The sequence below is a fragment of the Rhamphochromis longiceps genome, linkage group LG17, assembly GCF_057381845.1.
Source record: "Rhamphochromis longiceps isolate RC_006_pf linkage group LG17, R_longiceps_female_GT1.1, whole genome shotgun sequence".
Lineage (NCBI taxonomy): Eukaryota > Metazoa > Chordata > Actinopteri > Cichliformes > Cichlidae > Rhamphochromis > Rhamphochromis longiceps.
In genome coordinates this window covers 22,480,106-22,967,692 of record NC_140573.1, presented here as the reverse complement: position 1 = coordinate 22,967,692, position 487,587 = coordinate 22,480,106, and the positions used below count along the sequence as shown (strand labels likewise).

Below are 487,587 nucleotides of genomic sequence, written 5' to 3'. Positions count from 1 at the left end.
ATATGTTTTTTTCATTTCAGGCTATAACGATATCTATCACGATATAAGCCAAATAACTATATTTGTAAGATTTAAATGTGCCGTTGCTCACAAGAAAAATGTGAAATAATCAGCAGCTTGTTTTTATTTAAATATTGGCACTTGTGCTGTACGTAACAAGTCACGTGACGTGACGCTGCGGCTGTGATTGGTTCGGCTCTGCGCTACTTAATTTGGATTGGCTGGGTTTATTTTGTTTTTTTTTTTGTTTTTTTTTTTAGAGGACAAGAGCAGCGAGGTCTATCGCGATAGTTTAATTTTTCTATCGAGAAAAAGTTATATCGCGATACATATCGTTATCGTTCTATCGCCCAGCTCTACCGTAGAGGTTTTCCCATTTTATTCAAACTTAATCTTGTATACTTTAGGATGAAATTCACCCCACATCCACAGTTTCCAGACTTCAGAAAGTGGTCAGAAAAGGTGCCCAAAGCAGCTGCACTTCCAAAAAAGAGCAGAGTACCAAAAAGGACATATTTGGGAATGCCTCATTTTCATGCTCATTCTTCAAAAAAATCCCAAAATCTGAAGCCTTCATTTCTTGTGCGGCACGTTTTTCCTTCAGTCCTTACATGATGAAATTAAAATTTGTGGCACATTGAAGCCAAATACAGAAACAACAAGGTCCGAGGAGTACACCAACGTACATCCCAGGTACAATTAAAAAAATAACTCTGATTTCACACAACTTTCATCTGTAATCACATCGCGCCATTTCACATCTCTCCTCGCAATCTTTTTTGAGATGCCAAGCAGAAGTACGCCATGTAGGTGTAGTAGATATCAACACTTTAGTTTCCACCACTCCGGGTGTACGTTAACACTTTCCTCACCCCTCCAGACGTCCCATAACTCCTCCCCCTTTAGTCCTTCCTTTGGATCCACCGACCAATCCCCTCACCCCTGCCAAATACTTCAGTCATTACATGATTAAACATTCAGTGGAGTCCGTGAGCTCGCCATCCTTTGAGTCCTTGTGTTGAAAACAAAATCCTGTATTTTAGCATCCATAAGCTCCTCCCCCCGAACCCTCCTCGAGGTCTGGCGTCAAAGGTCGGTGACCTTATTCTCTAGGGCGGCAGCGACCTGTTGAAGGCGAAGGGTGAGCTGTTTGTTCTGGGCTGCTGGGTCCTCGTCCAGCGACTGGATTATCTGAAAGAAAAAAAAATTAAAACTGAGGCATATTTACGTCAATATGTGTAAAAGGTTTTATAGTTAATACAAAAAAATCCTCTGAGTAACTATAACCAGACGGAAAATCTTTCTTGTGCCGCCATCTAGTGGCTGTTTTATCCCAGCATTAAAAAAAAAATGCAACGCTATATTAGAGGCAGATATATTAGATTTACTGGTTTACGCCTAAACTTAAAATTGAAAGCACTCTGTGGTACTCTCTTCGAACAGAAATCGAACAGAAAAAACAATATTTGGCAAATATGAGAGAAAAATCTGTTGCTTTTTAGGCTTATTAAACTTAATGCATCTTGATCACTCACTGAAGTTTTTACCAACACTGGAAAAGTTTGTTATGAAAATAGTCGATATCAGTCCAGTGAAATAATAATCTGGATTTCTGTACAACTTATTTTAAGCTTAAATAACAATGATAACAGCTCTCTTCCCCCTTGTAGCTCATGGATTCAGCACACACAACAGCACAAAGGTAGATAAATTGAAGACAGCAGCTCTCACCACATCGTAGTACTTGCTGGCAAACTGGTACAGTTGATTTAAGGCCACCTGGGTGTTCAGCTTGTCTGTGTGTTGCTACAAAGGAGAGAGTATGAGCACAGTTCAGACAGGTGCTGCATCTACTTTCAAGTCTTAAGAAACATTTTTGAAGCTTTGCACACTTTTGATACTCAGAGGTTAATTAAAATAAAAATAAATGGATCCAAGTCTTAACTGGATGGAGCTGCTCAGGATTCAACCAATGTTGAATGTGTAGTTTAGCAAATAGTTAAAATTGACTTGCTGCATTTTATATTCCATACTGATGCTCTACACCGAAAGCCACTTCATTAGGTACACCTGTTCAACTGCTCATTAAGGCAAGTCTCTAAATCAGCCAATCACATGGGAGTATCTCAGAGCCTGTAGGCATGTGGATGTGGTCAAGATGAACTGCTGAAGTTCAAGCTGATTATCAGAATGAGGAAGGTGATTGAAGTGACTTTGAACATAGCCAGAAGAGTCTGAATATTTCAGAAATTAATGATCTGATAGGACTTTGTCACACAATCATCTCTAGAGTTCACAGAAAAATAGTCAGAAAAAGAGAAAATGTCCAGGAAGCGGCAGTTCTCTGCCCGTTGAGGTCAGAGGAGAATCACCAGAAGCCTTCCAGCTGATAGGAAGACAACAGTGACTCAAACAACCACTCGTTACAACCACAGTGTGCAGAAAAGCATCTCTTAACATGTTAATCCTTAAAGCAGATGGGCTACAGCAGCAGAAGACTACACCGGGTGGTGCCGCTCCTCTTGGTAAAGAACAGGAAGCTGAAGCAGCCGACAAATCTGCAGCGGCTGTGCGATGCCATTGTGTCAATGTAGACGAGTATCTCTGAGGACAGTTTGCAGCACCTTGTCGAATCTGTGCCACAACGAATTAATGCAGATTGAAGGCAAATAGAAGATTCAACCCAGGACTGTCAAGGTATACTGTATAATCTTGTATAATCTTCACCTGTTAGTTACTATAAGTAGTAACTACTTGCACATGCACTGCAGAGGGATGAAACATGCAACAAAGCACAAACAGAGGTGGGTTCATACCCTGGACACCTCAGCGAGGTGCGTGTTCATGTCCTGGTCACTGACTGGAACCATCTGCCTGATGCCCCTGTAGTAACTGTGGAAAGAGAAACAGTCAAAACAAACTATCAGGTGGTTTCTGTGAGTTCAATCACGCAGTGGATCATCAGACGGCTGTCCTGATTAACCACTGAGGGTAATTGAACCCCGTAAAACATCACCTTCAGGATGTTTTACGGGGTTTTTCAAACAGCCTCCAAGCTCAGCAGCCGTGATTTCACCAAATATTAGAAAATCCAAAAGGACTGAAGCAAACATCTGTCAAACCACACCGACAAGAGCCATCAGTACAAAAGAAATGGTTAGTGATGCATGAAAAGACATTTGAGAGCTCACATTTTTACATTCAAACACACTGCCATTTTTTTAAATTTCACTCTGCTGTTCAGCCAAAACACCATTTCATATACACACACGTTTCCTCTCTGAGGATATTTAGAAGTTTAAACTCACTCGTCGACCATCTTCTTGTACGTGGAAATCTCTTTTGCATAGAGTAGCTTGTTGCTGGGAGACTCCTGCAGCCAGAGAGAGAAAATAGATGAGCATGTTTGTATGAACACGACAAAAAAAAAAAAAAAAGGTGGTAAATCTGCCTCCTCGTCATCAAAAAGTGTGAAAATGTAGCTTTCAGTTCAAGAAAAACACTCAAATAACAGGAGATTTCCCTCTACCTCTCAAAACGTTCCTGTCACAATGTCAGTGTGCACAGAAAGCAGGTTTTTGTAAATACCAACCAAAAACTACACTGCACTTAAAATGCCACCTCTGGCTGTAAACACAGAAGTCCCGCCCACCCGCAGTTCAAATCTTATGTTAACGAGGGGCAGCCAATCAGAAGAAAGCTAGTTAAAAAGGAAAGTGGCTTTAAAAGTCTAAACAGTCTTTACTGCGATTACAAGACAGAGAGCTGACTTTCACTTCAGCGTCCTCTCTGTTGTTGATTTGACAACCATAAATTGCCTGAAAGAATCTCTGGTTGCTTCAGCAATCACAGAAATCCACCGAGCATAACCAAATATCTACTTTAATACATTTTAAATGACGGCAAAAAGTGGACATCATCTGACTCTCTGGGGCTCTGAGGTTCTTCTCTTGTGTCCAAAACAGAAATTTACTGAGCTGATAAATAAATGGATCGCATATTTGGTTTAAAATAGCAGGAAATTGCTGAAATCAGAGAAATTGCAGCGGGTAGTTGTGGTTGTAATTGAAAAATGGCCCAGATCGCTTCTCTCTCAGAGACATTCACAGGGTTACAAACATGGCGCTCTTTGAACGGACTGATTCTCACTCTGCTCAGCTTGTGCTCCGTCTTGGTGCAGGCGTCCATGAAGGTCTGTGCGATGACGTGCAGCGAAGCATCCACCACCTCCGTCACGTGGACGTCGAAGATGAAGTGAGGGTTCCTCAGGATGTTCACCCAGAACCGCATAGGCAGGCTGAGGACACACAAAGACATCTGCTGCTTAAAGTCACGACTCTGGAATATTTTTCTTATTTGTTGTTGACCTGTTCGTGGCAATCATATTTCATTTCGGTTGTTTTGGATGTCAGTACTGTAATTTTGTTCGTCTTTAGTTTTGGATGTCTATTGCCATTTTGTGTCTCTTTTTAAGAATTTTGTGGTCAGTTTATTTGTCTTTAAGTTGGTTTTGACCTGTTCGTAGATGATACAAGTCTTATTTGGGTATTTTTGTGTCTCTTTGTGGTCCTTTGGTCCTCTGTTTTCTTGAGTCCTTCTGGATGTGTTTGTGGTTAGTATGTGTTTTACTTTGGTTATTTTGGATTTCATGAAGGTAATTTTACTTTACATTGTTTTGGATCTCTGGAACCAATTCATGTTTCATTTAATACGTTAGTTTCTCTCTGTGTTTATCTTCAAACTTTTGTGTTTAATTTTAGTCATTTTGCATCTTTTTGTGGCCGTTCTTTATCTTTAAAGTGAGCATTTGGTTCCATTTTTGTGGTTTTTGCCACATTAGTATTTTTCTTCTTTTCGAGACCAACTTGCATCTCATTTTTGTTGGGTCATGGTTCTTTGCAGCTCTTTCCGGATCACTTTGTAAGTCCATTCAGCAATAGTTGGCCAAAAAACAAGAATTCTGTTTTTGTGATAAACCAAAAAATAAAATTTGCCAGAGTACGAGCTGAAAATGTGAAGCGATGGATCCGAAAGCTCGGCAGGTGGAGCAATGCTTACTAGGGATGGGTATCGTTTAGGTTTTATCTGATACCAGTACCAAACCGGTACTTTTGAAATGGTGCCGGTGCTTAAACGGTGCTCGAACCGGTGCTCGAACCAGTGCTTAAAGAATGGAGAACACACACTTTGTCCAAAAACTTCTCATGTTTAGCTGTTTTCCACTTTTTCTTTGGTCATTTCAGCCTTTTTGGCCAGGGTGAAGGGAGTATCTGCCATCAAACAAGAAGACAGCCGCATGTAGCTATGATGATGTTTGCTAGTTCACCTTACATGCATTAATGTAATAACGTGGTCAGCTTACTCAATGTAAACTACACATGAACAGCAATAAGCTACTCACGCAGAGAAGAACGGCTGCTGCTGCCATCATCATCTGTCATCATTTCTGCTACACTGGCAGGGCTAGGGGCCAAGACTGTACTCTTTGGGTTCTTGGGGGATGTTGCTAACTCCGGGTCCGATAACAGGCACCACACCCGCAGTAGATGTGCACGGTGTGAGGTCTCGCAGCAAGCTATCAAATACGGCGCATTTCTCGGCTTTTAAAAAAATGCTATGCGTCGCCAGGTGTTGCACAGTATCAGCTTAAAGCACTTGTTGCAGGCTGCTGAGTTTGCATCTTTTGCTGTGAAGTACAGCCAGACTTTGACTTCACTTTGGGAAATTTTAATCTGTAGCTCTGCTCTAAAAGAACGTACGTGCCTGGGCCCGCCTTGCAAAGGTAAAATGATTGGCTAGAATTCAAAGTGTATGACATCTCAGGGGGAAAAAAAGCACCGAAATGTGCGCTGCTTTTCGGTCTGGTTACTACAGTTTATGTCAGAACCGGTGCCATTACCGGTACCCATCCCTAATGCTTACTGTAGTAGATGCTCAGTTTCAGACTTCAGGATGTAGCCGACGCTCCATTTCCCTTTACTCCTCCTTCTCTCCTTTCATCCCCCCACCCTCACTGCCTCCCCAGACCATAACCCCCATCAATAATTCACCAGAACTGATAAATATTTCATTTACCAACTTGTTCAGATGTGTGTGTATGTGTGCCTCTGATGATTGACAGGCTTAGCTCAAGGCCAGTTTGAAAACAGAGAAGTTTGGACTTAAAAAAAAAGAGGAAGGGAAAAAAAAAAAAAAGCAATCTCCCCATCTCTCTCAGTTTCTCTATCCTTCTCCGTTGTCTCTGCTCCGTCATCGTTTATCTGCCCTGATAACAGCCTGTCAATTAAATCAGGCTTTTATGTGGTCCACGGCCCGGTTCAGAAGTGACGAGGACATAATTACTCCCTCCTTTGGCTGATGAAGTATCTCACACACAGACACACACAGAGCAGTGAAGCAACATAATTATTTCTCTTAGCTGGTTTTCTTTGCAGGTTGTATCTCACGCCGGGATTCTCAGCAGCTTTGAAGATGAGCTGAATCAGCTCATCTTCTGAGGCCTTTACTGACAGCATGATCCACATGAAGCCGTTAGAACAGTTTCAGGCCCACAGATCACTCATTCAGACGTTTCTTGTCGCCAGCATTTAAATCTCACAGTACACGATATCATCCTAGACCCAAAACAGCGGTGTCAGACTCAAAATCTGATCAAGTGGGCCAAGTTGACAAACAAACAAACACCTCTCTAAATGTTAACCTTTCTTATGTTACCGTCAAATGAGGGAAAACAGAGGTCGGAGACTGCAGCAAGACCTAATGATGGTCCCTCTGTGCATTGAAGTCGGGAACCAGGTCTGCGAACCTCTAAGTTATCGTCTTCAAAGCATCAAAATGGCAATAAACGCAAATACCGATGCAATAACACTGCTCGGCAACCTTATATAGGAATAACACCAGAATACAATCAGCTGGCAACCAGTTGAGTCGAGTTCCCTTTTGCACAGAGCTGTTTCACAGATGAATTTTAGGTTACCTGGATAGCATACTTGGTGTTTTTGGTGAGTCTTTGTACCTGTTGGTCTTCCAGATGTGCAGCGTCTCCTCGTCTACATTGTCGTGTCTCTGCGCCTGCTCGTCCAAGAAATCGAAGAAGTATTTGACGGCCGGAGGGACGACGGAACTCGAGCACAGCACGCTGCGGAAGAAATTATCCACAAACTGCTGCAAAGTGCCCTGTAACACAAAGACACACAGTGTTTTAAATGTATCTATTTAATATAGAAAAAAGGACCCTTCAGATTAAAAACATCTAAAAATTTAAATAAGAGTGTCCTGACAGTGCAATCAACAGAATTGCATCTGCTAATAACAAATACAAGCAGAAAAAACCCACAAATTAAGAAATATGAGAACTTCGTCATGTCTGCGAGTTTCAGCAGCAGAAACTCGCAGACATGACGGAAACATCTGCAGTGAAACTGCACAGCTGTACCTTAACAGACAGAAGCCTCGTCAGGTAGATCTCTGTGATTGCTTTGGTCATCGCTTTGTCCTTCATGCTGCCTCGCTTCGACTTCACCTCGTCAATTTCATCTGGCTGTCTCACCAGGTGGAAAGTGTTATCGTCCTCCAGCAGGGCATTTTCTGCAGGTGAGACAGGACTGCATGAAGTTGATGTGTTTTTTTCACTCATGTGCATTTAAAAGTTGCAGAAAAAGTGTGTGTGTGTGTGTGTGTGTGTGTGTGTGTGTGTGTGTGTGTGTGTGCGTGTGGACGTACTCTCTTCATGGCTGTCTTGGTGCTGGTGGAAAGACTGTGTGTGCAAAACTCTGGACAGCACCAACGTGGCGTTGTCTCGAACCTGTAAGACAGGAAATCGGTTAGAAATTGAGGGAAGTGATGATTTTCTGTCTCACTGCAGCGTTCTCAATAAACAAATTTTCCTTAAATGTCAGAAGGGAGAGTGGACTGGACTGGCGTTTTAATTCCTGCTGGTCTTCGCCATTTCTCTACGCTTCCACTTGTTGGTGATTTTGGTGCAGAAGTAAAGAGCTCAGCTCAACACAGAGAAACAGACATGATTAAAAACACCCAGAGAGCGCAGAGGGAACACCGACTTGCTCAGGACCCCAACATTCCTATGGAAGAGGTGAGGGTGTACTTAGTTTTTCACATGACTTTAGTTTACATGTGAAAAAGAAAATCAATAACTGCACTGGTGCTGAACGGCACTAATCTACATTAAAATTGCTGTGCAAAAACATTTTGACCAAAATAAAAACAGACAAGTCCAAGAAGGAAACAACAAAATAGATACATTTAGGATAGATGAGGAAAAGTTAATTGATTGCATGTTCTCTCCTTCCACAGTCCACATGTGCATTAAAGTAACTGGTGATTCTACACTGTGCTGAACGTGAGTGTGAATGGTTGTGTTTCTCTGAGTTAGCCCTGGCGACCTATCCACGATGTAACCTGACTCTCACCCAGTGAAAGCTGAGTTGGGCTCCAGCCCCACCGGATAAGCGCTTAAGAAACAGATGGATAAAACACGATAAAAGGTTAACGTCTGAACTGATTTAGGAGAAGATCCTTTTTCTGTGAGTCTCGTCTGCAGGCGTCCTGCATTGGATGGGCAGTAACACACTAATAATATTATTCATCTAATAATATAAAAAAATGTTTTTTAAATGATGCCACATTAACACTTTTACCCAGGATTACCAAAGCATTCATGACCTCTGAGGAATGTTAATTGATTGGCTGAGGATCTAAATCTCTTTTATGCCCGTTTTGATAGGGAGAACACCGACCCTGTCCTGTCCCCTCTCCCCTCAACCGATCCTGCTCCAGTCCTGAGCACTCATGAGCTGAGGCGTGTGTTCCGGAGCATTAACACCAGGAAAGCGGCCGGGCCAGATGGAGTGCTGGGCCGGGTGCTAAAAGACTGTGCTGCGGACCTGGCGGACGTCTTCACCTCTATATATAACACCTCGTTGTCCTGTTCACTGGTACCATCCTGTTTCAAAGCAGCAACCATCGTTCCCATCCCAAAACAGTCAAATGTCACATGTCTGAACGATTTCAGACCTGTGGCACTCACCCCCATTCCCGCCAAATGCCTGGAGAGACTGGTCATTAAACACATCAGAGCTGCTTTTCCACCATCCCTGGACTCGCACCAGTTTGCATACAGGGAGAACCGGTCAACCGAGGATGCGATCGCCACAGTGCTGCACACATTACTGAAGCACTTGGAACACAGGAACACCTATGCACGGCTCCTCTTTGTAGACTACAGCTCGGCTTTTAATACCATCCGGCCATACAAACTCCGTCCCAAACTCCACCAACTGGGACTTAACTCCTCTCTGTGCAACTGGATTGTGGACTTCCTCACTAACCGTAGACAGAGTGTCAGAGTGGGTAAGAACACCTCTTCCACCCTTGTGGTCAACACCGGTGCCCCTCAGGGGTGTGTTCTGAGCCCTCTGCTATACACTCTCTTCACCCATGACTGTATTTCCTCCTGCGCGTCCAATCTCATTGTTAAGTTTGCAGATGACACTACAGTGCTCGGACTTATATCCAACAATGATGAGACAAACTATAGGACAGAGGTGCAACAACTAGAGTCATGGTGCCACGACAATAACTTGGTCTTAAACACCAAAAAGACCAAGGAGATCATTGTAGATTTCCGGAAGAGGGGCCATAACAACCATCTGCCTCTCTTCATTGGCAGTGAGGCGGTGGAGAGGGTGAGTAGTTTTAAATTCTTGGGGGTAACTGTGACCGAGGACCTGTCCTGGGGCAACCATATCACCTCAGTTGCACGGAAGGCCCAACAGCGCCTCTACTACCTGAGGCGACTGCGGAGCGCACACATTCCCAGATCTCTGATGTTGAACTTCTACAACTGTGCCATCAGCAGCGTTCTGACGTATGGATTTCTAGTGTGGTTCCCCAGCTGCACCAAGGCCGATCAGCAAGCACTCCAGCGGGTGGTGAAAGAAGCTGGCAGAATTATTGGAACAAGTCTGCCAGAGATCAGTAATATCTTCCCCACTCGCTGTCTGAGGAGGGTGCACAGTATCCTGCGGGACCAACATCACCCTGCGCGCCACCTTTTCCATCTGCTGCCCTCAGGGAGAAGGTACAGGTCTATACAGGCCAGAACATCCAGACTGGCCAACAGCCTGTATCCACAGGCTGTGAGGCTCCTGAACTCTCTGCCCCCCTCTCACGGACAATAACCATATCCAACTTCTTAATAGCAATGAACTGGTCTGCATTGGTGCATCATATCTTTATTCTCTTCCCCCTCCTGCCCCCCCCCCTCTTTCTTAAATAGATAACTATCATATCTGATATCATATCTCACAGTACAATAATATTGAATGGGTTGCATTGTTGTATTTTGTCATGTTTCTCAGGTCTTTGTCTGAATTTCTACGAACATTATTGCTAAGGATTGTCTTATTGCATTGGAGTCACACTGGGTTAAATATGTACACTTGGGTTTTAAGGGGTATTTATTATTTTCTTCTTTTTTTGGGTTGTATGGAAGCCCCAAACGCAATTTCATTGTTCTTGACAATGACATTAAATAAATACTATACTATACTATACTCAGTGCATGTGATGAGTGTAAATCTTCATCTTGATGAGTAAAGACTTCAGTTCAGGGATTTCTGGGACAGTTTTCTCTTATTTGACGGCCTCATGAGACAAACAGGTAATTCTTGAGTGATGTTGGACTTTTTAAACCGCTCCACTGCATGTAGGACAGTTTCAGTCCACGGAGATGCATTTAACCTTGTTTGTACAGGATCACAGCAGCAGCGGTGGGAGGTGTGGCATCGCTGTGCTTGCTTGCAATTGACCTCATCTTTAACAAACAGCAGTTTAACCATCAGGAAATGACAGGAAGTGTTTGGTAATAAGACACTCAGCAGGATGAAGGAAAAGGGGAAACGACACAGGGCAGAAATAGGCATGTGCAGCAGGTGGAACTCACGTTGTAATGAGCCAGTGTGTTGAGTCTCTTCCAGCGTCCTTCCTTCTGGGATGTGAGGTCGAGGTCAGAAAGGATCTGACCCGTGGAGCCGGGACGCCACTCTGCAGGGACAAGCAGAAGGAAATTAACATGTAATTTAGCACAAAAGTGATGGTGTGCCAACCTGATCCATGTGTGTGAATCATTGTAGGTACAGTGGGATATGCTCCTACCATCACTCCTCTCAACACTTATTGTGTTCAATAGGTTGCCCAGTATTGGATATTTCTGATACGGGATGGGATAGGTCCAAAGTACCTGGGCTTAAATCTACACCTTGCGGATGATTCAGATGGTTTCTTACACACAGCTAAGAAAAAGGAAGTTATGCCCATAAAAATCTTGATTGGATGATCCATCAGTCAGACTGATCGACAAACCAAAGTGACCACAGGGCAGCCTGGCCGTGATAGATTCCCATGTTAGCAACATAAGACTAAATACTCCACAGAGAAAGAGGCAGACTGATGCCAGTTTATCTTGTTACCTTGGAAATGGTCACTTTGAAAATGGCTTTGGTCTCACAATCAGTTGTCGTCTTCAAAGCAACGTTGGCGCACCAAGATGGCGATAAAGTGGTATCAAGACTGAGGCAGCCTGCTAACAGTCTGCTATGGGTTTGTGAATGAATGCACTCAAATCGGCAATTACATGCAGTTCATTTGTGATAATAGAGTTATTTATTGTGATAAACAATCGTGGCTCAAGAGTTGGGAGTTCGCCTTGTAATCGGAAGGTTGCCGGTTCGAGCCCCGGCTTGGACAGTCTCGGTCGTTGTGTCCTTGGGCAAGACACTTCACCCGTTGCCTACTGGTGGTGGTCAGAGGGCCCGGTGGCGCCAGTGTCCGGCAGCCTCGCCTCTGTCAGTGCGCCCCAGGGTGGCTGTGGCTACAATGTAGCTGCCATCACCAGTGTGTGAATGTGTGCGTGAATGGGTGGATGACTGGATATGTAAAGCGCTTTGGGGTCCTTAAGGACTAGTAAAGCGCTATACAAATACAGGCCATTTATTTTTACCATAAACTGGCACTTTTAACTAAAACGTTCAGAGTCAAATTATTCTACAAATAGTCACGGTGACGAAGAATGGCCATCCAACTACAAAATGACACAGGCAACCAGTCCAGTTCCCTTTTGCAAAGAGACATGTCCCAGACGAGTTGTGCTCATAGACCGATTCAGATAGTTTGCAACATGTCGGCAACCTGGATGGGTGAGGGTGAGGCACACTTAACTGCCAATCACCAGAATTACTTGTAATCGCTCGCTAACAGCAAAAAATTAAAAAAACAGCAACAAAAACACCCAAAACTTTAATCAACAGAAAGTAGAAGGCCCAAACACTAATGTACTAAGAACTAATGAAATCAAAGACCCGCTGAGTCGGTACAATCTTAATTCAGACATTTTTGTAAACATATTCAGGTTGCCTGTCAGCAGCAAACAAGCAATAAACAACAGAGTCCACAACCGACCCATTTGGCTCCCAAATGACCTTTTGAAAAGCCCACAGCGTCATCAATTACCTGACAGCAAAACAATCAATAAAAGCAGAATGCAGCGCCCATCAGGCCGACCCAATCTAGCACCAGCTTAGGAACAAGTCAGCGATAGTTAACATGTGGTTAGGCGACTTTTGCCATCTTTGAAAAGTTTGTGGATGAAAAACTCTGGCAGGTACTCACATTCAAAAAAGCACTTAGCAGGAGATCAAATGATTATCATCAGTCTGTCATCACACCTCTATAGCAGCAGCATTACAACCTACTAAAGTCCGGGGAGAAGAAAATGGATTCTGTTTTGAATCTTGTGAGATTCCAGCTGTTTGCCGGATAAAAACTCTGCTGCAGTGGATGGAAATGCAGCCGTAGAAAGGACACATGCTGCTGAATATTACATCTTAAAACTTCCTGTTTGAAGTGGTGAATTATTCCTGTACTTTCATACCCAGCAATAACTGTTTGAAAGTTTACACGGCGGCACACACTAGAATGGCTGTTATATGTGATTCAGCTGCAGTGGGAATTCTCTGTGGGATTAATGAAATTCTCTGTCTCAGGATGCTACGGGGTATTTAAGGTCAACCCTGAAATCCAGCTAATCCTTATTCACAGCACGTCTCACTTCCCTTATAGAAGCCTTGTAGTCTTTTAGTGGCCTGACAGACCTGTTTAAACATCACTGCAGCTTCATGCTTAATCTTTACAATCAAGTTAAAACATCTGGGTGTGTGGTATCTGGAGGGAGGGACTATTAAAGGGAAAGAAACACTTTTTTCCAAAACCTACATCTGTGTGAGGCTAATCTGATGTAGAGGATGACCTGTTTTCTCCTTGCAGTACTTAAACTGTCAGTGAAATGCAAACGTGAATCATTAACTGGCGATGAGTCGTTCACATTCTTTACAGAATTCTTTTATTTCTGCCACATTAGAGGGTTTTCCAGCATGAACGGCCTGCTGGACTAACATAGATTAGACCCTTTAAATTTTATTTATTTTTTAACCATTCAGAGATGCTCTTGCTGGTATGTTTCAGATCATAGCTCAGCAGGCCACAAACTGATGGCCAGAGATTCTCCTTCAGGATTTTCTGGTAGAGAGCAGGATTCATGTTTCCATCAACTACGGCAAGTCGTCCTGAAGCAGTGAAGAAGCCCCAGACCATCACACTACCACCACCATGTTTAGCTGCTGCTATGATGTTCTTTTTATGAAATGCTGTATTAGGTTTAATCCAACTCAAATTTCATAAAGAAAGTTCAGCTTTTGTCTCGCCAATCCACAAAGTTTTTCCCCCCAAACTTTTGGGGATCATCCAGATGTTTTTTGGTAAATATGAGACGAGCCTTTCTGTTCTTTTTGGTCAGCAGTGCTTTTCTCCTTGAACTCTCCCATTGTTGCCATTTTGCACAGTTTCTTTCTTATTGTTGAATCCTGAACTCTGACCTTAACTGAGAGGCCTGCAGTTCTTTAGATGTTGTTCTGGGTTCATTTGTGACTTCTTGGATGAGTCATGGATGAGCTCTTGGAGTAATTTTGGTCGGCCAGTCACTCCCGGGACTTTTCTTCATTTGTGGATAATGGTGCCGTGGATAGACTTTCCCATCAGTTTCTTAACATTGTGGCATGATCATGTCACTTTTTGTTATGTTTTAGTCTACTTCACCTTGTAAAACAGGTTCTAGTTTAGTGATTACTGGATTCACTCATAGTAATCTGATCTGTAGACTGACAGCTGTTCGAGGTGTGCAGCTCAGGAAAGGACACACGTGAGGAAAACAGGACTTATTTAGGTGACATTATAGTTTTAAGGTCTATCTAAAGGTCAAAAAAGCTAAATATTCTTTATATACTCCACCCCCACCACCACAAATATTGTTGTAACCCGGGAGTTTAAGATGCTGAACGCTGGGTGTAATAATCAATAATTTGTATTTTTCCTAGCTGCTTAATGATTGTTTTTGTTTCTTACCCAGTGCAACGCTCTCCACCTTTGGTCTCTGAGAATACGGCAGATTTCTGTACACCTGATCGATGATCTTCTCTTTCACCTGCAGAGCACAAAATTACAAATTCACCTGCCATAATGTCAACTCAAAAGACAGACAATGATATCTCATTCACATTTATTAGCTGCAGAATATCGACAGACAGAAGTTTTGCAACTACCTCAAACTATTCTAGACATTCGATCAGTTTTAAGGACAAAGTGCAGGGTGGCAGGGAAAGATACGGCAAAGCTTCTCTTCGTTTTTAAACTCAGCCAGAGATCAAACAGTCCTGACGACAACGACCAAAAAAAAATTTAACTCTGAAAATAGAAGAAGATTCTCACCTGGGAGATTGTGTCACAGTTCAACACCTTCACCGGAGTCACATCTGGTCCCTCCCCATGCACCAACACCTGCAAAGTCTGACAGCACAAACACACCGGGAAGATGCAAGAAGGTAAAAGTGGAGCCACAGTGAAGGCTTGTTTTCATTATGCAACCAACGACCCAAAGCATGACTCATTCTGGAGCTGGGGGTCCGCTCTGATGGACAACTGACACACCTCCCTCTCCCTGGCTGCTGCTGCTATCAAACCGGTGAGATACATAATCTCTCCAACTTAACGTGTGTGTGAAGGAAGACTGCACACTGCGGTGCTTTTGTTCATACTGACCAGCACAGAGTACTCGACGTCATCTCCCAGCAGTCCCGTGTCGTTCAGCGTGTATTTGGCCTTCTTCATCTTGGCATCCACGGGACCCTTCTCAATCTGGTGCTTCAAGGCCTTGAACAGTTTGTACAGAGGCTCTCCTGCCGTGTCCTGAAACAGAGACATCAACGTCTTAAAAAAAAGAGTTAAGGTCTCATAAAAATCTAGTATCGTTCTTTTATAAATAAGCCATAACTCTCATCTGCGCTATTTACTATGGATTACCAAAGATTTCTAGTAGTAAAAACCCAGCAGTCCACTGACCCTAACATGACCATTGAATTTGTGTTTAAAATGTTTTTTGATTGATGTATACTAAGAACAATGGAAAAGTCCAATGAATCCAGTGAACATGAGAGAAAGACAATTGGCAGATTTACACAAAGTTTCTTGGAGCCAAGTCTTAATAACTGCAGATTCCAAGATGATCAGTTAAAAACAACTTTCCGGAAGTACAAGTTACACAGATGTGTCACTACTTTGCCAAGGTCTCAAAGAAGATCCAAACTGCCACTCTCGGATGATACGAAACTGGTTAGGATGCTGAGAAATAGCCCTGCTGGACAACAGCGTCACTGCCCACAGGAAAAGAGTTTTACATTACCGTGTGCTGAGAGAAAAATCTGAGCTGCCCTGAAATCGACACCTTCAAGGTCGACTGAAATTTTGTAGCTGCACACACGGATGATCTAAATGTCTTTGAGAAAAGTTTTATGTTTCGCCACAATGATGAGATGTATGTTTGAACACTGTTCCAACTGTCAAGGATGGTGGTGTAGCACCACGCTCTGGGTTGGTACACTGCACAAAGTCCAAAATCACCACTCATGCCCATGAGGAGTAGCTGTAAACTTCTGATCACAACTGTACGGGCCTTTAATTACTGATTCAATATTGACTGTTTGTGTTTGTGTGCTAGCCCTATGACAGACTGGGGAATTGACCACCCACTGACAGCTGGTAAAAGCTCCAGCATTCCCAACAACCCTGAGTTGGATAACTGGTTAAGAAAATATATCTATGTATATTTATTAATAACAAGTGTAACTGTTTACTAAAGTTAAATATCAATTTATACTGTATTTTTATTAACTGTGTTCATCATAATAGTAGAATTTAAGGTTTATTAAATATAAAAAGGAGACAAAGAAGGTTGTTTTCTCACTATTGAAATTATTAAAGTACTTATATTTTATAATTTGTCAGTTTTCTCTGACAAATTATGCCAAACTGCCCCCCCCTCCAAAAAAAAGAAAAAGAAAAAGAAAACAAAAAAACCCCATTACATACAGAATGAAAGACAAACAAAAGAGTTTTGAAAAAGGACTGCAGACCCTTTTGTATTATGTGGAAGCTTTGGATCTGTCAGGGTGTCAGTCACAAGTCGTTTCTTTATTTTAGTTGTTAGTTGCAGGTTTTTTCTGCTTTTTGAACTGCTGAACAGATCTTTTTTCTTTATGTGAATTTTCACATTTTGTTTTCTTTGTGAAAAGTGAGAGGCAGTTTGTTATTCTTTTTTTGTCTTGTGGGTTTCCTGTTGTTCAGATTTAGTATCCTGCTGTTTGAATTTGAACTCTCTGGATATGTTCAACTTTTTAGTTTGGGTCATAAATACATTCACAGCACAACTGCTGGTCTCTATGAAAACATAAAGCATGTCCGTGGTGTAAACTTTCTCTGGAGCTGAAGCATGAACTGTGTTTATTATGAGTGGGTTAAATTATAGAAACTAATGCACAGCGTATCTGCAGCTGCTGTCAGAGTAAACAGCAAAAAATCCCAAATTGGTCAAAACAAAACACACACCAAGCACAAAATACAGGTTTAAGATCTGCTTTCAGTAGGAAAGAAAGTTTATTAGAGTCAATTATAACTGAGGAACAAAGAGGAGAGGCAGAAAAAAGCAGGAAAGAGAAACAGATCGAAGAGACAAGGACATAAAAACAAATCGAAGGAAAGGAATGTGTGACACGGAGTAAGTGAAAAAGAAAATCAGTGTTACCCTGAGGAACTGATAGAGGCAGATGGACATCCAATTACAAAGCATCCTTTCCACCACTGTCTCTGACCTAGATACACAAACAGAGGGAGACATTAGATCACTTTTCCATCACTACGACATTCACAGAATAAACCACCGAGTCTCTGTCCTGTCTTCACCTCCTGAGCATGAGTTTGGGGTTTTTGTTCTGCACATGCTCGTCCATCAGCTCCAGCAGCAGCGTCCTCATGATGTCCGTGTAATACTCCAGTTTGCCGTGCAGCGCCACCGTCAACAGAGAGGCGAAATAACCCCGAGACCGGGCGTTAAAGTCTGGACGTCTCTCCAGCGTGTGGATAAACTACACATATGACAGTAAATTTAATGATAATAACTACATGAATAGAAATAGATACAAAGACAGAAAAATAAGCAGGAAAATAAAATAAAAAACTGAGCTGGAAGAATAATAATAATAATAATAATGGATTGGATTTATATAGTGCTTTTCAAGGCACCCAAAGCGCTTTACAATACCACTATTCATTCACTCTCACATTCACACACTGGTGGAGGCAAGCTACAATTGTAGCCACAGCTGCCCTGGGGCAGACTGACAGAAGCGAGGCTGCCATATCGCGCCATCGGCCCCTCTGGCCAACACCAGTAGGCGGTAGGGTAAAGTGTCTTGCCCAAGGACACAACGACCAGGACAGAGAGCCCGGGGATCGAACCGGCGACCTTCCGGTTACAGATACGCTTCCCAACCCCCTGAGCCACGGTCGCCCATAAGAGAAAGAGGAAAATCCACTTCAAATCTTCAAACTCACATTTATGAGAAACGTTTTGCTGTTCAGCAGGTTGGAGAACTGGTTGAGTGCCTGAGCCACAGTGGCCCTGCGGGCTTCTGGGATTTGTAGTTTTCCCGTGATCATGGGGTCATTGGCGCCGTCCTTGGAGGGCAGGAAGAAATTTCGGTTGGTATAGGTTTTGTAGTCCAGGAAGGGGATGCGACCTTCGCTCAGGTCACTGGTGTGGTCTTCCATTTCAATCATGAGATCTGATAGAGACAAAAAGGAAAACCATCAGAAAATGTGTGAAAACATGTTAAAACAAGAAGTAGTGCAGGAAATTAAAGCAGAAGGAATATTCTTTTCTTAATTTCTTCTTCTGCTGTATGTATATATTCATATATACTGCGACAATAATGTTTAGATCACACATTTCCAATAATCTGTTTATGTACTGCTCTAGTTACAGAGTTCCAGGCAGCTTTTCCACTCTTGGCTCTGTATGATGTCAATAAGAGTTGATATTGCTGACATCGCAGGTCAGAAGAAAACTGGCTTAAATAGAAAGGAGCCACCACAAACTGAAGGCTTCACTGAGGGTCAGGACAAGATAAAGAAGCATTATTTTGAACTGAGGATCATGCTAAGCTACTCTAGTGAAGTCCACACACTTGACTGTTTAAGAAGGGACCAGTGCATCTTGAATTTTTTCTCTTTATTTAAAATTTATTTGATTTACATTTTCAAAAGCTTTTCATGAGGCGTTCAGAGAACTTTGGTAATGTAGGCCCATGTCTCCATGCTTTCATATCTTGTAAATATGCAGAGCATTCACTTCATTAGAATGAAATCCTAATTTCATTTTATTTGAACCTCAAGATGCAATGGCACTCATGTAGAGAGACTTTGATTTCCAGCGTTGGTGCATCAAATGCAAATGGTTTGGTCTTATTGGACACTCAAAGCATGTGACACAAATTCCAATGCATTTTTCCAGCAGTCCCAATTATAACTTCAAGGAAGCGACGTCCTCAGACTACACAAATCGAGGTGGCTGCTATTTAAAATGTGTATAAAGTGGTCTTCAATTTGCTGTGGAGGACATGGCCGTGAAAATCTTTGGCTCAGAGACACGACAGGGCTTTTAAAACTATCAAAAGAACAGGGGCTTACATTTATGGGGAAACTACTGTTAAGTTTTATGACTGCTTGTTATTTGGAATTTAGAATGAGCGGATTTAATTGGATGGAGCAGAAACATACTTGGGTCCATGACTTAATTGGCTCTGCTTACCGCTGGATTCTTAGATCATTAGAAAATCCCTGCCTGATAAATAAGGCCAGAGCTTAAGGACAAAAACAATCCTGATTATTCTCAGCTGCAGACAACTTTAGTCAGACTGTACTCACTTTTCCAGCTAAAGGAAAGGCTTTGAAAGACTGGAAGAGATCAATAAGTTAGAGGTTATAGTCATAGGAGAGAACTTGTAAGTGGTATTGTGTGTAGGAAAATTCAGGAAAATTATAGGAACATTTCATGGTAGGTAACAGTCACCCTGAGTGCTTTATGTTTGTTTTTTCGCTTTGTTATTGCACCTTTTGTCACCATGAAAATCATTAGTGCGTCTCTCCCATCTCTGATGGTAAACCAATGTGAAGACTCCCATTAATCAGCATGAGCTAATTAAGCAGCTCTCACATATAAACAAGAAAAAACAAGCTGTAACTGTAATTAAGAAGCGTAACATAAACAAATGGAATAGCCAAACTTCTTTATAGTTTCCACGATGTTCAAAATGCAGATATTTAGAAGTTAACAAACTCAAATGGCAGCAGATACGGTATGCACCAACACCACAGTGGTGTACCAAGAATGGGAAAAGATTATAGGCGTATTCACACTGGAGAAACGCCTCGCCTCTGTACGTACTGGAAGAAGACTGAGCCTCCCATGGGCTTCAAAGCTTCATCAGAGCACTCATATTTTTATGATTTTCTTGAACCAGTCCATTAATTAAAGTGTGTTTATTTGTCTCCATCTTTATAAATATGGACACCTGACTGACACCTGCTTTCAGGGCCTGCTGACCTAAACAGAGTTCCTTGTCAGGCGTCAGATGAAGCCAAAAAAGCTCCACCGAAGGCCTGAAGGGAAATATTCTGATGTTTGAGCCAAAGCGCTGCACGATCTGCTGACCTCCGCTGGCAGAGGTTCACAGAGTGCCAAAGTGGTGATGTGCTCCAATCTGTGAACCCAACGGGTGACGAGATGCAGACAAAATTCAGCTTTGTACATGGAAGTACACAGAGTTTACAGCCGGGTTCAGTCTTTAAGAGAGTCAGTGTCAATACTGTAAGTTAATTGATGAATGTCTTCTTTTAATGTTAATGCTTTTAGAATGTCCATTGCTTCTTTTAAACCTTTTAAAGCTCCACCGCCATCACTTCTTCCAGAGATAAGAACAGACTTGTACAGTTCTGAAAATGCTGAGACACTTCCATCAAAACCAAACAATAATTCATAACAGACATGTACACGGCTTCAGTGATCACTCTCGCCACAAACACCAGACCTGTGACTTCACAGCTTTCAGGTGAGGCTCAGTACCTGTGAACTCTTTCTTGCAGCGATCTCGGACACTCTCCTCCAGATTCTCCAGCTGGTGCTTCACCTTCTCGTATTCCCGTTCTGCCTGCTGACTCTTCCTCCTGTTTGTTTACAGACCCAAAAAGCAAAAGGGAGCGTGTTTATTGGCACACGCAACAATTAATTTGTCTATTTGACCTCATATTCTTCTAACCTGTAGCAGTAGACTGACACGGCGATGAACAGCAGCATCGGTATGATCACCGCCGGGATGATTATAGCCAGAGGAATGTCGTCTTTTCTTGAGTAGTAGACCGAACCCACAACCCACTCGCCGTGGCCAAATTTCACCTGGAGACAGACAACATGCTGCTGAACCTGAAAGCTCTCCTCTCTCTGTTTTATATCTTCATTGTTGTAAACATTTTCTTCCATATGAGACTCAGTGGATCTGCTTCTTAAACTCTGATGTAGTCTTGTCCTACTGAAGGCTTAACACAAACCATATTCTTTCACTGCTGAGCGTTAACATGGAAAGTAAGTGAAAAGCTTGAGATAAAAAACTCTTTTGCAAGCACGTCCTGTGCCAAGATCAGCAGGGTTAACCCAGCATGTTATTTGATATGAAGAGAACCCGCGTGGTAACATCAGACCAAAGAGCCCGGTGTGCGTTTGCTGTGAAGCAACAGTGCTGTTCTTTTACAGGATCTGAAAGACTAGCGTAAGAAGCTCTGTACTTTCCCTATGTCCTTCAGTAGCATCATTCCTGGCTGCCAAAGTGCTTAAAACGTCACATGCTCACCACCAGCTCCAGCAGGTCGTTGACTGTGTCTCTGCGCTGACGTTTAGATCTGGCTCTGGGCTGGGATGAAGGCGCCTCCAGTATCAGCTTATCATCCTGTACCGGGCCCACAGGAATGAAGAGTCACACAGGTGAACTAAACACATGCTTAGTGGAGCATCACTAAATATAATACACAGATTCTGATAAATGTTCACAGTTTTTTGGAGTCACAATAACAAAACAGTTTGTTTGGAACATATTTGATCAGCTGGTCTCTGAATGCTATTGACACCCTTTTCTCAACGAGAAGTCTGGGCTCGGGAGAGCCCGAGTGCCCTGGAGGGACTTTCCCTGCCGGATACACGATGGACGGGTGGCAGACATGGAGGATCGTGTGCCTGGCGGGACTGTCGATCGAGGACGCTGAAGATATCTACCTATTCGGAACCATGATAACAGGGTTCTTGCTGATCGGAGCTGGCTTGGCCCTGGCTTATCAGAGAATTAAGAAAGCAGAACTGGCTGTTCAAACACCCCCAAGGCTGCCCGCTGGGATTGAAACGATGGGACGAGGTGCGACTTCTCAGAATGGGCTCACTGAATGCAGCATGGTTAAGAGCTTGGAGGCGCTAACGGCTGCAGTGAAGGCTCAGAATAACACCTCTGAGCGTATATTGGATTACACCAGGGAAGAATCCACTCGGAACAATACCTCTGGGCGGAAGCTGGATTACATCGCGGATCAGTTGGCTGCTCTCAGAATCTGCTCTGTGAGCAAAAGAGTGAAAAGACCACGGAATTGAAGGTAAATAACATCACGGAGAAACTTGCAGGTATCCAACGGGAGATTGAGAGACCAGTGTCGGTGTCGGAGTGTTAAAAACAGCATGAAATTCTCATGAGTTGTTTGTAAAAGAAAAATCACCATTATAATGCGGATACCCCTTCGGCGCCAGCTGTGGGCTCAAGGCCGGAGCTGAACAAAACACCCTGATAACGACTGTGTTGAGTCTGTTCCTTCCCATTCCCTACAAGGCCACCTGGGTTGGCTGGAAGACTGTTTACTTAGCCTGGCAGGGCGAAGGACACCGTCTCAGCTGAACTCTGGACACGCACACACATACATATACTGATACTGATAAGCACTCACTGACGCATCACCCTCCCTACCCCGGATCCAGCGCCACCTCCAACGCTTACCTCCCCTCTGATGTGGACATCGGGTCAGTTGGAGGCACAGTGGAAAGATTGCAGATCAGATGTACACACTGGAACTCTTTCCCATGTTGCTGTCTGTGTTTATTGTGCTATGGTGTGTTGATATCTGTGCATTCCTGTATTATCCTTCTGTGTTACACATTTCGATGTTTTTTTTCCTCGCTACATGGCCTGACCTGTCTCCCCAATGTGATGTTTGTGTATTGTATGTACGATTGGCAAGGTCTGTCATCTCGGTTGTGGGCAAAAGACCTGCAACTGACAAATAAAGGCTATCTCATCTCTCATCTCATTTCCCCTCTTTTTTCCTTACCTGATAATTTTGCAGCCCCTCAGATTGATCTTGGTATTCAAAAAACAAAATCTATAAACCAGCACGTTTCATTCACTTTATCAATTTAAAGTGCAAGAGAAGGGAACAGAAAGGGAGGTAGCAACAGCTGCGATTAGCACAATAATTTCTGTTGGTTTAATCGTTTTACACCCACTGCAGTCAATTAACTGCCTGTATGCTGCTTCTGTTCTCAAGTACAAGAAGAAACACTTTCATAAAAATTAAAGGGGACCTATTAGTTTCACTTATCTTCTGTACTAATGCAAAAGTCTTGAGTCATCCTTCATTTCTTAGCAAACAAATACAAATACAAGGCCAAAATTCAACTGTAGTGAGCCTGAAATTCTTTATTCTTCAACACGGCTTGAGTTTTCTAAAACCGACTGAAGTAAATGAAGTAGTCTTTAGGAATAGTTCTCCAGGCTTCTTGAAGGACATTCAAAGCTCTTCTTTGATGGTTCTGCCGTTTGTTCTGTTCCCTCTCAAGATGATTCCACACTGCTTCAACAACGCTGTGGTCTGTGGTCTGGTATGCTTTTACTGCATTAAGAGTGTGTTTGAGATCATTCTCATACTGAAGAATGGTACGTTTCCTTAAGAACGGCTTCTTGACAGCTGCCCTTCCACTGAGAACATTTCTGATGAGGCTTCAGTAAACAGCAGATGGATCATCTGAAGGTCAAGATGTTTCTCTCAGGTCCTACATCACGTGTTTGCTCATTTTTTTTTCCTGTTTCTTAAGGACACAACTTTCAGATGTGGATCACATGCTGTAGATGGGTTTTTTTTTTAAGGCTCACTATCTCTTCTTTTGTCAAATATATCAAGATACACTTGACACCATCTTGAAATATGGCAGGTTTCAAGCCAATAGTTCTTTGGGAATCACTTAGTTAGTGGAAGAATATTTTATGTCTGTCGAATGGTGTCAAATTGAGAATTTTTTTAGTGATTTAACTGAAGAAATGGGAACAAATTACGTATTTTGCAACAGCCTGCTAGTAACGATTTGATTCTTTGCTAACAACATTGGTTCATCCCACGAGTTAGGTGCCTTTTTATGCTTGAGTGATTCACAGGTCAGAGTTAAGGTGCTGTGACCAACAAGCATTCTGTTGTGATATTTTGATACCACGGTTAGCATTTACAGGATATTGTTTTATACAGGAAAACTGTTACTCAATAAGGCCCATCTACTAGTTGTTTTTCTCTTTCTCTCTGACCCAAGAATTAATGTGTAAGACTCACAAGCTGGTACCCCAAGGTCGAAAATACCACAGAGACGAGACCACTTCCTTACTCCCATCCTCCCTTTTTCTTTATCTCTTAGAAAAAGGCTCGTTAAAGGCCAGGTGGTTTGTTTCAGAATTCACTAATGAAAGAACTCTGTATTCTATGTCTAGGAGTGTATTTTGCTGGGATGATCATAAATTGTAGCTGAAGAGAGAAACTACACACAGGATACTTCTTTGCTCACAAGGCAGGAAGACGTTTCCTTATTTGGTCTGTACCGGTTTGAACTGGGAAAGCTGACACACGAACCTTTTTTTCCTCTATATAAGCTGTTATGTACTAAATAAACCTTTGAGTCGATTGGGAAGGCAACCTAAAGCAGTCTCTGTTTTCTTGTTCTCCCAAGCTGCTCCCGAGCTCGTACTAACACGCTGAATGGCATACCTGAGTGTTACTTTGAATAATTAGGAATCTTATAAGGAAAGGACAGAACTCTGCTTATCGCTCGTGCCTTGGAGGGAAAACCGGGATGGACATTTTTTCCTTCAATTTGGTGTCAGAAGTGGGATGGACTGACAGAAGGTAAATATGCGTCTTTCATATTTATATAAAGACCGTATTATACCTCTCTCAGTGATCGATCCATAAAAAAAACGGGATATGCTGACGAAGTTTCACTTAGTGATCCAGAGAGATACACTGACGACTTCCTCAGTCCCCGAATAAAGTAAATTAACCCTTGTGTGGTGTTGGTGGACACAGGAAGTTGCCTGTTGTCTTGAAACGTACGTTAAAAAGTGAGAAGTTGCTCACTCAGAAAAAGTGACACAGGAAGTTGCCTGTTGTCTTGAATATTTCTCGTTAAGTGAGAAGTTGCTCACCAAAAAGTGACACAGGAAGTTGCCTGTTGTCTTGAAAAAGTGAGAAGTTGCTCACTCAGAGAAAGCTAGCAAATAATTAAATTTAATTTTGTTAAAAAAAAAAAAAAAACGAAAGAAAAGAAAACTGAACACGGGTCTCACAGACCCGATTACCATACAAGGGTTAAAAGCAGTAAATTAAAAGCAGAAAGACACAGGAAGTTGCCTGTTGTTTTACGAGAAGTTGCTCGTTAAGCGAGAAGTTGCTCGCTATGTGAGAGTTGCTCACCCAAACAAAAAATTGCTAGCAATAAATTTAAAGTGACCTCAGCTGTGCCGCAGCGAAAATACTAACCTAAATCCTCCTAGCGTGTAAACCCCTCTGGAAGTCACTGAACATGGGTCAGAATTATTCAAAGACCACAGACAGGTCCGATAAAAAAATCTAAAGTACCTGTAAAACCAAAAATTAATAAAATACAAAATAAAGTCTCAAATAACGGCTCAGTACAACTCCCATTTCCGGTTACGTGTAACCTACGTCCACGAATCGGCGAAGACTTCCATGATTACGTATCCAGAACATGCGGAAGTGCTTATGTGACTGACTTTGTTTACAACTTACGGACTGTAAGTTCAATGCATTCTAATTTCTTTTCGGAGCCCTATCCCGAACGATTATCGCCAGAAAACAGGTCAGTAGAAATGTTGAATATCATTTGTGATAAGAAAAGTAGTCTGCTTAAAAAGTCCTGTAGAAAATATATGATAGAATGCCGCGACGTGATACATCAAATGTTACCACTATGGAAAAAGGGACCGGAACCAGGTGTAGATGCTTTAACATCAAATAAAACTAGTGCAGGCTCTAGCAAAGAACATAAACCTACCGCAGGAAAAGCTAGTCTTGCATGTTCAGCCGTTCAGCCTACAGCCCCACACCCTTACGATGAGACCGAATTAATAGTCGCTGTAGCAGCTGCACGTAAACAATGTCAGCATTCTGATCCAACCAGCTCAAAAGAAAGCGACGAAAAATCTGAATCACATGCAACGGATCTTAGACACCTAATTGAACAAGATCAGGAAAAACAATATATACGCCGCAAGGAAGAATTAGCAGAACATAGAAAAAGAGAAAAACTTTTGAAAGAAGAATGTGAGGAACTTATGAGAAAAAATTCAGACGACTATGAAGAAAAACTTTTGCATCAGGCAGTGTCCACGATAGACACCCACATGAAACGCCACGATATCGTAGCTAGAGGTTTAGAGGTAGCTAAAGAAATACCTGTTACCCGAACTTTAATAAAGACTTATCTAAAAGGAAAAAAGGAAAAACAAAGCCAGCATGACAAAGGTCCTTACGCCAACACTCGCGGTAGTAAACAAACAGAACCAAAATCTAGTGACGTCAATGACACTTACCCCTTTATGATAATAGGAGATCAGTGTTGTATTCAGCCCCCTAAAATCTCAGAATTAGTGACAACTATTAAAGAGCTTCCTGATCCTCTTAAAAATCCTACAGCCTTTGTCTCTGCACTACAGAGAAGTACCAGATATCACCATTTGGGTGGTCCGGATTACAGGTACATATTGTGTCAATGCATTCCTGGAGTAACCGAGTCACAACTCATAAGAGAGATAGGTGAATTAGACCCAAAGCATGATAAAGCATCCACAACTGCAGAGTTTTTGTGGGTAAATAATGACAAAATCACCGATTTCTTTAAGAATCTAAAGAAATTCCTGCTAACAATGTCCAGAGACAAAATTGACTTAAATGCAGTAACTATGTGTAAACGGAAGCCTGATGAATCTATCCTAGTATTCATAAAACGCTTTATGCACTGTTGGACAAGCTAGAGGTGCAAATTTAGCTCAGTTTTCCAGCAGCCGCAGACACCCAGAGTAAAAATGAATTTGTGTATTTCATTTAACATAAAGGGTGAAATGTTTGCTGACACTGATAACAGCTTATGTTTTCTCTGCCCTATGTATCGACATGATGGAGAAGGAACATCCTCTGTGTCAGCTGGATCCTTTTTGTCCGGTACTCTATGTCACACACTGTGCCAAAAAAACGTGTACAGACGCCACTACCAGGTAATCCCATGACTGGGAGCCACACTTTTGTTTCTCTAAGGTCAAACAGTGATTTTGTCACATAACTCAGACATAGGTTACGAAATATGTCGACACATAGATGTAACCTACCTTATATTGACTTTATACCTTAAATACAACAAGCCAGTATATGTCAAGCAATGTCCCATTTCCACGGAAAAAGCCGCAGCTCTAGATGTCATCATAGGAGATTTAGAGACTACAGGAGTAATAAAGCCTACAGTATCTCCATATAATACTCCTGTCAATCCTGTGCCAAAGCCTAACAAACCTGGCGTATGGCGTTTCATACAAGACTTAAGGCAAATTAATGCAGTCAACATTTCTCTGCCACCTCTCGTTTCAGATGTTCACAGCATATTGACATGCATTGCATACACATTTTACCGTGGTGGATTTATGCTCTGCCTTTTTCTCAGTGCCTGTGCATGAAGACACACAGCCGTTATTTGCATTCACACATAGAAATAAGCAGTACACTTGGACTCGTTTGCCCCAAGGCATGATAGACAGCTCTGCTGCTTTCTCAATGGTGCTTCACTCCTCCAGGGCTGCAACCTGATCCACATGTGGATGACCTCCTCCTCTGTGCTGAAAGTGAAAAACTATGTCAAACTGCTACACACATGCTTCTCCAGCACCTCCAAAAGACTGGCCACAAAGCATCTGCAAAGAAAATGCAGTACTGTCAGACTTCTGTTCAATATTTGGGATTCACACTGTCTCACGGAAAACGTTCCATGACTGCAGACAGGGTCAAAGCTGTGACCTCCGTCCCTCGTCCCACTACACAGAAGGAAATGTTGTCCTTCCTGGGCATGGTGAACTATTGCAGACAGTGGATACCAGACTGTTCTTTTCATGACCACATTCTGCGTGACTGTTGTAAAAAAAGAGAAGCCTCCTCGAATACTGTGGTCCACAGAAATGACTGCCTCTTTCAATGCATTACAGGGAGTGCTGACCTCCGCCACTCAAAGGTGCTGCCTGAATTGTTCAGGAATGCCGGCCTGCCTGAGGGCAGTAGCAGCTTGCTCTATCATGATAAGGGACTGCGAGAAGCTCACACTCTCACATGACACTATTCTACACACCAATCACCAGGTCACGACCATTCTAGCAAACATAACTACACAACATATGCAAATCTCACTATAAAAGCGAGCAGCACACCTGATTCGCCAGCGCATTTATTGATCCTATGCTGTGTTCTTCTGACCGACAGGATGGCTCAGACAGGCTTGACGATCATGACTGCATGACACGTATACAGGAATCCACAGCACCACGTCCAGATTTAGAGCAAACACCTATCCCAGACTCAGCCACGGTTTATGTGGACGGGTCCTGTTCAAGGCCGAGTGACAACTCATTTCTTTGTGGCTATTCAGTGGTGACATTGCCTGACATCATACTAGAGGCTCACTCATTACCATTTCACTCAGCACAAAAAGCAGAGCTCATGGCTTTAATACGCGCCTGTGAGCTACATTTGGATAAGCATGTGACGATTTACGCAGACAGCCGCTATGCATTTGGCGTTGTGCATGACTTTGGCACATTGTGGAGACAAAGAGGATTTAGATCTGCTGATGGAAAATAAATTGCTAAATTCTGATTTTGTTCAAAGACTTTTGCAGGCTATACAGCTGCCATCGGCCGTTGCAGTTGTAAAAACGAAAGGACACAGTACAGCTGACACAGACGAAGCAACAGGTAATGCCTTAGCAGACGTGACAGCCAAGGCTGCAGCTGCGTCGCAGCTCCCACCTCCACAGGAAGTATTATCTGTGCCCCTACAGCTGCCACTTGTTACACTCCCAGACTATTTAGACACAAATGTTGATTTAAAATTCATAAAAGAGCAAGCCTCTGCATGTGATTACACCTATTGGGAGAATAATGGCTGTACCTTAGATGACAGAGATGGCTTATACAAAATCTTAAGGGTTTGATTGCCCTCCCATATTCCCTGATGCCAGTCCTTGCCCGACATTTTCACTGTGTGAGTCATGTCGGACAAAGAGGGGTAATAGGGGCAATAAAATCAAGATTTGTAATTGAAAAAAACATCACATGCAGTAAAAAGCATATTAGCAACCTGTCTAACATGTGCGCGAACTAATGTAGGTAGCTCAAAAGCAAAACATCAGCATTTACCACAACCAGATTTTCCATTTCATACATTACAAATTGATTTCACACATATGCCAGCACAAGGAAGCATCAAGTACTTACTGGTAATAGTGGATCAATTTAGTAAATGGGTAGAAGCTTATCCAACCTCAAAAGAAACTGCACAAGTAGTCTATCAAGTGTTGAGCAATGAAATAATACCCAGATTCGGAATACCTCACCAGATTAACAGTGATAGAGGATCTTCATTCACATTAGAAGTAATTCAAAAGTGTGCTAAAACTTTAATGACCTGGGTCAAATTACTTCCTCAAGTCCTCTGTGAGATTAGAATGACTCCATCTGCAGTAACCAAATTATCTCCATTTGAAATAAGACTATTTCCAACACCATGGTCAGCTTCCAGAGGGGCACCGCTAGTAGAAGGTGATGTAGATATTGCATTGTCCGACTATGTCTACAATTTGGTAGAAAAACTGAATAATAACTATCAGAAAGTTTGTCTCTCTCAGCCTTTCCCCTCCACAGTTCCACCAGTGGAGACAAGGAGATGCGTGTTGGAGAAGTTGCTAAAACCAAGGACACTCTGGGAGGCCGCGTTTTCCAGCCCCCAGGCTGTACTGGCAGTGACGAAGAACCAGCATCCTCACAGACGGACAACCTCAGTGGATTCATGCCAGCAGGGTTAAGACCAGCCCAATCGGACCATCTCAGGCGTCGGATCAAGCAGATGACATCTCCGGCGGGCCAACGCCCGGAACCAGAGCAAATAAACACACGGGTAGATGACATCTCAGGCGAGCCAGCGCCCGGATCCAATGTACATACACACACACAATCACTGATTAACACACAACGCCTGAAAGAGCCAAGACTCAGAGAGCTCTTTGATGCTTCACCTGAACAACAACAAGGTACTCAAACATCCAGCAGGAACAGAAAGCCAAAAGTACCACATGATGTCTAACCTGATAAAGCCAGACTCATTTCATCCTGATAATGGAGAAAATGAAATGCCCATTGTCATCATACGACCCTTATTCTGTGTCTCTCGAACCTGGGACCAGGCCAGGAGACGACTGAAGAACTGTTTTTCTTATATATTTAGGTTATTTATCATATCTATCGCATTAACTTTAGGATTTTTCTTTGCTATTTTGTATTGTAAACTGCAACCATGTTCACATTTCTGCAGGTCATATTTTGCTGACTATACCTCATGCTCTATTTTGCAAGACACCTACTTAATGCACTCATTACGTTCCCTAAAATCAGTAAATAGCAACATAGACGCCACTAATAAACCATCTTATGCACCCTCTAGAACAGGAGTCAACTCCTGGTATGAAAATGCCAGAACAGCCGCTCGTGATTTAGGAAACAGTAACTGTTATGTCTGTTCAAAGGCTAATCCAGAACAGGTAATAGTAGGATACCCCATATCCGGTTTCCCCCTGACTGAGGGACTAGAGAAAATCGGCGGAGATAATGCTCTCCTTAAAGACACTTTACAGTTGACTCTGAGCCCTCTCGACTGCCTACTTAGACACACACACACACCAACTAACCCTGAGACTCCATTAGGCGAATTATTGAAGTTATCTAATGACACCGCAGGGACCTGCGCCCCAATGAAACGCCCTAAGAATAGGTTAAAACCCTCACTGCCCTTAGGACAGATCCCTTTCCATTTTAATACTAGTATGATATGTCTGCGCAGACTAAAGTTAACTGGCCCAGACACACACATAGATTATACAAAGGATAACTATACATTTTTCTCTGACTCCCCAGGTGCACGCTGTAATGAGACATGGCTAGCTGTCTCTATGGCTGAAGTTTTATCATATCTGGAGGAACACACACACAGTTCAAGTTCGAGCAGAGACTCGATCATTGTTCCCCCAGACGGTGTATTAAATGATACTGACTGGGGGGAGTTAGTTAAATCACACATGGTCACGCGCCTAACTACACCAATCCCACATGCTTATTGGATGTGCAATAATACCCTTAGATTAGCTTTACCTGTTAATTGGACCGGTACCTGTGGTCTAGTAACCGTTGATGTTTGTTGTACTTTCATTCCCAATAACACCGCCCCTAACAGTTCATTCACACAAGCTATGAATAAACTTGAAGCATTGAAGATAGAACTAATTGCCAATACAGGTCACGGTCAGTGGCTACATAAGTGGCTACAGGACACGTTTGGAAAATGGAGGGAACTAATTGTAGCCTTTGTAACCGTTGCAGCATGTTTTCGATGATTATTGTCTGTTGTGTGATACCATGTATACGCTCTCAGAATTTTTGATATTAAGCTTGCTCGAAGGACCAGTTACAGTTATGATTTGTTTTATGTTTATGATTTGTCTTTATATTATGTTATTACATTCTGTCTTTATACTATGTTATCATTTCATGATAAAAGGAGAGAACTGTTGTGATATTTTGATACCACGGTTAGCATTTACAGGATATTGTTTTATACAGGAAAACTGTTACTCAATAAGGCCCATCTACTAGTTGTTTTTCTCTTTCTCTCTGACCCAAGAATTAATGTGTAAGACTCACAAGCTGGTACCCCAAGGTCGAAAATACCACAGAGACGAGACCACTTCCTTACTCCCATCCTCCCTTTTTCTTTATCTCTTAGAAAAAGGCTCGTTAAAGGCCAGGTGGTTTGTTTCAGAATTCACTAATGAAAGAACTCTGTATTCTATGTCTAGGAGTGTATTTTGCTGGGATGATCATAAATTGTAGCTGAAGAGAGAAACTACACACAGGATACTTCTTTGCTCACAAGGCAGGAAGACGTTTCCTTATTTGGTCTGTACCGGTTTGAACTGGGAAAGCTGACACACGAACCTTTTTTTCCTCTATATAAGCTGTTATGTACTAAATAAACCTTTGAGTCGATTGGGAAGGCAACCTAAAGCAGTCTCTGTTTTCTTGTTCTCCCAAGCTGCTCCCGAGCTCGTACTAACACGCTGAATGGCATACCTGAGTGTTACTTTAAATAATTAGGAATCTTATAAGGAAAGGACAGAACTCTGCTTATCGCTCGTGCCTTGGAGGGAAAACCGGGATGGACATTTTTTCCTTCACATTCGTCTGAAAATGGGCAGGTACAAGACCTGGATTGAAAGTGAGTAAAAAAAGCAGCCGATGCTCCGCCCAAAAAACAAAAAAGGTGAAAGATCTTCATAAAGTCTGGAGAACAAGAAAACCAGGACCATTTTAAAATAACAAGAAGTTCTGGCTCCTTGGAAGCAACATAAAGAGGTTTTTGCTCAGTATCCAAATAGATATTTATAACAGAGTGGCCAAAATGTCAACCAATCAGATCAAAACATTCTTAGAAATATTGATTTCTGTTTTTGGAAGCCAGCAGAGGGGCAAGAGGGAGCCCACGCAGGTCTTAAAGAAAAACAGGCTAAAACGGCTTGTTTTAGATGAGTGAGGATTTTTTCTCTTTAATCTGTATGATGCAAAAACTAAAATCCAAGTAGAGTCCAAAAATATAAGGAGCTGGAATGTGACACAACACGCTGCATTAACTAAAAGGAAATTGTGGTGTTTGTTTTGCTCATACAACAAAAGCAGATAAACCGGGAGGAAATATGTTTTAGCTGTATTTTCACATGGTGCATCAGAACTAAAGATTTGGAAGATGTTTTGTTTTTGTCATCGTAACATCTTTGCAGTCTACTCATCAAGAGACGGCGCCTTCACTGAATTGTTTCCAAAGGAGAGATCAAGCGTTGAGTGTGTCCTAATGCTGCATTTTTAGAAGCCTGTATGTCTGTGGGAAGACAGACGTGGCAGACTCATACTCATACTCTCAGTTTAGCCAACAGCCACGCAGTGTTAGACATGGATAACACGACCGTCTCATATCTCCACATTTCATAAAATGTGAACATCAGCTCCATGTTTACAGTGTAAACTTATTATAAAGCCATTATAAACTTTCCTCAAACAGACAGTGTTTACCTGCAGTATGTTTACGTGACACGAGGCATCTCCAACAAACGCCTGGGCCTCTTTGGCTGTCATCGCCTTGGAGAAACCCCAACCCTGGCAAAAGTGAGAAAATGAGAGTGAGCTCCATTTACAGAAAAATAGTCAAAGAGGGGATTTTAAGAGCATCTCTAGCAATCAGTGCTCACAGTCACGATGATAATGCCGGTCTCTGTGATGACGTTCCTGGCGAGCTCGTTGAAGGTGGGGTTGGGGTGATAGTTGAAGCTCTTCAGCTCCTCGATCACATTGTCCAGCTGGAGGTAAATCCTGAGAGACTGAGAGAGGGTTTCGTAGCTGGAGTTCACTATCGGGGAGTAAAACTGGAGGACTGTGTCGTTCTTGCTCAGAGCCTCCTGCACAAACTAGACAAATAAAAGAAAAAGAGTGAAATTATTCAGAGTGAGAACAGCTGAAGCATGAGCCAGGCGTGTGTAAAGCTCAAAGAATCGGCTTTCTGTAAAAATCTTCTACACCAGACCTAAAACTTTCCCCGGCTTTGGTTGCTTCAAAAACAAAAACACATCTGTCAGCTGATTTAAAAAAAAAAAAAAAGACTTTATAATGATGTTTTTACTGTGGAGCATTTAGCTTCTATAAAGCCAAAAGTTCCCTGAGAAGGCGGTGGAGACCAAAATAGGAGCTACAAGGATACAAGGAGATACCTAGTAGATAACAGGGCTGTCAGATAATTCCTGGCTGTACAACCAAACAATCAGAGTCAGGTATATAGGTTGTTTCAACCTCCAAGTGTCCCAGCGAGTAATGGCAGGTGTTCAATATATAACGTATTTAATTATTTTGTTTGTTTTCAGTAGCTGGTGAACACTGAGTGTGTGGAGACCAAAAACAGAGCTTAAAAAAGTGAAAAGGAGGCTGGCCTCTCTGAGCTCTGTGCTTTTGTTGGATTGTTGGATTTCTATTCATTACAAGTCTTTAGCTTAGAGTTTAAAGTGTCAAGAGATGACTACCATACATGGACAAAAACAAGGAACCCAAAAAGAGTTTTTATTCTTCATTAAATATGAAGTCTAGCTTGCCAAAATTCATTATTGAAATGGTGTCAGATTGACAGCAGAATGTCCAATAAAATCTACATATTCAAATACAGAAAACAGCCTCTTTTCTGCTGCCCTCGAGTGGACAAAAAATCTATTATTGTCAGATTAAATTCAGCTTTTTCTATTTTAACCTGCAGACAGTTTGATGGCAGTGAATCACAGCGCAGGTTTAACTTTTTCTTCATATTTCCTCCTCCTCTGTCTCTTTCCCATACTCCTTTTTCTCCCCCATCTCTGCCTCCCCACTGAGTCTCCCTCTCTTTCTTCCCGGTTCAGACAGCAGCTTTTGATGAAGTGACAATAAAACGACTTCACCTCCTCTCCCCTGCAGTGAATCTTTCCTAAGAGTCTCTGTCACTCAAAGCTATTCAGCAGTGAAATAGCAGCGTTGCTCTGTTCCCTCAGTCTCAGGCTTTTGGCTCGGCGAGAACAAGCGGCAGATGAGGCTGCAGACTGACGTACATCAAGCTGACACTCTGCATTTATTAAAAACATCCTCACAGTCACACTGACTGCACATTTCGCCCCAAGTAATTCTAAAGAAACATGGTCTTACCATCTCTCGCGATGGATGTTTTCTCACAAAGATCAAAATATAAGACGAAAACGGTGAATACTTGGCTATTTTTAGCAATTATTTGTTCATTTAAATTGTACAACACTGCGCTGTCAGTAAAACTGGCCACATATTGTAATGCCTTACTAGTTATAATAAAGACACACTCTACGTATGCCCCTTTTGAGTCACAATTTACCCAGACACTACGGATCTAAATGAGCAGTTTTGCTGATGTCCACTAACATACAATGTTCCAGATTCACACAAATACAATGACACATGTATTTTAACCCATTCAATATGACATTTTTAAATGAAAGCAAATACAATTTTCTAAAGAACACACAACAGCAGCGTTAATTTTTACGGAAATTTAAAGAAAAGATTAATTAAGGGTAATTGGTCATTTATCTTTTCTTGTGGAAAATGAAGTTGAATCGGTTTTGCAAATTCTTATTCTTCGATTTGACACTCCTTTATTTCACTATTAAGTGCTTAAGCTACTGTATTGTTATGCCTGTGTTGGTACACTGATACACTTCATCATGTTGACAAAAAAACAAAACAAACACAAGAAGCAGAATAATCAGATACCATTTAGCACTTTGCTAGGTGCTTATTAGGTATATTACTACTTATGAGAGCTTAATAATACATCACACATAATTCCACTGTAGTAGATATAAATCAGTTACACATTCAGGCAACTCGTCTCCAAACATCTGCAGGAATCACAGACATTTTTGCAAAGGTTTCTTAATAACTGCAATGTCATTTATAAACCAACTGCAAACATATTGCAATTAAATGAGTCTGTTTGTGCCAATGAGCACAGCTCGTCTGCAACAAGTCTCTTTGCAGAAAAGGGATCTTAACTCAACTATAATACTGATTGTATGAAGCTATATTCCTGTATGAAAGCAGGGTTTGCTGAGTGCTTTCGTCATTTGTCATCAATGTAACTATTTGTGGAAGATTTCTGAATTTCCGTTTCAAATTTTTTGAGGTATTGGCTGTCTGGATGTAAGTAGTTAATGAGAAATTATCTGCATGCTGCTGATCTGTCAGTTAATGTCCATATTACCACAAATACACTGCCAAATTTTACCCCATTTAATTGCAAACTGACTGCTTTCTAGCGATTTTATTGCCACTTTGATGCCTCAGTGACAGTAACTGACAGTGAGTGGCCACAGACCTGATCCCCGTCTTCAAAGCAACCATTTCAAAGGCAACAAGGCTACAAGTTCATTTAGGTTGCAAGGCTGTCTCCAACCACTGCTTTTTCGTAGTGTGATGACACCAGCTCTTACCTCTTCAGGCGGTGAATTGTGTGAAAACTCGTCAGGGGAGGGCTGGACTTTCATCATGGCTCTCTGGATGAGATCAAACCCGCTTCCAGACACCACAATCTTTCGACCACCGCTACACAAAAATAATAAAGAATAAGCTTATAAACAATTTTAAGGACTTGGATTTACATCTGGGCGAGGTTTTAGCTTCACTCCATCTCTTTATTTTCTCAAATGCTTAATAACAGCAAATTTAAATGTAAGTGAGACAACTTTATTACATCCTTTAACCTCAACACAAAAATGCCTCACATGGAGTACTTTATGTTTCTGGCTTTGTTGTTTTCTTTTTACCATTACAGAGTTTTTAGTCGAATAAGGCTGTAGACTGATGGTGTACCAGTCAAAGGCTTAGAGAGCAGTTGGCAACCAGCTGGAAAACTCCCTGCAGTTAATGTTGCTAGGTGAAAATGGTCACAGAGGTATTGTTAAACCAAAAACCTCTGTGGCAGAATCCTGCAGCCACCCACAGTTTGCAAGATGCCGACTTGTATCCAAACACTCACTAGCTATTCACTAAAGGTTTGAGGCTAACTGGAAATAAAGACGATTCACCTTCAAAGTAAAAATGGTGCCTTTCAAATGTGTTGATTACAGTGGTAAGGCATAACTTTCTACTTTGAAGGTGAACAGTTTCCATCCTCCTCCTGTTTGTATTGCTCTTTTTCAAGTTGCACTACCGATTGGTTATTAGTTAGCAAGTATTTGCAACATGGCGTGCTCCATGAAAACTATAGGTGACTGCGCCAATCTGCTGCTCTGGGTCACTTCCAGTGCTGCTTGTAGTTTTAGATCCATCTCTGGAATCCCAGATATAACCACTTACATGTGTCTGTAATTTGAATACACGCCTCATCCAACTTCCATTCCAAACTCAAAAACCCAAATTTTATTTTGAGAGACTGATTTCAAAGCAGCAGTGGTCAAGCAACGCACAAGGTGATGACCTTTAAAGATACACAGATCAAATTTACAATTTACAATTTACAAGTTTACAGTTTTCTTGAATTCATCATCTACATCTGTGTCAGGCGTCCTTTTGAGGGCTGTTACTCACTCAAACAAGCAAAACTGTGCGTGTGATGTGTTCACACTCACCATATGAAGCTGGCTTTGGGGTTATATTCCGTGATCTTGGGGTTTTCCGAGTACTGATAGGCTCCGTGGATGTCTTTGGTGGTGTTCGTCCCGTATTTCACAGTCACTGTTAAGCGGTCCGATGGGACCTTCTGCCCACGATACCTGCCAGTCTTACAGGTAATCTCTGTGCCGAATGAAAGGCTGAAGAGGAGGAAGGAAGAGTAAGAACATAGGCTGACTCGAGAAACAAGAAAAGCAATATGATCCCTAAATGGATGGAAAAAGTTCATGAACTCTGTGAAACTGTGCGACTGACTCATTTTCTATGTTGTATTTACTGATCTTGAAGAACCAAAAGAAAATATTTATGAATATAAATGGGTTTCAGGTCCATCTATTCTCTTTATTTTTTTGTTTCTGGTACCATTTGCATTTTCCTTTACCAGGTGCCACTTACACTTCACAGGGAACTCCTCCCACTGTCACAGCAACGTCCTCTTTAGTCGCCGTGTCCAGGTCTTTGCCTCCGATCGTGATCACCGTCCCTCCAGCTGCTGGACCCCTCTCTGGCATGACTGTTCTCGGTTCGGGGTCCTGCACAGAGAACAGGGAGAAAATGACCAAACTCAGTAACTTTAATGGGAATATGCTGCAATTTTCATACAATATGTGGACACTTTCTATTACAGAGGCTACTATGCATGTACATACATTTCATATATTCATTTAATCATATTTGTGTCTTTTTACGTTTCTACATTTTGTACATTTACTTTAGCAGTTTGAAAAAAAAAAGTTCAGATCACGTTTGACTGAATAGGTAAGGAAATTATTTGCCTTCTTTTCTACTTGATATAATGACGAAAATACTGACTTTAGGACGGATCACATAAGAGCAGCGGTCCCCAACCCCCGGGCCGAGTCGTTTGGTACCGGGCCGCGAGAGTTGAGGCTTGGGTGTGAAATGTATGGTTTTCAGGATTTTTATCGGTTTTTAGCGTTATTTTATGATTTTTATCGTTAACTCTGTTTTCCTGGGTCTTTTCATGTGTGTTATGAATAAATCTTATTTTTTCGGTACTGATACTATTTTTTTTGTTGTATTTATCCGCGACACCTTAAAGGCCAGTCTGTGAAAATATTGTTGGGCATAAACCGGCCCGTGGCGCAAAATAGGTTGGAGACCGCTGCATAAGAGTGTATATGTAATAAATGTTAATAAACTCTACAGCTGGAACACAAGCACGGACGTCCGCTGTGTTTGTGTTTTATTTCATCATTTTTTCCTTTGATTAAAAACGTTAAGCACATTAGAGTAATCATGTTTTAATTTAACTGTAATAAAAGCAAACAAGTGAATCTATTCTACTAATGAACAACAAAATCAGCCCATTTGTTTACCAACTGAAGGTTTTACTGAAGGATCAAACAGTTAGAGGACAATTTACATCTGTTGATAAGAACGCTGCGTTTATAAAAACCTCTCAACAGGCTAAGTCTATAGGAGGCTACTCCAGATGGCTGCTACTTAAATGCCGGCACCATAAACATATGCTGCACCACCTGGCTGTAAGAGCAAAGCAGCAGGTTCAGGTACACCATGTACAAAACCACACTTTAGCTTGTTAACATTATGAAACCAACAGAGTGATCGGCTGCAGTCAGAACTGCTTCATTATAGCGAAACCATGTACCTGTGTTACTGTAATTACTGAATTTATGTGATAAAAACCTTAAAAACTGGACAATTTGCCAAATCTTTATACGTATTCTTCAAGTTAAGAATGATTCAAGTAATTTGTATTTTGTGGGGGATTTTTAAATCAATTTGAAATTTTAATTTTACACTTTTTGTGGAAATATGTTGCAAAAAAATACATTTTATTTTTCAAAATACATTTTACAAAATGACTCTTCAAACTTATGTTTGATTTAGAACTCGCTGCCTGGGGGCCACTTGTAGCCCACATCACCCCTACTTGCAGTCCGTATATGGACATGAAGAAATGTAATACAATTTGGCCCTTGAAGTAACTTTTTTGTTAGGGAGGATTTATTTGTTGTTGAATGCAATGTTAAAATAAGCTCTTTAAAAAGCAAAAAGTTATTTAATATGAAGACAATATAAGCAGGGAGTACAAACATGTTGAGGGTTTGGTAGTTCAGTGAGAGAGTTATTTGTAAAGAAAACAATTTTCACTAGCAGTCAAAAACTAACGCGTACACTTATGTTTGCATTTTTATTTTGTTAAATACGAACAAAACAGAAGTGTTGCCACGTGTCTGACCAGACAGAGAGTACCAATTTGTTTATTTGGTAGTTCAATGAAAAGCTTTAGTTAGTTAAGAGTGAGAAAAAAAATTGCCCACACGTTTTCAGTTTGGTCTTGTTATGCAATATTTGAAAGTTTAAAAAAACAAACAAAACACTAAAATGGTAAATGGCCTGTATTTATATAGCGCTTTACTAGTCCCTAAGGACCCCAAAACGCTTTACACATCCAGTCATCCACCCATTCACACACTGGTGATGGCAAGCTACATTGTAGCCACAGCCACCCTGGGGCGCACTGACAGAGGCGAGGCTGCCGGACACTGGCGCCACCGGGCCCTCTGACCACCACCAGTAGGCAACGGGTGAAGTGTCTTGCCCAAGGACACAACGACCGAGACTGTCCAAGCCGGGGCTCGAACCGGCAACCTTCCGATCACTAAAGCGGCACTCCATTAAGATGATGATGCCAGCAGTGGCCCACAGCTCATTTCAGTTTGAGACCTCTGGATTAGAGCATCATATTCATTTCAATTTTAGTCTAATGATGGCGCTACATGACAGCAGAACTGCTGTAGAAGTTAAAATCAGCAGGTGTAACAAACTTCCTGGAAATGGACACATAACACACATATTCATAAGGAAGCAAGTAAGTCAAGAAATGTGAGCAGGAATAAGGCGAGGCTGGCCTTCTACAAAATCATCTTATATGATAACTGGAGTAGAAACTTTTACTATTTTAGGTTCATATGCAGCCCTGTGCCTGAATAAAGATGCATCATGTGACACGGCATCAATTTGTATCAAATAAGTGAAACAGTGAAAAAATATCCTTCATTAAAAGTTATGAACCTACTTAAGTTACAGTGCAAAAGCTTGAGCAACAATACAGGGAGTGCAGAATTATTAGGCAAGTTGTATTGAGGAATAATTTTATTATTGAACAACAACCATGTTCTCAATGAACCCAAAAAACTCATTAATATCAAAGCTGAATGTTTTTGGAAGTAGTTTCTAGTTTGTTTTTAGTTTTAGCTATTTTAGGGGGATATCTGTGTGTGCAGGTGACTATTACTGTGCATAATTATTAGGCAACTTAACAAAAAACAAATATATACCCATTTCAATTATTTATTTTTACCAGTGAAACCAATATAACATCTCCACATTCACAAATATACATTTCTGACATTCAAAAACAAAACAAAAACAAATCAGCGACCAATATAGCCACCTTTCTTTGCAAGGACACTCAAAAGCCTGCCATCCATGGATTCTGTCAGTGTTTTGATCTGTTCACCATCAACATTGCGTGCAGCAGCAACCACAGCCTCCCAGACACTGTTCAGAGAGGTGTACTGTTTTCCCTCCTTGTAAATCTCACATTTGATGATGGACCACAGGTTCTCAATGGGGTTCAGATCAGGTGAACAAGGAGGCCATGTCATTAGTTTTTCTTCTTTTATACCCTTTCTTGCCAGCCACGCTGTGGAGTACTTGGACGCGTGTGATGGAGCATTGTCCTGCATGAAAATCATGTTTTTCTTGAAGGATGCAGACTTCTTCCTGTACCACTGCTTGAAGAAGGTGTCTTCCAGAAACTGGCAGTAGGACTGGGAGTTGAGCTTGACTCCATCCTCAACCCGAAAAGGCCCCACAAGCTCATCTTTGATGATACCAGCCCAAACCAGTACTCCACCTTGCTGGCGTCTGAGTCGGACTGGAGCTCTCTGCCCTTTACCAATCCAGCCACGGGCCCATCCATCTGGCCCATCAAGACTCACTCTCATTTCATCAGTCCATAAAACCTTAGAAAAATCAGTCTTGAGATATTTCTTGGCCCAGTCTTGACGTTTCAGCTTGTGTGTCTTGTTCAGTGGTGGTCGTCTTTCAGCCTTTCTTACCTTGGCCATGTCTCTGAGTATTGCACACCTTGTGCTTTTGGGCACTCCAGTGATGTTGCAGCTCTGAAATATGGCCAAACTGGTGGCAAGTGGCATCTTGGCAGCTGCACGCTTGACTTTTCTCAGTTCATGGGCAGTTATTTTGCACCTTGGTTTTTCCACACACTTCTTGCGACCCTGTTGACTATTTTGAATGAAACGCTTGATTGTTCGATGATCACGCTTCAGAAGCTTTGCAATTTTGAGACTGCTGCATCCCTCTGCAAGATATCTCACTATTTTTGGCTTTTCTGAGCCTGTCAAGTCCTTCTTTTGACCCATTTTGCCAAAGGAAAGGAAGTTGCCTAATAATTATGCACACCTGATATAGGGTGTTGATGTCATTAGACCACACCCCTTCTCATTACAGAGATGCACATCACCTAATATGCTTAATTGGTAGTAGGCTTTCGAGCCTATACAGCTTGGAGTAAGACAACATGCATGAAGACGATGATGTGGACAAAATACTCATTTGCCTAATAATTCTGCACTCCCTGTATACTTAAAGTACTTAAAACTAATGATTCATTAAGTATTATCACTTTAATGCTGCAACTATACCGTCACTTCCGTCTCACCAAAACAATATTTTCCAGTGACAGAAATCATAAAATCCAAACTAAAGAGTTATGAGGCTGTGGCTATTTTATATAAATAATCTATAATGGTACTAACATAAAGGAAGAGAGAGTCTCCTTTACAGGTTGACTCCTTTGAGTATGTCTCCATGCCTCTGGGAGAATTTCAGAAGGACCGATGTTTGTATTTAACTCTTAAATCAAGTTTTCAAACTGCAAACACTTTTTTAAAGCTTCTGGAGAGTAAAATAACAATAATAATATTTATGATGATAAAAACAAAAGCTCCCAGATCTGTCAAACCGAGCAGCAGAGAGAGAGAAGAATAAAAATGAGAAGTGAAGAGAAAACTTTAACCGTGTAGACTTCATTATGTTCCAGCTGCTGTCCTGCAGGTACAAACGCTTTGATCTCGAACTCACACAGATCGTAAATTTTATGCAGCTCAATAACTCGACCCTGTGGTATTTAGGCAGCAGAACAACTAAGAACAACAACTAAAAGAAAGAAAATAAAAATCCGTGTCATGGCCGAGCTTCACTGTCAGGCACGTTTTCTACTTCTGTGCTGTGCGGGTCAGCTGGAGGGGTTTCTGTTATACTGGAAGGTTCTGTACAGTCCTGACAGGACAACCAAACCAAGAGCAAATATTATGCCTGGTTTACACCCCAGCACAAAGAGCCTTCAAAATGATCAAGTTAAGTCGTCTTTCTTTAGATGCAAGAAGAATCTTATATAAATAAAAAAGTATAAAAATGAATCCAAAGCAAAGAAGAACTATGATATCATTTAAATGAGCGTAGCACATGTGCAGCTGCTGAGACGCACTTAAGCATTCGGCTCGTTGCTGTTGCAGATTTGTTCTCGTTGTTCTGGCAGACAGCGCTGCAAGCACAAAAATAAATATCCCCAACGACAGGCAAACTCATAACAACTCTGCCTGGTTGGAAGTTGAACACACAGAGAAAACAGCAGTGCAGGAGGCAGCAGCAACTGAAGTGTATTCGGTGGGAGAGACAAAGGGAATGCAGACAGTTCTTCACGTTAAAAGGAAACAAACTCCAACCCAGAGACACTCACTAGGGGAGTTGCAGCAGATGGAAATCTGAACAAATCGATGTGGAATTCAAATGAGGCAGCATCAGGCTCATTCACATCAAAGGTCAGCATTTGTCAGCTGCAGTAATTAGTCATTTGTACATCAATTATAACCCAGACGAGCTTATTAGTCTGTCCTCGTGACACACAGAAACTTTAAAGCTTAGGCTGAACAGCTCCAACCATTCAGGAACATTTAACTGTCTTTATAGTCATCTGAAGGCGTTTACTCTAATGTAACTGAGGAGTAAAGGAAGAAAGCCTGTTTGTAATTTTTTTTTAAAAAGCACAGGTTTCTGAATCCTCCGTGATGGTTCTGTCACTTTACACCACAATGAAAGCTGAACATGAAAACTCCAAATGGACACTGGAAAGCACCTGGTGCCAAAAAAACAAAAAACAAAATAAAAACAAAACTCAGACTCGGACACAAAGACTGAATTGTCTTGCTTAAAAACCACCGGGGACAGAAGTATTTGCCCCCAATGAAAATGACTGCTTTTTTTTTTTTTTTTTTAAAGCGCTTCACGAGAGCCTCCAGATTTAAAGGCCTTCCAGTATGAACCTTGGTCTTCTGTTTACCACACAGATCTTTAACGGGATTCAAGTCGCGGCTTTATGCAGGCTGGCGAGTAATGTTACTCCTTCACCAGGAGTGATGCATGTTTTGGGTCCCAGTTTAGCTGCTGACAGCTTGAGGTTTTCTTTAACCTCCTAGGACCTGGCGTCCACATATGTGGACGTCACATTTTGGGTTATTTAGACCAAAATACTGAATTTTGCTCTACAAGGGCCTGATATCCACTTACTACTGCTACTGTTCTATCAAAACTTTAAACGAATATCCTCATATGTGGCTCTCATTTTTCACAGCACAATACTCCCACCACCGTGTTTCACTGTAGAAACGCTGATCTTTAGGTTGTAGCCTTCTTTCTAAGCACCATCGCTGTGATCAAAGAGCTCCAGTTTAGTCTAGTTTAGCTTCCAGTGTGAATAATTGTCACTTTCAGTCTGGATTAAGAACATCTTCTTCTGCAGTATTATTCTTGGTCTGCGACCTCACAGTCCATTTCTGTAGAGAGTTTGAGTTTTTACTTTTTTATACTACAATTCCTGACTTGGCTAAGTCGTTAATGGGTGTCAGTCAGGTGGCAGTTGTGTTGGGGTCTTTGGACACATCTCTTACTAGAGTCTTTGTAATCTTTAATTTCCTTCCTCTGCCAGGCTGGTTTTGTACTGTGTGGCTTTTTGACATTCTTGATCATACTTTTCACTCCAATTCCTGACACCTGTGAACTTCAACAATTCATTTCCTTTTGTTTTTGGTATGGTATATTCTCAAGGGACAGTTCAAACCTTTAGTTAAGTTTTTATAGTATTATTTATTTATTTATTTTTTATTTTCTAAAGAACATTTTATTGTCATCTCTATATTTTTAAAAGGTGAGTAGATAGTGGCTCAGGGGGTTGGGAATCGCATCTGTAACCGGAAGGTCGCCGGTTCGATCCCTGGGCTCTCTGTCCTGGTCGTTGTGTCCCTGGGCAAGACACTTTACCCTACTTGCCTACTGGTGTTGGCCAGAGGGGCCGATGGCGCGATATGGCAGCCTCGCTTCTGTCAGTCTGCCCCAGGGCAGCTGTGGCTACAACTGTAGCTGCCTCCACCAGTGTATGAATGTGAGAGTGAATGAATAGTGGCATTGTAAAGCGCTTTGGGTGCCTTGAAAAGCGCTATATAAATCCAATCCATTATTATTATTATTATTATTATTATTAAGTACTGTATAAAGTATGTTTTCTTTCTCTTCATCTTGGTGAATCATTGGCCAGTGGATATCTTGTGGGCATTATGAAAGCTCTGCCTGTAGTTTGGACTTTCTGTTCATGAGCAGCAAAGAAAGTTAAAACAGCTTGACCCATGCAGGATTGACTGAGAGGCAGCACCAGTGCCGACTAAACTATAAATCCGGATTATTCTGAACTGTGAATCATGCAAAGCTACCCTAGAGTGCAGGTATATAAATACAGCGACAGTTTAAAGCTGTGGAAGTATTCTTTGTTTTCATGATTCAGCAACACGTATTGCTGCAGTTTTTGTGTTTTTTTCTGAGGGCAACTGCACATGTGTGTTTTTTGTGATTTGTGACTTTTCATTAATCGACCTACCTGTTCAAAAAATGTCTGTAAAATACTCAAAATGCTCCTTGTAATCATAATGTTATCCAATTTCACCTCTAACACGCCGAAATTCATCACATTTGAGAAGCTAAAAGGAGTGAAAACATTTGGATTTTGAATATTTTTGAAACACGATGTGTTCTTGTTCATGAAAAGCCCAACATCGTGGTCAGCATGTTTATTAGTTTCATATTTCTGCGTAGACACTGAGACAAATCAGCAATGTAGTAATCTGAAGTTTCAACCCTGAGCTGAGTCGCAGCATTTAAAGGCAGTGACGCACTGCTGATGAACTAAATTAGTCATTTTGGTCTCAGCAGTTTGCTTTAATTAGCTTTTTGTCAGTTCAATAGAAACAAACAAGAAATATGAATGTGAACAGCGATATTCAAATTAAGCAACTGAGCCGAGTTCAAGAAACAAAACAGAACAGCAGGTGAAGCACATTTATTTTGATCATGTTTGTTTCTCCTCTTGTGCTATGCGAGGGTGGGGGGGATGACTGGAAACTGAATGGACTTTGGTGCGGCGGTGGTGAATTTGTATGCGAGGAGTATTTTCACGCACTGTCGCTTCTTTAGGGAGACCGTTTCCTTGCATCGCACCAGAGAAGAGCCGCATGCTTTTACTTTGTTAGAAACCTTTTAATGTTTCTGGGATTTGATCTCCGGGGTTTGAAGCACTTGTGTCAAACAATGCTCGGTGTTGCCTCAGAGACTTTGAGAAGGTTTGCATGCAGTGTCTGCAGGTTTAACTACACCAGACTGAACAGTTTTTTTAAAGCTTCCTGAAGTTGAACTAAGATGCTTTAAGACAGAAGATCAGGAGACATTTCTACAGCATTTCTAATAGCAAACTAGTGTACAGATAAGACACATGTTAGCTGTTAACATATGTGGGGTCTGATGCTCATTATGCTATGAAGCCTGAGCTGTATGTAAAGGAGCCTCTGGTGTTTTCAGGGGGATTTATCAGTTTATTACTGATCTTCGTTAATCGTCACTGTCTTAAATTATAAGTTGAATCAAAAAGCCTGAAACAAGCTACAGAAACATCTTTCGCTTTAGTCTGCTGGCGTGTGAATAACACAAGCAAGGTCAGGCGTCTATCTACTGACTTATTTCTTTTTATCCATACCCACGATTACCCATAATTACCTTACTAGTAGACAAACCCCACACTCTTATTTTGAAAGTGCTGATGAGCACCTGCTACTTTCATGCGTTTCCTGACCGTGTGTTAGAGGAAGGTCTTGACGTACCCTGTAGGTAAAATAGACCTGAGATGTCCCCGATCGTTCTCCTTCAACTGTTATCTCCACTGGTCCGCTGTTGGTCCTTTCAAACGGGAGGTCCTGCGGTGGGTTTCGCTTCGCCGGGCCAATCTCACACACCACGCTGCCGACAGAAAACAACAGAGGCCGCGGTTCAGAAAACAGATGGAGGCCCAGAATTCAAATAACTCAGTGCCCCCTCTTGAATCAACCCCTTAATTGTACATTACATATGGAGATTACTTGCAAGTATGTAAGCAATCAAGTTTTGGGTCAGGCTAATAGATCAAAGCCTTCACCTGCGGGGCAGTGCCTGGTACAATCAACCAAAAAAAACAAAATGACGTGCAGAAACACTAAGCTTTTATAGATTTTTATCTTTAGCTAATAATTCATGTCAGCACACTGCTACAGGTGCATGTGAAAGAGCTTCAGCTTAATGTGTAAAAGCAACAGGTGTGCTTCTATCTGCATGTTAACGAGGCCGTCGCTCCTGTTAGAGTACCTGGTTGAGACAGAGTATCTGTCCTCCTGGTGAATGCAGTCCACTCCAGCCACTGTGATCTTTTTGATGTCATCCTTCTTTATTCCCATGTTGGAGCCTTTGATGGTCACTGAGATCCGGCCATTCAGAGGGCCGTACCGAGGGCTGATCTGGAGAAGGAAAGAAAAGACTGTTTGATATCACAGATCATAGCAGGAGAGCTGAAATTCCAAAACCTGCAATAATACCAAAGTTACTTTTTCTGTCAATCAGTCACACAAGCTGTGGGTAGAAACAGGTTTGAAAGGTCCTTACAGAATACTGCACAACAATCAAATATTAACAATTTTGGCTTCCTACAATTAAGCAAACGCTACCGAGTGATAATGAAGATGTAAAGCATTCCCCAAATCACAGAATGATGGGACGCCTGCATGCGCCACTCACAGCTCACCAGTTTCTGCTTGGCCAAAGTGTCCAACAAATGAAGGCTTCAGGGATGCTTCAGGTGAAGCTGAATGCTAATTAGAGTGTAGCACAGTGTAAAGGTGAAAACAGCGCCGTGCTGCTTTTATTTGAATGATAAGTGACCTACCGACCAATGAATACGTCCATTTTCTAAAACAAATATTCCATTAATTGCACTTTGTAATATTTAAAAACAATATTTTTTTCAAATATTTCAGATTTTATAAAGAAAATATTTTTATAATTCTGTGCTTTTTGGGGGTTTTCTCTCTGTACTACGACTTTATGAATTAAAGGGAAAAATCTGAAAATGGGAAAAAATCTAAAGAAAGATAAAAAAACAAATTGTAAATATTTCTGCTTCCAATGTTATGACATTAATGTATAAATATTCATAAAGATGTTGAAGTACAGCCTGTGAAAACACATCTTCTGAAGCAAAGGCTCGGCATATCTGCTTCAATTTGGGCCATCTCATCTTCAATTTGACGTGACTGCACGACGTATAAGATCAAATTCATCTTGTATATATTCACCTCCCTGTCATCCTCAGCAAAGTCTGCTGTGGAAATAACTAACTTCTTCTGGCATAATCAGCCGCAGCCCAGAGGAAATCAAGACGGGGCCTGAAACAAATGACTGATGTTCCAGAGAAAATAGGAAACATACTGAAGCAGTTCAGCCAAGGAGGAGAGAAACAGCGAATACAATATGGGAAGGAAAAAAAATTAGCTCAGTGACAAAAAGAGAAGAGATGAATTTGTGGAAAGATGTGGATTTCTAAGACCGTCCACACAGATGTAGGTGAGGGTTCGTGGATTCTTTGCTTTGTTTAATTTGATGTACAACTAAAAGAAAAAAATCCTGAAGAACAAAATGTGTTTGATACTGAACAAAATGAACAAAAAAACCAAACAAAATTCAGTTTAATAAATTAGGACGGGGGTGTCCAAGTCCAGGCCTAAAGGGTCGTTGTCCTGCAGGTTTTAGATGTGTCCTTGATCCAACACTGCTCATTTAAATGACTAAATTACCTCTTCAACGTGTCTTGAAGTTCTCCAGAGGCCTGGCAATGAACTAATCATTTGATTCAGGGGTGTTGACCCAGGTTGATATCTAAAACCTGCAGGACACCGGCCCTTGAGGCTTCAGGTTAGACACCTGTGGTTTAGGAAGATGATCGACTGCCATCTCAGACAGATTGGTGAAAGGTTGCAAAGAATTGCTGTCTAATTTCTAAACCACGCAGATTGGTTGCAATGTGCTGGCAATCAACCCTTTGCAAAAAGGGAGTCGACTCAGCTGGATGCCAACTAGGTATTGGTTATTCCTCCTAAGTAAAAGCAATCCTACCAAACGCCTATTTTCCAGTTAAACTGGTACTTAATGTAAGTAGTAGCAGAATTTCTATGTATGTAGCTGCAAACAGATTTGAAGTTTTGGCCAATTTATCACAGTTAATGGATGTATTAACCCAAACAGACTGCATGTGATTGCCAGATTGGCCCCATTCAACGGCAAACTGAGAGCAGACCGACTGTCTGATTGCTGTTTTATCGCCATCTTGATGTGGCAAAGCTGCTTTGAGCTGAATCTGAGTGGCCGCAGATTCGATCCCCATCTTTGAAGTAACTATTTCAAAGGCAACGAGGTGGCAACTTCATAATTCTGGTTGTGCTGCTTTAGTGTGACTGTAATGCATCTCACCCATTTAAACTGCAGTAAAGATAAAAATGTGTATTATTAATAGTGTGGCTAACTTGAATGACCTCAATTAATTCAAGTGATTGGAGTCGACATAATGATCGTGGAGTGAAGTTAAATGCTGCCAATTAATTAATCTTTACTTCCAGCTTTAGTGTCTTATTTAATACTAATTAGCAGGTGTTTGCTTCTTTGTGTTGCACAAATATAGTCTGTGGATCCAGCTTGCTAACTAGGCGAGCCAGGGTTAGCTGATAACGTCACACTCTGTTTCTTTAAAGATGATGGCCATCAGGTTAAAAGTGAGAAACTTTTAGGCTTTGCACCAAAAACTTGGATGCTAACCAAGTAAGAGCACTTACAAAAATATGTTGGTGAGCAAATCAGGTTGTGCAAAGTGACAAAAATCAAACAGATCCATGTAAAATCATTCTTGTCCTCTGTCATCCATATGATTGCTTTCTATGTATGTTTTTTTTTTCTGCAGCCGCAGCACATTTCAGAGCTGGTTGCAGTTTTCCCACTGCACTCTTTTCTACAAAGGACAACTTCACATGAACGACGGTGTGATTTATGTCAGTAGGTTTTCTCGTCTTCTGTTACGATGAGAAGGGAAAATGCAATACTGGCTCTATTAAAGGTGCTACTCACAGATCTTCTCCTGGATTTCTGCTTCTGTTAAATGACACAGCCACATCACAGCTCTGCGGTTTAATCTCTGAAATGCTGTGAGGTCACTCTCTGGTTCAGTGCAGATTATAAATGGAACATGCTGCAGTTTTTGTTCAAGTCTTTGTGGTTGTTATATTTGTGTGAAACTGAAGAATAAGACATTCTTGGTGCAGATCTTTTACTTAGTCCCAGGAATTCTCACCCAAAACTGGGATATCTGAACATGATAAAGCTCTCTTATTAGAACTTTTTACCTGTGATTTTGCTGAATGATGATGAGTTGGGTTTTCCTTTTTTTACATATGAACAGGACGTCAATGTGAGGAAGATCTGTTTGAGAATCATGTTTCAGATTTTTGTGTGGACGACACGATTGCTGAGTTGGGGGAGAGCTGGTGCCCAAAGCAAAGGAGTTTAGCGAGAAGTGGACCAGAAGAGGGAAATTGCGGATACCAATGGCAGAAACTAGCTTCATCTGTTGGGTGTCTGGACTTTTAGAGCGCTCAGATATCTGGAGGAGCCTCAGAGTATGGTTGCAGGCTTTTCACATAAAAAGAAGCTGGGTGAGGTGAAAACATCTGAAGTAAATGATCCTGTTTATCCTGCTGCAACCTGCTTCCAAATAGGATAAACAAAAGTAAATGGATGGAAGGATAGATGAATCTCACTGCCATAGTCTTACAGAGGGTAAAAGTTACCGCACATACATTTCACTCATTCAAACCCGTCAGGCTCCCAAACATAGAACCAATCCTGTCCATAAAGAAGTTCCAACAGTGTTTCCTACCGACATGTCAGAGGTCATGGCTCTGTGTTTTTATGACTCACATCAGTGATTTCTGGGTTGGGGCACTGCGCTGGCTGCGGTGAACGGCAGAGTTCCCGGTAAACGCAGCTGTGTGAGGCGGCGCACCAAACACACTGGTACTTGGAGTCGGCATGTTTACACAGGCTGCAGTCCTCTCTTCCCACTGAGCAGCTATACAGTACGACTGTTGGGGAGACAGCGGCAAGAAGAGGAGAGGAAGATGAAGAAGAAGATTGAGAAGAGAGGGTGAGGCTAATTATCATAATGCAGCTGGAAGTGAATTTGAAATGAGCGAAGGTGACACTAAAAACAGCGTGATAACTGCACTTTCACACTTTATCCTGATTTATGTGCGATTGTGAAGTGTCTGTGTTGGTGAAATACCAACCTGTCAGGGTGCTGTCAATCTTCCTCTCAGTGTCTCTGTCCTTGATGTGGAAGGATACGTTCACCTCCTGCTGCTCGTCGTATTCAAACTGCACACACAGACACACGGCCATGTTTCCATCACTTCAGAGGACATTTCATTAACTAAAAAATATGTTTCTGGAGACCAAAACCACTGCCCATCTTATCCAAACCGTAATCATAGTTTTAACTAAAAAAAAATTAATGACTTATAATAAGAGAATCTAAAGTCCCAGTGGTGTTGTGGTGGTTGTGTCTTGGAAGGACATACACTGCAGCTTTAACCTAATACAACTACCTCATGGACTGAGTATATAAAGGATGGACTTGGATACCACGGCGACGTTCTACATTTGGTTTGTGGAGAGTTTCGAAGCCAATTTGGTTGTTACCCTCTTTGATTTTGAACCTGGCTCATACATTCGCAGCTTGTCAATTACAAGCTAGCCAAACCCTAAAATATACAGTACAGTGCTGTGCAGAAGTCCTGAGCCTCCCTTCATTTCTTTACATGTTGCTAGAAAAATGGGACACGGGTGGAGCGATTTATTGAAACATGCAAATAAAACAGAGTTTACACAATTCTAACAAGTTTAATAGTCAATATTTGGTGTGACCACTTTTATTCTGCAGCACAGTCTGAACTCTGTCAGGCGGCTTTCTGCAATTTGTTTTTAAATAGTCTTCAGGAATAGTTCAACAGGCTTCCTGAAGGACATTCAAAGCTCTTCTTTGGTTGTTTCTGCACGCACGCACGCACGCACGCACGCACGCACGCACGCACGCACGCACACACACAGCTTCAATAATATTGAGGCCAAGCCATGACTCATAGTGTTCCACTGTGTGTTAGCTGCCCAGGTAAGCTTTCTCTGCATCAGCAGTGTGTTTGGGATCATCGGTATGTTGCAAAACGAAGCTGTTACCACTCAGATGTTTTCCAGATGGTGGATTAAAATCTGATGGTGCTTTTCTGTGTTCATAACACCATCAATTTTGACAAGATCCCCAACACCACTGGCTAAAATAAAGCCCCAAACCACAACAGAGCCTCCACTGTGTTTTACTGAAGAAGCTCACTGTTGTACCTCTCTCCTGACCCTCTAACAAAAAATATAAAATTTCTGTTGATTATTTTTTGTGTGATCTGGCATACCTCAGCCTTTTCTCCTTGTTTCACATCTACAACCGCTCTTCCACTGAGACCATTCTGATGAGGCTTCAATGAACAACATATGGATCATCTGAAGGTCCAGATGTTTCTCTCAGGCCCTGTCAGGACTGCGTGATTTTTACTCACCAGTTTCTAAAGAACATGTCTTTCAGATATGATTCATCTGATGTAGAAAGCTTCTGCTTCACCAGTTCTTTGGGAAGTTGGTGCAGAAATATAAATATGTATCTAATAAACTGTTATCTTCGGCATTTTTCATAAATTCAACCAAAGAAATAGGAAGAAATGATTGTTACTAGCAGCAGGTACAATTACTGGACTAAAAATGAGTGAAAAAGCAGCCAGCACCCTTCAAAAGGCCTGGAAAACTAATGCTCGAGACAACTTCAAGAATCAAGAAAAACTGGCTCCTTGAAATAACAATATAAAGAAATGACGGGTGCCTAAGACTTCTGCACAGCACTTTCCTGTTTTATTCAAAATATATGGATAATAATTTATGAAATAAACACAATGACACATGATGTTTATTGGGGTCCAAGATATTCAGTTCTTTTCTCTCACACTGCCGTACAACCAAAGAGCAGAGCAGTCGCCTCCTGCTGGCTGTTAGAAAGAATGCAGGCTCAAGATACTGGTCCAGTTGTTTCATTTTTCAGGCCTGGCAGCTACATCCATCTCTGATATAGTCTGATTCCACATCTGCTTTAATAACATAGGAAACACAGCACTAACAGACAAGCGTCTGATTTAAGAGACATTTTAAAGACATTTTGCTGACATTTAAAATGAAAAACTCACGTACAAAGGAACACTTTTGTATTGCACAGTAAGTGCTTTCTTCACCACTTATCAAAATTCCCCACTGACATTATGCAAAAAGCAGTGTGACACTGTTATCCAATGTTATGTCCATTGCATCATCTCCTGGAGCTTCCACTTCCTCTACCATGCAGAACACTTTAGTACTGCTTTACAGAAGGCGGCGAAGTTTTATATTTACGTGACGCCTACAAGTCCTTAAATGACAAACTATCAGGCAATTGTTCCCAGAGTTTGTCCTCAATGCGGTTTGATCAGGTTACTTATAACACCAGGAAGACGGTGCTGCCTACATGTTAAACTCAGGGAACAGAGATTAAATGAAAGACTACAGCATGAGTGACTGGAGCCCGACACACACACACACACACACACACACACACACACACACACACACACACACACACACACACACACACACACACACACACACACACACACACACACACACACACCACTGTAGCCATAAATCAAGACAAGTTTTCTTCAGGATATGTGAAAAAAAAAAAAAGTGGGGAAAAAACTAAAAGAAGAGGAAAAAAAAAAGTATCATGTAGAGACAAATACCAGAGATAATGAGAGGAAAACCTGCAGTGACACACACAAACATGAAAGCACACCCCCACACAGACACACACACTCTTTAACTGCATATTGGCAGACTTGGACTCAGCGTGAGGCAAGGATCAATGGAGGCAGAAAAGAGGAAAAACTGGGGGGTGTACGAGAGGGATGCGAGCAAAACGTCACTGAAACAAACACACACGCACACACCTGCGGTTCAGTGAATCAGGGAAAATAATTATCCATCTCTATAGTCCATAAGGGGGCGCCATTGCACACATCCGTTTGACAGCACAATCAGTGTGTGCTCAACAAAACTGAAAACAGCTGACGAAACACATAAAACTAAACACAAGCACAAGATTTCAGAAGCAATGAACTTAGAGCTGCGCTCGAAACACTTTCTGACTCCCAATCATGTTCATTTACTCACAAATTAACTGCTAACGATGCACTAATTGTCTAATTATCATTAATGATGCACTCCCTGATTTTTCTATAGCTTTCGGCAGCGACGGCGAGCTTGAAAACATAAACAGAAAGCCGAGAAGCGGAGAGAGATTTCATTCTTTCTGGAGGCTGCTAATGGACGCAGCACAAGAATCAGAGTGGGGTTTTTTTTTAAGTGGGTTTTAATTTGTGTACGTTAGTAAAGACACAGAAAAAGCAGCATTACTGTTCACATTCAGAGACTGCGTTCTGTTTTTATCTTGTCAGCTGATTCTTTCCTGTTCAACACTCCTTTTTAGCTTTTATTCCTTTGCCCTTTTTAAAGGCTTTCAGTGGTTTCATAGTAGAGACTTTACTAAGTATTTGGATTATTTACAGCACTGTGCAAAAGTCTTAACCTACGCCCTTCGATTTGTAAGAAGTCAGACCTTTCTTGGAATGTTCTGAAGTGGTCCAATAGTTCCCCATGCTTTCTAAGGGTCATTTAGACATTGGCTGCTTTTTTACTCATTATTAATCCGGTCCTTGTACTTGACCATTTTCAGAGGAATATTTTGGTTTGTTAAGCCTCTTTGCAGTGACCTGTCAATCACTCAAGCATTAAAAATTTACCCAACTCATGCAGCCTGTCTAAACTATTAGGCGAAAATTTCTGAGGAGAGTGGACAAGTGGAGGACAGTGGCAGGCCTAAAAAACTAGCAGATCTGAAGAATCCAGCACAGCCTGACAGAGGTCCTGTCAAATGTCTGCACCCAGGATTATTTCCAGTTCTACATTTTTATTCAGGGACTCTACCTGTGTGAATTTATGTGATTCATATTTCTAAAAAATGCACCTTGTTGCCGACCTTCTGTCTTTTTCTAGTCACATTTCTTCAGGAAATGATGCTGAGTGTTGCTGCCGTAATGTTTTGTGCTGTAAATGTTATAAATACAGACAAGCGGGTGGAAAATATCACTATGTCAACTAAGGTTAAAAACAGAACAGAGCTTTGCAGTCACGAGGGTGAAATGACATGGCTGCATTAAGAAATGCTGTTCACCCTGCTCTCCGCTCAACATGTTCTCTTGATCCACTTTAACTCTTCCTTTATTAAAGCTTTCCGCATCTCTGAAGTCAAATTTAATTAAAGATAATCCTGAAAGATGGAAATACAGCACGCCAAAACGAGGACAGCGTCAGTGCAACCCGAGTTACACTGCAACATTCACTCCACTCCAAAAGTAGCACTGCTGTATGATTAACTAATCTTAGCATATCTGCATGTTAGCAGTGATGATCTCTGTTCAGTCATGCTGACCTCCTGATGGAGCGTTCCTTTGAATCGTGGGATGCCATCTTCTCCTTTTCTTTCAGGGAGGATCCTTCAGTGTATCCTGTGCTAAAGGAGGTAAATAAAGGAAGCCCTGAGGCACCTGTCCTTAGTGTTCAGAGAATCAAACCAGCTCGTATTACGGCTTAAGCACAGATCAGTGTCTGTGCATGTTCATCCAAGTCTTCTTTCAGATGTTTCACTTTCCACCCAAGAGCAGTCTTCATGAGTAAAAGAGGCCATCTACGTCGACGTGGACCGACCATCAGAGAACCGTAATGGCCTATTACACCAACTATCAGCCACCTTGACACCCCTTGAGATTCAGATGCTCAGACTCAAATGAGGACAGGGTGGGTCAATGAGTCTCAGGACCTCCTCTGAGGTGACAGCCTGACTGGGGTTCAACATCTGGTAACCTTTTAGAACTGAAGTCGTCTTCGGGATAAGAGGTGACATGTCACAAACCTTCAATTTGCCTCCAACTGGTAGTTTCAGTGATTAAGAAACCCTGATGAAAACTCTGACAACCTATAACGTCACATTTACTCTAATTAGATGACTTTGTGTGCTTACATTCACAGCTGTGTGTCTGAGATGACCACATTGGATGGAGCGGTCTGAAGTCTGTGATTGGATCACAGAGATTACTTGCACATACACTGACCTCATTATGACCCCCAACCTGTCACGATGACTGCCATTCCCTGAGCCTGGTTCTACTGGAGGCATCCTCCTGTTAAAAGGGAGTTTCTCCTTCCCACTATCACCAAGTGCTTGCGCTCAGGGGGTCGTCCGGTTGTTGGGGATTTCTCATTATTATTATTATTATATGTGCTAAGATATGCTAAGGGTCTTCATCTTACAATACAAAGCACTCAGAGGAGATGAGTGCTGTAATATGGCACTATTTAAATAAAACTGAATTGAACTGAACTGAAAACCTTGGTCTTGTTTAACATGAACATGAGTTAACAGGTCTGCTTTAAGTATGAAAATCTGCACTGAAACCAGAATATTTGTCTTTTTTGAGCTCAAAGTATTTAATCTTTATCACAAATTTTAACAAGGTTGTCCCCTCTTCCTCCTCGTTATACTGACCTTATATCCTCTGAATCTGAACTTTGATGTCTCCTCCTCCTTTGCCACCTCCTGCTCGCTGTGCTTCATCAGCTCAGTCCCGATCAAAAATGTCCGGTCCTGGAGAGACACACACACACACACACACACACAACTGAGAGAAATGATCACACAGATGATGTTGACGACAATATTTGGATGTTTATGAAGCAGTAAGTCAGCAGCTCTGACTGATCTCACCATGTAGCTGTCCAGGTTTCTTCCCTGGAAGCTGATGGGGATCTGGTAGCCCACAGGGATCAACGCCGGCTCCGGAGACTCAAACTGAGGACAATTGTCGGACTACATCACAGAAAGAGAAGCAGGAGCAGAAATATTAAGCTCAACAGCTAACAGCACAGTTCACACCTTCAAATACAATGTAAGTACTCATGGGGAAACAAAACACTTCAGGCAATGCTGTGAATTATCCATCCTCGAATCAAATCATCATAGCTCACTATGAAACACTTCAGACACTTAACAACTCATCAATATAAACAGAGAAACATTCAATTTCCTTGTTAATATTTGATGTTAATGATGAGCTTCGGCCACTCCATACTCTTTCGTCCCCATTACTAGGTAGACTTCATATGCAAGTTAGAGCAAATATCCTATCAGCTAATTATAGTGGTAAAACTGAGTACACCTGCTGGGATTTTCCCCACACAACCACCTCTGGAGTTTACAGAGAATTATCCAAAAAAGAGAAATTATCCAGTGAGCGGCTTTTCCTCTTTAAGAGGAAAAGTCCATGTTGAGGAGAATGGCCAGACTGCCTCGTGCTGATAGGAAAGGCAAAAGTGCTCAACTGACCACTTGTTACAACCAAGGTATGCAGAAGAGCATCTCTGAATGCACAACACATTGAACCATGAAGATGATGGCCTGCAGCTGCAGAAGACCACACTGCTTTCCAATCTGTTAGCTAAGAACAAGAAACTGAGGCTACAGTTTGCACATGCTCACCAAAATTGTACAACAGAAGTCTGGGAAAACGTTGCCTGGTCTTATCGATCTCAATTCAGACAGCAGGGTAACACGAGCTGCTCCATCCTGGCTTCTATTAACTGTTCAGGCTGCAGGTGGTGTGATAGTATTTGCTTGGTACACTTTGGGCCCCTTTATTACCAACTAAGCATCATCTAAACACCACAACCTACCCTGTCTGTCCCTTCAGATGGACGGACATGTGCACGCCATCTACTAAAGGCTGCTTCTATGTACCATGTCACAAAACTCAGATCACCTCAAACTCTCTCTGAGGAGTGTTTCTAGCTCCTTGATGAATCTGTGCTTGAAGAATTAAAGCAGTTCTAAAAGGCAAAAGCTGCAGATTATTATTTTATTACCTGTTGGGGTTTGATTATGTAATCTCCATTCACATTATGGTCGTCGTCACTGCAGCTGTGAGTCTGAGCGTCCCACTGACAGCCCCACTTACTGGTCACACACACTATACACCTGAAAACAACGAGAAGTGCGTGCCATCACACGTCTGCTTTAAGTATGTAAAGCGGACGTGTGATACACACATATATACATGCGTGTATACTTTTTCGGTATACACGCACATATATATGAGGGAGGGGAGGTTACATTATCCATCTTACGGTGTATTTTGGTTCTTCCTGACGGTGGCAGCACAGTTGTAGAAGTCATACTTTCCTGACGTCACCTCGATTGAATTCACCACAATCCTCATGGGAACTGACACAAAGTCTACACACACACACACACACATTAAAATCAAGGTTTTGTTGGTGTTGTTTTTCCTATTAACTGTTAAAGGAGCAATTTACCGAAAGTCAAACAAAGTAAGTTTCCATGATGCAACCCACTAACAGCCGGCTAACTTAGCTTAGCATCAAGACTGCAAAGCTAAAGGCGGGAGGAGGCAGGATATGACTAACTTTGGTCAACAGTAATAAAATTCCAGCGCCTATCAACTCTGAAACAAGGTGTTTATCAGTTTATATATCAGACGTTATTTTATTATACACATGTGAGAGTAGCATATGCTAATATTTATATCTTTATATTCTTCACATTTCAAAAGTGTGCAATAAAAAAATTACACTAGCACTGTATTCACCAATTTGTTGTATTTTGATACAAAATGTAAAAACATTGGCTTTACTGTTAATATACTTTTTTCCTGTTAATTATTTCTCCATTTATTTCTGTTATACTACATTAATAAATGGCCTAATAACCTTAACCAGGTTACCACTAATACGTGGCACAAAATAAGGGTCAATGTGAGGAGGCAATGTCTTTTAAAAGGGCAAACTGCAACACCTACATTTAATATTTAAAGGGTTTTTAAAACACAGCTCACTTTCTTGCTCCTGGAGCACACAGCTGATACCCTCTTTTTAATATAAAAACAGACAGAACTTATTGTACACCTGAGTAAAAACACAATAGGATTTTAAAATAGTTAGGTTGAGGTAGCTCCAGTCTCGCTGAGAGGAAGCCAAATACATTTACACTGCACCTTTCATCAACAAGGCAGTTAAAAGTCATTAAAATGCATGAGTATGAGATGTAAACAAACAGTAGGTAATAGAAAAGGAGATACACAGTGTGCTATTAGGATTTAAGACGAGCCAAATAAAAAAAAAGAAGAAAAACAATAAGAAAAATACATCAAACCGGAGAATAAAGATAACAGTCCAGCTCAAAATATGAATGAATATTCCCAAATCTAATTAAATAACAGGAGGAGTTGGAGAGCATGTTCCATGTTTGTGGACCTGGATCATGATCCAGCTTTGGATAGATTGAGTAAATGATGCAATGACTCAAACTTAGCACTAATTAGCAGATATCAGTGTGTCTGTTCACTTTACACATGCCGCTTTCTAACCAAGGTAATACCATAGCTTTTCCACATTCTCAACGGGTTCTTTTAGGATATTAACATGATTGTGGATTCTAGTTTATGCTTATATGTGTTTTTATGATGTGTAATTGAGTGACAGTCCACTCCAATCCAATCCAATCCAAAGTCCATATACTGAAAACAAACTATCTGTGCATCCTTCATCTGTTCACATACCCTGCTGGTCAGGAGTGGCTGGGATTTCCACAGGGTCGGGCAGCGAACAAGTAACCTGCCCGCCATGTTTCACGGCTCCAGTAAAGAAAGAGCCAAAAACGCACTGCAAGTCATCAGACGGCCTCAGTGCGGGGAGAGCAGGTATGCTGATGTCCACCTGGAGACAGAGTGCACAAATTAAAGGAGTTATGAGGCACAATAAGGGAGAAAGAGAGAGGAGAGTTAGAGATGAACCCGAGAAGGAAAATGAAAGCAGAGAAGTAATTATATTTCACCTCACACCTCAACTGGCTACGGGGAGATAAAGAAACACGAGAGGTGTGAGCCACTGGTAGACAGAGAAAAGGGAGTGTGCTTTCTGTGTACGAGTATGAATTACAGAATAAGACGGGGTGTGACAGAGTAATTAAGATAGGAGCCACAGTATGCATGCACTGTGCAAAGGTTTGAGGCAGTTTCAGGCATCATCACGCAGAGGACTGACCTGATGAATTCACTGTATTATTAACAGCAGCGCTTGCAGAAGTAACACTAAGTCTTATATCTTTTTAAGTTTCTCCTCTAGGAAATGGTGGCAATGCATTTTTATAAAGTTATACATGACATTGTAATATTGTTGTCATATTTTTATTACACCTGGACATTCACCTGTTTTATTAAAAAAAACAACAACAACAAACAAACAAACCCAGTCGTAATATTTATTTTTGTTAGTTTGGCTAATCGACATTGAACACATTGAGCAGACAGATTAATATGATGGTATAGATAATCCGGTTCAGAGATGCACTACTGCTCAACAACTAAGAAAAACATGCACAACACAGCAACAGTTTGGTAACCCGGAGACCACCCGGGGCTGCCCCTCTGATCTGCAAAGCACCAGAGCCCTACAGCTCCTGCTGCGCGTGGTGAGCCCACAGGAGGGCAGCGTCTGCAGTCGCTGATTACTTCTGGATCTGCGTTCCTAATCCCACCTAAGGCTATGAGCTACGGGTAGCTACTGAAAGAGTAAGATGGTGGATGCAAGAGGCTGAAATGAGCTTCATCCAAAGGAAAGGAAGTCCAACCAGGGCAGAGCCAGGAAGGAGACTCTGGAGGGATGAAGTCTCTTTGCTTGCTTTAAAATTTCAGTATAGCCTCCACAAATGAAGTGGTGGAGGAGACCGCTGCTGCCCTTGCGACCAGGACCTGGTCAGGGCCATTAATTACACTTGGCTGGATACTCAACTCCATGGAAGAGTTCAACTCAGGATTCTTTAAGTGCCACACCTCTCTCTTATAGTGTCTCAAAGACTTAAAGACCTTGAACTGTAATTTCATACTTTGAAATCCAGGTTTTTCTATATTTGGTCATGAAATCCTCAGAAACTTATAACAGGGACTCATTCTGGATGACCTCCAGCATTAATATGGTCTGAGAGAGACTGACATTGATGAAGTCTCTTGGATTAGTGACTAAATGTTTTTCCCACAGAAATCGCTACGTCCAGATGAACAGAATCAACTTTTTGGGGATTTCCTTACCTGGATGATTGAGAATGCATCAAGACACATTCTAAGCTTGTGATTCCTTATTATCAGGTTGTTCTTAAAGCCTTCAGTGTATCCAAAACACTGCAGCAGGACTGCAAACAGGAAAAGAGAGAGCCTATTTCTCCCATATTAGCTTCTCTTCATTGTCTTCCTGTTAAGCCCAGAGTTGTATTTCAAATCGTTTTCCCTGCCAAACTGTAAAGAGCTGATCTTATCATATTATCCCAGCTAGACGGAGCACGTCACTCTCACTCTCATGTCAGTCTTCATAAACATCCATCTACTGCCAGTTTGTGTTCAGGTGACAAACTCGTGGCTTCAAACAGTGCTTTTCCACCTCTTTGGGATGCTGCTATAGCCTCAGGGCATCATGGACTTCACCCTTTCATTTATCCATGCTTTTATATACCACTAAAGGCACTTTCAGCTCTTCCTTCATTTACCAAAGTGTTGCCACACAGGATTTGATTTGGCACAGATTTTACACCAGATGCAGCCCTCCCATTTATCCAGGTTTGGTACCTGTTCTGAGAGAACACCAGCTTGTGACCCTTAAAAGTCCGGGTTTCAAAGAGGGAAACTTTCACCTGTAAGTCATGTGTGTGTTAACCATGTTACCATTTATATTCCATAATTACCCATTTACTACTCTCTGCTGTAGATTGGGCTCTGTATGCTTTTGTAGGCACCCTTGGCAGGTCTCTGGAGCTGCTTACTGGTCCCATACAGCTGTGAGGTGTTTGTTACATCCCAGTAACACCAGCAGAAACTTTGCCATTCAGCTGAATTTGTGTTTGTGCCCATCTGATTAGCCTAAGTCCATCTCAACAGACACCTAACCTCGAGATTCTGGTTGTGCTGGAAGTTTCTTCCTGTTAAAAGGGGGTTCTTCCTCCCCACTGTTGTCAAGTGCTTGCTCAAACGGATCGTTGGGTTTCTCTAATACTGTGCAGTCTTGTCCTTACTATGCACTCCCATCCTCTTAATTAAATATTTTTTCTAATTAATATTTCAATAATAATTTCATTCAGTACAGCGCAATTAGCTCAGCGGGTATGTGACTGCAACAATGTTTGGGTATATTTTTTGTCTTATTCTCTTCCACACTGAGAAAGAGAATAAGAGACCGTGACGTGTCTGACTCTCTGTGCATTCACATGTGAGTTTTTGTGTGGGAGAGTTGCGGTGATAATTGCTATTCATTGGCACTGTTCAAACATCAGCTCCTCATTACTCTGTGCTGACCTCAACCGATTTAAATTTTGCTGCTGAAGTTTTAATTTCAAAGTTTTTGATCTTAGCGAAACTATCGGACCAGAGAAGCCCCTGGACGAAGTCACCTGGGACGCTTTCTTCTTTTTAAGTATGTAAAACCTCGAGAAGAAAGTTTTTCCTTCTTTTAAAGCTAAAATCCAATTGTCTTATCAGGTTCAAATCACAAACTAGGGGCTGCAACGGAGGCGATGGCACCAAATTTCCCAATTAAGATGCAACAGATTTATCTGTCTGGTCTCAGAAGATTGTATGTTAAACCCCAGCAAACAGAGTCTTCTGATCAGAGGAATATGAGCTCAGCTCCTTTCCACCAGAAACTCACGTCACCTCAAAAGGATTCTGACATTCAAATTAAAATACTGAAGCAAAGAGCAACGTTTGACACCTTTTCAATTTGCAGATCAGAGTTTCTGATTGTATGTGCGACTTTACGAGATTACAGCAGCGCTATCTGAAGCACATGATTAATTAAAATCAGATACAGGCAGGGCTGCAGACGTGACCTGAACTTGACTGCAGACCTAACTCTCCAAAGACTTAATACTTAATGAAAAAAATTACAGACCTGAAAAACAGAAAAAGATAACAGCTTAGAGTAGAAACACATGTTTAGGAAGCTCAAACTGTTATTGCGCCATCATCTTCTTGCTCCATAATCACCTTTGCTGGTTTGATAATCCCAAAATTGACTATTTCTAAAAAGGCCTTAACTGTAATACTTAAAACCCCAACCTTCTTATAGCATCTAAGTCAGAAGGGGCATTTAAGTAAGCCTTAAGACACTTAGTCTAACCTCCTTCCTGTGATTTGTTTGCAGTATAAAGATGTCGCACATCCTTGATTGGAGCAAATGTTGCCAATGAACACAATCAGGGCAGCAATTACTTCCCCCCCAAAACATATTCAACAAAGGAAATCAGATGAATATAAACATAGTTTGAAGTGTGGCGCTCGTATTAATTAGGCGCTGACAAGACTGGGTTTAACTTTTGTTTAACTCTTTTTGGGAGGGGTTACTTTTTAGCTACACAACTTCCTCAGTTAAATTGCTTGTGTCCTGTCTTTCTTGAGTTAGTTACTACAGGTTGAAGATTTGTTCTGTTTGTACCCCTGTTATAAAGAAAGTTTCAAGGACTTGTGAGAAAAGTACACCCTTACTGCTTTCACAGAAATTATGAGGATGAGCACCATCGGGTGCTGCGAATCTTTTGTAGGTTTTGTCGTTTCCTGAGCTCCCTCTCAGACTCTACAGGCTTCAGATGTTAAACATTACAGATCATTAGTTAAAATTATAAAAAGACTCAACAAGTATGGCTTGTTTGGAAGGCAAAAGTTTGGCCATAATGGACAGCACAATGCTGGGAGAAAACTAAACACAACATATTAGCACAAATGCCTCATACCAGCTGTCAGCATGATGATGCTGATGTTAAGAAAGCTGCGAATAACAAATGCCCACAAATCTTAATGAACTAAAGCAATGCTGAAAGGGGGAGCGGGCCAAAATTCCTCCGCTATGATGTGATAAACTCATAAAGTCACACAGAAAACCACTGCTTCAAGTTATTGCTGTAAAAGGTAGCTCTATTACGCTACCGCTACTCATGGAGGGTCCTTAGCTTTTCACAGGACTGCAGAGCTCCATGATAAATAATACAAAAAAGATCAAACAGCTTAAAAAGAAAAAAACTTGGTACATTTAATGTTTGACTTTAAGACTTTTAACTCTCCCGCTGCCCTGAAGGACAACATCTGCTTTTATACTTTGGACTTATCTTGATTAACTTGTAACTTTGCCTCAAACAAACAAATAGACAAATCTAAAAACTGGTTTGAAAGTTTCTGTATTTACGACTGCCACCTACTCGTATTTGCATAGCGTTTATCATAGCCTCACCTGATTGCATTATCACGCAGCCATAATGTTGTTTTGTCGTCTCATCACATCTGATGAGAACAGTGAGGACTATGGTGCCAAAATAAACAATCACCAATGTTATAATCTACATACAAAACATTTTTACCCTCACAGCAACTTCAGTCGTTTCATGTCATTCAAACTTGCGACTGCTGAAACTCTTGGAGCTGAATTTTAGTCCCTAAGAATGCATAATGAACTAGATTTTATGCAAGCCGTCTGCGTCTGCTGGATAACACCTGAGGTTTGGAGTAGAAATATCACGATGTGGGGACGACGTCGGTGGACAGCGTGGTGCTGCACGCGTTGAAGGACGACGCGTCTTTCTGGCAGATCAGCTCTTTGATCAATCCCTCATTAATTCAGAGAGTGAAGCCGTCATGTTAAGATGTATTGACGCAGCGCAGCATTCTCTGCTGGTGTTTGGTGTACTCCATAAAATTGCTGCTACAGCATTTCGATTTTGAATTTTATAGCGTTACATAAATTAGCTGCTCAGTGTTACTTTAATGCTGTTGGCCAGGATCATTTTTGCCTCCTTGAAAGTACAAGATAAAGTTTTATTAAGGCGTCTGGTACATAATGACAACACCTACTCAAAGACAGAAACTTTTAAGTTTTAGGCGTTTTAAAAATGCCACGTAGGAGCTACGAGTTCGTACCATGTTATTAAAGGGTTTAGATGTTGGCGTCTCCTGTTTGAAACTAATTTTTATCTTTAAAATCTAAAACACGAGCAAAAGTATCAGTCTGAGAGTAAAAACCCTCCTATTTGTTTTTATACTGCTACTACTTCCATTTGAAGTTTGCTTTGAGGACACTTTCTGTGCCTGCAGTAAATCCATGTCTACCACTATGCTGTAGCGGGTACACACAGTAAAGTGTTTGTAAATGCACGTATATAGACATCCTTGCATACACCCTCTAATACATGCTTGCAGTGGCTAAGGACCAGACTGGAACTGTGTGTTTGTCTCTTCTAATGAAAGCTGCTAATAGCAGCTGATCCCCTGCAATTACAGCTGAGCATTACTTACAAAAGCCATTATTACCTAACTTTATGCATTAACAGGTTAAACAGCCACAACATTTTCACCACTGTGTGGAAGCCTGGTCAGTTCAGACTAACATTAACCGCTCAATGAGTTAAGAATTAATTCAACATAACACCATTAATGTTATAAGTTTTCTGTATTAGAGTATTCAGATAAATGTGACTTTCAAAGTCAATATTTTTTGTTGACCTGCTGTTTACTGATAAAAAAAACAAAAAACAAAACAAAATGTGATACTGGTGCTATATTCCTATTATGTGGGAGGAAAACTAAAGATGGTATACTTTATGATTGCTGTTGAACACTTTAACCATACTGACAAAAGACTGTGAAATTGGGATCTGATGATAGAATCCATAAGACGACGATATGTATCCTCACTGATGGTAAGGACAATGCCAGCTAAGGCCTCAGTCCCCTTGGCTGCTAGGGGAAAATGTATATTCCCAATGGGTTGCCAAGTGGTTTTTGGAAGTCGCTGGCTGTTGCTAGGTGAAGTTGGTTGCAAAGAGGGTGCTGCACCAAAAACCCCCTTGTGCTTGACTGCTAGTAGACTACCACAGTCACCTGTAGTTTGCATGGATGACACAGACTTGTCTGCAAACACTTGCTAATTGAGCACAGTCTTTCAGAGTGTCTGTCAGTATCAAATTATCAAATAAGAGTACAGAATGAAATCTGAAAAAGTGCAACGAAAACCAGAAATGGAGACCTTAGGAACTAGCTGGCAAGTGTTTGCAGACAAGTAGGCATCTACCATGGAAACTACGGGCAACTGTGACAGTCTGCTAGTGGCTAAAGCAATCACCTAGCCTCAGCAAGCAAAACCCAGCAATCTCTCGCCAACTGGTCGGGGGAGTATACGTTGTTCTGGAACCATCGATGTATTTACTTTATTAGTAAAACTAGTTCCAGACGTTTAATGTCAAATAAACTGCGACTGACTCACTATATCACATTTGTTTTTATGTGCTCAAAATCGGAATTTTAAAATTGAGGGTACAAATCAGCCATTCCTGCTATGTGAACCTTTTTGTAACCATAAACTTGAATATTTGCCATGAGCGAACATGAGGCTGGAAGATTAGCGGACAGAATTAATTGACAGCAAGTTACAACAAGAAAAAAACAATCCACAGCTTATTACGGTAACATGGAAATGTTTTTAGGATGGTTAACCGCAACAAACCGTGTTGGCTGATCTTTTCATAGATCAATCTGTGTCGCTGTTGGTGCTGCTCCAACATGATTTTCCGAAACTAGACACCATCAGCAGTTTCTGGGTGTGATGCAACATTTCCAAGAAGCACATTTTTCACTTTCTGAGTTTCATCAGCCTGAAAACTACAGAGCTGTTTTCAAAGGAGCTGTCAGCACAAACAACGATGCAATATACATCTGGCTCGCATAGAGGAATTGTAAATTATAATGTTGCTGTGGATCAAAAAATGTCTTTATCTCTCTGTAGCTCCCCTGAGGGGCCCTGAAGATCCATGTACCAGAGGTTAGAAAGAAGTTTGAAATGCTGCTGACAGAACAGACAAAGAGCCCTCCACCTCTGCCAGAGTTTCAGCTTTAAGTGGTTTAAATTAAGCAGAGCTCAGCAAGAACTGATCTTAGCTCAGGGGGGTTCCAGCACACAGAGGAAAAGATTCACAGCAATATGCATGCTCTTGTATAGCTTCCTCATACCTGGTCTGTCTTCTTGCAGCTGAGGTTCGGCGGGTTGAAACCCTGGATCTGCACACACTTTCCATCTGGTGACCACAGCCAGGTGTTCAGCTCTGATGACCTACCGCAGTCCTGCTTCCTGGTGCACCTGTGAACCGAGCAGATGTTAAAGAAAGAACAAGTGAAAAAATGAATATGAGCTTGGCTTTATAAGGTGGTAATATTAAGCTGGTGTTTCCTGAGTCATACAGAGTTAGCTTTACATAAATGTGCACAAACAAACCGATGGAGGTGGCTAGCACTGACACAGCCTTTGTTCTTCAAACCTTAAGGCACCATAACTAGTATGCTTGTTTGTTTGTTTTCTACACTCGTTTTTTGGGGGGGGGGTAGCTGGTCTACAAGCTGCTCATGTGCGACTCACTTTCCCTCCAGGACACACCAGCCACAGTACGGGTCCTTCAAACCGATGCAGGAGTGGCAGCTCGTCTCCTGCTGGCAGGCTTGGACTGGAACCTTGGTGATCTGCACACATGTGACAGGCTTTTATTGTGAAAGTTCCGTTCTATTAAACAACATACAGGAGATGAGGGAAGAGGAAAAATCTGATAAAAACTAAACAAAACAAAAACACAACTATCAACCAGGGAAAAATATTTTCAAATGATGGTAAAAATAAATCTGATATTAGCTCAGCTTGGAGTGTACACACTATGATTATCACTTAGCAGTTAATGAGCATCATTTCATAAACCCCATTTCAGTTACTTCTACAGCACTGATTGCCTCGTGTTTTTGTGAGCTAACTTGTGCTCTTATTTAAAACCTGTGAGATGGGGCATCTTTATAAAAGTTTAACACTGGCAACGGGGGGGAGCAAGAGCCCGAGAAATGCTCCGTGCTCTTCTGGTGAGAAATACGTTTGGGTCCCCTTTTAGCAGTTATGTGTTTACATTTTGGGAAACTTAGATCTATTAATGAGGTCAGCATATATGCAAGCACTCCATGTGAGCCAAATTTTCAAGCTTCAGACTGTAAACAGTCTGATTCAGATACTTTCTGTCTATTCTCGGCTCTTGTTGTTATTATTGAGAGTGGATATTCCTAATATGGTCTTATAATGCACTTAAATCTGACTTTGAGCACTCACCTATAGCTCATAACTTCTGCTCACAAGAGGCAGCCAATCAGAAAGACTATGGCTTTGAGGTCGAGGAGCTAAAATGGCCCATTTGAGAAAAAAAGCATGAACTATGGGGGCACAGCTAGGTTCAGCATAAGATTAACAAAGCTTTATCTGGAATAAATAAAGTGAATAAAGAATTTGAAATGAGAACAATCACTCCACTTTATGATATCTGATACTGAATAAATCTTCAAATTAAGACCAGTCCAGTTAATGGATCTGGTGAGATTGAGGCAAATGAAAAAGGATGATGAGGAGGAAGAGCAATAGTAATAAAAGAGTCCACAAAGAAAGACCAGCACGAGGATTTGAACCCAGAAACGTCTTGCCATGAGGTGACGGTGCTAACCAGTCCACAAATGTTCCACCCATTTTTAGAGGCAGGACTCGGGATTTAATAACATATCATAAAACATTACAAAACTGAATTATGAAATTAATACATTTACATATTATTAGAACAGATTAATACTGTAACAATGTAACAGCTTAAAGTTAAATTCAATACCACCAGCAGCAAAATTAAAGTACCGTGAAGTATCCTTTTACAGTGATTTACAAGCAGGTTTATGGCATTTATTTGTGACATTTGAGAAAATGATATCCTCCCGAAGTCTATATCACTCCAGATACCTTCAATATTTGTTTAACGTCTGTAATTTCATGTCTGGCTCACTCATGACTCCCAGCAGGAGTGTAAAGTTCTTCTCTGGCTTTGTCCCACTGGATGTCCATGAGTATTACACACATCCTTTCATTTTCTGATGGCTAAATGTCATCAGGCTCGATCAATTAAATTACTGAAGAGCACAGTCAATATTTAATTCCCCACCAATCGCTGTAATGCTAATGGAGTCACAATGGGACGTGAGCTTGAAAAGCAGGCACAGGTCCTACACCAGAGTCCAGAGGACACCTGATGATCAGCCTTTATGATTGTTTCTGTTTAGTAAATTAGGATGTAGGTCTTCTGACTGATTGAATTTTTACTCTTACAGCTTCACTTTCAGGGATTGGTTTAATGGCTTACACTCAAGTGATTCATGTGACTGATGTTTTACGGTTCTAACAGATCTGGATCATTTGACATGGAGCATAAATAATCTTTTACGCAGACCGCCTATTAGTATTTTCGATTTTCCTTTACTGAGCAGTATTTTCTTGTAATTGAAAAGCTTGCATTGACGGTATTTCAGTGGAGAACTTTTTCCAACCAGCAGTGGAAATAATTTTCCTCTCTGACATGAAGAGGGCGGCCTAATAAATTTAAATGAGCAGATGGAACAAGCTCGGGTATCGTCACTTGACTTGATCAAAGTAAATTGCCCTCCTGAAGTGCTTTCTAATTAATTCATTTCTAAATCAATAACATCTTTTTCACTTCGCGGAGAGTGATGGCGACCGAAAGATGAAAGGACAACAGAAAGAAAGACAGATGAAGAGAAAAAGCCGAGTGGAAAACAAAGGGAGCCGTGGAGAAAGGGAATGAGTGAATAAATCAATGGCTGACTTCTGTGTGGTAATGTAGACGGATGTATTGGTGTTATTCGAACGGATGAATAAATGATCAAATGAGACAGACAGAATAAATGAAAGACTCATTAAGTCTCCGGCCTGATGGATGAAATGGAAAAAAGCAGGAGTAAGCACACGACAGAGTCCCTGACCTTCGGTTTGAGGTGACACAGAGGCGTTGGATGAATGGAAGGAGAGAGAAATGGATTTAGTAAAAATGAATAATCAATCAGCCCCACGTCGGAGTGAGCGAGTCTGACCTTTTTCTCGGTGGTGATGTACAGGTGTTCGAGGCTCGAATCGAACAGCAGGTTCTTGTTGACCTTGTCTCCAGAGACTTTGCCAGCAGCTCGCCCATACACCTCAGGATGGGCTGACAAATGCACCTTCAGCACCTGCAGAAACACAGAAAGTGCATTAACACATCCAAAACCCACACCCAATCCACTTTTTCAAAATAATATCACAGAGTGTCGTCTCAAGCCTCAAGCGAGGGAAGATGGATTGCCCTGTGAGTCTACAGTGATGAAGAGGGACCTGAGCATGAAGGTAAAACTGTTGACTGAAAGGTCGAGCTATGGCTGCCACAACTCTGGGCTGTGACTGGATGAACAGGATCGAGGATACAAGCAGTCGAAGCAGCTTCCTCTGGAGGGCATCTGGGCTCACCCTTACAGATATAATGAGGGACTCATTATGTCTGTGAGAGGTTCAGGTGGTGTTTAGAGCAGAGCTGCTCAACCTCTGCATTGAAAGGAGTCAGTTAAGATGGTTCTGGCATCTGATAAGGATGCCTCCTTCATCCCTTCCAGATGAAGTGTTTCAGGAATATCCAATTGGGAGGAAACCTTGGGGCAGATCCAGGACCCTCCAGAGAAATTAGATCTCTCGGCCAGCTTGGGAACACCTCTGTGTCATCCCTGAAGAACTGGCCTCTCTGCTTAGACCGCTGCCCCCTGACCCGGATCAGGATAAGCAGCAGAGAAAAAGATGTTGGATCCATTTAACTTGCTACTCTCTATCCAGCTATCCACCAGCATGAAGGTAAAACTGTTGATTTAATGGCCTACCTATATTCCTACCCTTACCTATTGCCATGAGCTATGGGTGGTGATCAAAAGCGTAACCAAGCAGTCAAAATGAGCTTAGCCCAAATGGTGTCTGGCCTAAGTCTTAGAGGCAGGGGGAAGCACTCTTGGGATTTGGTATGAGACTCAAAGCACAGAAAGTACATCTGCTGCTCCCCAACACTGTAAGGTGCCAGATGAGAATGCCTTAAGGGTGGGGTGCTTTGTGCACGTCTAACTGAGAGCCTGGGGAGGACCAAGGGCATTCTGGGGAGAAGCAGTCTCTTAACTGTGCAAAAGTTCTGGGCATCGCTGCTAGGACTGTTTTCCTAATAACCCAGAAAAGTGGCAAAAATGGATGAGTTGATGGCAACTTTAACATAATAATGTCAGAGTTACAGTCAGACATAATTTTCCAGCATTCAGGGAATAAAAACAGAAAATGGCGTTCCTGTCTTTAAAAACCTCACTGAAAATATAGCACTCACTGGTTTTATGTACCTGAACCAAAGAAAGAAAAGACAACCTAAAAAAGAATAAATAAAGGCGAGGAGGGAACGAATAATCTAGAAGTGACAGGATAGTGAAAAACATTTGTTACCTCTCCAGTGGCGGTGCCCACAAACGCCACAGCATGTCCCATTTCCTCTGCCACAGCGACGGCGGTCAAGTGAGCCTTATGGGTCAACGAGGGCTCGGCTGTTAGGGCGAACTCAGCCTTACTAGCCAGTGGGGAGGGCAGGAACTCTGCTCCACACTTGTACCTGTGAGCCATGTCATTCTAATGGAGTGGAAATATATTACTTTATAACCTTTCATCTACTGCTGTAGCCATGCTTTATTTTTGACACAGACCGATGTTCTCACCTGATTGTTGCTGAGGCACAGCTCGTCAGATTTGGAGGAATAAGGTGAATAAACAGCAGGTTTATGGTCAATGATGCCGCTGTTGCTGTAACAGGCTCCTATTATCTGTACCAGCTTATCATTAATTGCCTTCAGAGGGTACATGCCTACAAACAGGAGCAAACACATCATGTCGACAATAACCTCATTATTAATATTCACAAGTTGTGATAGACGAGGACACTTTTCTCTTTTCTCAGACCAAAATAATTGATTTTTAATCCCACTTCAAAAAGCAGTCATTTATCCCAGTGCCCAGTATCAAACTGGATTCTGGGATAGGCTAATGCTAGCAAAGGAGATTCTTCCATCTATCTGAACTGCTGCTTTAACAGTCATTAAATACACTTTGGCAAAATGCTGCTGTATTTAACATTTTTACGCACACCGGAAGATTAATATCAGATGTGATTAATGGCTACACAAGTCTTGGTCATGGAATTCTTTCGCTAGCTAAACTTTAATCTTAACCTGTTGGCTGCACAAATACTGGAAACCACATCACATGTCTGTGATGTCAAAGAAAACCCACAGTTTTCATGCTTGACAAAGAAAAGAAATTCACAATAACAATAGCATTTGCTGGTTTTTCCCTTAAACAGGCATCGATTTTTTACAGTGTTTAACCAAAAACAGTATGTAGCTGTACAAAACTTCCTGTTTTTAACACAGGAGTTTGTTAAACTATACTTGCATAGTATAGGTTGTTTTAGTGGTAACACATTTGTCCTTTGCTGTCCTACATTACTGTCCAAAAGTCCTGAGCCACCCCCCATTTCTTTCTAAAATAAAAAAAATGGAAACAGGTGCAGTGATTTATTGAAACATGCAAACCTACAAGTAAAGCATATATGGCAAAACATTTATACAATACTAAGGAGTTGAAAGTCACTGTTTGTTTAATTTTTATATATTTATTCATCAGCACAGCCTGAACTTTTAGGAAAACTTTCTTGAAATTTAAAAATGAAGCTCATGCCAGTGAGATGCTTTCAAGATGGAAGACATGCAGCTCCAATCCATACCAGGGCCTCTTTGTCTCCATGTGAACCAGCTTGTTGGTGGGAAACTACTACTTTATGTCTGTCAAACTGTTACATCTTTAGGATTTTTTCCAACTTAAAACCTTTTCTTTGCAGAGTTGTCTGTTGTGCGTAGACACAACACTAGTTTATCCTTTGAATTTGGTATCTCTTTTATGCATGAATGACTCATAGGTCGGCGTTTAGTGGCTTAAACACGAAACATTCCTCTGGTTCAATCGAGTAAAAGCCATCGGTTATATTCCAGAATCAAATTTGCCCAGCTGTTATTGTCAGAGTACTTTAAAAGCTTACAGTTGAGGTTTCATGCCAAGAATGTAGTTTGATCTTTAAACATTTTAGCTGATAAAGATCATCTGATATAGTAAATAAAAATCCAGAGCTATGCTTGTATTGTTCAGGTGCTGTCTCACTTTGCAAAGATCTGCTGGAAAGAATCTTTATAAAGTTTAGTTCCAAGCTGACACTCACACATGGCTGAAGTGGACGGGTCTTCATCAGAAGTAAAGGTGACAAAGAGCACCTTGTCAGAGGCTGAAACTGTTCCGTACTGGCTAGAGCTGGTCATACTCTGAGCCAAAGCTTTCCCCGGAGTTGCTACATAAGCAGCCTGGAAGAAGAGGAAAAGATAAAAATGCTGAATGTTTGGTGCTTTGTCTAAAAATATGTGTTTATCTGCGATACAGAGAAAGTGAACGCTGCATAAATGGAATCTACTTCCAGTGCAAGAGCATGTTAAATGTTTTTTTTTTAATTTTTAGAGGTCAGGACCGAGACACTCCTGAGAAGGATTCAATTCAAAGCAAACTCATCCAAACATAAAATGCGTTTTTCTGAGTCACTGCTGAGAGTTATACTGAATTGCTGGCAGCTTATTTCTGTGTCTGCAAAGTGCACAATCATTACCTGAACTTTGTTGTACTTGTTGGTAGCGCTACAGTTCAGCTGTAGCTCAGTGTAGGAGTAATAAAAGTGATCGTTCTCGCACATCCTGGAGATGAAGGTGAAGTTCTTGGTGTCCTGCACCCCGAGCGTACGGGAGAACAGGAAGTACACAAAGCCGCGGTCTTTGAAGGCAAAGCGGAAGTCGTGCAGGTACAACAGGACGAAGGGATTCGCCTGGACCGCAGAGGCCTCAATGATGCTGTCAAAAACCACCCAATCGCGATGGTCATGGAGGATTCGCGTGGAGATCAGCTTGGTGCTGTCGTGGCTGCCGTACCCTTTGGCAACCTGAGATAAAAGAGGTGACAGATTCATTTAGGGTTTCGTTGCATAGGTCTTGAGACCAGTTGGCAACTGCCTGGCAACCACTGGTAGCTAAGTAAAAATGAGTTATCCCAACCAGTTGCTTGAAGTGACACTGATACAGTATCTAAAGCCCCATTCATGCAGGCTTAGAGACCAGTCTCCACCAAAAACCAACAGTCTTGACCTTTCAGTCGAGAGGTTGCTGAAGGTTGCTAGCAAGAAAATTGGTCATAAACAGGGTCCTGTTCGAAAACTGTTGTTATTACTTTGGTTCCAAACACCTGGAAGTTGGCATGGAAGACTGGACTGCAAACCTCACCAGCTACTCGCCAAGCAGTAGTAAAACAGTGAAACATTCAATGCACACCAGAATCCCCTGTGAAGTAAAAGTTAACCGTTATGAACTGTGTTAGTGTTGCTGTAAGACAACTTTTACCTTGACACGCTGTCCCTTTCTGGTTTGCATTTTAAGCTTCACTACAGCTCAGAGAGTAAATGGCGAGTGTTTGCATACATGGTGGCATCTTCCATGCAAATCACACGCAACCACAGCAATCTGCTAACCACCAAAGCAATCCTAAGTATAACTCTTTATGACCAATTTTACCCAGTGGCAGGCAGCAACCTTTGGAAAACACATTTTTCCCTAGCAGCTGGAGGTTGTCAACCGGTCTCTAGGCCAGTATGAAAACATCTCACTTCACTACTTTGCTGAATTTAAGAAATTCCAACATGGCAGCCCCCACCACTCATTTTTAAAATTAGTTTTTCTTAATGTATCCAGATTTATGCCTGGAACATATAATGAACCATCCATTTACAGAACAGATGGTGAAGAGCCTGAAATATCTTAAGAAAAATAAGCCCAGTTTCAAAAAACATGTATTTTCTTCACATTCCACAAAAAAATGCTACATTCATAAATCAAAGAAAGGCATCGGCGTGGCTCCTCGCTTTAACCATCTTCATGCTGGTGTGACATGGCCCATAAATTCATGCAGTGAAGGAAATAAAAGGCGCAGGAAACATTAAGCGGTTGATTTATTTGCATTTTTACTTACAGTTTGCTCTTTGTGACTCTGAGAACCCGCACTTAACAGTAGATTTACCTTAACAATGGATCAAGCAGCTGGCTCGTGAGGAGGATGGAGCAACAAGAAGCCAAAGAAAGTGAATACCAGACCTATATACATCAAGTGGAGAGTATTTGAATGCACTTCTTTGTTTGTGTCCACTGGATGTGCACATCAACCACACATTCATCTTTATAGGATGAAAATATATTGCTAAATGCATTTAAAGTGCATCCTTCTGCTGAGAAATACAACCCATTCTCCTCTCACTCCAGCAAACAGAGCCATCGAGAGGGGAAAAATATATTTGATTTGATTAGAAGAACCATTAAAAGCGTCTATATGCATGTTTGGAATAGAGGGGAAAACTCAGTGGAAGACATAACATCATAAACCATCTTTTAAAGGCCAATTCTCCGACGCTGTATAAATAAAACGAAAAACACTTAAAGATAACTGACAAGAGAGCTCATTTCCCATATGGCTGCCAATTAAATTTCTCTACAAATTGCAGTTTTATTGTGTTTGCTCACACAGTATCACAGATGGTGAAGATCATCTGAATTATTATTTTTTATTTACTGCAGGAAATAATTTGAACTTTCCATTTGTGTGCGCGAATGTGTGTTTTTCCGTCCTCACCAGAAACACTGTCAAGTTGTCTTTCTCCTCTGTGAAATACGACATCACTCCCACCACAGAGACGCCCTCCTCGGCGCTCGCCACGTATGACTTCTCCCCTTTGTTGTCGCTGAAGTACAGCTGGTGGTCCACCTTGCTCAGGTTGCGCAGCGAGCAGATGCCTCTGAAGAGGCTGCCGCACACCACCAGCACGTCTTTGGTCCCGTGCACCAGCAGCAGCTTGTTGTGGTTGTTGGTTTCCACGGCCTCCTCGCAGGCGTCGTTGACAGGCGGCGTGCACTGCCGGTTGTCCTTCTTCGGGCCCGTTTTGGCTTGGAACTCGAGGTTAAGGTCAGAGTTCAGCTGGTATATTGCGTTAACGGCGCCGACGTACAGACGGCCCGTGTGGGGATCAGCCACCACGTTGTTTATCAAAGTTTCGGATGAGAACACTGCGTTCTCACCGTGGGAGGGCCTGTAGCAAAGAGCTGCCACGAAGACTAGGGCAAAACACCACCCCCACCACCGCTCCATCGTGTCTGGGACAAAAACAGGAGACAAAACATTTATTTCAAATGGTCATTTTTCCTGATTTTTTTTAGCTTAAATTCATAAAGGAAATATTGGCAGCCAAGTTTTAAAGGGTCCAACAACAATTTATATATTTTTATACTTAAATCACAACACTCTGATCAACAAACACCTCATAGATGATTCTTTTGACCTGGCTTTTAACGCTCTCACTAAAATGTCACAGGTAAGCCAAAAGCGCTGGACAAAGAGGCAGGGTTAAAAGTCCAAAATAAAATCTTTAATCAATGCTGGGGTCAAACACAGAAAGGTGAAGGCAAGAAGCAGGCAAATGGTAAAATCCAAAAAACACTCGAAAATGTGTGGAGGACACAATGAAATGCCTGGAAGGACTGATGAGTGATAACAAGACAGCCTGGCAGCAAACAAAGAGAAACCTTTTCACACTTCTGCCCTCAGGTAAGCACTACACAAGTCTGAAATCAAGCACAAAAAACCCTCACAAATAGCTTCTACCCACAAGCCGTCAGACTCCTGAATAGGGCAATTAGCACTGCCCCCCACTCACTCCATCACTCCTCCTGACTGCTGCTTCTCCATCTCCATTATTATCAACTGCATGCAATATTTACACCAGGCAAAAGCAGCTTTTTTTTTAACCCAGATTTTACCTGCACACTGATTTTTCATTATAGTTTCATGTTTTTACATGGAGAGCCAAGTTATAATCACGGCTTAAACTAGCGTGCATGTCTTTGGACTGTGGTGATGGTCGCGGTGCCCAGGGAGCTCATGCGTGCACAGGGGTGGGGGAAACATGCAGGCTCTACATGGCCGATGGATTCAAACACAGGACCTTGACCTCAGTGTTAGGACTGGAACTGAATTGAGCCGATAGTCAGCCGACTGATAACCAGTGAATTGGCAATTTTCCATTTATTTATGGAATATCTTTGGACATGGATGTTTATCTGAACAAAAATATATCAAGATTTTTCATTATTGTGATATCGTGGCTCAAGAGTTGGGAGTTTGCCTTGTAATCGGAAGGTTGCTGGTTCGAGCCCCGGCTTGGACAGTCTCGGTCGTTGTGTCCTTGGGCAAGACACTTCACCCGTTGCCTACTGGTGGTGGTCAGAGGGCCCGGTGGCGCCAGTGTCCAGCAGCCTCGCCTCTGTCAGTGCGCCCCAGGGTGGCTGTGGCTACAATGTAGCTTGCCATCACCAGTGTGTGAATGGGTGGATGACTGGATGTGTAAAGTGCTTTGGGGTCCTTAGGGACTAGTAAAGCGCTATACAAATACAGGCCATTTACCATTTATATTAAATATTATTTAAGACCGCTTCATAAAAGCCCTGTTCAACTGTCTTTCTCCAACAAACATTGCTGACAACGAACCCAGTGAACTTGAAACCGTGGAAACACTGGGAATAGTGCTTGTCCTCTAAACAAAGCAGAGTCTTTAACGGCACTCTGACATTGCAGAGCAGCACCAACAGCAGCACAAACTCAAGGAGAAAAGAATGAACGCTGAGAGCAAAGAGAGACGCAAAGAAATAATGAGGAGCTTCTCATTAAACCCAGAACATCCTTTACTGGAGGAAGAGGAGAGGGGTGGGGGAGCTGGGGGAGGAGGAGGAGGAGATGGTGGAGGTAACGAACTCAAAGTGAGAGTTGCTGAGCCAGATTAGATTAGCAAAGACAAAAGAAGTGTGTGTGTGTGTGTGTGTGTGTGTGTGTGTGTGTGTGTGTGTGTGAGAAAGAGAGACTGAGTGTAGCAATTAGTTGTCTGACACACTGAGATTCTCCTTCCATTAGTCTAGATGGGTGTGTTTAATTATAGCTGTGGCCTGTGGCTGTAAAACAAGGCTCTAGTTTTCAGCAACACCACACTCACTGTAATGTCTTTCTGCTCTAACCCTGTGCAGATGTCCAGAGGTGCAACTTCAGGTTCTCCACAACTGCTTCACATCAGCTGAAATCATTTTCATCACTTTCTTCCTTCTGAATGTTAGCGGGCACCTCACGAAAATCTTTCTAATTAACGAGGCCTCGTCTCTGCCTCCCCGCTCACATAAATCAAAACGCTTAGTGTCGCATCATGGTTATTTATTTTTTGCTTTCATTATCTGGTATTTTACTGGCCAACTGCTGCTTTTACAGCAGGAATCAGATAGTTCTGATTGGTGTTCAATTGACTGGTGCATCCCCTGTGTTTCTGCTCCCTGCTAATTGAATTCACTTCAGGTCGGTTCACTGCAAAGGGATTTATTAGCGTGAAAAGACTTATCTCGCTACCCACCTGCTCTCCCAAATTACCCGTCCTCAGATATCAAGAGTCAGGTAGTCTAATGGCTGCAGTGCAGAGTTTAGAGAAGTGCTAGAGAGGAGAAAACGCTGGGAACACACACACACACACACACACACACACACACACAGAGCTACTCAAGAACAGTGCTTACCAAAGGTTTGAAACCCTGTTTTTTGGAAAATGTGAATATTTCAACAAGTCCTCAAACTAAATCATCATATCTGGGTTTGGAGAGGGAGGCGAGGGTGGCACAGGCATTTACTCTCACTTGCTCTGGTTCAGGTGCTAAAAATAAAGGGATAGTGTTAAGAAAAGTAAAGATTTGGCTTAAAATACTCAGTTTTTCTGTGTTTCCAGGGTAACGCAAGTTCCTCCACCACAAGATGTTGACACCCTCAGACCACATGCACTTCTTCAGATGGCCACTAAGGGCCATTAAACGTTAAAATGACATATAGTAACTATAGTAGCCATAGTAGTCGGAAGGTCCTCCCGTTTCCTTTTGCATCCGGGCTTTTCACAGTCCTGGTAATCAACCAGAGCTAACCCACAGTAAGAAGTTGGCAAGCGTCTGCAGACAAGTCGCTATCGTCTATGCAGATTCTGAATACGCACAGTAACCTTAGTAATTTACTGCCTCTTAATAATCAAATAACTGATACTGAAAATACCTGTCATTGGCCAAAGTCAGGGAAATGTAAGAAAACAGCCACATGGAAGTATTCAAAACCAGAGTCCTGTACCCTGGATGCATGAAGTCTCCCGTTGTTCTTTTACCAAAACAAACATAAGGAGTAGAAGAAAAAAGGCTCAGAAAAAGAAGCCCAAAGTTTGGTTGAGCTTTATAAAGGTTGTTTGTTAAAATGAAAAGATTGCACTGCCGCCTGACTGGCAGATTTAATTTGGCTGGACATCATTATTCTCAGTTTTCACACATTTAAAGAGATGCAAACTTAAGGGCTGATTATTATGCAGCACTTTCAGCTCTACAATAGTCAAAAGGTTAAATTCTATAGTGAACTATAAACAAGCTTCTTATCCCTCCTACTTCTGCTTTGAGCCTTTAAAATGTGCTTGTTAGCGAATGTGGTTAAACTGCCAAATGAGGGTGCGGGTCAACACCTACTCCTCTGTGTTTTTACCACCTTTTGCTCCCACGTTAACGCTGCCTCTGTGTCGCTGTCATGTGGCCGCCTCACTCATTAAATTTCACATCTCCAAGGTGCCCAGCTCTGTAAGAAGGGATAAAGACGACAGGTATATTCACCTTCTCCTCTCGCTCAGAAGGCCTGTTATGGATGTGTGCATCCGCCACATCAAAGGAGAAAAAAAAATCATCTCTGGCTCCACTCAGGAGCTGACTCTGTGCTCTGCCAGCCATCTTGCCCCTTTCTTTTCTCTCTGCAGTATTTCCTCTCTTTCATCCTCCTGCTCTGGTTCTTTAACCCTGACTGGTGTCAGCTCAGGAATAAACTGGGTGTGTGTGTTTCTGTGCGTCTGCTCTTGTTCTTGTGAGAACCAGCTTGACTTTTAGATGTGTAGTTGTCTTGGGTGAAAAGCTTCTCTTTGCATTTAAAGCGGACCACAATAAAAACACATATTCATAAAGATCAGCGTTGACAGCTTATTTTTAAAGATGTTTTAAAGCATGGTTACTGTTGAACGGAGGGAACTGACAAAGCTGAAAACTGAAAAGGATGCTCACTGCTTCCTCATTCCTACTGAATGATTCAGTAAAAATTGTGTAAACGAGACAAAAGCTGGTAGGCAAATGAGCAGTTTTTACTTTTGCTACCACTCGGCGACGTTCATACAAACTATGAGTGACCACAGCAGTCTGCTAGCAGCCACAGCAATTGGCAAGAAGGAGGTTAATGGGGTCGCACCCTTGTTAAAACTGATTTCACTCAGCGACAGCCAGCAACCACTCGCCAACCAGTCTGAGGGTGAGGAAGTATCTCTGTACCTAGTGACCACAGGAGATTTGAGACAAAGAGGGCTTAGAGTGCGGAAACAGACAACTCACTTAACTCACAGTGAAAATATTACCTGAAGAAATAACTCAATGGCATCATATAAATTAGCTTACATGTTGCAGATTATCTGATATCATGCACAGCATGTGTCACAGATGAAATGCACCCCTGACAGACTCGACTTTATCTCATTCCTGGCCCTGTGGGACGGACAGAGGCGGATGGGTTCAAGGCCTCAGGCCACATTTTGCCCAACACAGCTCAACGCACTCATTCAATTAAATTCAGTTGTATTTTATATACATACACCTGTGTCTGTGGTTAGTCATCTTTAGGAACTAATGACTTATTTGTTTAAGGTTATGAATTTTTAACATTGAAAAATTGAGCTTAAAAGAACCCAGTGAGTTTAAATACGACACAAATGGGTTTACATCATATTTAAACACAAAGAAATAAAATAGGAGCGAGACGTGGCGTTTGACACATCACGTGTGTACTTCACTGAATAAACAGCAATACCTGGGAATGATAATAGTCAGATTACGCTCATGTGGCTGACAGTTTCATCCAGTATACCATGAAGAAGTCATCATATCTGCCCTGAATACACTGAATTTTGGACTCTGTGATCATCTTTGTTGTCTTTGACATTCAGCTTATTACTTTAAATGTTTCTGCATATGACATCCAGTGAACCTGGTCTCCAAGGCAACAGACATGCTAAAAAAGACAAATATTACAACATGGGCCGTCTTAAAACTCAATTTTTGGTCTTGACCAACTGCTGAGGAAAATATCTGGCTCTTTAGATGCCAAATATTCCACTGTATGCACATGGTAGCCAAAAATGATCCTGATTAGAGCGATGACACATTTAGGTTGCAGGCAAAGAAACTGCAAAATGAGCTAAAAGACACTAAAATTACACATTTGGCAATAAACTTGTGTGGGCTAATCACAATCAGGGGACATACAGTGATTAGGTCCATTGTTTAGATAAGTAATACTGACCCCAGCAGTAATTTTTCATATCAAATCTGGTTTCACCAACTTCCCCCTTCTGTCTAATCACCACTGTAAAAGAACCTGAACACAGCACCTTGGGTCTCGGTAACTTCAAGCATTTAAAGCCATTCTTTTAATGTGTTATAGACAATGATTAACTGAGAAAATAATCACCCAGTTAATTGAGGATGAAAACCATTGTTAGATGCAGCCCTTGTGAGAAGGATGCTAACTGGCTGATTGTTTTATACCTGTGCAAAAGCATCAGCCCTCCTCACGTTCCTCCACTCATTTATTTCCATCTGTAGCACGCCTGTATCCATCTGTTGGGAGTCAGATTATAGGTTTGACATATCTGGGTTAACAGAATTCAGGAATTAATGTATTCAGTAAAAGGTCTGCTTAAATTTAGTATTACAACTGCCTCCGTTGTAGTACCAGCACTGCATTAGAGTGAAAACTGGAATTACCAACAATGGGATTAAATGCAAATGCAGTGATAAAAATCGAAGACCAGGACACACACATACACACTAATAGGCAAGTGAACAGCAGTATGTGACTCATTAAAATCCTGGGTGCATACTTTGTAAAAGTCTTGAGCACTGACCCCTCTGCTAAAAAGTTTGGAGTGAAACTAAATCCAGGAATGTCTGCCGAAGCTCCAGCCAGGGGAATAAAGCCTGACTGATTTTCTCCTTCTGTCTAACCTCTCTAAGCTTTTCTCTTTCTAGCTGCTCTTTATAATTCACATTGTTTCGCTCTCCCGCTCTCTGTCTTTACATCTTTACCCGCGGGAACAAGTTCAAACAAAACCGGTGTTCTGACACACGAGATCCCGAGGGATTAACCTGGTCTGAAACGCCATCTATGGCTCTGTCTGTCAGTTTGTCTTTCTCACTGAGTGTTTGTACTTTAACCTGCCTGTCTGTCCACATGTGGTTTGTGCCTGGCTAACATTTCACCTCAAAAAACATTTAATATGTGACAGTCTGGTTTCCATTAAGTTTGTGATCCAAGAACATTGTATAACATTCTTGGAGAGACACCCGATCGTCCAGTCTTAGGTTTTATTTTAGGTTTTTCTCTGAAATGTTGCAATGCTGCAAAAGTTCTATTAAACAGTGTAAAGGCAATTTAAGCAGAGCTAATTGTACTCAGTGCAAGATGACAAAGCAGCTGAAAGAAGGCTCATTTTTTTGTAAATCTGGCAAAATAATCTGAAGCACCCAAGCCACCAGCACTGCTAAAATAAAAGTGAAGAAAAAGGGCTGCAAACCTGTGGCTGATGAGCCAAAACATGGCCCCTTTTTCCTGTCTCTGGTGGTGCTCTGTGGCTTTGACAAGAATCCTAGATGACTCGAGTTATTTTCAGTAAAAGACCAGTCGTGCTTAGGTATGTAATAACTTCCTGAAAGACCGTTTATGAGTTAGGACACTTAATTGTCCCATTTTTATTTATTTTATTATTTATTTTTTTACAAATCATCCACAAGAATTTAGAAATTAAATTGTCAAAGTCACCAAAAAATCATAAATAGCTTATTGCCGGTTGCGCCACCTTCTTTATAAGGCTTAAATGTGTTTTGTGGCTCCTTAAAAACTTTAGTTCAGAAATTGTTAAAGAATTTGATCTTCATCACAGGGTTGCTTTTAAACTATACCATCTGTGTATATTACAGGGTTCTGCATTATTTTGGAGACATCCCAAGTCTTAAGTTATGTTCAGACAAGCCAGTTCTAGAGTTGCCCTGACTGCCCACAAACCAAGCTGGTATAATTGAGAGGGCTGCCAAGCTGAAAATGTTTAAATCTGCTGCTTGGCCTAATGAATCTGACTTGCCCGGGAGCTAAGGTGAAGATAAGAAACAAGTGTTAAGTTTAGCTACAGGTTGAGAAAAACCCACAGAGAAACAGTCCATGAAGTCATCGCTAGCTAGCTTGGAGCTAAAGACTGTAAAGTAAGTACAATGATTGCTTGGGGCAATAAACCATAGACATTTTGACAAGGTCAAAAATCGGCTTCACTGTCTGAAAATGATCAAACTCTCTCCAGAAGAATTATATAACTGTTTTCATAAGCTAAGAGGTTCAACTGATCCTGATGGGTTGTGTTGATGGAATATCACTGAAAATGCCAGGAATTTCCAGAGAATGTAAAAATAACTCATTTTAGATGAAGTTATCCACCTTTAAGTCCCGTATAAATGTGCAGAAATCCAAACCAACATTGGCTGAGCTCTTGTAATATTTTACAGATGTTGGATCTCTGAGTCAGAGCCCAGTTTGGATGGAAACCTTTTCAAATATGCTGCACCTTTCTCCAGGAATAGAAGAATCTCAGATTCCCAGAACTGTTTATCAAGTCAGCTGTAAAAGAGCTGAAAAATAGCACTGTTATTCAGTGTATGTATTTTGCACATATCATGATACCCAGTCACTATTTCCTCTTGTTAATATACATTAGGTAATTCCAGAAAAGCAGCAATTTATCACCTTTTCTACCTGCATTAGTGGATCCCTGCTACTGTACCGAGATCCATCCTTCAGTCTATTTGCTCCTCAGGTGTGGGGCTGACATTTAGACATTGCTCTTAACTTGGCTGGATATCTGCAGTATCAAATGACACCTTATCTTTTTCCATCTTACTTTCACATTAGTGTGCTGGAAAGTTATGGTACCAGCAGAATCGTTTTCTTGTTTATGAGAGGAATCTTCTCCGATTTCAAAACACCCCAATGTGGTCTCATTTACATTCATGCCCACTGCTGGGCGACATTAGCCATTCATGACATCGGGCCGCAGGAACATTGGAGCTGATTGGCCGGGCCTAGAGGGGATATGAGTGCTATGATTGGCGGAGCCCGGGGGAAATGGAGTTCTTATTGGTGGTAATGAAGAAGCCTGAAGGAGAGCATGGCTGAGACAAAGTAAGCATAAAACTAAAAGACCGAAGAGGATAGAACACACACAGTCGCTATACCTCATCTATCACACACACACACACACACACACACACACACACACACACACACACACACACACACACACACACACACACACAATCTCCTTTACCATTCCCAGAGTCCACAGCTACATCATACAATTTATACTGCAGAGATACAAACAGAGACCGAGAGGATGCAGAGGTATCAGAGTTGCTTTTGAAGAGGCTCTTGAGGAGGCGCCAGGTGTACTGAAAGCAATGGAGACTATTGCTGTATTAGCACCACATATGCTGCCTAGACGTCCGAGTCATCCCAGAAAGATGGGTTTGAAAAAGAAAATATGCCACTATACCAGAGGGAAACTTATAGACACGACATAAAATGTGCAGTAAATATAAACAAACACTGAAGGGAGAGCTCACTTCCAGCTAACCTTCAAAACACTGGTAGGCTTTAACTAAATGACTGTTTCGCTTCATAGTCACTATATTTTACCCCAACTTATACCTGTATATAAAAGATCGATGTAGCCACCCACTGGTTTTGGACACCACATTTTGCAGCCGTTTGCTTGACGCCATGTGAGTTTTTTGGATTCCTATTTGGAGGAGAGGATTGAGTGCTGAGTCATCACCTAATGCTAGCAAGCTCCATTCATAAACTGTACAGGAGATACAAAGATACAAATATCTGCTAACTAGTGCCCAGTAAGAAACTTGGGTAGAAAAGCTTCAACCATGATAGAAAGGTCGAAATAAGCTCCAGATCCCCGTGTCTGCACACCATCAAATATTCAGCCATTGTACAGTTCTTATAAAGTGGAAACTATCCCTACAGACCAAAAGCGTTTTTTTGTAGCAGGCTGCACAGAGTCTATGAGGATGGATTGTCTTTTGGAGCCACCCTCAAGTGGCCATAAGAGGAAGTGCAATTTGTAGCACTTTCATTTTCGCATCATTTTTCAGCCTTGAAGGTTTCCACTTGATGCAGACCAAAATCAAAAGTTAAAAGAGAGTGAAGTACATTTTTTTAAACCAAAACTTTGAAAATCTAAAAGGCATTACTTTGTTCCAGACTCTTGTGTCTGCAGACATTCTTTGCCCTTTTTTATTGCAAGAAAACCCCCAAAACAGAACACTTTTGAGGGAAGGAGGTTAAAAACTTTTTGCATGTGTCTTATAAACGTTCAAATTGCAGCTTTGCTGTTAAACATGAGATACAAGTGGAATTGCTAGGTTCTTGTCCATAAACACTCAATAAAACCCCTTGACAACAGCAACCTCCATATGTCCACAAAATTGCAAGGAAAGGTTACTAAAGCTTATCTAAAAATAATAACAGTCTCTGGAAAAATCTAGTTTTAGCATTTTCATGTCTAACATTTTAATCTATGACAGTTTGATGAAATGTATCAGCAAAACTAAATAAGCATGCAATGTTGCACACGTTTCCTGCAAACTGAACAATATGTTAACTCTGGTGCTAAGGTAAGTGCTGCTTATCTATGGGATGCACAAAGACACGTTCGAAATGTTTTTAAAAGCATTTGAAGAGGCAAAACTGTTAAATATTCATTCCAAAAGAGAAACCTCCAACACATTGTCAGTGATGAACTGACCAAAGGATACAATTGGTGGGGAATAAAAAAAAAAAAAAAAAGGACACTGGGAAAATAATCTGCTCAGCAACAAAATGAGTTAATTAAAGCTTCGAGGATGCATATTAAACTACTGCCCGTGTTCTATATTAATCTTAAAGTGGACATTATAGCATGACAGGATAACACCCTCTAATGACGTGACCTTTGAGAGGAGGATTAGTCTTATGATGGAAGGTCGGAGGGGTCAGCAGTTATTAAGCAGGCTGAGTGTGTTAGTGTTAGTCTGTGTAGTACCACTTGGTAACATCTCAGCAGGGCAGTGACACAGACAGCAGAAACAAACAGTGTCGGGGCAGAGACAAAAGACAGACTGTCAGAGGAGTGATAAAAGACACAGACGACCGACTGTGAGGCCACAAAAATGATAGGCAGTCAGATACAGGAAAGCGAGCCTCACGAATGAGCACGCCTCTATTAACTGGTTCACTGCAAAGAAAAACACTCAGTACTGACACATACTGAAATATCTTATTGCTTAAATGACAAAGATGACAACAGGAAGAAGTGTAGTCAATGCACTGTAACGATTATTCGTCTATCATATTATTGTTTAGAATCTCTTGTAGTTCAGCTCTGTTTCTAGTTTGTAGTCTAGTTTGTAGTCTAAGCTTTTCTCTTCTCTCTCCCTCATCTTCCAGCTCATTACAGAAAATGGCCGACCCTTCCCAAGTTTGGTTCTGTTAAAAGGGAGCTTTTCCTTCCAGCCAATACCTTGTTCATATTGGACAATTGTTGGGTCTGTGTTTCCACATGTCCCGCTTAGAGACTTATTATCAGAATGACAGCCTACACTCACTACAGATAAATGGCAGCCAGAGCTGTTTGTCTTACAGCGGCCAGCCTAGCAAGGTTTATTCATTTAAATTGTGAAGGATAAGAAAACAGGACTCAACTAAATGCAGTCTGCAATCCACTGACATTTAACACCGACATACACAGTGTAACTTTAAATAATAATTGAACAGATTTAGGGAACCATTCAAAGCTGACATATTCTTACTTAAGCTAAACTAAGCTAGCTATGCTAGCTGGCCACTTCAAAAACTCCAACTTTTGGTTCAGAGTGTCCAATTTATTTTGCATTGCATCAACAGATATACAAGTTAGATCTTTTCAAACATATCTGACGTTACTGTCTTTACTAATATGGTAAAGAAGTTGCAGTACAACCACCGCACAAACTTGTGAACGTCTAAACCCCCCCAAAAAGCATGCTGTTGATCATGCTCCCAATCTGAAGGACCATCTTCAACCTTGGGACCTTTGGACTCCTGGAGCTGCTGTCGGGTTTCTGGGTTGAAGCTGGTGACACGTTAATCAACAGTAATGATGATCAAAAGCTGGGTCAGTTAGACGTGGTTAAATTGCACCAGTTTGAGGAGGCAGAGCCAGATTTTCACAGATTTCCTTAAAAGGAAAATAAGGGGGAGCAGGAAGTTGCTTGTTATCCAAATCTACTTTTGGCGTTTTAATTTCAGCCTTTCTTGGTAACTCTTGAACAAATCACGTGCATTTGAATGCACCTCAGTGACATCTCTAATTCACCAGGAAAACACAAGTTTAATGAAAAATAAAAGCAAAGAAACATCCTCCCAGATGCGTTACCAATGTAAAGAAAGTTTCAAGTCAAATCTATTTTCACAGCACTCTCAAAAAATGAAGAGAACTCCTTGGACTGCATGGAAGGAAGGAAATCAATCTCCTTAAATAAATATGACTTCACATCAATGCATTGAAAGCTGTTTGCTATAGACAGAAGTGAGAGAAAAAAGCATGTGATCCCATTTCATGGCAGTAAACGCACGTACAGATTTAATTCTGTGTTATGCAAATGTAATTTAGTGGCTGTGTCCTCTGCATTGGAGTGAGCGATTAACAACCACTTTCTATCCCAGTACACTCCCATTAACCTGACAATGACACACACTGATGAGACCACGTGTGTCCTTGTGTGCGTTTTCGCTGCATACCAACGGGCACATCTCCTGCTTTAATTATCCCTAAGCGGCGCTTCCAGCGACTTTAAAAATCAACACACTGCTTTGTCCTGTCAGAGTTTCTGTCAAAGCAATTAAAGGATGTTCGTGTCGTACAGCGCAGAGGACTTATTCAGTGCACCTCATCCTGTTTGGTGTAAAGTTGCATTGGGCTCACATGGGAATAACTGTCAGAGCACCCAGACAGCTCTCAGCAACTCATTTCTAAGTCCTTAAGATGTAATGATTGAAGTTCTCTGTAGACTCCAGAGCGTGATGATGTTGCTTTAAAGGCACAGTTAACATGAAGAAAAGAAATCGGCCTTGGATCAAAAACCTGCCAGGTGCTCTGTCACTGTGGTTTTAGCTGAAATGACATGAATCCCCACTGACATAACTCCCAGCTTTTGTTTAAATACAAATAATGTCATCCGCTGAAGGATGAGCCAGCACCATTCTTTATTAAGGTTCTCTCTTTGTCAACAAATCCTCTACAAAGACCAAACAACTATGCGTTTTATTTTCTGATTTCCCTGCTGAAGATCTTAAATATCTGATATATGCAGGTGTTTTTTTCTTTTTCCAAAAGAAGACCAGTGACTAAATCAAACAACTTGCAATAGAAGATTACTCCACATTTGGTGACAGACGTGCTAGAAAACCTATAATTGAAAACAAAACAAAAATCCATTTGTGTCTCTAAAGGTAGTTTAGCCCGACAAAGCAACTACAAAGGATATGATTTTGTTTAAATAGCTCATCATCTGGATTTTGTTCAGGTTAAAATGAGGGCCACGGCGCTTTGACTGAGAGGCCGGTTGTCGATACTGTCTCACTGACTCAGAGAATTATGAAATAAATTTCTACTGCCGATTGATTACATTAGAGTGGACTAGAGTAAAACCCTATGATACACAGTTTGAAAAACAAAATCCTTTACTTTATTCTGTGCCTCAGTCAAATTTTATTTATATAGCACCAAATCACAACAGTTCCCTCGAGGCACCTGATATTGTTAGGTAAAGACCCTCCAATAATGGAGAAAAGCACAACAGTCAGACAATCCCCTATATGAGCAAGCAGATGTCAACAGTAGGAAAGAAAAACTCCCTTTTAAAAGGAAGAAGAAGAAGGTAAAGGTCAAAAACCTTCTGACTGGCTGCCATGTTTAAAACGGGGCATCCAAAATTGGAACAGTATATAAAAAAGCCATCCATCCACCCCAACCTCCTCCTCAGTGGAGATCTGCACCAATCTTGATAGCCCACATTATATAATAAAAAGGTGACTTTTATGTGGTCATATTTCTTGAAAGGTAATCAGACATTAAGTGTTTTTACTGCACTAAATGAAGGGAGAATAATTCCAAAATTGGTACTACCAGTAATGAAGATTTGGCTAATTGTCATTCATTGTTCTCTTCGCCTGCACTCATGCTGCAAATGCAGCTACCTGAATTCACAAACACGACTTAATGACGGGTGTAGGTTTAAAGAGTTCTGGATGGGTAAAGGAGAAAAAGAAATAAATGCAGCATTGCTCAGGTCTGTGCTCATTACTCAGAGTGACCACATTATGAGCTAATTCAAACAACAAGCTGATAATTGCCATGTGATGAAAAGATTTATTTAATAGTCCAACTTCCTGAATGGAAATTAAAACCCATTGATATAATCTCTTCAAGAAAACCAGGAGGTATTTGGAGAATTGGATTATAAATCACCTTGTAATCAGACTAATCAGCAGCATGGCTCAACAGCAGCTTATTTATGGAGGATGGAGACATTAATAAAACAGGTAGAAAAAAAAAGGTGCAAGGGGCAAGTTTCATTTGGAAGAGCTTTTTTATCAGATATAATATTAATAAACCCACAGGTTTAACTTGAGAGGAAAAATGGAAAAGGATAGGTTGTTGATTTTAATGTATGGTCACACAGTATATGTGTACAGCTGAACACAGAGGTGGGCAGCCTCCGTGACTGCAGCTCCTGCTGTCGAGTCATTATGTCTGGACCAAATCCCACAGATTTACTGCTTCTCCCCACATGCTGAAAATTAAACGTCTTTCTCGTCCGTGGAGAGCGAAAGAGGGAGAAATCGAGCGAAAACTGGGCGCAAAAGCACTTTATTAAAAATGTCTTGTCTCTCCAAAGTCGTATAAAAAAAAAATAATTAGTACTGACTGCACACACGGAGCTATGCCAAAGCCTCAGATGAGGTTCGAATGCGTTTCTGCTCATGCGTGTGAACCCTGTCCAAGCACCATCTCAACTTCTTAAAAGAACTTTTAGAGGCTTTCTTAAATACTCTTTTGTACTCCTGCTCCTCAGCTCCTGCTAACCTTTGCTCACCTACATGTACATAAACAAAAAGAAAGGGTGAGAGTGAGGAGAGGCAGCTCTGCCGGCTCTCCATTAACAAGGCAGGCTCTGTTTCAGCAGTGGTTTGGTGAAAATGTGTGCGAGTGAAAGGCAGACAGAGAGAGAGAAGGAGAGATTGTTCTGAGCAGCCAGAAGACAGAGATATAGCCCTCATTCCTACTCAGATTAAAGGATTTAGAGCAAGGAGCCTTATTACAGACCCAGAGAAAGAGAAAGAGGAAGAGCTTTCCCTCCTTCTCCCTCTGTTCTGTGCTGATTAAAACACAGATAACTCTCCCTCCCAGGTTGAGAGCTGCTGGAAGCCAGCCACACACACACACACACACACTCATTAAAATCCAGACGTAACAATGGTTGCTCTGAATTTCTAAGGATTTCAACCTGTTGGACAACCAGCCGCCTTATGCACGGCGCCCAAGCTCGCTCTGTTATCATTGCAGCACTCAGAGACCTCCTGGAGTCAGTGTGTCTCTGTGTGTGTTTCTGGACATGTCTCGTAAATGTCACGCCATCTGCAGATGTGAGTAACACAAGACTTCTTAAGACCATTTAATGCTACATGGAACTCAGTTCCAGACCTCCTTAAATATTGAGAATGGAGAAACGGAGCAGTCAAAAATGTCCTCATATTTACTTTTGGACTTGAATATGTGGGTGAGTGTGGAACAAAAAGATAAAAAAAAGGCAAAAATTATAAGAATAAAGGACATGTTCATTCCCATCAGTCAAGGCTTTCACCAAGTCCTCTTCTACCTTCATTACTCTTTTTAACAGACTCCACAATGAGCACAATTTAAACAGTAGGAGGAAATGTCTACTGTTTCTCCCACGCAGTTCTTTTAACACAGCTTTAACCTGTATTGTAGTTAATTTGCATGAAGTTTCAACAGGTTTTTTTGTTTTTTTTAAACAAAAACGTTGTTTGGTTGTCTGGGAACACAACGAATATGACTGCACATTTACGCCGACATCATCCTAGTGCAAAGACAAGTGGAAGCAGACAAAAACAACAAGCACGCATGCTACAAACTACCTGACTCATTTAGACAGCCGTTAGCACATGATTCTCCTTATGGGGACCTGATATGTTTAATATGCTGCTGAGAATATAGCCCAGAAGATGCGTATAGTATAGCTTTTATTTTGGAAAGAGACATTTCTCTGTAATAAACTCTCTTTTCCAAAGATGAGTGATTTCTCGATCAGATTGATTTTTTATTCTTATTATTTTGTTGTTTCTGTAATATTACATTTAAAAACTGTACTTTTGAGTTAAAATATATATTTATAATTTTAATAAATGACAAATTAAAAAAGCATGAACATTTTTTGTATCGAAAAAATATCGAACCGTGACACCAAAGTATCGAACCGAACCGAAAATTTTGTGTATCGTTGCACCCCTAGTAATTACTTAACTTACCCCCAATCACAGACTTCAAAGCAGTCATCAACAAGATGCCGAGTTCATCGCACACAGTTGCAATAATAATTCTGGCCGTGCTGTGACCTCCAACCACCAATGTCACTGTAGCATGTAAGCGGACACAGGATTGTCTCTACCCAATCAACTCAAGGCCAACATTCGCTCTCTTGTATCTCTGCTTTATGTCCACCAGCTCCTGAGAAGAATATGATCATGTTTAACTGCCAAACTGCAACTTTCACCAAGTTTCCTATTCCAGGTTTTGGGTCTGATAATTGATGTGGGATGGGCCTGGTGTCATGATATGGTTCATCATGATACCATGCCATTTTGCCTTCACAATTTTATTTATTATCACAATGCCTTTTTTGCATTTTGCTTTTTGCATGCCACTTTAAAAAAGCACATCCAAGCCTTGAAATGAAACACTATTTAAACTGCTATTATTAGTGTGCAAAACGTGACCAGGTGGAGGACATGTATTACAGAAGAAACTGTAATACATGTTCAAATGTGTAACAGAGGTTGAATTCCAGATTGTTTATCATAAAAAAGTGGATTTGCAGCCTAATATAATTAAGGCATCTAATTTTAAATGACCATATGAAACTTTATGAAGAAATGGAGCACGATGAAAAGAGGAAAACATTAACATTCATGCAACGGAACAAAATGTTGGAAAAATATACACATTTTTTAATGGGTTTGGCTGATACAGCACATAACTTCTAGTGTCCTTCCAGTGTTCTTTAATTTCCCCACAGGAAGCCCCTTTTAAGCACACCAGTCTTAAAGTGCTGGTATGCTGTCAGATCTTTCAACTACATTTGATGATTTAATAAGTATTTGTTTGGTGGGCTGTAGGCTGTATGTGGTCACGGTGTTGGAGCAGAATTGGCTGTTCTTTTCATAAGAGGGCATAGTTTTATTATACTAGAAAAAAATACATTTGTAATAAATACTTTCATTTCTCACTAAATGAAATAGCACAGCTGGGTCATGCCTGTATTTTTATAATTCTTTGTTTCAGTAACAAAGCTGCATCAGCTCCACTCAATGGGACCTATTCTATGTGGACTGTAGCTTGTAACTGTGAGTCTTTCAAAGGCTCTTTCCGAGCACACTGCAGCCTTTATGCTCAATTGCAAACTGCTGATCACATGTTTTTTTTCCTGGGTGACTGTTCATATCTATTTTAGGCTGTAAACCATATCCAACACCTACACGAACTGACTGAGACGTCAGGCAGAGAAACAAGAAAAGACATCACATGCAGATTTGTTTTCAGCTCAGTCTGGCTTACAGGGTGCTCTCAGTGAGTTGTGGCTGTACAGCAGAGTCTGTCTGTTTTTTTGGGATAGGGGGAAGGATGAAAATGACAGCGGGGGTGAAGGAATATACTGCACGATACATACAATCCCCCTACCACCCCCCTTCAGAAAAAAAAACAAACCCTCAGGGATATGTTAAAGAAATGTTCTTATCATGAAAGCCTGGTTCAATTTAAACCTGACCACAGCTGCTATTTGCTGTTGCTTAACAAGCCCTAAACCATAAATAGACGTCTTTAAAGGTTATACTAAATCCAAAAGATGGGTGGAGTATCACTTCAGCTTCTCCCATTCAATGCACTTTTTAATTATGAAGAGCAAATGGCGAAGGAAGCGCTATATAGACAGCATACACAACAAAAACAGCCAAGACATGAATTATGGAGCAGGAAATTTAACTCAGTGTGACGCAGATGTGCCTGATGTTCAGTCCACTCAGTGCACAGCTGGTCGTGTCTGAGGGTGTCCGACTGAAAGGCTGCGGAGCTTCGCGGCAGCGAGGACGGGAATGAGTGAGCCAGAAGAGCGTTCTACGTTTATACTGCGCGGCTTTCCATCCGTACAAACTGCCTTATCGACACATAAAACACAGGGCACGGTGTGAAACGGCACTGCGACTGGCCTGCCACACTATATTCTGTCAAAACAAAGGGTATAGAATATGAAGCAGCACAGGAGATTTCTAGTTTAAAGTAAGAGAGACCAAAACCTGACATTAGTGTCTTTTCAAACCCGAGGCAAAAAATTAGCAACTACCAGATTATAATAATGCTGCTGCTGCTTGTGGCTACCAGATATGGACTCATAATTATTTTAGTGACCTCGCTGTCCTTTCCTCCACCAGAAATTTAAATTCAGTTTTCAATTTGATTTATACAGCAACTAATAACAACAGCGGTCTCCTGAAAACACTTTATAATCTAAGATAAAGACCCTACCATTATACAGAGGAAATTCCAAAACTCCAAACCAACCCCTTATGACCAAGCACCCTGTGACAGTACAAAGGAAAAACTCTCTTTTAATCGGAAGAAACCTCAGGCAGCAGAATCAGGCTCAGGGAGGAGCAGACATCTGCTAACTGGTTGGGTGTGAATTTGAATTGTAAGACTGGAGTAACACCAACCTCTGCTATGTAAAAATGTGTATTCTGCAACTGGTTGGGTGGGTGGTTGCTGTCGTTAGCCAAAAATGGGTATAAAAGATTTATGCAAAAACCATGCAACTGCTTTGGCTGCTAGCAAGTTGCCGTGGTTGCTTGTAGTATGGATAGAAGATATCAACTTGTCTGCAAACACTAGCCAACTACTCTTGAAGAAGCACTGAAACTGTGAAAAGTGCCATGTAACCTGGGAATGGAGGCTGACCTCTTGTGGCCAATGTCACGCTAGCGACAGCCAGCAAGCACATTTTTCTATAGCGACTGGTGGTTGCTATTTTTTTGCTAACCAGACTTGTATGACTGAAGCCTAACTGGGAGTGTGGTTAACTTTACTAACAGAAATCTGCGCTTCAGGTTTGAGTCTAAAGATTATGGATTCACCTCACTAACCAAATAACCAAACTTACCAGCTCTACCTGACAACTTCACTGCACTGGCTAATCTAAACATGTATTTTAGTCTAATACTGGTAAATTAGAATGGTGAAAAGATAAAGGTGAAGTGGGATCAATCACAAACTAGTAGATGACATCATGCTGGCTACGCCCACCTTTTATATACAAACCATCATCTCTTCGCATTGACTCTTTCACTCCTAAGTTCTTTGCAGTATTCAACAGTTAGTTGCTGATTCTGTTTGTTACTTGGTCATAAATGGGAGATACTAATGGACAACCAAAGCACTATATTGTTATAAAACCACAACATCAATTGGAAATGCTCAAACACACCATTGAGCTGAGCATAGAGAGGTCTCTGTGGGTTTGTCACAAACATCTGCTCGTCTTTGAATATCTGAAGGATATTTTACATGGAAACAAAAAAAATGCAACTTATTTAGAATCCACGGCTCCTTCTACAGAGTGGCCTCCTTTACACCATTAACAGGATAAATGTTAGGACATTTTAAATCACATTACAGGTATGGCCAAGTAGGCGATGCAGTCTTTTAAGTGTTATTATCAGCTTAGCCTCTAGATGGGCTTACTAGGCTTTACACTTTCTCTTCCCCCCCGTAAATAAAATATGGTCATTTACCTCATGCTGAGTTATTCAAGTGAGCCAACAAATGATTAATTTAACTGGAGACAACAGCATCCATGTGCCTGATCTCAAGCTGCGATGAAGAGAATCAGGGCTAGAGATGATAAACAGATAATCTATGGAAGCTCATGAACCCTCCAGTGTTTCATCTTACAAACTGTACATAATAAACTGAAGCGTCTACCTCGAGGCCAACACACACACACACACACACACACACACACACACACACACACACACACACACACACACACACACACACAGTAAGCCGTGTGTGTGTGTTTGTGCAAGAAGACAGAGTGGATATTCGGGGACGATAACAAAGAGGTGAAGCGCAGCTTGCTTGCTCAAGGTGCGCTTATGAGCTGCTGGGAGATTAAAGGGGAAGAAATGAAGAGTCAGTGAAAGAGGAAGATCACGCTGCCGCTAAGTTGCCGTGTTAAAGTAGTGAAGGGTGCATTCTGGGACATGTCAGAAAATAAGCCCTAATGATACCTAGCCTAGAAAGTTGGCCTTTATACCTCCTAACAAGAGCTTGAGAGAGTTTGACTGAAGGAGACCCAGCTCTCATTAGACACCTCTGAGTCCTCTCTCCCTGAAGACCCACTGAGGAACTTTTTTGATTTTAATGTGGAATCAAATGACTCTTGATATCACTGCAGATTCCACTGGGAGTCTCGAATTGTAGCTATGAGCAACATTCAGGTTTATTTGTTTTAATATCAGCAGCTCTAAGCTCACAATACAACACAGTGACTTCCGTTCGCACACTTTAATATAATCTTAAACTTCAGATTAGTTATTTTCATTTGAGTACTGCAGTTTGAGTTTTTGTAGGTTTTTAATCAGTTTGAACCGCCTGAACCCACGTAAAGAAACCATGGAAACGCTGATTAATCAATAGAAAGCAGTAGGAGGACAATACTGGCAAAAAAGCCCAGACATCTCAAATGGAAATCAGGTAAATCAGTGGAAGAAACTGAGATATTTTAAATGTAGTTTGTCTTGTGGATGTTAAGACTATGTGCAGTATTAAATAGGGGGGGGGGGGGGAAGCATCAACAAAGAAAAATTATCAGCTTCAAAATGCTTTGCGACAAGTCAGATCAAAATCAAAGCAAACTGGTGTGTGTGCGAATGTACAGCATATGCCATTGAGGAGGTCTGAAATCCCTAAAGCTGTGAGGATGTGTGTTTCTGGTTGCTAGTGTTTGTGTGTAATTATATTCAGACTGGAAAACAAATGTTTAAAATCAAGCTGCAGCAAGCTCAGGGCTTTCAACAGTATTCCAGAATCTCTTTAACAAAGATGGAAAGTACCCGCAGAGATACAATAGCTACATTAATGAGATATATACTAGGTCTGTGGACACTGCACGCTCATACAGTATAATGACTTGCCAGTCACAATGTAGTCTACATTGCTTTATTATCTAGTTTAATCTAAATGGGGCCATAAATTACTGAAAGTACACTATGCTGGTCCAATGCTTGAAGCTAGTGAATGAAGCAGGAGGACCATTTTCTTACACTTCTGTACAAGCAGCCGCCCTCTTTGAGATTTAAAGGATGGAGGTAGCCACAGTGAACTTAAGTTATCAGCTAAGGCTCGCATGCTTCGATAGGAATGCTGCAAATCATCCATTCGCTTCCGCTTATCCTTTTCAGGGTGGCGGGGGGGCGCTGGAGCCTATCCCAGCTGTCATAGGGGGAGAGGCGGGGTACACCCTGGACAGGTCGTCAGTCTGTCGCAGGGCTAAATACCGCATCCATAAACTGTAAAAGGTGCAACACAGATATTTCATTTCATCAAACTAACTCGAACAATTTCAGGAACCAAAACTTGAGCACAGACGTCCGGGACAAACAGTTAGGAGAATTAACGGCAGAGTGAGCAGTCATAAAAAAAATACACCAAAAGGCACCAAAAGCACAAACAAACGTCTGTTTGAGTAACTGGAATAGGCATCTAGCTTTAAGAGATAAGATAGAACTTTATTAATCCCTCGGGTGGGTTCCTCTGGGAAATTCGACTTCCAAAAAGCACAGCACCGACAGAAGTTTCAGAGTTACAGAATTGTTATATATATATATATACATACATATATACACACACACACACACACACACACACACACACACACACACACACATATATATAAATACAGAGACAAATATAAATAAAATATACAAAGGGGATAAATAGAATAAATAGGAATAAAAAATAAAAATACAAGTGAATTGCACATTTCAAGTATTGAGTCTATTGCACTGTTGACTATTTACAAAAAGTATTGCACAAGGTATTGTACAGTGAGGAGAAAAGGCACTACAGCTTAGTTGTTCCCCCCTCCTTTGTCCTCCTGTTTTAACGACACTTTCAGCTTTTGTTAAAGAAATTGGAAATTTGGTTATTTTAACATTGGAGTCTATGGGGATTGACTTAACTTTGGAGCCAGCCTCTGGTGGCCATCAGAGGAACAGCAGTATTTAGCACTCCCACAAGCAGATCTTCCCCCTGCTGGCCACTAGAAGGATTACAGGTTTAAGAGATTTCGTTATGTCTCACTGGCTTTACTTCTCAGAGGTGCGTCAACATTCATCTTTTATACATAGTCTAGAGCAGGGGTGTCAAACTCAATTACACAGTGGGCCAAAATTCAAAACTAGAACAAGGTCGCGGGCTAACGTTAATATTTATTGAAAAATATCTTCCTCCAGATTTAAGAATGAATCTCTTCTTATGGACTCAAACAAGTTTTGCTGAAAAACTGAATGTGGAACAAGCAAAGCTTAATACTAAACAATGTATATATTAGCTGTATAATACCAGTAGGGCAGCTCTAATAGTAATTTGGTATGGCTTCGCGGGCCAAATGTAATTAGGCTGCGGGCCAAATTTGGCCCGCGGGCCAGAGTTTGACACCTATGGTCTAGAGCATGACTTAGCTCCTTAGTACAGACAACAAAAACTCAACCTTTTTTTTCTCGTCTTATCAAACCTAATTTCCACAGCAGAGCTTCACTCGGCTCACTGGTACAGTCACAGTGGAAATGATAGCAGTTTCAACAGTTACAGCAGCAAAAATAATCCGAGGTACGATAACACAAACCCACAAAGGCAGAAATGCACAAGCATGCCTTTGTACTGAGGAAAACCGGTTAGGCTTTGATTTCAACATAATAGGACGAGTCAAAACTATTGGGGTCAATGGGGAGATAGCTGAGCAATAGGAGGCGCAGGTGCAGGCAAACACACACACACACACACACACACACACACACACACACACACACACACACACACACACACACACACACACACACAGGCACTAGAGAAAACGTGTGACCCAGGTTTAGAGCTGGGAAAATTGAGAGGATTAGAGGGTATTAAAAGTTACACACTCTCTCTTTCTCTCTCTCTCACACACGCACGCACGCACACCTGTACAGTGAGTTCAAGCAAGCATGAGCCCATGGACAGGTGTATCCACACACACACACGCGAGAAGTGTGTGTGACCCATAAGAGGGTGTTAGCAGGGAAATCCACAATAATAGTATGCAGTTTGAATTTAGAGGCTATTAGCAGTTAAATGCTCCTCAGCCAGACTATGAGCACATAGATGTGAGAGCGTAAAGGGATTTTTCTTCTTCTTCTTAAACAAATGTGCCCCATGTTTGTAGATGGAACAGCAGAGAAAGAGTGTGTGTGTTTTAAATGAAAAAGAACAAGCTACCATAAGCTTCTGTTAATGCAGCCTGCGTTGTGTAACAGAGCGTACGTATTACTGTGTGTGTTTTTGTGCGTAAAGCAGCAGCAGCACTTGTTACAGTATCAGCCGGTGACAGGCAGCTGCTCGACAGTGACAGAGAGACCTTCAGTTTACATCTCTCTCTCTCTCTCTCTCTCAGCCCTGAGGATGTGTGCGTTAATACTCAGTGTGTGCCCTATATAAACAGCTACGAGGAAACAATTACAGCACTGCAGAACACCCAGAACATTCCTCGTCTGCAAATGCACGCAAACACTGACAAACGCAAAAGCATCCAGGGAAAACTGCGCGCCCTCTTAACTTTGCGTTTTGGGGAAAAATTAGTGACTTACTTCTAATGTTTACGGGAAGAAGTCGAATGACTTGTGCTGCATGAAGCTGTTTTTAAACTTCATGTGACTGAGTGGGATCGTCTAGAAGTCCACTCTGTCTTTATACGTGCTGCTGTGATATTTCTAATCACATAAATGCCTTGTAGTTTAGGTCCTTAAAAGTATTCATGTTAAGTACAAAAAAGCACGTTGGTTTATTAGGTTTTTTAATATTTACTTTATTGATCTTGAGGCAGAGATCAGGTTTCGGGTGAAAACCTCGTCACAGCTGCTCTTCGACAAATCGAAGCAGCAGGTCCTGCTCACTAATGCCATCACCAGGTGCACAGAAGCAGGAGAACACCTTGTATGTAAATGAGCCACGCCAGTGGCTTCAACAAAAACGGCACTAATTGACACCCGAGGGATGAGAGCGGGCTGGGAAATCAGCTTCATTTAATCCTCAACCCTCAGCAGATAACCAACTGCACCTCAGCTGCTACATTTAAACAATATAAAATCATGAAGCTATTTTTTTTTCTTTTTAAGTAGAAGAAGGAACCGTCGAATAAGACCAACTCTGAAAGATAAGCAGTAAGAGCTGAAGAACAGAATGATTTCATCATGCACTGAGCCTGGCTGAGGGGGGACCGAGGTCAGCGCAGGGAGGTTAGCGCAGGGTATCATTACGCCTCCTTCAGGTGAAGCTGTGCTGGTAATCACGGAAGAGCTGCTGAGGACTCTGATAATATGAGAGAAGACAACAATTATGGAGAGGCTCATCACAGGGGCTGCAGGTAGCACTTTTCTGTATTATAGTGTGTGTGTGTGTGTGTGTGTGTGTGTGTGTGCGTGTGTTTCACCCAGGCTGTGCTATCTGACGGGGCAGATTGTGATTTTTAGCTGAGCAGCTCTAATCTCTTGTTACAATATGAGGTGCTGATTACACCTCTGCACAGTGTGGGAACGAGAGAGGCTGTGTGAGTGTGTGTGTGTGTGTGTGTGTGTGTGTGAGAGAGAGAGAGAGAGAGAGAGAGAGAAAAAAAAGAGAAAGAGAGTGAGCATATAAAAGGGCAGATAAGACGACAAGGTGAGGATGGGAGTCAGAATTATAGTTCAGAAAAGGAAGAGAGGTGTCTAAGTGTGTTAGAGGTGAGATGAGGTTATGGTGCATTATCTGCACACACACACAGCTGACAGAACAGCATGTACAGTAGGGATGTTATGACTAGGACCTGGCTCTGCACTGTCCTGTTATGCTTGGCCAGAGCTATTATACCCACTCTCTGGCTGTGTGTGTGTGTGTGTGTGTGTGTGTGTGTGGCTGTGTGTGTGTGTGTGTGTGTGGCTGTGTGTGTGTGTGTAATGTAGCGATAACACTAAAAATCTAAGCTGGAGGAAGCACAGGGGCCTAGACAGGAAAACTCTCCATGAATGGTTGACACACAAAATAAACAGTGCTAACTCACACTGCTGTTGATGAATTAACGTCCAGCTTAAAATCTCATTTGTGACCAAAGAAGCAGTTCCTGCAACACACTGAGAATCAGGGGATGAAAAATACATAAATAAAATAAAACCTCAAAGGATTTGTCACTGAGTAAATGACTGAAAGGTTAGTGTTTCCGAGGGGTCTTTGGTCCTGTTGCTAGGTAAAAAAAAATTCAGAGACTTTCCAGACAGGAAGAACTCCTACTCAGGAGACTGCAAAAATCTTTGCATTTCTTCTGCACCAGTTAATTTAAACTGTACTTCACACTGAGCAGCAACACCAGGAGCTACAAAATTAAGCCGAAAACTGCAGTTTCATTCATGGCCACTTGAGGGTGGCTCCAAAACTGAATCAGTGCCCACCCATAGACGATTGTTACACTGTTCAACTTTACAGCTTGGTACAAAGAAGGTTTTGGTCTCTATGGAGACTGAGATTATCTTGCAATTAATATTGTTTGCCGTGTGGTTCAGCCCACCCAAAATGCAAAGACAAACTGACATTGGATGATTTCAGCTTTGCTCTCCACTGACCCAACCCAGATTCTCCCACAGATTTTTTCCTGTTTGTTTTTTTGACACCACTGAATGGAAGAAGCTTCCTGTTCGGTTCCTGAACAGCAAGTTGAACAGCAAGCCTGAACATCCGAGTGAGTCTGACTTTTAAATGACGATCTTCAACCTCGAGAAGAACAAGGAGTCCTGAAACAGATGGACGACCCCCACAGAGCCCCGATCAACATTATGGAGTCAGTCTGGAATTACACGAGGCAACAGACGGCAGAGAGCGCCTCAACCCTCACAAGCACTCACACTGATGAAGACAAACTGTCTTTTTACATACAACAGAGGTTGTTTTACTGGTAAACAGATGAGGAATTCTTGGTTATGTGCTGCAAAATATCTCAATTTGTGACTGAATAAAAACTTAAATTATTCAGACACAAACAAATCCTTTAATCCGCTAATCCATCTAATTTTATTCTCACCAAACAAAATTCCCTTCTGTTCATATCAAAGTAGCAGTTGTGGGTTTTGGCGATGGTCACGGCTCCATCTTTCCACCACATGTTTATCACCGTGACGTCTGTTTTCTTATTCAAATGTCACTGTGGATGTTAGTGTCCATTTTTATTGCTTTATCCCAGCAGAGAAGGGAAGCCTCTTTGACCACCAAGGAGTTCATTTCTGCTATTCAGTTTTCATTTTCACACACCTGAGCTTTTCATTTTGAGTTCAGAATCTATTATGTTTCAAACTGTGATGTTTTTGACTGATAACAACTCAGATCCATTGATCCATTCTTCTCTTTTTGAAGAAGACCTGGAAGAAAAACTCCTGAATAGCTATTAAATGTCCTGCATGCGCATGATGCTAGCGGTGCCATGATGACACACACACACACACACACACACACACACACACACACACACACACACACACACACACACACACACACACACACACACACACCCCACCATGTGTGCACGTTTATCTCTGGCAGGGATCACAAAAGAACTCGTAATTCATAAGTATATTTTCTGGAAGCAAAAAAAAAAACTGTCATTGTCTGTTGTTGCCTCACTTAGAAAAGTCTTCCTCAGGCCTCAGTTACACAGGTCTACGGACTGCACAGCAACCTCCAACAACTACACCCACCAACATCAGCTGCTATGTGAGTGGTTGCTGGAGGCTGACAGGTGAAACGGGGTCACAAAAGAAGGGCCCTGCTCTAAAAACCTCCCAGAAGTGACTGTTCTTTCTGTGGAAGACACCAACTTATCAGCAAACATTCAGATTACTCAACAAGCAGTAATGAAAACTTTCAATTTTCATTACCGAATGGAGATGTCCCATGTTGCCTTCAGAGGTCTCTGTTTCCACCTAGAGACTGCCTTACCTAAAGTAATCAGTCCAAGAATGTACATTTTTCCCTAGCAACCAGTGATGGTCAGGGAGTCGCCAACCAGTCTTTACAGGTCAGTGTGACTGGGATCTAATAAATACCCATGCTTCTTTCAAATTAGTTCCTAGCATTTGAAGTAGCTTCAGTACTCCCTTAAATCTACACCTATGGTGACATGTTTCAGAACAAGCTGAGCCATGAAGGATCCTCTGAATCATATCCCATTACTGACATCCTGACTCTGGGACATTGTGACTGTAGAAGGCTGCTAGTTAGACTCCCAGGTCCTCCTGTGCGGTTGTTAAACTATTTTTGGGCAGATACTAAACCCCAAATCCCCACCGATGCATCCACTGGAGTACGAGTGTGTGGGTGGGATGGCTGGAAAGAGCTTAGAGGCATGGAATAAAAAAAATAAATGTTAAAATTTTACTTACAACTCCAAAGAAAAAGCAGCTTTTGTGTTGCTGCAACAAATCAGGCTTCAAGAGTGTAATGTTAAAAGCTCTGCAGCAAACAACCACACGCATGTGTTTTTCTGCTTTTCCAGGAAGCCATTCATTTAGATCCATTCACACCGAGTCTTGGTTTTCAAGCTAAACAAGAACTTTTTCATAAGCTCACTAAGAGAAACATTACTGAAAGGCTAGAACTACCAGATGGATTACCAGGAAATTTAGTGCAGGCTTTCATGTTTGCCTCAGAATTACAATTAGCCGAGTCATTTTTATTCACACTTGTGGATGCCACCTTCTTAGATACAAATATTTTCTGTCTCTCTCTGTTTTACACAATTTTACATTAAATATATTCCAGTTTTGGACTCCAAATAAAATAAATTAAGCATTCCGAGCATGTCGCTGTTCCCACAAAACAAAGAAAAATCCTCTATTTGAGTCAATTAATATGATATACAAGTGGTTGTTAATTGCATCCCGGTGGAGCCTTCTTTATCCTTGTGCTTGCTTAGTTAAAGCCCCCCAGTACAACACTGTCTCTGGATGTTTTTCTGTTTGTGAAATGCAATCAGTTATTTTTCTCTCAAACTATTTTACTTAAAAAAAAAAAAAAAAAAAAAAAAAAAAAGAGTCTCTCAATTGATTCATCTATTCCTTTGTGTACATACACAACCACAGACACACACACACACACGATGTCCCAGGGAGATGTCAGATAGTTTTCACATTTCTCAGAAGCCTAGAGAAGGGAGAGAAGGAAGAGAGCGAGGTCAATGAAGACCTTTCATTTATTGGTGAAAGAAGAGGGGAGAGGAAGACCAGCTGGGAGCAAACGGAGAGCATAGGAGGAGAGGGTCAGTGCAGAGTTTTCTTTGAAGACCTCTGCTCCAGAGACGGAGGGTGGGGGGGGGTCCCCATCATGAAAAGTGCAAGAAAAGATAGGGGAGATGACAAGTAAGTGGGAAGAGTGTGAAAACAGCACAGTGACCGCTGTGTAGGAGGCAGACAGAAAAACACGCTCGATGAAGAATGAATAAAATATGAAACCATGTGGGACTTTCTTTGGTATGTGCAGAGCCTCAGAGGTTACACAAGAAGAGCTGCAAAAAATATATATATTTTTTTTTTTTAAAAAGTCAGTGTGGCCATCCTGTGGGTGGAAAAAAAACAAGCAAAGATGGTCTCGATGCTTTCTAAATTTAAATCGGGCTTGTGTCCCTCTTGTCCTCCTCTGCGTATTTATTACCTTTCATTTTATGTGCAACTTAGCAGAAACAAGAAATGGATAAAAACGAATCGTCCCGATTGTGTTCCTATCATCTGATCCATGTAAGTGTTTCACAGAAAAAAGCAAAACAAAAAAAAACAAAACAAAAAAAACAAGGTTTGCTACTTTGTAGGAGGAAAGCGCTGAAGTGTTAAGACCGAACAGTTTGGCGGGATATAGCTGATTTATCAGAGCAGCTGGGATAGATCAAATTTAATTGTCCTTCAGCACTGATGTTGTGTTGCACACTATGTCATTTGGACACTTTAAAATTGCCCCCAGCACATGTTGCTCTCCGACTGGACAGACTTCCAGAGTTGGGTAGTGCTTTCACTGCGCTGTAGTGTTGATGCGATTATTCATTGCTCATTGTTTAATCAGCAAGTTAATGCTGCAATTACTTCACCTGATTTGTCATCTATAATTTATCTACAGTAGGTCATTCTATTCGAACCACAATAAATGGCTCCAACCTAATACCAGAATATCAATTAAATGCAGTCAAAATAATTGAATTTGCATAATTTAGCAATATATGTTATGCTTAATCAATTATTTACTGTGTTTCTCCATTTCTAGTTCTAATCTACGAGGCTCTGGCTGGACTAAATGTCCAAAGCAAATTTCTGGATTTGGAGACAGCAACAGATTTGCGATTTTCACCAATTTATCACAGTTAATTGTTTTATTATTGCAAACAGATTGAATGGGGTCAAGCTGGCAATTACCTGCAATCTTAAACTGGTAGCAGACTGACTCCGTCTCACTGACACTTTATCACTGTGTTGGCAGTCCAAAGTCACTTCAAAGACCTGGTTCCAGTCTTCAAAGCTGCCATTTCGAGGGCAACACCATCGCAGACCCATTGCACATGGTCACCCCTGTGACTGTGGAATGTTCACCAACATTATCCTTCTGCCATTTGGTGTTTGGGAGTTATAATCTAAATTATTGTTGGAGCTTTTTCACTGTAATCTTCTGCTCTGTGTTACTGGAATCACGAAGCAAACTTTAAAAAGTGAGAGGTGGAAGAGCCGCAGGTGGGTGATTATCATTGGTTTTGTTTGAACATCAGCTGCAGTGATGCGTGTGTGAGATTAACACACAGCAATGACTAAACTGCTTGATTACTTCGATTTGTTTAAGTTTTGAGTTTATTTTATAATTTTGAAGTTTTACATTTTGTGAGTTCCCACGACAAAAAAAGCAAGAAGGAAACTTCTCTTTAATAAGCAGAAGTCAAAGTTGCCTTATTGAGACAATTTCAGTTGGAATATGAAGTGGGAGAGACACAAAGCGCCACAGGGTCTTTTAATATAAAGTTTCTCCTTCATTTCTCCTCCACAACTTGGCAGGCGATAACAGCTGGATATTAGTTTCCTGCTGAGGATTTCATATACTATATCATTACTGCACTTTGTTATCCAAGTATTATCTTCAATATGGACTATTACATTATATCTAATGCAGGAACACACTCTAGTAAGAACGGCTTTCTCATTTCTCTCTTTATCCTGATCTCTGCAGCAGTTCAGCACAGTCTGAAAACCAAGCTCGTTGAAAGTCAAAGTCTTCTTTTGCACCTGAGATGGTTTTGGACTGAAATCCCAGATGTTTAAATCTTTTTTTTTTCTTAAGAAAAAGAACATCAGAGTTATTTCACAGAGTTCTCTGCAGCCTAGTTGTTATGGAAAACTGACTCCACAGTGAAATGTAGGCACTGGAAATTACAATCTTCGGAGGCAGAGGAAACCAGATGCTACTTTCAACTGAATAGATTTTCATTCAGAGTGTAAATACTACATATATCCTCAGTTCCTACCAGATGGTCTCTCACAATTTCAATGTGGGTTTGTTAGTTGAGTAATCCACCACTTTGCTTTGCATGATCTGTAGTAATGTTGGTGATACAAAGACTATTTAGCACCACAAACAAATGGACACTTGAACTTATTTGTGTGCACCAAGCTATCTGGACTGCAACAACATTGGAAACATTAAGGTTTCGGCACAAAAACATGCTCATGTTGTACCAGTGAGACAGGAATATATCCCAATATACACATTAATGGGTTTTCTGTCACCTGATGACCAATGGCTGTACTAATATTGGCGCAGACCTCTTTCCAAAATGACTGAATAATAGCACATTCTCACAAGCAGTGGAATCTAGTGCCCACTCTGACCTTACACTTGAGACAGTTTGGAGATATTCCCATATTATACTTACTATAAATATACGGAGAAATATACACATTGTGCAAAATTTTGTACTGCAGTTCTTTAAATCGGTTACAAACAGAGATTTTGGATGGAAGGAGCAAAATTTTGTCCCATGCCTGTATATCTATTTCACATTTAAGCAGCGTCCCCCAAGATTTTCTCAACCATGCCAGTTTATCCACAATTAGGGCATAAATCTCGGAATAAAACTTTGATACAAAATGTTTATGCTCCCTATTATCCAGAAAAAATTTCTCCAACCGAAAAGAGGCAGTTGAGATTTGTAATGATTTAGCATTTTTTAACACATAATTTCTCAATTGCAAATACTTATAAAACTCAGTCTTTGACATAGAATACTGTGACTTCAAGGATTCAAATGATTTAAACTGACCATGTTTAAAGAGGTCATAAAACCTCTTTACACCTACTTTATGCCATCCCACAAAGCTTGACCCTATGTTTTGCGGCAGAAGGTCTGGATTATTTATAAACGTTGACAAGATATTAAACGGAAGACTACTGTTAAAAAATTTTTCTCAGTTTTCCCCACGTCCACATAGCATTATATATCAGTGGGTTATGCTTTATTACGTGAGGTAAGTCATTTAGACGTTTCCCTAAGAAGTTAACAGGTGAGGATGGTTTACATAATACTTCCTCAATATTTAGCCATGGCAGATCAGAATGTTCATGTATCCAGGAAGAAAGAATCCTCGCTTGTATTGAGAGGACATAATTTTCTATGTTTGGCACTCCCCACCCGCCCAGATCTTTCGGTAACTGTAGTGTCTCCAATTTAATTTTGGGTTTTCTTCCTGCCCAAATGAAATCCACCATAGCTTTGTTAATTACTTTAATATCTTCTGATTTCAAAATTGCAAACAACATGCCTGTGGGATATAATATTTTCGGTAGGATTACCATTTTAATGAGATTTATTCTTCCCAAAAATGATATCGGAAGTGACCTCCATCTTGTCAGCATCTCCCGAAGATCTTGAACCATTCCATTAATATTTTCTCTATATAAGTGACCAACATTTGGTGTAACTTTAACTCCCAAATATACAAAACCTGATGGTGCCCAATGAAAAGGTTTAACATATAAAGGTTCATTATCCCCTCCACTAAACAAAGTCATTATAACAGATTTATCAAAATTTACTTTGTATCCAGATATAAGACCAAAGTCCTTGATACACCTAATAAGAACGGGTAAAGAGTTAACCGGGTCAGTCAGTGTCAGAAGAATATCGTCTGCATAAAGCAGAATTTTATGTTGTCTATCCCCAATTTTAACTCCAAGAACACTTGGATTTTGTCTAATGGCCATGGCCAAAGGCTCGATGGCCAAAGCAAATAATAGTGGTGACAATGGGCTACCTTGTGCTGTACCTCTGCTCAGTGAAAATGGGGAAGATAACAAGCCGTTAGTTAACACAGATGCTATTGGTGATTTGTATATAATTTTGATTCACCCCAGAAAGTTTTTTCCAAACCCAAATCTTCTCATTATTTCAAACATATATTCCCATTCAATTCTATCGAATGCCTTTTCGGCATCCATAGAAACAACAACCCCAGGGATCTGATGAAAATTTAAAAAATGAATAATATTAAATAGGCGTCGAGTATTATTATAAGAATTCCTCCCCTTAATAAAGCCTGCCTGATCAGCATGCACGATAGAGCACATTACTTTTTCTAGCCTAAGAGCCAGTATCTTTGAAAGTATCTTATTATCAGCACCAAGAAGGCTAATAGGCCTGTAAGATGAGCATGACTCTGGATTTTTATCTTTTTTAGCTATCAATGTTATATTAGCCTGGTACATAGATTCTGGGAGTTTCGATTCTTCAAATGCTTTATTAAAAACCCTTAATAATAAACTATTTAACTTCATTTTCATTACCTTAAAAAATTCTACTGGGAAACCATCTGCCCCAGGACATTTCCCTGACTGGAGTGCAGATATAGCTTTATCCACCTCTATCATTGTTATGGGTGACTCCAGCAGGCTTACCTGATCTTCAGAAAGCTGAGGGAATACTAAGTCGTTTAGGAAGAAGCCTGAGTTAAGCCTTGTTATGTCCATCTCAGATTGATATAAGTTTGTATAGAATTCTCTGAAGGACTCATTAATCTGATGGTTTCCTACTTGTCTTTCACCATTCACATCCACAATAGCTGTGATAAAGGAACTTGATGGAGTATTCCTTGCAAGACGAGCCAGAAAGCGGTTAGGCTTACTAGCTGATTCAAAAAGTCTTTTTGTCTGGCAAGAAGGACATCTCTTTCAGCCTTTCGCATTATCAAATTACACAAAGATGTCCTGGTAATATTAAGCTCACTTAATGTTTCAGCTGATTTTGTTACATAGTATTGTTTCTCCAGCTTTTTTATATTATTCTCGATCTCTAACTGCCTTATTAATCGTTGCTTCCTGTTATGACTTGTGTATGAAATAATCATCCCTCTCATGTAAGCCTTATAGCTATCCCATAAAGTTCTCGTGTCTATCTCCTCTTTATCATTTATTTCTAAAAATACTGTTGTTTGCTCTGTTATGAAATGTATAAATTTCTCATCCAAAAGAGACAGTGTGCTCATCTTCCAAGACCTAGAGCGCTCAATATGTTTCATGGGTTGAATGGTTAAGACAACAGGAGCATGGTCAGAGAGACCTATATGACCAATATTTACCTGCTGAACTAACTGACTGATACACTTGGACATAAAAATATAATCTATACGAGATGCTGACAAGTGAGGGTTAGAATGGAAAGTGTACTCCTTAGATAGTGGATTATAGTGTCGCCAGACATCTATAAGGTCAAGCTCATTTATAATTTGCCAAAGGGCTTTGGAATTTTTGGTCAAAATAGATTGTGGGGGAAGTTTATCCATTTTAGGGCATAAAACACAGTTAAAGTCACCCGCTAATATTATATTAGCACAGTCCATGTCCACTAATTGACTAAATAATACCGTATAAAATTCGCCATCCTGTGCATTCGGCGCATATATATTACCTAGGAGAACAGTTTCCCCATGCAACATCCCTTTAACCAATATATATCTTCCTTCATTGTCCTTGTGAGTGGCTGTAACATTGAAGGGAAGATTTTTGTGTATAAGGGTAATAACCCCCCTTTTATTTGTGTAGGATGAGAAAAAAATTTGACCAACCCATTCTCTACAGTATTTTCTGTGTTCATCATCTGTCAAATGGGTTTCTTGCAAAAAAGCAATGTGAGTGAAATCTTCCCATACGGAAAAGAAATAGTAAAAACTTATATGTGATTACTCGTGAAAGTGGCCACTTTCATGAGTAAATCATACAAGGCTTACATGATTTACTCATGAAAGTGGCCACTTTCGCATTACTTTCATACATTGTTTTAGTAAGTATCCAAAACATACAAGTTTCATTATATAATTTTTCAAGAGATCTTATATCTGTTTTATCTCTTATATGCTTTTCATACAAGTTTCACACAAGACAGATACAAACTTTATAAGATTTATATATATCTTTTCCATATGGGTTTCTTCAGAGAATTTAAAATGGACTTTTTTTTCCACCACATTGTTGGACCCTTTAACATTCCAAGTACTTATCTTAACTGACATATAGGAAAAGTAATATATATATATATATATTGTGCTGTTTACATATTTAACCAAATCTACATTTGACCAGTCTGAGCCTATTAACCAAAATAATTGAGCATAAAACAAGAACACTGGTTCCCAGCAAAACCTGAACATAAAGCCTGGAAACCTCAACCCTCCCCAACACAAATAACACAAAATAACAAAAAATAAATTACACATCTAGATGTACCCTACTCTAAAGTACAGCTGTGGGGGGCCACAAACGCGTAACATCCCTGCACTGGAGCGTATGTCAAAAATCAAAGTATACTCTATAGCTTAGCTCGTTATCAATACTATAATGCTGTAAGCCTTGAGTTTGTAACTTACGTTACAATGACACTGTCGTGCACCAACAGTTTATTTAGGTCTTGGCAATTTGCTCACATAGTCCTTGACGTCCTGGGTGGTCGCGAGGGAGATGCTGGTGCCATCGGGGTTAAATATTTTAATGATGGCTGGATAAAGGAAGGAATATTTGATCCCCGCCTCTCGGAGAGCTTTACGCGCATTCGCCGACTCCTTTCTCTTTCGAGCCACCTCGGCGGAGAAATCCTGATAGAAGGATACTTTTCCTGCCTCTGTGTTTACGGTACCTTTAGCCCTGGCAGCCTGGAGAATCCTCTGTGTATCGGTGTAGTAATGAAGCCGGACCAGTACTGCACGCGGTCCCTCCGTGCCGGTAAGCCTCATAGGTGGTCCAGTGCGATGGGCTCTGTCGACTGTAATGGCACCCTGTTGAAGGCCCAGGACTTCTGGTATCCATTTTTTTAAAAAGTCCACTGGTGCTCTGCCCTCCGCGCCTTCCTTTAACCCGACAATCCTCACGTTCTGCCGCCGGCTCTGATTCTCAAAGCTTTCCAGACACTCCATGGCCTTCTTAAGCTGGGTCTCGAGAGCGGCAATACGTGGCTCATTTGTAGCCGTGACATCTTCCAAGTCCGAGACCCGCTGCTCCACTGTTTCCATTCTTTCTATCAGATTGTCGAATTTCTCGGTGAGCTCGTTTATTGGCTTTATGACTTCGGATATCTTGATATCCATATACTTGGATATGTTAGAAGTCACCTTGTCCACAATCACGTCATCCCGCAGTGTACTTAGTGCATCCTCAGCGTCGCACATGGTCTCCTTTTCGGGGGAATTGCTAGCTACCAGGTCACTGCTAGCTTTCGCTTTGACTCCTCGTTTGCCCATTTCTCTCTTTTGCTTGATCCAGGGTGTGCGAAAAACTCGTCTAGAGACATTATATAGATATTCCAGGCAACTTGTTGGCAAAAATGAGCTAAAATACCAATATTTTACAGCTGTCCAGTGCAGAGCTCATAAACTCCCGTCTGCTCAGCTCGACGCATCACGTGACCCCTCAGTCATTTTTAATGATCGTTGAAAGCCCAGATCGTAATCGTGATTAAAATTCGATTAATTGAGCAGCCCTAGGCACCGGTATCAGATAAAACCTAAACGATACCCATCCCTAGTCATCAGTGGTCTCTGGTTTCAACCCTCTGAACCTGTGTTGCAAAGACTAGCAGATTGCCTCAGTCACCCATAGTTTGTGTGAAAAATGCCCTCTCCAAGCACTCACCTACTAGTCACTAAGTGATTGTTAAAGTGTGATGAGTATAACGAAAGGTAAGTGAATATACATATTTTCTTAGTAACCGCTGCTTGCAGGATGATTGGTTACCAGTCACTGAGCCAGTACGACCAAAGCTTTAAATCATCTGTCCATTAGCATTTAGCTAAAAGCACTTCTATGCCTCACAGAGCAGCTGCTGTGGCTCAGTCAGACTTGTGACTCAGTTTCCTTCTCATTTTTTCCCCCCAGCTGTTCAAAAGCTCTAAGAATGTTGAGTTATTGAGCCAAAAGCCTAGAACACTTACATCTACCACGCCTTTGTCGATTTTCTGTCAGTGATCTTTTTAACTCATTAAATAAACCATGTGAACAAAAACTTCCAACCTAGTCAAAGTAAGGATTCACTAAATAAGATGACTCAAATGTATTCATTAGATTAGAAAAAAAGCTTTTTAGAGTTGCAAAGGTGAACATCTTTCTGGCCTCCTTGTGCAACAATGACTAATTACTGGAATTTTCTGGTTTATTTCAGCTTCAGTGAAGCACATACAGTAATTAAAACACCAGCTCAATGAATTGAGTAGATGAAGAAGACTCGACAAAGATAACAGGATACACATTTAACCTCACAAACTCTTTTGTTGCTAATGCTGTTTTTGCAGCAGTGAGCAGATTACAACAGCTTTCCAAAAACGAAACAGCTAAAGATTAAAAAGGCCCCTGAGTGCACGTCTTCACCGAGACTGCAATATTACTAAGAAGTTTGTGTTTTTATCATCTAAAACGTGTGTGTGTGTTACTAACGCTGAAGTAAGAGGAGTGGTTCATAAAAGAATAGTCAAACGTGCTCAAAATGTCCTACTTTCAAAACAATCTGGGACCTGCACCAGAAATGAATCACTACTTTCTTTGGCCCAGAGCCACCAGACTTCATTAAAGTTTTGAGATACTCTGCTAATTAGCATCAGACAATGAAAGACACAATATGGAGAGGGGTGGAAGTGATTTTGTGCACAAATTAGTTTCCTGGAGTCTTAATAAAGGCTAATATCAGCAATCAAATGTATTCTTATCCCTACTTGTTTACCTTTCTGTCCACTGTCCCCTCGCCTTTTTCTTCTTCTCTACCATCTGCCATTTTCACTCCTATCGCACCATTTCCATTCTGAACTTTCCTGATAACAAACCAGGATTTTTTTTCCCCTTTTCCACTTCAGTGGACCAGGGCTGCAGTCCTTCCAAATTCAGCGTTATCTGTTGGTTAACTTATATTTTTTTTCTTGTCTCTGCTCGCTTCAGTCAGTGCCTTTATCTCTGATAGAGTAAGCCCAGGTTTCCCTCCAACAGTCTCACAGATTCAGACAATCCTTAGACATTTCTCTAAAACTAAATGTCAGATTGGCTCTTTGATGTTGCAGAGACTGATCTAGAGTGCTACCTGTTCTTACTTGTGAAGACAAAACTGAAACACTGATAGTGTAATAAGTGCTGAGCTTTTTAAAAATTTGAGAAATGCAATTCTTGCCACTGATTTATTTGAAATCAAGTGATCACAGGGTCATCTGTGCATACATTATCTGAAGGCAGACATGAAAAGAAGCTCTACTCATAACTTTCTTATTGGAAATAAGAGGAAGAGATTTGTGAGTAAGACAAAAGTAGAAACAGGAAGCAAATATCTTCAAGATGTTCTAGCATCTTGTTCAGTATAATCTGGAAATCTCTGAGTTTCTGCACTGATATCAATTTCTGTGATATCACAGCAACTGACTTATGTCTTCATCGTTATTTTATACAAAATCGGTGGGAATTTGTGTCAGTGGATGTAATGTCAGCTTTGTTTTTTGACAACAATGTTGGGTGTAACACAAGCTTTGACACCGTGACAGAGCAGAACAGGGTTATGGTCACCCCCAGGACAACAGACTCAATGGAAAGGCAGAAGAATGACATCGAGGACAGCCACAGCAGCGATCTGATTGCCTTCACATAGGAAAGCCAAAAGGTAACAGCTTTAGAGGGACTGAGCTTTAGACTTCAACAAGACTATATTAAGCTGCTTTATCCATCTAACCTCATTTAAACATTTGTACTTCAGTCCTCTAAAGCTCAACAGTGGGGCCTACATCTTCTTATCTTCAAGCCCATGAAACAATGAAGTCCAAAGAACGAAGCAAAGGAAAACATCCAAACATGAGAGGATAAAGTCCAAGTGGGGGGAGGTCGGAGTAAATGGATGGATTACTCAAACACTGCATTTGTTCCATGGTCAGTTTCTCCCACATGTCCCACAGTTTTTAAATAATAAACGTTATCATTTCACATTCTTAACTGAGTGTTTATTCTATGGACTATTCAAATGCAGGTGATCTGATCTTATTAAAGCAGACATTTAAAACAAAACCAAAATCCTTCTCTAAACATATTTTCTCTTCATCTGTAAACCTTCAAGGAAAACGTTCATATATTTATCTTGTTTCTAAACTCTGCTTCAAACTAAAAGTCTTGCATTGGTTTATTTAAAAATAGTCAAGTGTGAACCACTTAACTGAATATACATCATTCTGTGAAGTAAAGCTCAACAAATCCCAAAAAGCAACACAGGAAAACAATTAAGAGGAGCGGGCCATCAGTCATTTTTGTCATCATCATTCGTGCTTCAAGCCTCTCAGATATGCCTTCTTTCTCATTTATCTTTGTAAACCAAATACATTTATGAAGCAGCCTGGCAATCAGACAACAAGCACATTTAAAGATGGAACTTTTAAGAGAAATTTTCACCATTTTCTGACAAACTTGAATGATTAACTGAAGCCGTAGTCAAGAGTACAAAAGAAAAAAGTGGGTACTGTGGTTATTTTTTAAACTTCTCCATTAGTATAAATCTCTCATTTGATCCCATCTTTCAGTGAAAGACATTAGGCACTTTTAATGACTTAGAAACTTTAAAGAAAGTGTATCCACGAAACAGCACCGAACACTGAAAATGCAAAGCACAAAAAAAAAAAACACTCCCAGAAAACAAAATCCAATGGCAGAGAGTTTATTGAACAAAGCTGATTCATTTTCCTTCACAGACCAAACAGAATAGTAAATTTATAAAATCCATATCACGTAGCCGCTTTGTAATTATAAAAACACAAAGGCTATAAATAACACAGTGCCTATCGACTATATATGTGAGAGAGAGATTGCTATGAACTTTTCAACTGTGTAACAGTGTGAGTGTTGACTAGCCCATTGGGAGAACGAGAGAAGAATTGGTCATTTTCTCCGGCCTCTATCTGATCCATCGTCTTGAGAGGTGAAACTGGAGTTGCCTCACACACACACGCATGCACATGGAGCACAAAGTCAAAATCCAATTATTGAAGTAGCTGGAGGAAAAGGTTACTCCACTCTTTCTCCGTCTTTCTCTCATTTGCCACAATTCTGACTTTCCTTTAACTCCTTTCACACGTGTAGCTGTCTCATAACTCCTGTTAAAGACTTGCTAAGTCAGATCTATTTACCTTTTCTCAGTACCTTTAACATTACAAAGTAGTTATGTAGGATGTTGAAGGTGAGGGTCCCAGGCAATCACAACATCCCAGGAAGTGACGGGTGTCCAATTCAGAGTCAGCAAACGTAACAGTTCATCATTATTAAAACCTTTTTAGAGCTTGCTGTCTTCATAAATATTACCAGATACATCAGATAGAATAACCAGGATGTAACATAAGACGGCATCTTAGGAGCCCTTACTCACCTGTACACACCCATGTTTGACCAGCTATGTTTGACACACCTTTAAATTGTTGTGACTAAAATGAACAGTCTCAGCTTCATGGCTTTGACAAAATCTGTCTACACTCAGACGTAAACACATGCAGGTTCATGAGCACCCAAAGCGACCTTTGAGGTTCATCCAGGAAAATAATTTGCCATCCATTCATCTTCTTCCGCTTTATCCGGGGCCGGGTCGCAGGGGCAGATGCCTAAGCAGAGAAGCCCAGACCTCCCTCTCCCCAGCCACCTCCTCTAGCTTATCCGGGGGAACACCAAGGCGTTCCTAGGCCAGCCGAGAGATATAATCTCTCCAGCATGTCATAGGTCTGCCCCGGGGCCTCCCCCCGGTGGGACATGCCCGGAACACCTCACCCAGGAGGCGCCCAGGAGGCATCCTTGTCAGATGCCCGAACCACCTCAGCTGGCTCCTTTCGATGTGGAGGAGCAGCGGCTCTACTCTGAGCCCCTCCCGGATGGCCGAACTTCTCACCCTATCTCTAAGGGAGAGGCCATGTGAGCCATATACAGACATAAAGACCAAATGACTAGGTGAAAACAAAACTGTAACAGTAATAGCCATTGTGGCTAATTCTGAAGTAATATGAAATAAACTTAGATCCACCGATGCATTGATCCCACATCAGATCCATCTAGCCTTAGATTAGGGCTGTTCGATATAACGATATATATATCGGATGACGATTTAAAAATGTCTATCGTTTCATTTTACGCTATCGTTTGTTTCGTGGTGTTGAAAAAATAAACTGTTTACGGCAATATTTTTTCATCGTTTTGATGGTCACTATAGTGGCTATATTAATTTCTTTAAGTTCTCACTTTCTCTTATATTTTATATAACCACACTACGGACAGACAAGCGTTTGTTTTTATGCGTTGTCGTTAGCAACAACGACAGTAAAACCACTGCGTGTCCGCTTGTTCCACATAAACCTTTCACAATAAAGCTCAAGATCCTGTTGAGACTTTTCAAAATAAACTGAATCACGTGAAAGAGTATGCAGAGTGTTTACGGATGAGAAGCAAAAAAGAGCCGTCAGGTGCTAAAAAAATAAACCTTAGACTTAAACGTTAGAACAGGCTTTTCCTCGCAGCACGCCGTGTAATAAATACTTACAAAGAAAACGGCTGCTGCCCAGCTGGAAACACTTCACGCAAGTCGAGCTGCCCGAGATTCACAGAATTTACAGAAAATGTTACATTTTTGTGATTTATATCGTTATCGGACGATAGATGTCTTAATATTGGGATATGCGATTTTGGTCATATCGCACAGCCCTACCTTAGATCCATCCATTGAGCCACCTGTCTCTCCACCCATCCGAAGAGCTGTCCATCCATCTTTTTAACCATCCTCAGCTTATATCTAGAATAACCCCGCATCCATATAATACAATTTGTTTGGTGCTACAAAAATAAAAGACGCACCTAAACAGAGCTCTAGAGCCTATAAAGCATTGGGATTTATGACCGTCTTTACAAAGCCAGTGAAGACCTTTCACTTTTTTTAAACCATATCTGACACATTTTATGCACCAATTAGATTTCTCTACATTCATCTTACAGCCCAGATCCCCTCTGTTTTCTAACATCCCATTTCAGAAGCTATTTAGATCAAATCTGACCACCTACTATCTAATAATGCCTTTTATTACAAACATGCACCTTGCCCATGATTACTGGCGTCACCTGAACTGTCAAATTACATAGTGGTCTGAAAACTGGATCGGGACCCTAGTTCAGAGACTTTAGAGTGCATTTTCCAAACGTAGGCCACCCACCCCAAACAAAGTCAAAACATTTTATCAAACCAGAGGCTGCAATCTTATCTTTAACAAGGCTCACCAATAGAAAAAGAAGGACTGCCTCCAGAACCAAATTCCAGCCATTACTCCTCTGGAGGTCTGTGAAAAGACTTTAAATGGCACCAACATGCCTACAGCTTTCTGCTTTGCACATCATCTTCATCACCTGCAGGTCAATACAGAAGGTGGCGTGCTTATGATAAAGATCCCCAGGAAACTTGACTTGACTTTCAGATGTGATCTACAAGAGCAAAAGCTTGAATTTTCAAATTGTAGATAATTTGGCAGCTCCTCAGTGCAGCACAGAAGAAACCAACCATCAGCCTAATCCAAAGAGCTGATGTTGGTCCACGTGAAATTTATGACTTCATGAGGCCTACTTTTATTTTAAGAGCTATATTTTTCTCACTACAAAAATGGCCAGAAATCCATTTGCGACTGACCGAGAGAAAAGAAATAATGGGATTCGGCCATTTGTAGTGAAGTGCCATCTCATATGAAAGCGCCGAGGTGGACCTGGACCATACTGACGAAATCAAATAAGCGCAGACAAGCAGTGCACCACAGAACAATTCTACAATAACTTTCCAATCAATCAAACTGGATCATTCGTCGTATCAGAGGTGGGCAGCACGTGAGATTTTTAATAAAAGTATAAAACCAGCTCTGTGCATCGGTTTCATCTCACATCCCAAAGGTGTTCTGATTTAATTTACTTTCCATCACCTTTCTCTTCTTCACCCTCTACTTACCCTTTCTCGGCCTGCAACCTTATCTTTCCGTCTAATATACTCCCATTCTCTTCGCCGTTTTCTCTCCTTTCCACCCGGTCGAACTATCATACGTATTCACTCTGGGTTTAATTTCGGCTCGTCTCGTACCTGTCCTTGCCCTTTCTTTCCATCTCACCCCTTTTCACTATCGCTCACCATCTTTCCCACTCGCTTTCTGAATCTCATTCCAACCACTCCTTCCCCTCCCTCATCCTTTCCCTGCTCAGTATGAAACATGGCGAGGCATGGTGATAGGGATGGGTGATAAGAAGGTGATAGACAAGTCAGATGGAAAGATAAGGAGGAGGAGAAGAAGAAGGTGGAGGAGATTGTTTTTCTGTGTTAGTATCAGGAAAGGATCAGGACAAGAGACAACCACTCCTTATGTTACGCCACATAAACTGTTCTGGACTCATATACACTATTTTTCAACTCTTCAGCCATTATATACCGTGTCCAGAGGCTTTAATATGCAAATTATACATTCATATTTGTCTGCTTTGGTAATGCTCATTGTTTTTAAAGCAGGCCTGCAAATATTATCAGCAGTGTACAACTTCAAGAAGAGCATTTTTCTGTTTTTATAAACTTCCATGAAAGCATTTCCAGTAAGAACCGGGACACCACCAAATTACTCCATTCTAATCTCAGTCTACGACACTTTCTTCTAACATCCAAACCAACATTGAGCATGCTCAGTGATGTTTTCCCCCTCCTCCCACAAATGCTGGAGCACAGTTCACAAATCCTCTTACAGTAAGAGGAAAACAAATTACCACACTGGCCGTGTTAACGTGTCTGAAAAGCCATTTCACATCATCAAGGACCACTTTAAAAAGCTAATTCTTTATTGATCAGTGCGAGACTGAGGTTTGGCAAAGATTTGTACCTTTCGCTACAAATTAGTTAGATTATCTCTTGTGCTTCAGAGTTGCCCCTCATTTGCTGGAGGCTGTTTTTGTATATAATATTTCATCTACACCCACCAGCCACTTTGTTAGGTATGCCTGTTCAACTGCTGATTAACACAAATATGGCAGCAGGAACTTATTCAGGGATGTAGACACTGTCAAGATGACCTGCCAAAGTTCACACCAAGAACCAGAATGGAGAAGAATGGCGATTTAAGTGTCCTTGAACACAGCATGGTTGTTGGCGTAGTGACAGCTGGTCTGAATATTTCAAAAATTGCTGATCTGCTGGGATTTTCCCACAAACCATCTCTATGGTTTACAGAGAATGCTCAGAAAAAGAGAAAATATACATTGTGTCGTAATTTTAATAATGACCAGCAATTCAATTAACCACTGATTATGGCTAAGGTATGTAGAAGAGCATCTCGCCAGGTGCCCCCCCTGTCAGCTTACAGCAGGAAACTGCTACAGTTCCCACAAGCTCACCAAAATATGACAGCAGAAGACTGGAAAGACGTTGCCTCGTCTGATGAGTCTCAATTTCTTTTGCGACATTCTGACGTTACGATCAAAAATGTCGTGAAAGCATGGAAGCGTCCTGCCTTGTATCAACAGTGGTGGTGTAATTATGAAGAGGATTGTTTTCTTGCCAAAATTTGGATGCTTTAGCATCAACTCGCTATTGTTTAAATGCCACAGCCTACCTGAGAACTGTTGCTGATCATGTCCATACCTTTATGAGGACAGTGTATCTTCTGAAGGCAGGTTCCAGCAGGATAACGCTACACATCACAAAACTTAAATCATTTCAAACTGGTTTCTTGAACGTGACAATGAGTTCACTGTGCCCAGACAGTGCCATCTGCCAAAACTTCCTACTTTGTTCTGGGGTTTTGACCTCCTCGAAGATTTCCTAACCTCAGGAAGACAGAATGTGACTCACACTGCCCATAACAACACTACTTTTATAGGCCTGGCGCGACAATAAAGTGTTTTTAATGTGCATACCACAGCCTCAATACATGAATCCCACTTCTCCTGAAGTGGTTGAGTCCTGCAGACCTAACCAGAAGATCTGCTATTATGACATCTAAAAGACTTAATTACATCTGTAAACGCAATCCAAAACACCAGATCCTATTTTTCCACACCATTCATAAATACATGTTCCTGCGTGCTGCAGAAGGAGTGAATTAACATATTTTTGTACCATCTGCAGCTGCAATTGTATGAAATCAACAGCTAATCAGATTAAAGGCTGTGCAAGAATAAATAAATGCCTTTCTGAAAGACATTCAACAGATGAATATTTATCATGTAAAGCTCTTGTTTTAATTATTTTACTTTTTTTTTTTTTTTACTCTTTTTGGATGAGCACACATGTTGTGTAATAGCAGTATTCCCATGGGGTTTCCAGGAGATTACAGATCATTACAGGAGATGCAGGTGACACATATTGTTCTGTGTAACAAACATAGTCATTTTTTCTGATTAACAGTAAACCGGTTACAGAGCCAGAGGCAGGAATAGCTAATGTGGAAACCCTGTTTTTATCACTTTAATTCAAAAACCGGCTTATGTAACTGCTGCCTCTGTCGATTTTATGGGTATGTTTTGATGCCAACATTTCAATAAAGGAATCGTGTTGACCTTGATGAGATTACTCGATTTTTATTTACCATCCAAATTAAATTCAAGTTAATGTCACCTTGTTCTTCCTCAGAAGCCCCTTTTAACACATATTTTGTCCTGTTGCGTTGGTTCCATTTGACCTTTTATTATTACATGAAGAGAAGCACTTCGAACCTCTTTGATCCAAACACTTGTTTGGAGGATTTTATTTTTCTGCGTCTCTCTGGCACATCACAAGCCTAAAATCAGAAGATACAAGCGGAGATGTAAAACGCAATGAATAATCACAAAGAGCATTTTGATCTCACCTAAAGTTTATCCTCACATTGTTAAGCTACTCTAGAGACAAATTTAACAAAAATTACTTCAGAATATAGGACATTCAAAGCAGAGCTGCAGTTCCTCAAATGGCCACTTGAGGCTGGCTCCCTTTTTAAAATTGACCAACTTTATAGCAGAATAAATAAATATTATTGCAACCTGTTACAAAAAAAACCCCAAGACGCTATGGCCAACACGCTCCTTAATAACAACGAGTTGTGATTTAAGCTGTTCAAAACTCCCCAGCTCACATTGCTTTAATGCTTTGATCAGCACGTGTAAACACAGGCTGGTGCAGTGACCTTTTTATGATTGCTTTGCTTGCTAACAGATTGCTACTGGTTGCATGGGGGACAGAGACTTGTCTGCAAACACTGGGGCGCTACTCAGCGATCCAGTCAGTTAAAATTTTGCCTCATTGATGCAAGAAAGCGTTTTAAAAAGGCACAACTTTCATTTTGTAGGTGAACGGTCTGCAGTTGGCGTTGCACTTTTCACAGTTTCACTTCTGCTCAGCAAAATAGCAAGTGTTTGCGGACACTTTACTTGTTGCCCATACTTCCATGCAAACTATGGGCAACCGCTGCAATCTGCTAGCGATCAGTTTCACCTAATCACTGTAAGAAACCACTTGCCAACCAGTTGGGGAAGATGCATTTTAGGCCTAGCTGACGACTAAGCACTTCTCAAAACAAGATTTAGAGAAGCAGCGGTTGATTGATGCCGCCCTCAGCACCAAACATTGGACACAAATGTTCACCAAACAGGCAGTGCCCCCGCCCCCATGGTGACAGTGACCAACTATGGCTAAGAGTGGAATTAAATGCATCAGGTGGCCAGAAAAACAGCTCGAAAGCTCTTCATGTTTGACGGATGTGCAGAGAGTTAACTGCCATTCGATGCAAACACAAAAGCCAGAGAAAAGGTCCGTGCTGTTCGCGGTAGCTTTTATTCGTTGGGTTAATGACTGAAGGATGTTTCTTTTCAGTTCAGATGGAAGTTAGAAGTGCAACGAGGAGACTGGGTCAGGGGGAAAAAATTCGAGCTCAATATGTCAATGTGAGAAAAATAAAGCCGCAACAGATGGTGTCAACAAGCAGAGCGCTGCCACATTGACTCAACTAAAAGATGATTTGTGGAAATTCAAAGCACGATGTGCTTCAAATGAGATAATCAGAAAAAACAAAAACAAATATGCACTCAGAGCCAAGCTATTTATTATTTTTCCTTGATGACAAGAATATCTGGTTTCATTGATAATAGCGTAGAAATATTCTTGTTATGCTGCAATGCAGATTAGATCTTTCCTTTCTCTGACTTCCATTAAACTTGCTCTGTGGGGATTCATCTCACTCAATTGATTTGAGTTGATGGGTGAGCTTTTTGAATGTAAAAACAAAAGAAAAGAAAGATAATCTCCCCCCACCTCCCCCCTTCGCATCAAAATATGCAACTTGGGTCTCTGCACCGCTGAACTGCAACGTAACTAAAAAAAGAAGTTGGTATTAATTTTGCTTTTGGATGGCAGAGAGATTGAGGTTATGAACTCAATTGAGGTTATGGGCAGAGGGGAGCCGGCTGTTCCTGTGATGTAGTTAAGTTTGTTTAGTTGAGTTTGTTTCCACTCATGAAAAGCTCTCAATGTGAGAGTTCAGAGGTTACAGCTCGCTTTACAGAGCCTGTCTAGGACCCAGCGGGGACCTTGGCTCTTCACTAAACTGCTGTTTGAAATATCTGACATCAAGAATGTCTCTGTTGTGACTGTTTTGTCTCTCCGTCTTCATTTCTTCCTCGCTGTCCGTCAGTTCAGAGTGTGCACGCATGTGATGGAGCGCTACGGGGATGAAAATGACGATGACACAATGACAGCCGGAGCCGACAGCCCTGCCAACCGCACACTCGAATGTGCAGACTTGAAGCCACGCGTGCACACACAGGCACGGTCTTTTCTTCTGATACGGCTGCCATTTCTTATCATTTAAGTCATCTGACAGCCGAAGAGAAGGAGACAGATTGAAGGAAAAATGGGAAGGAATAAATACTGACATGTAGGAAGAGACCATGATGGACAGGAAAAAAATAAAAGACTGATTGGTGAACAAATGTCAAGAGAAGGTAGACAGTAAACCCTCCAAAGATTGGTTTGTCACAGTGCTTTATCTGTCAGATATTAGAGAACTAAAGATGGGAGTTCAAACAGGCCATTACAAGGCATGGAAGGGAAAAAAAAAAATCATCCATAAGGGGGCGCGGGACAGACTGAAAGCTGCTGAGCGAGGTGATTCACTTGGGATAAATATAATAAGACAGAGTGATTTACAGCCCCTTTAAGCCTCCCTGAGTTGGCTTTGAGAGAGAAAAATTCACCTGAGAATAATCACGAGTTTTCATCTCCTCCCTGTAGAGACATAAACCTGCTCTGAATCTCACTGAGCTGATGCTGCATGGAGCCAAACACCTTTCAGGCTTCCACAGACAAGAATAAACTTCTAATGTCCCAATTATATTTGCAATTAATGCCCCATTAGATGCCAGAAAAGATTTAGAAAAGCCCATCAAAATATCCTTAAGCACAATTTGGTGTGATCAGAGAGCTTGTTTGGTCTGACAAAGCCAGACAAATGGCGCTCATAAGAAAGCTTCAGTTTTATATCCGGGCATCATGCTGGCAAGGTGACTGCAGACAGAGCGGGAGTGCAGCGTGATCACAGACAGATGCATTCATCAACACAAGGTTTTAGCACTGGAATCAGCAGGGGGCTAATTACTTCACAGCTCCTCCTTATTGAAGTAATGTGTCCAAAACCCCCCCAAAAAAAAAAAAACAACCAAGGAAGCTTTTCTTAAAGTCCTCTTAGAACAACTATTGGCTCTCTGTTGTTGGGCTGATCTGAAGAGGAGCTTTTATTCTTTCTCCCAATCAGGGTCACTGTGCTGGCAAGTTTGGGTTCAGGTTCCTGCCCCAGCGCTTCAAAGTGTCAGCGGTAACCACCCACAGCGAGCATGACCTCAGCTAAAAGCTCGCCAGTCCCATTTCCCCTAAAGAAACTCCATATTTACCTACAGAGCTGTAAACAGCTGCTCAGTAAGTGCAGTAAACTTTATCTGACAATGTCAAAGACTGAGTTTATATAAAAGATACTTTCAAGTGTCAGCATGGGGCAACTCTGCTGGTTTTTTTCTCCATTTATATTTGCGCTGTAATTTCTTTTTTTCTCTTTTCCTACTTCTTATTTTTTGTGTGCAAAAGATTTAAATGTTTAAATTCAGTTGTGTTTGTCCATAAATGTTTTTTCTTCTTCTTTGGATTCTTTTCCAGTTTTGTGGAGGTTATTGTGATAAAAGTTCAGATAGTTTTAAGCATTTTCATGTCTGTTTCTGATCAGCTTTCTTGTCTTTGTGCATACTTCTGTTTTTTTCGTGTCTGTGTTTGATTTTTACTTTATTTTGGTTGTTTTGTAAATTATTTCAGTTTTTTCCCTGCCCTCTGTGTGTTTGCTTACCTTCTCATTTTGGCTACTCTGAATTTTTGTGTGTAGAGTTTATTTTGTGTTTGAGATTGTTTTCTCTCCCTGCCACCGTTTTGCACGTTGTTAGGGTTCATTTTGAGCACCGTGTGACATTTTTACTGCTTTCTTTCTCTTTTTGGTCAGTTTTCATCTCTTTGCAGATGTTTCTGGTTTCTTTTTGGTAACTTTGTCTCTCTTTGTGTTTGCTTTGAATCTTGTTTTGGTCGTTTTGGATTTCTGTGTCTACGAGTTTGTTTGTTTTCTGTCTTTGTCATCTTTTGGGGGTTTACGTGGAATTTTGTTTATGTTCAGTGACATTTTTACGTTTTGGTTCTCTTTTTTGTCATTTTGTTTCTGGTTGTTTTTGTTATTTTTCAGATATTTCTGTTTGTTAAATCTGTTTATATTGTTGCTTTAATATTGCTTGGCTGATATTTTAGGTTTTTCATTTGGTAATTTTATGTCTGCATGTGTTTGTTTTTGGGTGCTTCAGATTTTGACCGTGCGTGTCATATTTCCACAATTTTTTACTCTTAGTTTTGGTCAGTTTGCAGTCGTTTGTCAATGCTGGTTAATTTGCTCTTTGTATTTCTTTTTTTTTTTTTGCAACTTGAAATTTTCCTTTCATAGCATTTTAGTCTTTGTATGCATTTAAGGTTGTTTAAGGGGTAATTTCGAAAGAGAATTTCACTGTTTTTGTTCATATTTTGAAAGCCTTCTGTACTTTTGCTTTTTGGATAAGTCTTCAATGCTGTTTCAAGAAATCTCTACAATAACAATTATTTTATATTAATTTAACTTATTAAAAGTGCAAAAACACAGCACAATTTAAAGTCATTGAATATATATTTTAATATCTACTATAAGAGACCAGCCCTGTGTGCAATGACTGAAACAACTGAGGAAGCATAGGTCCACACACACTCACACTCTTCTGTTAAAAATAGCCAAATGTAACGTCTGTTCTTCAGCAATGTCAAGTATCATCCTGGCACCACAGACGCTCCAGCGTTCCCTCTCCACCTCGGAGCGCTCACTTCCAAATATGGAGAAGGGCCATTTACACTCAGGGAACTGTACAGCGCGATCAGCAGCGAGGAAACCGCACACCCAGAGGCAGCGTTTATCACAGCCGGAGACTTTAATAAGGGAAACCTGAAGAAAGTCTCACCAAAACTCCACCAACACATCCTTTTCAACACACGTGGAAACCGGCAACTCGACCACTGTTACACCTCTTTCCGGGATGCGTACAAAGCCCTCCCCCGCGCCCCATTCGGCCAATCAGATCACTGCTCCATCCTGCTCCTGCCCGCCTACAGGCAGAAGCTGAAACAGGAAGCTCCAACCCGGAGGGCGGTGCACTGTTGGACGGACCAATCGGAGTCTGCGCTGCGGGACTGTTTTGATCACGCGGACTGGGAAATGTTTCACGTGGCCGCCAGAGACATTGATGAATACACAGACTCAGTCTGTGGATTTATCAGGAAATGCGTGGAAGATGTCGTCCCATCCAGAACAGTCAAATCCTTCCCAAATCAAAAACCCTGGATTAACGGAGATGTTCGCGCGGCACGGAACACCGCCTTTGCCTCCGCGAACACATCGGACTACAAACACGCACATTACCAACTCCGGAAGACGATCAAAGCAGCCAAACGTGAGTACAGGGACAGGGTGGAACAACAGTTTGACAACCCTCGGAGTATGTGGCAGGGACTAAACACGATCACAGACTTTAGAGGGAAAACCAGCACACCGCAGACCACGGCCTCTCTGTGTGAGGATCTAAACGTATTCTACGCTAGATTCGACACAGCGAACACCATGAGACCGGACAGTGTGCGCACCGCGGATGACGTCAGTGCGCACACTGTGTCTGAGGAGGATGTGCGGAGGTGCTTCAGGAAGGTGAACGCACGCAAAGCTACTGGTCCGGACGGGATTCCCGGCCGCGTCCTCAGGTCATGCGCGGCTCAGCTGGCTGGAGTGTTCACGCACATCTTCAACCTTTCCCTCTCTCTGTCTGTAGTCCCAGCCTGCTTCAAAATGGCCACCATCGTCCCTGTACCCAAATCCTCCACCATCTCCTCATTGAACGACTGGCGACCTGTAGCCCTGACCCCCATCATAAGCAAATGCTTCGATGGGGGTCTTCATCTGCTCTGCACTACCCGACTCACTGGACCCTCTACAGTTTGCATACCGCCACAACAGGTCCACTGATGATGCCATAGCCCTGACACTACATACTGCCCTGTCACACCTGGAGAAGAGAGACACGTATGTGAGGATGCTGTTTGTAGATTACAGCTCAGCATTCAATACCATCGTTCCCTCGAAGCTGGACAGGAAACTGCAGGATCTAGGACTGAGCAGCTCCCTCTGCAGCTGGATCCTTAGCTTCCTGTCTGACAGACGCCAGGTGGTCAGCATCACACTGAACACTGGTGCTCCACAGGGGTGTGTACTGAGCCCTCTCCTGTACTCACTCTACACTTACGACTGCACGGCCACTAACAGCTCCAACATCATTGTGAAGTTTGCGGACGACACTACAGTGGTGGGTCTTATCACCAACGGTGATGAGACGGCTTACAGGGAGGAGGTCAGCGCCCTGACCCACTGGTGTCAAGACAACCATCTCACCCTCAACGTCGCAAAGACAAAGGAGTTGATAGTGGACTTCCGGAGGTGCAGAGAAGTACACACCCCCATCACCATCAGCGGCGCTGCTGTGGAGAGAGTGAGCAGCTTCCGGTTCCTTGGCGTACACCTGGCTGAGGATCTTACGTGGTCAGTACACACAAACAAAACAGTGAAGAAGGCGCAGCAGCGCCTCTTCTTTCTCAGGAGACTGAAAAGATTCGGCATGAGCCCCCGCATCCTCAGGACCTTCTATCGCTGTGCCATTGAGAGCATCCTCACTGGATGCATCACCACCTGGTATGGCAACAGCACCGCCTACAACTGCAAAGCTCTCCAGCGAGTAGTGCGATGCTCTGAACGGATAATTGGAGGTGAGCTTCCCTCCCTCCAAGACATCTACAGGAAGCGGTGCCTGAGGAAAGCGGGGAGGATCATCAAGGACTCCAGTCACCCCAGCCATAAACTGTTCAGACTGCTTCCATCAGGAAGGAGGTTCTGCAGCATCCGGTCCCGTACCAGCAGACTGAGAGACAGCTTTTTCCATCAGGCCATCAGACTGCTGAACACGTCATAGACACCTCAGCTTCACTACTGGAACTTCAACATTATGCACTCCATACTGTATATAAATGCCACTTGTTTTGCACATATTCAACTCTGTATATTTTATATATTTTATTATTATTATTATTATTATTATTATTATATTTTTTTACTATTTAATTTGTAAAAATGTGTATACACACACACACACACACACACACACACACACAGGAAAATATTTAGTATACACATCCAGAAATGCATACACTATTATATATTGTACATATATTTATTAGTTTCAGGTTGGCCATTCTTGTATTTTGCTCGTTTGTGTTGTTGTGTTTGCACATCTCTGTTGCTTGTGGGGCTCGCACACAAGAATTTCACTCGCATGTGCTGTGCCAGTGTGCCTGCACATGTGATGTGACAATAAAAAAAAAAGTGATTTGATTTATTACTGGCAACGTGTGGTGTGAATATGCTCTATGTTTCATCAAACAGCCGAGACAGCGTGGTGAAAATGGCACCCGGCGATTCTCTCCTTTGCACAAAAGCCCGATTTTTTACACCAAAATACTGTTTCTACTGATATCGATTCAAGTGAGAAGACAGCACGTGGAATTTCCCCCCCCCCTCTTACATTTGCCAGATTTTCAGGCCTCCACAGGAATACTTCTACTCTGTCACTTTTCTGATAAAGTTCAAGGGAAAGTTTTCCTTTTTCCGATGCCCTTATTTCCCTCCAGTTTCCCCACTTAACAGCCGATGAGCGCGTGTGTGTGCGTGCGCACATGTGTGTGTGTGTTTGGGCAGTTTCCTGGCCCCCATAAGGGCTCCTAATGACCAATTTACATAATTAACACACTGAGGCATGGCAGGCTGCCTCTGCCTCAGTGACACACAAACACAGTCGGGTTCAGTGTTAGTGAAGTTGAATGAAAGCCAAAAACTCTTTCCTCCATTCTTGGCTTTCATTCCTCCATTCACTCAGAGCTTTCTCTCTCTCTCTCTCTCTCTCTCTCTCTCTTGCTGCAAATATTTAATAGCACGCTGCGCTCGTGTTGGTCCTGAGGTGCACGTTTAGTGTTTAAAAGCAGGAAAATAAAGTCTTTTTAACTCTGTCACCGACTGTGAAAGAAACATGGCAAAAAACAAGCCGTTTTAAGCCAGTGAAAGGAAATAAAGCAGACGTTATAATTAGCAGGATGAGGTCTGAATAAAAAATTTTAAAAAAGGAAAACATTTTAATTAACAAAACACTATGTTTTAAAAATTGACTCTTACACATTAATATACAGTATATTTATCTTTTATTGAAACACCAAAAATCTCAGTGGCTTAGATTCCTCAGAAAACCAAACTGACTCTGGCACACTTATTGAAATAAAAAGAGGCGACAGCATTTAGCGAAAGCAGAAAAAACAGCTTTAGCTGAAGAACTTTGACTTCACTGTATTAAAACACACTTTAAATTTATTTGTGGTTATTAGTTAAGCTGTGGGTTTCCAGTAAACTCTCTGTGGCCTTGTCACCACATGATGATTCATAGAAATGGGGGCGTGTCTCCTTTTAATCTAGCACTCATATCATCGTATCTTCAAACATTTCATACCAACAGCCAATCAGAAAGTTTGCACCTGACCTTCTTACAGTGATGTCACAACACTAATCAGTGCAGTGTTTTGATCAAGTTTTCATGTCAGCCTTTTAACAAATAAAATTAAGTTTTTGTCCGGTGCATGCAATCACGTTCAAAGACCCATCCATCCACCTCAATCTCCTCCCTCCTTTGTAGCACCGCAGTGATGTTACCTTCAATCCTGCTTCGAGCATCATTACTGCATCTGAAAATGGGTGGACATTTTTATGGAGGACCGTTTCGTGCACAGGTGAAACTGTCACATATCACAAAAACAAAAAACCTCTTACAAGGATCAAAAATGCTGCTGCAAGACAAAAACTATAGTTTAGCTAAAATCCATTGAGGTTTCAATGTTTGTTTATTGCTTTTTAAAATATGTCTTTGTTTTTGGACATGAATTTTCTCAGAAATTAAACACCCAGCAGCCACTTTGTTAGGTACACTTGGTTAACTGGGGGTAAAGAGTGGAAATATATTGAGCTAAAGAATCCTGCGCACATCCACCCTCTCCTCATCAGCTCTGTGCATATTTAAATGCCACCATGCCAGGCAGACTAAATCAAACAGGATTAGATGGGACAAGACTTATTAATCCACCCCAGACAGTGAAAGGCTAAATCCATAATAAAGATTAGTTATAAAAACCTCATCTACACAACCCGATCAGTCCGAGAAGCAAATAAATGCGGTTTCCAGACTAAAAGTGAATATTTAGAAAACTGTTCCCGCTGTCTGTGATTAAGCACTGTTAGTTTTGGAGGCAAGTTTTCCACTGCTTGCAGGAATGAAGTGTTTCATATTTATTTGGCAACATCATTGAGTCATTATGGTTCCTTGCCGTCGAGCTTTGTGTCAAATCTAAGGATAGAATCACAAGATCCAGGCAGCATCACCACCACAGCTGGTAGACTGAAATCTGACAATGAAGTTTTCTGGCACAAAGTCTTTCTGGTCCTGAGGGCAAACTGTTTCCACTCGAGTATAAATAGCAGAGTAGTGGCTAACTGTGAACCCAGACAGTGCCTCTTAGACATAGCTCCTGGCTGTGTTGACGTTAGCAGGCCTGATAAGTGGGAGAAAAACAAAAAAAAATTGTGCATATCCAAGATTTATTTCTCTGCAGTGGCAGTAAATACTAAGCAGGCCCGCTGATAACTATGCTCCATTCAGAGCTTAACAAGATATTTAGGGCTGAAGAACAGCAGCATTTGCCATGATGAACAGCAGGGCAGCTTTTGACTCTTGCACGGACACACAGACCCTCGCACAGAGGAGCTGGGGCTCAAGTACCCACACAGGGCCACTCTCAAAGGGCCAAAAATGCTCTTTCATGATGGAAAAAGCTTCACAACATGCTCGACCTTTCCAGGACAGACACACAGAGTGAAAGAAAAGTCTCGTGATTTTTAGCTCCGACTCCAGTTTCATTCAGAATCAACCTCTTATAAGCTCATTAAGCACTCATCAAACAATGACACTCAGAAAACTGACATTTTAGGCACGCACTGATCATTACTGCATCATCACAGAGCCGTTCAGTCATGCAAAGGTGATTTTTGCAACAGTACAACGTATGCCATTGCATTTCAGGGGATAAATCCAAATGCATGCATTAGGTACGGAAGACAGTTTATGTCAGCGTTTAAACGTTACATGGATCATCCAAACATGTGTCAGGTCTTTGCTGGATTTTGTTTTTCTATTTCTTAACCCTTTAAGACCTACCATAGAACCAAGTCCGCCAGAGCTTATATTATATTTTTACATGCTGTGTAGCCATTTTTGGGAGCATTTCAAGTTGCTATACATCAATACAACCATTATAGCCCAAACTTTAATAATATGTCTGCATTAGGTGCATAGTAATTACATAAATTGCAAAAAAGTGCAATAAACTACAAAAAAATTGAAAATCGGTTTTGTTTTTTTAACATATATTTCTAGTTAGAGAAATTTAAGAGGCTCATCCCTCAAAACTGTAAATACAAAAAAGTTGCACAAACTAGTTTCCCACCACAGGAAATTTATTTTGAGTGTCTTCATAGTTTTATTTTTGAAATACACCAATTTTTATATACTGCAGGAAAAACGAAAATAAATATTATAGTGCAAATTTGCAAAATAACAGCATATGCATCAAAATAAACTATTTCCAGCAGTGCAATATGAGTCCTAAGCATCCCAGAAACGACACAGAAAGTCATAAACTCAAACATAACTTTTTAAAACACAAGTATAGGCTCATAAGGCCCCGATCGTAAAAAAACTACATTTCCGCAAAATGACGTCACTTCCGGTTTCGGGCAGGTCATGTGGTCATGTGATAGTTCGCGCTGATGGACATAGGAAGTATTACAAACAGCTGATCGGATCGGCGAAGCGTGTTTCTGGAATATCATGTTTTTGTTGCTGCAAGTGATTTTTATGCAGTTTTTGCAAAGCTATATGTGGAAGGAAACTGTGACCTAGGACAAGCTGATGGCATAAGATGTAAGTACAACTCCTCCAGTTTCATATGCAAAAAAAATTATTGCGCTAGCTTACGTGGTTGCAGTGCTACCGGGATTTAAAAATAGTTACGCAAAATGGAGCGTGCCCGCTCCGATCGGCTGTAAAGGGTTAAGGGCATGACTTCCAAATACCACTTTAAACATACCACTTATTTTTTTGTCCTCCACTTGTCCAGTTTCCTCAAACTCTTTAAGGACACACTGCACGCTGATCCTGAAGATTTTCGCTAATAGCTCTTTGGGAATTAAGCTTTCAGCTTTGCCAATTTTCACAGATTCAACGAAAGATACTATTTAAACATTTTCTTTGCAATGTTGTTTGTTGTGTGCAGACAACCCTAGTTCATCCCTTGACATTCTCATGCATGGATTGATTCATAGGCTAGTATTTATAGCATAAACAAAAAAAGAGAACTGGACTGAAAATAAGTGAAAAAGCAGCCAATGTCCAGGGAAGAGGTTTGAAAGACCTTTACAAAGCCTGGAGAACTACTGCTCAAGACCAAACATTTAAATAAAATCTGGCTGTTTGAATGCAAAATATAAAAGGTATCTGGGGGTGGCTGCAGACCTTTGCACAGTACTGTAAATCTGGAATGGTAATATTCCAGACATGTGCAACATGACTAAGTCACAGAGCACACTGCACATTCATCAACAACATATCAATCACAGAGACGCCCTACAGTAAAACCTGCTTCACTGTCCTTTTTTGACCCTCATTGGGGCCGTAATTCAAAAAATGATCATGTTGGATTCAACAACATGCAACTGAGACCATGTCTACTGAGGCAGCAGGTTGAGCAGGTTGAGCTCTACTGAGCTCAGAGATCCTTTTCCATAGACTTCTAGAATAGTTGCCCCCTACTGGTCATTAAAAAGAATTCATCTAAAAGGCCTTCACTTAAACGTTCATACTTAGAAGTTAAATCCATGTTTTGCAAAAGTTTGGTCAAAAGAAAAAGAGAGAACTCACAATATGTTTGCCCTCTAGTAGCCAAAATACATCCATGAGAGGTCACAAAGCAGCACCAGTGCCTAAAAATATTCGGTGAGGCTGCGTTTAGACAATAACATCTTTCAAAATAGCGACACATGCACACGCTGACAGCTGTTGTTATACGGGCACAATGCTGAATGTCTACCCGCAACAGTTATTTTAATTATTATCCCCCCAATACCTCAATTAAAGACCTGCATTTTATCTCCCTCGTCATTTTTCAAAACCTAATCACGACTTTCATCTACTGCTTCAACTCCATTTTGTTTTTGTTCTTCCTTTGCATTCAGATCAGGCCTCCATAATTTCCTCAGACTGATAGTTTATGAAAAGAGAAACTGCACCGAGGCGCCGCCAATGCAAATACAATTTAATGTGAAGAAAAGAGGGAATGCTAATTCACCTGGGAGGATTGAGAGGTTGTGTCTTTCTGTGTGCCTGTGCGTGCTTGTGTGTGTGTTTGTCTGTCTGTGAGAGACTCTCACAGTGAGGGGTGTGTCTGGTGTTGTATTTCCTATCTGTATTCTGAATAGCAAGTCCAACAACACTTTTGACTCCAGTAATGAGGTACTTTCAGTACTGTGTGTGTGTGTGTGTGTGTGTGTGTGTGTGTGTGTGTGTGTGTGTGTGTGTGTGTGTGTGTGTGTGTGTGTAAACAGACTGAACCCAGAGTGGAGTGAAAGAATGAATAAAGAAAAAAAAGATAAAAGTAAGAAAAAAAACTCCAGAGTGTTGAAAGAGGAACAAGAATCCCTGGAGTTCCTCCCTCCCTTTTCTCCCTTTTATTCCTCCTCTCTCGCCTGTACAAACATGCTCCCGCCCTCCTTCCTCTCCTCGTCTTCCCCTCCACCCCCTTTTCCAACTGCCCTCTTTATCTCCTTTCTTCCTCCTCATCTTTCTCTCCGCTGAAACACAAAACCCTTGTAATCCCCATGATCCAGGTCTGTCCGGAGGGCAAGGGAAGAGGCACGAGCGCGAGAGTTTGAAGGGAGAAGGGAGAGGATGAGGGGGAAATGAATGAGAGTGAAGTGAAAAAGGATGAGGAAAGAAAGCGTGAGTAATCTGTAAAATATCATCGCTAGTTTAGCTTCCATTTATTTAGAAGGAAAACCTGAAATTATTTTAATAAACAGGAAATAGTTCTGTAGAGGTAAGTGCTGTCTATTTACCATTTCCTACTGAAGCTGTTTGGTCCTGACTGGTTGACATTTTTGATTTCAGCAGATACAACTCTTGGTAATTTGGCCACAGACTGTATATAAAAGATGGGTGTAGGTACTATTACTTTACCTGTTGGTTCATGGACTACTGTTTTGGAGCCTTGAGTTTGTAGTCTTCACTTTATTATAAGCAATCTCCTCTTCCCCACTTGAGAAGCCAGAAAAAAAAAAAACCCTCCTTGCCTACTGCCCCAGTTTCCATGTTCAGTTTTACCAAAATAACCATAAGCACGACAGCATCAACAAACTCATTTTTGTCCATTTTCTTTTCATAAATCCTATTTACTCCATCTGAAATAGACATATAGTTTATAAACCACTGGATGACGGTGTGTTATCAGCTACGATAGCTATCTGCAATTCACTATCGCAAAAACCACGGTGTTAATTTTAGCTGCTAAAAATTCTCCAAGGAAATTACAAAATTCTTATTGTGCCTTTTAATACACCCAAATGTGAAGAAAGATATTCTTAGATGACACAACAAAACACAACTTCAGTACCAGTGGAGTTACTTAATAATAACAATAATAGGATGAGTCGCCCCCTGTTGGCCATTAGGAATAATGCAGGCTAAAGATATTTCAGCTTTGACTTGAGTTTTTGGTTCATGACTGTAGCTGTATTTTCACGAGCATTCTAAGAGTTTCATCACTTCCTGTATGTTCCCTGAATGACATTAGCAACTGTATACAGCTTTTAGGGTAGACGGATCAAAAGAATAGAAAATTGATTAAAACAGTTGCATTTCCATTGTGAATGCAAAAGCATTTTAAAACTACTCAAACCTTCCTGACATGGAGCTTCAAGTTACAAATCCACAAATCTAAACTTGAGGAAGAAGAAGGGCATGTGTTTGAAATTATGATAATGTTGAAAACAAAAACAAGTGTATGGTCATAACAGCAGGAAGTGTAACAGATCAACTGCTTGGTGACATTTAGTTTGAGGAAAAGTGTGTTTAAACTATGGAAGGTTCTGTCTTTTATCCATACCGAATTCCCATCCTTCTTTTGACCTGGTGACATCAGTGTTGGCCAAACTATGAGCGCTCCAGCAGAGGGCTCATAGGATAAAAGATTTATAAATGCTCTATTGAACCATTTTGAAATTTTTGGACAAACGAGTGCTAGTTTTAAACGTAAGGGAATGCGGTGTAGAAGATCGAAAACGTAACTTTCAGGACCTGATGTGAAGTAGAACTCTTTTATTCACATTTAGACTCCTAAATAACATATTTCATGTGCACGGAGTGAAATTTAGGGAAGTTTGCTGAAAGTAGAGGGATTTTCACTATATTGCAGCAGCAGAGCAGTCAGATGCATCATTTATCAGAGGATCAGTGGTTTTTTGATGGTGAACTACTGACAGGTACCAAAACATTTCAGGGTTCAGGGCCACCTGTGGCCCCGGGAGAAATAATAAAAGACTCAAGTTTCCGTGTTGAGCTGCAAACTTGTCAACTGTCAAAGCAAACTCAGTTTTGAAACAGGTTCAGGCCTCTTATGCAACCAGTGACACACTGTTCATCTTTAATGGAGGTCCTGCTGATGAGCTGTGATACAGAGAAGCGCTGCATGAGAACAAAGGCTTCTCTTCTCTACGAGGTTTGGTTTACGTCAGAGGAGCCCGAGAGACTTTGAACAGCAAGACGTCGAGGAGACGGCGAATGAAGTCCACCTCCTTTACTCTGCAATTTATTTCAAGGGGAAAGTGTACGGGTATTTGGCGACAGACAAAAACCCATCAGAGCTTAGCTATCAGGTGGCTTCAGGACACACACACACACGGCCATCTACTCGGGTTGCTGATAATAAGAGTCTGTTAGCGCTCCCTTTCCAAATCCAATCATGGCAAGATTTAAAGGCAGCAAAGCGTCTCTGGCGACTAAAACTATTTACATCACATTTTCCCCCGATTTCGCCGCCTGCTGCCTGCGTTCAGAGCACTGCTGGTGTGTTTTCTACACGGCCGAGCAGTCACCTCCAGGCATCACAGCTCTGGTAGCAAAGTGATTGTAAGACCAACATCTCACACTGAGCAAAATATTTTCTCCTGCTGAAGGAGAACAAATCCCACTTCTGGCAGCTTACTTGTTTTTAAAAGAGAGAGAGAGAGAGAGAGAGAGAGAGAGAGAGAGAGAGAGAGAGAGAGAGAGAGAGAGAATAAATGTTTTTTTTTCCTTTTTTCTTTTTAAAAAAGGGCAGCAAATGGAAAAAAAAAATGCTCGAATGTAGTAAAACAACGTTGTGCTCAGAGAGACAGGGCTGTAGAAAAATAAAATATGAAGCAAACATTACAATGAATTATTAGCAACTTCAAATTTCATCTTATATACGTGTACAGTAGCTTTTACACCCTGAACTTTTTCCATTCTTGACTATTTCACAGCAGCAGTGGGAAATAAATAATATTCCTTCGTGAATATGGGGCCTGGTCGGCACAGCCCGAAAAAACGAGTCCCCAGGAGAGACTTAAGCGTCAACGTGAGTGTGGCTGGTTATTGTAGTCCTGGGTGTACCCAGCCTCTCACCTCTTGGCAGCTTCAGTTCAATAAGCCGATGGAGATTGGTTGATGGATAGCACCAAATAAGAACAGTTTATATTGTAAGGTACAGACTGTATACAGAGAAAACACTAACAACCAGACAACCCACTATAATTAAGCGCTTGGCGACAGTGGGAAGGAAAACCTCCCTTTTCAACAGGAAGAAACCTCTATCAAACCATTCTCTGAGTGACCAAAGGCTGACAAATTGGATTTGGTGACTACTTTTGGCATTTTTACCTTTTCAATGAATTGATTGATTAAACAGAAGACAATCCCCTGGCTTTTATTTTGAAAGCTCAGTTGCGTCGTCCCAGTCTTTGCCCACCTCATGTCGTCTTTTCAGGAGGCTGACCGGCTGCTGTTGTGGCAGTCTTTGATATCATTCAGCTGCCTTTCCAGAGAGTCTCTTGTAGTTCAGTCTCCCCCTCTGCAGTTTTAAACAGAAGTATTTGTTCTGCTGCACTTGGCTTACTGAGGCTGCACAGCAGAATGAAGATCATCCCTGCCGACAGCTCACCAGCACAATAAAGTTGAAATAAGACAGGATGAGAGACTCATCGGCAGCTGATTATTGCTCTGTTGATTATTTGTCACAAGGTAGACCTACTTATATTTGCAGAGTGTTGTTATATAGTGTAACTGACTGTATTCAAAGGCCACACTGTATCTCAATGTGAATTGCTGAAGGAGGCATTCCAACATCTGAAACTGGACTACAAATTTTATTAACTGCTTGTTAATGTGGCCTAAACTAGAAAAAGAAATCAGGGACTACTTCACAAAAGCACAAAAATAAGCCAGATCCACTGTTATACGCACTTTATTATTGGAAAACAGACTTTAGGACCAAAAACACTCTACTTTAACCTTGTTAAAGCTCTTTAACAGTCTCGAGCCAGTTGTTAAAGCCATTTTAAGACTTTTCCAGGGTCTACAAACAGCCCGATGAACTAAACACAAAGGAAAGCACTTTCAGTGGGAAAATAATTGTTTTCAGTTGCACAATGCTGGCAAATGGAGTGGAGGGGAAAGAAAAAACCCTGAAGAGGAACGCAGACACAGCAGATGAGCAGCAAAATGGTTTAATTCGAAATGATGACAGTGAGTGATTCAGGAGATCAAAATGATCCAGGAGATTAAAAATGCAGCCTGTAGCAATACGGGGGTGAAGAGAAGGAGATAGTAGGATAGGAGCGAGGGGGGAATATCTAGGAAAGTAGCTCCATTATCTTACTCAATCCCTGCTGAAGCTTTTGGAAATGTCTGAATATTTGAATGGGAGAAGAACACTCTTGTTCACATGTGCACATGCACACACACACGGATGTATAGCTCTAAGCGAAGATAATCTTGAGAGAATAATTTTATTCTTTCATTAAATCCTCGCAGATGCTTCCGAAGAATATCTGAATGAGAAGAAAACACACACACGTATAATCATGAACACACACATGTGCAAAAACCCTGCAGGAGTTGGGTAGGAATCTGGGAGAAGTGCTTACAGACAGACGTGTGTGTTTGTAATCATCTTTTTCATGTCATTTTGCTTGATTTGTCTATGCGCTTTCATTACACGGGTCTGTGTGCACGTGCAAGAGTGTGCGAGCTGTACGTGTGCACCCCTGCTCTCTGTGTTTGCTGTGACATCGTAATTCATTAATTTTGACGGTGTGTGTGTGCGCGCAAAGTATCACTGTACTAAACAGTTAACATAAAAGGCACACTTTACCAAGAGTCACCGTGCAGTGTTTTCACATGAACATGTCTGCTGTTTAATGTCTGCATGTCATGTCATGTGATCACGTCTGCTGAAGCTGACTTCAGTATGTTTTGTCATGCAGCGTTTATGCCAGCAAAAACAAAGCCAAACCCAGCCAGATGGCGGGCGTCTCCTGTAAGTCTCCTTACGCCGTCCAATATACAAAGGTCATCCAATCTCTGAAGTCTAATGAGCTAATTAATGACCCGTCAGTCAAACATCAAAGGCGCCACGAAGGAGAGATGAGCGGTCCATATTTGGAAACCTTCCAAACTACATGACCATGGATAAACAGGCTGCGGATGATGTGCAAAAAATAGACTCGATGGACTCTGAATGGACCAAATATTGGATATTGTTGTATAAAACACAGCTCTGTCCTTTCATTCATCATTTACCAGCTCAGATTTTAACCTTGGAAACAGGCCACATTGAAAAAAAACCCTCTATTCTCCGAGGACAGATATATTTGCTTACGATGGACAAGAATGCAAGTAATGTTTAACAGCGTGTGCCCAGAACATTCTTAAACTCACTGCCCTTATCAGACATGTAGCTACTGAAATTGCTTTCATTATAATGCTCAGTTATAAGCTCACCTTGTAGCCTACAAAGAATATTTAATAAAAATCTAATTTTTAGATCCAGTAAGGTTATAAATATGAACAAACACTGAAATCTCACAAACAATCAGAAAAAATGTCACCCCAACGTTATCAGGACAGAAAAATGAGGATTATAAGTCATTATCATCGCCATAAATGTGGCCAACTTTAAGCATCTTTTTTCAAAGTGTTGGAGCTTTGCGAGACTGGAACCGTATCAAGTAGATATCAGTAGCACGTACAAACAAAGTGAAATGACAGTCTTGTGATTTATGCCACTGCCACTCATTTATTTAAGTGGATTTTGCTGCTCCTTCAAAGAGGACCATTGCCTCTTACCAATATTGCCTCTTGCACTCTGTGTGCTAAGGTGCAAATACAGAAAGACACCTTGTCCTTGAGCAAATTTGCACCTTGACAAAATGTATTTGATGCCCTGAGATGAGAAGTGCAAGAGGTCCTTCTGGAGCTTTCTAGTGATCAGTGCTGGGGTTAATAAAACGTCTTCTGGCTTACTTTCAGATAAAGAGCCCGTCTATTAGCCTTGATGATAGTATAAGAGTGATTAAAACTCACAATGGACATTCGGTAGGTAACTAAATTGAGTTTGCAAGGTTTTTCTGCCTTCCACGCTGACAGCGAAATCAGTGAAACTTAAGTGAAACAATGTGTCCGTGTGTTTATTGTGAGAGAGAAAAAACGCTACTGTATATTTGGAGATAAAAGTGACATACCGCCTGATTAGTGTTTTGTATGCAGAGAGCCACGAGTATTACCGGGATTTAACATTTAGATTACTTGTCAGGAGGTGGAGATGATGGATGGAACAATGCTGTGCCTCATTTCGGTTGACTCAAATCTGGCAGAGTTGTGGATTGGAAATGTTTGAAAAGGTTCAACAGCATCATTGTTATAAATTTAGATTTATGTTTAGGGGATGGCAAAAACACTTTTTCATAGAATTTTTCTAATTTAACTTATGGCAAGTGATGGTGTTATGCAGACTTACTGCATTTTAAAAAAATGAACATGTCCCTTATCCACAGAGCCCAAGGCTGTTTATTCTGCCCTTAAGGTTGTGCAGCTTCTACAGATTGAATCTGGGTATGTTTTTTCAGGCGGAAATTCAAAAATAATAGCCGAGGGCTTAAGGGGTTAAGGTTGTTTAAAAGTTCCTGCTGCACTATGGATGGCAGTGCAATAGTGCAATATACATCATGATTCAATCCCATGAAGACTAAAGGCACAAATATTAGTTTGTTATTTTTTTATTCAAAAAATAAATAAAAGAGTATTTCGCTGTGAGCAGGAGAGGATTTTTCTTGTTTACAGTGATGACTCAGTGAAGCTCCGCAGAACTCCCTATGTGAAAGACATTAAACCTGAACCTGTTGCGACGGAGCCAGATTTCACTTTGGCAGTTGAAAATGAAGAGAATAATAGAGAAAGAGGCTGTGGAGAAGAGTGAGGTAAGCTGTTAAAGCCATCAGAGGCAGGGAGGGTCCCTGCTGTTGTCCATAAAAGCTTAAATGTAGCCGGCAGCTTAGAAAGTCTGCTTCAGTACTTCCTTGCACTCTCCTCCTCTTCGTCTCTTTACTTCTCACTTCTTCCTTCTCTGTCCCCAGCATTTCAAAGACCACGTATAATAAAAATGAGCTGCAGGTATCCCTGATTCAGCTACCTTTTGTATTCAAACGGGAATCAAAAGAACGGCAAGTCGATACTTGGTGGGTAACAACAAAGCTCTGCTGTGGACGGCGCACAAGTCGGCAATAAATATATTCATTGACATCCAAAAACTGACACCTCTGGGTGCACAGGCATGGGCGAGGGGCAGCGCTCAACATAAAACAAAAGAAAATAAGCAACTGCTAAAATACATTTATATGCTAACAGCAGTGCACAAGCTCCACTTCTGCACAACACTGGCCTATACTAGTACCTATATTAGTGTCAAACGACACATGAGGAATGATAATAACTAATAATGGGTTCTTAACCATCCTCTTTAGTTTCTCATTATAAAAAGTGTGACACTAATTGATCTCTATGGGTCAAATATGAGCCAGATAACAGTGGCTGGCTCAACCCGCCACAAACAGCAAACAACAGATAGTTCAGATGTTTCGTTTTATGGGAAGAAATAGAAACATCCTATGGCAAACTGGAAGGGGTAACATTTGTATTTCAACGTTCTCTGAAATCATTTGTGATAAATATGCACAGAGATGAGGAAGCATCTCTGTTCTTTCTGCTTCATTAACTTGATGGAAAAGTACTCAAAGATGCTTAAACGCTCAAAGAAAACTGCATTCGGGGACAGTAGAGAGAATATTTAATACACATTTACAGGCTCTCTATTTTGGCATATCTTTCCATGAATAACATTTGAAAAAATTAAAGTTACTATCCCTTTAACAACGACTCTGTTAACAGTGTGCCTGTTCCTGAAGCTGGCCATTTAGGCTCCTTAGAGCTGCTCTTGTAATTAGCTCACTCTGTTCTGTTGACTGACCTCAGGAGTGTTTTGGTTTACAGTAATGTTCCCTGTACTGTAATTTATTACAAACTCTGTATAAAAAGCATTGCTTTATGGTAATTCAACACAAAAAAAATCTACTATATAAATGTACATCCATGCACATTTATATCATATATACGTTAGTGTACAATAAAGTTTGTAATATTGTACGTGTGTAGAACCATCATCAATCAAAACCTCAGAATAAAACCAAATTCTCAGGTCAGTAGTTCCAGTAAATACATTAAATGCATTGAACTGAACTTTACTGTAATTTAACATGGAAATTTGTTACATTGTAAATATGTAGTTTTACTGCAAGGTAACTAGGATATTTGTCAAACTATAACACGTTAAACTAATACTTTTCTGTAATTTAACATGGATTTCCTTTACACTGTAAATGCATAGGACAGCACTTTGTTGTAATTTAATAGAAAATCTGTTACATGATAAATATGTCGGCCAGCAATTTGCTACAACTTAAGAATATTTGTTACACCGTAAAAATACAGCACAGTACAGCACTATAAAACATGAAACTGGTTTTTCTCCCCATCTGTCAGGGAAATGTAACAGATCTCTTTGCTGGACACAATGTCACAGACCAGAAACTTTCCATAATGTATAACATGACATTAACACCATGAACACAAATCAAGTGTAGGACACTTTACAGCAGAGCAAAGTATCTCATGGATGACACAAAGCTACAACCAGATGTTCAACTAACAAAGGAGGAGCAGGAAAGGAACTTGAGGGGGTAAAGTCAAACGTGGAAAAGAATCAGTACAACAAACACTATTTTTCAGTTAATGTGTTGACGAAACAAATGGCTGAGCAACTTTTCTTCTTCTCTGGACTAATCCCAGAGAAACTTGGAGTGACTAAAAGAAAGAGTATAAAGCTTTCCACCATGCTGAGGAGACTAAAGCCACACTCTGCTGGCTTACACAGAAAAGAAAACACAAAAACCACACATGGGGATCCATTCATCCACACCCTCCAAACACACACACACATGCACACACACATGCAAACACACACACACACTGAACACGCTAAAACACTGGCAGCAAACCTGAAACTATTCAATCACACCACACACATAAACACACCACAGCACCAGTTGGCAGCTGATAAAAGTCTGCTCCAAGTCATCAACTTTGCCTTCTGAGTCTCTTTAGCGTTCACTCTCCCCGAGTCAACTTTTTTCTCCTGTTTTTCCATTCCTGTTCTTTTCTGCCCTTTCTTTTGCAGCTTTCATCTATCTTGGCGTTCTTCCATCAGTCTCAAGTTTTCCTTTCTCTCTCTGTCCGTTCTTGTAGTGTTCCTCCACATCAGTCTTTTCTCCCTCCCTTGTTTCCTTAGTTCCTTCCTCACATCCTCCCCAGTCTCTCTATATCATTAAGGCTTTGAATTAATGAGCTGATTAAGGGGAAATAATGAAAAAGACGGACACACACTGAGCGCTGGCAGAGGTGGAGTGATTCGTGTGTGTGTGTGTGTGTGTGTGTGTGTGTGTGTGTGTGTGTGTGTGTGTGTGTGTGTGTGTGTGTGTGTGTGTAAAAACAAAAAAAACAAAAAAAAACCCCGAGCCCGGTCCAACTCGCACACCTCAAATTTCACGCAGAGCAACAATTCTGGGACTAAACCCAAATACAACAGTCGGTCAGACACACAAACACACAAACTGCCTGAATCACATCTAAAACTCCAGCAGAAGACGTGATGAAGTAAGTGATGAAGCGATGAAGATGATTAATAGCAGCGAGAAAAAGAGAAGAGTCGCTGAAAGCTTTTTCTGATTTCCACAAGTCACAGTTTTGTTGCACACACACACAAAATTGTGTTTCCAGCGACGCTCGGGGGACATTAATCATTGAGGTGTTTGATGTGGCATCAGGTAGGTCAGTATTGGAAGATTTTTTTGCCTTAATCTACTAACTCATCGTGTGTCTATTAAAGATGCCACTGATATGAACAGTGTTGCTCAATGGGTGAATAATTGGTCAGTTTTACTCAATAAAAACATAAAGAGATGCTTTTTTTCTCGCATGGATCCAGTAATGAGAAGTAGAATGTTTTTATATAATGATTTCCTTGATTGTGTATGGTCATTAGCGGCATCACTGGACTCATTCAGACACGAAGCAGACAAGTCTACGTGCTGTCAGTTCAATAGAGAGGAGTGCCCGTCTAAAAGGGGCTTGAGTCACTGCTGTAATGCTAGCCAAATAATTCCTGCTGCTGCTTCACACTGAAAGCATTCGACTGGCAAAACAAAGGCTGGCCTTTATATTCGGCTAATCGCAGGAAAGGCATTCATCTAAAATAAGCAAAACAAGACAATTAACCCCTTGAGGTCGAAACCACATTTTCAATTATCAGTTTGCCTGTGCTCGTTTGTTTGCATAAATCAACAAGAAGTTGATTTAACACAAGAAAATGTGTAAATACAATTGCAGATACTGAAGACCTTTAGTATGGGTTATATGATGATGGATTTATTGTCTTTGACTCATGGCTGGACAACAGAGCTTCTGAAGCTATTATAATTGTGTCTGAATGGTGCATTACATTTATCTAAGCCTTTATTATATTTTGCTGTTGATGTCATGGTAAATTCAATTCAATATCTTTTATAAAGCGCTAAATCACAAAAACAGCTGCCTCAGGACGCTTTATATGGTAAGGCAACAATAGAACACAATAATAAAGAGCAAAGACCATCAATGAGCAAGAACTTGGTGACAACAGGAAGGAAAAACTCCTGTTTGCCAGGAAGAAACCTCCAGCAGACCTGAGCTCAGGGAGGGGCTGTGACCGGGTATGTCAGCTTTGATTTCAGAGCAGGTTAACTTTAAATGTCATAATGTGGCAAAAAAGCAAACAAAATGATGCACAACTCTTTCCACTGTGGAAAACCATCCACACCATGTGCACCCTCAAATCAGATCCCAGGTCAGTTATTAAAACCGAGCTCTGAATTCTGTTGTCTAAACTGAAGCCAGTCTGGATGATAACTTTAGGATTAAAGTGCCACTCAGTACTTACAACACCGCCCCGTCTCCCTTCCCTCACCCCCAACTGGACACGGCAGACAGCGTCCCCTCCCTGAGCCTGGTTCTGCAGGAGGTTTCTTCTGTTTAAAAGGGAGTTTTTCCTCCCCACTGCCGCCCACGTGCTTGCTCATAGGGGCTCATCTGCTTGTTGGGGCTTTCTCTGTTTTCTTTATATTAGTGTAGCATCTTTACCTTACAGTATTAAGCACCTTGAGTCAACTGTTGTTGTGAAAAAAATAAACTGAACTGATCATATGAGAAAGAAATACTTCTTATTGACCACATTTAAGACGCAAAAGTAAAACCAACAAGTGTATATTTTGGTTCTCTTCTTCCTTGACAATATTGATATTTTCTAATGTCTCGAGGTTTGGCACCAGTATCCTAGACAGCAGACACATCCGAGTCTAATCTGGACTACTTTTGGCACTGAGGTCTCACTTGCAGCGCTGCCAAATTTTTCATGGGCCAAATGTCACAACACAGCTGACATCTGGCCCATACAAGGTGTGACTGAGACCCAGTGTGGCACATGAGGTCCAAATGTTCAGCGCTATCAGGGATGCTCTGAGATTTAAAAAAAAAAAAAAAAAACATTCACTGAAGCTCATGAAAATCCTTGTCAGAAACAATCAACTCTATTATTAGCAACTGTGTTCTTGTCAAAGAAAAAACAAAACAAAACCACACAAATATTTGAAGATCATTAGTTATTTAAGACTCAAGTCTCATGTTGCAGAGCTAGCTGACAGCTGACTGGCAAAATCATGTAATTATAACTTGATTCAAAGCTGAAATGAAAATGGCAACAACAAGATAAATATTTGATCCATTTAGGTTTTGTTTAAAGTTTTTGAAATGTTGACACATTTAGTTGGTTAAAATTCCTTCTTACTTACACACTTTTGTTAAATTGCCACTGCAGACTCATTTCAATTTAACTGCCTTACTTTTCCATTCATATGCACTTAGTATAAGAACCCGTCTTACATGTGTGTAATCTCTGTTTCCAACAAACTTCCAGCTGAGGTGGATTTCATTTCATGATGCTTTATGGTTGCGACACGGGGCCTCTGTGACGCACCCCAAGGCCCTAGTGACCTCAGCTAAGACGGGGTCCTCGCCTCGACTTGCACCCCACTGTTCGAACCATCTGCTGGGTCTTTTCTGTGGCAGCCGGCCTCAGGAAACACACTGCAGCAGGGGGTTGATGGGAAAAGATGCTGTGAGTTTTACTGTTGCTCAAGAGTGTGTCTGTTTGGGTGCATTTGAAAAAAAAAAAAGTTTTAAAAGTTGAGACAGAGTCACTGAGCCAACACCTCGCAAAGTTTTAATGGCCTAAAATAAATGAAAGTTTAACCTTAACTCTCTGTAAACTCTTACTAACAAGACTTCCAAGTCTATGCTTATTGGTCAAACTTTTGTTTTTCCCTCAGGAAACTGAAGTTAGAACAGATTCAGCCAAATAGAAGAATTAGAAATTCAGTAGAAATGTTGAGAATCTTGTTGGGTGTAATAATCTGACATCATATGGCTATTTTATGAAAAAAAGGACATTAAGTTTTATTTTTATTTTTTTAAACCACACGCACCCATTCTTCTGATAGACAAAACTGAACTAAATATGCTTTAAACAGGTCTGAGCAGCTCCACTCGGCTAACCACATCAAGCAAAATGAGTAAATGCTCTGCAGCATTCAGGTAAACTATGAACGATAGCTGTAACTCGATCCTGCTGATATGTCACTGTCACATAACCCTCCTGGTTTGCCTCTGTTTACATTCATTCCCTGACTGGATGGTTTACAGTGCCCTGAATGCCTGCTGCACTCGGCAATGTCACTGTTTGCATTTCTACTTGTGCACTCATGTGTCTGCTGTGCTGTGCCATCATTTGCGATATTGAGCCGTTCACGCTGAGCCTAACAAATCCTGATAGCAGTTTCAGTGAAACGCAGGAAGGAGTTTCAGTCTGTACTCTTACTGCCCGAGCTATGAAATACAAGTGTTACTGCAACACTAGAAGACAGAACAACAATTTGAAACCATGAACGTTTGCAGTGTCTGATCTCAGGTAAAGCACAGTTACATACCTGATCAGGAGAGATTATTTTAAGTGAAAAAAGCCTTTTTCATGTAGCATCAGCATTTGTACCCCTTTACTAGATGAGTGTCTGCACTGTTATAACAGCTGGCCGCAGGACTGGGAATGATTTTCTAAACTCTATGAACATGTTCATTTTTAACACTTTTAGAATGAGGACAGACTCACAAGAGCGACAACAAACTGCAAAGGCTAAAACTGCCGGCTTATTTTTATTGTTTTCATCGCTCCAGTGCTTACTAGATTACAAGAAGTGTAAGGGAACAGGTTACCAATCCAAAAACCTGAATAAACACGTCTTTAAACGCTATAAAAGTTTTCGTTTTTTTCCCCTGGTGGATTGTGACTCGTACGGAAACGTATTAATAATGCACCAAGTTTTGTACTCATATCTGAGGTTGCAAATAACTGCAGTTTGAACAAAAGCAAAGGGTAAAATAAATAAACCTAAACAGTGCACGGCTGATCGGCTCACTGGGGTCACATCAGATAATAACTTGACCATGAGAAGCTGATATTTTTAAAAGTCAGCCAAACATGGTTCCTTGTATTTGCTTTTCTTCAAGATCTCAGAGAGTGACAAGGAACAAGCCGCTGTGGACGGCTGGGAAAATGGAGCTGTTTATGGGAACAAGAACTACTTTAAAAAACACAGTGGATAACACCGAGGGAATGAGAGACTGAGAACATGGAGGCAAGAGGAAAACGGTGATGGATGGAAGACAGAAGGGGAAGCGGAGGAGAGGCAGACACACACACACACTCAGGCACGCTATAATATGAGTTGGCAGACTGCGAGCGAACAGAAGCAGATCATAGAAAGCAGTCATTCAGATCAGACGACCATTTAAATCAACCGGTCACACCGAGAGGTTTCATTTCAGTCCAGCATGGGTTTCTGAAGCCCACCCCAGCAACGTATCTGGACCGAGAGAGCTGATAAATGATTTCACTAATTGATATATTTAAACTCTTACATCAAACTATTTTAAAAACATTCAGTATTTTATCAGCATACGGTCCACTCATTCTCCGCAGGGTGCAAAAAGCCTCTGAAACAATCAGTTGAATCAGGTCCAGATGAGCCGCCATCAAGAGGACATAATTATATAAACAGAGAAAGGCTGTTAGTGTGCTGATGTAAAAATATGCTAAACACCTCACTCTTAAAATAGAGCGGCCTGTAGCTGCTGCACATGCAGCCGAACCCCATCGACACGACCAACACGGCTGACTCTCGGACAAAAAGCAGCGCTGTTAAACGCGACCGCCTTGCTACCGAATCTGACGGCAGAAATTTTAAATCTCCACAAAGCCATCCTTTAAAGTTTCCAAAGATGTCAAACATAATAAGCTTTCAGAATATTTAAAGCCCCGTGTTAAATGATCTCCCCCTCAGTGGAGACATCTCAAAGTAAACAGCTTCTCTGGGAAGCCATCGAAGCTGTGCTGGCTTATCCTCTGGGGACAATAGTCAGCTTTTTGGCGCGCTAGCAAGATGCTATGCAAAGGAGTTGCATGTTAGTAATTGTTTCTCTCAAATATGATTACTCGTGTAAACGGAAACTGAAAAGTCCCATCTCTTACCTACAGATTCTGCACTTTTATTTGCAGATATCTCGCTTAGCACTTTAGGCATAGTCTGATAAATTTTAGGTGATGCCAGGTTCTCTTATACCGTGTGAGATATTGGCTGTACTCACAGCTTCAAAAGGCTTTTACCTTTCAGGGCCAATGAAGCCACATTTTCCTCTTTTCAAAAATCTAGTCAGGACTTTCCATTTAATAGGAAACAAAAACAGCAAAAATGCACGAATACACTACAAAAGATCCAACAAAAGCAATCTCTGTTCCAGAATGAGCCGTTTATTCACATTTAACTCTGGGCAGCTCTACAAGTAAATCTAAAAACAAAAAACAAAAAAACAAAACGGGTAAGACAGCCATCATCGAGCCAAAATGCAAAACCCTAAGTACACAAACTTGTTGTCGCCATCATCTTGTTAGCACCTTCTGTTTGGAACTGGCCACAGTGTAAATAACACTGAACTGAACTGGGGGAAAACTAATGTTCTTGGGGCCTCTGGGGTCCAATTTGAAACTGGAGAGGAGCGGTCGAGAACTATGCTGGATGCCACCCAGAATGAAAAGTAGAGCTGAGATTGGTTCATGTCGGGACATGTGGCTGAGGTCCGCTCCGATCAACCCAAAAAACCTATAACAAGCTTGTCCGGTTGACATCTAAACAAATCCTCATCCTTCATGCCCGAGACCCAGAGAGGAGGAATCAGAGTTTTAGAGCTGGAAATGAGGAGACTTTCAGAAAGTGGAAAACTTTTGTTGAGTCATGTTCAAAAGGTTAAAGATTAAAGATTGAGCTCATGAGGGCGCTCATAAGGAAAGTCTTTCACCTAAAACTCACCAAGTTCTTGAGGCCCTAACCTCTCAGAATTTAGTGGAGAATTAGAATACTAATGTTCTGATGTTTTTCACTTTTCAGATCCTGGACAGCTGGGAAACTCAGAAAATAGATGGAGAAAGCAGATTATAGAAAGCAGTCCCATAACCAGAGCCAGAGAAAGGTGTGTGTAGAGTGTCAGTAATTGGCTGATATATGAGAAGAGTGCTTGTTTGAGGGGCAGTGGGGTCTCAGCAGGAATTCATTTCTTAAAAACATCCCGAAGCCTTCAATTAACCCCGTTAGCCCCCTCCCACCAACGCCACAAACACATGAGCAGCTGAATCTGCCAAAATAAACAGCCAATGGCATTCCTGAAAACCCCCAGCAGAGGAAGAGGGGTGAAGGGGAGCTTGAGAAATGAGCAGAAATAGGAATGGATGGGAATGAATAAAAGAGCAGGAGTAGTTTCTAAAAACTGGCAACACAATAAATGGAAAGGGCTTTCAAAATAAAAGGCAGCAGCAGTTGTAGCTCTTACTTATTCAGTGTTCAGGCCTGTTGATCCCTGGTGACATCAATCACCTCAGTCTCCTGAAAGAAGCACAAAAAACATGACTCGAGTTATATATAAAAAACCTGTTTGGGTAAAGAGCAGAGGCCATTAGTCATCTGATATCTCACAGCACAGCTTGGATTTGCTGAAAACTGAAGGAATGAATGGCTGGCCTGAGGGTTGCACTAGGATTACAGGTCAAATCCAGGTGACATATTTGTTCCTGATTAAACCTGAGGACTGCAGGGACTGCATCGTGTTTCTTTTGTCGATTCTATCTGAGGAGCTTAAGGGCAACAATCCAGACTTTTCCTTACAAATCCTCCCCATTATTTTTTTTTCTTTTAGTACTTTGTCTATATTTACCCTGATCATCTCCCTCGTGTGGAGTTATTAATGACTCTATGCTGGCATCATAGTTTGTAGCTATCTGACTAACCATGCAACATGGGCTGGTGTGAATATTTCAGAAACTCCTGATCTGCTCAGATTCTCCCACACGGCCATCTCTTGTTTTTGCAGAGAATGGCCCAAAAAAGAGAAAATATCCAGTGAGCGGCAGTTCACGGGGTTAAAATGTCTTCTCGATGTCAGAGTTTAGAGGAGAACGCCCTTTGGCTGCTTTAAGCAGATACAAAGGAGACAGTGACTCAAATAGCCACTCATTACAACCAAAAGAGAACGCAGAAGAGCATCTCTGATTGCACAACACATCGTACCTTGAAGCAGAAGACCACACCGGGTGTCACTCAAGTCATCCAAGGACAGGAAAACCAACCCATCGTTCACACCGGCTCACCAAAATAAGACAGAAGACTGGAAAACATTGCCTGGTCTGATAAGTTTCAATAGCCGAGGCACAATTTGGTATGAATACCATGAAAACATTGCTCCATCCTGCCTTGTATCAACGGTTCAGGCTAAGCTCAAATCTCAAATCATCTCAAACTGGTTTCTTGAGCATGATAACTAGTCCATGTGTTCTGGACTCTGTCCCTAGTCTTAACGTTATCAATTAAAAGTGTTATAAACACTTAAATCTCTGATTATGAGTTATTATGTACTAAAGGCATGTGCCATCAGAACACAGCAACACCACAAATCATCAAATACTTCATGATTTTTGTAGACCGAGCCTCATGTCCAGCTATGAATTAGCTGGACTTCATTTGTTGGTTATTGTCACATTTTCCATACAAAGTCTGGGTACCTCAGCCTGCTCCGTGCACAAAAACAGAAATGAAGTGTGTCCTGAGAGCTGCAGAGCCTGCTACACAACGAGCGTGGAGATCACAGCGAAGCCAGTGATGGCATTTTTAATTAAACCTAGTTCATTCACAGCAAGAGCCAGAAATATTATACTATCTATTAGAGAAAAGACATATTACTGCCTGGACTAATAACAAAAAGCTGGAGCTGTGCCCGAGCTTAAACAGAGCCCTTCACTGGGGCATACATTAAACTAAAGGCATTTTAATTTGTGATAATACAGAGAGAGGGTCTCAGTTTTCCCTCTCATACTGATAGCATTAAGGCTTATAGGCACACCAGGTAAAACAAAAGGACTTTTTAAACTAAAAAGATAAAAAGAAAAGAAAAATCAATTTGGGGACTAATCTTCATAATGAGACAACCAAGCAGACAAAAAGCTACAGACGCTGAGAACATTTAATGAACAAAGCCCAGCTGAGGTGTAAATGTTGCTGAATAAGCCTGCAGTAATACGGTTCACAGGTATCTTCAATTTCATTTCACACTGCGATGAGGACGCTGCTCGCCTCTGCTCCAGAAACAAGAATTAAGGTCGTCCGTGCCTCCGTTCGCATCACACTGAAACCAGCAGAAAAAGAAGCTAGTGAGGCGAGACTGTGTGTGTGTGTTTGTGTGGTGAAGTTTGTTTGGCAGCACTTCTAACAATGTCGAGGCCCTCGGTGCTATCCAACAGAATAGCCCAGTCTGTCTCGACTATCTCAAAGAACCATATGCTTCTGGATCCCAGCGCCCAGTCGCGTGTGTGTCTGTGTGCATCTGTGTGTGTGTCCATATGTTCTAGCATCTAAACATCCAGCATCTAAAAGATCCAGATGGCGAAGCATCAGTCGACACAATGTTTCCTTCCATCAGCAGGAAGTAACTTGAAAACCGTAAAGACAACAAACATTCATCATCCGGGCTTTAGGAGCCGACCACACCGCTCACTTGACAATTATAGAGTAGTTATCATATTACGATAAGTATAACACACACACACACACACAAAAAAAGTGCTTTTTATTTCTAAAGCGCACAGAGCCGCGAGATGACGTGGAGAATAAGGAAACCTGGCGTCTGAATAACCCAAAGCGACGGATTAAATCTTGAAGGAACGACAGCAACTGAGGTTTAGCTACAAATCAGACAAATTCTGTTTTTTAAAATGTTTTTATTTGGAGGCTTTTGTTCGACACGTGTGTGTGGATGATGATAAATCCTGCAGCAGTCCAACAGAAGATACAGCCTCTTCCCCAAGAAACAGACACACAACAGAGTGACTCACATTTCCAAGTTCATGTTATTCCCAAACGGCAATCTACACTTCCTATGACCAAAAACCATTCAAGGGGCTGAAACTGAGATGCTCTATGAATCCTCATATTTTTAAAACTCACGTGGACAGGCTTATACGATAAACAGTGATTAAATAGTTACTGTGATGCATTCAAGGTAAAAACAAACCCCAAAACGTTTGTTTTTACCTTTTACTTTTTGTTTACTCCTGTGAATTTTGGCTCTTTAATAAAATTTTGGCTCATTTATAAATGCAGGTAAATGTAGATATGTTTCAGGAATGAACATTAAAGTGTGACTTTGATTATTTAGTGTATTCTAAACATTGTGTTAGTTCAGGGAGACCATGAAGTCAACCTCAGTCACAATCCCGGTACATTTAGGTCCACACTAATGTGTTTTCGTTTGAAAACGCAACGTTTTCTCTTCGTTTTGGCCTTCCGTCCACACTGAGACGGCGTTTTCGGTCGCGTTGTAGTGTGGACAGCGAAACCGGAGCCTTTTCAAAAACAATGACACATTTTAGTTATGTGATGCAGTCATGTGACCAATTAAACTAAGATAGCGGAGGGCATTACACAGCAGTTGTTTTGTATCAGTCTGCTTGCTCAGATAGCTTTTCTTCAAATTTTTTAATTCTCTTTTGCAACTTTGTATTTTTGTGTTACTCGCAGCAACAGCTCCACCTCATTGTTAGTCCATTTAAAAAACTCGGTGCTTTTCCTCAACATTTTGCCGCGACGTTTCAAAGAGCCGAAAATTTAAAAAGTGGCAGACAGATATGAGGCAGGTCGAATTTTTTCAGCCGTTTCAATGTGGATGAAGAACTCTGAAAACGTCTGAAAACGATAGTGTGGATGCGAAGCGTTTTCAGACGTACATGTTTTCAAATTTATGTGTGGACGTAGCATTAATCCCAATGCCAGCTCAGCAATATTTAGGTTGCTTTACACCTATTGTGCATCTGCAAACCACTTTGCTATAGCTCAGGTGGCAGAGCAGGTCAGCCACTAATCAGAAGGTCGGTGGTTCGATCCCAGGCTGCCTCCTGACTGCATGCCAAATATCCTTGGGCAAGATACTAACCCCATGTTTGCCTACTGGTGGTGGTCAGAGGGCCCGGTGGCGCCTGTGTCCGGCAGCCTCGCCTCTGTCAGTGCGCCCCAGGGCAGCTGTGGCTACAATGTAGCTTGCTATCGCCAGTGTGTGAATGTGTGTGTGAATGGGTGGATGACTGAATGTAGTGTAAAGCGCTTTGGGGTCCTATGGACTAGAAAAGCGCTATACAAATGCAGGCCATTTGCTACCCATCTCCACCATTGCACCACATCATATCTGCATGAACACCTCATACCAGCTGCCAGCATGGTGGAAGGGTGATGATTTGGGCATTTTGGAGTCACCAAGACAACCAAAAGCTCCTTCCTCTGTATACAAAAGTAACCTCGAGGCTTGGCCCTAACCTGGGTGATGTGACAGGACAATGATCCCAGTCACAGCAGTACATCTACAACAGAATAAATGAACAAGAGAAGAATCGAGCTGCTGCAGTGGCCCAGTAAAAGTGGGACTTTAAGAGAGCTGTGCAGGGAGGAATAAGTGCAAAACTCAGTGAACTGAAGCAACATCGCAAAGAAGAGTGAGCAAACATTCCTCCACTTATTTACTGATGGAGTCTCACTGCCAAATATATATATGACTACAGACAGAAATCTCTTTTTTTGGACTACAGCAATCCTAAAATGGAATCCACTTTGTCAGTCGGGCTACTGCAGAACACTTAAATGACTTAAAACACACTATAAATAATATGAAAGTTTAAAGTTCAACCGCTGTTAGAGACTGTGGTAGTCAATCCAAAAAGCATGCATTATAATTAAAATACTTTTAAATATTGTAATACAATTTTCTTATGACTAGCAAAAGGTCAGTTAATCACAAGCCCATTGTCTCATAATGACAAGATAGTAAATCAAAATTAGTAGCTCTGAAAATGATAATTGGAAGAAAACGGCATGTATTCTTCTCTGCTGAGATCATTTTAAGTAAAATAAAGGAATACCTCGACCTGCGGTGCGTGCACTATGTGCAGAGATAAAAATGGTAAACTTTCTTTTTCCTTAATTGGAGCCCTGACAGGTACAGAAACACAAGAATCTGAAAATATCTGAAACATTTCCGTGAGTTTTATTAAATTTTCAGAAGGCTATTGTGCATTCTTCTCTTCAGCTCACCCTGCACTGACCTCCTCTCCGCCTCTTTCATTTGCACTATGCTTCTTCTATTGAACGGGATTCAAAAACGGGCTCTGCTGTCAGTCAGCAAATGGTAGGAAAAAGCTAAACGGACCTGGGCTGCATTTTATTTTGATTTAAAACTTTCTTCAGCACTTTTTTTTTTTTACATATATAGTGTGATGGTGATGTGAACTGAATGCATTACCACATTGCAATGATTTATATTAGGGGGCAGAAATATAAATCCTGATTTGCTTTCCATTTTTGGCTCTGCTGGAATACAAATGAGGCAGACGGAGGATGGAGTGTCACCCAGCAGGTCCAGATTGGAGGCAGGGATGCCACTCTGCTCATGCTCTGACCTCTGTGCCAGAAAAACACACATACACAGCGCGAGCCAAGAGAGACAGTCAAAACAGAGGCTGCCCCAAACACACCTTGCACTTTCCCCTAAATAAAAAACTGCAGCAGCTGCTTCCAATGACCGAGCTCGTGCAAAATTCGAGTGCGCTACCTGCCCGTCACCAGGCAGCAGCAGATGGACAAAGTCTAAGACAAACCGAGGACGAAAGGGGAGTGTGCAGCAGCTACATGGCTTCGTATTCTGCTCATGAATTGGTGTGAATAATCTTCAGGTGGACACAAACATGCCCGCTAATCAACGCTAATGTCTGCAGGTGCTAATACATTAGCCGCAGCGTCTTAAGGAGGATGCACAGAAATCAGGGAGGCAAAACAGAAAGGGGGGGAATGTGTGTGCAAGCACTGTGAAAAAAATAAATTAGCTATTTTGTCAAAAAGGATAATGAATGTTAAAACTATGCAAATGCTAAGAGCATCTGCATAAGTCCTTTTTAAACATGGGATTTCCAAATGTGTATGTGTGCGTGTGCGTGCAGGCTTATTTGTGTGGGACTTTAAGCAATTAGGACAGGAAGCAGAGGCGCGCTGTTGCTTTGGCTTCCCAGTGGAATTAAGTTATGCACCATCAACACACACACACACACAAAAGACCAAATTCCCATACTGACCAACAACCCGGTCTCAGCTGTAAAGCATCACATGTACACACACTTTAAGAAAAAAAAGAAAAAAAAAACAAACAAAAAAAACACACCCTCAACTTCCTCTTGACCCACTTCCCAAACAACACGCCACCTCTCTCGTTCCATCCATCTCTCCATCCCTTCATCCCGCAGGAAAGCAAAGCAGGACACTTCTGCGCTGTGTCACCAGATCACTCACACACACACACACACACACACACACACACACACACACACACACACACACACACACACACACACACACACACACTGTTTATGAGGCCAAAGGCATGCAGGGAGAAATCTTCATCCAAACTGTGCTGTACTGAGTCTTTATGCAACTGTGCTGCTCTTTTTCAGAGTTCAAAAATGTAATGAGGCCTCTGAACAGGACTGATACACAGACCTCTGCATTATTACTATAATGCACACTGGAGCCAAAACACGCAAATCCTCTCTGCATCAATAACACAGCGGGACCACGGTGGTCTTTATCGATGTAATGGCCAGAGCCAGAGCAGGATCGCAAAGTTCTTCATCTTGGGTCATGATCAACGTTAATGTTACAGTCTGGTGTTACGTCGTCTTCTCATGGACGTGGCGCTCACGGTTTGTGCACATGTTTCTTGGCACGTTAGCTTGTAGAACCTGAGGAGGAGCAGAGATGTGACATGAATATTGGATAGAAACGACCCTTAATTTAGAATAGTTCCCATGTCTTTCCAAGGGGAGCAGCATAGACGGAGATCCTCCTCACTAACATCTGATGCAAACCCAGTCATTTGTTCTATAAGCAGACATGAAGCAGTGCCAGTGGAGTCAGTAGGTTTACACATTTGCCGATGCTGCAGATTAAACAAAAGACTTGGGTATGGAGAAAAGAATCTTATATGCAAAATTTTTTATTGTTTGGTTACCCACTTGGGGTGTTGGTGGCGTGTCAGCAGCAATCCACACACTGTTTCGGCCTGCTGTGGTGAAGAGAGGTGAGCGTGAAAGCGAAGCTGCTGATTTACCAGTCGATCTACATTCCTACTCTCACCTTTGGGTAGTGACCAAAACATTAAGATTGCTAACAGAAGCAGCTCAGAGTAGAGCCGTTACTCCTCCACATCGAAAGGAGTCAGCTGAGGCAGTTCAGGCATCCGACTAGGATGACTCCTGGACACCGACTAGGTGAGGTGTTTCGGCACTGTCTTCCCAGCACAAACCCAGGACCCGTTGGAAAGATTAAATCTGTAGGCTGGCTTGGGAATGTCTTGATGCCTCCCACAGAAGAGCTGAATGAGGTCTCCCAGGAGAGGTACTCCTGCTCCCGTAACCCAGATAAGCATCAAAACACGTCTGGATGGTTTGGTTCTAATTTAGTCATCAAAACTTGTGTTGGTGACAACATGTCTGAATAGGCCAAACATGTTTACACGTCGCAACACAAAAGCTCACCTACGTTACTACGACTGTTTCAACCCCCTTTAAACACCAACCATTATCCTTTGTGGTGAGACTGGGCTGTAGGATGAAGGCCAATTTGACACATTCCAATACGTAATCACAAAGTGGTTTACATTAAGCAACAGCTTTGTGTAAAGCAGGAAATTTGTCACAAAAATAGGAGAAACTACACCCCCCACAAATGTTTAAGCTCAAGGAGAAGAAAAAGAGGAGGCAGAAAGTCTGAACCGAGGGAGGGAAGAGATAAAGGTTGGCAAGCTGAACAGAGCCGCAGCAGTTTGTTTAACAGTCCGACAGGAGCTGTTGAATCTGGCTCTATCAGTACGCTGTGATCAGGGCCGCTGAGACAGCCCGGCTCCGAAATGAAGTGGAAAGCTAAACGGATCCATGTTGGTGGAGGAATTTCTTTGTTTACAGAGATATGTTTGGAGAGTGGTAAAGAGCAGGAAATGAGAAAAAGACAGAGGTCAGACAAATCTTAGATGCACCAACCAAAAACCAATATGTGCAAACAGTAAAGAAAAAAAAAAAAAAAAAAAAGGATCTTTCTGCCTCTCTTCAACTCTTTTTTTCCATCTGAATATCTCACCTCCTCCCACCTCAATTTATCTCTCAATGAAAACTTATTTCCAAAGATTTACAAGGGAACATTATCCTGCAACAAACGTTGGCAATATTCCTTTATTTCCCCCGAGAAGGCCGACTGCACACCCTCCTCCTCCACATTCATTTACTTCCATACATTTATAAACCTGAGCTTCTTAACATAACCACAGTGACTCGGTCACTTAAAGTCTAACTTCGAAACATTTAAAAGATACAAGTTAAGAGTCTGTAAAATGACATGCACATGTCTCCATAGAACAAGATGACATCTTTTTTTCTCAGAGTGAAAAACCTGTGAGCAGACCTGTTAGAATCCTGTTGTGTTTGAAGCACAACAAAGTGCCTGCTAGGCTATAATCACACACTGCAGGAAACTTTGAACAGTCACCACTGTCTCTGGACTATTCCTGGAATATAAGAGAAAGTTATGAAATGAGCCGCCATGTTGGGTTGGATGCTAAAATCCGTGCGCAGACAGCCCCCAGAGGGCGCCGGTCCAGGCAGCTGAAGGTCAGTCTATGCAGGATTGTAGGAGGCTGTAGTTGACGGCGCGTCCTTATGAATTACTGTGTAACGGATCTTGTCTCATGGATCAATGATGGGAGGCAAAAATATAAGGATGCCTCAAAAATGACCTTGTTTAAAGTATCAGAAGATCATCGATCAGCTTGATTTGAATGCCTCAAAATTAAAATCACTTTTTACACTAAACGTATTTAAAATTAACCTTTTTTGTAACTGCATGATCACATGACTGATCAATGTCCCATCATCACCTATATAAGAGGCATCTGCCTATGAAAGTAGAAAGTGCACCTGATATCTTCACTTAGTGCAGTTCGAGCAAATGAAAAGAAACTACTGGGTTTATTTTCGTTACCACTTTGTGCATTTCTCTCTCATATCATCTCATTCTCTCTGAAACAGCAATAAGCCATACCAAGTGTTGATATATTTCAATTTGACTACTTAAGACGTCATCTTACTTCCTGTGACTGGTCCATAAATATAGAAAGCCAGAATCTAAACAATGTTTTCACACCTCAAAGGTTTCACATCTGTAATTTTAGTTTAAAATAGTGGCAGAGGATGCTTAAATAACCAGTATGAGCAAGAGTGGCGTTTACAACATTAAACCCATCATTTCAAGGTTGCATTCAAATTTAAAATTGCTACATTTTGAGGCCAAATCAATTTATTTTAACTGACTGGCAACAATTTAGAGAAATCTCTTTTCAAAACTGATGTAATTATTGTGATCATTAGCAACCGCTGTACAAACAGCACACTGGCATTGTGCCCTGGAGTGTGAAAAGCAGGAAAGTTACTCACTTATAAGTGTAAGACATGTCTTTAAAATAAACTGCACCAGCTGTTGGTGTTATGAATAATGGATAAGCAAATTAGTTAGCACATGTATGAAGTTGTTCATCAGATATCCCACACTTGACCATCTCACATTTACCTTCTCAAAAACATTAATTTCATGTAAAAACTAGGTGAGCGAGCTCCTTATAGGTTAAATATCTGATTCTACAGGTCTATGAAATGTAGTTCAAGCTAACACAGAATGATGGATGCTTCAAGCCCATAAAGTATTTGAGCACCTGTAGAAACTGCTGTTATGTGATTAGGTGGACTGATATTTAATTTACACCTTCGCATGTACAAGGCACACAATGTACTTAAAAGCAGGTGAATGGTTTCACACATTAAAGCGTGAATGTGATAAAAACGCAACACATTCTCAGCTTCAGTGTGACATTCCTTAGGTATGACACCACATAACATATCCAAATGAACATTTAATAAAGAGCAGTTTTCTATTATTAATATTATTTATAATTTATGATGGTGTTCTTGCATACTTCCCAATCAATAAATGGATAAATCCAATGCTTTTTTGATATTTGGTCTAAATTTTACCCAGTGCCTGTCATTTTACTGCATGAGATAACAGTAGTTGACTTTTTCAGCTTTCTGCTATGACTAATGACAGCATTAAAAATAAATAAATAAATAAACACCTTTGTTTAAAAACAAAACAAAAAACAAAAAAAAAAAAACCCCACACAATCTAAACTTCCTCCTACTTTTTAAAAAAAGTCTCAAGTTTAAAACTACACTAGGACATCAGTGTGATTGGGAAACTGATGGGCTCCTGAACATTCGTATCGTTCTTTTAGTGGTGAAATAAAGTAGCTGAAAGAAATTACAAAAAAAAAAAAGTGAGAAATTCACAGAATTCTCACATTAATCTTTAAAAATCTTCAAAGTGGATAAAAACGGAAGAGATGGATGGCTGGAAAGGTGGGGGTGAACACATCTGGTTCTACTCAACGTGACTGACATTCCTCAGGGATAAAGGGAGACACAGAGAGCAGGCTTGATGGCAGCGGAATGGACTTTTACACAATATCAGTCTCTCCCGACGGGTATCTGCACAGATCAGAAGCATGTGGTGTTTGCCGAGTAAACAAAAATCCCACGACTTCCAATCTGAAGCAACTAGAAGGGTGTGGAAACCGAGCAGATGCTGTGGACTTTAAATGTATGACTTTTCCCACTGCTGTCCATTACTTTCAGCTTTAGTGACTTCAGTGGATAAAAATGTTCTTTCCTAGTTTATTATGGTCATGTTTCAATGTGCTGAACACATTTGAAATTTCCAAGTATGACTTCAAACTATTAAACTATTTTAACTATAAACTATTTTCCAAATTTCCTTGTGTCTATATTTCAACGTCATCTTTTTATGACATTCCAAGAATACCATGACAAATTCTGGGGGCGAGAGGAAGACGGACCATTTTGAAAACCTTAATTTCAGTGCTAGAAAAAAATAAAACAAAAACAAATAAACAATTTGTCCTTTAGGATGAAAGAATTTGACTCCTATTATATGATGTCATAAGTTTAATTTGCTTCATGAATGAGACAGATTTCTCTATTTCAGGCCTAAGGCTGTGTTTGAGCTCAGCATTAGCACTGCATGCCTCTCCTTTTATTTCAGGGAGACTGACAGCAATAATTCAGCAAAAGAAAAAAGTGAGTTGAAACACCCTTTATATAAAAGCCTTTATATAAAAGATGGATGTAGCTTCGATTTGAGGTCCAAGTTAATGCAGAAATGCCTTAAATCTGCAGTCTTTCTAATGGCCAGCAGGGGGAGACTCCTCTAGTCAAAAAAAAAAAAAAAAAAAGGTTACAAGTAAGTCTACTGGAAAACAGCTCTAGGCTTCCTTGTCCTTTGACCTCAAGGAACACAATCAATAGCAGGTTCCAAGGTTTCGGGTCTTTATAAATCATAGTCACCATTTGTGTCCAGAAATGTCGAGGTGACAGACGGGGTAAAACCCTACTGACATCCACGTCCATCGACACCATCCTCACAGATTTGTTCTTCACTGACATCGACATTCAAACCACGTCCATGCGACAGCTTAAGATTTTTGGACACACTAGAGCAGCGGTCCTCAACCTTTTTTTGCGCCACGGACCGGTTTATGCCCGACTGGCCTTTAAGGTGTCGCGGATAAATACAACAAAATCAAACTAGTACCTGTACCGGAAAAAAAGGAGATTTATTCATAACACACGTGAAAAGACCCAGGAAAACAGAGTTAACGATAAAAACGATAAAAAAACAAAACAAAACACTGAAAACCGATAAAAACCCTGAAAACCATACATTTCACACCTGAGCCTCAACTCTCGCGGTCCGGTACCAAACGACTCACGGACCGGTACCGGTCCGAGGCCCGGGGGTTGGGGACAGAGCGCTCCTGTGAAAATAAAACTTTACACCGCTCGTTTACAGAAACAGCAGCTCCGGAAAGAAAGTGAAAAGAAACTCTTTTTTCTAAGATAAAGTCAGTTGGGGACCGGGCAGTCTGTGTTACTGAAGCCTTAAACATAATTTTTAATGTTTTGTTGGCTCTGTTAAGGCTTTTTTGTTTTCTCCCTGTGCAGCATGATCAGTCTTAACTTCCATCTTTGGTTTGTGGGGTTAAAAAAATAAATAAACGGAATTCCTCGTCCTACATAAAGCACATCATATCACCTTGCAGCTGATCTCCTGTCATTACGAACATCACTGATTCGATTTACCACCCTCTCATATCAGTCTCTGCTCTCACTGGTAGTCGCTTCAATTGCTTCGCTGAAAGTTGGGAAAACTCAGGACCCAGCACAGATTATTTTACTCCATACTTTGTTGCTGAATGTCACCAAGTTTCTGTGGTGTGGTTGATACTTCCTGCCAATTGTTTCCTGTGCTGATGCCCGTAAATACAGAAAATAAATCACCGACAAATTCTAAAATGCAGGAGCGAGACTCTGCCGGCAGGTCCACGGCACTTCACTGCGTATGGATAAGACAAATGTTAGACAACCAACTACAGTAGCTTGCTGGTGGAAATACAAACGGTATCAGGCTACAGTCAACTATTTACTTTTCTGATTTTTAATTAAGCTTTCCAGCTGTTGGTGCACTGATAACCACCTATCTGGGAAATATATCTGAACATCATGACTGATCACAGCAGCATAAATTACATGAAATCTACCAAGCTCCATGAGCTACAGGCTGGCATTTAGTCTCAAACATCTGCCGCTTCAGTTTGATTTCCATTAATCGTAGACGTCTATTTTTAGGCGTAAATACAACCTCTCGTGCCCCACATCCCTGTCTGCGCGGCGTTTAATCGAGCAGAAATGCAATATAAAAACTAATATTCCAAACACACGATCGAACCCCGGCCCAGAGACGCGGCACACACCCAAAGCAGCGGTGGTGAAAATCTGAACTTGTCTCTCTGTCTGCAATAGAAAATGAAATGCCAAGCCTGGCTAAGGACATAATGAAAAAGCTATTATCAGCATAAGCTTTCATCAGCACTGCATTCAGCCATGTTCAATACAAACTGATTCTCTCATCTCACGCTGTACCCATCTGAATGCTGGGATATAATAAAGGACGCAAGATAAGAGAGTGAGAGAGATCACTTCTTTCTTTTTTTTAAAAGTAGTTTTTAAATCGTGCATCAGCACATTTACAGCGAGACGAAGTTTTCATCAGCACACACACGGATAAGTTGGCCCTTGCGGACGCCGCGATAATCAGCCCGTGATTGTCAGAGTCCGATCAAGTCGGTTCATTAGTGACGAACGTACACGTCTTTGTCCACTCCTGCTTATATCTGCATCCATTCATGAGCCTTTTCATTTTCCCGCTTTGTTGTGACTAATTATTGGGGAACTTATTCTTTCCGTGAGACTCCGTCTGTCACCTCCAGCATCACCATCCCTGAATTCAAATACAGCCTCCTCATACAAAATTCAGCACAACTTTAAATTATACATATTACGATACAATATTAAAGCTATATCCAGCATATATTAAGCAATAATGAGGAGGGGCTCGAGTCAGGCCTGTCAAGTACAGAGTCAAATTGCAAAGAAAAATGTGACTGTGAATCAGCCTTCTTTTCCCCCTCTCTTGTATAAAAGCTGTGCAGAAATGTCAGGTCATTTACCGAAATCCAAGCCACCTTTACACAGAGAGCCAAATTGAGTCCATCAGGGCAGAGGTAGGTGGCACCAGCAGGTATATGAGGTAATTTATGCCATCAACTATTGGCGTTTTCTGAGCTAAAATACAATATTACCCGTCTCTAGCAGTGGGTGTGAAAATACTGTCCCTTGGATTTCACTCTGGTTGGATCTTTCGTAACAAAATACCATCTGCAGGCCAAATTGCCCCTCGGGGACATTAAAGCTCTGTTCCAATCTAGTCTACTCTACAATGTTATTACCAATAACAGTAATGGCAAATGCAGAGGGGGGGCATGAGGGAGTGGAAAGGGTAGCACAGTGAGAGAGAAAGAGAGAGTCAGATGAAGAAGATAAAGTGTAAAAGAACAACTGAAAGTTGGTTTAGCTGGTGATTTGCGGATTTTTATTTTGCTCTGTCCAGTATAGCTTATTTTCTCCATGAACAGTTGTATGTTCTTTATCTATTATCAATAAATGCAGAGAAATCTTCTTAGAGAGATAAAGAAACCAATGCTGATGTGCCAAAAATTGCAGTTCCTCAGACGTCCACATGAGGCTGACTCCAAAAGCGAGTCAGCCTCCACAAACTCCCACGTTAAGATTCCCAACTTTACAGCAGGAATAAAGATGCCACAAAAAAACCTTCCAGAACCAGTTTTTAGTTAATCTTACAGGACATCTAATAACTATTTTTATGTTATTCTCCTGAATAAAAGATAGTGATGGTAAATGCACAAATTAATGCATTACTGTACCGTTTAACTTTTATATAGTCGTGTGAAAAACCATGTACAGCCTCACCTCTTTCATAAGAGTTAATAAAGACAGCAGCAGCCAGGTGGTGCTAATCAAATGCTCAACAATCAGTTGAGCATTTGATTAGCCACCTCAATAAAAGCAGACGTTTTGACAGTTTGCTGGTCTGTAGTGTTCAGCAATGTGTTAACACAATATCACAGTCTTCCCTGGACTGGAACTCACAGCAAATTCACTGCAAAGTGATACAGGGCAACTCAGAGGAACCGCAAAAACCCACAAGTTACATCTCTGACTCTACAGGCCTCAGTTAGCATGTTAATTAAAAAAAAACAATTAAAAAAAAAATTAAAACATGGCAGTATGGCTTAGCTTTCCAAAGTTGCTTCTGAACCAACCAAGCAAGACTTCAACCAAGACTTCTGGAACAACGTCCTTTTTATTTGGGCTTGTTTTACAGCCACAGGGCTGGGAACCATGAACTCTTCTGTACACCAAACTATTCTAGAGTCAAATGACGTGGTCCACCTTGTAGCTAAAGCTGGACTAAAAGTCGTTTATGGGGTAGGACAATGATCCCAAGAATGGCAGCAGATCTCTGACAGAATGACTGAAAAACAAACGACACAGAATTCCAGTCAATGTTCAGACCCGACTAAAATGCTGCGGAGGCGAATGTGCATAAATAAATGCCCACAAACCTCAATGAACCTGTATCCACATTGCTATTGAAATTGGTTCTGCAAGCTACCAAATCATGGAGTTTACTTCAGCATCAAATCAACCAGGTGTTGACTGTCTGTGATAGGAACACTTAAAGGACCTGCTAATATATTTGGCACATTTAACTGTGTCCATTTATAAAAATGTGAACTAACAAACAAGAAAGTCTCTGGAGCTGTAGCCCGCCACTAAGTGCAGCTGTCTACCATAGCAAACCTTATTTTTTTCTCTCCATTAAATGTTAAAGTCAAACACTGCACTTTGAATTCCAAGCCACACCTAATGTTGTGTGTCTAACCAGGAAATAAATCTCTTTCATCCATCCACTGCTTGTTGCATCCTTTTCACCGCGCTCACACGTAGGCGTTCAGTCCCTGTATGCACAATTGCTTCCTCCTGACAGTCATTCTCACTGCCAGAGAACCTTTTCTGCAGGGCAAATTTGAAGAAGGAACTCGGAAATCTTTTTGTTAATAGAGGCCTGTGCAATCACGGAAGCTCTGTGATATAATAAAGGAGAAGCGGTGCAATACAAAAAGGTATACGTGAGCATGTTGGTACTGTATCCGAGTGGCTGCTTTTTGTGTCGGACATAAATCCTGTTTGATCAAATTCATTGCAGAGTGAATGCATCTGGAAAGAAACTGCAGCTGATGCTCTTCTATGCATGCACTATATGTGCAATAATTCAGCGCAGATATTGCTGGAGCTAGTAAGGGAGCTGCTGGACTTGTTAACAGTAACGATGACAGTCTCTGTCCTCTCCAGCGCGAGTGGAGTTTACAGTATGGAGCCAGGCCTCGCAGCTGTGGCTCCCCTCCGAGACGCACAAACACCCACACTGAAATGAAGACGCAGACACACTGAACTTCCTCCTGCAAAACAAACCAGCGCTTTCCTGTGCAGCTCCCAGAGGAGCGTGGGTGTGCGTGTGCAGGAAAAAGCATGTGAACTAATATAAATACATAAACACAGATATTTACACACATAAATTAAAAAAAAAGAAAAATAAGCTGTTTACAATTACATTTATAAGCTTTATGACCTGACATATGTTTTGGAGTTTTACAGAAAATTATGATGCAATTTTTATCTTTTAATGGCTTCTTTTTAAACAGCCTTACTGCACTGCTGACTTTTCCAGACATTACTCAATAATGCACAGTCAGAACTTTAACTTGTATCATATCTGTATGACGGGCCAGCTGAGCGCTCTACATCCAGGCAGCACCCTTGCCTAAAGCAAAGGAGTAAACTAAGATTATTCCCGATAGTAGGAACATGTTTGTGCAAGATGGAAGCATGAATGACCTGAGAACAATCCAATTCTCCTGAAATCTTCTTGAGTTCTTGGTGAAAACACGACTACTCAGCCATAGCCCTTCAGAGAGAAGGATTTGGGATCAGTAGGTTTAAAGCCTCTGGGGTAAATGAAGAGTTAAAGTTAAGGTTTTGTTTTGGAGAGTTTGTTGGGTCATCTTTGTTTAGAAGGCTTCGCTGCTGAACATTTGGTACTTGTCGCAGTCACTAGCATTACAGCCAGCCCATTGCAACCCTTGAACAATTCCTTGAACTAGCTGTGTATACAACCCAAAAACCGCAATTTACAAAAACCAGCAAGAAAATTACAACACTTCACTCAACAGGATCTAAAGTGTATTTAAAAACACCACAAACTGCACGTGTGCATTTCAACAAACAGTGTTCGTCTCAACCGTTGTCTATGAACAGAAGTTCTTGGAGTTCCCGTCTCAGTGGTCTGAAATTTGAGCCTCCACATTTGGTCAAGAGGCTCCTGGGAATATACGGCCGGGATGATGAGAGGGTGGGTGAATACTGGATGTGGAGAAGCGTGTCTTCCTAACACAGGCTGGATCAGAGAAAGAGAATATGGATAATGCACTACCTGGGGTCAACAGAGGTCTTCCCTGTGTGTATAAATTTTAAGTATGAACAGCACTGCTTTTGAATTTTAACTATAGGGCTGGACATCTGTCGATCGCTACCATCGCTACAGTCTGATGATAGCTGAATGCACACTTTGAAATGTGTAAGTATTGGTGACAGTTTTATGTATTTACACTCAGAAGTGATCACTTGATGTCACGAGTCTGATGTTTAGTTCTAATTAATGGAAAAATCTGGAAATCTATGTTAGATGCAGCTAATTGATGCATTTTTATTTGGTCATCTGTGAAAGCCAGTTTCAAATTGCTCACATTACCCCAATGCACACTTTTATGTTACCCATCTGCCCATGTTCATTTCATTTCCAGTCCACTGCAAAACCACACGTTACCTGATGTGTTTAGTTCTCTGTTGACCTCTTTTATAAGGCCAATCATTCACTTTCGGTTTTCTATATTTTCTGCATTTTGTGGTGGACCTAAGCTCCTGTTCCCCCTTTTCATCACTATTTGGTCTCAATTATTGTCCGTCACTCACTCACGACCCTGTGTTTATTACCTTATTTGTTAGTCTGATCAACAAATATAAAAACATGTAAGCACTGTTTGACAAACTTAACTTAAAGTCCATTTAATGGGTGTTTTCCAGAGCTTTCAACCACAGAAATCGACCCATGTGCACACCGGTTACAGTTTAAAGTCCCACACCAGCCTACAAACCTTCAATCTGAGACTGACTGCTGTCAGTCCCGAGTGGGATCACAATTGTTCAGAGATGGATCGCCTCCAAACAGCACTAACCATGGCTCGGTTACAATTGTGAGCCTCACATTAAGGTCCTGCATTTGAATCCAGGCTGGGGCCTCTTAATACAAATCTTCTAGCAAACAGCAATTCCCTCCCCCCCCCCAGTTGCAAAGAATTTGGATCCTGTGAGTGAGCCCTAATAATCTCACACTATTCCACTGATGTTCAGGTGGCAGAATTGCAAAAATAGCAAAAGACAGGAAAGAAGATTATAACATGGATGCACCAAGCTTTGATTTTCAGTTCAAACTGGGCATCAGCGGGAGCTCTTCTGATTTAAGGTGAAACAGCCGAGTGGAAATGTTCCACTTCAAAGGATTTACCACCTGATATGATCTCGACTCTGTTCAATACACACTGTTAAATACTAACAGACAGTCTTTTGTTGTACTTAAGACTGTTTATGATAATCATCAGCACAGCTCCACAACTGTTTCATTACTGCAGAACTACTTCCTGTGTTGGACGCGTTATCAGACGCCCCTTCCTGTGCTCTCTCCATCACCCTGACAGCCTCCCGTGTGTGTTGCAGAAATACTGCATGTGTCTGTGTCCATTGTGAGGCTAAATAATAAGAAGGCACTTAAGCAAAAGGTATGTGTTGACACAGCAACTTCACTTTAATGAAGCGACTTTGAGAATTTTATATGATATAGCCCACAGAAAGAAAAGCAGTAGGTCTTTGTCTGAGTGGAGGAATTTATCAATAAAATACCACAGCGCTCTTACACTGTACCCCGTGAGGGTGTAATACTCATTATACAACAGAAAGCTACGAGTAAAAACTTGTTGGACTGATGAAAAGCAGAACCAGCATTTTTACATTCTTACCACTAACTGCAGAAAATCTCTGTGGCCATTTTTGAAACAGTGTTTTCCAATCCCATGCAAAGCAGACCTACTCCAGGCCACAGGTGGGACCCCAATTGGCCACCCCTACCAACATCATTGTACTAGAGTACGGTCTTGCAGTGGCCAACAACACTGGATGAGAGCACGGACAGGACCAGCAGCAACATAACTTCATGCATTTACTGACGTGTAATGCAACTTTCTGCTTCTACTCCACTAAATATTATATTTTATACTCTACACCGTTACTTTAAATTACTTTAAAGCTTTAAAAAGTCAGCTTTTACAGTCATTCATTTACAGATATGTTGCATTATTACATAAAAAGCAAAGTAGAAACATAATTTTCTATAATTGCTATTTGATTTTCAAAGTGCATGTATTCTCATTATACATCTTCTGGATTTATAAGCTACTGAAGTAAGTAAACATTCAAATGTACCTAAGTAAAAAATCTGAATAATCTTTATTTACCACTTTGCAAACTGGTGAATGTATCACAGCATTGTGTTTAAACAGTTTTTCAAGCAATGAACAAACAACAGGATGCACAACAAGATCTGTTCACCTTTAAGTTTTCATGGTTTGTGTCTTCATCAGTGTCAGTGAAGCCCACTACAGCCGAATCAATGACTGTGCTCTGACCTGTCAGTAGGGCTGCCACAAACGATTATTTTGATAGTCGACTAGTCACCGATTATTTATGCGATTAGTCGACTAATCAGATCATCATCCACTGGACGTAAAACTACAGCTTATTGCACCAGCAGCATCTGCTCTTATATAACTATCATTAGCTTACAGCTTTAAGCTTTTAAGGTGCTAACTAAAAATAAAGACAAGATGATAGTTTATTCAATTTTAATGAAATTTGCAGATTGTTTCGGTAAAGTTTAATAAACTCCTTGCTATCTAAAATATAACAGGACAACGGAGTATATTCTCCAGCATCTCACACTTCTGATAATCAGCTGTCTGCTTGACGTTTATTCAGCTGTGTAAAAACTATAACTTTAATCTCAGCCAAACCGATTTACTCAGGAACAAATAAAATACTAAAAAAAACAAAAAAACAACAACATTTTTAATTTATCTAAGTGACTCATATATATTTAACCTGAGTCGCGAAAGACAGCGGTGGGTTTGAAAACAATTTGCTGGGAGTCCGGTGTTCTCACGGCGCTAGTGACCTAGCCCCCGGCTAGCTATCGAGCTAGTGGGTAACAGACGTCTCCGAAAACGTCGGAGCGCTTTTGAAAATATGTGGTGTCCTGATAAACTGAGCCGATATTTGAGGTTTACACAGCTACATTCTCGCATGAAAATATGTTAAACGTTTATTTTGTGACCCAGAAAGAATAATAAGAGTAATATTAAAACTAACTAGCTACCGCCATTGTTGGAAACTAAGCTGGGCCGCGCTATGAATTCTGGGACACAGCTGCTTCTTCTTCTTCGGGGTTTAACGGCAGCTGGCATCCTTGTACATGCAGTGCTGCCATCTTCTGTTTCAGTCCGTTATTACACTCTTAAATCCTGCTATTATTCCTGCGTCTTTTGCGATCTTACAAAGCTTCAAACGACACGTCGACTATTAAATCAGTCGTCGACGATTTTGATAGTCGACGTAATCGTGACTAGTCGACAAATCGTGGCAGCCCTACCTGTCAGTCATGTTTTTATCATCGGTGTAAAAAGCTAACAGCCAAAATCAATGTTCAGCTGACAGGAAACTTAATTCAGAGTTAACTCCAGTGTTTGACCTGCTGTTTGCACCACATAAAAGGTCAGGTGGAGATAAGAGTCCCAGGGATTCATCTTCTGTCTCACAATTCCTCAATCACTGATCCGTTTACCAGTTCTGAGTCATAGTTTGCTCCGATATATTAAAAAGCTACAAAAGCCAAAATTTGATTTCTTTAAATAAAAGTTTTAAACTTAGGTTTAAAATGAATTTGTATATTAAAATGGTGACCCCTTTCTGCAGCTGATTTTACCACTGCTTTCCAAAACAGGCCATAAGAAGTACTGATAAGTAGGGCTGGGCCTTATTATAAAGTTCACGGTAATACCGGTATAATGTTAGGCAACGATAGGAAAATGAAATATCGCAATAGAATGTGAGTAAAACGCGCGTGCGCAGTGCCTTTGTTTTCATACGCACATGGCCGATTCTTGAGTGAAACAGATGAACCAGAATTGGTTTGTAAAAACGGTGCAACTTCAGTGATGTGTAACTGGTTTGGTGTTTGTCCGTCAGATACACGACAAAGCACATTTTTTTGCAGAACATGCAAGCGGCCGTCGCTATTGTCGTATTTGTCGGACTAAGATGCTCTTAAATCTGGGAGTAATCTGGGTCCTAAACTCCGTATACTTCAGGTCAAACAACACTGCAGCATCACTGAGGGTTAAAAACTGTCTAAATTCTTTCATCTTCAATAAAACGATCAGCATTGCTGCTTTACCAGGTGTAACTATGAAGTTTAACTTCCAGGCATCCATGAAAACAAAATTTATTACATTTAACGGAGTTAGAAGTTAGCAGGAAGCTAGCGGAAGTTAGCTCGCTAGTTTTGCTAGTTACCTAAGCATGATATAGCATGTTCTGACGGAGAGATTTCTGAAAAAAATCAAACGTACAGCTCTGCTATCACTTCCAACATAAATGAAGACAGGAAACTAAACAGCAGTGACGTTTGTAGGGTTACTGAAGTTGGGCTAGCTGGTATATAATGATGTGCTACGTGATCGCTAGCGACACAGCTATGTTAGCATAACATAAACAGTGAAGCTGGACGACGAACACTAACACTTTTCCACTTATAAAAGTTAACGTGAAGGTTCCTCATGGTTAGAGACAAATGCAATCGCATGGCAGGATGCTGTAAACGGACCGAACTTCAGTGAGGAGAACAACTGAGATAATCCATCCACAATACAAGGTTAGTCATTAATATACTGCAACAACATGGGAATAGAGCAGCTACCAGAGAATTCAACATTAATGAATCAATGGTACAAAAGTGGAGGAAGCAAGAAGAATGAGTTTAATAAAGTTTGATTTATCTGACTGCTTTGTTTCGCTTAATGTGCCTTATAATCCCGTGCACCTTATGGTCTGAAAAATGCGTACTGCACAATGCAGTTTAATGTTGCAAAGCACCTCTTTTTAACTTCAGTGGATATTATACATGGTTATGCTCAGGATATGTCAGCCCATTTCTACTGGAAATGCCTTTTGGTTAAACTTTCAGCAAGGAATTTGCATTTGCACTGTTACATTTTTATAAAGCTTTAATGTACATAAAAACCAGCTTCTTGTTTAAGTGAAAATAAATGGAAGGTTGTCTTTTTGCGCTAGTAATGTTGTGGAGTTGTATTTTGTCTCGCATCAATTATATCGTCAGTTATATCGTTATAGCAAATTTTCAAATATATATCGTGATAAATATTTTTGGCCATATCGCCCTGCTCTACTGATAAGTATAACAGAAGTGAAGGGAGGTTCTTGGAAGGGAAGTTTACAGTTTAATGCTGCTTTAGGCTTAGATTGCTGTCGGACTTCCCACAATGCACTGAGGACTTCTCCTTGTGCCATTTACATGACACTGTGCATGTTTTCTCTTTCATGTAGTTTGTTTTTTGTCCTTTTTCTGTTCTCCAAGATGTTTGCCCCTCCTTGAGCCCATTTCTGTAGGAGCTCCCTTCCTGCTTGAAGGGAGTTTTTCCTCTCCACTGTCATTAAGTGCATGTCCAAAGGGGAACGCCTAATTGTTGGGGTTCCCCATCTAATATTGCAGGGTCTTTATCTAAGCACCTTGGAACAACTGTTGCTGTGAACTCGAGTTGTTTAAATAAGATTTGAATTAAACTGACGCTCGCATCCAAACACTTCTGAATAGAGTAAAATATGTTAAAATTAGAGATGGACCGATCCGATATTACGTATCGGTATCGGTCCGATACTGACCTAAATGACTGGATCGGATATCGGAGAAAAATAAAAAATGTAATCCGATCCATTAAATATCACGAAAGCACCTCACAAAACTTGCAACACGCCGTAACTCACCTCAGAACGTTAGCACGTCGGAGCAGTATGCATCACGTGATAGAGCGGCTGTGGCATGCGGGACCTGTCGGTGGTCTGGATAGCATTTGGAGCTTCGCTAGCAACCTGGCATTTCATCTCCGACAAAGTTATCCCCGAGAGAAGTAAAGCAAGTGTGTAAGTCCATCTCTGAATGTTTGTAAAGCATTCCTGCGTTAAGCTTAACGAGCGACTGCCTCTCGCTCTCCGGCTGCTACTTCAATCGTGAAACTGCTTAAATGATCAGCTGATCGGCTTTTCTGTCGCGAGTCCGTCTTTGTTTTTGGCCCACTTTGCACCAGAAAGAGGAAACCAGCGGCTGAACAACAGCAGCACGTTTAAGCTTGATAAGCTGTTGTTAGAATTTATTTATTATTACTTTCTACTCGAGGATCTTTTTCTACGTAGCTGACGCTGGTAACTGTGCAGGGGCGGATCTAGCAAAGTTTAGCCAGGGGGGCCGATAGGGCATTAACTGGGAAAAGGGGGCACAAAGACATACTTTTCTTTCTTAATCTCATTTAAAATGTCTAGCTTTTAATAAATAATTATCTGACACACAAAGTTTTAATTTGATGTAAAATGAATAGAAGTCAATTACTGTATATAGTGACTATTAAGTCTAATATATATACCCTAGTAAGCTATAGTACTTTTTCCTTTGGGAAGGTACCATCTGTGCAGTCTGCAATTTTGTTGAAGAAAGATGTTGAATCTATTTAATATTTCTTGAAAAATAATTGATTTCTGTGCATTTTTTTTCCACACTGCATCAAATTAAGGTTGATTACGTCGATTAAGCATCATGAGGTGGAGCGTGAGGGGTGGTTCCTTATTTTTTATTTATTTATTTTTGTTGTTGCTGGGAGTTGGAACCCTATTAGTTAGGTTGCTTAATATTTACGCTAAGTACTCTTTAAAATACCAGAATAGGGAGGATGGTGTAGGTCTAAGTTTATTAGATTGATCAGTATTGCTGAACTATGAAATATTTTTTTTGTATACAGGTATAACAGAATAGCTTTAGTGTAGTTGTTGTTTTAAACTTGAGTATGAACTTGCAGACTTGCAAAATGCAGCAAGATATTTTAAAAAACAGTTTTGTTGATTAAAAAACACTATATCGGATTCATATCGGTATCGGCAGATATCCAAATTTATGATATCGGTATCGGTATCGGACATAAAAAAGTGGTATCGTGCCATCTCTAGTTAAAATGTATCTCCCAGTGCTCCCAGAGGTATACAGATGTTTTAAATCTTAGAAAATGTGAGGACCTACATGAAGCAATCAGATGAAAGACTGCTAGCACCCTCAGGATGAACAAAAAGGTGGGGTTCAGTTGAGTTCTCAAGCAGGCAGTCCACCAAATCATCAAAAAAAAAAAAAAAAAAAAATCAATATTTTCCTTCAATCACAAGTCTACCACTGAGGTCGTCATTGAAATAACATCGTCAGGTGGCTGAAAGCAGGTCCTGAGTGAAGCTCTGATTAGAGATCTTAGAAGGCAAAGAGGGAAGATTAGGGTGGAGGTGATCAAATCTTACCTGTTCAGTGATGAAGCCTGTTGAACCCTGATGACATGAAGAACCTCTCTCTCCTCACCTACGAAAGACACAAGAGTTGAGTTTGTTATTTCCTTTAGTTATACTTGGTAAACTTATTGATCAAAGCTTCGAACATAAATGCATATTTTTGGGTTCGATGGTTTAAACATTCAAAAACATTGCTGCTGTGTGAACGCGGCCCGGCGAATCACTCGTAGCTTTAAATCTGAACTCGCTAATTAACTCTCCCACGGAGTTCGACTTGAAACACACAAATTAACAAAATTGAAGCGATGAGGTTTACGCCACCATTTGATAGAAGGTTAATTATGCTCAGAAACAGCTGAAAAACAGGAGAAAGAAGCAGCCAGGAAGTAAACTTCAGAGGAGACGACACCCCCACACACCAACGCTGCTCATATACACACACATGCTAATTACGCCTAATGCAGGAATCACTCAGCCTCCAACTTTTTTGTGACTCAGCTCAATCAGACTTTAGTAGTCCATGTGATCTGGACCAAACTAATCAACCACCTACACTACCAATCAGCCACGAGTCAGAACACTTAACTCCACAGCCTGGCAGGGTGACCAAGCTGAGATTAACGCAGTCTTCAGTACTTCACAGTTACCCCTGATTAAAGTGATTTCATGCCATTCATGACACGGCGCCCCGATCCCGGCTCTTAACATGCAGGAATTTCCATCGCACTTCACACAAAGGGAACTTTTAAAAAACGCTTAACATGAATCTCATAGAAAATGCATTAAATGCACCATTAGCTCAATTTAAAAGCTCAAAGGCAACAGAGTTGTTCATATAAGCCAAATGTCTGAAAAATATGGACGAACCAACTGAAACTCTACACACTAAAGTCCACGGAAAGACTCCATCTGATAATCTGTCCTTCAGAAAGAAAAGATTTGACTGATCAGAGTTATGAGTTATAAAGATGAACCTGTTTTTCCTTCTATGGACAAACAGTTCAGTTTTCTCAAGTTCTCTTCTGCACAAGCTTTTTTGGTGTCAGTGCCAGTAAACAGAGTTTCTGACAATGTGTGCAGCATAAACGTTATAAAAACGGCACATTTTAACCGAAACCGCAATCTTTCACTGAATCTAACCAAAGGGTTTTATGCAGGACATGAAGCTCCCAAAGCAGCTCCCGATGAATCGGTGATTCCTCAAACGCTACCCCTCCTCCAGCCTCCCAGTGTGGACACCTGTGGCTTATCTGTGAGGCATCAGAGAGGATTTTTAAACCTCTACTTAGCCATGAAATGAAAATCTTTAGATTTGGAATATGCTCTGTGAGGTGTGCCGTGGGCAGAAATAAGCAGCGCCCCTGGAGCAAACAGCACACAGAAGAGGTTCACCTGGGTTCAGAAAGGAAACCTGTTGCCAGACCTGAGCTGTGGAGCGCTCCGCCTGCTCCTCTGAGGTCTGCTGAGTCTGTGGACTTACTCCACTTTTAGTTCTGTAGTATTTTACCTCCAATGAGTGTAAATGTCATTTTTGTATTTTGTACATTTTGTTCTTTTATATTCTTTCATCCGCTGTCCCCTTTTTGAAAAGATTTTGCACCATCTTAGATCAGTTTTGTAAAGTGCTTTGTCTTGGAAAAGCACCGCATAAATAAATAAATATGGTTTGCTCCCTCTCGCTGTGAGGCAGCAGCGCCAACAACCGCGCCACGCTGCAGCCCGTTTGATTCCTGAAGATGAGAATGATTTGTAAATGCTGTAAAACGTTTTGTGTGCACATGCTGACATCAATAATCGGCTCTTCCCTTGAAGTGGATTACGTGACGCTTCTCTGTGTCGCTGAAGTTTAGGTGCCTGTCAGGTGTCCATCTGCGAGCAGCGTGCTTATGATCAGCATTTTTAACAATCTGCCAAATCAAACATGCGGAGCTACCCAGTGTGGCGACTCCTTGTGATTAAGGCAGCGTCTGAAAGATTTTGGATGCGTGTGAAGACTTCAATGAATCAAAGCAACAAGTCAAAGACATGGTAACATCTATTAATATCTACAGGTCTTAAAAAGTAGTGGTTAACGGCTACGATTTCAGTTAAGTCTGTTTTCAGTTCTTTTAAAAATAAAAAAAGATAATTCGTATTAGCTTTGATATTCCTCAGAGTGTACCCCTGGGAAGTTGTTGCTGGTGATTAGTGCCGATCCTATAAATACACACGATACAAACTCTGCTGGGTAAACATGCATCCAGCTGCCGAGTGTCAAACGATTAGCCTCTGTTTGACCTGCAGCCCAGCGATAAGTTATTTCCTCTAACATTCACACGCCCGACTTGGCTGTTTGTTCTGGAGGAAAAAACCCAGAGGGCCTGCTCAAATTTGCTGCATTGTTTAGCTGAAAGATGGCAGTTTAACGACTGAATTCCTCGTTAAATACGTTGCTTATTAATCCTTCATCTTGTGAGGCGTCATTGAAAATTTTGAGGCCTTCTGAAATCGGCTTGCCTGCGTCTCAGTTCAGGCGTTGTAGCTGGAAATTCTCCATCTAAACTTATAACTTTATAATAACTTTGGTTATCTTTCTACAAACATTTCCTTCTCTCTGTGGAGCACTGAGTGCTGAAATATAAATGAATGATTCTGTTAACTCTAACTGGAGGTCAAACCAGTGATTATTTTCATTATGGATTCATCTTCTAATTACTACCTTATAAAATCCACCAGGCCTTTAGTCTCAGGCTAAAGATATTTAAATTTAAGGTTTCATAAAAGACAAATAAGCAAAATCCTGACACCGTATGAGCTGGAAAAGAGAAAATAGTTACTGATTAATTTTCTTTCCTTTTGCTTTTTCGTTTTGCTCCTCTGCATTAGAGCACGGTGACTAAAAAGGCCAGATTCTTTAGAAGTATATCTGCTGGTGATCCCATTTGTTTAACGGAAAGAACTGAAGCTAAATTAAACTTTATTTGAAAGGAAATGCAAGATTTAGTTGAAAATGACAAAGAAAAAAGCGACTTAAAAAGATAAGAAAGCTGTCAGTTAATATTTTCTATTGCTTGATCCTCAGTCCATTCATAATGCATGACAGGAGATAATTTTAACGCTCTCAGGACTCTGATGTTGGAGGTGATCTGGACCTTTTCCCCATTTCATGCATGAAATAAAAAGCTGCTTTGATCAAATTTGAAAAAAACCACGCGCTTTAATGAAAGCTGAATCAAAGCGTTCCTGAATCCAATTCTGTCTTATCGTCAGTTTACCTGTATCGCTTTTATTTGAACTGCAGTGTGAGCAAGAAGTCAGAGTAGTTCCAGGTGGATACTGGAATCCATTGGGGGCTCCTTTTGTTACAGATTCATAACTTATTATGGAACGAATTTCAAGTCAAAGCCGACGTGCGTCTGACTCTGTAGTCTCAAGGTTGCATTTAGCATTTTGCAGGTGATGTGGTGCCTCTGGTTTCATGACTCTTTGCAGACTAGAGAAAAGCATATTGGGGTTTTGTTCATGAGAGGGGAAAGGAGAAGTCAAAAGTCACAGCTCCTATTTCCCTGCCCTGATCTATGGCCACGAACTGAGAAAAAGAAGAAAGAACAAGATAGCAGATTCCCTCAAAAGCCAAAAGCGACACCACAGCCGACGCGAGTCTCAATGAGAGCTGAAGCTACTGTTGACCAACTTATGAGTAGATAGTAAACACATCAGATCTTACTAGGAATACAATAATGCTGGATATCTGCACTGATATGGACTTGGTTACATGTTAGGAATGAAAGAATGCCACATCGTTTGACCGAAATGAAAATCATCAACCTACAGAGGGCTGAATTCAAAACCATCCTGAAAACCAAAGAGCAGAGCATTTTGCCAAAACGTCACTGCAGCAACTCAAAACAGTAATAGTAGTTTGTACGCTCCCACATGCTTGCATACAAGCTCCTAATGAAATAACGAATGGTGTCCTGGGGGATCTCCTCTTGGATCAGGACCATCACTGAACTCCTGGACAGTGTGAGGTGCAACCTAGCAGCGTTGGATGGATCAAAACATAATGTCGATGAGGTGTTCTATTGGATTTTGTTCAGGTGAGCATTAGGGCCAGTCAGTGGTATGGACTGCCTTCATCCTCCAGGAACTACTTGCATAATCTCACCACATGAGTCAGGGCATTGTCGTCTACTAGGAGGAACCCAGGGCCCACTGCACCAGTCTGACAGTGGGTCCAAGGATTTCACCCAGATACCTGATGGCTGTCAGAGCATTGTTGTAAACTGTGTAGAAGTCTGTGCCCTCAAATGTTATGCTTCTCCAGACCATCACTGACCCACCATGGAACCTGTCATGCTCAACAATGTTAGAGGCAGCATAACTGGTGTAAAACCAACGGTCAGTTATGTTTCTCTATAAATGTGGAGAGAGCTTTCAGGTAAGGCGAGGAGCTCGGTTATTTGACAGCAGAAAAAGAATCTTAACACTTTCACTTTTTAATCAACTGGATATTTTGCATTCCTTCAACATTCTGTCAATCGATCATGCATGTACCACGGGGTAAATACAACCTTCTGTACTGCAGCACAGCATCCTTGAGACTTAAGCAGTCTATTATTCAAAGGGAGTGGGTGTTCATGTTTCTGTGTCTCGCTTGTTCTCCATAGTGGGACGGTCTTATATACACCGCTATGTATTTTCTGAAAAGACACAGACACATATGTGGAAGTTGAGTTTTTCCACTTAGAATTGAATCAAAGAAAAAATCTGTCACAATGAGACAGTAACACTGACAGTTTCTTTTATTAAACACTCTGTAACAGAGGACAGGTTGACAGCATGATTACCTCTTTACTGTTTTTATTGTATTTAAGGCAACACTTGTGTCATCCACTTTCTTAGTGCACCTTATAAAAATCATACCCAGGCTTTCCAACCCCACAGAACAGCTTGAGGTGTCTGCACACTATTTTCAGCACAGATTTCAAGGTGTTGTGTTGCTTTATATGCCTTTAACCCTTGGAGGGTCCTTAAAAAGACATCCACCTTTAGGCCTAAGGACAATAAATGTCCTTAAGACCCTCCAATTAATATCAAGTTAGATAGACAACGGAGAACATCAAGAAAACTGGATAGAGTTCCCTCCTCAAACCCCATCTGAACTCAATTATGCAAGGCGTGATGAAAAAAGTTCCAGAAATCAGCCCATTAAAATAAATAAAAACATATTTTACCACATATCCTCTCAAAACTCCTCTTCACATGCACCTTTTTCAGTACAGCCGTTACTTTTCAACATCCTCTCATTAAGTTCTGCTCACTGCAATCCTCAGCATCAAGTCTGTGTCATACTGACCTGGCTTTTATCGACTATCGACAGGATCGTGTGATGACAGCTAGGTCGTTTTGTGGTCGTTAGCAACTTTCAGTGGGAGAATTTTTTATTTTTTAAGACCAAAGCTCTAAGGTCCAGTCATGAATAGAATCAGGAGCATGCAAATGCTTTTTCCAATGCTCACAGAGACCACAGACACATAAGTTTACTACGACAACTAAAGGAGTTTTTTTGGCCATTCCTTTCCTAATAGCAAGATTTAGCTCCCCGGGAAATCTGTCCACTTTCTTTCTGCCATCCATCCATCACTCATTATTCACACAGCACTCTAAGAAGAGAATCACAGACTTTCCTCTTCCAGGCCACCTCCTGTGGCTCTACTGAGGGGCACTGAGGCGTTCCCAAGCCAGCAGGGAGGTAATCTCCTTAGCATGGCCTTGATCTTCTCCGGGACCTCCTCCTGGAAGGACTCCCCCAAAACTCATCCTTTAGGAGACATCCAGGAGGCACCCACGAGGCATCCAAGTTGCCCAAACCTCTAAAACTTTCTCCTTTTAATGGCGAGAGGTAGCCGTTCTACTCCAAGTGCCTGACTCAGAAAAACCCAACTCCTCCTCATATCTAGAAGGCTTAATCAAGACATCATTTAATTTTCCACTCTTGTATCTGCAGTCTTATTCTTCCAGTTACTACCCAAAGCTTGTGACCATAAATGAAGGTTGGAGGGTAGATTGACCAGTAAATCCACACCTTTCCTTTTAAGCTGAGCTCTCTTCATCACAACAGACTGGCACAGCATCCATATCACTGTAGATGTTGCACCAATCCCACTCCATTCTCCCCTGACTCATAAATAACACCAAAAGATACTTAAACTCCTCCACATGGGCAAAAGTTCACCAGCGACCTGGAGTGGGCACTCCAGCCGATTCCAACTGAGAACAAAGGCCTCAGACTTGGAGCTCATTCACAGCATAACCACTTCACATTTGGCTGCAGACAGTCACAGTGCAAGCAAGGCTCAATGAAGCCAATAGAACCACATGATCTGCAAAAAGCAGATGATGAAAAACTGAACACCACACCCTCCACCCTTTGATTGCACCAACTACTGTCCAACTACACAGGACTAAGAACAGGACTGTCACCAAGTGATCTCCAACTAACAGTTCTGTTCGAATCTGTTCAAACATGCACAAGAAAGGGACCCTGAAGAGGAGACTGGCCACATTTAATTATAGTAGCTATGGTTTTTAATTTTTGTCAGCCGACACCTAGAACTATTTCTAACTGATAGTTTCAGGAGGAACTTTGCTCCCGAAGGTAGACACAGAGGCTGGTTTTAGAACTTAATGATGAAGCCATTTCCCTCTAAAGCTTGTGGAGACAAAAACAAAGATAAAACAGAACAAATTTTGTGTTTGAAAATGTGTTTCAACAAAAGAAAAAAGTCAAGTTGAATGTCCTGTAGTGGTTGAAAGCACAGTTAACCTCTGCCATGTACACTCAGATCACTGCTGGTTCTGAGTTTAAAGTCAGTGCCAATGTAAAGAACACTTTCCAGCTTGGTGTTAAGTTACTCATAGCATAGATATTAAGGAAGGCCCTGGTGGCTGGAAATCCAATAAAGGGAGTTAACGCTTGCTTTCTTGGAATTTCCCTCCCCTATAACACTGAAACCATATCAAATGACTGGTGCTGACAGCAAAAGCGAGAAGATAAGTATGAGTGTGTCAAGACACAGGAGTGAGGTAAACATATACACACAACGAGACGCAGAAAGTGCAGAGAAAACATAAAAAAAACAAGCTGAACAAAAAAGCCACAAGAGGACGAGGAAGACAGAGATTTAGGTTCAACATGTGCAAAATGAAACCTGCATGAGTGTACTGTAAACACACACTGCTGCTGCAGCTGCATGACAGATGGAGAACAAGTGCTGAATGCTGTGATGTGATTTACAGGTTGATGTGCTTTTCCTCGCAGAGATTGTCACGATAGTTTATTATACTTTAAGTCTTCTAAATCAACACACACACACGCACACACACACACACACCGAGTGGAGAGGAGTCTTGTAAATCAGTTTTGCTAGCTGGTTTTTATCCGAGAAATGCGAGCTATGAGAGCAGGGCGGTACAGCGAGCTCAAAGCTGTGCAGCCGAGCCGTCTTCCCCCTTCAATGACTCACACGCAGGCGCTGCCTCGCTGAACAGCAGGAAGGAGGCGAGCGGCTGCCAGGTTGAGGTAAGAACAGCATCATGCTGCGCAATTAATGATGAAACATGATGAAAATACACTGTATGCCTTACTAATGTCTGAACACCATCATATCCACACATAACCGACTCAGCTGCTGCTAAACTAGTTAGATGGGGTAATTTCAGACCAGTCCAGACAGCTTTTGCAATCACCCAAAAATCTAGATGGTGCTGAAATGATCTTTTTTTTTTCCTTTTTTTTTTTAAGCTCTCAAGTGCATCCCGTCTCAAGTTGCCTTTATACAAGCGACACAGGTGTTCTTTAGGCCACAGTCAGTGACAACCACCCTCCGGAACCCCAGTTTACAAAGGGAAACATAAAATCACACTGAAAATGCTCAAAAGAGCAAATAACAACCTAAACATGGTTAAAAGGTTGAATTCAGTGGTGTTGTGGAAATCTATCCTACCTCACAAACCATCCAACCTGTTGTTTCTGCGCATATGCACAACACAAAACCCTAATTTACTTCATTGTTTTGAACCCATTGTAAATATTTGTTATGGTTATGGTGAGGATTAGGGTTAGGTTTAGTCAGAAGTCACCATCAAATTATAATACGGGTAGGACGATTTGCCAAAGTAGGACGGTTTCTCAGAACAGTGGCTCAAGTCAGTAGCCAGCAGCCACATCCCCAATTAAAGACAGCTTAAGGCCTCACTTAAACGAGTGATTTATAACAATACCAACTGCTTGTAGAGTCATCGTGAAAGGTGAAATGAACCATATTTCATATCAGGATGTAAATTGGACGTAAAGTTGGACATTTTAACATAACCTATTGGGACTGACAAGCATTTAGAGCCTCAAGTGGACATGAGAGGAACTGCAGTTGCGCTTGACTGCCTGCAAGCAATGCATTAACCAGCCACTACTTATATCTAAAGTACTTTTCAGTGCTTTAATTACTGATCGTAGGGCGACCGTGGTTCAGGGGGTTGGAAATCGCATCTGTAACCGGAAGGTCGCCGGTTCGATCCCTGGACTCTCTGTCCTGGTCGTTGTGTCCTTGGGCAAGACACTTTACCCTACTTGCCTACTGGTGTTGGCCAGAGGGGCCGATGGCGCGATATGGCAGCCTCGCTTCTGTCAGTCTGCCCCAGGGCAGCTGTGGCTACAACTGTAGCTGCCTCCACCAGTGTGTGAATGTGAGAGTGAATGAATAGTGGTATTGTAAAGCGCTTTGGGTGCCTTGAAAAGCGCTATATAAATCCAATCCATTATTATGATTGCCCATAGAGAGCGTGTCTCAGCTCATTTAGTTTTAAACTCCACCTACAGTCCAATTTGATTTTGAGTGGGCTGAACCAATAAAACCATCGTGTGTCAAGAAGTACAACCTTTTTCTTCTTCTCAACCTCTTTAATGTACAGCTGAGAGAGGTTATAAAAAAAACAAAAAAAACAAACACCTGTAATTTTAAGAGCAGATCCAAGTTCTTCCACATTTTCTCATTCTGACATTACACCCACAATATAATGCAACAGTGGCTCTTTAAAGGCACAAGCCTTCACATGCTGGACACTCAAACTAAACACGGAAAGTCTTTTACTTTTTTATAAAATAGTAGTGCACTTTATTGAAAAACTTTAATTATTAATGACTTTACTGCAATTTTCTCACTTTGTAAAGCCGTCCGGCGGCCCAGACTGGAGCCTCTGATGGGCTGTAAGTTTGACACCTCGGCCCTTCAAAGGTGAGCTTGCACTTTAAGTCTTTGTGAAATGTGACAGCCACAGCCAGCAATATAGAGCCGAAACCATTTTCGATTACTGGCTTAGTCCACTACAGAAACTTAATTGCCACTATTCTTATAATCATTTTAAATCCCTTTTCAAGCATAAAACATCCCCAAGAGTTTCGGCTTTTGTCTCTTGATGTTTCAGACCACTGTGCATGGAAATGGTAAATGGCCTGTATTTACTAGCCTAAGTACCCCAAAGCGCTTTACACATCCAGTCATTCACCCATTCACACACTGGTAATGGCAAGCAACATTGTAGCCACAGCCACCCTGGGGCGCACTGACAGAGGCGAGGCTGCTGGACACTGGCGCCACCGGGCCCTCTGACCACCACCAGTAGGCAACGGGTGAAGTGTCTTGCCCAAGGTCACAACGACCAAGCCGGGGCTCAAACCGACAACCTTCCGATTACAAGGCGAACTCCCAACTCTTGAGCCACGATCGTCCACACGATCAAGTTATGCAAAGATGTTAACTGTGCTCTATTTTTATATATTCTGACAGTGACAGACTGTTGTTTTTACAATCTGTCAAAGCAGAGCATTGATAGAATTCCCTGCAGCACGACCCGCCTCTTCACTGTTAGTCTGAATGTCAGGTTTGGTCCACAATGGGCGAGACCCTCTTCATACCAGCATAGCTTATTGGCCAATTTTATATTTAGTCCTTCATTGCGGGTGTTTTGTAACTTGTGCCTTTAAGATTTACTGTGGCATGTTCCTCTAACAACAAATTACCAACTGCTCTCAGAGAGGGAACAAAAAGTGGTTATTATTAGTCCTAAAAAGCCTCTGTTTGTGTTTCTGAAAGGAACACCTCATCTTTAACACGTATTGCAGCTCACAACTTGTGTGTGTGTTCTCTTCTTGTGTTTTTAAATAAGAGATTAGTGTAAAAAGTGGCGGTGTTTTTGAAAAAACACCATTTATCCATCAGCCTTAACCTCCCTTTCACTTCCTTTTTGCCTCTCATTGGCTCACACTCTGTTTTCTCTCCGAATCCTTCACAGCCTCACTGTTACTGCTCAAACTGTGTGGTTAATCCACTGTGGCATGGTAAAGGCTTCACACTCACACACACACACAGTTCTGTGCCTGTAGTGGAAGCCTTGCAGACATGGGATTTCCTTTCACATCCAATTGAGACCAAAGAAACTTGGTGAGAAGAGCATGGAAAAGATAAGCTGCTGGTGCACACTCACACACAAACATCTGTGCAAATATTACACCAGCATCGCACACAAACATCAGCAGCCTCAAACACAATGTTAATGTGATATAACATGCAGCTTATAAGGCCCCCTCCCCACTCGTCAAAGACTGTACACATCAACTGTACACCAAAAAAAAAAAAAACCCCAAACAAACCAACACACATCTTTCCTTTGTAGGAGTGTGCAGACAGGAATTTGTTGAGACATAATTACAATGTGAAGTCTGAACAGCATCCGATTACGATCCGGAGGTTTTATGGCAGGCCTTTGAAGAGCTCCGAGTGCAGCAGCTCAGCTCGGTTCACAAAACCAGCCTGCCACAGACTAAAGCCAAGTATGGGGCTGAAAATCAAACAGATTTCCAGCGCACATAAATGTGATTTCATCAGGAAAATCTGAGCTGACACACAGCATATGAAGACAAATAAAGTCAGTAGAGGCTCCTTTAAAGTCTCCAGAATAACACGAAGGGCCAGTCACACACTGCAGCAACACTTTCTGTGCTGTGAGGGTTCGAATAGCTCAGAGCAGAGGAGGACACGGAGAAAAATGGAGGGAGCATACAGATGATATTCGACGTAGATACCAGATCGTATCAGGAGAAAGGATATTGTGACGGCGTGGACTCAGCCAGAGGCCGTCGGTTTTACATCCCAGTGTTACAATCAGCAGAATCTCTGCTGCAATGCTCCGAGGGACACGAAACTCCTAAATTAAACTAACCAATTAGTTTCCCATAAACAACAGCTCAAATGGCAGCGAGGGATGCGGTGATTGTGAAAGTCTGGGCTGACTCTGAAATGTTTCAAACTGTAATCATTTACTAAACCAGATCTCATGCACCTAAAGAGATATGAAAACATGATGTAATTCAACTGCATTTACACTTACAATCCTTGAGCACTGCAGACGTTATTTGATTATGTTATGGTATATATAAAAAAAAAAAACCTTGGATTCACTCGACTTTTATGTTAAAACTGTGCAATCCAAGTAAATCTGAAACTGCTTAAGGAATTAAAAACACGCAATATTTAATCATACTTTTTTTTGCCTGCAATAGGTTTATTAGAGGTGGGGAAGTATGTTAAAAGTGTCCTTTTTTCCTTATCATTGTAGGGTCTTCACCTTACAATACAAGTTAAAAGTTCATGGCTGGGCCACAAATGTTTCCAAAAGACGCTGCAGAACAAGCCAAAACCGAAAGTTTCCCAACAAGCTCAGTAAGTTTCCCAGTGGGAGAAGTAAGGGGGATCAGTTTTACCTTAGTTGGATTTAAATATGTTGAACTCATCTGACTTCCTACATAAAGGAGAAAGTTTTTAACTTTTCAAAGCCTGAAGAACATCAGGTTCTCATAGAGAACTGTTAGCGTCCTCGAGCACCCCGCTGCTCAGCAGGTTGGCCATAATTGCAGGCCTGTTTGCGCCATCCCCGGCCCCTCCGTGAACTCTGTGCGACAGAGCACAAACACAAAGCATCAGGAGGGAAGCTGGCCCCATCAGATTGTAATTCACAGACTCACACACACACAAACACACAGTTTGTCCAGTCACACGATCGTGGCTCAAGAGTTGGAAGTTCTTCTTGTAATTGGAAGGTTGCCGGTGCGAGCCCCGGCTCAGACAGTCTCGGCCGTTGTGTCCTTGGGCAAGACACTTCACCCTACTGGTGGTGGTCAGAGGGCCCGGTGGCGCCAGTGTCCGGCAGCCTCGCCTCTGCCAGTGCGCCCCAGGGCAGCTGTGGCTACAATGTAGCTTGCCATCACCCGTGTGTGAATGTGTGTGTGAATGGGTGAATGACTGAATGTAGTGTAAAGCGCTTTGGGGTCCATAGGGACTAAGTAAAGCGCTATACAAATACAGGCCATATACCATTTTCTTGCACTACCCTAATGTCAATCACCACCAACACTTGAGCTTACCTCGGCTGTACAAGGGGAGTTTTAGCCTCCCTCAGCTCAGTGTTTTGGTTTTACTTGTTCACTCTTATCTTGTGTCTGATAACGACACTGAAACAGTCGTCACGCATCACACTTGATTTGAACCACAGTTTAGAGGAAACATGGCACACAGGGTGAATTCATAAGATTGCAGCCCTGGTTTGTCTCAGCTGACTGTAGCTTTATGGCTAAATGCATTTCCTGTTCCACTGTTTTATGGCTCTTAGCATTTTTTGGCAGGTGGTAAAAGGCTCCTGATACCTATGACTGCAACTGTGTCTAATGCTGGTTTCTGTCAGCCTCAGCAGGGTGTAGCAGTGTTCAGGCTTTACACAATCATCACTCAACCCAAAGTCCTTTCTCACCATCACTACAATGTCTCCAGTCATAAAATTATAAACGAGTACTTGTGCCTTCTTCCTGCATTCTCACCACCTGCATCCAAACAACACGAGGCCCTCAGTAAAGCTTGTGCTACGGCCACGTCGGGTAACAGCATACAACAACGCTGAGCTTTATTGGTTTATCACACATAACGTCTCATGTTCACATGAAGATGGAGGGGAGTGCACGGGCAGTAAACAAATGTAATTATCCGAGTCGAGAACTTTCCAGCAGGCGCTATTGATTTTGTGTGGCGCTCAAAAGTTTATGCTCAGAGAGGCAGGAGGAAAAGATGAATGTAGGAATAAATCCAGCATCACTTCCAAACACTCTGTAGTCATTCAGGGCTGTTATGACTCCGTTTGATGGATTACATTCATTTGGGTTTGAGATTATTAATGCTAACCTAGTTTCGCCACGGGAACTGATTCACAGAGTCACTTTAACAAGATGTAATGGATGCGTTTTCTAAGATGTTTTAATAACCAGAACAGAAACACATGAAATATCTCTGATTTGTTTTCCATTAGCGGCATCTTTGACTGCAGCTGTTAGTTTAACACTCAAAGGCTCAAATCGAAAGTAGTTTCTGGCAAAGCGAAGCAATTTTATTTAAACTCTGCTTCACACACAGACGGAGATTCAAGGTGTTGCAGAGGGGGAAAAAAAAGAAAGGAATGAAAACGAGACAGAATACATGCCTGCGAATGAGAGGGAGGTGGGTGTAACAGCCAAGCTGCAGGAGGCTGAAGCAGTGAAGGTGGATGAGTTTAAATACCTGGGGTCAACCATCAAAAGCAACAGACAAGAGAGGTGAAGAGGAGAGCGCAAGCAGGCTGGAGAGGGTGGAGTCCAGAAGGTTTACGAGATGGTAGTGAGAAGTGTTTTCATGTAAGACACTGACACTCACACTGTGGTGAAGAAGCCAAAAGAGGAAATCCGTTAAAACCGGGTTAAGAGTTCAAACAGCACAGACCAGATTAGGAAACACGAATCAAATGGTTCAGATTTCAGAGCTGCTCTAACACTAGATCAGAACAACTGCTTTTAAAGTTAATGGGTGAGGAAGACGCTGGGAGAGCGTTCCTCTCTGAATCAAATGCTCGTGGTCCATCGACCCTTTTAAGATAGATCTCAACCCTGTACAGCCTGAACTATGAAATCATGGCCACATTATATTATTTTTGGAAAATGAAGTGAACCTTCTGACATTGTTAAAGGAAATTAATTATAAATTTGCTTAATGTGTTCATTTCTATCGTTTTTCCTCCACCCAACATTTTTGTGCAATTTCTTTTTTTTTTTAGGAAAAAAGAAAATCAAAAACACCCTGATGATGTAGACTTCCCAAAAACAAATGGAATAAATATGATACACACAGCATCACAGGCTTAAGATGTATCAGTGTTCTGTGGGTTTTGATTTCTTCTTACTGTCATACTATTTTTGAGTCAAGATTCATTTTATTTTTCACTTTAATAATCAATCAAATAAACCTGATATACTGTTTCTGTTTCATTTTGTTTTGTTGCACAATTCTGATACTGACACACTTGGTTCATTGTGCTATAAGGACACATTTGATTTCATAAAACCAAATAAAGCAGAAAAAGATCAATCAGCCTTTGACCTGCCCGTCACCCTCAGTATATTCAGATTCTGCAGCCTCACACTGATGCAGAAACAAAACATCTAAACCACAACAACCCTGATTGTTCTGTTTGTTAGCAGCTTTCCAGCACACACAGTTAAAATAGTAGTTTATATAATAATGCAGCAGTGTATCCACTCTATCCATTCCCTGTTATCTTGGAGTGTTTTTATTTGGAAAGTCTTCTTACCTATATACAAGGTCAACATTGTGTGATGAAGAGAAATTGAAATTTGTGTTACACACAAGTCAAATGAGTTTAATAAGTAAGTGGTTAAATAAGCTCAGCAGCAAAGCAAATTACAATCATCAAGCCAGACTTGGGATATTTCAGGAGCATCATGCAGATGACTAATAACTAAAAGAAGCGTCCCATTGTTGTGTTTCTGCCCAGGGCACCTCCCAGTGATGAAGAGGTTTTGCAGGGTCATGCTTGCTTGGCCATATTGGTAATGTGTTTATCAGCAGCCAGTGGCAACAGGTCCAGAGACTGGCTCTGGTTTACTCAGGATTCCCACAGATCAACTGTGGATCATATTTGAACTCTTTTGTATAAAGTATTAATTCTTGATATTAAAAAAATAATCTTGTTTTGTCCTCTGAATTTGCCATTACAGTGATAAAATGTTTGCTTTTGTTGGTATTTTTTCAGCTAATTCGGAAATCATTTGGAAACTGATGATTTCTGGAGCTGTGATCGTGTTATTGGATGTAAGGGATCTGTGTATTCTGTTCTATTTTAGTGTAAAGCTTTGTTTTAAATCTGCTACAGAAATACAATTTAATAACTTAACTACAAGCTTTTACATCACGTTAGCATATTGTGAAAAACACACAGATACTTTGTCATTACAGGATTGCATGTCAGCGTCTTTCACTGCAAATTACAGTGACCCACACACACACACACACACACACACACACACACACACACACACACACACACACACACACACACACACACACACACACACACACACACACGACTTAGTAAAATAGTGATGAAGAATATCTGACATATTGTAATGTAGCAGCCACAGTTTGGAAAACCACTGCTCTAAATTCCACAGCATGGATCAACAGTCTTCTGAATTACCATTCAGAAGACATTCACTCAGGGGTCAAGCTACAAAACAAGGATAGAAAAATAATCGTTCAACCTTGAAATCAAACTCTGAAAGGGGAAAAAAAAAATCAAAAAACATCCAGCATCATGAATGCACATTGTGCTCTTCTGAGGACTCCAATTGGACGGATGGAATCAGGTCATCAATAAAACTTGGCAACTCAGATAACGGAATTTTACTTCCTGAGTATTAGATTTGCTCCTTGACACCCACTCAGAGTTTACAGACTCCTATCAACACATTAATACGCGCTTTGTTCCGACCTTGAAGTTTTACGGTGGATTTACAAGTTTTCCTAAGTCAGTCTGATAGAATTACAAGACAATTCAGGGACTCGCAGGAGCCTTTTCCAGCCCCGTAAACACTGGCTACATCGTCTTCCACTGTAATGGCCCGAATACAAGAATCTAACTCTAAAAATGCATCACTGCAGGTATACCATGATACAGGAGCAATTCTGATGTTTGGTAGATCATTAAAGTACTGCATTGAATGTTACGATGGCAAACTTTGATCTCACCAGAAAGACGATAACAGTGGTTGATTTTTAAAAATAACACTTACATTAGTGAAGTAAATAGTTCAGTTTGGAGAACTTTGCTTTCTAACATGAGGTTACCCTTGCTGCCATTTTAATCTAAATCATCGTGATTTCCTAAAACTAACCAGGTAGGTTTGGCGTGTGACAACCATCCTGCTTTGGCCAGCCGTGGTGTATGGTTAGCCCTCTGTCTTGCCTCGCAGGTTCCTAATGATTGCAACTGAGATCACCCTGGCCACTCTCCCCAATCCACTCAGCGTCATGCTTTCTGTTTGGTTTGGACCTTATTTTAGCCTTATTACTTTTACCTGTTCACTTACTCCACCCAGTATACAAATAGGTGACATCATTCTCTGCAGTGTGTGAATGATGCAGAACCATAATTTGGTGCATTGTTGCTGTTATAGGCTGTGAAATGGAAAGTAAACACCCATCCTCACCCAATGTGTGAGCACATAGGCCAACACAACTGTGCTGTTCTCTCTGGGGCTTATATTTAACATCTATTAAAAGTGACAGCACTTAATCCCTTCAGTGCAACATTAAATTCCACCCTATGGTTAAAGGTGCTGGAGTTAGAAACTTTACTGGCAAAACAAATAAAAACAAGGGCTGTCCATAAAAGTAATAATCCGAAAGAAAACCCAGAATAACACCTGAAATAAGTCTAAAAACAGTGCTTAATACTCCCACACGGAGTAGCTAACCCAGGGCTTCTGGTTGAAGCTCGTACCACCACCGTGCCCTCTACTTCGACCTTTGAACTTCATCAGCCTTTTTCTACCTCAACGAGAGCACTACAGGCACTAGAGGCAAATGGAGAAACATTCAGATGTTGTTTTAGGAGTTAGACAATCGACAGGGGATAGATAGAGCTCTTTGCTTTCTGAACAGGTCAAGGGTGAATTCTTCACAGGCGTAGTCTTTAAAGAAAGAACTCAAAAGGCTTCAATATCAATACAGAAGCTCTGTGTGGTTGCTTTCCATAGAGGAGATCACCAACAATCCACATCAGATCAATGGTAAACTCATGGAAGGACTGCTCGTCTTTGATGCTAAAGAACGCATGAAAACATGCCCCTGAACTGTCCTCCTCTGTGGTAGCCACTGGTAAACAGCTGCATGCCAATAGGAAAACAAAGGCTTTTTTGTCTTTCATGCAACACAAAAAAAAAAGGGCACCATTAAAATTGACTCAGTCACATCGCCTGGGGAAAAAAAAGAAAAGGATTTCTAAAAGCAAACACGATTCTCTTTCATACATGACATGAAAGCAGAAATGTTGATCCCGGAACGAGCAGGAGAGTGATGTCCGAGTACGCCGATGCATTTCAGCGTATGGTGCAAATTTAAAGCTTCTGACCGAGTTATGTAACATCAAGTCCACTGAGAAATGAGCAAATCCCATAATCCTCGGACAGAAAAGGCAGTGAACAAAGACACAGAGCGAGCAGAGGGCAGAAATGAGTCAGCAGAGGTTAGGCGCTGTAACGTGGCAAAGACAGAAATGCAAACACCAGCTCTGTGTTGGTTTCTTTACATCCTTATGGCATTTTAAATACTCTCAATGGAAAATAAAAAAATCATACCGGAGGTAGATCTGGACCAGACTCTGTAATGATCTTTTTAAACTTTGGGCATACTTTCGCATCCAAAAACCAAGAAGCTTAACAAATTATCTTCCAATATAGCTTAGAAATTCATTAAGAACACAGTGGCATACAAACCTGAGGGTAATTTACATGGTTTCAAGCTATAACTAAAATATGCAAAGCCAGAAACGCATGGGGAGCTAGTATTAACGACAGCCTGAAAACATTTGCGGTATCGTTACTGTTTTTATTGGCTGGCTTTCGAGTATTACACCCATAAAGTTAATTCACAGAGGGCTGTTTCCAGAATTTGCAGAGGGCCTGTCAAACACTGAGACCTAATGAGGAGTGAAGCTCTGGCTCATGCAGATATTTGACAGGACTGGGGAAACAATGCAGAAAAAATGCAACAAAAAAAAATCTAACCATCAGGGGGCAGCATTTTACCAGTGCATGCTGCTAGAAAAATTGCGTATTCCGCGATAATTGGCGAGAGCTTGCTGAAGCTTGCTCTGAAATCTCACAGGCCTATATGCACATGCTTCAACCAGTTGCCAATTGGTTGCTGGTTGTTGCTGGGTGAGACTTTTTGCACAGGGTTATAAAATGCTCCTGAAAAACTCCTTGTTAGCTTTAGTCACTAGCAGATCACAGCAGTCGCTCATAGTTTGCATGCGAGACAAAAACTCAACAAGGTGCTTTGAAACTATGAGGACATTGCTGCAAAATTGATCTATGCCAGACCCTAGCATAGATATTTTTGGACACAAAGTAAAAGAAGCCATTTCCTTACATTTTGTTGAAAGCTTTAGCTAAATCAGCTGGTATTAAATCATTTTAAACACTTAGATTTTCAACTACACTATTCTGTCTTTTATTCCCCTTAAAAATTAGTTTCACACTTAGTATCAACCTGTAGCAGATCAACAATATCTAGACTGATATTCAAAACCTTTGGCTGCACCATCGGTTCATATAAATATTAAATAATTATGGCTCATTATGATTGATTGCTCTAGGGTCTCGTCGTCATCTTATTGGCCGTTATAACGTTGGACTCATCAACGCAATGGGTGCAATTGGAGAACAATAAAGTCTAATTTTTATATAATACACACTTGAATTCGTGATTAGAGGGACATAATATGTTGGCAGCAATTTTATCCTTGGCCTTATTTTCAATTTCCACTAAACATTTCATTAAACCAAGTATTTGTTTACAAATTGCTGGACAATGTGAAGAGAAGAAGGCCTAGAAAAATACGGTCAAGACAGAATCACACACTGAATTTCCATTAGTACTGATAAGATAAAGTACCGTACAGCCATGAGCAGCTTCCTGTTTAAAAAAAATTGAAGGCTTGCATGGGAAAGTGCACAGAATCACTGAATCACTTGCAGAGGTCATTTGTCCTCGTGCTGCAGTACGTCTGTTCTTAATTACCTCCTGCTATGTCACACCACAGCACGCCAGTATTCCTCAGAGAGCTCCAAAGGGGCTTTCCCCTTTTCCCATGTACAGGGGCAGGACTCTGCTTTGGGAGTGGACATGCAGAGAACACCAAAACCCAACATGAAGAAATTAGGTTGGGAAAGAACCGAGCAAACCTCAGCTTCCAAACAACTCCACCACAACAATAGACTAAAGATAGAAACTTTAAATAAGCCTGAAATAGATGACATCCTTAACTGCTGGACCTCCTAGCAGACGAGTAGATTTTGGGACAGTTTTGATCCAGCAGTTTAACCTCACAAAACAGCATCTTATTTCAGGTTGTTTAAATACACAGAGTCCAGTCAACAGTGTAAACATTGTTCTTGTGTTCAGTCTTTCTAGGATTCAACTAACAATTCAAAAATACTGATTCTGATGTAAGATACCGATGTGGCGTATGCCTCAAAAACACCAAACTGACTATTTTTGTCTCTTTGATAGGCAGGTCTGCTTGTTCCTATTGAAAGCACAAATCCCTAAACCTTGGTGCACAAGTTTGCTGCCACACGAACCTCTGTTCACTTTACTCAAAATAACTTCCACTAAGAAAAGAAAAACAAACAAAAAACAAAACTGGTATTCACACAGCACCACAAAGTTACTGGGAAGGGTGGATATGGAAGGAGTTGCCCCAAGAAATTCACCAATGATTGGAAGATGCAGCCCACAGATCAGACAACAACCCAACCTCTGCTGGTCAGACTAAGGATTGCTCCTCAAACCCATTTAAATGTGGTTGCGTCTAAAACAGCAGCGAGGAGGAGCCAACTGTGCACCAACACCGGCACCTTTTATATATGGAACACTCCGAACCCCTTACTTTACTCATTTAACAACTAAACAAGTATTAGCAACGGCTTTATAACAACCAGACACACTCCGACAACGTCAGTATGATAACAGCTCTTTTTCAAAGCAATAAAAAAAAAGAGCAACAAAGCATTAATTAACTCTATGCTTTGTTCTGGTGGACAAAGAGCACCATGGAGAGATCTGTCAGCACGTCCAACTTCAGAATTCATGACTTGGCACAGCGACTCGTCTATACAAGGGTATACGTCTGAGCGTTATCTAGAAGACAAAGCTGTGGCAGGGAAAAGCTTTCAGGGATCTGTCAGGGTCGCACGAGGGTCATGACCTCAAGATCAAACAATGAAGTGTCCAACTACTGAGGCAGAGGTCAAAGGTTGCATGAGTGCCTGCGATAAAGCAGGAGCCTCTGCCTGAAGACTCGTTGTTATCATTCTGTCAGTGCTTTACAAGTAAGAAATATTATTACCAACAAACTTTCACTTTACCCATACAGCTATTTCACAAGGTCAAGTTAAATGTTAAAATGATGAGGAAGAATGCCAAATATCTGAATTGATGTTTCTCTCTTTATTTTATTTTATTTAGAAAAAGTGTTTGATTTTAATATTAGTTCAACTAAACGACACATTCAAAGAGTCGGCTTTAGCTCTGGGAACCTGCAAACGCACATTTGCTGTCACGACTTTTCCCCCCACATAAAAAAACCCCAACTGATTAAAGAATAATATAATGGAGATTAATGCATAATTATATTATTTTCACTGATTAAAAATCACAATATCAAAAATATTCAAACTTGATTATTTGGCTTCCTCACAAGTTTCTGTGCATGAATATTCATAAACTTCTATTTGTTCCCATTTGTTGTCTGTCTGGGCTTAGATGAGACAAAGTATTACCATGCTATGGAGGTATAAAACAAAAACTGGTGGTTCACATTAGCACTATAATACGTTTAAAGTTACTGTGTCAACAGGTACATAATTCCCTAGTTCAAAAAGCCTCAGTATGCTCACATTCACTAACTAACACGAAATGCTAATTCAGAGCATATCAAATGCATTTAATATTGGCTGCAGAGGTGAATGTCTGCTTGCTTTATGGGGTTTGAATTCAGTCTTTCTATGTGGAGTGCATTTTCTGCCAGGTACTCGTGTGTCTTTCCACTGGCTAAAAACATGCATGGGGTTAGGTTAACTGGTGATCCCACATTGACCATAGGTGTGATGGTGAATGTCTGTATGACAGACTGGCGACCTGTCCAGGATGTACCCAGCTGGGATGGGCTCCAGACTTCATGACACAGACAAACCCCTCAATTGGGTAAGTGGAAGAAAATGGAGAGATGGTTAAATATTTGAACAGTAAACAATAGTTCTGCACTCTTTGATTCATTGCTTGTTACTAAGATGGATGCACCTCCTTGTGTTAGCCGGCTTGTAACCAGTCTTGAGTCTTCAGGCCACCTCCGCAGTTACGACTGTTGCTTTTACAGAGGTGGCCAGGCTCTGACTTCCACTGGGATGGTCACAGAAACTAATATCATGCTAATTATTCTTCTTTTTGGCAAATCTCCCCAGGCTAGAGTACATCTTTTCAGCCATTATTTGCTCATCCACGCATGACTATCATGTAGAAGTGACAGCGAAGGCTCTCGTTTAAATAACCCACAACTGAAGATTAGAACGGCTGTGGAAGCTAATCTTTTTAAAACATTAACAAGATAATTTACAAATGAAATGCTGTTAAATGATACACCCCTGACAAATAGTTCTGCAAGAACCTCCTGCAAATAAAATAATAGTTACTGGTTTATCTCCAGTTCGAGAAGTATGTGTGTGCAACACCAACACTGGTGGTGAAGGGTTCCCAGCAACTTTATGGTGGTTAGGTCCACACCTTAGCTCAGCTACTGATCATAACATTGCATGAACTCTCTTTATGGTTAAAGGTTACAGGAGTGACTTAAACAAGACAAATTTTCTTAAGAGCAATCCCAGTTTAACACTAGGAAGGCCCAGGCTTCTACCTTTCTACCTTTAAAACCCGCCACCAGCCAAATGGCTGGTAGGCTTTTAGCTAAGCTTTAGCTTCAGGCAAGTGGAAGCTAAATTGGCTAGTCATTCATATGTAAATTGGGTTGTTACCTGGGAATTCTGGAGGGAGGGGAGTGGGGGTGTGTGGATGAGGGGGTGGGGGAGCTGCTAAAAGCGGTGAGCTTCCTTTTGTTTCATCTTGATGCATTCTCAATCATCCAGGGAAACAAATCTCCAAAAGTCACCAACTTGGAGTGTTTCAGTTTGCCATCTTAGGGAGAAATCAACACACATGGGTGTATGTCCTTTGTTGCTGAGATTTATTGATAAAAACAGTACAAAAAATCAACCATTTGTACACATTTTTACAAATAATTATAAAAAGTGAGTGAGTACATTTCAACATTTTCAGCAATCACTCACAATCCTGGCACTGCCATGGTATCTGTAGTCTGCATTTACCTTGGCTTGGCTTCCTGATCAATTGTCCACTACCAAAAGGAAGCCAAGCCCTGTGATCACACCTTGTTTTGTTGTAAAGGGTGGCAGGGCTTGGCTTCCTTTTGGTAGTGGAGCATTGATCAGTCGTCCATTGTGGCATCAATGTGATCACACCTTGTTTTGTTGTAAAGGGTGGCAGGGCTTGGCTTCCTTTTGGTAGTGGAGCATTGATCAGTCGTCCATTGTGGCATCAATGTGATCACACCTTGTTTTGTTGTAAAGGGTGGCAGGGCTTGGCTTCCTTTTGGTAGTGGAGCATTGATCAGTCGTCCATTGTGGCATCAATGTGATCACACCTTGTTTTGTTGTAAAGGGTGGCAGGGCTTGGCTTCCTTTTGGTAGTGGAGCATTGATCAGTCGTCCATTGTGGCATCAATGTGATCACACCTTGTTTTGTTGTAAAGGGTGGCAGGGCTTGGCTTCCTTTTGGTAGTGGAGCATTGATCAGTCGTCCATTGTGGCATCAATGTGATCACACCTTGTTTTGTTGTAAAGGGTGGCAGGGCTTGGCTTCCTTTTGGTAGTGGAGCATTGATCAGTCGTCCATTGTGGCATCAATGTGATCACACCTTGTTTTGTTGTAAAGGGTGGCAGGGCTTGGCTTCCTTTTGGTAGTGAAGCATTGATCAGTCGTCCATTGTGGCATCAATGTGATCACACCTTGTTTTGTTGTAAAGGGTGGCAGGGCTTGGCTTCCTTTTGGTAGTGGAGCATTGATCAGGAAGCCAAGCCCTATATATAGGATACAATCTCACTACACTTAGCCTAATCCTTCATTGCCCTGAAGAATTCTGTGGTGTACGGACCTCCTCTCCAAGGAAAGAAAATGCAGAGAAGACTCACCACTCAGCAGGCCTTGGAAATGATCCTGAGGGAAGTCGACCCTTGTGACTCGGATGGAGAAGACCTACAAGTTCAGCCGGATTCGGACTCAGAGCTGTCTGATCAGTCTTCCGGTTAGTTGCATTTCATGTTATTTCCTATTTCATTTCAAATAAGTAAGTGGATGTAGTTTGTAAGTAAGATATTTCAGACATTATTCTGATACAGAGGAGGAGATACTGGACCTTCCCATTGCTCACAATTTGAATTTGTTCACACTGCAGATGAGGAGACTGCTTCTGCACCTAAAAAGAGAGCTTGTTTGGGGACTGAGACAGCGAAAGATGGCACAGTGTGGCGTGAAGAACAGGTGGGGACCTCCCGCCATGTGTCAGGTCAAACACAATTGCAAGAACAATCATGCCACTGTGCGATGTGTTCACTGCAACAGATACACATGTGGTAAATGCAGACTACAGATACCATGGCAGTGCCAGGATTGTGAGTGATTGCTGAAAATGTTGAAATGTACTCACTCACTTTTTATAATTATTTGTAAAAATGTGTACAAATGGTTGATTTTTTGTACTGTTTTTATCAATAAATCTCAGCAACAAAGGACATACACCCATGTGTGTTGATTTCTCCCTAAGATGGCAAACTGAAACACTCCAAGTTGGTGACTTTTGGAGATTTGTTTCCCTGGATGATTGAGAATGCATCAAGATGAAACAAAAGGAAGCTCACCGCTTTTAGCAGCTCCCCCACCCCCTCATCCACACACCCCCACTCCCCTCCCTCCAGAATTCCCAGGTAACAACCCAATTTACATATGAATGACTAGCCAATTTAGCTTCCACTTGCCTGAAGCTAAAGCTTAGCTAAAAGCCTACCAGCCATTTGGCTGCTCTCCGGGTTTTAAAGGTAGAAAAGCCAAATGGCTGGGCTCTGGGCCTTCCTAGTGTTAACTCTGAACCATAATAAGCTGCGAGACAAGAGACCTACAGCTTCAGCCAAAAAAAAAAACTAAACGACTTCCACAAATAACTGGGGAAAAAAAAATGTAAACAAGGATGTCCTCTGCACCTTCTCTCTGTGGAAGACTTATTTGTTTTCATCAAGCTATAAAATCCTGACATTCAACATATGTTACAGAAGCTCTACTCCACAGTACCCGGCCCTGCACTGTTCACGACTTAATCTCTTTCCAGCCTCAGTCATCAGCTGGAGACACACACAGGGACAAACACAAATGCAGCCAAGCAATCAGAAATGTAGCATATTTCCATAATGAGGTTCAGAAGGTGAAACAAAGTTCTGCCCGCCTGCTCTTCATCTCTTCCCATTTCTCTGTGGGTGGTCTTATTAAATCCTCTCCATCGCCACGACCTCCTCTTTCCTCTGGCCGTTCAGAAACTCATTAGACTGCTGGAAGATGCTCATATCCAGGCTATTTAATCCATCTCTCAGGGCTGTCAATCTGTCTCTTGAGGTTATTTTTTACCTTAATCTCAAATAATCAAACTTGATCTATTGGGAGTACTGAGGAAGCTGTTGAGGTCTGGAGCATATTATGAAATCTGGCTCAAGCGAGGGAAATGCAGGATAAATATTAATATGTGTAAATCTCTCTTTTGAGTGCTACCTGTCCACTTATGTAACTGTGAGCTCTTAAATCAAGCTTCTTTACTATCATCTTGAGGACCGTTTCATCTTTTCATCTGGTAAATCCTAATTTGTCTAGACAAAATTTAAGTAGTTGAAATGGGTGGCATAATGACAAAGGGTTTATTATCACTCTTGCGGTTTTGGAGGCCTGTGTTTGGACCGAATCAGGAATACTGAAGGGTCTGGCTCAAAAAAGTTGCTCAATTTCTCTTACTCAAGCTGTGCTTTGTTCAAAATGTTAATTTTACGACTGAGCAGTTTACAGACATGGAGACAGGGACCCATCATATTTCATTAATGCCTGTCATCTATACTTTAGGAGGTCAATAACAAATATTTCTACTGGTGCCCAAAGCAGAAAAATGACCACAATATATCTGCTGAAGTTGATAGGGTTGTTGATCAATACCAGTGACTCGACCATTACTCTGTCTCTGTGATAAGATTTTTGGCTTTCAACGCTTCCATTTCAAGCCCTTCTGTTGCTGAGCTAAGAACGGGGAAAAAAAGATCCACTGGACTTTAGGGAAACTCCCGAAAGTCATAAATTATTTGGCACCTTTAGTCGCAGAAGAGCTGCACTTTGCACATTCATTTTGGTTTTAGGGCAGGAAATGGATAAGAGTTCAGTGTACAGCAGGAGCCAGTGGACAAATATATCCGGGATATTAGTCAGACCACTGCAGCAGTGCTTGCTTCTCAGAATTCAAAAGCATTCTTAGTATTCTATTAGTTCAGCTGATTGGATCTAAATCCAGACAAGTGAAAAGCCTAAAGTGGAAGCAGCCTACAAATGTACATAAAAAGCATCTTAACATCACAAAGCAACAGATCTGAAAAGAAAAGCTCCTTTTATTTTACTTCTAGAGCAGCAACAGCTGTTAACACAAACTCTGCATATTAAAAGGTTTTTAGCATTAATTTGGAGTCATGTCTCGGACCGGCAAATGCGTTAAAAGCATTTTTCCTCACATGTAATACAGTTTTTGATTTTGACAGGACAGTGAGGATAAGAAAGGAAAGAAAACGCATGGGTAGATTCAAACCGTGGCTTCTGCCATAGCTTGAAGAAACATGGATTGCTTGTGATACCCAGTGAGATATACCAGCACCTAAGGTTCATTCATCTTTTAGCTCCATCTTTGGTCTCAACCACTTCCTGCAACAAAATCATCCAACTCTGTAGCCTCTAAATGGTTGCCTTTCTTCAGAACTACCTGCTGCTGGAGACGAGATGGGCTTACAGTTGTCGTCCTTGAGCTGCACACAGACAGCTGGAGACACACCGGCTGATAAGCTATCCCTGTTATAATTCATTGAAGTCCACTTGAAGTCCAATCCAGCAGCAGTGATGGTTTCCATTGAGTGTTGAGTTGACATCTTCCATGCAAATACACGCAAATGCAATAACCAAGCAATGACCAACGTGCTACACCAAAATTGCAACTCCAGTGAAACGAATGAGAGAAGTTGGCATAAATATAAAACTAATAAACATGAGTTTAGCTGCAAAGTAGCTTTATTAACCTATAAAGAGTGAGAGTTTATTGCTAATCCTGGAATAGCTTTAATATTGGCTACTTGCACACAACACGAACACTAAACAAACTGGCATGATAAACTTGCTTACAGTGACTTCACTTTATGGGGGCAGTCTGAGAAAGCTACAAGGGTTTTTTTCCCACCCCGACCACAAGTGAAATCGCAAAATTCAAATAAAAGTACTCATAATGTAATTTGAATTAAGAATTAGTCCTGGATGTTAACTTTTAAGTGAGATCTGAACTCCTGCAAAGGTTCATTAGATGTACGAGCCACCCAAGACGTAATATTATCCTCAATCACATCATTAGAACTAGAACCAGCAGACATCTGGGCCTTTTAGGAATGCGATCAAAGACCACTCCAACCATCCAGGGATGGTTTAATTGCTACATTCAAATCTTATTATTTCTCTTCTTTTATGTCCAGGAAGTTGTATTTTAGACCTGTGGTCCACCTCATGAACTGCAGATGCCATCTGAGCTGATTTTCAAAACTGTACAGGGACAAACCCGCCTCTTAGTGTCCTTATAGTTCAGCAAAAGGCCCGTATTTGTGACTCACCCCCTCCCATCAACTTATGACTTCTGTTGAGGAAAAGACTGCGATGCAGAGCCCGTACTGCCAATAAAGCCTCAGTAAAAAGGACAGAAATTGAAGTTCCTCTGTTGGTAATTTAGCTGCTCGGTGTATATTTCGATCATATTGCTGCTCTTTTGAGACCTCTAACTCGGCAGTTTCAAAACAATTAGACCAGAAAAAGAGCACAGAGACAGATGCAGCGTAGCAAAACAACCATAATAGCAATTATGCTAACTGTTCTTCCATCTCTGCAGTTTACTGCCGAATGCTCCCGAGGTTTGTGGAACTAATTCGATGAATCAGGTGTGACTGGAGGTGTCCAGTTTTTAGTTTTAATCTCACGCCTGCAGCTCATTTCTTAAACAAAGGATCTGGATCCAACACAAACAGCAGATTATTTCACAAAGCTGTTTAGTGTTGTCGTGAAAGAGTTTTAAGGTTGTTGACAGAACTTCTTTGCCGACTCCCCACTAGCAGTCAGACCACGTCTCCTTTCCCTCTGCAAACAGCTGACATCTTGCTTTGGATGTGCCGGATGTGTCACTGATAAGGACCAGCAGTGTGGTCTGTATTCAGAGCTTCCTGCTGGTATCAATCACTGTCAGGATGCTTCAAACCCACTAAGCTCCTGTTCTCATGGGTTCTAGAGATCACAAGCTGCAAGTCATCTAAGAACAGGATGTGACTGTTAAAGGGCTTTACTGCCTGCTTCCATTCACACACACATTCCTGGGTTGTGCGTTGCGAGTTATGATGTGGCTTTTATGAAAGCTGACACATTTACATAGTGATAATATCCTGTGACAGTTATTTAAAGTTTCTTGCAGGTCTTAATTCATGGCAGGACATTAACTTGTTCAGTGGCTTTGCTCCTCTAAGGAGCAAGGATGTGCCCGAGCAACCATCCAGATGTTTAAAATTTCCCTGGCCTCACTCGTCAATCACGGAAATACCAATCAGCTAAACTAACTAGTCATATCTGATTTGTGCACATAGTTGGTTCAAATGTGTCCATCCCAAAATAGTTAACACTGCACCTTTGTGGTGAGAATGTTTAAACAAGCAAGAGGAAAACACGTGCACCACGAAGTTCTGCAGTTCTTTGTTTTTCCACTTCAAACATCTGTATGTCAGCTGTGTGACTACTGAGTACCAAATCAATCAGTGGCAAATTTCAGTCCCAGAGCCTCAGAGAAAGACCATGTGACATCACTTCTGCAATGTGTTGAAGAACAAGCAACACACAAACAGGGTGTGGTTACAGGTGTGGTTACACTTTTCAAAACTCAATGGAGACAATGTCCAAAATACAAAGGTGTCCATGGCAACAACTAATCTGAGGAACCACCTGGTCAAACACAAAATACAACAAAAAGATGAAGAGAGTCCCACATTTGATATTCTAGTTCAAAGTCACCAAAGGACCTGCAGCTGACTTCAGCACGTCTGTTAACAACGTGTAAGAAGCAAATGATGATGAGCTTCTGAGACATTAACAGCTTCATCGGGATCGTCTTCAGGAATTCAGATAGCTGGTTAAGCTATTCTTAGAAAAAAGGGACTTTTCACAATGACATTAATCCACTCGACCCCACTGCTCAGGTGTGCAGGCTTTACCTGCAAGGAAAGAAGGCTGCTGCTAACATTAATCAGTCTAATATAACTATGGGTGCGTTCAATGTCACTCACAGCACAAACATATTTCACTGATCTTTAAAATCAATGCATACACTAGTCCATTTGTTCATGTTTTTGTGGAAAGGAATTCAATTCTGCTTTTTCTGTGCAGGTTTAAGGAAATCTAAGCCATGAGTGAAGACCGACCAATCACAGACCTTTCCAGACCAGATCACTTGAATTATATTAAGTGGAATAAAGAGGGGGGAAAGTAACTGCAATTGGCTAAGAAGAGGACTTTAGAGAGTGGGGTTTGAAACCAGCAATTAGTTATTTTTCTTAATTTGTGAGGCAACTTCACCGTGGTTCATTTTAGGCCTTTTCTGGAATATTAACTACTGCAGATTTAACCAAACTCATTGGAGCTACAGCTACCAGATTTTTAATGTGTGGAAGCATCATTGTATTACTGTTTAAGAAATCATTTTATGGTTGCACTTTTAGTTTGAGTCTTTACTGTAACCTCACAAATTAAGAAACCAACACTCTACTCCCCTCCATCCACTTTAGATAAAAAAATAAATAAAAATGTATCAACCTTCTGCAAACATTTTCAAGTCCACTCCACTGAAAAACAGAAGCACAGCAGTTTAATACCCCTGCACCAAAGCCATCGCTTTCTCAATCACATCACTTTAAAAAAAAAGCCATCAGTATTTGAAAACAGTACCAGTCAAAAGAGTGTCCAAACATGTGAAAATTAACTATGTATGAGTACACAAGTATAATCAGACTTGCTTCGGGCTGATTAGAGGCATGAGGAAGCATGCTAGTCTGAGTCCAAATGTGTGCACCCTGCTGCTGGGAGCCGCTGTTTTTATCTTCCGTGCCATCGTGCTGTGTCCTCTCCTGAATGCCGAATGGATTCGGGGGAAATCACTGTGGAAATCGCACTAACCGAGATGACACAGAACATTAAGAAACTGCCAGGCTGCAGGCTGCATCTCAACCCATCACTCCTCCTTCACTCATATTTACTCAGTTTCACAACCGTAGGCTGACTACGGGGAACCCATGGGTTCAGACCGTCTTACACTTCTTGACATTTTCTCCTCACATTTTCATCTCCTCTTCTATTTGCCTTCCTTCTCCCAATAATCATTTTTCTCCCTTAATACACTTCTGGTTTGGCATCGCTCCGACTGCTGAACATCATATTTGCTCCTCCTTAATGCCAGCCGTCTATTTTCCATCTTCCCTCTACAAATCCTTCTCTCGGATGTGGTTCTTGCATATTCCTCGATCAGTGTATCCAAAGTGTGTGGCCTCTATTTGAAACTTCAAATAATGAGTATAGCACTTCTGATATCCTTGAAAATGTATTGTTCATTTAGATTTAATCAAAGCCTTGCAAAAAACTAAGTGTGGTAGATTTATCTGAGTACTTAACTCTTTTTTTCACATAAAAAAGACAGTTTATAAAGTTCACCCTGTGATTCAGGAGCTTGTAGAACTTTTCTAAAAGACTGTATCAGTCTAACCCACACTTATTTACAGCTTTGCTTCAGTTCAATATTTCAATGCATATTCTTGCAATCATGATACATAACAAAGGAAAATATAACACTGACTACTCTGTTGGGAACGAGCATTCACTTTGTACCTTATGTGATATGCGGTCCACATTATAGAAGAATTCATGGACATGCTTAGATTAGTCCTCCAAAACGCGAGAGGATGGATACACACCACTGAGCAGGAGACACGGGAGGGAAAGCACACACACCGAGTGCAACCTAATCTCCTCTTACTGGCTGAAGCTTCTGCTTTATTCAATAAGCTATGAGCTGCTGTATGATGGCACTCAGCTGGACTGAGGCCAACATGACGAAAGTACATGTGATGCAAGAGAAAGAGTGAGAGGAGTAGTTACTGAGATATTGCTAAATGTATCCAGTCGAATGCCACTTATTACTTATTGGGGCAAAAGTGAAACAACGAGTGACCGATCACTGCACTTCCATCTATCATCGACACTCTCCTATCATACAGGCTCTCGGCGGGATTAGAAACTATTAGGGCTGTCAATTACATGCTAAAATCAGATTTACAGCCCATATAGTGTCCTAGAAACTATACTAGCTCACATGGAGCAAAAGAGAGGGGTGTGTGCACTGATCTGCTCTGCAGTCTATCACAGGGTGAACACAGACAATTATTCAAATTCAAATTCAAATTTTACTCATAATATACTGAAATATGAATATGGCGGATGTTAATTACTAATTTGGAAACGCTGAGGCAGACGTGCCACGAACTGCAGTTCCTCTAATGGCCACTCGAGGCAACCTCCCCACAGACTCCCACGTTAAAATTTCTAGCTTTACAACAGAAACATACATATTTACAACATGCTGCAAAAACTTGTTCTTCTGTTAAAACTTTTATGACAACTTGCCTGATGATGCTTTGATGAACGTGCTTATTGAGACTGACATATGTCCGCCATGCAATAATAGTTAAAAATTAGAAGCTAAGACATGGCGGTCGTTTCCATCTTTTATCTACAGCAGGGGTCTCGAGGGCCGGTGTCCTGCAGTTTTTAGATGTGTCCGTGATCCAACACAAATGATTCAAATGGCTAAATGACCTCCTCAACATGTCTTGAAGTTCTCCAGAGGCCTGGTGATGAACTAATCACTTGATTCAGGTGTGCTGACCAGGGTGAGATCTAAAAGCTCAGACTCACCTCTTCCGTTTTCCTTGCCCTTTCAGCTCAGATTGCACTACATATAAACAGAGCAATTTATACCAAAACAACCATGTTTGTTTTGGTATAAAACATGGAAAAATTAGCATTCCTCTGGGATTCACGGAGTCCTCTACCACCAGGACGTGCGTTCTTTACTGACCAGTTTTTTTACTGGGTTTATAAAGACTAGAAGCGTAAATGAAAACTTCTGACTGTGGGCAGAAGCTGGAACTGATTTGAGCCCAGGCCGTCTTTTCTGGATTACACCATTTTTATTTCATCTGTTCAGCCCTTAAAGAACGCAAACCTGCCTGTTACATGTGTTGTTCTCCGCTGATCACTCTGTGGGGGAGCGAGAGAGCGAGAAAAAAAAGACACATGTCCAAATGAGCCAGAAATGAGTTTCCAACGCTCCCACGAACACTTCTTTGTTGTCTGATAAACGACTAATACTGGAGGTTAATAGGAATTCACCAAACAACTCGTTCTGGAGGTTAATGGGAATTTGCCAAAATGACTAAGCCTCAAGGTTAATGGGGATTCCAGTTCAGGGCTGCAAACAGCTGAGAGGATAAATTGGCAAATTTGCTACGGAGGAAATTACAGTTCCAAAGGCGCTGAACCGAAGCGTTTTTTAATATCACCTGGGAATGAATTTTAAGAGCAACATAACAACGTAAATAATGAAAACAAAGCTGCTCCATCAGCCGGCTGTTTATAAGTAACGACAGATTTTAAACTGCAGCTACAACCGTTAGGATATTGGCTGTTTGTAAAAGCAGAGGGGATGCACATTTGTTCTGCCATCTTTGCTTTTTATTAGAGCATTTAAAGCACTTTAAACTTAATTTGATTTAAATCATTTTCTGAAAGCTACTTAGTGAAGATGGGAAATTGCACCAATAAACACACAAAGCAGCTTTACTGGATGGCTGACGCACACTCATCTGCACTTGGAAGTGCCAAATGCTTCCTCCTGCTCTCAGTTTAACTCATCAGATGTGAAGAATTCCAGACGAGAAACACAGATAAAATGCCACGGCACACACAAACATATTTGCACACATGCACGCATGAAGCACAGACCACCTCGGGAGGGCTTCTCATCACCGCTCAATCTGTCAGCCTGACAGAGAGACGCATAGTTTGTCTCTGTAATGCCAGTACAGAGACAAACTGGTGTCTAGAGGGAGTCCTACAACAGGTAGACAGATGAGTGATGCATAAAGCACAAACAATCTTATCTAAAACTTTAAACTGATCATTGTTCAAGCTGGAAAATATGAGAGATGGGATAATTCAATCATCTAATGCAAGTTTCAGTCCAACAAAAGGCACTTCTCAATACTCTATTTTGCTAACAAACAGCTGTTTTGCTGTGTTTTTCCTTCGTGTTGTTTGTGTCATAAGCAGTGAGTCAGTGATTTGCAGCTTAAGATTTCAGGTTTAGTGGAACCGAAGGCTAAACAGCACTTCAGTGGACCTGCAGTCTGGACTATATTTAGGACGTCTAGACATCTTTTTACCTGCAAATCACCAAATGAATGCTTTCAACTGAATTATTTCATGTGTTCACACCAAGTGGGAAAAACAGCTCCACATCCTCAATTTAACTTAAAATACAAACTTCGGGTTAAAAACACCTGGACTCGAGTTTCATCAAGCTGCGAGAACAGGGACAAAAATGAGATGCCTCCAAACTGCTTTTTCACTTTTCAGAGGATTGAATGAAACTGATAAGAGTTCAGTTCAGGCCTTGAAAAAGAAAAAAAGAAAAAAGAACACAACCTTTACCTGGTTTACTTCATTCATTTTAGATCTTCTCTTTTTACCTTTTCATCCATTAACAACCTCCTCGCTCTTATTGTGAAAGTTCAGTTGCTGTTAACAGCCATCCCCGACGAACACCATGTCATGGCCAGGTCACTGCTGTGCTTTGACCTGGTCATGGAAAGCATTTAGCTGCTTTCCAAAAATACCGTCCCATTCTGTTGTGGACTACAGCTGGAAACAGTAGCTCTTGTTCTCTTCTGTAAAGGAGCAGGCTCACACCACAGGCTGTTGTGTGGAGAGAAAGGAAATTACTGTTCTCTCAATGAAAATGCTTTGCTGATGCCAGGGGTCAGAGAAGAAGTGTCAGGCTTCTTGAAGCTGATCAGAAAGCAACAGTAACTCGAACAACCAGTCATCCCAAGTATGCAGAAGAGCATCTCTGAATGCACAACAGGTTGAACTTTGAAGCAGATGGGTGACAGCAGCAGAAGACCACACCAAGTGCCACTTGTGTCAGCTAAAAACAGGAAACTGAGGCTACAATTCACACAACACAACTACCCAAACAACACAACTACCCAAAATTGGAAAATGGAAAAGTGGATGATAACACACCATGTCACAAAGCTCACATCATCTCAAACAGTTGCCTTTAACATGCAGATGACTTTGCTATACTCCAATGGCCTCCACAGACAAAAATCTCAGTCCAACAGAGCACCTTTGGATTTTGGTGGAACGGGAGATTCACATCACAGAGGCGCAGTCGAAAAATCTGCAGCAGCTGTGTGATGCCGTCATGTCAACATGGATCAAATCTCTGAGGACTGTTTCCAGCACCTTGGTGAAGACTTAGGGCAGCTCTGAACACAGTATTGTGAACGGCCAAATAGATAATGATCATTACCATCTATGATGCACCAACTGGCACATCTTTACCAAATAATCAGTATCAACTCCTTGCTCTGGCTTTTTTGCTTCAGACTGATCACTTGCATACATCACAGAACCTAATCTAGTTTCTGAGAATCATCAGCACTTTTACTGATGCTGGAAATCCAGTAACAAATCTTTCCACGGTCTTCTTTTCTGTGCCCGACTCTCGACGTCTTTCCAACAGGCTACGCGTCAAGTAATTAACATCAATGACTTATCTGTCAGAGGCACACGTGGGCATGAGACACTGACTGTCAGGAAGACAACAGAGAGAGACAGAAAGACAGAGAGAAATAAAGAGAAAACAAGGCTCCATCAGCTCCATCCTTAAACTACTGATAGTGGTTCTGTAGATAAGACTATAGTTAAAACCAGCAAGCTGCGACAAACTATGTCTTTAAAACTGTGTGTGTGTGTGTGTGTGTGTGTGTGTGTGTGTGTGTGTGTGTGTGTGTGTGTGTGTGTGTGTGTGTGTGTGTGTGTGTGTGTGTGTAGGTCTCTGAAAGGAATTTCATTTCCAATACACAGTCTGTTGAGGGTCCAATTTCCTGAGCAGTGTAGCGGAGCGCTGTATCTGGAGTGTGTGTGTCTGTGTGTGTCTGTGTGTGTCGCAGCAAGCCAGAGTCCGAACCTCAGCAGCAGCAACCAAGCAAGTGATGAGCATTGCTGGGAAGAGGAGACAGAGAAGCAGAAAAAGTGAGATGCCGAGGGAGGCAGGAGAAGGAAGAGGCAAGAGACAGCGGAGAGTACAGAGATGGGGAGCAGGCTGAGGTGACTAAAGAGCAAAAAATGAGGACAGTGTGTTTAATGGGAGTGACAGACCAGAGCCTCTACACCTACCAATCACTGCGCGCACACACACAGCAGGTGAATCGTGTTTTAGTGAGCTGAATAGCAGCCAGACAGCTTTTCTCCAGCATCAGAAGCTTCTCTTATCTGCACGACAGACGCTCTTTTCTGCCGTCCTCTTAACTACAGCTGCACTCGTGCACACAGCTCGTACTGTCCTTCTGTTGCACAAGAACTAATTATCAAATCAGGCAGCGGCTGTGTCATTTACTGCTGATATGATTAATATAAAAGCTGCGCATGTGGATTAGTCAATACTACGCTTCTCTGCATTAGTTTTATTAAACTCGGGGCTATTTGTTAGTGCTGTGTTGCTTATTATGTGCTTTTAAATGCTGCTCTAATGCATTTCTCTGCATTATTAAAAGCACTTTGATTCGCCCATGTGTTTGAAAGCTTGTACACACTTAAACTTGCCCCGAATTACACCAGCAGTTCAAGTGAAGACCCAGAACAAGCTTTCGTCTCCGCTTTTTCCTCGTTTGGTAAATTTGCTCCTTTTTTTAGGTGACAGATGAGAACAAATTAATGCTGACTCATGAAAAGCATCTCTAAAGACTAATCTAAAGATAATAGGCGAGCAGCCACAGGCTTGTTTTTGTAATCCAAAAATCATCATTGAAAAAGAAGAAAAATGAACTCGCTGTGCATTTTCAACACATTCTTCCCAGTGCTCTACTCTAAAATAAAGTTATTCTGACCTGAAGTTAAAGTTAAGCAACCCTGCTGTCTCAGAGGCACGCACCAGAATGATACACAACATAACAAGCTATAGTACAGTCTAAGGTGCACCTCTGAAAATATTTTAACTGGAAAGTACTCAGAGGTAAATAATAGAGCAGTCTCTTCTCAGCAGAGCACTACATGCTGCATAATTTCATTAGAGTGGTCCTCCAGATCTCTAACACCAAGACCTGCAGTCCAAAACGGTAAAGTTTGAGTTTATACCACCAAAGAATGAGTCTCACTGGAGAGGACAGAAGGGGTGGGACTAAACATAGGATAAAAAGTCTGAAAGTTTGTGTTTCTTTGAATTCTTTGTGGTAACAATGTTTCTTGGCTATAAATCTCATACTGTTGGAAAGTTTATCTCCTCTTAAATGGCACCAAAAATGCCTTTTTGTAGTTGAGCATGTAGGTTGCACTAATATAAAACTTGCCAAATCTTCTCTGCCAATGCCAAACAGCTTCTTCTGTTATTTATTGGACTGGATGATTGAAGTCTGTAGAAACTATTTATTCATTGAACAGACAGGGACTTCGGTAGGATGTGGAAGAACCTGCAGCCTGGCACCTCCTCATGCTGGTCAACACCTTGGTCATACACTGCTGAGGGATGGTCTCATTCTTCGACCAGCATTTGTCACAAGCCAGTCAGTCTGGTTATGTTGTTTACAGAATAAGCCGTTTGCCATAAGCAGCGAAGATTTGGCAAGTTGTTCATGGACGCAACCCACAACTGCATTTCCCCACAACAAAGAAATAATCGACCAAACACAGATTTCTTTACTTTCTGTGCTAAGTTTAGATGTTTAGCAGTGACTGAACATTTTTAGCAGACAATCAACTGCAGATTGCGTAAAACCTGCTAAAATAAGTTGCCAACCACTTGAATTATGGCACTTTAGATGTTAGTTTGTGGCTGGGAATACGCCCCCTTGTAGAAATGCACATGAACAAGCAGATAGGCATTTGCTCCTGTTATACTGTTTAACCTTCACTTGGAGTCTGCCTAGTTGGTGCACTGTAGTTTAGTGCCCTGTCTGCTCCTAACAAAAATAATAAAACAAAGAAACAGGCAAACTGGCAGGCGCTCAGATGTCGGCATAGAGTCTTGTGTTCACATTCTGATGAAAAAAATGTACATCACTCAGATCAAAGCAGACTTTCTCATACTGGCAGAAGTTTAATCTCCAACACTGATGTAACTCTGACCAAAATGGGAGAAAAAGAAATTAAACAGTGAAATTGAAAATCCAGTCTGCTGGTAGACGGGGCACGCTGACAAACGCCATGTACATGGGTTACAGAACTGAAGTAAAACACACCAATCATATCACCATTTGGCTCTGAGACTTGTTGGTATTCGCACAGTGCTTTAGCTCTAATAGTCGTGCTGATACTTGTTTACATCGCTTACATCCAACTGCCGCCTTCTGCACCGCCAACCACTGGACGGACTGAACTCCATGAGGTCTCAGATGATGACCCCCAACCCTGTTTGTCAGAGAAAAGCAAAAACGCACAGTTTTTGATGTGTGGCAGTCAAAATATATTTACCTTTTTCCCCTCTTACTGCCAAGACTTTGGGGAATACATTTGGAAAAAAAAGCAAAAATTTGCATGTTCTGAGAGCAGATGGTTGGGGGCGGAGGTATCACCACCAACATGTGACGTCATTGTGGCCATTTCCATCTTTTACACCATCTATGTAAAAGGCTGAGAAAAAGATGAATGGAGATTATTTGAAACTGTGGATCATACAAAGCTATTAGTTGAAAATAATAGGTCCCTTCCGAGGATTAAAAGCGGGGCAAAGCCTTCATACGTCCCACTGTGGTCCAAATCCTGATGAAGAATCATTTGCGGTCTGCAGACACATGGTAGAAATGTAAAGACATGAAAATGACGGGAGAACTGCCAGCATCGGCCTCAAAAGCCTTTTATCAATCAAGAATCCCACTTTTAAACTCCTCGCTCTAACCTCCTCTGATTCCGCACTCCTGTCTGTTTCACTTTCGTCATGCCTTCGCCCTACCCTGAACATTTCTTTCTCCTGACACAACTCTTTCCTCCATGACTGCTCTGATCTGTTTGCTGCAAAGTTTGGCATTAACAACAGCTGAGTGCACATCAAATATTCGATGGAAATCCATGAAACGCCTGGAGATCTATCAGTGTCTGTGTCTGGAAAGATAAATCAAAGTAGAATCGAGCACATATGGGCTTCTGGAGGCAGATAACAATAGTTTTATCTCTGCAGTTGAAGCACACAGAAAATACATTGTTAGAGAAGTTTAACCACTTTAATCCATTACCAAAAAACATTTTCCAACAAAAAAGTACAAAACACAGAATTTAAAACTGAAACATGCTCAGAAGTAGAGCACAGAAGATTAACACAATTGTGTCATTTCCAGAAAACTCTTAGTATCATCATAAGAATTGTTTTTATTAACACCATTCAAATGCTAACAACTATGCAGCTATGTGCACTTTTAATTGTAATGCTAAAATCAGAATGCTAACTAGCTTGTAATACGAAAAGCTTCTGATATTCCAGATTCAAACTCATCCATCAGAGGAAATGATGCCATTTTGCGATGTCAATGATATAGCGACGTCTTGTGTTGACATTCTCTGGGTTGTGCAACAACACAAGACCAGAAAGAGAGCAGCGTGTCTGCCTCTGATGACGATTTAGTACTTTAAAAAGCTACTTTGAGGAAGTTCACCAAAGAACAAAACTTCTGTCTTGCAAAATATGCAAAGAAAAGTTTTCCCAGCTCAGCTGACCACTTAAAGCAAAAATATAACTCCATCAACTGCACCCGAGTATAGAAACCAGCTCAACTTTGACAAATCAACCACAAATCTAACCAGCCCTGTCAGCACCATTTAGTGCAACATCCCAGATTTTACTGTATGATGGGAATTTGTGCAGCTCCTGAAGAGTTACAGGGTTAAGTTTAATAATAATGATTAAAGTAAGCAGTTAATCTCTACTTCTATTGAAAAGTTCCATGAAAATGCCACCTAGACTACTTTTTTTCCTTGGCTAAATGCAAATTTCTTTAAATGTCATGATGCAATGTTGAGGCTATGCCACTCACCCCAGCAAACAACCCTCCCTGGAGGGCGTAGAAAGAAAGCCAAGCACACATCACGATAACGCAATAAAGTTGAAGGGGGAGATCAAACTTTCACACATTTATTCATTTAAGTCTTGGCAAGAAGGCTACTTAAACATATCAAAATGACAATTTCAAACATGAATACCATCGCAAATATGTTTTCATCTGCATCTAAAGCAGTTCTGCTCAAACCCTCACTCATCCTGCTACGTTGCTCCTAATTCTTCAACCGTGATCTAATTTAAACCCAGAGGCGTTTGTTTGGGAGATTTCTGTAGCTGAAATGGATAGAAAACAGACATTTGCCTAAGAGGTGGAGCTTGTTTTGGTAATATGCAGGAAACCTCACACTGATATGAGACAGACTCACCCACGAGCACACCCAGACAGCGGTGTGTACGTCTGTGTCCTTGAGAAATAACCCTGAAGCAAATCTGTGTGTTTATCAGTTGCTGGCATTGATGTCCTCCTGTTTGGCAGCTCCCTATCCCTCACACTCACTCACACACACACACTAATGAAATGCAGCTTTAGTATGCCATGTCTGCCTCCCGTGGAGTCACACACATGCTATTTCCCCATCTACATCACTCACACATTTCCATTTCAAACCCCGTAACATTGACACGACCTTGAACTCGAGCCATTCACACCATCCTGAATTGCTTCCCTCTGATTATTTTTATGCCAATCAGCTTTCAAATTCAGCTAAATATTGTTGCCGCATTAATGCAAGATTCCAGCTGCTCCACACTTTGGTTTAACAGGAGGAGCAGATGATGGAGGGGAAAGGACCATATGCATCAATATGCTGTTAGAGTAACTTATCACTCAACCCATTTTTTATGCTATATGTCCTCGGATACAAATTCATTTTCTGAATATGTAATGGAGATATTTTTAAGCTAAAACTCGCCGCTTCCCAGGTTCCACCTCCTCTGAAGTCAGTTTGAGAACACGTATCAGGACAGGACAGCTTTTCCTCAGTGTTAGTAATGTAATAGACCAGATCAGCTATAAAATTGCTTGGAAACACCGAGTCCTGGCATTCATGTAGACCTTACTCCACACACTGCCCACTAAACTTGGTAGCAGCACTCCCCAATGGCAGCGGCCTCCCAAGTCGGACCACAAACCTGTCAAACTCTCTCAGCAGCATCTCGAGGAGCAACAGAGAGCTCAAGGTGTTGACCGTGCCTTCAAAACTCCTACTTCTCTCTTCAAACAGCGATTCTCAGGATGGACCCGCTCCAAACATCCTGATGCCAGAAACCACAGGACGCCATTAAGAGGTCCTTTTGTCCTTGAGCCCACAGGTCACAGCTGTTTTGATGGCATGATCTACAAAATTTTAAGCAATTGGTTTTATTGTTGTGGCTAATCAGATCTGCTAAATACAACTATTAGGCAGGCATCGTGTGTGTTTTTAGGGGTGTAACTGTTCTCCAGATGCACAGATTTGATGGTTCTCTTGGCGAAGGGAACGAGTATGTAATCGTCTGTTTGTTAGCAAACAGACGATTACAGTTTTCAAGATGGCACTGTAAAATGTTGTGTGATGGTAGATGTCAATAACAGTTCGAGTGGATTTAATTTTAGTGAAAAATAAAAAAAAAATCAGTTCAAGGTTGAGGTCACACCAAACATGAAAAATCTGTAAAAACCTTCTAGACAATTCATAAAAAATTTGTAGCTAATAAACAGCAGAATAATAGACTAGGCCTTGGGGGACCTTGACCTTCATAGTTAACACTCAAGGTCACAGTTCACCTTGAAAATAAAAATTTCAAGAAACCACATTGAGTATTATGTCATATGAAAGGGGGTGGAGAGAGCGGTACAACGCGCTTTATTTTTTTCCTGAGGGTGCTTGTTTGGATTTTGTTACCTTTTCCAAACTTTCACACAGAACCAGCAGCTCAGGGTTTGAGCAATTCACAAGAATTGTGAATTGCTCAAACCCTGCTCACTGAAGTATCTTTTTCCACATTTTTAATCAGTCTTCAGAACATCTTCCAGCACAAGACTGCAACATGAAACCAGTGAAAGTCATTTAAGCGTAAGGTTTAACAAGAAACTGAGAAAATTATGATTTCTCGTGGGAGTAACAGTTAAAACAAACAAACAAAAAAAAAAAAAGCCCCAAAAAAACTGGAGAATGAAAAATGAACAGCCGCAAGGTGGGATTGGACAATTAATCAAAAGGACTTCAGTTTTGAAAACCAGACATTACAAAATAAATAAATAAAAATAAAATACACTAAGGCATATCAGCTCACACCTCCTTGCGCCAGTACATGCTCGGTGTACTTTTAAGACCACGTCCTTCTTTCTTTGTCATTTTTCCATTTATCGTTTTCTCCATCACCTTTTCGTCATGCTGGCAGGATGAAAGTTCCAGCAGGCCTCAATGTCATTCAGCTGCCTCCCAATGGAGCCTTTTGCAACTTCGCCGTCGTTCAGAACCAGAAACGAGGCCAAATTAGAAACCTTGGCATCAAGAAAACCTCCAAGAAATGCACAAGGCAGGAAGGGCATGACCAGCCGGTTATCAGCAACTGAACTTTCAGAATAAAAGTACGCGATTGCCCAGCAGTTCATCCACGACAGCTGGTGTTTATCTCTCAGATAGATTTAAGAAATAATTATTGAATGTACTCGTGTGGCCATAAAAACTTTGTGTGGGAAATGCTAAATTTCACATCTCATCTCTATTCTGACAGCAAACAACACGCGTGTGTTCAGCTCATAAGCGCCCAGCGGTTTTTCCACAGTAGTTCAGTCGCTCATTTACATCCCACACAGTCTAAAAATATTCATCTTCCTTTCCAGTTCCACTTATGCAGCTAAAATGTTCATTTAAATACAAAAGAGCTGCATACATTGTTCATCATTTATCATATTTACTTGAAGGAAGCGGCTTAGTTTTCATCGTATTGGATGTAATTCTGTTGAGCTTGTCTTGTGTTTTTAAAGAGGCTCTCTAAGCTCTTGTACACTTTGGATTTACATATGTGATTTATGCTAATAAAGAATATTGAGAACATCTGTGAAAAAAACTAAACAAAACAAACCATTTACCTGCCACCCATGGAGGCAGGTGAAGATTTTTGTTTTAGCTGGTTTACTCTGAGCAGGCTGGGATGGCGCCGGTGTTTTAGTAAGTCTGGCTGTTTCTGCTGTGAATGACCCGTAAACCCGTCATCCAGTGCTGACATGACCGAGACGTCCTCGCATTCCTCCACAATCAGACCTGCAGCCACGAAATGTCAACACTCAGCCGCCCGCTGCCTCTCTCCCTCTGTGTTTATCGCTCTTCCCAACCAAACGCCTCTCTAATTGACACAACATTAGGCTTGCTCAAGAGCAAGATGCATGTAGAATATTTATCAGAGCGGACACAGTCAGCCAACCTGGAACAAAAGTCAACAACCACTCGGATTTTTTTCTGGTAAACTATCACTCAAAATGTCACTCATGGGAGTCTTAATTAAATGCAGTATATATGCTGCCAGATTTTGGGGTTTTGAAATCTTTTGGTGAAATGCTCCTTTCCTTTCTGGTTCTAAGCATGCTTTCTTTATTAGCTGGGTGGAGTAGACCTAGTTCGTCATCCACTATGAAGAGAGGAGGGTGGGCTGCATTAGAGAGGCTGGAGAGATGAGGAAATAGAAGATGACAAGGGGGGGGAGGAAAAAGTGCTGAGGAGAACGGGTGGGAGGTTAAACGAGGAATGAGAAGAATTTAAAGGGATGATGAAAGGGAATAAAATGAGAGCAAATGGATGAAATAAAAAGAACGACGGAGAATAAACGCAGAGAAAAGTGAGGAGGAGAACCAAGGTGGGGAGCTGACAGAGGGGCGTTTCTGGCAGTGAGCACTTTCCATTACAGGCAAAATAAAGTGATACCATATGACTAATCACCTCATAACTGGAGCAGGACACACACACACACACACACACACACACACACACACACACACACACACACACACACACACACACACACACACACACACACACACACACACACACACACACACACACACACACACACACACACACACACACACACACACAGAAACAGAGGGGGGTGAAGTACAAGAGGAGGAGGAGAAAAAGAACAGAAAGTTGAGATGGAGCAAGAGTGAAAGAGGGGAAAGGGTGGAGGAGTGGGCTCATTCGCGGCAGACAAGCAGACCTGCAGGAAATACCAACTGATGTGAGGAATCACAATAACACACAACAGGAAATAACAACCGAAACAGAGCAATAAAAACAGCTTTTCTGGAGACTGCACGGATAACAAACCAGAGGAGCACGCAGAAATCTGTAATTAGCTTTGGCAAAAATATACTCTGTGCTAATTGTGTTTACTACAGCTGTAAAAGGTCAGCACGTGTGTGTGTGCGCACATTTCTGGTTCATCTGCAATCAGCTGAAGACCTGAAACAGTCCACTAATTATAACTAATACGCCAATCAGCAGAGGATTAATCATGAGCTGTTTTCACAACTGAATAATTGAAATAAGGAACTAGTTGCTCCCTCCAGTCCATCACATGTGGTGGAGCCGCTACAAAATTTCTGAACCAAAGCAGCTCTCGAATCAGAAACTGCAAAGTGCCTCAAAGTTATCCAAACCCATCAGCTGGCTGAGAAATCTTTAAAATTATATTGAATTTTAAAAAACAAAAACAAACGAACAAACCAGACAACAAGAGTTTTCTGATACTTAATGGTTATCTATAAGAAAACAAGAGTAATTAAGTGATTTTTCTGTTACCTCAGAGTCCGTGTCAGTAAGAATGTTGATAACTGAATCATTGAGACCTCATACAGGCCTACAGATACAGACGTGTTGAAACCCAACTGGAGACTAATGATCGAAAGGTTATTTAAAAAAATAAAAATAAATAAAACAACAACAACAACAACTCTGTGGGTTGTGAGTGGCTGCTACAGGTCAGTGACCCCCCTGTAACACTACTTGTTGAATGCTGTCATTAGCTACAATTGGTTGCGAGGGCATATCGGTGGTGCACTGAAAATCCTCCTCACGATCGCGTCCATCTCCTGCAGACTGCTGCGGACGTCCATGGTTATCATGTATGATCCCAGCTTGTCAGCAAACACTCACCAGCTACTCGCTAAGCCGTTGTGAAACTTGAAAAGGTGCCTTCACAGCACAAGTGGGAGCGTTTGAAGCACTTTTACTTTAAAGGTGAACATTTGTATTACACCTTATCAGGTTTTACTGAACATTCTGGTTATTTTAAGAACCACATTTTATCTCAATGCCACAGTAATGAACGGAGATGCTCTTAGAAAAATGGGAGGGAGCAGAGTAATATCCAGCCATATATGTGGTTGAAGTTTCCCGTCACGTGTTGCCTCAGATCTTTGGATTCCTGCCACTTCCATGTTCCTTGTGTGTTTGTTGGAATTTCAGATACAGATCTGGAGCGGATGTTTGTCCAGGCAGACATGCTCCGTTTCAGATCTTACCCGGTGATACACTACCAAATGAAATGCACGACCAACTATTCAACCCACACATGACATGCGGCTATTTACTGCTTACGACATTCAAATGGAGGTTAATACAAAGGGGCAGCAACACTGTAACAAACAAGAAGCAATTACAGGAAAACAGACACACAAACGCACACAGAGATGGATGAGAGACAAATGTCCTGACCTTCCCACAACCTTCCTGCCTCCTTCCCCACCAACACTAATTACCACTGAGATGCTAAAATGACCTAATGCGCAAAAACACTCCAAAAAAACAGAAATAAAACAAACTGTCCAACTCAATCTGCAGAGCTCTACACATGAAAGCAGATTTATTGGAGAGCTTCACATGCAGACCGAGCCAGTCGTGTTCAGTGTGGTGCATGTGTTCAGTGAAGTAAAATCTAACATGTGGTTTCATTTAGTCGTAACAATGTGACTGACTGCAAATGGGTAGAGCTCCTTTATTTCCACTGCTGTGTGCGAGACAGAGATGTAAACGGACAAAAGAGACAAAATGAAAAATGGAGAAACAACAACAAAAAAGACACACGCACAACAAATGGGGCTTTGTCCTGAGAGCCAGTTCTATTTTAGTCGCACTTTTCAGCTGCTAAAATACTCGGATTTGACCCGTTCTGCTTCTCCTTATTTCCTCTTGTATTTATTCTGTTACGACAATGTATGCTCATATTAAAAAGCTTTAAATAATGAGCTCAGAGTATATGCAAGTAGTCCCTGTGAGTCAAAAGCTAATCCCCCACATATGAAGATTTCCTCTCTACAGCTTTGATCGTCACCAAATTGCCCAGAGTTTGTTGCACGGAGGACCCCAACTTGTCTGCAAACACTTGCTAAACTTAAACTTAAAACTCAAAGTCAAACTTAAAAAGTGGGACTTGACAAATCGAAATCAGAGACCGTCTGCCCTCAAATCAAAGGTTATGCGCCTAACTGCTACAACCCACCAGCTCTTCAAGCTTACAGTTTGTCAGGGCCAACCAATCACAAAAATTCCTCTTACAAGGGAACAAACTAAAAGCTCTTTTTTCACACAACGATGAGGGACTTTAAGTTTCTTGTTAATAGAATAACAAACACCTAAACAACAAATAAATGACCTTTAGTTGTTATTAATCGTGCACAGCTTTAGTTGCTTTGCTGCTCGTAATAAATGACAGTTGACGTGAAGTTAGATAGTAACATCCAAATTCAGCAGGACATCTATCTACGTAACTACAACTACGTACTAACGCCACATATCTACGGTTGGACGTCTGAGTCTCCCCCTGCTGGCCATTAGAAAGAACGCATGCTTCACTTCTTAAGCTACATCCATGTTGTTCACGGTTTAACAAACATATTGACAAATTGAACATATATTTTAGAATTTTGTTTTGCATTTTTTAAGTATTTTAATATACTTATTTCTGACTTAAACACTTTTAAGAGGCTCTTTTTAAAAAAACCAAAAAAAAAAACCCAAAAACACTTTGTGAGATTTAATGCAAATGTTTCCAGGAAGAAGCAAATAAATCCAAGGAGAGAAGGAAAGGAAAGTAAGACTGATGCCAAGAACCGAAAAGAAAAAGAGCAAGGCACGGAGCCAACTCATGCAGGGTCAAAAGCACAGGAAATGAAACACACACACACGCACACGCACACGCACACACGCACACACACACACACACACTTTATGTGACCCTGATGCCTTCAGCATGACTCAGAAACCGAGAACAAGGTTTCTGCAAGTAATCAGGCTCTGAGCTCACCCCCTCCAGAAGCTTGGAAGAAGCTCCAGAAGAACTTCATAATGAGAGTATTAGATGACAGACAAGCCCACATAACAATGTAGGGAAACAGTTGAAGTTAAAGATGATGCTTTACCTTAACACCGATTCCTAACTGAAAACATATTCACATTTCTCTGATCAGATGAAGGCAAAACACAAATTTGTGTAATAAAGTGGTATTAACAGATCTCCTGGCCAACAGGGGGCAGATGTCAGACATTCACTGTAACTTAGCTCTGCTTTGGTCTTCACTGAAATATTTTTAGGACTCAAAAACATAACAACAGTTTTCTTTTGCCTTTTTCATAGCAATGCAACCTCAAACTCCCCCAGCAGGCACCAACATAACGCAGACTATATATATATAAAAGATGGATGTAGCTACAGTGAAGTCACCAAATTGTTTTGTAGCCAGAAGTTACCACATTTGGAAATACAACAGGTCCCATTATCTGTCAGTAACCCCATTAAAATGCTTCAAAAGGCACCAAGAGACAGAGGGCCAAAGCATTTTTATAACAGGCTGTAAACACATTTATCCCACCTGTAGTTAGACTTTTAAACAATGGAGCCTACGGGACTGACTCACTTTTGGAGCCAGCCTGAAGCGGATTCAGGCTGAGTCTTGAAGTGGCTTCATTTCTCGGCCCTGGTGGTCGTCAGAGGATGATGGGGATGAAGGTGAGAGGGTAGTCTTACTAAGCCATGAGTTGTTGTTTTTTATCCAATAATGTTGGAGAGCTGAATGAACCACCAACGAACTACTAATGGAGTTAACTTGGCATCCAGTGATAGGATGTGAGAAAAATATGACATCAAAGGAAATTGTAGGATTACCTAGTTAGCAGTAATTGTGTTTTCATAAGAAAATACAGGAGAAACTGGATAATTCATAATCATCCTGAACTTGATTCATTCTTATAAAAAAAAAAAAAAAAAAAAAAAAAAAAAAGCAAACATAATGTCACAGAGCTCTGTCCACACTGGGAAGAGCTCTCCTTAAATAACCAACACACACAGGCACCGGGATATTGGAAATGGGAGCCTCGGCAGCAGAGAGCATGTCTTAAAATTATACAGCAGTCCCGGTTTTCAGGCCTTTTGGCCTCCGTTTCGGAAATGAATCCGGTGCCTTTGATCAGAAGCTGGTAGTGGGGAGCATGGCTAATCAGATTTTCAGGTATCCACCACTGCGACAGATGTAAACAGGCTCCTTTCGCTTAAACCAGAGAGAAGTCTCGCAGCTGCATAATCGTTTTGTATTCACAACACAGGTCATGAACTCGGCAGCAGACTACCTGGCAGAGAAAAGGACAGACAAACAAAATGTGGAAGGTGGGTGTTGGAAGTGTTTGGTCTGAACAAAGTGGGTGATCCACAGTGAAAAGGAGAAAGGTTAAGAAGAGGCCAGAAAGCCAGGAAAACTCAAGAGAGCTGAACAGATGCTCACCCAGCAGGTTAAACGTAGGACCACACAGACACACACAATCACAAAGCCACATCTTACAGCTGCAGCAACTCCGCTAAACTGCGTTAAACCTTTATTCAAGGGTAACGCTGCGTCAGAGCCACTGGAAAGTACTGACAGCCTCTGATTAGTGTGTATGTTTTCTCCCCACTTCCTGCCCTCCTGCAGCTAAATGGGAATCATTCGACAAACATTACTGTAGTCTTCTAGGGGGAAGGAGCTGTTGACCTTTATTTGGCTCAGAAAGTGCCTGTCCTGTTACCCTGTTAACATCGATTTAACCTGGTTAGACTTGAAGAATCAGGCTGTACTTCAGGGCTAGATTTAAAGAAAAAAAAATCAAGTTATAAAGAAATGCAGGAGAAACGCAGCTCAAGGAAAAAGCAGCCAAAAGCCACGCTAGTGAATCTGCGAATGTCAGTATTGCTATGCTAACATGCCGGTTATAATTCACAATCTTAATACGTTCCCCATGTAACACTTCAGAAAAAGACAGAGGGGGCACCTAAGTCAGCAGGGACTCGTCTTCTGCTAACCATAAATGTTGTGTGCAATGTTGTTTATTTCTGCTGAAAACTAAAGCCCTTTAACATGGGAGTGTATGGGGACTGACTTGCTTTTAGAGTCAGCCTCAAGTGGGCACTAGAGGAACTGCGGTTTTTGGTCACCAATCTTACAGTCAGTTTACTAACTTGGTTTTCACTCCATGTAGTTTATGTGACCCCATGGACCTGAGAAGGATGGAAACACGAGAAAACAACCCACAAGTTAACAGCAATAAAAACAAAAAAGCCTATAATTTTTATTTTCCACACTACCGGGCATAATTTTACCTGACAAAGTCCTAACAAAGTCAAGGAAAGGTCTGCCAAATCCAAAGGACAGAAGAAAAATGAACAGTGAAAGTAAAATGAAAAAAAAAAAAAAAAAAAAAAAAAAAAAAAAAAACACAACAATAAAGAACTTGCTGATTCAATTTAAAATGTGCATGCTTCATCTGTAATCAGCAGTGTGTGTGTTCATCATGATTACCATCACTGCATGAACAGTGGCATGGTGATTGCATGATAAGGACAACAAATAGTGCTTCCACTTACTAAGCAGGAGACTCGCAGCTTTTCATACTAATTCATGCAAAAAAACACACACAGAAGGCTGGAAGCTAAACACGAAGATAAGATTTACACAGAGAAATGAAGTCAAAGCAAAGCAATCCAGGCGTGTGGGACAGTGCTGGAGTTAGACACTCAGATGTTGAAAAAGACAAAATAGTGGAGGAAAGGACAGCGGTTTGAGGTTTCCTTTGGTGGAGACTAGAGGTCAAACTGCAGCCATGAGAACACACATCCACACATCCTTCAGCTCCAGCCACACTGCATTCAGGAGACAACTGTGTGTGCAACCTCCACCACCTGGCTTTTCACATGTGTTAGAAGAGGTGAAAAAACATAACACTTCAGACCGCATGAGAGCGGGCCGCCTCCCACCTAACCCACAGTCTCATGGCACCATGCAGGCCTGAAGCAGGAGTAAGTGCTTGTGTCTTTCACACCGTGTTTTATGTCTGATTGTCACACACACGCACACGCACACACACACCTCAGCTAACAGCCAGCAGTATCAATGAGATGCCAAAGGAGCCTGCAGACAGGGGGTTTGGGGTGCGATCGCACTGATAGATCAACATGGACGCTGCCACACATTCAGCTGAAAATGCAGCTCCGTCCTCACTTTGACTGTTTCCAAGAGTTTGTGGAATAAAAGCTACAATTGTTAAGTTGTTAATACAACTTATTAGTCTACTCTTCGTGTGCAGCCATTATTACACATAATAAAGTGCTAACAAACTATGAGGACGTTGTGAAGGCGATTAAAGACAGCTGACATCTGTCCATCTATGGGCACTAGGTAAAGGTAAAGTGAGGGTGAATCATTCATCCACACAGGAGATAACAGAGCTGACTACATGCAGTAATAGTACATAAATGCAAATTGAGGTCTGTAGAAGAGCGCCAAGTAGTAAGTAGAATACAGTTTAGGGAAATGTGTCCACTGTGTTTAGCAAAATAGGCAAATGTCCATTATTTTGTAAACAGTAAACGCTCCGTCTTTTATACAACCCCTTTTCTGCTCTTATCGACCACTTGGAGCGCTTTTCTCCAACCACAATCCCACAGCACTTTATTCTACAGTGACTTAAAGTGGATCCATTTGACTTGATTTCAGAGTGTAACAGTGCAGTTAGTTTCCCCACTTTGAAATAATCCTTTTTTATCTCTCACCGGGAATTTTTGCAGCTTCTCACTTCACACTGTGTGAAACACTGTTTTGGCTCCTCGACCCATCCCCTTCAAGCCGGTGGTTGTCAGACTTTCCCTGCCACACGACAGTCATTACCAACAAAAAAACATTCAAAACCAGTTTGCAGTATTTGCATAGACTTGTCTCCATGCAAACTACAGCCGAATGCAGGAATCTGCCGGAGCAACCGGCAATCACAGGGACGTTTTTAGTGCAGCACGTTCTTTGTGTGACCTAACAGCCAGCAACCTCCAGCAAACCCCTCACCAACCAATGAGGTACGGCTGGGTATCAATTTTGGGATTTTTAGAGTACCAACCAAACTACATCTGCACTTAAAAGCAGCGATTCACACTAAAATCAGTCAGCGCCACATTTCAGTATCTGAGCTTTGCCAGTGTTGCTCTTGCTAACAGCTGCAGGCACATACTGACCATTCAAGCTAAACACACTGAAAACTTCAGACTAGGTAGAGCTCTTTTACACTTTGGTATGAAAGTTAATGTAACTCATCCTCAAAGATACCTTTAGGTAACGTCAACTTATCAAATTTTACAACCGCTTACCTATCACATGCACACACTCACTCACTTACTTTCAGGGCCATCTTCCATACTGCTTGACACTCAACTCGACACTCCCTGTGTGGGAGCAACTTTCAGAAGAGGACGCGTGGTTTTAATTACAGCCCACACAGGAAGACCCTCTCACCTCTAAAATACTCAGAGCACCAGAAGTCTGTTGACCTGAATTGCTTCACTTGCATTTATAAGAACAGTTCTCAGACATGTTTGCACATTTGACACAAAATAGGACTGCGCTGTATTCTCAGGCATCAGGTGTTTGTGGGTTTCTCGTTACGAGTCACAGATTTAAACACCGATACAAGGTTTCAGTTAGATAGTGAGATAGACTAAAGTAAAACATGGTAAAGTCCCACAGCCAGAGAGCACATATCTTACACCATCACCCTCAACTAAAAAACAAATCCCCCGTGGAGTGATGAAAACTAAAAGTGCAACATATACCAACAGGATTAGTGATTAAAACACATCTTATGAGGAAAAGCTCCTATAAAGAGCTTTATTCATCAACCATTTTTAACTGATTTTATTCTTTTTCGTGGATGAATTTGTTGTTTGGATTATGAAATGGTCCCAGCGCAGCATCTTCAGTTTCACAGCAGATGAAGAAAAATACAAAAGCTTCACCTTTGAGAGTATTTGTTTAAATACCTGCCTATACACACGTTTCTGTGCACAGACAGAACAAAGCCACACAGAGAGGCAGTCTTGACCGATTTATGCAAACTCTATTTACTTGGGATTTTGATAAATGGCAATTGCTTTTAACAACTCAGTTGAATAGATTAATCCCTTTTATGCATATAAGGAGGATTTTTTTTACTTTCTACAAGATGTAGGTTGAATCGCTGGCATCATTTGTCCTTTGGTCCAAAAAAAAAAAAAAAAAAAAAAAGTACCTAGGCATTTTTATTAAGCTTGGTGGAGAGGTGGCGTGTGAGTAATGGAAGAAGAATCTTGAGGTCAGTTTATGCTTTACTCCATATCATCTTGCATTTGGTCTAGCCCATTTGAATTCCACCCTTAAACGTCCTTCTGATTGGCTGACATAATCATAAAACATGCTGACTGCATTTAAGGACATCCGCGCTCAGTGACATCATACAGAGACCAGAGTTCAGAGTGTTGAGACAAGAAAAGAAATTTAAACATTTTGTTTTGCATCACAGAAAATGTTTAAAAGTAGTAACTTATTCTATCAGCAAGCAAAAATCTAAATTTAAAAAATCCTCATAGAAAAGAAACTTCATGTATAGATAAATTACAGCATTTTTACTTTTAGAGAACTCACAAAAACATCAGTGGCGTGGACTGAACTAAAAAACTGGATCCTACATTTTCCAGAGTGCAATGCAACAGCCACGTAATGCTCACTTTATGGTAACCTCATACATCTAGTTTGTACTGCAGGAGTACAGTTACAGCCAGAGACACAGCTTCTCTGAAACAAGTTGAGGGATGCCCACATAAATCGCTGGTAAAGAATAACTCAGACCTAACTTGGTAATAACTCAGCGTACCTGTAACGAACCTGATGTAAACCGGTATAAAGAGAGAGTAAAGAGGACTGTAAAAAGTTTCACAGCTCTGCTTTTATCATCTTAACCCATCTGAACAAACAGAAAGCAGTCAAGGACAACACACACATACCTGCTACTCTTTGTACAACAAACACAACCTTCAGCCTTCAAGCTTCAACCTGGAAGCATGTTACACAAAGGCACTGTAACCCAAAGGCAACACAAATACACGCGCACGTAATCAGCCTCTAAATGCTGTCCCATGTGACCTGACCTGACAGCAGTAACAACCATAAACTACTGACATAAACTACTGCCAGACATTCTTGCAACTAACTCTCATTTATTATTTTTCTAAAAAATAAAAGAAAATATTTAAACATCTTCATTATTTTTCATCTAAATCTAAAATCTAGAAAATGGGGCTTTGGCTCACAGACATTATTCTTACTTTGCTGTTTGGAACATTGGTCAACTTTAATGTCTTTTTTCTTCTGCTGCTCCCTTCAGGGGTCGGCACAGCGGATCATCTGCCTTCATCTCACCCTCCCCTGGCGTCCTCCTCTGTCACACCAACCCTCGCTTCATCTCTCGTACACGGTCCGTTGCTTTGGATGTTGGTCAAGTTTAATTTAAGTGCCCATTATTATAACAACATATGACAGAAAATAAGAAAAAGCAGAGCAGAATCCAATTAATTCATCAAAGACTTGTTTTGGCACCAAATTATCTTTGCTTACCATTTCATCAGGTTCTGGTTATCTGAATCTCAACTGAGGACGAACATGTGGCTCAGTCATCGATAAATTAACTCCTATCATATTTCCTGTATGCCGGATGCTCCTTTTATCTACATTTCTTTTGGAGACAAAACAAAGCAGACGCACTGCAGTGATGCAACATCAACGTAAGCAGCGGTAATTCCCAGCTCATAATGATTTTATACAAAGTATTCCCGTCCTCTGGCTGATGCCCGCGGCATGTAGGTTTTTGTTAAATTTGGTAGCTGATTGCATTAGATGCAGGGACTTTGCTGTGGCTTAGAGATCTGATTCTCTTTTAAATGGGAAGCATGGTCTAAAGATTTTTTCTAAATAGACACTGGTCTTGTTTTGATACGGATAACCTTGGAGATTAGTTTTTAGCACGTTTCAGGCCTTATAAGACCTTCTCAGTGGATTTGTACAATAAACCCAGTAACTCCACGTAGTTCAGACATCAATACGCTATCAAAATCAGTTGCTCAACATGGGTGCTGCATTAAAACGGAACATGCCCATGCTGGTTTCCATTAAAGCGCCTTAATTTGAGTTTTAATGGTGTTAATGTCTCCAAATGATTTGTGAATGAGGAGGAAATGGGGCAGAGGTGAGCAGCGAGTGAGAGACAAGGAAAGGGCAAGAAGAGGAGGAGACAGCGCTGCTGCTTCATAATCGGATCAAGCAGAGGCCGTGAATGGAAACAGCGTTGGATGACCGTCACAGTCTCAATGCAGAAGCAAAAGCAGGAGCAACACACCAGCAACATTACGGCTCCGTCGGTGTTTACACAGGATGCGTTCAGCCTGGTGCTGAGCTGCGAGGAGGCGGCGCTCACAGAGGAGAAACAGGATGAAGCGACAACTTTTTAGCCTACTGTAAAGAAGACCTTCTCAATAGGTGTAAATAAAGTGGTCGGCGATCATCACAACATCTGAAGGCAGCAAAGGCAGTCTTGGCAGCAGCTGAACCTCCTCCAGGCGATTCATAATGTCAGGTAAAGGCCCAGAAACCCAATATAAACTAAATGACAAAGCAACCCTATAGGAACAGACTAAACTGAATAATAGTTATAGATTTATAACAGATGTGTAAATGCAGACACACAACGGTCAGAAGGAAGCTTTTAGCTCCATGGAGGAAAAATTCAAGAACTACAGCAAATGAAGCAATCGGACGTCAGATGCTGTGCAAGCTCTAAAGATTTACTGGTACATTTGACTCCAAAGTCCAGTTTGCCTAATCTAAGTGATCACTGTGCAGCGTGCACAGTTCAACAGCTGTCTCTCTGTAAGTCACTATGCAAGGCCAAAAAAAAAAAAAAAACCCAGAAAAGGAAAAAAGTCACCATTTTCAGTATCACCCAAGTACCTTACAGGCTGCCTGGCAATCAGGGCCCAGCCAACTACTGGATGACCCCGTCTCCCTCCAAAATAATAAAAATAATTGTGTTAAATAAACAAGATTCAAATTTTTTACCAAGACCAAAATAAATGTGATTTCTGCCTCAGTCAAGCGGCCCAAGAATAAGCTTTATGAAAGCAGATTTTATGGTGGAGCTGCTGTAATGGACTGCATTAGACTGCGCAGGTGCTCCCAATAAAGTGGTTGCCGAGCACATGTGTCCTCCATGAATATTAGCCTGAGGATAGAGGCTTGTTTTACAAGCAAAACTATAATTACTAAGAGTTACAAACACAGGTGTGTTTTGGTGGGTTAAGAACTGAATTTTAATGTTCCACTGTTTAAAAATTTAAACCTTTTGCCAAACAGAAGAGCCACAAGACTGCCACAAGACACAAGACTGAACGCAGAAAATCAAAAATCTCGTTCAACTTCTCATGAAAGAAGGAAAAAAAGCAAAACTACTCAACACCAAAAAGAAAGATTTAGAAGTGCATCAATCTTTCTAGTATAATGAACCTCCTGCTCCTCCTGTAATAGGCCCGTACAATAGACGTTAGCAACTAGAATAGCAAGTAATTAAAGGCATTGTATGAAATTAAATGGAGATAAAGAAATGCTGGCTGGAATCATTAGACTGAGGGGCATTGTAGCTCTCCTCCCTCAGTCCTTTTTTTTGTCTTTTCATGTTTTCTATTCTTTACCAAGCAGGCAGCAACCCTTTATTCATTTAATCATTACTCTGCTCTGAGTTTGACGCTTCACATCTCCGAGCACGCTGACTGACGTGACCCTGAATTAACAGAGAGAGACATAGACAGCCGGCAATACCCAGGTCGTTAAATGGCCCTCTACGCTTCCCACTCTTCATTCCGCAGGCAAATATCTATCATCATAAACTGCCGTGTGTGAGACAGAGATACAGAGTATGTGTGTACGTGTAAGCAGTCATGATGATGAAGTTAAAGGGCAGCTGGGGTGAAATAAATGGCGCCCGATGGTGCAGCGGCCTTCGTGCACGGCACTCCTGGGAGTTCTGCAAAAGCGTGATGCTGACAAAACAGACTTACAAATTGTTCAATCAACGAGACAATGCGATCTGACTTGATGGGATCCATTTTCCCCCTCCATCTCCCTCCCTCGCTCTCTCTCTCGGGGCTCCCCCTTCCTGGGTTTTTGTGATGTGGAGGACAGAATGGAGAAACAACGGGAACAATTTGCCAAATGTGTGTGTCGCACACAAAGCTCCCCTTGTGCCATTTGGGTTTCTTCTCCACGAGAAATTGCCTGGAATGTGTACGTGCTTTGCAGTATTGAAATTTCCTTGAGAAACACTCAGACAAATCAAGTCTCATCATCACTAAGTGTCCACAAACACAGACTTTTGAAATACTTTTACCGGCAACTGTCAGCCCAACTAAAGCATAGCTATAGAGCAGTAACATGGTCAGACAGTGGATAGTTCAGATAACACTGGGCAAAAGAAAGCTTTGATAAGACTTCCTGTGAATAGGTGAGCAGAAACTCAGCTAATAAAAGCAATCGATAATCTTTCGGCTTCTAAGTGAACAAAACGAGGAGAATGTATGCTATCATAACCAGAACATAGAAATAAAACACACGTTTCTAGCTTTCTACAAAGATATACTCACTACTCATAAGAGTTCCTTCATTATTATAAGGTCACCCTCTCTACTTTTAAGTTTAGACTTAAAACTTTACTTTTTCATAAAGCCTTTAGTTATGGCTGGATCAGGTGACGCTGAATCCTCCTTCGGTTACACAGCAATACGTCTAGGCTGCTGGGGCATTCCCTTGGTGCACTGAGTGTTTCTTCTACCCTGTGTTTGTACACCACTCTGCATCTAATCATAAATTATTATTATTATTATTATTATTATTATTATTATTATTCTTTGCCTGTCTTCCACAATGTGTCTTTGTCCCGTCTTCCTTCCCTCACCTCCCTTTCTTCCTGTTAAAAGGGAGTTTTTCTGTCTCGCCGTTGCCAAGTGCTTATTCACAGGGGATCAACAAATTGTTGGAGTTTGTCTCTGTTATTGTAGGATCTCTTTTTTTACTTTATAAAACACCTTGAAGCGACTGTTGTTGGGATTTGGTGCTCAAGTCAACTCAATGCAACAGAGACTGTCATTGTTTCTGTATACAACTCTTCACCCACTCAACACAGATTATTACAGGGCCATTTGTAGAGTTCAAATTTTAATGACCATAAAATTGTCAGACATCTAAACCAGCAAAAACAAAAAGATAAAGATGACTCCAAACCTCATATGCAACACTAATTTAAACTTGTCAAGCCAAGCATCAATAAAATCTATTTTCCTCACCTGGCAGGACGAGCATAGAAACAGACTTTTGTCTTCCGCTGAGGATCAACAATGCTTCAGATGAAACTTAGTTTGACACGTTTCCTCTTGAGCTCACAAATGAATTTATCACTGGAGGAACTGTCAAAATGATTGAGCGACACAGTAATTGTTTGCTGCAGTTCCACTTTGCAGTTCACACCCGTTCGTAGCACGAGCTGGCACGGGGGGCAGCAAGGGTTCATGTACAGTTCAAGACATTCAATTAACACACGCTCAGTTCTCTTGTATTCTTTTGAGAGGCTGTCATGTTTCGCTTCTAAAAGGCAGACGCCATTCAATGTGAACTGAACCTTGAGAAACTCGATGTCAGCACTTACTGTGGTTCTGAAGTCAGCACCCGCTAACCCATTAGTACCAGCACAATATGATAGTGTACATAAGATAGTTAATGCAAATGACCTAAAGGCAATCATACCCGTCCAGTCTGATTAGCTGCAGAAATGTAGACCAGTATTATTTTTTGACGCCAAAGACGTGGAAGAATAATTTCAAATCAAACAGCTGACCAGCTCATCAGTGGTCTCCAGCTTCTAACCCATAATGCCATCAATAAAATGTTGAATTTTCAACGATGGAAAACCAAAACTTTAAAAGAAGATATGGAAGAGCAAGTTAAGGAAAACCAAATGCCAATAAGCAAACTGGCTCGCAAAAAGCATCAAGATTAAGCAGGTTAAATACTAGTGCTGTGCAATACTGCGATCGATCCAGTACAAAGTAAATACAGGGACAGTACTGCAGATACTAATACTGATCGTTTTGACAGTGCATGTTTGAGCACAGTTCAGCGAGCTGCAAACTGAACTCAGACTGCACTAGCATCGAACCAATAACAATGACCCTTGCTGAACAGCCATTGCACGCACTGGAATCAAAGGACGGCAGCTAGTGGCGGTTATCGCTGCTTTATTTATTTGAGTCTTATACTGATAATGGCTTTAAACTGCAGCACAAGCTGACCTGTACAAGTCGTGCACGTGTAAACGCTTTAAACATTTACACATGCACGGCCACAGAGAACAAGAGGACTAGAGCACAGGTCGGTAATCAGTCAGGCTGGCTTCTTAAATCACCGCTCTCCACTCGGAGGCTCCCTGACAACAGCAGCATAATGAGAACGGCACATTAACAGCTGGACAAACAAAACACAGAAAAGCTCGTCCGCGTACACGCCAGCCTCAATCAGTGGCTCCAGACACACAATCCAAGAGGCAGGCTTGTTTTAGCCTCCATGAGAGCATTTCAGGGCTTAAAATGCACTCAGAACAACCGCTCCGCAGTTAGAAAGTTGATCATTTAGCATCGTTTTCTGCGACCGAATCAATTTAGGCCTGCTTTCCCCCACACCTGCCTGGTAGAGGCGTTTACAGAAATCAAAAATGATTCTGCTTAAAAGTGCTTCTAAAACCATAAGAGGACATGAAAGGAACTGAAGACCGGGAAGTTATCATTTATGGACTCATTATTTTATCAGAGATGCACATGCTCCAAGCACAGTATAAATTCACATTCACATAAATAAATAAAATAAATGTCTGTTTCACAACTGCTGAATTATGATGAGAGGCTCTACCTTTTTTCTATTGTGAACACCTAGCGACAGACGGCTGAATCCCTCATAGAAAACCCTCCTCAGAGCAAAAAAAAAAAGTCAACTTTTTGATGTTTCTGGAAGCAGGATTTCTTAAATACACTGACAAGACTAAAAAATATTCAGAGATGAAAAGAGGGAAAGACGAACAGAGAGCACGCAGCTCTTTATCTTTAAGCCTGCTACAGTTTGCTGTTGTTTATTACCAACAGGCTGCATGACTGAGCGCGCTCATTATAATGTAAAGGAAGTGTGAGACAAACGGAGCAGCAATGAGCATATATCAAAGGTGTCGGCATAGTGCTGGTGGTGCGGGTGGTGCAGGCGGTTGGAAATAAGATGAGGAATCTCATGGATGATCGCTTTAAGAGGCTCCACATGAAAACAGCTATACGTTATAAATAAAGTGTAGTCTCTGAGTGGAGGCTCAGAAACACGGGAAAAACTGAGTCTAGACAGACTTTACACCAGTAAGCACAGACTGAAAACAAAAGATGGTCACTGTGACATCACCCGCCAGTTTGAGACCTCCTGTTCCCAAGCGTCAAATTTAGCAACATGAACATCATTATCTTGGTTTTGTGCAAACAGGCCATATTTGGATGGAGTTCTATTCATCAGCTGACACAAGCAAGCCTCATTAACAAGATGCATTTATCTGATACGCCGCATGTATCAAAAATGCTTCAAAAGGCACCGAACCCCACAAACACAGGACAGGCCCAGCTCAACTCCCAGCATACAGGCAATAATGTATAGTCAACATTCACAACTCCAAACGTTAGAGTTTAAATGTGTGAGCTGTAAAAGATTTATTGCCTGTGCATCTCTCGCTCACTTCTTAAATTAGCTAAAGAGATCGAAACTTTTTTGTAGCAGGTTGCAAACGTGTTTATTTCTGCTGGACATTTAAAGATGGCAGGCTATGGGGACAGACTCACTTTTGGAGCCCACCCCAAGTAGCCATTAGAGGCAATACAATGTGTGGCATTTGGCTCATTGATTATCTAATCATTTGATTCATAATAACTATTAAATGACAGAAGAAATACATGGAAAAAAAAAAAGCATTTTCCAGAAGACAAAGTGACTAACTGAATATTATTAGTATATTTTTATGCCTACTGAAAATTATTCAGCTCAAGTAAATTAATTCCACCTTTTTCCAAGTCTAAACCCTTTGTCATGTTAATATTATTGGAATAAACATCCTTGCTAGAACTGCAACTAATTAAACACTGAGCAACCCACTGGCTGACGGCCTGGACCCTCATTCCTCCTCCTTTTTTTATGTTATTATTTTTAAATCCCTAACACTTCCTGTTCATCTCTGCTCTAATAAAGCATGCGGTTTGAATGCATTACCTTCCACTGTCTGAAACCTCACAAGCATTTCTAAGTGTTTAGTAACATTGCAGAAACCTTGGAGACATAAGGCTACATTACTGCACAGAAACAGGACTGGTTACAGATCTGCAGCTACATTTCATTTCACTGTTTTAAAATAAGGAACTTTTTAAAATATTTCATGGAATGGCAAGAGTCAAGTTCAACCCATGACATACCAGGAAGGACGATGTTGTGAGGTGATCAAAGGCCAAAAGCAACTAGACAAGTGAACAAAGAAAAGTCTAGCTGAAACTATTACCTATTACCGTGAGTCATCCAACAGGTTTACTTCCTGTGAAGTTATGCACACACACATACACTTGCTTAGCCTCGACTAGCCAATCAGAGGAGGGCTGAATGTCAACTTGACCTGCTGTTAGCGCAAGTGGGAGGGGGAGGTGTGTTAGTTTGTCCATGTTTTGGGTTATATTTTTTATCAGATTTTTCATCTTTTTTGTCTTTATTCCCATTTGTAATGCTGTTATTGTAAAACCTTTACATTCCCCACAAATCTTTATGGCAAATATTCAAACTCAGCAACAATCTGCTAGGCTCTGGGGCACATGAGCACCTGGGTTGGCTACAAATTTGACCTTGACCTCCATTGTTAGCACCCAAGGTCAAAGTTAAAAAAGGTTAAAAATGATTTTTTAAAGAAACGATATCAAGTAACATATCATGCGAAAGGGCGTGAGGAGAGCTTTGCAAAAAACATTTATTGTTGTAATATGACACCCTATGACATCACAATGACATCGTAACAGGCAGATGTCAACATGATGGAATAAAAACAGCGTGAAATATTGGTACAGCCTTTGCGCCCATACTGCCCTGTCTTATTTCTCCAAATATATTTTGAAAGCATCTCCGTGCCCAGCACTCATCTCGCAGTCTGAAAGCGGTTATATAAACTATGTTTCTTTATCTAGGAGCCATTAACTGCTAAACAACAACAACTGATCAAGAAGTGCAAAACAATATCTTCTGCCAAGGGTTTACACACACACACACACACACACACACACACACACACACACACACACACACACACACACACACACACACACACACACACACACACACACACACACACACACACACACACACACACACACACACACCTAAAAAGTTGCTGTCTGACCTCTGACCTTTGCCACTCTCTCCCTGTGATAAATGACTGCAGCACAGAGAAAGCATGTCTCAGTCTTCCGTTGCTCTCTCTGCCAAGTTGTGAAACATAATTTTGGTCCATGCTTCGAATTTAAGAGAGCGGAGACATTTTTTTTGCGTTTCAACAGCAGCTACTGCTGCTCAGCACTGAAAACCACGGACAGGCTGACAGGCTAGAAAATGCATTAAAAAATAAAAAAATAAATAAAAATGAAGATGAAGATGTCTAGAAAGCTTTCAGAAGGTTTTACGCAAATATGAAAAAGATGTTGAAAAAGAAGCCAACAAATACTACAAGGAGCTCTCCTATGAAGCTGCTCAGATTTTTAAAAAGTGAAGTTTCTAGTTGCAGAATCACTCAACACATGCTGCAGAACGTCTGCGCAGCACCCAGCAGACAATCAGCACAGGAAGCATTGCACCCATCTGTTAGAGACAGTTTGATCTCCAACATTTTGTTCAATTTCACAGCTTATAAATACAGATTAAAACCAGCCTCTGCCATTTTCTGCAACTACAGAAACAGTCTGTTCCACATACGGCTGTAAGAACCCAAAGCAAACCTGAAACAGGATGTTCGCCTGAATTTAAAAAGTAATTTCAACCAACAGTCGCTCTTTGCAAAGCTAAACTTTAACATACTTAAACACCAAAAACAGAGAGTGAAACTTTTCACTGCATATTAGTTACATTTAAATTATCACATCAGCATGTACTTGGACAGTATAGTTATAATAATCAGGAGATTTATTGATTCATTTATTAATAAATAAATAAAAATCTATACAAACATCCCGGGTTCAATATAAGGATTGATTAACCAGCTTGTCTCCATCAATCAATTCAGCTCTGAAGCAAACTGTGTGAAATTATTAATTAGTCATTGTTTCTTCAGTCAGTGTTTTCACAATAAAATACCAATAAATCACCTTTTTTGAAGATTTAAAAAAATGAAAAAAACTTTCTTTTAAGCTGCCGCATCCACCAACCTCATTAAGAAGAATGAAAGCTGCTTGCATGCAGATTAAACTGCTGGTTGTTCACATTTGGCAGATTTCTTGTAAACCTTGCCGCAGGCCCACAACAACCTCTCTCTTTCAAGCAGTGATACCTGCAGTGGTGAGTCTACAGAGGTGCACAGGATTTACTATTAATTTTAAAGCTTTACTTACCAATTATCTTTTCTGATACATATTTACAACAAGAATATGTTCTTGAAGATTAATTACATCATGCTAGCTTAAATTGACCTTTCTGGTGGCCACTAAAAGTAGACAAGAGGCCAAGCTACACACTGTTGAACACTAATGGGTGATACATAAATCAATGCACAGTTTCAATAATTACTTAGAATTGCTCATATACAGTACTTGCGTTCAATTTGGAGGCATTTCATAGAGCTTAATTAACAAACTGGCAGACCAATATTCATCACAAACAATGATTATTCCCTATACTCCCAGGACTGTGTGCAGCACATGCAGCAGAGTAGCATCACAGCTTAGCAGACAGTGGCACGGTCACAGCCTATGGAGTACGATGCACTACTGCTAATTAAATTATACAGGCTTGTGCAAAATGCTACACAGCCTGGGATTCATGCAAAGTCCCTGAGCTAATAACATGATGAGGCTGCAACACCACCTGCAAAACCATCTTTTTTTTCCCTTTTTAATACCACACACATAAACCGTAAGAAATTGGGGACTTAACAATTTAGTGCTTCAAAAAGCATTATTTTACATAATAATTACTTTTACAGAGTAGTTGTGTATTTCATTGTAGCACTGTATTGTTGTAAATTCTTCCTCTGGATTAAATAATTATTTTTTATGTTTTTAGAACAAATTCTTCTAATTTTTTTTTTAAACCACAGCTTGCTAATAACCATCAGTTTTGGTTTGAAAGCAGAAGTAGAAATTAAACACACCAACACTATCTGCTTGTGCTTCTATCTAGCACAGAAATCCAATTACAGCCTACTATCATTGTGTACTGTATATAAGCAGTAGCATAACTTCCTGTTTAAGCAGAGTATTGAATGTGGTGCTGTTACTCAACCACCAAATTGCATTCCACTTAAACAGGTTTCTTACAGTCAAGCGGTGGAAGTGCAAAGGTGACACTAATGTATAGTTAAGCCCTCAGACTGACTGGGCTTCTGATGGATGAGAGCTTTACCAACATAAAAACACAATACTTGTTCAGTTGGTTACACAGTGCAGGGTGGGGCCAGAGCTGCTCTTTTTAATACACAAACACATGAGAGACAAAAAAAATCAAGCTCTTAGCAGAGGTGAGAGCAACAGCAGGTTCAGGATATAAAAAAAAAAGTAAAGAAGAAGCCGAGCTGGAAGGACGCTGCATGCAGGCTCGGTAACATCTCAAAGTGGATAGCCAATCTGCTTGTTAAGTGGAGACCTACCGATCCTGTTTCTGGGCCCAAACATCTGCTGCTGCTTTGGATGAGCCTCTTGTCTTTTTAAAAAACACGCTGCAATACTCTGTCTCTCTTTTTACTGAAAAGAAGCCCCTTAAAACTACTCAGTCACCATTCGCAGCATCGCCAGCTTTTTATCAGCACCATTCATACGCGGCATGTCCTTAGGTTTTTAAAAACTCAGAGCATGTACTACAGTTCATGGTTTCCGTGACTGCTGTGGATGGGTTCATCACAGATATTGCTTTGGTGGAGCTTTGGTTTTCAGAGTCTCTTTGAACATCACGGACCACAACATGGGCTTTTCAGGAGAACAGTTTAACTCCCATCCTTTATCTTTATTAGCCGAACCATAGCCATAGCCTGTACTTAGTAACCAGGTAACACATCCTCTTGTCAACTTCTTCAAAGTTTTCCAACCTAGTTTAAATCCAAACTTAAAGCAGTGCTCATATTTTTTCTTAAATTACTTTGAGATGTCTAGCAGCAAGCTATATTTACTGCCAACTCCTCTAAACCTTAGAAATCCCCTTTTTCATGAGTATTGACTTAAATATCTTGTAGGACATTCATATTAATCATTTCTGTCACTGAAAGAATTTGGAGTCTTTAATTTTCTGCACCACGTCAGTGCAGAAAATTAAAGACTCCAAATTCTTTCAGTCTTTAAGTGAAAACGTGTTTGGGCCTGGAAATGGCTAACGACATCAAACTTACATAATAGATATCGCCACGCTGGAAAAATACCAGCCGTTATCAATGATAATTCCTCTTTTTCCTTTGTTCCATGTCGTAGCTTGTTTAGGCAGCGCTGGCATTTTCCATTAGATGTTAAATCAGCCAATAATTGAATGAGGAGTTGGGAAACTGCCCGAGCAAGCTAGCTTGCTACCGTACTTTATTGCGTAGAAACCTTACTCTTTTGTTTGAATCCATACAACAAGGTTAAATGAATCTGGATGGTATAAAGCAGTTAATTAGCTATACTTGATTCCTCACCTTTAGACTAGCTGTCTCTGAGAGACTTTGACAATATCCCCTTTTTTTTGTTACAGATCATTCACTATGTAATGTAATTATTTATTACATTTACAATGTAATAAATACTTTGAAATGAACAGTTTATGAATTAGTGAGCGTTCGAGGTACATTTTGTTTCATTTTAGACACAGTCTAGAGACAGTCCTGTGAAAAACTAAACACACCACATGATTAATTTGACAATAACACGATAGCTTTATTTTGCGGGGAATTGTAGCTCATCCCATCTTACAAAATTGCTTTAATTCATTGAGATTTGCAGGCATTCAGTTACACACAGCTCTGAAGTATTATCCACAGCATTTCAATCAGATGGACCGTTTTAGATTTGTTGCTGTGCTTGGGGATCATTTTCCTGTTGCATGACCCAGTTTGGGCCAAGCTTTAGCTCTGGACAGATGACCTCTCATTTGACTCCAGAATACTTAGTACACACTATACTTTTGTATACTGAGGGATACATGGTTGACTCTGTGACTACAGGGAACCCAAATCATCACCCCTCCACCTCCATGCTTGACAGTTGGCATGTGGTGTTGTGCATTGTCCAAATATTGCCACTGTGGTCTCATCTGTCCAAAGAACCTTGTTTCAGAAATTTTGTAGTTGGTTCAGATGTAATTTTGCAAACCTAAGGTGTGCTGCCATGTTCCTTATCCTTTCCAAACAAGCCATACTTGTTCAGTCTTTTTCTAACTGTCATGAACTTCAACCTTTAAAATGCTAACTGAGGGCTGTGCAGTCTGAGTCGGACCTCTTGGGTATTTTGCAATTTCTCTCAGCATTACAATCTGACCTTGACACACCTGAATGCTCCAGACCAGGAAGTTACCAAAGCTTCCACTTTTATAGAGTTGGCCAAACTAATTGATGTTAAGTTAATCATGATTAGCAGCAACTGGTTGCCATTTACCTCATTAATTTCTATACAAGGGCTGAGGGTGTACTTTGTTTTTTACCAAGAGTGTAGCCATCTCCCACACATTTCCACTCTGAGCTAACCGCGCAGTAATATCACAGTTACAAACTAAGCATGTGGCTAAAAGGTGCATAAGTGCACTTCCCAAACACATTAAACTACTCCTTTAAATTGTGTTGTTCTTTAAAACCAGCAAAAGGCAAAGGGTGCCAAATTTAACAACTTAAATTATCAGCTCAGCCCACATCATTTCCTGTTTCATCTGGGTTTTGTCTTGTTTTTTTAAACTGTACAAGTAGCGAATATTACTTACTGCCAGTTCTGATTTGGCCGAGCCTTCAGACCAGGGTAAAGCCTATTTAAGCAAATAGAAAAGAGAAAGGTAACCTCAAGGATCCAAAAGCTCTGTTGCCAAATGCAAAATGTCTCTAGAAGTTACCCAAAAAACACACAGTTAACCTGCTGACCTTCCAAAATGTTAAATGTCATAGTAATAAGTGAAAAAGGAGGCATTGCCCTTTTATTTTCCTTTCTCTTAGTTCTCCATTTCTACGTAACCGAGCTGAAAGTCAGCCGTCCTGCTGAATCAACCCAGTGAGCAGCCAGTGAAATTCCCTTTACCTGCACTGTCTGCATCTAAGGCTTTTTCAATGTAAAGCTCAGCTGACGAGTCACTTCACTAAACAGAAGACAGGGTTTGTATTGTGCTGTCCGTAGCATTGTGTGCAGATGAGTTAAAACTGCCTATTAAATAGCATGGCTTCTAGGAAAACATTTAAAAAAGGGGATTTACTGAAGAGCTTATTCAGACTAACACGGTGCTTTTGAACCATCGATTGCTTTAAGAACACATTAGAGATGCGATTTCATTGAGAACATTGCTTGAACAAGCACCAGCAATGACTTTTAGGAGACATTTCCATCACTCATACTGACACAGTAAGCACAACCCGGTAATTGGCTGCAAATTTCATGTTAAAAAAAAGAAGGAAAAAAAGGTAGGAGTTATAAAGTTTCTGGACACATCTGATCGACTCCCGCTCATCCAAACTTCCCCCCCAGTGGCTGCAGTAGCTCAAACATGACAATGAACTGCTCAAGAAGCCTTGAAACTGCACGCTCGGCTGATTGGAGTGTCCTGTTAGCCCTAATAACATCAAACAACCTGAATCTAAACAGAGCTACGTCGCTGCAGCTATAATAGTTTTATGGCTCCAGAGCCCAAGGTGCAGTGTGGAGGCTATTCTAATCCATTAACTCACACCATGGGCAATTACCTCCCCATCATGTACAGCAGTTCTCTGAAGCAGATGGCCAGCAGCACACTTTCCAAGATTCATAGTTCCTCGCATGAGATGGGGACCAATGTGTTTTAATGACCTTTGGAGCCAAAGATTTGACTAAGTACAACCATTATCTGGCTGCTGTTGTAATGGTTTAGGCACTTATGATCAATAATGCCTTCAAAAAACATCTGCTTCAACCACATTACATTAACTACAATGTTAGGGATATCTAACTGATGTTGAGTTACAGCTCAGTCTTTTAAAAAAGCCCCTCTCATTGAGATCGGTATGGAATTAATGGGCAGAATCAATAAAAGATAATGGGTTCCTACAGCTGTTGTAAATTCCAATATGTGGAGTTGACACTGGAGGAAGTCGGTCTGGAATATATTATTGTCACCGACTCAACAGGATCAGCCCACTGGCTGAGGCTCCAGATGTTCTGAGTATTGATGGGTCCCAGCACATTCCGCTGTCTCCCATATGCCAGACTTCGTTTAGGAACCTTTAAATTAAATGTATTCTAACCCATTAGCAATATGCAAGACTCTAACATTCTGCAGCCAATCATTACAGCCGAGACTCCATATCAGCTGGACACTTTTAAAACTTTGGCAACTTAAAGTTTTAGTGTTCCTCAGTGGCAGCTGATTACACGGATGAAATCATGTCCACAAGTTGTTGTTTTTTCTAAAGAAAACGCAGTGATTGGAATATGGCTTTAATGCCGAATATCAACTACCTTCCATGCTAAGTATAAAACACCACTTAATCACAATGGTGACCGTTCAAATCGCTAATAACCGATGTTTGTTTTTAAACCTGAACTTTTGTAAGCGGAGTTTGGTGTAGCGTTCTCCAAACAAGGCATCGAGGGGAATTCACGCGTTGATAAGGAATCACGAGTGCTCTGGAGATCTTTAAAATCCTCCTTAAAGGCTTTTCTGCTGTGAAGGGCTTTGGGAGACTGCGCTTGAGGACGAACAATAGTTTTGTTTCTGCGTTAAGTATTCATAAAAGGTGCGGTTAAAAAGTAACAAGCAAGCAGCCAAAACGCCGCTCAACGTACCTCTGGATCCGCCGCTGGCGTCCCTCTGCGACAGACTACCGACAGTATTCCCCAATTAAATCAAATGTTAGCTGATAAAACTCGTCCTGCGTGTCCTCGGTCCTTCAAAAAGTTGCCCAAATTACATCCTGATGTTGGGAAGAGGGAGGAAAAGAGTGCCGACCGGACCGGAGCGCAGCGCACGTCTGCCCGAGCCGCTGCGGGGAAGTTTAGTTTAACAACATTCCCACGGCAAACAAGTGGACACGCTGCCTTCTATGTGCTTTACACGCCCAGGAATTGCACACCCGGCTCAGGTGTGATTCATATGGCAAGCCAACACGCACTCAGACACGCGCGCCCGCTCACACGCGTATACTTCCAGCTTTTAAAGGAAGGAGCGCGTGCTTTCCGTATCCAGAGCCGACGCGAGCTGCACACATCCAGCAGGATCTACTGCCACGAGCTCCACTGGAAACGGCGCGAGATGCAACAAAACTGAGGAATATCAGGGTGAAGGCTTTTCCTCCTCCTCCTAACACTAACCCCCAATGCCTGTTGGCGTATATGCTCCGTCAGGTTTGCAGCGTCAAACACAAAAAGCATGCACAAGCTTCCTTTCAAAATAAAAACTTATAGAAGGTTTAACCTTAAAAATCTTATGTGCAAGAATTTCCTTGTTCAGGATAGATAGGAGATGAGTCAAATGCACAAAAATAAGAGTGAAAAGCAAGCTTCAAAGCTAAGGAAACTTACATCAAAGTAAGTCATTGTAAAACAAGGGCAGTAACGATGAGGGGAAATATCTGGTCACTTAAAATGACCATAAAATCTTGAGAGACACCAGCTCTCTGAAATGTATTTGATTTTGCAGCTGATTCAGACAAATTCGAACCTCCTTTATTCTACATTCAGTACAGACTTTAGGGACCAATAGAAAGAATAAGTCCTATAAGTAAACCAAAGAAAATGGGATAAGACCAAAAATACATAATAAATAAAGGCTGCTGGGTTTACGAAACAACATAGCAGACCATCCAACCTGAGCAGGCAATGACATGCGATGGTTGGTAAGAGGATTAGGACCTACGGTTACTTTCAGTGCTGCATTACAGCGTCTAGAGTGTCTAAGCACTGCAAAGTCATGTGCATATAAATAACATTACCATTAGAGTGACATGTAAGTGGAGACAACAAATTTCTTCTTTTGCCTCAAAGGAAAGGCAGGGTTTTATTCTAAAACACTGAAAACAAGAAAACCAAGGGAGACATTAGAAAAGTTTTAAGATCAATAAGGTAACATTTCTGGAAAGCTTGAGGAAATATCTGGGCACATTTGACAGCAGGAAGCTGAAGCTCCATGTAAGACGCTGTAAATTTTAGTTATGAAGCAGCTTTACATTGCAACCCCATCATATAAGGCTTATATGATTTACTCATGAAAGTGGCCACTTTCTCATTACTTTCATATATTGTTTTAGGAAGTATCCAAAACATACACGTTTCATTTAAATAATTTTTCAAGGGATCTTATATCTGTTTTCACTCTTGTATGCTTTTCATACAAGTTTCACACCAGACAGATACAAACTTCATAAGATTTATATATATCTTTTCCATATGGGAACAGTCAGGTGCTTTGGCACTTGGCAACAGTAAGAAAGAAGAACTCCCTAAAGAAACAAGAATGAGTCTTATGAGTCTTTTCTATATCTCTGCATGCATTTGAGGCTTTTCAAATTCTAATTCTGAGCTCTAAACACTTAAAACATCAACTGTTTCCTTTCCATGTCTAACTGAACTTTCTTCAGACAAAGCAGCAGAGAAGGAGCAGAGAGCCTTTGTATGTGATTAAAACAGCATGCATCATTTCCTGCAGCAGCTGCTCCGTGCATGTGTTAATGTGCAGAAGGTATACAAAGTGTACAAATTAGCACATTAATGGCACCTTGGTGCATTGTAATTATTGTCCTCGCAATTACTTAATGTTTAGCAACGATTTGTGTTTCAACAGAGATCATTTTCTGTTAATTAAAAGTAAATACAAGCTTAAAATAAACGATAAGAACCTACTTATTCTTTTAACCCATAAAACAAGTTCCCTAAAGGGGATTTTATTTTGAAAATCTCATCCGGAAAAGGTGTGCTTCATTGTCACCAAATTGCCGCCTTCGCAGTAAACTCAGTCCCAAATAAATAAATAGATTGATAAATAGAAAACAAATAGAAGGCAATTAAAGATAGCAAAAACCCCTCCTTTAAATTTGGCGCGATTTAAGAGAAATGATGAACAGCACAGAAAACTCATTGAAATCAAGAAACAAGCCAACAGGCAGCAAGCAGAAGCTCCCAAAGGTGATGTTAGCCATGCTTTAGATTAAAGTTTAGTTAACATATTATGAACATGTTAATTTTTATTTATCATCATCTATTTAAACTCCTCAGAGACACTGATTTCATTTCTTTTTCCTGTTTTCTACAGATGCTTCAAAGCCTGCGAGAGTGGTGGTGCTGCCTGTCAAGCCCTGTTAAATGTGCGGTTGCTCCCGCTGTTAATTTGAGAGCTTGGTGGGCCACAATGGAGGCTTTGTTGTTGGAGAATTTGTCTAAGAAGTAATCCTTGACATTGGGCCATTCAGAGGCCTAACCTTTTGTTTCATAAGTCTCCTGAATGTTACAGTAGGCATCAGTGCTTTAGGATAACTTGGAGTGGTGGGAATTATTTTGTGTTGAGTTGAATAAGCTGCCAGTGAGAATGTATGTATGTGGGAAAGGTCAAGGGTCATGGGTGTAGAGTTATCGTATATTTTAGGGCTATAACTTATAGTTTAAAGTTTGTGTCTGTTTGCTAGATACCATATCTTGTTTTTCTAAGAGTGAACACATATCAGGTACTATCGTGGTTTAAAAAAAATGAAAATGACAAAAATGCCACTTATTAGTTTGTGAAGTTCCAAAGCTTTGTGTTGAACTTTTTACTGTCACCATCTTGGCTTTGTGCAGATGTCACGTGTGGGCTGATGATGTGACCCTGACTTGTTGATCACTAGGTAGCCAACCTCTATGGCATAACATGCTTTGTTGTTTTTTAATGTAAATTGGACCATAAGTTCTTTTTTTTATTTTATTTTATTTTTTTTAAAGTTTTGATAAGATTTACTTCATTTTGTTAGATTATTATCAGAATACAAATGGAAATCTGGCTCCTTTATTGTTGTTGTTGTATAATTGAGTTCTTGACTGCCTTGTACTCTGTGGTTGAGGTCTTTTTTTCACCACAATACAGGCAGACTGGGCTACATTTCAAAATACTGACCACAAACTTTTTCTTTTCTTTTTTTTTTTTTCTTTTTTTTTTTGCCTGTCCCGTTTGGCTCTTTTGCCATCAGAATTGTTGTCTAAAGGCAAAGAAAGATGCCCAACGGATTTACTTTACCAAACTGACCATCCCAGCCTTGCCGTAATGGTCCATTTGATTCACCTTTTATTGTTTATTTTATTTTCACTTACTGAATACGGGACAGACTTGACTGGGGGAAAGAAGGGGAGAAAGAAAGAGGGAAAGAGAAACAGCTGAGAAGAGGGACGGGGGAGAAGGGCAAAAAACAAAAACCAACAGAATGAGCAGAAAAAGAAAAAAAAAAGAAATAAAAAATGCATATATCAATCACCTGGATCACCTGCTGAGAAAGAAAAAAGAAAACAAGCAGAAGAGAACAAGAGTAATAGAATACACAACATCACAATGATATATGGGAATATGACAGTAAATACTAAATATTAAACATTATTGTGCAGCACATAAGATCAACAGAACACAGTGTGCTTTGAGGTAGGAGCCAAAAAGGGTGTAGTTTGTGGGTGTGATCACCCGTGTGTACACCTGTGAGCATGGACGCGCTTGTTTTTTGTTTTTTAAAAGGTTCCTTCATGTAATGATCTGCTAGAGGGTGTGGGGGGGCCACAGCCCCGTCCTCCAGGGCATGAAGCAGGTGTGGAGGAGATCAAAACTCCAGACATCCAGAGGCCCCCAGAACACAAGAGACCAAGGAAGACCAACAGAGGGGCAGCCGCGCCACTGTCCCAGAAAGAGCTGAGGAGAGTCCCAGATGAGGGCTCACTCAGCAGCCGCGGAGCAGAAGCCAGGGGGAGTTGCAGTGAAGCGCCCGTGAGCTCCGCCGGCAGCCAGCCGTGCCTGAGTGACCGAGCCCCAGGCCGAGAGGCCGGGGGCACCCCACCTCCGAAGTGGCCCGAGCGAGCCCCAGGCTCCAGGCCCCGACAAGCGGCCGCCAAGGAGTGAGCCGGTGTGTACCTGGACGCCCACCCCCGGACACAAAGAACCACCAACGCACCGACACCTGAGGGAGTCCGCCACTGGCAGGGGAAGTGGTGGTAGGGGGAGATAGGCCTCCAAACCTTGGAGGACCATAAGTTCTTAAATGAACAGCGTGATGTAAATGGAAAGACATCAAGCTAAATATTTATAAACAGTGTAACAGTGTAGCAGCAGTGTAACAAAACTGCATACTGCATCTGAAAACATACATGGAAATTCAGGACATAAGGCAGAAACAGAGTTTAAGCATTTCTAACAAGCTTGAAATATTTGGAATGAGCACTTTAACCAAAGTTTAACATATCCTGAATTGTCTGAGCCAGCTGTCTGTAATTTCTTTAAGTATCTTCAGGAATAGTTCTTCAGCATTCTCAAAGATAGAGTCAGAGCTCTTCTGTTAGTTTTTCTGTCACCCACCACCATCACCACCAACACCACCACCCCACACCCCCCACTGCTTCAAGGACAGGGCTCTGAGGAGGCCAGTCCATGACTGACAGTGTTTGATGGTGTTTCATGATGTGTTTGTCTATCCAGGGATGATTTAATTGCACTGGCAGTGTGTTTGGGGTCACTGATGTACTGAAAAATGGAGCATTATCAAACAAATCTTTTCCAGATGGTATTGCATGGGGAATAAAAAAATCTAGTATTTTTCACCATGTTTTACATATGGCTGCAGATACTCACTACAGGAGAGAGTTGTAGCTCCAAGCACTTGACACTGAAGGGCCAGATCCATCTCTGACGTCCTATATGAGGTATTTGTTGTATTTTCTCCTATGTATTCGGGCATATGTCACAGACTTTGAGTTGGCCGATAAAGGTTTGTTTTTTTGTTGCTTAAACATGTCTACTAGTCCTGCGTTTGGGTCCTCACTTCTGAACAGTCACTTCTGGCTCCAAAAATGAACAAGGCGGTAGCCAAAATTGAGGCTTCAAAACCAACGTGCAACTTCACAGTGGGTATGTCCATCCTAACAGACTGTCTGCCCCCTTGGGGATAAATAAAGTTATCAGAATCAGAATGCATCTATGGAAGCTATCATTCTTTCTTATAATCTGTGGTATTACTCAAGAATTATAACTTTAGTGAGCTCTTGCAGCGCTCCTATAGAATCATTGGAGATGTAATTATGATTGATGCCTCAGCAGGAATCACTGACATTGACATAAATAACAGCCTAAATCACTAGCTGTCTGACAAACTTTTGAGATGACTGGTCAATTATCAGTCTGGCATTTGAAGTGTCTGATCATACGCATCGCTAACAGTGTTTTTGGGCTGCAAGGCTGACTGGTTGACTAACTGAGCTGTTAAATGTAGTGTTGGAATGACAACCAAGCTCTGTGTGTGTGTTTACACTGTCTCCTCAAACAAAGCCCATGTAAATACGGACACACAGTCTTGCGTACACATGCTTTCATGTGTTTCACAGACACCCTAAAGCTTGTCAATACACTTTACTTAGACTTGGGTCAGCACATAGAGACAAACACAATCATACGCACCGCCTGCCACATTATTCCTTGTGGCTTGTTTGCTGTCTCTGGTCATGCTCTGACTCATCCACTCAGTCACCAGACAAGAGCATTTCATATTGAAAACTCTGCAAAACCCCGTATTTCAGTCAGTGATAGCACTAAGTATATCTCTGCACTGCAAATAAATCATGAGTAAAATAATGGTAGGAAATATAGTCTGGCCTTTGGCCTTTAATGTAGACAGCATTAAAGATTGCACAGGACATATTTATTCAATTTGACAATATACAGGGTGGGCCATTTATATGGATACACCGTAATAACATGGGAATGGTTGGTGATATTAAAGTCCTGTTTGTGGCACATTAGTATATGTGAGGGGCAAACTCCTCAAGATGGGTGGTGACCATGGTGGCCATTTAGAAGTCGGCCATCTTGGATAGAACTTTTGTTTTTTCAATAGGAAGAGGGCCATGTGACACATCACACTTATTGGTAATGTCACAAGAAAAACAATGGTGTGCTTGGTTTCAACGTAACTTTATTCTTTCATGAGTTATTTACAAGTTTCTCTTTGTTCACAGCCATTGGCATGTTGAAGAGGTTAACACGTGAGGAGCGGATCGAAATTGTGTTGATATCTGGTGAACGCAGTAACCGGGTCATTGCAGCAGATTTCAATGCAAGACACCCTACGAGACCACCCATCACCCATGCTACAGTTAGCAAACTGCTTGCTAAGTTTCGTGAAAGTGGTTCAGTGTTGGATTTGCCAAAATGTGGCTGTAAGAAAACTGTCACTAATGAAGAAACATCAGTGGCTGTCCTAGCTTCATTCAGCAAGAGCCCACAGCGTAGCACTCTCCGCATGTCACTGGAGAGTGGAATTAGTCGAACATCCCTTCGGTGGATATTAGCTACTCACAAATGGCACACTTACAAACTCCAGCTACTGCAGCATCTCAACGAGGATGACCCAGATCGGCGCACAGAATTTGTAGGATGGGCAAAACAAAAATTGGAACAGGACCCTCAGAAGATTTTGTTCAGTGATGAGGCAAACTTTTATGTGAATGGTGAAGTTGACAAACAAAACCACCGCTATTGGTCTGACACTAACCCACATTGGATGGATCCCTCCAAGACTGTTGGAACAACAAAAGTGATGGTTTGGTGTGGTATATGGGCTACAACGATAGTGGGTCCATTCTTCATCAATGGAAACCTCAAGGCCACTGGATATTTGAAATTACTACATAATGATGTGTTTCCCACTTTATGCACTGAAGCTGGCACGTTCCCTGAGTTTTTCCAGCAAGATGGTGCACCACCACATCATGGGTGCCAGGTCCGAGCATTCCTAGATGAACAGTTTCCTGGAAAGTGGATTGGTCGTCGTGGGCCAGTTGAATGGCCCCCAAGGTCTCCCGATCTGACCCCTTAGACTTTTATCTTTGGGGTCATCTGAAGGCAATTGTTTATGGTGTGAAGATGTGAGATGTGCAGCACCTGAAACTACGGATACTGGATGCCTGTGCTGGCATTTCTCCTGCGGTGTTGCTATCAGTGTGTGAAGAGTGGGAGAAGAGGGTTGCATTGACAATCCAACACAATGGGCAGCACATTGAACACATTTTATAAGTGGTCAGAAACTTGTAAATAACTCATGAAAGAATAAAGTTACGTTGAAACCAAGCACACCATTGTTTTCTTTGTGACATTACCAATAAGTGTGATGTGTCACATGGCCCTCTTCCTATTGAAAAAACAAAAGTTCTATCCAAGATGGCCGACTTCTAAATGGCCACCATGGTCACCACCCATCTTGAGGAGTTTGCCCCCTCAAATATACTAATGTGCCACAAACAGGACTTTAATATCACCAACCATTCCCATTTTATTACGGTGCATCCATATAAATGGCCCACCCTGTGTATTAAATTCAAAGAGGACAGAGAATGAATCAGAAAAAAGGAGACAGATCTATATAGAATTTAATGGACATTTTATAGAAACTATGGATTTTCCTTGTTTAATAATTTTTCTCTTATAGCAGTGCCAATCATGCAACCTTGAAAGACTTCAATATTTCAACAGCTATTAAAAATGTTGTACAGACACTCATGGTCCCGAGCTGATGTATGCTCCTGTATTTGGAGAATTTCAGAGTATTTTCCATAGCACCACCAGCAGCCTGGCCAAGTTTTTATGCCTCTGTGCCAAAGACAAAGAATGGGATAGATGTCTAATCTTGTGAAGGTGACATCTCCTTCAAGGCCACATTTCAACATTAAAGTCGGGAACAACTTGTAGATTGTAAATGTATTTTACATCTGATCACTTGACTATTTGCTTGTTAATTTCTGGTTCCAAACGCTTCTGCAAAATCAAGCAAACTCTAAGGCACAAATTCTACCAGGGTTATGCAATTCAGCATGCACGTTAAGCAAACTTGTAGGACCACATTTAGTTATTCTCTTGCACACTTTACAACCTTTCACCTCACATTCAATATCTTAAATAATCAGGCCTTTGTTATATGTTAAAGACCTCATAGTGCCTTATCATCTCTCAGACTCAATCAGCACAGTATGCGCTTAGATTGGAAACAGAGTTGATATGTTATCACTTAACTAAGGTAGATCAGGAGCCCAGCTGTTTAATTCATGTAGTTTTCACTATATATTTTCCACAAGTATGGACTGACGGTAATGTAAAGTGCAACTAAACATACTGCCTGTTCGAGGTAATGCTAGTGCCTGATACAATGTTTCTTTAAAGCAGGTAATTAGTTCTGTTAAAAGTTAATTCTCAGGCTTTCCAGGATTAAAATCACTTCGTTTAAAAAGCTGCTTTTTCGAGAGTGGGATTTGAACACACACCTCCATATGGAGACCATAAGACCCTTATGCTTGAGTTTGGTGCCTTAAACCACTCGGCCATCCTGACAGTTGAGAGCAGTGCTCACTTTTGAACACCTTGTGGGTAATTTTATTCAGATTTGCCACAAATGTTTTCTTTGACCTAATAAAGTCCTTTCAAGTTCTGTATATACACCAGAATTTGAGCTTTAGGTTGAAGGATACTGACACAGAGTGGTAAGTCTAGTTCTTCATCTAGCCCTTAGTCCAGTATTTCAGGCTATGTTGCATTAAAGGAACTTTTTGTAATTATCCTCTGTAGACTTTAACAGAAACTCTCAAAAACAGAAGGCAGCATTTTACAGGTGAGGATGTTAAAACGTCTTTTCAAAACATAGGCCTCAAATGTAGGTCAGCTGACAACGCTCAGATGATTTGAACATAGAGTCATAGCAGCAGTTACTTCATATTCTGTGAAGTAGGGAGGTTTTAAACATAAAGCAGGTATTTCAAACGTGTGGTTTCATATGATTTCAGACTATAGGCCCACTTCCTTTGGCTGATCATATTAGTTCTTGACATTTCACAGATGTTTAACAGCCTCACACTGTCACATTTTTTTAAACCCTGCCTGAAATTGCCACCAAATGTTCACAAATGCAGTATCTCGTGAATGCCTTAGGGAGTTGATGTTTTATATCCAGAACCCTTAGAATTGAATAATTTAATTCCTTCAAAGTTTTCCCATTATGTTCTTCATAGTTAATGAAGAACTGCTGGTTAAAGAAGGTGTCTGGAAATCTGTTAATTTTTAACCTGACGGCTGTTGGAAGAAGGCAAGTTTAAGTGTGAGTCTCTTAACTGATTCTGAGAGACCATAAACTGACCTTCAGTTAAAAAAAAAAAGCTTCAGTGATGTTTGACAGAGAAACTTTTAATTTAGCCACTATTTCATTTACAGAAATGATTTCTAGTCATGTTAAATGAAAGTCAAAACTTGTCAGGACTGGACTTTGAACCCAGGCCTCTATAACTGCAGAGGCTTAATAAATCACTTCCAACTCTGTAATCAGATGTCATCTAAAGAGACCAACTGTCCAGTTGAAAGTAGATTTCAGATCTATTCACTGCCAAGAAGAGAGCAATGTGTGGGAAAAGGTGTGTCAGGAGTGGGATTTGAACCCACGCCTCCATTTATAGACCAGATGTCCCCTTGCTGAGGAAGTGCCTAACACTTGAGTCTACAACAAAATAAAACTAGTACCTGTACCGAAAAAAAGAAGATTTGTTCATAACACACGTGAAAAGACCCAGGAAAACCGAGTTAACGATAACAAAATAACGCTGAAAACCCTGAATTTCACACCTGAGCCTCAACTCTCGCGGTCCCCAACCCCAAACGACTCACGGACTGGTACCGGTCCGAGGCCCGGGGGTTGGGGACCGCTGCATTAGACCACTCGGACATCCTGACATCCGCACAGCACAACTCACTGACTCAAACAAGAGCCCTGATAAATTCCCTCCAAGCATTCACTGCATATATGAGTGTTCATTGTGCAAACTGTACCTTGACTGGTTGGCAGGGGCATGCACCCACAAGTTGGTAATTCAATTTCTAATGAAGTGTGTCATGAATAGTGGCAACTACTCATTTGGTTAAGACAGCAAAGACTTTACTCTCCCCTACAAACCCAGCGTTAGACACCTGACAGTGAACTATGACCTCTGATACCCACACGTCTGGTCAGCTGTCCTTGGATAGTGTATTCCTACCAGCTGCCTGTTTGTCTGCTTGTCACTGTCATGTTTGAATGGAAGCGGGCTGAAACAACACAAACAAACAACACAACAGAGGAAAAATTTCAAGTGCTGAAATCAGAACTGCGAAGGCAGCTGGAGACTGCTGAGTGGAAACACTTCATGCACTTTATTTTGATTTCAAATCAGTCCTGAAGCATCTAATCACACTCCAGTGATTGGTCACAAAAAATGTTAACCCCTCAAGACTTTTAAAAATCCTCTCGAGAAAAGAAGATCACAAGATCTGTGCAATCTAAACAACAAGTTTTATATTTATTTTAGATGAGAGCACTCGGTTGAAGTGAGGCACAGTCCATATCCCCAAAAACATCATTATATGTTTAATTGCCGCAGTTGAGAGTTGCAGAAGAATACGGTTAAATTAGAGTATTTCGGCTACATGAACCTCTCAGCTGCTGCTTCGTGACAAATTTATTTTAGGCAGCTGGCTATTATTCAAATTTATGGACATTTATTTTAAAACGAAGCAACAAAACTCCCAAAGTATCCAACAACACATTCAAGTTGAATTTTGCTGTAATACAGTGCAATCCAGAGTTACTGTGAGCTGACTTGAGTGCTAAGTTCAGGAAGCTGTGGCGTACAGAGTAAGATATCCTTCCCTTTATGACCAAAGCAGGATAACGGTCCATGTTACAAAGTTCCAATCAAACCGGCTTGGTGAGAATGACAATGAGTTTACTGTACACAAATTTCCTCCACAGTCTCCAGATATCAATCCGGTAGAGCAAGTTTGGGATCATGCTGTCATGTCAACACTGACCATAATCTCTGAGGAATACTTCCAGCGAGCCAAGAGGAACGACAGCAGCTTTGAAGGCAAACCTGGTTTGGAGAAACATTAGGATACTCGTTAAAATGACTCCCTCATTAAAGTTAGCGCAAGTTTGCTGTCACAGTTAAACTGCCAGAAACTTTAATAAAGTTCAGCTAACAAGCGAGGTGAGAGTTATGGAAAACTGATGCCGGCTACTGGGAGTAAACAGGAAACAAACAGGGCTGCGTGACGTCACAGTGCGACATTTTATTGACCCATTAATTCAGCCCATCCATGGACATGTGGGCTATTTTTGTTTGAGCTGAAAGAGGTATTCAAACACCTCATTATTACAACGCCCACAGGTGTATGTGTGTGTGCGAGAGAGATGTTGGATGGGAATGATTTATGAGTATGCAAATTAGATTGTTGAACTGCTGAAGGACAGTGAAGAGAGAGACAGCACACACACACACACACACACACACACACACACACACACACACACACACACACACACACACACACACACACACACACACACAATATTGTGCTCTGTCAAAGCTGCCAATCTAAACCTCTGTTTATTCTCTGTTTTAAATTTGCAATAAACATTAGCTCTGTTTTGCAGCCAATAAAAGTTCTCATAATCTAAATGAAATGTTTACATTACAGAGGCAAACCAGACCAAAGCTGCATGTAAATGGAGTCATTTCTGGAAAACAATGACTTTGCAGCAGCACCATCAGTATTATGGCTACATTCAACACACATTACTGCAAAAACAGAGATGAAAACTACAACGGGAATTTCAAAGACTGATGTAAAGATATTCAGCGTGTGTGAAAACGATCACTCATGTCCAAACTAATGCAGATTTTCTTAACATGCTGGGAAGTAGTTTTTTTGCAGGGAAAATGAAAGGCTCAATGCTCCTGCTTTTAAATGCAAAAGTTATTCATCAAATGCTTTGGATCCAGGCTGGAGTAGAAGTTGTTTTACTTGCTATGCCAGAAGAATATCCCCAATTACACCAAGGGGTCGTCTGTAAGTCTTATGTCTCTCAGGTCCTGCGTGTTAGCACATTGGTAGACTGTGTGCTACTCAGAGCCTTGCATACTATCAGTTTAAAAATACATAAAAAAAATCAACAATGTGGGATAATCCTGTTCATATTTGTCCTGTTCTTGGTTCCTGTTGTGGAGCGGACAGAAGTCATAATAGACAAAGGACTGCTTTGTGGCGAGTGAAACAAAAACAGTTTAATCTCTCCACTGAAGCCTCAGTGTGTAAGAGTGCATCTCTTATACACTTTTTTTTTCTTTTTTTAAATCTTTGATTTTTTTTAAAGCTTCTTCCTCTTTGTGGTGAACTCAGCTGTGGCTTATTTTCCTTCCGAAGCCAACTTTTCAGCCAATCACCATTCGACCTATGCATAAGCACAGAGGGATGCGACCAAGCCTCTCTCTTGGTTTTATTCCTACAGTTTTCTTATTCTTATGTGTGTTTTGTAGATGCTTAACTGAATTAAAATCAGGGGAGTTTGGAAACCAGGACATTTCTTTTTATGTAGCTGAGCAGTTTTTACCTTAAACCTTTAACATATGTTTTCTATAAGCTCTACAAGTACTACAGGCTCTATGAGCTATGAGAACTCATAAAAATCATGTTTAATGCAGAACATTGCAGTGAAAAGGGAAGGGTGACCAAATTGTTTCTTTTGACTCATAGAGCGGATATAAAAAAAAAGATGTCACCTCACTGTGAGGTACAAACTGAGATTTTACAGTTGGCCTCTCTCTTCTTTTTTGAGTTTTGAAACCAGACTTGGTGAGAGCAGGGTGGGTCAGACTGAAAACAAGAAAAGAACTTGCCATTAACAAGTCGTCATCAGTGAGAGGCGTTGTCATTACTATGCTGTGAAACCAGCAAACTTATAAAGCCACTGGCAAAGTGTTCATGAGATTACATAGCAAGAGTTGTTTCACCATAGACTTCTATGGTTTAGTAACCAGAGAGCGCCCCCTGTTGGCCATGTGCCAGGTGCTGATTTGGAAGGACAGCCTTCATGGTTGATGATGGAACACCTGTCTTGTAGACAAACTTGTCTTCCAGCCCTGCTTAATAGCCTGATAAAAGTGAAGAATACACTATATGGCAGAAATCCTGTAATTCAAAATTCAATTAAGGTCTGGAACCAACTATTGGGCACAGTAAAGGCTCCTAAAATGTATCTGGATGCTCCAATATGTAACAATCATGCCTTCAGACCTGGGCTGGAGGACATCACGTTTGTGACATGGCAAGGAAGAGGGATTTGTTCTCTCAAAGATATTTACATTGATGGACATTTTCCATCTTTTCAGCAATTGAGGGTGAAATCTGTGAATCTTCCTAATTCACATTTTTTCAGATTTTTACAGTTGAGACATTTCATCAATGCATCTATTTCACAATATGATTTGATTCCTCAAAACTCAGTGCTTGACAACTTCGTGTCAGTTGAGCCCTACACTAGAGGTGCTGTGTCTCGCTTTTACAGGGCCTTACTAGATATATACAGTCCTTCATCTGATACTTGTAGGGAGCAGTGGCAGGAAGAACTGGGGGTGGATGTTACTGATGATGTTTGGCAAGAGTGCATTAAGAATATATATTGTAGTTCTATAAATGCTTGATATAGTCTGATCCAATTTAAGGTTGTGTATAGGTTGCATGTTTCTCCCACTAAAGTGGAAAAAATACAGAAGAACGTTTCAGCCTTCTGTGTTAAGTGTTCAAGTGATCGAGGAACTTTATCTCACCTTTTCTTTCTATGCCAAAAACTACAGCTTTTTTGGAATCATCTGTTTGATTTTCTGACCAAAGCCATTGGCAGGGAGGTCCCATGTACCCCCTTTGCAGCATTGTTCGGGGTGTCTGAACCGGGATGGGCAAGGGACAAGACAGAGACGCAGGTTGTGTCAATGACTACACTTGTGGCTAGAAAGCTGATACTTCTGTTGGAAGTCTGATAAACCTCCTACCTTCAAAATGTGGTTGAGAGAATTTGGAAATGTACTCCACCTAGAGAAAATCAGGTTTACCTTGTCTAACCGAGAGAGAGTGTTTTATAAGATTTGGCAACCAGTCATTAGCCTGATGGATAAACTTAAGTGAAATGTACTCTGTTTTAACATTTATGTAAATGGCAATGGTAAATGGCCTGCATTTGTATAGCGCTTTTCTAGTCCATAGGACCCCAAAGCACTTTACACTACATTCAGTCATTCACCCATTCACACACTGGCGATAGCAAGCTACATTGTAGCCACAGCTGCCCTGGGGCGCACTGACAGAGGCGAGGCTGCCGGACCCTCTGACCACCACCAGTAGGCAAACATGGGGTTAGTATCTTGCCCAAGGATATTTGGCATGCAGCGAGGATGCAGCCTGGGATCGAACCACCGACCTTCTGATTAGTGGCTGACCTGCTCTGCCACCTGAGCTACAACCACCTCATGTATGTTGTATTACCACCTTGTTGACTTGCCGTCCACCTTCTATTGTGTTCTTTTGAAGGTGATTGTTGTATGCTGCTCAATCATAAAATCAATAAAAATATATTGAAAAAAAAAGGCTAAACATGGTTAAATTAACCAGTTTAATGACACCTCTTAGCAGAGGTGAGGCTCTTGTCCTTCGAGATGAGTTAACCCCCCCCCCCCACACACACACACACACAAAAAACCCCAAAAACCCCCAAAACATTAAGGTGAAAACTAACCATCTGTTGCACCAGGTTCTAAATATGCTTTTTGAGTCTTTAAAGTATTTTAATGGAAGAATCTGTTGGCAAATGGCAGTTTTTGGCACTTCTACATTGACTTGCCCCTTATTGGAGACTCGGGTACTCCACAAATACATCGTGAACATATGTGAATGTGTATGTGTAGCAGAAGCATTCCACTCAAAACACATTTTCCACAGTCATGCTAGCAGACTTTTGAGTCTGTGCTGGTTGAAGAGAAAAGCTAATATCATTTTGCGCATGCTGCTTTCAGATCACAGGCATTCTTATCAGCATGTTTCCCAGTGAAAGAAATACACAAGCATAAAATAATGGTTTGATTGAGGTCCGTAAATGCCTTGTTTCCAGCATGGACTGACTGCGACCCCTTGATTAAATCAGATTTTCATACTTGTTTCTCAAAAGAAACACACTGTGCTCCTTAAAACACTTCCAACACTGGGAGCAAAAGATAATCATCCTTTTGTAATTTGAAGACATTGTTTTTTATGAAAATAAAACAAAAGAACAAAAAATACAAGAAAAAAACACCCGGCCATTATAACACAGGCTGACTAAATTTTAAGGCCAAATATTGTCCCCATAGATCAGCCCATCGATCTAACTGTAGCATGTGTCACACAGAGACATGAAATAAAAAAGGACAGGCATAACATCAGGCAGTGGGATGTAAATTGAATAGCATGAGAGAGCGGGACAGCACAATGAACCAAGGTGCATTTAGGATGTTATTTAAAAACCTCATTCACTCCCTCCCCGTGTAATGAAACCATTTTTTTTCAGCAGCACACCCACTCCCCACACTTCATTTCTCTCCGTGTAAAAACCTTTTCTCTCGTAGTCTCTGTAATGAAGCCTTTGAAGAGACAGAATAACAGTGTTTTGTATTTCATAGAAAGAATGAGGGAGGCAATGATCCAGCACACCAGCTACTGAAGGAAGAAAGCCTTCATCTACTCCCAAAATATGGAAAATCAGTCTTATTTTTCAACCGTAACTGCTCTAATAGATTTAAAAATAACTGTATTCAAAGTAGATTTGCCTTGAAATTGAAATTAGAATAAATAAGCAGAGTGAGATGTATGGAACAAAGGGTTAGTTAAAGCCTCTGCAAACTAAATCCGCTGACGCACCAATTATGTTCCTCTCTGACAGGATACAGGAGTAGAAAGTGAATATTGATCGGAGGGAATCATACAGAACTGGTTTCATCTTCTCTTCAATTATGGAAGAAACAAATTGAGCAATTCCTCAAGTCCATTAAGGTACAAATGGCATATCTCACTTACATCAATACAGGACTTGTTAACAACCTGGACAATGCGCTGGGTAAGATTAATTGCCCCCTACTTTAAATGCCTCGTACCACATAATTTATTCCTCCAAAGCTGCCAACTGTTTCAGAGGAGCAGTCCCACTAATCATACATTTCAGCTGAGAATTTAACATCATACAACAAACTTAAGTGGCTATACAGGTGTATAGTGGTAGTAGTAGAAGAATTAACATCCTAGGACCTGGCGTCCACATATGTGGACATCACATTTTGGCTTGTCTAGACCACAGTATAAAATTTTGCTCTACAAGGGCCTGATATCCTCTACAACAGGTGAAAAGATATTTCTTTGTTTTTACATTCATCAGGTCCCAATCAGCCCAAATAGCAAAGAGAAATTAAAAATGCATGCCATGAAAGAGTTCGGGTCTTAGGAGGTTAATTGCAGTGATTGCAGTAACCTGGCTTGAGTGGATGGTTTAAGGATTCGGTGAAATTCTGGGGGCGATTAACACCTGTAAAGCTTTTCTGAAGCGCAGACGTCTTGTTCAGTGTCGGTACAATTAATCACATTCAAGACTTTCTTATTAAATTATCCAAAATGCGTCAACAGCACAAACACTGATAAAAGGTCCAGCTGTGTGATTGGCTTAGTCGGAACTCATTGGCACACTCCCGTTAATGCCCAACCTCAAAGCCAATTACATTTTAAAAGCTTCAGCTATATTAAGAATTCAACCCTACTGCAGTTTTTATGAAGGGGGGAAGTTAACTATAGAAACCAAAACAGGTTTTTGGATCAGGCTGCAAACATGTTTATTTATGCTGTAATTTTGAGATTTTAACATAGGAGTCTATAGAGATTCACTCACTTTTGGAGTAAGCCTCAAGTGGACATTAATGGTACTGCAGGTTTTTACACTCAAAAGTAGACTTTTCATGTTTCAAACAGTGTAAAATTTATTGAACATGAGCTCTTTGGTGACTTTTTGGGGGTCAACCTTGATGTTTCCTGGATCTTGGTCTGGAGCTAGATCTATCTTCCAACAAGCCGATGACCCAAAGCTGACAGCCAAGAAACAAAGGAGCCTGCGCTTGAACCTGACTCACAAACACACGACAGTAGCAGTACAGAACAAAACTCTTACAGTTTTAATTCTGTTTATATTCAGTGACACCATCTTGGTAACTCGGGGTTGTCGGGCCTTCCAAGTGGGAAATCTGAGTTTAAGGTTACATAACAGATTCAAATTCCACCCTGGACCTCATAAATTCTGACTTCTGACTTATCCAGGAGCGCACCATTATGTACACATTATATTTGTGTTTTTTCATAAATTTACTAGAATTCCAAGCAAGAATTTCAAAGGTGAAAAATGAATTAAATCCAGTTCGGAATAATTTTGTAACATGACAAAATGTGGAACAAGTGATGTTTTCCACATGCACTGTATGTTCTTTATCATCATCATCTGATAGCCTCCCTGGATGGAGTCTGCGGCACTCATGAGGATCATTTTGTGCCCGTTTTACTTGAGTGCACACAGAGCCTGAAGCAGAGAGCCTGGCTTACCAGAGAAATTTGATAACCATCGTTGTGATACCAGTTATCTCATACTGGGTGGGGTGTTAGCTATTGTCAAGTCCAGCTAATGCAAAGAAAGCATTAGCTGGATGATCCAGTGGGACCCCATGAAACACTCCAAAACATCATGCATCATATTTTTGCAAAGCTAACTGAACCTTGTGCTATATTAATAAGACAATAAAATTATATTAGCATTAGAAAACAAGTCTTATTTGAATGTAAATTTGAGTTCTGATGAATGCACTCAGCTTGACTCTATTAGAGAACAAAACCCCCCAAACTATTTTCTGTTGCATACACTTCCAGACCTCTTGAGGTGTAGAGGGTGACTTTGCCTCCACATCTAAACAGGAAAATGAGTTAAGTCTGGGGTTAAAGTGGGATTCAGTAGATGTAGTAGCACTAAGATCTGTTGGAGTGACTCACCATGGAGAAAAGAATCTCACAATGTTTTCTAAAGTGAACTGAAGGAAATTTTCTTTGAGTTCAGGCTGTGATCAGTTGACCTGCTGCTCTTTGTGGATTTTAAAAAACGCAGTTAAACAAAACCACAGCCCCTGAGCACCTGTCCAACACAGAGCTTTACAGTGCAAATCACCACAGTACTGCAACAGTACGCAACATTTGAATAACACAAAGTTAGTACAGCTTAGTTTGTTGTGCAGGACATTTCACAATAGGAAAATTCATAATTTATCAAAACACATCCTATAAAGGTCCAATATGTGATAAAAAATGGTGACATAACATGTCATTAAATCTGAAGTTTATCAAATGCCACTGAGCAGGCCTTATCGTTAAATATAACCTCTCCTCCTCCTCCCTTGTTTTCTTACATCTTTCTCCATCTGAGTGAAGTTAACATGCTTTCTTTTCTCTCCCTCTGAAATACAGCTGCTGGAACTTCAGCTAGCAACACACTGTGTGACAAACTGCACACAAACAGGTGGTGTTTGTGTTTTTGCTGATGTTTGTTGAGCTGGCAGAAATGTTGCATTTGAAATTACCTGCCTGTCTTTGACCCCACTGCAAATTATATAAATGAACATAAATTAACCAGCTTGCTTTGAAAATGTAAGGAATAGAAAGCAAAGATATTCATGTAAAAATTAGGGAGTAATAGTAAAAAGTTAGAAAAATAAGTATTTAATTAAAGTACAGAAAATTCTACTTAAGTACAGAAACGAAGTATCTGTAATTTGTTGCTTCCCAAGTAAAAACAAACAGTTTTACATTTTTAGTCACAGTAAGCGACAAGTTCACAACATCATCTTAAAATTTCTTTGTATTATTGTACAGTCTTTACCTTAGAAAATGAACGCGCTTTGAGGCGACTGTTGTTGGCGCCATATAAATAAAACTGAATTGAATTCAGATGAAAAATTACAAAATAATACTAAATTTCTAGGTGGTCAGCCATACGGGTCCTTTGAACAGCAGAGACCTTCACTCAGTCTGTCCTTTTCTACATTAAGTGCTGTGTAGAAAGTATGATGATAACCAAAACCATCTGGGTTTTTCCTAACCGAAAACCTTGGCTGACTAGTGAAATCCAGGCTCTGTCTTTGCTTGGTTTGATACCACTCCTCCCCTGCACCCCCTACAGAGTAAATTGGTCCATCACCATCACCCATCACAGAGCGCTCAGCCAGCTGGAGAACAGGAGCTATGTGAGGATACTCTTTGTGGACTTCAGCTCAGCTTTCAGCACCGTAATCCCAGACATCCTCAACACCAAACTGGACAACCTTCAGTTCAGCACTGTCACCTGCTCCTGGAACAAAGATTTCTTCACAAACCGGCCTCAATCAGTACGACCCGACCTCCACCTTTCCCACCCCGCTGTCCCTCACCATCGGATCTCTGCAGGGCTGCATTCTCAGTCCCTTACTTTACACCCTGTACACCTATGACTGCACACGAACCCACCCAACCAGCATCATCGTCAAGTATGCTGATGACACCACGGTGTTCGGCTCATCTCTGATGGAGATGAAACAGCATACAGGGTGGAGGTAGAGAACTTGTCCTGCTGGTGCTCAGAAAACAACCAGAAGCTGAACGTCCTTAAAACAAAATAACTCATAATGGACTTTAGGAGGAGCAGACAGGTCCACTCCCCTGTGACTATGAATGGAGAACAGGTGGATTCTATCTCCACCTTCAGGTTTCTGGGCACACACGTCTTTGCCTATGTCACCTGGACCCACAACACCATTGCCCTGGTAAAGAAGGCCCAGCAGCTGCTGCACTTCTTCTATGTCCTAAGGAAGAATGACCTGGACCAGAAGATGCTGTGGCCTTCTACCGCCCCCTAGTGGAGAGCGAGCTCTCCTACTGCCTGGAGGGGCCACGCCTGAGAACAGGAAGGCTGCACAGAGGTTAATTAACACCACCCAAAAAATCATTGGCTGCCATCTGCCACCCCGTGAGGCCTCCTGTCTCAGGAAAACCAGGGCCATCACAGATGACCCCTTGCACCTCACCCACCACCTGCTTGATCACTGCCCTCTGGGCCATTTGGACTGTTAACAAACACTATGCCCCCACACCCCACCCCTGCCCACCTACTTCACCAATCTGATCCACGGCCTGAGTAACCCTCACCACTCAGGCCACTCACTCACACACACACACAGACTCTATATAGACCAAGTCTTTTCTTTGCTCTCCAAGCACTTTGAACTTGTTCTTAAATGTGTGTCTTTCTCTTATTTTTGCATACATTTCCCATATTTCTTATTTATTCCTGCTGTCTACAATTTGTATTTGATTCTGGCACAGCTGGTGTATAGCACCCACAATTTTATTGTACATGTACAAAGACAATAAAGTTCTATTCTTTTCCATTATATTCTATTCTACTAAAAACTCTTGGCAAAACACCTCAACCGTATGGAAACATTTCTAGTAAGCACCTTTAAGCAGAAATTCCTGTGGTGTGACTATTGAATCTTGCATTGTAGACTCACTTCCTGTGAGTTCCCCTGCAGCCCCACTCTGTCTGTTTACAGGTTAATCAGACAAATTGTATTTTTATGCTAACATAAGCTAAGAAGAACATCATGAGGCTAATCCTTTAAAGATATTAAATATGAGCTCATAAAATCCGACTAATGTAACGCCCATCTGTCTTCCTCAATAAACACGATGGGCGCTTAATTACTTTCTCTCTCAAGTCGGCTTAATGAGGGAATTAAACTCCTAACCCTGGTCGTGTTAGTGCCTTGCTCTACACAGTGATCTGGACAAGGAGCTGCAGAAGGCAACCATACAAAGGGAGACTGTGTGTATAAATGTGTGTGTGTGTCGTGAAATATGGCAGTGGTGGCTGCAGACAAAGAGCAGGTAGATTGATGATTGATTAGCTGTGGCTGTCTGGCTGACTGAGACTCATTGGCAGCCGTCACTTTGATGAATTACACCGCTGTGAAAAACACACTGCACTCTGATTACTGCCAGCGAGACTGGTGTGTGCGTGTGTGTGTGTGTAGTGGGGCTGATGGCCTGTATGTGCAGTGCATGTGTGTTTGTGCATGTTGCTACTGATACGCTTCCCTTCATGACTCTGAATTGCTCTGCAGGGATTGTTTTTAGTGGATGTTGCCAGTGTTGTTTCCATGCTAATCCACTGTGCCCATGTTCACACACCCAAAATCCTTGCTTAGTATTCTGCCGAGGGAAGCGTTACATCCCCACAAGTCTGACTCAAGGTCCTATACGCTGTTCATAAACAGAGGGCGATTTGTTCATATTTAACAAGACGGATGACAGGTATGTACCTTTTTTTTGTTGTGCCACAGCTCCACCTGTCACAGGATGCACTGAATAATTTATGCCGATGAAATCCACGCTCTGCCTTTTGATCTGGCAAAGGCCGGAAGCATTGAAATTATGGGCGATTTATTTAATGAAAGATTTCAGGAGCTGACACGGGGTTGGACCCACACCGGTGTTTGATGGTTGACACTGATGTGGGTGGACTTAAGCTGCTGACTGCTGGTATTTTGAGATGAAAGTGCTTTCAAAGAAATGCACATTTTTAATTCAGGAAATCGGCACTCTGTTAGAAGGTGTGTGTCTATAACCCCAGCATTTCCCCTCATTGTCTCCAAACATCGTCATTTCTTTTATTCTTACTTTATCATGAAATAAATGTATCAGCCTTTATTTTTTGTACGTCTACAGCTCTGCAGTGCAAATGTCCGAATGTTGCACCACAAATGGATCCACAGGTAAATTAGCTGAGAATATGAGCACAGCAACAAACCATTAAAAGCTCAGCAGACCACGATTTACCAAACAGGCAGTTAAAGCAGACGGTAAAGCAATCACAGGCAGGCAGTAAGCAGTTTTTGAGATTTTTCTTGAGGATAGAAACAGGTTTAAGGATTGCAAAAGCAGAGAGGACTGTTCATTTCTCCAGCACAACAACAAGTGGAGGGGGGCTTTGATTCGACTTGATCCTCCAGTGATGTGTAGTGAAAGTATACGGATCGGTGGCCTGTGGGGAACACCAGGACATGTCCTGGTGGCCAGAGGGCTGTTTTGGCCTGTGATGAACTGTCAGCTTGAGCACTGATATTATAGGTAAACAGGAGTGAGTCTGCAATTATCTGCATGCTTGTCTACACCGTGGACAAGTCACCTGCTGAAAAAGGAAGGTGGAGGAGAGGGAGGCTGTTGCTGCATCTGAAAATAAGTGCCAGTTAAGGACCAGGCCAGGCAAATATATGCACAGTTATAGCCCAGGCACAATTTAGTGAATACATATCCATGTGTTCATAAAATATTTTATCATCTGTCCTTCATATTAACGAAATAATCTGAAATTTTAAGTAGAAGAAGAATGTGAAGAAAATAACTTGAGTATGTTGCAGACACACTAGCTGGACACTTCACTGAGTTGACACTTCATTGAACTGCTGTAATTCTTCATAGAATAGATTAAGCATGAAGACATTTGGTTCATGCTCATATGATGGGGAATCTCGAAGTTCATACAGTACTGTTATCAATGCACAGGCACTTTGTCGGCCACTAACAGTCACACTCCGGTGAAACCGTCAGGGCGACTTGGGGTTCAAAGTCCTGGTTAAAGATACTTCAGCATGTGGACTGCAAGAGCCAGGGAACAATCCACCCACCTTCACCCAAGGAGTTAGCCTCACTTCCTGTTCTTAGATGATAGGAGTGGTGTGGTCTTCTGCTGCTGCAGTCCATCTGCTTCAAGGTTTGAATAAAATAATAATAAAAAGCAAATCAGCAGTTTCTGAAATGCTCAGACCATCCTGTCTGGAACCAACAATAATGATGCATTCAAAGTCTCTTGAATCACCTCCTTCATTCTGATGCCGTTTGATCAGGAGGTCATGCACTGAGGTGCTGTCATGTGATTGGCTGATCTGAAATCTATTTCAACAAGTGGCTGAACATGTGTACCTAATAAAGTGGCCGGTGAGTGTATATTTAATGCAACCAATTGATTTTGTTCAAGTCAGCTCCTCAATCACGTACATTTCATGTACTGCTTCCACTCAGAATTCACCTGTACGCACCTCTGTCCTCAGGTTTGTTTTTTTATTGGCTTTTTAGTTTTTTGCTTGAAATCAGCATTATTATCCCAGACATGAGTCTAGTGTTTATTTCCCCTAAATATCTCCAATGTATTGTGAACATTTCCTTAATGCTTGAATAAAAAGAGATTCAGTTGAATATCACCTCAATACCTTGTGTGCAAGCGTAATTAATAAGCAAAAGTGTCAAGTTGAAGTTGACTTTTAAATAGTTTTTACTAGCTGTCCCAATAATCATTGTCTTGCCACGACCATGAAGTCAGAAGGAGCTTTAAAAATGGATAAGAGGGATGGGACAATGAAAATCTGACACAGCAGCAGTTGCTGCAGGTGGCTTGGCTGTACAGAGTGGCTTCAGACAGCAGTCACATCTGTCTCTGCTGAGAATGTCCATCACGTGTACTGTAAAAGGTTGTGTTTAATCAATAGTGGCAGGTGAACCTCTCCATAGCAAGCTAGCTAGTTAACGCCAGCTATTAATGAAAACCAGAAACAATTAAGTTAAGATCATAAAATAGTCAAACACTACTTCATATAACAATTACAAATTTACCAAGCACGCCGTGTCCTATTAATTACTGTATGTAATCTGATGTCAGTCACAGGTAGGTGTCCAATAATCATTTGATCCAGTAATTTGGGAAGTGATGTTTGAATAATTGAAAACGAAAAAGATATTTGTATTGAAAAGAATTTTTATTGTCCTTTACACTCTTTGAGACTACATTTTTTTGTTTACAAAAAAAAAAGAAAGAAGAAAAACAAAAACTGGCAGGGTCGATTTTTCAGATTTCAACTGATTCAGATGAACCACAAGAGCCAGCCGGCCTCTCATTTCATCACTCCTTCCCATCTTATATTATTTATTAAAAACAAGCCTGTAGTCCTCTAATATACATGAGAGACTAACACATAATCCCGCACACATATATCACGATTAGAGATGAAATACTTCAGAAGTGCTGGTGAATTCTCAGATTTTAAGGATTTCATCATAAAAAGATGCCCCCACAAACTGCATCTAAAAGATGGATGTATCCACCATGACATCATGTCACGAAGCCTCAAGCTGGTTTTCACCATCTTGGTGTTGAAACAAGTGGGGGAGCTTCTGCCCAGGATTTCAGACAGTACATATACTCTATTAATCCTCATCTGCCTTTATTACAGAGCATAATTTACAACATTTTATGAAATATGACCTAAAACCAGCGTTTGAGTCCAGACTCGCCTCCTGCTGGTCATTAAAAAGACTGCAGACTTCTATTTTCTTACCTTGAAGCCATTTTTTTTTGTTGTCCTCTGCTGTGCAGTGCAACTCGAGCACTTGGAGCATTACCGCTGACGCACCACATTAACACAACATTAGACTTGAATCTAAAGGCAGGCTCATCATGTACAGTATAACACACAGTAAAGTTACACAACCCTCTTTAAACCAAAACCTAATCAACTCATTTTCGCTCATATTTTCTCCTCACAGGTGTTTCAGGACTTTTTTTTCACCTGCGTGCCTTCTCATGTGGGTGGTTAGGCTCCCCGCCTGACTGAAACTTTCCCCACATTTCTCACAAACGTACGGCTTCTCGCCTGTGTGGACTCTCATGTGGACCTTCAAGGAAGTGGTGTAAGCGAAGTCCTTCTGGCATATTTGGCATGAGTACGGCTTCTCGCCCGTGTGAATCCTCGTGTGACTCGTCAACCTGGAAAGGCGAATGAACCTCTTCCCGCAGGTGTTGCAGACGTGAGGCTTCTCGTCCGTGTGTGTCCTCGTGTGCCTTTTAAGCTTTGAGGCGTTGACAAATCTATTCCCGCAGGTGGTGCAGAGGTAAGGCCTCTCACCTGTGTGGGTTCTCATGTGGCAGAGAAAGCTGTTGCTGTGGGCAAAACGTTTGCCGCAGGTTTTGCAAGAATGCCGCTTCTCGCCGGTGTGTATGGCCGTGTGCCTCCTGAACGCCGACGGGTCGTTAAACCTTTTTCCGCAGGTGATGCAGAGGTACGGCTTTTCCCCCGTGTGCGTTCTCATGTGCAGCCGCAGCTTATCGTTTCTTCTGAACGTTTTGCCGCACTTCTCACAGAAGCACGGCCTCTCATCCGTGTGGACTTTCATGTGGAGCTTGAAGGAAGCGCTGTAGTTGAAAACCTTCCCACATGTCATGCAGGAATACGGCTCATCGTCTGCGTGGATTCGTAGGTGATTTTTAAGCGTTGATTCATGTTCAAATGTCTCCGCGCAGGAGCTGCAGGAGTAAAGCGTCCCATCTATATTATTATTCGTAGTACCACAAAGTTCTTTTATTTGTAAACTATTCCTGCAGACTTGTGTGTTTTCATCTGTGTTGTTACAGACTTTCTTTGGTTTCGGCTCCGTTTTTAAGGGCATTCCTGAGTTTTCACATTTGACTCCTTCCTGTTCTCGACTCTCAGGTACAAAACAGGACAGAAGCTTGGCACTGCCCTCACAAACAGGAGTCACCATGAAGGCATCACTTTCCTGCTTTAGCACAAGCTGCTCTCCTTCCTCACTAATGCACAGCTCCTCCTGCTCCTCTTTAATCAGTGAAGGTTTCTGATCCTCTGGATCCAGACTGGCGTTCTTCTCCTGGATAGAGATTTCCTCTTCCTTCTTTGTACAGATGCAGCGTTGGTCTACAGGGACAAAGGGACACGAGGCAAAACGTGAGCAGATCGTTAGTTGGGATGTGACGGTGTGGAGAGACATTTGCCCTCCCCTCCCCGAACAAACACAAAAAAAATGCAGGTATAGAGAAGAACCCAGGTGTCCCAGTTTTCCACTGGGACTTGAACTCAGCTTGCACCAGTGGATCCTTGCGCATCCACTGGTGCACCTGTACTTAAGGTTTTGCAAGTGAGCGAGGGGGATGTTACATGTAGTTTTACACTCTGTAGGAAGGTTTGGAAAGACAAAATGATCCGATTTGTCACGATGAACTTAAAAGGTTAGTGCATCAGTTACTGTTATTTATATAATATTGTTATTCATTGTAAAATAGTTTTAGGCGTTGTCAAAATGCTTCATGTGTGTGGATTAGAGTGTGCATTTGCAAATCTTACTGTGTGCTTGTGGATCACACTATACCCATCTACAAACCCTTGTGAGGCAGTGGAAGAGATCCTAGTTCCTTCCAACAAACATGCCAACACGGGAGGTAGTGAGGAGAGGATAAAAGAAAAGAAACAACGGGCAATATAATAAGATATAAAATAATTTTATATTTAGGGCCACCATAAATAAATGGTGCAGTGTGAGGGGTATAGACACAGTGAGGGTGTTCAAAGAGTCCTCCTCCTCCTGTGCATCCTTGCTTGCTGCTCCTCCAGCAGTCTCTTTTCTCCTCTGTCCCCCTGATACATTTCAGGATTTGAGGCATCCTTCAACATTACTTCTTGCCATTAACTTCCGGGTCACAGCCAGCGGGACGGAGGAGATGAGGAAGCACATATTAGAGAAAAGCCTCAGGTGAAGTAAAGATAATGCGTTACTCAAGGCTAACAACAAGGGAGCTGTCAAATAGTTCGTTTTGCTTAGCTTGCTTGGCTAATAATGAGAGCTGTTTGCATTCTCTAAATATTAAGGAAAGGCGCTTAACTGCTTCTTTTATTGCCTCCTTTAGCAGAGGAGACACTGGACACCACTGAAAGAATAACACCCGCTTCTTCTCGAGGTTTCGCCTTCACATAAATTTATATAACCTCTAAATCCACATAATGAGCTGTATTAAAATAATCAAAGTGTATAGTTTTATAGGTTTGCATTAGCAATATCTGCTGCTGCACTGCAGCATTTAGAGTTATGCTGGCAATACAATATAGAAGCTGTATTGCCAGCATATATGGAACGCCAGGACTGCCATAATGAATTAATTAAATACACCATTAAATAATTAATTAAATGTGGCAATAATTAATTAAAATTGGAATTAATTAATTAAATAAATAGTTATGACACATGTAATTAATTAATTATTGACACATTTAATTAATTATTTATGTATTTCACATTTTAATTAATTATTGACACATTTAATTAATTATTTAATGATATATTTATTTATTTCATTTTGGCAGTCCTGGCGCCTGGCTCTCATCATGAAATAATTTTATCTGTCAGCCTCACCCATCAAACTCAGGAGGCGGGGTTAACGCTGCCCATGCAGCTTCTCTAACATTTGATTGGTTGCCGTGCAAAGTAAGTCAAAACAGGTCGATCCTAGATAATCGATTGCTTGTGTAGACTTGGGGCAGCCAGGTATCCCAGAATGCAGATCAAATCACAGGCAGCAATGGTGGTGGTGTAGTTTTAAAATACCCCGTTTTTCTGTCACCAGCTACACTTTTAACAGTGTTTTAGCCGCGAATGTCGCGCCGTATGTCTGGTCAGGTTGTCAACATAGAACATGTTTGCAAAAGTGCTCAGATGTTTTCAGAGATTTCACTAGCTCTGCTAACAATTAGCATGCAGAGTGCACCCAGGGGGTACGTTAACCGGTTTGTTTACATATTCCACTCTCCGTGTTCCACATGTTGCATTCGCAGATTCTCATTTTCACCGAACGATCGTCTCTTTCCGCCTGGTCTTGTGTCTCTGTGCTTCTGTAACATAAAGAACGAGCTGACATTTTTCTCACGAAACCAGCGATCAGCTCAACAGACCCTCAGTTTACCTGCATGCATCCTCCTCCTCATCTGTCAGCTGTTTAACACCTGCTGCTAATTCAAGAAACACGCCTACGTTAATAATAATAATAATAATAATAATAATGGATACTTTATTGATCCCCATGGGGAAATTACTTGTTTTTCTCTGCATTTGACCCATTCACTCAGTGAAGCAGTGGGCAGCCCACTAAGCAGGCGCCCGGGGAGCAGTGTGTAGGGACGGTACCTTGCTCAGGGGTACCTCAGGGTAGCCGTTAAGTGGATTCGAACCGCCGACCTTCCGATCATGGGGCGACCACTTTACCTACTGAGCTATCCCTGCCCACTGTGATAGTCACAGTTTAACTGGGCAGCCGGTGCTCGATATAAAGCAATGTCAGCGCATTTTTCTGCACAAGATAAGTAAATATAGTGTTTTTCCCGAGCGCAGAGCTGCTGGAGCTTGTTTCCTTACAGAGCACTTTATAGGCGAACAGCTTCATCAGCGGCTGATGTCCAATCACCGGCACACAGCTTTGAAACCTCAGCTGAGTTTTAGCTCTCAGTGGTTAAACGCTGGACTTCATTCACTCAGGTTCTGTCTGTCGGGTCACGTTTACTTCGCTGTTTTATTTACAACTGAGCAAATCGGTTTGGCTGAGGTTAAAGTTACGTTTCATAACTGCATAGTTTCACAGACGTTTAATGGTTCACTGGCACATGTGTTAGACTGAACTATCATCTAAATATCATCTGTTTTTTAATAGTTATTCAACTGTATTCTAAGCACCAGCTGTCTGTTAGAATGTGATTTTTTTTCTCTCTCTGTTGGCAGAGGTATAAAAATGCGCAGGAAAATCTGACGTGCATGGCGAACTTCACCGACGATATTTAGGGAGGAATAAACACACATCAAACATAAATGAACCATTTGCCTGTCTCCATAATTGAGAGCATTTTCTCTTCTTATGTCAACACTCTCTCTCTCTCTCTCTTTTTTTTTTTTTTTTTTTTTTTTTTTTTTTTTTTTTTTGCTTTTTCGGTCATGTTATGTTTACCTGTCAAAGGCTTGTTACAAACTATGAAACACATCGTGCAGACTTCTGGATGTTAGAAGAAAACTAATACTGCTCATGAATGAGACTAAAGGCAGGAAGGTGTCCTTTAAAACTAAACATGTTAATAGGACCTCCCTGTTTATATCATAGTTTATGATATAGCACGTGTATTTCAGTAATAGCCTGCTGAGGCCACTATACGTGCTGGCCTCATATCAAATGTGAAGGCAGACTGAGTCTATGTTTGACGTTTTTTATATCTAATCTTCCTTTTCAAACATTTAAACAGCAGCGAGTCTGCAGCTGAGGGAATACAAACTCAAATTGTCGGAACAGGTTTGCTCGTTTCTTGGATTCATTTGGTGATTTATTAAATGTATAACTGTTATTCTAATCTGCTGCTGAGTCTCTTACACTTTTCTTTATGCTGTATATTTTCACGTCTCTGGAATAGTTGGAAGTTAGATAGTCAGGTGGGAAACTTTGTGTTAACTCATGGAGCTGAGGATATCGTGGACATGCTGACCTCGCTGCGTGGTGTACAGAGCGAGGTCAGCATGATTAATATTCACAATAAAAATATTAGCCGAACATCATGAAGTCTGTATGTGTTTCATAGTGTCGAACAACCTTTGTACAGTTAAAGCCAGCAGTTACTACATGACAGAAACACCAACGTTATCTCTTTTATGCGTTTATACACAGGTCACGCTGATTACTGAACAAAAACCCAAAGATCAGATGTTAAACAGATTTATTTGCTCTCTCTCCTCCTTAAACATGTTTTTAATGTTAGTTATAATTCAGAATTGGCGACTGAAACACGTAGGACACATAAGAACATCAGGAAATAAAACACCGATAAATATAACCTCAGTAAAAGAAGTCAGCGGGGGTTACTACAGCTGTGTACCGGGGCCTGCGCTTTGTCGGTGGGATTGCTTGCGAGGCGAGCGGGTCTATCCCACGCTTTGCCGTGAGACTGGGCAGACATCTCCGAAATCATCGAAACACTTTTGCAAAGAGGCTGTATCTTGACAAACCGACCAGACACATGAAGATTAAACCACTACATTCTCGGCTAAAAAAATATTAAAACGGTATTTGGTGACACACAAACAGGGTTTTTCAAAGCTCAGTTCTGTTAGCTTCCACATGCCGGTTGTTGTGTGCTAGAAACAATGGCCACCAGGCCAAAGCAATGGTTTTGACTCGATCAGCGTTAACCCCGCCCCCTGAGTTTGATGGGTGAGGCTGACAGATAAAATTATTTCATGATGAGAGCCAGGCGCCAGGACTGCCAAAATGAAATAAATAAATATATCATTAAATAATTAATTAAATGTGTCAATAATTAATTAAATGTGTCAATAATTAATTAAAATGTGAAATACATAAATAATTAATTAAATGTGTCAATAATTAATTAAAATGTGAAATATATAAATAATTAATTAAATGTGTCAATAATTAATTAATTACATGTGTCATAACTATTTATTTAATTAATTAATTCCAATTTTAATTAATTATTGCCACATTTAATTAATTATTTAATGGTGTATTTAATTAATTCATTATGGCAGTCCTGGCGTTCCATAAGCATATGCCACCACAGACACCCTGAATTGGCTAAGTGATGGATGAAGGGAATATTTCAGTCACAGAACAACTTTGAAAATGTGGAAAGGAAAGAAAAATATATTTACTGCCTTTTATGAGCCACATGTGCCATGTTCTTTAACATTCATGTGTTTATATGTTTTTGTCATATTGTGTTTCTGTTTGAAAATGTGCTCATTTTGTCCATGTTGCGGACATTGTAGTTTCAACACTGAAGAACACTGTTGACGAGTCTAGTGTAAGTGCGATCTGATCCTCTGAGCGCTGCACTTCTCCTTTCTTAAGACTTTTTCTATTCTTCCTAACACATTTCCATTAAGCAAGTGACTTTCCAGGAATTAGCCAAAAAATTGTAGACTTCTCAACCACACATGGTGTTCTTCCTGGTTAAAAAAAACAGGGTTAGGGTCCACGCCCCTTCATGCGTAAGTAGATAACATAACATGCATCAGTTACAGTTAGTGACAGCTGTCACTGTGCAAGCACGTATGCTATTACAAGCAAAACACTTCTTAGTAATACACTAAGCATAACTATGATATGACCGTTGTAGAGAATGCAATGCGAGTAAGCCTATATTATTCATAACGGGCTTGACAAGATTAGTTCTCACAGTTTCTGTTTGACGGAAGGCCAAAGCCTCACGCTAGGCAACGTAATCATCGAATAAAGCTAAAAACAGTTAGACAAGTTCCCTTTTTCATCAACATTTTACCATATACAGTGGGGCAAAAAAGTATTTAGTCAGCCACCGATTGTGCAAGTTCCCCCACTTAAAATGATGACAGAGCTCAGTAATTTGCACCAGAGGTACACTTCAACTGTGACAGACAGAATGTGAAAAAAAAAAAAATATCCATGAATCCACATGGTAGGATTTGTAAAGAATTTATTCGTAAATCAGGGTGGAAAATAAGTATTTGGTCAATAACAAAAATACGACTCAATACTTTGTAATATAACCTTTGTTGGCAATAACAGAGGTCAAACGTTTACTATAGGTCTTTACCAGGTTTGCACACACAGTAGCTGGTATTTTGGCCCATTCCTCCATGCAGATCTTCTCGAGAGCAGTGATGTTTTGGGGCTGTCGCCGAGCAACACGGACTTTCAACTCCCGCCACAGATTTTCTATGGGGTTGAGGTCTGGAGACTGGCTAGGCCACTCCAGGACTTTCAAATGCTTCTTACGGAGCCACTCCTTTGTTGCCCGGGCGGTGTGTTTTGGATCATTGTCATGTTGGAAGACCCAGCCTCGTTTCATCTTCAAAGTTCTCACTGATGGAAGGAGGTTTTGGCTCAAAATCTCACGATACATGGCCCCATTCATTCTGTCCTTAACACGGATCAGTCGTCCTGTCCCCTTGGCAGAAAAACAGCCCCATAGCATGATGTTTCCACCCCCATGCTTCACAGTAGGTATGGTGTTCTTGGGATGCAACTCAGTATTCTTCTTCCTCTAAACACGACGAGTTGAGTTTATACCAAAAAGTTCTACTTTGGTTTCATCTGACCACATGACATTCTCCCAATCCTCTGCTGTATCATCCATGTGCTCTCTGGCAAACTTCAGACGGGCCTGGACATGCACTGGCTTCAGCAGCGGAACACGTCTGGCACTGCGGGATTTGATTCCCTGCCGTTGTAGTGTGTTACTGATGGTGACCTTTGTTACTTTGGTCCCAGCTCTCTGCAGGTCATTCACCAGGTCCCCCCGTGTGGTTCTGGGATCTTTGCTCACCGTTCTCATGATCATTTTGACCCCACGGGATGAGATCTTGCGTGGAGCCCTAGATCGAGGGAGATTATCAGTGGTCTTGTATGTCTTCCATTTTCTGATGATTGCTCCCACAGTAGATTTTTTCACACCAAGCTGCTTGCCTATTGTAGATTCACTCTTCCCAGTCTGGTGCAGGTCTACAATACTTTTCCTGGTGTCCTTCGAAAGCTCTTTGGTCTTGGCCATGGCGGAGTTTGGAGTCTGACTGTTTGAGGCTGTGGACAGGTGTCTTTTATACAGATGATGAGTTCAAACAGGTGCCATTCATACAGGTAACGAGTGGGGGACAGAAAAGCTTCTTACAGAAGACGTTACAGGTCTGTGAGAGCCAGAGATTTTCCTTGTTTGGGGTGACCAAATACTTATTTTCCACCCTGATTTATGAATAAATTCTTTACAAATCCTACCATGTGGATTCATGGATTTTTTTTTCACATTCTGTCTGTCACAGTTGAAGTGTACCTCTGGTGCAAATTACTGACCTCTGTCATCATTTTAAGTGGGGGAACTTGCACAATCGGTGGCTGACTAAATACTTTTTTGCCCCACTGTATGGTAGTTTGTTTCGACCCTCACATCTTCCAGGTGTTTCCTGTTGACTTACAATTTTCTTAACTCCTCTTTCGTCACTTGTTGCAGGGCAGGGCACAAATGCAATTTCAAGCTAAACGGAAGTCTGGAAGCATAAGGGCCATTCAATTTTGCCCATCTCCAATTTTTAAAATCTGATGGTCCACAATTTCCCCCTCACACACTGAAATCTGAGAAAATGTTTGAACATGTATATGTATAATAATAATATGTAAATAATTTCCCCCAGGGATCAATAAAGTATTCTGATTCTGATGTCAACAACTTTTCAAAATAAAAGCCTGAAGTTCTCTCTCACCATAAAACTGTCCCAATTTTAAACCATAAAAATTTCAGGTAAATGAGAGGGGGTTGAACAGAACATTATACTATAATATATTAATATTATGCTTTAAAGTTGCACTAATTCTAATGGGTCAGATGTTGAACTGTCTGACAATAGGATAACATAAAGTGCCATTAAGGACAGACTCTATAGCAATGTGTCTAATATTTAATTTATTATTTTCTAACAGAGCCTAAGAGTGGGTTAATGTTTTGGCTGTGTGTCTCCAAAAGTTGATTCTGTTCATCTGGACGTAGCTACGTCCAGATGAACAGAATCAACTTTTGGAGATTTACTTACCTGGATGATTGAGAATGCACCAAGACGTTTTGGCTGTGTGGTTTTATTTCATAAAAGTTATATTTCTCTTTAAAAAATATTTTATTGACTCCTAGTAGAATAATGAGCCCCTGTAAAAGCTCACTTTTTCCTAACTCCAGCACTCACACCAAACTCCATTCAAAAAACACGTGTTTTTAATGTTCTGCAGTCAGCCCTCTCTGTGTCCACATGCCGACATAAACGAAACGTTTCTTGTCTTAAACCAGGTGACATGTTGCTGAAACACACCTGCTGCCGTGCTGTATGTTACACACCTATTCTGTGCAGCTTTATTTCGGGGTTCCGGATGGTTTCCAGCAGTCTGCGCTGATGCTCCACTTCTGTCTCGCACTGCTCCATTTTACTTTCAAACTCTGTGAAGATTCCCTCAAATGCTCCATCCAGCCTCACACCAATGACGCTCCTCCACCGACCAACTGAAGACATTGCTGCTGCAACAATTTGCCACACTCATCGGCTACACAGCCATCCGCAACAAGGTTAATAACAGGCTAACGCTACTGTCACTACCCGATCCGTACCGGAAACCCTATCAGTACCCCGCATGCGCAAATTTTACGTCACTTCCTCTCTTTGCCAACATTGCGACATATTTGAATGATACGGTTAGCGCCCAGTTAGCTCCTAGCATTTCTCAGCAGCTCTGCCTCCTTTTCGACTACCGGGACATTTAAACAATGGATAATCCGTATACAAAGAAATTCATGCTTTTCTCCTCAACAGAGAGCGTTCCCCGATTGAACAACAGCGCCGTAAAATAAGAAGAATGGCGCCTAATTACAGAGTTAATAATACAGACTTTGTAATATCTCACGTGTAGATTAATCAGCCAGATGAAGTGTTTACTGACAATTGACAGTGATAGTGGAAATCATCATCACTATTCCAATCAATCCTCTCCACACAGAAGCATAAACACACTCGACTATCACTAAAGCAATTTAACACACGTTTGTAATGGGGCTGATTCAGTTTACAGTAGGGTTCATTCGCTCGGTCAGGGTTAGGGTTAGGGATTTTCTATCAGATCTAGTTGAATAATCATATGATTCAGATCCAGAGCTTGTTTTTTATCCATAAATGTAACAGATGAGAGGAAGAGGCAGAGTTCTTTGTGAAAAGTAAAAAAGGACGGCTTTGTTTTCAGAAAACGACATTTGTGAATGAAGAATTTGCCCATAATAATTATTACATTTAGAACATTTTCAAGCTTATTTTCTTTTCTTAGAGAACCAAAGTTAATATCATTTTTAGAAAATTCAAGTAAGTTTGGAATCTTTGGAAAGAGCCAGTAGTGCACATCGTTCAACAGGGCTTTACAGAATATACAATTATAAAATAAATGTTCTGTTGATTCAATATCCCCATCACAAAAAGAGCAAGAATTATTATCAATAACAAAGCTATTATCAATCCCTTAGCTTTGGGAGGAATGGGAAGTTTAAGGTAATTTTTTCTGATCTCTTTCTTTTGATCACAAGAGAACAGATGTGAAATGGAATTTGGATTGGATCTATAAGGGAAAAAACATTAATAAATAATTCCCTAATTTGGGAGTTTTTTAGACTGTTAGCTGTAATGTTATGCCCATTTACCAAGAGTTCAGGGAGGTCAGGGGATCTATAGTCAGGGTCTTGAAAAAGATTATATGCTGTACATAGAATGTTTTGAGGGATAGCCTTAGTAATTTTTTGAAATTCTTTGTTATTTATTTGCAGATTATAATTCGTGGTGAAATCTTCTAATAAAAATTTACCTCTATCATTTAACAAATGCATCACTGACCAGATGCCCTTATCGTACCATTTCTTTGATAAAGATTGATTTGTTTCCAACGTTTATGTAACGACAGTTCCATAGGGGAGTGTTGTGTGGGCTATACTTATGTTTGTATATTAATTTCCAGTATAATAAAACTTGCTGGTGAAAGGAAGAAAGCTTTATGGGGAGTTTTGTTTTATGTCAAAATCACATCTAAGTAAAAGATTAATTCCGCCTAGATCTGAGAATATTTTGCTTGGAATGTGAAACCAAAGGCTATTTTGACTTCTTAGCCAATTTATTTTTAGGGTGCCATTTAAGCTGTCAAATTCAATAGCTTGCAAACGTCCATCTTCAAAATGTTTGACTAAATTACCTTGCCTAATATAGTGGGTTTTGCGTTTCCATATAAAATCAAAGTTTAGCTGGTTATTAGATTTGATTGCTGGTTTAGGCACTCCTACCGCATATGCAGGATATACTAGCCTTTCCATTTTGGTGAGAAAAATTCTACCCAAAATCAATAAGTCTCTGAGCCCAGTTATTTAAATAAGTTCTACAAATTTGGATTTTCTCCCAAATATTAAGGTAATCTAAATCAGTCTTATTCTTGGTTATATACACACCCAAATATTTGACAGTGGATTTAACAGGAATATTAAAAGTGTTAGAAATAGTACAATCATTTAAGGGTAAGATCTCACATTCGTTTAAATTTAGATTTAACCCTGAAGCTTTTGAGAAAGTTTCAATAATCTGCAGAATTTTGGGGATTTCATTCGGGTTATTTAGGAAAATAGTTGTATCATCGGCTAACTGGCTGAAGGGACACAGCTAGTGACACGCCCAGCGGTTTCAATTTATTTCCGCCGGATGTCGGTGGATGTCCGGAAGTATGTAGGTGGAGTTTAATTTTTTCTGTTATTATTTCCATTTATTTAGCATAAAAAAATACAGGCAATTGAATGCAATTAATAACATAACAGTTAAAAAAAAGAATTTCAAACACATTAAATTAATTTAATAAGAAGGTTTAAGGCTTTGTAAATAAAGTTCAATTTGATTTTTGGTATAAGCGCTGGTGTATGAGTGAGATACTATAGGTACAAAAACGTTAATGTGTATAGTATAAAGTGCATTATAAGAGTTTCAAACTTTCTCCAGGTAGTAAATAATATTCATTTTCTGTATTTCAATCTTCTTCTTCTTTTGTCACTTATCCAGGTCAAGATTATGGAGGCAGCTGTCTAACTAGAGCAGACTTCCTGGTCAGCTCCTCTGATGGGGATACCAAGGATTTACCAAGCCAGCTGAGAGGCATAAACAGTCCAGTGTGTGACTGGGTCAGTTGGGCCTACCCAAAACACCTTACTTAGCAGACATCCATAAGGTCCTAGTCAGTACCCAAGCCACCTCAGCTGGCTCTTTTCAGTGAGTCACCTTTCTCCTCTGAGCCTCTCCTGAATGACATGATCTCGAATGATCCCAGGGGCTGTTTTCCCTGGTCTCCAGAGGCAAATTAGTCCCAGGTGTGTGGTCAGGCTACAAGTGATTCAAAGCAAGGAATGAAGTCACCTCACTTGGTGCAGGATTATCTGGTCCTTAGCCATGGAGCTTGGTTTGGCCTGGCCCCTCCTATGATACCACATAAGCTGGCTATAGAGACACTGAAGGTTACACATGTGACGCTTTCTATAGAAATCCAAAACAGCCAAAAAAATATCTTAGAAGCAAGTCTTGAAAATCTTATGGGAAATTATTTAGAAGCTTTATCTAATTTGAATTTAATTTTTAATAAAATCATCAGCCAAGTTTGATGGAAATGACTGCTGTCAGTTTGAATTTTGTATTTTTATCGTGTCCTCTTCTCTGTTTTCATTACACATAACTTTGTTTCACCATCACTAAAACTTTTATAAGGCAGGTATGATAGTAGTGTGTGAATCAGTGCTGCTACCATTAAATTTCTCCTGCTGATATACAAACATAAAATTGTCAGGAAACCTCTGTACCTCCTGCAGGATCTGTTCGCCATCACAACCGGACATAAAACCCAGTGTAAAGCCTCCATCCAGCCCTGCCATGTTTTCTCTCTTTGAATTGCTCCCCATTGGAGGCGTTTTATGCCTCCGGCGAAGAAAGAATATTTACAACAAGCTGGAATTTTAAACATGAAGCTGGGTTTGTTTTCTCTGTTTTTTCTCACTTTCCAGAGAAGGTCGTAGTGGCTGCTTTATGGCCAACATATTAGAGCTGGGTGACAGCCGGCCTGCAGTATCACCACTCAAGGACTAGATGTGATTCTTGGCCATTGCAGTTCTCTGACTCTGAGAGAGAACGAGGCTTTGTTATGAGTACCCAGCTCCCTAATCTCTTCTCCCAGCGCCCTTCTGTCCTTGGTGAAGCCTGACCTGAACACTGCGTGCCGGTGTGAATGCAGAACGTTTTGTCTGGCTTTTGCCCAAGGCTGCCGCAGGTTTTGGTGAGTAACGAGTCACGCTCTCAACAGCGTTTCCTGTGGAAATAAATAGCCGCACGTATGATATTAGAGTATATGTGGATAGTGCTTTCATCTGTGACCTGTCCTTTGAGCTACGCAGGATAAACACAGCGAAGCCATAAATCAAAAGGAAGGTGTTCCAAGGCACTCGTCGAGCAGAAAATAAAGAGCAAAACAGAGGGGTGTTGCTTTTGCTGCTTCTTTATTTATTTATTTTCAAATAGAAAATATGAAAATGAACTCTCTGGCCCCTGGGCCTAAATCAGCATGACACAACAACAGTGTAGAAAGAAGAAAAAATGGAAATTAAAATGAAAACGCACAGCAAGCTTTCTCGTAAGTTTATACTATTGGTTCTTACAACACAAGAACAAGCTGTAGAGGAATCCAGTGGCTTTCATGTCGGCCACATACAAACACAAAGTCGGGATGCTGTGTGACATGTAAATAAAACACACAATGCAGTGATGTGCAAATCTCATATGTTTAATTCACAATAGAAAACAGAAAACACATCAAAAGTTTCAACTGAGTAAAAGAAATATTATTTTAAGAATATTTTAAGAAAAATATCAGCTCGATCTGAATTCCATTTAAGGTCTCAGAAAATTTGGAACCCGGGCAACAGAAGGCTGGAAAAGTAGTTTAACGTGGCAAATGGTCAGTAATGTGACTGGGAGGATTTTAGAGAGACAGAGTTTCTCAGATGATGGACAGAGGTTGAATATCTCATCATCTGCCCCACAAAATATGATCAAAAGACTGAAAATCTGGAGAAATCTCTGTGCGCAAGGGACAAAGCCATCAGTCAGTTCTGGATGCCTATGATCTTTGGGCCCTCAGGCAGCACCACATTAAAAACAGACCTGGCTCTGTGATGGAAAGCACTGCATGGGCTCAGGAACACCTCCAGAAATCCCTGTTTGTGAGCACAAAAGCTCTATCATACAAAGAGGAAGCCATATATGAACATGATCCAGTCATGCTGCTGTCTTCTTTGGGCTAAAGCTCATTTAAAATGGACTGAAAGTGGAAAGCTCTTCTGAGGTCAGAGAATTTTCAGTTTGAAACATTTGTGCTCTATTCCCAAAGAGAAGGACCACCCGGCTTGTTTTTTAAGTCCTGCCTCTCTGATGGTATTGGGGCTGCAGTGCCCATGGAATTGGTAGCTTGCACATCTGGAAAGACTCCACTAAAGCTTTACAAAGATTTTAAAACTTATGAATATCAATTTTTATCAACACAATTTTTTTAACATGAGAGAATATGAAAAAAATTAAAAAAAATTTCCCTAAAAATATGTTTTATAGTTCTTGTATTGTTGAATTGTCTTTGTTTATTACAGCTGAAATAAAAACTCTCAATATGATATTTACAATTTTTTTTCATTGTGCCATAATGTCCTAAAATTTCAAACTAACACAGTTGCACTAGAGGAGGTACAAGCCTATTTACTCTTAAACTGGTTTAAACTGGTTGATGACAATGATTTGCGTGCAGTTATGAAAAAATTCTGACAAGTTCAGCTATTTATGGTGAAAAATATTGTCAGTATTAATTTTACGTGAAATAAATAATGCGATATGTAACCAGATATGACACGTCACTTAAGTAACAATGAAAAAGGTTTCTTAAGCCGTTTGTATGTTATTTATATTTTTCTTAATTCTTGAAAATGACAGGACACATTTACAGTGGACAACATTCATTAGTGAGAGCTTATGCTTTTTCAAATGTCAGTTGTCATGCTACTTAAATGAATGTATTTTCTCTTCTAATAAACAATAACAATCACCTTGCTCATAAAACTTAAAAATAAATCCTCCTCCCTCGTGTCCCTGCTACGATGACCCATAGTGATGAACCACATAGAAAAAGAAGTAAAAGTTGAAGCTGTACTGTGTACAAGTGGTAGAGCTTGTAAGAAACACTTATAAAGTTCCACCTGTCCTCACTAAGGTGTTTACTGTCTGTTTATAGCCACAGACAAGAAAGTAATACCTCAGGACCTGCAGTTATACCTCCTATAGACTCACTGATGTAGTAAATCACTCTGCAAAGCACCACGTGTATGGCAGGAGACCATATTCAACCCTGTAATTAATGTTCCAAATGGATAGTTTTTATTAAAGCATGAGAATCACTCAAATTTTTAGCCTCTGTAAACCAGCTGTGAGATCAATAATAATAATGAATCCTGCGTCTCATCCTACCTGCATATTTCCTGCTCTAAATGCCCAGCATCTGTTGCCATTTCCAGGAGGAAATAGCTTTTTTATATCTGAACTAAATGAACAGCCTTATAATGGGCAATGGAGAGCACGGACATGATGAAACATACAGCTGGGGTCTTTCTGCTGATGTTCAGTTTATTAAACTAAGGCAAGGACGCCTCCTGTTGGTCATGTAGGATCTGTAAAACAGGCAACAGGAGAGAAAAAACATGAGTCACCTGCCATTAACAATAAAGTGACAGTAAAGGTTTACAGAGAACATTTAACAGAACATAAAATTTCATTTTACCCTCATTTTTTTCATGCATAACCCAAATTGCATCTCATACAACTGCAAGACTGACCTGTGTAATGATTTGCTGCCAGAACTTCACAGTCTGTTGAATAGTGATGTGACCACAGTGTCTACAGACAGGTGCTTGTGGTTGCCTATGGATACCACCCGTGGGATTTGCACCTATGGGCCGGTTCATGGCTCAGTAGTTGTTAATCATTTGTAAGTAAACACTTTATACTCAAAGCCTGCTTCATATTATTCTTTTGTAAAGTAACTGCATTTCTCACACATTCTGCTGAAACTATTTGTTAATCAGTCAAACTTAAAATGCTCTAAAATAAATAAAATTGTCTAAACTATTTTGAATTCTTTGTTACTTATGTTTCTCGCCTCATTTGCTGCTGTAATGATTGAAGAATCATTCATTTTACTTTCTTTGAACTTATTGGGAAAAAATGCTTAATGCACTGAAAGTAAAACTCTCAATTTACTCATCTACTTACTTTATGCTTCAGTCAATGCACCGGATTTGTTTAACCTTGCCTTTCCTGCTTGTTAATGCCTGCATCTGATTCCTAGACTTACTCTATTTTACCTTTTATACATATCTTTTATGGCTTTGTGCTTTTAACATGTTTTTCTTGATATGCAGTTTATGCTATTCCTGTGTATTAGTGACACTGACCTGTTAGCATACTTGGGGCTTTGTTATGGTCCTATCCTCCTGACTACCAGCAATGCAAATTTGTCCTCTGTAGAACACCTTTCTAAACCTGAATATCTCCCATGCACTGCATACTACAGAATTGCCTCCTTTGGGTATCTACAGAGGACATTTAGGACTTTCCAATGATACCAAATGTGAAGGGGTGGAGCTTTGGGAACTTTAGTTTTTTCATTAAGGAACATGGCGGCCATCGCTGCAAGCACATTTTATGGGAAGAAGAAAAGTAAGTGCATAAAACTTCTTATTGAGCAATTTTTAGCTATAAATGTTGTTAACATATTTTAAAGTCTCTTAATAACACATTAAAACATAGTATGCTTAATTCTAACTTCATTTTAGTATAGTATTGAAGTGTTTAAAAATGTCCTCCGTAGTGGACATTTGTAGTCATTTCCTCCATTTTGTTCTCTTTTTTTAAATGACCAGAAAAGGAGTCCTTTTTAGAAGAAAAAAGAAATTTATTGCAGTTTGATGAGGGAAACTCAGATCTTGAGTTGTCTGATGAAGAAGATCATACACTGAAAAAAGTCTAACATGCAGTCATTCATTCAATCTAATAAGTGCCATTCAAAACAGAATAAAATCATTGATTTGATTGTGAAACCCTTTCTTTTTGCATTTTAAAATACCACTTTTGATTTGGATGAAACTAAATATCTGTACAAAGGACACAACGCAAAGTTTTTGATTTCTCTCAAAACATATATTTCTTTTCATGTTGAACAGATAATATCTTTAATTTGAGTCAAAGTGATTTGCACTTGAACACGCCCACCAGAAATAGACCGGGACCCATTTTTATTCTGCATGGCTGCTGGAAACATCGTGTCACATCTTTGATTAATTTCATCTGAAAATAAACGTAAGTAAAGCCAAGTGTGTTACAAAAGCTTTTATAATTTGTATTGCCAAAATTGCAGAAAATAACCCCATTTAAGCTGGGTCGACAGCCACTAGGGTTGCCAACTCCCTGAAAAATAAATAAGGGACACCTCGTGGCCAGGGCCGGGCGACCCAGTTGTCTTCACCCTTCCCAGTGTGGTGAATTTTCTAGCTCTTTTTTTGTGTGTGAAATTATTTTTTTAACCATTTGACTTGAAGTTGATTTAAGTAGATGCATATTCTATTCTTTGTGATATGAACACATGTGAAACAAATGATCATTTAGCCATTTATTTTTAGCTCAAAATGACAACATTAACACAGTAAAACAGGCCTCTTTCTTAAACAGAAGCCTGTCATGCTTAACTTTTGAGAATATAAGTAAATCTTTCTTTAAAAGAACTCTGTCCTGCTTAACTTAAAATAATAGAAAACAATAGAAAGAAAAATATTCTTGTAACAGTGCACATTTAGTGCATTTAGTACAATTGGCTTCAGTTGAGGTATTATTTCAGCTTTTCTAATGCTAATCAGCTGCTCCTGTTTGTAAACCCGCTTGTTCCCATGATTACGCATCATAACTCATCATCATTATTCATCTATGTATTACTTTTATGTATTAGTCATCAATTTGTTGTAATCATCTATCCTTGCAGTTGTTTATTACACAAAATAAATTATATTATCACACTTCTGGCCACATAGCGCTGATATTCACTGCACATGCCCATATTAACGTTTTCCAGCCAGGTGTTTTCCTTTTCCCATTCTTCCCTTTCTCTGAGGGGAACAAACATTGCTGCTCTAATGCTGGGCTCACACTGTGCGATTTTTGGCCCATTTTGAGCCGATTTTTGAGTGATCGGACCGATTTTGGCCTTCATCGTGCGTCGTGTAGTATACGTGGGGTAACGAGAAGTGATTAACACCTCACGACCAGCTCCCGATCATCAATCGCTCGTGAGGGTGTCACCACAGGCGCTCACACTGCTCACGCGCAAACGTAAACGTTGGTGAAAAAGATGGAGCAGCACAGCTGTGCAGCGTGTGATCTGGACACAAGCGATGGAGGCACAACTTGTAGAACTTTGGAAAGCTCATCCGAGCCTTTTCGATGTGGCATCACAAAATTATCACGACCACAACAACCGTGAAAATAGTTGGATTTACACTGCTGCTCAATCACAGCTGCCTGATCAATGTTTTTCATTAGCAATTTAGCAAAGTTGATGGTAGTGGTGTGTCTGTGTGAGTGAAAGACAGAGAGAGCGAGCGACAGATTTTCTGTTATAACCTTCATGTTATGGAGGCACAGTGTGAGCACTCAGGTCGCATCAGAGCATCGGGCGGTATAGTGTGAGAGTACATCGTGACATACGAACTTCTAACCCCTGCGAGTCAATCGTGCAGTTTGAGCAGGAGCTGAATAACGTGACTGAAAAAAATCGCACAGTGTCTGCCCAGCTTTAGGTGTACTGTCATCCGAGACTTGCACCGCAGAGTCGGCGTTTGTTCCCCTGTTGGCCATGCTTCTTGTTGTGGTCATCTGTTGTCTTCCGGTATTTTCTCCGCAAGCGACCTTTCCTCGACCAATGAGATGAGCGGTAATCTGAATTGTCATACTCGAATTGTCATAAGTGTGCTGTCAGCTCATTGGTCACAAAGCAGGAGAGGGGCTGGGAATTATGTTTTCAAACAAAGTGTTAATTCCATAAACATTTATAGACTACTTTTGATTCTCACTGTATTACGGGACAAAGTGCGTCCCTTATTAGCTCAATACGGGACGTGTACTTTTGTTTCGAAATACGGGACGATTCCGTATTTTAAGGGACGGTTGGCAACCCTAACAGCCACCCCTAATTTTTGCATGATTGTAGCTGCTAGCTACAAGCTAGCTAGCTATCCGGCGCGACGTTAGAACTGGTTACCAGAAACCGACCATCACAGTCAGGAATGCAAGTTAGGCAAAAAGCCGTTTTTTACCAGTATACTAACTAGCTAGCGTTACCACGATGCATCGGTGGTGGATACAGCTAGCTAGCATAAGTTCATAGTTCATAACATTCATAGTATAACTCCGTGCTCCGCTTCGTTTTAATTTTTCTGGTGAGCGCGCGGTTTCTAGACACAAGCTTGTGTTTGTGCGCGCACGTTTGTCTCTGTCTCTCTTCATATAAATATCTGTGTGTTATGTGTGTGTACACCGAGCGCAAAAGATAATTATTAATGTGCATGATTTAGAGACAGAAATAACACGCCAGCATATAAGATCAATGACATAAGACTAATTCCTTCAATTGACTTTCAGGCGCGGCTCGGAAAAATGTGCATTTTCTGAAGAAATTTTAATTTTAACAGCATTAAATTGACCCTATGCCAAACTTAGTTGCTAATGGCTGGTCTGTAGACTGTTTGGTAAACCTAAATCAAATTATAGTACTAGCTTTTTATAAGGATGTGTATGTCATGTTACGTATTTCTTGGTTTTTCTATGTTATGTGTTTTATAGAGAAGTAACATTATTCTTTTTTTTTCTGTATGCTTTCAGAACCACAGATCGCTCCATCCATTCCATGGCTGAAGCATACATTTTCATTTAATCTGAACAGGTATCATTTTGCATTTACACTGCACATCCTTTTTAAACATTTCATAATAATCTAGACCCTCCATCATTATCCTCTCATTCACCTTGCTGATGTGTTGAGGACTTGATAAAAGAATACATGGTATGTCCATATCTGTTCTGTCTCTACATGAGATGCAGTCTCTTGATGTAAATTTGACAACTCTGCTATTAAATGCAATGATTAATGTAGGACAGCAACGATTAATCAACTCATCAAGTTAATATCTTAGGGTTCTGTATTGTTTTCTTTTTTTTTCTTGGGCTTTGTGGAACATTTATGAAAATTTTCCACCATTGATTTAATTTAATGATTATGCAATTCACAATCTGATTAGTCAAATAATTGTTCTAATAGTCTGTGACCAAACAACTATCAAAATAGTAGTTTATTATGGTCAAAGATTTATCAGGTGTGCCAGACTTCAGTTCTTCACTTGTACATTTTGTTCCATATTTTACCTCAAGATATCCCAGAAAGATGAAGCTGAGGAAGAGCTGCAGAGTAACCACCATGGCACTCTTCATCTTCAGGGACAACTCAAGCCTCCTACATCAGCGTCGAGACATCGGGATAATCATTGATGGTGTGGAAGTCCTGAATGAGTTGCCTTCTGTGGCAGCTGGAGTGGCAATGGTCTTTGGACTCTGTTATGCTCTTAAAATGGAATATCCACGAGGATTCAGGTTCACCTTTGAGGCTCTTCAAAAGATTATGATGGAGCTTGACTTTAACAAGATGACCTCTAAGATTCGCAAACTTAATTGTGAACTTAACACTGCACAGTAGTGTGTTTGCATGCATGTGTGGATGTGTATGTGCACATGCATGTGCATGTGTGCTTGGTTATTTTCTTGGTTGGCCTGCAGTGGTATTCTACATTCAAAAATTATAAGAACACCCATTTGAAAGGGAGATTTAAGTTGATTTCATTGATACATGTGTAGATTTTTTTTTACATTGTACAGGCACAGTGCACATATAAACATTTTTGAGTACTTGCAAATTGGTTTAAAAAGAGTTTTTATAATGGTTTTATGCCAGTTTTAGACAGGTTGCAGGTTTTATACTGGTTTTCAAAAGGTTGCAGGTTTTATAAAACAAACATTTCTCTAATCATTTCTGCCGTAGCACTAAATCTGTATATTACTAATCCTCTCTATTGATTATAGTTAAAATGGTTTGGAACAATAAATAATTTTGAAATAATTGGTTGGCCAACTGTCTTGTTTTTTATAGGAAATGCAGAGCATTTTTGAACTGAAATAAAATGAAATGTAAAAAATATAGTTTGAATATATGTAAATCAATTACCTGGCTTCAACACAAACATATTAGTTCATGTTAATTTGGTTCGATGTGAATACATTAGGTTGGTTAAATTTCAATATATTAGCTTGGTTCAATAATTAAAATATGGTTCTATGTAAAAAAATCAATTTGGATCAATGCAAAATTTAAAGTTTCAGTCAAGTCTAGTAATATTGTTTATATCAACATAAAAGTATCAGGTCAAATCAAGTGACTCAATTTGGATTCTCTGAAGCCAAATATTTTGGATGTGACAATTGGACATCATTTTTTTAAATTTGAATAGGGTTATTCTTTTTACAGTGTAGGGAATAAGCCCTTGAAGAAGAAAGGAGGAGGAGCATCAGAGATGGTACTCAGACCTGAACTTGCTGTCATTAAGTGGTTGGACAACAAGCCAGTTGTCATGGCATCCTCTGCCAATGGCAATCAACCTCAGGACAGACGCACAAATGGTCTAAGAAAAACAAAAGGTTTGTCCATGTGCCAAGTCCACTGAGTACACTACCAATATAGGTGACGTGGACCTTGCTGCCGAATGTTGAGTTTCTACAGGATGGTCTCTCGCACTCAGAAATCGACAGTATGTGCAGTTCTCTACTTTTTGATCTGGCAATCACCAACTCGTGGCTTCAGTATAGCAATGACTTGCAGTTTTGGGGGAAGAAACCAAACCACTACAGTTCCTTGAGTTCAAACTTCTCCTTGGTGAAGAGTTGAAGCAAATATTTGCCATCAAAGTTTATTTTTACATGTTTGGCCTTCCAATGTCCTCTGCAGTGGACATGTGATATCTAAAAAATGTAAACTTTTTTTTCCCAAAAAATTATTTCAGTTTTCTAATTACCTTACAAACATTGGGGGATTAAAATTTTTTTGATTGGACAACATTTTTTTTCCTGGTAGTCTGGAGGCTATAGTATTTCATATTTATGTTTTAGTTTCTGTCTTTTATGTGAGGCACTTTGGTATACCGCTGGTTTTTAAATGTGCTCTATAAATAAAGTGTATTGTATTGAATTGAATTGTATTGTATTGTATTAAAAAATAAATGTAATTTAATTCAAATAAATAATGATGAAAAAATAACTTCCTGATGTTCTTTCTCAGTTCTGAGTGAAAAGCTTCAAAGGTTGAAGGCATTTTTAATGTCAGTAAATATTAAACAAAGTAAATATTAAACTGGTTACATAAATGAAGCAGCCCTGACAGCGCTGACACAGTAGGTAAGGGAAGGTAAGGTGAAGGTCTCCAGTCATATAGACACACCTGTACCCGCATTAGAAAAGGAGAAACGTAAAGATTTTGATGCAAATCAGTTGTGACAACCCAAATTAGTTTTGACTGAAGCATAAAGTAAGTAGATGAGTAAATTGAGAGTTTTACTTTCAGTGCATTTCTGATGTTTCTGGCAGTTTGGATCATCAGGATTTTTCAGCAGCAAAGAAGCTGTCAAACACTTCTCTCTCTTTTTGTCCTATCTCATCAAGCCTCTGTCTCTGTCTCATCTGTTTGTCGTAATGATTAAAAAATAAAAGAACTAATTTCCTTTAATCTGCAGGAATAACGTTGTGCTCAGATTGGCGTCCTTTCATTAGAGACTTTTAACGGCTGGCTGCTGTCGAATAACAGGCTTCACCAAGCAGAACGATCCAATGCAAAAGTTTTGAATGTGCAATCAGCGTTTCCTGGTGACTGCTATCTCTGCTGTCTTTCAGATAACCTTCAAGTGTCAGAGAAAATAATGCGCTGTCATCTTCTGGCTGGTGGCTTCAGTTTGAAGTTTGATTAATTGCTTTGTTGCTGCAGCAGCCATCAGCAACAGTCAGCAAGTTCCCAAAAGGTGGCAGCACAGACTAATACCCCATCTCTGTGTATATATGTGTGTATTAATGGCATGCTGAGGACTTGACTACTCGATCACGGGAACAAAAAAGAAGATTTAGGTGTAGGTTACGAAGAATAATACTTGTGTAATAATAAAGTGATCACATATTTGGAAAAGAGAAAATTTTTCAAGAACAAAGATATTTATTTGGACGCTTAGACTGTTTTGCAGAGTAAGATTACATTTGTTTTTAAGAAACTGGACGTTTTCAGTGGATTTCGTCTGCTAAATGTGTTGTTTTTATAAAAGTGTCCTCACACTGCACCGAGTGTATATTAAAATTAATAATTTGTCAGTTAAGTCTTTCTGTAAAGGCTCAAACTGAGTATTAGGTCCTTTAAAACAGGATGTGACATGAGAGGACTGGATGTGATTGAAAAACACTTTGGACTGGACTATACTCAAAGATCAGCGTGGATGTGTAAGCTAGGTTTCATTTAGTCTGACTAGTGAGGATAGGGCAAGTGAAGTCAGATAAGGAAAAGATAATCTGGATAATGTTGAGCTCGCTTCATATTACAGATACAAAGACCCATATCTCACATGTTGGGGTGGCTGTGGCTCTGGAGGTAAAGTAGATCATCTACCAATCAGAAGATCAGCAGATTGATCCCTGCCTATTCCAGTCTGCATGTGAAGCAGTTTGTGATCTTTATGTGTAAAAAATGCTATATAAATACATTTTACTTACTGATTTAATTGAGTTCAATTGAACTGAATTGAACAATGTGCAAAAGAACTGAAATCAAATTATAACCTGTAAGATGAATTGACAAACAGAATGAGGATCCAAATACACACCTGTGGGAAGCAGGTGGAATTTCAGAGAAGATTTAAGAGAACTGAGTCAAACATGTGAGGAGACAATCAGAAGCCGGTGAAAATTATTAGGAGAGAGCAGGTGATCGTGCAGGAGTGAGGAAAAAATAATGCATAGAAGATGTGAGAAGCATGCAGAACATCAGCAGCTGGAATCTCACATAACCATAAAAAGCTCAAAACTGAACAGCTAAACAGCTGTCAGCTAACAAAGACTGATGTTCCTGATGTTAGAGTCAGGGTCACAAGGCTTAATGTCAGGGGTTAAATACTTAATTATGACAAAAAGCGTCCTTATAAAGGATGCTGGTATAAATCTGTGTGTGTGTCCCGCAGAGGGGATCAGTCCCTGTTTCCTGCTCTGGAGCATCTTGTTGGTCAAACACTTCCCTCAAGAAAGAGTTTTCTCACGCTGTAAACCACACACACACACACACACACACACACACACACACACACACACACACACACACACACACACACACACACACACACACAGTTAAAATAAATACACACATTTGAATCTCAGTTGTGCTTTAATCCCCATCCTCTCTCCATCATCTGCCTTTCTGGGGTGTCACTGTGGGTCACAAGTGCTACTTCCTCTTTTGGTGACACAAGGGTCAGAGGTCAAAGTTGAACATCTGTTTGGGTTTTTTTTTTCTAATGGTTTGTGAGTATGTGAGAACAGAGGAAGAGGGGGTGAGTGGGAGTGAAACCATGGGGGAGTTTAAAAAATAAGTCATGGAGTTATGGCATTTTGTGTGTGTGTGTTTGTGTGTTAACCGTTGTGTGCGTACATGCACACACAAAGCAGAGCCCTTACATCTGTTCTGGGGACTCAAACTCAAATGAAAAAGGAAAATCATACAAATTTCACTGTGATGACTTTGATTTAGGATTACGAATATTAAAGTACTTGATATGGGAATGCTTGGTACTGAAGTGATGTAAATGTGAGTGTGTGTGTGTGTGTGTTTACAGGGCACAGGTCAAATCAATCCCCTGGTCACTTTCTTGGGAAACACTGGTGGATGAGAATCTCCTCACACGTCGCCTAGCCATGCAGTAAGGACACTCTCAGACCCACTGATAGCTCACGGTGTCCCTGTTGACAAATCCTCCCACACACACGTCTGGTTTGGCTGCTGCCCCCAGGCTGTGGCCTCTCAGCTGGGACAGAAAAGCAAATGGAGTCCCAGGCTCCGTGTTGAGGATCTGTAACCTTTGTAAGAACATATCCCAGCACTACAGGGGTCTCCAGACCACTCTCCCCAGCCCTGGAGGTTGGGTCCTCTCATGGGTGGAAAAGTCTGAGTAATTACTTTGCTTGTGCTTCAATATGTTATTCTTCCTAAGGGAATAGAAAGAGAAGATCCCTTCTTCCTATCTTCTTTGATAAAAACACTAAATGCATTTTTCTGTTTTTATCTCGAGGCGTAGACTGAATGAAGGCAATAGATACAAAACATTATATGTTTTTGATTTATAGACTGACTGTGTTTTGAGCGGGAAGTCTATAAGTAACGCTCCCCAGTGCTTCTTTCTACTTCTTCCTGTGGTTATCCTGAGGCTTTCCCAGGCCAGATGAAACATTATTAAATGTCCTCAGTATGTTTCAAATCTAATTAATGCTCTAGAAATCCTCTAATAATGGAACGTCTCCATAATGTATCAATTTTAGCTGCTGCTTTGCAGAGCTTCTTATGCATATTAAAGTTCCTCATGTTTTATTCTTTTGTAATCTTATTCCTTTAGTCACTATCCAAAGCTGTGACTCTATTATAGATCCTTGTTATGCTAAACTGGAACATATGTTCCAGAATCAACATCATACTGAATTAAATAAGACTTGACAGTATTGATTGAAGCACGGTGGCACGGTGGTTAGCACTGTTGCCGCACAGCAAGAAGATCCTGAGTTCAATTCCACCATCAGGCCGGGGTCTTTCTGTGTGGAGTTTGCATGTTCTCCCCGTGTTTGCGTGGGTTCCCTCCGGGTACTTCGGCTTCCTCCCACCGTCCAAAAACATGCAGTTAGTGGGGATAGGTTAATTGGAAAATCCAAATTGCCATTAGGTGTGAATATGTGAGTGCGAATGGTTGTCTGTCCCTGTGTGTTGGCCCTGCGACAGACTGGCGACCTGTCCAGGGTGTACCCCGCCTCTCGCCCTATGACAGCTGGGATAGGCTCCAGCGCCCCCCGCGACCCTGAAAAGGATAAGCGGAAGCGAATGGATGGATGGATGGAGTATTGATTGATTAAAACAAAAAATCATCAGAAAGGGAGAAGCAGGGGTTTTTCCCCCACTACTTCTATTCAACTGTGCTTATTTGTACAGCCAGAGCATGTGGAATGCGGTTTTGAACTTGCGGATGGGCACATCATGCAGAGGACAGATACATGAGAAGACCTTCTTCGTTTCCTTGTTGACTGCTTTCTTGAGGTCATTGACTGACCATTGACTGATCATCTTGTAGATTTAGTGGACCTGCTGCACTAGGCGCAGGTTGTTTTTCTGAGCTCGTTGGTGTGCTTCTTTGAGAAACCCACCCAGAAAAGGCACAGAAGGTAGCCATTGGTTGGCTTCATATTCAGCAGTAATGACCTGCTACTTCTTGACCATGGAACAGCATCCTTGCACGGGTCAGGCCCATGCTGTGGAGGTTGGTAAGGCTGTTCATGTCTTGAACATCCCCAGCAACAAGCTGGAACACCTGATCGATCAGTGAGCCTCACCTTGAACACCTCCCCCTTCACACCATCTGAGACGATTCTGGATCTCTGAGTCCTGCTGACTGGGGTCTTGCAGAGATTCTGGATGCTGAAAATGAGTGGTGCCTTGACACCAGTCCGTCTTGGAGAAGGCGTCCACAGTCTTGGATGGATACTGTCCACTAACTAAACTTGCTGACTTGAACCATAAAACCGAGGACTCAAAATACAGAGTCCAGTCAATTATCATCAGTTGTTATTAATCTCTGACTCTCTTAGGCTGTATCCTTCTGAGGACCCGGCCTTCGTGGTCTACGTGGCCCTGGTCTTCAGAAGGCTGGGTAGGCCGGAAATGAGCAGCTGTGAAATTGGACGTCTAGCCTTCAGTTTTACATCACCAGCTGTCTTAGTGGAGTTTAATAAACTCGGCCTTTCTATCTAAAATATAACAGGACACTGGCGTAAATTCTCAATCATCTCACACTTCTGTTTAATTAGTTTGACATTTATTGAGCTATGTGAAACTATATACTATACTATTACTTTAATCTCAGCCAAACCGATTTACTCACAAATAAAACACTGAAAAAAGCCAAACAATAACATTTTTAAGTTATCTAAGTGACTTATATATCATGTTTAACCTGAGTAGAGAAAGACTACGGGGGTTGAAAACGATGTGCTGGGAGTTCGCTGTTATCGCCCCGGCTAGCTATCGAGTTGTTGGGTAACAGACATCTCCAAAAATGTCGGAGCACTTTTGCAAATGTGTGATATCTTGAAAAACTGAGCAGATATTTGAAGTTTACACACCTGAAAATATCACAAAAGTTTATTTTGTGACCCAGAAAGAGTAATAAGAGTAATATTAAAACTAAGTAGCGGCCGCCATTGTTGGAAACTGGAATTGGCTGGGCCTTACTGTGAATTCTGGGATATGGTGGGCCACCAAGGATACACCCGACGCATCCTTCAAATTTGGGGAAAAGGAGGACACATTTGTTGGCTGCATTCGGAGGAGTCTACATCACACATCGATTACATCATGTAATCTGCCTACACATGCGGCCTCGGGAGGATGCAGCCTATGAATTTCGACACCCCCGTTTTGTCCTCCCTCTGGTTATGCAGGAGATTTCTTCCTGTTATAGGGGAGTTTTTCCTTCCCACTGTCACCAAATGCTTGCTCTTGGGCCGGGAGTTATCTGATTGTTGGGGGTTTCTTTGTTTTATTGTAGGGTCATTACTTTATAATATAAAACACCTTAAGGTGACTGTTGATGTGGTTTGGCACTTTAAAAATTAATGTGAATTGAATTAAGTTAAGTCAGCGATCTTTGATCTGTACAGCTGAATTATCAGTTTTTACATAGTTAAATTGATACTTTTGGAGCAGTAATTTAGACTGTCAGGACTTGTCAAGAAAAAAGAAATTTGGAAGGCCTCCAAATTTGGAGGTGTTCCTTTTCTACAAATTACCTTCATAACTGTTTTTTTTTTCAACTTTATAAAAATATAAAGCACTGAGCACGAGTCTTCCGTTAGGTGAGAGGTACAATCAGATTGGAAAGCTCCCTCCCGCTGCACTGTGCCGAAAATAGCGCTTACACTTTTCAAAATAAAATTAATGGGGAAAAAATAATATTTGAAAACTCTACCAACATTGAGACACTGTTATGGCTCTTATATTACCAACCACACATAAGTTAAAATAGTCTTCTCTCATATTAACCTGGGGGAAAAATTCCTTTATTTCATTTGAAACATACTCCTAATTTGCCAGTTTACAAACAGCATCTCTGAAAAAGGCCGATATATTCCTGATTTGGCTTTAGTTTGACCTAAATTTATCCTTCTATCATGTACATGAACTATTCAGAAAAAAAAAAGAAAAAAAAGACAACCATCATATCTGAGAGTGCGTGCGTATCATTTGTGCCGCACGAGCGCCATAACGGCTTCTGAGCGGACACGATAGTGGTCGTAATATATAGGCATTTCCTGTCACCGTGCCTTCAGTATAAACCGCAACCATAAGACACCTCGAACAGGGATAAAGACTGCGGAAGAGACGCCGTGACCCGTAAACCTGCGTCAAAGGTCGGGTAAGTGCTGGGGTGAGCTCTCCTTCTTTATCCTTCTGTCATTCGCAACCAGGCGACAGCATCCTCAGTGTGCCGTAACACGACGTCTTAACTGAGGACGTTAAGATATGGTGCTCTGTTGATGTGAGAGAGCCAGACTTCATTGAGCATTCCTCCAGTTTGAGTCGATTTGGCTCTTACTGCTGGCGCGTAGCTTCAAAATAAACAGTGTAAAATATCGGAGTCTTTGAGATGTGAGTCTTCATTTCGGCACCGTGTAATGCACCGTGCACACACAATTCAGAAGAAAAAAAGCGTTTTGCTGCTGGTCGTGGAAGGAGGCTGGGTCGATTACAAGCGGTACAGTTTAAAAAGTTTAAGGATTTATAAATTTACATCTTCTTATTATTTCAGTTATTCTTGCCGAATATTAGATTGGATCACATTGGTTTAGAAAAATCACACATCTTTATAATATGTCTGTTTTTACTGGTCCGCGTGTTGAAAGTCTTCCAACTGTTTGATTTCTGAATGGAGGTTTGTTGATATTAATGCGTGGCAGGACTGAATCACAATGAAGGACGCTGAATAACACGTGAAAATAAACCCGATTGGTCTTCCCTCCATCCATCCATCATATTTTTTTTATGCATGCAAGAATTGAACCTCGTCCTTCTGAGTGCAGCAGCTTGCATGAATGAAAGACAATACAGTCGATAATGTGCTCTCTTCAGTGCGCCCGCTGACCGCATCAAAGGTCCCGGTTTCTGTTTTAATGCTAAGCATAGCAGTTTCACGTGTGTACCCTGCAGGCTCTAGGATTCACTCAGGTTTTAGGGATGATCTCCCATATCAAGCTGCTGTGTGTGCAACCACACGAAATCAGATTAAAGAGTTTAAAGTGTCCATCATTATAAATGTGCACATGCCAAAACATCAGAGCAGGTTGAGGTCCCTTAAGGATAGTGTCATATTTCACCTTGTTAATTAAAATAGCATTATATTTACTCTATTTATATATATAATATCAAATAATTCTAGTTATTTTAAATAAAATATTAATATAATGACTTTACGTATATGTGTGATTTACCTAAAAATGTTTGATTTTCCAACAGAGGTTAATATATTCATACAATCATACAGACAGATTGTTTGTGCTGTAGAGGTTTAAATAAAAGTACTACACATGATAAAAGTAGATATGCCAGATTAAGCGATATTTCTTTAGCTGCATGTTTGTAAATCCACTTTGCTCTTGACATGTCAGCAGGCTGTTGAGGAAGCCTATAATAAACCTCCTTCTCACCCTTAAACTGGTACAAGTTTGGAAATCTGATAGGAGGTGACTTTGTATCAAGCTGTCTGAATATACAGAGTTTTACTGATTTTTATGAGATTTGAACCTTCAAAATAAAACTCCTTTTTTTTCTTTTAAACTATAGGGATTTTCAGTTTATAGAAACTGCTGAGCATACGACACAGGCTGAAGGGCAAAAAAGGAGACAAATGTAATGTGGGATCAAGAATATGTGTAGTGAAAATGAACACAAACAATTTAAAATAATGAGTGAAAATGACACAAGGACATTTTGGTGTAACGTGTAACAGATTAGGTGAATGCATTTAGCATGCGTACACATGATGACATTATACATGTGCAGAGAACGAACGAGATGTCTGTATTCAAAGCATATATAGTATTTAAATATTTAACTGCCTCAATATGCTGGTTTTAGTATTACTTCATGTTATTCCTGCATTGTACAAGGTGTTTTAAAAAATGGGGTGTAAAGTGTTGAATCTACATTGTTGACTTTAAGATTTTGTGTCACATGTGCTGTGCTTAAAAAACAAACAAACTAAACAGTAAATATCGTAAATTCTGCAATTGTTCTTTTTGTGTACTAGTACAGTTCTAGTCATCATGAACTCGTATTTTAAATTGAACTAAGTTGCCAAAAAGATGAACTATAAACTAAGGTATAGATAAATGTAATTATAGATATTATAAATAATGATCTTCGTATTATATTTTTCAAAACCACTAAATTATTATATGGACTGGTTCTTACATAGTTCTTGTTTATTCTATCTAAAGAAACTGCTTTCTTACTCCAATTAGTAGAAACCTGTTCTGCATCAGGAGCCACATTATGGAAATTTGCAATGAGAGACAATTAGCATTTTTCTATATTTAACTGTGGATTGTGAGTAATTCAGTGTAAGCACATCAACAGTACTCACTTTATTTGCAAATACAAAGGTTTTATTTTGAAAGACTTGGATGGAAGCGCTTCTTCATACATGATGTAAGCTGACACCATCCACACAGACAGGCAGCAGTGAGTGGAGCAGCTGAATCTCTTGCGGAGCTAAAAATAATCAACTTTTTCCCTCTCCAACTCTCACCGTATTTTGTTTCTGTTCCTCTCCCTCCTTTCTTCCTTTCTTTTTTCTTTCCTTTGTCTGTTTTCCTTGTTTTTGTTTTTATTTGCTTTTTTTTTTTTAATTCAAGCATTCTGAATGAGACGGTGTTGATAAGGCTTATTACTTTACTCTGAGGTAAGACACTTGGTTTTATTACTACCATTGTAGTTTTCTTATTAAGCTGCTTCAATTTAAACAACTCTAAATTAGGTTCCTGAATTATCCACATGTAGTTTAAGTACTGGGCTGTATAGTGTAACGCAGGTGTTCAAGGTTAACTTACTTGTACTTCCAGGTGAAATGATGCACGTACATTAATTACATCCTTCTGTGATGGTAGTAAAAGGGAAAGTAATACGGTAATAAATAAATAAGTAAAGAAGTTAACAGTAGGCAGAAATTTGAGGTGAAACTGCTTGAAACGACTGCGGTCAAGTGAGCCCTCACTTACGAAGTCGCAGTCAAGCTAGCCGCCCCGCCAGCCGCACCTAAAATGTTGTTGCACTACTCTTACGCATATTACGGTATAGGTGCCGACTGGCTTAGAAACGCAGTGTTTTCTGTCCTGACACTATTTTACTTCACAATCCACTCCCAGTTTTGGTTAATCTCCACTTTCACCCCTGTGATCCACAGCCCAAATTACTGTATGATTCAGAGAAAATTAACAATAAAATTTACCCAATTTACTCAACTATACTTTTAATGTCCTCATCTTTGACCTCAGATTACAGGAAAACTGTAAGAGGTGACGCAGATATCTCACTGGATTATGACTCTGGGTGACCCCCACTCTGCACCCTGTGATCCACAGCAAAAATTACTGTACAGTTTTTGAGAAAATTGATAGTAAAATCTTCCCATTTTGCTTTACTGTACTCTACATATTGACATCTTTGAGCTCAGATTACAGGAAAACTATAAGAGGTGACGCAGATATTTCACTGGATTCTGAATCTAGGCTGTTGCCACTCTTCACCCTGTCATCCACAGCCAAAATTACTGTACAGTTTTTGAGAAAATTCATGGTAAAATCTTCCCATTTTGCTTTACTGTACTCTACATATTGACATCTTTGAGCTCCGATTACAGGAAAACTGTAAGAGGTGACGCAGATATTTCACTGGATTATGAATCTAGGCCATCTCCACTCTTCACCCTGTGATCCACAGCCAAAATTACTGTACGGATTTTGAGAAAATTGATAGTAAACTTTGCACAATTTACTCTACTGTACTCTATATATTCTCATCTTTGAGCTTAGATTACAGGAAAACTGTAAGAGGTGACGCAGATATCTCACTGGATTATGACTCTGGGTGACCCCCACTCTGCACCCTGTGATCCACAGCAAAAATTACTGTATGGATTTTGAGAAAATTCATAGCAAAATCTTCCCATTTTGCTTTACTGTACTCTACATATTGACATCTTTGGCCTCAGATTACAGGAAAACTATAAGAGGTGACGCAGATATCTCACTGTATTCTGACTCTAGGCTGTCGCCACTCTTCACCCTGTGATCCACAGCCAAAATTACTGTACGGTTTTTGAGAAAATTGATAGTAAACTTTGCACAATTTACTCTACTGTACTTTTAATATCCTCGTCTTTAACCTCAGATTACAGGAAAACTGTAAGAGGTGACGCAGATATTTCACTGGATTATGACTCTGGGTGACCCCCACTCTGCACCCTGTGATCCACAGCAAAAATTACTGTACGGATTTTGAGAAAATTGATAGTAAACTTTGCACAATTTACTGTACTATACTCTATATATTCTCATCTTTGAGCTCAGATTACAGGAAAACCATAAGAGGTGACGCAGATATTTCACTGGATTATGAATCTAGGCCATCTCCACTCTGCACCCTGTCATCCACAGCAAAAATTACTGTATGGATTTTGAGAAAATTGATAGTAAAATCTTCCCATTTTGCTTCACTGTACTCTACATATTGACATCTTTGAGTTCCGATTACAGGAAAACTGTAAGAGGTGACGCAGATATTTCACTGGATTATGAATCTAGGCCATCTCCACTCTTCACCCTGTGATCCACAGCCAAAATTACTGTACGGATTTTTAGAAAATTGATAGTAAACTTTGCACAATTTACTGTACTGTACTCTATATATTCTCATCTTTGAGCTCAGATTACAGGAAAACTATAAGAGGTGACGCAGATATTTCACTGGATTCTGACTCTGGGTGACCCCCACTCTGCATGCTGTGATCCACAGCAAAAATTACTGTAGAGTTTTTGAGAAAATTGATAGTAAAATCTTCCCATTTTGCTTTACTGTACTCTACATATTGACATCTTTGAGCTCAGATTACAGGAAAACTATAAGAGGTGACGCAGATATTTCACTGGATTCTGAATCTAGGCCATCTCCACTCTTCACCCTGTGATCCACAGCCAAAATTACTGTACGGATTTTGAGAAAATTGATAGTAAACTTTGCACAATTTACTCTACTGTACTCTATATATTCTCATCTTTGAGCTTAGATTACAGGAAAACTGTAAGAGGTGACGCAGATATCTCACTGGATTATGACTCTGGGTGACCCCCACTCTGCATGCTGTGATCCACAGCAAAAATTACTGTATGGATTTTGAGAAAATTCATAGCAAAATCTTCCCATTTTGCTTTACTGTACTCTACATATTGACATCTTTGGCCTCAGATTACAGGAAAACTATAAGAGGTGACACAGATATCTCACTGTATTCTGACTCTAGGCTGTCGCCACTCTTCACCCTGTGATCCACAGCCAAAATTACTGTACGGATTTTGAGAAAATTGATAGTAAACTTTGCACAATTTACTCTACTGTACTCTATATATTCTCATCTTTGAGCTTAGATTACAGGAAAACTGTAAGAGGTGACGCAGATATCTCACTGGATTATGACTCTGGGTGACCCCCACTCTGCACCCTGTGATCCACAGCAAAAATTACTGTATGGATTTTGAGAAAATTCATAGCAAAATCTTCCCATTTTGCTTTACTGTACTCTACATATTGACATCTTTGAGCTCCGATTACAGGAAAACTGTAAGAGGTGACGCAGATATTTCACTGGATTATGAATCTAGGCCATCTCCACTCTTCACCCTGTGATCCACAGCCAAAATTACTGTACGGATTTTGAGAAAATTGATAGTAAACTTTGCACAATTTACTCTACTGTACTCTATATATTCTCATCTTTGAGCTTAGATTACAGGAAAACTGTAAGAGGTGACGCAGATATCTCACTGGATTATGACTCTGGGTGACCCCCACTCTGCACCCTGTGATCCACAGCAAAAATTACTGTATGGATTTTGAGAAAATTCATAGCAAAATCTTCCCATTTTGCTTTACTGTACTCTACATATTGACATCTTTGGCCTCAGATTACAGGAAAACTATAAGAGGTGACGCAGATATCTCACTGTATTCTGACTCTAGGCTGTCGCCACTCTTCACCCTGTGATCCACAGCCAAAATTACTGTACGGTTTTTGAGAAAATTGATAGTAAACTTTGCACAATTTACTCTACTGTACTTTTAATATCCTCGTCTTTAACCTCAGATTACAGGAAAACTGTAAGAGGTGACGCAGATATTTCACTGGATTATGACTCTGGGTGACCCCCACTCTGCACCCTGTGATCCACAGCAAAAATTACTGTACGGATTTTGAGAAAATTGATAGTAAACTTTGCACAATTTACTGTACTATACTCTATATATTCTCATCTTTGAGCTCAGATTACAGGAAAACCATAAGAGGTGACGCAGATATCTCACTGGATTATGAATCTAGGCCATCTCCACTCTGCACCCTGTCATCCACAGCAAAAATTACTGTATGGATTTTGAGAAAATTGATAGTAAAATCTTCCCATTTTGCTTCACTGTACTCTACATATTGACATCTTTGAGTTCCGATTACAGGAAAACTGTAAGAGGTGACGCAGATATTTCACTGGATTATGAATCTAGGCCATCTCCACTCTTCACCCTGTGATCCACAGCCAAAATTACTGTACGGATTTTTAGAAAATTGATAGTAAACTTTGCACAATTTACTGTACTGTACTCTATATATTCTCATCTTTGAGCTCAGATTACAGGAAAACTATAAGAGGTGACGCAGATATCTCACTGGATTATGACTCTGGGTGACCCCCACTCTGCATGCTGTGATCCACAGCAAAAATTACTGTATGGATTTTGAGAAAATTCATAGCAAAATCTTCCCATTTTGCTTTACTGTACTCTACATATTGACATCTTTGGCCTCCGATTACAGGAAAACTATAAGAGGTGACGCAGATATCTCACTGTATTCTGACTCTAGGCTGTCGCCACTCTTCACCCTGTGATCCACAGCCAAAATTACTGTACGGATTTTTAGAAAATTGATAGTAAACTTTGCACAATTTACTGTACTGTACTCTATATATTCTCATCTTTGAGCTCAGATTACAGGAAAACTATAAGAGGTGACGCAGATATCTCACTGGATTATGACTCTGGGTGACCCCCACTCTGCATGCTGTGATCCACAGCAAAAATTACTGTATGGATTTTGAGAAAATTCATAGCAAAATCTTCCCATTTTGCTTTACTGTACTCTACATATTGACATCTTTGGCCTCCGATTACAGGAAAACTATAAGAGGTGACGCAGATATCTCACTGTATTCTGACTCTAGGCTGTCGCCACTCTTCACCCTGTGATCCACAGCCAAAATTACTGTACGGTTTTTGAGAAAATTGATAGTAAACTTTGCACAATTTACTCTACTGTACTCTATATATTCTCATCTTTGAGCTCAGATTACAGGAAAACTATAAGAGGTGACACAGATATCTCACTGGATTATGACTCTGGGTGACCCCCACTCTTCACCCTGTTATCCACAGCCCAAATTACTGTACGGATTTTTAGAAAATTGATAGTAAACTTTGCACAATTTACTGTACTATACTCTATATATTCTCATCTTTGAGCTCAGATTACAGGAAAACTGTAAGAGGTGACGCAGATATCTCACTGGATTATGAATCTAGGCTGTTGCCACTCTGCACCCTGTCATCCACAGAAAAAATTACTGTACGGTTTTTGAGAAAATTGATAGTAAACTTTGCACAATTTACTCTACTGTACTTTTAATATTCTCATCTTTGACCTCAGATTACAGGAAAACTATAAGAGGTGACGCAGATATCTCACTGGATTATGACTCTGGGTGACCCCCACTCTGCACCCTGTGATCCACAGCCAAAATTACTGTACGGATTTTGAGAAAATTGATAGTAAACTTTGCACAATTTACTGTACTATACTCTATATATTCTCATCTTTGAGCTCAGATTACAGAAAAACCATAAGAGGTGACGCAGATATTTCACTGGATTATGAATCTAGGCCATCTCCACTCTGCACCCTGTGATCCACAGAAAAAATTACTGTACGGTTTTTGAGAAAATTGATAGTAAACTTTGCACAATTTACTGTACTATACTCTATATATTCTCATCTTTGACCTCAGATTACAGGAAAACTATAAGAGGTGACGCAGATATCTCACTGGATTATGACTCTGGGTGACCCCCACTCTGCACCCTGTGATCCACAGCCAAAATTACTGTACGGATTTCTGATAAAATTAAATCCTATTCCATTACCAAACAAAATGAGTTCATTGAAGTATTTGCTTAACTACAAGAAATGTCTTTCCACACACAATTTAAATTTTTCAAAATGTCATTCACACACCACCTCAAGTATCAACTTCAGTTTTAGACATTATTTATTCAGTGCTTAATCACAACAATAGTCAACTTAAGGCACTTACATAATAAGTTAAACCTTACAATAATACATACAGAGAAAAACCCAACAATCATATGACCCCCTATGAGCAACAGTGGGAAGGAAAAACTCCCTTTTAACAGGAAGAAACCTCCGGCAGAACCAGGCTCAGGGAGGGGCGGCCATCTGCCTCAACCGGTCAGGGTGAGAAATTACATTTCTCAGATTACTGATTTCTCATATTACTACTACACAGTTTAGATACACTCAACAAAAATATAAACGCAACACCTTTGTTACTGCTCCCATTCCCCATGGGATGGACGTAGAGACCGAAAATTCATTCCAGATACACAATATAACCATCCCTCCCAAACAGTGGTCACAAATCAGTCCAAATGTGTGGTAGTGGGCACATCTGCCATATTGAGATAATCCATCCCACCTCACAGGTGTGCCACATCAGCATCCTGATCTGACATCATGAGTAGTGCACAGGTGTACCTCAGACTGCCCACAACAAAAGGCCACCCTGGAATGTGCAGTTTTGTCTCACAGCAAAATGCCACAGATGCCACAAGCAATGAGGGAGCGTGCAATTGGCATGCTGACAGCAGGAATGTCAACCAGATCTGTCGCCCGTGCATTGAATGTTCATTTCTCAACCATAAGCCGTCTCCACAGGCGTTTCAGAGAATATGGCAGCACATCCAACCGGCCTCACAACCGCAGACCTCGTGTAACCACACCAGCCCAGGACCTCCACATCCAGCAGGTTCACCTCCAAGATCGTCTGAGACCAGCCACCCAGACAGCTGCTGGAACAATTGGTTTGCACAACCAAACAATTTCTGCACAAACTGTCAGAAACCGTCTCAGGGAAGCTCAACTGCATGCCCGTCGTCCTCATCGGGGTCTTGACCTGACTCCAGCTCGTCGCCGTAACAGACTTGTGTGGGCAAATGCTCACATTCGATGGCGTCTGGCACGTTGGAGAGGTGTGCGCTTCACGGATGAATCATGGTTCACATTGTTCAGGGCAGATGGCAGCTGAGAATGTCCCAGTTCTTGCATGGCCAGCATACTCACCGGACATGTCACCCATTGAGCATGTTCGGGATGTGCTTGACCGGCGTATACGACAGCGTGTACCAGTTCCCACGAATATCCAACAACCTCGCACAGCCATTGAAGTGGAGTGGACCAACATTCCAAAGGCCACAATTGACAATCTGATAGACTCCATGCGACGATGTGTTGCACTGCATGAGGCAAATGGTGGTCACACCAGATACTGACCGGTTCTGGGTCCCCAGACCCCCAATAGCGCAAAAAACTGCACATTCCAGGGTGGCCTTTTGTTGTGGGCAGTCTGAGGTACACCTGTGCACTACTCATGATGTCAGATCAGAATCAGAATCAGAATCAGAATGGGTTTATTGCCAGATGTTGAGGTTTACAACATTAGGAAATTGCTGCGGTGCTTCAGTGCAGACAATAAGAATTAAAGTGCTATGTAGAAAGAAAGATATGTGCATGCGATATACATGAGATATATACATGAGAATAAGAATTATGAGTGCTACGTAGAAAGATATATACATGAGTGCAGGTGGTGATCAGTGCCAAACATGAAATGATGCAGTGACACAGCGTAGGGTCATGTGTTAGTGGCGGGGACAGTCATGTGGTTATTGTTCATGTGTCCAACAGCAGAGGGGAAGAAACTTTTCTTGTGGCGAGAGGTTCTGGTGCGAATGGACCGGAGCCTCCTGCCTGAGGGGAGCAGGTCAAACAGACTGTGTCCAGGGTGAGAAGGGTCAGCTGAGATCCGGGCTGCACGCCGCAGTGTCCTGGAGGTGTACAGGTCCTGCAAAGATGGGAGTCTGCAGCCAATCACCTTCTCAGCAGAGCGCACAACACGCTGCAGTCTCTGTTTGTCCCTGATAGTGGCTCCAGCGTACCACACGGTGATGGAGGAGGTGAGGATGGACTCGATGATTGCAGTGTAGAACTGCATCATCGTCCGTGTTGGCAGGTTGAATTTCTTCAGCTGCCTCAGGAAGTACATCCTCTGCTGGGCTTTCTTAATGACGGAGGTGATGGTGGGCTCCCACTTCAGGTCCTGGGTGATGGTGGTACCCAGGAAGCGGAATGAGTCCACAGAGGTGATGGGGGTGTCAGTCAGGATGATGGGGGGGAGTGGGGCTGTGTGCTTCCTGAAGTCCACAATAATCTCCACTGTCTTCTGGGCATTCAGCACCAGGTTGTTGTGGCTGCACCAAGACACCAGACGTTCAACCTCCCTCCTGTAGGCAGACTCGTCCCCGTCCGAGATGAGCCCAATGACGGTGGTGTCATCTGCGAACTTGATTAGCTTGACAGACTGGTGGGTGGAGGTGCAGCAGTTGGTGTACAGGGAGAAGAGCAGAGGAGAAAGAACACAGCCCTGAGGGGAGCCGGTGCTGATGGTCCGGGAGTCCGAGACATTCTTACCCAGCCTCACGTGCTGCTTCCTGTCCGTCAGGAAGTCAGTGATCCACCGGCAGATGGGATCAGGCACATTCATCTGGGAAAGCTTGCCTCGGAGATGGTCTGGAAGGATGGTGTTGAAGGCAGAGCTGAAGTCCACAAACAGGATCCTGGCGTAGGTTCCTGGGGAGTCCAGATGCTGCATCAGCACGGTGTGCCACATCAGGATGCTGATGTGGCACACCTGTGAGGTGGGATGGATTATCTCAATATGGCAGATGTGCCCACTACCACACATTTGGACTGATTTGTGACCACTGTTTGGGAGGGATGGTTATATTGTGTATCTGGAATGAATTTTCGGTCTCTACGTCCATCCCATGGGGAATGGGAGCAGTAACAAAGGTGTTGCGTTTATATTTTTGTTGAGTGTATCTAAACTGTGTAGTAGTAATATGAGAAATCAGTAATCTGAGAAATGTAATTTCTCACCCTGACCGGTTGAGGCAGATGGCCGCCCCTCCCTGAGCCTGGTTCTGCCGGAGGTTTCTTCCTGTTAAAAGGGAGTTTTTCCTTCCCACTGTTGCTCATAGGGGGTCATATGATTGTTGGGTTTTTCTCTGTATGTATTATTGTAAGGTTTAACTTATTATGTAAGTGCCTTAAGTTGACTATTGTTGTGATTAAGCACTGAATAAATAATGTCTAAAACTGAAGTTGATACTTGAGGTGGTGTGTGAATGACATTTTGAAAAATTTAAATTGTGTGTGGAAAGACATTTCTTGTAGTTAAGCAAATACTTCAATGAACTCATTTTGTTTGGTAATGGAATAGGATTTAATTTTATCAGAAATCCGTACAGTAATTTTGGCTGTGGATCACAGGGTGCAGAGTGGGGGTCACCCAGAGTCATAATCCAGTGAGATATCTGCGTCACCTCTTATAGTTTTCCTGTAATCTGAGGTCAAAGATGAGAATATATAGAGTATAGTACAGTAAATTGTGCAAAGTTTACTATCAATTTTCTCAAAAACCGTACAGTAATTTTGGCTGTGGATCACAGGGTGCAGAGTGGAGATGGCCTAGATTCATAATCCAGTGAAATATCTGCGTCACCTCTTATGGTTTTTCTGTAATCTGAGCTCAAAGATGAGAATATATAGAGTATAGTACAGTAAATTGTGCAAAGTTTACTATCAATTTTCTCAAAATCCGTACAGTAATTTTGGCTGTGGATCACAGGGTGCAGAGTGGGGGTCACCCAGAGTCATAATCCAGTGAGATATCTGCGTCACCTCTTACAGTTTTCCTGTAATCTAAGCTCAAAGATGAGAATATATAGAGTACAGTAGAGTAAATTGTGCAAAGTTTACTATCAATTTTCTCAAAATCCGTACAGTAATTTTGGCTGTGGATCACAGGGTGAAGAGTGGAGATGGCCTAGATTCAGAATCCAGTGAAATATCTGCGTCACCTCTTACAGTTTTCCTGTAATCGGAGCTCAAAGATGTCAATGTGTAGAGTACAGTAAAGCAAAATGGGAAGATTTTACCATGAATTTTCTCAAAAACTGTACAGTAATTTTGGCTGTGGATGACAGGGTGAAGAGTGGCGACAGCCTAGATTCAGAATCCAGTGAAATATCTGCGTCACCTCTTATAGTTTTCCTGTAATCTGAGCTCAAAGATGTCAATATGTAGAGTACAGTAAAGCAAAATGGGAAGATTTTACTATCAATTTTCTCAAAAACTGTACAGTAATTTTGGCTGTGGATCACAGCATGCAGAGTGGGGGTCACCCAGAGTCAGAATCCAGTGAGATATCTGCGTCACCTCTTATAGTTTTCCTGTAATCTGAGCTCAAAAATGAGAATATATAGAGTACAGTAGAGTAAATTGTGCAAAGTTTACTATAAATTTTCTCAAAAACCGTACAGTAATTTTTTCTGTGGATCACAGGGTGAAGAGTGGCGACAGCCTAGAGTCATAATCCAGTGAGATATCTGCGTCACCTCTTACAGTTTTCCTGTAATCTGAGGTTAAAGACGAGGATATTAAAAGTACAGTAGAGTAAATTGTGCAAAGTTTACTATCAATTTTCTCAAAAACCGTACAGTAATTTTGGCTGTGGATCACAGGGTGAAGAGTGGCGACAGCCTAGAGTCAGAATCCAGTGAGATATCTGCGTCACCTCTTACAGTTTCCCTGTAATCTGAGCTCAAAGATGAGAATATATAGAGTACAGTAGAGTAAATTGTGCATATTTACCATGGATTTTCCCAAAAACCGTACAGTAATTTTGGCTGTGGATCACAGGGTGCAGAGTGGAGATGGCCTAGATTCATAATCCAGTGAAATATCTGCATCACCTCTTACAGTTTTTCTGTAATCTGAGTTTAAAGATGAGAATATATAGAGTATAGTACAGTAAATTGTGCAAAGTTTACTATCAATTTTCTCAAAAACTGTACAGTAATTTTGGCTGTGGATGACAGGGTGCAGAGTGGAGATGGCCTAGATTCATAATCCAGTGAAATATCTGCGTCACCTCTTATGGTTTTCCTGTAATCTGAGCTCAAAGATGAGAATATATAGAGTATAGTACAGTAAATTGTGCAAAGTTTACTATCAATTTTCTCAAAATCCGTACAGTAATTTTGGCTGTGGATCACAGGGTGCAGAGTGGGGGTCCCCCAGAGTCAGAATCCAGTGAAATATCTGTGTCACCTCTTACAGTTTTCCTGTAATCAGAGCTCAAAGATGTCAATATGTGGAGTACAGTAAAGCATAATGGGAAGATTTTGCTATGAATTTTCTCAAAATCCGTACAGTAATTTTGGCTGTGGATCACAGGGTGCAGAGTGGGGGTCACCCAGAGTCATAATCCAGTGAAATATCTGCGTCACCTCTTACAGTTTTCCTGTAATCTGAGGTCAAAGATGAGGACATTAAAAGTATAGTTGAGTAAATTGGGTAAATTTTATTGTTAATTTTCTCTGAATCATACAGTAATTTGGGCTGTGGATCACAGGGGGGAAAGTGGAGATACACTAAAAATGGGAGTGGATTGTGAAGTAAAATAGTGTCAGGACACAAAACACTGCGTTTCTAAGCCGGTTTTCACCCATACCGTAATATACGTAAGAGTAGTGCAACCACATTTTCGGTGCGGCTGGCGGGGCGGCTAGCTTGACTGCGACTTCGTAAGTGAGGGCTCACTTGACCGCAGTTTGAAACGATACACTTCTTCTCCTGTAAGTCACACAGTGATAATTTCTCAGCAATAAGGCAACAGAATGCTGTGTAGTGGCTGCATATAAAAGTTGAACGTAACCGCCATGTAGTGATTCAGTAACTAGCCTTTGCATATTTAGTAGGGGTGCAACGATACACAAAATTCACGGTTCGGTTTGGTTCAATATTTTTTTGATACAAAAAAAAATGTTCATGCCTTTTTAATTTATCATTTATTAAAATTATAAATATATATTTTAACTCAAAAGTACAGTTTTTTAAATTTAATGTTGCTGAAACAACACAGTAAAAAAATTTAATCTAGCTAATCGAGAAATCACTCATCTTTGGAAAAGAGAGTTTATTACAGAGAAATGGCTCTTTCCAAAATAAAAGCTATACTATACGCTTCTTCTGGGCTATATTCTCAGCAGCATATTAAACATATCAGGTCCCCATAAGGAGAATCATGTGCTAACGGCTGTCTAAATGACTCGGGTAAAGTTTGTAGCATGCGTGCTTGTTGTTTTTGTCTGCTTCCACTTGTCTTTGCACTAGGATGATGTCGGCGTAAATGTGCAGTCATATTCGTTGCGTTCCCACTAGTGCTGTCAGCGTTAATCTTGTTAAAATGACATTAACGCCATAACGCGGCAAATCTCCGTTAACAAGTTACCGCGGATCGCCCCGTGCTTGGGGCTGGATGGCGTCAACACGTTAACAAGCTAACTGCGCTAAAGTACTAGTTCCCACAAATTGAGCATTGCGTGGCATATCTGACATACTGTTTTACTTTTGTCCATGACACGCTTACCATCAGGGTCATACGTCACATGAAAACCAAGATAGTTCCAAACGCCAGATCTGAATGAGGGTGGGGGAGGTTCAATTTTGGGTAGCGTTGAGGTAGTTGCCATGTTGCAACGAGCTTCAAGAGCAGGGCTTAGCTTCTGTCTTGCTAGCTTGCACTGCGCTCAGTGGATCTGCACTCGACAGTGCAGCCTAGGCAGAGTAGTCGAACGCAGATCCACTGAGCGCTCAACACAGACAGCATCATCAGAAGAAAAGTTGATAAAATAAATAAAAAATGTTGTATTGTTCGATACATATGCGAACCGAACCGAAAGCACTGTATCGAACGGCTCAATATCGATACGAGTATCGTTGCACCTCTAATATTTAGGCCTCAACATTAGCATTTTGCCAGGTGTCATGCTAGTTTTCTGAAGTCAGAAGTGATAATGAAGTAGAATAAGTGATTGGAAGTGCACACAGAGGGGCACTAGCTACTGGCATGCTTGGGTATCAAGGTGCATCCAACTCTACAGGTGCAAAACCCAGAGCACATAACTGCTAATTCATGCTAAGTAAAAGATTTGAATAAAATATTTGTTTTTCACTCACAAAAACTTAAGCACAAAATTCTTGGATGAGTTGTACCTGACAGCAAGCCATAATTACTGTTCAGTTAGTCCCATTAAAAACTGCCTCAGCAGCACAATCACAATATCCAAGTTACTGAGTAGAATTAGCGGACAAGGTCTAGCAGAGAGCTAGAAAGGGGTCACACCCCTATATTGCAGCATTTTTCTTTTTGCAAGTGTTTTCTGAAGTTGCAGTCCGTTTGGCCTCTCCGGGCCACCGTAGTTTTCTGTTGTAGTTTGATCATTCAACATGGGAGCATTTGGGTGTTGACTCACTTTTAGAGGCAGCCTCAAGTGGTCACTAGAGGAACTGCAGTTTTTGGCATTGGCTTCATTATCAGCCCTGGGCACTGCTGCCATTTCTACATAAGATAGAGATATGCTCTTTAATAAAAAAACAAAACAAAAAACTGTTTACTTTAATATCTGGTGAGTATTTGGATTTATTACCAAGTATAAATATTAGCTATTAGCTTAGCATACTGCATACTGTCATCTGTTGGGAGGTGTTTAATAATCTACTGATATTTTTCACATTTTTCCCCCTTGTGTTTGAGGCATATCATATCTGATTTTGTTACAGAACTAATTTTAAAAAAGGGAAAAAAGACATGTTTAGTTAGAGTCAACGCTAAAACAACACACTTCACATAAAGCCAAACCTTTGTAAATAAAGTTGAAATTTGGGGAGTTGTTGTTTCAAGTTAAACAGCTGCCCCTGCTGTTACACCCTCTACAAGAAGCCTTGTGTAGATGAATTAGTGAAATTGTGCTTCAAAATCAGTTTTAGTAATAAAGAATTATTTATGTTGTTGTGATAAGTATAAGGACGTTAAAGAGATGGTGCAGAAATCAGCATCTGGTCTGAAGGAAAAACCCTAAAACCTGGAAGACTTGGCTGGATTCCCACAAAATGAAATAGCTGGCAAAGGACAGATGCAATGATACCATAAAATATAATAAAACAGCTGGTTAAATAGTTTCAGTAAAATGAACAGTAATACATTTTTTCCTAATGTGGCCCTAATACTCTGTCGTAGGCTGCAGACTTTTCTTTTTCTCTTTTGTTCTATTCTTGGATCTTTATGATGTCACGAGTAAAGTCGAGTGCATTTAAAAATGGCAATCTTTGACCAAAGCATCAAGGAATACAAATGAGTTTTCAAACACATTCTGACGATGTTGAAGATGTGCTAGTGAGGTCACAATTTTAACCCTAACCCAATGTAAAGAAGGAGGGCATTCATGTCACAGATTTGAATCGCAGAGCCTGGGGTTATTGGCTCTGCGTATTAATCAATTACAGAAGTAACAACGGCATCATGAGATCTAGGATGAGGCTTTTCCAACTCTTAATATTCACTTAACATTAAGCCACCATAAGCCGGCCGGCACATAACTGGACGGTGTCCCTGAAATAGCTCTCATGCCTCTCAGAAGCCTGAGTGTAGCACCGAGAGTGTGTGTGCACTTTGTGTGTCAGGCCACAGAAATGTCTGAACTTCAAAGCTGCTGCTGCTGCAAGATTACATAAAATGATTATTTTTTATAAAAATTATCTCAGTTGTCTTTAGTTTAGTGTGGTTTGCGATGTGTTGGCTGATTTGGGGCCTTATTTTTCCAGACTGACTCAGGACTCATATGGAGCAGTTGGATGGCGGCAGGGCCTTGTCATTTTGTGGCAACAACAGCACTGCCTACAGTGTGAAAAATGGCGTGCTGAACAATCCGTGCTTCGTGGATGCTCTCAACCTGGTTCCTCATGTCTTCCTGCTCTTCATTACCTTCCCCATCCTCTTCATTGGTATGTAACACACTGCTGTATTTGTGACTCTTAGAAAAAAAAGTTTTTCTTCTTGGAAACTACTTTTAATTTTTCATGTAATTAATTTATGATAAATGTCAAGTGGGAGCTTTTTTCAGATTTGTTATGGAATGATTCAGGTGTATTTTGAAGGACTAAATAAAGAAAATAAACATTTTCACAGGTAAATACTTATCTGCATTATGAACACAAAAGAGTTTTGGTATATCTGCAGCATAAAGTCACAGCTGTGGACCCTGTGTTATGTTTTAGTGTTCCCTGCTTATATCTCTTAAAGCGTCGCCTTCATTACTGGAGTTCACTACAGTTGTCAAGACTGAACTAATCCAGTGAGGATTACTGGATCTGAGTCAAATAGACTGTTTTGATCTTTCTTCTTATTGTGTCACATGCACTTCATTGTGTTTAATGGATATTGGTCTATACATATTCTAGGTGTCAACTATTGTTTTTGGATATGCATTTTGAAGCCTCTGTATTAGTGTTTTGGCTCCTGCTGGATTTTGGACCCAGAGTTTTGGGTGAGAGTGCTATCATCTGAGGCTAGTAAGCTGTATTAGCAAGCTGCATTTATGTAAACTATGGGTGTGATGTGGAGCTATGTTGTCAGGAGCACTTTGCTCCTGGTAGAGTCTCCTAAGACAAATTGAATCAGGGTGAGATGTCAGACAAAAAGCTGACAAGCCCTTTGATGAAAAACAAAATTAAGACTCCAGTTTACCCTGCATAGGACAGGGTCAATGGGGCCCCACGCTGGTGCCAGAACAGAGGTAGGCTTTTTGCCTCTTGTATAACAGTTTTTTTCCCAGTCATTGAGAGCGTTGCTTCCATGCACCTTTAGTCCAGACTTACCCAGCTTTCATGTTTTTTGTCACCCCTACAGGGGTGTTACTGGGAGGAACGGCCTACCCGATCTGACTGTTATTGAACCTCTGTACTAATGACATTTGGTTAGTTGATTTTTGTTAGCAAGTGATTAATTGCGTAATAGTCATCCTCATAATGGTGAATCAGGGACACTGATGTTATGTTTCAAACATTTTGAACTGCAAATGTACCAAATTTGATCCAACAGAAATGAAGGCCCTGTGGGGTAAAATAAAAAACTAATATTTACTATGTCATAGTATTAGATATTTTAAGAAACCATTACCTTTGGTATTTAACTAAAATTAATCAATTGTTACTTGTGAGATTGGAGCTGATTGGAGTTTAGTTCCACACTCAATAACATCTCTATCGCTCAGTGAACTCATCATTTCCCTGCAGTTATGGCGTTTAGCTGAGAAAGGTCGCGGGGTTTATCGGAGCTGACATTTTTTAAAGGCCAAAAGAGCATCTTTATTTAAAGTATGAAGCAATATGACAGCGTCTCAACTTGTTTCTCAACAGCATAGGAGAAAAAGATTTGCTTCAGGGCTGGATTTAAAGTTAGTGTTTTGGTAACATTTGTATTGACGCTTTCTTAGTTCAGAAATTCTGGCTATACTTTAGCTTTTTTTTTAGGTCTTATAACATTTTGAAGAAGGGCCAAATATAACCAATGAACTGATAGACTGGGACCAAAAAAACCCCATATTGGCCTAGCCATTTCGAGTCAAGATTTCAGCTATGAAGCAAACTGACCGAACCCAGCAGTCGTTAACAAGCATTTTTTTTTCTTGTAGTCATTATTTTCCCATCAAAGAAAGCATATGAGGCTACTGAAAGAAGGAGGAGAACTTAATTGCATGGGAAACATGGCAGGAAGGCAATGATCATAAGGCCAGTTTGATTCATTCGTGTTTACGACTAAAAATAGATGCTTGTGAAGTGTAAAATATGTTTAGGAGCATGTGAATGAATAAAGAAAATATAGGTTTCAGCCAAGCAGCCCCTATAGTTTTTAATACAACACCAGTAAAGATGTTCTGCACATTTAGATTACTTTTAAAATGAACAGTATAAATGTACCAATAAATTATATCCATCCATACATCCATCCAGCTATTTTCTGCCACTTATCACTTTAAAGAAATGAAACCTTTTTTTCATGGGATAGTAAAATATATAAGGTGACATTAAAATAGTGATTTGCTGACTTCAATTGCCTGACAGGGATGTGGTCAGAAAGTGTCTGGAAAGAAAGGAACAAAAACCCTTTTCTAGGGCTTTGAAGTGAATGATGAAATCCCTTGTCTGACTTGTCTGAGCTGTGTTACTGTAATCTTCTATTCTAGCATGACTCTGTGTAATCTGACTGACTGAGCAGATGTGTGGGTGATTTTAACTTTCCCTGTTGTGCTCGCTCGCTTGGGAATACACACACGTGCACTGTTTTTGCTATCTTTGTGCGGTCGCTCATTGACATGATGCGTTTTCTTGCCCTTCTTTAACCCCAGCCATTAAGCAAAATCTTAACATGAAAAATGCAAATGTTTTGAAGATCTGTCACATGTACTCCTATCAGATATGTCCTTGTGATAATAGTTTTGAGACAAACATTGGTCCTCAGAAAGATAGCAAAACACAGACACGCGCACACACACACACACACACACACACACACACACACACACACACACACACACACACACACACACACACACACTATAATTTCAGAGGACAAGCATTACATTAAAAATATGTTTTTATTTGTAAATGCGATGATTTCTGATATGATTCATGTTTAAGAAAACACATCTCCATCTGTAAAAAGAAAAAAGCGTTAGGTCCCCACAACATGACAAAAACTTGGAGCATACACACATATCCTTGACACGAATGTCATCATTAAGCTGTTTTGAGGAGTGGTTAAGATGGGATTAGATTGATGGTTCAGTGATCCACTGGGATCTTGGCTGTTGTTGCTGGAACAAGTAAAACACACAGGAACAAAAGAGCAGTCAAAATCAGTACTGGCAAATTATTAATTGAGAATATTGTGTGGGTTAGGTTTGAAAATATTAATATTCAAGTTCCTACACACCCATTTACTCTTCGTTTGATTTTTCCCTTGTTAGACAATGAAAAGAAAACTAAATATGAGTAATGACAAAAAGAAAAATGCCAGAAAAATTAAAGAAAACAGAAAAGAAGTAAGAAGAAAGAGGTTGAAGAATGACGAGGTATCGATCAAACTAACAAACAAGAATGAAATATGTATTTATTAAAGGTTTCGAGTCATTGCAGGGAATAACTTACTGAATGCTTGGCTGGTTATCTGTGTTGTTTGCGTTTGTGTGTCTCGGTGTAGTCAGTATTTTATGGGAATGGTTCTGACCATAAGCCCTCAGCTCTCTCCCCGAGGACTCACTAATTGATGCTTCCTGGTTGTAGTTTTTCATGGTCTCTGTGCCCTAAGGCTCCAAAATGGCTTCAGTCCATTGAGTTAAGAGCAGAATCAAATCTAATAATAGAGACTGGTGGAATAAATTAAACTCTATTACTAAAGCAGCAAGACTTTAATTACATGTAGAAGTAAATGCTGTAGAAAAAAGGCAGACTTGGAAAAAGTCCATATGCAAGTAATTTGATAATTACATACTTACTCAAATTTATTTTCAAGCACAGATAGTAAATATTTGATGGGTACAAGATTGCCTAACGTGAATTTATTAAGAATATAATTAGCAGTTTGGACTTTAACATAATTAGTAGTTGCTGCCTTATTGAACGACTGTATCATTGATTGAATATGTCTTAATACATAAGGTACCTGAATATACATTCATCTGACACTCTATTAGGTACATCTTACTTGTACTGGACTGAATTATTTTTTGCCTTCAGAACTGCTTTAATTCTTCATGGCTTTGATTCAACAAGGTGCTGGAAACTTTACTCAGAAATACTGGCCCACGTTGATATGAAGGTATAACCATTGCTGAAGATATTTTTGGGCTGCACATTCATCATGTAAATCTCCCAATTCACCACATCCCAAAGGTACTGGATAGTATTGAAATTATGGAGACCATTTAAGTAAAGTCATCTCACCATAATGTTTATGGAACCAATTGGAAATGATCAGAGTTTTGTGACATGGCATGTTGTCCAGGTGGAACCACATTCAGAAGATGTTTGTGCCAAATTCTGACCCTCTAATCTTAATGTTGGAGCTGAACTTTGGACTCATCAAGGTGAAAAGACGGATTCTTATATAATGCATTTCTACTTTACAAAAGCACTTTCTACCTAGTGTTTGGCCACATTCATACTCACATGAACACATCGGGAAGGAGCTTGGGGTGTAGTACCTTCCCTTAGGCACACATGCGATTTTGAGTAGCCAGGGGTCAAATTAGTAGATGGCCTGCTCTAACTCCTAAGCTACAGTCATCTCAGTTTCTCGAACCTCATCAGACCAGACAATGTTGTTCCTACTACTGTCAAGTTTTTGGGAGCCTGTGTGAATTGGCACCTACATTTTCTGTTCTTAGCTGACAGGATTGGCACCTGGTGTGGTCTTCTGCTGCTTGAAGGTTTGATGTGGTCTTCTACCTTGGTAGCTACGAGTGGTTATTTGACTTACTGTTGCCTTCCTATCAGTTTGCAGAAGACTTATCATTTTCCTCTCACTTTTGGCATCAACAAGGCATTTTCGATAAGTTATCTTCTATGGGCCATTCTCTGTAAACCCTAGAGATGGTTATGTGGGAAAATACAAGCAAACCAGGAGTTTCTGAAACACACAGGCCAGCTCATCTGACAACAACCATGCCACATGGAAAGTCAGTTAAATGACCTTTCTTCCCCATTCTGATACTCAGTTTGAACTTCAGCAGATTGTCCTGACCATGTTTACGTGCCTTAATTTGTTTTAATTTGCGGTCAAGTATTGTTCCAATTTGCTTAAAAAAGCAGCCGAACAGGTGTACCCAGTAAAGTATATTACAGCTTTTTCTGATGGCTTAAGCACATTTTTTGTAACTATTGGCTATTTTTGCAAAACTCTACACACAAATAAGAAAACTCTTCACCCATTGTAGTTTTCTTGTAAAAGCGAACAACTCTTGCTTAGCTCTCCACACCTTTGTAAAAATGGTATTTTGGTATCCAACAGTTAACACAAGCCATCATATTAATAAGCACACAATGCACCAACTAAACACTGATGGTATGAATAAAAAACACATCTGGCTTTTCCTTTCTCTGTGCACAAGGTAGGCTATGTCAGTTTGAGCTCATACTTTTGTCATAGGTCTGTAAACATAGAGGGATCCAAACTTCAGGTACTGGTGTTTACTTACACACATCAAAACAAACACAAGTGTTTATTCCCAAGTCCAAACAAAACAGTAATTTCACTGAGGAAAAAAAAAAAGTCTACATCGTGTCGTCTCTCTGGGTCCGGCCACAAAATTTCATCAACATCACATGCAATGTCCTCGAGTCCAAGGCACCGGGGAAAATATCTCCTGGAATGGCGTATCCAGGCCTGACATGATGCCTGGTCAATATCCCCACATGCCTCCTCCATTGCCTGTAAAAGGGTTATGCGTTGATGCGGATGACGGTCATAGACCAAAAAGCTCTCCAGAGAGTGATCCGTACAGCAGAACGCTGCTGCAGGATTGCTCTCCCCCCGCTTCAGGACACCTACACCAGGAGATGCCGGACTACAGCAGCGCAGATACTGAAGGACCCGTCCCATCCTGGCAACAAACTGTTCCAACTTCTGCAATCTGGTAGAAGGTTCCGCATCTTCCGGGCAAGGACAGAGAGACTCAAGAGGAGCTTCTATCCCCAAGCCATCCGTGCCCTAAACACACACACCCGCCCTCTCACATCATCTATAATTGACTGAGTCAGGACTCTTCCAGACACTCTAAACCAAGGAACAATGTACATTTCAATTCTTTTAATTTTAAATATGTTTATATTGTGTATCCTGTAAAATAGTCAGTCTATTCATATTACAGTTTTTTCTGATTGCTTAAGCACATTTTTTGTAACTATTGGCTAATTTTGCAAAACTCTTCACACAAATAAGAAAACCTGTCACCCAATAATCAAAACATTGTAGTTCTCTTGCAAAAGCAAACACAGCTAGATTAACTCTTCACACCTTCGTAAAAATGGTGTTTCCGTATCAAACAGTACACACAAGCCATCATCTACTAAGCACACAATGCGCCAACTGCACACTGATGGTATGAATACAAAACACATCTGGCTTTTGCTTTCTCTGTGCACAAGGTAGGCTATGTCAGTTTGAGCTCATACTTCTGTCATAGATCCATAAGCATAGAGGGATCCAAACTTCAAGTACTGGTGTTTATCCAAACACATCAAAACAAACACAAGTGTTTATTTCCAAGTATAGGATTATTTGCAATCGCCATAATGACTATATGGGTTACTTGGCCTGCAGTGAACATGCTTCCTCTGCCCCCAGCATCTGGTTGTCTAGCAATTCTGTAAAGTAACAATTTCAGTATTTTTACATCAATGGTATTGGTGTGTTTGTCATCAGCATATGGCAGTGCTACAAATCTTAGTGCAAAGTGACTGTACTAACCGATTCTCATTTCGAAATGTCCTTATGATGCCTGCTACAGTGTAGCGGCTCAAGTTAGGCTGAACCCGTTGGCCAGCTTCCCTCAGGGTCATTCCATGGTTGAATACATGGTCCACTATTGTAGCTCTGATGTCATCAGTAATTCTATTTCTTACTCTTCTTACCCTTCCTCCTCCCCCTCCTCTTGCTCCTCCTTGTCCTCTTCCTCTAACTTCACCTCCTTGTCCTTGTTGTCCTCTTTGTCCTACTGCTTCACCTCCACGTCCTCTTCCTCGGCCTCCTCTAATTCTCACTCGTCTCACTCTTCCTGCTCCCTCCATTGTACTCCACACGGACAGCTTACCTGTAGCTTATTTATAGTGCTTAGGCTGATTGGAAAGTGAACTAATTATCTAAAACAGTTTTCACATGTGGCAGTGTGCCCGACAGTTGGCAAAATACTGTAAATAATAGCCATAAATGTGTATAGTTTTGTTAGGAGTGTGTTGATCATTTGGAAATTGAGTGTAAAGCAGTGAGTTGTGTTTACAGTTCTGCAGAAAGAGTGCTGTGCAGTGGATTGTAGCTACAGGTTTGCAAAGTGTGTGTTACAAAATGGCAAACTGAGTGCAAAGCAGTGTTTGTGCTTTTAGTTTTGCAAACTCGGTGAGTGATTTTGGTATAAGTATTAATAGTTTTTGAAATTGTGCTATAAGAATCACAGTTAGGGTTTAAGCATTCAGAAAAAACTGTAACTGTACTAGTGATAGTTTCTCTTTGTCTTTTCTAACTGCCAGAATATATTAATATGTTAAGATTTGAAGGTTAAATCTGGTCCTAATTTATCAAAGTATTCACTATTTTGTATGGTTGGAACTAATATTATGCATTACTTCTGTGACTTTTCACAGTTGGGCTCTTTCTAGATTGCACATGCTTTCAGGACCTCTCTTTTACAGTTTTTTTGTAACATAACATGAAATAAATATGACGTGAATTTTGTTGTCCTCTTAAGTTAACATATCTTCCCAAAAGATTCCTGATGCATTTAAAAGCATGGTTTGGAGTTGTTTTGATCATACACACAAATGCAGAGATTTTCAAAGGTCAAAGTTGTAAGTGTTGTCATGTGTGATTCATGTTTATGTTTAAAGTTATTTTCTTCATCCGTGAACAATGATTTTCACTCGGTTATGACATGAATATAAACCAGCAGAATTACTTGGAGAGTGAAAGTAAATTGATGCAAATCGGTTGTGCTTTGAAGTCACATTTATAAACAAATTTTTTGGATCCACCATCTATTTTTTTTTTTTGCTTCTGTTACGCTTTTCTGCACACACTCTCACCTCTGACAACATCGCAAGCTCGGATGCACTGTCTTGTGTTTTTGTCCAACAGGTTGGGGCAGTCAGAGCTCTAAAGTCCAGATCCATCATAACACATGGCTTCATTTCCCTGGGCACAACATGAGGTGGATCCTCACCTTCTTGCTGCTATTAGTCCATGTCTGTGAGTTTTCAGAAGGCATCGTCTGCAACATGTGAGACCTCAGAATGTTTTTTTTAATCAAACATAAGCAAATAAAAATAAGCTTTTTTTGTTTTTTAGTTGTCTTTAGTTAAATAAATGGTTTGCATGTTAATTATTATATATTTTGTGTTTGCCTCTTACTGTAGGGTGATGGGTACCAACCACCTCCATCTCTTCATGCCAGCATTCATGGGTTTTGTAGCAGCCACAACATCAGTCGTTTACTACCACAACATAGAAACATCCAACTTTCCCAAACTGCTGCTTGGTAAGACAGTGAGGGGCGCTTAATATGACCCATTTTGTTTATTTGACCAAATAAACAGCCAAGCAATTCTGTTTAGTCAATATAAAAGAGGATAATTAAGATTAGCACCCCTTCCTTAATTAAAACAGAAAAAACAAAAATATAAACCAATTAACTTGGTTTCAAATTATCAACCTTCCCTTTGGAATTTTAACAAATAATTATAATCATAAAACAAAATGCAGGAGGTTGAGTGAGGAGTATCTATCAAAAAACGGACGCTCATTAGATGCAAGGATGTTTCAACAACAATGGCAGGTTAGCATGTGGATGTTTTGCAGACATTTCATGTGAAATTTGCTAATCCTAAGAATATAGACGTGCCTCGCTAGAGTTCATCCACTTTCTCAGCATTTCCTGAGATTATTTCCTCTGTTTGCTAGGTGGTATATACTGAATCTATAAGCAGGTACTTCTCTTGAAGGCTTGTGAAAGCAATATCAACACTAGCTCCATCCATTATCTCCATCCAGATGAGTGTTTTAGCTTAGGTTCATGTATAATCTACAAACATCTGCCACACTGGCAATAAAGTGGACTATTAAGCAGCACCTATTGCTGACAAGTTAAAGATCAAAAGGTTTATTGGGTAATGACAAGCCAATAGGGAAGGAGATATCAGTCACAGTGATTCTTGGGGACAGTTCAGGTTACGCCAAAGAGAGGTGGTCCACAGAACTGTTTAAGAGGGTTTTGCTCAGAGTGTGTGTGGTAGGTTTGGGCAAGATACTTGGAAATGGGCCATTTGTCTGTTTTGCACCATCGAATAGAGTTGTTGCATGGTGTGACGGCCAAAGGGTGGGAATCCGAGACTTCACCTGGACTCAGAGAGAGTTGAAAAACAAAGCAGTAAACAGACCAGTGCGAGTGTGACATACAAATTATATTGCACGTTTGAAAAGGCATGTGAATTGACCATAAAAACTGTGAATGTGCATCCTGGTGTAAACAGAAAGCAAAGGCATGCCCAACTAGGAATGAATGGTTGATGTTTTCATGGTTTCCAAGAATCTTATTTTCTGCATAGTCAACACTCAAAATAGACTTTTAATATGTGCTCCCTGGGAGGAGTTCCAGAAGGTCCGTTTCAATGACCTAAAGTTGTTTTTGTGTGGACAAGAGGCCAAAATACAAAGAAAAATTCAGCTTTTTAGGGTACTGTATGATCTTCCAAAGCACAATTATGATAGCAGTGATGCGGCATCTGTGACTGTCATGCTGCTTTTTGTCTCTTTTCTCAAAGTCCTTTTCATCTACTGGGTGCTGGCATTCATCACAAAGTCCATAAAGTTGTGGAAATTTGCTGAGGACAAAGGTGCAGCACAGTATCTCAGGTTGTACATCACTGCACTGTTAGTGATCCTGTATGGACTTCTGATGGCCGTGGAGATCAACGTCATCAGAGTGAGGGTGAGGAAATACATTTCACGCTACGTCGGTTTAGTTCAAGGAGCTTTGTTTCTTGTAGATTGCAATCATCCTGGCATCCCAAAATAGTTTTGTTTTTCTTGTTTTTTCCTGTGTAGTTAATTTTGTTAATTTTGTCTTTGTGTCTTCTAGAAATATGTATTCTTTGCGAACCCTCAGAAAGTTAAACCACCAGAAGATTTACAGGATTTGGGGGTTCGTTTTCTGCAGCCTTTTGTCAACCTGCTGTCAAAGGTAGATTTTCAGAACCATTATTAACACAAAAAGGTTAAAATGCAAATTCTAAAGTATATAATTAAAATAATCTGTCAGTGCGCCACACGGCAGCTGTGGCTACAATGTAGCTTGCCATCACTAGTGTGTGAATGGGTGGATGACTGAACGTGTAAAGCGCTTTGGAGTCTTTATGGACTATGTAAAGCGCTATACAAATACAGGCCATTTACCATTTACCATTTTAATATTTAGACCACAAGTACTAAAAACCAAGAGAAGGAACTTATTTTGTGTTTTAATGCCTCGTAACCCGTGTGGTGTCCTCGGGTCAAAAATGGTCCCTAGGTGAATGGCAAACAAGTATATGGGAATCCCGAGGACACCACACGGTCAATATTGAGTGTGGCAAATTTTTACTGGAACGCAACTTGGCAGCACAGCACAGAAAATTCTTGGCTCGTTTTTTAGGCGACATATTGGTGGATGAATCCTCTCATCATCGGAGCCCATAAGAGGCCTATAGAGCTGAAGAAGATCGGCAAGCTGCCCATCGCCATGAGAGCCCTCACCAACTACCTGCGGCTTAAAGACGCCTATGAGGATCAGAGGGTGAGCAGATGGAAGCCGTAAAATAATTTAATTTCACTGCAGTGATTTCCAGTGGTTGTTCTAAATTAAAATATACAGATCTAATTAATTTCTCTGCTTTTTCCTTCTATCCTCCGCCCTCACAGACACCTGAGGACCCAGATAGGTCTCCATCGATCTGGCGCTCCATGTATCGAGCATTTGGCCGTCCCATCCTGCTCAGCAGCACCTTCCGCTACTTGGCAGATCTGCTGGGCTTTGCTGGGCCCCTCTGCATCTCTAGGATCGTTGAGCAGCTAAATTCTGAAAAAGATGTTCCAGAAGGCAACAACACAACGGTGAGTGTTTAAGATGTATGACCTTTAAGAAAAGACGCCTTAGTACTGTTTACACAAGGCCAGCAGATTTTTTCTACACAAACACATTTGTTTATGGACTTCTGTATAACGGAGGGTTCAACCTTTCTTTCTTTCAAGCTTTTTTCCATCATCACTGGTTGCATAATTACAGTTCATTATGGAATATTACGGCGTGTTACGAAGTCTGTTTTTTTATTGTATAGTGTGTTTTATATGACTGGTTCGGACTCTAGAGTCATTTAAATTTTGGGTTTCTTCGTGTTTTATTTTTTAATTTCAGTTAGATTTCCTGCCTTTGCTCTTTTTCCCGCCGTGTCATTTCCACATAGTGTTCAGTTAGCAAATCAGCCTCCTGTGTGGACTTAATACTTGTAACTAGAGATGGCACGATACCACTTTTTTATGTCCGATACCGATACCGATATCATAAATTTGGATATCTGCCGATACCGATATGAATCCGATATAGTGTTTTTTAATCAACAAAACTGTTTTTTTTTAAATATCTTGCTGCATTTTGTATAAGTTCATACTCAAGTTTAAAACAACAACTACACTAAAGCTATTCTGTTATACCTGTATGCAAAAAAAAAATATTTCATAGTTCAGCAATACTGATCAATCTAATAAACTCAAACCTACACCATCCTCCCTATTCTGGTATTTTAAAGAGTACTTAGCATAAATATTAAGCAACCTAACTAATAGGGTTCCAACTCCCAGCAACAACAAAAATAAATAAATAAAAAATAGGGAACCACCCCTCACGCTCCACCTCATGATGCTTAATCGACGTAATCAACCTTAATTTGATGCAGTGTGAAAAAAAATGCACAGAAATCAATTATTTTTCAAGAAATATTAAATAGATTCAACATCTTTCTTCAACAGAATTGCAGACTGCACAGATGGTACCTTCCCAAAGGAAAAAGTACTATAGCTTACTAGGGTATATATATTAGACTTAATAGTTACTATATACAGTAATTGACTAATATTCATTTTACATCAAATTAAAACTTTGGGTGTCAGATAATTATTTATTAAAAGCTAGACATTTTAAATGAGAATAAGAAAGAAAAGTATGTCTTTGTGCCCCCTTTTCCCAGTTAATGCCCTATCGGCCCCTCTGGCTAAACTTTGCTAGATCCGCCCCTGCACAGTTACCAGCGTCAGCTACGTAGAAAAAGATCCTCGAGTAGAAAGTAATATTAAATAAATTCTAACAACAGCTGATCAAGCTTAAACGTGCTGCTGTTGTTCAGCCGCTGGTTTCCTCTTTCTGGTGCAAAGTGGGCCAAAAGCAAACTAGAGACACGGACTCGCGACAGAAAAGCCGATCAGCTGATCGTTAAGCAGTTTCATGATTGAAGTAGCAGCAGGAGAGGCAGTCGCTTGTTAAGCTTAACACAGGAATGCTTTACAAACATTTAGAGATGGACTTACACACTTGCTTTACTTCTCTCGGGAAAACTTTGTCGGATATGAAATGCCGGGTTGCTAGCGAAGCTCCAAATGCTATCCAGACCACCGACAGGTCCCGCATGCCACAGCCGCTCTATCACGTGATGCATACTGCTCCGACGTGCTAACGTTCTGAGGTGAGTTACGGTGTGTTGCAAGTTTTGTGAGGTGCTTTCGTGATATTTAATGGATCGGATTACATTTTTTTTATTTTTCTCCGATATCCGATCCAGTAATTTAGGTCAGTATCGGACCGATACCGATACGTAATATCGGATCGGTCCATCTCTACTTGTAACCAAGCTTTCTTGTGTTCTTGGTGTTTTTTTTGTTTTCCTTTATGGTCCTAGTTGATTTCCTCATACATAATGCTTTGGATGTTTGGTTGTTCACTTTTTTGTGAATTTTTTCTTAGCTGTGAATTTTTTGCCGACTGCTTCTTGCATTTGGGTCCTCTTTCCTTTCAGAGGTGTATTTGTTTAAAAATGACCCATTCTGCTCATTTCCAGCTCTGCATTCTTGTTCTTGGACGTTTCATGATTCACAGCTCAGCATAAACATCATTTTTCTTATACTAGGTTTTGGTGCTAACATGTCAGAGAGCTGAGTGATTAAGATTACCTCATTAGGAATATACACTCTCTCTGACATCATACATTTCTAAGAGTAGAAAAAACAGACTATTAAGCTTAGAGAGTCACGCCTGAGCTTTAGGCTCTCAGGGATTGTTTATAACATAGTTCATGTAACATAATACTAACCCTAATATTTGTTATTTAAAAAAATATAAGAATTAAGAATTTAACAATATAAAAACATCATAAAGTAAGAAAAAGCAGACCTCCAGTATATATAGTATGTTTTAAGAGATGAAGACGTAAAGAGTTTAATGCCATTCGTTTTCCCTTCTGAGAAATCATCCTGGAAACCTGAACCTTTACTCAGGCATAGCTGTTGTCTCCAACACCATCAACAAGACCAAAGCCTTGTTAAGTGTTTATATAAGATCATTATATTAGTGGTTAAGGGCAGATCAGTGAAACATCATGGGTCATTAACACACTATAACTGTTGGGTGGTCCAGTCAGCCAAAGAGTGACTCACTCTAAGCACGACGTCAACAAGGCGTTGGTCACAGTCGCCACATCGTCAACAGTTCGTGTGCGACGCCGTGTCTGACGTGATGATGATTAAGACAAAGTTAAAATGACATCACACACACTTTACGTGGAACAGACCTTGTGGATGTAACTTTAACCAGAGCAGCTTCATGCCTGACTCCTAGCATGAAACCAAACCTGCGTTTCACCTTAACTTTTAATATTTTTCCAAATGTTTTCTCATTTTTTATCTTGAAATCCAAAGTATTTTTCCTCACAAATAAATGAGCACAAAAAACGCTTCCAGGACGTTGTCAGCAATAAATGGTCTTCTGATGTCTGGAAGTTATATTCCACTGAATTCCATATTTGCGTTTTTAGATATTCATTTAAATTCAAGCAGATGATGCTGATTAGATTCAGTCACTAAGTTGCACCTTTTTATAGTAACTTCATACAGTTTCGGGGTTTGGAAATCAGCCATGAAGGACACATGACATCAGGTCATTTGCATAAATCCACAGAGAGCAGAAAATCTCCTCACGTACCAATTCTTATTTTAACCTCTAGAGGCAGGGCCCAGAGGGGCTTACAATGAAGTGACATGAATGCTTAAGTTATGTGAAGTTTTTGTGTTACAAAAGTGGATTTTTTAATGTGGCTAAATCAGCATAGTAACTGATGCTGAACACATAACCAGGTCAGGAGCAGGTTATGTTCAGAATTTGGTTTAAAATTAACAGGAAGCACCACATTTTCATGAATTCTTTTATTTACGATACATTTTATCTGCATTTATTTGCAACTTGCCTTTCTGTTAACACAGTGCACACTGTGTGTTAACACAGTTAAAAACGGGTGTATTGATGTAGAATCGAGTGTTCCACTTAAGGCTTTTATTTTGAAATGATACTTTATGCGGCATGGCCTTCACACAGTTAAAGTGACAGTGAGTGGGAGGCTGTGGAAAGGCCAGACTAGAATTGGGCTTTAGTTCAGTTGTCTCCCCTCAGTCTTTGTTAACTTGTTGTTTTATTCTTGAGTCTGAATTGCTCATTAACTTTTTCGATTTTTGTTATTTTCCTACAACCTCATCGCAGCAAATTCTATTACTAATTTTCAGAATTGCTTCTCATTATAAGATAAGATAAGATAAGATAAGATAAGATAGAACTTTATTAATCCCTCGGGTGGGTTCCTCTGGGAAATTCGACTTCCAAAAAAAGCACAGCAACGACCGAAGTTACAGTTACAGAATTGTTATATATATATATATATATATATATATATATATATATATATATACACACACACACACACACACACACACACACACACACACACACATATATATATAAATACAGAGACAAATATAAATAAAATATACAAAGGGGATAAATAGAATAAATAGGAATAAAAAATAAAAATACAAGTGAATTGCACATTTCAAGTATTGAGTCTATTGCACTGTTGACTATTTACAAAAAGTATTGCACAAGGTATTGTACAGTGAGGTGAAGAGGCACTACAGCTTAGTTGTTCCCCCCTCCTTTGTCCTCCTGTTTCCCCTCCCTCTCCCCTCCAGAGAGGAGTTAAACAGTTTGATGGCGTGTGGAACAAAGGAGTTTTTAAGTCTGTTAGTTCTTGTCTTGGGGAGAAGCAACCTGTCACTGAACAGACTCTTCTGATTGTTTATGGCCGTGTGCAGAGGATGCCTGGCATTGTCCATAATGTCCATCAGTTTCTTTAGTGTCCTTTTCTTTTCCTTTTCTTTTCTTATGGACTTTGTTATACTTGTATTAAGGTACTGAATGAAAATGTTCCTAGAATGCAGTTTTGATAATTCAAGTAAACCAAAAATTGTTCTTAAAATGGCTTTAAAAAAATTAAGCTAATCCATTTGGATGCATAGTAACAGTATATCTGGCTTCCTGTCTGATATCTTAGCATAGACCAGCATGACTCATAATTAGCTCGACCAAACCTGCAGCTCATACACAACATTACAAAACAATATAAATATCTCCCTACAATAAAAAGGGCAGAGCAGACAGAGATCAAGCAGACTGGTCACAGACAGCATTTCTGGCAACCAAATATACACCAGCAGAAGTGATCATAGGCATCAACTCCTCTTAAATCCATGCCAACCTCTCCAAAGGTCATAAAGCAGTCAGGGCTTGTAGGAGAGGCAGAACAGATGCTTTTGTAATGGCAGCGTATTTTCACACAGTCCACTTGGCTGGATGCTGGTATAGTAGATGTTAAGCTGTTGTCAGGTCTGTGCCTGCTGGTTAAAGTGGGTATAATGGGCAATCGAGATAGAGAGCAGAGCATGGCTGCATTTCTGAGTGACATGGAAAATTCCCCACTCACCTCACACTCTCTGCCTCAGTTTAACGTACACAGAGGGACTGCTGAGCGTCACTCTGGGATTTTTGAAGCAACAATTCATGTGTAATTTTTTCAATCCAGATTGATTTATCAGTGTATAAACATTTTTTTTACTGCGCTAGAAATGGGATACATGGATAAAATTCTAATGTGTATTTGTTTAAACGAATTCAGAAATGTAGAAACTAAATAATAAAATATTAGAATAAAATATTCTGTCTCTTTTTTGCCACAAATATAAATATTGTATAAAATTGCTGTATTTGAAAATGCCAACCATGCTTTCTGGTTTAAAACCCTGGCTACATGGGGCTCATGGACAAAGCACTGAGAATCACCATGAATGGCACAGCCATCATTTGCTTGGATACCAGCTGAGGGATAACAATCAGTCTGGATCATAATTTACTTTCATCTTATTATCCCCTTAGAGTTGGAGGTCACTGCAAATCAATAGAAAGTAATTCTGAGTGATCGCCTTTATCCTATGATTACGTAAATGGGAGTAGTTCCTCTCCAGGTGACAGAGGCTCTATCCATGAGTGGTTTCATGAAAATGAATCATGGTTTAGTCTCGACACTCACCAGAGCTCAACTTAAATGAACACTGATGGACTTTGCATCGATGTTTCAGACTTTGCTAAAATAGCAAGCGTTCCTTACTTTCTAAGAGCTCCAGAGACTTGGACAATCATCTCTTTTTCCACAAAGCCCATAGACTATATGTAAATGGATTTAGCCACTATGGTGTAATTTGGGGGGGGATTTCCCCACTTCTGGTCTGCATGCCCCTCCCTCAGCTAGAGCTAAGAGCCAATCCATAGCACAAGAGACAATAAATCTGTTTCTGGCTTTCACTTTTGTGACTTGCGATCCCAGGACAGTAAAGATGACACTGCTTATGAGAGAAAGACCCCAATCCTGTTCCAATTCAACGTCTTATTTTTACCACTGCTGCTGCAGAGTGAAAACCGATTAAATGAAAGAAAAATGAAGTAGAATCTTAACATCAGATTTTACAGAAGATTCTCAATAAGTCCTAGAAATACTCTTTCTTTAGCTGATCATCTAGATAATTTCCTAATAATTATATCAATAATAATAATTTTATTATTATTAAACTGAAAATGTTCTGCAGTTGCATTTTTTATTTACACTGAATGATAAAGAACCTATTTTTGAAACACACTTATTTACATTGTTACTGATGAACGTCCAGAATATCCGTCCAAGGTTGAATTGAAAAACATCTGTATCTGAGAGAATGTTTTCACATATTTTCTAGCAAATTTTGGTTTGTGATTGAAATAGGATATGCTCTTGTTAATGCACCAGCTACTATGGTTTGTGGAACAGACAACAGACTGTCATCGAATGAGAAATCAGTTTGACCTCTGATCAGGTTACAAAGAAGAATCTTATTTTTGTACCTGTTGTCTGCTTGTGTTTGTAGGTCACCCATTTCGAGAACTACCATATGTCTTCCCATGAGCTGCTGCAGAACAGCTCCATCCTGGCTGTTCTTCTCTTCTTGGCTTTAATCCTGCAGAGAACCTTCCTTCAGGCCTCGTACTATGTCACCATTGAAACAGGCATTAACATGCGGGGAGCTCTGCTGGTGAGTGAAGCATCGTGGAAAATGAAAATTCGGACCGGTGTTTCAACACTCGGGTGTCACTTTGGAAAGCTCATCGTGAATGATTTCTATGATGCTTCAGAGTTTTATCAGCTCACACAGCCATTATCTGTCACCTCATGTGACACCAGGCTCTTTTAATTGCTGATGTAAGCCCCAGCTTAATAGCCACATAGAGGTTTCATTGGACACCTGTTCTGAAGTGTAACAACAGTCCGGTAGATTTCAGCTGGCAGTCAGTGTTGAACAGAAACATGGAGGAGGGTTAAAAATTTCCAGGGCTGATGTAAATCGATGATGTGAAGGCATTTAGTTAACATTTCTATTTAATTCAGTTATGTAAGTGATGGGTTTATTTATAGGAGTCCCTCAGTGGGAAAAGTCTTTGGCATTCTGCATAGTGCTGACACTGTCCATTAACCTATTAAAACTTAAAGCTAAAACATTGCTTTTTTTACAAATGTATTTAAAATGCTAAATTCTAAAAGAACGTGCTATGTTATAGGTATCTCTTTTCACATGTATTTTTGGCATTTAGTCTTTATCAAGACAGGCTTGTGCACAGCGGAAGAAGCAGCAAAGTTGCTTTAAATAAGCTAAAATTACTGATAAGTGGTAGTGGTAAAAACTCCCATGGTTAATGTAATTAGATGTTATCCAAATATTTAGTAGGCATTTCTGCATAATTCAGTTATGGCAGTTATAAATATATAGATTCCATTAATGGGATATAGAGTGTCTGGCTCTCCATTAAAACCCAGAATAATACTGCTAGTAATGAATATATTCATGAAAACCACTGTGCCATGAGCTGGAGTCAGCTCAGCAGCAGACGGCAGACAATATTTTATTTCACTTAAACTCTAAGATAGGTACTAAACATCTAACCATTGTTTATTGAGGAACCAGATGGAATGTCCCAGTTCAAAGTGCTGGCCCTGACTCAACTATTTCAGTCAAAAAAAGGTTGGTATTACCATCTGGATTAATTTCTTTTGTGATTTGGTTCTGGGACCAGTGTGGGACCCCACACTCAATAAACACAGGCATCAGGTGGGTCAGGTGGGTTCCACAGCAGCTTGCAAATGTTCAGCGACCTTTTAAAACAAGGTGACTGCCTTTAAAAGGTTGGCATTATAGATGAACTAATATGTCTATCTATCCATCATCTTAAACTTTCCTTCATCTGTCTTATTATCTGTCTTGTCTAGGCAATGATCTACAACAAAATCCTGCGCCTATCCACCTCCAACATGTCAATGGGGGAGATGACGTTGGGGCAGATCAACAACCTGGTTGCTATAGAAACCAACCAGCTCATGTGGTTCCTCTTCCTCTGCCCCAACCTGTGGGCCATGCCCGTGCAGGTAAGATAAGCCATATTCTTAAACATATTTGGATATGTTTTACTCCTATCAATAGTTTTTCAAGTCAGGTCTTTTTGTTTCTTTGCAGATTGTGATGGGAATAATTCTGCTCCGTCATTTTATGGGCTCGAGTGCCTTGGTAGGAGCGGCTGTCATAGTTCTGCTGGCTCCGGTCCAGTACCTTATAGCTACAAAGCTGGCAGACACGCAGAAAATCACACTGGTAAAGAAGATATTTATAAATATAAAATAAATGTTTTCTCAGTGTAGAAAACAAAATTTCCTGCGTAATTCTGAACAAAAATCTTCTTTGAATGTCTTATTTGCTATTTCAGGAACACAGTACAGATCGTGTTAAAAAGACCACTGAGATCCTAAAGGGCATAAAGTTGCTGAAGCTGTACGCCTGGGAGAACATCTTCTGTGACAGTGTGGAGGAGACCAGAGGCAAAGAGCTCACCAGCCTCAGGACCTTCGCCTTCTACACATCCATGTCCAGTAAGATGAAAATCAGTAGCAGGAGTTTTAAGTATGTGAGCAGAATGTCTGCAGACCAGCAGAAATGGAATTTGTTTGGCATGTACAGAATGAATCTTGTTTGAAACGCCACACATATATTCAGCGATGGTTAGCATAAATCATTTTTCTAGGAAATTATTTCCACAGTACAACTTAACAAACAGTTAAATTACAGCATTAATTACTGCACTTGGTTTTCAGGTGATTATATTTAATTTATACATTCTTCCCTTAGGCAGTATCCTTCAAAGCAATAGCATAAATTTTCACTGCTATGCAGATGGTATCCAGCTTTATCTATCCATGAAGCCAGATAACACGCACCAATTAGTTAAACTGCAGTAGTGGCTTAAAGATATTAAAACCTGGATGACCTCTTTTTATGAATTCAGATAAAACTGAGGTTATTGTACTCGGCCCTAAACATCTCACAAACATGGTGTCTAACCAGATGCTTACTCTGGATGGCATTACCTTGGCCTCCAGTAACACTGAGGAATCTTGGAGTCATCTTTGACCAGGATATGTCCTACAGTGTGCATATTAAACATATGTAACACTTAATATGAAACACTGATTTCTTAAATTTACACAATATCCTAAAATTGGAAATATCCTGTCTCAGAGTGATGCTGAAAAACTAGTTCATCCATTTATTAATTCTGCACTGAGTGTTTCTTCTTCATTCCCCTTTTTTGCTCACAGTGTGTTTACACAAAACTTTGCATTTAATTATTAGCTATTATTAAACTCTAGATCTCTTCCACAGTGTCCTGTCTCCCACCCTCACCCCCAAAGATTTTCTCTGTATTATTGTAGGGTCTTTACACAATATAAAGGGCCTCAGGAACCTCTTTTTGTGATATAAATGAAACTGAATAATTGTTACTGTTATACAGTATTTGATTATAGAGAAGGCTCTTGTCTAGCCCACATTCATAAGTGCTGTTTTTGAATAATGGTTAAAACAATGCAACATTTGTTTTTCAAAGAATAATTTTTTTAAAAGGGACTTAAAGTATGTTATAAAGCTTGTATTGTTACCTAAATCAGCTAAGTTACTATCCTACCAATAAAACCTGTTCCTTTTTTTTGTGCAGTTTTCATGAATGCTGCTATTCCCATTGCTGCGGTTCTAGCCGTAAGTCAGTTTTATTACAATCTGTAAAAGAATTTGACTCTGCTTTAAATGTTCTACTTGCTTATTTCTTAAGCTATAATTCAACAGCATAAGGAAGAGATGTTAAACTTGTCTTTTGTTGTTTTTTTGCAGACATTTGTGACGTATCACATCCTCAATAAAGAAGGCCCCAGTCCTTCTCAGGCCTTTGCAGCTCTGTCACTGTTTCACATCCTGGTCACCCCGCTCTTCCTGCTTTCCACTGTTGTCAGATTTGCTGTGAAGGCTCTGGTTAGGTGAGTGTTTAGATTTATTTGTATTGTAAAAGGTTGTGGACAGCTGGTTGGCATGCTTTGACTGAAGGAGAGGGGATGTGGACATGACTAAACATGGAGTACAAACTGGACATGGCTTCAGCGGCAAATCTAATTAAAGGAACGTCAAGGAAACCCAACAACAGTGACGAGAAACTCTAAACTCCTGAGAGATTACCGGTATTGGAATCATCACAGTGTCACTGTTAATAGGCTGTGTGTGTGTGTGTGTGTGTGTGTGTGTGTGTGTGTGTGTGTGTGTGTGTGTGTGTGTGTGTGTGTGTGTGTGTTCTTACAGTGTTCAGAAGCTTGGTGAGTTTCTACAGAGTGATGAAATTGGAGACGACAGCTGGAGAAATGGTGACATATCTGTTTCCTTCGAAGCTGGAAAGAAACCCATGGGGATGGTGAGTTACGATACCAGATCAATAAAAAAGACCAAGGAAAAGTGCAAAAGTAACAGTTTGTATTTTTGACTGCTACACCTCTGAGCCTGTTTGGGGTATTTGAACATTTCACCACTCAGTGAAATACAGGCCTAATCGTGTGGCTGTCTGAGTCTTTAGTCGCTTAGTGTCTGCTCTGCAGTGGGATTATCACTGTTTGTGTTCAAATGGACAGTCAGACCACAAAGCTGAGTGACTCACATGATTCATTAGAGCTGTAATGGTTTTCAGATAAGATTGTAAAAGGAAATTTAAAAAACAGCATACCCATTTATGACATATTTTTTCGACTCATTTTATTCTCACTCAAAATCAGCTAAAATTAGACAACATAGAAAAATAAAACCCCGTAACAGTAATACCGGATTTTGTTTTCATCTCCATTATCATTTTATCGCCTCTACTTAATGTTAAAAACACATTTTTTAGACATTCTTTAGCAACTAAACTTCTTATGTGTGGAAACTAAGCAGCAGTCATGGGGTGTTTACTAAATGTAAGACCAAAGTGGAGATATTTGGCCATAAACGTAGCATGTCAGCACAAACGCCTCATACCAACTGTCTGCACGATGGTGGAGAGATTATGATTTGGTATTGTTTTCTAACCACAGCACCTGGGCACCTTGCAGTCACTGAGTACATCATGATCTCCTCTGCACACCAAAATATTCTAGAGTGTGATGTGAGGGCATTTGCCTGACAACTAAAGCTTGACCCACAGAAATTGACTGTTACCTGCTTCCTAGTATCTCCAATGACATCAATCACATGCCCTTTTCTAGCTGGTCCATAATCCTGGGTTATGTAGCCAATATGGAGATCTTTGAGAGTGAAAACTGTGACTTTTATGGATACAGCATCCTGGTACTTGGAGTACACTCACATACTGTAGCCTGACTACATCTTCTTGATGAACGTGTGAATACTTTTACTTTTGTGTGGAGATTTTAGTTGTGGAACTTCACGTGCAATTTAGAAACATTGATGAACTTTGTTTTTGTATCTGGATCATATAATAATAATGAGGACTGAGTCCATTGGGGCAACGTTTTCTGCTTCCAGAGGAAGTACAGCAGATGCAGAAAAGTCTTATGTTTATTATCAAATGCTCACTCCTTTCTCTCCCTTTTTCTTTCGGTTGTCCCTCTCAAGACCAAAGCCATCAACAGGAAGCAGCCAATGCGCTACCAAATGGACAACTATGAGCAGCCAACCAGGCGACAGATGAGACCCTCAGAGACAGAGGATGTGGCTGTAAAGGTCAGGCTCAAAGTTTATGTGTTAGGGGAAAGTTTACAGGGGTGTAAGTTAGATACAGGCTATGATCACATGTAAAGTGCAACACATGGACCCACGTCTACCCATTTATCAATGAACTTTTTGGTTTTTTGGCAGCTTTAGAGGAACTGGCTGTGGTTTAATTTGTAGTAATGGACACCTCTGACTTTCCAGAGCTGTAGATGTGGGATAAAGAAAGTAGATGATGGGACTGGAAAGACATCATTAGTATCGGAGCAGAAACCTTTGTCTTGATATCTAACCCACTGGTGTCTTGAAGGGTTTTCAGCATGTGACACTAAGAGTGGGGGTTATGAGCAACACATTTAGATGCAATGAACTCAGTTGTCCAGACTGACAGTTCCCTCTTAAAGGTAAATAGTCTTTTGAGGATGGTTATGCTTAGATGCAGAGGAAAGGTTCCTGTTTTGATGGGAATAAAGAGAGCGGAAACTCGTTCAGCCATGTTATCGGCTGCCTGTTCAAGGCAGGTGCAGGATTTCCCTGACAAACACACCTGGAGAGTGGACAGCAGACACGATAAAAGCACCTTTTCGAGAAGAAGCATCAGATGGATAAGCACAGAAGGGCTGCGTGCTGTTGCTGCCACTTATCTCACTTTTATGAGCAGCTGTTTCATATCTTTATTGTTTATGCGTCCATGGGTTTTTGCCTGCAATCATACATGCGACATGCGTGTGTGCACATACTCTCACTCCTCTCAGGAAGTGCAGGATTCACATGAGAATTTGTTGTCCCTTAAAGGGCCTTGTGGATGTGTCCAAGGTTTTCTCAGCCCCTCTGTGAAGACTCCTCTTCCTGTCCCATCCCTGTGGAATGATGCTATTCCCCAGATGGCAGACCCCCAATTAGAGTGGTAGCTTTTCCATGCTTGACACAGACCTTGTTGACTTATCAGTGTAAAACTTGTTTGTTATGCATTACACACACCCACATATACAAGGTTATGGCCATTTAAAGGAGGCCTTTGCTTTTCCTTTTTCTATCAGATATGTATTTTGGTGGATGCTCATGTTAAACATGGCCAACCAACAGGCCATCCAAACTCCACACAGAAGGGTTTCTGTGTGGAGATCCAGATCCAGGAAAATCTGGACACAATGCAGATATAGCATTAATGTTAATGTAGTTCCCCTAAAATTCTGAGAATAGAGGAAATTGAAGCTTTTGTCTTCATCATACAGGCTTTAAATCAGGTTCATAAAATGTTTAACTCGGCTTCACAGGCTTGAGAAAGCTGCAGAGAAATACACCAGGGTTCATCTTGTTTTTTATATTTCTTATCTGTCAGTCTTTTGTTTTGTTCATTGTCATATTTACATATCACCAGGCCCATTTCCTGCAGCTGCACATTTTCTATTAAATATTTTTACTACATTTATCTGCTCTCAGCAAAATCTCATCTTTTTATTTTCACTCCCCTTTTTGCACATCTTCTCTCCCTGTCATTTCTCCTTCCTCCCTTGTCAAATTGTTGATAGTATCTTAACTTGCTTTCCATTTTTATATACCTCATCCTGCTTTTTGTAATCTTGGTTGTTTACTTTTGCTCAGGAGCATGGAAATACATCTGAGATTTCCCATGTGTGTTTTGGTGGTCATGCATGAACAGCCTGCTCAATTGAGGTGTATTTGTTTCTTAGTCACTCAGTGTAAAACAATGTCTAAATATTATAATCTTTATTTTTGGTGCTATAATCTTTTAAAAGAGATCTTTCATCATCTTATGATGCTCTTATATTCTTGATTCCTTTGGGATCGGGTCATTGGGAAAAGGAAGCTTTGAAGAAAGTTTGCGTTTCAGGGGGTGTCCCTGCATAAAATAATAAAAATAAATAAATGCAACAGATGGGAGGAATGTAAACAAACTCCATGCATGAAGGGATATAGACGAGGGATTAGATACACAAGTCTGCTACGTGCTGATCGGCGGGTTTCTGGACACAAATAATGAAGCTTTCAAAAAGAAATTTCATTGATAGTGGAGCTTAAATTTAAGACTTCTTCCATTTGATCTTGCTTTAATGCCACGTCGTGAAGAAGCAATGAGCGGAGGGTCATGATCCTTTATTCCATCCCTCTTCAGTCTAAATTTCCAGTGAACATGTGTGTTTCAATCAGCTGACTGATTTTCATTGTTTCCATTTCATCAAAGGTGATTTCTAACCAAGCCGAGGAAGCTGAATCCTTCTGTTCTTTCTTGTGTTGACCTTTTTTGAGTCAGTAATGGAAAATAAAGTAAATTCCTTTTCATAAGACTCATCCAGCTATGCTTACTGGGGGTAACTGATTATACAAATGGAAATGGAAGTAATTATCATTCATTCATTTTTGGTTAATGTCTAAAAGCTTGTCTTTAAAGGGAAGTCTTTAATAGATTTTCCACTAGGCCATAACACTACCATTAAAGTCATTAGTTGCACTTCGATTGTATTTGTGTCGGACGGTGTCAAAATCCCATGGTTAGAAATTTACATTTGGTCCAATAAAAATGTAAATTGACCACATTTTGTTATATTTAGCTTCAGTCTTTCAGATTTAATACACAGGCTGTAAAACACGTGTCGTAGAACCAAAGAACAACTTGTTTGGATGGTGAACTTATCGGAAACCATGAATACATACTGTATATTATATAGCCTGTCAGGCCTTTTAATGCAAACCTGTGATTTTTTGGCTGCATCGATGACACTGACCGTAATCTCCTACTGAAGTGTGAGTGGATCAGGCCTTCACACATCTTGCACTGACAAAACAGAGCTGTAGCACCTGTCCCTCTTGTGTAACAGATTTTTATTTGTCAGCATTCACCAAAGTGAACTTGATGTGAAATGCGTCACAGGATGACATTTGGTTTGGTGTCCCTCATGCCACGAGCCCAGTGTGTGTGTTATCTCAGCAGTGTTCGCTGCAATGCACTTACTGTTAGCATTTCTTAAACTCTGGGTCGGGGCGTAAAGTGGGTCATGTCCTTTGCTCCAGTGGGTTCACACGTAACAAGAAAACAGCACGTATTCATGTTGCATAATGGGAATTTACTGAGAGTCATGTGCTGGGAAAAAAAGCACTTTAGCGCACTTTAGTAGTATAACCCTTTTGTTATCTTCTGATCTTTTTATTTTTTATTTCTCTGTGTAGGTCACGGGTGGATCCTTCACCTGGGGAAATAACCTGTTGACACTGTCGGACATCAACATCCGGATCCCAACAGGTAAGACTAGACGACAGGTAGAATACTTTAAAGTTCAGGTTTGTATAAGGAGAAACTCTAGTATGTGGCAATGGAAATTTTGTTTATGTTGCATATATTTCATTATATGTAAACGCAATGTGCTCAAAACATAAGAGGTTTACAATGCCTTAAGAGTGTATACCTATACAGCTATTAAGTGAAACTTTGTTGAAATAAAAAGGGTTTGACATATGTTATATATGATGCATCAAACCTAATCATTTCTGTCCTGAACCTAACCTTGCTGATTCTTCTCCTCATACTCTTCCTTTCTTTTAATTCTCTTAGATGTCGTGACATTTGAGGTTTGTTCTTCAACAGTTAGATTTGGTGTACCTCAAAGTTCTGTTTTTGGGACCTGTTTTATTTTATATATATCACTTTATAGGCTACAAGCATAATTTAGCCTTAATTAGAGTCCCAGAGAGCAGCCATTTGGCTTTTCTACCTTTAAAACCCACCTTCCAGCCAAATGGCTGGTAGGTGTTTAATATTTTAGCATTTGATTTTTACTTTCTTTTATTTTACTAATATTTTGGTTACATATTCATATTTGATGTGTATCATATTTTCTCTTTAATGTTTTGTAATGTGGATATTTGTCAGACCCAGTTCTTTTAGAATTTGCTATATAAAAACACTTGTTTTTATATGATATACGGTGCTTAACAAATGTATTAGACCACCTGTCATGTAAACAGGAAAACACAAATATTTCAGAAATCTATAGGTAAACATTATGTTGTTATGTGTTAGACAAATAATACTGAATTTATGTTTTTATACCCACATTTAAGCTGGCATACCATTTCACCGATGAAATTAATTTTTCTGTTCAGGTTAATTTAAGAAGGAAAAAAATATATTATTGTTACATTTATTCATTTTTTTAAAAATGTGACAAACTTTTTTGCTTTAAAAAAATTAAAACTGTAAATATGAAAAAAATGATCAACATGACCTATTTTTACCATTAAAAATATCATTTTGATTAAAGAGTTTGTGCACACTGGTGGATTAACCATTAGAGAAACTGTAAATTTAGGTTGGTTTTGTCACAAACCTTATATTCGGTGGCGGTCTAAAATTTGTTAAGAACTTTATAACATTAAATGCTGCTTTGTGTATTAAAGCAGTATCATGCAATCACAGCCAGATACTGACTCTGCCAAGTGTTTTAAATTTAGAAGCATACATCCACAGGGAAGGATCTCACTCATATCATTGTGTATTTTAATACATCTGCTGCCTTTCACTTTCTTATGGTGGCTCTGTTCGCTGTAACGTTTCTCTTCTTGTTTTAAAATCTAGTTTTTGAGATTTAAGATCACAGTAAGTTTTGAGCTTATCTTTTTTCTTTACTGTTTCAGTGTGACAAACACTGTTTTAGTATACATGACGCTGCTGTTACACCGAGAGCTGCGGTAATTCTGCACTCCTGTAACTGAAACACTGAGTGTCAGGAGACCATGTTGATGAAGCTGTTAACAAATGGACTGTATAGTATGTCTTACACGCACACAGACGGACACACACGCAGTTTCCCTCGGGAAGTGACTTGCTTGCCATCCCAGTCATGCTTCTACTAAGACAACCAGGATTTGTTGTCCTGCCAAGTGCTGGTGTAATGTTGTTCGGAGTAACTGGAGTGTTATGTTTGTGCGTTTTTCAGTTTGTTTTAGAGTCATTACAGACTTTCAGCTCACAGTGGCTGCTTGCATTTAGGGGATAAGGAATAATAAACAAATAGTAGATCTGAGCTCCTTTTAAGCTTAGTTTGACTGGTTTTGTCTGAAAGTTTCTTGTAATCATATTTATAGATTACCTTGATTGTTATCTGAGAGATTATGAGCGGGGTGTATTGTTGATGTCAGTAAGTAGCGGGGTTTCTAAATGGTTAACCTGCCCTCCACATTTAATGCCTCAGATTCTCATTAACATACAATTTTCAAGTTATTGAAACATCTTATGACATATAGTCTTCTTACAGAATCATGAATATTTAAATATTAAAAGGTTACAGTGTGCCTTACTCTGTAATAAAGTAGCATCCACCAGATAAATTTAGCTAGAGTTAAAGGCAAGGTTAGGTTTGGGTTCAGGTCACGCCCACCCCCCTTTTATACAACTACCCCCAAATTAAAAATCTTTCATCTGAAAAATGTAATCGTCAAACGTATGAATCTTAATCTGAGAATCAGTTCCAGACCTGTTGCTGCCATCGATCGTACATTTTCTCAGTCTAAACTCAATTTGTTTTCTATGCGCAGTTGTGAATAACATCTGTGAGATTTGAAAATCATTGTTGTCATTTAGATTTTCCACAGCCTCCCAACTTGTTTTTAAAACAGGTGTTACACTTCATCGTCTGCAATCGTGGAAAAATGAAGCTTTCACATAACTCTATGCAGTCATCTGAAAAACGAAGTACTAAGTACACTGCATGATTCAAAAGCTTGTAGGGTGGGATTTCAGTCAGGGTGACTTTCATTGGTGCAAACTTTAGCTGTCGGACACATGGCCTCACATTTGACTCTACAATACTTTTGCATACAGAAGATTTCATGGTTGACTCAGTAAGTGCAAGGTGCTGGTATGAAGTGTATGCGCTAACATGCTGTGGTGCTGTGCATTATGTCCAAACATCTCCACATTGTTTGTTCAGATGTAACATTGCAACCATTCCAGACCACCATGCCTCTTCAGTATTTGGCTGATTGTTTTGTCATGAATTTTAACTAAGGCCTGCAAAGTTTGAGATGTAGGTCTTTGATTTTTTGGAATTTCTCTGAGTATTGCATAGTTTGAATTTTCTGAGATGTCCCCTCCTGGGAAGATTTTGGCATTGTGTTAACACGCACCAGCAAACTATCACAACATCTACTTTTCATTAGCTAAACCTGGCTCATACTTACCCTCTTAACTGCCATGGAAGCAGTAAAGGTTTTTTTTAGTTCGTTACGTGACTGCAAAGAGTCTGTTTAGCATGTGGCTAAAAGAACACCTAATCCTTTCTCCATGTGGGCCACCAGTGAAATGGTGGCTTTAGGAGATTAACTGAGTTTCTAGCTAGTTTACCATCACCACCTTTTTCATTTCATTCTATCTCAGGTCAGCTGACAATGATCGTGGGCCAGGTGGGTTGTGGGAAATCCTCCCTGCTGCTGGCCATGCTTGGAGAAATGCAAGCCATCGAGGGGGGAGTCTACTGGAGCAAGTAAGAAAATATTTTATAAGTACTTAGTATCTAATATGCAAGAATCTGTTAAATGTAACAGAGGATCCAAAGCTGGTGGATTAATAATAAATAAATACAGTAGCTGTTTTGGTGTGCTGCAAATAATTAAATAGAGGAAGTGGAACCCATGTTCTAAAAGCTTTGTATTTTGTATATGATGATATTTGAAATTTCTTCTGTTCTTTCTATGTGTTTCTATGTGTATAAACCTTTTAATTTTTTTTTTATGTATCAGAATGATAATCTCATATTTCTCATTTTATTTTGTTTAGTCAAACAGTTAAGTACTTTCAGTTGTTTTTGTTTCACACCATTTTTATTTTACACATCTGGCCGCATATAGTACGTCTTCATGACCATGATTGGGAACAAATGTAAACTAATAATCTCTTGTCTGTGCACAGAGTAATGCTGACAGTAACGAGAAGAATCAATTACTGGCTCGTTTGTGTCAAACGTCCAGCAGCGACATTCACTGTCATTTAATTTGCCGCTCTCGTGGTCATCTGGGATCTGTCAGCTTCTCCTCTGGAAAGCTTTATAAAATCAATTATGGACGACTCAGTTACAGTCAAACTATGATGTTTAAAAGCATTATGTTCTCCCCGAGTTTAATGTAATTGCCATTCATTCGCTAAAATATGGGGGATATTGAGTTACACCAAAGATGCTTTCATTCATTTTATTATTTAATTAAACTGCAAAAGACAAACTGGTTCTTCAGCCTCACAAACACCAAATGACACTGGCTGAATCAATTACGAGGAGGATATTTGGTAATAAGCAGATCTCATAGCCTCAAAGCCTGAAGGTGATTCTGCTTTCACTTTCAGGAATGAGCCATTTCTACGACACATAGAGGTCAGCTGTGTTTGTCGTCTCTGGACATTTTATTATTAGAGGAAAGGACTTCCTGGTTTCTACTGTGTCTTATGCTAATTGAAGAGAAGTTCTGAGATAACACTGGTCATTTGTAACATCTCAGTTGCTTCCATAATTGTGATCAGTTTTTCTCAATGTCCTGACAGTTTCACACTTTTAGTGGTTCACTCAGGAGTTTCACCCACAGTGTTAAAATTGGGAGGTTACTTGAACAAACATAAGTGTTTATGTAGAGCTGTGGTCAGAAGTTTAGGCCTGTTAACTTCTCATTGACCATGATTGACCACAACTAAAGTCATTAAAGAAATTAAAGAAGTCATTTAAAAATCCCCAAATACCATGACATTCATACACAGATTTTTAATGTGCAATGTGAAGCTGGAAATGGAAACAAAAGGTTGCTGTAGGTGTCTGCAGTGTGCGCCGTCATATTAGACAACTGTCCTGTGACTACGACTCATTTTCTTTCTGTAATTCAAGTTTCAGTTGCTTTTTTTTTAGAGGATTTTTGAATTTCTATCGCCTATATATCTGTCTTTATATTCTTATATTGTCTTTGCACACTAACCAGTGTGTGTGTGTGGTTGTGTGTGTGTGTGGTTGTGTGTGGTTGTGTGTGTGTGTGTGTGTGGTTTCTTTCCCTTTACCTTCTGCTTTCTTGCCATATCAGGCAGCCTGATTGTGAGGTGATCCACGAGGGGAACATAAGGTACCTTCTCTCTGGTCTACAGTCATTTAAACACAGACTGTAAATACTCAGGCTTGAAAATAGGTACTATTTTCTCACTTGCATACCCTCATGTTATTTTAAAGGGGTATATTGGCAAAAGCATGAGTATCTTCTTGGTGTTAAATTAGTTTATTAGTCATAATTTTTTATTACACCCAAAAAGGTAACTGCCATCTTTCACTGCTCACTGAGCACAGCATTTCCCCATCAGTTTAATATAAAGAGGTTACAAATCATTCCATATCATTTTTTATGCCTTTCAACGTTTACATTTAGCAGTTTGGATGATTTTTTTTTATTGCTCACCGTGTGTTATGAAGGTTAAGTAAGTAAATCGCATTAGGAAGTAATCTGAAGGTGTGATCGGCTGTGGTTCACGAGCCCTACAGAAACCAGTGCTGATATCAGGTAAAGCAGTTTCTGAGTTTACCAAGGACACTTTCTATCTGGTGTTTGCTGAGTTAGTGCAAAATTGCACTGAAATTCGGAAAAGAACAACGTGGACATGCACAGCTGTCATTGAGAGTTTTTACTCTAAAATCTGCTGCACGTTTGTACTGAGTGGCAGCACTGAGGTTTAGCCTGAAGTTGGAGAGTGAGGTTAATATTGGAGATCTGTGGAAGCCACATAATTATCAGTACATTCATATTTCTCTCAAATGTTGAAGGAACACAATTTTTATCCTTACATTAGGATGTCTGATGCTCTTGGCTGATGATGGCCTCAGAGGAATGGGACATTCACTGTTTGGTTCTGCTTTGATGCAGAGACATTAATCAGTCTGAATGTTGTAGCAGGATAGCTACAACATTCAGACTGTATCGTCGTAACACATGCCTGATGGATCGATTACTTTATGTTATTCAGTGGTTAAACTGATTTCCATGAGCCAAGAGAACCAGTACAGAAGTTTAACACACTGAAAGCTCTTAGAGTGACCAAACCATCTGAGAAGGGTCTGAAACTTGCGTAACTCTTGCCGCTGTTGTAATGTTTTTGTAATGTCATAAGACTAATCTAAAAATATTAAATTGTTACATTACAGTGTTACATATTGAGAAACTAATTGCAAGAGAAGATAATTTATGTGTTATTTAGTTTCTTACAGCTGTTTAAAATAAAACAAACATAATAAATAACACACACCACGTACGAAACTCAGAAGTATAAATGCTGTCCTCTCTGCAGCCTCTCTACACATGATGCTTTTAAACTTTTCTCTTTTTTTCAAAGCTAATTTGGTTTTACTCATTTTTCATGTCTTGTTAAACTGTAGATGTAACAGTAAAATCGAATATTCATTGACATGCAAGAAACAGAAAAGACTATTTGCTCATCTATGCATATTTATTACATCAATCATTGATTTTGATTAAACTGAACACGTCATTATTCTATAGGTTTATACACCACAGTGTTGCACTGTTTTTCTTTGTTCTAGCACTCCTCTTGCCAGATTCTCACTCACTATTTTTAAATATATTAGCTGACTTTTGTGTATGACTTTTGACAACCATGTAATTTTTGAAATGTAAACCTTTCAACTCTACTCTACTAACTCTATTACTAGTCCTCCAATAGTACTGGAGCTGGAGAACAAGAAACAGTACATCCTTAAAGTAACACTGAAAATGTCTCTGAGCTTAAATTAGCATGAGCGGAGAGTGAGGGCTGGATACTTTTTAAAGTGCAGTCAGGGCGTATTTGATGCTGCACGTCCTTCTGTAAATAGGCTTGATTTAGCAGTTGGATTGAAGATTCTCTGTTTGTTGAAGGCTCTTCTGTTTATGCCTATGCTCGTTTAAGCTGGGATATGATTCTTACACAAGCACACTCTCAGTCGCAGAAAATACACGACCTCATTGTCGAGGAAGCCACAAAACCTAATTATCACAGACAGACAATGACTGCATCACTTACACAGCCCTTCTTTTCTGGGTGGGAAGGTTAATTCAGTTAACAGCTGGCAGGCTGGGGTTTGACATGACTCTTCCATTTGTTTTCATGTTTTTTTCTTCTTCGTGCTTTTGGTTTTCCTCCTTAAAAAGCGAAGCAGCAGCTCATCTTTTGTGTTTTGTTATCGCTTTGCTTTTGTTGCGGTGGTCTTGTCCTTGTGTTCACACGTAAGCGCAAATATACATGCAGTGGACGGCAGCAGGCTAATTCTAACACACTGACTTTGACAGTTGGTCAGAGGCAGAGGAGTCTGACGAAGACATCAGGAGGTACTCGCTCTTCTTCTGGTCTCGACCTCAGAATGATGTGACCCTTTGACCCCTCAGTCTCACCTCCTCTTCTTTCTCCTCTGCTTCTCCTCCTCTTTCAGTTTTAACCCCATTTGTCAGTGTTACTGTGCCTCAGAAGAAGTTGCCATTTTGCAAATAGCCAGGTTGTTGTTCTTGAACACATATATATAAGCTGTCTTTTCTATACCTATATAAATAAATATTATATAGTGTTAGTCATAGACAAAAACCATAATTCTTTAGTGAATACACAGCTTATAATACTGAAATTAAAAAGCAATGCAAGGTTGCCAGTTTATTAATGCAACATTATTTTACTTTTATTGATTTTTTCTTTTGTTTTGTAAAGAGGTAAAACGTCCAGTAAGCGTTTCATTATTTTAACTTTTTAAATACAGAGATTTTCTTTATCTAATGCTTATGAGGACTTGAAATGTGATTGAAGTTAAACCTGAACCAAGTTCAGTAAGACAGCAGCTTAATGAGGAACCACAGATGGATCACTTATTGGTTTATTCTTTCTTTCTTAAATGATTTTGCTACATCAGGTCATATTGTGTGTGTTCAGGACCGTCAGCCTTCAGAGAGTGTTCTGCTCATTGTGTTGCTTTTTGTTCACGTGCCGTCTGTTGTTTTTGTTTTTATTGCTGGGAGTCATTGGACCCCCCCATTCAAAAAAACAAACAAAAACCAAACAAACAAATAAACAGACTATAAACAGACTTTCTGATGCAATTGCGATATTTCTGCTAGAAGATAGCACCAAATAAGCAAACGGGAGCTGGCCACTTTATTACTTTTTTTCTCCAAAAAAGTTTATTTATAATAGCGGTTTGTTGACAGTGGCAGTTGGATGACAGACCTCTCAATCTAATGGCTTCAGATCGAAAAATATACATGTGGTGACTTTGAGGAAGACTTTGTTGGTAAGAAGATTAATTTTCTTATGATTTGAGGGTAATATGATGGTTATAGAATAAAAATTGTAGGCATGCCAACAGGTTCAAAAGAAAATTTTAATTAGAACTTTTCCCCCTTTTTTTGTCTGTTAATTAGTCCACTGGAGCCTTCTCATTCCCTCAAATGGGCGAAGCATTTTGTGAATTTTGTAAAATCTAGATCATAAAAATAAATAAAAGTATTAGACTTATAACCTTGCTAGTTGATTTAAAGTTTTAACAACAAACCTGTGTCAGAGGAACAAGACCAGAGAAAGAAAAACCACAGCTGAAGGATACCCCAACCATAAATATGAAAAAATTAGATGAGAAATGGGATTTTTTTGACAAATTGTTAGATAATTAAAAAATGGTATGCAAAAACTAGAAATGTTTGCACACTGGTGACTTTCATTTTCAGGCTTTGAATGGTGTTTCCAGTTTTGGACGTACAACAGCATATACTGGGATTATTTGCTTTACATAATCCCATCAATTACTAAGTTTAAGATGAAATCAGCAACTGGGAGCAAAGATGTATTGTTCCCTCTTAGACAACCTCAGGCACCCCTTAACCAACACCTCATCACATGTAGACAATCAGTAATTAAGCCTAAGCAGCACCCAAAGACTCCTTACACTGCCACCTCAAGGAGCCAGCTGTATAATAGACTTTCTAACAGGGTCTATACAGGGAGTGCAGAATTATTAGGCAAGTTGTATTTTTGAGGAATAATTTTATTATTGAACAACAACCATGTTCTCAATGAACCCAAAAAACTCATTAATATCAAAGCTGAATGTTTTTGGAAGTAGTTCTTAGTTTGTTTTTAGTTTTAGCTATTTTAGGGGGATATCTGTGTGTGCAGGTGACTATTACTGTGCATAATTATTAGGCAACTTAACAAAAAACAAATATATACCCATTTCAATTATTTATTTTTACCAGTGAAACCAATATAACATCTCCACATTCACAAATATACATTTCTGACATTCAAAAACAAAACAACAACAAATCAGTGACCAATATAGCCACCTTTCTTTGCAAGGACACTCAAAAGCCTGCCATCCATGGATTCTGTCAGTGTTTTGATCTGTTCACCATCAACATTGCGTGCAGCAGCAACCACAGCCTCCCAGACACTGTTCAGAGAGGTGTACTGTTGTCCCTCCTTGTAAATCTCACATTTGATGATGGACCACAGGTTCTCAATGGGGTTCAGATCAGGTGAACAAGGAGGCCATGTCATTAGTTTTACTTCTTTTATACCCTTTCTTGCCAGCCATGCTGTGGAGTACTTGGACGCGTGTGATGGAGCATTGTCCTGCATGAAAATCATGTTTTTCTTGAAGGATGCAGACTTCTTCCTGTATCACTGCTTGAAGAAGGTGTCTTCCAGAAACTGGCAGTAGGACTGGGAGTTGAGCTTGACTCCATCCTCAACCCGAAAAGGCCCCACAAGCTCATCTTTGATGATACCAGCCCAAACCAGTACTCCACCTCCACCTTGCTGGCGTCTGAGTCGGACTGGAGCTCTCTGCCCTTTACCAATCCAGCCACGGGCCCATCCATCTGGCCCATCAAGACTCACTCTCATTTCATCAGTCCATAAAACCTTAGAAAAACCAGTCTTGAGATATTTCTTGGCCCAGTCTTGACGTTTCAGCTTGTGTGTCTTGTTCAGTGGTGGTCGTCTTTCAGCCTTTCTTACCTTGGCCATGTCTCTGAGTATTGCACACCTTGTGCTTTTGGGCACTCCAGTGATGTTGCAGCTCTGAAATATGGCCAAACTGGTGGCAAGTGGCATCTTGGCAGCTGCACGCTTGACTTTTCTCAGTTCATGGGCAGTTATTTTGCGCCTTGGTTTTTCCACACGCTTCTTGCGACCCTGTTGACTATTTTGAATGAAACGCTTGATTGTTCGATGATCACGCTTCAGAAGCTTTGCAATTTTGAGACTGCTGCATCCCTCTGCAAGATATCTCACTATTTTTGACTTTTCTGAGCCTGTCAAGTCCTTCTTTTGACCCATTTTGCCAAAGGAAAGGACGTTGCCTAATAATTATGCACACCTGATATAGGGTGTTGATGTCATTAGACCACACCCCTTCTCATTACAGCGATGCACATCACCTAATATGCTTAATTGGTAGTAGGCTTTCGAGCCTATACAGCTTGGAGTAAGACAACATGCATGAAGAGGATGATGTGGACAAAATACTCATCCATCCATTCATTCGCTTCCGCTTATCCTTTTCAGGGTCGCGGGGGGCGCTGGAGCCTATCCCAGCTGTCATAGGGCGAGAGGCGGGGTACACCCTGGGGAGAACATGCAAACTCCACACAGAAAGACCCCGGCCTGATGGTGGAATTGAACTCAGGACCTTCTTGCTGTGCGATAACAGTGCTAACCACCGTGCCACCGTGCTGCTTACAATAAGCGGAAATAATTATTTTAATAGTGGTTTAGGTTTAGCAAATACTCATTTGCCTAATAATTCTGCACTCCCTGTATTTCATCTATACCTCTGAATATGCACAATTTAAGACAGTACAGTTCTGAGAAATGGCTGAATTCGGGTATCCTAAACGTTTATATATATTACTTACTATACAGCCAGATATGGACGAGAAAAAAACAACTTTTAGAGACAAAATATTAGAAAACTGTCATCATCACAGCTCTCTGACCTCATTAACGACTTCACACCAGAGCGGGTCTCAGCTCAGACTCCCAGCAGTGGTTTTTGACGTGTTGATGTTTGTATTCATGATTGTGTTGCTGTAGATGATGTCATGTTGTTTTTTATCATTATTAACTGTTGATAATTTGCAGCTCATCATTAACCTCATCCATGACCTTCATATTTATCCCTCATATCTCACAAGTTGTTTTTACATTGCAGTGGAGTTTGACAGATTTACAAACATAATCCTCCCTCTCTTCCTCCTCGTTTTGTTTTTGTTTTTATGTTTGGGTCCCACTTTCATAAAGCTGATCAGAACAGGAGTACTGATCTTATGTTAGCTTTAGCCTTTAGATACAGCAAAAAGCTACATACTGATAACTGTAAATAAAGCAGCAATGTTGTATTATGGTGCTGAATTCAATGGAGAGGTTTTAGAGAACAAAAAGAAATTCCCAGATTAAACTTAAAAATTTATATTTAAAACGTAATGTTGGAATTAAACACTAGTATTTTTATTTGTTCAAGAAACAATATTGCTTTACTTTTTTTAGGTTAGCTTTTCCTTAGTGAATGACTTATTATATTAATAACTAAATACTTTAACAATCATAAGGATGCTGAACTGTAAGCAACATTGCTGTGAAGGTGGATCAGTATTTCTGCTCTTTAAAGCTTTATGGATGCATGACCTGCATTTTTTTACCTAGTATCTGTTTGCCTCTATTTCCTGTGGTGCACACAGCAAGAACAGAAACTCTGTTGCCTACGCTGCCCAGAAGTCCTGGCTGCTCAACGCTACTGTGGAGGAAAACATCACCTTCGGTAGTCCATTCAACAAACAGCGGTGAGAACCCCACAGCTCACAGTTACAGCTCACCTCAGCGGTGCTTTGTGTTCACATTGAGAGCTTTCCTGACATGTTCATGGGTGTTTTTCAGGTACAAAGCAGTGATTGACGCGTGCTCTCTGCAGCCAGACATTGACCTGCTGCCATTCGGAGACCAGACTGAGATTGGAGAGAGAGTATGCAAGTTTTTAATTTGCCTTAAAAAAAAACCAACATAATCACATGAAGGGATTTAATTTATCTGTTTCTGTGTCAGGGCATCAACCTGAGTGGAGGGCAGAGGCAGAGAATCTGTGTGGCCAGAGCTTTGTACCAAAACACCAACATCGTCTTCTTGGTAAGCTTAAAATTCCCTTAAACTTTCTTTTTAATGTTCAAAACATTGGAAACTCTTCTGAGTTCTGTCTTTTTTTCTTTTTTACAATGTGCAATTAGAATTTTTTTTAATGTAAAATAAAGACTTTTACTCCTAATTTGTAGCCAAATTAGATAATGCCATTTCTTTACAAGATTAAGTTCTGTAGTATTCTAATCTTCCCTTTTTTATATAATTAAATGTATCATGCAGTGATGTATTATGTGACACACAGTACATTGTGGCCGTTGGGATAATGACAGTGAATGCTGTCATTTGTTTATCTGGCTGAGTAGTTGTGTAATTTCCTGCTGCCACCTCGATTTTTAGTCCATTAGCAAGCATACATTCCTCATTAAAATCCATCAGTGGAATTCTTTTATACACTCATGACCCTTTGTAATGTCTACGATGGTTAAGAAAAAAATGAAATGTATAATGAGGAGGGAATGTTTTTCTTTTGTGCTGTTCATATCTGATATCAGGGCTGGAATATATGCGTCATACACTCCCACATCCCACAGCCATAACACAGGCTTCATTAACACAGTATAAAACACATTATAGCATCCGCCGTCCTGTTAGCACAAAGATTAATGGACATCTGGCTGTTATCCCGAGGAGTTTAAGTTGTGATGAAGAGCTGGATATAATCAAAATTATCTCAGAAATCAGGTAGAACAGGTAGTACAGAGACACAGGGAGAATTTACTAACTTTTACATGGTGCAACTAATCATTTCTGCTTGGAAATTTCACATTACAGTTTTTTCCATTGTTTCATAAAGTATAAATATCTATTTACGGATTTACCTTTATTTAACCAGGAAGTCTAAGGGAGATTAAATGTATTTTCCACAAGAGGAGCCATGCAAACCGAATTTATATAAAAAATACAACAAAAGTACAACATCTACATCATGATGTACAATATACTAATACCTACCTGCCTCCACATGCCTCCTTTACAGCATTCCTTATGATGGAAACTGAAAGCTTGCTTAGGTTTAATCTTTGGGCAGGGATAGCTCAGTAGGTAGAGTGGTGGCCCCATGATCGGAAGGTCGGGGGTTCGACTCCACTGAACGGCTACCCTGATGTACCCCTGAGCAAGGTACCGTCCCTACACACTGCTCCCCGGGCGCTGCACTGGTGGCTGCCCACTGCTTCACTGGGTGAATGGGTTAAATGCAGAGGAACTATTTCCCTATGGGGACTAACATGCACACTTTACACTTCTGCAGATTATTCCATGTCCAGTGTTGCAAGGAAATGCTGTACATAAATAGACTGAAAATAGACTGTACATAAAAAATGTACACATGTGAGATCTCCCACTGGTCCAGGACCTTCTGTTTTGAAGCCTCGAATTGAACAAACTGACAGTCAACATTTTGGTTTCCAAAAGCTTGAAGTGATGACCTTTTGACATCACAGATTCATCCAGCCAACATAGATACATGCTAATAAAAGCTAACAAGTGGACAAGGCGGCAGCCAAAGCTACTTGGCAGTCAAAGTAGTCTCTCCCCTCGTAATGGAAATTTAAAGACTGAATTTCAATTGGAGAGTTTTTGTCCAGCTATCATAAAGAGAGAAACTCTCCACAGAAACCAAAATCGTCTTTTGTGACTCCACAGCTACTTTTAGGTGCTCCCTTGTCACAAGGGGTTACCAAAGCAGGTAGCCCCCAAAAATGCCTTTGCAGATATAACCCCAAAGGGGATTTGTGCCTTCAGCCAGAAGCAAACCAGTGACTTTTTACAGTACTTGCCAAAAAATATGACACCTCTCAACTAGCTTTAAAGTTAGCATAGTGTATGGAGCAAGCCATTTGAGGAACTGCATATTCTTGCACTTCCTGTTGGATTCATTTTCAGGTTAGAATCTTTCTGTTTGATTTTTAAAAAACTTTTCTCATGGCAATTTTTAAAAAAAAAAGAAAAAACAATCAGTGGTAATTTGTACAGATAGTACAAAATAGACTTTTCTAAGTAAGGGTTTGAGCATTAAGATATAGACTATTGTTTATACTCAAGAGACTTTTATCCACCACATCTCTAATTAAGGCTTTGTCTGTCATAAATCTGATATACATCAGATTTGCTTTTCATTTGAAAATAAACTCAATTTGAAAGTCTTTTATGATCATAAATACTTCTCACAAAATGTGATCCTCCAGGTATTCACTTATGAGAGTGAAACATGACAGAGCAGAAGACATATGTGTCAGTGTTACAAATGTTAGTTTAAACCAGTTGATTACATACGTATTCAGGACTAAACATTTTTAAAAGTGAATACGTATAAAAGCATTTCAGATTGAGAAAGTCATTCGTTTGTCAGATTAACTGATATCCATGCTTCTCTCTTAAATCTTGCAGGATGATCCATTCTCAGCACTCGACATCCACCTCAGTGATCATTTGATGCAAGAAGGAATCCTTAAATTTCTGCAGGATGATAAACGAACCGTGGTCCTCGTGACCCACAAACTGCAATATCTTATACATGCAGACTGGGTAGGGCCTTCTGTTTGCAGGAAAATACATGTCATAAATTCAGTTTTCATTGAGCCTTAACATTATATTGTGTGTTTTGTCCAGATTATAGCAATGAAGGATGGTACAGTCCTGCGAGAGGGAACTCTGAAGGACATTCAGACTCATGACATTGAACTTTATGACCACTGGAAAACCCTGATGAACAGGCAGGATCAAGGGCTGGAGAAGGTACGGTATAAATCTGCAGCTGTCTAAGTGTTTAGTAAAGCTTTCTGTCTACTCTAATGTTTCTCCTATTATATCCACTCTTCCGGTGTGTAGGACATTCAGCAGGACAGTCAAACAACACTTGAGCGGAAGACGCTGAGGAGAGCTTTCTACTCCAGAGAGGCCAAGAACCAAATAGATGATGAAGATGAAGGTGACAGATTCCTTTTCAGTGTAACTGGTTGAGTCATGTTGTCAGAGTTTCCTCCTGAAAAGACATGATGACACATAGACATAGTGCCATCTTAGGGTTCATTGTCAAAGTTTGGTGGAGTGCTTGTTTCTCCAAAATATTCTAGATTTACTGTAGGAAACATGTTAGTACTCAAAAGTCCTTCTAGTATTTTAATTGAATGTAACTTATCACTAATTAGCACCATGGCATCTTCAATACCATCTGTGATGATTAAAATGGTTAATTTATAATCACCTTAAAATAAAAATGATATCTTCTAAATGGGATTTTATTCTAACAGAAGAAGAAGCCGAGGAGGAAGACGATGACAACTTTTCCACGACCACCAACAGAAGGTCAAAGATCCCGTGGAAGGTAATCCACTCATCTGCACAATGACATTTTCTCGTGATTTAAAGTGTTGTTAGCAACAACATTAACTGCCACAAAAGAAAAGTAACCTGAGCTAGTTTACTGGACAGTTGTTTGGTGTAGTGTTAGTTACCTGCTACAATTTTTTTAGAGGAATAACAAGTTTGACCGACCAAATAACCAGTGACTACTGCTTTTCTTACTATGATCCATGCTGCTCTCTCAGGTGTGCTGGTGCTACCTGTCTTCTGGGGGGTTCTTCATGGTCTTCCTCATGATTTTCTCTAAACTCCTCAAACACTCCGTCATTGTGGCAATCGATTACTGGTTGGCTAACTGGACGTCGAAAATCAATAACAGTGCAGAAACAGGAACAGACATGTATATTAATGGAACCAGACCCACCAACACCGCAGTGCAGGTACAATAAGTCTGTCATGGGTTTTAATGGGTTTTACTGGGATTGTAATTGGTTTTATTAGGATTTTAATGGGTTTTATTGGGATAATGTATTAAAATCACTTATGAACTGAATCTCCTGTTGACTCTCTGAATGTTGCAGAGAGCATAATAAGGGAAAATATATACAAATTAAATGTACATTTTAACTGAATGATTAAAAAAATCACAAATGCAGAGATCAGAAACCAGTTGGTGACATCACAGTGGCTCTATTTGTATTTTAGAAACATTTAATGATAATATTAGTTTCTGACATGTTGCTCTTGTTTCTCCATGGTGTGATTTCTGTCTTGTTGTGTGTCACCGGGGGCAGGACTCCTACTATCTGCTAGTGTTCATCATCTTGTGCGCGGCTGGAATCACTTTATGCCTCATCACCTCCCTCACTGTGGAATTTCTTGGTCTTTCTGCAGCCACCAACCTGCACCACAACCTCCTCAACAAGATCATTCACGCTCCCATCAGGTACATAAAACAGAACTGCAACAAGACCAGAGTAGACATCTGTAAAAAAGCTCGAAGCTCACATTTAATCTTTTAAGCAAACCTACGTCTGCTTTTATAACCTGTTGGAAGTTGTTTTTGTCTTTTACATGCTGAATTCTTAGTCTTTTAATCTATATGTGTTTACTTGGTAGTAAATGTGTGTGTAAAAGTTGTATTTTTTATTTTACTTATAACCTGTGCTGGTTTTTTGCGCTGAAGCGAGAATGGACCCTGGAGGTGAAGCTGTGCATTTGCTGGTTAATTAGCGTTCTGAGTTTGAAGACTAACAAATATCCTAAAGAGTGAAGCCTTTACATGGGAGCTTCTTGATATGTGGATTAACCTTTTTAATAAATCTGCTGGCGGTTTTGATCCAGCACCTATGTCATTGTGCCATATGGCTCAACTATGGCTGTAGGAAGTGCCCCAAATAATAATAAGACTGGCACTAGAAGACGCAGAACTGAGCTTTTCCTGAATGGTGTCTTGGGTCACCCCTAACGATGGGGTGAAGGGTGCAGTCATTTAGACTACTGTGCATCAAACGTTAGTTTGCACTTCTGTGCAGGCGTTTTGGGTATGTTAGACTTGGAGGAGCAAGGACATGGATGAATTATCTCTGGGCTGGGTTGGAAAACGCCGCAGTGTGCTGTTGGAAGAGTAATATGTGGTGATGAATGGAAGAGAGTCAGGGGAGCGTTGATTGTATTTCCTCACATCACTTTTGTAAGTGGTAGAAAATCATCAGAATCAGAATACTTTATTGATCCCTAGGGGAAATTATGTAAAATGGATGGATGGATCCGCTGAACAGTGTGTTTTTGAGTGTGACTGGGGACTTTGGCGAACCATCCTCACACTTGAGCCACATCTCTAAGGAAACAGTTGAGTTTTGTGTGTGTGGCTGCGCTTGTCCCGCTGTTCTTCGCTCATCATCGGTCTTCGTAATTGATGGAAAGTTTTCTGTTGCTCTTTCTGCAGACTCCCTCTCTTTTCTTCAGGATTACATAACCCTTATTTAAACACCTCTCTCCACAGGTTCTTTGACATCACTCCTTTGGGGCAGATCCTCAACAGATTCTCAGCTGATACCAACATCATCGACCAGGTAAACTGATGAATTTGCATAAGAGATAATGGACTCGAGGCCCATGAGGAAGCGTGTACACAACTGCTGCACTGAACAGATGTTTTAATTATTATTCCTGGTTAGCCGTCAAAGTGAAGTTGTGATTTGTTTGTGTTTTGCTAAACTAAAAGAAGGAAGCAAACATGACTGAACTCCCACTTCCTCATTTCCTTTCATTGTAGCATATTCCTTCAACGCTGGAATCTTTGACGAGATCCACGCTGCTCTGTTTGTCAGGCATCGGGGTCATAGCCTCAATCACTCCTATTTTCCTGGTTGCCTTGGTTCCTCTGGCTGTGGCCTTCTACTTCATTCAGAAGTATTTCAGAGTCGCCTCCAAGTATGTCCACAGTGTATTTGTTGTAGCTGCAGCGCATAATTTTTCTATCTAAACAAATCAGGGAGTTTATTTAGATGCAGTGAGCTGAATCTCCTCACTGCAGGAAACAGGAAACATCAACTTGATGATTTATGGGAACATGAATTCTGAATGAGTACACCAGAGGACATCATGCAAATAGGATTCAGTGTGTAATATGCATGTGTACACTTGTGCATGGGAGATTTCATATGAAGTGATATGCATACTGTAAAAACACCTCCTCTCAGGGACCTCCAAGACCTCGATGACTCAACACAGCTTCCTCTGCTCTGCCACTTCTCTGAGACTGCAGAAGGTCTCACCACCATACGAGCTTTCAGGTACACGCTTGTCTTTTATGCACTGAAATTTGCAACCCTTGTTTTTTTTCTAAAAATTGGTCAAAAAATGTGAATGACGATTTTACGGCTGCTTGTTGTGCTCTGCAGAAGATCATTCGTAAACAGAAGAAATCAAAACACTGGTGAATTTTTTATATTCTTCAGTTCAAACTACTAAAGTTCAAACTGGAAATCAAGACGAATACAGAAGATAGCGTGTATTGGCATAGCTTTTGTAAAAGATGTACTTCAGTCATGTTTTACAGGCATGAACATTTTTTCATGTTTATTTTAATGTTTTGTGTCTTTTTTTCTTCTGCCTGTGGTAACTTGAGTTGAAAACAAGTGAACTTCTTTTAAGTTCCTGAAGATGTTTCAAATCTCACGTTTTTCCACTTCTGATGCCACATTTAGATAAGAGGTAGAACATCGTCAAGAGCCTAAAAGAAGTCCACTTACTTTCATGTCAAGCCCATTAAATGACCTTGACCTGGATGACTGAGAAGCTAGACTGGCACTGTAAGTCAGCGGTTCTCAAAGTGAGGTCTGGGACCCGCAGAGGCCCAAAAAAGCTCACTGCATAATTTGCTATGAATCGTAAGTTTGTGCTGTATTATTACAAATATAAAGATGGAGACATTTTATACCAATGTTTGGGCCCAATAGACACTGATATGAAAATAGCAAAGTACAAGTACTTTGTATATACCTATAGTTTTCAGGCATCTGTACTTTACATGACTCCTTATTTTTCGGACATCTTTTTGATTCCTATCGCTAAATTTTAACACAAATATCTCTACTTTCCATTCCTTACATTCTCAATACAGACGCATTACTCTAGATTTATCACATTTAAGGGTAGGTACTGATTCTTTCTCATCACTGCACACCTTCCAGACTTCCAGCCAATTTTAACCTAAATAAAGGGAACAATAACACATAAAAGACAACTTTACTGGTGTATCCATCATTGCACATGACTGATCTAAAACATATAAAAATGAAAGAGGCAAAGCAAAGACATAAAATCTTTCTGCAATGAGAGAGGAAATGTGCTGTTAGTGACATTATGAGAGCAAATGAAGACACTGGGCAGCTAGCTTTGCTCAAAAACAACTCGTAGAAAGAACGATTTTTTTACTTTTGAAGAAAAGTTAAATCAGTACTATTGCTTCAGAGGAAACTATAGTATTGAATAGACCAATCACAACACCTGTGGGATGCGTCAGTGTGACGTGCAGTTCCATTTCTAGGCAAGAATACATCATGTTATGGTGTAGGCTACAGCTCCTTATCCAGCTAGCTATCTGGCACGCGTAGCCAGGGCTTTATCTGCTGCAGACCGGCTTTGACTGGCTTTTGCATTCAGTCCTTCACAGGCATCACCTTTGCATGCCTAATTCCAAACTTTGAAGTTGAGTCCACACAGTGTGACTACAGAAGAGATCTCCATAGAAAACACATGACAGTAAATGTGTACATAAACATTTGGTTCTTTTGCATAACTTTTGAAGCTCTTTTCTGAACTGAGTGGTTTCGTATTTCGGGCTGACTGATAGAGCGAAATGACTGAGTTTGTGAAGTTATTGAAGATGATCTTTGCCTGTGCAGCAAGGCTTGGAAAAATCTGGAGACCGTTCTAATGGTCATTAAACACGTCTTTATTGAGGTGTCAAAACACTTCATTAAGGGTACAGGGAAGGTTGTCTTCATTATGGAATGAGTTAAAGTGTCCGTTAGCACTTTTTATCCTGTCACCTTCCACAGTAGAGCTGTTCAGAGCCCTTTAGATTGATAGGATTGCCGTCTTTGCAGCTCTCTGGTAAGCTGTCACAGTTTAGGTTTTACTTTCAAACATTTTGTGTTGTGCTTTGCTGCCGTTCCTGTGGCGGTAGCGAGAGAAGTATCTTCTTGTATTTCTGTATTCAGCCTCGTTCCCATCGTCCGGATAATCCAACATTAAGCAGCTCTCACACTTTTTTCTCCTCGTTTCCCCTGAGGACTTCCTCTTCCTAACACACACAAATATACAAACACTGAAGGACTCACACACACACAAAAACAGTGAATCTGGTGTTGAGACAGATTCTTGGCAATCGTGGGATAGTTCCCATTATCGTAACCACTGGTCTCCTTCCAAACCACGTCTGGTTTAGATGGCAGTGATTTACTACTGAATACAAACAAAGATAAAACTTTGCTGCCGTTCCTGTGGCGGTAGCGAGAGAAGCATCTTCTTGTATTTCTGTATTCAGCCTCGTTCCCATCGTCCGGATAATCCAACATTAAGCAGCTCTCACACTTTTTTCTCCTCGTTTCCCCTGAGGACTTCCTCTTCCTAACACACACAAATATACAAACACTGAAGGACTCACACACACACAAAAACAGTGAATCTGGTGTTGAGACAGATTCTTGGCAATCGTGGGATAGTTCCCATTATCGTAACCACTGGTCTCCTTCCAAACCATGTCTGGTTTAGATGGCAGTGATTTACTACTGAATACAAACAAAGATAAAACTTTGAGATTCACCAGGCTGAAGTACAGTCGAGCTGCTCCCCTTCTTTCATTGAAAAACAGTGTACTTCTCTTACTTCCTGTTTGCGTTTTGTTTGTTATTTGTACTCCCTGTGTGAGTTTATTGTTTGTGTTCATTATTGAGGATTTAGGGGAAGATGATGTCAGCAAGTGATCAAAAGCCAAAGGCAGGAGGGCACCAGCAGTTCAGTGCATTGGTGAAGCCGTTAAACAACTGATGTGTCTTCTGTTCAATTACATGTTTGCTGCAGACACGAGGCTCGGTTCAAACAGCGCATGCTGGAGCTGACCGACACCAACAACACAGCGTACCTGTTTCTGTCTGCTGCCAACCGCTGGCTCGAGGTCAGAACGGTGAGAAACTCTTTTCATCGGACTCAGAAGAGGAGAAAGTGTTTGGTTATATAAATATGAGAGAGAGAAGATCTGAAGCTTTTGCTGCGGGTTGGGATTTGTTATGAATATGTTGTATTAGTGATATTTTGTTTCCTGATGTCTCTGCAGGACTACCTTGGAGCAGTGATTGTACTGGCAGCGGCGGCAGCTTCAATATGGAGTTTCCATTACGGGCTTCATCCCGGAGGTCTGGTGGGCCTGGGCCTTACCTACGCCCTCACTGTGCGTTTTCTCTTTTATGTACAGTTATTATCTTTTTTTTACTCTTTATTCAGTCAGTGAGTTGCCCTCCATTCGTAGTTAGACACTAATTTAAATTACTGTGTTTTAAAAGCAAGTTTTTCAAACCTAAATTGACGCGGGGTTACGCGGCAGAACAAACAAGCTGAGTTTAAATTATATTAATTACTATTTAATGGATCATTTGTGCTGTGTAATAAGTCTGTGTAAAGATTCATTCAAAGTGATGCTGACGTATAAATTTGATCTCCATGCTACAAAAATGCCTCTGTGCAGGTCACCAACTACCTGAACTGGGTTGTGAGAAACCTGGCAGACCTCGAGGTTCAGATGGCAGCTGTGAAGAAGGTCAACAGCTTCCTCAGCACAGAGTCTGAGAACTACGAGGGCTCTATGGGTAACTCAGTGTTAGGCTGATGGAGCAGATATAGCAACATTTTGTAAATGTTTATTGTGATTTACATCCCTGTATTCATCATAAGCTCTTCTTAATCAGAGTCTTTCTAAGAACTTACTCCTCTTTTCATCCTTTCTGGAGGTATAGACCTAAAATATATAAACTTACTTTGTGGGGGAATTATACAATCAAAAATGCCTTGCAGTGCCCTCCACATCCGTCTCCAGCAGCCTTTAATAACCAGACAATCCCAGTAAACATGCGAGTGGTTTGCACTGTGGTTTCCACAGTTCCTCCAGCAAACCTTTGGGCCTTTGGTGTCTATTTACTGCTCAGCTTTGACGTCTTTGATGGAAAAATGTGGCCTAAACATGGCGGAGTATGTCTTTAGATCTCCACCAGCAGCATCAGTATATAAAAGTGTGATAAAATTGCATCTGCAGTGCAATGGCACAAACTGTGGACTTTGTAAACACATTTAGACATCTGATGTTACACACACACACACACACACACACACACACACACACACACACACACACACACACACACACACACACACACACACACACACACACACAAACACAAACACAGATCTATGTATGGTTATTTGCCAAAGGAATGGAGTGGACTGTGACTGTACAGTATGCATGTGATGTGAGTAGGTTCACTGTGTTCAGTGAGTGTATGTGTGTAAAACCTTTTTCATAGTTTTATCTTTTTTGCTTATGACTCCAGAAGTTGTGTGTTTGGGTTTATGGACTGTTTCTATGGCGAAATGCAAAAGCTGCTGGCATCTTTTTTTCCCCAGTTGAAGAGATGGCAAAACATGAACACTTCATTATTTAATCAATCAATAGCATAGTACCACTGAGAGTACTAATGCCTAGCCAGGCCAAAATTAAACCTAACCAAACCCAACCAAACTATTTTACATGTTGTACAAAACGGGAAAATGTTTCGCTGGTCAGCCAAAGAACATTTCTCCGAGGCAGAGCAGCTACAGTATTTTGGGAAACATAACAAAAACAATTCCTGAGCTTGATGAATGGATAGAAAGTGAAGGGATAAAAAAGGAGGCACGATGGAACGAGAAAATACTTTATCTCAAATTTAAACAAAAAAAAAAACTGAAACAAAGGAAAGTCCAGTTAAGAACTGGCTCTCTGTCTGTATCTCATATGAGCATCATCCATCTGATTGAGTTTTCCACTGAAGTCTTTTTCTTACAGTAAATGACCCACAAAACCAAAGTCCTCACTGACATCATGGAAGCTTCCAGCAAACTGATAAAGGAGGATAAAGGAGGAGTAAGCTAAAAGCAGGACTATGAAATCCTTACCTTTCAGTGCAGTAATATGATCAATGCAGGACGCAGACTCAGCTTTTTATAGCATGTCATAGGACTGCTAACACGCAAATATTTTCTTTATTTTCTTTAGTTGACTGTTGGAGGCCAAAATCATAACTGATATTAAAATATGAATAATTGCCCAGCAGCGGTTTTATTGTTTACTGTAACTGGAGAGCGTTTTTTTTCTTCATCTTTTTGTTTCAGTTAAAACAGTCCCCTTGGTTTATGACCAAAACAAACAGCACACTAACACAGCAAAGTAAACTTGATCAGAACCACATCTTCTAAACTGTAACATGCTACCATATTAATTGTGAGCATGTTGGAATACAGAGGTTAGCTGTTAGCCCCCCAGAGCCTCTTGACCTTTTCCTCAGTGCATTAGTAGCACTACTGGAACACACAGCCATGGCCCAAAAAGTCAGCATGCCCCTGTTTTAGTGCATATGTAGCACCAACAACAAAATGAGATGTGAAAGAGACAGAGGCTAAATAACGGAGCATAAAAACACCAGGGAGGAAAGAATTGTAACAAACATGTGCAAAAGTGATCAAAATGAATTAATAATCAGTTGTAAATAAGCAAATGAAATTTGGCTACAATATTATAGCAAAGACGTGTAAAAGAACAAAAAACAAAACCTGAGGCGCAGTCACTCTGGCTGTGATTGCCCTCTGCGGGTGATTATACACATCTCTGCCCAGGGATCGTGTTCCTGTCATGAACCACTGTGTGTTCAGGGTTGTGGACTCAAATGCAGGACTTAGGTGACAAAAACTGAACATAAGATGAGCATCTGAGGCTGATTAAATAACAAAGTTCTATAATGTAAGAATTAGCAGAGAGCAAAGCATCCAGGAAACAGTAGGAATACTTCTTTAGAAAACACAGAGAAACCCAAGCTGAAGGTACGGTAAATGGACTGGTCCTTCTGTAACACTTTCTTCTACACCTAAGTGCAATTTCATACCTGCAGTTCATTCAGTCTTGTCTGAATCAGTCGATGAGTTTATAAATTTATAGCTTATTTTGTTTGTTTTTCATGCAGAGAAAAAATTCAAGTGAACTTTGAGAATGTTCAGTCCGCTTATTGGCCAGATGTGCAGATGTGGGCAACAAAAGTAAATATGGGAATAAGGTGCTATGATCAGGATTATTGGAGAACATCGAGAATTCACATTCATTTCACCTAGTTGCTAGTCCATACTGACTTTTGCACATTTATAGTACCTTTCCACATTCCAGAATTCAAAGCATACGAGGCAAAGGGAAGTTTGTTTGTTTTTTTAGCTTAGACCTGCAGTGTGCACCTCTTAGTTGGTTCAGATCGAGGTCGGATCACGTTTACATCATAGATGATTGGTTTTTCACCAACCCCACTAAGATCCTTACTACAAAGGATCTTAGTGGGGTTGTTTTACACCTGAGTGCGATTACTGTGTTCACATCTGCACAAATGAACTGCACCATCGAGGAAAAATAAGTAGAATTCAATTTAAATGGACTAAACACAGCAGGTGTAAAAGCATCATAAGTGCTTTCTGAAAGAGGAAACAGGCGGGAACCAAAACACAGTTGAAGACAATCAATGAATCTGTGAGTGTAGAGAAAGGACGAAACACTCTTCACAAGGGAAAACTGAACTTTCAAAGTAAAGACAGGAAGTAACTAAAGAAACTAAAGAAACTAGACAGATATAAGGAAGAAAAATAGATGAGACAGAAAAAGGAACAGAATGGAAACACAAAGGGGAACTACACACAATCCTAAAGTCAACAGTAACTGAAGCTAAGAACTGAAATCTGGAAAATAAACCATAGACAATGGATAAAATAGGAAATTGCCAACAACTGTGTGAAAAGAAAACTACATACTAACAATAACAGAAACCTTATCCAAAGAAACAAACACAAATCGAGTTTTAAAGGAATTGTTATAGTTTACCAATGCTTACAGAGACTGATGCCAACTGAGTTCTGAAGCCTCAAAAAGCTACAACTTGAGGCAAAAATTAGTGTCATTATCAGATAGAGTACTGGATAGAGTCTGAATCGTTCAAAAACTGCAGGATACTTAGCAGTAAAATCCTGTGGCATATAATCAGAATTTCAGTAAAAGGTCCACTGGCTTTCACCCATACCATCCTGAGCACACCCAGTCCCATCTATGGGCAAAGTCTCCTATCTGTGGTGTTATGACATGGTCTATAGCTCCTGTTTACACCATCCAGGACTGTAACATAGACAGTAGCAGCTGTAAGAGGTCTGCTTTTTGTTGTGGTGTTCTTAAACTTCAAGAGCTGTTTTCTGGTCTGAAGGGTCTGAGAGTGAGTAAGAATTAAAGTTTTAAAAAAAGAGAGGAATAAACCACCTTCTGTGTCTCTCCCTACAGATGCCTCTCAGGTCCCTGAGAACTGGCCCCAGGACGGTGAGATAAAGATCCAGGGCCTGTGTGTGCGCTACGACCCAATGCTCAAACCGGTGCTCAAACACGTAAACGCATACATCAAACCAGGCCAGAAGGTAAATACTGATTCTGTGAGAAGAATGGAATCATTCAATCATTCAGGAGTTTTCATCTGGTAGGATGGTGGAACTAGATTTCCTAAAGTTAATAAAGTCAGTTAATGCTGGATGTGCGGAGGCAAAGCTCCCATTAAGTCTACCATCAATACAATTTTATTTTCATCAATTTTTAAGTGCCTGTCCCTTAATATAAGACAGCCCACAGGGACTTTACAGAGTTCTTCTTCACTCAGAGGTCTGACACTGGCGTACATGTCCATGTTATGCAGCATACCTTTTCTTAAGTTATGTCTGCAGGAGCAGTGAGTCACAGAGGTTTGCAAGGAACCGTGGGCCTCACTTAACACTGCAATGAAAAAGCAGTGTCATACAGACAGGAGAAAATTTTCCCAAGAGGCCCAATGGGAAGTTCAGGGGGTAGAGAATATTTACTCACAGTAATGACTGGAAGGACCGGAGCAGTTTAAAACCCCTGAATGATTCTTGGTTGGAAAGCAACTCCTTTTCATTTTCCTCAAAGTCTGTTGTTAGACTCTGAGCACCTCCTCCAAAACTCCAAAAGTGGAGAGAGTCCGTGTTACACCTATTTGAGTTGTGATTTTTTTTAGAGTCAGAAAAAGACAAAATGGGGCAATCGTGGCTCAGGGGGTTGCAAAGCTCATCTGTAACCGGAGGTTTGCCGGTTCGATCCCCCTGCTCTCTCTGTCCTGGTCGTTGTGTCCTTGGGCAAGACACTTCACCCTGCCGCCTACTGGTGTTGGCCAGAGGGGCCAGTGGTGCAATATGGCAGCCTCGCTTCTGTCAGTCTGCCCCAGGGCAGCTGTAGCTTGCCTCCACCAGTGTGTGAATGTGAGAGTGAATGAATAGTGGAATTGTAAAGCGCTTTGGGTGCCTAGAAAAGCGCTATATAAATGCAATCTATTATTGTTATTATTATTATTAAAACATTAGTAAGCTTGGTTAGTGAACTGCATCTAGTTCATGTTGCAAACTAAGTAAATTACCACATACTTTCCTGTGCAAAGTAAAATTCTCCTGTTACTGTTTCTCAGGAATAACAGGCAAACATGCGTTGCTGTACATTGTACCCTGAGAGTTTATGTATGGAACTGGCTAACTAGCTTAGCACTCTTCCCTCTGAACTACGGCTACATGTGCCTATGAAATAAAAATCGAACTAGCCCCAAACACAGAGGTTTTAAAAACCAGAGTGCAAAAATCCGTGGGTAATATTTTGCAGTTGCTACATCCATCTTCTATACACAGTCTATGCTTGGCATGTATTTTATTCAGAGTAGACGTGCTTACGTATCCAAATGGTTGTGTTACATAAAAACGCACCTCCAGTACAGTAGGATACCTATAAGGACATAATTAAATGTGCTTTGGAGTGCTTAGTAATTCAGACCTGTGTAGCCTCGCTGATCCTTTCCTAAGGTGAACTTTGTTTTAAAGTGTGGAGTGTGATGTTGCTGGAGCTTTCTTTGAACTCACAGCCACATGCCTCTAATAAACTGTAAAATGACACTTGGTCACCAAGCTCCATCCACGCACAGCATGTAGCTGCTACCCTGTTATCACACAGGTGTCTGATGTCTCACAGCAGCATCAAGCGTAGTGAAGCTTATTGGTTTTTCTCTCCTCAGGTGGGGATCTGTGGCCGCACAGGCAGCGGGAAGTCTTCTCTGTCGTTGGCTTTTTTCAACATGGTGGATATTTTTGAGGGTGAGTCTCCTGTCATGCTGTTAGCTCTCCTCACAAGGAGAGAGCACGTTGTTTTTTTCCACTTCTTTCATCTTCAAGCTTTTCTTCCTGTCCCTGGAGCCTCCCTGTTTTTCTCTGGTTCGGTATGTTTATGTCTCATTAAGATAATCGTGTTCTGTTTGGAAACTTTGCGGAAAGATTTCCCTCGGGGTTGTTTCTGTGAGTAGCTCTTGACCCAAGGTTCTACTTGACCCAAAAGGCAAAAACAATCACGCTGTTATGGTCCCCGTTTTTGGTTTCCAGTTTCCTCTGAGTCACTTACAAAATAAAAAAACTTGCCCTTCAAAAGATGTTCCTGACAGGAGGATTTACAGATTTTCAAGAGTAAAATTAAACTATTATGTGAGATTTAATTACTTTTTCGTGAGGTTTTGAGTGGATTCATGATTTCCACATCCCCTTCTGCCCTTCTTTCTTTATTTCTTTTTCTTCTTTGGTTGATGGAAAGCTGTTGTGAGACTGTTTATAAAAGATGGATTTAGTCTCAGAAAAGAAGCTGTTGCCTCTGAATCTTGCAGTCTTCCTAATGGCCAGCAGGGGCAGCTTCGGTGATTGCATAAAAGAGATTTTGCTCTCAGCTGCTCAGTTTTTTATGTTTATTTTGTACACTGTGGTCCCACTTAGAATAAATAATGCAACACTTTCTTTAGGATGCAGAAGTGTGGAGTATCTTTTATTTCTCGCTAGAATTGATCTAGATCTTGTTGTCTTTGAAGATGAAGATCAGGTCTGTAACCACTCGTCAGACTGAGTCAGACTGAGTCAGACTGATTTCAAATTGGCACTTTCATGGAGTTTCTTTGTCAGAATAAATCGACTTTTAGAAATGAGGGAAAATCTGTTGCTGTCTATGTAAACAGAAAGTCACATTCACTACTTAGATTGGGGGCAGGGATAGCTCAGTAGGTAAAGTGGTCACCCCATGATCGGAAGGTCGGCGGTTCGAATCCACTTAACGGTTACCCTGAGGTACCCCTGAGCAAGGTACCGTCCCTATACACTGCTCCCCGGGCGCCTGCTTAGTGGGCTGCCCACTGCTTCACTGAGTGAATGGGTCAAATGCAGAGAAAAACAAGTAATTTCCCCATGGGGATCAATAAAGTATCCATTATTATTATTATTATTATTAGATTCAGGCTCCAGTCAGAACCTCATAGATCTGAAACAGAACTTCTTCCACAGATAGTGATGTCACTGCTGCCTCTCCAGCTTTGCTTCTTATATGGGAAAATATCCAGAATACAGCCAGCTGGTAAGCAGATGAGTGGAGAACCCTGCTGCAAAGAGATGTATTGCTCCGTGTCTGAGATTGATTCTAACATGTTGGTAATCAGTCTTTGAAGCTACACTTTACACAATTTGTGCAAAAACTGGACAACACAAGATTGGAACAAAGTTGTCTGCTGTGACATTCAGATGATAGGATCAAAATTGGTGTAAATGGCATGAAAGTGTGGCTCTGTCTTGTCCTGTATTGATGGTTTAGGCTGCTGGTGGTGTAATGGTGTGGGGGTTTTTTAGTACCAAGTGAATGGCATTTAAACACCACAGCCCACCTGAGTATTGTTGCTGCTTCAGTAGGATAATGCCCCAGGTCACAAAGCTGAAATCAGTTGTACTCTAATGGCCTTCACAGTGACCAGATCTCAGTCCAGTAGCCACCTCTGGGATGTGGAGAAACAGGAGATTCACATTATGGATGAGCAGCTGATAAATCTGTAGCAGCTCTGAGGAATGCAGCACCTGGTTGAATTTGTGCCACGAGAAATTAAGGCAGTTCTGAGAACACAATGGGCTCCAAGCTGATACTAACAATGTCCTGAATATCACAGGTAGGATCGGGGACCAAGGGAAACCCTGGTGAATACCAGCACCAATACCAGATACCAAAAAGCATTCTTGACTTTGTGTGGGAGAGAGGAAGGAGACATGATTTTGGTTATATGACCTGATGGCTCGTAACAACACTGTGGTACACAGTACTGCAGGAGTATACCAGACACATGTAGACTAGACTGTCAAACTTCATGACTGCTCCAGAAGTTTCCTGACAGTAAAGAGCTGTTCCACTGTTCCACAACTAGAACCGAAGCTGGATTGCTCCTCCTGAATCTGAGATGCTTGTTATGTGGATTCAAGCTGTCCATGATATTTATAGACCCAAATACGACTTGAACAAGCTTACAGTTTTTCTCGATTGCTAAAACACATTTCTTGAAACTACGCCTCATATCCTCACAACAGTAAACACAAATCCATAACATCTCACTCAATTTCCCAAACATCCTATTTCCAGGTCAAAATGAAGCTCTACACCCAAAACTATTCACTCCTGCTGAAAAACCAAACTTTGCCCTCAGACATCAAACACAAGCCCTCAAAAACACACACACTACAACAGAGTTTTGCACACTGGTACAATTAATTCAAAACAATAGTTCCAAAACAAATAGGTTGCTTATGGTTCTCCCCTTCAAAACCCTTGTCACATGATAAACACAAAAGACGCAACCAATGTATGTACAGTGGCACATTGTCATTCATGTACTATACAGTACAACACACACCAGAAACATTATCCCACCTCAGCATCTTGTCTTTGGTCTGGGTCAGGCCAGAGAATCTCATCCACATCACAGGCTATATTGGCCCCAGCCAGGCAGCGGGGGTAAAATCCTCTTGCATGCCTGATCCACCCCTGGCATGCATCTACTGATATGTCTAGGCAGGCCTCTTCCATGGCCTGAAGGAGGTGAACACGGACATAAGGTTCTCGGTCATACACTTTCCACCGCCATGCCGAAAATAACTCCTCTATCGGGTTTAGAAAGGGAGAGTATGCAGGCAGAAAGATATTAGAAAACCTTGGGTTATTGGTAAACCAGTCACGAACCAGAGCAGCGCGATGGAAGCTGACGTTATCCCACACAACAACGTAGTGAGGCTGCTCTGGCTGTGCTGGTTCCCTGTAGTCCAGCTGGAACATATGTTGTCTTAAACCATCAAGAAAAGCAAGGAGAAGCATAGTGTTATAGGGTCCTAGTACGGCATGGCGGTGGAGTACCCCTCGTTGGCTGATGGCTGCGCACATAGTGACATTCCCCCCACGCTGACCAGGGACATTTACAATAGCCCGATGGCCAATTATGTTCCACCCCCTTTTCCTTCTTTTGGTCAGGTTAAAACCTGCCTCATCCACAAAGATTATTTCATGGGGAACAGGCCGTCCTTCAATCTCAAAGATTCTCTGCAGAACACATAACACAGTAGAGTCAATCGGTACCCTGAACCACAGTTCAAGAGTGCTGAAATGGCAGCATAAACTGCCATGCTGTGATGGTACACAATACTTTATACAGTATCAAAACTCATACCTGAACATATTCCACACGTTGGTTCTTCACTCTGTCAGAGTTTCGTTCGAAAGGGGCTCGGTATGCCTGTTTCATCCGGAATTGATTCTTTCGGAGGATGCGGTCAATTGTGGAGAGGCTGATGGCATTTATACCTCGAAAAAGATGATCATCCTCAATCACTCTCCTTTGAATCTCTTGCAGGCGGATTACATTATTTGCAATTACCATGTTTACAAGTTCCCTCTCTTGCTCCTCCGACAAAAGCCTTAACCTGCCTCCACCAGGTGGTCGTCTCTGTGTCCTACAAAAATAGAAGCACTCATTACTGTAACTGTCACACATTCATTTTACAGGCAAATAATGGAAACATACTGAAACTCAAGACACATAAGTTCAGTAACTTAAACGTTACTGTACAAAGCAGTCTTACTGCAAGTACACCTACCTGTTTTCCTCCCTGAAGGTTCTGATGATGGAGGCAACAGTGAAGCGACTCAAATTTGGTTGTACTCGTTGCCCAGCCTCCCTCATAGTCATCCCATGGACAAGGACATGGTCAACTAAAGTGGCTCGAATTTCATCCGAGACTGACTGTCTTCTTGCCCTTGCTCTTCCCCTTCCTTGTCGCCGTCGTTCTCCACCTCCACCTCCTTCACCACGTCCTCTTCCTTTGCATCTCTTTGGATCCATTGTTTCAAACCTGAATGAGCTGACTTTGGCCCTTTTATCTATCCATCGCAGGTTCTGATTGGTGTGTGCTAAATTTTGACTCCTAGTGTTTCCACCTGGTTAATTGTGTGCTAATTGAGCTCAAGCTATGCTGACTTAAGTTAACATTATTGCATGCTAGTGCTTTCTAAATGACTACATGGTGTAAGCACTGTAAAATGTAGGGATTTGTGTGTAGAGTTTTGCAGTAACAGTTCACCAAATTTGAGTCATGTGTCAAAGCAGGGAATAGTGTTTATAGTTCAGGGAAATGGGTGAGCTTTTTGAACAATAGCGTTACGGTTTTGAAATTTTAATTTAGAGGCCTGGTTATAGTGTTTAAGCAATCGAGAAAAACTGTAATAGAGTTACTTTTATAAATTCAATATGCTATAAATGATCTGTCAGAGTGAGCAGTAATAAAAGTATTTAAGGTGACTGAGTCCCAGAGACAAAATGACGATAGATATTGCAGTGTGTTTTGTTAGAACTAAAGCACTTCTTATTGTAAATTATTCCTTTAAAAGGTGTTCAGTCATCAGCCACTACTGCAGTACTATGTATATGTTGGAGGAAATATTTATTCAGCTCTTTTTAAACACTCGTGCGAGTCCTGCTAAGTGCAAATCTGAAGGCCTTTTTGTTCTTCGCATGCCTTGTTTTAAGAGAACCTGAAGTAGACTCTTGTATCAAAGAACTAGCATAAGGACATAACAAAAAGGCTCGACCCATTCTCCTGCACTCGTTTCCAGGCTCTAGACATGTTCCTTCAAGAGGGCAGAAATAAAGTCCTAAAGCTGTCTGTTTTAGTTATTGCATTTTGAAAGCAAGTCGTAATCGTACCACTCTGTTTTCACTCTGGCTGATGACGGCTGCTCCTAGACAGATTATTCAGACAGGGGTGAGATTACACAGTCACTTTTTCCATGCACTCACACACACAGCTGGGAAGACAGTTCATTTAACTGTAAATTTAAGACCATTGTGTCAGCAACATTTCCTTATAAAGCAGTGAAATAAAAGCAGAGCACCTTCCTGGTGATTGCTCTTCTGAGTGAGCTGTACAGAACATTCTTGATTTCATCACCCTGAAAATAAAACATTGTGTTCAGCTGAACAAAAACATTTGTTCAGGGTCGTTCATCGTGTCCACATGAAAGAGCTTTAGGAGAAAAGGTGGTTTAATTAAAGCAAACCTATACAAGTTTGTGCTGATGAGTGCAAATCCTCCGTGACACGTTTCTCTGCAATCGGGGACTCAGCTGGTTTCCATTCTGGTTATGTTCCTTTATAAAAACAAGGTTTCTGAGCATCTGTGTCATTTTCCAATTAAAATCTCCAGCTTACCACAACTACGTCACCATATGCAAAGAAATTTCCAATCTATGAGGTTCTGACCCAACTCTGGTTGTTTGTAGTTCAGTTGAATTTCTGTTTACGTCGACAGCAACAGGTTTGCAATTTTTGATGATTTATCACAGATTGCTAACTTGACTTGATTTGCTTGCACGCTGATGGGGAACTGATGGCATACTGACTGATTTATTACTGCTTTATCACCACCTTGATGCAGCAAAGTCAGTTTAAAGATGGTAACTGACTGATGGCTGCAGACCTCAACAGCCATTTCAAAGCAACAACATTGCACATTCACTGTAAACATCCCAATCATTTTTCCATGCTGCGGTTGTGCAGCAACGTTTTTCCATAGTGCATCTTTAACATAAAATATTGAGTAAGAGACATCACCTGGTCTACTGATTTTTAATTATGTCATTTTTGTAAGACAGAAACTACAATGTTTGAGCCGATGGGTAAACATGAGTTATTAACTATTAGTTGATTAGCAAAATGCATCTATGTTTCACTGTGGCATAAAACGAGGTGCCAACTCTGGCTGCCAAAAATATAAATAAAGATTAAAATAAATTGTACTTGATTAAGTGAACTGATGCTTAACAGTTAGTTTATACTGGCTGATGTCATCCTCCTGGTGAGAGGCCCATGGGAAAAGTGACATCACACCTGCTGGTGTGATGTCACCAAGCTTTGGTGATTTGTCTTATAATGCAGCCGTGAGATTTCCAGATTAAACAGAAGGAAAAGCAGCTTGAACTCTATTCCTGCAGCTGATGCAGAATGGGTGTTTTTTGGTAGTATTCAGGAGAAGGTCGCAGTGAGAACAGGACGCCTCAAGTGCCACTATAAATGAACTTCATGAGCTGTAGATATAGAAAGTTCAGAAGAAAGCTGTACTGGATAATTTAACTGTTATTTTTCTGTTATGAGAGGAGTGTTGGTGGCTGTAAAACTACCTGGAATGTGAACACAGTGTTTTGCTTATTTGCAGGAAAGATCATCATAGATGGGATTGACATCTGTAAGCTTCCTCTACAGACTCTCAGGTCTCGACTTTCGATCATCCTCCAGGACCCTGTCTTATTTAGTGGATCAATAAGGTAAACACTCGTGATTAACATGCCTACAGAGAACTTGACTATATTCTTTTTTAAAAAGTCTTTTTGAAGACTTATTATGTAAAGCCTTAGGATCTGGTTCCTCGCCATGTTTTCCTTCCCAGAGATTGCTGTTTATAATTTTATTCTTGTGTTACCAATCAGAACTATAATTTGTGCTCTCTGTGGTCCGTACTTCCAAATCGGTTACCTAAAAGGTAAAGAGAGGTAACAGCAAAGGTTAACATCAACAAAATCTGAATAAGATTTGTTTACAGAGCTTTAATTCAAATCTCCAAGATTTGAACCAGTAGTTATCTGCTAAAGGTGAACAGAAACTTTGACTGTTGTTTGGTTCTCTAAAAAGTTTCTTATATACACAAAAAATGTTGCGATGCACATCAGAAATGGTTTATCACAAGGACTAATCACCCAAACAGAAACTCGACAAACCAAATGCAGAAACCAAACCAACACTCCACAAATGCACGGCACAATTTAGGAGAGCCAACCCCACTGGGACGAGACTAAGCTGTGCACCTGCATGTAAAAGATAAATTGTCACTCTTTTGAGGCTGCCAGCACTCACATATTGGACAGACTAGACAGATGGTGTCAGAGACAAGTAAAGGAGGCCATCTATGTCCACTGCGAACATCTGTTGTTGAACAGCAGCAGCAACACTAGTCTTGAGATCTCTTCCCAGGTAATCCAACCCCACCTGCTCCTTGACATCAATAGCACACATGTGATGAACCACATGATTAATAGTGAGTGTATGACCTTCAGGACCACCTCCAATGTGGCATCTGGGGATAAATATCTGGGAATCTGTCAGCCGATTTAGAGCTGTGCAAACCTCTTGGCAGCCACAAAAGTCGCCCCCTTGTGGCCATAAAAAATAATCCAGATTTAAGAAGAAGAAGAAGAAAGTGTGTACATTATTGTACTTTATTGAGCCCCGTGGGGAAATTGCTCTCTGCATTTAACCCATTCACTCAGTGAAGCAGTGGGCAGCCATTGGGCGCCCGGGGAGCAGTGTGTAGGGACGGTACCTTGCTCAGGGGTACCTCAGGGTAGCTGTTAAGGGGAATCGAACCCCCGACCTTCCGATCATGGGGCAACCACTCTACCTACTGAGCTATCCCTGCCCCATTTTTTTTTTTTTAGACATTTTCATGTTGGCTTCGCTTTTTAGTCTTGGATGTTAAGGTTCACACTCAGGACTCAAGCACATGACACAGTCAAAGGGTTAAAAACTAAACAGTCTTCAGCTAAATCCAGCTGTGATTAATTCCATCTGGAATATAAGGAACTTCAGGTAAGTAATCCTGTTTTTTTAGGGCAGGGATTCGAACTGTTTGTCTCTCGAAACACCTCTCCTCTTCAGTTTTCAAAGAACAAAACATGAATACACTTAATTGGGTGGGCTTGGTGGGGGTCTGACTTGCCTTTCAGGTGTCTGGCTTCTAGCTCAGAGAGAAGATCAAACAGTGAGTATGAGCAAAGTAGTCACGATCAGCTTGGTATTTCAAACAGCCTCAGCAATTCTAACTGTACTGGGGGAGAACAGTCAGGCATCACCCAAGGCTCGAGACCCAGCTTAAATATGACGTTGATTGGTGATGAGTAGCAGGTGTGCCAGGCCAGGACTTCTAGAAGCCACACCCACCACTTCATTTCATACACTAGCAGAGAGGCAGGTCCACACCTAGACTACACGGGGACCATGATGGTCCATTGTTTGTACTCGCTGTAGTCTTTTGTGTTTTTTTTGTGGGTTTGTGGTTAATACTTGCTTGTTCCTATAAACCTGTTAATGTGGGGGCATTTAGATGAATAATTTTGGGAAACGTAAGATATGATCAAAAAGTTTCCTCAATCAGCCCATAAAAGAAAAATACCAGATTCAAATCTTTAAATTTCTTGTCTACGTCCAAATGGCTTCCTGCAAATTTGTTCCTAGGAGTCCAGTTATGACCAGGTGAGCCGTGTGCTCTGCTGTTTACCGCAGATCGGACCGTGTGACTGCTGGCTATCGCCCTGCAGTTTAAAAAACCAGAACGCTTGACATCACAGTAAAGTCAACTGGAACATCCAGAGTTTGAGGGAGAACCTTTACTGGAAACAACCGAACCGTGGTGCACTCCATTGTGCTGTCATGAATTTGTGTTTTTTCCACACAACCTTGGCTCAGCACCTGCTCCACTCACCAGATATACCTCTGTGCACATGCCTCCACTTGCCCAGGATGAAATTAAGTCAGGCTGTTTTGACACACTAGATTTGATCCAGCATGCACGGCAGATGCACAAGAGCAAGTGCATATCGCGTCTGGTATGTTTGTCCAACTCTTAGAAACTGTGATGATGAAAATTGATACCAGAAACAGTGGAAGGAGTTTGTCTGGCTTGAAATTACAGTTGAAAAACTAAAAAAAAATCTACGCAGACGGTTTAGGAGGTGTCCTGTTCTCGTCTGATGCAGAAACACTGATGTTTGCCACAAACGTTAGTGGACCAGAATCTAAACATGCCATCAGAGCACTGGCTCTTTTAAGCCTCCATAGCTGAGTGTTACGCTGCTTGATTAACCACGCTCAGATTTGGAAAACCCGGACTCGCCTCATTGTGAGCTCTTAACCAGAAAGAGAGAAAAAAAACCCTCTTTGCCAAATCGTAGTCTGAGTTCTGTCCCGAAAGATGTTTGTCACATGACGACACAAAGTCCCAGCTGTGGGGTTAGCGGTTGAGAACGCAGTGGGAACTCTGGCCGGGACCTAATCTGACTTTTGTCACAGACGTCACGTACCGAGGAGGTCGCTGGAGAGATGAAGGACTCAGCGCCGTTTTGTGCGTACACACTCGCAGCCTCTGTGTGTTTGTGTTACCAGATGATAAAGTTACTCTGTTTGTTATAAAAGACAAAGTGCATGTGCTGTTTGTTTGGACAGATATGCTGCTCCAGATAATTGTATGTGAAAGTGGGAGACGGTGAGTGTGTGTCTGTGTTTTGGCATTTTCAGCAGCTCTTGTTTATGTGAACGTAAGCCTGAGGTGAATGGTCGGCAGTGACTGCTTCACACTGTTATCATAGATGCTCTCACACAGTTCGGCTCTCACACACACACACACACACACACACACACACACACACACACACACACACACACACACACACACACACACAGAAGTAGTAATGAATGCATTATTTATAATTATTTGAAATGCCACAGTTTTAAAACAAACATGGAATTAATTGTTATATTAACCCTTTAACCTTCTTAAATGCAAACAGGACCTATTCTGTTTATCTACACGCTCCTTATTTTTGTTGTAGGACTCTATTAGATTCACATTTTCAAATAATAATCTTCTATTGGCTGTTCACAGCCTCTCAGTTCATTTTCGGTCTGAAATGAGTGATTTTAGTTCCTATGTTCCTCAGTTTACCCCAGTAACTTTTTTTATTGGCTGCCCCTCTTAAGCAGAAGGTTTAACCAGGAGGTGGGCGTGGCTTCCATGTCCAAGATGACCATGTTAGGGATGTCAGCTCTCTAAAACAGCATACAGAGACAAGAGTAAAAACAGATGCCTGAAATTGAGCTTTTGGCCCACAGGGATTGCTTGTACATGTGCCGATGTCATTATTTATAAACATCTCACAAAACAAGGATAAACAGAACAGCTTTCTTTTTAATTATTTCTTTTTTACCATTTTCTCCTTCTCTCCTCGTCTCTCCTTATTTAACATTAGAACTCAGTGCCTTTTACTTCTATTTATCTTAACAATGATCATTTAAAACCGCTTTGTTTGCTTTCTTTTTCCTGTTTGGCCCGAACTTCCAAACTTGCAGCCCACTCTGCAAAAACCTGTTGAAGACATGCGCCTGACAATTCAACTTGTGTCAACAGTGTCAACTTGACTTATGATTTATGTGGCTGTCAATCGAATGTATAAAAATATGAAGATGTTTTTGAATTTTTTTAAACAAGCAGTATGAAGAGTAGACGAGTACTAACCTTCACTTTAGAGCCAAATTTAACTCAGTTTTCAGCTTGATTGCTGTACCAGTTTATCATTTTTTGGTGTTATAATCAACAGAAAACTGCTCATTATGCTATTGCTGAATGGCTGACATTAGATTTACTCCAAGTAATGAGCAGCCTGAAAAAAATCCTTTTTTACTTTTCACTTTTCAGCCAGATTTAGACATAAAAGGATGACTTCTTTTGTGGTCTTTTGACAACACTGATGTCATCCAAGGACGTCTTTTGCTTGTTTGGCATATTTAACTAAGTGGGTCTTAAGTTAAATTTCCATTTTCCATCTATCTAGAAAAGGTCAGTAATATTTTTGCTTCGTCCTGTTTAGATAATTGGAATATTTTGTGCTCAGAGTGCAGCCAAGAAATGATCCATCAGCTGTAGCGTCCACCAAATGCACATTTTGTTCATCACATTTTAAAATGCACACACATGTGATCTGTCTACTGCAAGACTAAAAGATCATTTGAGAGTTATATGGAACATTATGGCAGCTTGTGCATCCGTATATTCATGCAAGATGTTAAAATGCGGAAGGTGAAGCTGAATGTACATAACAAATTGTGTTTCTGAAGGTCTTCCAAAGCTTTTCTTTAGCCATTGCTTTTTTACTCATTTTGAATCCAGTCCTTGTACCTGATCATTTTCAGAGAAACATTTTGGGGTTTTTTGGACTGAACAATTAGTCATTGAAACATAAAAGACACCTAACTGAAGGGATGAACCAGTGTTGTGTCTACACATACCAGACAACTTAGCAAAGAACCAATTTACATTTATGTTTAGGCACTTTGTTACTAACAGCCTGTCACTAAAACACATCGCGTGCGCCATTTCTTTAGTTGAATCTATAAAATATTTTTATAGATATTTTTCTCATCTTGGCATGGTGTGCTATGTGTCTTTCAAACATTTGGGGACAGAAGAAGAACTAGAAGGTCAAGCAGCAGATGAGCAGTTTCTGAAAGGATTATCTGTAAGAAACACGACTACAGGTCAGTGGTGTTGGGAGCATCTGATTGGCAAAAGCTTTATTTTTTCAGTGTGACAGCGATCCCAAACACACTCTTAATGCAGTAAAATAATACCTGGATAGAAAAACACAGTGGAACACTATCAGTCATGGATCGGCCTTCCCAGATCCCCAAGCAGTGTGGGATCATCCTGACAGAGAACAGAACAGAAGGCAGAAACATCCAAAGAAGAGGATGATGTTGGATGTAATTTGGGCAAAAGACTGACTGGACCGAGGCTGAATTCTTTGGATCAGTTTCTGCCAGTTGTCCTCACTATGAAATAAGATTAAATATAATTCATTTAAACAAAACAGGGATTAGGCAAAGCTTAGCCCAGCAAGCAAGCCATTCATGCTCCCGAATGTTTCTTCTTCTTTTTCTTCTTTTCATGACATTAGACTCTCTATAGAAATGGCAGCAAAAGTGCATAACGTGCAAGTGTTGTGCTGATCAGTCATTCGATGTGTTTTTGGCATTTTTATTCATTTAAAGGACTCACTTTCCTTCCTGGCTGCCCAAGACTAAAAAGACAGTAAAAGTTGCTGAAACAGTTCACATTCGTGATTTGTGATGTCTTTGTTGGTCTTGGGTCCATCACTGTCTTTATCAGCCTCTGCAGGTGGTGTATTAAATCTATGGTCAGTCCATGAGAGGTAGAAATATGCTTTTTTTGTGTTAATGATGTTTACTTGTTGCAGGTTTAATCTTGATCCGGAGAAGATGTGCACTGACGATCGACTGTGGGAGGCCCTAGAGATCGCTCAGCTTAAGAACATGGTGAAAGCTTTGCCTGGAGGACTAGGTGCGCAAACTTAACTCGAGAAAGAATGCAGCTTATTGGACCAAAAGTCAGTTTTGAAGTAGAGTACTTGATCGATGTGTTTGTGTTTAGACGCTGTCGTGACAGAAGGAGGAGAGAACTTCAGCGTTGGGCAGCGGCAGCTCTTCTGTTTGGCTAGAGCTTTCGTCAGAAAGAGCAGCATCTTCATCATGGATGAAGCCACAGCATCTATAGACATGGCTACGGTGTGTGCTTATTCATGGCATCTCGTGCAATCATGTACAGAAGCTTTTTCCTTAATAGAGATATATTTGTGGGATAGTAATTAAATGTTATCATCAGCCAGTTTCATTTTACTTATGTAACCCCAGTTGTCCCAAAAATACTAGAGAAGGAAGCAAAAAATGAACAAAGCAAGCAAAGAAAATGAATGAATGAATGAATTTTAGTTAAAACAGGTTATTTCTAAGGCATCAGTAAAGAGAGACATGACATCATAAACAGCTTGAAATACATATAACTGGACTGGAGGTGGGTTGCAAAGCAGTTTGCATCGCGACAGCCCCATTTTAGCCTCGCTCTACTTTGGATCACGTTTACAGCAGCTCACCACTTCCTCACCTGACGATATGGTTTCTATTCTCTGTTTCGTCTTTCTGTCTTGCAGGAGAACATCTTACAGAAAGTCGTGATGACGGCGTTTGCAGACAGAACAGTCGTAACAATCGCAGTAAGTCCTTCAGTCTTTTATCCTGTTGTTGTTACTAATGAGGCAAAAAAAAAAAAAACTGCTGAGGTCAGCTGAGGTTTGTACAGATAGATGCAGATATGTGGCTCTCTTTGCACTGAGCTCTATGTTCATCTATCATTAAATTATTTACCCCACAGATGTTTCTTTTATCTGTGCCTTTTATTAATGGCCTTTCCCACACATAAACAGTTTGTAACACATAGTTCCTTATGGATTTAGTGACTTAAATTCAGTCCTCTTGTCCGGTTCTTTTATTTATATGCTTCCCTTTTTTCTGACTTTTGTCTCTTTGTGTTGCTGTCTTATCCTGCTCTGTTTTTCTTTCCTTTCTTTTTCCATCTGCTGTCTCCTTCTACTTTTTCCCAAATCCCCCCCCCCCCCCCACCTCCTTCCTTTTCTTTTTTGTTTTCTCACTTTTTCTTTTTTACTACATCTACTACATTTTCTGTTGTCCTCCTTCATCTCCCTTTGTCCTGCCACCAGCATCGTGTGTCCTCTATCTTGGATGCCGAGCAGGTGTTGGTCTTCTCCTCAGGGATCTTGGTGGAAAGTGACTCTGGTCCCAACCTGCTAGCACAGGAGGAGAGCCTCTTCAGTGTGCTAGTGAGGACTCACAAGTAGACCCGGATCAACACAGACCACTTTGGCTCAGCTGACTCTCGGTCTCTCCTGTTTTCTTCCATTTTCCTGCCTGTTTCTGTTTCTTTTCCTGGCTGAGCCACAGCTGACGTCTGACTCTGGGTCTGCTGAAGCTTTACTGCCACTGACAGCCTGGTTGGTACAAGAAAATACTGCATGCTCTTTTAAAGACATTCCTTGTGGATGCAGTGCAAATTTGACGACAGTCTTCAGTGTTGTGACATTGTTTGTCCTCCAAACTAAAAATTGAGAAGGGATTCAGTTAGAATTAAACCTGAATTTGTATTTTTAGTAGCTGACTGGTTCAGATGCTTTACATTCATCTCATTCAGCAGGTTCCTGGAAAATTGGACTGTATCAATAAAATGGGTCTTTGGACATTTCTTCCAAAAAGAATAACATCATCTCCAAAACTGTGAAGAGTCTGCATATTTTAATTTTTAAAGCAGCTGACCAGTCTATAAAATTCTTACCAAATCCTTCATTTGATCCAACAAAACTAGCTTAAAACATATTATAATTTTTTTAAAACAAAACATTTCACTTAGACTTATTATGTTTGTGTTTTGTGTCGTCCCTGTGTGTCTCCAGCACCGTGTCCACACCATCCTAACAGCTGATCTGGTCATTGTGATGAAGCGAGGCAACATCATGGAGTACGACAAACCTGAGACGCTTTTGGAGCAGGAGGACGGGATGTTTGCTTCGTTTGTCAAAGCTGACATGTAGGACACGCGGGACCCAACGGCTGACAACCTGCTCAGTTTCTTGGGTTTTTTTGTTTTTGTATTTTTTTTTTACCTGAATTACTTTCTTGTTGAGGTGAACAGCCCTCTGAGAGAATACCCCACTGCAGGGAAGCCAGTAACATACTGTTTCTACGAGGAGAAGCTTCCCTGTGCACTCACCAAATGGAGACAGGGTCAGCTGTCAGTCAGTGGGTTTAAGAAGTCGTACTAAAGAAGTCAGGAAGTAAAAGAAGGTGCTTTGGGTAGGCTTGCTAATCAATGAGTCCATCGGTTGGTTCATCCCGTTTTTATTTTGTTTGAATTTAAGAAAACCCAATTACACAAACCACAACATTACTAGTATTTGGACTGGAAAGTGAAATAATAAAGATATATCTTATATGTGATGAATGGCTAATGCAAACTACAAATGAATATATTTTCTCACTTGTCTCATAGAAAATCTAAAGTTATTTTTCCGACTTTCAAATTTTTCTCAAGATCTAAACAAGAAAATAAGCAATAAATATAATGCTTGTGAAGCTCACAGTATCAAAATGGGCAGCCAGGCATATCTTTCCTGTGCTCTAAGACTAAGAATAGTGAGAACACTTAATAGTTAATAAAGAACTGATAAAAAGCAAAGTTATTTCATTTCTTATTGCCAGTAAATCCCACGAATGACCAAACCTACTATAAAATATGTAATATGTATACTAAATAATGCAACCACAAATACAAAAAAGTAAGTCTTAAAAACTGCAGTTGTGGCTACTTGATGCTGGCTTCGAAAAATCTCCACAGATCCTGTGTCAAAATGTCTAAATTCACAAAAGAAATGAACATGTTGATGAAAAACGTGTATCTCAGATCGGTTGCCTGCAGTTGCTAGGTAAAATCGGCCAGAAAGAGGTGTACGGAGCTGCACTGAAAACCTCTGTGGTTGCTTTGGTCTGTATCAGATTGCTGCGGTTGCAGGTTGTGCAGCAGTGAAACTGTGAGGAATGTGATGAAGACGGTAAATGACGACTGTTCACCTTCAAAGTAAAAGTTGTTCCTTTTGAATCGTGTTGGTTTTGGCAGTAAGACACAACTTGCCAAGACAAGTCAACATTTCCAATGCAAATCTTCAATTCTATTGACAAAACAAATGAATCAGGGGCAACTTGGAGTTCAGCATCTCGCTCACTTTTGACATGCAGACTAAATGAGCCAAGAATCAAACTATCAAAGTTGGCCATATGATAGGTGTCTAGGACTATACGACCCATTTAAATTGCATATATGTTTAAAGTTAGGCAATACTAGAACTAGAACTAGACATCTCACCCATGTTTATGGCTTTGGCACCTTTTGGATCTGATGAGCAGATTTTTCTATGTTTGATTAAACTTGTGGATGCACTTTTCTAACCAAGCTAATAAGCACTAGCTGATAGCTTTTGGCTCCATAAAATGTCAAGATAATGCTAAAGCCATGACATCATTATTGTTATAACTACCATATTTATATAAAATCTCTCTGAGAGCACCGAATATGGATTACCTGCCTTAACAAATGCACTGTTACCTCTTTTTAACACATTTTTTTACACCGTTTTAAATGGATTTGAAAGGTTTTTAGGTTAGAGTATTAAGACAGAGGCTTGTGTTTGTTGGTCTTTTCATGGGATTTGTAGACAGTAGGAAATACATACAGTTTATTAAATATAAATTATGGCTTTGAGATTTTATTTCAGGTGTTGAGGCTGTGAAAAGTGTAAAATGTAAAGATTTAATAGTTGGAGAGTGAACAGAAGTGTTGTTTCATATTAATAGAATTTTTACAGTCTTTAATTATCTTGTGTAAAATATTTGTTACTTTTTAGATCATGCACCACCTCTGTTTATACTGACTGGCACCTGTATTATGCAATAATAATGATGGAAGAATTTTTAAATGTATTTAAAATCCTTTTTAAAAATGACTGTTGGCTCTTTGGCCATTATTTTTCTGAATAACGCAGTGGAAGGATTTTAAATCAACCCTTTTGTATTCTACTCTACTTTTTGACCTTAAGTTCTGCCATAGAGGTAACACTGATAGAAATGACAAAGCTGATGGAATCATATGGTTTTATTAACCAGTTTAAGAATGCATTTATAATGATAAATAACACAGCTGATTGTTGTGGCCGTTCTTTGACTGAACATGTGTTGACATTTTTCACGAGATGCCAAAAATGAGACGTCACAAAATACCAACAGCAGTTTCCCAAGTGAAGGCTGGATACTCTATTTCTGGCCTACTTCTCCTTCCTCCCTGTTCTATCAGTTGTACGTCTATGCCTCCATTAGTACAAACACTGTAAGGTGTCACGGCTCGGCCTGCAGCCAGTGAACCTGCTGTCTGTCTGCGGTCATGCTTTGCTGAACTTTTTATCCTCGGGGACAATAGATACCCAGCATGCCTCCCGTTAACTCCAGAGATGCTTCATGGATGTTTGAGAGGGCAGTGATGTCTTTTCTTTTTTTTACTGAGGAAGAGCAGTAACTTGCAGTAACTTAATAATCAGTTCTAGGGGCTGAAATTTAGAGCTACATCAATCTCTATTTTGCACATTAATAATGCAACATTGGTAATAAATCGGATGAAACCAAATTAGAGCCCATAGGAGAGAGTGAATTTTAGAGAGTGAAATTTAGCATTCACAAGGTGAACATAAAGAGGAGTCCATATAGTAAAAAAAAAAAGAGCTTTTGCATATGGGAACTGCTCCATCTCTTTGATGGGCTGATATCAACATGTTTTTATATATTTTTATTTTTAAATAATGAAACTTTAACACACTCACTGTTTTTATCAGACGGATTGGATTCTCCTTGGAAGTCCTAGCTAACACTTTTTGTTTTCTGTCCAATGCATTGTGTAGTAGATTTAGATTTAATGTTTTCATGGAGCTTTGTTTAAAGTGTCCATTAAACTAGGAGAGTTCATTTTCTGCTGGAAATCCTGTTAGAGGCAGACACTTTGTCTCTGCATGGAGAGTTATGAAGGCATTTTACATGCATCTTCATAACCATAAGCCACCTTTAAAAATGAAAAATGAACATTTGATATATCATTTCTTTCATCTATACAAAAAAGTTGTAATGTTGGCTAACTGAAATCCTAAAAAAGCTTATTGATGGTTTCTCGCTCGGCATGTATAATTCAACTTGTGTGGATCAGGTCTCCTGAAATTTAAACTGTAGGATGATGTTGTGAGCTGTTGTACATGTGTAAATGTTATTTTAGTCCATTGCTAGGTGGTTGCTAGGCAATGTAATGGCATCACAATATCTGACATAGATAAGAACCTTTGGGGGCCGGAGATGTACCTGTGAGCCAAGTTTGTCTGCCCGACTTCTGATGCTCTTGGAGGGTTTTGTGGACAAAGAATCAAACACACAGCAGAGATGCCAGAGTCCTTTCTTTTGCATTGAAAGAAAAATATTTGGGAGACAGTATCTCATAATTATGACTGTTATCTCCCAGATAAAAGAAAACTTCTCATCATCACAAGATAATGTACAATAATAGAAAAATGCCACAGAAACGTGCCTGACAGTGTTCACTGTGCAGTGGGACAGGAAATGGAACCGCTTCATAATGTGCTTGGGAACTGTTGTGTTTTTAATCATTTTGAGATTTAATAAGCAATTTAGTGATGGTTCTTGCTTCTGTTGGTTTCAAATAATAGAGATAGTCAAGATTCCTTATCACTGTCACTACAATGCAAGTTTTCATATATAAACAGCAGAAGTCGTCCCTTTCTGTAGTTAAAAACACACGCAACATGCATATCAATGAATGGCTATTTAATTAATAGGCAGGCTTTTTGAATAAAAATAAAAATAAAATGTCTTAAATATAAATGTTACCCAAAGGAAACCAGCTCATTGCCATCACAGTGAATCCATTTGCGCTGCCACTCCTGTGCTCTCAAACATAAAAATGACTGACCAACACTTACGGGTCTCAAATTAAGTGATAATAAATCATACTCGTGAGCCAAGGTCTCAGCTTTTGGGTGATATTTTCAGTGCACAACAATATGTAGTTACAGCTCAGCATTCAGTGCATTTCTTTGGAATATCTTTTCTAACCTTTCTGGGAGCGGTGCTATTGTCCCTTTATATTATTGTATATTCATTAGACTTAATTTGCTTTTGGACTAAAATTTGAAACTTTGTACTGTACAGTGTTGAATGCCAAACATGATTTTTCCGCCTTTTCTTGTTTAAATATCTTACATGTTTCATCTCAAGAAGTTGTCACTTAAGCTTTTGAACTTTGTGATTTCTCTCATTTTACAAGTTGTTTTAATATAACACAACGAGATGACACGTGAGGTTTACCGTCACACTTGGTGATCACAAGCTTCGCCTGCACTTTTCTTTCCCCTGACAGCTTTAACTGTAACACTGAATGTCTTTGTTGTTGTCCCTGCAGTTCTTCCAAGTCCTCGTCCGTCTCCTCTGTTAGCGATCGAGTGCTCTTCCTGTTCTTTGATCCTCGTTCAGTAGCACTTTTTATGCTCTTGGCCACCGTCACACTCATAAATCCTTTGTTTTCCTTGCTGTGCTTCCATGCTGCTCCTGTTCTGAACCTGCACACGGCTGCCTTGTAAACTCATCCTCTCACACCCCAAACCACTTTTTGTCTTCGAAGCTGACATTTTACACCAAGAGCAAAAAAGCAGTGGTGCCATTTTTCCACGTTACACTTTGCACAGGTTTTTTCACTCAAAGAATGTCTCTTTTCGAACAGGTTTCACGTGTGTTTTAGTTTCTGGGAACAAACAAGTACATAAAAACAGCGAACGGGTGGAAATGTAAGGGAACTGCATGTAACTCATTGTCGGAGCTATGCAGAGAGCTTTACTTGCTTTCATGAAGTTGACTGTTAACAGAGAGCATCGTAAATGCTGACATCGTTCTCACAGATCAGTTTGGAGATGGTCATTTTTTTCTGTATGTACATTCTGTATGTAGTAGCCTGTATAGCCAAGGGTTTAAACATATATATATATATATATATATATATATATTAAACTGCTATTATTATGTGTGCCTGATTTCTTTCTTTTTTTACACTTGTAATAACAATAAAATGCTCTTGAGTGACGTGAGGCTGTTTGTTTTTGTTGGGCTGCTTTCACGGCTGTAAACTCTTGACCTTTCCTACCTCAGGACACAGGCCAGGAGTCACGGTACCCTCAATACTAGATGTGATAAATTGCTAAATGGCGCCCCCTGATGACTGTTTCTAAAATAAATCCAAATACATGCACTAGGAAATTGCACACATTTCAGAAAATATATGAAAATGAGAGCCGTCAGGTGGTTTTTTTTTTCTTTTTTGTTGTTCTTAATAAACTTTTCCTTGTTGAGCTTTTGTGTTCATTTTAAAAGACGTGTTTACAGATTGAAACACAAAACCAGTCAAACTGGACACTGGTTTTTATCAACAGCTGATGTTTGTTTTTGTTTTACCTGAGCTCAAAGAGTCATTCCTGCATGAATTATAGCGGCACAATCGAAATCTTGCCCTTACTTTACCCGACACCCACCTCTCAACCATCCTATAGCTGTATGGGGTTGTCCCATAGGAACATTTAGCTTGCCTGGAGAACACCTGTGGCTTGACAAATTTAAACTGGATAGAAAAGACGGGTAAATATAAAGGTTTTTATAGACAGTTAAAGACAACTGAGTCTAGTTTGATTGGTTTCATGGATGTAGATTAGCAGGGAAAGTGCTGACTTTGTGCCCAGCTCTAACTAAAGTTCCCTGCAGGTCCGATTGTTCGGCTTCCATTAAATGAAGGTAGGGTTAGGATTACCGCCTCCAACCTGAGTAAGAGCTACAATTACAGACAAGAGTAGCTCCTCCCCTCTGTAAAATGCCAAATAATGGTCCAAATTTCACGACTTTTCTTTTCACTGTTTTCCATGTTTCTTTGATATTTATATGCATTAAATTAGCCCTTTATGCACATTCTTGATGAAGTGGGTTAAACAATGACCGAACTTAAGAGACATCTGTTTTAGTGCTTAAAAAACTGCCAAAAAAGTAAAAAACAAAACAAAAACAAAAACAAACCCTATAAGATAAAAAGATTCTAGGGCCTTCCAAAGCAGGCTGTTTCGGTGGTTTTGCCCTTTCCCATTGCCTTTGAGGGGGGCCTGAAGGCAGCAGCGCTCTGATCCGAGCGGGTCTTGACTCTGGAAGTGCGTCAACAGCAGAGTGGAGACCGTCCCAGCCCTCAGAGGCTCAGAGCAGAGGCGGCGCGCTACCTTCAGTCCGAAACATCTCCGAAAGGCGACGGAGTTATAACTGCTCGTTCGTCTTTGAGCGTTTCCCTGAGGGTGGGCATGCTGCGTCCGTGCGTAAAGACGCACTGAGGACTGTTTTCTTTGCCATCGGGAGCGGAAAGCGGACGAGAAGATGCTGGCGAGGAAAAGCATCATCCCGGAGGAGTTCGGTCTCCCGGGGCTCGTCTCCCGGATGCCCCGCAAGCCGGTGTTCAGGGACCGCGTGAACAAAGCGCGCTTTATCGCCAAAAACGGCTCGTGCAACTTGGCGCACAAGAACATCCGCGAACAGGGGAGATTCCTGCAGGACGTCTTCACCACGCTGGTGGACCTTAAATGGCGCTTCACGCTGGTCATCTTCACCACGACATTCGTCAGCAGCTGGCTGCTGTTCGCCATGAGCTGGTGGCTGGTGGCATTTGCGCACGGAGACCTGGACCCTACGCGTGAAAACATGACCGACTGCGTAAAAAATCTGAAGTAAGGAAAAGCCTGAGTGCTTTCATGTAACCTGTTCCAAGAAAACGAGGTTGTTAAAGTGTGTTTGGTGTAAATTCGTCAAGTTTTGCTCTGTCGAAATTCTTTCTGTCTCCGTCTGCACTTGATCCAAACCTCCCAGCTCCCACCCGCCTCCTCTTCTCTTCGCCAACATTCTCCATTTTTAAACTGTGGAAGAGAAAAAAGAGGGAATGAGAGAACTTCTGCTGCGTTTATTTCAGGCAAATAAAAGAGCAGAAGCAGAAAGATCGCATGTGGTGAAACGTTTTTTGGCACTTCCATGTTAGCGCATCCACCCTCACCCCCATGAATCCTTACCACAGGGAAGGAGAAGACAGAAAGGCAAATAGGAAATTTGCTTTTGCTTCTTTCTTGGAAATGATCAGAATCCATTGTCGGGAACCACTTGAGGTGGCGGTTCCATCTTCCATTGAAATACTGCTTTATTTTCACACTCCCTAAATCTCATAATCATAATCATCATAACCTTTTCACATAAATTTTTTTCTCTTCTGAATTTGCTGATGAAGCGTCTGCACTTTTATCTTATCTGAATTTCAACTGCAGGACATCGACTTGTTCACGTGCTTTTTAATATTGACGCACCAGTGATTAAAAGACCTTCATGAATATTACATCAAAAGTATTTTTGGAGGTCAGCTCTGTTTTTTTCTATGTTTGTCATCATTTCTTGCTTTACGAATTAGTCTTGTGGAAAAGTAGTTGGGGAGCAAATGTCGTGAGTAACAGGGTTTGACCAGACCTGATCTGAAGACCGCAACTCTACTTCCTGTTAACTTCTCAACATCCAACATGTATGTGAATAAATGACATCCAAGGTTAGGGTGCATTTTAGTAATATGTTTAATCAAACTGAATAAAAATTTGAATTTGAAACATGACCTTACACATCAAGTATCTCACATGCATTTTGACCGCTTGGTGGTTGTGACCCCATCCCTAACCCCGATCAGCCATGAAGACCTGGATGTTAGAGGTTAAGCCCATTGTGCATGAAATTGGTTGCGATTCAGGATGCGGAAGGCAGGGGGCGCTGTCGCAGTGCTCCTCAATGAAAAAGAGTGAACTGAGCTGAACTAAAATAATTATTTTACCTTTTTTCTGGTTTTACATTGTTTCTTTCACAGTGAAGCTCATTTCAACCATGAAGCGATAGGTCCAGCAGCACCAGAGGAATATTTCACAATAGTTTATCCCCCAGGATATCTGATTTAACTTGTCTCCCCCTCTGCAGGTCGTTCACATCAGCCTTCCTGTTCTCCATCGAGGTTCAGGTGACCATCGGCTTTGGAGAACGTGTGATAACGGAGCAGTGTCCCACTGCCATCACCGTCCTCATCCTGCAGAACATTGTGGGACTCATCATCAATGCTGTGATGTTGGGTAAGGTGCACGAAATGTTTACCTCAAACCTAAAAGGATCAGCAGAAAATCGATGGTTAAAATAATACAGAAATATCAACCTCGCTCAGTTTTTGTCACCTTGGATGCTGTTTATACTTCAGGGCTGCTTTAATTCTTCATGCACAGAGTCACAAGCTGCTGGAAACATTTCTCTGAGACTTTTGCTTCATGTTTACATGACAGCATCACACAGTGTCATGTCAAAGAAACCAGTTTAAGATTTGAACTTTGTGGCATGAAACATTTTCCTGCTGTAAGCATGGATGCGGTGTGGCTATAAAAAGATGATCATGGTCAGCAACAGTGCTCAGGTAGGCTGTGGTGGTCTGGGCTCAAAGTATACCAGAAAACTATATCTGATAAAGTGTTTTCTTTTGTTTGAGAAGCAAAGCACTTTGGATGTCTTTAAATTTAGCACCTTTGAGTTATTTTGAAGTGAAATTTCTCCTGAAAGAGACGAAAAGAAACATAAAACATTTCTGACCTGCGGGTTTAAAGCAGCCTGGCTCTACAGTGCACAATTCCGGCTTGACCCTTTGCCCTCTTTTTAATTATGTATGATTCTGACTCTCGGGTCAGATAGGTTACAGGACTCATTTTTAACTTGAAGAAAAAGGGTTCAGATGACATCTTCATTTCCGCTCAAACACTGGCAGGGAAGCCATTTTGACTCTTGGCATGTTAAAAGAACTGCGGTGCTTTGTTCCATTCTGACCTATAAGTACTGATGCGTGCATAGACGCACCTGCTCAGGTTAACCTTGCCGAGTTTTACCTCCTCAGGCTGTATCTTCATGAAGACGGCTCAGTCGAACCGTCGGGCAGAGACGCTCATCTTCAGCCGCCACGCCGTGATCGCAGTCCGGAACAACCGGCTGTGCTTCATGATTCGTATCGGGGATCTGAGGAAGAGCATGATCATTGGAGCGACCGTCAGGTTACAGGTGAGCCTCTCGTTTTAACCACCAGTAAAATCAAACTCGCTCAACATATGTTTTTGTGTTTTTCTACATGAATCTGAGACATTTTCCAGCTAATTGCTGCTCTAAAATGTCAGCTACCACTTTTTTTAATAGAAAATGTAAACTTTGTAAATACGCCTATATAGCTTTGCACATACTCATTTTATATACTCATAAAATGTACATAGAAATAAAGATGAAAAATCAGAAGAAACACACAAAGTAAAATAAATACAAATCATAGCTAAACAATAAAAACAAAAGAGAAAACAGCACTGCACCACAATCCAAAGATTTAAGACATATAAATGAGACCTCTCCCAAATCTTTCCCTCACCAATCACAGTGTGGGCCACGGCCCCCTAGTGGGCCTAGAACGTATTGCAAGAGATCTTTTTACAATAAATACTTTGTGTTTTTGTTCAGTTAACTGAAATAGAAATTTCAGAGTCACAGATTAAAACTTTGATGTGACTCAATCCGGTAAACTTACAGGCAAAAAAATGAAAGCGGGGTCAGAAAGGTGGGTCTTTAGTTTGGGTCTTTAGCCAAAAGATAATGCTTTTATAAAATGATCTTTGGGATCAGTTCTAATAATTCTGTTTAAAGTTTCAGTGAAATATTCACATTTTTAAAAGATACGGAGCAACTCAAACGTGGGTTTAAAAATGTCTATTATTAAATGTTATTCCTCCTTTCCTGATCTACTTTTGGTCCGTAAGTTCTTTCCAGGTAACAACAAGACAAAAGTTCAACAAATAAACCATCAGAACATCAAAATGAATTATTGAAAACACAAGAAAAACTTTTATTACATGAGTGTTTTTTTCTTATGTGATGATCAGAGTTGTTGCATCTATTACAAACTGAAGTGCGACTTTTTTTTTTATTCTTTCAATGAATAAAGAACCAACATGTGAAAGACGTTTTAACCAGATTAAGTTTTCATCTGTTGGTCGAGCTGTTGTGGCAGTTTTATCTCCGTGAGCACCTCCAGTCTAAGAAAGTTACCCACATTTATTCATGTAACACAACTTTAGTAATTACTCACTACAAAAATGCAGAAATGATCAGCCGGGTACTTTTCTTCACTTCAGATGATATACCCCACCTCTCTAATCACTGAAGTATCTACCAAAATAAAGCAACAAGTAGCTTAGTAAGAAGGAAAGCTTAAATAAGGGGCTGGAGTAAAAATATAATGACACAGGGGCAAGAGGAGAAATCTTCAGCTTGACTCTATTTACCTCGATGTCGCTATCTCACCCAAATATCTACAGACCCACTTTCAAATATATTGGGATGCTATGTGAAGTGCACAAATCTGATAAATCCATATTTTATTCACAGTGGACACAGAACGTGTTTAAACTTACCAAATGTGGCATTTTAAAATATAAGAGAAATATGAGCTCATTTTTAATTTGATAGGATGTCTCAAAAAAGTTGGAAAAGACTGTCTTCTTTTAACTACAGTCTGTAAACATCTGGGATCATCTGGGGAGAAACTGCTAGACCTTCGGGACAGGAATGATGTCTGATTCTAGTCTGATGGAGGATTTTAGTTGCTCAGCAGACCAGAGCCCATGCATTAATGCAATGTGCCGGGCATCCAGCACTGATTCTCAGCCTCATTCCTCACGCAGAGATTTCTCCAAATTCTCTGAATCTTTTGATTTTATTTACTGTACATAGAAAAATAAATATTCTAATTATTCACCTTTTTCTTCTGAAATTGTTCCACAATTTGTATATGCAACATTTTGCAGATTGGTGAGTACAGCTGAGTAGAGTTATGAATTGAGGTTGTACCAAGATTTATTTGAAGGACTTGGCTTGAACAGGATCAGGCCCTGGGTGATATCAGTTACATATGAAGTCTAATATGTCTAACAATGTGGTTGGTTTTTAATTTGTGGACTGGTGCCAGCTGAACTACCTCCAGATCAACGCCAGTAAAACCAAGGAACTGGTGGTAGACTTCCGCAGGCACAAGCATTCTCCACTGCAACCACTGAACATCCAGGGTATGGACATTGAGGCTGTGGACAGCTACAGGTACCTTGGTGTTCATCTGAACAATAGACTGGACTGGACTCATAACTCAGACGCCCTCTACAGGAAAGGGCAGAGCAGGCTGTACCTGCTGCGGAGACTCAGGTCGTTTGGAGTGGAGGGCCCACTCCTGAAGACCTTCTATGACTCTGTTGTGGCTTCTGCTATCTTTTATGGTGTGGTCTGCTGGGGCGGCAGCATCTCTGCTGGGGACAGGAAGAGACTGAACAGGGTGATCCGAAGGGCCAGCTCTGTTCTAGGATGCCCTCTGGACCCAGTGGAGGTGGTGAGTGACAGGAGAACGGCGGCTAAGCTGTCATCCCTGTTGGACAACGTCTCCCACCCCATGCAGCAGACTGTGACAGCACTGAGCAGCTCCTTCAGTGGGAGACTGCGGCACCCACGGTGTGGGACAGAGAGATTTCGCAGGTCTTTCCTCCCCACTGCTGTCAGACTCCACAACAAAGACTTTAACTGATCAAGCACACACATCCATACATATGCAATAATACTAAGTGCAATAATCCTTTCTGTCATCGTTGTATTTTTACTCAGTTGTATATAGTATTTGTATTTGTATTCTATTTTTATCTTATTGTATATTTATTTTATTGTATTCTACTGTATATAGTATTTTATTCTATTCTGTACAGCTGTGTACTGTATTTATTCTTATTGTATTCTAATTTTTGCCTCATAACTTTTGCACTGTCCACTTCCTGCTGTGACAAAACAAATTTCCCACGTGTGGGACTAATAAAGGTTATCTTATCTCTTATCTTATCTTAATTACTTCAGAATTCACTCAAAAGCAATTTTTTTCTCAGGTTTAATCGAGCTGTTAGTTAATTAGGACTACACTTCGTCTGCTTGCAGGTTGTGAGGAAGACAACCACACCAGAGGGGGAGGTGATCCCCATCCATCAGATCGACGTGCAGACAGAGAGCGCTGTGGGCAGCAACAGCCTGTTCCTCCTCGCCCCGCTCATCATTTGCCACATCATCGACAAAAACAGGTCCAGAAACACATCATGGAGGCTGTGGCTTTATTACACCTGACTGAACCCCACTTTGCGCTCTCCACAGTCCACACAAACAGATAATATGTGATGTGTTATCAACCAGAAAGCCCCTCGGCTGATTTATGATTAACAGAAAATGGCAGAGAGGAGAGAATATTGGCATTTGGCTGCTTTTGCTTTAAAAATAATCCAAAGTAATTGTTTTACCTTTAGTTCTTTTTAAAAGTTAATCACTGGAAAAAGAAAACTCATAAAAGTAACAGTGTAAGAGTGTGAGATAACAAGATGAGACTCGTTTATGCCCTACCGCCACCTGCTGGACAAACACAGACTTAAAGTTTAAATAAACAACTAAAACAGAAACCATGTATCACCTGCACATACTCTGACATACTCCGATATTTAAACCTGGACTCCCCCCACTCTGCCCTCAGCCCGCTGTACGACCTGTCAGCCATGGAGCTGCAGTGCAGCGACCTGGAGGTGATTGTCATCCTGGAGGGAGTAGTGGAGACGACGGGCATAACCACGCAGGCACGGACTTCCTACGTCTCCGAGGAGATCCAGTGGGGCCACCGCTTCGTTTCCATAGTAACAGAGGAGGAGGGCGTGTATTCTGTCGACTACTCCAAATTTGGCAACACAGTCAAGGTAAACGCTAAAACAAAAAAGATCCTGGTGGACTTTTGTTCATTATCATCATCAATCACAGCAAAACATTGATTTGGGTCAGTGTCTCTTCCCACTGGTGAACTTGGTTTAAGAGATGTTCGCAAAATGTTCTCTTGTTCCTCCTGCAGGTTGCGACGCCATGCTGCAGTGCCAGAGAACTGGACGAGAAGCCGTCCATCTTAATCCAAACCCTCCAGAAGAGTGAGCTTTCGCACCAGAACTCACTGAGGAAGCGCAACTCCATGAGACGCAACAACTCCATGCGCAAAGGTGCAGGAAGCAGCGGGAGTCTCCGCAGGAACAACTCAGGCCTCGCCGTGCCTAAAGTCCAGTTCTTCACCCCAACCGATGGAGGCCAGAACCTGAACGCCGTCACCTGACATGAGGCCTACCGTCTGCTGGCTCCACTGCTCTTCCTGGTGGGGAGGAAGATCCTGGGTGTTGGTGCATCTGTCTCTCTGATTGGACTCATTCTTCTTCTTTTCACTGGCATAGCTAGACTTGTGTCTCGACACGTTCACTGTTAATGTTCCCTGTGTTTACGTTCATGGTTTAAAATGGGTCCTGTTCAGATTACATTTGTGATCTCTAAGCAGTTAAAGTAACATTCCTCTGCGCTGACAGAAACCCAGAAAGCAGATACTAAAACAGATAAGAGACGGATGGAAACTGCAGAATTGGTTGTGTGAGCTTAAACTGATTTCTAAATGACATACAGCGCTTTTCATTCTGAAACACTACGGTATAAAACGTGCAAAAGTGGCTTTAGCCTGCATTCTTTCTCATGGCCATCAGGGGGCTACTCCTCTGGCTCCCAGATCTTGGCTAAAGCCTTAAAACTGACGTCAGTAAACACTTTTCTTTTGGGTTTTTGGACTCAATCACTTGTATAAGTTTTATGTTCCTTCTGTACATTATGGTCCTCATTAGAGTCCATAAGGATGATAAAACATGGATCAGGCAGTTTGCAGACGACTGTATTGGTTTGACCATCACTTCTGTGATGCATCAGTACACAAGCTCAGAGAGTCACAGATTACACATAGGAAGATAATCTTCCTGCTTGTTCTGGTTTTAAGTTACACCAGCACCACTGATGCAGAGGTTTCGTCTTCCCCTATCATTTAGAAAAATACATTGAATGCCTGTGCACTGTAAAACAGAGCTGTGGATGAGACATGACCAATGCGGTGACCATAATCGGTCCTTAACTTCTATAATGACTGTCATGTTGTATTGTATAAGCTCTGAAAGTTATTAATTAACAGGAAAGTGTTCACTAAGCTCACTAATGAAGTCAGGATCACTTCTATAGACTTCAGTTCAGCTGGACTTTTCTCTGAAACCAAAGGATTTGCCCCCTGCTGGCCATTAGAAAGAATGCAGATTGTCTAAATCCGTCTTTCTTGTCGTTGCCCCCCGTTTTCTTTGTTAACCTAAACTAGCAATTCTATGCCTTTATCTCAATGATGCTGCACATCAGATACTCAGAATAGCAGCAATAGTATATTCTTAAACACACACAATACCCTTTGTGTTTGTCTGTGTGACCTGCCTGGTCTCAACTTCAGTCACCAGTTCTCTCCACTCAGAAGACGAGACGCTCCCTGACCCAGCTGATGTGTTCCACTTATTGTAATGATCCGCAGACAGAGAAAGCAATCTGAAGATTTCACTCTGGACAAACGAGAGGTTGCATTGAACCTTTTGTACCTTAATGGTTGATTTTAAAAATCAGCATGTTAATGTCTCGTGAAAATAAAAGATTATTCCAGCTTTGAAGTAGATTTACTGTAGCCATGGTGTGCACTGTGCAGAGGGGGAAAAGACTGGGATGTGTTCACTTTTACTGTTTACTGCAAAGGTGTTGTGATTCATTCAGAGTCCTTCTTTATCCTTCACCATCAGCTCAATCCTCTGTTGGCAGTTTTGAGACCACAAATAGTTTCATGTGAAATCAACCAGCTGTCGCATCAGCATTACTGACATGTTTGCCTTCACTGTATCTCTGCTTGTTCCGCTTGGTTCCAGTTTCCAGTTCATTTCCATAATCTGTCCAAACCGTGCATGCTATATTATCACAACAGCAGTATGCAAAAACACCTGGCTGTTGTAAGGGCAGACGCACTGCTTAAGTAATATTTTCTAATTAAGTTCACAATCACTACTAATGAGAAGTCATGGCAGTCATTCACCGTATGGTACTGATTTGTGTATTTTTCATGTATGGTTGTCTTTGTGTTGTTTGAGAATAAATACTTATGTATGCAAACGATGCAAATGCAAAACATGAATGTGGTTTCACTGTCTGTCTGTCACTGAGCAGCAAATGCAGAAACCCATTAAAAAAGATTACATAATTATACTGTTAGACAGTCTTTCACAAATATATAACAAACTCACTAATGCAGTTTATACACTGATTAAGATCTGCTTTTCTTGTAGAATCTTGGCCGACATACCAAATTTCCTCAGCTTCCTCAGGAAATACAGCCGCTGCTGAGCCTTCTTGACCAGCTGTGTGGTGTCAACGTCCAGGTTAGGTCCTCAGTGATGTAGACGCCTTGGTATCTAAAGCTGCTCACCTTCTCTACTTCACTCTCCCGGATAAACAGCAGCTGGTGAGGCCTCCTCTCCTTCCTCGTGTCTACTATCATCTCTTTTGTCTTATCGGTGTTGAGGGTGAGGTTGTTGTCCCCACACCATGACACCAGACCGGCCACCTCTCTCCTATAAGCCGCTTCGTCCCCTCCAGTGATGCGACCAATCACTGTCATCTGCGAACTTCAGTATGGTTTTATCCCTATTGGTGTACAGGGTGTAGAGGATGGGACTGAGGAAAGAACGATGAGTAGAAGCCATCCAGCTTCTCTCTGTACTGCCTCTTAGCCGCTGTAATGGCTTTCCTCAGACCATACTTCGCAGCTTTGTACTCTATCTCATTGCCTGATCTAAATGCAAGAGACCGAGCACGCAGCATGTGTCGTAACTGACTGAGATAGAGAAGCAGAAGAAAACCCAGAGCACACAAGACAGGAGACTATCAAAATAAATAACTAATACTGAGGCCAGACAGAGGCAGTAGATGGACAACAAACTTATAATTAACATAAAGCAGTGAAGAAACCAAAGTCCCAGATTCAATAAAACCATAAACAGAAGTTAAACATAAACACAAGGCTGTGGAGCTATGGGAACATAAATCCCCAAAACACAGAACGAACCTGAAGAAAGCATGAAAACAAGAAGATATACGAAATATAGAACCATAATAAAAATAAATACAAGAGTAGAGAAAACCTAAAGATCCCCAAAACTCAAACCACTGAGCCAAAGATCTTAATTTACAAATATTTTGGAAGAAAAACAAATCAACTGATAGTATTTTTACATGTATGTCAAAAATCTCTATTTATGTGTCACATAAACATTAAATACTACATACAGACTTCAGCTTCTCAGCTTCCTTCTTTGACTGCCACTCAACCATTTCTTATCTGGCCAGTAACAGGAAGGGTCAGGAAGCCCTGCCCTCTTTTGAAATGAGGAAGCAACTTGTTTTTCTCTCTGCTGAGGATGCACGGATGAAAGACGACACTTTATCGCAAAATTCAAGACTTCCCAGTGAGGAAAGACTGCAATAGTACCACAGGGAATACTGTGAATACTGTCATTGGCAATGTACTGTACCTGCTGCTAGGAGGCTTGTAAGGAAAGTGAAAGTAACTTGACAGTATAGAGAGGAACTAACTGCAACATGGCGTCTAAATTACAGGAAGATCTGTCGTGTCCCGTCTGCAAAGATATATTTAAAGATCCAGTCATCCTGTCATGTAAGCACAGCTTCTGTAATGACTGTTTACAGAAATACTGGGCAAACAAAAATGATTTGGGGTGTCCGGTCTGCAAGAGGAAGTCTTCAAAGGAGTGTCCACCTGTTTATTTTGAGCTGAAGAAGCGTTGTGAGGCTTTCTTACAGGAGCGAGCCTCTGAGCCCGTCTGCAGTCTGCACTCTGAGAAACTCAGCATCTTCTGTGTGGATGAGCAGCTGCTACTGTGCAGATACTGCACAGATCAAGAAGCTCACAGAAACCACCGTTTCCAGTCTGTTGATGAAGCATCTCAGGACCACAAGAAAAAACTTGAGGATTCATTAAAACCCCTGAAAAAGAAAATGAGGGCCATCCGTGAGGTTAAAGGGAAATGTGCTCAAACCGCAGAGCATATTAGAACTCAGGCTGAAAGCACAGCGAGGAGCATTAAGGAGCACTTCCAGAAGCTTCACCAGTTTCTAGAAGAGGAGGAGGCAGCCAGGTTGGTTGCACTGAGGGAGGAAGAGGAGCAGAAGAGTCAAGTGATGAAGGAGAAGATTGGGGCTCTGAGCAGAGAGATAACAGCACTTTACCGCACCATTAAAGATACAGAAAATGAGCTGAGAGCTGGTAATGTCTCATTTCTGCAGAACTACAGAGCTGCAGTGGAACGAGTTCAGCAGCAACCTCTTCCTGATGATGCAGAGCTTGCCTCGGGAGCACAGGTAGATGTGGCCCAGCATGTGGGCAACCTAAGCTTCAATGTGTGGGTCAAGATGAAGGAGATGGTTTCCTACTGTCCTGTGATCCTGGATCCAAACACTGCTCATCCAGGCGTAATCCTGTCTGAAGATCTGACCAGTGTGAGGCAGGGAGAGCAAACCCAGGAGCTTCCTGACAATCCAGAGAGGATTGATCACTTCTTCTCCGTTGTCAGCTCCGAGGGCTTTGACTCGGGCTCTCACAGCTGGGAGGTGGAGGTTGGGGACAATACGGCCTTCGTGCTGGGAGTGTTAACAGACTCATTTCAGAGGAAAGGAGTCATTTGGCCTGCACTGTGGAGGCTGATGTTCTGTGGTGGTGAATACAAAATACTGTCGCCATTAGACCCGGGGTCAGACGTGCAAGTGACGAGGAACCCGAAGAGAATCAGACTTCAGCTGGACTTTGACAGAGGAGAGCTGTCATTTTATGACTCTGACACAGACACACACATACACACCTTCACACACAGCTTCACTGACAGGCTATTTCCATACATTAGCACCTGGTGTGACGTCCCAATAAAGATAGTGGCACTGAAGATCTCTGTAACAGTGGACGGTTCGTTGTAAAATGCCATGTGCGCTGATGAACAAGGCTAAAAAATTTTGGCTGTCAAAGCTAGAACCTGTTAAAACTACAAGTTTTTACTTTTTCACCTCTTCTGTCATCTGCGTTTCATTTTGCAATGCACAAAAATGCAGTCAATATTTAATAAACCGATAATTAGGTAAAGAGGTGCATGGTAACCTAATATTAACCCTGACACTTGTCTTAAATGGCTTGCTGGTGACCTAGATGGTGAAAGAAGTGTAACTTTAAAGTATTTATTTGTCATTTTGTAGTTTCTGTAACGTTATTAAAAACACACCTGCACACTTTGTTTTTTGTTGAGTCCCTTACACTGATGTAAATCCAGGTAACACAGAAGATTGGAGTTTGTACGTGCTTTGTTTCTAGGGGCCACCGTAAATATACTTTTATTTATTCACTCCACATGAAATGTAATAAATAAACTATAAAATACAAAAACCATCTACACACGTCGCCTTCACACACTTCTCCGCAACTTCAGGACGGAGCTCCATGTAACGCCGATACAACCTCCACTGTGAGGAGAGGTTACCGAAGGCACACTCCACTACCAGCTGGGCCCTGGAGAGGCGATAGTTGAAGATCCTCTTCTCTAATGGGAGGAGGCGTCCAGGGAAAGGCCTCATGATCTCCCGCCGCAGCGGGAACGCTTCATCAGCCACAAAGACATGGGGATGGGCTCCACGGTCTTCTCCACCAGGTAGAGGCTGGTCAGGAGACAGATGGAGAGTCCCAGCCCAAAGAGCCTGACCAAAGGTGGAGTTGGCCAGAATACCTTCCATATCCCCCAACATCAATGACGCGGAAGCGATACCCTGCATCCACAAATGCAAGGAGAACAATTGAAAAAGTTCCCTTGTGGAACATGGATCCTGAGTTGGGGGGGTGCCTTCATCTGGACGTGCTTCCCATCCAGAGCTCCACAGCAGAGAGGGAAGTTCCAGTGCTCCTGGAATCCCTCTGCGATGGACCGCCAGTCTTCAGTTGAAAGTACAGCCATGAAGTCGCCCACTAGACAGTCCCAGATGGTCGTTGCTACCTGGGGGGTGATCTGGCACACCGTGGACACACCGACTCTGAAACTGAATGCGATGGTCCTAAAGGAGTCCCTGGTGGCACATATATATATTACATAATATATATTAGATATAATATAAAACAGTCAGTTGTGTTTTGTTTTAACTTTACGATGTCCTAATTTGATTGGTAGCAACTTTTACCACTACAGTGTGCCAATCACTCATAATTCCTAAACATGTCAATCAGGTAGGAACGAAGTAAGACATTAATAGAAATAAAGAGTTGGATGTTGACATGTAGCCCTTTCCTTTCTTAAATCATTAATATTTTTGAAAAATTAACCTGTGATAAGACAGCTTATCAAGATAGAATTGTTATTATCAGATAACTAAAGATGAATCAGCTTTCTTGATGCATTCTCAATTATCCAGGAAAGTAAACCCTCTGGGTTTTGGTCAGTGGTTGTTGATCAATGGTCATGAGAATTTGCATAATTATGATTAAGGAACTGACCTCCCAGCCCATTGTTCCCTGAGTGGGCTGGTTTCAGTCATTATGCAAATGCACTGTTTATAAGATTGGGGAAACCTGCAGTCAGCTGAAACTGAAGAAGTCACTTGGATGAGTGACGAAACGTTTCTCCCACAAAACGCTACGTCCAGATGAACAGAATCAACTTTTGGAGATGAACCAAGCTGTTTACAATTTTATCTAGCTCTCAGTTTTAAAAAGGCTGGTGACCCCTGCTATGGTCTGACAGCTGCAGTTGGATATACAAATATTCGACTGGTTCTATACCAGAATTAAACCAGGTCTAAGTAAAAAAAAAAATAAAAAAAATAAGGACTTATCCGTTAAACTAGCTATGTAATTCCTAAATGCGTGTAGTTTAGGGTAGATTATTTTACCTCGATATGACTGGCTCTGATGAGCCTAAGGTACCAAACATACCAGCGACGTTTATACCGGTTTTGTAGCTCCTCGGAAATTAAAACAGTACACAACACACTGAGCATCATTTATTGGTCCATTTTTCAGTTTTCGTGCTGTGGTGTGAACGACCAGAAATGTGTGGAATAAAGGGCAGACTTGAACGAAGGCCAGCTTCTCAAGCCCATCCTACTCGGCTGTTCAAAGAATCCTACCTAGTAGGATTCTTCGGAGCACCCTTCCCTGAATTTGGACACAGCATATAAATTAACTCTAAATCATGAAATCCTTTTATTCATTTAACTCTTACAACTGTAAATGAAGTACCTTGGTAACCAAGCATATGATTTTTAAACCTTTTATCAACTTTATATATTTTAATCACTTTTATAACCATGAACTTTCCCCCCCGTTTTCCTTTATACTCTAAACCTGAATAATTTCGGACAATGCTACACTCCGGACATTCTTTCACCATGTTAAATTTACTCTTTCACAAGAGTTGAAATTCCAGAGTTAAATTGACTCTAAATTGAGTCAGGATTTAACACTGACCAACACTGGGTAGTGTTATATGAGATTAACACTACAGGCTAAATTACGCCGTAAAGAGCATTATTTATACATTTAAGTATGCATATTTTACTCTAGTTAATTGATAAATAAACTCAGAATTAGAATGCATATGAAATATATAATTCCCTTTTTTTGGATTGTAACTTGTTGTTTGTGAAGGTTCTCAGTCATCCAGGTCAGCGTAGTCTAAGGAGCTTGGGGAAAAAAAGCGTCTGGACTTCTTTAAGATGCTTGAAGACGTTTCACCTCTCATCCGAGAAGCTTCTTCAGTTCTAGGGTCCCCCCAAGACGGACAATGGACCCCCTAATTATCCTCTACCTAATCACACGAGCCAAGGTGTGAAAGACTGCTGATTTTGCTGTGTGCGTAGCAGCAAAGAAGCCTTGAGAAAACAAGAATGATGAGCGAATCTGGACTCTGATAACATCTTGCTCTGCTCTCTGTGTCAATGACGCCTCACATTGAATTTGTGAACAAGGTTTTCATTTTAGCCACTTTGATTTAAATTTTGCGTAAATAAATCCATATGAGAGTTTTAATTTTAATGCACACTTTTAACCAAAACAACAGAAACTAACACAAACACCACTTAACAAAAAGCTGGCACAATAAAAGGTGATGGACTAACGTCAGTCATTGTGAGGATTATGTGTAACAGGACAAAGAAAATCCCTAAAAATACTTCATTTTTTAGATTTATGTTGTAGTTATGTTGTTATTAATTTTTTACTGAAATACTGGCAACATTTCATACCTCTATAAGCTACTGAAGTAGAGTGTTGTATTTCAACAAGCTTATTGAATTATAATATTATAGTTTTGTGTCAAGACTATTAATTTTTATAATCTTCTACTTAATTACAAATCCAGAACTAATTAAACCAGGATCTGAAAAAAAAAGTAATTTTGCTCAAAGATCCAAACTTTAGCTTCTGTTTAGGATTTACAGTCTAGCAAACAGAGCTTAGATGTAGCTCATCTCAACATTAAGATTCTCTTTCCATTCTTAACCTCATTTAATCCATCTAAAATTGGACAGAAAGCAGCATTTATCTATTACGTCAATTTTTTTATCCACCATCTTAGTCAACAGTGTATTTCCTTCTCATTGCTCTCACAGCAGCATTTAAGGCACACAATGGATCATCATCATCTTTAGCTATGGTGAACAGGAGGAAATCCTCAGAGAACATGAAACAGCACAGCCGACACATTCACTGAAGGCTGGTGGTAATTACTCAACTCACCAGTGAGTGCTAATCATGTGTTCCTGTCAATATTAATCACATGATCATTGTATAAAACTCATTCATTGCTAAAACTCAGTCAGTCGTGGGCTTTTTCTGCTTTATGGCTCCACACTGGTTTGCGTTTCTCTATGAAGGCGCGGATCCCCTCCTGCCCGTCTCTGAGAGCCAGGTTGTCGACCATCACCTTTGATGCGGTGGCATACGCAGCATCGCGACCTTGAGCCATTTGTCTTAGGAAGGAAACATACAGAAACAAACACCACATATTTTAATTTATATTTAATTGTGTTGTGGTTTGCAGTGTGTTGTGTTGTTTCACTTTAAATTTGTTTAAAAGGAAAAAGCTGAAAATTTAAATAGTTAAAAGTTAAAATGTAGATAGTTGGTTTTTGTATTATGATTTATTTATTACATTTTATGTGGAGTGAATAAATAAAAGTATATTTACGGTGGCCCCTAAAGACAAAACACGTACGACCGGATTTGGTGTGTGGTAGTAACAGGTAAATGAACATTTTTTTAATTATTTGAATATATATGAGTGCTTGTGTATAAATACACAAACAATATACATATGCTTTCAATTGTGTAATGTGATCTAGGTAGCTCTGTTTTGAAAGGTCAGCAATGTGTTTTGGAGTTTGTACGTGCTTTGTCTGTAGGGGCCACAGTATATATTTATATAGAAACATATATAAATAAAACTTCTTTTTTTACGTTAGTAATTCCTTTTGTGCATAATTTCATATTATTGTTAATAATAAATTAATTAAAGCAACAAAACAACCTGAAGAGCCGGTTGGGAGCCGAAAGAGCCGGCTCTTATTAGTGAGCTGAACCGAAAGAGCCGGTTCTCTAAAAAGAGCCGGAAATCCCATCACTAATTCCTATGAAATTATTGCCATGGAAACCGTCTGTGAGTTTACACACTGTAAATTCTCACCTTTGGAAAGTGGCCTTTCCGAGGGCTACAACAGGTCGGCTAGCTTTACAGATACGCTGGGCGATGGCTAATGTTTCCTCTTCCAACTGCTCCTCCGGCACCACTTTACTGACCAGACCGTGGAGCAAAGCATCATGGGCTGAGATGGGAGTTCCTGTGAACAACATCTCCATAGCAACCTGTTTAAAAGAAGGAAAGGAAGGTGTGTATTGATTAGAGCTAAATACTAGAATACTAAGGATGTTTGTTCACAATTGAGTAGATCCAAAGAGAGACAACATGTTCTGAACACGTGTCCTCTTAGAAGAATCAAAATCCAAAAGTGATATTGACTTCAAGTGATTCAGAGCTGAATGACAGATTGATAAACTCCAGAGAACAGCGTCCTGTTTTTCATGAGTGCCTCATAGAAAACAGGGTTTAACTGAGAACTTTTCTGTTGAATAATTTTCATGATGTTCATTTATAGACCAAGCTAAGACAGGGTGTAAATAAAGATTTAAAAAAGGACCTTGTGTACCTTTAATTTACTCGTAGTGACTGTAATTACTCAAACCTTCAAAACACAAAACAAAAATGTTAAAATTGATTATTAATGAGAATAAACAAAAAACAGCCTTTAAAAAGCAGACGTTTTTTAAATGACTTCGGTTTATGATCATTTCTGATTTTATCTTGATCTTTCGCATAATGTCATGTGAATAACGAACTTTTCTAAGTCCTAACAAGAAGAAAATCTAAAAGTTTCCATCGAATGAAACTATAAAACCAAAAATAATTGGAGGAGCGCCTCACCTTCCTCGGCACCGCTCTGCCAATGGCCACCGCCGGCGTCGAGCAGAACAGACCCACGCTGACACCCGGAGTAGCAAAGGTGGACTTCTCCGTCACCACAGCGATGTCACAACTGGCAACAAGCTGGCATCCGGCTGCTGTGGCAACACCGTTCACCATGGCGATCACTGGAACAGGTATGTCTTGTATCAGCGTCATCACCTGCAGCACAGGGCGCAAATCATAATATTTAAAACGTTTTTCCTTCATATTTATATTTATGTGGAGATCTGATGTTTCCATCATTTGGGACTTTTAGTGATTTCTTTGAATTGTTCTAAGGAGAATAATGGATTTACACAAGTTGCGAAATTCAGCTCAAAGCTCAAAATAACCATGACATTCATGCCCACGATGAATGGACGGAAACTTGTGACCAGAACTGTACCTGAGTGTCTGTAACAAAGCAAACAGTACAGTGATTTGTCAGCATGTAAGCTGCAGTCACAGTAAAAACACAAAACAAACAAACCAAAGAAGCTGAGGTGGATAGATCGATCTTTGACAGGGCAATCAGTGGTTTTGATAACAAAGTCCACCTTATATATAAAGTTTGTCTCTTTTTCATGTTATTTTAAATTAAGCAAATTTGGCTTTTTGGTCACATAAACTGTCTGAAAACATCTGTTTTTATTTTGCAGTTGTTTCAATATGCATGGCATGATTCATTACATTTTAATTCACAAAATTATCAATAAACGTCTCAGTGAATGACAAGACAAGAAGACAGAGAAACACTAACTGACCTCTGAGCAGGTATGAAACACCTTTGTGTGATATTCTCGACCCTGAGCAGATGTCAGCTCCTTCAGGTCGTGTCCAGAGGAAAACACTGGACCTTTGGCTGAAATACACATAACAATGTCAGACTGGCATTTGGCTTTCTCTCTGTCACACGCGTAATAGACAAACACCAACCTGATAGGATGACAACTCTGAGATCCTCGCTGTCAACATCAGCTAAGATGTTCTCTCGGAGAGACTCGAGCATGGACAGAGACAAAGCATTCCTCTTCTTGGGGTTGTTTAGTATTATTCTCCTGAAGACAAGAAGAAATTTTTAAAAAATATATATTTCTTTAACATATTTCAGAACAATTTTCACCAAGGTTACAGAAATCATCTTTAAAATGATTCTGTAATATAGGCGTCTGCCACCTTTTTTCCTTTCTTTTATTTCCCATCTTTGATTTCGCTGAAGGTGATGAGGTAGAGTGTCGTAAATAGATATTTGCCCTTTTCCTGATTTCTTAATTTTTGAACATTTGTCACACTTAAATGTTTCAGATAATCAAATAAATTATAATTTTAGAGAAAGGTCTGAATAGCAGCAGACCTGCTGAATGGAGAAATCACTTAAATAGAGCCTGATGACCATGATCTAAAGAAACAGCTGAGAAACAAAGTCACTGCACCAATGGTGGCACAACCAGTTATTAGGTTTAGGACACAAATACATTTTCACACAGGACCAGGTACGTTTGGAGAACTTCTTTTCCTTAATACATGAAAACATAATGTAAAAACTTCATTTTGTGTTGACATCATAGTGGGTGAAGACAGGAGAAAAACAGAAAAAAATGGTCTGGACATTACAGACAGTATAATGTTCACGTTGTTGCTCATGAAATTCAGATTTCGAGCTTTTGTGCATTTAAATTAAACCAGTAACCTGAAAACATGTTCCCCATTGTTTCCAATTCAGAATAGCAGACATTTTAACCGCTTTTCACTGACGTAATATTCATCCCGAGTGTACTTTGTGTGTACGTGTTGGTCTGACACACAAACTGAGGCACTGTACGGATCACTACAACAAACTGCTGTTGTGAAAGTCTTGCTCCATAATTGTTGTGCATCTGTATAAGGGACCAGATACGGTAACTAGCTGCACCTTATTCCGTCGCTTTGCTGCTTCAGTGTCAGCGGCTCCGCTTCGCTCTGCGAGTAGAAACGAGCACCGGACAGCAGCGCGGTTTTCCTGCCTAGCTGAAGCACACCGAGGCATGTACACAGTACGCTCCGTGCCATCTTGCCCGTGGCCGCTTCGTCTTCACGCTCACTTCCGGTGTTCTGAGAATCCATCCCACCTGACAAACCATCCTACCCGTTGTTTCTACGCATGCGCACAACACGAAATTCACAGTGTTGCCAACTTAGCAACTTTGTCACTATATTTAGCGAGTTTTCAGACCCCCTTAGCGACTTTTTTTCTAAAGAGCGACTAGCGACAAATGTTCCACGATGTGGAAGAGACATAAAGTAACCCTAAAGTAACCCTAACCCTCTCCAACAGCGTAGGTTACAATTACATCAGCATGACCAATTATGCAAATTAGGCGATGATGTCATTTTTATTATTATTAGTCCTTTATTTATCCAGGTAAAAATCTCATTGAGATTAAAAATCTCATTTTCAAGTGAGACCTGGCATCATGGCAACAAAAGTCAAAATACACATACCACATAAGTATATAACATTTAAAACAAATACAATATCCCATACCAACATGTGTAAAATATACAATAACAGATCAAATTACATTAAAAACAATCACACTGAGTGAAAGAGTTATTCTCTCGTTCCTTTAAGACAGACTTAAACTCTCCCAAGGTAACCAATTCTGATCATTTCAGTTCCTTCTGCAGATTATTCCAGGAAGCAGGGGCAGCGTATTAAAAAGACTTTTTCCCCAATTCTGTTCTGATTTTTGCGACAATCAATTGTATGATATTGTGAGAACAAAGGCTGTATTGGTTGTGGTTTTTATACATATAAACAGATAAATAAGATGGAACCAGCCCAAGGAGAGATTTATAGATAAAGATCAACCAATGGGAGAGTCTGTGAATATGTAAAGATGGACATTTAGCAGCAGCATACAAAGAACAATGATGTACACGATTTCCATAGCCAGTAATAAAACGTAAAGCACAATGGTACACAGTATCCAACCTCTTTAGGTAGTGGGTAGGTGCATTCATAAAAAGCAGGTCACCATAATCCAATAAAGGTAAAAAAGTTGCATGAATCAAGTGTTTTCTCACTTGGAGGGAGAAACAGGATTGATTTCTAAAAAAGTAACCTAGTTTTAGTTTTAACTTCGACACAAGCCTTTGAATGTGAGTTTTAAATGACAAATTCTGATCTATAATGATCCCCTAGATACTTGTAAGATGTGACCATTTCAATTTCAGTTCCTTGAATTCTTTTAATCTTAGGAGACGTAGCTTACAATTCTTTGCCATTTGAGAATAACATGAACTTGGATTTCTCTGGATTTAACACCAACTTAAGTTGAGTTAAATGGGACTGAACTACATCAAAGGCAGACTGCAGAAATTGCAGGGTTTGTTCTACTGAAGGGGATAAACAATAAATAATTGTATCATCTGCATAAAGATGAAATGCTGCATTTGACAAATTATCACAAAGGTTGTTTATGTAAAGAGAAAATAGCAATGGCCCTAATATGGAGCCCTGTGGAACTCCTTTGGATACTGGGAGAAAAGAGGAAGAAGACCCAGCAACATGGACACACTGTTTTCTTGCTGACAAGTAATTTGAAAACCAACTTACAGCATTTACAGATGGCATGGTCAACTGTATCAAAAGCCTTTGACAAGTCAAGAAAAAGAGCAGCACAGTATTTTTTGCAGTCCATTGAATCAACGATGTCATTAACCACTTTAACAGCAGCAGTTATTGTGCTGTGTTGTTTTCTGAATCCTGACTGATGTTGGGAAAGAACTGAATTTTTGTCCAAAAAGTCTTTCAGTTGTTCACTAATGAACTTTTCTAGAACGTTTGCTAGAACACACAATTTAGATATGAGCCTGTAGTTATTAACTGAAGGATCACCTCCTTTCAGCAAAGGGAGAACATAGGCAGATTTCCATATTACAGGGATCTCACTGTTCGAGAGGCTAAGATTAAAAATGTAAGTTATTGGTTCTGCTATAAAATCTGCAGCCAACTTAAGAAAATAGGGATCAAGTTGATCTGGTCCTGCAGATTTATTTAGATCCAACAGATTTAAAGCCCTGTGGACCTCAAAAACATTTAGCGGAGAAAAACTGAAGGGTTGGACCACAGATTCAGTTTGAGCGGTTGCAGAGAGAGCCTCTTGTTGATTAAGCTGTTTTAAATCTGGATATAAATAAATATCAAATAGAGATCCTGAAGAAACAAAAAGTTCATTAAAGCAGTTTAGAATGTCACATTTCTCTGTTAAAGTGCAGCAGTGTTTTACAACAAAAGTTGGCATTTCATTTGTAGTTATGTCCCAATAAGAAGATTTTATTATTTTCCAGAATCTTTTAGGATCGTTCAAATGTTTAGTAGTTTTTGAAAGATAGAATTCTGATTTGGCCTTTTTAATTAAGGAAGTTGAACGGTTTCTGAGCTGTCTAAAGATCAGCCAATCCGCTTCGGATGTAGTTTTTCTGGCCTGCCCAGGCAGCATCCCTTTTTTTGAGTAGACTGGAGAGCTGAGGAGAAAACCAAGGGTTGTTTCTACATTTTACTCTACATTTGCGCATGGGGGCATGTTTATTTATAACTTTGATAAAAGTGTCATAAAAATAATTCCATGCCAGCTCAAGATCAGTTATCAGGTAGATTCTATTCCAGTTATAGTCCCATAAATCATGAAAGAAAGCTTGCTCACAGAAATGCTTAAAATCTCGTTTAAAAACTATTTGTGGCCTTGATTTTGGGAGCACTGCTGACGTCGACTGAGAAAATTGTCAGGTGGTGGAAGGAATACTTCGAGGACCTCCTTAATCCCACTGACACGTCTTCCGAGGAGGAAGCAGAGTCTGGGGATGAGGGGAATGACCCGCCAATTTCCGGGGGCGAGGTCACTGAGGCAGTTAAACAACTCCTTGGTGGCAGAGCCCCTGGTGTTGATGAGGTCCGCCCTGAGTTCCTGAAGGCTCTGGACGTTGTAGGGCTGTCCTGGTTGACACGCCTCTGCAATGTTGCGTGGAGATCAGGGGCAGTACCTGTGGACTGGCAGACCGGGGTGGTGGTCCCCATCTTTAAGAAGGGGGACCGGAGGGTGTGTTCCAACTACAGGGGGATCACACTCCTCAGCCTCCCTGGGAAAGTCTATGCCAGGGTGCTGGAAAGGAGAGTTCGTCCGTTAGTCGAACCTCGGATACAGGAGGAACAATGCGGTTTTCGTCCTGGTCGCGGAACACTGGACCAGCTCTTTATCCTCTCCAGGATACTTGAGGGTGCATGGGAGTTTGCCCAACCAGTCTACATGTGTTTTGTGGACTTGGAGAAGGCATTCGACCGTGTCCCTCGGGGTGTCCTGTGGGAGGTGTTGCGGGAATATGGGGTCTGGCCCATTGCTACGGGCCATTCGATCCCTATACAACCGTTGCAAGAGCTTGGTTCGCATTGCCGGCAGTAAGTCGGACTCGTTCCCGGTGGGTGATGGGCTCCGCCAGGGCTGCCCTTTGTCTCCGGTTCTGTTCATAATTTTTATGGACAGAATTTCTAGGCGCAGCCAAGTGGCGGAGGGCTTTCGCTTTGGTGGCGTCAGAATCTCATCTCTGATTTTTGCAGATGATGTGGTTCTGTTGGCTTCATCGGGTGAGAGCCTCCAGCTCGCACTGGAACGGTTCGCAGCCGAGTGCGAAGCAGCGGGAATGAGGATCAGCACCTCCAAATCTGAGGCCATGGTTCTCAGCCGGAAAAGGGTGGAGTGCCCACTCCGGGTCGGGGATGAGTTCCTGCCCCAAGTGGAGGAGTTCAAGTATCTCGGGGTCTTGTTCTCGAGTGATGGGAGAAGGGAGCCGGAGATCGACAGACGGATTGGGGCTGCAGCTGCAGTAATGCGGACGCTGCACCGGTCCGTCGTGGTGAAGAGGGAGCTGAGTGTAAAAGCGAAGCTCTCAATTTACCGGTCGATCTACGTCCCTACCCTCACCTATGGCCACGAGCTGTGGGTAGTGACCGAAAGAACGAGATCGCGGATACAAGCGGCAGAAATGAGCTTCCTCCGAAGGGTGGCTGGCCTCTCCCTTAGAGATAGGGTGAGAAGTTCGGCCATCCGGGAGGGGCTCAGAGTAGAGCAGCTGCTGCTCCACATCGAAAGGAGCCAGCTGAGGTGGTTCGGGCATCTGACAAGGATGCCCCCTGGGCACCTCCTGGGTGAGGTGTTCCAGGCATGTCCCACCGGGAGGAGGCCCCGGGGCAGACCCAGGACACGCTGGAGAGATTATATCTCTCGGCTGGCCTGGGAACGCCTTGGTATTCCCCCGGATAAGCTGGAGGAGGTGGCTGGGGAGAGGGAGGTCTGGGCCTCTTTGCTTAGGCTGCTGCCCCCGCGACCCGGCCCCGGATAAAGCGGATGAAGATGGATGGATGGATGGATGGATGGATGGATTTTGGGAGCTTTGATTGTCTGAATACAGCTACCACACAGTGGTCACTGATATCATTTGCGAAAACCCCAGTGTGAGAATATTTATACGGCATATTAGTTAAAAATAAATCAATAAGTGATGACTTTTCTGGGCATTTAAGATTTGGACGAGTTGTGCTGTAAATTAGTTGTGTGAGATTATATGAATCACAGATGGATTTAAAACTGTGTGAGGCAGAGGACAACCAGTCCCAGGTGAAATCTCCGGCCAGCACAATTTCATTAAAATCTAAAGTAGATAGTTTTTCACTAAGTGAAAAGTTGGAGCTTGAGCGCAAGAAGTTCAGACTGTTTACAAACAGACACGATGAATCGACAGTAACATGGAATTTGCTTTTTACATAAATTGCAACACCGCCACCCTTTCTGGGGCGGTCGCAACGGAAAAGATTATAGCCTGTTATTGCAATGTCTTTGTCAGTAATCGATTTTGTAAGACAGGTTTCTGATAATATAAGAATATCGGTATCTAACTCTTTCATCCAAATTTTCACAAAATCAAGTTTGGGAAGAATGGTAAATGGCCTGTATTTATATAGCGCTTTTACTAGTCCCTAAGGACCCCAAAGCGCTTTACATATCCAGTCATCCACCCATTCACACACTGGTGATGGCAAGCTACATTGTAGCCACAGCCACCCTGGGGCGCACTGACAGAGGCGAGGCTGCCGGACACTGGCGCCACCGGGCCCTCTGACCACCACCAGTAGGCAACGGGTGAAGTGTCTTGCCCAAGGACACAACGACCGAGACTGTCCAAGCCGGGGTTCGAACCGGCAACCTTCCGATTACAAGGCGAACTCCTAACTCTTGAGCCACAATCGCCCATCAGACCAGAAGACTTCTGACATTTAAATGAGTGACACCAAGACCTGTTCGAGTTTTAAAATCACAAGGAGTACTTAAGCATTTGCAATCTGGACCGGGATTAGGTTGCACATTTCCAGATAAAAGACTTCTAGCGACTTTTAGGACAGCCAATAGCGATTTTCCTTACTGAGGAGTTGGCAACACTGGAAATTCAGTGGCGAACCGTCCTACCTTTGTGAATATAAGCTACAAACATACTCTGACGGGTAAAATTAATTGCCTTTGTAAATGTGACGTACAAGCATACTTTAACAGCTATATTTAGGTATCAAATCGTCCTACCTTTGTTAATATGAGCTAGAGCAGGGGTGTCAAACTCCAGGCCTCGAGGGCCGGTGTCCTGCAGGTTTTAGATGTGTCCTAATCCAACACAGCTGATTTAAATGGCTAAAAGACCTCCTCAACATGTTTTAAGTTCTCCAGAGGCCTGGTAATGAACTAATCATGTGATTCAGGTGTGTTGACCCAGGGTGAGATCTAAAGCCTGCAGGACACCGGCCCTTGAGGCCTGGAGTTTGACACCCCTGAGCTAGAAGCATAATTTTACAGCTAGAATTCAGTGGCAAATCATCTTACCTTTGTTAATAAGAGCTAGAAAAATACTCTGATGGGTAAAATTACGTGCCAAACCATGCTACCTTTGACAATGTGACCTACAAGCATACTTATATAAATGAAGTGGCAAACCGTCCTGGCTTTATGAATGTGAGCTACAAGCCTACTCTGATGGGCAAAGTTAAGTGGAAAACCGTCATACCTACTTACATTTGTGCTGGAATTACTCTGTGACAGCAGAAATGTGCATAAACTACTTACGGTAGGCCGTTTTGCCAAAGTAGGACGTTTTGTCAGAACAGGTTTGATGACTTCTAGGACACGTGACAGGGAAAATGTTTCAACAGTCACTGGATTAGTGCTTCTCAATCATTTTCTGTTACTTTTAGATAACTGCCGCCCCCTAATTCTAGCATAGAGGCTCAAAATGGTCCTGAATTCCCTCATAGATGAAACACAATCAGGTTTTATGCCTAAAAGATAACAAACAATAAAAGACTATTACTAGACATTCTAGATTATTCTGAACTATAAAGTCTATACAGTCTATAAAGAAATGGTAATAGCTCAGTGAAACTAAGCGGTGGAACTTGTCCTAGATTAGATTTGATCTGTCAAGAGGCATTCGACAAGGATGCCTTGCCTCTTTCTAACTCTTTTTACGAGTTGCCCAATTCTTAGCAGACCATATTAGATCCAGTAAAATTCAAAGTATTTCTCTGCTGGACAGAAATCTGATCATCACTCAACTGGCTGATGATACTCCTCTTTTTCTGAAGAAACCAAACCAAATTTCTGCAGCTCTGGAATCTGTAAAAGTCTTCTCTAGAGCTTCTGGCTTAGATCTGAATATTAACAAGTGTGAAATTAGGAATGTTCCAGTACATCTATTTGTAATATACAAATTAAAAATGAAGTGCTATACTTAGGAATAATAATTACCAAGGATCAACAAAAAAGAGCATCCATAAATCTGGAACCCATCATCCAGAAAACTCAAAGTAGACTAAACCAGTGGATCCCTCCTTAAAAGGAAGAGTTCTGATTACCAAAGTGGAGGGAACATTACGATTAACATATGCAGCTCTGCCTCTCCATGTGGAGAAAAAACTTTTAAATGACACTGACAAGATGCTCTTTACCTTTGTGTGGAGAAATAGGACTCATTATTTAAGAAAACCTGTTTTCATGAATGGATATGATAAAGATGGTCTACATTTTATAGATATTAGCTATTTAAATAATACATTTAAGATTAATTCGCTACAATATTTACAAAAATAGCCCAACTCCAATTAGAATGTTATTCCCCTCCCCTCCATTGTTGATATCTAAACAATATGCAATTATGACATTGATAAAATCACAATTAAGATATTTGCTTTTCCTCACCAGGCCTTTTTGTCATGGAATCTCATCTATAAACATAATTTGTGTAACAATAAGGACATTTTATACAGACACAAATCCCTCTTTTTGGAATACTGGTTTCTTGATAATATTACACATGTGGCTCAGTTATTTAATGAAATGGTAAACTCCTCTCATAGGATAACAAAACAAGTTTCATTTAAATTAATTCATAACATTTATCTGGCTAAAGTCTATATCCAGAAACGCTTCAGAAAACCCCAAAACAATTAAAACTGTAGAAGCCTGCATTAGGGTCAACCTCTTTCTGTAGTTTCTTATTGCCCCTTAGTGCTTAAACAATCCTGTTCTAAACTGCTATCTGTATATAATGAATTTTAAAGTACTTAAAAAAAAAGAAGTTATTTTCTGTTACGCTCCGCTTAGGAAGAAGAAAACTATAAACAGATTTGACTACAAAATTATTATTATAAGTACATCTCTGCATAACATTGTATCTTTATTAACATTAAAGAAAACAAAAACAAAAACTTAAAAGAAAGAAAAACTTTATTAATGCTGGTTTACTGAAGTAGCTTTCACAAAGAGGGATGATTGTGGGCAATATTCGGCATGTTTTTGCTGAAAAAACTCAAGTGGCTTATCAGCGTCACTGGGGTGTAGTGTCTGTAAGTGACACCTTTATTTATTTGGCTTTATGCTGTCTGCTGCAAACATTTTGAGACACAATAGAAACGGGAGGTTAATACGTGCAGATCCTGAAGGCTGCTCCAGAAATGATCATGTTTTAAATATTTGTTCACTTCTTTCCCAAGTCTATTGTAGGTTTGAGTGTTTACTAAAATAAAAATAAAAGCATCCTAACCTGTTTGTTTTTATTCAAGAAGCAGTATAGCTCTATACCATTTTTATTAAGAGAGATTAAACTTGTTATTCTGTCATGTAGTGATTGTGCTGACCTGTATGAAGCTTAGGGGCGATCGTCGCTCAAGAGTTGGGAGTTCGCCTTGTAATCGGAAGGTTGCCGGTTTGAGCCCCGGCTTGGACAGTCTCGGTCGTTGTGTCCTTGGGCAAGACACTTCACCCATTGCCTACTGGTGGTGGTCAGAGGGCTCGGTGGCGCCAGTGTTCGGCAGCCTCGCCTCTGTCAGTGCGCCCCAGGGTGGCTGTGGCTACAATGTAGCTTGCCATCACCAGTGTGTGAATGGGTGGATGACTGGATGTGTAAAGCGCTTTAGGTTCCTTAGGGACTAGTAAAGCGCTATACAAATACAGCCCATTTACCATTTATTAGACATTATAAACAGATAACATGTAAAAGCAAATTTTGCCAACTGAAAATATTAATCACAGTTAAATTAAGGGGGGATGGCAGTAAAAACTCTGGAGTTATGATGTCATCAAGTACACTGCCTTCCAATTGTAGAATGATTGGGCTGCTTTCTCGGGAAGTCTGGACTCCCGTTTGAAGTTCAGAAGTACAGACTAGTGAAAACACGGGTACAGACTTGCATACTTGAGTACCGAGAAACGTCCCGGGGCTGTGAGCTTGGTACACTCTGTCAGCTGACTGTTAGCAAAGCTAGCGACTGAAAACATCAGAGCACTACAAACATGTTCTATGTTGACAACCTGCCCTAATAAAACTTACATTTTAGACACCACCACTAGTGCTGCTTGTGTTTTGAAATGCATTCTGGGATACCTGGCTGCCCCAAGTCCACACTACCACGAGGTCATAGCAATTGATTATCTAGACTTTGACGAGTGAGGCTGACAGATAAAATAAATTCAAGAACATAGCGGCAGGGTCAGAAGTGCAAAATGATAAATAAATACATCATTAAACAATTAAATGTTTCAATAATTAATAAAAATGTAAAATAAAGAATCAATGTGTTATTTATTAAATACGTAATGAATTGTGTCATTAATTACATTAAATTTGAATAAATAATTTATTAAATGTTTTAAATAAAATGAATGGGCATTTAATTATTGAAATATTCATTTAAATATAATTTTAATTAATTAATGAAACAATTATTTAATGGCGTATTTAATTAATTCATTTTGACACTCCGGGCCCTCCATATTTAAACTGTAATCACATTTTATAAAATAAATGTAATTTCACTGGTGTTGAATTAACATTTCTCAGTATTCTGAGAGGCTGATGAGTTACTTGGCATTTGTATATCAAGGAACATGACATTAGTGAAAGCTTTCACTGGAAGTCAGTTCCTGGTGTCAAGATCGAGGGCCAAGCCAGCCCCCAGGTTGTTGTTTTTTTTGGTGTTATTTGAGTATATAAGTATACACAAAGAGACATTGAGGCCTGTATTAAAAATAAAAAACACCTCTGAGTGAATGAAGCTTCAAGATCAACAAACACTGTTTAATGCATAATAACAACTAAAACATTTAACAGCATCTAAATGTTGCTGTTAATTGCGACTAAGCGCCTTGAGGCGACTTTTGTTGTGATTTGGCGCTATATAAATAAAATTGAATTGAATTGAATCTACTGAGGGAGACAGTACATAATATGTCAATAAGCACATCCACCATCTGGATTACTGTCAACAGGGAGTTTTTCCTCCTCACTGTCGCCCAGTGCTTGCTCACACAGGATAGTTTGATAGCTGGGGTTTTCTCTCTAATACTGTATGATGGGTTTGTAGCATAAACCTATTCGCTGGAACGTTGAGGACAATTCAACTACACAGCAAAAAGCATTAAACACCAAGTAGGCAAAGTTCTTCGTGTTACTCATGCATGAGGGAGACAACCACGACAAGCGCTGTTCCTTCGCTTGACCCCAGTCGCTCTTGTCCGCTCCCCCATAACACTGCTTTTATTGGGGTTACATGAATATACATAGGTTCATTAACATATTACGTCTACATACAAACAAAGAGTACCTTGCCTGTGTGTGTGTGTGTGTGTGTGTGTGTGTGTGTGTGTGTGTGTGTGTGTGTGTGTGTGTGTGTGTGGGGTCAGAGTGTGACCCCATAAATGACTTCTCTAAACCTGCTGGTCTGGAAGTCCAGCAGTTCATCTAAACAAAAGGCACTTAGCCTAAAACAGATATAGCTACGTTTATCCTACCATAAAACAATAAGACAAGGTACGACCTCTCCCATGCTCCCAGAGTGCTCTCTAATGCACACAAAGTTTGCAGACTATTAAGGATCAAACCTCTACCAATCTAAAACTAATTATAAAACTCTAAGCATAAATGACAATCAGCAATACAAAACCTAACACTGTAGGTTGTTGATCTTACAGAACAAAACACAGATGAGACTCGTTATTTGCCACTTGAATTATAAAATGTCTAATCCATGGAATTCGAAAAAATCCAAATTAAAAATATATTCTAACTTTTGTCGTGTTTTCCTATGTTGTCAAATATGTCAAATCTGGGCATCAGTGATGCTATTGTAACATATTAGAGCATGATTTGAATTGCATTGCCGGGGGAAACCAAAACTCAACCATAACAATTTAACCCAAAAACATCATAATTTTTTATAAATCTAACCAAACAGGTTTTCTATTGGGAAGCAAGTGAGCTATTTTTAGTTAACAGGGAAAATTATAGATATCTGTAAAAATCTGTAACATACATTGTCTAACAAATTTATGGGTGCTACCCCTCAGCTGGCTTCCAGAAGTTAGCCAATCAGAGGAAAGCCTTTAACAAAGGGGCCTCAAATGGGCTAAATTAGTTTTTAGATACAAATCAAGAAAAACAGTTTGGTTGATGTCCCACCATAAAAATTTGAATTCATGGATGGTTGAAAAAGGCACATGATGTATTTATTTTTTGAGCAGCATCATGCACCTTTTCATATCTTTGCTTTGAGACATGGGCCACAGTACAGGTGAAACTGCAGAAAGCTCAAAATCTTCCTCCAGGAGTCCTCCTGAGCATCAGAGTGAGGTTTGGTCTTTCCTCCCCACAGTAGTAGCACTGCAACACACACACACACACACACACACACACACACACACACACACACACACACACACACACACACACACACACACACGTCAAACTACAAATAAAGAACGGTCCATTGTCAGCCTGACGTTTTCTGCAGCAAACTGGACTTATCGAAGGAAGGACCAGCAGTACCGTTGCACTTTTTTCTTAAGTCAAATGTGTGTTTGTAAGCGAATCAGTAATGATGTCATTAGCTAGCTAGCTAAGATGAGTAGTCAGTGCTCAGGCTTTTACCTTAACCAATTAGATTTGTTTACGTATTCTACTCTCCGTGTTCAGAATGATGCCTCACGTGTTGATTCGTTATTTTCACTGAATGGTCATCTGTCCGACAGTGTGTCATATGGTTTGATTTATTAAAGATGCTGGAATAAAAAGGTCTCCATCTTGTGCAAATGCATATATCTATCAAAATTACATTCATACAACAATGAAATTATTGTTTTGGTTTGTTTTTTTAAAAAAAGGGAAAAAAAAGATCTGTGTTTTTGTAACATAAAATCAGGAATCCACCCACATTAACTGGTGATAATCAGTTTCACAATATTCAGCACAAAATAAGCAAGTATGCCTCATTTCCTCAGCACAAATCTGTTGGAGTTTGTGTTTACCCTGACTGATGCGATTTAACATATTTAAAAGGAGGGATCAATGGACAGAGTACTTTATTGGCACACGTTTTGTTTTAATGAGCACTTGGGCTTTTTGCATTCAATACAGAGTTAATGACGCACATGGACTGGTACCCGTGTACCTCAGTAATATAGTCCTGCAACCGATCTGCTCAAATGACCAAATATCCTCCCCTCACGATGTGACGAGTGGTGTGACTGTAGTGACAGTCAAAGGCAGTCAGTGAAGATTGTGACAAACACAGAGGAGATCATTAAATAATCAATCGGGTGTTATGGAGTATAGGCTCGAGTAAATTTATTTGTAATGTTTTGTTCTACGTTGATATAATAAATTATTTCAGGATGCCCCGAATGTCATTAGGAGACAAAGACTTGTTTTTAGCAGTTTAGAAATTGGTGATTCCACTACAGCCACCTCAGCAAATAAAAATACATTTTTCTTTATCTCCATTTTTTATCTCCCACGTGTGGGACTAATAAAGGTTATCTTATCTTATCTTATCTTATCTTATTTTAAGACAATGCCCAGCACAAAGTCCTCTAAACAACCTAAGCCACACGTCTTACTTTGAAAAATAGAGCATTAGAAACAGATTATTACAGCCTGGCTCTTTCAGCTTACAGCCTGTTTCTATGCTGCTTGGTGTCCATTACTCCCTCGTTTTAAATCTCGTTTATCAATTTTAAATGACATCAGTCGCTCTGAGGATAAACACAAGCTCCACAAGATTTGCGCTGAGGAAACGAGGTCGATTTGTCTGTGAAGGTTCTCATTCATCCAGGTCATTGTACTCTAAGAAGTTTGGAAAGAAAAGCAGATTTCTTTAAGTTTCTTGAAGACGCTTCACCTCTCACCCGAGAAGCTTCTTCAGTTCTAAGATCAGAGAGTCCCAGGTATCTTTGCAGACCTCTGTTTAAAAAGCACCATCCACTCAAAGGTTAATATTATACTAGATAACATATAAATTTTGCCTATGTTGAACAGTTCCCATGTCAGCTGTCAGAGGTAAGTAAAAAAAAAACCTAAGAGCAGAACTTCCGATCAGTGTGTGAGGACTGGCAAGATTTATTTATTATTTTAGATTTGAGGGATAAACTTTGATAGTTTGAGATGATGCTTTTCTCTTTGTGATTACAGGAGCTGCCCTCAGATTCAGACCTCAACACCACCCAGTGATACCCTATATGTTCCCTCTTAATGCTGAATACACTTATTTAATCTTGGAGGTTTTTGTACCAACTCCAAAGTTAACTGATGACAAAGTACAAAGGCTATAAAGCTGCAGCTGTTTTACTGAAAAAAAAGTTAAAAAGACAAAAGGTCAGAGTGATTAAACATCCCTGTAACTGGTGTCACTAAGTAGGAGCATAAAATACCCGTGGTCTCCACCTGTAAAGCCATTCCTGTTTGTCTCATTGTTGCTTGTCTAGTACACCGTTCTTCATTTAGTCTTTAATTACCACTTAACTGATCAGGTCAATATCCCAAAAGTTTGACTTGATGCTATACTCTCTTTTTTGAGCAGTGTATTATAGTACTTGATGAAGTTTTGTTATTATGACCAGAATCTGTAAGAAGGTAAGAAACAGGATGTGAGGCCAAAGCCTTTGTACAGGTGTGGGAATCTGACCTTTTTCTTTACTGCTGTGTATGACAAAGGTCGTAGCCCTAAAATGAGGTGAGAACGGTGGCTCAATCAGGTGTCCGGTGTCCGGATATGCTAATCTGCTCAACAGGTGTTCCTTTCCAGCTTCACGCATCAACCTGGCTACCTGAGGGTCAGAGGTCAACCTTAAATTAACTGTATGTTAATGTTCACATTCATATTTGTTCAATGTTCACAATACTCAAACAAGAACTGCCAACTTTCCAGTATTCTTGACATCCATCACTCTCATAAACAGCATTTGTGTGAGTGTGTGTGACCTCACATCCTCCGCCGTCTCCACTGTGGGCCAGTTCTGATCATCACAGCCGTTAACCAGCAATGTCGGGCAGTTAATTCTGCCTACCTGTCAACAAAAAACACCTTTACAACAATGTTACAAATAATAAAACAGGTCCAGCACTGACTTGTATTGGTATTTAACATGCAGGTGTTTGCAGTATATTCCAGCACTCACTTCGGCAATGTTTGAGGGGTCAGTGATGAACTCCAGACCAACATCTTTCCAGATCACTTGGTTGTCCTCATTCACACGCGCCTTGTAAAGCTGCCTGTCATAACATATTAGTAATTACGAAACAGCAATAATAATTTAATGGACCGACAAACACGGACCCACCTGGTTACTCCTTCAAACCTGGATGCGACTGTGCTCCCCTGTGCTGGATAATAGTGGTTGGAGCTGATACAAACAATACAACAAGGCTGGAATGAAATGACAAATTACGAAATTTGATTTATACCTCAGTTGGAGTAAGAAAGAGGTCAGTGGGTTAAGGTCTACTTTAAAGGTAAAAGAAGAGGAAATTGAAGTCATTTCCCTCGCACTCTGACCTTGATAATGGTGCTGTAGGCTGCCAAGGTGACAGCAACAAGTGAACCGAGAGAAAGACCAAAAATTCCAACTCTGTCTGACATCACTTGAGGATGGTCCTTAATAATATTAAACGCCGTCTGAAGAGATCAGAATATTAGAATATTAAATAATAAGTACAGATGTAATGAGGAGTTTACAAACACTCATCATGGACATGAATGTCAGAGTAATTTTGGGCTTTTAATGAATTCTTTGAACTGTTCTTTTGCCAGAGTTGAATCATTGTACAACATGCGTGACTTTAAACAATAATAAATGGGTGCACAAGTTTGAATTTATTTTGGGTTTTCTATACATACATACACTTACTTCAATCTTTTTAAGTGGACCTGAAAGTTCTCGAGTGTCCTTTAACTTGACAAAGTCAAGACCTTTTAACTTCTCGTAAGTTATCATGATTAACTACAACTGATAGTTTATCTTTGCAGCCTAAAACGGATTTGTTTGACAGCACTCACTGAATTGACCAATACTGGAAAGAATGGGTCCAAGTCCAACAAATGAAATTTGCAGCTGCCCACATGAACAAGACAAATGCCTTCTGGAGAAAAGTCTAATGGTCAGAGGGGACAATGGGAATTTTCTGACCACTCTTTCAGAAGCACATTTGTGAGGTCAAACACTGATGTTGGACAAGAAGGCTTGGCTCACAGTTTTCGCTCCGATTCATTCCAGGGGTGTTCTTTCAGGTTGAGGCCAGGACTCTGTGCAGGCCAGTCCAGTTCTTCTATGTCTTTATGGACCTTACTTTGTGCACTGGTGCACAGTCACGTAGGATCAAGAAGGGGCCATCCCCTCTCTGCAGAAAGTTGGCAACCTTGGTGCCACAGCATCTGCTGACCCCACTCTGTGATTTCATGAGGCCTGCCACTTTATGGCTAAGTTGCGGTTGTTGAGTGTGAAATATTTAAGTAGCAAGGAAATTTCACAACTGGACTTGTGATATCCTATAATGGTACCATGCTGGAATTCACTGAGATCCTAAGAGCAACCCATTTTCTTTTATTAATTAAGCAGTGTGCATGCCTAGCTGGTTGATTTTATACACCTGTGGCCATGAAAGTGATTGGAACGCCTTAATTCATAATTTTGGATGGTGACCTGTCACACAAACCTCAAAGTATTTCAATTCCAAATTTTCAGACTCCTGGTCAAATCCGAGGTAATCCAGCGCCAAAGAAACATAACCGTGAGACGCGAGCAAGGCAGCACGATACTCCAGCAGCCCTCCACCACCTCCCCACATATCCAGCAGCCCAGGAAACGGTCCAGGACCTGAAGTCAGACAAACAGGACAAAATTACTTTGGTTCAAGTCATCCTTGTGAGCTAAAAACTCGGACATCAGGTGGATTTTTTTCCTACTCTTGGATCTGTATATTGTCAGAAAGAGAGGAATTCACTAATATGGTCACACCAGGCACACAAGCCCTGCCCGCATGTTTCAATGCCACAGCATTTAGATCAGCTTGAAGCTTGAAGCCTGAGCTTTTGCTTTTTTTTTTTTTTTACATGTTACTTGTACACAGGCTGATTTTTATTTATTTTTTTATTTATTTTTTTTACCTTTAGCCATGTTTAATATGAGAATATATTTTAAGGAAAAGCAGAACGGATTTTTTAAATTTACATTTCACCATTATGAAAGAAAAACCCCAGCCACTCTGAAAAAATAAAATCAACAAAATACGTATTTAAGAGAATAAAAGTGTCATTACAGGTGCTGTAGGTGTACCTGGAGGTATAAACAGAGTCCCTTGCACTCCTTGCTCATTATTAGTGATCCTCTGGATGCCAGGGGCCATGTACCATCTCTCTGTGAGGACTGAGGCTAGAGGGGCCTGGTCCCTGAAGCCCTCGTGTCCACTGTGGACCGAGATGGTGACCAGCATGGGTGTGCACACATTCATCTTCCTTAACCTGGCCAATAATGACATGAGTTACCTGACAGATTAAACAAAAAGTAGCCTACACAAGCAAAAGTTAGTTATGGAGTTCAACAGGGTTCTGTAGTAGGACCAATACTATTTACTTTAGAGGTCTGTGTATGTTCTCTGTCATCCAGATCATGGTAATCTAAGGAGTTTGGGAAGAAAAGCAGCTGAACTTCTTTAGGTGTGCTGAAGATGTTTCACCTCTCATCCATGAAGCTTCTTCAGTTCTAAGATCAAATGGTGGTGAGTATTAAGCCCTAGGGAAGATACAACGGATAATAATTTGCCATCTCTGGACTGTGCTCTTTTCATTTCAAGCTCCTTAGATTATTTACATAATACTTGCTTCCCTTAGGCAATACTATCACAAAGCATGGCATTATTGTGATTGCTATGGAGAGAGCCACCTGCTGTGGAACTCTGTGTGTGAGGAAGACTCGTCATTTATAAGAACTACCAAGGATCCCTGAAGATTTAACTGTATTAGCTTCTTGTTCCTGTGACATTTAGAGTTGTTTAAAATCCTTCTCTTCATATATTAAGTCCTGAATGATCAGGCCCCATCATATCTTAGACCTTACTACATGGACATCTTCAGATGTCCCTTCCCATTGATTTTTTTGTTTGTAGTAATAATCCATCCACAACTCGAGGTTAGTCATTAATATACTGCTGCATAGGCTGGGCTGTGGTTACATCGTAAGGCTTTAAAAACTGAGCATTAAAATGAACAGTGGTAACAAAAACTGAGAGGCTGAAAGTGATCACTGACTTTTTTTAGGGGCTTGTTCAGATTAAATAGAAGAAGATACAAAACATTAAAACATGTTAAAAACACTACAGCCTTAATAAACGCAGAGTAATTTGGACCTGGAAGCAGGGTTCATACGTCATCACTTAAGAACAAGATAACAAAACAAACAAAGTAGCTGACTTGCTGTCGAATGGATTGAGTGAGGCCACAATGCTAAATCAATGGACTGTCAAGAGGTATTGCATCAGCAATTAGTCATTTTCTGACAGAGCACGGCAGCCACAGAGACAGGGGAGGTGCAGCAGATCGCCATGGAACTTTTGATAAGTTCACTCACGCCACAATAACTGGATTGCCAGAAGTGGGGACTGTTTTCACATTGATTAGATTTACACTCTAAATGCTTCCTTTAGGCAGTATCATTAGAAGGCGTAGCATGCATTTTTCCTGCTATGCAGATGACCCACAACTTTATCCATCGATGAAGCCAGATAACACACTACGACTGCAACGATTAGTTGCGATAATAGATTATGTTGACTATAAAAATTTGTTGATGCGTTATATTTTCAAATCGGGTAAATGTGTTTTTGTAACTGCAATACACTCCAGGAAGCTATGGGGGAAGTATTCCCTATATCATATGCCAAGACTGCACTCAATACTAACAAAGAGCGAAGTGCAAGCAGCAAAACAGTTCAGTTTTGTTAGCTAATGAGTGAAATGTGATAGTAAACCATTAAACAGGAGTAACTACACTGTCTTACAGCTCATAGGCTCTTGCATGTCTCAAATAGCTGAAGTCATTACCGAGAGCATCTTCAGCATGGTTATCAGCAGCTGGGAACATCATCTCAAAAGCAAGCGTCACTCCAGAGCATATACTGCAATCGTGAATTCATGAACTGAATTATCTGGAAACTTTTTATTTTGGACCGGAAAATTAAATCTTTTTTATTTAATTTGAAGCTTTAACTGAACTTATGTGCAGAACCCATTTAGGTTCCATTTAGCATTTTTATTTTTTAAATACTTCTAGCACTTTGATCTTTATTACCTAACATTTGTATTTATTTCGTTTTTAATCTGAGAGTCCTGTTGAATAATGTTAAAAATACGTTTGATTATTTTCAAATTCATATGAGTGATTGTTTTAATTTGCTGTGGGATGAGACAACAGGGTGATATTCACAAATGGGCAGTCTTAAGCAGGTGAGGTACTGGAGCCTAGAACAGGAGGTTTGCCCACAAGAAAAGGTGATAAGAGTTATTGAAATAATTGTTGACTAATCGATTAATCAGAGAAAAATTGGCACATTAGTCGTCAAATTTCTATCTAGATATGTAACACATCTGGACAGAAGTATGTCCAGACTACCTTTGCTGTTTGGGATTTAATGCAGACCGATGATGTCACTGGGGAAAAAGCCTGGAGTACAAATTTTGAGTAATTAGTAATTAAAAGTCATTTATAGAGCCATGCTACGAGATTTACTAGAAGATTGAATGTGTTACCTGAGGCCTGGGCGGCTGCCCGGGACGGGCCGCATGCTCCACAGCAAACCCATGGGCTCTTTTCCTGTGTATGTGCCTCCGTAACTTAAGTCTTCTGATACTGCAAAGGGGGGGGGGAGCAATTTATTTTTCGCTTTATTTGCTTTATTAAAAGTGAGATAACATTTTATTATGTCATTTACAGTTCAATAGAACATGTGCAACAAAAACATCAAAAGTAAAACACCTTTTTCAACAACACTCGCTGATTTTAGTTAAAAATTTAAAAAAAAATGTAATAAAAGTAATAGTAATACCAAAAGTAAGACCAAAAAGTATTTGGTTGAATTTAAAGATTATGTAGAGGAAAAAAAACCAAACAAAAATCCCACTGGAGTACATCTGTTGCATTATGTCAGACTCTGGGACACAGGAAGCCTTCAGCTGGACTACCTGTGCAACCTAAATGAGCTGCAGGTATCCATCTCCAGATTACCTGTCATCACTTTGATTTACACCAAAGGAGCTGGAATGGATTCAATGCTTCCTGCTTCATAAACGGCAAACTAAATATGACTTTGATTATAGCAATTATGTGTGAATGTACAAATATAATTTTTAACGTCAGCTTCTTATGCATCTGTTCAATGGTTTACTTTATTATTCTTTTCAGGTACTTGGGTTTTTTTTTTTTTTTTGTATTGGTAAGTTTAAAAAAAAAAAGGAAAACAAAGAAGCCCACCTGACACGACGCCACTGTGGTCACTGACGTAGTGCCCGTAAGCCTCCCAGTCGTGCTTGTCCTCGGAGTTATGGAGGGAGCGGACGGTTACCGGATATCCCGGAGGAAGATTCTCCACCAACACTTTAAACTTCTCATCAACCAGAGCCCGACTCGGGGTGACGGAGAGGATCGGAGGAACGACCTGGGTCATGGCTGAGAACAGTCTGTGGAGAGAAACTGTGACAACTGAGTAACACAGACAGGGTAAAGTTCATGTTCATGGTTCATGTTCAAAGTTCATGTTCTGGACTGATGGCCAAAGTTCATTAACACCATGGGAATTTCGCTTTTTACACAGGTGGTTGGATGTTACACTCTGGAAATGGAAGGAAGGTGACTGTTATTAACCCTCTGTGGACACTGCACCTCCAAATCACATGACTGATGTAAGCTGACATAGCAACAAGCTGCAGCCACGCTGACTCTCTATTTCAGCCCACATTGAAAGTGCAGACTTTAAAGTTTTTAAATTTTAATTACAGGCCAGTAAATCCAGAGTTATGATAATGTATATAAGCCACGCTCTTTACTAAATACTGTCGTCATGTTTTTGTGTGTGTGTGTTTTAAGCGTTTTCTAAGGACAGCGCGAAAACAGTAAAGAAAGAAAAAAAGCCACCTCTTTCTTATTGGTGGAAAAATGCACCATGTCGACCAATTAAAAAAAATAAGTCAACACGTGGGATTTGATTGTTTAGGAAGAGGGAAAAGTTTTAGGAGTGACGGTAACGGCAGCGAGACAGAGCAAGGGAGAGAGAGAGAGAGTTTTTAGATGTGGGAGAGTTGTGACGTTTAGTGTGGAGTGTTTACTTAGCGTGTTGTGTTGTGTAGTTGTTCTGTTGTGTAGTCATTGTTTTGTTTTGTGTGTCAGTGAGGGCACTAATGAATGTCACAAAGGCACATTTGCAACGTAAACACTGAGTAGAAAACCAGCGGAGTGATACACCTCCTGTTGTCAGGCCTGCAGGTTTATCCCTGTGCTGTTCTGTCTTTTGGTGGACAAACTTTTTTTTACTGGCACACATCATTTGTGGTGCATATAGTGCGACACCTGATTGTTCTCTCATTTTAGTTTTAGTAATATTTTTAAATTCTTACACAAAATGAAAAAAACAGCAGGTGCATTGGCTGCATTTTTAGATAAATAGTTGCATGTTTACAAAATGTACAATTATATTATATTTGCATTTCAAGTTATAAAAATTTACCCAACATGTCTGTGGGGTTTTTTTTACAGTAAAAAAATACAACTAGGATTTTAAGTTCTTTGTGTGATTTCAGATCAGTAATAGTACTATTAATAGTAATAGTAGTACTAATGCAGTATGTCAGTGAAAAAAAACAACTAAATTCAGTTGAGCTGAAAAGATACCAAACAAGACAAGGGGAAAAAAATAAAATGAAACAATCTGATGGTGAAATACAAACGTAAACTCAAAAGGAGTCAAAAATGGCCGGTTGTATTTCAGACCTCAGTGGGTTAATCCAACCAATCATGAAAAATTAGGTTTAAATTTTTGTTCATGACAGTGCAGATTTCTGGCATTTTGTGTAATTTAAGTATGTAACAATGTGATTGTTTTCTAACAAAAAACAGTGAAACTTAGACGTGTGTTTGTAAATGAACCACTCAATGTTGTGTAGCTTTCTGGATTTTATACTTATTGGGCTACATATTTATTTATTATACAGGCTATACAGTACATAGCATCAAAACTCACATGTTTTATGTAACTAAAGTGTTTAATTATGTGGGCTACAGACAGTAATTAAGTTGTAGACTATATTTATATGAAAAATGCGTATACTTACTGCATTTGAATCATTTTAACCATATGTAACAACCTGCACATGTGTTTGGGGGGGGAAAAAAGGGCTTCGATTTTGCCACCCCATTTGATTTCTTTGCCACCCTCATGCCACCCTAAGAAAATTTCTCTAGATCCGCCCCTGGTCCCTTGAGCACTACCCATTGCTTTGGCTGGATGACTCCAGGTGTTTAACTCATCCAACTACACTTCGTACAGGAAATACACAGTCATGTTGTCTCAATTACAGATGGAAGCCTGAGCTGTTTCCTTCTTGCACTGGAAACAGAAAGCAGTCAGGCAGAAATCCACCTGCGGCTGGTAGGAGTACGCTGCTGAGGGTGAGGCCTACTAACAGACCACAGAGCCCCTCTGCTAAGGCTAAAACACCTCAGCTCATTTCTGTGTCTGACAAGTAGAAACACGATAAACTTTTCACCCTAACTGAAGGTAGCGTTTTATCTGTTAAAGTTCGGCTGCAGGTGTTCCAGATCAACTGGCGTTTAGATCAACTGGCGTTGGTCGAACAGATGTGTGTGACTTGTGTCAAGCCAGCCTCCAATTCGAGACTTGCAGTCAAGCCAGCCTCCAGTTTGTTTTACGTTCCCTGTGTATTCAAAGTATTACGGGAATGGATGTGGAAACCGGATTTCAAAATAAAAGCCAACTTCGAGTGAATTAACAGATATGTTAAGAACATAATAACATATAATTTAGGCTTTTTTTTTTTTACAAACTCTAATGTTAGATCTATATGACACAGCCTTGTACCCTAATTGTGCCCTGTCACTATCAAGGCCATCTTATTTTGGATTTCAAAGTAAAAGCCCTGTGAATCTTCATTTTTGAACTACTCTTTCAATGATTTAATAATGCTCTTAAAAGCAAAAGTCGTATTTCCAAATACTATTTGAACTTTATATCAACACTTTCCAACCACAGTCTTTTTACAGTGATACCATATCAATATCAAGTCAGTCTGATTTTGCCTTTCATAGTAATGGCCCTTTGAAATTGTCCATAATTGACTTAATCTTCTAACGATTCAAAATGCTCTAAAATGAAAAATTCTTGTTTCCACAGGGTAATTCCACTTTAGATCAACAGTATACAGCCCCACAGTGATACCATATCAATATCAAGTCATTCTGATTATGCCTTCCAAAATAAAAGCCTTTTTAAATTGTCCATAATTGACCTAACTTTCAGTGATTTCAAAATGCTCTAAAATGGAAATTTCCTGTTTCCACAGGGTAATTCCACTTTAGATCAACAGTATACAGCCCCACAGTGATACCATATCAATATCAAGTCATTCTGATTATGCCTTCCAAAATAAAAGCCTTTTTAAATTGTCCATAATTGACCTAACTTTCAGTGATTTCAAAATGCTCTAAAATGGAAATTTCCTGTTTCCACAGGGTAATTCCACTTTAGATCAACAGTATACAGCCCCACAGTGATACCATATCAATGTCAAGTCATTCTGATTTTGCCTTCCAAAGTAAAAGCCTTTTCAAATTGTCCACAATTGACCTAACTTTCAGTGATTTCAAAATGCTCTAAAATGGAAATTTCCTGTTTCCACAGGGTAATTCCACCTTAGATCAACAGTATACAGCCCCACAGTGATACCATATCAATATCAAGTCATTCTGATTATGCCTTCCAAAATAAATGCCCTTTCAAATTGAGCATATACGGCCTACTTTTTTGACGATTTCAAAATGTTCTTAAACAGAATTTTGCTGTTTCCACAGGATAATTTCACTTTAGTTCAACAGTATACAACCTCACGATGTTACCATATCAATATCAAGTCATTCTGATTTTGCTTTCAAAAATAAAAGCATTTTCAAACTGCCCATATCTGACTTGATCCTGGAACAATTTCAAAATGCTCTAAAATGGAAAATTCCTGTTTCCACAGGGTAATTCCACCTTAGATCAACAGTATACAGCCCCACAGTGATACCATATCAATATCAAGTCATTCTGATTATGCCTTCCAAAATAAATGCCCTTTCAAATTGAGCATATATACGACCTAATTTTTTAACGATTTCAAAATGTTCTTAAAAAGAATTTTGCTGTTTCCACAGGATAATTTCACTTTAGGTCAACAGTATACAACCTCACGATGTTACCATATCAATATCAAGTCATTCTGATTATGCCTTCCAAAATAAAAGACTTTTTAAATTGTCCATAATTGACCTAACTTTCAGTGATTTCAAAATGCTCTAAAATGGAAATTTCCTGTTTCCACAGGGTAATTCCACTTTAGATCAACAGTATACAGCCCCACAGTGATACCATATTAATATCAAGTCATTCTGATTTTGCCTTCCAAAGTAAAAGCCTTTTCAAATTGTCCACAATTGACCTAACTTTCAGTGATTTCAAAATGCTCTAAAATGGAAATTTCGTGTTTCCACAGGATAATTCCACTCCAGATCAACAGTATACAGCCCCACAGTGATACCATATTAATATCAAGTCATTCTGATTATGCCTTCCAAAATAAAAGACTTTTCAAATTGCCAAGATACGACCTACTCTTTTAAAGATTTCAAAATGCTCTAAAAGTGAAAATTGCTGTTTCCACAGGATAATTTCACTTTAGGTCAACAGTATACAACCTGACGATGTTACCACATCAATATCAAGTCATTCTGATTTTGCTTTCAAAAATAAAAGCATTTTCAAAATGCCCATATCTGACTTGATCCTGGAACAATTTCAAAATGCTCTAAAATGGAAAATTCCTGTTTCCACAGGGTAATTCCACCTTAGATCAACAGTATATAGCCCCACAGTGATACCATATCAATATCAAGTCATTCTGATTATGCCTTCCAAAATAAAAGACTTTTTAAATTGTCCATAATTGACCTAACTTTCAGTGATTTCAAAATGCTCTAAAATGGAAATTTCCTGTTTCCACAGGGTAATTCCACTTTAGATCAACAGTATACAGCCCCACAGTGATACCATATTAATATCAAGTCATTCTGATTTTGCCTTCCAAAGTAAAAGCCTTTTCAAATTGTCCACAATTGACCTAACTTTCAGTGATTTCAAAATGCTCTAAAATGGAAATTTCGTGTTTCCACAGGATAATTCTACTCCAGATCAACAGTATACAGCCCCACAGTGATACCATATTAATATCAAGTCATTCTGATTTTGCCTTCCAAAATAAAAGACTTTTCAAATTGCCAAGATACGACCTACTCTTTTAAAGATTTCAAAATGCTCTAAAAGTGAAAATTGCTGTTTCCACAGGATAATTTCACTTTAGGTCAACAGTATACAACCTCACGATGTTACCATATCAATTTCAAGTAATTCTGATTATGCCTTCCAAAATAATGGCCTGTTGAAAATGCCCATAATTTACCTAACTTTCAGTGATTTCAGAATGCTCTAAAAAGGAAGATTTCAGTTTCCACAGGGTAATTCCACTTTAGATCAACAGTATACAACCTCACGATGTTACCATGTCAATTTCAAGTCAGTCTGATTTTGCTTTTCAAAATAAAAGCTTTTTCAATTTGCCCATATATGACTTACTCTTGGAGCGAATTCAAAATGCTCTAAGATGGAAAATTGCTGTTTCCACAGCATAATTCCACTTTAGATCAATAGTATCCAACCCCACAGTGATACCATATCAATATCAAATCAGTCTGATGTTGCCTTCCAAAATAAAAGACTTTTCAAATTGCCGATATACGACCTACTCTTTTAAAGAATTCAGAACGCTCTAAAAATGAAACTTGCTCTTTCCACAGGATGAATCCATGTTAGATCAAAAGTGTACATCCACACCATGGTACTACTTCAATTTCAAGTCATTCTGATTTTGCCTTCCAAAATAATGGCCTGTTGAAAATGCCAATAACTTACCTAACTTTCAGTGATTTCGGAATGCTCTAAAAAGGAAATTTTCTGTTTCCACAGAATAATTTCACTTTAAATCAACAGTATACAACCCCACAGAGATACGATGTTAAGATCAAGTCACTCTGATTTTGCCTTCCAAAATAAAAGTATTTTCAAATTGCCCGTAGACGACCTACTCGTTTAACGATTTCAAAATGCTCTTAAATTGAAAGATGCTGTTTCCACAGGATAATTCCACTTTAGATCAACAGTATCCAACCCGACAGTAAAACCATGTAAATTTCATGTTGGTCTGATTTCGCCTTTCAAATTAATGGCCCGTCGAATTTGTCCATATGTGATATACTCTTTCAATTATTTCAGAATGTTTTAAAAATGAAAATTGCTGTTTCAACACATATTGGGTTTTCATTTTGAAAAGCAAAATCAGACTCAATTGATTATGACAGAATTGAATCATAAAGATGATGTAAAAGGAAGCTGAAATTGCCACTAGGTTGTAATTGATAGTACGTTTATATTTTAAGTCTGTGGAAAGATGTCATTCTAAATAAAGAAATTACAAAACAGCTTGCAAACCAACCATGACATCTTTCCATGACATCTGACTTGAAATTGACATGGTAACATCGTGAGGTTGTATACTGTTGATCTAAAGTGGAATTACCCTGTGGAAACTGAAATCTTCCTTTTTAGAGCATTCTGAAATCACTGAAAGTTAGGTAAATTATGGGCATTTTCAACAGGCCATTATTTTGGAAGGCATAATCAGAATTACTTGAAATTGATATGGTAACATCGTGAGGTTGTATACTGTTGACCTAAAGTGAAATTATCCTGTGGAAACAGCAATTTTCACTTTTAGAGCATTTTGAAATCTTTAAAAGAGTAGGTCGTATCTTGGCAATTTGAAAAGTCTTTTATTTTGGAAGGCAAAATCAGAATGACTTGATATTAATATGGTATCACTGTGGGGCTGTATACTGTTGATCTGGAGTAGAATTATCCTGTGGAAACACGAAATTTCCATTTTAGAGCATTTTGAAATCACTGAAAGTTAGGTCAATTGTGGACAATTTGAAAAGGCTTTTACTTTGGAAGGCAAAATCAGAATGACTTGATATTAATATGGTATCACTGTGGGGCTGTATACTGTTGATCTAAAGTGGAATTACCCTGTGGAAACAGGAAATTTCCATTTTAGAGCATTTTGAAATCACTGAAAGTTAGGTCAATTATGGACAATTTAAAAAGTCTTTTATTTTGGAAGGCATAATCAGAATGACTTGATATTGATATGGTATCACTGTGGGGCTATATACTGTTGATCTAAGGTGGAATTACCCTGTGGAAACAGGAATTTTCCATTTTAGAGCATTTTGAAATTGTTCCAGGATCAAGTCAGATATGGGCATTTTGAAAATGCTTTTATTTTTGAAAGCAAAATCAGAATGACTTGATATTGATGTGGTAACATCGTCAGGTTGTATACTGTTGACCTAAAGTGAAATTATCCTGTGGAAACAGCAATTTTCACTTTTAGAGCATTTTGAAATCTTTAAAAGAGTAGGTCGTATCTTGGCAATTTGAAAAGTCTTTTATTTTGGAAGGCATAATCAGAATGACTTGATATTGATATGGTATCACTGTGGGGCTGTATACTGTTGATCTAAAGTGGAATTACCCTGTGGAAACAAGAATTTTTCATTTTAGAGCATTTTGAATCGTTAGAAGATTAAGTCAATTATGGACAATTTCAAAGGGCCATTACTATGAAAGGCAAAATCAGACTGACTTGATATTGATATGGTATCACTGTAAAAAGACTGTGGTTGGAAAGTGTTGATATAAAGTTCAAATAGTATTTGGAAATACGACTTTTGCTTTTAAGAGCATTATTAAGTCATTGAAAGAGTAGTTCAAAAATGAAGATTCACAGGGCTTTTACTTTGAAATCCAAAATAAGATGGCCTTGATAGTGACAGGGCACAATTAGGGTACAAGGCTGTGTCATATAGATCTAACATTAGAGTTTGTAAAAAAAAAAAGCCTAAATTATATGTTATTATGTTCTTAACATATCTGTTAATTCACTCGAAGTTGGCTTTTATTTTGAAATCCGGTTTCCACATCCATTCCCGTAATACTTTGAATACACAGGGAACGTAAAACAAACTGGAGGCTGGCTTGACTGCAAGTCTCGAATTGGAGGCTGGCTTGACACCAGTGATGTGTGGCAGTCTTGCGTTTCAGGAGCTCCTACCAACAAACCAGCAAAAAAACGCCAAATGTGTCATCTGTGACACTTGTGAGGTTGTCTCAAACACACTCCGTCAGTCTTGATGCTGTTGAACAACAAAATGTTTAAAAATGTGGCGAGTTTACCTGGTGATATCCTCATGCGCGACGCGATCGCGAAAACAGCAAACAAGTAACACCACGCCGTTGTTGTTCACAGGACAGCAAGAGTAAACGATCGGGAGACCCTTGTCGTCGTTATCGTTCCACTCGCACGGTTTATTTCACCGAATTCAGCGTTTTTGCTCCACAACTAAAGCGAGCAGTTTGCTCTGTGCACCAACATGGAGTCGAGTCAACCAGCGCCACCTCTGGCCAAGTGCCACAGCCTACAGCCAGATCAACTGGTGACACACATCTGCAGCACGTTTGAATTCGTGTCATGCACATTTGTACCTTTCAATTGTGTGTTTGTGCGTCATGCAAATAAACCTTTGAAATGAATGAAATGATATCATGTATTTATTATCAGCCTACATTTGTACAAAATGCCAAATGACATACACATAAGAATCACCATCCTGATATCAACACTTTTGCCCATACGAAAAATGTCGTGAACACACTAATATTTCACCAGTGTTGTAACATCACATGTCGTTAGCGTAGTCTGTCTGTGTCTTCCCTCTGCAAACAAACATGTTAGAGTTGGTTGTGATATACAGTCTGCATAAGTGTGGTCAATCTAATAAACATTTATAAGGAGATGGCAGTTACTGTGAATGTACAGCAGTTACACAGTGATTAGTAATAAACAGTCAGACAATGACCCTGACAATCTCATTCAATCTTGCAGATTGCACCTTCTGTGGAAAGTGGTACCACACAGTGTGTGTGGACTTCCCCTGTGCAGAAGGCGACTACAAATGTTGTGGGTGCTAAATAAACAGAAACAAATGATCCCTGTTGTCTTTGCTTACTGATTGTTGTCAGTGTTGACAATCCACATTGCTGGCATTGCATCTTTCAACATATTTGTGGGTAGATTTAGATGCACCACGTGTGAGTGCAGCCACTCAGCCTTTACTCAATGTGATCATAGCAGCAGGTGCAGATGTGTGTCACAAGTTAATCTAGTGGTAGGCTATGGTACTTGGCCACAGGTGGCAGCAGTGGACTGACCTGCATTGGGGACTGGTCCAGCTGCTATGTGGTAGTCAGTAGATGGGCTCCACATTGGGGATTATATGCAAGTTTTGGGGACTGTTTATTGCTGATCACTGTGTGACTGCTGTACATTCAGCGTAGCTGCCATCCCCTTACGGATCGTTATGGGATTGACCACACTTATGCAGACTGTATATCACATCCAACTCTGAAATGTGCGTTTGCAGAGGGGAGACACAGGCAGACTATGCTGGCGACATGTGAGTTACAACACTGGTGAAATATTGGTGTGTCATATATTTGTTCACGACATTTTTCTTATGGGCATAAGTGTTGATATCAGGATGGTGATTCTTATGACTATGTGTATGTCATTTGGCATTTTGTACAAATGTAGGCTGATAATAAATACATGATATCATTTCATTCATTTCAAAGGTTTATTTGCATGACGCACAAACACACAATTGAAAGGTACAAATGTGCATGACACGAATTCAAACGTGCTGCAGATGTGTGTCACCAGTTGATCTGGCTGTAGGCTGTGGCACTTGGCCAGAGGTGGCGCTGGTTGACTCGACTCCATGTTGGTGCACAGAGCAAACTGCTCGCTTTAGTTGTGGAGCAAAAACGCTGAATTCGGTGAAATAAACCGTGCGAGTGGAACGATGACGACGACAAGGGTCTCCCGATCGTTTACTCTTGCTGTCCTGTGAACAACAACGGCGTGGTGTTACTTGTTTGCTGTTTTCGCGATCGCGTCGCGCATGAGGATATCACCAGGTAAACTCGCCACATTTTTAAACATTTTGTTGTTCAACAGCATCAAGACTGACGGAGTGTGTTTGAGACAACCTCACAAGTGTCACAGATGACACATTTGGCGTTTTTTTGCTGGTTTGTCGGTAGGAGCTCCTGAAACGCAAGACTGCCACACATCTGTTCGACCAACGCCAGTTGATCTAAACGCCAGTTGATCTGGAACACCCGCACCCGGGGGGGCGGCGCGGCATGAACAGGGAAAAACAAAACAACGCTTGGACACTGCTAGCATGGGGCGCCTACACAAACGCAAAGCCAGGGGCCCGTTCTTCGTACGTCGCTCACTACATCCAAGATCAAATGACACATCCAAGATCAAATCATCGCGCTAACCGTGAGCTCGCTAATCCGGTTCCCCGAACACACCTGCTGTTGACGATTACTACAGCTGGACGCAGTAATGTGACATCACTGGGTGTCGTAAAAGGGGCTACGCATCGATAGTAGAAACATTGATCGGCAACCCTCTGATTGGTCGGCGAAAATGTCGAAGGAGTGCGCTCGGCTCGGTATTTTTCGGCAGCAGAGCAAGAACTCCTGAGTGAGGGATTTCAGGAGTTTCAGAGTTTAATCAGAACGCAAGGGAACACTGCAAAGGCTGCAAAAGCAAGGAGAGAGGGCTGGCAGAAAGTTGCTGACAAATTAAACTCGTAAGTAATTTAATAATAATAATAATAATATATTGGATTTATATAGCGCTTTTCAAGGCACCCAAAGCGCTTTACAATGCCACTATTCATTCACTCTCACATTCACACACTGGTGGAGGCAGCTACGGTTGTAGCCACAGCTGCCCTGGGGCAGACTGACAGAAGCCAGGCTGCCATATCGCGCCATCGGCCCCTCTGGCCAACACCAGTAGGCGGTAGGGTAGATTTATTATATTACACTATATTATCCAATATTATATTACATTATATTATATTGTTATATTATATCCTCTTTCACATTAGAGCCACAACAGGACCCACTAGAACATGGGAACAAGTAAAAGTGAAATATAAGAATATTCTACAGAATGGTAATATTTATCACTTATATTGCTTTTAGTCTCTTGGAAAGAGACCCTGAAATAATCTGTTTGTTTGTTTGTTTATAACAGCAACCAAGAAAAGGGCAGAGCAAAAAAAGACAGGTGGTGGTCCTGCACCCCCTCGTCAACAAGTTGGTTAAGTAAATAATATCCTCACGGGAAAATCGATATCTCTCAATGAGCACACTGTCGCGCTGAGCTAAAGGATCCTGTCTGTCCCGCAATATATGCTGAATTCTGAGGACTCTCCTTATCAATCTTGCACCTTCCGCAATGGGTTGCTCGCGTAAACGGACAGGACATGGCTGCGACAGACTTCCCAAATCCACCTTGGCTTTTATAGCCGTGGTCTCTCATCTTGATTACACGAAGTAATTTACAATTACTACTCTGAAATATGAATTACATCTGTAATAATCACATACATGTAATAGAATGTTAATAGTACATTTCCCTTTTTTAGGAAATGACCTGTATGTATCTGTGTGACATCAATAAAAGGATCAAGTGCTGCATTATCTTCAGTTACATTGATGTTATTTATTTATCGCTGTTGCTTTCGTATAAATGAAGCGGACATACCTGCGTGGCCGCGATCTAATCCTGTTTACATAAAGTAAACCTGCTCCCGAGCAGGTTTACGCTTACGGCTCTGTTGCTATGACAGCAAGTCCCGGATGAGCTTCGGGGAACCGACTGATCCAGGATCACGCGAAATCGTCAACAATCTAATCCGGCTAACCTACTTAGCGAGGTACGAAGAACGGGCCCCAGGAGATGAAGCATAGCTGAATATGTTCCCAAGCCAATTTCATTCTAAGCCAAAGACTAGAAAATATGGTGAAGCATATCTTCCGTTTGGTTTCACCTGCACAAGTGCCAATTAGGTCTCCCCTGCAGAATTGGTTTTCCCTGCGTCGGGAGCAGCGCTGGGCTCTTCAAATCACGGACAAACAGTATCCCACATTCTTGATTTTTAGTACACAAACACTTGCTGTAATAAATAACCACTCCTGACATTTTGGAGATATTAGCTCTTTATACAGTAAAGTTACAGTGGGATACAAATAATATCAGGCTGATCCTGCCACGATTTGTTCCCTCGGTTCAAATCAGAGACAGACAGTATCCCACAGCTGTTTATGTTTTTAAACCCATTTTGCACAGAGAGGCATTTTTTGAAAAATGTATTGATAGCAATGTTGAATATTATTACACAGGGAAAAAAACCAACTACATGTAAAATAATTACACCGTGACGCCTCTGCCTTTCTAAATAGAGGGACAGTAACTGCGTGTGTAAAACCTGAAGATAGAGACAAAATACTGTTAATCTGACTATCTATCATTCTGCAATTCATCTCCTGTAAACAATAACGTGGCGCACAGCGTGACGTAGAAAAAGGCACACACCTTTAATGTTGCGTGACGAACTTTGTATTCCTCGTCCACACATAAACCCAAAAAAGGAGTTTTAAAAATCTCAGTTTTCGGTGATTCCAAACGCCGTTTACGTGTGGACGAAACAGCTGCGTTTTCAAAATCACCGGTGTACGTGCGGACGCAGCGTAAAAGAGTTAGTAGTTTATTTTCTTACTACCTGCAGATTACTTGTATTTGCTTAATTGTTTACTAAATGTTTGAGGTGTGAAATAAACCGCAATGGAGAAAAATACGGGTGCGTGTGGTTGGAGGATGTGTTTGTGCGTGCGTGTGTGCGTGAGCGGGGGTAGGGGGGGGATATTTTTCTTGTAAAACAAAGCGGGGTCCAGCAAAAAAAATTTGGGAACTACTGGTTTAATAGAAGCGTGCTGCGTTCAAGTACCACATGTAAAAATAACCGCTGTCCTCTGTTACCTTCGAAACGTACATCACGAAGAGACGATTTTCTCCTGAATTAGTTCCAACAGGGTGTGACAAAGTTCCACCTGTTCGCTTTGTGGAGACAAGTTTCTCTCTCTTATTCTTGACGATTATTTCCACCGCTTCTCCTTGTTGTTCGTGAATTTTAGTAAAGGCCTAAATTAATGGACATCGACTGGATCCGTTGACTGCAGCCAGGAAGAGGAGGCGGGGTTTAAGGCGGGGTGTCACACGTGGGCGTAGACTATAAGTTTGTGCATTAAATTGTAAATGCACATGCAGGAGGAAAGAACACTTACTCCTGATAGGGTAATAGATAATCTACAAACATATACTCTGATTTCAGCACACTGAAGGGCTGCCAGGGGAGTAAGGCCTTTCATCCTCCTTTATGTTCTTCCATATTTTCTTAAATGCCGTAGAACGGTGGATATTTATATTAAACATAGCCAAAGGTTCAAAATATTTATGAGTATGTGAGCCAAAGATCAGGCGCTAGAAAGTCTCTGTGAAGTCAAAGGCAGCAGATATCCCTAATGTAATAGCTTAGGAGTAACATTCACAGGAGCAAAGGCAAAAATGCAGAACAACAGAGCAGAAATGTCTTGAAGAACATTGCACTTCTCCTGTAGTTTAGATAACCTACAGTGTATAAAATAGCAACTCTCAGTGTAATGCATTCTTCCCAAATGGGCGTCTGCTGAGATAAATGAGTAACCAATAATAAATATGTTTTTTAGCTACTCTAGTGGAGTCAGAAATAAAAAGGAGGAGGATTAATGTGGAAATGAGTGGAAGAGATCCACTTCATCATAATATTCTTGCAGACATGGAAAACTCGGAAGTAAGGGCACATGTGAAAACACAAAAAGGCCTTTAATCCAGCAGATTTTCATTGCTTTCAGAAAAAAAGTGGTCAGAAAGCACAGAGTTTGAGTCTGCAGGTGCACCTGGCCCCTCTGGTGGACTTTAAACTCTACCCGCATACTTTCCTCTGTAAATTCCGCCCACATGTTGTGTAAATCTCCAGGGATTAAAGCAACACTAACTACAAGGTATTCTTCTGTTGTGTGTGAGCAAACGTTGCTGTTTTGGAGGTTTTTTGTATGCCACTTTCTATGTACCAGTGATCTGTTTTAATACACATTTTGTTCCCTGATCAGAAGTCTTCCAACTAACGAGACAGGAGCAGTCACCCTTACATGAATATGAGCACCCATGTGACTTTTACCTTTTAATCACTCAAATGGCAGCTAGCAGTTTTAAAACATTTTTTGTTTCCAAACAGGTAACACAGTTTTTACTATTTAAATTACCAAATAATAGCTAAGTATTTAAAGTTTTCATTAATAGTGGTGTCCCCCCATCCCCCCTATTTACTTACAGCTACTGAATATTCATAATTTATGTGCTACAAGTAAACTAAACAATAGCAATAAGTAAAACCTATACATAAATAAAGATGATGGACAAAACTAGAAGCTGGTACAGTCATGAGTCACACATTCCTCTACTTTCAGCCAACAGTTTATGAGTTAATGTAATAAGCAAATAAAGAGACAGAAAATGATGCGAACTAACACTATATTAGCAAAAAGGATCAAAAGAACCACAAAGTGTGGTAGTCTTCCATTAGTAATGTAAAATGGTGCAAAAATGGAAAAAGATTTTTAAAAGATTACAAAGTAGCACAAATTGATGGAAAAACAAAAGTAAACACACAATACAGATATAAAATGACACAAAACTATGAAAAGACAAATGTATACGTACATGAAATAATAAATACACGGAATATTTAAACTCACCACTTGACCAAATACCAGATATAAATTGTAGTTCTGCCTTATAACCTCCAGAGGGTGCTGTTCCCCGCATAATTCTTTTTGCTATGTGGCTTTTCCAAAGATTTGGGTGAAGTATCAGCGCACTGTTGCTCCTTTTCTACCCCGACAGAAAATATTTCAGAAAAATAAAACTACATTTTTATGATGACCTGTCAGTTTAAGACCCACTTTTAATCATTGAGTTTTTCTTCTATGTGGACCAGTATTACTTCTGCATATTGAAACTATGCAGTCCATCACTGTGCCGCTTCTAGATCTAATATATATATTATATCATACTTACGTACTATTAAACAGTACTGTGCAAAGCTTTTGAACTCTTGAAAAGAGGAAATATGTGCAATGATTTATTGAAATGTGCAAACATACATAGTAATGCAGTATATCAGGGAAAACAGAGTTTAAATAATTCTGGGCTTGAAAGTTGATATTTAGTGTGACAACCTTTCAGCACAGTCTGAACTCTCTGAGGCAGCTTTCTTATAATTTCCTTAAACAGTCCTCAGGAACAATTCTCCAGGCTTCTTAAAGGACATTCAAAGGTCTTCTTTGGATGTTTCTGCATTTTGTTCAATTTTCTATTAAGATAATCCTCTACTGCCAGTGCGCCGCAGGGTGGCTGTGGCTACAATGTAGCTTGCCATCACCAGTGTGTGAATGTCTGTGTGAATGGGTGGATGACTGGATATGTAAAGCGCTTTGGGGTCCTTAGGGACTAGTAAAGCGCTATATAAATACAGGCCATTTACCATTTACCATTTACTGCTTCAATAATGTTGAGGTCAGAGCTCTGGGGAGGCCAATCCACGACTAACAGTCTTCCACAATGTATTTTTCTATCCAGATATGCTTTTACTTTGTTGGTAGTGTGTTTGGGATCATTGTCCACCTGAGAAATTGATGCCTTTGACAATCAGGTGTTTTCCATATGGTATTGTAAGATGGGCTAAAATCTGATGGTACGTTTCTCCGATCATAATTTCATCAACACTGGTTTAAATAGAGCCCCAAACTATGACAGAGCCTCCACCATGTTTTAGCTCTCTCCTGACCTCCTCCATGTACACTGATGATGATTGAACCACAAGTATCAAATTTGGATTCATCACTTCATTACACCAGTTTTTACTGAAATTCAGTAAAAACTGGTGTAATGCATACACCAGCCTTTAATGTCTGTTTCCCTTACTTACTTCTTGACAGCAACCCTTCCACTGACACAATTTCTGATGAGGCTTCAGTGAACAGTAGATGGATCAACTGAAAGGCCAGATGCATCTCTCAGGTCCTGTGTCACATCCTTGCTGGATTATTTCCCATTTCTCAAATGTTCAACTGCTGTAGGTAGTTTTTTTAGGCCTGCTACTTCTTTTTTGTCCTCAAATTGTCCACCATCCTCAAAAATATTTAATGGCGCACTGCACACCATGCATAGATATGCAAAATTGTCAGCTAATAGCTCTTTAGGAATCTTCTTGTTGGTGAAAAAATGCTATTTCATATCTGTCAAACTGTGTTAGCTTTTGCATTTTTTCTAGCTTCAACTAAATAAATTGGAAGAAATTGTGTTTGCTTGTAACAAAGAGCCTAAAGATACAATTTAAAACTGCTCATTTGTTAGTTGTCTGTTATATTATGTAGACACAACACTGGCTAAGTTTTTACTACTGTTATTATTGCTTTTAGAATATCAATAACAAAAAGTTGAGTTAGAAAAAATCTTATTTTTCCAGTTAGAGGCACCAGCATTCTCAGGCATCTATGACAATCAACCTGCGGAGTAATCCTGGAAGTGCTGTTTTCTGGAGGAACTTATTTTCACTATTGAATTTCTACATTATTATGGTTAATTATTTACATTTTTTCTTTTGTAAATGTGACCTGTTGAACCCTTAAAAAATGATCATTTCTACATTTCTTAAACCCAGAGAGTTCTCATGCTGTGGGGTTCTGGAAAAATTCCCTAAGCAGCAGGTTGGAAAGATCTCATCTGCATCTTCAGATTTAAGCTTGATTGAACTGCCCAAAGTGATGATGGAGATCCTAAATGAAGCTGCGGAATGACCCTTTTAGCACCCACACAGGATGCAGCAGACTCAGATTGCTTTGGGCTGATCAGATTATGTGGGCGTCTTTCCACAGGACTCGTTACGGTTGCTGTCAGAAAGGTTGTTATAAATCAAAATGTGGATCTTCCACTGCCTATGCATAATCAGACGGGCTGACATTTGGCCTTTTATATGGCAGATCATCACAGCAGTAAAATGCAAGTGTTTTCAGTTAAAAATGTTATTACCTCCTGATATGGCAGTTTGCAGCGATGCTTAGAATGCCCAGTTAAAATGTGAGAGGTGATAGATCTTTATACCAATACCTCTACAGTCAATGTTTTCAATAAGTATACGTGATCAAATCAAAGACAACTTATTGCAGAAAACAAGAGCTCATGTGTTGGACTTGGAGGAAATATTAAATGCTTTGCAGCCTGAGTCCATTTGTAAGAAACCAACAGTGATCAGATCCTGACCTCACAGCAACTCTTCGATGGTCTAACTCTCATTTCTGTGTTTCAGCCAATGATGCTTATTCCAACGAAGTAAGATTGATAGAACTGATGCAACAGTCCAAGGAACCTGCAGACGTCAGAGCCTTGCTCCAGTTGACTGAACTATGTGAAGAAAATAAAGGTACAGCCGTGGTTAGAGGTTTACATAAACTGAACATGGGCATTGGATGGTAATTTTAAGCTTCTAATTGTTATTTTGAACTGTTCTTGTTTCAGGGTGGAATGACTGTATGGCATACATCTTTAATGACTTTTGAAAAAACAAGAGGTTCACTAATCCACACAGGGTCAAAATTACATGTACAGGCTAAATTATATATGCACTCACTTAAATCTTTTTATAAGGGTTTCTAGAATGTATCTTAACTTGAGAAGGCCAAGGCCTGTTAACTTCTCATTTGTAAGCATGATTGACTACTACTGGTAGTTTATCTTTGCATCATAAAAAAGCATTTTCTTGACAGCGCTAGTTGGAGTGATCAGAACAATGGGAAAGTCCAAGGAATTCACAGAAGATCTAAGAAGGAGAACTGTAGATTTACACATTTCTAAACAACTGCAGATTCAAAGATCATCAGTTCAAACAACTGTATGTAAGTACACGTTATTTAGATGTGTCACAACTTAACCAAGGTCTGGACAAAAAATCCAAACTGTCACCCTTTTCTTGTTCAGGAACAATCCAAGAACTACCAGTTCTCAAGCCTGCCACGACCTGGAAACCGCTGGAACTCCACATCACTGTGGACAGTCACACCACATCACTATCCAAAGTTACAGAGCTGATCAGTAAAGATGCCTGTCCTTAAAAAAAATCCACACCTTCACTCTTGAATGATACTTGCTGCTACCCACATATACAAGCAAAGTGTCTTCTGGAGAAAAGTTCTATGGTCAGACAAGACGAAGTTTGAGCTATTTGGCCACAATGACAACAGGTATGCTTAAAGGAGTAAAGATGAGGCTTCCAAACCTAAGAGCAGTAACCACCTGTCAGGCATGGTGGTAGTAGCATCATGCACTGGGGCTGTTTTGCACAAAATGCTTAGAATAATGAAGAAGGAGGACTACTTCCAAATTCTTCAACTTTACCTCAAATCAACAGCTAGAAGTTTAAACTTGGACACAACAGGACAATGACCTCAAATAACCAAAACTGGTTATGGAATCGATAAAGCGGGCTAACATTAAGCTTGTGGAAGGGCCTTCCCAAAGCCTCAAACCTATTGAAAATTTGTGGATTGCACATAGAGCTGGGTCCATGCCAGGGGAACGATCAATTTAAGTGAACTTTACCAATTCTACCAAGAAGAGTGGTCAAATATCCAGCCAGAATTATGCCAGAAGCTTGTTAATGAACTACAAATGTACAAATACATACCTCTGACCCAAAAAACTAAACTTTTAAAGTAATTAAAGTTGTATCCTGTACAATCATTCCACTGTGGAAAAAGAAAAGCTCAAAGAACTCATTAAAAGTCCCAAATTAAATGGCATTCATGCTCAGGATGAGTGGATGTAAACTTCTGACTACATCTGTGTTTCCAGATTGGCATTATTAACATGACAACACCAGCTGTTATTCAAGCTAATATTGTTCAGTATGTGGCCACCATCTATGTCAATGGTTGTTACTTTGGTATAAGTCTAGATGATTATAATAAGACTACATGAAGCTGAGAGGTCCGGCACGAGCATTTCATTTTCAGAGATAAGTGTTGGATACAAAGATGACTCACTGATTTTCTTCTTAAACTGAAATAACAGACTTTTAACAGTTTCTCTATCACTGACTCTTTGTTGTGTGTTTTGGTGTTTTCACAGAGACTTCACACTTTGGTGGGCCAGCTCTGACCCTGGGATCATCTGGGACTGTAACAATATAATTTCTACACACTGATGGGATTTTCTGAGTTTTCTTCAGGAACAGAAATTCTGTCAGAAGAAGAAAAATCTGTAAAAAAAAAAAAAAAAAAAGATCTCTGGGGAAGAGTGTGTAGGAAATGGACACACGTACTAAACATAGTTCAAGGAAATGGAGTCAGGGTGATCTGTGCAAAGATACCACCACAGGATGTAGCCTCGCCCAATGTCTTTAATGCTGAAAGCAGCTTCCTTTTTTCTTTCTTCTTTTTTTTTTTAAACCGGCCTTGCTTTGCCACATTCACCTTTGCTTCCTTCCTAATAATACACTTCCTTTCTCTGATTTCCCGCATTCAACTCTTTCATAAATGGCGTCCTCCACAGACAAAGTGATTGATTCTCAGTAGAAATGCCTTCAGAGTGAACAGGAAATTACAGTAACCATGTGAACAAACCCTTTACCCTGTCACAGTGGTTACGATTTAAAGTGCAGCAAGCAGTTTGAGTGTTTTATATACAATTACTGCCCGCTTTGCAAATACTGCTCTGCAAGCATTCAGTGTAAAACGCTTCATGAATTTATAACAAATGCATTTATGTGACTATATGAGGCTGTTAATACATCAGTATTAATTCTGTTAATGTTCAATATTAGTTTATACACAATGCTTCACAACATAGGGGTCAGGTCCCTCAATAGGGTCACCAAATACAGCTAAGAGGTCGAGAAATAAACAACTAAAGTCAGAAACTTCTCCTTCTCAGAAAATTGCACGAATGCAGCTTTATATGGCTCCTTAATTTATTTTCAATAAAGAGAGATTATTAGAAGGAATTGAACATCATTTGTTGATGCGCAGAATGCAGTTTGATGTCAACTGCTATAAGCTGCTGTCTTTGATATCGAGTGGTCTCTGGAAACTTGTTTCCAGCTCTAGATTTTATTCTTGGACTGTACTAGAGCAGCTTTGTGTGATCCACAGTTACAAATAATACTTTTTTACCTTGTACTTGATGTCAGTGCCCAGGTTAAGCTCCTCCCCATTTAAGAAAACGTTCGTCTCATTGGCTGCTCCACAAAGAGAGAAAGTTTAAAGAGCTGGTAGGTGGGGAGTCTGTGGCTGTATCCCAATCCAGGGTCTGCAACCTTAAAGTACCCATTTCAAGGCCGATTACGTCACAGCGGCGCGCCGAAGGCTGTCCCAATTCAAAGGCTACTCGAAATGCGACCCTGAAATGCGTCCTTCATTTCCCTGAATTTTAAGGCTGTGGCAGTGTAGACTTCGTGGCCCAACATATCCCAGAATGCATAGCGCGGCGGTGGGTGTGGATAATTTTGCCGAAAAAAACGGCGGACGAGGGTAAACTTTAAGTAAGTACTGAATATTATGTCACTTATTTATGTGCAAATGTTTAATAACGAAGAACATTAAAACATCACTGTTGGCCACATGTCGGCAAAGTTATGTGACATTAGTGACGTTTGTACTAACTTGAGCCTTTACTTTAAAATATACACCGTTCAATAGCTGAGCTTAATCTTACAGAGAATGATCAAAGCTCATGTAGAAACAAACAAACAAATGAACAAAAGATTTTCTCCTTCATTTCTGTCAAACAAAGCTGTATCCAGCTGTTAGTATCATGGTTGCTAGGCAACCTGGGCAGCGCAACGGAGGCTAGACCGTCTCATTTCACAAGCCTCGCACTTCCGGCCTCAGCGGTCTTTGAGTACGCGGCCCTTGAGGATCGTTGAGGCTGCGTACTTTAAGGCTGCAGACCCTGAATTGGGATACAGCCTATGAATGAGATGACTGTATTAGGGACGTGCCCTCTCTATGACATCAGACAGACAAGGAGTAGAAAAAAACTATGTAAAAACGCATTTGTCTCAAAGATATTACTCTCACACACAATCACCTCAATATTAGAAACTTTGGCCATGGGTAATATGAACATCCACTGTTAGAACAGCTTATAGAAAATAAGTAAAAACTTAGTCTTCACTTGAATAAATTACCAGAGTTTCTTGGAGAACATTTTTAAAATGAAATCAAATGTCTTTTGTGGTTAGATTGCAGGTGTTACAGGAAAAATGATTCTATGTTTCTTTACCTTCTTTTAAATGTACAAAGATGCCTTTTGTCTGCCCTTTGCCTATGGTTAGATTAGTTTAGAATTATCTTTTTAGACTTTCTCAGCAAAGACATACTGTTTTGGGACATATTGTTTTAGATTGTTTTATCTCTCACAGCCTTCTCCCAGCTCTCTGCTGACGAGACTAGCGCCACATATGGAGTTGTTTATTTTATTTGTTTTGTATTTTCTTATCCTGTTCTCACTGTCTTTCCTATAAAAATTACCAAGCCACTGTGCATGGTGTGAGTTGTTCTTAGCAGCTCACCCGTGTACACGTTTGATAAAGAAAGTAACTTTGTCTCATTGTGTCTTTATTTCTCCTGGATCTTTTACAGAGTTTTCCCCCAACATTTCTTGGTCCTTCGACAGCCGGATCACCTCCATCGTGTCCCATCTCCGTGACCAGTCCACGTTGTTCGCCTGTCGACAGCCCACACACCAGGTGTGTGGAAAAAGACCAAGAGCGTTAAATTCGGGTCTTGGCCAACGTCTTAGAAAGCGACCCACGGTGGTGGGACCCGATCGAGGTGGACCAGACCCGGCGACACCGACCAGGTAGATACAGACACACTGACACAATCTTGCGTAAAAACGTATTTTAAATTCAGGGAATTTAAAATAGCGGAAGTAGCTCGTCGACTGGTAGCTCTGGGAGCTCGTCGACTGGTAGCGTAGCTCGTCGACTGGAAGCTTTGGAAGCTCGTCGACTGGTAGCTTTGGAGCTCTGGGTAGCTCCCCCAGCTGGGTCTAGACTGGGTCTAGGGAGTAAGTAGCTCTGGGAGCTCCCCTTATTATAAGGGTTCCGGTCGCGCGCGTCGAAGCTGTGAATGTGAATGTGTGTGTGTGTATTGTTTTAATTAATGGAGCAAGCTGAATTTTCACGGTCCAATAAGAGACTGAGCTGCTCCTACTGTGTTTTTCTTTTACTGCTATTCACTGACGTGCTGGTGAGTTGAGAGAACGGTCGAGTTCCGTCTCGTAAAGTTCACACCGCTTTTGGAAATAGTCCGAAAGTAGAAGGGCGTGTGAGCAACCACTCTCGTCTCTAATACCAGCGAAGGTGATAGCAGCTGTATTGTGTATATATTACTTAAACAAAAATAAGTAAATACATAAATAAGATGGGTAATCAAGCAAGTGAAATTAAAACTCACTCCTGCTGACGAGCAGTGGTGAGAAAAGAAAAGTCCAGACGCCGGACAAAAACAGTGTCTGTAAACTGAGAGATTTAAGAAAACAAAATATAAACAGTCAGAAGAACAGAACTCAACTGCCAGTTTAGTAAAACCAGAAGACGAGACACTGTGCAGTTCCCACAATCCTTTTAGTAAACCATCCCTCACTCCTGCAGCCGCATCTGCAGCACCACCCATATCAGGAAGAACTTAATAATCCCTTATTAAGTGAAAACTAGAGATCACAGTAGTTTGAAGTAGTTTAAAAGGGTTGAAAACAGACCCCACTGAGTAGATATAAATATAAAAAGTGCGAAATAAAGATGAACAAAGGGAAAATTACAGTAGAAATGATCTTTAGAGTATTTGACATTAATAATAGCAAGGATAACAACCTGTAAAGTGATATTAACAATGAAACACAGTTGGCATGATGACCATGCCCAGCATGTATAAAATGAATATAAAGCAAATAATTCACACAAAAATATTTTAATAACATAAATAAGGTATATTAAGGCTGTGTCACTGTTCAGCCAAGGACAGTGTGTGAAAAGGTAACTGTCTCCACCCTGGGAAAAGGATGATTCTGCAGGTCATCTGAAGCCCTTGATGGATACAAAATAAAATATAATTAATACATTATAATAGAACTGCCTGGTCCGCCATGCAACAGAGAGAACAAATGTGACCGCTGATTGGATGAATTCAAAATTATCTGTTTGCTGAATAAGATGATCCTAACTATCAAATTGGCTCAGTAGTACTATAGTGGTACACACTGCTAAAATATTATAATATGCTATTGCTGTCATATAAGACAAAGAGGATAATATTAACAATGACAATATTAATATGAAGAGGCACCTTAATCTGTTATGATGTGTGGTGAATAATTGTTAAGCAGTAGTCTGCATCAAGCTTAAGGTTTGCTGAAACTCAGTGTAATGACATGTGAGATGAAGACAATACGGAGAATAACTAAACTAATGAAGTGCATAGAGGCACTTGACCAGCTTGAAACCTATCATCCTAGACTGACACATTGCTGAGATATAGAGCACACCTATAATAACAACCAATAAGCAAAACCCTGTAGACAACAGCTAAAACTACAGGATTGAGAAGCTGAATTAAATATGTAGACACTGCTAAGCTGATGAGCATGTTCCACATTTTCTTTTCTTTTTATTTATTTGTTTCTTTTAGAGCAGAAGCTGCTGTAACACACCCAAAGAAAGACTCTAGGTCTGACCAACCGTCTCAGTCGTGGGCAAAAAGATGTCAGTCAATAAAATTCTAAAAGATAATTTATTGACAAAAAATATATCAAGAGACAAAACGACACACTTAATATAAAATTCATAGCGCAAAACCAATCCATCCCAATCATATCTGATTTCATCACATTACATACCTGCACAGAGAGACAAAACAAAACAGCAGTGGTTGTAGTGTGGGCTATAAGTAGACCAGTGTATCAGTGCAATCAAGTACACCTGCCTCTAATTAGTCCAACCTCATTCCAGCCATTGGCTCACCAAAAATGTGACACACACAAAACCACTCCCAACCCAGTGCAACTTCACACAATAATATGGAGCTGAATTAACACAGGCACATTAGTCTACCATGTTACAAGCTGCATGCTATTACAAGCCAACATATGCAGACTTCTGCCTTGTTCGGGTGGCAGCATTTTTCTTTTTTCTTTTGTGTCCTGACACGTTTATGTTTTTTGTTTTTGTTTGATTATTTTGTTGGTTTTGGAAACGAATTTAAACGAACTTGTGACAATACTTGAGAATCACAGTGACACATAGTGATTAGGCATATGATTGAAAAATGCCTAGGTTTAGAGCTGTGAGCTATGAGCTGTGAGCAATGCAAAGTTAAATATATATATGTATAAATGGGAAACAACCCTAACTTCAAAGTTTGAAATGTGTGAGATCCATGAATTGTTTGAAAAACTAGAAATTATTCAAAACTGCCTTAAGTGAAAATGTAGTGTTGCATCTATTCTCCCAGACCAAGACGAACAAAAAAGAAGAAGCTTTCTGTAACTTCAAAATAAGGCTGACTGTTGACAATAGACTAAAACACTAATCCACAGGTGGCTATCAGGAACAGAGAGGCGAGCAAAGTCACAAACACTAAGGCTGCAGACAGCCACGCAGAAACAGCAGATAACATAGAGACAACGCCTGCTAGAACCATGGAGAGGAAGGTCACTTCCCACGAGATTGTAGGAGTAGAGGACAAATTAGTTGTAAAGTCAGCTTCAGGCCACACAACTGTACAACAATTAACTGCCCTTTTAGAACTAGTACACACAGCAAGTGGCCGCAGGTGCTTTATTAAATTCATATATGACCCGTTGTGTCCAGTAAATTTGCTAGGTAGAGACGCTCTGACAAAACTTAAGATAGCAGTCATGCCATTCTTTTCTGGTATTACACCTGAGTGCCAGAAACCGACCGAGTATCACAACATTCTGAGATTTAAACAAACTCCAGGCCCAGATCCACCTTATGATCAGCAAGTGTGGAAGCTAGGAGAACAGCATTTGACTTTACAGCACAGGCCGAAATTGTGTAGGTTACGCAGTAACCACAGATAGTAAAATAATGGAAGCAAAACCATTTTCTTCTTCATGTTCTGCACAGAGCGCTGAGCTGATAGCTGTGATACGCGAAAGCTAAATACAAACATACATACAGACAGCCAGTATGTTTTCTCTGCTGTGCATCATTTCGCAAAGCTCTGGCAAAACAGAGGAATGATTACATCAACCGGTAAACCAGTCCAGCATGCAAGCCTCTTACAACGCCTGCTGACTGTAATAAATTTACCACAACAACTCGCATTGTGTGAATGTGCAGCACACAAAACTGATGGCTCTTTTATTACTACAGGCAACAATTTTGCTGACAGAGCCGCAAAACAGGCGGCACAAAAGACAAACATGACATTGATGGCAGTAAACACACATCAGATTCCACTGGATGTGTTGCAAAGTGAACAAAAAGCAGCGAGCACAGCAGAGCAGGCAAAATGGCTAAAACACGGTGCAGTTCTGACAAACGATTTAATGATGTGTTATGGCAAGCCAGTGTTGCCAAAATCGCTCCACAAGATGGCGGCATTAGTGACTCATGGCTGTACGCATTTGTCATCGGGGGGAATGACCTGTATTGTCAACTCTCATTTTTACACTGTAAATTTTGAAACTTCAGCAAAACAATTTGTCAGAACGTGCATGACGTGTCAAAAATATAATGCTCAGGGTAACCTGCGACCACAAAGAGGCCGTTTTCCAACTCCGCCTCATCCTTTTCACACAATTCATATGGACTTTATTGAGCTAAATGAATGCCAAGGGTAAAAATACACCCTAGTGGTTATAGATGTATTCTCAAAGTGGCCAGAAATCTATCCAGTGAAAAAGGCAGATGCAATTTCAGTAGCAAAGTGCCTGTGCAATCACTTCATACCCACATATGGCATCCCAGCTTTGATACGATCAGACAACGGCACTCATTTTGTAAATGATGTCATCACTAAGGTCTCTGAAGCACTCGGTTTCAGCATAAAACACCACTGTGCTTATCACCCTCAGAGCGCAGGCCTTGTAGAGAGAACTAACGGCACTATAAAACAAAGGCTCAGGAAATGCATGGCAGAAACAGGAAGGCCGTGGCCTGAATGTTTGGGTTTAGTGAAAATGTGGATGCGCTTAACACAAGGCTCCCATAAACTAACTCCATTTGAAATCATTCATGGCAGGCCGTTTCCACTGCCTATTACCAGTCAACCAATAGACAAAGCAATCAGAGAAAACACATTAGCAGAATGGATGTCTAAGCTGTTAGAAAACAAAGAGATCATTGTACATAATCAACAACCTGATGATGTTTCTCCAGTGTCTTGCAGACTAAAGCCCGGTGACTGGGTTCTGATCAAGGTGCTCCAAAGGAAAAACTGGAGCACACCCAGGTGGGAGGGGCCATACCAAGTCCTCCTCACTACACCGACCGCTTGCAAAATTGCGGAACGACCATCCTGGGTCCATCAGAGTCACTGCAGGCGAGTCAGTGAAGCCATCTAAACACAGCTGACGGCAGGCGTGCCTACTTGTTGTGATCTCGCCCGGTGGAGGGGTCAGCTTTCCTGGCCGGGGGGTCTACTCGCGACAGGAGGGTGTGTTCCGTCGTCATGAGGTGGTGGCTCTTATCAACTGCAGCGGCCCTGACCATGGCCGGGCTCTTCACCTTTGCTTCCATGAGGGACAACAAGTCACGCTACATGGAGAAAAGGCAGACACTGTATGACAAAGGAAAGTACACCAAGTTTCCCCATGGCTATGCCACTAATTTCTGGTGGCAGTTTATGAACACTACAGCTTACTTGAATAATAAAACTGACTGCTATGCAAATACATATACACTTTCTGCCCACCAAGGAACGAGAGGAAGTGTATGGACTGTTCACTCAACGAAACCTGTGCCAGTAACGCGACACTGATGAGCCTCAACTGTCGCTCTGACTACAGCTACCGAATGCCACTACAAACAAAGACTCAGTACCAGACAGGATGTGCACGGACGGCACCCAGCAGCAGAGGAACCAGAGTTTTGGCTGACTGGTACTTCCTATGTGGCAACAAGGCTTATCTGTCACTCCCTGAAGGTTGGGGAGGTCTGTGCGCCCTGGTGGAATTATCAGATCACGTTTTCTTCATGCAAAGTGTTGCACATCACCCAAGCAGCCGGCAGAGACGTGAAGTGGACATCGCCTCCCCCAATTCTTTCGGCATTACCGTGGACACTGGAGTGCCGGGAGAGTTTCGCATCTGGGGAGGAGGAGTGAAATTCTTACAGAGCTTGATCCCCGGCATTGGAGTTGCCGAGGTGCGGGATCACGTGGAAATCAACCGATATGCTCTGCTACGACACATCAACTTAACTAAGACCCTGGGAACCGCCTTAGCAGGAGAACAGCAGGCCATCAGAACGATGGTGCTGCAGAACAGACTGACACTAGACCTGCTAACAGCATCACAAGGAGGAGTTTGCAAGCTGATCGGGGAAACATGTTGCACTTTTATCCCTGATGGATACGAAACTGGAGGAGACATTTATGAAGCTTTGCAGAATTTGACCGCTCTGCAAAAATATGTCACTGAACACACACCTGGAGCAGCTACAGCACAAAGCTGGCTGGACTGGCTGTTCAGCGGTTCATGGCTGGCTGCTGTAGCAAAGCCATTTTTCCTTCTAGGTCTCATCATGATAGCACTGCTCATATTAGTGTTGTGTGTGTTGCCATGCCTAAGAGTAATGATTTCACAGATGATAACAACTACAATGACTGCTTATGTTGCCGTGCCTGAAGAAGAACAACATCCCGTTGCAATTCTGTTAGAGGAGAACTTGTACTAGCTGCTAATAAATGACGTGGTGATTAAAAATGACTTGTCAAGTGATCATGCACTGATTAAAACATTAGTAGGTTATGCAAGTTTTCATGCTTTTATTTTTTTTTAAGTCTTGACTTTTAAACATAAAGTTTTTCATTTTAAATATAAAGTTTTCATGCTATTATTTTTTGAAGTCTTCAGTTTTAAACATAAAGTTTTCATTTTAAATATGAAGTTTTCATTATTTTACATATAAAGTTTTCAATTTAAGGTTTGCATCATTTTAAATATAAGGTTTTTATCCTTGTATTTTTTGAAGTTTTCATTTTAGTTTTCATCCTTTTATTTTTTGTAGTTTTAGTTTTATTATTTTTTCTTGTTTATTCCACTTGTTATTTCATTTACTATGATTTTCATTTACTATGTTTTTCTTTTTATTTTGTTTTATTCTTTAGACCAAATGACTGCCATTTCTGCTATGATGACATTTTGAAGATTTTGGAAATTAAAAATTGCCTAACATACTTAATAAATGATTTTCATAGACAATTGTTGTATACATTTAAAATAAGTTAAACAGGGGGGAATGTTACAGGAAAAATGATTCTATGTTTCTTTACCTTCTTTTAAATGTACAAAGATGCCTTTTGTCTGCCCTTTGCCTATGGTTAGATTAGTTTAGAATTATCTTTTTAGACTTTCTCAGCAAAGACATACTGTTTTGGGACATATTGTTTTAGATTGTTTTATCTCTCACAGCCTTCTCCCAGCTCTCTGCTGACGAGACTAGCGCCACATATGGAGTTGTTTATTTTATTTGTTTTGTATTTTCTTATCCTGTTCTCACTGTCTTTCCTATAAAAATTACCAAGCCACTGTGCATGGTGTGAGTTGTTCTTAGCAGCTCACCCGTGTACACGTTTGATAAAGAAAGTAACTTTGTCTCATTGTGTCTTTATTTCTCCTGGATCTTTTACAGAGTTTTCCCCCAACAGCAGGTGACAACTGACCAAATTAGGAAAACAAGTGCTGCTGATATAGGTCTGTCTGCCCTCTGTGTTTCTTTTTTATGATTTGTTTTCATAGATATGATTCCTATGAAGCCTCTGAGCTGCCTTACATTTGCAGGCTCAAGCCTGGGTTGAAATATGAGGCCCTGGTGCGTAAAGATAAGCATTTTTTGCATTCCTGTTTCCCCTCAGCTGTCCTGAGTTATGAGAGTCAGTCTGAATTTTCATCTGAGATCCACCTTTATGCACTGGCTCTGTGTGTCTGTTTACACGGCAGAAATCAGACAAAAACACATCTCTAAGAGGTCAGTGGGGGTGATGTGATCCTGGAACAAGAGTGTTAAGCATGTACACAAAGAACCTTTTGAAGTTCTGGTTTGTAGGTGCTTTCAAACTAATCAAGTTGGCTCAGGCAGGAAATTATAGTTCCTTTCATTGCCACCTCTCAGGGGTTCACTTCAGCCTGGAGGCTCTCACTTTTCCTGCAAGGAATGAATCAAAAATCACAGGATGAACTCTTTGTGAACTTTGCTCCTCCCCTTTGTGAGTGTGGACGCTTCATCTCTTTGCTCTTGAATGCTTTGCTTCTTATATTGATTTTTATTGATTTTTATGCTGATTTTTTCCCTTTTTTCCCTTTTTCCCGTGTGAGCTTACCTGCGATAACTTCTGGACACTTGTAGATCATTAGGACTAGAGTGTTCTTAACAGAAACAGCAACATTTTATGGTTACCTTGTCCTCAGCGCTCCGTGTGTCTGTGGCCTAGACACAGCTGAAGCCTGATTACAGCGTCTGGGCACCGAGCAGCCTCAATAGCCTGGAAAGGTGCTAACCGCTAGGCTAACTAGCAACAAGATGCCTTCCCTCTCCACAGATGACTACCACAGCCTCCTGCAGAAGATTGCAGTACTGGAGACAAAAATTCATCGCTTAGAAGTAAACGTGGAGGTAAATGGACTGTGTGGAAATGAAACAACCTTGCCTTTGATTCAAAACAATGGCGATGAGCAAGCTAGTACACAGCTAAGGAGCACAGATAACATGACCAAGAAAGTAGACTCTGTGCATTATTATAAATCCTCAAGTGATAATCCCCCCTTAGACTGTCTTGGTGCAAAACCAAGACATAAATCATGTCTCCTGGAAGGGGGAGGACGTATCACAGGCAGGGCACAGCGAGCTGAAATCTCTGAAACCGACTGGCCTTCACTTCCTACGAGACAGAGAAGCTCTTCTACCCCTGTATACGGGAGGTAGGGTTGCCAACCGTCCCTTAAAAAACGGAATCGTCCCGTATTTAGAAACAAAAGTACACGTCCCGTATTGAGCTAATAAGGGACGCACTTTGTCCCGTAATACAGTGAGAATCAAAAGTAGTCTATAAATGTTAATGGAATTAACGCTTTGTTTGAAAACATAATTCCCATCCCCTCTCCTGCTTTGTGACCAATGAGCTGACAGCACACTTATGACAATTCGAGTATGACAATTCAGATTATCTCATTGGTCGAGGAAAGGTCGCTTGCGGAGAAAATACCGGAAGACAACAGATGACCACAACAACAAGCATGGCCAACAGGGAAACAAACGCCGACACTGCGGTGCACGTCTCGGATGACAGTACACCTAAAGCTGGGCAGACACTGCGATTTTTTTCAGTCACGTTATTCAGCTCCTGCTCAAACTGCACGATTGACTCGCAGGGGTTAGAAGTTTGCAGGTCACGATGCAGGTCTCACACTATACGGCCCGATGCTCTGATGCGACCTGAGTGCTCACACTGTGCCTCCATAAAATGAAGGTTATAACAGAAAATCTGTCGCTCGCTCTCTCTGTCTTTCACTCACACAGACACACCACCATCAACTTTGCTAAATTGCTAATGAAAAACATGATCAGGCAGCTGTGATTGAGCAGCAGTGTAAATCCAACTATTTTCACGGTTGTTGTGGTCGTGATAATTTTGTGATGCCACATCGAAAAGGCTCGGATGAGCTTTCCAAAGTTCTACAAGTGCCTCCATCACTTGTGTCCAGATCACACGCTGCACAGCCGTGCTGCGCCGTCTTTTTCACCGATGTTTACGTGTTTGCGCATGAGCAGTGTGAGCGGCTGTGGTGAGATCCTCACGAGCGATTGATGATCGGGAGCTGGTCGTGAGGTGTTAATCGCTTCTCGTTACCCCACGTATACTACACGATGCACGATGAAGGCCAAAATCGGGCCGATCACCAAATCGGTCGCACGACTCAAAAATCGGCTCAAAATGGGCCAAAAATCGCACAGTGTAAGCCCAGCGTTAGAGCAGCAATGTTTGTTCCCCTCAGAGAAAGAAAAGAAAAAAGGCTGCAAAAGTACAGGGAGGACTGGGAAAAGGAAAACACCTGGCTGGGAAAGTGCACGATAACACCTATAAAGCGCACTGCACTGTGTGCCGGCGCACTTTTTCCATAGGCATGCTTCTAGTGGTGGGCACAAGAAGAACATGAGGGGCGTGAAAGCTCGGGGAACCCTTAACCAATTTTTTGTCCACCAGGCCACGGCAGAAGCAGATATGGTATGTAAACACTGGTTTGTTGTTTAAACCCTCTGGTTAAGGTTAATATGGGCATGTGCGGTGAATATCAGCGCTATGTGGCCAGAAGTGTGATAATATCATTTATTTTGTGTAATAAACAACTGCAAGGATGGATGATTACAACAAATAGATGAATAATACATAAAAGTAATACATAGATGAATAATGATGATGAGTTAAGGTGCGTAATCATGGGAACAAGCGGGTTTACAAACAGGAGCAGCTGATTAGCATTAGAAAAGCTGAAATAATACCTCAACTGAAGCCAATTGTACTAAATGCACTAAATGTGCACTGTTACAAGAATATTTTTCGTTCTATTGCTTTCTAAGCAATAGAAGTTAAGTTAAGCAGGACAGAGTTCTTTTAAAGAAAGATTTACTTATATTCTCAAAAGTTAAGCATGACAGGCTTCTGTTTAAGAAAGAGACCTGTTTTACTGTGTTAATGTTGTCATTTTGAGCTAAAAATAAATGGCTAAATGATCATTTGTTTCCCATATGGTCATATCACAAAGAATATGCATCTGCTTAAATCAAATTCAAGTCAAATGGTTAAAAAATAATTTCACACACACAAAAAAAGAGCTACCACACTGGGAAGGGTGAAGACAACTGGGTTGCCCGGCCCTGGCCACGAGGTGTCCCTTATTTATTTTTCAGGGAGTTGGCAACCCTAACGGGAGGAAACAGGACTGGACAACCGTGAATAGGAAGGTTAACAACAAACCTCCAAAACAACTGAATGTGAAACTGCAGAACAGATTTGCTCCACTATCAAAGGACCCTGGATCTATATCGGACAACCATCCATCTAAAAGCAGTGAAATAAGGTCTGAAAATCTGTTGAAAAGTGAAAGGCCACAGGGAAAGCTAAAGGCTAGGCCTGAAACTCTGATTGTGGGTGACTCTGCCGTAAAGGATGTACAAAGGATGTGCGGTAAGAACACTAAAGTCCTCTGCTTTCCTAACGATATGGTCAACAACCTGAAGGAGAGAATTCTTCAAATTGCAGATGAATATCCAACTGTGACAAACATTGTTCTGCATACAGGGTCAAACGATGTGTCCAAACAACAGTCGGAGGTTCTGAAACGGGACTTTACTGGAATATTAAATACTGTAAACTCTCTGAATGCAGCTGTATTCATCAGTGGACCTGTATCAGAGGAGGAGACGAGAGATTCAGCAGGTTGTTTACACTGAATAAATGGCTTATATCAGCATGTGCTGACCACTCAGTGCATTTTATCGACAAGTTTAATATTTTTTGGGAACGCAGGCATCTGTTCAAAGCAAATGGATTTAATTTTAACAAGTCAGGGGTGAAACTGTTCACCTCCAACTTGTTTTATTCCATACGTCATCCATCTGTGCTTGGTGCCAAGGCTGAGATAAATGAGGAGTTATCTCATAAAGAGGAACAAACAGTACTCCAAGAACAGACAAAGCCCAGCAGAAACCTTGAGGAGGAGCTCCATTTGCCCCCACCCGGGAAGAGCCTCAGAAAGGAGAGACATCCATGGCATCTGAGGAAGAGCCTCAGAAAGGAGAGACATCTAAGGCAAGAAGAGGGGTCCCTATTTGCCTCCAACTCTCTCAACAACACCAACGACCAGGACAAGGGACCACGACCTTCCCCAGTCCCCCAAACCCCTGACAGGCCATCACCCTCCTCCCCCTCCCTTTCTCCCTCCTCCCCACACCTGAAATTCACTGAGGAGATGATGGAGCGGGTCAATGCTGGGCTCAGATCTACCCCCCGTCCCAATCCCTTTTTGTCCCCCATAAACCCCCCACCAGAGCGGCCAAAGGTTCGCCATCGAGCCCCACCCTCAACAGAGCAATCGAAGTCACATTGCCCAGCCTCGCCCCCCTTAGTTCCTCTTCATGCCCTGTCTCCGCAGTCTGATGTGTGATGTGTGGAGGGTCCGGGCTGTGAGGATTATGGCAGTGATGACTTTTCCCAGGAGAAGCTGGGACCCTGTTTACTAGAAGGTTTTAAAATTTCTGTACTTTTAGGTGACAGGAGACATGTGGCCTGGTCAAAACACAGAGAGCTGCACTCTAAAAGATCTTTAAACATAGTAAACATACCTTGTGTGCCACAGACTGCTCCCAAACACGAGGGGACAAGTAATACCTCTAAAACACTTAAGTTGGCTTTATTAAACATTAGATCTCTAGCTGGGAAAACATTTTTAATTAATGATTTAATCACTGAGCACAGCCTTGATTTTATGTTTTTAACTGAAACTTGGTTGGACCAAAGTAACAGTGGAGCTGTTCTCATCGAGACGACCCCTCCTAACTACAGTTTTATCAGTGAGGTCAGGGCGAGCAGGAGAGGAGGAGGGGTTGCTGTCTTATTTAATGAATCATTTCAATGTAAGCAGCTATCTCCTGGAAGTTTTCAGTCTTTTGAATATGTGGCTTTACAGCTGAAGGCCCCATCCAAAGTTGTGTTTCTTAATGTTTACAGGCCTCCCAAATACTGCACAGACTTTTTTAATGACCTCAGTGAACTGCTGTCTGTGATCTGTGTTGATTTTGACTGTGTAATTATTGCTGGGGATTTTAACATTCATGTGGACAACCCTCAGGACAAAGGGACTAAAGACCTGAGTAACACTCTGGGCAACTTTGGGCTGACTCAGCATGTAACAGAGGCCACACATAATAGAGGACACACTCTTGACCTACTGATCTCCAAAGGCCTGAGCATTTCAAAGGTTACTGTGTCTGATGTGGGCCTGTCTGATCATTACTGTGTTTTCTTTGAAAGTAAAATCTCAGCCCACACAAATATATCAACAACAGTGATCACAAAACGGTGTATAACTGAACACAGTAGTGCAATTTTTAACCAGGTCTTCCCATTAACACCTGACCTGCCCAGAGGGTCAGTCAATGAGCTCGTCAATAGCTTCAATGCTAACATGTTAAATGTAATGGACACTATTGCTCCCATTAAGGTGAAGGTTATCTCTGGAAGGAAAAAGTCTCCATGGAGAAACTCCACACTGGTGAAAAATGAAAAAAGAGAGTGTAGGAAAGCTGAGCGCAGATGGAGAAAAACAAACCTCCAGGTTCATTATGACATTTATAAAGAGAAACTTCACAATTATAATTTACAACTGAGGAATGCAAGGAGGTCCTACTTCTCTGACATCATCACTAAAAACAGCCATAATGCTCGGGTCTTATTTTCTACAGTTGACAGGCTAACAAACCCTCCTGTGTCAGTGGCAGCTGAACTTCATTCGACCATGGCCTGCAATGACTTTGCCAAATTCTTCACTGAAAAAATCCAAAAAATTAGACAAGCAATTGGTACATCAACAGCAGATCCAGGATATGTACTGTGTCCACCAAAAAACTGTTTAAACACCATGAAACAGTTTCAACCTATTAACAGCAAAGACCTGGAGGACATCTTAGGTCAACTGAACTCCTCCTCCTGCTGTTTAGATGTCCTGCCAACAAGTTTTTTCAAAAAGGTCTCAAAGACTTTAGAGTCAGACCTGTTACAGATCGTCAACTTTTCTTTATTATCAGGTGTGTTTCCAGAATCACTAAAAACTGCTGTAATCAAACCTATACTGAAAAAGGACAATCTTGACAAGACACAAATGAACAACTACAGGCCGATCTCAAATCTCCCGTTTTTAAGTAAGATCATTGAAAAAGCAGTTTCTCAACAGCTCAGTTACTTCTTAAAACAGAATAATTGCTACGATGCCTTCCAGTCAGGTTTTAGACAGAATCACAGCACTGAAACCGCTCTGACCAAAGTGTTTAATGACATATGTCTGAATACAGACAGTGGAAAAATGTCAGTCCTAGTTTTACTGGATCTCAGTGCAGCATTTGATACAGTTGACCACAACATATTACTCAAACGACTGGAGAACTGGACAGGTCTTTCAGGAACTGTACTAAACTGGTTCAAAACATACGTAGAAAACAGGAAATACTTTGTATCAATAGGTAACTTCACATCTGAGCAGACAAGTATCACATGTGGAGTTCCCCAAGGTTCCATCTTGGGACCCCTTCTGTTTAACATCTACATGCTCCCACTGGCACAGATTATAAACAACAACAAAATAAACTATCACAGCTATGCAGATGACACACAAATATATATCACAATGTCACCAGGAGACCGAGGCCCTGTACAGGCTCTTGGTAAATGCATTGAGGAAATCAATGACTGGTTGTGCCACAATTTTCTCCAGCTAAACAAAAACAAAACTGAGGTAATAGTCTTTGGCGCCAAAGAAAAACGATTACAGGTCACCAGAGAACTTCAATCTATACATCTAAAAACCACAAACCAGGCGAGAAATTTGGGTGTAGTGATGGATGCAGACCTAAACTTAGAAAAACACATTAAGACAATAACAAAGTCAGCTTACTATCACCTCAAGAATATATCAAGGATAAAAGATCTGATGTCTCAACAGGACCTGGAAAAACTAGTCCATGCATTCATCTTTAGTAGGCTTGATTACTGTAACAGCATCTTTACAGGTCTACCTAAAAAATCAGTCAGACAACTACAGCTCATTCAGAACTCTGCTGCTCGAGTCCTCACTAAGACCAAAAAAGTGGACCACATCAGTCCAGCTCTGAGGTCCTTACACTGGCTGCCTGTCTGTCAGACGATAGACTTTAAAGTTCTGATGCTGGCCTATAAAGCTCTGAATGGTTAAGGAACTTTTAAACCCTTATGTCCCTGCCAGGGCTTTAAGGTCATCCTCGCAGTTATTGTTAGTTCAGCCCAGATCTCGGTTGAAATCTAGAGGCGATCGATCGTTTGCCTTTGCTGCACCTGAGTTATGGAACAGCCTCCCGATTGGCATTCGGGAGTCTGATTCTATTTTTTCTTTTAAAGCACGCCTTAAAACTTATCTTTTTGAACTTGCCTTCTCTACCCGTTAAATGCTGACTGTTAACTGCGACCTATTGCATTAACTTTTTACTATTCCTTCATTCTTGGTGTTCTCTATCATGCGGCACTGGGTCTGCTATAATCTATGTGCTGCAGTCCATTTTATTAGTGGCTTTCTACTGTGAACATTGTCTGCTGTTCTTATTATATTTGATATTAATGCTCTTAACTGTATTATTTTATTGTTTTTTTGTAAAGCACTTTGGTATGCCTAAGGCTTTTAATGTGCTCTATAAATAAAGGTTGTTGTTGTTGTTGTTGGTTTAGGACCAAAATACATCAATGACCTCCTGACCCAGTATGAACCATCCAGATCCCTCAGGTCATCTGGATCCGGTCTTTTATCAGTTCCCAGAATCAGAACCAGACACGGAGAAGCTGCATTCAGCTTTTATGCTCCTTATATCTGGAACAAACTCCCAGAAAGCCTCAGATCAGCTGAAACACTCAGTTTATTTAAATCCAGGTTGAAGACTCACCTGTTCTCAGCTGCATTTGAATAAAGCACCAAATCCACACTTTAAGCTTAAATTTCAAAACTTACATTTAACTACTGATTTTATCTACTGTTCTGATTTTATCTGTTTTGATTTTATATACTGTTGTTTGTTTGTTTGTTTGTTTGTTTGTTAATTAGTTAGTTAGTTTATTTGCTTGTTTTAATCAATTTTAAATCATGCTTTTTAAAGCACTTTGAATCACCTTGTTGTTGAATTGTGCTATACAAATAAACTTGCCTTGCCTTGCCTTGCCTTTGATTGAAGCGCTGAAACCTTTTTATTTGTTTTCAATTTCAGACATCTGTTGCATGTCATGCACCCAACCTGCTTCCAATTACTCCTGTTTCCCTGCGTGAGGTAAAAAAAAACAAGGAAAAATCCTGTTGAAGTGTTTTTATGAGAGGCATACTTATGCCGAGATATTGCACAGAGAAAAAAAAAGGTCTGAAGTTTAATATTCCCATGTAATTTTCTGAAGTGTCCTTGGGCAGCTGTCGGGCATGAGCTGATAAATTTAGTCATTTAAATCTGGTGAGTGGCCGCTGCACCTGCTGCATCTCGGCCTTATGCAAGAGTAACGATATCCATCTCCTGTTAAACCCATTCATGCACCAATCTGTTGTTTAGCTACCAAAAACACGCCATCACAATTGCTATTGTTACTGCAGAGCAATGTCAGAAATGGAGAACCTCAGAAATGTTTGAACCTCAGAAAAGCAGCATCATTAGAACACCTGCAGCTGTTAAGAGAAAAGCAGCTCACGTTTACGTGCCACGTGTGAGACAAAAACTGTCTTGTGCTAACAGTAACAGTAAACACTGCAGGAGACATCTTGAACCTGAAAATCAGGTAATCACTCCTGGACTTAAAATCCCTGCTGAACTCCCTGCTGATCACAACTGTAATTTTCACCTAAAGGCCAAATTCCTGTTTGGCCAGATGGGCAAAGTGTTAGCCAATCACTTTACAGTTTCACAGACGGCTCTCTTAAATTAAAACCACATCTACAAATACAGAGGTTTTGCAAACAATTCAATTCAATTTAATTTTACTTATATAGCGCCAAATCACAACATAAGTCGCCTCAAGGCGCTTCATAGATACAGAGAAAAACCCAACAATCATATGACCCCCTATGAGCAAGCACTTTGGCAACAGTGGGAAGGAAAAACTCCCTTTTAACAGGAAGAAACCTCCGGCAGAACCAGGCTCAGGGAGGGGCGGCCATCTGCTGCGACCGGTTGGGGTGAGAGAAGGAAGACAGGATAAAAGACATGCTGTGGAAGAGAGACAGAGGTTAATAACAGATATGATTCAATGCAGAGATGGTAAATGGTAAATGGCCTGTATTTATATAGCGCTTTTCTAGTCCCTAAGGACCCCAAAGCGCTTTACATATCCAGTCATCCACCCATTCACGCACACATTCACACACAGAGAGGTCTGTTAATACATAGTGAGCGAGAAAGGTGACTGGAAAGGAAAAACTCAATGCATCATGGGAATCCCCCGGCAGCCTATGTCTATTGCAGCATAGCTAAGGGAGGATTCAGGGTCACCTGGTCCAGCCCTAACTATATGCTTTAGCAAAAAGGAAAGTTTTAAGCCTAATCTTGAAAGTAGAGATAGTGTCTGTCTCCTGAATCCAAACTGGAAGCTGGTTCCACAGAAGAGGGGCCTGAAAACTGAAGGCTCTGCCTCCCATTCTACTTTTAAATACTCTAGGAACAACAAGTAGGCCTGCAGAGCGAGAGCGAAGCGCTCTAATAGGGTGATATGGTACTACAAGGTCATTAAGATAAGATGGGGCCTGATTATTTAAGACCTTGTATGTGAGGAGCAGGATTTTGAATTCAATTCTGGATTTAACAGGAAGCCAATGAAGGGAAGCCAAAACAGGAGAAATATGCTCTCTCTTTCTAGTCCCTGTCAGTACTCTTGCTGCAGCATTTTGGATTAGCTGAAGGCTTTTCAGTGAGTTTTTTGGACATCCTGATAATAATGAATTACAGTAGTCCAGCCTGGAAGTAATAAATGCATGAACTAGTTTTTCAGCGTCACTCTGAGACAGGATATTTCTAATTTTAGAGATGTTGCGCAAATGGAAGAACAGGTGACCAACCCGTCTGTGACACTCATTGTCTGTGTGTGTTCCCCAGCTGGTTGTCAAAAACCTCCTTGCAGTCACTTTGGCTGCCACAGTCGCCTCTAGTTTGCATGGAAGATGGTGACATGTCTGCAGAGACTCACCAACTACCAGCTGAGTGACAGTAAAACTTTAAAAAGGACAGTGCAAACTGGAAATAGTAAATGTTTGTTCAAAGTAATAGTCACGCCATTTGAATGCCAATGTTGTTGGTAAGCTGCTAGTTAGCCAGTGTTTGCAGACCAGTTGCCATTTTCTATAACCTCCAGCAACCAGTTAAGGAGTGCTCATTTTTCCCTTTCGTCTGCTGGTTAAACCACGTCAACTCTCGAGCAGTGAGTTCATGATGTCACTCGGGTCACTCAGGTCCACTCTTTAGCAAAAACACTCAAAATGCAGTCTCACAAACCAGCTGATGATGTCACCACGGTTACACTTTAGGAAAGTCTTTATCTGATCCTGATACCTTTATCAGACGGAGACAAAAACAGCTGGAAATGGATGATAATGCTGTGCTGTAATATGTGGAGATAAGCATTTGTTTGTTAAACATATAAACGTCTGAGCTACACTGAGCTCACACTGTTGGCTTTTTGGTGCTCCAAGTGGCCAGAAAATATAAATATTTCACTATTAAGCTCAACCCTGACACGTTCACACTGGAGAACATGTTGACTCTGAACACAAAGAGAACCAGATCTAAAGAGGTTAGATCAGAAACAGTTACCATCAAGAAACATTTTTGAGCAAAGACAAAAATCTTCATGGAGCCTCAAAACATGCTTGAGCTTTATCAATTAAAATGATATCATGTTTCTCACGCAAGCCACTGAATTTGTGATCCCTGTTCTAGAGGAAAAAGGTTGATCCTATCAGGAAGAACCTCAATTTATTGTTTGGATATTTCACTTAAAACCCCTGAAATTCCAGTTTTATGGTGGCACTGCAGGAAACCCATAACTCTGATGATCATAATAGTCTTTATGAAAGATTACTGACTTATGCAGGCCGGATCAATCCACAGATCTATAACTAATATTTTTTCATTACTTTAGCTCTTCACTGCTTTTGTACTTAGTGAAAGTTACTAAAAGCAGGTAAGTGATCACCTATAAAACCCTCCTGTTACAGACAGAAAGCAGTCGAACATCACGTGACGACACAAACAACAGCTTTTATCTGCCTTTACAACACGTGCAATACATATTAGAGCAATACAGAGATGACAGAAAACATCACACTCATGAAATATCTTCAATATCTACAAACACATCTGAGAATGAGTCTCTAAAGAGGCTCAAAGCTGCTACAGAAGCCAGCAAAGCATGAGCGAGCATCAGAGCATCATAATAAAAATTAATAATTAAACAGATGTTCACAGAGGCAGTGTTAATTATACTGAACAAATAGCACTTTTAATTAGGATTTAAAATTTTAAGCAGGGTAGTGTGGATACACGTCCCAGAGTCATTCCAGCTCCTTAAAGGTAAATATGAGTTGATTTTCTAACCTAATTTCTTTTTGTGAAAGTATTTTTGTTTGGTTGGTTTTTTAATTTTGAAAAAAAAAAAAGTTCAACCCAAACTTTCCACATTTTATAACTAAAAGAATTAAATAATTATTAATAAAGTACCTTTCCACTCCAGCGTTCTTAAAACAATGATTTCACAGTATGAAGGTTAAACTTCATAGCTTCATTAAGTACACTGTGATAGAGGCACTGACTGATTAAATACGGAATGACATCAGGTGAGGTCATGGATATCCCAATGTAGACAAATTCATCCGCCACTGAAAATAGTCCCCCCAAAATGCACTATTTTCCTGTTTGATTGTTAAATTTAGAAAACAGCACAACAAAGAGGATTTTATTGAGGCTTTAAGAGCTGGAAATATTTTTTTTAAGTTTTGTATGTTCAGAGGGAGAAAGCAGAAGCGAGAAAGTATGAAGCAGAAACGGACAAACACATTTTTTTTTTGAGAGGGAAGGGATTTGTACATGAATTAATTCAAGGACTGCAGAGTAACACCAGACTTAACCTCAAGTCTTAAAAAATGATCTCGTAAACATGCTTTAAATACTTCAATGAGAGCAGCTCTCCAAGGAAACACACCCAATAGTGCATTCAAAGTGAAATACATCCACACTGCCTGTACTGTACAGCACTTATTTACTATCCCCACAGTCTCCAACCCCGCAGACTGGAAATGAGTTATTAAACTTCAGCTGTGTGAACCCAAACAAGCCAAACACCAAAAATGTCCTTTGGAGTAAACTTTCCCACTGGATTGGAACAAAAAAACAGAGGGTAGGTGTGAACGCACCCTCAGATGATGTCATACCTTCCCTCACTGCTTCAAACCTGCTGCAGTTTTACTAACCACGCACACACATACACACATAAACACACAAAGGTAGTGTTTCTGGGGGTCAGGATGCAGATGGGATTGGCGGGCAGCTTTTGGGGGTGTGGTTGAGGTCTCTGACAGGCTCTGAAGGGCGTTGACCCTGCAGGCGGGTCAGCAGCGTGGTCCGGCGGATGCTGCTGTCCGAATCCTGGTGGTGGAACCGGTTTCGCAGGTGGCAACAGCACGGCAGGCTGCGGGCGAAGTCCGACAGCAGGTTACCGCTGAAGATCATGTAGATCCAGGGGTTGCAGCAGCTGTTGAGGCTGGCCAGCAGGGCGGAGAGCGTCACAGCGGCATTCTCAGAGTCTGCAGGGGAAACGGGAAGAGAGATTTATGAAGCACACTCGGAGACGTCAGCAACTAAACCAAAGTGTTTTTCCTCTTAAAGTACATGTACTAGTCTGAAACACACTGGAGTACTGCCAGCCTGCCGGGCAGCTCTTAATAAGGTTTGGCTGCCTTCATGTAGCTGTGGCCTGCAAAGCAACCCCGAGCGAACGCCAGTATTAACAGACATGCTCAGCTCTCCTGCACCACCGATAACAAGGACAGCTGATGCTGAAGGCCGCGTGAGACTCAGCAATTCTCTCCTGATTAAAGACGGATCGTTTGCGGTGAGACAGCAGCAGAGGTTTGGAGGGATAGAAATGGTAATAATTACTGACGTGATGGAGCCGCTGAGACAAGTTTCATTACAGCAGAGCAAATGGTTAAGTCCAGTGAGGCATTCAAACAAGAGTGCATCAAATAGAAATACATACATTAACTACTCTAAAAATACATTATTTGGCCTTGCTATCATATTCAGGCCTCCTGTTTTTATGTCCTCCAAGGTCATGTGTTTGGAAGAGTCAGCATATCATTCTGTTTGTAAGCACGATAACTTACATTCACCAAGGTCTTCAAGGTCAACTTAGTGATTTATAACGTATATAACCTCTTATAAGTGTGCTGTGTATTATCAACACATAGAAAGTACCACATAAAGATTTTAAATATCATGTCACATTTGACCTCTGACCTCTCCTTCAAGGTGAATAGATTAATCTGAAGGTCAAAGTAAAGATAATGCTATGTCGAGCTATTTAAAACTTTTCGTTGAACTGCCATTGTTTGTATTGACAACATATAGCCATACGTATGTGGATACTAAATATCACGTTACTTTGAACCTCTGAACTCTTCCTTAAGGTCAAATAAGGTAAAACTTTAATAAAAAGACTTTTATATTTAAAACTCTATAAAAATTCTGCTGCCTTCAATTAAGTTCAATTTAATTGTATTTATATAGCATCAAATCACAACAACAGTTCCTTCAAGGTTCTTTATATTCTAAGGTAAAGACCCTACAATAATACAAAGAAATCCCAACAATCAGCAGGCACTTGGCGACGGTGGGAAGGAAAACTCAGTTTTAACAGGAAGAGACATCAAGCAGACCCAGGCTCCAGGAGGGGCGGCCATCTGCTTTGACCGGATGATGCTGGTATACAGGGGCTGTATCCCAATTCAGGGTCTGCAGCCTTAAAGGCCGCATTTTAAGGCCGATTACGTCACAGACTGAGGGACCCACTGCTGCACATCATCTGTGAGGCTTTGCACCCCTGATGATCCACCAGGACAAACTCAGCAGTGTGTGAGGAAGAGGAGGAGGAAGAGCCAGCAGCAGCTGACAGATGGAGAGAATAGACAGACTGTTCCCTGTTTGTGAAGGACTGCTAGGAAAGTTTAAAATAACTAATTGTCTGTCCTGAATCAGTCTTATTAAATAATTTAATCATCCCAGTGTTTTCAGTGTGGGAGAAAGTACTCAGGGCCTTCAAGTTAAACACTATGAAAGGCAGAAACAAGTTTAATATTCAGAAACCTAAAGTCTGTATCAGCAGCAGAATGGACCTAAAAATGTTTGTTTCAGTTCTATGAAGCTTTGAGTATTTTGGATTAGTAGTACTGCTGTGTTTGTTGCATCATATTGCTGTAATTGTTTATATGTTTTATATATTCTGAGGTAAGTTGATCTATAGTGTTACATCATATTCTATAAGGATGTTATGTGTTTGTAGACTTTGTGCCCAGTTTGACCCATTTAGCAGAAGCCAGCCTGTTTAAGGCTCTGATATCTATTCTGTATGACTTAAAGCAGTTATGACATGGTCTGATTTTCTCACCCAATAAAGGAATATTTCATATATCAGTCTACTCTTCATTCTATCAGAAACAGTTTTCACAGCTCGTACATTTGCTTTTTACACATATATGTAAGCATTGAGCCAAATTTAGTAATGCCAACATATTAAAAGAACAATATTTGTCTCTTATATATAATACATCTATAGATACACTGTCAAAGATACTTGTCTTTGAGTGAAGATTTAAGGTGATGGGAAATATAAATAAATGCAACTCTACTCTTTACTGAAGCTCAGTATTTGACACGGAGTTCAAACTCACTGCTGTAATAACTAATAATGATTAATATAATAACCATAATATTGGCCATATTATATTTACATTACCAAAGTGAGATGACTTTAGTCTCATGAACAACATTAGCTAATTGTTATTTACTAGCCAATCTTAAATGACTGTTCAGTAAAGAAATGAAGCCCAACAATCATGTTTTACAGTCCTGGGGTCTCAGCCTCAGATACTTATCAAATCACACAAAGTTCATGTAGAAACAAATGTATAAAATGTGTTCTCCTTTATTTCTGTCAAACAAAGCTGTATGAAACGTTTCCAGCTGTTAGTATCATGGTTGCTAGGCAACCTGGGCAGCACAAGGGAGGCTAGACCGTCCCATTTCACAACCTTACAAGCCTCGCACTTCCGGCCTCAGCAGTCTTTGAGTACGGCCCTTGAGGACCGTTAAGGCTGCGTACTTTAAGGCTGCAGACCCTGAATTGGGATACAGCGAGGGATTCTAAATGTTATATTGACCTCTGTCCTGTGAACTATGACCTCACGTTTGCATTTCAGAGCTGCCTTTCTTTCAAGATGAGCCAAAACGTCTTCTATTTGAGAGAAATGATTGAGAGAATAAGCTGCATAGTTTGTTAGAAGTATACTTCTATACAAATCACCACAAATGTCCTAAGGTACATTTAAAAGAACAGCTAAAACTATGTAAATTTGTAGAAAATACAAAAGTGTTCAACTTTCTGGCCTATCAGAAGTTTCTCTTGCCGTGCTTCTTGTCATAAAACTGTTATTCTGCAATCTGTTGAACTTTTGTTGACTTTTTGGGGCCTTTATGTGGACAAAAATGTCATTAAACAACGTACATAACATCCAGTTGCTGATATGATCGCTGGTTCCCAGTGTGGCCCCGCCCGTGTGTGTTGACAGAAACACAAATATGTAACCAGCCAATCACGGAGCAGCAATTCAGTGCATTTAGGCACGTAAACACGATGAAGATGACCTGCTGAAGTTTAAACTGAACAGCAGGATTGAGATAAAAGTGATTTAAGTGACTCTACAATACACACAGGGTCTTCTTGATTGCAGAAAATTGGAAAAATGTTGCCTGCTCAGCTTTGGGATGTGGTGGAATGGGAGATTCGCATTGTGGATGTTCAGCAGACAAATCTGCAGCAGCTGTTTGATGCTGTCGTGTCAGAATGATCCAAAAATGATGTTTCCAGCACCTTGCTGAATCTTTTCCACAAAGAATTAATGAAGCTCTGGAAGAAATAGAGGTCCAGCCTGGTCATGCCCATGTTCCTGATGACCAAATACCAGAATTTAGACTTAAAAGCATTTGCCAACTGACCAACACCACTACATTGATCATTGTTTGAATTTTTGGCATTTTAAAACATTTGAAAATGAATCTCAAATCTGATATGTTCTAGTTTTTCAACTGTACAGAAACTCCAGCAGAACCCAACAAGCCCAACAGGGTCCCTATATGATGATACTAGAAAGCTTCATCTCTGCTTCAGCCATTAAATGCATGCTTTAATAACAGATATGGTTTGGAAGGAAAGAGTTGGCATTTGTGTAAGTTTGGAAGATTTCCCTGCAATATTGTAATTATTTAAGTTTTAATTAAAGGCCAATTAAAGGCTTTCTTTGTTTAGCTTTGAGCCAGTTTAACCATGTGTGAAGTTTCCAGCTTTTTCAAATACCAATTAAAAAGTAGAAAATATAGAGAAGTGTGGCAGGTCACAGAGAAATTGGAAAGCAGAAACTTGTGGCCAACCTTAACCACAGAATAAATTAAAAGAGGAGATATGTGAAATTTTTTTATTTTTATCTTTTGATGTTTTTTATTAAACCTCAAGCCTGTGCATGTCAGTGCTGAGTAATTTTCCAATGATAGAAGTCAGGATATGAATTTTATTTTGCAGCTTCGGAGTCTGTTAAAGGAGAAAAGGCTGCCCTGGTCTGCTCACCCACTTGAAGAATTTCATTATCACTGTCATACAGAGCCTTACTGACTGGTGAGGGCATGAGTGCTGCTTCCAGCAGCTTGATAGGAATTCATTTTCAGGGAACATCAGGGTTATATCATTTTCTGGCGTAAAACCAGTCAGAGCTCTGAACTTTTTAAATATAATCCCTTTCTGAGTGCAAGGAACAATTTAACCACTTTGTCTCATTTTGAACCCAAACTGCTGCAGAGTGGAGCAAATTAAAATGAAAGATTTTAACCAAACTGAGCCTCACGTGTGAGAGAAATGTTATAATATGCGAGACAGTAAACTGGCTTAGAATCTGTCGATTTATAAACTGACCAAATGTTTACCAAACTGCCAAAAGATTATCAGCATATTCTATTTTGTAAGCTATGATCAAGATCTTATTTAAAGAGTTTAGAAATGCTTCATGACTTCACTGATTCAATCACTGTCTGTGTTTGCAAAATATTTTTCCAGTGGTGGAATGTAACAAAGTATATTTACTCAGGTGTTTTACTGATATGCAGTTCTGATGTTATGTTCTGCTCCTTTTCTATTTTGAGTGAGAATGTTGTGTTTTGTACTCCGTGTTATAGTTTTAAAATTTAAGTTACTCATTTTTATGCTGATGTTAAAAATTTATAAATAGATAGATAGAAGGTAAAACTAACCAGCAGTAAATCAGGTCATTAAAGTCATCTCCAGCTGCATCTTTAGAGTGATGGCAACATATTAACCTTTATGTTTATCGCCTTAACATTTTTATGCTAAAACTTTTGCCGTGTTTGGCAACACTTTGTATAATTATGATTATTATTTGAGGAAAAGTCTAAACATCACTTGGACCAAACGGTTTTTTCACCGGAGGCTGCAGAGATTTGGAATTTTTTTTTTTTTTTTTCATACCAGAAAATCTCACAGAAAAAAGAAAAATTTCGATTTTAGTTTGAAAATGTGGCTGAAATATCTTCAGGTCTGCAGTTACTGCCTGTGCGAAGCTTTGGCTCACATGCCTTAAATTTCTTTGCACTGAAGAAATGTATCTGTGGGTTTGTTGATGGTTTGCTCTTCAACTGTAATTTCTTCTTCTTCTTTAAGTACTTTCATTATGAGTACACTTTGTTTTATGAAGGTGCTTCATTTCGCACATTTTTCAATATGTCACATTTTTTAATCTGCACCATTCATTTTCATTCATTTATTTATTCATTTTCAGGCACAACAAATACCTATATTGAACATAAAATACACAAAACAAAAAACAAAACTTGCCTGAAAAAGGAGTGGGACGAAGAAAACTTATTAAATCCCACCCCTATACTCACTCATCAACAAAAAAAAAACAATAAACTTCCCGCAGCTACGCCCATCATTGCATACAGACCCATCAACAGCCCCGGGCAGATACAAGCATCTAAGCGGCAGCTCACAACCAACAATTAGAGCCTTCATAACTGAATACAGAATATATAAATTATAAATTGCATTACCACAGGTAACAGGCAGTAATAACTACAAGTAACAGACACACATACATATACATACATATATATCTACACACACAAGTACATATATGTACATACATACGCACACTTTATTTTTTATTTTTTATTTTGGAATCCATACCAGCAATGGTAAGAGAACAGACATTACAGAGCACACTAAAAGCATCATTGAGTATACTGTGACCAGACCAACTGTTTGTAGAGAAATTTAAATCTATGAATATTTTTGCATTGTTTCAATTGTAAACTCAGACTGTTCCAGATTTTCACACCACATACAGACACACAAAAGCCTTTACGGGTTGTTCGAGTTCTGGGTAATTTGAATTCTCCAAAGCCTCTCACATTATAAACCTTTTCTCGAATTTCAAATCTAGTTTGTAAATTTGCCGGTAAAAGTTTAGTAAAAGCTTTATACAAAATGATGGATGTATTGTAATTAACCAGATCCTGGAATTTAAGTAACTTTGCCTGAAGAAAGAATTTGTGAGTATGATCTAGATAACCAGCCTTGTGAATAATACGCAGTGCTCGTTTCTGTACTGTGACTAATGGATTAGTTGTATTTTTATATGTATTTCCCCACACTTCCACACAATATGTAAGATATGGAAGAACCAGGGTACAGTACAGAGTACGAAGTGCATCTTTATCAAGGAATTGTTTCACTTTGTTCAAAACTGCGAGGCTTCTGGAAATTTTGGTTTTTATGTGTTTTTACCATCGGATGATCTAAGGAAAATGAGCCCTTAGCATCTGTTGTAATATATGTAGTGCACATTGTTCTTGTTAAATAAACCCAAATCAACTACATTAATTGATTAATTAAAAAAAATTGTTTCACTACCTTGTAAAAAAAAGTTATTGAGCACTGAAGCACGTTTAAATTATTGCGCAAAATAACATCTGCATGCGGGCACGAGGCTAAACACGTGCCTACCAATAGCAATATTACATTTGGATTTATAGGCTTTGCATTGTGATTTTTATTTAACTGGAGCCGCCAATAATTGAACCAAAGACATCTTAATTAAAGAAAATTTGCTCTTTAGCATTCTTTTAATTCCCTTAAAATCCCTTCCAGGGAAGGTGGAACGTCTAAAGTTGCTACAAAGCAGAAAATTTGACTGCAGACCGGGGTGGACAAGTGCGCTAATTTGTAGATGAGCGCAAAGCATTTTTGCCTCATATGTTGAGGGGATGTGCCTCTTTGTGGCTCAAAGGTGAACACATGTCTCACCAGAAAAGATGTGGCTCAAACGGAGACACGTGGACGTGTGTACAGGCTGAAATAACAGTGTTACAGGGGAATACGTGAGCTGTTAGCTTCTGTTTATTCTCACAAGAAGTTGTGATTCAATTTTAATTAAATTAAAAATCTGCATTCTGCCTTTAGCTTTGTAATTTCAAACCTGTGAAGTTCGCTAAATTTACTTAAACCTCAGTCTGCCCATTCGCTTTACTCACACTTTGCCACAAGTGTGATTTATATTTTTAGTAAGGTTCTGGTCCTGTCAGCAGGTCACTCACCGTCCCAGGAGAATGTCTCATCCCACACCGACCACATTTGCACCGTGAAGAAAGGCGCCCAGCACACCACGTACGCCACCACGATCACAAAGGTCATCTTGACCGTGCGTAATTTGGCACGGGAGATGGTGCTGACGCTGCTCACCGAGCTCCGGCTCAGCATCCCGCTTTTGCTGGCCTCCGCGCTCTTTCTTCTCTGGGTTTTGTATCTGAGGTTCCTCCAGATCGTACGGCAGATAAATCCGTAGCAGAACACGAGCACGGCCACGGGCACCACGAAGATCCCGACCGTGATCCAGGTGATGTACGCGCGAACCCCCCACGGCTCCACGAAGTGCCCCCAGCAGTCGTAGACGGCTGAGCCGGGGCGCACCTCGCTCAGGGAGAAGATGCAGTACTGTGGGGTGCTGAGGACCAGACTGCACGCCCAGGTGGAGCCGATCATGATATAGGCGCGCTGCGTGGGCTGCTGAAGCGTCTGCAGCGGGTGGCAGATGGCGATATAGCGGTCCACGGTCATCATCACCATCATGTAGGTGGAGGCGAACATGCCCAGCACCTGCAGGTGCTTCACGATGCGGCACAAGAAGTCCGGCCCATAGAAGCGGAACGTGACCTCCCAGCAGAGCTGCGGCAGCACCTGGAAGAAGGCCACCACCAGGTCAGCCAGGCACAGGTGCTTCATAAACAGGTGCATGCGCGACGGTTTCCGCCGGGCTCGGTACATGGCGAGCAGCACGCTCAGGTTGCCCACCACCGCCGCCACGAACGCCAGGCTCAGCACGGTGATCTCGAGCTTGGCCACCTCCTCGTTACGTCCGAACGGGTCGGTGTCGTTTCTCTTCAGCTGCTGCGTAAAGTTAGAGCTATCGGTGCAGTTTTGGTGCGTGGCATTGCAGGAGCTCACCGAGGGGAGCGGCATGGTCACCGTTTCTCCTCCGGGCGCATGGAGGTGTCTGCGCGCTTGTGCGTAACCGTAACCCTCTTCCAGCGTGTACGGGACTATTGAGAAGAATTCACGGGTTAAAAATCCAGAAGGGATCCATCTGTTTCCCTGCGAGGTGCACAAAAACTCCAACCTGAATCCGAGCAGCAGATCTAGCCCCTTTTAAAGTACACTGCCCCCGAGAACCAGCCCTCTGCATGCCTCACTGTATCCAAAGCCCCACACACGCGCACTTCATCACCTTACTCCCTCCCACCAGCTCCATGCTTAGGATAAAGTGAAAGGGGGGGGGGGGGAGTAAAAGACGAACATAGAGGACAAAATAAAAACTGAAAATACCAGATTAAAAAAAAAGAAAGAACGATTATTTATTTAGTCTTTAAAAAATTACTTTCAAGATCGACTCTTTTTTTTTTTTTTGTAAATGTCACTATAATAATTTGTCAGTTTCAGTTTTTGAACTTCATCTCTGACATTTTTGGAAAAGTAACAAAAGCCACAAAATTCCAGTTCTGGAAGTCAGAAACTTTTCCTAAGCTACAAATATGTGAAATCAGAAGATCATAACTGCTGCTGCTGTCTTGTGACCCAGAATATTTTATTGTTACTCTCAAAATTTTTCCCATTTGCCCTGCTGTGAACCCCTTTTCCAGTAAATTAAAATTACATAATGGAAATTCAAAATGTCACATCTCAGGGTGCACACTGGACACCACGGGCCATATTATTGGAGAGAGAATCACAATGATCATGAGCAAGATTCTGGCAACAGTGGGGAGGAAAAACACTATTTAACAGGAAGAGACCGGTGACCTGTCCAATTTTATTACCAAAATCAAAGGTATATTTATATTTTCTCATCATAACATAATGATATGTTTGGTCAAACACAGCAGTATTTTGTGTTTTAAATATCAGTGGAGCAACATGGGGACTACAGCTCTGCCTTTGAGACCATCCCACCCAGTAGACTGCGCCAAGATGTCTGACCAGGATCAACACTGCGCATGTCACATCCCATAACACAACAAAAAAGGCAAGAGAAATGATTATTCACTTTGGGAGGAAGCAGAATCTCCGTGTGTAACTGGTGTGTCCCTGCACACGGCAAACACGTTCCACATATTCACAGCATCTAGTAAAAACAGGCGTAATGATGACAATAATGAACTAAAACACACAATCAGAAACATCAGGGTGGAGAAAGATATAATTAGTGTTAGAAAAGAAATGACACTGACCTCTGCTACAGAGGAATTGCAGAAAAGGAGAGAGGCCAAACGGGTACCACAAAATTAGGGTTGCACCAAAGAAGAAGAAAAGGATGAGGAGGGGCTGATAATGAGCTGATAATGAAGATAACTACAGGCTTGGAGGTGTTAGAAGTCTGGCATACCACAAACAGTTTGGGGTTTAGGACACATTTTGTATAATTATAAGAATATGTCATTTATGACCCGGTTACACACACATCCTGATACATCAACGGGGAGAAGGTGGAGAAGGTGTCCACACTTCCTGAGAGTGCTCAGGAAGGTGAACCTCACACAGCATCTCTTGGTGTCTTTCTACTGGTGCTCCACTGAAATTGTCCTCACTCAGCTCTGCAAAAAATGATAAAAACATCAGAAAACACCAGCTGGCTGCCCTGGAGACATGTTCAGCATCCTGGAAGACTCAGCTTAATCTGTCTGACCTGTTACCCTCAAGAAAACGCACACTTTTCCATCTTAAAGCCATTATCATCCGAAACAATGACTGAACCCCCCCCCCCCCCCTCCAACCAACACACACCACACACCAATTACAACACATGCAACAACAGTTACAGGAGTAAACCCTTTGATGGATTTTTAATGTGCAATAATGGACTTTTTAATGCACACAGTGACAACAAATGTATGGCACTGTAGAAATATGTTTTGTGTGCCTGAGTGGAAAGAACTGTTTTATTATTTCTATTTACGGTATAACTTATTTATATCATAAAATTAATTGAGTCAGACTTTGAGAGCGACTACATTTACTTGTATATGTTTTTTTCTGCGAGTCTTTAATAAGTGTTTTATAATGCGGTCAAACAAGCATTCAGTAATCCAACTTAAAAAGTTAAAAATTAAAAATTAAAACCACCAAACTTGGGTGAAATAATGAATACCATTAGATACAACACCACGGCTTAGCTGTCAGTTTACATTTTGTGGCATCACATGTAACGCCTGCAGGTGGATGAAACGATACTGAGCATGTGCAGTAGGCAGAAGCAAACCATGATGCTTGAAAACAGCAGATCCAAAAGGTAAATAAAATCCCTCCATGAGCATCAGAAGCCCACTTGCCAACAGGCTGATTTTCTTATGAGGAATAAAGTGTGAATCCACATTTGTTTTCAGTTTATGTGCATAATAGAAATAAAAAGATGACACCGCAACCATTAGAAATAATAAACAGCAGTGCTTAAAGGCTTCCGGCACATTTTCCAAACCAAATTTGCCTCACGGGACCTTTAATTCTCCTCCTCTGTGGCAGAACTTCGTTGTCCCGCCGTCCTCTGCCAATGAAGTAAATAACGCCGTCACTTCTTGCACTTGCTGCCTTACAAGGCCACAACTTAGTATCTTAATGTTCAATCTATATGCAAAGAACGCAAGCTGAGCGAGGGGTGGAGAAAGCGGACTGTTTTTCATGTCAGAGGCAGAGCCAGCTGCTGATGCAGACGATTACATAATGTGTTGTGTTTAAACAATGGTGGGTAATGGTCAGGGCTGTCAGGAGTTATAGATTAATTACGCTGTGATTAGGAAAGCTGTCAGGCTGGTATGGAAAATGATGCATGGCCCAGGCCGGCGTGCACACTGATAAGGCCTCAGAGGAAGGCACACATGGGAAAAGGCGCATGTTACATGTGTATGATATACAGGTGCACACGGCAAACACACTTCCATTCTCTGTTTTGAAAGGGTTATGTGACCAAAGCCACAAAAATCAGTATTTTCTCCAAGCACGCATATATTAGACATATTGATTTCACTGGAGACCTGGAGACCTCAGCAAAGCAGGGGAAACCACCTCAAAGCCAGAGTTCAGGAGCTCGGCAGAAGTGTTTTTGTCTGTCTGTCAAAATGTGCAAAATTCAAACATGAAACTTAGCAGGTGTACAGCTCAGTTCAAAATACAGGATCTACTTCAGCTGGTGCGATCCTAATCACAACATGGTGTCTAGCTTCAGTTATTTATATTATGTAAACAAAAACATTCAGCTAATACCAAACAGGAAAGCAAAATCTATAACAATCGCTTGCTTTAAACCACAGACTGTATATAAAAGATGGACATAGCCAGCATGACATCAGAGAAAGATATTTTAGACACATGTGGTCTGATTGCAGTGGTGGTCCCTGAGAGGTCAAAAACACCAGGAAATACAAAAACTCAGCAAATTTTAAAAATAGAAAATGGAAGTGTTTCTGGGGAAGAAAAATATTTGTCACTTCTTTGAACAGCTCAAAGAAGTGACAAAGTAAACAGTAAACAGTTAATAGCAAACGTGTGTCTACAGTATTATATGAGTCGTGTGATTAAAGTGTGTCTCACGTTTTTGTTTCTGTCACTGTTCCGTCACGTTATTATGTCCCCAGAAACACTTTCCTTCTGTTTCGCGGTTGTTTTGTTTTTTGTGCTTTCGAGGTATTTTTCTGTTAGCTGTTGTTTTCTAAGTTGCAATGCGCTTGAACTCTCAGGGCCACTGTCGTTTTCTGCCCCCAGACTGGTTCACTTAAAGCTAACTCAAGCCTGACACTGGTCTGACTCCTGAAGCAGAATAAAATCCAAAATCCAAATCTGTAACAAAAAAAAGGCAGCTTGCCATTAAAGGCAGGCAAGTAGGTAAACAAGTGGACACAAAGTTTGAGTCAAAAAATAGATTTTAGGCAGAACAAGTGAAGCTGATGTGAAGTGGTTTAACGCTTGGATCATGAAACAAAAGCCAGAAAATCCCCCAAAATTTAAAAGTTTTTGAGAATGGAAAGTTTATTGAACCATTTGACAAATTTCTTTCAAAACTTGTGAAGATGAAAATTGCCTAAAATGTATTGTGGGTTTTATTTGTTTTTCAGGGGGAAAAAACAGAAGGATGATGGAAAAATAAAAAATGGGATGATACACTGAGCGCTACAGACTAAAGGTTTAAGTAAAATAAGTAAATTATTAGCAAATACTAGAAAGCTTGGTTATAAAGGTGTAAGGCACAGATGCAGATATTTGCTAAACAGTCCAAAGTGAGTACAAACTTCTTATGTTTGAAACAAGTCGAAACAAAAAATGCTCCAAAAGGTAGCGAAACTGCAAACACAACGAAGAGGTCAGTGGAGCCACTGAACTCAAAGTGGCACTACTTTAACTTTAAGCTGTAATAGAAACTAAATGGGTGACTTATAAAAGCAAATCTACTGTCTTCATTATCATTATGAAGGAGGAAATTCTTCATGGAGACAAGTGCGTTTTGTGTCAGGCTGCAAACATGTTTATTTCTGCTGCAAAGTTTATGCAAAGAGGCTATGAGGACAGACTCACCTTTGAAGCCAGCCTCAAGTGACCACTAGAGAAACTGCAGGTTACCATTTGCATAGCCACAGTGGTCTTTTTTCAGTGCTTTGTGTGTCTTTAGGGATGTTTGAGTCTCTCTGTAGCTATTTTGGTAGTTTAATAAAGAAAAAAAAACATGAGGGTAATTTTAGCTTTTGGTGCGTTCTGACCTGTCCAGGGTGCACCCTGCCTCTCACCTTATGGCAGCTGGGAAAGACTTCAGCCCACCCAGATGGAAGGATGGATGGATTGACTGATATGTTGATAAACACTTTTCCTAATTTTGACTCTTTCTCTGGAGGTGATGTGGACAAATAAGCACTGTGTCAGAATATTTTTTTCACAAAATTCACATTTTTCTGTCTCCTACCACATTTTTAGCCTATACATTTACGTGTCTGTCAGTCCCTGAAGGCTATGAGTCTCTTAACATCATCAGTTCAGGAATTTTTGTTCCAAAATAGATTATGTAGGTTTTCTGGAGCCAGAAGTATCAGCATCTGTTCCAGGCAGATCATTAGTATCGATCTACAACGCTATCAGGACTCACAGATGTGGATTTTCTGCTCCAAGGCTCTAACTAAATCTCACTCATTGCCCCTTTGAGTTTAGCTCTCGGTACACTTTAATTAACTATACATTATCCCAGTCAGTGTGCTGGGCTTCGCTATTATCTCCCTGGGTCCAGGTTGGGCACTTCAATACACAATAATTCAATCCTAAATCAACAGCACGCCTCGGGTCCAAACTGTGAGAAGCCAGAAAGAAAGCACACCAGAACTGATATGAACTGAGATGCCAGAACTTCTTCCACCATTCAAACCCTTTAGTGCTGGCCACAAATGAATCAAAGCCTCTTTTCTACTGGAAGTTTGTACCAAAACACATGACTCATGAGCTTCTGGATGAAGCAAGAGCTTCTTCTTTGAAAAGCTTTACAGCTTATTGTAATAACTCCAAATTTAGAGAAGGACCACAAAGAGTTTCAAACCAGCTTAAGAAAGACACAAAACATGCAAATGTGACTCAGAACAGTCCTAAATGTTTTACAAAGAGGCTCAAAATGAACCTAAAATGAATTAAATTGGACCCCAAAGTAGCAGCTGGAAAGCAAAAGCTTTAGTGTAATCATGCACTTTGTCAGGGGTGGTTTGTGCTGGTGAGACTTAAAGCTGGCTGGAGCAGGTGAGCAAATGGAGAGTGATTAAAAGAGTGATTGAAACTGACAGTTATATAGAGAAAACCCTGCAATCAAGCAACTACCTATGAGAAAGCACTTGGCAACAGTGGGAAGGAAACACTCTTTTAACAGGAAGAAACCTCAAGAAGAACCAGGCAAGAGGTGGCGTTGAGTAAGACAGGATAAAACATAAAGACATAAAAAGAAGACTTAAATAAAAACTAATGATTAATCAGAAAACAGTTTAAAGCCCATCTACGATATGAATGTTTCTTTTATGTCCCTCTATGCCAAAGACACTAAACTGGTGAAGACACGAGGCAGGATAGATCCATGCTTTCACGTCAAGTAGGCCTCTGTCATTGTACTAGTTTTGTTTTATTTTGAATTTTGGATATTTTGGTGATCATTAGTTTACCTTGCTTCTTGCTTCACAGCTATCTTTTCTGTAGTTCCTGGTTATAGTTTTGTTTATAATACATTTTTTTGTTTTATTGTTTTACTTTGCGTTTCTGCCAGGGACCACCAGCTCCCAGTTGTTTAGAATTTAGTTCTATGGTCTTGTGTCAATTTTTTGTCCATTTGTGTCTGTGTTTTTCCCCAGTTAGTTATCACGTTTCACTTCCTGTTTATTTAGTTATTCGTCCCTTGTGCCTGGGGTTCAGTTTTGGAAAGCTGTTGAATTTTGGCCTCAGTTATCTGTTCTTACCTGACAGGTTGTGGTCTTCTGCTGTTGCAGCATTCAGAGATGCTCTTCTGCATATCTTGTTTGTAACGAGTGGTTATTTGAGTTACTGTTGCTTTCCCATCAGCTCAGAGCAGTCTCGTCATTCTTCTCTGACTTCTGACATCAACAAGGCATTTTCACCTGTGGAACTGATGCTCACTGGTTATAGTCTCTCTCTGTTTTCTTTTTCTTTTTTATACTGTTTTCAGTAAAACCTAGAGATGATTGTGTGGGAAATTTCCAGCAGATGAGCAGTGTTTTTTAAATGCTCAGACCAGCCCGTCATGTTCAAAGTCTCTTAAATCACCTTTCTTTTGTCATTCTGATGCTCACCTTGAACTTCAGCGGGTCGTCTACACGCCTAAATATTTTGTGTTGCTGTCATGTAATCGACTAATTAGATATTTGCATATTCAGCAAGCAACTGAATGGGTGTGCCTAATGAAGTGGTGTATGTAAGAAAGAAGCACCACAAGGATAATTTTGTAGAAAGACTGATAACAACGCAAAGAAACACACTTGACAACCTCACAGTTTAAAGCAAACACAAAGAAAAAAGCGCACATAGAGACTCAAAACGATAACATGTGTAAAATTACCACCAAAGAAAACTTGTAAGGTGTACATATTAAAATATAGTGCTACATTCAAAGCCTCAATGAATGATTTGAGACATGTGGATCACACATCTCCACAAAGTCTGGCTGATGACCTGGCACGTACTAACTAACTCCCGTATATCAGACATATAACTTTGTAACTTTACTTACATTGCTGTCACAGACCTGAAACAAAGCTGGTTTTTCAAGTTTTAAATACATTTCAGACCAAATGCAATTTTTACCTGATAGCAGGAGCTTTTCTTTAATTTACTGGAACTCCATCAGTCAGAGAAATGATGCAGAAACCTAAATCTCCCTCTAAGAGGAATAAAAATAACATAAAGTTGTTTTTTGTTTGTTTTGTTTTTTTAAAGGAAGCGAAGTAACTCAAAATTGCTTAATGTTGCATGGAAAAGATTCACAGGTTTTATCGCCACAGTCTGACATCCCTCAGTGGGAAACAACCTCAAACAAACAGCATCTGAGTGGGTTCGTCCTCTAAAACCTCACGGTGAGAAACGGACCATCGTTTCTGTTTCTGTTTACCAACGTGAGCTTCCACCACAGCTCTCATCTGAAATCCCTGACATTAAACATTTTCAAACTGCTTTTTAGGAAACACAATGAAAAACAGAAAAGGTGATTTTAACCTCTGGGTGCTTCTTTTTTCCAGTTTTTTCATATATTTTAATATTTGTGAACTTCTCGTAATCATCGGTTTGATAAAATGTTTCTCTTTGATCATTTTGATGAGTCATTTTGAACTGAAGATGTTACATAAATGAATGTTTTTCTGGTTCTAATTAAATTTTATTGTGAAAATGCTGTAATTTAAAATGCACGTAGTCTAATTTTACAGGCCAATCAAAGAACAACAAAGCTGCGTTTTCCTGTCTCAAAACTCAAAACTTCAATTTCAAATCTTTTCCTCGGTTTTATGATTGCTTGTTTTGTTGGAGGAAGTTTCTTTTATCCTCTCTGTGCTCTTTTGTTGAATCATGGTGAATTCACCCTGTGCACCAAACTCTCCTCTCTTTAAAATTATTTTGATGATTCAGTTTGAACTGAAGGCTAGATATGTCAAATTCACATGTTAGTGTTGCTTTGTAAGATAAACCAAGAACAACAAAGCCTCTCAATTATATCTTAAACCTCATAAGTCATGCTTTTTTTATTACAATTCATTTTTTGTATTTGTTTTGTTATTTATTTATTTTTATAGAATTTATTTATTCTTTCATTGCTTTTTAAAAATGTATTTACAATTTTAGCAGGAGGCTAAACCACTTCAGATAAACCATTTTATTTTCACGGGTCTTTATCAACACACATAGAAAAAACAGAATGCGAGGTGCAATTAAAATTTAATTTGGTAAATGGCCTGCATCTGTATAGCGCTTTTCTAGTCCCTAAGGACCCCAAAGCACTTCACACTACATTCAGTCATTCACCCATTCACACACACATTCACACACTGGTGATGGCAAGCTACATTGTAGCCACAGCTGCCCTGGGGCGCACTGACAGAGGCGAGGCTGCCGGACACTGGCGCCACCGGGCCCTCTGACCACCACCAGTAGGCAAACATGGGGTTAGTATCTTGCCCAAGGATATTTGGCATGCAGCCAGGATGCAGCCTGGGATTGAACCACCGACCTTCTGATTAGTGGCTGACCTGCTCTGCCACCTGAGCTACAGCCACCCCAATTTAGCAGAAATATCGTAACTCTGATTTAAACTTGATGAGTCTCCCCTTCAAGGTCGTCTCCTTGTGGACCTTCAGCGTTCCTGATATTTAGGCATTTTTCCCCATCTGAGCATCCTCCAAGTCAAATGTGACGGGTAGTTCAGGTCTGCACAACCTGCAGAAAATGAAGAACATGTTCCTGCTGATTGCACTACTGACGTGTGGCCTGGGCTATAAAACAATTGAAATATACTCATTTGTAACCCCACGGGAAGCGCTTTTCACCTACTACACAAAAATGGATGCGAATGCCCGGACAATCGGCCAAATGCTGCCTGGCTGAAAAGTGGGACGGGATAGGGAAGGAAGTGACAGCAGAGTTGCTCTGCTGTCACAGTGGCCAAAGCAATCGCAAGAAGGGTTTTAATGTAGCAACCTTAGCAACCACTCACCAACTGGTCTTGAGGCTTTAGTGCCTATGGCAGGAGTGGGCAACTCCAGGCCTCGAGGGCTGGTGTCCTGCATGTTTTAGATGTGTCCTTGATCCAACACAGCTGATTCAAATGGCCAAATGACCTCCTCACTGTATCTTGAAGTTCTCAAGAAGCCTGGTAATGAACTAATCATTAGATCCAGGTGTGTTGACCCAGGGTGAAATCTAAAACCTGCGGGACACCGGTGACCATGGAAGTTGGAATCCTCTAAGGCGTACATAACAACTGACCTGTTGAATCAACTAAAACCTGAAAATGGATGGCATCAGAGCGTCTGGCCCATAACTGGGCATTGTTAGCAATAAGAGCTGCAAGAGCTACGCCTCGAGAGCATGAGCCCAGGTGGAGGTGCCACAAGTGTGGATCTAGCTGTTTGTTAAAAATGCTCAAATGAGAACTTGGACGGATGAAGTGGAGAAAGGATCCATGTTGACTGAGAAGGACTGACAAGTGACACTGGGGTGGTTGTACTAAGCAGGAGGTTGGTGGTTCGGTCCTTCGCTGCTCCAATTTGCATGCACGTATCCTGAGTTGCACTGGAGTGTTAATGTTAAGTAAAAAGCAATTAGAAGAAAGGCACATGGGTAAATGAGACCTGGTGTTTAAATCGATTTGAGTGATGGTACAGCAGAAAAGCACCTTATAAGATCCAATTCGTTTACCATTTATTGTTGTAAAGTCTAAGGAAGCTTTTGAAAAAATGGCAGCTGCTTACAAAGTCAGTCATCTTTGTCGTCTAAACTTTTCTCATTTATTTCCTAAGAGGCAGGAAGTCATTAACAGCCTCTGAACAAAACAAACAAAAAAAAAAAACAGCCGCCATTCATTATTGCAGCTCAACATCAGCATGAGGATCCCTGATGATGAATTATTGCAGATTCAATGACCTGAGGTGTAACCATTAGTTTATAAACACAATCCCAGCACAGGAGCCATTTAATATTCTTATTCAGCATTTTGTCACGTTTTCCCCCTTTAGGACAGTGAAAATCCTTCATAACGCAAAGAGACAAAATGTCCTCACTCACTCCTGTGTGGATAAAATTCAGTTAGGTCAAATCATGTTTATTCATAATGTACACTTAAAAACAACCCCAAGCGTGTTCCAGTAGAGGAGAACAGATTTAAAGTCCAAGTTAAAGAAAGAAAAAAACACACTATTAAAAATGAATTAAAACATGATTTTAGATAAGTAGCCTCTCTCATCATGAATGGTTCAGGCAGCTAAGAAAAACACAAAGTGTGATTAATTTTAATAGATATAATAAAACTTTCATGGTCTGTGGGCTTATTTTCTATTTCTAATTAATATTCTGGTTAATGGCTCCTCTGGGTTTGAGTGCTTTCTTATTCACACGTTTTTATTGTTTCTTAGTATCCTGATTCTGTGTTTCTCTGTGAAGCCTTTGTTCCCTTTGGCTTTCCCATCTCATTACCTTGATTATGTTCAAGTGGTTTTTTTGCTATCCTGGCATTTCCCTTTTCTTGGATCAGGCTCTGTCCAGAGTGTCTGTTTGGATTTTGCTTCCTCACTTCTTGGACTTGCAATCCAAATAAATTATTCTTCCTATACGCTTTCCTGAAAAGTCTAAAAAAGCAACAATAAAAGCATCATGACCCCAGAGTTTGGTGATGCTTCGATCAGTGTTTATGTCGAAGTTTTGAATTCTGTTTGGTTTTACTGTCATAGTCAGTATCATTTCTATTCTCAACTTTTGATTTGTTTCTTTGCATTTCAGTCATTTCTCCTATCGCTTCTCCATCTCTGTGCCTCTCCGCCTTTGCACATCCTCGACTCATCTCGTCACGCCTCACGCCCTCCTGCCTGCGTGGAGCCTGCGTGGTGCAGCCAAGGGGCGATGGCTTGAGGCAACAGGTTTTTAACTGAAAGAGACACCCTCATTTAGGAGCCATCATTTCACAGCTGCATCACCTGTCCATATTTTTATGAATGCTTACAGATGTTTGGGGGGTTTTTTTTATCATTGCAGTTGGAACAATGCTCAATGAATTTCTTTTAGAAGAGTTCTCCTCCTACGATCTGTGTCATTCCCCTTTTATATATTGAAGGTAGAAAAAAAAAACAATGCACATTTATTTGTATGTCACAATTCATTACACTCAAAAACATCTTCTTCTGAAGTGTCTTGATAAACGGTGTTGGGGGTCATGGTCCTCCAAGATGCCCTGTCTCTCACACCGTGAAGTAACTCATTTGTTGTTGTTTTTCATCCTCCAGATGAGCCACATATGCTGCAGTGATGTATTCACAGTTTTCCTGTTTATTGTCCTTGTTTTGCTTCCATATGTGGACATAGCTGTAATGGAAGCAAAGGCTTTTTCTTGTCTCAAAAATCTTTCATAATGTCTTTTCCAAGTCAGAGAAAGCTTTCTTTGCTACTGCAACTGGATTCTTCATGTAACCATGAAATGGATATCACTGTTCACGGTAGAATCCAACTATTCATAAAAGATCAAAACATTAAAAAAACCACCCTATGTTAAAGTCGAGGTAGACGTGTGGCCTTCTTCTGATATGATTTTCTTTCCTTCTGTCATGCCCTCAGGTGGAGTTGTAAGCAGAGCCTTCTCTCTGGGTAATTGAGGACTAGGAGGTGCAGCTGTTCTCTGCCAGATAGTTTTCACCAGCTTGATGCTAAATTGACTGTCCATGATGTTTTTGAAACTTTGTGCGTTCCAGTTTGATGCGGTTTTCTCATCCTTTTCCTGGTTCCCTTCTGTGCAGCTTGTGTTGGAAATCATCCCTTTCCCTGTGGTGAACCTCTAGCCACGCCAGCTCATTAAACCTAGCACACAGAACCAAAGCCTTACCTACACCTTACTTCTCAACCCACTCTCCACCGAGCCGACCTTAGCCTCTCATTCAGCCTCAGCCTTGCTATTATTTCCATTCCATTGCTTTTGAATCAGGCTGGTCTAGAAGAGCAGCAAAAAAGCACCGACAGTGGACACACAGACTTTTTTAAGTGAGAGGTGTGGACCTCAGTGACCTGGAGGCAAATAATGGATCTGTAATATATTTGTGAGCTGT

The 487,587-nt window shown here is 40.6% G+C and overlaps 9 protein-coding genes, 3 long non-coding RNA genes and 1 pseudogene across 29 annotated transcripts; 7 read left to right on the top strand and 6 right to left on the bottom strand.

Annotated features, from left to right (window-relative positions):
- Positions 1-226: 226 nt before the first annotated feature.
- Positions 227-242,428, bottom strand: plxnb2a.1 (plexin b2a, tandem duplicate 1). 3 transcript variants are annotated; one of them, XM_085386326.1, is made up of 43 exons: positions 241,919-242,428; positions 174,275-174,332; positions 150,130-150,182; positions 75,876-76,393; positions 73,816-74,142; positions 73,381-73,519; positions 71,828-71,973; positions 71,562-71,741; positions 70,154-70,288; positions 67,617-67,717; positions 67,214-67,340; positions 59,738-59,894; positions 58,287-58,395; positions 58,026-58,137; positions 56,872-56,973; positions 56,653-56,751; positions 51,209-51,296; positions 50,841-51,004; positions 47,190-47,338; positions 46,673-46,808; positions 37,794-37,930; positions 37,355-37,537; positions 36,218-36,329; positions 33,434-33,649; positions 33,258-33,341; positions 21,366-21,461; positions 20,778-20,914; positions 20,585-20,685; positions 18,016-18,245; positions 17,365-17,546; positions 17,207-17,273; positions 15,169-15,315; positions 14,839-14,916; positions 14,476-14,554; positions 10,964-11,064; positions 7,723-7,804; positions 7,436-7,587; positions 7,016-7,176; positions 4,150-4,297; positions 3,309-3,373; positions 2,817-2,892; positions 1,732-1,806; positions 227-1,191 (listed from the first exon to the last, which is right to left on the bottom strand). In XM_085386326.1, exons 4-43 carry the CDS (start codon positions 76,386-76,388, stop codon positions 1,087-1,089), a joined length of 5,598 nt encoding a protein of 1,865 aa, XP_085242452.1. In that variant the 5' UTR covers positions 76,389-76,393; positions 150,130-150,182; positions 174,275-174,332; positions 241,919-242,428; the 3' UTR covers positions 227-1,086. The 3 variants fall into 3 exon arrangements, with proteins under 3 accessions (XP_085242452.1, XP_085242453.1, XP_085242454.1); XM_085386327.1 differs by lacking the exon at positions 241,919-242,428 and adding an exon at positions 214,412-214,436; XM_085386328.1 differs by lacking the exon at positions 150,130-150,182.
- Positions 21,481-23,497, top strand: LOC146649716 (uncharacterized; annotated as a pseudogene).
- A 23,650-nt stretch (positions 242,429-266,078) lies between the features above and the next one.
- Positions 266,079-276,298, bottom strand: LOC146649714 (uncharacterized). The gene is made up of 2 exons (XM_085387160.1): positions 276,023-276,298; positions 266,079-268,039 (listed from the first exon to the last, which is right to left on the bottom strand). Exons 1-2 carry the CDS (start codon positions 276,192-276,194, stop codon positions 266,868-266,870), a joined length of 1,344 nt encoding a protein of 447 aa, XP_085243286.1. The 5' UTR covers positions 276,195-276,298; the 3' UTR covers positions 266,079-266,867.
- A 9,469-nt stretch (positions 276,299-285,767) lies between these two features.
- Positions 285,768-287,378, top strand: LOC146649713 (uncharacterized). Its single transcript, XR_014908299.1, has 3 exons — positions 285,768-286,258; positions 286,701-286,761; positions 287,247-287,378. It is a non-coding gene; the product is annotated as an uncharacterized LOC146649713 (long non-coding RNA).
- An 8,101-nt stretch (positions 287,379-295,479) lies between these two features.
- On the top strand, positions 295,480-383,864 carry abcc9 (ATP-binding cassette, sub-family C (CFTR/MRP), member 9). 9 transcript variants are annotated; one of them, XR_014908210.1, is made up of 42 exons: positions 295,480-295,618; positions 312,605-312,784; positions 320,688-320,829; positions 320,966-321,087; positions 322,370-322,536; positions 322,687-322,788; positions 323,239-323,379; positions 323,505-323,696; positions 330,129-330,293; positions 331,523-331,678; positions 331,767-331,901; positions 332,014-332,176; positions 333,298-333,338; positions 333,471-333,613; positions 333,930-334,038; positions 335,232-335,339; positions 338,517-338,589; positions 341,722-341,827; positions 345,648-345,686; positions 350,082-350,183; positions 350,278-350,362; positions 350,443-350,523; positions 352,924-353,061; positions 353,146-353,271; positions 353,365-353,464; positions 353,787-353,860; positions 354,084-354,278; positions 354,633-354,784; positions 355,844-355,913; positions 356,117-356,274; positions 356,544-356,636; positions 359,431-359,533; positions 359,684-359,797; positions 360,092-360,212; positions 363,959-364,089; positions 365,739-365,817; positions 372,271-372,379; positions 378,137-378,240; positions 378,331-378,464; positions 378,887-378,949; positions 379,454-379,744; positions 380,201-380,339. XR_014908210.1 is itself a non-coding variant. In XM_085387042.1 (42 exons), exons 2-42 carry the CDS (start codon positions 312,622-312,624, stop codon positions 380,336-380,338), a joined length of 4,776 nt encoding a protein of 1,591 aa, XP_085243168.1. In that variant the 5' UTR covers positions 297,948-298,162; positions 312,605-312,621; the 3' UTR covers positions 380,339-383,864. The 9 variants fall into 9 exon arrangements, 7 of the variants coding, with proteins under 7 accessions (XP_085243161.1, XP_085243164.1, XP_085243167.1 ...); XM_085387042.1 differs by lacking the exons at positions 295,480-295,618; positions 379,454-379,744 and adding exons at positions 297,948-298,162; positions 343,401-343,439 and having other exon boundaries at positions 380,201-383,864; XM_085387035.1 differs by lacking the exon at positions 379,454-379,744 and having other exon boundaries at positions 380,201-383,864.
- A 2,738-nt stretch (positions 383,865-386,602) lies between these two features.
- On the top strand, positions 386,603-395,575 carry kcnj8 (potassium inwardly rectifying channel subfamily J member 8). Its single transcript, XM_085387043.1, has 6 exons — positions 386,603-387,154; positions 388,428-388,576; positions 389,380-389,540; positions 392,490-392,629; positions 393,070-393,286; positions 393,436-395,575. Exons 1-6 carry the CDS (start codon positions 386,808-386,810, stop codon positions 393,685-393,687), a joined length of 1,266 nt encoding a protein of 421 aa, XP_085243169.1. The 5' UTR covers positions 386,603-386,807; the 3' UTR covers positions 393,688-395,575.
- Positions 388,486-393,168, bottom strand: LOC146649711 (uncharacterized). The gene is made up of 3 exons (XR_014908212.1): positions 393,010-393,168; positions 389,372-389,498; positions 388,486-388,605 (listed from the first exon to the last, which is right to left on the bottom strand). It is a non-coding gene; the product is annotated as an uncharacterized LOC146649711 (long non-coding RNA).
- A 926-nt stretch (positions 395,576-396,501) lies between the features above and the next one.
- Positions 396,502-398,569, top strand: LOC146649709 (zinc-binding protein A33-like). Its single transcript, XM_085387159.1, has one exon. The coding sequence runs from the start codon at positions 397,065-397,067 to the stop codon at positions 398,451-398,453; it is 1,389 nt and encodes a 462-aa protein (XP_085243285.1). The 5' UTR covers positions 396,502-397,064; the 3' UTR covers positions 398,454-398,569.
- Positions 398,570-400,522: 1,953 nt separating this feature from the next.
- Positions 400,523-406,125, bottom strand: echdc3 (enoyl CoA hydratase domain containing 3). Its single transcript, XM_085387344.1, has 6 exons — positions 405,924-406,125; positions 404,948-405,069; positions 404,776-404,873; positions 403,991-404,191; positions 403,196-403,374; positions 400,523-402,482 (listed from the first exon to the last, which is right to left on the bottom strand). The coding sequence occupies exons 1-6, from the start codon at positions 406,112-406,114 to the stop codon at positions 402,329-402,331; spliced, it is 945 nt and encodes a 314-aa protein (XP_085243470.1). The 5' UTR covers positions 406,115-406,125; the 3' UTR covers positions 400,523-402,328.
- Positions 406,126-416,139: 10,014 nt separating this feature from the next.
- LOC146649707 (acyl-coenzyme A thioesterase 1-like) lies at positions 416,140-438,464 on the bottom strand. Of its 5 annotated transcripts, XM_085385708.1 has the most exons (12): positions 435,528-435,788; positions 433,139-433,142; positions 425,380-425,598; positions 424,659-424,758; positions 422,191-422,375; positions 421,571-421,731; positions 420,414-420,533; positions 420,199-420,284; positions 420,037-420,130; positions 419,845-419,925; positions 419,544-419,685; positions 416,140-417,244 (listed from the first exon to the last, which is right to left on the bottom strand). In XM_085385708.1, exons 1-12 carry the CDS (start codon positions 435,594-435,596, stop codon positions 417,120-417,122), a joined length of 1,386 nt encoding a protein of 461 aa, XP_085241834.1. In that variant the 5' UTR covers positions 435,597-435,788; the 3' UTR covers positions 416,140-417,119. The 5 variants fall into 5 exon arrangements, with proteins under 5 accessions (XP_085241834.1, XP_085241832.1, XP_085241829.1 ...); XM_085385706.1 differs by lacking the exons at positions 433,139-433,142; positions 435,528-435,788 and adding an exon at positions 438,255-438,464 and having other exon boundaries at positions 425,380-425,585; XM_085385703.1 differs by lacking the exons at positions 433,139-433,142; positions 435,528-435,788 and adding an exon at positions 433,523-433,871.
- LOC146649705 (uncharacterized) lies at positions 433,986-458,019 on the top strand. Of its 4 annotated transcripts, none has more exons than XR_014908061.1 (8): positions 433,986-435,325; positions 441,311-441,447; positions 442,681-442,794; positions 442,890-443,266; positions 443,349-443,611; positions 444,498-446,617; positions 454,271-455,537; positions 457,548-458,019. It is a non-coding gene; the product is annotated as an uncharacterized LOC146649705 (long non-coding RNA). The 4 variants fall into 4 exon arrangements; XR_014908062.1 differs by having other exon boundaries at positions 441,311-441,451; XR_014908059.1 differs by having other exon boundaries at positions 441,311-442,275.
- LOC146649706 (syncytin-A-like) lies at positions 452,155-453,404 on the top strand. The gene has a single exon (XM_085385709.1). It carries the CDS (start codon positions 452,332-452,334, stop codon positions 453,292-453,294), a length of 963 nt encoding a protein of 320 aa, XP_085241835.1. The 5' UTR covers positions 452,155-452,331; the 3' UTR covers positions 453,295-453,404.
- Positions 458,020-466,895: 8,876 nt separating the features above from the next.
- LOC146649704 (arg8-vasotocin receptor-like) lies at positions 466,896-475,364 on the bottom strand. Its single transcript, XM_085386171.1, has 2 exons — positions 474,316-475,364; positions 466,896-467,180 (listed from the first exon to the last, which is right to left on the bottom strand). Exons 1-2 carry the CDS (start codon positions 475,235-475,237, stop codon positions 466,897-466,899), a joined length of 1,206 nt encoding a protein of 401 aa, XP_085242297.1. The 5' UTR covers positions 475,238-475,364; the 3' UTR covers position 466,896.
- Positions 475,365-487,587: the final 12,223 nt, after the last annotated feature.

Excerpts from the sequence above, each read along its gene's own strand:
- plxnb2a.1 (XM_085386326.1), bottom strand. The coding sequence starts at position 76,388 with ATGGAGCGGTGGTGGGGGTGGTGTTTTGCCCTAGTCTTCGTGGCAGCT. Across the intron at positions 74,143-75,875 it reads ACAACTTGACAGTGTTTCTG|GTTGCCAAAGGGTACGGCAG; the intron begins GTGAGGACGGAA and ends CTTTTATCTCAG. Across the intron at positions 7,588-7,722 it reads CCAAGACAGCCATGAAGAGA|AAAATGCCCTGCTGGAGGAC; the intron begins GTACGTCCACAC and ends TCTCACCTGCAG.
- LOC146649714 (XM_085387160.1), bottom strand. The coding sequence starts at position 276,194 with ATGTCTTCAGTTGGTCGGTGGAGGAGCGTCATTGGTGTGAGGCTGGAT. Across the intron at positions 268,040-276,022 it reads AATAAAGCTGCACAGAATAG|ACCAACGCTGCATCTGTACA; the intron begins GTGTGTAACATA and ends TTGTCCCTGTAG.
- abcc9 (XM_085387042.1), top strand. The coding sequence starts at position 312,622 with ATGGAGCAGTTGGATGGCGGCAGGGCCTTGTCATTTTGTGGCAACAAC. Across the intron at positions 323,380-323,504 it reads ACGCCTATGAGGATCAGAGG|ACACCTGAGGACCCAGATAG; the intron begins GTGAGCAGATGG and ends CCGCCCTCACAG. Across the intron at positions 378,241-378,330 it reads AGCTTTGCCTGGAGGACTAG|ACGCTGTCGTGACAGAAGGA; the intron begins GTGCGCAAACTT and ends GTTTGTGTTTAG.
- kcnj8 (XM_085387043.1), top strand. The coding sequence starts at position 386,808 with ATGCTGGCGAGGAAAAGCATCATCCCGGAGGAGTTCGGTCTCCCGGGG. Across the intron at positions 388,577-389,379 it reads CATCAATGCTGTGATGTTGG|GCTGTATCTTCATGAAGACG; the intron begins GTAAGGTGCACG and ends TTACCTCCTCAG. Across the intron at positions 392,630-393,069 it reads CACATCATCGACAAAAACAG|CCCGCTGTACGACCTGTCAG; the intron begins GTCCAGAAACAC and ends CTCTGCCCTCAG.
- LOC146649709 (XM_085387159.1), top strand. The coding sequence starts at position 397,065 with ATGGCGTCTAAATTACAGGAAGATCTGTCGTGTCCCGTCTGCAAAGAT.
- echdc3 (XM_085387344.1), bottom strand. The coding sequence starts at position 406,114 with ATGGATTCTCAGAACACCGGAAGTGAGCGTGAAGACGAAGCGGCCACG. Across the intron at positions 405,070-405,923 it reads CAGCAAAGCGACGGAATAAG|GAGAATAATACTAAACAACC; the intron begins GTGCAGCTAGTT and ends TCTTGTCTTCAG. Across the intron at positions 403,375-403,990 it reads GCAGAGCGGTGCCGAGGAAG|GTTGCTATGGAGATGTTGTT; the intron begins GTGAGGCGCTCC and ends TCTTTTAAACAG.
- LOC146649707 (XM_085385708.1), bottom strand. The coding sequence starts at position 435,596 with ATGCTAGCAGTGTCCAAGCGTTGTTTTGTTTTTCCCTGTTCATGCCGC. Across the intron at positions 422,376-424,658 it reads GGCAGCCGCCCAGGCCTCAG|GTTAAGGAAGATGAATGTGT; the intron begins GTAACACATTCA and ends ATTATTGGCCAG. Across the intron at positions 421,732-422,190 it reads GACTCTGTTTATACCTCCAG|GTCCTGGACCGTTTCCTGGG; the intron begins GTACACCTACAG and ends GTCTGACTTCAG.
- LOC146649706 (XM_085385709.1), top strand. The coding sequence starts at position 452,332 with ATGGACTGTTCACTCAACGAAACCTGTGCCAGTAACGCGACACTGATG.
- LOC146649704 (XM_085386171.1), bottom strand. The coding sequence starts at position 475,237 with ATGCCGCTCCCCTCGGTGAGCTCCTGCAATGCCACGCACCAAAACTGC. Across the intron at positions 467,181-474,315 it reads TGAGACATTCTCCTGGGACG|ACTCTGAGAATGCCGCTGTG; the intron begins GTGAGTGACCTG and ends TTTCCCCTGCAG.